The sequence below is a fragment of the Filicampus tigris genome, chromosome 4, assembly GCF_054856515.1.
Source record: "Filicampus tigris isolate MCC_2025a chromosome 4, RoL_Ftig_1.0, whole genome shotgun sequence".
Lineage (NCBI taxonomy): Eukaryota > Metazoa > Chordata > Actinopteri > Syngnathiformes > Syngnathidae > Filicampus > Filicampus tigris.
This window is the reverse complement of record NC_141220.1, coordinates 28334000-28873640: the sequence shown is the minus strand read 5'-3', so window position 1 is coordinate 28873640 and position 539641 is coordinate 28334000. Positions and strand designations below refer to the sequence as shown.

Sequence of the window (539641 nt, the reverse complement as noted above, 5' to 3'; positions counted from 1 at the left end):
CAGGAGCTTCTGCCTTGTACTGTTATCGCTGTCGCACTTACGGTGTCACCGTGAAAAACAATGCTGATAAATGGGTAAAAACAAAAACGAAACAAAAAACGCTTTGCTGTCCTCTTGCTTCCTGCCCTCCAATAACTCGATAACTGCTTCATTTCACGCAGAAGCCTGATAATGATCCTGAATATTTGAATCAAGTGTGTTGGAGGAGGCAAACATGTCAAACATGCATGATAACGGCCCTCGAGGATCCGGGTTGGGAACCCCTGATCTAGAACGTGCAGACTTCTATTTAGCCCTTGTCACAAAAAGACCAGCGTTTGTGTGTGCGCAGGCGGAAAAAGCACCCCCCCCCCTCCCCCGCCACCGCCTTCAAGAAAAGGGCGGGGGTGTCTATGGCTTGTGTGTGCTGAAAAGGCCGAAAAAGCCTTGGGGGCAACTCTGAAGCGACGCCACACTTCAGAGTTGAGCTAGACTTTATTAATTATGCATTCACACCTTTTGTCTTTGGCTTTTGGGAGGCGGGCGTGACATTACAGTGGCCAATGCAAATGGCGGAATGGAAAAGTTGTCCATTAAAAGTGCGGATGGAAAAAGTTCTTTTCAGCAGAAACTTTGCTTCAGTGTGTCAGAATAAAAGCAGAGTGGCAGAAAAAAAAAAAGTCAAAATGTTGCTCAGAGACTTACACGGGAGTTGGGGGACTGGGGGGCATGTTTAATTTAGAATTGGGCACAGGGGTCACGTCATGCACTAATAAGGCAAATATTAATAATAATCATTATCATAATAATAGTAATTCGTGCAAAATAAGATAGTTTATTTTAATGAGGAAATAATCATTTATCCTCAAGTTTTAATTTCATGAATTTGACTATAAATATATAAGTATGTTTACAATACAATGAAAATGTAAACATTTGTATTTTACAAATATTTTCCATTATTTTTGTAGTAAAATCATTGTTCTGCTTATTATGAAATGTTCTTAATCTAATTACAATTTATTAACCAAATTTAGAATGTAAACATTTAATTTTACTAATATCTTTATATCTAATATAAAATAGGTTATTTTTTCATTCAATCATGCTTATATATACATATATATATGTACAGTATATATATATATACATACAGTAAATATATATATATATATATATATATATATATATATATATATATATATATATATACATACATATACAAACAGTGTATATATATATAGATATATAGATATATCATTTATAATTTTGCATATTTTTGCATTCTATGTAAAAAGATATATTATTTGTATTTTAAAATTTACTAACTAGTTATTGTCTCAGCATTTTAATTGCATCTATAAACTAATCAATTACCAAAACTAATGTTAAATGATGAAGTTTTTAAATTTTGCTTAGAAATCTCTTTACAATTTTTACTTGCCAGCGGAGGTGCGACCCCACAGAGGGTAAGCGGTGTAGATAATGGCTGGCTGGATGTGTGTGGGGGCGCGTGCGCATGCATGCGCGTGCGCGTGCTTTAGACGTGTCATATTGTAGCAATGGAAGCGTTTGTGCTTGGCGAGCCCTCGAAGAATGTGAAGCGTCCTCCAAGCCGCCTGGAATGCTGAGAGTCGTCGTTAGCGACGCTCAATCTTCTCCACGGCGCGGCGGGCCACAAAGAAGCGGGCGGGCCAGCGGGCGGGTCACAACCGCCCCACCATAATGAGGGCCCAGCTTCAAACGCGACACGCCGCCGCTTCCGGCGAGTTCCCATCGACTAAAATCAACAACTCGCTAAACATTTGTGGTCGACATCGTTCATGACCTACTTCCTCATCACTAGAGAAAGATATTGATAAGGTGGACTATAGAGTTGACTCTATGTCTGAAACGATCGAGTACTTCCAAATCACTAAAGGTTTTTATGAGGTAGATGATGTAGTTGACTCTGGGCCGAAATAATTAATCTGGTATTTACTCATCACTATATAAAAATATTTATAAACTGGAATATATAGTTGACTCTTGGGCTACAACAATTAATCGAGTACTCTGTAATCACGAAAGAAAGATTTTTATGAGGTGGATTAAAGAGGTGAGTCAAGGGCTGACATAATTAATCAAGCACTCCATTATCACTATATAAAAATATGGATAGGGTAGACCATATATTTGAACCTTGCGCTGAAACGATTAATCGAGTTATTCCTAATGGCGATAGAGTATAGGCTTTTTTGAATAGTGAACTATGTTGTTGACTCTAGGGACAAAACAATGGAGTACTTCCTAATCACTATACAGTATCTGGATTTTTTAAAATAGTGGACTATGTAGTTATAGGGCCAAAACAATTAATTGAGTAGTTGCTCTCAAAATTTTTATAATGTGCATTTAAAAGTTGAGTCTAGGTCTGAAATTCTAATCAGACACCTCCTAATCACTAGTGATACATTTACAGTATATAGTGGACTGTGTAGTTGACTCAAGAGCTGAATTAATTAATCGAGTACTTTCTCATTGCCATATAAAGATTTATATAAGGTGAACTACATAGTTGACTTAAATAGATCTTAAACCATCATTCAAGTGCTTCCTAATCATTGTATAATGATTTGTATTAGGTGGACTATATACAGTAGTTAAGTGTAGGGCTGAAACGATTAATCAAGTACGTTCTAATCACAATAGGGATTTTTATATAGTGAATCGCATAATTGGCTGTAGGGTTTAAACAATTAATCGAGTACTTCTTAATCACAATAGAAGGATTTCAATACAGTAGACTACTCTAGAGCTGAAACGATGCATCGAACACTCCCTAATCATTTTTAAAAATAGTGGACTATATAGTTGACTCCGATTTGCTATGTTTCAAAACAAAAGACAGAAATGTAAGTTGATTTTGAGAATTGCAAGACAATGTAATCACATGGTACCAATGTCAATCCATAAGTGTGCTCCTGATGTTGACATGAAATCTGTGATGGACCAGCTGAGGACCACATTCGCTCGCATCCGACCTCTGACCTCTTTGTGGGTGGGGAGGGACTATCATAGAGTAAAAGTAGCGGGTGTGGCGGATTACTGGGGGGGAAGTGTTTAATGACACCCCGGGCTCCTCTGTGTGACCTCGTTACCTCAATCCATGTTTTGATGTTGCCGGGATTATTATACACTCGACAACTCACACACATGCACACACACACACGCATGCACACACAGAGAGTTTATCGAGTAGCAGTTGTTGTAAGGTTTAAAATGACTGCAACATCCATGCTAATTTCCGTTAGCCTGTCTGAGGCACTTCCCATTATATGTTAGCATGAAGATCATTTCATGGTTTGGTGGAATATTTTGGGTGTTTAAATTGACAATATTTGATTCTCTTTTACTGTATTTGAAGAGTCAGCAGCTGAGCACACACCCAAAACAATAAAAGGCAGATGTTCTTACCTGATTCGCGGTTTTGTCACCTTCAGTGGCTACCGCCACTTCCCACGTAACTTCATCTGTGGGCGGAGATGGCGGGCGACGCCTCCTCCTTTCAAAGATGGAGGCCAGCCGGCTGGCTAGTGTGTCACCACAAGCGTGAAAAAAAAAAAATGACACACACACACACACAAAGTGGGTTAGTGGAGCGTAAGGATTGCACACATCTGCACTTTTGGAAGTAACATAGGGAATACTTGACAAAAAGCGTACTCATGGACTCACAAAATCCACATCACCAGTGGCTGTTAGCAGCAAGGCTAACATTAGCGCTTTAGCAACTATCTTAGCGCAAGCAGTGACGAGTCCATGAAAAGTGTAAACTAATGAAAAAAAAGCCCATCACAGGTTTGAAGTTAAAGGGGAAGTCCATTTTAGACTAGCGGGGGCACATACAACATACCTATAATAATGTAAAAAATGTTTTTTTTTTTTTTTTTTTTTTTTTTTTTTACTTGATTTCACTTTTAAGGCTAACATGAACAATTTGCATACCATGGTGATGAAGATGCGTGTGTGTGTGTGTGCGTGTGTACATGTTTTTTGTTTTTGCATGTATGTGTGTGCGTGTATACGTGCATGTGTGTTCAAATGTAGGCCAACATGATCACATTAGCTAACAATTAACCTAGCAATGGAGGTGAAGATGATGACAAGTCAATGAGAACCTGCAACACAATCCTAAGAAAACAGTGAGAGCCGCAAACACTTTTTGACATGTAAAGTGAAGATATATAATTTATTTTCCCAAGCCACGCAGAGCCGTATGCGGCTCCGGAGCCGTGGGCTGCGACCCCTGAGCTAACATTAGCAATTAGCTCATCTTTTTACAACCAACCGAAATCGTTGTTCCTTGTCGTTGGAAATGTAGAAGCTAAGTCATCAAGTGTCAACAGGGCGTCAAGGCATCGCCGTGGTAACCGCTTCCTGGCGTCGCCTTGGTAACCGCAGCAGCACTCATGCGTGATGGAGTGGGCGGAGCTTGAGGAGAAAAGAACTTCAGTGGGCCAGTCGCATTTTTCAAAAATAAAAGCTGATGACGTCCACATCTCCTCAAATGGGTCGGGAGGGGGCACAAAGTTTATCTGAACCCCCCCCCCACACACACACACCCCACCCCAACAACCCAACCACCTTTGTGAACATTGACGCTAACAAGTGGAAAGCAGTTTTTGCATAAATTACAGATAATCCAGCGTAAATTATGCAAATATATTCGCCGGTTGAAACTTCGAATAATTTTGCACACTCAAAGACGTAAAGTTGAAAATCTATTTGGGCGCTTCAACCGACAATAAATACTTCAATGAATACTCTAACCTATTGAAATACACATATATGCAGTACAATATTATACTGACTTCAATAAACTCCAAAATAAAAACAGCTATGTCAATAAACGCATCAAAATACATAAAAAGCTATGAATGAAATACACCAAAACTACATCCAATACAATTGAAAAAAAATCTATCAATTAATACATAAAATGCATCGAGAAATATACCATGAATAACATATATACATACATATACAGTATACATATACATATATACATATACATATATATACATATATATATATATATATATATATATATATATATATATAGAGAGAGAGAGAGAGAGAGAGAGAGAGAGAGAGAGAGAGAGAGAGAGAGGGAGAGAGAGAGAGAGAGAGAGAGAGTTGGTATATATGTGACAATTTCTGATATTTTAACACAAAATGAATGCGATTTTTAAATTTCACTCTTTAATACGATTTTTGGGAGGTAATATTTAATCAAAAAAAGACAAAGAACAAGATGATTACGTCTCAAAAAATATTTAAAAATATTAAATTAGTCAGTAGTTTACATTTCTATGAGTTGAGTTTAAAATTAGCAGCAGAATTAAATTAATATGGAAATGCGTTATTGATAATGATTACAATTAAATTCTAATCAAATTTTGAAAGCGACAAAAGAAGCTGGTCCGAGTTGCGTGTAGTGTGCGCACATGGGGGGGGGGGGCGGGGCATGCAGGCGGGTCCGCGACTCATTGACAGAAAGGGAGGAAAGAGAAGAGAGGAGGGAGCTTGCTTGTGTCCTCGGAGGAGGAGGAAGAACGAAAGAAAGAAAAAGTAAGAAAAGAGGAGGAGGAGGAGGAAAGCATAGGAGGTGCATCACGAGTGGACGCGCGGCGCGGCGACAGCTCGGGGAGGCTCCTAGCGTCATGGATGTGCTGTGAGGTCGCTCCACACTGCTCCGCTTCGCTGCTGCGCTGCCCTCGGAAGCCCGTTCGAGACCCCGCGCGACCTCCGGCCGGCAGACCGGCAGACCGGCAGACCGGTAGACCGGCAGACCGGCAGACATGGAGGCCAACGCCGCCTGCGCGCTACGAGTCGCGCTGCACATCTTCTTGACGCTCCAACAAGGTGAGACAAGTCAAATTGACTCAACTCAACTCTTCTCGTTCCCTCTCACAACCGAATTCCAGCTAACGCAACTTGATTTCAAAAGCAACCAAGTGCTGGAGTCCAACATGAAACACTTCACTTAAAAAACGAACAACCATAATGATGAGCAATTGGGAAACATTTTTTTCTTTGTGTCTAAAGGTCAATTGTACGGCAAGTGGTTCTGATCCACTTCCAATCCGCTTCTGCATGGTCCGAGTTGTTCCGGGATAGGTGGGTCTGATCGAAGTGGTTCTGGTGCAGTTCCAAGAGTGGTTCGGGTCTGAAATATGGTTTTCGTCCTTTCCGGTCTAAAATGTGGTTGTGGTCCTTGTAAAAGTGGTTCTGTTCCAAGTTGTTCTGGTGCACCTCCCAGTGATTCTGGTCTAGCGTGTTTGTGTTTGAGAGGGTCTGATTGAACTTGTTCTGCTGCACTTCTAAAAGTGGATCAGGTCCAAAATGTGGCTCTGGTCCTTTCTTAACAGTGATGATGCTCCAGTTTGTTTTCATCCAACTGCTTCTGGTCCAAGTTGATCTGGTCTCATTGGTTTGTGTGGTTCTGGTGCACTCCCAAAGGTGGTTTGGTTTGGGGTTCAAAATGTGATTTTGTTGTGCTCTGAAAGTGTTTTTGCTCCAGGTTTTCCTTTCTGTGTCCTAATGGTTCTGGTTTGCTTTTGAGCAGTTTGGGTCCAAGTTCTTTGAGTCAAAGTGGTTCTGTTGTGCTTCTACTGTTCGTGTCAAAAACTCGCAGCCTAGGCTCCACATCATTTTTTTTCATGGCCCACTTAAACGAATCGAGTGGGGGTTACTTCTTGCTGAAGTGATTTGCTGTTTGTCAGAAAATCTGGAACGGAATTGCATATTGTCTTCATTTTTTTCCTGCTCTTGAAAATATTCCTTTCCACCAAATCTCTTCTTCAAAAACTGTTGTGTGTTTTTAAGAATATCAAGGCGTACTGTAATATTTGACTGCATAAAAAATACTACTAATAATAATAGAATGTAAAGAATTCCTCCGCATTTTTTACTTCACGTCGATGGAGGTGCTGCTCCTTCTGATGTGCGCGCCTCGGCCACCTGGGGGCAGTATAATATCGACATACATGAAGGAGACGGTCACAATGACTCAGTAAGATGCAGTAGTATTTTCTTTATTATACATTAGGACATTTTCAAGGTGTAACGAATTTAGTGTATGGATGCTATTTGTTAGCCCATCCGTGGGGTTTCCCATTATGCGTTAGCATTAGCGCTTTTCTGCTTCATGTGCTTTGTGAAGTGATTCTGATCCAATGTTCAAGCTCCACTTTGTTGTTGCAAGCTTCTCAGTCTTATCGCCAACGTGCAGCGCTTCTTCTTCTCGGCGCGATGTCGTTATCAGCGTTCGAATGTTGCGCCGTCCGACTTGCGTAGACGTGTCGCGTGTAGATAATCTTGTGGGTGTGTGGAGATTAAAACGTCTGCGCCTATGGACATGCTGTCACGCACCAGGATGCCGAGCGTGCGCGTGTGCATGCGGAACGCCGTCTCCATATCCTGAGTGGTGGCCAGCCAAAGTCAGGGCATGGAAATAACCGGAAAATGTCTTTTTATGCTGTCAAGAAATTTAAATTGCTCTGACTTATACCATCGCATAAATTGGTAAACGTGTGAGTACAATTTGTACTTGACTGCTTGATTGTAGCATATGATTTCAAACAAATTGATTGCAGATTTTATTAAAATACTAAAAAGTAATCAACCAATGATTTCAAATGAATTTGTATTCAAAATGTTTTTTTATACAAATGTATTTTTGACTCATTTAAAAAGGTGGTTTTTTTCAAGAATATGTTCTGGGCAGGCCCCTAGTTGAAACACGGCATTCTGGTGAATATTGCGTTTGTGGAATAAGAGTTAACTGAGCCATCTCCGCCGGCGGCCATTTTGTCAGTTCCGTTGACTGAAAATGACATCACAGTTGCTCGGGGCTCAACTAACGACCAATCTCTGTTGAAAAAAATATGTTTGGGTTGACTTCCCCTTTTAATAATTTCCCCAATTATTTATCATTTGGCAATTTTAAAAGTGTTCTATGCAACCAATTGTTTAAAAAAAGTTCATTTAAAAAAAAAAAACCAAATACATGCATTTAAACGAAGCAATGTTAGAAGAACACATGTAACCAAATATTCCAGGAGTGGCTCTAGTACTTTTCCCTTCTTGGTAGCGTAACGTGCACATCCTGAATCTTCCCGTTTTAATGAGCACGTACCGTAGTTGTTTACGATGGAGCGTAGTCGAAGCGGGGAGGGGGGCGCTCGGGGTCTCGGCCGCGCTCGGCCGACTCTCTTTTGAGCAAGATTAGGCGAGAACTTGGCAGAGGGCGTGCGGCCGTGTGAAGAAAGCTTTTGTTGGCGCGCCAGCAGCGACTTTGGTTTTGGAGGTTCGGCCGTCGCCGGTGGGTTTGGCAGATTTTGCCGGTTGGTTCCCCTCTTTCCGACACGCTGGCTGTCTTCCCCATCACTGACTCATTCCTTACTCTCACTTACTGTTTTTATTGAGGGGACCTTGATAGTTCCGTAAATTCCCACTAAAAAGCCCATGATAAAGTCATCCGATAATAGCAAAATAATCGCAATGCGTGTCAGTTTTGCAGATGAAACATCTTACTTTCTCGTAGGGCTGCGCAATTAAAATCGTTTGAATCTCGACTGTGATTTGGGCTGCCGCGATGAAATGAACGCGATGGGAGCTGACACTGGAAATGCGGACTGTGCCGCATCGCTAATCAAGCGCGTTCTCAAGCAGTAGTCAGCCCACCACCAGGGGGCGAAGGCGTGCTAAAGGCTTCAGGAAGCGGCTTGAATACCAAGCGAGAGAAGAAAGCACAGCAAAAATTGGAGATGAGGAGCGTCCGTTGTCTGGACTTGTTTCCCATTCAGGCCAAGCGACACGACAATAGCATATTTATCCGGTTAGTTGTTGTTAAGTTGAATGAATGCTGATGAATACTTGCGATTAATAATCGACATTGCAATATTCATCCAAAATAATCACTGGTATTAATTAGGCCATAATCGTTTCTGATGAGGTAGTAAAGTGTTGGAGTCACTCAGGAGGATGTCCTTGCGCCGATTGCCCACTAGATGGAGCGCTGCCTCTTTTCTGCTTTTCTGTGTCTCACGGGTGACTGTGACCTTCCGTCCGTCCCACTGGCCACCTCACCTTTGTCCTCTTGGCCGTCCGTCCCACCGCCAGTTCCATTGGCGGTCCAGCTATCGATCCTGTCATCTGTCCCATTGTCTGTCCTGGTGTCCGTCTCACTGTCCATCCCACCACCCGTCACGTTGGTGTCCCGTTGTTGGTCCTACCATCCGTCTTGTTGCCTGTTCTGTTGACTATCCCTCCCATCATCCGTCCGTCCGACCACACCTCCTGTCGGCCGTCTCACCGTCCATCCTGTCAACCGTCCCACGATCTGTCCTGTCGTCCCGACACCCATTCCGCCATCCGTCTGTCCCGGCATCCATCTCGCCGCCTCCCCAGGCCTGAATGATGTTGTCACAGTGGAGATTTGTTGAGGAAGAGTAGCAGACCAATGGGGTGGGGGGATCTTCCAGAAAAGACGGGGTGAGTTTCACGCGAGGGGGGTGACCTAGCAAGGAGGGTGCGGGGCATTTAAGCATGACGGCACCACCATTTGTCCCGAGGACGCCGTCACTGGGAGAAAAACCTCAAGCACTGGAACGGCGGGAGGAGGCGGAGGCCGTTTGGTTCAAAGGCCTCGACGCGCATCGTATTCATTCGTCTGCGTTAACAAGCACAGCAACATTTTGGGGCGGACTGGCAGCTTCTGTTTTGGAATTACTGCTCACTTCATGTCCAAAAACTAAAACTGAACTTGACCGGGTGATTACGATACCAACTCCATAACTACTGAATGATTTAATTGTCTCCATTCCTTATAACTGCACCCTAATTTGATTCGGTTGCAGGTTCTCCTTTGAATCGTTTTTACTGTTGATTGTACTGTAGTAAGTTTCACGTTATAACACAAGCTGCACGTTATGGCATGTTAAGTTTTACGTTTTCACGTGATGAGTTGCGCTAAATAATTTATTATTCTCATTATCATTATTATTATTATTATTAAGTAATTCATGATTAATTAGTCATTGGTGAAAATAGATTAAAACGCAATACATTTGACTTCCACATACGGCAAAACAAAGCCAAACAATTCCTTCCGGTTCAGGTCACGAGTGGAGTCCCTTTTGTGTATTATAAATCAAAATCAGTAGCTATTTAACTAAACTGCTCTTCTACAATACAAATAAAATATAATAATAATACTACTACTACTAATATTATTATTATTAAGACTAGTTTTTTTTGGGTGGGGGGGGGAATTTATCACATTACCATGTAAAACGTATCACATTATACGTTTTAAGTTATCACGTCATAATGTGACATTTATCATGTTAAAATGTGAAACTTATCACCTCATAAAGTGGCATTTTTGACATTAAATTATGATACGTCTCATGATCATGTTATAACTTTGAATCATCTGATGTGGCGGGCAGCATTACAGTTCCGTATGAGAGGAAAGTCAACGCCAGAGCGCAAGGAAGTCTCGCATTCGCCCGCGTTGTCCCGGCAAAGTCATTTGAAGACGAATGTTGGTGTAAGGCAACTTTTGTGCCCGTCGTCATTTCTTCTCCTCTGCTTCTTTTCTGGCGGCTCCTCTTAAACGCTCGTTTGCTTTCCTCCTTTCACGCCGCCTTGGTCTTCCCCTTCCGTGGTGGCGTTGTCCCACATTTGTCCCGCCTCTCACATTCATCCGTCCGATCGCCGCCCACCACCACACCCCCCCCCCGCTCGCCCTCTTCATGTTTTTAATCCTCGTTTGTCTCCCGTGTGAGCGATGAGAGCTGTTGAGAGCTTTTGGGTTGGCCAAGCGGCATCTTGTCTTTGCTGGTGTCCTCCTGGCACTCGGCCACCTTCGCCCTCCAAATCCTCACAAGATGCTGTAATTGATGATGTGTGTGTGTGTGGGGGGGGGGGGGAACTTCAGAGCTGTGCTTCTCAAACTGCTGGGGATCCGCAAAATTATTTGCATTCATTTTACAGTGGTGCCTTGAATGTGTTTTGAATAAGAAAATGATATTGTACATATTGTCATTAAAAAGCATAATGACATAATTCAGTAGAATGTGAAGAAATGAAACAGTCTTTGCCACATTTTTTGGTTTCTCTTCAATGGATATTGTGTTGCTCCTTATGGTGTGTGTGCCACTTGGGGTGGCGGGGGGGGGGGGGGGGGGGGAGTAAAATACAGACATATGGCTATACAGTACAAGAAGAATTGTTCTGTAAGCCTCGGTATTATTCGTCATTCTTGGCAGAGGATAAGGAAAATGTTCCTACGAGTATCGTATTACCTGGAGCATCATGAGTTGCGCCATCATTTGTGCTCAAATGTCTGTTACTTAAAGGGTTGCTACCCTGCCTCATAGATGCTATGTGTTAGCCCGTCTATGGCGTTTCTCATTATGTGTTAACGTTAAGCTAGAAAATGCTAAGGCAAAGTTACGTTTGGCACTGTTGTGACTGTTTTGGTTTTATGTTTAGTTTGGCAGTAAACTTCAACTGAAATTCACTTCACAGGGACTTGAATTGAGTTAGGACATGAGGATTTCTATGGACAAACTTCTCCTCTGAAATGGGTGCGTGGAAATTCCGAATTTGAGAACCCTTGCTGTAAAGATTACGGGCTCTATTTTAATGACAGGCGTAAATCAGTTGCGGCCGGGATGGGGGTGTTCGAACAAGTGGAACCCCCCCCCCCCCCCCCCCCCCCTCTCCCCGCAGAGAATCTGGTGGAGAGTCACTGGAATTGTTGTCCACTTTTCTTCCTCTTGAGTGAGCGGCCGCTCGTCCGTACAAGGACCACGGGACGCTCCAAAGGCTGAATGCAACGACTCCACAGGGACCAAAAAAAAAAAAAAGGCTGCAGACGAGTGGAGGCGCTGGTGGCGGGCCACACAAAAGCGGCCCGCGACATTTATGTTTTGCCACTCCAGCCGTCGCGCTGATCCTCTTCTCCACAAGAACACAAGCGACTCAACAGAAACTATTTGGCCCCATAAGGGGGCGGCGCGGCGCACTAGTGGTCAGCACCTCTGCATCACAACTCTGAGGTTCTGGGTTTGAATCTGGGAACCTTCTCCTAAAACTGCTTAGCTGGATTGTTGATTGATTGATTGATGACCCGATGGCAAGTTGAGGAGAATTGTTGTGTTCCAAAGTTGCGAGAAATTGAAGGTCTCTCAAAGTAGGCTGGGAAAGTTGTAGCCATCTACGGCATCTGGCTTGAGTCGCTCGGACCAATGACTTCCACATGTGCGAGATATTTGTTGAGTTTTGTGGACCACAATTATTTGTGTTTACTCTTTTAACCTCACAGGGGAAACCATTTGGTGGGAAAAAATTGTTCAGGAAAATTAAAAAAACCCAAAACAAAACAAACAAAAAAACATCTGAGTGACTCTACATGTTCCAGGTAAATTATATGATATTAGCATCTAGTTGAAAAAAAAAAAAAAAAAAAGATTTATTGATTAAAAATTACAACAACACTTTTAAATGGAGGGCACTTTTTACAAACCTGATCGAGATTTATTCATGACTCTATCGAAACCTGGTTGAAACTATATTGAAATGCAGTCTGCAGTAAACCTGATCTCAACACGTTTAAAATGTGCTCTATGGTAAACCTGATTGAAATTCATTTCAAATGCAGTCGAAACCAGATGTAATCAATTCTAATAAAACATCACAAATGTCCTTGCTGGAGGTAATTAGTCATCCTCTAGGACTGGAAAAATGTTATTTGACATCCTTTTAAAGTGTAAGCCCCGAAAAAACGTCAAGCGTGTTTGGTTGGCAGTGGTGACTGAGAAGAGAAGGCGGGCCTTCATCAGTGACCTCCATTAACGAGGGCGCGCAAGTGTGTCAAGGTTAAAGACGGACAAAGCGGCCCATCCGTAATTTGCTCCCCGCTGCTCATTTCAATTAGGGCGCGCCTTAAAATAGTGCAAGCGCCCCAAGGCGCCCTCGCTAAATGTTGCCCGCCGTCAAACTTTCTTGCGTGAGTGTCGTCGGTCTTTGGTTGACACCTGGCAAGGCGGCTCAGCGTTTGATTGACAAGAGACGGGGCGCGTCAAGAGTTTGATTGACAGCAGTTCCTTCCTTCCATCCTGCTCTCTCTCTCTCTTTCCTCCCTCCCTCCCTTCCCTCTGCCCTCCTTATTTCTTCCTTCTTTCATCCATCCTTGCTGACATCCTCTTCCTTCTACTTTCCTTCCATTCTTTCATCATACATCCATCCTTCCTTCCTTCCTTCCCAACCCTCCTTCCTTCTGTCCTACTTTTTGTCATGCACCCTCACGGACATCCTTCCTTCCTTCTTTCTGTCCTCCCAGCCTTCCTTCTTTCTTGTCCCACTTCCATCTTGTTTCCATCCATCCATAGTCGGCTGGCTCCCAGCAGATTGAGGGGCGTGTCAATGTTGGATTGACAGCAGCTGAGGGCCTTTTTCCACAGATTTTTTTTGCCCGAGGTCAACTACCATCCTTTTGCCATCTTCTTTTCATCCTTCATTCAGTCCTACTTTCCATCCTTTATTAAATCCATTGTTCCTCCCTTCCTTCCTTCCTTCCTTCCTTCCTTCATACCGTCCTTCCTTCCTTCCTTCCGTCCGTCCTTCCTTGTGTCCTACCTTTGTTCATCCATCCTCACTGACATCCTCTCCTCCTATTTTCTTTCCTTCCATCTCTGTCGCCTTCCTTCCGCCCTACAATCCCACCTTTCTTTTTTAGGGAGACCTAACATGCGGCTGTTTTTTTTTTTTCTTTTCCAGTGCAGCCGCTAAAAACGTAAACGTCCTGCGTGTAAACACGGCGGGCGTTTTGGCGAGGAAGGGCGCAGAGGCGGCCAGGTGCAAATGTTTGACTCTGAGCGAGCACTCAAGTCGTCGAGCGCTTGGCCACAACGTAAACACGCTCGGGACACATGACCAAGTACCCGCAGGGCTGCAAACTGATGTCATCCTCCGTTAAAATGCGAAACACAGTCAAAAGTGTTTGTTGGGCCAAGGAATCCGTTCACATGAGAAAATCCTCAAGAAAAATGCCACCACAAGTATATTGTGACGTGGATTTGTTGTGAAATAAATGTACAACTCCATGAATGCCTTCACTGAGTAAAGATGTGGATGTCCAGTAAAGCTCCACAAACGTGCACATGAGCGAGTTAATCCGTTGTGCGCTTCTTTTTTGGGAGTTTTGTTTTTTTCCCTGAACGGAGAAGACATTCCTGGTGAAATCCTCCTCAGGCCCCCTTTGAGGGCGGCCGCAGCCAGCGCCGCGCTTCATGTCCATTTATAGAGAAGAGACGAGGGCGTCTGATTGATGGGTGGCAGCTTTACGGCGGCCGCTCCGGTGGACCTTTGGAAGCCTGGCAGCGGCGCCGCGAGCCGAGCTTTGATTTGCCGTCCGAGGTCTCGCGTTGTGTACAAAAGCAACGGCGGTGAATCACAGGCTGGCACATGTTGGGATGGCGGAGGCTGTTTTGGTTTTGCTGTTTTGGCTGCGGGAGAAGTTGCGATGATGCCGACGTGACTGTTTACGGGTTAAGTATTGATCAGGGACGCCTAAGGCGGGAAACGAGCAGCGTTTGTACACTTTTTTTTCATGTCAGAGTTGGGAGTAAATCTCGAGGATTGAACTTCAAGTTGCAAGCAAGTTTCAAGTTACTGTGGCAGAAATGAAGCAAGTCAAGTCTCCGCTAAAACTTTATCATGGACGAACGTACGAACGGGCACAAACACTGCTCGTTTCCTGCCTCAAGTGTCTGTGCTTCACATCCGTAAACAGATCGAGGTTGCTTCTACTTCCGGACCTGAGCGCGCACGCCAGCCTACAAACACTCCTTGCGTCCTGCCTCTGATCAAAATGCAGCCCGTAAACAGATTGCCATGACTCATCTTGTAACTCGCTTCACCCAATTCACGACTTGACTCCATTTTTGCCCGAGAAACGTGGAACTTGCTTGGAATGTCACCGTCAAGACTTGACACTTAATTATGACTCGCACGTGACTTAGTCCCACCCGTGCTACACGCTAACCTCAAGTCTTGAGACGTTACATCGGCAGCGTCCTGGGCCTTCTGCTCCCGTCCCGACCAGAAGTGTTGAGGTTCCCGATGAGGGTCTCGGCGGCAGAGTCAGCGAGCGATGGCGTCTCTTCAACGTGATCGCCGCCGCTGCGGGACAAATTGGATTCATGTCGACTTCAAAGGCTTCGGTTTTGGGTTACACCGTGACACGACGGCTGAGGCGGCATCAGCTTGCCGGGCTTTCTGCGCGGAACGACCGCAAAGAGAAAAGGAAAAAACACCTGCTGATTGGTTGAGCCTCGATCTTACCGTAAGGCGGCTATTGGGATCCACGTCAGGTCCACATGAACAAAACATTATTGGTGGTTCTGCAGTTTCACCATGAAAGGGGAAGCCAACCCAAACATTTTTATTTCCCTAGAATATGTTCTATGCGTTTGTGGAATATGAGAAATGCCGCCATTTTTAGCTCAGGGGGCGGCCATTTTGTCACTTCTGTCAACTGAAGATGGCTCAGCTTCAGAAAACAGACGAGCCGTGATTGGTCGTTATATGAGCCCTGAGCAACTTGGCTGTCATCGTCAGTCGACAGAAGTGACAAAATGGCCGCCACGTGAGACGACTAAAAGTGAGTGCATTTTGCTGCTTCACTTATATTTCACAAACAGTGAAATCCTCGTCCAGTGCATCGAGCTTGTTTTTTGTAAACGAGGGATGTTGCTCTGGATCTTCTGTGTGAATTTGACTACTGCTTTTACTCTGGTTGGTCTCGTCTTGCCGTCTCTGTTCCACGGCTGGGGCCTTGAAAGGACCCCCAGCCGGTGTATGAAGCGGCTAAGGCTTTTGATTTGAAGCCCATCTGTTTGTGATGATTGACAAGGGGTACTGAGAAAATATGAAGACCGCCATGTTAGCATGCTAGCTAGCTAGCTAGCTAGCCTCTGACTGATTGGCTGCCTTTTGCTTATCCCGTGTGATCAAAAGATAGTGTTTGCTGTGTGGGTGTTGCTTTTTTTTACATGATATTAGTGGTGGAGTGTGTGTGTGTGTGTGTGTCGGGTGTGTAAATCCACTTTCTTTAGGCCAGAAACAAGAGTGTGGGGGTGACGGGGTTTTGAGGGGGAAACATGGTGGAAGAAGACTGAAAGAGTCCAATGGATTCCTCCGAGTCTGGCCCTGTGAACTTGACTGTGTGAGCGCAGCCGGCCCGTGGAGGTCCCGCCGCCCACAACATCCCCCCCCCGCAACCCCTTGCCGGCGCTCGATGAATAAGAGGATTAGCCCACTCCCAGGCCACGTCCCCTTGCACCCCCCTCCACCATCCCCCATCCTAATGTTGTCAGCGTGGCAAGGGGTCCGCAAAGCCCAACAACATCTCGGGCCAAGTCCCGTTGCATTACGTGTCCATAAAGGCCTAGATAGACCAAAGCGACATCGGAGGCGGTGAAGCGTCGTGGCGTCTGAATGCGCCGTCTGATTGGTGTAGTGGCCACCGTCGTAGCGTCCTATGTTGAATCGGCGTCGTCGGTCGTGACATTTGGTCACTCTGATTGGCTGTTAGCTAGAAAATCAGCGCTCGGAGCACCAACGGGAAGTGACAAATGCGGATAAAAAGTGAGCACGTCTTCGCTGCCGTCATCTTCTTACAAGTGCAAGAGTGAGGGTTGACAAAGTATTGTACAATACTGTGTCGAGAATTTGATGGTTTACTTCGCGTGGGATTTCATCGTGAGCGAAGAATATAGCTGAAAGCATTGTTTACGTTTTTATAATCCGCCCCCGGGGAACAGCTTTCCGGTTGGATTTTTCTCACAATGAGAAATAGTGACTACCGCCACCTGTGGTATGAAAGGCTATTACATCTCTCGCATGCGCAGAAGGTACTTTCATGGTCAGCGTCGGCGTCTGTCGTTGCGGTGTGTTTTTCCAGCGTGACGTGCCGACAGCCGGCCGGACGCCACACGGGGTTCGTCTGTCGCTGCTGGCCGACGTCGGATTGGTCGATCTAGGCCTTAATACTCGCAGCACAGTGGTCCCCACTGGTCCCAGCTGAAGTTTACTGTCAAACTAAACATAAAACAAAGAGAATTACACTTGGCGTATTTCAAGCAACCACATATGGACTCCGCTACCTGAATGCTAACCTTGAATGGGAAACTCGAAAGACACACGGGCTAACAATTAGCATCTAGTGTACGCGGCAGTGCTGTTACCCTTGAAGCAACGGATCTCTGACACACAAACGTTGCCAGTTGAACGTCAAAGTGTCTTGATGAGCAGTACAAACAGCCTTGTAATCCGTGTAATACTGCCTCCAGAATGAGCGGCACAATTGAAGGGTGACAAAAACGGCTAGATTCTTTATAATACTATTTGTGTGATTACGGTATGTTTCCTCAAGTATTTCCGAGTGCAATTCTTTCCAATTTAACACACATTGCAATAAAGTGTTGTTGTGTTGGGGGAGTGGCTGGAAGGGATTAATGGCCCTTCCAGTTTCTGTCCATTCAATCCTCAATCGTTTGCAGGCGTTGACAATCATTTGCTGCTCAGTGAGTTACAAACTTTACGGCAAACCAACTAAATTGGTTGCTTTTGCCAATCTGACTGTCTCTGACGGTTTTTGGCTGTCAAATGAATTGATAAGAACATTTCAATAAAAGCAAGAATGCTCTTTAATTGTTCAACTTTTTTGTGGTTCTCAAATGTGACTTCTATGATCTTAGTTTTGCCCCAGTCTCATGCTCGCTAGCTAGCTGCTAGCCTTAGTTTTGGGCAACACTGCCTTTCAGTCCCACCTCTGCTAAACAAAGAGCGAAAGAACCGGAAAGTTTATCATCTGGGAGCCGGAGAGGAAGCAGACAACTTGGAGTCGACTGAAAGCTTCGGCGGGACAGCGCCTTGCAATCATCATCAAATAAAAGAGTCACGGCGGCCTGCGTTGTGTCAGCGCGGCTCTCTCGGGCCGACGTTGTGTACAGTGGTCACGTAAATACGAGTGTTCTCGTCTTTGACAAGGCCAGTCTGCCCTTCCAGAGACCACCTAGTGTCGTGGTGATCCTGCCAAGGAAGTCACAAGTCATGCCTGGATCAGACGACGACACGTTCACTCCGTTAGTGGCCGCACTTGCTATGCTGAACAATTTTCTAGTTCTAGAAAACTCCTTGCAGTGTGATATAATCTACAATCAACAATTTGGCCTATAATGCAAAAGGAAAAGTCTGCATTTCATGAGTCTTTGGTGGGATTCCTCAAGTTTTTCACATCCGTAAATTACACCCAAGGATGAAAGCCACTTGCGGCCATTAAGTCCATAATTCTCTTGCCGATATCTTTCTCAATTATGTTACTTGCACAAAGGTCAGCTGGGCCTTCAAATCCATCCACAGGTGTGTCGTTATTCAACTCAAATGTCGTCAGTAAGCCGATATTTTCACAAAGCTTCCCAAGACCGGACATCATCGCCTGAGTTTTCAAACAATGCTTTAAGGCTTATTAATCTGACAGGATACAAACTTTCGAATCTGAAGAAAGTCATGAAAACTTGTCCCCAAAAATATCCTAGAATCCTTCTGGCATTGAACAAATAATTTTGGTAATCCACGTGGACCTAAAATGGAAAAAATTAAGTCTGAAGTGTAATGGTGATTTCTACTTTCAACCATTTGCTTTCCTTTGCTTCCATTCCGGTCCGTCAAAATATATCGTGAAACGTGAAAACCGATCTGTGGCACAAAAACATTTGCATCCTGCTGTACCGTGCTGAAAAAATATCAATGTTTGTCACCGATGAATTGAATTTGACTAGACTTTTATCCCATTACAGTCAAATACAAAAAATCTTTCAATGGCCCAACTAAACGTAAAGAGTCACCTACCATTCTGTATACATATTTACTTATTAAAAAAAAAAAAAAAACAACCGTATCAGTGCGTCACTGAGCAAATAGGAACATCGTATTTGCAATTCTGATGGGATGCAAACCAGCGACATAGGGCTCATCTCGTTTGTCTAATTGCAACTTCCTCGGCAGGAGAAGGTAGAAATGTTTTGGCATAATGAGACGACCGCGCCTCGATATCGTCATTTGATGGAAACGTCTCCTATAGACAATGTCACGTCATTGATGTGTGTCGCAAATGCGACAACTTGCGAGTCGCGGTCATTGTTTTGAGGAGCGAGGACCTCGGTACGTTGGCATGAAGAGACTTGAGATGAACCCGTATTTAATGCCACCACCGAATCCCCAAATCTGTAAGACATGGCCACCTAGTGGTCCGGCATGCACATGACAGCAGTTGGAGTGTCTTGTTACCATGAAAACAAAACAAGCGGCGGCTGTTGAATAAGGCCAGCAAAGCGCGGCGGCTTCCTGCCCCGCTGGCTGTTTTGTTTCTTTTTTGCTTCTTTCTGCGGGATCCTAATCCTCGCTTTCTTTCTCGGCTGGATGCTCGGCCAGGGCGTGATGGGAAAGCGGCGGGCGGCGCGTTACGACCTCATCTTGGTTCCGTTTGCTGCTTGGTCACTTCTGGTGAAAAGAAAACCTCAGAAAGGGATTTGCTTCGGCCGCGGAACATCGACATCTTCGATGTCGGCATTTTTCGTGGAAGGAAAGACAACGTTCTTGTTTCGGGTGGGCTTTTCTAAATCAGAGCGACTGCTGGGGGCGGCCTGCCGGTCGACTTCCTGTATCAAGCGGTGCGCAGGTCACCAAGGGGTTAGGGCCCGTGCGCAGACTGTCAACGATGTCATCCCGGATTACGACGCCATCATCCCAAAAGTGGACGCAGCGGGTCGCCTCATCTCCTTTCCTGCACACTCAGCCTGCCTGCAGATTAACACCACGGACTTGCAAACGGACGCACACATACACCCTGGACGTCTGGCTGTGTGTGCGCGTGCGTGTGCGTGCGTGTGTGTCATGCGATCCAGTTTACACCCCCATTTGGAGCCAACTGAAATGGGAATAGTACTGACATTCTGTACTGGAGTAAAAGTACAATTACTTGTATAATAGACCACTTTGGTAATAGTGCTCATTCAAATATGTACACATTAATAAATAAATAACTATTTCGTAGCTTTAACTAGGGCTGTGAAATTAATTGAAATTCAATTACAATGATTACACTCCACCATTACGAAATTGGAGTCATCGTAAAAAAACGATTATTAATATTCATTTCTATCCTACGCACTGTTTGTTTATACAAGGGAATCATACTTGAATTTATTTGGACTTTTCATCATTTTTGAAAATGTTATAATACTTAATTGTACACATTTTGTTTGGTCCAAACATTTATTTGTCTTTATATTTCTTACATCTAAACATTGTCTTGTACCCAAAAATAAATGATTGTTTGAAACATCATGATTTCAATTATTACCAAAAATAATAATGATTCATATTTTTTTCCCATAATCGAGCAGCCTTAGCTTTAACAGTGTTTTGGTGATGTTCAGGGAGTACTTTGGTAGTTCACAAAGTATTTGGTTAACTTTGAGGGAGTGTCTCAGCAGATTTGTGAGTATTTATGTAACTTGTAGGGGGTATTTTGAAGATTTAAGAATATTTAGGTAACTTTTCAGGAGTGTTTTAGTAGATTTGAGAGTATTCATTTATTTTACTTTTTTGCAGTATTTGATTACATTTAGGAGTACAGGGGTTACTTATAGGGAGTATTTGAGTATTCTGGTAACTTCTAGGGAATATTTCTGTCACTTATGTATTTCAGTCATGTTTAAGGAGTATTTCGCTAGGTTTAAGAGTGCTTCGGTATTTAAGAAGTATTTTGAGTACATCCAGAAGTGTTGACGTCACATAGTACATGAACACTTGGGCCTACTACGCAGTTGTCTATGCATGCAGGTCATTGAGTTGGTCCTTGAAGTACCTTTTACTTTTTGGAATTGGTGCTTGGTGTCAAATGCTGGGATTTCCAATTGGCTTTGCGTGTGTGACTTTGTGTTTGTGTCTTGCAGTCGGAGGCTACACGTACAGGAACCAGCGCAAGTTCACCGAGGACATCGACTGGTCGTACGCCGGTAAGTCGATATGGAAACATAAATTAATTATGAATCATTTGTTGGCTCCATAACATCCCTCACAAAATCGGTATAAATGTGGATTGTTGTTTTCGAAATACCTATTTGCAGCAAGGGGGAAAAAACATCCAAATGAAACAATAAAAGTCGTTATATTACATGAGAAAGATAACAGCAAACTATAGGAAAAAAGATGTAATTTTACAGGAATACAGTCAAAGTGTTAAAAGCCAAATTTTGAGGGTCGGGCAAACGGACCTTAGTCCCGCATTTGAATGTTTCTCAGTCATTTTTTGTCGGGGTGCTACTTCCTGCTGATCTGACATCAAGCCATCTTAAAGTAAAACCCGGTTCTCGGTTTCCCGTGGGATCCGGCCTTTCTTGCCGGGTTTGACGCTGCCGGAGAATTTACGAGCGCGTCGTCAGGTTTGTCGGCTTTACGTGACGTCTCTTCAACCCGTCGGCGTCTTTACGGCTTGCAGATGACGGCCTCCATCACGGCAGTTCGCGCTCAACGGCCAGGGTTGCGACACTTTGGGGGGTTTTATTACAGCAAGTTTGGATTTCATTTGCAATTTAGCTTTTCGAATTCAGCTCCTTTTCATGAGCTTTGTACGAATGGAATCTTATCGTATCAAACATGATCTAGTTGAAGAGCATTTACTTATTGCGTCTGTCACTGTAGGTCGCTGGCATGGATAGAAGAACTTAAGCAACCAGTCACTTGATCTTTACACATTTTAATTAGGATATTTATAGACTTTATTTCAACAGAACTTCATACATGAAAATGCCCCCAAGAAAATATCATTAGCGTAATCATTTGGAACACGTGTTTGTTTCAGAGGTGGGTTCAAATGCAACTTGATGCCAATGGCGCCGCCCTTACGTGGCCGAGTCCCGCCCTTATTAGGCAGAGCAAACACAGCGCGATCATAAAGTATCAACGCGGTGTCAGTCAAATCCTTCGGAGGTGGGTCAAAACTAGGGATGTAGCGATATCCCAACATTACGATACGATATCATGATATCAACCTCGCGATACGATAATCACAACAATACAGTGGGGAGGTTGGCGATATAAAAAGTCTCACGATATTGTGTAAAAATGTATGATATTGTAAAAAAATAAAATTAAATAATTAAACAAAAATAGTATTGTGTTTTTGGATATAATAACAGCAGTTACAAAGACCAGTCTTAGCCATTACAAGTATCATGGTCTAAGTAGTTCACAATGCAACGTTCGGCTGAACCAGGCGAAAAGTCATGTTTTATTCAGAGAGCTATGCTGCTTTTGATATTGTGACATGACGACGACGATGTCGTGGCAATTTTAATATGGCAATATCGCTGTTATTGTTATATCACTCGTAAAAATACCGCTTTGTTAGCTTTTATGCGTCCGTGTCACTGCCTTGAAGTCAAGCTGAATTCAGCAGCAAACGTGAAAACAAAACGAAGCGCCAGGATACAACCATTTAAGATCAAAGATGTTTGGCTATTTGTGATTGTGGTATCATTATTTTCTGTTTTGTACTTTGTTACAGCGGCGCTCTACAAATAACGCTGACTTGAGTTGAGTAGTCGGAAAAGTGGCTTAATACAGCCATTAGATCTCTTAGCTGTCAGCTAGCTCCTCTCCGTTTACAGCCACGTTCGTGTAAGTCGGCAATCTACCCCAAAAAACAAACATTTTTGGGGGGTTGTTTTTTTTGATCAAATGCTTTAATAACCCAGCCGCAATTTCACGGTACACAAATGTATCAAGTCGATTTCAACACTTCCAGACTTCTTGTTCAAGCTACGCGTCCTCCGTTGATGAAAAGCAGATGCTGGAAGAAAGGCGGCCTCCCTGCTGCATGCGTGCGATAATTTGCTCAAGCTGGATCGTGTCCAAGCTACTAATGACTGCGTGGGGCACCCCGCGTGCGCGTGTGTGTGGTGTGTGTGCGCCATTGACCTGCTAAACAACTGGCACCCTGACCCAGAAGCCACCCTGACCTGCTGGCGCTGATTGCGCTGCTGAGCAATGTGAAAACGGGGACGCAGGGTCACGTGAGCGCCGATGCACCTGCTCGCAAAGCTAATTAGCACCACGGCTGCCGACGGGCCGTCACCGGGAACATCTGGCCCATCCGCCGCTCCAATGACTTCACGAGCTCCCAAAAAAATACACTTACTCGTGCCTTGGGATGTGAGCCCCAGTTGAAAGCCGACATCAGGCGTCAGGACATGGCGACTGTTTGTCGTTTGTTTTTTGTTTTTGTTACAAACAAATACAACCACAAGCGGTGCGCCACTCGAACTGTCAACAAAAATGGGACAAATGATTCAAACTGTTGATGAATGTATCCCCCAGGAACGTTGAACCAGAACAACTGGGCCAAGAAGTTTCCTTCGTGCAGCAACGCCAAGCAGTCGCCCATCGACGTGGAGGAGAACCTGGCCCAGGTCAAGCTGCAGTACCAGAAATTGCAACTGGACGGCTGGGAGAACCTGACGGGCCAGCGCACCACCATCAAGAACGACGGCAAGACCGGTAACCATCATTTTATTTTAGCCGCGGCAAATCAACAAGCAGATCAATGGACTACGTGCACCAGAACCCAAAAGCACTTCCAAAGTCGCCAATGATGAGCAAAAAAGTGTCCGGCTCACTTCCTGCTCGTTCTAAATGGGCAGAAAAAAATGGAGCACATTTAACCACCTGAAAACTGGGTAACTTTCATTTAAGGGATACTTTTATGTTCCAGGAAACGGTGGTGGTTAGCTCAATTGAGCACAGTCCATTAGCACACGTTAGCATCTGTGATTCGGTCATGATGACTTCTTATGAGGTCTGAGAGGAGTTAGCTTAGCTGGACATAATTGGAAAGACATGTGTAGGTGTTAGCTTAACATTCCAAGTCATGTATGACACTGAGCACACATGAAGACGTGATATGCCAGCGTGTTCTACCTAACCGGCATGCCTACGTGGCGGCCATGTTGCGAGGGACAACTATCCCACAAGAGGGAAAGCATGGACCTTGGAATCAAATCGCAACGTATTTCTCAACCGATTTACATGCAGTTCAATTTTTTGCCAATGCCATAATGTCTGCTACCAAGGTATACCATTTGAAAATATATATATGAATATTCACACATGTGTTTGTTTTCTTTGTTTTTACCAGTGAAAGGTTACGCAACACAATGTGCCATCATCCTTTGCTTTCAGTTTTCTGGCCATCACACACACACATGGAAGTCGCTGACGAATTTGCCCCTCCTAGCTTAGTGTCGCCATAAACTCGCCGCCCAAAAGGGGCGTGTCATACCTACCTATCTATTAGATCTATGACATTGAGACTAATGGGGAACAAAAGTGATATAGCTACTCTAGGCGTTAGCTTAACATTCACTGTCCGGGAGCTAAATGTGATTTTGATATCTGCTTAGCTTAGCTTTCAACTTCATGTATTTGTATGACAATGGGGCCAAATCAAAAACGACTTTTGGTGTTTAGCATTCACTACCAAGTACGAAACTAATGGGGAAAATGTGATTTAAAGATTGGGTTAGCTTAGCTTAGCATTCACTGTCATGTTCATACAGTTGGCTATGTTTTGCAGCACTCACCTGCCTCAAACGCTTGTGAATTATTGTTCAGTTTTACAGGAAGAACACGACTGATCGTACAAGGGATTTGGCACAAGATCTCTGATGTAGTTAGAGATTAGATGAATATAATCATTTCATGTTGTGGGCATGTAAAAGTCAACTTTACAAGAATCTTCCTTCCTTCGTGCTGGTCTCATGTTTCTCTTGAACTGTTGTTTTTATGTCATCTTTTGTTTGAAGATCCAGTTTCAGGTCCATTGAGCGGACTGAGCAGCTTTTGTGGATTGTTTCTCTTTAAGTAGCGTGAAACACGATAACGCTGATTGTTCAGCAAAAGTGTAGAAATGACCCGTCCCGTCTCGTCTTTAGTGGCAATCACGTGTTGTTAACGATGGCGGACGACGGTACTTTGAAGATGTTTTTGTGGCCCTGCTTGCGCTTTCTAAGCCTCAATATGACATTTCAAAGGAGAAAGACGGCAATGTTTGCCTCTTTTGACGCAGGACAAAGAAATCTGTCAACACGACTCAATCAGAGTCATGTTGAGTCAATATTTGCTTTGAACACGCAAACTACAGAACACGCAGTGGACAAACTAGAAGACAAAATGACTAATTTGATATCATCAATATAGAGGCTTTAGCCCCGCCTAGGGTTGGGCAATAAAAAAAGAATTTTGACAATGACATTATTCAAGCCAGGTTGAGCCAAGCCTCTTTTGTTTATTTTTTTCTTTTCTGGAATTTGCTTTATTTCTCCTAATACCAAATAAACTCTGAAACTGTTACCTCCCCCAAATTAACTTTCACCAAATTAATAGAACTGACTTCTTTTGTATAATGTATAAATGGGCAACATAATTGCTTTCCAGTGGCGTCCTTCCTAATCATCCGAAAAACAATCCGAAAATGATTGCAGTCATTGCGTCTGTCTCTTAGTGGCAATTAAAATCTTGGCTCGTAAATTGAAAAATTGTAGCTCGAAGGGTCGTAGAAGCCATTCATTTCTTATCACTCACTGTGCTTTTGTGAATGATTCCCTCTACGTTCGCTGCCATGCTGTAAGTGACAGCAGTGCACACACCAGCAGAGATGTGCTTTCATCTTAGGAAACTGCAAAAAAAAAAAGAAAGAAAAGAAATCAACCAAAAATTGTCCCGGCAAACAAACTTCAATCATACAGCTTGATGATATACATCACGATATTCAATGCCGTGAAAAAGTATTTGCCCCTTCTCAAATTCAGACTTTTTTGCAGTTTTCCCATTTGAATGTTTAAGATCATCAAACACTTGGAACTATCGGACAAAGATAATACCAGGAAACATCCAATGAAATGGTGAAGTGGTGATTTTATTTATTAAGGACAAAAAAAAAAAAAAACTATTCAAAGCTACCTGGCCATGAATGAAAAAGTACTTGCCCCCTACAGCTAAGGAATGTTTGGACCATACCCAGCAGCAACAACTGAAATCAGGCGTTTTCCACAACGGAGTCTTTCACATCTCTGTGGGGATATTTTGGCCCGTTCTTCCTTATGTCAATGTCGTCTAAAAGGTCTTTGCACGTGTTGTGTTCAGTGGCGTTGGACGTGGACGGAGACTTCTATGTCAGTGGCGGCGGCCTGGCTTCAAAGTTCAAGGTGGGGCGCATCACCTTCCACTGGGGTCGCTGCAACGCTTCCTCCGAGGGCTCCGAGCACAGCCTGGATGGCGTCAAATACCCCCTGGAGGTGAGAAGCGGGAGCTACGAGGGCGACGCTGCTAACACTGATGAGTTGCTCTTGTTTTTTCCCTGCCTTTCAGATGCAGATTTACTGTTTTGAGCCGGAGCGCTTCGACTCCTTCCACCAAACTGTCAAGGCTGGAGGCCGGATCACAGCCCTGGCTGTGCTCTTTGAGGTGTGTGTGTGTGTGTGTGTGTGTGTGTGTGTGTGTGTGTGTGCCAGTGGGAATACTTTGGGATTTTTTCATTATAGTTAGTTTTTATTTCATTTTGGCCTTTGTTTTATAAATTCAGTTTGTTTTAATTCACTTTTAGAGTTTAGATAATCAAGTTTGTTCATTTTTATTTTTTTCAAAAAATGCTTCATTATTTTTCTTAGTTTTAGCATTAGTTTTAGTTTTTTAAATATGTGGAATATTTGGTCAATGCAAGATCTTTTTTAAAAAAAGGTCACCAAGTATTGTGTCATAAAGTAAAGCAAACTACATTTCTCAAACAACTGACCTTCCATCTTCCGCAAGGACGTACGGCAATACCAAAATAAATATATTTAAAATAAAATGAACCTCATGTATGAGATTCATTGACAAAGACAAAGGACATTTTAATCATTAAAGTTCATTTTTGTTGTTCTTTTGAAGCATTTTTATTTTTATTTGATTTCATTAATGAAACAAAAAGAATGTTAGTTTAAGTTGGTTTGTTAGTTTTCGTTTAATGTAATAACCTTGGTACATATGTGAGTGAGTGAGAGTGTCTGTAAATATGCGCGTGTGTGTGTGTGAGATCACTTTCCCTGCCTGTGTGCGGAGCACAATGGCCGCCATTGACATGCAAATGAGCATCTGCGCACGCTCGCCTGAAGAATGTGCGCGCAGGCAAAGTCGTTTGTGTGCGAGAGTGTCAACTTTGAGCTTTGGCTCCCGCTGGACGCGTCGTCAGGTTACTCGGTGGACTTCGCACAACAGCGGCGAAACACGACGCCAGACACGCCGCGTCCATTGTTAGCAGAAAGATCGCTAACGAGCTCCGTTTGCGCTCAGTTTTAACAAAATCGGAAGACATTGTTGTGACGGATTGACCCCGGAGTTGACTCCAATGTTTCAAGCACTTGAGCGCCACCAGTGGACCAAAGACGAAACTACAACAACCTCAGGCCATTGCGTTCACATTCTCGGGTCACTTTGAACTCCAGACGCGGGTTCAGTTTGCTATGAAAGCATTCAGGCAACGAAAAAAATTAACACTGTAAGAATAAAGTTCAGATTTTACAAGTTAAATATTATGAGAAAAAACAGGATCCAAAATGTTTACGGCATGCTTCAGTGCTGATACTTATAATAACTGTCAACTTTAAATGAACTAAAGTACAACCTAACGATATTCTCTACATTGGAAAACACTACTTCAGTCTCCTAATATTACACACTATTTACTCCCCCCCCCCAAAAAACATGGCATCCTTAAAATTTCAATACTTTCCCAAAAATATTAATTTATTCTCTCGTGAATTTATTCTTGAAAAAATATAACTCTTTATTTCATACATTTATTTTAAAATAAGACTGTTTTCATAGCATTGTGTAAGTTTCATACGATGAAAATCGTGTTTTTTTAATTTAGAATGGTGGAGGTGTTCTCATTACTTTTGGAAATTATTTTATTTAATATTCCTTGATAATAATGTCAAAGATTTTTTTGGTCTCCAGTGTGGCCCGAACCTCTTGACGCTTGAATGAATTTTACATCAATTATCCAAACTGCTTGTCAATAATTAAACATATGCTTTTGCTTTCAAGTAGATTTGAGGGTGGTAATTTGAATTGAGCACATAAAATCGATATAAACTGAGGTATGTTGCAATTTAGCATCTCAGGGTATGAAGATACTTTTGTTGATGTACTGCAACAAAAAAAAATCAAGAGTTACAACTTTTATAAGTGCTACACTATTATAAAACACTACTGTGAACTATAAAAACACACATAATAAACCAAAATCTATTCAATGTGTACGCAAAGTTACATCCATAAATGTCAAACAATCTGAAATTTTACAGAAGCATATTTTCACCTGGTTTAGGAGTGTATTCCTCATCACTGTCTCCGCTGTCATCGAGACATCTTCCGTCACTGTCCACAGGAGGAGCCCTGGTCCGAGGCCGGCATTGCTCGCTTTTCATACAAATTTAGTTCTATTGAAAAATAACGAGCAGAAATAACATGTATAACTCATCAAGTTGTTATTGGAATGATTACAGATAATAACTAGAGTGTCACTTAAGACAATGCGTGTCGGTGTCGAACGTTGTCTAGATAGATACATCGTGTTTTCTGCCAGAACAAAGCCATTGTGGCAGAGTGTAGTGAATTAGCATCAAACGAAATTGTCAAGTATCTTTAAAAAAAAAACGTCATAGGCACTCTACCTAAGTACACAATAAGTCAATAAACATCTTTACCTCAGCACAACTTACCTCAAATTGGACAGTTTGTAGCAAAAGTCAAGCTTAGCCATCCAAAAAAGGATGTAGTGTCCCCTACAACTGGAAATCAGATAAACTAATGCTTGCAAAAGCTTCCTATGTATGTGTTGGTAATGCATCAACTGGCAGTGGAGGAAAGCAGACTCAATATTTTGCTGCATTTGGAGCAGAAGCGGTTTGATGCGAATTTGCAACGTTCAGCGTCAAGGGGCTAATACTCCCAATTCTGCAATTCTTTTAGCGTGTCCACTTGTAGACAGAGGAAGGTGGCTTCCAGGATGGGAAGAAGAAGACAAAAGAAACAAAACCTTGTCTTGTACTTCTTCAAAGTGCGCACCGATTCAGACCAAGACCACCCAAGGGTTAAAAGTGGTTGAGCAAAGATGCTAATCCTCCAACCCTTTGAGCAAGTGGCTTCCTCTTCATCTGAGGAGGAGGAGACACCTCAAGACTCGCTCTTGTTGTTGCCTTTTTCTAGCTTGTGCACTTGATGTGAGTTTGGGCAGGTTGCTGTGAGTCACAAGCACCCGGCTGGCGTGAATCAACGTCTGCTTGTGTTCAACTTGCTTTTTGTTCATTGTGACGGGCGGTTGTTGTTCAGTGCGTCGGCGTGGCCCGGGGCCGCCTTGGCGTGCTGCGACCGGCAGAGGCCATGTTGGAACACCAGAATGCACAACGCAAGTAGCAGCCAAGACAACAGCATAAAAAAAAAAATCCCTCACTTAATGGTTTTTTTTTTTGTCCTAGGCAAACGTTGCAGTTGGCAAGCAGGTTGTATTTATTTTGCGTTCAAGACGGCAGGCAAGTTGGAATCCTCAACCTCAAAAATGAAAAACATGAACTTTCATGATTCACACAGAACAACAAAGGAAGGCCAAAGCAGAATATTGATGACGAGATGAACCTTTAAAGAACCTCCATGATTCAAACAAACCTCCACAACCCAAACACAACCTCCATGCCGAAAGTGGAACCTCTATGAATCAAAACAGAGCCTCGAGAAGCCGAAACCTGATGGTCAAAGCAAAGCCTCCATGAACCATTCTAAAACACCTATGAAGCGAAACGGAACACCTACGTACCAAAATAGAACCTCTTTCAACTTGAACCAGAACATCTACAACCAAAACAATCTCCATAATTCCAATAGTGCCTCTGTGAAGAAATGTAGAGCTTCCATTATTCACATGGAACCCCTATGACTAAAATAGTACCTCTCTGGTGAAAGCAGAACCTTTACAAACCAAAGGAAAACCTCGACGAACTGAACCAGAACCTCTTTTGGTCTGCTACTGTATGAGCCAAAAATAGAAACTCCATGATTCAAATAGAACCTTTATGGACAAAGCAGAACAACTATGAACCAAAGATAACCAGGTAAAAACTGAAGCCCTGAAGCAAATTAGAACCTCCATATTTCCAAGCAGAACCTCTAACATATTCCAGGTTTCCTGCAGCTTGCGTAGAAACTGGATGGATGCTATCTTATTAGCATTGATGCTAACCTTTTTGATCGTTTGTTGTCAGGCGAGCTTGGAGGAGGACAACGGCAACTTTGCCGCCATCATCGACGCCATCAACAGCGTCAGCAGATACGGTACCAGTACCACAGCTCGCTCTCAATAGAAGTCTATCTGCCGAAAAAATCTTCTCGTCACCACTACTAATAATCCACATGTTGTTGTGCAGGTAAGAGCGCCCTAGTGGCGCCCTTCACACCACAAGCACTCCTGCCCAGCTCTACGGACAAGTATTTCATCTACAACGGCTCGCTGACCACGCCGCCCTGCAGCGAGACGGTGGAGTGGGTCATCTTCAAGAACACCGTCTACATCTCGGCCGAGCAGGTGAGAGCCGCCATGCTAAGCTGACTAGCTACGGGTGAAGATGCGCATGCTAAAGCCTCCAATAGCTGAGCTACGATGGGAAACGTGTGTGTTCCATGTGGGGGCCGCCCGGAGGCCTCTGAGCGTGTCAACGCGTGCCTTGTGGCGCGCGCGGCCCTTTTTGGACTGACATGTATAGAAATGTCTGTCAACAACTTTTTAATGACACTCAAAGGAGTGTCTTGCAACATTCTTCTGTACCGCCAAGAGGACTGAGTGAAAACCCGGGGACATATAAAGTATAGGTGCAATTAGAGGACAGACAAATATGTTTAAAAAAAATTCTAAAGGATTTGATTATTGTGTTTCGTGGGAAAGACTAACTTTAGGAAGCGGGGCATGCTATTTGTCCAGTATTCAAGGTAGTTCAAATTCAATTTAAAGTTGTTAAAATATGCAATCAGAACAATGCGCAGGAGACTTTCCTTGATAAACATGAATTTTACAGTTCATTTTGTCACACGTTTATACATTAGATTTCCTGGGGACGCGAAATGGCACCAATTCAATGAAATTGGCTATATTCAGTACATACATGTTTGTACATATACAGCATATGTGTGTAGCCAATACTGTATGTGTTTGCACATACAGTATGTGTACTGTATCTAAAGACAGTCTGTGTGACTCCACACATGTGAAATGCGCAGTGGCACTTAAATTCTCACAATGTGATTTAAAGCTTCTTGACTTTTCCTCCGCAAGCTCGGCAGCCGGCATGCCTGGGCTGGTCGGCATTCCGGCTCGGGGCAGACTGCCACGCTATTAAACAATTACCTTTGACATCGTCTCCATTAGTATGTTGCAAGAACAGACAGCAGTCCAACATTTGATTTGTTGATTTTACTTGATTTTACTGATGACAAAATGACCAACATGGAATAAATATGATGCCGATTCTTAGCCGGTGGTTCTGCGAGGTGGTCAGGGACCATGCCCGTCATGTCCATTTGTTGTGCTGTTGTTGTCTAGCTGGAGGTGTTCTGCGAGGTCATGACCATGCAGCAGGCGGGTTACGTGATGCTGATGGACTACCTGCAGAACAACTACCGAGAGCAGCAGAGCAACTTCATGGGTCAGGTCTTTTCCTCCTACACCGGCACCGAGGAGCTCCTCACGCCAGGTACGCCCTGTGCCAACCCGCTCTCCCAAACAGAACGTCTAGGATCCAAATACTACTTCTAGGAACAACAACAGAATCTTTATGAACCAAACAGAAAATACAAAAACCAAGATGGGAACCTTCATGATGCAATTGGGACCTCTAAAAGTCAAACAGATTCTCCATGACCCAATTAGAGCCTCTATCACCGAAATAAATCATCCTGTGATAGAACTTTCTATGACCCACTCACACACATGTATGAACTACAAAGTAAACAGAACCTCTACCAACCAAAATAGAACCCCCACAATCCAAACAGATTCTCTAGATAGACCCCAATAAAACCAATCATGACCCAAACAGAACCTCTCGGGGTCAAAACAGATCCTCCACCATTCCAATAGAACACCTATGGAGCCAAATAGAAACTCCTATGAAGCAAAACAGAAGCTGCCATGACCCAAATGGAAGCCCGCTGACCCAAATGGAGTAGCAGAGGCAGCGGAGGAAAGCAGCAAGTTGCGTGAGACAACATCGACGTTTCCTGATGGTTGCGCTCGATGATTCATAATTAACAACATCGATCCACATGACACACAAACGCATGATCAATGTCATTAGTGGCACCGGTGGCCGAGGGTGCCAAGTGGTGGCAAGTAACCAAGTGCAAATAGTTGGTCACTGCTAAGTATTTGTACTTGGATACATTTCTGAGCCATCTTTGCCCGTATGTACTTGAGTATTTCTTTTTCTGATGACTTTTCACTTTCACTCCCTACCTTCGAAAAAGGAAACGTGTACTTTCTGCTTCTTACTTTAGCAATGCTTACTTGGTGGATTTCAAAACAAACGACAAAATGTGACCTTGCAATCTAACTTTTTTTTTGTCTCAATGCAAGCTAATAAGAGGAAAACCATTTTGTGCGCACAGGTGTTTGTTCGTTTTGTTATCAAAAGGGTATCATTTTCATTTTTTAAATTTGTACTTTTTGTACAAATTTCTACATTTTGATGATTGTTTACTCATGTATCTGTACTTTTACTTAAAGGGAAAAAAGTCAACCCAAACATTTGTTTTTCAAGAATATCTTCTATGCAGGCCCACTAATTGAAACAAGGTATTCTGATTAATATTGTGTTTGTGGAATATACGAATATGAGTTGAATAGCAAATCCACCCGTTTTTAGCCATCTCACGGGGCGACCATTTTGTCACTTGCTGTCGACTGAGAGTGACATCACAACTACCTAAGGGCTCAGTGAACGGCCAATCACAGCTCACCTGTTTTCTGAAGCTGAGCCAGGATTGGTTGTTATCCGAGCACTGAGCAACTGTGATGTCAATTTCAGTCGACAGCAAGTGACAAAATGGCCCCCCCTGAGCTGGCTAGATTTTGCTTCTTAACTCATATTCCACAAACACAATATTAATCAGAATGCCTTGTTTCATCTAGTGAGCCTGCATAGAACATATTCTTGGGAAAAAAAATGTTTTGGTTGACTTCCCGTTCAAGTACATTATGTGACTACTTCTGGTCCTTACTCCTAATAAGGCGGATACAAGAATACACGTTACAATCAGCCCATGTGTCACTCTGCCCTCGAGCCGTTGTAGGTGGACGTGCTTGTATTAACAACTGTTGACATTGCAACTGTTGACACAGAGGCGGTCAGAGTATCCTAAAAGTGCACTCAAGTAAGAGCGACTACCCACCCACCTCTGCAAATGTGGTGATTGACGGATGCCCCCGATGTTTCCGTCAGTGTGCAGCTCTGAGCCGGAGAACATGGAGGTGACGGCCTACAACTTGAGCAGTCTGCTGGTGACGTGGGAGCGGCCGCGGGCCGTCTACGACTCCGCCATCGAGAGGTACTTGGTCAGCTACAAGATGGCCGACGCGGAGGACGCTGCACTCTCGGAGTATCTGACAGATGGAGACCAGGATGTGGTGAGGTCCACGTGGCGGCCTGACATCGGCCTGACATAATAAAGGAATAAATTAAGAAATAAGAATTAAGAAAATAAAGAAATAAATTATCTCCCACAGCCAGTTTCAGTGAGCAACATGAAAGTTCGGTAGTCATATCTTTCAGAAGCAGACTCTCGAAAATGTCGCAAGAAGTCATGCCTGACAACAATTAGGAAGTCAGCCATTTTGCTTTGGAGCGGCCATTTGAGGCTCCTTAACAGGGATCTTTCGAAGCAGAACTTGCAGGCTACGTATTGCCCCTTGGAATGTTTGGGAAATTCAAAATTCAAATTCCAACTTGACTTTAAATGTGGTAGACATGTGTACCATGAGTACACGCACAAAAAAGGCTCAGAAGACATACCTGAAAAGACATCGGAAGTCTTCCATTTTGCTATGAAATGACCATTTTGGCCATTACAAGGGTTCCTTCGATTACAAACTTAAGCGAGAGATTACTGCGTTTTTAGCTCATTCACTCGACAGATGGATGAAGCTCAATTGCATTTCCAATGATTGCGTTTGGGGCAGCGGAAGCTAACTGAACTCGAACCGACCATCGGGTTCTGTGAAATGGACTTATTGACTGGATTTTGCTTGCCACCAGGGTGCCATCCTTGAGGAGCTGCTTGCCAACTCCAGCTACGTGGTCCAGGTGGTGGCGGTGTGCGCCAACGGCCTTTACGGACGCATCAGCGACCCCCTGACCTTCACCGTGCCCGTCGACGGCCCCGGTAAGCGCCAGCTCGCCCTTGTAGCGCTCGCCACACGAGACGCGTCATTTACGGAACGGACGATCGAATGACCGCTGGTGCAAAGTGAACGACTGAAAGTCACATTCTTACATCCATTTCATATGTAACAGAGTGCTTCTTTGACTTACGAGTTGAATTTGTTCTGTGATCGAGCGTGTGGCTCAATTTACTTATAGATCAAATCAGTGTTGCTCTTTGAAATGAATTGAAATTTCATATTGAAAATCCATTGCAGAACCCAAAACACCTTAAATATTTGCATTGCCTGTTTTAATACAGACTAAAAAATGCTGGTTTGTTTTCCTAACCCACTCGCTGGGTAACCTTTCAGTTTGAGCGGGTTGGGTTCATTACTTTGACCCAGCAGATTGTGTTGAAAATTGGATTTGGGTGGGCTGATAGCAACAACAAAACTGTCCCAAAGCCATTTTGGACAGTTATGTTGCGTGCTCAAGTTGAAGTAAGTTGAATGTAACATTCTTACAAAATGTTGGTGGCTGCTGGATGGCTTAGTGTGCAACACCGCTCACTTTGGACATCAGGGTTTAAAAAAAAACAAAAACATGCCAAACATATCGTGCGAGTGACAGCATTCCCCTGATGGGAAAAGTTGCTTCTTTGAAAAAAAATGTTTGTAATAATAAGAGTGAGATTTTGAAGCACAGCTACAGTATACTGCTATGCTTGTAACACAGTTCTTGCTAGCTTGACCTCATCAGTATGGGCAGTTTTGATTAGATCAAAATCTTGATCCAGTGTGCTGGGTAAGATCCTCAATCCAGTGCGTTGGATATAAATACCCCCAAAAAGATGTAATCAGGATGCGGCCTCATTGTTCGCGCAGAATGTACACAAGCTAAAAAAAAAAAGAGTATTGCAAAAATAACTTGAAAAAACTAACAATCATAAAAGCGACTTTTAAGTTGTCGAGGTGTTCTAGGATGCCCAGGGGAAAATGGCTAAGATAAACATCACAAACAATAATGCTAACAAATTCAGAGCTCAAGTTACATGTTACAGCTAATGTGCACCGAAACTCATAGCTGAATGAGTTTGCTACTAGTTACTAGCTAGCACGAGTAGCAAGCATGAAACCCTTGCCATTATTCCACAATACCGGACTACTTCCTCAACATTGCAAGACACACAAGTTAAACCAAATGGCCATGATAACTTAACCAGATAAGAAATGAGCACCACAAAAGTGGGCATTCCTGATTATATCCTCAGTCCAGTCAGTGTGTTTGATAGCTTGCAGCCACAGGCCCCTCCGGTGTTTTTGAAATGGCCTGTAACCCCTTTCCACCCTGATTCGTATGCTTGTAACAGCTAAGCATGTTGATATTGTTCCAAACTATTCAAAAACTATGACTACTCCACGTCACCAAAAAAAAAAAAAAAAGTTTTCAGCCACACACGTATGTTTGAGTCGATGATGACGTGAACCAAAATGGGTCTTTTGGGGTATCTTTTGACCCAGCAGTTTTAAGCGTGCAAAGAAAAATGCAATGTGATGTATCGAAATATAAAAAAAGAATTTGAAGGAATAATCTGCTATTACAACTCGTAAGTCAAAGGCAGCCGTGTAGTTAGCCATGATGTGCTTCAATGCTCCTTGTCATTCATCATACGTGATTGTTTTTCTCTCTTCATCCCTCAGCCCCACTTTCATTCTCATTGTTGACTTTTTGTTTCGACGCTCGTCTTCTTTTGTCTTCACGACTTGCTCATCGTCTTCCTTCAAGACGCTTGTTGTCGTTCCCATGTCGCCATCCTTTTTTCTTGTGCTGCTCACAGTAAGAACAGTGTTAGCATTTAGCATCATGTGTGACACGCACTTTGTATTGCACGCTGAATTAAAAACTCTTGAAGGAGACGAACAGGGGGCGCAATGTTAATGTATACTGACCATTTACATCTGATATTACAAAAAAATAAAAATGATACTGATACATTGTATTCATTATCCTGAAATGTAGCACGAATTACATACATTTTTTTAACAATAAAAAGAAAAGAAAAGAAAACAAAACAAAACAAAACAAAGGTAATGTCCAAAGACCTTGAACAAATGATTTTAAGTCATTTGGACTAGGCTGTTTTTTATTTTTTATGAGAACCTGCACTTTGGGAAAACAAATGTCAGATTTATGTGATTGTACATGACAATCACATCTGCGCTTTTAATTTGGCCAAAATTATGTTTTTTTTTTGGTTTAGTTTACTATTAGTATTAGTATTAGTAGTAGTAGCATTAGTAGTAGTAGTAGCAGCAGCAGCAGTAGCAGTAGTAGCATTGATGCCCAGTTCCACTAATGTAGTTCAGCATTTTTCAAAATGATACAACATAACTATTTATTGAAAATTATTTTGTGGACCTACAAGCTATGGCTCCAACAGAACCACTGATTTACACACATGACATGTATTTCATTACTTAATATATCCCAAATCGTCACTCCCCCTCCTCCAGTGATAAACTTATAAAACCTCACTTCATGCTTCACAAAGCAGTTTCAACCGTGACACGTAACAGGTAAGAACAAAACTCGGCCTCCTTCCGCCCACCGTGCGCCTCCGTCGCATTTGCAGAAAACGCTTTTTTTGCATTTCTTTTACACCTCCGTGGGGGCGGCAGACAGGCGGAGTTCAAACGTAAAAGCGGCCCGTCGAGGAGGACCGAGCAGAAAACGATTTACTGCAAATGCGCTTTGGTTTTCTTTCCCGTGCTTGGGAAATCCTGGCATGATGATGTTCTTTGAGCTTTTTAGCATGGAAATGTCTAAACTGTCCTTCTTCATTCTCCCGCTGTCACTTGAATCATTTACAATCATTTACATTGCGGTTGAAAAGGATTTTCAGACAATTCCGCAGACTTTTTAGTGTCTTTGTGATTGTCAGTCATGCAGATCGTCATGGTTATAATCTGCAAAAATTGAGGGACGGCAACTGGACTTTTCTTGTTTGACGTGAAAGCTTCCTCAATTTATGTCTCAGGTGGATGGTCACACATGTGAACATGGCCTGCAGTCGATCGGGGAACCCCACACCAAAAATGTAGACCTGTCCAATCCTTTTGGATTAAAGGTGAAACCTCCTCAATAGCCAACAGGAGTCCAGTTGTCAACATGCAATTTTTGCGGATTACTTTTTTTAGCGCTCCCCATTTCTTCTCCAAAATGTTCTCATAAGTTTGTCTTTCCCGCCTCATTGTGTTTGGAGAAATGTCAATGCCGTTGAAACTGAATAAATAGTGTGAGTGTTTTTTTGTTGTTGTTTTGTTTCAACTCATTTTGTCCCAATTGGTGTTCTTCTTTCAGGAAATAGCCCAATCCCAGATTCAATTGAGTTTGATTACGAGGTAAGAAATGTTTGCCTCGCGTATTGTATTTCACCTGTACATAATTTAAAACAATAACAACTATATTTATGACAGTGTTTATAATACCTCAAGGGGAATTTGTGGTAGACTAGCTAGACCTGGCGAATTTAATTTGAGTGAATTTAAAACATACTGTACCAATGGAAAAATGTTTATTAGCTTCCCAACTATTCAGTATGGTTTCTTACCACTAGGAGGAGAACTACCCACCGGATCCAGGGTTAAATGAATCCGTGCAAACAGAAGATTACGTTCAGGCTTGGATTCCGACAAAATCGCCTTCGACCTCAACTTCGGGACCACCTCGCCAGCCGCCGCAACATGGAGTCACAGCCACCAAGACAGAGTCAACTACCGTTGCCACAACCTCTTCCCAGCGTACAACCTCCAGTCGGCCACCGGAGCAGTCCACTAGGTCCTCATCCACGTCTCCTCTGTACGCAAACACACGAAACCACCAGGGCGGGGTCAAGCCAAAGTCCTCGAAAAACAGTAAAGCAGGCCTGAATTCCACAGCTCCGACAGTAAGCAGCTCTTGGATGAACGGGGGTAAAGGTCTGCCCTCAAACGGAACCACCACTACTTCAACCACTAACAAGACCATGATCATACCCATCACAACAACCATGAAAAAGGCCCTGGCTACTAACAAGACAACGGCCATAAAGAGGACTACTGCACTGACTGCAAACACGACCAAAAACGAGATGACAATCATGACCCGGTTAATGAACAAGACCACGCTCAAGACCCCCACCATGAATACGACAATGGAAATGACTCCATATTCAACCGCAAACAAGACTGTGACTACGAACAAGACAACTGCAGTGACCACAAACACAACCAAAAACTGGAGCACAAATGTCACTACAACAACGGCAATGACTCCAACCACGACTGCAAAAAAGACCACGTCCGTGATCCTGTCGATGACCAAAACCACTAGCATGACTTGGCCAATGACCAAGACCATGAACAAGATCACAACCATGAATACGACAACAGAAATGACGACAAATCCAACCGCAAACAAGACCACGACCATGACCAGGTCAATGAACAAGACTACAAACAAGACCACAACCATGAATACGACAATGAAAATGACTACAAACAAGACCACGACCATGACCAGACCAATGAGCAAGAGCACAAACATGAACAAAACCACAACCATGACCCCAGCAACGAACAAAACAACTACCATGACCAGACTAATGTCCAAGACCACGAACAAGACCACAACCACGAATACGACAATGGAAATGACTACAAACCCAACTGCAAACAAGACAACGACCGTGGCCCCGCCAACAAACAAAACCGTGACCACGACTGGGCCATTCACCAAGATCATGAACGAGACCACAACCATGAATACTAACACAACCAAAAGCAAGACCACGACTTCAAACCAGCCAATGAACAAAAACACAACTACAACCAAAACCATGAACATGACCACAAACCTGACCCATCTAAGTGACTATATCATCACACCATCGTCTGTCCACATTGACCTGCACGAAGGTCTGACCAAACCCGAAACAGATGATGGACTGCTAGATGATGACAGGTTACAGGTCCAGGGTGAGCCCCCTGGGGAATCTCCTTCGCGAGGGCCTACAACTCCCAGCATGCCTCATTTTTCAACAACAAAGCCTTCAGTGTGGCGAAGCGGCGTTCTTTTGCAGACCATGCCGCCACTCTCAAAGGGTGAGCTCTTCTCTGTCCTCGCCCCTTCTTCCACACCCTCTTCCCTTTCCTTTGATGTCACAGACCCCCACCCCAGCCCCTGGCCTGTCCCCTCAGCCCGCTTGCATGAGCTCACCCCTTCCTCCTCCGTGGACACCGACCTACTGCCTCGCCAAATCCCTGCCTCTCACAACTCTCACCCTGCTCCCTCTTTTGCTGATGACTTGGCATCTTTCTCTTCAAATGACCGCTCGGAGGTGCCGGAATTTGGGGTGTCCCTCTCAGAGGTCTCCCTGTCCCTCAGTTCCATCCTGGGTGCTGGCCAGCATACCGGCGCCACACCGCTGCCTCGCCAAGACCCTTCTTCTCTTCCCACTCTCTCTTTTGCCAATGACTTGGCAGCTTTCTCTTCGGGTGACCCTGCCGACGTGTCGGAATGGGGGGCATCCTTCTCTGAGGTGGCGCTGTCCCTCAGCCCCACATTGCGGCCATCGGTTCTCCTTTCTAGTGACTTCCCACTTTCTGCTGCCACTCCGGGTCTTATGCCATCATTCTCTAATGAAGTGGAGCTCTTGGGGTATGGGACAGGAAGTACCCCTGACTCCTTCCTGCCTGAGGTTGGTGATGGCATGTTCTCGGATACCATATGTGGTTGCTCCCTGGAGCCCTCAGTGTCCTGGCCCCATGCCTCGCCCCACGTCCCTCTCAGGGCCTCAACCTCGGTTGTTGGTGTGGATTTCCTCATGAGTTCTTTGGGTGTCCTTGTGAGTTCTTTTTCTGGTGTGGCTTCTGGTGGCCTGGTGGTTCCCCTCTCGCCCTCCTTGCCAGTGCCCCCCTTCTCGGCCACTCACAGTGCGACGCCCGTTTCTGTTGCAGCCACCACATCTGAGCCTGCGTTGTTGCCATCGCTCCCTTCCGTTCCCACGACACCCACTTCCGCAGACCCAAGTCATGGCGTCTCAGGGTCCGACGTGGATCAGGAGTGGGACGGCATACAGGTGTCAGCCTCGGGTGAGAGCACCCTTCCTCATTCCACGGACCCCTCTTCCACCACCACGTTGCAGTCTGGACAAACGCCCGGGGATTTGGACGAGCGCTCCTCAGCATTTTATTTTGACAGTGAGAGCGGGAGCTCTGTTGGATCCGGGCGAGCGGGCGTCGCCTCGCCGATTATACCCGTGGTCCCCTTGCCTACCTCCCCCGAGGAGAGCGGCTCGGGTCAGGCTGAGAACCTGTATGACAACGACACCTCCTCGGACTTCAGCATTCCCGAGCGAACCCAGCGGGAGTCGGAAAAAGAGGAGCAACCAGTGGCAGGTAACCATGTCCGCGCCGGTGGGAGAAAGCGTCCCGCCGGTCGGTCAGTCGGGCGTACCCGACACGAGTGACGCCGTGACCGCAGCCGCCAGTCAAAGTCTTCATGCATGTGAAAGCAAATCCATTCCGGAGTGACTTTGGTTAACATTCCATCAGTCATCTGCGTTTCCAAGCATGCATTTAGAAAGATCATTGCCAAACCTATTGTAGTACCACAAAACCACCACTAGAATAGAATAGAATAGACCTTTATTGCCATTGTTGCAGAGCAAGCTGACAAGCAGTTCAGCGACATATAGAAAGTGCATAAAACTATGTAAATGTATTATGCAAAATCGAAAACTGTACACTACAAATACTACAACATATTCTACAAAACACTACAACTACTGTACATCAAAAAGTACCCAATTGCCATTTTTCATGAATTCGTCGGAGTTATTTTTTTTCAATCCACGAATCCACAAGATTGAACTCAGGTTCAAACCATTCCGACAAATCCAGTTTGCCAGGCGGGCCGTCATCTTCTTCATCTTCATCATCTCGTCTTTGGAATGCATTTTGACTTCTTGATCTTGTCATTGCAACTTCTTTACTTGGAGTCACTCTCTTTTCTTCGCTTGATCATTTTCTTCGCCGTGGCCGTCGGGCGTTCACGCTTACAAATGAGCGCAACTTTTTCCAGCTTTTGGACCAACTTGCGCTTCCTCCGTGAGAGGTCTGGACGGAGCCTGGAGATCCGATGACACCTCCAGAAATTTCACATCAGCGTCTTCTTCTGAGACCTGTGACGATCGGGCCGTGCGGTTTTTCGCGTAACAACATCGTATGTGTGTGCAGACGTGAGCAACAGCAGCCACGAGTCTCGTGTGGGCTCCGTCCGGGACAGCGAGAGGAAGGCGGTCGTCCCGCTGGCCGTCATCTCCACGCTCACGGCCCTCGGGCTCGTAGTCCTCCTCGGCATCCTGGTCTACTGGAGGTGAGCAACTCGCACACTTCTTTGACACTTCAGCCCCCCATGGACAGTGTATCCCTCAGGGTATATACATATATATATACATATATACATTTATATATACATATATATATACATATATATAGATATACATATATATATATATATATATATATATATATATATATATATATATATACATATATACATTTATACATACAAATTTATCCGAAAAAAAGTCTGTTTTGTTTATTTCCCCAAAAATCATACATTTCCGTTATAAGTCAGATAAATACCCAGTAAACGTGATATAATTTGGAAAAAAGTAGCATGTTTCTGGAAAAGTCAACTCAATCATGACAGAGTCGTACATTTCGGAAAAAAGTCAATTGTTCTTTTTGACATTTTGATCTGCGCTGAAGCGGCATCATGCTCTGTTCTCATGCCGCTAATAGCTGATGTCAATTGTTGGACCACACGCTTTTGCCTCGATTTTTATTTAGTTTCCTCCCTTTCGTCAGAGCCCCTTATTGTAAAAATTACAACTTTTTTTTTTCTTTGGAAAATGCGACGTTTCTCTCATAACACTAACTTTTTCCCCTTCAAAACGTGAACTTGTCATCCTAACATTACATACTACTATTTTGAAAATAGGCAGCTTTTTCATTTGGATTGTACATTGTAGCCATGTTTAACTGGCATTATGATTCTCTTCTCTATTATGCATTATCATCTAGCTGTTATGAAATGCGCTGTATAAATAAAATTGTATTGTATTGAATTGTATATTAGGTCAAAGGTTTGAAAACCCTTGTTGTAAAGTTGACCATTTTTCTTAATATAATGTAATTATCTTTTTATTCCCCCCCCACCAAAAAAAGGAATCTCTGTTCTTAATGAGATTTTCTCTTGGAAAAAAAATGTCATAACATTTCAACTTTTTTTTGTTTGTTTCAGGGCGGTGGGGGGGGGGGTGTTCCTATCAAATTTATATTGCATTTTCCACATGGTAGTTTTGCTAAATAAACATCACGATTCTGTATTAATGTGAATTTATTCTCTTAAGATTGCTACTTTTTACGTCGACAAAGTCCTTGTTATTTTAAATATGCCAACTTTTTGGGTGAGAAAATGCCACTTTATTCCCACAGGGGTTTTTTTCTGTCAAAAATGCGGGCGTACTCATGGTGGTCAAGTTCTATCGGAGTTACCATTATGTATTCTATTGCTTCAAAAGTTTTCACAGGCCTTGTTGTGAAGTGTTCAACTTTTGGCCTCAGGTTGTGTTTTCAGACGGCGCATTTCTACGTGGACGAACGCGCCTGCCCCCGCATCGCTGACACAGCCGCATTCACATCCGGTAACCTCAGTGCAGATTCCGCAGAATAAAAGTGCCCCGAAAGATGTTTCACGTACGGTTTGCCTTCTAGACGAAAAAGCCGCACTTCCTGTCCAAGACTTTGTTCAACACGTCGCCGAGCTTCACCGAACGAACGGATTTCAGCGCAAATTTGAGGTGTCTTCAAACTTTCTCTTGGTTGCTTCTTCTGCATGGAAAGTGCAAAAGTGTGCGTGTGCGTGTCTGTGTGCGTGCGTCTGCATGATGCCCGGATGTATCGTGCTTTTGTTCGTCATGCGTGTCACTTGACAAGGACCTCTAGGGGGCGGCCCCAAACGTCGCAATGGAAATCCAAATCATTAATGCTACATCCGCAAATTGATGAGGCTTGACTGGATATCAAATAGATGTCTTTTCAAGAAAAAAAAAAAAAAGTTCTGAAAACGTTGGTATGTTTTATAAAAAAAAAAATTATATTTGTGGAAAACACGTTAAAAATTTTCAAATATAGTTTTCACTTTTTCTTTAAAAAAAAGTTGTATATTTACATTTTTAAAAAGTCATTTCTGTAGGTCATATATTTCAGGAAAAAAAACATGCATTTCATTGAAAAAAAAAGTTTGATATTTATGATGAAGTACATTTCTAAAAATAAAGTTATAAATCCCCCCCACCCCCAAAAAATTGTGTATTTCCATATATATTTTTTTAAGTAGCATATTGCAGAAAGAAGTCATTTGCAGCATGTCTAAATGACTGCTTTTGCGAAATGTCAAAAGGAGCATCATGTCATGGCGAGCAAACGGCTCATTTGTCCACACTGACTGCGCTTTTTGTACCGTAGCTGCACTTGGACAGCCAAAAATGCTCAGAACAAATCAACTGCCATGAATTGTTCAAGTCTGGTCAAGTTCATCTTTGCTTTTGTCCAATTGTGCCCGGTTGCCGTTGGTCCTCATGTCAACTATGATTGCCATTTTGTGTTGTCATGGTAACGCCCTGGCCGCCCCCATTCACACTCCCCGTCTTCCTCGTCCTGGCTAGCTGCTAAAGGAGAGTTACGAGGTAAGACGCCCCCTCCTGGCGACCGTTTGCATGCACCTTTGTTTGTGCTGTCACTTTTGGATGCTCTTTTATTTCATGGGAACAAGAGGATGTGTGATATGCAGTATTTCAATATTTATACATCATTTTTATGTGTGTGTGCACATGTGGAAGGAGGTGCAGGCGTACACGGCGGACGTGGCGATGACCTCGGAGACGTCCAACCATCCCGACAACAAGAGCAAGAACCGATACAGCAACATACTCGCTTGTCAGTTGGGGCAACACACTTTTTCCTCTTCTTTTTTGTTTACACAATGAAAAATCATCCTGCTTTGTCATTTGTGTTACAAAGCTAACAGCCACCTTTTTATTCATGTTTCTATCTATCTATATATCTATATAATTTTAAATTCAATTTGAATTCATTTCAATTAAATGACAAATTGCCATTCTGCACGAGTTGTGATACACAGCAAACTGTGACATTCTTTTTGCTTTATTCGATTTTAATTTGATTTTGAATTCAATAGTAATTCAATTTCAAAATATTTTTCCAATTTTTTGTTCTGTCAACTACATGAAATTACAACACAAAAAAACATTTAAAATATTTTTTTTTAAAAACACCCTGGCCTGTGAAATGTGCTACAGTGCTAACATAGCAACATGTTTTTTTCTGTTTGCTTCATTTCATGAGTAGTAGTAGCATCGTTTACAAAACCATTCTGGCCTGTGAATTGTGCGAAACAGCTCACACGTTTTTCAAACTTTAGAATCTAATTCTAAATCTAGTTCATTCTAAATCTAAAATGAAACGATGTGGAATTTCAAATGAAATGAAAGAACCTCCTCGGCAACATTTTGGCCTGGGAGTTGTGCTAGTGAGCTAAAGTAGCAACCCTTTTTGAAAATTAATTTAAAAATGAAATTGCATATTAAATGTAGAAATCTCCTATAAAATAAAATGACAATGACTTTTCAGCTCCGCGTGAGAATGTGATAGTTACCGTAGCGACAAGCACTTTCGTCCTTCATCAAATGTGACACGGCCGCAAATGAATCAAACGCTTGAGATTTTCTGTTCTCTTTGTTGACTCTCCGTGACGAGTATTGTGGCGGTTGCAAATGAAAAGTTGAGTTTCGTAAAGGCAAAGTTGGCTCAGGTGTTCGCCGACCGTAGACGAAATCCAATAATGTGAAGTACTCACCCTTAACGTTGACGCGTTGTTGTCTTTGCCTCTGTGTCCTTTCCAGTCGATCACAGTCGAGTGCGACTCTCGGCGTCCGCGGCTGACAAGGACGGATGCTGTCGAGATTACATCAACGCCAACTTCGTCGACGTACGTGAGACACTTGACGACGGCCGAGCCACTTTGCTCCTCTTTGGTCCTTTTTCCCACTCATCGACGCCGTCGGCCTGTGGCGGTTTCGGCCTTTGACAACTTTTTTCAACTTCACAACACCTACCATTCGCCTGCTCCCTTTCATTGCATGGCTTTGTCAGTCAGTCAGTCAGTTCTTGTGTCTGAAACTTAGTCTGGAGTCAGTCATTTGGGTAATCAGTAGTAGGTTGGACAGTGAGTTAATCAGTATGGCAATTGGTTTGTGAGACAGTTCATCACTTATTGAGTCATGGTATTAGCTAGACAGTTGGTTAAAACGTTCATTAGCTTTCTTAATTTGCTAGCTAGCTATCTAGCTAACCAGCTAGTCAGTTGTCCGCTTGGTCTATTTGCTTGAGGAGTTGGACGCAGTGCAGCCAAGTCCCGCGGCAAAATCTTTTCAAAGATTTGTGTTCCAGGGCTTCAAGATGCGTCGCGCTTACATTGCGGCTCAGGGGCCGCTCAAGTCCAGCACGGACGACTTCTGGCGGATGATCTGGGAACAGAACGTCGGCGTCATCGTGATGATCACAAACCTGCTGGAGAAAGGCCGTGTGAGTGGACAGAAATGGCGTCACTTGGACTCCGGTGCAAGTTTGGACCGCTTGTGACTTGACAACAACTCCAAAAACCGGACTTGAACTTTGTACTTAAAACATTAGGACTTGAATTGGCTTCATGATGAATTGACAGACTCGATTGTCGATGATTGTATAGGTTTGCTTTACAGATAAAATAACAAATAAGTAACGACCGGATGTTCATTTGGTACCTGGGCCTCCAGTGGGGATTTTCCGCAGGTTAAAATTTGAGATTGACTTTTGACTTGAAGATTAAGACTTGATTAGTTGAAGGTGAGGAATTGAGCTTGATGCTTGAAACCCAACACACGAAGGCTAAGATTTGAGATTTGCTGTAGGCTTGAAGATTAAGACTTGACACTTGAAGGTTAGGCATTGACATTTACATAATACTTAAAGGTCAGTACTTGAGACTTCCAGACTACAACTTGAGAGTTACTTGAGACTAGAAGATTAAGGCTTGATGTTTACTTGACTGGAGCGTTCCTTGAAACGTGAAGGTTTAACATTTGAAGCCATTTGAAGGTTAAGACTTGAAATTTACTGGAGACTTGCCCGTTAAAACTTGAGATTTGCTTCAGACTTGAAGGCTAAGACTTGATACTTAAATTGGACCATCCTCGCCGTTCAACGGGAAGTGTGTGTGTGTGTGTGTGTGTGTGTGCGCGTGTGTTGTATTTTGTGCCCGTCCTCAGAGGAAGTGCGATCAGTACTGGCCCACCGAGGCGCGCGAGGACTACGGTGGCCTGACGGTTGCGCTCAAGAGCGTCCGGGAGCTGGCCCACTACACTCAGCGGACCTTCAGCGTCACCAACGCTCACGTGAGAAAGGTCCGGCCGGCTGGGACCTGATTTGCACTTCTGGTTTTTCGCCTACTGTTTGAGGGCTCGCCGTCCGTGCGGTTGCAGGGTTCTCAGAGGAAGCGCAGCCAGGAGCGAGTGGTCACGCAGTACCACTACACGCAGTGGCCCGACATGGGCGTGCCCGACCACGCCCTGCCGCTCCTCAGCTTCATACGCCAGTCTTCACGGGCCAGGACGGCGAACATGGGCCCGGTGTTGGTGCACTGCAGGTTGTTCACTTTGGTGCCCGTCATCAACTCATTTTTGACTCCTTAAATACTATGGAGTGATTTTCCTGTGGCGGGCCTCCATACTTGCTCACATGTCTGCTAAAAAATCCTCTATAGTGATTGGAGAGTAGGGAATGAGTGACTATCGGAATAAGACATGACTCCCTACTCCCTAATCTACTTTGAGTTGATTGTCTCCTCCAAAGTGTCGCCCAGTGATGACATCACACAACAACGTAGTGAAAAAGATGCTGACTAGAGGTGGTTCTGATCTATATTTGCAAAAGTTCCTCTAAATCCCAATTGCATGACATCCGTCCGTCAACGTTTACATTTTGTTGGACTCAAAAGTGTGGCATGGTGATGACATCACACACCGCAGGGAGAGGCCGACATTTTGAGCGGTTACGGTTTCGCTCAAAAGCGTTGCGGCGCATTGGTAGAACTGCTCGACATTTGGAGTCGGTCGCACAGTGATGACGAGAGTGTATTTCCTGTTTCCCGCGTGTGCGTTTAGTGCCGGCGTGGGCCGCACGGGCACCTACCTGGTCTTGGACAGCATGCTGAGGCAGATGAGGCAGGAGGACGCTGTGGACGTGGACGGATTCCTCCGACACATCCGCACGCAGAGGAACTACCTGGTCCAGACGCAGGTCGCCGTCACCTCTTTTTTCTTCTCGTCATTATCTTCTGGTCCGTCGTCCTCCCGTACCGCCATCTTCTTCATTTTCCGTCTTCCCACGTTCTCATCTCCTGATCTTCCCACCTTCCCAGCGGCACCACTTTGCCACGCGCAACACGGCGACAATACCGTATCGACGTAAAATGCGCGGCTCCAAACAAAGTTTGGTTTGTTCCGAGAGCGAGCTCCACTCACCCGCCTGCCCCCCGTCTTCCCCTTCAGGAGCAGTACGTGTTCATCCACGACGCCTTGGTGGAGGCCATTTTGTGCGGGGACACGGAGGTGGCGGCCTCGCGGCTTCACGCCTACGTGGAGCGGCTGCTGACCCCGCTGCCGGATGGGAACGCGCAGCTGGACCAACAGCTCAAGGTGACGCAGGGCGCAAGGACGTATGTGGACGCCGTCCGTCACGGAAGGGGGCCCGCGCTGCAGATGGATGACGAATAACCGACGCTCGGTTTTTAGTCAAATGCTCAGCTCTGGTCACAAGATGTAAATTAACTATGTAAGAACAAAAAGGCAGTGTTGTTATAAAAGTAGTTACTTTTGTATTTTTCCAACATTCGAGAAATATTTAGATTAATGCAAGATATTTTTTTTTTCTAAGAAACAATTTGTAATTTTCCTAAAATAAAGTTGTGGATTTTTTTTTCCCAGCAAACTTTGTAATGTTTTGTCATTTTAATGTTACCCAAACAGTTGTTTCTTGCAACTTTTTTTTTTCACTTACAGGTAGTCTTTAAAAAACTGTCTTCATGTTGTGAAAATAGTTGCTTTTAATTTTATTTATAAGGACTAATACTCAGACAATACAGTTGTTTTATTTTTCAAACACTCATTTTTTTTTATTACGATATGAAAAATAAACCACAACATTTTTGTATTTTCATTTAAACCAACCAAAAGGGTCTTCTTCCAAGAATAAAGCCGTATTGTGCGTGTGCGTACACGTTGGCGCGTTAGCTTGACATTTGCGTTGCGTTTGCAGCTGCTGAGCATGGAAGCGTCAAACGGCGACGACTACGCGGCCGCTCTTCACGACGACAATCGCCCAAAGAACCGAAGTGGCTCGCTGCTGCCGGGTGAGCTAGCGGCTATTAGCTTCAAGCTAAGGCTAACCTTTCTCTTTCCTGTCCGACCTGATGTTCTTTTGTGTCCTTTTGCAGTCGAGAGGTCACGAATGCGTTTGTCGCCGTGCGCAGGCGACGCGTCCGATTACATCAACGCGTCCTATGTGACGGTAAGGCCGCACAAACGGAGTCTTTTGTCGCTGGCGCAAGAAGATTTGCGGCGCTTTTATTCGGGCTTGTTCTAAAAAGAGCCCAGCAGCGACGGGAGTCACGGGACATTGTCATTTTTTTTAGGAATGTCACAGAAGAAGCCAATGCTGGCATGGATTTATAAGAAAAAAAGTGTTGCATATTGATACTTATGAATAATCGTTAACCTGATCAGTGTCTTCACATAAATATCATTCATTGTCAATAATAAATTATCGGCCAAGTTATCGATGTAGTTGTCATTCTCTTGTTTATAGTATTGTGGATTGTCGTCTACCTGGGTTTGACATTTAGTCCAGGTTTAGGTTCAACTAGATTTACAAAAGAACTGTGAAATATATGTACACTGAAATTAATTACAGCAAGTTTTGTCTTTGGTTTAAAAAAAAAAACAACTGAAAAATCGATGAGTTGCCAAAGTGGATCATGCCAAGTCCAAATGTGAAACGAGTTGTTGTTGTTTACGTGTTGTTGTCGATGTGGTTGTGGTTGCAGGGCTACAAGCAGAGCAAGGAGTTCATCATTAGCCAGAATCCTTTGCCAGGCACCGTCAAGGACTTCTGGAGGATGATTTGGGAGCAAAACGTGCACGTCATCGTGTCGCTGCCTGGACCTGCCCGCGCTCAGGTTGCGTGACCGTCAAGGCGTTTGCGCCGCAACAAAATGAGCAGAGCTGGGCATTTGATTCAAAATTGAGCGTCCGTTATTCAGCATCCGTCTGCGGCGTAGGTACCCTACCCTCCGTCATTTTTCGGGGCGGAAAAAAAAAATACAAAAATAGTGCCCGCCTATAGGCCGGTTCGCCTCTGATTTTAAACGGGCTTCCGTCATCGATTCCCACTGCAAACTTCAATAGCACCCCCCCCCCACCCCTACCCTGGCAGATATTTGAACAGAAAGAGTGCCTCACTGTGCCATGGAAGCCTGATCGCAGCCTGGTCCCTCACTCAAATCTGTCCTCCAAGCAACAACAAGTCACTATTGTTCCTCACCGCGGCCATGGGCTTCCTACTATGCTTCGTCCGTCTATTTTAAAATTCTTCCCGTCATTCGTCAGCAAAACGGGCGTCCGTCATTGATGGATAGATGGACCGGTCCGTCACATAGACGGAATGCCCAGCTCTGAAAATTACAATGGGTAAGTATAAATGATTGTATTTAGAAAAATACATTTTCTTAAATAACTGGCTTATTCATTCTTATTAATTATACATATTTCAAAATTAGCATTGTCATACACTATTTTACGCGGGATATTTGCAAGGCAAGGAAACCTATTTGTAAAATATAAGTACGCGAACTGGAGCAGCCAATCATCATCACGGACGTGTACTCGAATGCAAATCATACGTGTGTATGTTGCGTTTTTTGTGCTCAGGATGAAGAGGAGGAGGAGGAGCCGTGCGTGTTCTGGCCCGAGAAAGGCGAGCCACTCAGCTGGGAGACGTTGACGGTCACGCAAACGCGCGAGGACGTCATCTGTTTGGCCAATGAGGACGTGCTCCTCGTTCACCACTTGGCCGTGCACGCCGCGCAGGTCGGGTTCAAATGAGACGAGCGTATGATTCCTTCATAGTTGTGCAGGTCAAAATAAGGGCTGTCCAAGTGGAAGCGTTAACTATGGAGGTTCATTTGAATTATTTTGAATTAGAATTTTTTTAGCACGTTTAAAAACATTAACTCCGTTTGATTGACTTCCTGTGGCAGTTGACCTCTGCTCACTTTGCAGGCAAACTTAGAGGAAGGAGAGTTACTGGCGCAAAGACGGACTTTTAACAGTTTGACTTGAAGTTACTCGACAGCTCATTGGAGAAATCCAAAATATATTGCGCACTTTTCAAAGTTAAATTCAAATACCATGTTGGTTGTAAGTCTTTGGTGCATCGTTCAACAGTTGCATTTTACAAAAAAGAATCGTATTCAAGGAACAAAGAAAACTATTAGAACAGTCTATGAACCGAAATATACTTTACATTTTTTTTCCCCCGCATTAATTCCAAGATTTTACTCAAGCAAATGTTCCAAGCTTGGTAAAAAAAAAAAAAATTGTTGTTAAAAAATAGAATTAATCAGTTCTGAAGAATTTTGCGATTAGAAACGACTTGAAATGCCCAAAAGTATTTTTTTTAAATCCATCCATCCATCCATTATCTCCCGCTTATCCGAAGTCGGGTCGCGGAGGCAGCAGCTTCAGCAGGGAAGCCCAGACTTCCCTCTCCCCAGCAACATCCTCCAGCTCTTCCGGAAGGATCCCAAGGCGTTCCCAGGCAAGCCGGGAGACATAGTCTCTCCAGCGTGTTCTGGGTCGTCCTCGGGGTCTCCTGCCGGTGGGACATGCCCGGAACACCTCACCAGGGAGGCGTCCAGGAGGCATCCTAATCAGATGCCCGAGCCACCTCAACTGGCTCCTCTCGACGCGGAGGAGCAGCGGCTCGACTCTGAGTCCCTCCCGGATGGCCGAACTTCTCACCCTATCTCTAAGGGAGAGCCCGGACACCCTGCGAAGGAAACCCATTTCGGCCGCTTGTATCCGAGATCTTGTTCTTTCGGTCATGACCCACAGCTCATGACCATAGGTGAGAGTAGGAACGTAGATCGACCGGTAAATTGAGAGCTTCGCCTTTCGGCTAAGCTCCTTCTTCACCACGACAGACCGATACAGGGTCCGCATCACAGCAGACGCTGCACCGATCCGCCTGTCGATCTCCCGTTCCATCTTACCCTCACTCGTGAACAAGACCCCAAGATACTTGAACTCCTCCACTTGGGGCAGAATCTCATCCCCGACCTGGAGAGGGCACGCCACCCTTTTCCGACTGAGGACCATGGTCTCAGATTTGGAGGTGCTGATCTTCATTCCGACCGTTTCACACTCGGCTGCGAACCGCTCCAGCGAGAGTTGGAGATCGCGGCTTGAAGAAGCCAACAGTACTACATCATCTGCAAAAAGCAGAGATGCAATACTGAGGCCACCAAACCGGACCCCCTCGACACCTCGGCTGCGCCTAGAAATTCTGTCCATAAAGGTTATGAACAGAATCGGTGACAAAGGGCAGCCTTGGCGGAGTCCAACGCCCACAGGAAACGAATCCGACTTACTGCCGGCAATTCGGACCAAACTCTGGCATCGGTGGTACAGGGACCGGACAGCCCTTATCAGGGGGCTCGGTACCCCGTACTCCCGAAGCACCCCCCACAGAACTCCCCGAGGGACACGGTCGAACACATGTAGACCGGTTGGGCAAACTCCCATGCACCCTCGAGGACCCTGCTGAGGGTGTAGAGCTGGTCCACTGTTCCACGGCCAGGACGAAAACCACATTGCTCCTCCTGAATCCGGGATTCGACCTTCCGACGGACCCTCCTCTCCAGCACCCCTGAATAGACCTTGCCGGGGAGGCTGAGGAGTGTGATCCCTCTGTAATTGGAGCACACCCTCCGGTCCCCCTTCTTAAAAAGGGGGACCACCACCCCGGTCTGCCAATCCAGAGGCACTGTCCCCGATGTCCACGCGATGTTGAAGAGACGTGTCAACCATGACAGCCCCTCAACATCCAGAGCCTTTATGAACTCCGGGCGGATCTCATCCACCCCCGGGGCTTTGCCACCGAGGAGCTTTTTGACTACCTCGGTGACTTCAACCCCAGAGATAGGAGAGCCCACCTCAGAGTCTCCAGGCTCTGCTTCCTCAGTGGAAGGCGTGTCGGTGGAATTGAGGAGGTCTTCGAAGTACTCTCCCCACCGACCCACAACGTCCCGAGTTGAGGTCAGCAGCACCCCATCTCCACTATAAACAGTGTTAATGGTGCACTGCTTCCCCCTCCTGAGACGCCGGATGGTGGACCAGAATTTCCTCGAAGCCGTCCGGAAGTCATTTTCCATGGCCTCCCCGAACTCCTCCCACACCCGGGTTTTTGCCTCAGCAACCGCCAGAGCCGCATTCCGCTTGGCCTGCCGGTACCCGTCAGCTGCCTCCGGGGTCCCGCAGGCCAAAAAGGCCCGATAGGACTCCTTCTTCAGCTGGACAGCATCCCTTACCGCTGGTGTCCACCAGCGGGTTCGGGGATTGCCGCCGCGACAGGCACCGACCACCTTGCGGCCGCAGCTCCGATCGGCCGCCTCAACAATGGAGGCACGAAACATGGTCCACTCGGACTCGATGTCCCCCGCCTCCCCCGGGACGTGGGAAAAGTTCTGCCGGAGGTGGGAGTTGAAACTCCTTCTGACAGGGGATTCTGCCAGACGTTCCCAGCAAACCCTCACAATACGTTTGGGTCTGCCAGGTCGGACCGGCATCTTCCCCCACCATCGGAGCCAACTCACCACCAGATGGTGATCAGTTGACAGCTCCGCCCCTCTCTTCACCCGAGTGTCCAAAACATGCGGCCGCAAGTCCGATGATACGACTACAAAGTCGATCATCGAACTGCGGCCTAGGGTATCCTGGTGCCAAGTGCACATATGGACACCCTTATGCTTGAACATGGTGTTCGTTATGGACAATCCGTGATGAGCACAGAAGTCCAGTAACCGAACACCGCTCGGGTTCAGATCGGGGGGGCCGTTCCTCCCAATCACACCTCTCCAGGTCTCACTGTCATTGCCCACGTGAGCATTGAAGTCCCCCAGCAGAACGATGGAGTCCCCAGGTGGAGCGCCCTCCAGCACACCCTCCAAGGACTCCAAAAAGGGTGGGTACTCTGCGCTGCCGTTTGGTGCATAAGCACAAACAACAGTCAGGACCCGTCCCCCCACCCTCAGGCGGAGGGAGGCTACCCTCTCGTCCACCGGGGTAAACCCCAATGTACAGGCGCCAAGCCGGGGGGCAATAAGTATGCCCACACCTGCTCGGCGCCTCTCACCCTGGGCAACTCCAGAGTGGAAGAGTGTCCAACCCCTCTCGAGAGGACTGGGACCAGAACCCAAGCTGTGCGTGGAGGTGAGCCCGACTATATCTAATCGGAACCTCTCAGCCTCACACACCAGCTCAGGCTCCTTCCCTGCCAGAGAGGTGACATTCCATGTCCCAAGAGCTAGTTTTTGCTGCCGGGGATCGGACCGCCAAGGTCCCCGTCTTCCGCCGCCGCCCAGCTCACACGGCACCCGACCCCTTTGGCCCCTCCCACCAGTGGTGAGCCCATGGGAAGGGGGACCCACGTATCCTTTTCGGGCTGAGCCCGGCCGGGCCCCATGGGTGCAGGCCCGGCCACCAGGCGCTCGCCGTCGAGCCCCACCTCCAGTTTTTTAAATCCAATTGTTATAAATCATCCAAAAGTTGTTCAGGTTGAAACAAACCTGCTGCATTTAGCGCAAAAGAAAAAAATATTTCTTTGCATTTGCCCAGGTTGGAGTAAAACAGAACTTGTACGGGTTCAAATGAGCCTAGCCAATGTCCCTGAGATGTTTTACAGGTCCAAAAGTTGCTGTGGTTCAATTGGGGCCTCAGGTTGTGCGGGTTAAAATACTGCCATATATAGAAAACAGCAAGTTGTGCAATGTCAAATCAATCTGCCATCCATGGTCTCCCAAATGTCGCTGGCGCAAGACTACTGTAAAGCCTGCAAAAGTTGCGCATGTAAAAAATAAAAGTACCAAAAAGTCTCCAAAAGTTGGACGTGTTCAAATGAGAGCACGTGTCCCCAAAAAGTTTTGCTCCTCAAAAGATGACCAAGCCGCTTGAAATCGCCTCAAAATTTCCCGGCTTCTTATCAAATTGCCGTAAATCAGCCAAAAGTGGTGCAGCTGAAAAGTGGTTCGGGTGAAAGTGAGAAGCCATCTTGCTTTGCGTTCAGGACGACTTTGTGGCCGAGGTGCGCCTGTTCCACGCCCGCCGCTGGCCCGACCCCGACGGCGGCATCAGCGACAGCTTCCTGCTGGTCCGCCTGCTGCGGGAGGAGACCTCCGCCAAGGAAGGAGCCGTCGTGCTCCTCGACCGGTACAAACTCGCCGCCGCCGTCGCCTTCCCGAGAAAAGTCATCTGACGTTTTTGCCGCCGCAACCTGGCAGCGTGGGCGGAGTCACAGCCGGGACATTCTGCGCGCTCTCGTCTCTGATTGGCCAGCTCAGCGACCGACGGCTTGTCGACGTCTTCGGAGCGGCCAGGATGACCAACCTCGCCAGGCCCGGAATCTTCCGCACGCGCGTGAGCAACAAACGTTTTTCTTTGGCTTACAGCCCATTCACGTTTCAGATGTTTTCGCAAATATTTGGGAAATTTTAAATATGACTTTGTGAAAAGGTTTTTTTTCCTAGTAGTATAAAAGGTAGTAGCAAAAAAAAAAAATCTTTTTACGAAAAAAAAAATGATAAAAAGTAGATTTTTTGTATCAAACTCCAATTGAAAAAAAATACATAATTTGTTTTTAAAATTACTTATCCAGTAATATTTTTTTCCCTTTCATTCCCTTTTTTTAAAAAAAACAACAACAACCATTTCTCACTTGCATTTGCTTATGTATTTTCACAAAGAAAATGTATGATTGACTTTAAATGTTACTTGTTAAAAACAACACGCTATCCTGTGAAATCGCAACAACCCCCCTCCCCAAAAAGCATCTCTCAGCAAGTGTTTTGATGAAAAAAGAAATTTTAGAACTTTTTGTTTTAAATGCTTTTTTCTGGACTGTATTTTTTATATAACTATTTCTTTAAGAATACATGAAAATTGTGATTTTTCAAAGTATTTTTATTTAATCGAGAAATTCTACTTTTTCAGCAAACTTATTTGTACAATTTAGTTGAATCCATCCATGCATTATCTGAATTTTGCAACCAATTTGCAACTTTTCCGGTGACAAGAGCCAATCATTTGCCAAAGCACTTCCTGTTTGTATTACATCTAAACGTGACTGGCCGCCGGGTGTCTTTGCTTGAGCACAATTGGCTGTTTGCGTTTGCCGGTCATGCAGGACCACTTGGCGTTCCTGTACGAGGCCTTGCTGAGCGTGCTGGACGAGCCCGGAGAGGAAGGCCAACAAGACCAAGACCACCAAGACCACGAAAGCCAACAAGAGAGCCGGCCAATGAGGAGGAGCGCCACAAGTCGGGAGCGCAACGGCGCCCCCGCTCCACTGAGAGGCGACGGCGTGCCCGACAGCCTCGACTCTCTCGTGTGATCAGCCAAGAAAAGAAAACAACAACAAAAAAACTTTGGAGAGTTCATGTTTGCCTTTTTGCTCGCCAAGAGCTCTTTTTGCCGTCAATGTTGCCCCGTTGTGTAATGTGCCTTTTTTTTTTAACTCTTTGCGTTCACTTTTTAACACCATCACACCGACCGAGACGGCAACTAACACGGTCTTTTTGCATATTTATTGGCAGCAACCACGAAAAAGCGACATGGCAGCAGTAGCGACTTTTCCTCTCATGTCAACTAATATTTCACCTCAAAGGACCAAATTGTATTTATACTTTAGCGCATTTGTATATTTAGTGCTCCCGTCGAAGGCTTTTCTTTCTAATCTTCATTTTCCATGACACAAACACGGCAGTTTCGAACAAATCTCTTTCTGTTTGTGTGTGCTCTGCTGCTTTTGGTTGCTATTAAACCTAAAACAAAAATCCTGCTGGGATGTTGTTTTGTTTGTGTGTGCGCGCCCGGGAGTCATCCATAATAATTCACTCTCAATTATTCCATGTTCTGTTCCTCAGAAATTCAACTTTTGTCTTTTTTTTTTTTAAATCCTTGTAAAGACAAAAAAAATGGCTGTAAAAAAATACAACTGTATTTGAAAAAATGTGACATTAGGTGGGGAACAAAAGCTTTTTTCAAGAACATAAAAACAGCACCTATTTACTACTCTTAAAGAGGAAGTCAACCAAAACATTTTTTCAACAAAATGTTCCATGCAGGCCCCACAAGTTGAAACAAGGCATTCTAATAAACATGAGTTAAAGGATCCAATGTTGGATGAGCTTAACATTGGCACTTATATAATAGGTTTGCATGTGAAAATGACATCAGCAGTAAAATTCCCCGCCAAAAGTAGTGATTTAAGGGCTTTTTTGTGATTAGATTTACGACAAATTGCCCCGCCCCCTTTTGGAGCTCGGCTTGTTATTTTTTCGGTCTCAGCGGTCGACGTCACGGGAGCATACCTGTCAACCCCGGGCTGTGCTGAATCTTACAAAAGTCGGTTGGGGCGCGGGGGGAAGGACGCTATGCTCGTGAAAGTCGACCGAAGTTTGCAGTCGGAATCGCTCACGGACGCTCCGGATTAGAGCCGAAATGGGCAAGACGAGTTTTTATTTTTTTTATTTTCCCGTACAAAAATTGTTATACGGCGTACACAATTTGAAATGAGCAACAAACATAAAATACGCGGAAAACGTATAAGTTGACAGGTATGCAGGAGGGAGCCAAGCGTGGTAATATTGCTGGCTTTGTCAGTTCTGTTGTCTAAAACGGCGAGCGATCGCCACCAAGATGCAAATGCACATGACTACTCTTGTCCACTTCAACCTGTGAAAGTATAAAAGTGTTCTGCACAATAGTTTGCATTTATTGCCATAAAACGTGATGTCATCATGATCACCTCCACAAAATCAAAAATGCCATGGCGATCGCTTCTCACGTTCCACAAAGGGAATATCAATCCGAATGCCTGGTCTCAACTAGTGGGATTGCATCGAACATAATCTGGAAAAAAATATGTTTGTGTTGACTTCTCCTTTAAATAACTACTCTCAAATATGTTTTCGCAAAAAATGTTTCTTTTTAAAAAGTACTTCAAAAAAATACAATGAAATATATCCCACCCAAGTGATTTCCTTAAAAAAAATTTTTAAAAAGTAGGCCTAAAGCAATTTTGACAAAGAACTGCCTTTTTTTTAACCGCTTAGTTGGAAAAACTAATCATGACTTCAAACAGAAGCTGCCTCTTTCTTTGGGAAAAATTGGACTTGTCAAGTAAAATCTTGACATGCCCCAAAAACAGGATCTTGTAGAGGAAAAAGAAACCCAACCATAAAATCAAGTGTATATAATACACATCCGTGTGTAATACAAAAGAACCTTAAAGCGTTTTGTTTTTTGTTTTTTTTTGTCTTTGTGCCCGTGTTCAAACACTACCCTGGTTCGCTGGTCTCCATTATTTGATGATGATTTACTTTCACGTAGTAAAACTGAGCTGCTCAACTTCAATTGACGAAAGAACTGTACAAGAATCAATTGGAGTCAAAAATCTGGACTGTAATGTGGTTAAACTCGTTCGTGTTAGCCGGATGACGGCTTTATAGAGTAGAATGGCTTTGATTACAAAACTCAATGTTAGATGCCACTTTTATGCGCACTTTTTTTCTTTTTTCCAGATACCTCCCTCTTGGGGGATTTTTCTCATCCTCCTCACGTGCAGTGTTCTCACCTCATGTGGCAACACACATTTTGTGAGTAGAAGTTGAAAGATCAGCACAGTTGAAATGCATGTGAGCCGAGCGTCCTTTGGGCCACATGTAACTCATTCCATTAGTTGGGTTACCTGGATCTGTATATCTGCGTGTTTTTTCGGTTGCTGGTATGTCAACTGCATTTTTGATTCATGGCAGATCAAAGACATTTGATGAATAAAGACGCAATTTCATTTCAAGGCGCCGGCCGTTGGAAAGTCGTTGTGGCGAATACAAGTTGGACCAAGTAGACCAGCGTTTCATGTCACGCTTTATATGCAAATGTGCTTTTTTATTACTCCAAATTGTACAAGCCTTGTACTTTTCAAAGTTTAGTCACTCCCACGTGTTGCCACAAGTATAAAAGGTTAACCTTGGTTATCCCGACCGACTCAGGAGTGAGACGCTTTAGGAAGAGGGATTTATTTGATTTGATTCGATTTTTTCGGGGTCTGTGCATTAAAATGACAGAAAGAGAGTTCAAAGTGGTCCATATACGGACGTGTTGACTTCTGTAACATGTTCAATACTTGGACTCTGATCTTTCAAGGGATACTTTACTCATTTTCAGCAGTCCAAAGTGTTTTGGTCTTTATCTTGAATTTGCTCACGTCCTTGTTTCATTCGCTTTATCACAAAAGCATAAATATATGCCATTTGTCTTGTATAGCTAATCTGATTATTATGCCATTCAAACAATATACTTTGTGTGTTCTAAAGAAATACTCTCATTATTATTGATTTAGAGTAATTATACTTTATTTCAAATAAACAGACGCGATCACATGCACTAATGAATATATATCGCGAATAAGGTCTATTTGGTAGTTTTGTGTTCAAATTATCTCAAAAATGAATAAATAAATGGGAATTTGTCACGTCATCAAATTAGATTAATCTTAAAAGCGAGTCTTGTATATTTCTGTGGGTGTTCTTTGACATGATAAATAAAGGAGGCCCTTATGAAAGCCTTGCCTTCATTTGACCCCACGCCCGTACGGCCTCATGGGGGAGAGAAGGGCAGATCTTGTTGAATCATTTCATCTCATCTTTTCCCGCAAATTCCCATTTTCATGAAAATGGGACTGTCAGCACATTTTTGTCCTCCAATATATTGAATTCATTGTCAAAAATGACTTTTTTCATGAAAATGAATCAGACTTGATCCATTTCTTTCATTCACTCCTCTCTGCAATTCTGAGAAAGTGTTTCTGAAGAAAATCCCACCAACAAAGTGTGTCTATTGACTGATCCAATATTGAAAAAAAAACAAGACTTTTTTTTTGCTATCGATAAAAATGCCCTCTTTTCCTCAACTTTAATTATGACATTTGCTGAAAACTGTCCTTAAACGGTATTCTTTGTTGCCCACGTGGACAAGGCCTTGAACAAGAACGTCACGTTCGTTCCGCCGCCGACGTTGCGTCATCAAAGATCTGGAAGGGGTCAAAAGCAAAGCAGACGTGACGTCATCGAGCCCGACCGACCGACCGAGGGCGAGAAACGGAGGCCCGGCAAGCGTGACTTTGTTGTGTTGTTTTCGCTGCATGACGCAAGAGGGCCTTTGATGCCTTATGACGACGACGGTGGCCCTGTCATGCGCCTCACGAGCGCTCTATGACGACGTCGGGCCACAGAGGCCAAAAAGGAGGCGCGGAGGCGAGCGAGCCGTTCAGTCAGTCTCCAGCAGCCATCCGTCCGTCCGTCCGTCCATCCGTCCATCCATCCATCCAGCCAGCCACCCGGTCGACCGATCGCCATTCTTTCCGCGCGGCAGGCCACGATGAAGAGCCACGTTTGCTTGGTCCTCCCGTTCCTCTTCCTGCACATGATCACGCACTCGTCAGGTAACGCGCGCACACGCTTGTGGGCGGGCAGAAGGCACTGCAGGAAAGCCGAAAATCCACATGATCGGGAAAAGATTTGCGGGTTTGTCACAAAGGCGACTCTGACGCCCAAATTGCTCTTTTGACGCGAATGGCGGAGCTCCTGCAAAGCTCCTGCAAGCGCCGCCGTCTGCCCGGGGGCCCCGCAAAGGCCGCCCGAGCGCGCTCGAGCCATCCCATCGGCGCATGCATTTTGTGTCTTTGCTCGGCAGCTGCGGTGAAGTGCTACAAGTGTGCCGATGAGACAGCCTGCGCCGCTTGTCTTGGCCGGACCTCGACCTGCACCGCCAGCGACTGCGCTGACGAAGAGCAATGTTCCACCGTCATTGGTGAGTTTGTCATGACCCGACCCGACGCGACCCCATGCCATCGACGACGCCGATCACGCGAAGGGACGCGTGCTTGTCTTATTTCCGACGCCTTGCAGAGAACAACAAGGTGAAGACGTTGGCCTGTAAACCGACGGCGGATTGTGCCACCCTAACCGATGGCACAACATGCTGTGACAAGGACTCGTGTAACAAGCCCTTGACATGCTACGCCTGCACCGGCACCGGCGCCGACTCGTGCAACAAGTGTACTGGAAATTACTCAAGCTGTCCGAAAAAAGCGTGTGGCGCCGGCATCGACGGGTGTTTCACTACCCCGGGTAAGTTTGGCGCGACGGTGCGGCGAGTGCCTGACGCGCCGGGTCACGTGATCGTGGGGCCGCTCCTTCAAGTGCTTGCTTGTTTGTTTGTTTGTTTGTTTGTTTGTTTGTTTGTTTGTTTGTTTGTTTTTCCGACGCCTTGCAGACACCGCCGACAAGACCAAGATAACCGAGTTGGCCTGTAAAACGGCGGCTGCTTGTCCGGCCACCGCTGGCACAAAATGCTGTACGGAGGAATTGTGTAACGGCCCCCCATCCGCCGACGCCTCCAACGCGGCGGCCAGGCGGCCTGGCGGCCCCAGCGGCGTCTTGCTCCTGCTGCAGCTGGCCGCCGCCGCCGCCGCCGCCGCCGCATTTCCGCCGCTCTCGGCGTGAGAATTGCGCACCTGCAGGCATCCTTCCGCTCACTTGCAATTGTGTCCCGTGCAATAAAGTGCATGCGTGCGCCGGAACCACCGGAGTCCGTCTGTCTTTGCCACCCACACCCACGTGCCACCAAAAGTAAAATAAACGCTTGAGTCAGGAAGAGCAGCGAATTGATCCAAAAAGGGACAGCAATTAAAGCATAGCCCGAATTGGATCGTACAGGGCAAAACTGTGCCTGCGTGGCCGCCCCTCGGTGGACAAAAGTCGAAGCCTTTGTGGTCAAAAATGAACAACAAAATGACATGTGGCGTCTCCTTCGGCCCGGAAGGATTTCCAGACATGGCGAGGAAACCGAAAGCCGCCAAATATTGAGTCCAAGTCAACATTTTGAGTTGCAACGGTGGATGCACTCCGTGCGCTGTCCATCGATGCACTGTCCTGCAGCACAATTGCACACCTGAGCCAAATGACTGATTGCCTGCATGCAGGTGGAGCGAGGGAGCGAGGGCGCCGCGCACCTGCATGTCGCCTAGCTTGCTCCCGAAACGCTCCACGCTGCACAAGTTGGCCTGCAAAGTGAGGTCAGCGACGAGACGGGAAGCGAATAAAACGGAGTTCACCGAATTATGACTATTTTTTTCCGAAATTGATCTCCAACTTGACAGCCCGAAAACCTCCCGCTGAAAGCGAAATCGCCAAAAACGGTGGTCTTTAATCCTCGGCAACACCGATGGCCTCTTTGGACAGTCACATCGGCCACCTTTTTTTTTTTTTTTTTAAATTGATACTTTCAAACATTTGAAATCGGCCACCTTTCCTTCTCTTTTGTCGGGTGACGTTATCGGGTCACGGAGAAACAAAAAGGGGCTTTCTTTCCAACGCAGGAAAGGACAACGCTGTTTGAAACGCTGTTTTTCCAAACAAATTGGATTGAATGAAATTGAATCAACAAATTGGACATCACACGCCATAACTTCACACTGAAGACAAAGAAACCAAAACAGACAGCAAATTGAACAGACTGTAAAAGTAAAGAAAAAAGAAGTATGCCAGGGGTCACATTGAAAACATGAAAACGGCGACACCATGCATTTCACATCTTTGACAGCTTTCTTATTTGGACAACCATATATAGAACCTAAGTACATACCTCCATCTCAACCCACAAGAGATGATTTGTGAACATAAAACGTTGTAAGAAACAACACAAGACTTGAATAATATGCTTTTTCAAATGACGTGTCATAATTTGAAAGAAACCAAACATACGTTCTGTAAAGTTACACGAGATGTTGTCCAAGATGAATCCACAAATGTCTTGCCGGAGTTTGCGAGGTTCGTCACATTTCCAGAATAGGTGACCCAACAGAACAGCGCCGCCTGAAACCAAATCGACTCCGCTTTTTCCGAGTGACGTCATCGCGCGACGGCGCCTTGGTGGTGGGGGCGACAATGTGTCGTGCAGTACCACGTTAAGACCACGCGGTGGCAATGTTTATCCGCGCGACTGCCGCGGCTTCATTTCGACGTTGACGGATGAAAACTAATTGGACATTCAATTTTTTGGGGTGAATTTACTTTAGTTATTCTTGTTTATCACATTTTTTAAATACCGTTACTTGTATCACAATGGCAATCTTTCCTTTCAGAATGCAAGCAACGGACTATCGTCTTTGGTCCATTCGTTTGGTTTTGAAAGTGGTGTTACCTGAGTCGTTTTCAACGTCAGACATTCTTGACGATATCAAGACTATCTTTCAGCCGAGTTTGAGAACACTTTAGCATAGTTTTAAAAAAGTGAAACAGGCAGAATCGTTGTACATTAACCATCGTGGTGTGGTAACAATTTGATCGTTGCAGTCCAAAAGAAAAATCTGAAATAAACGAGAGAGAGAGAGTTTGGTATAAATAAAGTTTCGTATTTATTTTATATTGGAGTGTCACTCATTTTTGTATAAATATAAAGTTGAACCGTTTGTGTCACGACAAACAAACAAAGGCATTAAATACATTAAACAAACGCTCTTATTTACAACATCAGCTCAATACCGTATATGTACAAAGATGGTCCTCTGCTGCAGCGGAGCCAGCAAGCAGTCAATCAATCAATCAATCAATCAGTCAATCAATCAGTCAATCAATGGCAACGAGGTGACAGACAACTGCTCGTTTGTATGCGCAGATGTGGCGTGGCGCCCCCTAGAGGACTTGGTAGATGAGGTTGGCGTCGCGTTGGCGGTCGGCGCTGTCGGCACGGGGGTGCGGCGAGGGCGCGTGTCCGGCGGGCGCGTGTCCGGCGGGCGCGTCCACGCTGCCGCCGCCAGTGGAGATTCTCTCCACGATGCTGGACAGGCAATCCAGGCTGGAGACCACCGACGCTGCACGCTCGCCCTTCCCACCTGCTGTGCCTGAGAACAAAATCGTGTTGAAATAAACATCAAATGAAATGCGGATGAAATGAGATGCTTCAGCGGGGCTTCGTCGAATTAAGGCCTGGGGAGAAAGAAAACAAAAAAAAAAGATCAAGGTCAATTTGGACGTGTAGAAGGCAGTGTACACTTTTGAATGGCCGACATGAGCTTGCTTGCATGCGTCCGACTTGAACTCCTCCTCCTGTCAGATGGCAAAAAGAAACGGAGTTGAGCATGCACTGGTTTCCAGCGTGCTCGCCCAGCGGCAAAGTTGGCACTCGCGCCGCAGAAAAGGACACAGCAGGTTGTCGTCAACCGAAAAGAATCGCCAAACAATGTTTGGCCGACTCCCAACTTGGACCTCGATCAAGACGTCGGAAGACGTTTGGCCTTTTGCCGATGGAATCGCGATGGCAATCGTCGCAAATGTAGCCTGCGTGGCGATTGCTCTTATCACCAATGAGAAAACACCCGCCGCAAACAGGAAAAACACGTGTTCGTGTCACTCTTGGGAGTGGGTCCGTGCGTGCGCGGTGACGTCACGGGCTCTTACCGTGGCTGCTGTCGTCGTTGAAGAAGTTGCTGGCGTCCAAAGTGGCTCGCTTGGACGAAGGGCAGCTCGGCCCGTTGAAGTCCGCCTGCACAAATAGTCGCCGTCGTCGTCATCATCATCATCATCATCATCATCATCAGTTCGTCATAATTCCATCCATCCGCCATAACTGAACATTTGTGGCATGCAGGCGCAGATGGATTCTTGTGGAAAATCAATTCGCAAATTCTTCATATGAACCCTCACATTGATTCCATCTTTCATCACAACATTACGAAGGACTTAATCGCTGTCCTGGGAAAAACACTTTTGTTCATTTTTTTTTCCAATTTTCTTATTTTTACTCGAATGGATGGTGTTTCCGCGTTACAGACATCGCTTTAGCGTGAAAATTATTCCCCCCCCCCACCCCCCAAAAATGCACATGTGTGTTTTTTTTTTTTTTTTTACAGGACAGCGACGACATACTGAGACTGAGAAGGCCATTCGACTTTACGCTGTGACAATAAAAGCGACTACGGCCAAGCAAGACGACTTTAATTATATATATTTATATATTTCCCCCCCTTGACCACTTTTTCCTGGGCTGTTCGATTATCACTTTAAACACACACACACACACATATATATATATATATATATATATATATATATATATATATATATATATATATATATATATATATATATATATATACATACACAGTACACACACATATACAAATTTATATATATAGTATACGAAAAAAACCAACACTATTTGATCATCTATTTGATCCTCAAGCGTCTGTCTTGTTATTCCTTTTCGAGAATACAGCGAGGCCAACGATTTCAAAATGGACAATTAAGGGTCGTCAACATTTCCTCGTTCCTTTTTCTTCCTTTCGTGGCCACCGTCAATTCGCGTTTTATTTCAAGCCATTTCTTTCTCGTCGCTTGGTTTCAAAGTGGCCCGAAAGAAGTGAATTCGTCACATTTGATTCAGTCCACGGCGATATACTATCCTTTTGTTTTGGGTGGCTTTTTCAGAGAAAGGGACCCATTGGAAATAACGACTTTTAGTCAGCGGCCTTCCTGATTATGGTCCTGTCAGCACTTTTATTTTCTTTCTCTTGAAAAAGACTGAATTTGAAGAATAACTATCGCGTTCACAATGCTGTTCATAATTGACATGGTGCTGATTTATTTAGGTAGGACGCGAACTCGTCCTCGACCTTCAAAATGGAAACATAATTATTTTCCAGAAACAAGCCAGCAGTTCTCCTGCGATCAATTGGAAAATGAGGCCAATCCTCTGAGTCGGCGTCGCATGCAAACATTTCAACTTGACGGCCACCTCTGAACGTTATTTGGGCCTTGAAATCAAATCAAGAATGCGACGTCGCGTCTTCTACATTCCCTCCCTGAAAAAGGAGGCAAAAGCACGAGCGAGAAGTCCATTCATGGGAGGATTTGGGAATGGAGGAAGAAGCTCAAACTTGTTTTCAACCCCTATATATATATATATATATATATAAATAGAAATGATTGATTTATTTGTCCTTTTTTTAAATAGAGCGGCTTCAATGTGTCTCGCTCTCCCCGGCGGCCTCCTCACCATGCCGTCCGAGCAGTTGGAGCGCGGGCTGGAGGCGTCCGAGTCGGCGGCGGCCTCGCGCTCCACCTGCAGCGGGAAGCTGCAGGCGTCGCCCCCGGCGCGCAGCAGCGCCTGCAGCGCCTCGATGTATCCGATGGCGTTGCGCAGGATCTCCACCTTGGGCAGCCGCTGGTTGGGGTTGGCCGACGTGCACCGCTTGAGCGTCTCGAAGGCGTCGTTGACTTTGCCCAGGCGGCGGCGCTCGCGCAGCGTGGCGGCCTTGCGCCGGTCGGCGTTGGTGGTCTTGCGCTTGCACGCCTTGCACGCCCACAACAGGCAGCGACCTGCCGCGTGGTGGCCGCTTGGCGCGCGCACGTGCTCGTGCTCCTGCTCGTCGTCCTCGCCCGCGGGCGAACACCCGGACGACGACGACGACTGCGGCGAGTCGTCCGGCTTGCAGGCCTGCAGCAGGCCCGCCGCGTGCACCAGGCGGGGGTCCAAGTGGGGGTCCAGGTCCTCGAAGAAGCGCATGTCGCTCGTGTCGAAGCACGGGTCGTCGTAGAAATCGTCGCCCGGACAGCCCGCGCCCGCGCCCGCGCCCGCGCCCGCGCCCGCACCCGCGCCCGCCATGTTGAACGGCAGCTCCGACAGCTCCATGCTCCCCACCGGCCAAGTGCAGCCAGCCGCCTTAACGTGTGCTCATGTTGGGCTGGGGGGCCAGGGGGGTGGTGTCGAGTCCGCTTACTGACACTTGATGCGGACCCCCGCACCCGCTACGAGCCTCTTATACCTGCCGGGTCACGCGTGGGCGTGCTGTTGGGACGCGCACCCGACGCTGGCCAATCGGGGGGCAGCAGCGGAGCTTTGAGCGCTTCACGCCAATTAGGATCCAATTGCGACCCCCCAACCGCCCCTCACCCCCACCCGCTGCACGCAGAGAGCCAGAAAAGAACATCCCGGCATTCACACGCTGTTGATGTTTCTTTTGTCGCGTTCGGCCTTCGTCTCATCTGCACGACATTGAAAAGTCAGTTGGACTGGACGACATACATGCCGGCCCAACGTGCAGGTTGAGCATTTCGTGCATAAATGCAAGCGGGCGAAGGGCGAATGATAATTAGGATGGTCATATCATCTTAATTGCATTGGCCGTTTTTGGACGGAACCCAAACGTTATTCGCCCAAAAAAATGGAGGCTGGCTCCCAAAAGCAGATCAATTCATGTCACAAGTTAAAAAAACTAAACAAAAACAAAAAAAACTCCAGCTTTGATCTAATTGTGCATAGCTTGATTCCCAAAAATAAATTGAGAAAGCAACGAATAAATGTTGTTGTTCCACTCGTTGATTTTTCGTTTGACATTTTTGACCAATTGTAAAATGAATGGTACACATCGTTTCGTCATAGCAAAAAAAATACATTTCAATTTTAGTTAATCAATCAATCAATCAATCAATCAATCAATCAATCAATCAATCAATCAATCAATCAATCAATCAATCAATCAATCACGGCCGTTATAATGAATGTTGCAGTTGGATGACAGCACATCCAGGCGCATCATATTTTGGTTGATTGCTTGATATTCATTTTGTAATCTCCCAAAGTTTTCATGCTGGCGTCCATGAAAAGAATCCAAGGTAGACTCTTGACACTCACGATCCGTTAAATGGCAAAAAAAAAAAAAAAAGAACAAAATTTCCACTCAGAAGCAAAATGTGTCCGATGATGTCGTGAAATGGCGTGTGCGTGTATTCAACTTGTTTCGACCTGAAGATTGGATGAAAGGTTTCGAGTGAGTTCGATAAGTTACACACAAAGCCCTTGAATGATGATGATGATGATGATGATGACAAAATGTGCGCATTTTATTTTTCATGAGGTCAAGTTCAATTTTCTGTCATTTGGGATGAACGTTGGACGGGGCCTCGGCATGTGACGTCATCGCTGACCTGCCGAAGTCGCGCGTGTGCTTTGCTGCCGCTCGGGGGCGCTGCAGAGCACTCATGCCCCCGTCTGAACTTTTGGCAAAAGAGAACGTTGAGGATTTTACCTTTTCATTTTGGTTTGTACTCGAATTTCACAAATGCGCGTCGCCACCCTCACAATTAGGCTCATAGTTATAGTTGAATAATAACAATAATGACGAGGATAATAATAACAACAAGATATCGAGGAAATATTGGCCTTGTTTTGGAAACACGGCTCTATCGCATAACAACACAATATGGCAACGCGGTGAGATGATGATTTGATGACAACATCACGAGTGACAAAATGACAACGTGACAGTATATGACGACGAATGACCGCACGATGTCATAACGACGTGAAAACGCGGCAACGGGACCAAACATGACGACATAGGAAGATGAAAATATGGGATGAGAACACAACACGTCAACATGACATTGCAACGACAACAACAACACCTGTAGGCACACTCATTGCCATAAAAGCTAGCATAGCGTGACGCTAACAGGACGACGTCCTCGCAGAGACCAGAACGAGGACTCGAGTGCTGCGCATGAAAGCTTTTTCCACAAGTTCTGAAGTTAGGACTGGCCCGGCTGCATGCCGTGCTAACATGCTACGCTAACTCCCTCCGGAAACGCCATCGGTGTGCCGCGCTAACATTCTCTGCGACCGTTACTGTCTGTCCACACACTGGCAAACGTCGAAACAGGGTGAAAAATGCTTGTATCATTTTAACACCTGTATAGAATACTCCCCCTGACTTGGGATATTTTGGGCGGGTTATTAAGCACGGGATTTGACAGGTGCATAAATCTCTTTTTTTTTCCCCACAAACTCCCATTTTCTTGAAAATATGACATGCACATTTTTAGACCTCTAAACAAAATGTATTCTCCACGTTCAACAACTTTTTGTACTCCAATAAGTGACGTGCTATTTGAACAGGGGCGTGTCGACTTTTTGAATCGGACGCGTATGCGTGAATAATGCAATTTATATGAGTGCATTTGCGCAAGTAATGCATGAGTCATTTTGTCTTTGTAAAACCCAATCTGGTCACTCAATCTCATTGGCAGAATATTTTCCACGTTTTTCATTTGCGCTGACGTTGTAGATTTGTCATCGCTCAAACAAGCGCCTTGCAGAAGTTCGCCAATGACACTTCAGTGTGTGCGCGCGTGCGTGCGCGTACGTCAGCTGTCACTTCCGTGTGGCTCCCTTCACACTCGCTCCATTCGTCCTGGAGCAGCGTGCGGAAGGCCTCGCTTCCGACAAAGCCTCACTGAACCCCCCCATCCCCCCCCCCACCACCCCCAAGCAAACAGCCTCCCTCGAGTTCTCATGTGGTCTCTTTGAAATCCTGGGCTCGAATGTCCGGCGCAGCGAGGCCAGTTTGCGGCTGACACGGGCCGTTCGATTCCCCGACGGGGCCGAAGTACTCCGAAGCGAGAGTCGACTTCACCAGCTCTTCCAGGCTTCACATGATCTTCCATTTGGACCAATCAAAATGCTTGTCTGCAGCTGTTGCTGTGACTTTTTGCAATGCTTGAAATCTGATGGTGCTAATGCTAGTGCTAACAGTGCTAATTTTACATGTTGTCCTAGTTGACTTCGTGTAAACTGTGGAGAGGAGCTTCGTTTGCATTATGAGGAGATGCTAGTTGACTTCGTGCAGGTTTCAAAGGAGTAGTAGTAGTTGACCTCCTGTACTCGCTGGAGAAGTGACTTCTTGTCATCCTGTGCAAGGTGGAGATGTGCTAGTTGACTATTGGCAGGGTGTGGAGAGGTTCTAGTTTACTTCCTGTAGTAGTTGATTTCCTGTATTCTGTAGAGGAGTGCCAGTTCACTTCCTGTTTGTTGTTTGACTTTCTGTATCCTGTGAAGAGGTGATACTTGACTTCCTTTGCACTGTTCAGAGGCGCTAGTTGACTTTCTAGTTGACTAGTTGACTTTGTAACCGCCTCTTATCTTGGGCCAGATCGTCATTGTAGATGAGAAATGGCTCTTAAATGAGCCACCTGTTAAATCAAGGTTTCGGTACAATATGGAGACGTGCTGGTTAGCTTTCTGTACTAGTTGATGTCTTGCACGCTGTAGCGATGTGATAGTTGACTTCTTGTACACTGTGGAGAGGTGACGGTTGAAGGATAGTTTGCTAGTTGATTTTTTTGTAGCCTGTGGAGCAAAACTAGTCGTGTTTTTGTTTGCCATCGGACCTTCGGTATGGAGAGGCGCTAGTTGACATCCTGCTATTTTTTTGTAACCGTGTCTCGGCCAGCTAGCGTACAAAAGCACACTTAGCGTGTGAGCAGCGCTGACGCGAGGTCCACGCTCTCACGTCAGTCGGCTCTTTCGAACTGTTGTCGACGCGCGAGAGGAGTCGGAGGTTCGGGTTTCAGCACATAAACGTCCTCCGACACCTGCCGTTAGCCGTTAGCGCCGGCGTGGCCGCGCTTTGTCTCGCTCGTGCCAGCAAATATTTGCGCCGTTCTGTCATGCCGCTTCCCTGAGAGCTTTCCTTCTCGGTGGATTTAGTCCAAGCGCTCCGTCTAATCGCATTTTCCACCCTCGCATGGAGCTGTGAGGCTGGCAAGTAGCGCATGCAGGCTCCTAAAAAGTACCCCCATACCAGGCACCTCCGCCCCATCCAGGCACTCGGCCAGGACGCGTGGGGGGGTCTCGGGGCAAGCGGGGACCACGAACGCGTGCGTGTTGACGGACAAGAAGAAGCTGCGGTGACTTTTACTTTCCATGTTTGAAAAAGAAATCACAGATGACTGCTTTTTCGTTGACTTGCTGTACTCTGTGGAGAGACACTAGTTGATAAGAGGCACTGGATGACTTCCTATACACTGTGGAGAAGTACTAGTTGACTTCTTGTACACTGGTGAGAGGTGATATTTCACTTCTTGCTCTACCGGGTGTAGTTGACATGCTACGTCCCGTATTTTTCGGACTGTAAGTCACGTTTTTTTTTTCATAGTTTGGCCGGGGGTGCGACTTATACTCTGGAGCGACTCATGTGTGAAATTATTAACACATTATTACGTGTATATCATTTCACATGTTATTTTAACCCACATAAAAAAAAACAAAGATAAATCCTAAAAACTAAAATGCATGCAAGAATTTATACGGTTAAAATCTAATATTGTGTTAAATAAGTAATTAAAATAGTATGATAAAAAGACAATTTGACTGTCTATCAATCCATCTATACAAAATAGTGTACTGTTCCTTTAAATGTGCCGTGCTTGGCTGTGGTATTGCGTCATCAGCCAGCCACACACACACGCATGGAGCGGAGGAGACGAACAAAGAGATAATTACGACCGAATTACAAAAATGCTTTTGGAGACTTGGAAACATTCTACATGGTCGGGGATAAATAAAAGACTTATTTAATCAGTATACAACCATTTTGGTGAGTTTGAAGTTATCTTACCGTAACTTTCTTGTAATGCTACATGTGTGGATGTTAGCTAAATGTTACCATCGTAGCTCGGTGGAAATGATGTGTACTAAGCGCATAATTTTATTTATTTGATTTATATGGACACATTTATTAGCATTACGCGACAGAGACAACTTGGCTTCCGAGAGTGGGTGATGGGGGCGTTGTATAATCTAACGTAAGCATACCGCTCAGCCTGTTGTTGCCTCTATTCTATTTTTATTTTAAATTGTTCGTCATTTAAATTTCAAATGACATGTCTGTTCTTGGTGTTGGATTTGATCAAATACACTCGCTGTGGCGACCCCTGAGGGCACAAGCCGAAAGGACAACAACAACATTTCCTCCCAAAATGCGACTTATACTCCAGTGCGAGTTAAATTTGTTTTTTTTCTTCTTCTTTACTATGCATTTTATGGCTGGTGCGACTTGTACTCCGGAGGGACGTATAGTCCGGAAAATACGGTATATGGTGCAGAGAGATGCTGTCTGAGCTCAAGTATGCCGTGGTGTGGCGCTAATCGATGAGAGGCATTAGTTGACCTCGTGTGAGCTAAGAAGAGGTTCTAGTTGACTACCTATATACATTGTGGAGAAGTGCTAGTTGTCTTGCTGTACACTGTGAAGATACACTAGTTGATAAGAGCTACTTGTTGACTTTCTGTGCATTGTCGGAAGGTGCTAGTTCATTTCATGCACAAGCTGACTTCCTATATGATGCGGAGAGGTGCGTGTGAACACTGTGGAGACACGCATACACGTACAATAACGCTAGCTATCCGCTGCTAACCCAAACTCCACGTGGCTAACACGCTATCAGGCGACTCCCAGGTGGGCGCTATCAGAACCCGTGCAACGCTCACATTTTCCTGCCGCGGGCGTCGGCGCGACTCCGCCCCTTTTCAAGTCTCGCTCCGAATGCGCTGCGATGCTGACGGAGTCGCCATGAACTGCTCAAACTATCAGGGACATTGGGTAAGAAATGAAAATGGGGAGAACTTGAATCTCAAGAAGGTACTGCAAGTGTCCGACATTTTGCCGCGGCAGTGCCACAAACAACGTCGCAAACAACATACTGCACCACTCATTAACAACGTTATCCAATGACTGAAGGTTATTTCTGGCTACTCATGTACTCTATGTACTGAATGCGTGTGCGTGTGTGTGTGTGTGTGTGTGTAGTTTTTTAGCTTGTGTCAGAACATGTAGGCTAACATAACACAAGCCAACAAGCTACATGCAGCTAGCACGCTAGCACTTTGTCCATCAGGCCACATGGGCAAGGTTGACCCCGCGGAGGGTGAAAGGTGACTTCCTGCGCGGATTTGCTCTGGCCAATCACTTCATAGCCTCCCCTGCCACTTCTCAAGCCCCGCCCCCCATTTTCTGTCTATCCCGGCTGACTTTAGGTAAGAGGTGCTCTGAACTGGTCGCCAGCCTATCGCTCGTTTGACTCTCGTGCGCGCGGACGTATTTTTTGGAGTATTTTTCAAACATCACCTATATAGTTTTCATTATGTCTTTCATTTGTTGCTCTTTTGTGTCTTTTCCATTGGTGACTTTCTTCAAGCGTCTGATTGGTCAACAGATTGAACACACACACACACCAAAAAAAAAAAAATAGCACGAATAACAAAAGTTTGCCTGGAACTTTGTGTGCCTCAGTGGGACTAAAGGAATTCTGTTTACTGCAGACAGCCAACTGTGCGCACACACGCCCGCACGCACACGCGCGCGCACACACACAGAGTGGCCCTCATTGGTCGCTGGTGTCGTCACGGAGACAACAGCTGTCTCCAGGATGAAGAAGCTACTTTGGGGGTGCCAGCCAGTCTGCAGGCTTGCAACCGGAGAGTCCCACAGGAGTCCCCGACAAACACACACACACACACGCACGCGCACGCACGCGCACGCACACAGCGTACAGTACAGCAGGGTTAGCTTAGCGCCCTCTAGAGCAGGAGTTAAGCTAACCCTAGAGCTAAGTTTGGCCTCGGCCCAAATTTGTTCCGAACTAAATGACTTTGATTTTCGCCAAGCCTGCTTTTCCTAATAAAAATATCTTTTGCCGTCAGTTGGGATGTGACCATACGTAAAGCTCACACTTCCGTTCGATGATCGCAATATCCCGTGTTTTCCCTCGCACAGTTGTTCCTCAAAAAGACATCTTCAAATTGTTATTCACCGTGGATTCCTGTCCTAATGGTTACATTTGTATACTTTCAAAATGCCATTATCATTATCTATTCTGATTATTATTCCTGCAGCAATAGCCGTGCTGCGCTCATAGTAACCAAATTGATGATTGAAAATTTGATTCTTGACTAATTTGACACTGTTTGTCACAAAGTTTCTATGTTTTAGTTACAACTACGGATGGGGGAGTTTTGACACCAGGTGTTGGTATAGGGCTGATATGAAGTTATTAGGTGCTCGTGGATGCTGGCGATAGCAGCCAGCGATACTATGATTAGCCAATCATAACCTGCATCAGAAAGAAAGGTTCACTTTTTTCATCATCGTGTTGAATACAATTTTAAATAAAAAAAGTATGAAGGGGTGTTGCTACTCGGTATTGGTGAGTACTCAAAAGCTGCATCCTCGTACTGGTATCGGTCTGAAAAAAGTGGCTGAAAGAAATTGAACATCCCTGTTTAATATATTAGAAAATGGCAACTACCCGCTTACAGTTTTGTCTTCAACACATCGTGGACTCATTCTTCTTTGTGTTTGACGAAAAAGACACACACACACACACGCACCCCCACCCGCACGCGTGCGCACACACAGACGCCGACACACACAATTACATATCGACCAAAAAAAATGACTGGTCGCTTGCCAATGTCAAAAGCCCGACTCAAACGGCCAACGTGTGAGTCAGCGGTGTGTGCGCGGTGCGCGTCCGCGTGTGTGCGCCCGCGCCGGCGTCACGCGTGTTCTTTTCACCGACGGCAACTGTCGCAACAACGACCGCTTTAATCTGCACCTGCCACTGACGCGGCAAACGCGCCCGCACGCACGCCCGCGCACACGCGCACATGACCCCCAGGCGCGGCCGAGACGCCGACCGCTCCGCAGCAAAGCATGCTGGGTGATGTCGACCCAAGCCATCTTGGACCTTTGCGCTTCAGACCTCGGAGTTGAGGCGCGACAGGCGGAGGACAGGCAACGCGCGCCGCGCGCTCTTCTCATACATTTACACAACAAACAAACGCACATGCACGTGCGCACACACTCGTGTAAATAAGCACACGCGTACACACCGGAAATACACCCAATATTACCCTCACACGTGCCCTCATTTAAACGCACATACAGTATGCGGACACACACACACACACACACACACACATGCACGTGTGTGTCACAGTTGTAGTGTGAGCGCAAAGGCGAAAGGTTAGCGGCGTGGTTAGCGTGCACGAACGGGCGCTCTCGGGCCGAGTCACGGTTGCCGGGGGAGACGGCAGTACGGGGGGTATGTGGGGTTGGGGCGGGGGTACAGGCGGGGTGTTTACCGTGCCCAAGGGGATGGGAAATTGGCCACGGGGTCACAGGTCAGGGAAGGATAGCGAGCTTCACTTACATGTGTGCAAGTCAACAGGTGGGACACACACGCACACACTCCCCCCCCCCCCCCCCCCCAAACTCACACACACACATACACGCATGCAGACAAATGGCCCACCTGCCCCACCTGTCAATCATCAAGAGGCCGGCAGCGTGCACGTTTGCAGGGCAGCTAGCATAATTTGCGTGTGCGCGAAAATGTACACGTGCGTACATTTGTGCGCGTGTACATGTATGCATTGCGTAACCCATGTGTGTGTGCGTGTGTTGCTGTGTGCAATCTGTGCACGTGCGTACATTTCCTATTTGTGTGTGTACGTCATTTGCATGTCACACGTCTCATGATGCCGCTTTGTCATACGCGTCGGCTGCCGTGTTCCCACGTCATGTTTTCATGCTGCCTTTTTGCCAGGCGTGTTCTTGTGCCACCTTCTCGTCACGCTGTCTCATTGTCATCTTAGCGTGTTCGTAGCATCCTCATCCTCGGCCTCACGAGGGACGTTGATTGACAGCAAGGCTGGCAGCCTTATATATGCATATATATATATATATATATATATATATATATATATATATATATGGTCGCAGTCATGTGAATGGATCTCCATTTTTTTTTCATTTTCTTATTTTTACATGACTGATGTTTCTGCGTTACAGACCTCACATTCATGTGAAAATTAAAAAAGTATCCAAAATTGGAGATAAGTGTTTTTTATATATATATATTTGAACTTGAGAAACATCTGATTGACAACGTCACTTGGACACGACGCTCTTGACACCCTCCCTGAACTTTGACCCCGCCTAACGAAGGGACACCACTTCTTCCTCATCCAAATGGTTTCGACGTACTTTGTTTCGGTGGTGACGAGGAGGGTCTTAAGGGGTCGATGAAGGACGTGGACTCTCGGTGACGGGGTCACTGAGGACAAAGGCTGCGGTAGGGTGGCGGGGGGCGGGCTTTCGAGGGTCCAGTTACCCCCAAGGGAAGCAAACCAACGTCAAGTGTGCACTTTGAAGGCTGCACCTTGAACGCTCACGCCAATGTTCTTTTTTCCCCAAATATGTTGCTTTGAAAGTCTGAGCGCAAACGCCAGCGTGTCACTTGATAGCTTTTGGTTGATTTTGTTTTTGGTTCAAAAGTCGTTTGTAATATTCAAATGTGAAAAGAAGATGTATTTATTGTGCTTTCAGTTTGATCTTATGCTCAGCCGCGGTTGCTTTTGAAAGTGCGGTGGAGACGAGTTGTTCGGCTGAGCAGCTAGCGGGCGGCTAGCTTGTTAGCGTGACCATGGACGGCATCTACCATCCACGTGCATTTTGTCCGAGCGTTTGGCTCAGAAGGTGGCGACCCGCCGACGCGGCCGTGGCAGGCGTGTAGGGACAGCGGGCGCGCGAGGAAGCGAGGGCTCGGCAGCTGGCGCTCGGCACTCTCGCCTTTGAAACACGAGATGGCCGCGGCACGGACGAGGAAGGGGGACCAGGTGGACTCGCTTTGGGTCCACCGTTGTACTTTTGTGCCCCCAGAGGGACGCACTTCCCGTTTTCCATTCCTGATGCCAACACTTGTGGATCCAGATTGACCACCAGCAGCAAATTTGATTCCATTCGCCGTTCAGTTCTCAGTTGAGTGCGCGCGTGTACATGAAAGTGTGATTCACTCTGTTCGGGAATTGCATTGCCAAGTTCTTCTCATTATTTTCATTAGTGGGTTCTCGTGCAGTTTCTCAAAAATGGCTCAGTAGTGCCCCCTATAAATGTCGAACAAAGAATACCCAGTTGTACATCCCAATCGAAAGCTGTGAAAATTGGAAGACATATACGTGACAGCCCAAAACCTCCATTTTGGAGCCATATGCCTAACAGGAAGTCCGCCATTTTGACTTTGGAATTTGGTGGTATTTTCGGGGGGCATATTTTAATGAACTCCTCCCCGAGAATTTCTCACATCATCTTCATCTTCTTTGCGTTTCATCTAAAAGTGTTCAAGATGAACATTTATTCAAAGCTTTCGATTTCGTCCCACGCCGTTGCCGTGGCGACGCGCTGTCCGCAAAGAAACTCGATGCTGTTTTGGAGGGTTTCAGCCTACTCCAAGACTTTGCTCACGCAGCAGGCCTGGCAAAGCATTTTTGTTTTCCGGGGTTCTTGTACCCCAACGTGGGCAGGGTTGCGGGGCCCTTTTTATTTCTGTTTGAATTTTGTATCATTCTGAGACGCTGACCTTTTCTTTAGTTCTTCTTGAGAGGATTCTGAAGTTGAATGACCGCAGCGCGATGAAGTATTACTGCAGTTGTAGCACGTGCGTGTGCTCCATTCTTTTTCATGATGGCTTTGAACTTGTGTCGGCAGGTCCAAAGGAAAGTGGCCCTCATGCACTTCCAAGAGGTCATGCCACTCCTGACACCCCAAAACCCCTCAAGCCTCCCCCCCCCCTCATTATCCCGTGCAGATGTTGGTCGGCGGGCAGCTAGGGAGCGCGTCTCGTGTGTCGCCCATCTAATTGACACGAAAACTCGGGCCGGGAAGCGCTAAGCCCGTCTGAGCTCTCGGGTTCCCGGCCGGCGTGAGGCGTTCACGGACCTCACGTTGGGCGACGCACAAGGAGGAAGACGATCCCGGCCGGGACTTAAATGGAGGATGTGACGCTAATGACTTTTAAGAAGAACTAATCCGGCCATCTGGACCCGCCCATTGTTTGACATTGATGTTGTTGTCTCTTCGGGGACGGATCATGGGAAGGGTCTTCCTCGTTTGTTTTGCTTTCATTTGCTGCTGGATCCTTTGCAGATGGACGATGATGACCGGTCATCTGATCGCTGTTGGGCGGTCAGCGACAGCGCGGCCTTCTCTTCTCAACATTAACGCTGGGCTTAAATTCAAATAAGGTATGCCAGTGAAAATTTCAATCAGAATTAGGGAGAGGCGAGTACCGATATTCATGTAAAGTTTGAGAACCGCTGATTCAACCAATCAGATTTTAAAACCCTCCTTAAACGGCCGGTGAGCTCGCAGATGACATCAGCACTTTTTCCGTCCAGCGGTTGGCTGGTCAGAGCAAAACTTGTGTTGCATACATTTTGCAGGGCAACTGATTTAATTTTAGTTCCCCTATTTTTCGTAGTTGTATTTGATAATGATTTTAAAAAATCTCATTACATAATTGGTTGGGTAATTTAGCGGACATAATCAAATTCAATTAGCAAGGTGACATACTCGGAACTCAAGATTTGTTGTTACATACTTGCTTGATTGAATGAATCAGAAGCAATAAAATCAGAACAAAGAATGGATCAAGAAGGAAAATTCAAATGCAGTCATTGACATTTTGTCATTCAGTGATCTCAATCCATTGCAATTGATAAAAGGAGAATTTGGGGCCTTTGAATTTTGGCTCACTTGCTGCTCAGAGACGCACCTGAACAGCCACAAGTTCACTGGGTACAGGTCAATGAATGTATCATTAATGGAAATATGCTTGAACCCCCTCCCATAAGATAAAGATAAAGGAATTTAAACATTTTATCCTCCTCTCCCCCAAAATGGGACGATTTTTGCAGATTTCTTTCTCTGTTGTAAAATTAAGGATCGCAAAACAGTCAGATGTTCTGGTGGCAATATATTTATTGTTGTAAGTCTGACGTGACCCAAAAATAAGCGATTGGATGTATTATATTTATTTCAAATGAATTGTCCAATTAATCGGTTCAGCCAATTTGACTCTGCCAAAATATCGGAATCACCAACGGCTTCAAAAAAATCCACATTGGTCAGGCATCCACAAATCCTTTTTAATATTGTTTTCCCCCGTTCGCACGCTTTAAAGCCCACTTGAAGTTGTGAAAAAGCACGCTGCGTTTCCATTTGTTGGAGTGACTTGTGAGTGAGGAGCTAATCCGGGATTCCCCAACCCCCCGCCCCCACCTCGCCATCATTGCGAGCCTGGCGTGATGAATGACTCTATGCCACTATTTTGAGGCGGGTGCCACAATGTGACCTTTGGCGGGGTATTTCTCGTCCAAACTTTTATTGCACCCGAGAGCTGGTTGGGAGGCTCTGGAACATTCCGGATTCTTCCTCTCGTTGCGGAGCCGTGATGGATGAACGCTTCCTCGGCCTCCCTTTGGAGCTCGTTCATTCTTGATCGCTGCCGCCAAACAAAAATACTCAAAGAGCTATTTCGGCCGTCTACCGCGGAACACGAAAACAAGCAAACGGGCGCCACGAAATGGAGAATAACACTGCACACTGTATATTGTGTTTTGTTTAGTTTTGTTTTACCTGTATGTACTCAAAATACAGTGAGTTGCATTTATTAAATCAATGAACTGCTACAAGCAACACAAAACTGTATTTCTGCATGTAACCAAAGTATTGTGAACCCTGAAAAAAAAGTCATGTCCATATTCATGAAATGAAAGAAAGTCGAACTTAAAGTGGAAGTCAACGCAAACATTTTTTTTTCCAAGAATATGTTCTATATAAGGCCATCTCCGGGGCGGCCATTTTGTCTTCTGCTGACTGAAAATGACATCACAACTGCTCGGGTAACGACCAATCACAGGGGACCTGTTTTCTGAATCTGAGCCGTGACTGGTCGTTGTGAGCAGTCGTGATGTCATTTTCAGTCAACAGAAGACAAAATGGCCGCCCCCGGAAATGGCTAAAAACGAGTGCATTTTACTGCTTAATTTGTATTCCACAAACGCAAAATCAATCAGAATGCTGTGCTTCAACTAGTGATCCTACTGGAAACATGTTCTTGAAATAAAATATGTTTGGGTTGACTTTCCTTCTTTAAAATGATCATGATGATGATCATTTTTGGATGGTAAAAAGTTTTCAAAGCACCAACCTACATCATATCCAAGTGACGGCTCTGTTCTGTAGTTGGAATGCAGAATTCCGCAGAAAGCGGCGCCAAGCGTCATCTACGATAGCTTTAAATTCAAGTGTGTTTAAAGGGTGTGGGAGGCGCCCAATTTTTCCTGTACTCCAAAAGGCAAATAATGAAAAGCGCGCAGAGCTGCGTTATGATCGGTCTCGTAAACCTTTGGTGCTCAGGCGGCCATTTTGTCTTCTTTTTTTTTCTTCCGCTTGCGACACATTTGCTCACGCAGCTGAACTTGAGCGCACAATTTCTCGTTTCTTCCAGCAGTGGACAGCTGCAGTGTCAGTTTCACACAAGCCAGGCTCCCCTTCGGGGGGATTATGCGCTACACGGTGTGTGCGTGCGTGCCTCCAGGGACATGCTAACTCAGGACTAAAGGCGCAGGAAGACATGGACTACAACAATCCGACAGATATCTTGGTACTTTGTGACCGTAACAGTTTGACTTGTGAAAATGTGAGAAATGTGATTTTACGTGACTTTTTTTGCAATATGACATGCTCGTGGTAAATCTCCAAAGAACAAATAGGCAAGCAAACAAGGCATATGCAAATAAAAGAATGTGAAATCAACAAAGTTCAACAAACAAGACAAAGTGACAAGCTACAACTGGAACAGACTCACAGATGGGAGCGTGACAGGCACAGCAGATCGGCCACTCGGGGCAGTAAAATGCAGACGTCAATTAAGTAAACTGCAGAGAATTTAGTGGAGGTTTTTTTTTTTTCAGAGGATAAAGAATAGAGCTCACGTTTTTACTCTCAAATTGAAGCATAAAGTTGGCCGAATGGCATTTGTACCTTAAAAGACTCGCAAGTCTTTGAAATAAAATGAGAAATCATTCAAAACCATAATGTCAATAAACAAAATGAAAATAGACAACACAGCAGATCAAATATGTATATAGAAACTGATTACGGTACATTCAGCGGCCATTTTGTGAGGTAGAATTTGCCTCCACAAAGGTTGGGTTTTGTTCAATTGGTCACATTTTCAATCATGTCACGTCGTTGTTGTTGTTGTCGCACGTCACGCAAAATGTGGAAATACATGCGAGTCCAACGCTAATTGTCTCTAATTGTTTGTGCAGGTTGAAAGCAGTCAGATCAGGGTTGCACTTGGTGCTCAAATATTTCCCTCGGTGGCGGTTATTGCTAACAAATAGCTAATGTAGCAAAGCGATACTGCGCCGATTCTATTGAAGCGACCTGACTTGAATTGTGATTGTTGTCCTTCGACTGACAAGCGCGTCCAAGTTTGGCTCGGATCGACCGTCGCTCGGGCGGGACGCCGCCTCAGCCACGTGACATCAGAGCGGGCGGCAGCTGGCTAGCATGTAGCCACGGCTGAGGCGGGCGAGGCTAGGCTTTACCCCCTAAACACAAGCCCCCCCCACCCCCACCCTCCAGATGCCCGCTGTTGACAGAGTGGTCCTTAGTGCTCCGTTTGTCAGCGACATGAGCCGCCCACCGCTTCTCCTCGCGGCCGGAGCGTGCCATGCGACAGCTGCCGGGTCTCCGTCGCTAACAACGAACACCCCCCACGCCCCCCCGACACATAGCATGCCCCCACATCCACACCACAGCAGGCCATGCGGGCCAAATTTCTCCAACTATTGTTCATTGTTATTGTTACATTGAGTTATCTTGAAATGATGGCAATCTTTATGAAGCCTACTTGAAAGTATTCATTGAGCTTGCTAAGACAGGCTACTGAGCCTGGCAGCACCATTTTTGTTTGAATTAAAAAAAAACAAAAAAAAAACCCACAGATGTCTATTGTCTAAGACAGGCGCGGGCAACTGGGGTCCTCGGGGGCCATTGGCCTGCACATGTTTTTCATGTCGCTCTCCTCCATCACAACTGATTCAAATGATCAGGATGCTTATCAGGCTTCTAAAGAGCTTGCTGATGAGCCGAGCATTTGAATCAGGTGTGTTGGAGGAGGACGGCATCGAAAACAGGCAGCATAGTGACCCTCAAGGGCTGGAGTTGCCCACCCCTGGTCTAACGCTACGTTCACACCAAACGCGGATGAGACCTTCCACTTCCCGTTTGACCGCCGGAAATTTGAAACCTGAATGCTGCAGCCGCTCATTCGTGCACGGCGGGGAGGGGAGGGGAGGGGCATCGCTTGGTAGTAGAGGCGGGCGGAATGGCAAAAAAGTTCATTTGTTTTGTACGCGACAAATGGGGCAGATGGGCGGATTTTTGGTGCTTGGCCCCGCGTCCCACCGCTCCAAACGCATCATTCGCGCCAGCCGGCACTATATTGACTCCAATTGAAACGCGCCGCCAGAAACGCTCCCACCGCAGTTGGTGTGAACGTAGCATAAGGCAAACAAAATTCAAATGTGAAAAGCTGCTTAATTGACTTAATTAAAGAGGGAAGTCAACCCGAATTTTTGTGGGGACAATATTATGTTTTCTGTCGCCCCACCCGTATAAACGCAGCATTCTGATTAATATTTCGTTTGTGCAATATGAGTGAAGCAGAAAATATTAATCAGAATGCCGTGTTGGAGGCACACAGAACATATTCTTGTCAAGACAATTTTGAGCTTGACTTCCCCTTTAAAGGCATTCAAACAAAGTGTTGAAGTTTGAGCTATTCAACATTCTGACGCCAATAATATCCCTTCGACTCCAAATATGTGTTATTGGCCTCCTCAACTACTAAGAATCGGTATCGCATTGGTCATCTGCAAAGAATACGTCCTACGACTGCTAATCCACTGGAAAGAATGTCAAAGAAAGAGTCACAGTTGCCTGTGATGGTGAGTCACTTTGAGTCATGCCTGGGTTATAAATAAAGTTTTGTAAAAACGGAAAGCACTCCAACACGGAGCAAAGTCATGATGAACACGACACGAGCAAGGAGGAATCTGAGGCCACGACCTGCACACTCTTTGCTCTTTTTACTCTTCAGGGGAATCGCTACGAATGGAAGCTACAGCCCGATTACGATTGAACCTTCCCCTCATATTTTGGCAATAATAAGATTGGTTGCAATAGTCACTTTTTCGGGACTGTTTCGGGCAATGGCCTAAATGACGCCACTTCCAAGCTGGCGCTGGCCACGTTTGAGGTCTGCAGCACGTGAGGGGGAGGGGCCGGAGAGATACAGCGGTGGGGACGCTGTGACGTCACGTCAACAATCCTCAACGCCACCCTAAATATTCAACCTTTGTTACAAATATCCAGAGATAGTTTTCCTGTGTTACTGTGCTTTACTTTTCACATTCATTGGCTTCTTTTTTTGTTGAAACTATTTTTTTCAGAGGGATTGAACAATTGGATTTCCTGATATCCCATAATTTTTATTTCTGTTTAAATTTGGGAATTGAATATGTGCTATTTTGAAATTGTTTCCTGTTTGACTCAATAAAGTTAAAAACAAAACAACAACAAAAAACATCACCCAAAAGAGCGAGTTTTTCCTTTTCCCACCAGGTTGGGTTGGGGTTTCGTTAAAAGGGTGTGCACACTTGTGCAACCATCTATGGGCACTTCTGGGAAGTACAAAAATAGCTAGTCCTATCCTTTGTTCTCTATAAATTATTACCAATCATGTTAATTCCCTTCTAGGTTATAATGTAGTGTTGTTTCCCAAATAAAAACAAAGCAAAAAACAACGTTCAAATAATTTTATGTATGAAGTGTGACTTGTAGACCCATTAGACCTATTAAAAAAAAAAAAAAAAAAAAAAAAAAAGATTGACCACGGAAAATACAAAGACGTGCTCCTGTATCCACGTATACACATTGTCCTGGAATCATTTCGAGGTGGCACGATGGCATCTTGGCCCTTTGGGCCAAAGTCAAGTTCGACGCGGACTTTGTGGTCCTCTAGCGCCTCCCTGAGGGCAGCACTCGAAATAAGACAAACATTTGAACATTTGGGCTCCGTGACGAGCAACATGAAAATCAAGAAGCGGACGAGAAGCCGATGCTGGCCACCCCTGGTAGAATCGGCTGCATCCTTCGTTAAACAGATCATTCAATTTCACGCCTGAAATCAAAGTATTAGTACATATGAGATCATCAGAATGTGGTACATTCGTGAAAAAAACTGAAAGAATAATGTTTTGTGGCTCTTGAAAGATGAGTCAAAATGCTCTAAAATGGCTGCCAGTGAATGACTTATAATTACGTCCATAACTTTGCATTGCCACATGTCATAACTGCATATAGTGCACAACATGTATCTATTGTATCTTTTTGTCTTGTATTAAAAAATGCAATCCAATGCTTTTGGAAGCATATTTAAACATGCTTCGCGTGTTTCATATTGCTGTTGTCGGGCGGAATCCTCGTACCTCCCAAATCCTCCTTTGACAGGAGACCCCAAAAGCAGATGGTTTGTACAACTGTTCACATTGAGTCGTCAAAGACAGGAGGCCATTTTCAGCACCTTAAATTGGTCAATCATTTGTAAAAAAAACCCCAAACAAAACAAAACAAAAAAAACCACACCAATACCTCATACCTGGATGTCACACATACTTTGCGTCATACAAAACATGTTACCTGGCACCAGTCCAAGGACAGAAGGTCCAACACGCCCAACTAATTTCACATCATTTGTGTGTGTGTGTGTGTGTGTGTGTGTGTTTGCTAGGAAGCTCTTTAAGATGTCTTTTTAGTAGTCTTTTTGTTCTCAATGCTCACTGAATTGCAAAGCCTGGCTGGAAAGACGACTTGCTTACGTCGTGAGCAGGGACTTTGAGTTGACAACCAAAAAGGATCATGAAATCTCACAAAGCCCAAGCGTGGGACAATATTAGAAGAGTTTGTTATTTTGGTTTTGCTTTTTAGTTTAAAATACAAAAATACCCCGCACGACAGTAGAATGCAGGGTGTTTTTCTTGCTGTTGTGTGATACCAGCTAGCTAGCGCTAAGCTAAGCACTCACCTCTGGCCGTAGGCTGCCGTGACGGCGTGAGAGGCCGGCGGCGAAGTAACAAAGACAAAGGCGTTGATGCACTGGAAAGCTGGACTTCGCTGACAGTTAAAGTTATAGCTCATCAAGTCTTCCATTACACATGGAAACAATTGCCAGTGTGTGTCACTCCCACATGCGTACGGTATGTCACACATTGTTGCTGTCCTGTGAAAAACAATTCTGTCCATTTTTTTTCCAATTTTCTTATTATTACTCAAATGGTGTTTCCGCATTACAGGCATCGCATTGTTTTTTTTTTTTTTTTACCAAAATTGGACACGTGTTTTTTACAGGACAGCGGCGACATACCGAGACGTGAATGTGGCCATTCGACTTTACGCTGCGACAGTAATAGCCGCTGCGGCAAAGCAAGACGACTTGAATTGGGTCGCGCATTTGAACGTACACGGCGATTCAAAGTGCTTTGCATAAAACGTTCAACACTTTACAGAAAGAGAAAATATGAGGACGTTGCGAAACTCATCGTAGAATCATGGCAAAATAATTCAAACCGAGTAACAACCAAAAACGGGGGACCCAAAAGCAGGAGGCAAAAAGTAAGCTCAATATAAAGTATTTCATTTAAAGAGAACAAAAAGGCAAACGAGGCACTGGGATAATGTCAAAACAACCAGGACCTAAACAAATACTAGGACTAGGACTTTGACAAATGACAACCCACAACGAAGCAGCAAGGACAGAAAGACAGCGGGGACCTAAATACAGACAAGTTGACGATACAACGAGGAACACCTGGACAAGACACAGAGGGTAGGAGGGAGCCGGTTGGCTAACGCCAGGGACCGGGATGACCAGCACAGGTGGACTCAATAACTCAACGAGAGACAGACAAAAGGAACACATGGAAAAACAAGAAACTCAAGTCAAAAAGCAAACTCCAAAGACAGACTATATGACTGACACATGCAACTCGAAGACAGTACAAACGTGATGCCAAATAAATGTGGCTCATCCTTCATGTTGAGTAATACTGATTCAACTTACATTTACATTTGCATGGATGTAAAAGCAAAGTTAGGTCCTTGTTCTTCTTGTTATGACGTCAATCCTTTTCATTTGTGAGTTTGGGAGACCCGCATGAGCTCATCAATCAACGATCAAGCTATCCAAGTGAACAATGTGACATTCGCTTTAATGCACAGGTGTCAAACTCAAGGCCCCTGGGCCACATCCGGCCCACCACATCCTGTTTTATGTGGCCTGTGAGAGCGAATCACGTGTCGACTTCTGTCTTTACTTTTAACAGCACTGAGATATGAGATATTGCATGATTTTTTTGTCACCTATCCCCCCCCCCCCCTTAAAATAAATTGGAAAAAATTGTTGGAGAACAATTTAGCGGCTTCTGATTTCAAACGCGGTTATCCATCCATTTGCGGTGCATCTGTGATAACATACGGCCATCGTACATTTCTATGAGTTCGCAGTCATAGCGGCCGTCCGACGGCAACCGGAACTATGATGTGGCCTGCGACAAAAATGAGTTTGTCACCCCTGCGCGTGATGTGTTCCAAATCTTTTTGAGAGACAGACAAACACGACAAGCAACAATTGTCAGCAGCTCAGGACATATGTGACAGAATGGAAAACAGACAAACGCGGGCCTGAGAAGCAGGTGTGGCATGTTTTGCAAAGCTGACAGAGACAATTGCTAGGTTGCGAAAGTGTAAAAAAAAAAATGTCAAAAGACACTATAGACTCATTGACAACTTCATACAATTAAAGAAGCCGCTCCCCCGTAGTCCCGGAAGATGTACGGTAGAAGTGGTCATGTTTATATGCAGCTAACAAGCCTTTCAAAACTGGAATATTGGCAATATTTTCGTAAGGCAAAACCACGCAAACACTCGCAGGAACACAGGAATGCTCATGGTTTCTGGTTTCTAAAAAAAACAAAAAAAAAAAACAAGATCCCCGGGTTGGTCCTGCTTATTCAGATTTTGGTTCAAATTCAAGTTCAAGACAATACAATGATGCAGGTGTTCCTGAAAGCATAGCACTGAACACCAATTGGCTAACAGTGTCTTGCTTGGACATAAAATATATATGACAACCACAACGCTGAATTTGTAGGGAACGCAAGAAAAGCATCCAATCTAGGCAGTTTATGTAATCATATGGTACCATATGATGTATCTGTACGGTATTTATGTATATGCTGCAGCTGCGTACGCTCTCAGTTAGATATTAGCTAGTTATGCGCATTTGTGTGTTGAACTTGTTGGCTCAATGTTGCTCAATATTTGACATACTAAACCGATTCTGACTTTCGGGTCATAAGCTGCCTCGCGTCACTTCTATGGTTTGGCGTCGGCCGAATGAGCCAGCCGAGGACCACGGCAGCTCAAGTGGGGGCGAGCTTCCGTGATATTGCGATGCGGCTCCGGCGGCAGGAGCCCGGGGCTGGCTGCGCGCCGTTTGCGCACACACACACACACACACACATTTTTTTTTTTTTTTAATCGGTCATACTTCGCTCGTAGCTCTTCAACTTAGCACCGACATTCTAAAATCCGAACGGTTCCGAGAGAACCGGAACGATGGACCCGGCTCCAGCCGATTGCCGGTGTCTCGGTGCCCAACCCTAGTTATAAATGAATATAGACACATATAGACATTTGAAACGGGCTGGATAGCGGCACTTGGGTGCCCCTGCGGTACGGCAGACATATTCAAGAAGTAACATCAGATCTTCCTTCCGTATACGAAGGGAGGCAAAAACGACGAAAGAAGAGCAGCGAGGGGGCAGGCTTTTGGATCGGGAGTGGCAGTAAACCTGCTGCATTGTCAACATACTTGGCGTTTATGTTCTCATATATTTTCATCCGCCCGTAGATTTCATGAAACTGACATGATCGACAACATTCCAAGACTGTCGAATCGTTGTTATAAAAGGAGAGGTCGCCATCGTCAGCATCAAGCATCACGACTGCAAAGGTAACTTGACGGAGGTCGTACTTTTCAAGCTCCATTCCCGCGTTGAGAGGTGAAGGCCTCTCAGATATTGAAACGAGTCAAGTCTTTTTGCTTTCACTGCGCAGATGACGTTTGCCCCTCGCTCGCTGTTCCTCCTTTGCGGGGTCGTGACCGTAGCCGTAAGTCCCCAACTCGGCCGCAGGCTTCCACAAACGTAGATTCATCTTCTGCGCTCTGATTTGAACAATCTTCTTCTTCTTCTTCTTCTTCTTCACAGTGGTCTAAGGTTGTCGTTCATGAAAAAGGTCGGCAGCTCACTTGTACTTGGTCAAAGGAACAATTTCATTTGACGGCAGAAGGAATTGCTTTTGTGTTGCAGACAACGGCTGCCCTAAAGGCTGGACGCGCTTGGACTGCAATTGTTACATCCTCCAAGAAGAGGCGAGGTCCTTCGCGGATGCCGAGGTGGGCGAGACCTCCACTGTCTACTGATCACTTGAGGCCTGTCATCATCTGTTTTTTTTGGCGTTGAAATGACATTTGCTTTAGTTTCCTGCGATGTCTTCCTTGCGGGCCTTTTTCACGCTTTGTGCGCTGCAATCGGCTCCCTCCAAGCACTCGTGTCTTGTCCAGGTGTTCCTTGTTGTCTCGGGAGTTATCTTGTACGAAGTTGCCCGCTTTCTTTCGGTCCCTGTCGGTTGGCTGTGTTGGTTGCTTCTGCTGCGGTGGTTGTGGTGCACACTTGTCATGTTACTTTGCAATGGCAATCTTTGTATTTGTTTTGCACTTGAGGACACTCCAAAAAGTTTTTGTCGAATTGACTCAATTTTATTTGGTCAAGTGGTGACACAAAATACAATCATCTGGATCCAGATCCATTTTTTAAGTCGATATATGGCCTAGTTTTGAAGTAGATATATGGCCTACTTAAAAAATGGAGGCGATCATACATTGGTGATCGTTGGTGATCTACTTTTTGAAGTAGATATATGGCCTACTTAAAAAATGGATCTGGATCCAGGTGATTTGATTTTGTGCCACCACTTGACCGAATAAAATTGAGTCAATTCAACACCATTTTTTCAGTACATTTTTGATTCTTGAATGTGCTTTGCTTGCTTTCTATTTGTTCTTTGGAGAATGGATTCTTTTCGCCGCTCTTTGCTCCCACGCTTCTCCGCATTTGGCTCGTAACTCCGCCGCGCAAATCCCGACACGTAACGGCTCCGACGGCAACGTGTCTTGCAACGTTTTCTTTTTCCCAACAGAGCGTCTGCAACATTCTGGGTGGGAATCTGGTGTCCATCCACAATGCCCTGGAAAATTTTTTCGTTCACGAACTGGTTCTAGCCGGTAGGGACCCAGACGATGCCTGGATCGGACTTCACGATGCAATTAATGTGAGTCGTCAAAGTTCTCATCGAAACATGACGTGTTTTTTTTTTATAATGCCACATGGAAAAGGAATTTGTCCTTGTCACTAACAGAAAAGGTAGGCATGCTGGAGCTTCTTCTTCTTCTTCTCTGCGGTCATCTTCTTCTTCTTCTGCCTTTTAGCGGTTGGCAAACAACATTTGGTTCATTAGTGCCACCTTCTGAAATGGAGCGTGGAGGCGTGCAAAATAACATTTGACAACCTCCTAAGCCCACTCATTCCGTGAATAAAAATGTAAAACTCAACTCACAAGAACTTCTCTGTAAAACTCTCTCTGTATTCAAAGCGACTTTATGACCTCTTCGCTTATTAATTGGTTTTTGCTTTCAGCCTGGACTAACTCATGATTCTCTCTTTGGTGCACGCCGTCACCTACTCTACATATACAGTCAATGCAGTCTACTCAAGTAAACCTGCTGTCATAACAAAGACGCGCGAGACAGGCGGGCCGCGTTTCCGTCACTCGTCAGCAAAATGGCCGTCCGTCGATGACGGATTGACGGAGCGGTCCGTCGCTCTGACGGAATGTCCCACTCTGCGAATGGCCAATGAGAGGATAACTCTGAAACCAGTTGAAATGGAAGACGGGCGTTGGTGATGTCGGAGCGCAAAAAAACCAAATCTACAAATCTAAATCCCCAGCCGTATCCAATTTGCTGTTTTTTTAGCAAGACGATGACTTCGTTTGGACCGATGGCACCCTGGAAGATTTCCAAGCTTTTACTGGATCGGAGCCCGATGGCACTGGTGACTGCATCCAGATTAATGAAAGCGGTGAGTGGATGGATAACTGTCATTCAAGTTGGATGAGGATAGTTGGCCGGCTGTGGTCTTTCAACGCGCATTTCTTGCAGACGGATGTTGGGCGGACGTGGCCTGCACGGACGACCTCCCGTATGTTTGCATCCGTGCGTTGCCGCACTTCTGGTGAGCTCCAGCGCCCGAACCTGACCGGCCGCTTCTGCAATCGACCATGAGACGAGATCTAGTTTAAAGGGTGTCTTTCATTTTCTGCCTCTGGGTTGTTGGCGTTTTGTTTTGTTTTGTTTTGTTTTGTTTTTGTCTGGTCCTTCCTCAATGCTCAATTCTTATGCTGCAGCATCAAAGAGCAACTGATCGATCAATAAAGGAAGGAATCTCTCTCTGCATTCAAACGGGGATGTTTTGTGTCTTATTGCATCCGGCGTCCTGCTGAGTGGCTCGCGTAATACTTGGGACACGTCTGAAATTTGTGTCTTTCAGAGTCAAATCAAGTCAATGGGCCATATGCACGGCAACTCGGGAAGGATAAATAGCGAATGTACCAAAGCCCCCCACCTTCGCATTTGGCATCACTGAAAAGCCATCAACGTCCTCTGTGGAACACAAAACTAGTTCATTCCGTTTTATGCAGTGGGTGGAAGATATTCTGTTTTTCAAATGCCCTTGACCCATGAAGGACTAAAGCGCCTGTCTCAACAGCTCCCCAAAACCGTCGGTCGCCTTTGGAATTACCCCTGAAAACCTGAAGATTTCCCAGAAATTCTACACTTACAAAATGATTCATATCTCAGCCCCTGTAGCAGACGGAAACATAATTCCCCAAAAATTAAAGAGCTTAGATGTGTGGCTTTCACACAGGCAGAATTTATGATTATTTACTGTTTCGATCCATGATGTCAAAATAATGTGTCAGTGCAAGAGATGCACCATTTTAATTAAAAAAAACAAAACAACGAGTGTTAATTACCGTCCTCTATCCTGTTACAAAGGCGTCAATATCGTCATTGTCTCCAAACCATATCATGTCACGGTCGACTGGTTCCACTGGTCGTGCACGTCGTCTATATAACGCTGCCGTTACTTATTTCAGAGCTCCGGGCGATCGACGGCGTCTGCCGTTAGCCTACCTGCGGCTCGAAAAAATTCCACGACATCCTCGTGGTCTCGCGCCACCCTCACGTGTATATTCAGATGCATTCAATTGGCTAAGAGACGGAGAATTGGATTAAAAAAAGACGCTGACGTGTCCGCTCTCCCGGCTTTAAAGGTAGAAAGACGCAACAGCGCTCCCGGCTCTAGAGCTAGAAACGCGGTTATGCGCTCCCATCCTTAATGGGTTAACAGAGGACAATTTTAAACTACTGGTAGTCAGGTGGAACACCGAAACATTTTCGCAGCAAAACTCCAAGTGACAAGCGGATTTTTTCAAAACAAAACTCCATGTTCCGTGGCTTGCCATTTCCGGTTAATCCGACTTCCTGTAAAAGAAATGAAAGCCGAAAGGCTTAAGTTCTTTCAATCAAAATCTTTACTGTGGTCAAAACACATGAAGGCAACATCCAAAAGTGAATGCATGAAAGACAGAAGACCTAAAAGAAGACGGTGGCCTGCAGTTGTAAACACACACCAGCCCCCAAAGTCTGCATCCAACCGAGCGCCGAACTTCTGCGAGAGTACCCTTCCGTCATACATCATCTGTCATTTTTCCGGGGTGGGGGGGGAATAGTACCCATCTATAGGTTGGTCCGCCTCTACTTGCAAACGGACTGAACTTTCACTCCCCAGTGTCTTCCTGTTCCTCTTGAGAAATGCAAGCCCTGGGAACACTGATATTTGCAATTATACACAATAGCCTTGTCATTATTTTAGCCTTGTTTGTCTTTGATGTTACAGCAGACAGGCGAGCGAGTAAACTTTGAAGCGCGTTGGCTGCCGTCTTTGCTATTGCTACGCGTTAGCCTGCAAGCTAGCACGCTGCTGGAAATGCTGCTTGCAGAGTCCATTTGAGTGTACAAGTGAGTGATTTTTCAAACTTTTGATTCTCAAATGTCTTTCCCACTTTGTGCCCCAAAGCGAAGCTTCATAATTTGCAACATCCTAATTCTATGTTTGGATGTCTGAAAACTAACGCAAATGCATCGTAGTGCCCTCGTCAGAGTTCATTTTTATCATTCAAAATGGACAAACTCATGACGTCGTTGCAATGCAGCAGCTGGATCTTTTACATATCTTTGCCATGATTGCAATTGTAATAAAGAAACGAGTGTAATAGCCTCATTGCCTTTACTACGAATGCCTAAAAATGTCAGCATGTCTAAGCATGGGAGACATTTACAAATAGAAAATTAAGATGGCAGAAAGAACATTCTTGTCACTAGTGATGGCACGAGCAACACTGGTGCATCAGCACTGTGCCCAGATCTCAAGATGTGTTGTTTTTGGTAGGCGTTTTAGATTTAGTCTTTGTCAAGTCTTGGTCTTTTGGACGAAAATGCTCATTAGTTTTCATCACATTTAGTCAGTCCTATTAGTGATAGTTTGAGTTTAGTTTTAGTCGACGAAAACTCAAAAAGGTTTAAGTCTAGTTTTGGTCGCCGAAAACTCCCCCAAAAAGTTTTAATCTAGTTTTCGTAAATTTAGTCGACGGAAATTCAAAAAGGTTTTCGATCATTTTAGTTAAAAATAGGCATACAATGTTTCATACATACATTCCTTACATCAAGGCATACATTTTTTAACTGATTCGTCAAAAAATGTAAGTACTTTGGCGGCTAACCGCATTGCTAAGACTAAAAAGTCATTCAATATTGGTGAAATAAAAAAAAAAAACTGTGCATGGACTCGCGTTTATTATTGTACACACACACACCCGCACACACTCCACCTCGGACCAACACGACACGACACGACACGAGAGCGACAACAGCGACGACACACTACAACGACAATGACCCGACAATTACAGAACGAAAAATGAGCAACTCAAATACAAGCACACTGACGAGACAACGAGAAACACCTGGACAGGACAAGACACAAGGTAGGAGGGAGCTGATTGGTTAGCACGAGGGAGTGGAAGGCACACAGGTGGACACAATAATCATGACGAGACACAGAACACTGAGCAAAACATGAAACCAAAAAAAACCAAAAATCAAAATAGACAAAACATGACAGTTCTTAAATCAGATATAATTTTCATTCATAAAGTCCGAAAACCAAGATACAAAGTAAGTGAAAAAAATGGTTATGGAAAGAGCAAGAAGAGAGTAGAAACAGACTGACGAGACAATTTGGTACGAGGCGTGACTTATTTCAAATCGGGTTTCATCTGCCATTCTGCTAAACAGGTCTGCTCACTCTTCTTCTTTAATTACAAAAACTCATCTGTGAATATAATTGGCCTTCGGACTCTTTCCCAGTTTGGCAACCGAACAATTGTCTCTGTCGAGCTTTTGAAACACATTGAACCTGCCATCGATGACGCTACATCTGGAAGGTCTTACACTGGTCACGTCAATCAGCAGACCTTAACCCAAGTGAGCATGCATTTGAAAGCACCTTTAACCCATTAAGGCGGGGAGTGCATAACAGTCTTTCTACCCTTAAAGTCTGGAGAGCATATACGTCATTTTCTTTTTTTTTCTATCCAATTTTGTTCTCTTAACCAATGAAATGCATCAGAATATACACGGGACGGTGTCGTGAGCCCGCAGAGGATGTTTGGAGTCCTAATGGCGGACGCTATTGATCGCGGGAGCTTTGAGCTTTGTGTTGAATTTCTGGGAAAACTTCAGGTTTTCAAGGGTAATTCCAAAGACGACCTTAGGTTTTGGGGAGCTGTTGAGCCAGGCGCTTTAGGCTTTAATGGGTTAAGGAAAAAGTCAACCCAAACATTTTTTGACCAAAGACCAATCACGGCTCAGCTTCAGAAAACAGATGAGCCCTGATTGGTCGTTACCTGAGCAAATGTGACGTCATTTTCAGTCGACAGAAGTGACAAAATGGCCGCCCCCGGAGATGGCTAAAAACGTGTGGATTAACTCTTATTCCACAAACGCAATATTCATCAGACTGCCTTGTTTCAACTCGTGGGCCTGCATAGAACATATTCTCGGTGGCCTGCGCACCACCACAAAGGATCCGTCAAAGGCGACAATCGCCTTTGATCAGACTGAGGAAAGCAATCGTTTGACCTGCATGGCCGTTGCGGCCCGCGCAAAGTCAACATTCGAGTCATGGCTCGTTGTTTCCCGCCATTAATGATTCACACTCGTAATCATTTTTGCATTTGATTTATTGGACTGTCCAATAAGTGACTTCCATTTCTAAATTGTGGATGCATGTAATATTAATTCAAACAAGTGACACCATGTTGGTTGCCTGACAATGAGGGCATGAAAGTATATGCGTGCGCAGGTGTGTGTGTGTGTGTGTGTGTGTGAGTGCGTCTGCCTGATTGTGTGTGTGAAAAAAATTAACAGTCATTGCATACACAGGTGCATGCGTGCGTGCATGCATGCGTGTAATCCTCTTAGATGAAAGGGAGCGCCTGTCCAATCAGGCGCCGCCGTCCCGTCTCGTCCTGCCTGCCCCTCGCCGCTTCCCCGCCATAGAGGGCTTTTTAATCCAAGTGGATTATGTCACAAATTGGGTGAGCTGCCGCAAAATCTCCAGCGGGACGCCGTCCTCTCGCTGAAGTCGCGAGGAAGAACCTGGAGGAGCCCCGAGGAAGAACCTGGAGGAACCCCAAAGGAGAAGAAGCAGGAGCAGGGGCGGCCGTCGACGGCCATCGCGATGAGCGTTGATGAGGACCTTGAAGAAGCAAAAAGCGGATGAGGAGCAGCAAGCTGGAGGCCACGTGAGGAGGCCTCGTCGCTCCCCTTAAGTCCTCCAGACGAAAGCCACGCGGTGGTCTCCGAGTGAGTCGGGAAGCAGGATGAAGAGCGGCTCCAAACTGCACCGACTTGTGGGATTGTGCTTGCTGTGGGTCGGCGTTCAAGCTCAGCTCAAGATACCACCAGAGACGTAAGTGTTGTTTGTCTTCTACCCAATCCTTAACCCGACTGTGAATGAAGGGAAAAAAAGCGGTGGTTCAAAGTGGTTCGCATCTGGAGCGTCTTGTTCGACTGTGTATGAATGAGACACTAACCCTTTTGCCAGAATGAATGAATGTCAAATTGGTTTGCATCTACGGTAGTACTCTTAATTTTACCCATGTGAACGAATGAATCAAATTCAAACCCATTCCGATCTAGATATTATTCTTTGAAATTGTCTTTGAGACAGATCTTATCTTTCTACTGTGACTAAATGAAACAGGTTCAAACTGTTTATGATCTTGATCTTTGCGTTTGTACTGTGGATGAATGAAATTCTAATCCCGATTTTAACCATAATGGGAATGGACCAGGTTCAAACTGGTTCTCATCTAGGTCTTTGAGATTCTACAGTGAATGAATGAAGCAGGTTGAAACTTATTGAGATCTTCATCTTTGTGTTTGTACTGTGGATGAATGAAATCCAAATCCTGACCTTAAGCCGACTGGCAATGGACCAGGATCAAACTGGTTCTGATCTAGATCTTTGTCTCTACTGTGAATGAATGCGCAATTGAATTGCTCATATTGCGCAATTGAGATTTCTAGTTTGCACAGTGAATGAATGAAACAGTTCAAAGTGTTTGTGGTCCAGATAAGGTTTTGAACCGGCTCTGAGCTCGAGCTTTGCGGTTGTACTTGAATAAATGAACAAAATAAGTTCAAACTGGTTCTGATTTTTTCTGTAAGCAATAAAACCTTGACTGTGCAGTTAATGAATGAAATGGATTCAAACTAGTTGCAATCAAGATCTTTATATTTCTAGTGTGGGTGATTGAAATCCTAATCTGATTTTAAACCGACTTTGAATGAAGTAGGTTCAAACTGGTTTTGATGTTGATCTCACCCTTTCTACTGTGATTGAATGAAATAGTTAGAAGTGGTTCTGATGTGGATCTTCGTGGTTTTGCTGTGAATGAATGAAACTTGTTCAGACAATTTCTGATCAAGATAGTCCCGCCTACACTTTGACTTTGACTCAACAAACTAGGTTCCAACTGCTTCCGATCTGGTTCGATAAGGTTCTGCTGTGAATGATTGAAATGGCTTCAAAGTGGTTCTGATCTAGATATACTTTCATGCTTTGACTTTGAATGAAACAGGTTTAAACTGGTGCTGATCTGGATCTTCACGCTTCTATGATCAGTGAATGAAACCTGTTTAAGTTGCTACTGGTCTGGATATTCATGTTTCTACTATGAATGAATGAAAGTTGTTGCAAGTGGTTCTGCTCTGCAGATTAACATTTTGTCCGTGAATGAATGGAATGGGTTCAAACTCGATCTGATCTCGGCCTTAAGTTTCTACTGTGAGTGACCGGAGTCCTAACGTGGCGCTACTGTGAGTGAATGAAACCGATTTAAACCGGGTCTGTTTGCCTTACTACTGCAAATGAATAAAACGGGATAAAACTGGTTGTGATCTGGATCCTTGTTGGTCCTTATGAGGCCTGACCTGAAGGTCCATCATTTAGCTACCATTTCGTGGTGACTCTAATGTATGATGGCATTAATCATAAATCAATCACTTCTGTTCTAATGAAAACGCATGTTCATCATCATATTCACAATGATTCCCAGTAGCCAAAATGTCACAGCGCTAGCAAGGCGCTTCCATGTGGAGTTGACGTCCACTTCCTCCCATGGATGCGTCTCACTGGCTGGTGGGAGCCATGCTCCGCCCCTTGCCGTCCGGTTAGGTCAGTGGCCAGGATTTGGAAGGCTCCAACTGTCCCACATATTTAACCGCCTCTTGTCCGTCTGCCATCTTGTCTACTCAGCCTGCTAATCTGGTTAATCTGCGTTAGCGCACCACCACAATCTCTGGGATCTGGGCCCGCTCGCAACTTTAGCCACTGCTATGTAGCAGTATATTCTAGAATGATCACAGATGTTGCAGACTACGGCTGTTCGATTTTGCCTAACAAGAAAATCCCGATTATTTTCTCTCAAACCCGATTTTACGATTACGATTTCTTTGTAAAATAAAAAATAATGAAAAATGAAGTATTTTGAATGTCTTTTATTTAAACTTAATTTTTCTTTCTTTGAACTCAAAATGCCAGTCAATTCAATTTAATACACACAGAGCAATCCATTGGGATTAACAGCATTTTACTTACACAATAGATTTCAGATCTGTTCTTAATCAAACCAATAATGAAAGAAGAAAGTGCATATACCATCTGAAACGAAATCATCAACATGAGAGAAGGTAGACAGTCAAGTCTGTAAACCAAACAGTCTGTCAGCAAGTCATTTTGTCAACCAGCTAGTGACTAGCATTTCACCTTTCTCCCCGGTCTTACATCAGCATAAATCAATGAACTGTCACTCAATAATACATTGCACTGTCGAGATTAAGTACAGATGCATAGTCATGACCAGAGGTCCGTTGTAGAGGAGAAAAAAAAGGGACGCCTTTCAGACGTTGAGTTACTTGCTCAAGGGTTGTATTGTTCATGCGGGGCACACACTACACTACAGATCTATTTTTGCCCGATTTGTTAACTAAACACTCACTTGCCTGAGCAAATAGCAGAATCGCCGGGAGCCATCGATTGTGTTGTTGTAGTTTTTGGGACTGGACTGCGGAAATGCAGAGGAAATTACACCCAAAATAAAAAAATCAAACGTGCCGATTTGAACGTTTGTAACATCGTTTTATCCAGAAAATTCGGTTTCGGTTCAGAATCGCTTCATCGAGCAGCCCTATTGCAGACTATTACAAAATGCCCCACAATGTTGTATAATGCCCAAAATTTTACATAGTGTCCCATAGTATTCGAAAATGCTTTCAGAATGCTCCACAATGTGCAGGAATATTCTAGCAATATACAATATCAATGCATTTTTAAAAAAAAAATATATCAATATTAGTGTACTAGAGGGGTTTCAAAATGCCCCCCGGGGTTCTTAAATGGTGCAAGAGAGTTGCACAATGTCCCACAAAAGTGCTCCAGAATCTTGCAGAACATTATTTCAGGCAATGTTGCAGAACGGTTCCAGAATGTCGCAGAATGTTCCTTAATGTCCTACAACGTTCTTAGATCTAGAATGCACTACAGTGTACTTGAAGGGCTCCTGAATGGTTCCACTAGAATGGTCTCACAATGTGAGTTTACATCATGTCCCACAACGTCCTAAAACCGATCCAGAATGCACCATAAAGTTCTAGAATGGTACTACATTATTAAGATACCATGTTCTAGGTTTTTGAGGAAATGTCCCAAAGTTATAAGTACAATGTCTAGAAAAAATGTCCTGGAATGGTTCAAAATGCAGCACCAGATTCTAGGTCTTTTCCAATTTTTTTCCCCGCTGTGCCAGAATCTTCTTAAACGGTCCGAAATGTCCTAAAACAGCTCCAAAAAGTCCCACAGTGTTCTAGAATGGTTCCAGAATGATTGAAAATGTTCTCGGGTGTTCCACAACTCTCAACAATGCTTGATTTGCGTGTGTGATAATTGAATCATGGCCACATTTGCAGCGTGCGCTTCTCACGCTCGCTACGCTAACACGCTAACAGCCGCTTTTAGACGTTAGCCGCACGCTCGTCCTTTGCCAGCTGCGGGCCAACGAGGCCGCTGGACCACTGCCAGCCGGTCCTCGCGAGCGCGCCGGTCACCTTCCACCGCCGTGACCCACTTTTCACGGTCCCATCACGCTAAGGCGCTAGCGTGCTAACTCGCGGCAGCCCTGCGAATATTGTGCTTTGTGCTGAGTGGTGTTTTTTTTGTTCTTTTGCTGGCTCGTTTGTGAGATAAGCAGCCAGGATAAAAATGCCAAAGTAAAACAGCACAGAAAGGATTTGACTCATCTCTTTAAACAAATGTGTGTGCGTGTGTGTCCTCACAGGCCTGGAAGTACTTCCGGCATTCATGATGATATCATCATGATATTCATATGACTTAGTAATATTTGAGCCTCTTACGACAGGCCTATTCAAACGAAAGGAGCAGACCCACAACACAGGATTTTTTTTTCCCCCCCGCAACACAGGATGACCTCATTGGATTTTCATCTTCATTCTTGGATTTTTTTTATGTAACAGGATTTATCGATATGATGTCAAAATTCTAAATATACTGTACGTTGTCTTGTGTTTTATAGTGTTGTGTTATACTGTGTTCATTGTTGTCCTTTAAATGATAAATGATATGCTTGTTCTGTAATGTATTGTATAAAAAAAAACACTTATGACCAATTTCTGAAAATGTTTGAATTTTCATGTTAATGCGGAAACACCATTCACGTAAATATAAGAAAATTGAAAAAAATGGACACGGATGTTTTTCACAGGACAGCGACAATGTATTATGTTGTTGTGTTACAGCGTGCAGCAATGGGCGTCCATCTTCTCGTCACAGCTTCGAGACCTTTCCACCAAGTATTCTGGATCGCTTCTTCTGCAAAAGGTACAACTTCTTCTTTCTGGACCCGTGATGGCGTCGATCCACTTTGACGCGGCTAACGGCGAGAAAGTGACCCGACGACTCGAGGTCACGTGACATCTAACTTGGCTGACTCCAGATCAGATTGGTGTGGCCGAGATCACCAAGCTCAAAATAACGTGACACAAATCCCTCGTGACACAAATAGCCTCATTAAAGCGGGTTAGTGTGCTTTGTTTAGCTAACTAGCGCATCTCGGCTAGCTAGCGCCTTTTGTCAGCCACCCTTGCTTGCGCCACTTGTGGCCAAAATACTCACACTCTGTATTTACTGCAGTACAAAAAGTAAAAAAAGGAGAACAACAGAGACTTGGGTATTTCTGCTTTGCGGCAGACACATTGGCCTTAGGTTTGTTTTATTAAATGTGAAATAATCCCAAACTTCAAAGGTCAACCAGTGAGCGAGTCGCCAAAGATACAAAGCTGGAGAATGTGGGATTTCATGTAAGGACCAATGATGAACACGATAGCAAATGTAAAGCCCCTCGCTATGCAGTATCCAATTTTTTTGCAAACTGATCAGTAGCATTTATTTAGATTGAAAAAAAAAAATCAGGTTCCCGTGGGCCAACAATGCTAAAAAAAATGTGATCAGTGAGTAGTCAAGCAAGCTGCTGTGTGTCCATAATTGGTGTTGTGTGCGTGTTCAGAAACTAAAGGACGTGGAGTCCATCATCAAGATGGTGGACGTGGACGGACGTGACCTGGTCAAGGATTACGCGGACCAGATCGAACGCATGCTGGGCAGCAAAATGAAGTCCGTCAAGGTGCGTTTTATAATTCATACAAAGCACTCAGTCATTGACAGCATGCGTTCAAAAAAGTTGGATGATTTTTAATTGCCATACGGCAGTGGTTCTCAACTGGTCCCAAAATGGCTCCCAGATCCTTTTTGGGGGGGATCGTGGACAGCAAGTAAAAAAATAAAAACTAAAAAAATAAATGCTGTATTGTATTTGGATTTGGATTTTTCCAGACAGTGCAGAGACATACCAAGTTCCCACATGGAACATATTAAATACAGTAAGTATTGTAATTGCTGCTTCGCAATTACTCACCACTAGTTTACTCGGTAAACAAATACAGTGCAGCTCAGCCTCTGTCTAATGAATCTTTTGGTGAGTGATAATTTACATCAAACTCACTTGAAACGGTGTTGGCGAATATAATATACTGCGCATGGGTTTTTTCAGAAGCTAGCTTTGTTCTTCATTTCTATACAAGTGGGCGGCAACTTTGCAACAGTTGGAAAATGCGGGTCCCAGGGTACAATTGCACCCCAGCAAAGGTCTGCCTAGCAACAAGTTGCAAACACGTCCAAGGAATTCTGTTGATCTGCGGTTGCTGAATTGTTTACATTCCTTCTAAACGGTTCCAATTCACCCCACACTATTTTGTGCACTCTCCAAAATGAAGGTACACAAAATGTATTCGATGCTACAATGTTGATGTTTTTGGCTTTTTAGCGGCTAGCCGAGTCGGCAGAAGACGCTGACCTCTACCACGATTTCAACGCTTCCTTAGAGGTGCGTGTGTGTTGATATCGTTTATCATGAATACAGAGGATGACAAAATGTTGGGCCCCCCCTGCTTGTCAGTTGAAGTCAAAGACAGCAGCGAGAGTGGAGAAGCGGCAATAAAACCGGCCTACGTATTGTTGAACTAGATGGCAGAATAGAAGAATACGTTTTAAGATTGAAACATTTTCCGATTGTCAGTTTGACTACTACAACTCGATGCTGATCAACACGGTGGACGAGGACGGCAACTCTGTGGAGCTGGGCGGCGAGTTCCCGCTGGAGGAGAACGAGCACTTCAACAAGATGGCCGTCAACATCCAGCAGAGCACCGTCCAGGTGCCCACCAACGTCTACAACAAAGGTCGGGCTTCACGCCAGAAAAGGCCATCCTCGCCGAGTTTCCTCATGTCCGCCCGCCCGTCCGTCCGGCAGACCCCAACATCCTCAACGCCGTCTACAACTCGGAGGCCCTCAACGACGTCTTCATGGGCAACTTCCTCAAGGACCCAACGCTGACATGGCAATACTTCGGCAGCTCCGCCGGCTTCTTCAGGATCTACCCTGGTAAGAGACCGACGGGTTGTTTCTGCTGCATGCGCCACATGTACGCATCCGCTCCAAACTTGGCACTTGAGGGCTGCTTTTTTATTTTTTTTATTTTTTTTTAATTTGTGGACAAATAGGCCTGGTCATTCATCGATGAAGTAAAACAAACTAATAAAGTGTATAAAAGTAGTAAAACGGAAGCAAAATAAATACAATGAAATAAGCATTTGAAAAAAAGGCTTTTATTGCGTTATTCATAATTTACATCATTGAAATTTAAAAATTGTTTAATTAACTAAAAATAATGAATACGTCAGTAAAAGATATTAAATTAATGAATACAATAAATGTAAAAAAAATGAGTAAAATAATTCATTTCAATAATAAATTAAATTCAGATTTTTTTATTTGTATTTTGTGATAATTAATCAATTATGTTTGGTAAAGAAGGTTGCAATTCTATGAAAATTCATCTCCACTATGAGAAAAAAAAATATCATGCTCCCAAAAAATCTGTATTATTGTCAACGTGAATTCATTCTTATGTTGTCATTATATTATTTAGGATTCATTATAATTAATTAAAACCAATGAATTAACCTATTCATTAAAAGAAATTTGGGTCATAAATTAATGACTGGATTATAGGAATTCATTCTTATTTTGCTATCATATCTATCGATCTATCTATCTATATATGTGGTTGATTTGAATGAAAATAATAATAATTGCTGCGTGACAGGAATGATCTCTTGTGTTGCTGTTTTCGGAGTTAATTGTAGCACAATGACAAAATTGTCCCCTAATTCGCCTCCTCGTTAGCAGCCGTTAGCTTAGCATTGTCAACCACGCGTTTGTCGTTCCAGGCATCAAATGGACGCCGGACAGCAACGGCGTGGCCGCCTTCGACTGCAGGAACCGAAACTGGTGACTTTTTCTATTTGCAAATTTACGCCAAAATGCCCTCCACTCAAACGTGCATCCGTACCTCATCAAGTGGCCCAAAGCAGGCAGCAAAATGTAACGTGTCACCTAGAAGTCATCCTGGCACCGAAAGTCTTGCTAAGATTCCGACTCTTTTGTTTCCCCCAAAATATTGTGTCATTTTCACACATTTGAATGTGTTTCAAGCGGCGTTCAAATGACGGTGAATCCCTGCGTACAGGCGGAAGCAGGAAAAGTAGTCCTTTGGTGCCCTCTTCTTGCATCTTGTTGCCTTGGAACAATGTTGCCGTCAGCTAAGGAGTTTCCGTTGGACAAAAGTAGCGCTTTGCCGACATCTTCTGACACCACATTGTTGCCGGGGAACAACTAAGTGAGCTTAGGATCTCTGTTTGGACATAAGTAGTGCTTTGCCGCCACGCCACGCCGGCTCAGCGCCAAGGAAGCGTGTTGAAAGTGTCGAGGAGTTTCATTGAAGTCAAAGTAGCGCTCGACCGGCATCCTGTGGCAGACGCGGACAATTGAAGGAAGGAACCGATTCCGTTTGTCACTTAGCGTCGGGCCGTCTTGCGCGCGTGTGTGCGTGCGTCCGTCAGGTACATCCAGGCGGCCACGTCGCCCAAGGACATCGTCATCATGGTGGACATCAGCGGCAGCATGAAGGGCTTGAAGATGACCATCGCCAAGCACACCATCAACACCATCCTCGACACGCTGGGAGAGAACGACTTTGTCAACGTCATCGCGGTGAGACGCGCGCGCCCGCCCGCCCGCCCGCCGCACGCCCGCGCACATGCACGCGCGCGCCACCCTCAGCTTTTGTGTGTGCGTGTGTGTGTGCGTAGTACACGGATTACGTGCGCTACGTGGAGCCGTGCTTCAAAGGAACTCTGGTCCAAGCCGACCTGGACAACAGGGAGGTAACCGGAGGTCTCCGCCGTCAACGACACCCACGCACACAAACACACGCGCGCAGGTGTACGCAAGCCAGCGCACGCGCAGATTAACACGCGGGGGGGCACACGCAGATATACATAATGCATATAATACACACAAACGCAACCATGCACATACACAAACACATGACACACACACACACACACATTGACAACGCGTAATGAAGACAATGATGAACGTACACGTAAAAAAAAAACCCACCAAACCACAATGACACCCACACGCACACGCACCCGCACAAATGAATAAACACACACACACGTATATACATAAACATGGTGAATGTAGACAAAAAAAACGCAAAACGCAACGACTCACAGATCCCAAAAAAACCCACAAAGATGCACACAAACACACGCTCGCATACACAGGTGAATACACACACACACACACACACACACACACACACACACGTACAAGAAACACAATGATGAACTACACGAAAACACAACAACACACACATATACGTAAACATAATGAATGTAGAAAAAAAAAACACAACAAGCCACACAGACAAAAAAACCACAAAGACACACGCAAAACAATTACACAAATGATGCACGTACACACAGAAGAAAAAAAAGCAAAGAAAGAAAGAAAAGGGCCCCAGTGACACACGCAGAGGCCCAGAAGCAGGCAAACGCGTCTCGCGTGACTTGACGTATGTCGTATGTTGCGTGCGTGTGTCAGCACTTCAAGACGCTGGTGCAGGAGCTTCACGTCAAAGGAGAAGCAAAACTCAAGAAGGCCATGAAAGAATCCTTCAAGATCCTCAATGAGGTGGGCCGCGTCTTTGACATCGCGCGCGAACGCGGCGGAATAAGGCAGTAATGCGGGCGTGCGCGCGCGCGCGTGTGCGTGTGTGTGTGTAGGCGCGCGTTTTGGGTCAGGGCAGCATGTGCAACCAGGCCATCATGCTGATCACCGACGGCGCCATGGAGGACTTTGAGTCCGTCTTTGAGGAGTTCAACTGGCCCGAGCGCAGGGTCAGCGCAAAGTCGCTCGCCCTCGTTGAAAAAAAAAAAAAAACATTGCGTCACCTCAGCCGCTTTCCCCTTCTCAGGTGCGCGTCTTCACGTATCTGATTGGCCGAGAGATGACGTTCGCCCAAAACACCAAGTGGATCGCCTGCAACAACAAAGGTCAAAAGGCTCCGCCTGCGCCTGCGCCTGCGTTTGTCGAAGTGCGTGCGCAGTCCTGAGTGCGTGCGTGTGCGTGTGTCGTTCGGCTCCAAGTATCGGTGGCTGCTATCGGCCTCCTTCCCGTGTAGCGATACCTTGAAGTGAGGCCAGTATCTGGTCGCCCGTCCCGGGTCGCAAGCGTTTTGGAAAGTGGGTTTGGGGATTCCTTTCAGGGTGACGGTTTGAGGCTGACGCCGGCGTGCCTTTGCGTGCCTTTGCGTGCGTGCGCGTGCGCAGGCTACTACACGCACGTGTCGACGCTGGCCGACGTGCAGGAGAACGTGATGGAGTATCTGCACGTGCTGAGTCGGCCCATGGTCATCAACCACGATCACGACATCATCTGGACCGAGGCCTACATGGACACCGTGGTGAGAGCGACCCCCCCCCCCCCCCCCCAGCGGGCCACCCCCCTCCCCCCTCATACAAGCCACGGTGGGCCTGGCGCCCCCCTCGGCACCGCCTCCGTCCCCTTCATCTTCATCTTGCTTTTTTTCCATCTTCATCCTCATCGTCATCGTTCCTCCTCCTCTTCCTGCCGTCAGCTTCCCAAAACCACGGAGGTAAACGTGCTCTTGGCACTCGGCACCTTTTGGGGATGCGCGTGCGCGCGTGCGAGCCTGCGTCTTTGTACGAGCTGTCTGTTCTTGTCTTTTCTCCAAATCCTGTGTGTTTTTTGCATGCGCGTGTGTGAGAGGATTTTGGAAATGCGTCAAAGTCCTCCTCCCCGCTTTGCCGCTCGTCCCCAGCGTCCGCGTTGTCGGTCGGCCCGGCTCGTGTCGCTTTCTAACGTTGTTGTCGTTGCGGCGGCGTCAGCTGTTCAGCACCAAGGCGCAAAGTCTGCTGCTGATGACGTCGGTGGCCATGCCCGTCTTCAGCAAGAAGAAGGAGACGGTCAGTCGCGCCTTTTGTCAGCGTCGTGCGCTCGCTCGTGTTTTTGCCGTGTCGTTCATCGCGGGTCACGTCGCCAAAGACCAACAGTCGGTCTTCGCACACATTCAACTTGTTGAGCAAAAGGTTCGGGTTTCAAGCCTGCGTTGGGTTTTTATTAGCCTTTCAAATGAGCGTTTCCAACTAGGGTTAGGGTTTCAAATCAGGGTTTTTTTTTAACCGGGATTAGGGTTTCAAAGTAGGGCTTTGAGATTCCAAGTAGGGTTTTAAACTTGGATTAAAGATGAATTTGCAATTTCTTTGATTTATTTCCACAAAATTCTGTCAATTTGGTCATTCGGGTCTGGGTTTTATTAGCCTTTCAAATCAAGATGTCAAACCAGGATTAGGGTTTCAATTTTTTCAATTGGGGTTTTAAAATAGGTAGGCTTCGCATTTCAAATTAGGATTTTAAATTTGGCTAGGTTTGCAAACTAGGGTTAGGGTATGAAAGTTGGGTTTTTAAGATACTGTTAGGGTTCAAAGTAGGGTTTTAAACTCGGGTTAGGGTTTCAAATTACAGTTAAAAATGAGATTTATGGTATTTCAAATGATATTTCAAACTAGGGTTAGGGTTAGAATTTCAAATAGTGATTTTTAAAGTAGAGGTTGTGTTTCAATGAGGGTTTCAAACTAGGGTTAGGGTTTCAAATGATGATTTTGAAAGTAGAGTTAGGGTTTCAAATTAGGGTCTCAAACTACAGTTAAAAATGTTGATTAGTGTTTTAAACAGGGTTAGGGATTCAAATTCAGATTTGAAGACTAGATTAGTGTTTTCAACAACTGGAAGTGTTACAAACTTGGCTTTCAAATTAGAGTTAGGATTTCAAGCCAGGGATGGATGTCCACCCAAAGTTTGTCTGTGAAAGTAAGGTCCCAAGTCAGAGTTAAGGTTGGAAGCGCTAAAGTGTTTTGTTGCGTGTGTGCAGCTGTCGCACGGCATCCTGCTGGGCGTGGTGGGCACCGACGTTCCCCTCATGGAGGTCATGAAGCTGGCGCCCCGCTACATGGTGGGTCCGCTTGCACGCCCGCGTGCTCGTCCTCGTCCTCGCCCTCGCCCTCGCCCTCGCCCTCGTCCTCATCCTCTTTTTCGTTTGTTTGCGGCTCCTCAGCTGGGCGCCCACGGCTACGCCTTCCTCATCACCAACAACGGCTACATCCTGGCGCACCCCGACCTCCGACCTCTGGTGACCTCATTGTGCACTGGACACAAACCTTTTCTTGCAATAATACACACGTACATTTTCTTTTTCCAAACTTCCAAATGGCATTTGTTCATTCCACACACCAACACATTTTCCAAAATCCCACGGTAATTATTGATCAAAGTTTCATTTGATTCAAAGAATCTTGAAATTTGGGGGAACATATTTTACACTTTCAAATGTAAAATTGGACTTTTGTAAAAGAGGAACCAATTACCAAATTGACAGAAATTGGGTGAAATTCAAATAAATCAAATAAATTGCACATTCATCCGGAACCCTAGTTTGAAACCCTACTTTGGAACCCTACCAATATAGTTTAAAGCCCTACTTTGAGAGCCTAACTTTGTTTTTAAAACCCAACATTGGAAGCCTAACCCTAGTTTGATACCCTGCTTCTAAACCCTAACTCTCGTTGAAATACCCTATTTTGAAACCATAACTCTAGCTTGAAACCCTACTTTTTACCCCCTCCCTAGTTTCGAACCTTGTTTTGAAACTTTAACTGTAGTTTAAATGCAGCTGAAATGGAGTCATGTGTGGTGCGTGTTGTTTGCAGTACAAGGACGGCAAGAAGCTGAAGCCCAAGCCCAACTACAACAGCGTGGATCTCTCCGAGGTGGAGTGGGAGGATGCCGACGAGACGGTAACCGCGGCGACGGCGAGTGACGCCATTCCCGCTGGGGAGGCACACGTTTCCAGACTGACCGCGTGCGCCTTTTGTGTGGCGCGCAGCTGCGGACGGCCATGGTGCGGGGCGAGACGGGGAGCCACACGCTCAACATCCGCGCGTCGCTGGAGAACGGGGTGAGCGCGCCCACACACGCACGCACATATGCTGCGCTTCTCGATTATTTTCTGTGACACCCCCGGCCCAGGAAGAACAACATATTTTGCTCCGCCCTCCAACTGTCTGCCACAACTATAAATAGTATCATTTGTCTATAAAAATTCACACCTCGGCATAACATTGCAGCCCAACGCACATGAAAGAAAACACCAAAATCTAACTCTGCTGAGTAACTTCCCTCACATTGTTTGTACTCCCTGGGCACATTCTGACAATCACGGTGCCACTGCCACCTACTGCAGTGGATGTGCAATGACACTTTTTTCTAGTAAACGCTCCCCTCCCTGGAATCGCACCGCAACCCGTCTCCAAGGGGGAGCCGCCCCCTTATTTGAGACAAACTGCTGTATCGAGAAGTGATGCCACTGACGGCCATCTTGCGTTGCCACTCGCTAAGCGCACCTATCTTGAATGCGTTGATTTCCCTGCAGCGGTTTCACGTTATTTCCGGACTCCGCGGCGAAAATGCCACCGTGTGTGGCGTACGCTTCGCTTGTTGCAGAAAGTCTGGGAGAAGTGCTACATTCACATTTCATCCGTAAGAGCTAAGGGTGGCAACGTAAAATGGCTGCCCTCCGTGTGGCTTCAGCCACCAGGAACTAAATTGTTAGTCCATCATCCATACATTGGTCCCGCCACAGCAGAAAAAAAAAAGAGACGCAAAAAGGACTCGGACCGCCTGTGAGCTGAAGCGGAAACAAATTGCTTCCTTTCGTTTTGCCGAATGCGCAAGTCCAACCCGGCAGGTTTGGACGTGCTTTTGACCCTTTTTTTTTTTTGTGGTGTGGCACCCAGAAAAAACACTGACTCGTAACAATGCAATCTCTTGTTGTGTCCGACATGAGCAGAGGAGACCTCTCTTCCTGGCCAACCAATATTTCTACACCAACATCGACGACACTCCCTTCAGGTAAGATCGTTTTAGATACGAGTGAGCCAATGTTTGGAAATGGATGGCGCAAAATTGGTGAAAAAGAGGCGGTTTTAAACCAATCCCAGCTGACGTTGACTCCAAAACTGAACAAAACACCAAGACAAGTCCACCTCGTGTATTTAGGCAAACCACCTCATGTTCGTAAAGAATGCAAAATGCCATGGACAGGCTCACGAATAGCAGTGCTGCAGCGCTCTTCCCCTTTAAACAATGGATATAGAACACAAAGGGTGGAGCAACACATACGGGTTGGCAGATTTTAAACACTCATATGCTTTATCATTTGCGAGCAACGGATAATATTAAGGCCCAAGCCCAATGGCAAAAAAAATCTGACTAGTTGATTATAACTGCCGACACAAAAGTAGTCAACGACAGTGTGTGTGTTTGTATTGTACATAGTTGAAAAGTTGCTGAACGTGTTGTGATTGAGGCAGATCCACTAGAAGGAATCACGGTGCAACTTCTCTTTGTGTATGCGCGTAGCTTTGGCATGGTGTTGACCCGAGGTCACGGGCAGCTCATGTTCGTGGGAAACGTGTCGGTGGAAGAAGGTAAGATGAATGACCCACAATGCATTGCGGCAATTCCGCTCACTTCACCTTTCGTCAGGCAACGCTCGAGTGGTGAACTTTGACCTTTGCGCCCACAGGGCTGCATGACCTGACCTCTCCCGACCTCAGCATCGCGTCCGAGTGGTACGATTGCAGGATTTCTTCAATTTCTTCCGCCGTTTCTTTGCTAAAGTTCCATCAATTAAAAGCATTCATTCATTCATTCATTTTTTAAATGAATTCATCCTATTCAATGATTTATTAGTTCATTCATTGTAAATAATTGAATATAAATGTTAGTAAAATAAAGAAATTAGCAGAGCTGGGCGCTTGACCCTTTTTTGCCGGACAGTCCACCGTCCGCGACCTGGCAACCCTCCGTCCTTATTCATAAAAATTCTCATCCTCCGTCCTCCTTCCCAAAAATGGGCATCCGTCCGGGGCGGAGGTGGCGGACCGTTCCGCCACGGGACGGAATGCCCAGCTTTGTAAGTTAGTACTTTGATTTGATTTACAACTGAACACTTTCAAATGCAAACATAATTGTGGCATATTCCAAATGATACGAAAGTTGCGTTAGCTTGACGCTAATGTCTATGGGAAACTGAATGGCAATGCTAGCGGCCAGCTTTGCAAATGCATTACATCTGTTGCTATCTACAGTACTGTACTTGAAATCCTCTAACGTGATAACCGGACATAAATTAACGCTCAGCGGCAATGAAATACGCCTGGTTAGCGTTCTTGCTATCCGTGGCTCGCTGACTTCCTGTTGTCGGAAAACAAGCCACAGGAACAACTAAAGGTGCAAAATGAATAGTCGGCTACTTCGTTTCAGTCGCAGCGCAGCAAAACCCAACATGGCGCACTCTCGCATTGTCTGATGTTTGGCGTCAACTTGTGTGTCAGGACGTACTGCGAGACGGACATCGACCCCGCCCACCGCAAGTACTCGCAGCTGCAGGCGGCCGTCCGCTACCTGCTGGGCAAGGAGCCCGACCTGGAGTGTAAGTGGCCGGCGCGTCGCCGCCGCACGTGTCACCCGTGAAGACCCACGTGTGAATATTTTCCCTGTTCCGTGACGGCGCCAAGGCGACGAGCTGCTGCTGCAGCAAACCTTGTTCGACGCGGTGGTGACGGCGCCCATGGAGGCTTACTGGAACGCCATCATGCTGGACGACAGGTGGGCGTCAGGCACAAAGCGCGGCGCGCCCGAGCCCCAACGCTCACGCGTGCGCTCACAGGGTGGAGCCCGGCTTGGAGACGGCCTTCCTGGGCACGCGCGCTGGCCTGATGAGGATCGCGAGATACGCCGGCGTGGAGACGCGCGTGGCAAAGTGAGGAGAGGTCCTGCCGCGATGGCGGCGCCCGCGTCACACGCCGCGTGACCCACCTGTGTTTTGCACGTCCCAGAAAGTTCCTGACCGCCGCCGACAAGGACAACCTGTTCACGATAGACCACTTCCCGCTATGGTACCGACTGGCCGTGGAGAACCCGCCGGGAAGTTTCTTCTACTACCCCGTCAACGACAAAGGTCACCAGGCTCTTTTCGCATCTTGCCGTGCTGACACCGACATACATGCGCGTTCTTGTCATGTCGTCATTGTCACACATGTGTGTTCTTTGTGTTGTTGCTCTCGTCCCCCACGTGTCTTCCTGTCATGTCGTTATTGTCATACATCCATGTATGTTGTATGTCACGCTCTTATCATGTTATTCGTCACTGTTAAAATGGTTTGACGTTGTGGTGTCATGTTGTCATACCTGTTGCCATGTGCTTGTCATGTTGTTCTGGCCCCACATGTATGATATTTTGCTGTTGTCAACATGACAACATACGTACATTCATGTTGTTGTCACGCTGTTATCGTCAGTGACACTTGTTTGATGATGTCATGTCACATGTTGTGGTCGTGTTCTTGTCATGTGGTCAACTTGTCACCGTCATTGTGTTATGCTCTTGCCATGATCTTGTCATGTCGTCATCGCCGTGCATACATGTACGTTGTTGTCGTCGTTGTCGTGATTATCGCGGGGGGAGGGCCCAAACGCAGGAGGAAAAAAATCACGTGTAATATTACGGATTTCATGAAAGAAAAACAAAAAGGCAAACAAGGCACCGGTTGAAGTCCAAAAACGACAAGGATCGAAGGACGAAACAAATGCTCGGGAAAAAGGACTCGGACTTGGCGCTGACAGCGGCAACAGACAAATGACCGTTGACAACTGACGACGAACCGACAAGGACTGAAAGACGGCGGGCCACTAAATACAGACAAGTTGACGATACAACGAGGAACACCTGGACAAGACACAGAGGGTAGGAGGGAGCCGGTTGGCTAACGCCAGGGACCGGGATGACCAGCACAGGTGGACTCAATGACTCAACGAGAGACGGACAAGGAACGCAATTAAAAACAAGAAACTCAAGTCAAAAAACAGACTCAGAGAGAGACAGACGAGGACAGTCACGTCCTTAACACGTTATAGATCATGTGGTCAAGTTACTGTCATACATGTTGCTGTCCTGTAGTTTTTGTCCCACACGTGTGTTGTCATGTCATTGTTTTTGTCACTGTCGCATTTCTATGTTGTCGTCATGTCTTTGTCATGTTGTCATTGTCACACATGCGCTTATCGTGTTATTTGTTCAAATGTGTCTTTGTTGTTGCCGTTTGCAGGCGTGAAATACGTGGTGGCCGCCACGTCGGTCACCGTGTCGGCGCAAGGAAAGACGGCCGTGGCCGGAGGTCAGTTCTCCCTCCTCGAAAAATTCATCTGGAAGTCATGTGGCTTTTGTTTGTTGTTGTTATTGTTGTTTTCATTCACACGCAGCTCATGTTGGTTCACTGGTCCAGTGTTCGCTTTTGTGTTTGACAAACATTCAGAGTGGACCCAAAGTCAGCTGGCAAAGATAACCTTAAGCCTGTTGGGACAAAAGTACGCTTGTGTACGCGTGTCATATCAACGAGACTTGACTGCTTCCTGGCAATTTGCTTCTTCTTGCACAGCTTGGCAAAAATGCACAAATCTAAGAAGTCATCCTTTTTGAAATGTGCTCTTGTTGGGCTCCAAAGTGAAATGGTGTAAAATGACACAGTGATTTGCGCTTCCCCGCCTTTGCGAATATCGGTCGAGCCAACGGGGGCTGTCAAACCATTTGCCCCATCAATTCAAAACCATTCTGATCCATTCAAATAAATCAGGACAAAAATTGGTTCCAGTGATGAATGTGGTCAATAAACCATTCCAAATGCTAACAAAATGACTTCCCATGTTGAGTGGAAGTAAACATTTGACCACAAGTGTCTCCAAAAATCAAGCAGAGCTTAGATGTGTGTTTGCTTCCAACTTTACGACAAGTTGGATTCTTGGCCACCGGCGCATCCTGCGCCGATGCCCATCATCAAGCTGCTCCGTGTTCTTGATTGGTTCAAAACCTCGACTGGTCCAACTTTTTGGGAGAAGAAAAGTCAGTTGAGACTAATCGCTTTTATTGAGGAAGCCATTTATGAAGATTTGATCAGGTGTGACAACAACAGGGATTTTTTTTTGCGTGCTTGTAGTCAGCGCAGCTGGTGCTGTTTGAAGCTGTAGTAGCTCAATCTGGGCTCTAGGTGGCAGTGTTGCTCATGGGTCAGAGTCGAGATTCAGATGGGAGGTGTTGGAATTGTCCACTCATTGCCTGCTCGCTCATCACTACGCCGTTTTTTGTTTTTTTTTATAGTGGACCTAATCCAATCCAATCCATTTTATTTCTATAGCACATTTGAAAAACAATGCTGTTACAAAGTGCTGCACATATGTTTGTGATATCACAACCAATGAGTAAGAAATAAAATAAATACATAACAAAACAACTAAATACATAAAATGAAATTAAAACACACAGAGGACCACACAATCCACGCCGTGGTGGTAAAAGCCAGAGAATAAAAGTGGGTCTTAAGACGAGACTTAAAACACTGGACTGGGGAGGCCCTTCGAATATGGAGGGGCAGAGCATTCCACAGTCTGGGGCCAACCACTGAAAGGTTCATCTTTGTCTCCACAAGAAGGTGCTGGCCCCCTGACTTCAAACCTGTAAACCTTAATGAGGTCAGCAATATAGTTTGGGGCCAGCCGCCTTGATCGTTCCCGATTCGCGAGGAGGGAATGAGTGAATGAGTTCGCACACATTTGCTGGAGTCAGAGTCAGCCCAGCCCATTACGCCCTACTCACTATGTAGGGATGTTTATGTAGTGGACGTTATCGTTTACACTGAGGCTGAAACGATTCATCAAACGCTCCTGGATTACTATCGTGGGATTTTTATTCAGTGGACTATAGAGTTGAGTCATGTTGATGATGGATGAACAGACATGTTAGAAGCTGCTGATGCGGTACCCGTGCACCACGCGGTCCTCTTTGGGCGGCGTCTCCTCGGGCGGTTGCCCGTCTTCGGGCTCGCCGTCCAGTCCGGACCGGGCCATGAGCGGCTCTCCGCGGCTCTTCAGGTGCCTTTGGTAGCGCGCCATGAGCGAGGCGTAGATGCAGCCGTAGGTGGCCGCCACCGCCATCATGATGCACACCGTCCCGCACACCACGCCCGCCACGATCTGCGTGCCGTGAGCCCGTCGGACGCTGGCCGGACGGTAGCGCTGCCGGACGCACTCGTCCGTGCTGCTCTGGCGGCCTGGCGGACACGAGGGGCGGCTCAGGTCTCCTGACGCGGTTTCCCTGGCGGTGGAGTCCCCGGTGGCGCTCCGCACGCACTGGGCGAACATCTCGGCCGGCACCCCGCGGATGTCCCGGCCTAGCAAGTTCCTCGGTAGGCTGCAAGTCATGGCGTCTACCAGACCATCTAAGAAGACAAAGGGGAAAGCGTGGAGTTCATGGAAGCTTCTACAACAGGGTTTTGAACTTCTGGGGAGGAGAAGAGGATTTTCCCCAAGGATTAACTCATAATCTTAACGTTAATTAAACATAATGTTATATAATGAAAGCAAGTGGGCGGGGTTTTACAGGTTCTGGCAAAAACAAAAACAAAAAAATCAAGAATGAATGAATTACTTTCGAAGTTCACGTTAAAAGATATTCTTCCCTCTTGAACTTTGGCTCTTGTTGCTAACTAAAAAAAATATGACTTTGTTATCATAATATTGGGACTTTTTTTTCTCACAAATGGCGTTGGGATTATGAGGATGTCCTTGTAAAAATGTCTCCATGGACCTAAAACATTTGAGACTCCCTGACTTGGAAAATGGGAGGCCTACCTCGGTAGACCATCCACTCCATCCAGTGTTTGAAGGCCCTCATCTTACAGTCGCATTCCCAGGGGTTCCCAGCCAGGAGGAGCTGCTTAAGTGCCATCAGAGGTTCAAAGGTGACCCTCTCCAGGACGGCCAGACGGTTGCTGGCCAGGGACAACCAGGACAGCCTCTGGAGTCCGTCCAGCAAGCCCTTAGGTAGCCAGGGGAGACCGTTGGAAGACAGGTCCAAACCTCGAAGCCACCACAAACCCCTGAAGACTTCCCCGTTCAGGCCCAGGTCCACCACCTTGCTCGTGTTGTCTGCGGTGCTCATGTGCACTCCGAGAAGGTTAGCGGACAAGTTGAGCCAACGCAGGCTGCCCAGATTTGAGAAGGCTCCCGAGTGCAGGCTGGAGATTTGGTTCTGGGAAATATCCAGGACCTCCAGGCTGGTGAGGTTGGTAAAGTCAACGGATGGCAGGGCGGAAAGCTTGTTCTGGCGGAGTCGCAACGTCGCGCAGTCCTGGTCCAGCAGAGGCAGGAGCGGCGTCAAGGCGATCAGCTCCAGACCCGAGCAATCGCTGGTGTTCCCGTCGCAGGTGCACACAGTGGGGCAGCAGCGGCCGGAGCCCAGCAGGACCACCAGAACCAGGATGGGCTTGAGGGCACCGACTGGGAAGCAAACACAAAAGTTCCAAGCTGTAGCCGTACAAATGGGCCTGGCAATCATACCTAACTCAAAATTACGCCACCGTTGCGGATGAAGTCACTGGTTGCCTTTGCACATAAAACCCTGAAAGAAAACTGAAAAGGTGAAAAACAGATTAATCCTGGACTGTAGCTCCACAATTCACTTGTGCGTAGTACGCAGTCTCTCCACGTTTTCAGTGTTTATCTTCAAATGTGGAAAATATTTAGAAACAAATCTCTGAATTCGCTTTGCAGGGTCTTTAAGGATTCTTCAGGCAGAAGGACTAACCTAAGACATCCAGTACAATAGATGGCAGTAAAAAAAAAAGTGAAATGATGCTATTAGCAGGGTCCTGATTTCTAATTGCTCACAAAAGGCATCCCCTAACAATGTAACAATGTCCTGACGTCAACAATGTCCCTCCGCCCAAAGATGGCTTCACCCAATAGGAAGACGAGTGAACGACTTGTTGGCATGCGGCACGCTTGTTTCACTAACCACAGCGGAAAACTACACCAACTCCCTACTCTTGACCGTACCAAGTAACACGCCCACCAAGGCATGCTTTCAAAATCTTACAACTGAAGAAGCCGTTTGGATTCAAGGCGAAACGTCTTCTACAAACAAATTCCTTCAAACTTTGTGGATCCCTCAAAGGGATTTCTAATGGATATTAGTATCGTAGATCATGAATCAATCATTTCCTCATCATTTTATCATCATTGTCACGGTCCTCCACGTGGGCTCTGATAGAAGACGCACCAAGAAGCTCCTGCACGTTTTGTCGGTGATGGTCCAGCCGCCTCATGTCAGCCACGTGGATCACACCAGGGTCCGGTTCAGCAGAACATCCTGTGGAGCACACACAACCAGACTTGAAGATTCCCACATGAGCTGATCGAGACTCGAAGATTCCCACGTGTGCTGATCGAGACTCGAAGATTCCCACGTGAGTTGATCGAGACTCGAAGATTCCCACGTGAGCTGATCGAGACTCGAAGATTCCCACGTGAGTTGATCGAGACTCGAAGATTCCCACGTGAGGTGATCGAGACTCGAAGATTCCCACATGAGCTGATCGAGACTCGAAGATTCCCACGTGAGCTGATCGAGACTCGAAGATTCCCACGTGAGCTGATCGAGACTCGAAGATTCCCACGTGAGCTGATCGAGACTCGAAGATTCCCACGTGAGTTGATCGAGACTCGAAGATTCCCACGTGAGATGATCGAGACTCGAAGATTCACACGTGAGCTGATCGAGACTCGAAGATTCGCACGTGAGTTGATCGAGACTCGAAGATTCCCACATGAGGTGATCAAGACTCGAAGATTCCCACATGAGGTGATCAAGACTCGAAGATTCCCACATGAGCTGATCGAGACTCGAAGATTCCCACGTGAGCTGATCCAGACTCGAAGATTCCCACGTGAGTTGATCGAGACTCGAAGATTCCCACGTGAGTTGATCGAGACTCGAAGATTCCCACATGAGCTTAGTTAAAACGCGTCATCACATGGCACAGTGTTTAAGGAAAAAAAATTTGGCCCCACGTGTCAATCTCAGTCCTAATACATCTTTGGCAATTTCAAGGATTTCGTGCGACTGGAGCCGTTTTCTCACGCAACAATTTCACATCATCTTCCTTTTGCCACGGACTGTTTTCTGCTCGTCCAGAGTGCACTCGCATCGAAGACGTATTCAGTTTATCCACATGCAAAAGGGGCCTGGGTCGGATTTGAAAACGTCCGAATTGTCCTGGTCCCATTCAAATGAGGAAAATGCGATACATGAGTCAATGGGCCAAAAAATTGGAATTGACCTGCAGTCTGGACATAACGACGTGCTACACGTTCAAAATTCCAACTTTGTCTTTGGATCTGATTGTGACGCTACATGCTAATGCTAGCAGCTTGCCACTTCCAGCCGAGAGCCGACCTTGCAATAAATTGGCGGCGGTAATCCTGAAATAAATGGAATAATCCCTGGAAAGCTTTATTCCATTGGCGTGGAGCCTCTGAGTGAGGATCAAGTGCTGGACCAGGTCAAAAATCGGCGACGGACGATTAAAAGCGCCATCAGATTAGAGGATGGAGAAAGAAAAAAAAAATCCACACTTCTTGCCTCGGTGCTCCATTTGGAAGCCGAGCCACTTGAGTCAAGCCGGACGGCGCCCCGAGCTCTTTGCTTTGTGGCTCCTCCGTCTTGCTTTGTCAGCCCGCCACAAAGGCGCCAACATGGCTGCCCGCGGGCGCCGCCACTGAAGCGTGCGGTCCTCAGAAGACGAGCGAAACGTCTGCCAGGCTCAAAAGCGCCAGCAGACGTCGGACGGCACGACTGAATGACGTGGCCACAAAAACGGAGCGGATGCACGATGTGACCGGCCTAATATGATGCCCCTCGAAAAATGATTTATCAGCAGGGGGTTGCAGACTCCCCCTCCCCCCCCACACACACATTTTGCTTGGCAGGGCTGGCGGCGGTTCTGTAACCCTAACCCAATTTGAAACCCTAACCCTAGTTCAAAACCCTAATTTGCAACCCTAATCTGAGTAAAACCTACTTTGAAACCTAACCATAGTTTCAAACCTACTTTGCAACATGATCATCGTTTAAAACCTTATTTTGAAACCCTAACCCTAGTTTGAAATCCTACTTTGAAACCTTAACCCTAATTTGAAACCCTAGTTCAAAACCCTAATTTGAAACCCCAATCCTAGTTTAAAACCCTACTTTGAAAACTAACCATAGTTTAAAACCTTACTTTGAAACCCTAATCCTAGTTTGGAATCCTAATTTGAAACCCTATGCCTACTTTGAAACCCTCACTCTTGTTTACAACTCTGTTTGAAACCCTAACCCTAATTTGAAACCCTACTTGGAAACCGTAACCCTGTTCAAAACCCAAATTTGAAACCTAACCGAAGTTTAATACCTTACTCTTCAACCCTAACCCGAGTTTAAAAGCCTAATTGGCAACCCTGGTGGGGTACGACGCTATAGGGAACCTTTCCAAGCAGACGTCCTTCAATCCCAGCCGGATGGCCTCAGGTGGATGCCACTGCCCTTTTGCCCCCCCCCTCCGCATGCCCCCGGACAGACGTCACGACACACACGACAGACCGGCGTCATGACACACTCACGCTCACACATGACAACGCACACACATCGCACCCTCACCACGCGCTGAAGCGCTTGAGCCTCCAAACAGAAAGTGTTCATCGCGCGCTCGCGCCGGAAGGGTCCACGGGGGAGCTCCAGCGCGGGAAGTGCCGCTCGCCCGGTCAGGTCTTGAGCCACTTGCTGCTGCTGCTTCTTCTGCTGCTGCTGCTGCGGCTCCGACACAGCCGCTCCCGGATGCTCCTCCTGCTAATCCTCTTCATCCTCATCATCACTGCTCTCTCAGCTGCCTCACACACACGCGCGCACACACGCGCACGCGCTCACGCAACCTGCTGCCCGGGGTGAGCGAGCGTCATGTGACTGAGAGAAAGAAAGGAAGGAAGGAAGGAAGGAAGGAGAGGGAGAGAGCGATGCCATATGCTGTCGCGCAGCTGCGCTTGATGGCGTGCGTGTGCGTGCGTGTGCGTGCGTGCGTGCCACACGTGGAGGAAGCAGGAGTGTGCGCGTGTGTGTTTGTCTCAATGACACTAAGCGGCCACTTTTTTGGTTGTTGGAGTGCTGTCAAGCGATTAAAATGTTATAACTAATTAATCGCAAAATATGCCATAATTGATTGCGATTAATCGTATTTTTCAACAGCAATTTTTTTCAAAGCTTGGAACCGACATTTACTTGAGTAAAATTGTGGAATTAATGTGGGGGGAAAAAAATATTCAAAGACTGTTCTAATAGCTTTCTTAGATCCTCGAATACGATTATTTTCCTGGACAATACAACAGTTGAACGATGCGCCAAAGACGTCTAACTGATATGGTATTTGAATTTGGCTTTGCAAAGCGCGTAAAATATTTTGGATTTCTCCAATGAGCAGTCGAGCAACCTTTTTCCAAGTAAAGCTACGTAAAAGTCCATCTTTGCGACAGTGACTGTCGTCCAGGTTTGGCTGCAAAGTGAGCAGAGGTCAGCTGCCACAGGAAGTCAATAAAACGGAGTTCTTTCTTTTTTTTTTTTTTTTTTTTAAACGCGTTGTAACTTTGAAATTCATCTCCATAGTTTAACTTTGACAGCCTTTTGTTTTGACGCCATCACTGACTCTGTGGGTTTGTGTGTGTTCTATTTTTAGCTGTGGGCCTGCAGATGTCCTTGGACTTACTGGAGAAGACTTTCTGGGCCATCACCAAGCAGGTGACTGAGCGCGCGCGCACGCACACACCCACACGCACGCACACACACACAGCTGTTTGTGTGGCAGATGCGAGGTAGGCGGTGCTTAATGAAAGCTGACAGCTTCTGATTACTGACTTCTCTCTTTACTTCCAAAAGGGGGGGAGTGTATTACTACACTAACTTATTCAAATGTGGGGGTCCCCCCCCACATCATACTCGCGGTTTGGCACTCGTTTTATTTTTTTCATGAAAACGCGTATTGGAGGTTTCTCAGTGTTTATTAAAGAATTGTTATCTATATTTTTCATTTGCATTTTTAACTGTAAAAGTTATATCAAGAAGACTTTAATTTCATGTCACGTCTCAGTGCTGCCCCCAGAGGCAAATAGTGACACTACACAAAGGAGCACAACTGAATTTCTAATCATTCCTTGTCTCTTTTTTTCCTATTAGCCGAGCGACACAGACGTGAGTGTTTCCTCCTTTGTGTCTTCAATCGTCTCTTCGCCGCCGTTGGTACAGCGTGTCCCTAATCAATTGACTTTGTTTGTTGACCCCCTTGCGCACACGCCAGTGTTCAAACGTGGAAGGATTGTGTCCCCTCAGCTGTGAAAGCGACGTAAGTCGCGTCACACGGCATGTCACATGACACACTTTTTGGTTCACCACACCTTGTATGAAAAAAGTCCCGTAACCGCTGACATTTGGATTTTGGCCTGTTTTACTGCCGCTTCTCCTCTCTCTCCATCTCCGCTGTTTTGGTCATTGAAATGCATCTTTGACAAAGGCGTCACGTGACCCGCCGTTGCCATGACGCTGACGTGATGTCCTTTCAGGATCTGAGGTGTCTGTTGGTGGACAACCACGGGTTCATCCTGCTGTCCAAGGAGAGGAAGGAGGTGAGAGGTCAAAGGTCACAGGTCAAAGTGAGGAGGATTATTTCCGGTGGGCGGCGGCAAAAAAAAGCAACATCTGGATGATGAGGCAGGATTTGCTCGCCTACTTGTTAGCGCTGGATCAGCCGAAGGACCTTCGCGCTCACCTTCAACGCTGACCGCACACACACGCACGAGTGTTCGCGCCGATGGAATGCGATGTCATCATGTCATCATTTGATTGGTTAGGGTGACAGCTGGCCATCTCACAGAAGATTAACCTCGGCCATTAACACACACACGCACGCACAAACCCCCCCCCCCCCACACACACACACACACGAGTTAAGATTACCAAAACACGTTATTCACCGCCATCATCGTATTAAGTCCACAAAATAATTCAATTCTATCAAAAATCAAGTGTTTTTCTACTTACGGATGCTGACAAATTGCCGATTTTGACGTTTTGACGCCGCTTGGCCTTTTTCTTTTCTTTTTTTTTCAGGTGGGTCGCTTCATGGGTGAGGTGGATGGTGCTGTCATGGCAACGCTCATCAAGATGGGAATGTACAAAAAGTCAGTTTCCGTGCAAAGGCGCCCGCACATACACACACACACACACACACGCAGGCTTGAATTGTGACTTACTCTTAAAAGATTTCAAATTCTTCATGGAAAAAATAAAAAACTTTTTTCTTTAAAGAAAAACACAATTTTTTCAGGGTGAGTACCTATTTTCAATTTTAAAAGATGTATTTAAAAAGTTTTTATTATTATTTTTGTCAACTTCTACCACTCAAAAAAATCCGACCTTATTCTTATGAGATTCTGAATTTTTCATATAATGATGATATATATATATATATATATATATTTTTTTTTTTTTCTTGTTTTAATTATGTTTGCGTGTGCGTGGGCTGTGCGCGCGCGTGTGCAATTCGTGGCCGCGTTATTGTTGACGCAATGTCCGGCGTTGCGTTTGCAGAGTGTCGCTGTTCGACTACCAGGCCATGTGCAAGAACAGCCATCATCACGCCAGCAGCGCTCCCAGGCCTCTGCTCAGCGTCAGTGCGCCGCGCCACACAAACATTCCAACGCAAAATTCAAGAAATTCCAAAGAGCACGCAACGCGACACGCGCACACGCGGCGCTGTCGGCTCCTCGACGCATCCCGACTCAAAAGTACAAAATGAAAGGGCTGATGAATGATGAGCTGAAAACATCCCGGTGTACCTAATAAATTGTCCGAGGAGCCCAGTTTGGTGTTGAAGCCTTGCGAGCGGCTGGTGGAAATTCGTTTGCGACTGTTGACTCTTTGTGATGGAAGCTGGCAATGTTGACTGTTGTTTTTGTTGTTGTGGTTGTTGTTGTTGTTGTTGTTGTGGCTGCAGCCATTCTACAACCTGGCGGCCATCGTCCGGTGGATCTTTTCCAACGCGCTCATGTGAGGAACCAGAATGTTTTTTCTGCCCACTCTTGTCCTTCCGTCAAACCAGTCACTTGGATGATAGACAGCCGAGACCTGCATTTGCTTCGCTTCACTAATTCACTGACTTTTTATCTAATTGAAAAAAAAAAATTATTCGTAATATATGTTTTGTTTTTTTTTTCGTTTATTTTTGAGGGAGATTTTAGTGGAGATTTTATATTCAAGATTTTTTTATGTTTGTAAACAAAATATTTTTTTCCAATGCAATTATGATGAGCTTCCGTTAAATGCAGATTTTCGCTCTCTGGCTGTTTCACGACAGCCTGAGCGTATTTGTCGCATCTTTTGATCACCAAAAACTTTCTTCATTGAAGAATTCATCTCCTTTGCCCTCCTCGACTGAGGTGCCATCCCTTGACTGGCTTGATGGTCGCTGTCAACAATGTCTCATCTCGTCTAAAACGACGTCATCGAGCGTAACGTCTGCCTTTGGACTTTGTGGAGTAAAATTTGTCCGTATGTGTGTGTCTCCCAAGGTTCATGTTGGACTTCAACCTGTGCGGTTTGTGGCACTCGGATTACTTCGTGGACGGTAATCGATCAATCTTCATCATGCTACGATAATACAGATGTGCCTTGACATACGAGCGGAATGTGTTCCATGACCATGCTCATAACTCGAAGAAAAAAAAAAAAAAGAAAACACACAAATCATCTTTCCACATTGACATGAAATGAAGCCCTGACCCCTCCAAAAAATGTTTGTTTGTTTTTTAATTAAGAAGACGAGCAATTTCCAATATTGTTCCTTCTAAAAAACATTATGAAACATACTGCAAAGAATTCAAGAGTTGTATTTGGTGCGGCAATTCAATTCTGTGTGCTGCTCCTTGTGGTGTGCCTGCCTTGGCCACCAGGAGGCAGTATTTCACACGTCAACACCAACCAACAAGATGAAGGCGACACTCCAACTCGCTAAATTGCTGTAATACAATTCTACGCAGAGGATAAAGAAGATCTAATTGCGTGTCTATTTTTGTGAAGTGAGCTGGCTTGACCGCTCGTGTCTCAAGCCAGTGCTGTATTCCAAAGAAAAAAAAAAACAGTTCTGTAGGGGGTGTTCTTGTGTGCTTCTTGTCATCACTATATTCATGTTTTGCAACAATGACAACATCATCATCATCATCATCATCCATGCGACCATCATCATCATCACCATCATTTCAGCCAAGGCTGGATATCACACCTGTGAGTTCAACATCGACATAACATCAGCACACCACCTGCTGGATTTGATTGTATTTCTATGCACGTGTGTGTGCGTGTGCGCGTGCGTGCGCAGCTCACAAGCAGAAGAAGGTGGAGGCTCTGGTTCCGTGCGAGACGGCTTATCCTGGCTTCTTGTACGACGTGTCCGTCAAGGAGGCAAACAGCATCATCAAATGCGGACGCTGCCAAAAGTACACAGCAAAATCCCCATTGCGTCCTTTTAGAAACACAACCTCAGTCAGTTCTTTGCTCAACACGTAGGCCTACTACGCAGCTGTATTTGAATATGGCTCATAAGCGAGTGTCGTGCCAGTTTTTGGGCGTTTGCCTGTGTCGCCTTGGCAGGATGTTTGTGGTGCAGCGGGTCCCGGACAGCAACTTGCTGGTGGTGGTGACGGAGGCCAACTGCGACTGCTCCCGCCAGTACGGCGCCATCCCGCTGGAGCCCAAAGAGATCAAATATATCCTTTGGCCGCTCAGGCCTGCGGCGCCGCCACCTACTGGCCGCCTCACGCAAAGCGACAGCTCGGCGCCACTTTTTCCTTGACGGCAGCCAACATAACGCCACCGTCAAGTGCAACCGGATGAAGTCGCAGAAAGTGCGCAGGCGACCCGAGTCTTGCCACGCCTACCACCCCAAGGTCAGGCTCCGATTGGCCGGATTCGAGCGCCAACTTTTGCACACATTTCTTTGCGTATTTGACGTTTCGTAGCATTTTGCTCGTCGACGATTTATTCCTCTGAAAGATTCAGATATATATAAACCCTAATCCTAGTTGGAAACCCTAACCCTAGTTGGTAACCCTAATCCTAGTTTGAAAACCAAGTGGGTAACACTAACCCTAGTTTAAAACCCTAGTTGGAAACCCTAACCCTTGTTGGTAACCCTAACCCTAGTTTGAAATCCTAGTTGGAAACCCTAACCCTAGTTTATTACCCTACTTTGAAACCCTAACCCTAGTTTGAAACCCTACTTTGAAACCCTAACCCTAGTTTGAAACCCTAACCCTAGTTGGTAACCCTAACCCTAGTTTGAAAACCCCAAACCAAGTTTGAAACCCGAGTTGCTAACTGTAACCCTACTTTGCAACCCTAGTTGGAAACCCTAACCCTAGTTTGTAACCCTAACCCTAGTTTGAAACCCAAACTAGGGTTAGGGTTTTCAACTAGGGCGTCAAACTAGGGTTAGGGTTTTCAACTAGGGTTTCAAACAAGGGTTAGGGTTTCCAACTAGGGTTTCAAACTAGGGTTAGGGTTACCAAATAGGGTTTCAAACTAGGGTTAGGGTTTCCAACTAGGGTTTCAAACTAGGGTTAGGGTTACCAACTAGGGTTTCAAACTAGGGTTAGGGTTGCCAACTAGGGTTTCAAACTAGGGTTTGGGTTACCAAATAGGGTTTTAAACTAGGGTTAGGGTTTCCAACAAGGGGTTTCAAACTAGGGTTAGGGTTTCCAACTAGGGTTTCAAACTAGGGTTAGGGTTACCAACTAGGGTTAGGGTTACGAAATAGGGTTTTAAATTAGGGTTAGGGTTTCCAACTAGGGTTTCAAATTCGGGTTAGGGTTTCCAACTAGGGTTTCAAAGTAGGGTTACAGTTAGCAACTCGGGTTTCAAACTTGGTTTGGGGTTTTCAAACTAGGGTTAGGGTTTCCAACTAGGGTTAGGCTTTCCAACTAGGGTTTCAAATTAGGGTTAGGGTTTCCAACTAGGGTTTCAAACTAGGGTTAGGGTTAGCCACTTGGGTTTCAAACTAGGGTTAGGGTTACCAACTAGGGTTTCTAACTAGGGCTAGGGATTCCAACTAGGGTTTCAAACTAGGGTTAGGGTTACCAACTAGGGTTTCAAACTAGGGTTAGGGTTTCCAACTAGGGTTAGGCTTTCCAACTAGGGTTTCAAAGTAGGGTTAAGGTTTCCAACTAGGGTTTCGAACTAGGGTTAGGGTTAGCCACTTGTGTTTCAAACTAGGGTTAGGGTTACCAACTAGGGTTTCAAACTAGGGTTAGGGTTTTCAACTAGGGTTTCAAACTAGGGTTAGGGTTTTCAACTAGGGTTTCAAACTAGGGTTAGGGTTAGCCACTTGGGTTTCAAACTAGGGTTACCAACTAGGGTTTCTAACTAGGGTTAGGGTTTCCAACTAGGGTTTAAAACTAGGGTTAGGGTTACGAAATAGGGTTTTAAACTAGGGTTAGGGTTATCAACTAGGGTTAGGGTTTCCAACAAGGGTTTCAAACTAGGGTTAGCGTTATCAACTAGGGTTAGGGTTTCCAACTAGGGTTTCAAACTAGGGATAGGGTTTCCAACTAGGGTTTCAAACTAGGGTTAGGGTTTCCAACTAGGGTTTCAAACTAGGGTTAGGGTTAGCCACTTGGGTTTCAAACTAGGGTTAGGGTTACCAACTAGGGTTTCTAACTAGGGCTAGGGTTTCCAACTAGGGTTTCAAACTAGGGTTAGGGTTACCCATTTGGGTTTCAAACTAGGGTTAGGGTTTCCAACTAGGGTTAGGGTTTCCAACTAGGGTTTCAAACTAGGGTTAGGGTTAGCCACTTGGGTTTCAAACTAGGGTTAGTGTTAACAACTAGGGTTTCTAACTAGGGCTAGGGATTCCAACTAGGGTTTCAAACTAGGGTTTGGGTTACCCATTTGGGTTTCAAACTAGGGTTAGGGTATTCAACTAGGGTTAGGGTTTCCAACTAGGGTTTCAAACTAGGGTTAGGGTTCCCAGCTAGGGTTTCAAACTAGGGTTAGGGTTTCCAACTAGGGTTTCAAACTAGGGTTAGGGTTACCAACTAGGGTTTCTAACTAGGGCTAGGGTTTCCAACTAGGGTTTCAAACTAGGGTTAGGGTTAGCCACTTGGGTTTCAAACTAGGGTTAGGGTTTCCAACTAGGGTTAGGGTTTCCAACTAGGGTTTCAAACTAGGGTTAGGGTTAGCCACTTGGGTTTCAAACTAGGGTTAGGGTTACCAACTAGGGTTTCTAACTAGGGCTAGGGTTTCCAACTAGGGTTTCAAACTAGGGTTAGGGTTCCCAACTAGGGTTTCAAACTAGGGTTAGGGTTCCCAACTAGGATTTCAAACTAGGGTTAGGGTTACCAACTAGGGTTTCAAACTAGGGTTAGGGTTACCAACTAGGGTTAGGCTTTCCAACTAGGGTTTCAAAGTAGGGTTAGGGTTTCCAACTAGGGTTTCGAACTAGGGTTAGGGTTAGCCACTTGTGTTTCAAACAAGGGTTAGGGTTACCAACTAGGGTTTCAAACTAGGGTTAGGGTTACCAACTAGGGTTTCTAACTAGGGCTAGGGTTTCCAACTAGGGTTTCAAACTAGGGTTACCAACTAGGGTTTCTAACTAGGGTTAGGGTTTCCAACTAGGGTTTCAAACTAGGGTTAGGGTTACCCATTTGGGTTTCAAACTAGGGTTAGGGTTATCAACTAGGGTTAGGGTTTCCAACAAGGGTTTCAAACTAGGGTTAGGGTTATCAACTAGGGTTAGGGTTTCCAACTAGGGGTTAAAACTAGGGTTAGGGTTTCCAACTAGGGTTAGGCTTTCCAACTAGGGTTTCAAAGTAGGGTTAGGGTTTCGAACTAGGGTTTCGAACTAGGGTTAGGGTTAGCCACTTGTGTTTCAAACAAGGGTTAGGGTTACCAACTAGGGTTTCAAACTAGGGTTAGGGTTACCAACTAGGGTTTCTAAATAGGGCTAGAGTTTCCAACTAGGGTTTCAAACTAGGGTTAGGGTTACCCATTTGGGTTTCAAACTAGGGTTAGGGTTTCCAACTAGGGTTAGGGTTTCCAACTAGGGTTTCAAACTAGGGTTAGGGTTAGCCACTTGGGTTTCAAACTAGGGTTAGGGTTACCAACTAGGGTTTCTAACTAGGGCTAGGGTTTCCAACTAGGGTTTCAAACTAGGGTTAGGGTTCCCAAATAGGGTTTCAAACTAGGGTTAGGGTTACCAACTAGGGTTTCAAACTAGGGTTAGGGTTTCCAACTAGGGTTAGGCTTTCCAACTAGGGTTTCAAACTAGGGTTAGGGTTTCCAACTAGGGTTTCGAACTAGGGTTAGGGTTTTCAACTAGGGTTTCAAGCTAGGGTTAGGGTTTCCAACTAGGGTTTCAAACTAGGGTTAGGGTTTTGAACTAGGGTTTCAAACTAGGGTTAGGGTTACCAACTAGGGTTTCAAACTAGGGTTAGGGTTTCCAACTAGGGTTAGGCTTTCCAACTAGGGTTTCAAAGTAGGGTTAGGGTTTCCAACTAGGGTTTCGAACTAGGGTTAGGGTTAGCCACTTGTGTTTCAAACAAGGGTTAGGGTTACCAACTAGGGTTTCAAACTAGGGTTAGGGTTTTCAACTAGGGTTTCAAACTAGGGTTAGGGTTAGCCACTTGGGTTTCAAACTAGGGTTACCAACTAGGGTTTCTAACTAGGGTTAGGGTTTCCAACTAGGGTTTCAAACTAGGGTTAGGGTTACCCATTTGGGTTTCAAACTAGGGTTAGGGTTATCAACTAGGGTTAGGGTTTCCAACAAGGGTTTCAAACTAGGGTTAGGGTTATCAACTAGGGTTAGGGTTTCCAACTAGGGTTTCAAACTAGGGTTAGGGTTAGCCACTTGGGTTTCAAACTAGGGTTAGGGTTACCAACTAGGGTTTCTAACTAGGGCTAGGGTTTCCAACTAGGGTTTCAAACTAGGGTTAGGGTTACCCATTTGGGTTTCAAACTAGGGATAGGGTTTCCAACTAGGGTTTCAGACTAGGGTTAGGGTTAGCCACTTGGGTTTCAAACTAGTGTTAGGGTTACCAACTAGGGTTTCTAACTAGGGCTAGGGTTTCCAACTAGGGTTTCAAACTAGGGTTAGGGTTCCCAACTAGGGTTTCAAACTAGGGTTAGGGTTACCAACTAGGGTTTCAAACTAGGGTTAGGGTTTCCAACTAGGGTTAGGCTTTCCAACTAGGGTTTCAAACTAGGGTTAGGGTTTCAAACTAGGGTTAGGGTTTCCAACTAGGGTTTCAAACTAGGGTTAGGGTTAGCCACTTGGGTTTCAAACTAGGGTTAGTGTTACCAACTAGGGTTTCTAACTAGGGCTAGGGATTCCAACTAGGGTTTCAAACTAGGGTTTGGGTTACCCATTTGGGTTTCAAACTAGGGTTAGGGTATTCAACTAGGGTTAGGGTTTCCAACTAGGGTTTCAAACTAGGGTTAGGGTTCCCAGCTAGGGTTTCAAACTAGGGTTAGGGTTTCCAACTAGGGTTTCAAACTAGGGTTAGGGTTACCAACTAGGGTTTCTAACTAGGGCTAGGGTTTCCAACTAGGGTTTCAAACTAGGGTTAGGGTTAGCCACTTGGGTTTCAAACTAGGGTTAGGGTTTCCAACTAGGGTTAGGGTGTCCAACTAGGGTTTCAAACTAGGGTTAGGGTTAGCCACTTGGGTTTCAAACTAGGGTTAGGGTTACCAACTAGGGTTTCTAACTAGGGCTAGGGTTTCCAACTAGGGTTTCAAACTAGGGTTAGGGTTCCCAACTAGGGTTTCAAACTAGGGTTAGGGTTAGCCACTTGGGTTTCAAACTAGGGTTACCAACTAGGGTTTCAAACTAGGGTTAGGGTTTCCAACTAGGGTTTCAAACTAGGGTTAGGGTTACCCATTTGGGTTTCAAACTAGGGTTAGGGTTATCAACTAGGGTTAGGGTTTCCAACAAGGGTTTCAAACTAGGGTTAGGGTTAGCCACTTGGGTTTCAAACTAGGGTTACCAACTAGGGTTTCAAACTAGGGTTAGGGTTTCCAACTAGGGTTTCAAACTAGGGTTAGGGTTACCCATTTGGGTTTCAAACTAGGGTTAGGGTTATCAACTAGGGTTAGGGTTTCCAACAAGGGTTTCAAACTAGGGTTAGGGTTATCAACTAGGGTTAGGGTTTCCAACTAGGGTTTCAAACTAGGGTTAGGGTTTCCAACTAGGGTTTCAAACTAGGGTTAGGGTTACCCATTTGGGTTTCAAACTAGGGTTAGGGTCATCAACTAGGGTTAGGGTTTCCACCAAGGGTTTCAAACTAGGGTTAGGGTTATCAACTAGGGTTAGGGTTTCCAACTAGGGTTTCAAACTAGGGTTAGGGTTTCCAACTAGGGTTTCAAACTAGGGTTAGGGTTAGCCACTTGGGTTTCAAACTAGGGTTAGGGTTACCAACTAGGGTTTCTAACTAGGGCTAGGGTTTCCAACTAGGGTTTCAAACTAGGGTTAGGGTTACCCATTTGGGTTTCAAACTAGGGTTAGGGTTTCCAACTAGGGTTAGGGTTTCCAACTAGGGTTTCAAACTAGGGTTAGGGTGAGCCACTTGGGTTTCAAACTAGGGTTAGGGTTACCAACTAGGGTTTCTAACTAGGGCTAGGGTTTCCAACTAGGGTTTCTAACTAGGGTTAGGGTTTCCAACTAGGGTTAGGCTTTCCAACTAGGGTTTCAAAGTAGGGTTAGGGTTTCCAACTAGGGTTTCGAACTAGGGTTAGGGTTAGCCACTTGTGTTTCAAACAAGGGTTAGGGTTACCAACTAGGGTTTCAAACTAGGGTTAGGGTTTTCAACTAGGGTTTCAAACTAGGGTTAGGGTTAGCCACTTGGGTTTCAAACTAGGGTTACCAACTAGGGTTTCTAACTAGGGTTAGGGTTTCCAACTAGGGTTTCAAACTAGGGTTAGGGTTACCCATTTGGGTTTCAAACTAGGGTTAGGGTTATCAACTAGGGTTAGGGTTTCCAACAAGGGTTTCAAACTAGGGTTAGGGTTATCAACTAGGGTTAGGGTTTCCAACTAGGGTTTCAAACTAGGGTTAGGGTTTCCAACTAGGGTTTCAAACTAGGGTTAGGGTTAGCCACTTGGGTTTCAAACTAGGGTTAGGGTTACCAACTAGGGTTTCTAACTAGGGCTAGGGTTTCCAACTAGGGTTTCAAACTAGGGTTAGGGTTACCCATTTGGGTTTCAAACTAGGGTTAGGGTTTCCAACTAGGGTTAGGGTTTCCAACTAGGGTTTCAAACTAGGGTTAGGGTTAGCCACTTGGGTTTCAAACTAGGGTTAGGGTTACCAACTAGGGTTTCTAACTAGGGCTAGGGTTTCCAACTAGGGTTTCAAACTAGGGTTAGGGTTCCCAACTAGGGTTTCAAACTAGGGTTAGGGTTACCAACTAGGGTTTCAAACTAGGGTTAGGGTTTCCAACTAGGGTTAGGCTTTCCAACTAGGGTTCCAAAGTAGGGTTAGGGTTTCCAACTAGGGTTTCGAACTAGGGTTAGGGTTTTCAACTAGGGTTTCAAGCTAGGGTTAGGGTTTCCAACTAGGGTTTCAAACTAGGGTTAGGGTTTTCAACTAGGGTTTCAAACTAGGGTTAGGGTTACCAACTAGGGTTTCAAACTAGGGTTAGGGTTTCCAACTAGGGTTTCAAAGTAGGGTTAGGGTTTCCAACTAGGGTTTCGAACTAGGGTTAGGGTTAGCCACTTGTGTTTCAAACAAGGGTTAGGGTTACCAACTAGGGTTTCAAACTAGGGTTAGGGTTTTCAACTAGGGTTTCAAACTAGGGTTAGGGTTAGCCACTTGGGTTTCAAACTAGGGTTACCAACTAGGGTTTCTAACTAGGGTTAGGGTTTCCAACTAGGGTTTCAAACTAGGGTTAGGGTTACCCATTTGGGTTTCAAACTAGGGTTAGGGTTATCAACTAGGGTTAGGGTTTCCAACAAGGGTTTCAAACTAGGGTTAGGGTTATCAACTAGGGTTAGGGTTTCCAACTAGGGTTTCAAACTAGGGTTAGGGTTAGCCACTTGGGTTTCAAACTAGGGTTAAGGTTACCAACTAGGGTTTCTAACTAGGGCTAGGGTTTCCAACTAGGGTTTCAAACTAGGGTTAGGGTTACCCATTTGGGTTTCAAACTAGGGATAGGGTTTCCAACTAGGGTTTCAAACTAGGGTTAGGGTTAGCCACTTGGGTTTCAAACTAGTGTTAGGGTTACCAACTAGGGTTTCTAACTAGGGCTAGGGTTTCCAACTAGGGTTTCAAACTAGGGTTAGGGTTCCCAACTAGGGTTTCAAACTAGGGTTAGGGTTACCAACTAGGGTTTCAAACTAGGGTTAGGGTTTCCAACTAGGGTTAGGCTTTCCAACTAGGGTTTCAAAGTAGGGTTAGGGTTTCCAACTAGGCTTTCGAACTAGGGTTAGGGTTAGCCACTTGCGTTTCAAACTAGGGTTAGGGTTACCAACTAGGGTTTCAAACTAGGGTTAGGGTTAGCCACTTGGGTTTCAAACTAGGGTTACCAACTAGGGTTTCTAACTAGGGTTAGGATTTCCAACTAGGGTTAGGGTTTCCAACTAGGGTTTCAAACTAGGGTTAGGGTTACCCATTTGGGTTTCAAACTAGGGTTAGGGTTATCAACTAGGGTTAGGGTTTCCAACAAGGGTTTCAAACTAGGGTTAGGGTTATCAACTAGGGTTAGGGTTTCCAACTATGGTTTCAAACTAGGGTTAGGGTTAGCCACTTGGGTTTCAAACTAGGGTTACCAACTAGGGTTTCTAACTAGGGTTAGGGTTTCCAACTAGGGTTTCAAACTAGGGTTAGGGTTACCCATTTGGGTTTCAAACTAGGGTTAGGGTTATCAACTAGGGTTAGGGTTTCCAACAAGGGTTTCAAACTAGGTTTAGGGTTATCAACTAGGGTTAGGGTTTCCAACTAGTGTTTCAAACTAGGGTTAGGGTTAGCCACTTGGGTTTCAAACTAGGGTTAGGGTTACCAACTAGGGTTTCTAACTAGGGCTAGGGTTTCCAACTAGGGTTTCAAACTAGGGTTAGGGTTACCCATTTGGGTTTCAAACTAGGGATAGGGTTTCCAACTAGGGTTTCAAACTAGGGTTAGGGTTAGCCACTTGGGTTTCAAACTAGGGTTAGGGTTATCAACTAGGGTTAGGGTTTCCAACAAGGGTTTCAAACTAGGGTTAGGGTTATCAACTAGGGTTAGGGTTTCCAACTAGGGTTTCAAACTAGGGTTAGGGTTAGCCACTTGGGTTTCAAACTAGGGTTAGGGTTGTCAACTAGGGTTAGGGTTTCCAACAAGGGTTTCAAACTAGGGTTAGGGTTACCAACTAGGGTTTCTAACTAGGGCTAGGGATTCCAACTAGGGTTTCAAACTAGGGTTAGGGTTACCCATTTGGGTTCCAAACTCGGGTTATGGTATTCAACTAGGGTTAGGGTTTCCAACTAGGGTTTCAAACTAGGGTTAGGGTTCCAAACTAGGGTTTCAAACTATTGTTAGGGTTTCCAACTAGGGTTTCAAACTAGGGTTAGGGTTACCAACTAGGGTTTCTAAAAAGGGTTAGGGTTTCCAACTAGGGTTTCAAACTAGGGTTAGGGTTACCCATTTGGGTTCCAAACTCGGGTTATGGTATTCAACTAGGGTTGGGGTTTCCAACTAGGGTTTCAAACTAGGGTTAGGGTTAGCCACTTGGGTTTCAAACTAGGGTTAGGGTTGTCAACTAGGGTTAGGGTTTCCAACAAGGGTTTCAAACTAGGGTTAGGGTTATCAACTAGGGTTAGGGTTTTCAACTAGGGTTTCAAACTAGGGTTAGGGTTTCCAACTAGGGTTTCAAACTAGGGTTAGGGTTAGCCACTTGGGTTTCAAACTAGGGTTAGGGTTACCAACTAGGGTTTCTAACTAGGGCTAGGGATTCCAACTAGGGTTTCAAACTAGGGTTAGGGTTACCCATTTGGGTTCCAAACTCGGGTTATGGTATTCAACTAGGGTTAGGGTTTCCAACTAGGGTTTCAAACTAGGGTTAGGGTTCCAAACTAGGGTTTCAAACTATTGTTAGGGTTTCCAACTAGGGTTTCAAACTAGGGTTAGGGTTACCAACTAGGGTTTCTAAAAAGGGTTAGGGTTTCCAACTAGGGTTTCAAACTAGGGTTAGGGTTACCCATTTGGGTTTCAAACTAGGGTTAGGGTTACCAACTAGGGTTTCTAACTAGGGCTAGGGTTTCCAACTAGGGTTTCAAACTAGGGTTAGGTTTCCCAACTAGGGTTTCAAACTAGGGTTAGGGTATTCAACTAGGGTTAGGGTTACCAACTAGGGTTTCTAACTAGGGCTAGGGTTTCCAACTAGGGTTTCAAACTAGGGTTAGGGTTCCCAACTAGGGTTTCAAACTAGGGTTAGGGTATTCAACTAGGGTTAGGGTTTCCAACTAGGGTTTCAAACTAGGGTTAGGGTTCCCAGCTAGGGTTTCAAACTAGGGTGAGGGTTTCCAACAAGGGTTTCAAACTAGGGTTAGGGTTATCAACTAGGGTTAGGGTTTCCAACTAGGGTTTCAAACTAGGGTTAGGGTTCCCAAATAGGGTTTCAAACTAGGGTTAGGGTTACCAACTAGGGTTTCTAACAAGGGTTAGGGTTTCCAACTAGAGTTTCAAACTAGGGTTAGGGTTACCCATTTGGGTTTCAAACTAGGGTTAGGGTATTCAACTAGGGTTAGGGGTTCCAACTAGGGTTTCAAACTAGGGTTAGGGTTACCCATTTGGGTTTCAAACTAGGGTTAGGGTATTCAACTAGGCTTAGGGTTTTCAACTAGAGTTTCAAACTAGGGTTAGGGTTCCCAACTAGGGTTTCAAACTAGGGTTAGGGTTACCAACTAGGGTTTCAAACTAGGGTTAGGGTTTCCAACTAGGGTTAGGCTTTCCAACTAGGGTTTCAAAGTAGGGTTAGGGTTTCCAACTAGGGTTTCAAACTCGGGTTAGGGTTAGCCACTTGGGTTTCAAACTAGGGTTAGGGTTACAAACTAGGTTTACCAACTAGGGTTTCAAACTAGGGTTAGGGTTTTCAACTAGGGTTTCAAACTAGGGTTAGGGTTTCCAACTAGGGTTTCAAACTAGGGTTAGGTTTACCCATTTGGGTTTCAATCTAGGGTTAGGGTTACCAACTAGGGTTACCAACTAGGATTTCAAACTAGGGTTAGGGTTTTCAACTAGGGTTTCAAACTAGGGTTAGGGTTTCCAACTAGGGTTTCAAACTAGGGTTAGGGTTACCCATTTGGGTTTCAATCTAGGGTTAGGGTTATCAACTAGGGTTTCTAACTAGGGCTAGGGATTCCAACTAGGGTTTCAAACTAGGGTTAGGGTTACCCATTTGGGTTTCAAACTAGGGTTAGGGTATTCAACTAGGGTTAGGGTTTCCAACTAGGGTTTCAAACTAGGGTTAGGGTTCCCAGCTAGGGTTTCAAACTAGGGTTAGGGTTTCCAACTAGGGTTTCAAGCTAGGGTTAGGGTTTCCAACTAGGGTTTCAAACTAGGGTTAGGGTTACCCATTTGGGTTTCAATCTAGGGTTAGGGTTATCAACTAGGGTTTCTAACTAGGGCTAGGGATTCCAACTAGGGTTTCAAACTAGGGTTAGGGTTTCCAACTAGGGTTTCAAACTAGGGTTAGGGTTAGCCACTTGGGTTTCAAACTAGGGTTAGGGTTACCAACTCGGGTTTCTAACTAGGGTTAGGGTTTCCAACTAGGGTTTCAAACTAGGGTTAGGGTATTCAACCAGGGTTAGGGTTTCCAACTAGGGTTTCAAACTAGGGTTAGGGTTTCCAACTAGGGTTTCAAACTCGGGTTAGGGTTAGCCACTTGGCTTTCAAACTAGGGTTAGGGTTACCAACTAGGGTTACCAACTAGGGTTTCAAACTAGGGTTAGGGTTTTCAACTAGGGTTTCAAACTAGGGTTAGGGTTTCCAACTAGGGTTTCAAACTAGGGTTAGGGTTAGCCACTTGAATTTCAATCTAGGGTTAGGGTTATCAACTAGGGTTAGGGTTTTCAACTAGGGTTTCAAACTAGGGTTAGGGTTTCCAACTAGGGTTTCAAACTAGGGTTAGGGTTAGCCACTTGGGTTTCAAACTAGGGTTAGGGTTACCAACTAGGGTTTCAAACTAGGGTTAGGGTTTTCAACTAGGGTTTCAAACTAGGGTTAGGGTTAGCCACTTGAGTTTCAATCTAGGGTTAGGGTTATCAACTAGGGTTAGGGTTTTCAACTAGGGTTTCAAACTAGGGCTAGGGTTTCCAACTAGGGTTTCAAACTAGGGTTAGGGTTACCCATTTGGGTTTCAAACTAGGGTTAGGGTTTCCAACTAGGGTTAGGGTTTCCAACTAGGGTTTCAAACTAGGGTTAGGGTTAGCCACTTGGGTTTAAAACTAGGGTTAGGGTTTCCAACAGGGGGTTTCAAACTAGGGCTAGGGATTCCAACTAGGGTTTCAAACTAGGGTTAGGGTTACCCATTTGGGTTCCAAACTCGGGTTATGGTATTCAACTAGGGTTAGGGTTTCCAACTAGGGTTTCAAACTAGGGTTAGGGTTCCAAACTAGGGTTTCAAACTAGGGTTAGGGTTTCCAACTAGGGTTTCAAACTAGGGTTAGGGTTACCAACTAGGGTTTCTAACAAGGGTTAGGGTTTCCAACTAGGGTTTCAAACTAGGGTTAGGGTTTTCAACTAGGGTTTCAAACTAGGGTTAGGGTTAGCCACTTGAGTTTCAATCTAGGGTTAGGGTTATCAACTAGGGTTAGGGTTTTCAACTAGGGTTTCAAACTAGGGCTAGGGTTTCCAACTAGGGTTTCAAACTAGGGTTAGGGTTACCCATTTGGGTTTCAAACTAGGGTTAGGGTTTCCAACTAGGGTTAGGGTTTCCAACTAGGGTTAGGGTTTCCAACTAGGGTTTCAAACTAGGGTTAGGGTTAGCCACTTGGGTTTCAAACTAGGGTTAGTGTTACCAACTAGGGTTTCTAACTAGGGCTAGGGATTCCAACTAGGGTTTCAAACTAGGGTTAGGGTTACCCATTTGGGTTTCAAACTAGGGTTAGGGTATTCAACTAGGGTTAGGGTTTCCAACTAGGGTTTCAAACTAGGGTTAGGGTTCCCAGCTAGGGTTTCAAACTAGGGTTAGGGTTTCCAACTAGGGTTTCAAACTAGGGTTAGGGTTTTCAACTAGGGTTTCAAGCTAGGGTTAGGGTTTCCAACTAGGTTTTCAAACTAGGGTTAGGGTTAGCCACTTGGGTTTCAAACTAGGGTTAGGGTTTCCAACTAGGGTTAGGGTTTCCAACTAGGGTTTCAAACTAGGGTTAGGGTTAGCCACTTGGGTTTCAAACTAGGGTTAGGGTTAGCCACTTGGGTTTCAAACTAGGGTTAGGGTTACCAACTAGGGTTTCAAACTAGGGTTAGGGTTTCCAACTAGGGTTTCAAACTAGGGTTAGGGTTACCCATTTGGGTTTCAAACTAGGGTTAGGGTTATCAACTAGGGTTAGGGTTTCCAACAAGGGTTTCAAACTAGGGTTAGGGTTATCAACTAGGGTTAGGGTTTCCAACTAGGGTTTCAAACTAGGGTTAGGGTTTCCAACTAGGGTTTCAAACTAGGGTTAGGGTTAGCCACTTGGGTTTCAAACTAGGGTTAGGGTTACCAACTAGGGTTTCTAACTAGGGCTAAGGTTTCCAACTAGGGTTTCAAACTAGGGTTAGGGTTACCCATTTGGGTTTCAAACTAGGGTTAGGGTTTCCAACTAGGGTTAGGGTTTCCAACTAGGGTTTCAAACTAGGGTTAGGGTGAGCCACTTGGGTTTCAAACTAGGGTTAGGGTTACCAACTAGGGTTTCTAACTAGGGCTAGGGTTTCCAACTAGGGTTTCAAACTAGGGTAAGGGTTTCCAACTAGGGTTAGGCTTTCCAACTAGGGTTTCAAAGTAGGGTTAGGGTTACCAACTAGGGTTTCAAACTAGGGTTAGGGTTACCGATTTGGGTTTCAAACTAGGGATAGGGTTTCCAACTAGGGTTTCAAACTAGGGTTAGGGTTAGCCACTTGCGTTTCAAACTAGGGTTAGGGTTACCAACTAGGGTTTCAAACTAGGGTTAGGGTTTTCAACTAGGGTTTCAAACTAGGGTTAGGGTTAGCCACTTGGGTTTCAAACTAGGGTTACCAACTAGGGTTTCTAACTAGGGTTAGGGTTTCCAACTAGGGTTTCAAACTAGGGTTAGGGTTACCCATTTGAGTTTCAAACTAGGGTTAGGGTTATCAACTAGGGTTAGGGTTTCCAACAAGGGTTTCAAACTAGGGTTAGGGTTATCAAGTAGGGTTAGGGTTTCCAACTAGGGTTTCAAACTAGGGTTAGGGTTTCCAACTAGGGTTTCAAACTAGGGTTAGGGTTAGCCACTTGGGTTTCAAACTAGGGTTAGGGTTACCAACTAGGGTTTCTAACTAGGGCTAGGGATTCCAACTAGGGTTTCAAACTAGGGTTAGGGTTACCCATTTGGGTTCCAAACTCGGGTTATGGTATTCAACTAGGGTTAGGGTTTCCAACTAGGGTTTCAAACTAGGGTTAGGGTTCCAAACTAGGGTTTCAAACTAGGGTTAGGGTTATCAACTAGGGTTAGGGTTTTCAACTAGGGTTTCAAACTAGGGTTAGGGTTTCCAACTAGGGTTTCAAACTAGGGTTAGGTTTACCCATTTGGGTTTCAATCTAGGGTTAGGGTTATCAACTAGGGTTTCTAACTAGGGCTAGGGATTCCAACTAGGGTTTCAAACTAGGGTTAGGGTTACCAACTAGGGTTACCAACTAGGGTTTCAAACTAGGCTTAGGGTTTCCAACTAGGGTTTCAAACTAGGGTTAGGGTTCCCAACTAGGGTTTCAAACTAGGGTTAGGGTTACCAACTAGGGTTTCAAACCAGGGTTAGGGTTTCCAACTAGGGTTAGGCTTTCCAACTAGGGTTTCAAAGTAGGGTTAGGGTTTCCAACTAGGGTTTCAAACTAGGGTTAGGGTATTCAACTAGGCTTAGGGTTTCCAACTAGGGTTTCAAACTAGGGTTAGGGTTTCCAACTAGGGTTTCAAACTCGGGTTAGGGTTAGCCACTTGGGTTTCAATCTAGGGTTAGGGTTATCAACTAGGGTTAGGGTTTCCAACTAGGGTTTCAAAGTAGGGTTAGGATTTCCAACTAGGGTTTCAAACTCGGGTTAGGGTTAGCCACTTGGGTTTCAAACTAGGGTTAGGGTTACAAACTAGGGTTACCAACTAGGGTTTCAAACTAGGGTTAGGGTTTTCAACTAGGGTTTCAAACTAGGGTTAGGGTTTCCAACTAGGGTTTCAAACTAGGGTTAGGTTTACCCATTTGGGTTTCAATCTAGGGTTAGGGTTATCAACTAGGGTTTCTAACTAGGGCTAGGGATTCCAACTAGGGTTTCAAACTAGGGTTAGGGTTACCAACTAGGGTTACCAACTAGGGTTTCAAACTAGGGTTAGGGTTTTCAACTAGGGTTTCAAACTAGGGTTAGGGTTTCCAACTAGGGTTTCAAACTAGGGTTAGGGTTAGCCACTTGGGTTTCAATCTAGGGTTAGGGTTATCAACTAGGGTTAGGGTTTTCAACTAGGGTTTCAAACTAGGGTTAGGGTTTCCAACTAGGGTTTCAAACTATGGTTAGGGTTACCCATTTGGGTTTCAATCTAGGGTTAGGGTTATCAACTAGGGTTTCTAACTAGGGCTAGGGATTCCAACTAGGGTTTCAAACTAGGGTTAGGGTTTCCAACTAGGGTTTCAAACTATGGTTAGGGTTACCCATTTGGGTTTCAATCTATGGTTAGGGTTATCAACTAGGGTTTCTAACTAGGGCTAGGGATTCCAACTAGGGTTTCAAACTAGGGTTAGGGTTACCCATTTGGGTTTCAAACTAGGGTTAGGGTATTCAACTAGGGTTAGGGTTTCCAACTAGGGTTTCAAACTAGGGTTAGGGTTCCCAGCTAGGGTTTCAAACTAGGGTTAGGGTTTCCAACTAGGGTTTCAAACTAGGGTTAGGGTTTTCAACTAGGGTTTCAAGCTAGGGTTAGGGTTTCCAACTAGGGTTTCAAACTAGGGTTAGGGTTACCCATTTGGGTTTCAATCTAGGGTTAGGGTTATCAACTAGGGTTTCTAACTAGGGCTAGGGATTCCAACTAGGGTTTCAAACTAGGGTTAGGGTTACCCATTTGGGTTTCAAACTAGGGTTAGGGTATTCAACTAGGGTTAGGGTTTCCAACTAGGGTTTCAAACTAGGGTTAGGGTTTCCAACTAGGGTTTCAAACTAGGGTTAGGGTTACCCATTTGGGTTTCAATCTAGGGTTAGGGTTATCAAATAGGGTTAGGGTTTCCAACTAGGGTTTCAAACTAGGGTTAGGGTTCCCAACTAGGGTTTCAAACTAGGGTTTCAAACTAGGGTTAGGGTTTTCAACTAGGGTTTCAAACTAGGGTTAGGGTTTCCAACTAGGGTTTCAAACTAGGGTTAGGGTTACCCATTCGGGTTTCAATCTAGGGTTAGGGTTATCAACTAGGGTTTCTAACTAGGGCTACGGATTCCAACTAGGGTTTCAAACTAGGGTTAGGGTTACCCATTTGTGTTTCAAACTAGGGTTAGGGTATTCAACTAGGGTTAGGGTTTCCAACTAGGGTTTCAAACTAGGGTTAGGGTTCCCAACTAGGGTTTCAAACTCGGGTTAGGGTTAGCCACTTGGCTTTCAAACTAGGGTTAGGGTTACCAACTAGGGTTACCAACTAGGGTTTCAAACTAGGGTTAGCGTTTTCAACTAGGGTTTCAAACTAGGGTTAGGGTTTCCAACTAGGGTTTCAAACTAGGGTTAGGGTTAGCCACTTGAGTTTCAATCTAGGGTTAGGGTTATCAACTAGGGTTAGAGTTTTCAACTAGGGTTTCAAACTAGGGTTAGGGTTTCCAACTAGGGTTTCAAACTAGGGTTAGGTTTACCCATTTGGGTTTCAATCTAGGGTTAGGGTTATCAACTAGGGTTTCTAACTAGGGCTAGGGATTCCAACTAGGGTTTCAAACTAGGGTTAGGGTTACCCATTTGGGTTTCAATCTAGGGTTAGGTTTATCAACTAGGGTTAGGGTTTCCAACTAGGGTTTCAAACTAGGGTTAGGGTTACCCATTTGGGTTTCAATCTAGGGTTAGGTTTATCAACTAGGGTTAGGGTTTCCAACTAGGGTTTCAAACTAGGGTTAGGGTTCCCAACTAGGGTTTCTAACTAGGGCTAGGGATTCCAACTAGGGTTTCAAACTAGGGTTAGGGTTACCCATTTGGGTTTCAAACTAGGGTTAGGGTATTCAACTAGGGTTAGGGTTTCCAACTAGGGTTTCAAACTAGGGTTAGGGTTCCCAGCTAGGGTTTCAAACTAGGGTTAGGGTTTCCAACTAGGGTTTCAAACTAGGGTTAGGGTTTTCAACTAGGGTTTCAAACTAGGGTTAGGTTTACCCATTTGGGTTTCAATCTAGGGTTAGGGTTATCAACTAGGGTTTCTAACTAGGGCTAGGGATTCCAACTAGGGTTTCAAACTAGGGTTAGGGTTACCAACTAGGGTTACCAACTAGGGTTTCAAACTAGGGTTAGGGTTTTCAACTAGGGTTTCAAACTAGGGTTAGGGTTTCCAACTAGGGTTTCAAACTAGGGTTAGGGTTAGCCACTTGGGTTTCAATCTAGGGTTAGGGTTATCAACTAGGGTTAGGGTTTTCAACTAGGGTTTCAAACTAGGGTTAGGGTTTCCAACTAGGGTTTCAAACTATGGTTAGGGTTACCCATTTGGGTTTCAATCTAGGGTTAGGGTTATCAACTAGGGTTTCTAACTAGGGCTAGGGATTCCAACTAGGGTTTCAAACTAGGGTTAGGGTTTCCAACTAGGGTTTCAAACTATGGTTAGGGTTACCCATTTGGGTTTCAATCTAGGGTTAGGGTTATCAACTAGGGTTTCTAACTAGGGCTAGGGATTCCAACTAGGGTTTCAAACTAGGGTTAGGGTTACCCATTTGGGTTTCAAACTAGGGTTAGGGTATTCAACTAGGGTTAGGGTTTCCAACTAGGGTTTCAAACTAGGGTTAGGGTTCCCAGCTAGGGTTTCAAACTAGGGTTAGGGTTTCCAACTAGGGTTTCAAACTAGGGTTAGGGTTTTCAACTAGGGTTTCAAGCTAGGGTTAGGGTTTCCAACTAGGGTTTCAAACTAGGGTTAGGGTTACCCATTTGGGTTTCAATCTAGGGTTAGGGTTATCAACTAGGGTTTCTAACTAGGGCTAGGGATTCCAACTAGGGTTTCAAACTAGGGTTAGGGTTACCCATTTGGGTTTCAAACTAGGGTTAGGGTATTCAACTAGGGTTAGGGTTTCCAACTAGGGTTTCAAACTAGGGTTAGGGTTTCCAACTAGGGTTTCAAACTAGGGTTAGGGTTACCCATTTGGGTTTCAATCTAGGGTTAGGGTTATCAAATAGGGTTAGGGTTTCCAACTAGGGTTTCAAACTAGGGTTAGGGTTCCCAACTAGGGTTTCAAACTAGGGTTTCAAACTAGGGTTAGGGTTTTCAACTAGGGTTTCAAACTAGGGTTAGGGTTTCCAACTAGGGTTTCAAACTAGGGTTAGGGTTACCCATTTGGGTTTCAATCTAGGGTTAGGGTTATCAACTAGGGTTTCTAACTAGGGCTACGGATTCCAACTAGGGTTTCAAACTAGGGTTAGGGTTCCCCATTTGTGTTTCAAACTAGGGTTAGGGTATTCAACTAGGGTTAGGGTTTCCAACTAGGGTTTCAAACTAGGGTTAGGGTTCCCAACTAGGGTTTCAAACTCGGGTTAGGGTTAGCCACTTGGCTTTCAAACTAGGGTTAGGGTTACCAACTAGGGTTACCAACTAGGGTTTCAAACTAGGGTTAGCGTTTTCAACTAGGGTTTCAAACTAGGGTTAGGGTTTCCAACTAGGGTTTCAAACTAGGGTTAGGGTTAGCCACTTGAGTTTCAATCTAGGGTTAGGGTTATCAACTAGGGTTAGAGTTTTCAACTAGGGTTTCAAACTAGGGTTAGGGTTTCCAACTAGGGTTTCAAACTAGGGTTAGGTTTACCCATTTGGGTTTCAATCTAGGGTTAGGGTTATCAACTAGGGTTTCTAACTAGGGCTAGGGATTCCAACTAGGGTTTCAAACTAGGGTTAGGGTTACCCATTTGGGTTTCAATCTAGGGTTAGGTTTATCAACTAGGGTTAGGGTTTCCAACTAGGGTTTCAAACTAGGGTTAGGGTTACCCATTTGGGTTTCAATCTAGGGTTAGGTTTATCAACTAGGGTTAGGGTTTCCAACTAGGGTTTCAAACTAGGGTTAGGGTTCCCAACTAGGGTTTCTAACTAGGGCTAGGGATTCCAACTAGGGTTTCAAACTAGGGTTAGGGTTACCCATTTGGGTTTCAAACTAGGGTTAGGGTATTCAACTAGGGTTAGGGTTTCCAACTAGGGTTTCAAACTAGGGTTAGGGTTCCCAGCTAGGGTTTCAAACTAGGGTTAGGGTTTCCAACTAGGGTTTCAAACTAGGGTTAGGGTTTTCAACTAGGGTTTCAAACTAGGGTTAGGGTTTCCAACTAGGGTTTCAAACTAGGGTTAGGGTTTCCAACTAGGGTTTCAAACTAGGGTTAGGGTTAGCCACTTGGGTTTCAAACTAGGGTTAGTGTTACCAACGAGGGTTTCTAACTAGGGTTAGGGTTTCCAACTAGGGTTTCAAACTAGGGTTAGGGTTACCCATTTGGGTTTCAATCTAGGGTTAGGTTTATCAACTAGGGTTAGGGTTTCCAACTAGGGTTTCAAACTAGGGTTAGGGTTCCCAACTAGGGTTTCAAACTAGGGTTAGGGTTACCAACTAGGGTTTCAAACTAGGGTTAGGGTTTCCAACTAGGGTTAGGCTTTCCAACTAGGGTTTCAAAGTAGGGTTATGGTTTCCAACTCGGGTTTCAAACTAGGGTTAGGGTTAGCCACTTGGGTTTCAAACTAGGGTTAGGGTTACCAACTAGGGTTTTAAACTAGGGTTAGGGTTTTCAACTAGGGTTATCAACTAGGGTTAGGGTTTCCAACTAGGGTTGCAAACTAGGGTTAGGTTTCCCAACTAGGGTTTCAAACTAGGGTTAGGGTTACCAACTAGGGTTTCAAACTAGGGTTAGGTTTTCCAACTAGGGTTAGGCTTTCCAACTAGGGTTTCAAAAATAGGGTTAGGGTTTCCAACCAGGGTTTCAAACTAGGGTTAGGGTTAGCCACTTGGGTTTCAAACTAGGGTTAGGGTTACCAACTAGGGTTTCAAACTAGGGTTAGGGTTTTCAACTAGGGTTTCAAACTAGGGTTAGGGTTACCAACTAGGGTTTCAAACTAGGGTTAGGGTTTCCAACTAGGGTTTCAACTAGGGTTTGGGTTACCAAATAGGGTTTTAAACTAGGGTTAGGGTTTCCAACTAGGGTTTCAAACTAGGGTTAGGGTTACCAACTAGGGTTAGGGTTTTCAACTAGGGTTTCAAACTAGGGTTAGGGTTACCAACTAGGGTTTCAAACTCGGGTTAGGGTTAGCCACTTGGGTTTCAAACTAGGGTTAGGGTTACCAACTAGGGTTACCAACTAGGGTTTCAAACTAGGGTTAGGGTTACCAACTAGGGTTTCAAACTCGGGTTAGGGTTAGCCACTTGGGTTTCAAACTAGGGTTAGGGTTACCAACTAGGGTTACCAACTAGGGTTTCAAACTAGGGTTAGGGTTACCCATTTGGGTTTCAAACTAGGGTTAGGGTTATCAACTAGGGTTAGGGTTAGCCACTTGGGTTTCAAACTAGGGTTTGGGTTTTCAACTAGGGTTCAAACTAGGGTTATGGTTTTCAACTAGGTTTTTAAACTAGGGTTTGGGTTTTCAACTAGGGTTCAAACTAGGGTTATGGTTTTCAACTAGGTTTTTAAACTAGGGTTAGGGTTACCGACTAGGGTTTCAAACTAGGGTTAGGATTTTCTACTCGGGTTTCAAACTAGGGTTAGGGTTAGGGTGTTTTGAGTTACGTGCGTGATCTGTTCTGTGCTCATGCTCGTAACAAAAAATTCGGCTCGTATCTCAAGGCTGCACACGTTTTATTATATTCGCAGCATAATTCACCATGTTTTAATTTTCTTAGTCTTACATTTGTTATTTCTACTTTTCAGGAAGTTCTGTCATTTTCCGTTTGTATCCTCTCGCAAAAAATGCGACATTTTTCAAATGTTTCTGCTTGACTTTTTAATTACAATTTCGTCTTTTTGTGTGTGTCAGGAAAACGCCAAGGATTGTGGGGGCGCGTGCACCATCTCTCTGTCAATCAGGCTTTTCGCCGCCTCCCTGCTGCTTATGCTCATGACGTGGCAATAACAAGCGGCCAATCAACAGGCCCTGAAGCAGGAAATCGATTTTTGATCGAGACCAATCTGGTTCCCGGCCATCAGAGGAAGAGGTTCCTATGGATGTTTACAATGAATGTTTGGCAGCTTCTTGCTGTTGAGCAAAGGACATTTTATGGGAGGAATGGCGCCCTCTGCTGGACGGATTTCTTCACAGCATTTATTTCTGACAGAGCCTAAATTACTTTATTGCCGCCCCAAAGATTCTTGAATAAATGGGGAAAACTGCCAATTAGCATATTTATATATAATATATATATATATATATATATATATATATATATTTATATATATATATATATATGCATATATATATATATATATATTTATATTATATATATATATATATATATATATATATATATATATATATATATATATATATGTATATATATCACATATATATATATATATACATATATATGTATATATATCACTGTATATTTTTCCTGCCATTGCTTTATGCAAACTATTTGTGATTATCTAGAAAATTGCCATAAATAAAAACAATATGTTTATATCATATAAAGTTGTAAATATGACTGCCATTCTTCTCAGTTCCACAAGAAGCAATTTAATGGAAAAGTTTCTTGTTAGAAGAATAAGGTCACATTTTGACCGGAAAAAAGAATCTTGCATGAATTGTTTTTGTTTTGAAGAATTTGAGAACACGTTCATAAAAATGTATTTTCAGTCAAGAAAATCATGATGTCACAGAAGTATTTTTTTAATGGAAAAAGGTATCCTATAATCATACAAGAATATTTGTGTTTTTTTAATAAAGAAGTTGGAATCGTGTGAAAGATTTTTTTAAAGTGGGTATTTATGTGGAAAGTCAACCCAAACACATTTTTTTCAAGAATATGTTCCCAGCAGGCCCACTCGTTGAAACACAGCATTCTGATTAATGTTGCGTTTGTGGAATGTAAGTTAAGAAGCAAAATGCACTCATTTTTCGCCATCTCCGGGGGCAGCCATTTTGTCTACTGTCGACTGAAAATGACATCACAACTGCTCACAACCACCAATTACGGCTGACCTGTTTTCTGAATCCGAGCCGTGATTGGTGGTCGTGAGCAGTTGTGATGTCATTTTCAGTCGACAGAAGACAAAATGGCCGCCCTGGAAGAAGGCTGAAAACGAGTGGATGAACACATATTCCACAAACGCAATATTTATCATTTATATATTTATCTGTTTCGACTAGTGGGCTTGCATAGAACATATTCTTGAAAAAAACATGTTTGCGTTTAGCGTTTACTTACTTTAAAAAAAAAAATCAATAAAAATCTAAAAAAACGTTTTGGACAAAACAAATATCCCCACAGTTACAAGAATAAATTATCTTTATAAAAAAAAAAAAAAAGTTGCAATTCAAGAATAAATTTGGAGGGGGGGGGACTATTTTATTTAAAATGTTCTGTTAAGACAAATAATGTTTTGGCTGCAAGATCACTGATATTTTATTCTGAAATATTGAATCACAAAAACAATAACTTGGAATAAATACATTTTCCTCTTTTTATTCTCCCACTTTCAAGTCAACTGAGTTATTCTAAAAAAAAAAATTTTTTTAAATAAAATTTCAAATAGTCAAAAAATTCAAAAGGCCAGTGACACCAAGTCATACTTTACTTGAAAATCCGGGCACTAAAAGCAAAACAAATTTATATTTAAAAAAAAAAACGCCATTTAAATAAAGACAACAAATTACACACAAAAAAAAAAAATCGAAATGTGTGGAGTGCCTGTCCAACCATCAATTGTGAAGTTATGAAACTACTAGCAAAGATGTGATTTTGCTAACTCCACAGTGGTGCAAAACAACATAAGCAGTCCCACACCGAGTGTCTCAGCCGACCGACGTCATGATAAGGATGAGGATGAAGTTCCAGAGCCACTTTGGGTGAATAGTGTCAAAGCCAAAAGGCAAGCAGAGGTGCAGTGTCTAGGTCCGCCCCTAAAATGAGACAATTTCCCCATGGCAAGAAATAAATGTGGACAATTCTTCATCCTTGCGGTATTTGGAGGAAAGAATGCAAAACGTTTTTTAAAAAGCACAATACGTCTCTTTGAAATTGTGTTTCAATTGTTCGTGTTGGTTTGCCGCCTTGGCAAGTTGAAGCTGACGACGACCGGCATCCATCCGAGAGCGCTCGAGCCGCGTTCCGGCCAATAAATACAAAAAACTGTCCACGGGAAGGACGTGGCAGTCAACGACTGCGAGCGGTCAGGCGCCGTCCCGACGAGGCGGCAGGGTTGGCTCGGGGCGCGCACGCAGTCTATCCGGCCTGCTGCTTGTTGTGCGCATCGACGTCATCGGCGTCGTCGGGCTTGCCGGCGGGCCGCTGGCGGTTCCAGTCCCGCAGTCCGTCGGGCAGGCTGGTGTCCTCGTCCAGGCTGCCCGTGCCCTCCACGAACTCCTCGTACGTGGACTTCTCCTCGAAGGGCCGCGGGCCCAGCAGCTCCAACATGTCCGCCTTGTCCAGGACTTCCTTCTCCAGCAGCCGCTTGCCCACCTAAGCACGCGCACGCGAGCGCGCACGCGACGCAAGAACCGGGCTTACAACAACACTTTGCTGTTTGTCCATTTGAGGTTGGGCTTTGGAGCAGGTTTGTTAGCTTTAATTTTATTTTAAAGAATTTGTTTTTGCATAGTGTTTTGGGGGGGGGGTTAGTATTCGATTTTTTTTTTTTTAATAGAGTATTTGTTGGGTGCAGGATTAAGGGAAAAAAAAAGGTCACTAAGTAGTGTGTAATAAAGTAAACCACAATTCTCAAATGACTGATTAATGATTACAATCACCAGGACATTTTCGTTTTAATTGTAGTTTTACTTTTTTTTTTTTTTTTGCTATATGATAGATTTCATTTGTAAATTACGGTAAACTTCACAAAATAATGTGATAACGTTACAACAAGCTGGACTCGTGCATTGGGCAAAACAGAAAGAAGCAATTCCTTCCGCTTGAGCTCACTGCCTTCTTTTTAAATCTTGAATCCTCTTAAACACTCGGCCTCATTATTATTATTTTACAGCGGTAACAGAAAGGCACTCTTGTTACGCAACGAGGAACTTCGACTCATAAGACACAAGAACTCTGCCTGACCTGACCCAGATTGGAATTGTTTCATTTTGTTATGCCAAATGCACAAGTCAAACTTCCCTCTTTAAAACGCAATGTTGAAGTCCACGTATTGCGTAATTTCATGGATTTCCACGGCTGGTAGCAAGCTGACAGAAAGACGACGAGACGTACCAGCTCCACCAGGTCCTTCTTGTCCTGGACCAGCTGGAGCGTGCGCGCGTACGCCCGCTCCACCAGCGCCCGCACCTCGTCGTCGATCAGCTCGGCCGTGGCTTCGCTGTACGGCTTCTCCAGGACCATCTCGCCCTGGCGCGGCAGCTCAAACGACACCTGGCCCACCTTCTCGCTCATCCCGAACTGGACCACCTGATCGCCGCCACGCGGCGAGAAGCCTTAAAGTAAAAAAACCAACAACCACAACAAAAAAAAAAAGCGCCGCAAACGTGTGCGCGTGCATACCTGCGCGTACGCGGACTGCGTAACCTTCTTGAGGTCGTCCTGCGCGCCCGTGGTGATGCGTCCGAAAAAGACGCTCTCGGCCACGCGCCCTCCCAGCATCATGCACATCCTGTCGAAGAGCTGCTCGCGGCTGTACAGGAACTGCTCGCGCGGGAGGTACTGCGCGTAGCCCAGGCCCTTCCCGCGGGGGATGATCGACACCTGGTGTGTGCGTGTGGGGGGTGGGGGCGGGGTCAAAACGAGAGGCGTCGGTCGGAGCCGCCCCGGCCGCCGCGTTCGCGACGCTTCCCACCTTGAGCAGCGGGTCGGCGTGCTGCAGGAACCAGCCCACGATGGCGTGGCCCGCCTCGTGGTAGGCCACCGTCTTCTTCTCCGTGGGCTGCAGCACCTGCGTCTTCTTCTCCAGACCTGGAACGGGAAGGCGGACCGTCGCTCAAGTACACCACGGTGGCAACACTCAAGTGAGGCCCAAGTTGAATATGAGCACGTACGGCGCCGTTCCTGAGAGTTTAAGTTAGCCAAGTGGACCGAGGAAGTGACCCAGGAAGTCAATCGTTAAAAGTGCAACAGCAAGTAAATCAAGTCAAGAAGAAGCAAGCAAAAAAAGTGAGCAGGAAGTGAAAACACAGAGTGACCAAGGAAGAATTTAAGGAAGTGAACCGGGAATACAAGAACCGAGGATGTGACCCAAGGACGGGAAGCAAGTCATCGAACAAAAAGTGGACCGGGGACGTCAGACAAGTGAATCCCGCCTCTGAGCCGATTATCCTCACTAGTAGCCCATTCGATTTTTCCAAAAAATATTTTTTAACCATATTTTTTAACCATTTTATCACCAATAGTTTTTATTTTAACATTTGCATTTTGTAACTTTACAAAAACGAATAAAACGAGTCATTTTTGTTAATGCCAGAACTAAACATGAAAATAAATTCTTTTTTTTTTTTTTTTTTTACATTGATGCATATTTTAAGCTGTTTAAATCGAGTTTAAATGGATTTTCGATGAATCGTTACCTCCATACTCACTAGGATCGAAACAAGGAAATTAACCAGGAGCAGAACCAAGGACATGGAAAAAAGGACGCGAACAATGAAATTGAACCGAGGAAGTGAAACAAGGAAATGAGCCAGAGAAGTAAACGAGGAATAGAACCAAAGACATAAAAGGAACTGAAGCAAGTGGACGGGGAAGTGAAACAATGAAGTGAGCCAGCTAGTAAAGAAAGGTCGCGAGCTAAGCAAGTAAAAATACAAATGAAGTAAGGAAGGAAGAAAGCAAGGGAAGAACCCAAGAATGTGAAACAAGGAAGCAGTCGAGCAAGAAGTTGACCGAGGACGCGAAACAAGGACGCCGAACGAGGACATGAAGCGAGGTCCCAGACTGACCTCCGATGACCCTGTCGATGGCCTGCTCAAAGTCCTTGTGGCCGACGTGCGGGTGGAGGTGCCTGGCCGCGATGAGCGCCGCCTCGTTGCAGACGTTGGCGATGTCGGCGCCTGCGTGCGTGCGCCCGCACACAAAAAGCACATTTCACCAACGTTTCATCATTCGGGCGACGCTCGCGTCGCGCCGCTGCCGTTTACGTGCCGGTGAATCCGGGCGTGGCGGCGGCCATCTTCCTGGCCAGGGCGTCCTTGTCCACGTTGGGGTCCAACTTGATGGGCCGCAGGTGCACTCGAAAGATGGACGCCCGCCCTTTGATGTCCGGAGGACCTGACGGGAGTCACGAGGACAACAGGTTTTACTCCAAGGCCCCCTTGTGGCCGCTCGCGCCAACTGCACACTGCGCGACGCCACACCTGTTACGGAGGTGGGAGAACTGTGGGAGTGGGAGTGAGCGCAAGTCCCGGTGTGAGAGTCGAGCAAGATGGTACAGACGGAGAGACAATGACAATTTGAGTGAGAGAGAGAGAGAGAGAGAGAGAGAGAATTATAGCGAGAGTTTGAGAAAAAGAGTTAGTGAGAGGAGAGAAAGAGAGAGAATTTGAGCGAGTTTGAGAAAGCGTGAGAGAGAGAATTCGAGTGAGATTTTGAGAGAGAGAGAGAGAGGAAAGAGAATTTGTGCGAGAGTTTGAGAAAAAGAGTGAGAGAGAGGAAAGAGAGTGAATTTGAGCGAGTTTGAGAAAGAGTGAGAATTTGAGCGAGAGTTTGACAAAGAGCGAGAGAATTTGAGCGAGAGTTTGAGAAAGAGAGAGTTTAAGTGAGAGAGAGGAGAGAGAGGAAAGAGAATGGAACGGCAGGAGAGTGTGAATGAGAATGGCAGGCGAGAGGAGAAAAGAGACAGAGGCAGGTGAGAAAGAGAGAATGGCATGAGAGAGAGCAAGAGAGAGAAAGGCAGGGGGGGGAGAGTGAGAGAGCGAGAGGGACGCACGCACGCAGAGCAACGGAAGAGTTGGGCGAAGGCCGTCAGTTAGTTACCGATGTAGATCTGCCTGTCGAAGCGTCCGGGCCTCATGAGGGCGGGGTCGAGGACGTCGGGTCTGTTGGTGCCGGCCAGGACCACCACGTTGGTGGCCGTGTTGAAGCCTGACAAAGGGCGACGGCGGCAAAGGTGAGCGGCGAGCGCACGGCCGGGGAGGACACGCGGCCGCCGCCGCCGCCGCCGGCGCCACGACTGACCGTCCATCTCCACCAGGAGCTGGTTGAGCGTGTTCTCCTGCTCGCTCTGGCCGCCAAAGTTGCCGCCGCCTCGCTTGCGGCCCACCGCGTCGATCTCGTCGATGAAGAGGATGCAGGGGGCGTTCTTCCGCGCCATGGCGAACATGTCCCTCACCTGTCAAGCGACCGCAGCGACACCTTCATGTCAGGAAGCCTCGCCCGCCTCAGCTCAAGTTTTGAACATTTTAACACGTCAGGTTTCCCATTAAAACGTGACAAGTTTGACTTTCGCCTTGGGCAAAACAAAACGAAGCGCTTCCGGTTCAGGTGAGTGGCGGCGCCTTGTTGGCAACAAATCGCACGCTTATTTACCAACTCAAAGCAAATCGCTGAACTCTCTTGGAAACAAACTCCGCCTCTTCCTTCACTCACTCACCTCAAGATTATTAAAAGGGCTTTTCTTTTTTTTAATGGTCTCCCCATATCGTCGACTATCTCATGGAGTCAGGCTGTTAACGGTTGCGAAACGGTTTTAAGTGTCTCTCTCTCAAGCCCCCTTTGGGGCAACGGAGTCTCCCGTGGCAAGTTTTGAACGCCCCGTTTCGTGCGCTCACCCTGGCCGGGCCGACGCCCACAAACATCTCCAGGAATTCCGAGCCGTTGACGGTGATGAAAGGAACGTTGGCCTCGCCGGCGGTGGCTTTGGCCAGCAGGGTCTTGCCGGTACCGGGAGGCCCCGACAGCACGGCGCCCTAGGAAAATACACACACACACACACACACACAGGCGCACACGTTTAACTGACTTGTCAGGACATTTTCTTTTTTCAGAGAATGGCTTGAAATTGCAAACCTGTGTTTTACGGAATTTACTTATGACTTTGACTAGGTGCCCTCTACGTTCATTTGGATTGGATTTGACATTGGAAAGCCCAAAAGCGTTTTGATCCCCGGCCGGGGCGGCACCTTGGGGATCTTGGCTCCGAGGTCCTGGTACTGCTGCGGGTTCTTGAGGAAGTTGACGAACTCCAGGATCTCCAGCTTGGCCTCCTCGCAGCCCGCCACGTCCTTGAACTTGACCTCGATGTTGTCCTTCATCATCTTGGCGGTGGACTCGCTCATGCTGAAGGGCCCGCCCCTGCCGCCCCCGGGGCCCGCCCCCATGGGACCGCGGCGCAGCGTGAAGAGCAGGAAGCCGATGAGGAGCAGCGTGGGAATCATGCTCATCAGGAACGAGCTGCGGGCGCACAGAGGCAAACGTCACGGCGAGGCGCCGGCGGGATGGCAGGGCGTTTTGGTGCGGCGCCGACCCGTCGCTCTCGGAGCTGTAGACCACGGCGGGCCGGTGCGACGCCTCCATGCCGAGCTCCGAGTGGGCCGTCTCCAGGTTCCTCTCAAACGTGTCCACGCTGCCGATGTTGAACCACACGTAGCTCTGCGCACGGGACGGGAAAATATTTTCCAGACAACGGCTGCAAGTTCATATTTTTGAGGACCACAAACGTGGCTGTGCAATGAAAATGAAGTCGTATTTTGGTTTCCAAGAAAAAAACGAGGTCATAATCTCTCATGAAGAGGCATTTTGTTGCGATGAATAAAATGGTCTTTTTCCAAGATGGAAGACGAAATGTGATGATAACGTCGCAGCTGAAAAAGGCAAAATCTGATTTGACAAGTGGAAGTAAACTAGTGAGGCATTGAAATTAAAATTCTTGGCGAAAACCAAAAATGGGGAAACAAAGGCTGGAAATTGAAACACAGAAGGAAATCATGTTACAATGGAACCTCAAGTCGTGAATTGTTTCTGCGGTTCCGTTTGTACGCTGGAATTCGAGGTCATGTTTCCCGTTGGAATGAATGGAAATACAATTAATCCGTTCCGGCTCCAAAACGAAGATCGATTTTTTTTCAGTTAAAATGAGTACGATGCAATTCAGAAATAAGTGAAAACACTGAGTTAGGAAGAAATAAAACATTTGAAAAACATGGCTATTTATTAATAATATATATATATATACACATTTTTTAAAGGAAAGAACGTGTTGATTTCATCGTATTTATTTATGAACATGTACCGGCACGTTCGAACCAGAGTCAGTCGGACCAAGTTCGACTGGCCCGACGCAGTCCAGTGGCCAGCGGGCCACCGTGACCTGACCCGGCAGTTGCAAATTCTCCTTTTCCACATGCTTCCCGTGTTGCCACTCACCCCTTCGGCGTTTGCGCCAGGCACCAGGATGACGCGCACGTACTGCTTGTTGACCACCTCCAGACGATCCACCTAAAAACACACAAATGCGAAACCAAGAAAAAGTGGTCATGGAGCCCCACGTGCCGAGCGAGGCCCGGCCGGCCAAGGCGCCTCACCGTGCCGCGGCCCAGGTAGCGGTGCACAAAGTCCTTCCAGCTGATTTCGCGGCCGCTGTCGCGGAAGTACAAGTAGAGCAGCGTGGAGGCGGCGCCGGCCGCCGCGACGGCCAGGTAGCGGAAGTCCTTCTCGTCCCACGGGAAGTCGCCCTGGACGCAAACAAGCAAGTGCCGCAAGTTGACATTCATCACGACAAACTCTCATGTCCTGCGTTCACGCCGACATTTATGACGTCACATATTTGGTTACTTTTGCGCATTTTAACCCATTAAAGGCCTAAAGCGCCCGGCTCAACAGCTCCCCAAAACCGTCGGTCGCCTTTGAAATTACCCTTGAAAACCTGAAGTTTACCCAGAAATTCAACACTTACAAAATAAGGAATATTTCAGCCCCTGTAGCAGACAGAAACAGCATTCCAAAACAATTAGAGAGCTTACAAATGTGGCTTTCACACAGACAGAGTTTATTATGATTATTTACTGTTTCAATCGAAGATGTAAAAATAACGTGTCAGTGCAAGAGAAGCACTATTTTAATTTAGAAAAGAATCGAGTGGTAATTACCATTCTCTATTCTGTTACAAAGACGTCAATATCGTCATTGTCTACGAACCATGTCATGTCACGTTCGACTGGTTCCACAAGCGCGTCGTCTATATATCACTGCCGTTACTTATTTCAGAGCTCCCGGCGATCGACGGCGTCCGCCATTAGCCTACGGCTCCAGAAAAATCCGCAACATCCTCCGCGGTCTCGCGACGCCGTCACGTGTATATTCCGATGCATTAAATTGGCTAAGAGACAGGGAATTGGATTTAAAAAAAGATACAGACGTATAAACTCTCGCGGCTTTAAAGGGAGAAAGACGCAACAGCGCTCCCGGCTCTAGTGGTAGAAACGCGCTAATGCGCTCCCGTCCTTAATGGGTTAATTACATTGACATGGGCTATTAATGCACAGTACGTTTGCTCATTTATGCATGCCACGTATTTACATCGGTATCATTATCATCATGTTTATTCACATATTCGCTAAATGCAAAATCAAATATTTGCGGATTTCTTTTCAACCTCCGTTACTCGCTGAAAAACGTGCAAAATCGCCATTCTCGTGCTCTTTTGGAAAATTTGGGACGGTGGCACCAAAGCCCGGGCTCACGTAAAACAAGTGCTATGGCACCATCTTACTATGGCGCCATGGAACTATGTTAAAGTGATGGAAAGAGCTCCTATTAGACAGACCAAAGAGTGCTTGGGTCAAACCTTCTGCATTCGACCCCACCAGTCTTTTTTATCTCCTCCTCCTCCTCCTCCTCTCTTGCCGCCTCCTGTCCGACCTCCGCGTCCTCCTGTGCCGTCTCCTTTCGCATCTGAAAATCAGAGACAATCCCGGGGATTCATCAATTCATCCAAAAGCAAATAAATTCCTTTTCTGTTGTTGCAGTCAGAAAATATGTCTGGGGCGGATTGTATCCAGGTGGACGTTCACCTTTGGGCTCACTGGAATAAAGACGTCGCTGAGGAATCCGGAAGATGCGCATGGACGCAAAGTCGGCCGTGGTGGGACATATGCTCTGAAAAGAAAACGGAACCACCGTTTGATTAACGTCAGGTGTTGGACTAAGACAGATTGACTATACTGCAAAAAAAAAAATAGCATTTTCTAATATCTGGCAAAACAAGTTTTATTCCAAGTTGCACATGCTTTACGCATCTTGCATGCGCAATTGATTAAGCTCCAATGAGAGATGTGTTAAACACATTCCCACTGAATATAAACAAAGGTGAGTTGTGGAGTCTAGTGCCAACTTTATCCTTCATCACACTGTTGACCGCCTGAGCAAAGGAGACAAATCAATTTTTCTTGTGGTTTCCAGCAGGAAAAGTCAAGATTGGACCCGCCGAACCTTCGTTCCAGTCACCAGTAAAAGCAGCATGAAAACACAAGCAAACCATGTTTTTTTATTTTCGTTTTGAGGTGGTGTCACAGTAATACTAAATGATCATAACAATGACGTTGACTCGCAATGTTTTCATATAAACTACGCAATATTGGATTGTAACGCTATGGGACCACGGAGTCACCTTTAAATAAATTAGCCGTTACGTCAGCACTTTGTTTGCATAGCGTTAGCTTCGCAATGACGCCGGCCAAGGAGCTCAGTAAGGAAACACAACATTTGTAAATTTGTAGTCAAACAAAGACATTTGCTTGGAGTGTACACAATTCATAAAGTTAGAGGAGAAACACTACGACGTCACGAGTTGGAGCTGTTAGCAAATATGGATTTTATATTATAATAATAAAGTCGATTCGAGATTATCAGTCGAGCTTCATAGACACGAAACGTCTACACTAAATAATCATATTAATTAACAATGAAGTTGTTTCACTTCGTTTGTTGTGGAGTAATCAACTCCAAAATGGAGAGAATAGACCGACCATAAGTTTGGCAGAAGTAGCACCGCTCGCATGTAAACTTAGCACGGTTCTCCAAATGAAGTCTTTGGTTCGTTGGATAAGATAAATCACATACTTATTAAACAGAAAAGTATATTTATAAGCAAACAGCTTCGCGAGTCAATTACCGGCACGGCGCAGCGCGTGTATCCGCCAATGAAGCGACGTCCTGCGGCGACGGCATTTAGCTGAGCCGTGACAAGTGCAGCCCGGCAGCACACAGGCCGAGCAGCCGCCGAGAGAAGCCTCAAAATCTGCGACATTCTCCCTGAGCCTTCCGTGCAAGCTCCTACCGAACGGGAGCACAAAAACCGATCTTGTCCAAGTCAATTTCGTCTTCTTCTACCTCATCGTTGTGCTGTTATTGAACAAGGACCAACGTCAAATGTCAAGCGAGATCATGCAAACATTCAAGGGGTGGGCTCCTGTAACGCCTGATTATAAATATAGAGATCAAAAAACAAACCTACTTGTTCTAAGGTATCTTAATGCTTAATCACTGATTAATAGTTGTTATACAACGTAGAATTGTGTTATCAAAGTATATTGAGAGTTTATTTTATTCTATCCTAGTTTACTTTAAACCTGGCGTTTAGAAAGCAACGAAGGGGCCTAATTGTCGAACTCCTCCCTGAGTGGTGGAATTGCAGGAAAGAATTGCCCGCCCCTAAAACGCGGAAAAACGTGACATATTATAAAATGCACCTAAAAAAACAAATAACAGTTCATTTTGAATTAAATATATTTATTGTTAGCGCAAAATTCAAAATGAGGGAGTGGGCAAGGAATGGCCCAAGGCCACAAACAACACGTTTTTTCCTAAAACTAGTTAATTAAGTAAAAAAAAAAAAAAACTTGGTTGATGCTAAGTAAATTAATTATAAATAATCATGTGAAAAAATGAGAACAAAATGTAATTTTACAATTTGACATACTTATATAAACGTCATTTATGAATGATGTGGCCCATACATATACTTTAAAAATCAAAATGTGGCCCCTGCACACAAAAGCTTGCCCAGCACATAAACTTCAATTTAATAATTAACAGTATTTATACTCTACTTCTCTATACTGCTTAAATTGATACTCCAAATAGAGGGCATCCAAGTCCAAATGACCACCTGTCACTGTCGGGGTCAATCCTGGCCATTGACCGGCTGAAGAATGTGCGGCAATGGACCGACGTCCACCAGCAACATCAAAGTTTAAATTCAGTCAATGGCACACATTGTGTTTGTTTGTAGTGTTCACTACTGTGGTGGCTTCAAATCCAAGTTCATGAATATGTATGGGAGAAAAAAAAACAAAAAAAAATTATTCTTCATCAGCATGCGTGTGCGTGTGTGTGTGTGTGTGTGTGTGTGGCGGGGGGGTGTGCGAATGTGTAGTGTGTGTGTTTGCGTAACAATGGGGAACGGCGGTCCTCAGCTTCCCATGTACGTGCTGTAGGAGAAGCGGCTCAGGAGCAGTGGCAGGTGAATGTTTTGCATTGAATCCGTGACGGTGAACACCACCTGTAGTACACACACGTGGATAGAAAGATGATTGATCACTTGATTGGATTACAATCGCCCCTGATGTCAGAAGTTTAGGAACTCTTAGGTATCACAGTATTCCAGTTCAAATGAGCGTTAAAAAACAACTTTTAGAAGCCTAATTTTTAAAAGAAAATTAAAAAAGGAGTGGCAAATTTCACGTTTTAAAGTGCTAAGTTTGACTTGCGCATTGGACAAAACAAAGAAATTCCTTCAGGTTCAGGTTTCTGATGGATTGCTATATATTGTAGGTTCAGTATGTGTGTAAATAAGATTTTTTTTAAACACTTGCCCTTATTTATTTATTTAATTATTTTTAATTTTATGTTCGGTATTAGTAGTCACAGAGTGAGAGTTTGCAGGTACCAAACGAGGGATGGGCATTTCATTTAGTTTTTTTTTTTTTTTTTTTTAATGTTCCAGAAGTGGATATTCCAAGCCAGTTTCAGCAAAGCTCCTCAAGCTCAAGCTAACTGGTCGAGTGCGAGGCTGCAGGGGTGTGCGCATGATTGACGCCTCATTCATCACGCCTTCAGTCTCTGATTGTTTTTTTTTTCCTTTGGCTCTGTGTTTTCTTAAAGCGGACTGAACCTACAAATATTTTTTGCAAGAATGCTTTAAAAAAAAAATCACTTTAGGTTTAGTTCACACTTAAAAATCAAATCCGAAGTACACAATAGAACTACACAGATATTTTACTACTGATTGAACAAATATGACAAAGTATTTTTTGGAAAACTGAAAACTCCCTAATATGACTGCTTGGAAAATATCATTCAAAATGTTCAACAAGTAAAGAAAAGGTGACCTCAGCGTAGGGATAGAAGGAGTCGCATTCCAGGCTAGTCCAGTACGAGCCGGTCTCGAAGCGTAACTTGTAGATTCCCGGGACGAACGCTTCCCGGCTGATGAGACCCGGGCAGCGGCCATCTTCGTCTGTCGTCCTGGCATACATTTAAAAAAAAAAAATGCCTCTTAGAAATAACAGGAGGAGGCAAAGAAAGGCTTGCTAGTCACGTAAAATGTATTTATTCATTTTCTATTTACGGTTTACAATGTTTACATCAACATTTTCAATTGTTTAAATGCAATCTATGAATGTTTACAAAAATAAAATGTGGCATCACACTTGAGTACAAAGGCTTGCCTTTAATTCATTAATATTGTAATTATTATTATTACTTGTAATATATTTTTGTATTAAATCATTTATTGTACATTAAGTATATTTTCAAAAAATTTGATATACTGTAAATGTAACATTCAGATGGAAAACTTAAATATAGGGGGGAAAAAACCACTGTGTTGCACATAAGTTAAAAGAAAAATGAACTGTAACAAATGTTTCAAAACAAATCGTTCAAAGAGACGAACCGCACTTAAAAGTTCAATACAACTGAACTGGAGTGGTTGAAAGAAAAAGTCATTGTAATATGATGCCCAGTTTAACACTTCATTTTGTGATGCTTTTGCAAACCACTAGAGGGCACCGATGTTTTTGAGAGTCATCTGAGTTCCGTGCTGAGTGCGGGTCGTACCCGATGTTAAGCATGTTCCAGAGCTTGAGCTGCGAGTCGAGTCGATGGAGGCTGAGGGGCAGGCGTGCGGCGGGAACGCCGTCGCTGGTGTTGAGCACGTGCGTGGTGAGCGGGCTGCGCTCCGACATCATCGGCGACGATGTCACAACAACAGCTTCCAGCACAAAAAAGGCGCCATCGTGATCATGTAAAGTAACAAACAGCTGATGGCTGCTTCTTGATTGACGGAGGAGTTTTTATTCTAGGAGTAAGAAGATTTTTTTTTTAAACGTATTGAGTCCTATTATTCATCAACTTGTTACTTATAAGGCACAGCTGTGTGGTTAAACGGGACAAAAGTAGAATTTCTGATATGTTGGGTAAAAAAAACGTCAGATTAATCGTCCAAAAATCTGCCAATTTTTTTGCCTATTTTTGTTTTTCTATTTAGTTTTTCTTTTTACACTTGAACACATTTGAACAACGTTAATGAGATTCAAATATTCCCTGCCACCAAACAATCAGCTGATTTTTCTCTCTGTTGTAAAGTTAAACCAATACGAAAGGACAAAGTATTTTATCCTGCCAAATATCAGAATTGGCACCGGCCTAAAAAATCATCTGTATCGGTCGAGCCCAATTGTTGACCTTTGAGTCAGACTTGATAAAAAAAAATCATTTTGATGGGGAGATTCATTTAACAATACGTTTATGACCGTGTCTGCTGTCACGGAAAATCGTAGAGGAATAAAACCGATCAATGAGCACATGCAGACGACAAATGCGAAATTCAGTCACGTTAAGTCTATTCCAAAAAGAATAAAAACATATGTGAATAACAAATATGTGCGTTTACCTGCTGGTGAATCGTCTGCTGCTCAAACTCTCCTGTTGGTGTGTGACGAGCCAACGTGCACTACAAACAAGCCTGCTGTCAAAGGTCGTCGTGTCTGGAATGAATCATTAAAAAAAAAAAAAAAAAGTCAACATACAAGCGACCACTCGTCCGTGATAACACCGTTTAATCATCATTGTTAGCTCATTTTAGAGCCTGACTGCAAACGGATTTGTTTTCAATGAAGCCGAATGAAGGGAAATTGTTGCCAGCGCTGTTCAAGCAAATGATTGAATATAGATTCAATCCAAAAAGTCTACTGTATGCTAGTGGCTCACGTCTGCCTCAAAGCAAAACAAAAGCGCAGCCGTTTGGCCAAATTGGCGAATGTGAATTTATTTGTACATTTCTGCCACACCAGAAAGAGAAAAAAAAAATCGACGTCATGATACAGTTTAACGTGATAAGTTTGACTTATCGCAATTACACAGCCACAAGGAGGAGCCGCAACTCAAGGCTGATAGAAAACTAAAGTGGGCCTGACCGAAAACAACTGTCATCTTCATAGGCGTCTTTTTCCCCTGGATGGAATGTGGACCAGATGCTCGGGCCCCCCCGACATCCCTCCCCAACCCTCCTCCTCCTGTGCTGCGTGCCACTGATCAGGACTCTGCGAGGTTATCTAGGGGGGACTGGCTCAGGTGATCGAGGGCCCGTCTCCCCACGCAGAGGATGGGGGGTCCATCCCCGGCACAAATGTTGAATTGTGCTTGAGTAAGATACGGAACCGCCAGTTGCTCCAGATGCTGCGACATCAGTAAGAGTTCAAGTGCATTGAGCGTCTCCACAGCAACACGTTGGCATCACCGGACAGCAGAAATGAGGTGTTTTGGGCGTTGGTTGGGGATGATGCCACAGACTTACACGTACACACTTATATGATCATACATTGCACCCACCACCACCAACACACAAACGTGCAGGCCTTCGAGTTTTGATCTAAAGTCTTTTGTGATTATGTTGCCGAGGTGCCTTTTCCAGATCCCACGCTGTGCCCCCACCCCCAGGAGCGTAGCTTGGGAGTTACTTTTTCCCCCCTCCTCATTCCCCGTGTTTTCCATTTCATCTAAGAAATCAGGGCACCGTATGGTGAACCGCCAGCCCTCCCGATTTGTCGACCTTTGTTGGTGTCTTTTCATGTTTCGTGGACGGGTCGAATGTGTTACATGAGTCTCGTTACACTGTATGGACATTGACAGCTGCTGTACCAAGTGGCCTTTTGAGTGCACTGGTGGCAATTTTCTGCCCGTTAAATCCAGGTTCCGCTGTAGACATGTTGGCGCTCCCCGAGGTGTCCCTGAACGCCTCACGGTGAGTTGCGCCTAATTAACATTCAAGCCCGAGCAGCGGCAGGTTGTTGCGCAAGCGCGGCCCATTGAGGAGGCCTGAATGCCGAGAGAGGGGAGCACTGGGAGCGCCGCTGCCAGCCAGCGAGCCAGACCGGGACAAGCCACGGTGGGAGCCACAGCACCGGCAGGAGCAGCCCAGCGGAGCCCGGGAAGGCCGACATGGACGGGCCGCCGCGTGACCACAGGGCCCGGGTCCCGGACCGCGTGACCCTCAAGAAGGAGATCGGCCTGCTGAGCGCCTGCACCATCATCATCGGTGAACTGCGCACTCGTCGTCGCGTCCGCATCCTCATAGTTAGTCAACTAGTGTTTCCCGACTAACGTCAAAGGCGTCAGAGCGCCGAGCGGGGGACTGGCGCCGGCTGACTTCCTGTCCGGTGAACGTCATCCAGGCCCAGGCCGCGCACGCGCCTCTCACTTTGAATGAATGACCGGCGCGCAAGCGTCTCGTGTGTGTGGATCGCACCCAAAAGATTTGAGCGCTTTCTGAGCACGTTGTGTACTTGTCGAATCAATGTGGACAGGTCGCACCGGGAAGCTGGCGAGTGCTTGTGAAATTGACACTTCTCACATTGGTTGAGCATTTGCTTGTACGCCGTTCAATTTTATAGCACCCGACTTTGGGCGAGAGGCACTGGACTGGCCGCCGTCGGATGCCAACAACTCAACGAGTCAACTAGTGTGCAGTGCTTGCTAGTCCTACTAATGAGGTCAAAGAGCAGACTAGTCCACGGAGATCACAGCTGTCCAATACTGTAGATCAGCGGAGACCAAAATACGGGCTGGGGGCCATTTACGGCCCACTATCCGTATCCCAAAATAACTTTTGACATGGCCGGCAATGCTATTTAGCAATAAAAAATCAATCCTCAACTATAGTCAAAGCAGACGTTTGTGAATGATTGTCTGTGTGTTTTCCTAAAACTAAACTATATCGAGACAACACAAAGATCATGAGGTCTGCTCTCATGTGGACAAGAAAAATCAGACAAGATTTGCTGTCGAGTGGCTGAAATTTGAAGTTGGTCTGGAAACAGTTCATGGATGATGCGATGAATCGTGGCACGTGAAGTGGAGTGACCGCGGCCGCTGTCGCCCCCTCAGGCAACATCATCGGCTCGGGCATCTTCATCTCGCCCAAAGGCGTTCTGGAGCACTCGGGTTCGGTGGGCGCGGCTCTGCTGGTGTGGATGCTGGGCGGGGGCGTGGCCGCCCTGGGCTCGCTGTGCTACGCCGAGCTGGGCGTGGCCATCCCCAAGTCGGGCGGAGACTACGCCTACGTCAGCGAGATTTTCGGAGGCCTCGTGGGGTCAGTTGCTATTCAGTCGTTGACGGTGGGACCGACATCGGGCCTCATTCGCTAACAGTGCGTACGTCCAAATGCGGGATTTGCAAGGACACTTGTCCTCAATGTCCTCTCATTCCCTTCACGACCTTGTATGTGTATGTGTGTGTGTGTGTGTGTGTGTGTGTGTGTTGTCACTCAACGAGCAGGTCCCTCTTTCGAATCTCGACGATAATTTGAATTGGCAGTTTTTCTGTGATTGCGCCAAACGTGTCGCTTGTCGCTAGCGACAAGCGGCACATGCTTCCAATTTTTCTTGACCCAACCAACGCCAATTTCATGAATTCTCTCGACTGAAAATGTCTCTTTGCTGGGCTGTATTGATTCCTTCGTATGTTGAACAACTTGCCCATTGTTCATTTTCTGTGCATTGACATCATAATTCGAAGTTGATTTGGGTATTTTGGCGCCATCTCTTGAAACATTTGGCCTTGCACACATTAGCTGAGATGCGAGAAACGAACGATGCCTTTTTATGAGGCACCAGAGGCGGGGTTTATGCATATTTCAGCCCTCGGCAACCAGTTTGAATTCAGATTTTTTTTTTTAACTTACGCAAGAAAAATGGCCAGTACGCACGCGTTAAGATTTTGCGACCCCGCTCAACTTTACAAACATTTCTACGCATCTCTGAGTGAATGAGGCCCAATTAGATCATTAATGCAGTGGACCGGTATAGTGGTGCCTTGACTTATGAGTTGAGTTGGTCTTTGACGAAGCACGTAGCTCAATTTACTCGCACAACAGCGCCTTGAGATATGAGGGAATCCACTTGTGAGTTTTTCCATATGCGAGCCGTCCTTGGACCGATTTTTTTTTTTCTGACTTGCGAGCACAGACTTGAGCTAGAAGCACTTTTGGGTGGCAGTGAGTCAACTCAGCTCACTTCTCAACAAGTAGCAGTTAGTCAGCATTCGCTCCAAAAGAGGCTTCAAACTGCTCAATGCCACTCCAAGCTGAAGTTTACTCGAAAACTGAACACAAAACAAAGACAATTACATCTTGCTAGCTTAATGTTAGCGCTAATTAACATTTATGTTGCAGTGCTTTAAGCCTTTCAGCAACCGATCAATTAAAAACGGTGCAGCAACAACATGCACATTGACGATATAAATAAGACGGTTATACATTCCTTATCCTGTATTAAGAATGACTAATATTAGTGCCGCAGTGATGAGCTGTGAGGAGGGTTGAGGCTTTATTACGACTCTCAGTGCCATCCAGGCCAGACGGCACGCAGCAGCCAATCATAATGCTGCTGGGCGCGTCCTGCCTAGAACTCATGATAACGCCTCAATGAACAAACAGTGTCTGTCTCATACTGCCCCCTTGTGGCCAAGGCAGGCACACCAGAAGGCGCAGCATCTGGAATTCTTTTTAATGATGTCATGACTGTACATTTTTATGACGCGCAAGCAAGATTGTGGAGTGCAATGTTTTCCTCATAAAACAGAAAACAACAACATTTGTGCAACCAAAGACTTGCGCATGCGACAGCTCGGAGCTAGAAAACCTTGTAAGTCAAGGCACCACATGACTTGACTGTACATACTGTTCATTTTCTGGCCTTGGTTTCCATGGCAACCTCTCACTTGACTATGTTTACCCTCTTCAAGACAACTTCATCAGGTACAACCTTTAATGACGTCTGCCTTTTTTTCGAAAACAATCAAACGAAACAGTGTGATTCTTATCGCCATGACAGCTGTTGCCACTATTCTGACCGGCTCATTGGATAATCACAGAATTAGGAACGGCCCGAACGAGACCGGGCGGTGTACCTAATGAAGTGGCGGTGTCGCTGTGCTGTGGCGCCGTCAGGTTCCTGTTGCTGTGGAGCGCCGTGCTGATCATGTACCCGACCACGCTGGCCGTCATCGCGCTCACCTTCTCCAGCTACGTGCTGCAGCCCGTCTTCCCCGAGTGTGCACCGCCGTACGCCGCCACGCGAGTGCTGTCGGCCACCTGCCTCCGTGAGTCACCTCAGCCGCCCTGCCGTCGGCAAAAACGGCACAAATGTCACCTTGGAAGGTTCCAATGCCACCGGTTGTTTTGGTGGTCATCTTTGATGTCCTTTTATCGGTTGTTTGCAAAATAATTTGGGTTGGAAATTCTTCGGATGCACTGTTTTAAGTTGATTCCAGTTGGTCAAAAACACATTGAATCGTGAACATTCGATCCGAAGATAAGCTTTGCTCTGATTGGACTGCTGTTATGCTCAATTTGAAGATGTAAAATCGGCTTTCGTCTGAAGGGTCGTTGGCCAGATCTCGTCTATTGCTACACGGACGCCCTGAACGGCGAGCCTGTCCAAGCTGTTGAGGCGGCACATACAGTTTATTGTACTTTATCACATCACAATAAATCAACCTTAAAAAGAACGAGTAACCATCAAGGAAGAAGCGGGTTGCTCCAGTTAGATGACTAGGGCAAAAATAAAAACCGTAACTGCAATTGTGTGACTGGAGCCCCCCGCCTCCGCTAACCGCTACCTGCAGACCAGCAATCCCTCCGTGGATGGCAGCCATCATTCTTGGCCAGTCCGGCCGAAAGGTGAGCGTGATCTCCCTCGGGTGAGGGAAGTGCTGGTGCCGGCGGTGGCGGTTGCCGGCTTTCTGGTGGGACCGTCACGTTTTGTCGGTCCTGCGCAACGGAAACAATCCGTCTGGCCGGGCTGACAAGCGCTTCTTTGTGCCGGAGAGCCGGGCCACCATGAGAGCGCGTGACACTGATGGATGAGCCCCGAGCACAGCGCATTCCTCAAACCATGGAGACCCACCCGCACCACACAACACCAGCGGGCCACACCAACCACACACCCATGATGGAGGGATGAAGCAGAGGACAACAGGGGACAGGAAATGTGTCAGAGACCCATGATAGATGGACAGGGTACATTAGGGACCCAATCGGGAGTCGAGGGAGTGCAGAGGGAGGAAAGATGGAGGGATGGAGCAAAGGAAAGCCGGGCGACAAGATGATGAATTAGAAGAAGGAGGAGAGGAAGGATGGAAGGAGCAGAGAGGGGGGTGTAGGAATGGAAGGATAAATGAGAGGCGGGAGGTGCAGAGTACAGTAATTCGCTGATTTATCACGGGGGTCATGTTCCAGGAGGGGTACGCGGAGGGTTGATTTTCAGGGGGATGAAATCTGAAAAGTAGCCCTGAAGTATTTGCCATCGTTTTCTTGGGACGGACGTATATTTAAATCAGCGCCTGCGTGCCTGCGTGCCTGCGTGCCTGCGTGCGTGCAGTGCTGCTGACGTGGGTGAACTGCTGCAGCGTGCGCATGGCCACCAGGATCCAGGACGTGTTCACGGTTGGTAAGCTGCTTGCGTTGGGCCTCATCATCGCCGTGGGTCTGCTCCAGATCTTCAAGGGTAAGGCTTCCTTCCTCAAGTCATCTCCTCGGCCTCCCTCGGGAAGTCCGCCGCCGGGAGCTGACAACCGCCCGGCGTCTTCTTCTCCACCCTCCAGGCAACTTTGAGGCACTGACTCCTCAGGCGGTCTTCTCCATGGAGCGGAGCCCCTCGGTGGGGCAGATGGCGCTGGCCTTCCTGCATGCCTCCTTTGCCTTCAGTGGATGGAACTTCCTCAACTATGTGACCGAGGAGGTGGTGGATCCCAGAAGGTGACTGATGTTTCCACGTCAAGGCAACTGGACCCGTCTTGGGTTTTGACGATGTTTTTTTGAGCGTGAATCCGAAAGCCTTCTTCACTACTACCTCTTCTGTGTGGCGTTCCCTTATTGATGTCTCTGGGGGTCATTCTTGCTGTTGCCAGGTGTGGCTGATGAATGACCCACTGGTTGTAATGCAGAAGGTTTGTTCACCAGCCAGCCTTGGCAACAACAACATACCCCAATATCAATAGAGGATACCCCCTCCCGGAGATGTAAATAAGGGAATTTCGTTCTTCCTCTGCATGTGGGAGCGATGTTACGGTAGAGGTTTGTAGATCCTTTAGATCAGAGGTGCCCAAGTCCGGTCCTCGAGAGCCTCTTTCCAGCCTGTCTTAGATGTCTCCCTCGTCCAACACACCTGATTGAAATGATCAGCTCATCAGCACACTTTGCAACAGCCTGATAACGATCCTGATCATTTAAGTCGGATGTGTTGGTTGAACGAGGCATCTAAAATAGGCTGGGCAAAGGCTATTGAAGACCAGACTTGGCAACCCTACTTTCGAGTCTTGGGCATGCGTTAGACAGCCAGGCCGCAATGTTGTCATCAGCTAGCGGCAAACCACCTGTCCCATTTGGAAGGCGGACTAGGGAGCAGGTCAGTATGATGTGGTCAGCTGTTTGTTCCTAAGCGCCACACTCACAGACCACTGTCAGAGCCAGAGCCCATTTCTGCATCGTTGAGCTCAACGGCAGCTTGAAGGCAGCAAAGCCTGAGCCGGGCAGTCCGCGGCAGAGACGTTCGTGATGGTGAAGAACTATCGTCTGGAATGATTGCATGGAGTCGGGAAGCGTTTTTCTTCCACACCATGTTCCATTTGCAATCTGCTCAACTCCACCCTGTGTTCCCGGTGTGTTCAGGAACCTCCCTCGCGCCATCTACATCTCCATCCCACTGGTGACGCTGGTCTACACGCTGACCAACATGGCCTACTTCTCGTCCATGTCTTCTGACGAACTGCTTTCTTCCAACGCCGTCGCCGTCGTGAGTTTTTCTAGTTGTCAATGCTAACACAAAGTCCGTCACCGGCGAGCGCCTGTTTTTCTGACGTTTTTGGGGGCCGACTGACCGACCGGCCAGCTTCTGACAGACTAACTGATAGATTTAAATGACAGACTGACGCACTGACTGACTGATTGACGGACTGAAGATTACAATTCAGTTACATTTCCCCGTATTTTATACGTTTTTTGATCATTTCAAATTGTGTACACCACTTAACAATTTTTGTACGGGGAAAAAAAAATATATAAAAACAAACTCGCTTTTTGTTAGACCGATCTCGTCTTGCCCATTTCGGCTCTAATCCGGAGCGTCCGTTAGAGATTCCGACTGCAAACACGAGCAAATCTCCCCCCACCCCTCACCCCCCCCGTTGAGCGATAAACACTGTATAAGATTCTATATAGAAAGGTCCGTTCCGTTTCCCCCACATCTCCCGCTGAGCGATAAATACTGTGTAAGATTATATATAGAAACGTACGGGCAAATTACAACTTTTGTAAGATTCTGCAAAGCACGGGGTTGACAGGTATGAATGACGGACCAATAAAATTTAGTAAAAGGCCCACCTCTGCTGACACAGTGATAAAATCTTCCACTAACTGAGGGCAATGTTACACACCGTTGGCACACTGAGCGAGGAAAATAATATGCTGCGATATACTGTATGTGGAGCAGTCACCCAATGTAACATCGGGTCGGAGTAGCCGACTGTCATTCGGCTCGCGTTCAGCTGCTCGGCTTGGCCTTTGAAAGCCAGACGCAGCCTCACTGACCCATTTTCTTGTTCAGACGTTCGGAGAGAAGCTGCTTGGCATGTTCTCCGTCATCATGCCCGTCTCCGTGGCATTGTCCACGTTCGGAGGCATCAACGGCTACCTGTTCACTTCCTCCAGGTGAGTGCCACTTCCTGTTTGCGTCCCTCACGTGAGCGCTGACCCCGTTTGTGCCGACAGGCTGTGTTTCGCCGGCGCCAGGGAGGGTCACCTGCCCAGCCTGCTGGCCATGATCCACGTCAACAAGTGCACGCCCATCCCTGCCCTGCTGGTCTGCGTACGTTCAAGGCCGCCTTTGCCCCACGAGCGGCTCACGTGCCATCCTCTCTCATAAAAGTGTGCGTGTTCGTGTATGGCTGTTTGCAGTGCACGGCCGCCATGGTGATCCTGTGCATCGGGGAGACTCACAACTTGATCAATTACGTGTCCTTCATCAACTACTTGTCGTACGGTGTTACCATCGCAGGCCTGCTCTTCTACCGCTGGAAGAAGCCCAACCTATACCGCCCCATCAAGGTCCCATCAGCGCTTGTCTTCTTTGTCTCCTTGTTTTCTTTAGCCTGGCCATACAGTATGGTGGAGCTATATGTCTGTACGTGCGTGATGGAAACGTTTGGATGTAGATTGGATAGAAGTTGAATTTGCCATCAGCGTGTGTCAACACGGACATGTTAAACGATCGACGCCTTCAATTGTGTTGATGGCTAATATCATGACTGGCGGTTCCCGCAGGTGCGCTTGCTGGTGCCCGTGTGCTACCTGATGTTCTGGGCGCTGCTGTTGGGCTTCAGTCTTTACTCGGAGCCCCTGGTGTGCGGCGTTGGTCTTCTCATCATGCTCACCGGCGTGCCCGTCTACTTTCTGGGTGTCCACTGCAGGGCAAAACCAAAGTGTGTCAACCGCTTCATTGGTGAGTCGCCACGGCAACAAACATTCATCTGTGATAAATACGATCTAATCGGCCCACCAATTTATCGGTCGGGCTGTATACTAGACAGATACATAATGTTGAGGTGAAGAACTGTTGAGCATTGGTTGGTAACTTTGCTCTTGTTGTCGTGCAGAGACGGTGACCTCCGTTGGCCAGAGGTTGTGTTTCGTGGTCTTTCCTCAGTTGGACCCCATCGAGGTGGCCGAGGCTTCCGAGTGGACGCAGCCGTCGTCCAGTTCATCTGCTAACTCCTAAAAATCAACGCAAGCGCATCTTGTTTCGATTCCTTGCAAGGCACCTCATCCTGCGCTGTGCGGGAACGTCCCTGTGTGACATTTACGGACTTCAGCCGACTGGTCGTCTTCTCTCCCTTACAGACTTTTGCGTGTGGTTTAATTTCCCACCACACAAAGTACCACTTTCAGCTCATGTCCCCAGCTTCTCCTCCACTGGAAGATGAACGAGTCACACAGCATCCTCGTGAAGGCCCTTAAGGGCTTATCACACTCAAGTCTAGACAATATTTACAGAAAACTCTGATTGACATCAAAACAAGCGTCAAAATGCGGCCGAATATCAAATGAATCAGCTTTCTAGTCATCGTTTAGTCCACGTTAGACTGCTTACGTCGATGGGCCACCTGTTTAGCCGGATAGCCAACTAAGCTAGCCACGTCATCTAGCCCGGTATTTTACAACCTTCGTTGAGTCAAGACACCTGTTTTACATGAGAAAAATCCCACCGGACACCAGCAAAACAAAAAGTACATATTCAGAGATAATGATCATGTCTCACTTTATTCACAAATGTCCACCTGCTCACTTGGACACTTTGCTTTTATTCTGTTGTATGAACGGCAATAGGGGGGGACACAGGCTCATTGGAAGATAATTTCAGTGGTCTACCCGTCATTAGAAGTCACTGGAATAAATAGATGAACACGGATGGATTATTTGTACAAAATATACTATAGTTTTGTATGAAAAAGAATTGAAATAGCAGCGTGACGACCTATAGAAACAACACACCAAGAATTTGGAAAATCGGTTGATGAGTGTTGGACAAATTGACTTTTTGCTTTTGGTGCGGGGGGGGAAAAAAGGCCTTTTTCTGTAATGTTTTTGTGTGATATCCCGAAAGAATATCTGGTCAAAAATGTCTTGAAATTGTAGTAAAACAGTACAACTTCATTACTTCTCAATATAAGCCCTGGGCACTTTCGCTTTGTCTGCTCCTGGCAAAATTAGCCACATTATTTTCATTGAACTTTATTTTCCCAGCTAAGGCAATGAGAACTTCTTTTCATTTGCAAAGCCCACCTAAGAGCAGGCAGCAGAGTCAAACTAAACATTACCTAGCCAACCCAGCTAACCAGCCAAATTAGCCAGTGAAATGCCGTAGTTTGCCTAAGCAAGCAGCCAGGACACCCAGCTCATCTTAGCTAAGCCAGTAAGTCATTTCAGCTAACCAAGCAGCTGAGCTAGCCAGCCAAGATGGCTTGAAAACGGAACATTGGAAACACATTTGTCAAGTGAACAGCCTCAGTCAAACATTGCTGCATACAGAAAGTATCCAACGGTGGCACATACCAAACAAGACGAGTTTTATGAAAGAAACATCCTCACTTGCTTGGAGGAGCAAGTCATTTGTTTCGTGTCACCATACAGACGTTTTACAGGACTTTTTTTTTTCTAACTAACTGACTGATTAGATTTAGATGGTACTATATTCTAAAAGTCTTTTCTTTTCTATTGTATGTAAATATTATGTTCAATTCAACTCTTCCTGTGTCACAGTGGGCCAACAAACGTGTTGGTTCTGAATGAACTGGTTCTGTGCTGGTTATAACTGGAGTTTGATGGATTTCAAATTCAGTCTGAGATCATGTTCTGTATGGAAGTGTATTGCTGCCACACCAGATTTAAAAAATTGTATCGCGTCAAGTTATAACATGATAAAGTTTACGTTTTAATGTGATCAATTTTGTGCTAGTTTGTACATGATAACATTTCACTTTTTAACCTGATCATTTTTACCTTTTGATGCGATAGGTTTCACGTTTTATCACGATAACTGTTAGTTATCACATTATAACAGTGAAAGCTATTGGCTACATATCTTATAACACTGCATATAGTGTTTAAAAAGATTTAAGATTTAAGAATACACAAGAATCCGCCAGTAACCTGAAGGACAATTTTTCACTTTGTAAAGTGATTTTTTTCCCTTGTGCGGCAGCAATACTGTCATAAATTAGCATTTCTTCCACTGTAAATTATTTGTAAAGTATTGACAACGCACTATTGCTAACTGTCATGTAATTAGGCGTGCGCCTTTTCTAAAAGTAACTTAAGACGAACAATAAATACAGTGCACTCTAATGATATGATGATTATGCTTTTTAACAGGAATGGGACGTCCCATGTCACATTAAGATTGCAAACACTTGCATTTGCGACATCTTCTTACTCGGAGTTTGGAATATTATTCACTTCAAAGTAGTAGTATGTGTGGAGACTCTCAGGAGTGTGTCATCTCTGTTGCTGTTTAGTTTAGTGTGCGTGTTTTTTAGTGTGTGTTTTTTTACGTATAGTGCGGATCTACGCTAGAGCGTCATGACGTCACTCAACCAGGAAGTAGAGTAGCACGCGTCAAGTAGTTGCACGAGTACGCCACTGTTGCCTAATTTGACGTTTTACATGTCGGTGAGTCTATATCAAGTCCGTCTAACATTCTCTCAATATTCTTTTGTATAATTTCTGTGTGTGTGATTTATCGTCGTCTTGCTATGCCAGTAAGACGAGCTAAAATGCGATCATTTAACCCGAACTGACTGAGCAGCCAAATTGCGCTCAGGAGAGTTCGTGTTTGAATTTTGTTTGAGTGTCGCTTTGCGAGCAGATAAAAAACAGTGTGGATGCAACCTTTTTATAAAGTTATTCCATGACGCAGTTATTTCGGCATTCATTTTGGTTCTTTTTCTCCCATTTCATCTCATTGAAACGCGGTTGCTAAAAGTTGCTCCCGTCGGCAGAAGTCTCATTGACTGATCTGTGGTCGAATCCTTCTACTTTTGGTGAAAAATGATATTTTCAAATCGTTTCTACCGCAAGTCATAATGTAAATTTTATTTCAGTAAATTCCCCTGGTGAAACATTACATTGCTGCAGTTTTAAGGCGAACTGTACCATCGTCTGGTGGTGCGTTCAGGGACTCCGCTGGACATGGCTGGCAGGCTGAGCTTCGCAAACATCACCGCCTTGGCGCCCATGGTGCGGGTAGGCACGCTGCCCATGAGGTTGCTGGCGCTGGACTACGGGGCTGATGTGGTCTACTGTGAGGTGAGGATGGAGACAGAGTTCATAAGTCAAGGTTGAGGCGTGCTCCTGTCCATCTTCCATCTTAGAATTGTTTTTCTTGTCTGGCAGGAGCTGATTGACATCAAGATGGTGCAATGTCACAGGGTGGAGAATGGTGAGCGATGACGCTGGGAACAGGAAGTGTGTGCGCGCACATGTGTGTGTGACGGGGCGTGTGTGTTGGCAGAGGTTCTGCAGACGGTGGATTTTGTGGCTCCGGATGATCGCGTCATGTTCAGGACGTGTGAAAAGGAGAAGCAGAAAGTCGTCTTCCAGATGGTGGGACAAGAAGTCACGCACACTCACAAACGCACTCGCTCCCGTCGACGTCATGGATGTTGCTTGTTTTGCAGGGGACGGCTGACCCGGACCGAGCCCTCAACGTAGCCCGACTGGTGTAAGTTCTGGTTGATCTTTCTTTCTTCATGGTCCTGTGCCATAAAAATGTTTTTTTTCCTGCGCTTTAATGTGACATGGCTGAAGTTTGCCATCGATGCGGGTTGTCGTTTGCATGCGATGGCCGTCGAAAGGCAAAGGCCTGCAAAACGAGCTCATTTGTTTTCAGCGCCATGGTAACTTAGATTTTTCACTCATTGTTCAAGTAGCTTCGCACTTTGTGGTTGCTACACGTCTACTCGTGTATGCTAAAACTTTGCATCAGCTGCCAGAATATCCCCAAGTTGCCCTTTAATGGACGTGAATGTTCTTTAATGCTCCTGAATGTGAACCTCAAATATTTGTGAATGTTCCTTGAGCAGCTAGCAAGACTGAGACCGCTCCCCGAACCCCCAAACCCTACCAAAATAATTCCGATGGTGTTTCAGGGAAAAGGACGTGGCGGCCATCGACGTAAACATGGGCTGCCCCAAAGAATATTCCACAAAGGTCAGTTGAGGAACATTGCGGCATGTTCGGGTCAAGCAATACGTCAAACCATTTTTTTCCATAAAAATCCAATTTCCAATTTTAATATTGACTTATTTTTTCCAGAACCTGCAAATCACCTTATTCAAAACACGCTTTGCTTTTTTTTTGGGGGGGGGGATTTTAAAGCAGCTTTTAAACACTTGGATTTTAATTGACAAACGTCAACGTCCACAACAGCGAATGAGTTGAATTGCACTCAATCGACTCAGTGAAGTTTTTGGTGGAAGTTCAGCGGAAGCTTTTGCAGCCCAACCCGTGAGTGACGTGTGTTGCGTGCTTGCTGTGTTGCAGGGCGGGATGGGCGCGGCTCTTCTGTCCGATCCCGACAAGATTGAGGCTGTGAGTGTTTGGAGCTTTGCAAGCAGGTGCTTTGCTTTGCTTTGCTCTGGTCCGGTGAAGACGTTTTGACGTGCGCTTTGCTCCCTGCAGATCCTCAAGAAGCTGGTCGGCGGAGTGTCTGTGCCCGTCACCTGTAAGATCAGGATACTGCCCTCGGTAACAACAACAACAACTCGCTGTCCGATTCTTCACGTCTCCTTTACATCTTTGTGTGTTTTTCTTCACTCTCTGAGCCATGTTTCATTTAGGATCATTACTCCTCTAGCTACGCAAGTAGTAAGACTAGGCAATGTGGCAAAAAAAAACAAACAAAATATTTTTCCATATTAACTGATTTATTATCAACATTTTTTAAGATTGTTTTTAAACTGCCATTTTTACAGAATCTGTACTGAAAACTGTCACGTGAGTATAGCAGGAAAAGCTTGATTCTGATTGGCTGTTGTCACACACATTATAAAATAGCGTCTCAGGTAAAAATCGATTTATGATTTCCCCCTCCCCCATTTAGAAGACAAATAAAAATGACAGAAATTGTAAACACCTTTTGCTTTTATTTTATCAAACACCTAAGTAAAAATGTCACTTTCCCAATTAGTGCAGAATGTCTGCCTTAAATAAAATACTTCTGGAAACAAATGTTAACATAATTGCATTTAGTAAAAAACGGAATTTACATTTAGTAAAGTGCAAACTTTTTTTGTAAAACCACCAGAACACTCAAAACAACCTTGCTGCGTGCCGTTTGAACTCTTCGTGTATTTTTCACGTCTCCGTGTGTTTTTTCTTACACTTCTCCACATTTTCTCCATCTTCTTCTCTGTTTTCTTCACGCTTTCGTGATTTCTCCTTGCAGCTGGAGGACACGCTGACCCTGGTGCGGCGGATCGAGAAGACGGGCGTGGCCGCCATCGCCGTCCACGGCAGGTGAGCCGTTTCCACCGGAAGCGTGGCGACACGGGACAACTGATGTGGGGTTGTCGTGGGGACCGTGCAGGTTCAAGGAAGAGCGTCCCAGACATCCGGTCCACTGCGACTACATCGGCGCCGTCGCTCGGGCCGTGTCCATCCCCGTCATCGCCAAGTAAGTAAAAGCATGTATTCATACTCATACGCAAGGTTATTATAGATGAATGAAATGAAAAAATCAAAACTACATTGGGAAAAAAAACCACAGGCTAAATTCTTGAACCATTCGAAATTCTGCGATGTGCGTCTGGTTTCAGCGGGGGCTCCCTGGACCTGATCAAAACCTACGACGACATCCGAGTCTTCAAGGAGGCCACGGGCGCCTCGTCCGTCATGTTGGCGCGAGCCGCCATGTGGAGCCCGTCCATCTTTCGCAGCGCGGGACTGCTTCCTCTCCACGACGTCATGATCCAATACCTCAAATATGTGAGTTGCTGGACATTCACTTATTGCAAAGATTGAACACACGTGACTTTTGACTCGCTTAAAGCTGGACTAAAAAAAAAAAAAAAAAGTCCTTTTCAGCCAAGCCACTTCTAGAGATGACTAATCTGATATCAGCTCCTCTATTCATCTTTTGTATTTCGTGTCATCTGATGACATTCCTGCACTGGCCCACTGGATGGCACACTGAAAAATATTGAAGCAGAAAATGAGTAAACGTACAATAATTACTGTGTAAAGGAAAACTCATACGAAAATAATTGCAGCAAACAAACTCAACGTTTGTCCCACAACCACTAAGCTGCCCAACAAGGTGCCTGACGTAAAATACATACAGCACAAAGGCAGCAATAACTTGCTCTGATTGCGATTTATTGCCTTGGATAGTTCTAATATCTTCATCACAAACGCAGACAGGCTTGAATGTAAAAAAGAAAACAACTGCCACAAAAAACACATTTCGCGTCCATTTTTCCGTAGGACGTATGGCGCCTGATATAAAATACACAAAATTCATCCACAAGCAATGCATCCACAAAACGCAACAATAATAAAGTATTTACAACAATGACCTCTTCCCGAAGAATCCAACTTTTCAAAACGTAAAAAAAATGTTCTGCTTTCACACAGTTGAGAAACTTCCTTGAAGGTTACGACTTGAAACTTCTGGATGTCGTTAATGCTCCGGATGCTGTCATGACACGTCACATCACGTCACGTGACTTGTACGCTTGCATGTGCAGGCGCTGCGCTACGACAACCACGCCTTCAACAGCAAGTACTGTTTGTGTCAGATGCTGCGGGACAAAGTGGAGTCGGTTCTGGGGAAACGCGTGCAGGCCGCACAGAACAACCAAGAACTCAGGTCTCTCTCTCAAACACACACACACACACACACATTCAGTACGACACCATAGATGTAGGCTTCATAGATAGATCTTGCACAGATGCATAGATGTAGATCGAACCGCAGATAACATACAGATAAATAGCCACAACAAGTATAAAAAGACGGGGAGGTAGATCCAATCGAAAATGGCTCCCTTTGGGTGGTGCTGAGGTGTGCGTGTGTGTGTTGTCCAGCGAAGCGTACGGTCTTGAGGACTTGTTCAAGGAGACGGAGACGGAGCTGGAGGCTCGTCGCGCCGCCCTTCTGAGTCCCGAGAAGCGGCAAGACGACTTCATCACCATGGATGGCGATGTCACCACCATGGCCCTCAAGTTTCAACGGTACTTTTTGCACCCCACCCTCCCAAAAGGCAACACGTTGACTGACTTCATGTTGTTTGTTTGTTTTTTGTTTTTTTTGCGGGAGGCAGACGTGAATATCCTCCCCAGCTCACGCCAAAGATGTTCCTTCTGGAGTGGAGCCGGCGACAAAAGATGGAGCAGCCCACGTACCAAACTGTAAACAAAGACAGCAAATACTTTCAGAAGACGTCACACCTTCAAAGATTACATTCCGAACTGAAACGACTAAGTTTGTGTGACCACGTCTGTGTGCGCGTGTCCGTCCCGTCCAGGTTCAGCGTGCGCAGGATCGAGCTTTCCAGTCAACTGTGACTGTGGAAGACAGGAAGTACAGGTCCTCACTCTGGTCAGTTCACACGCGCACACACACACACACACAATTCAAATCCACTTCCATAATGATCATTCCTATGCATTTATCGACCTTGACCTCGCATCCTTGCGGTCTCCCAGGGAGAAGTCAAAGAAGTTTGCCGAGCAGGCGTCCGCCGTGGTTTGTCTGCGCGCCCTGGGAATCCCGGAAGGTCGCGTAGGCGAGGAAAATGACGGGCGGCTGCAGAAAAGGAAGATGGAGGACAACCGCGACGCAGAAGAAGAGAAGAGGAAGAAACGAACGGTAGACGGCGAGCCGGAGACCGTCAGATTGTGAAGACAAAAACGTTACACGTGGATCCAGTGCTGCACGTTTGACTTTTTATTTATTTTTATTTCCGATCAACACAAACTTGCGGAATCCAGCCGACGACTTGAACATGGTTTAGATTTTGAAACTTGCAAGCTGCACCTGCGGCCAACAGGGGGCAACATAATTTTGTTTGGGAGAAACCTCGGTTGGAAAATGATCCATTTACTGCATGTCAACTTCGTCATGGAACAACAATCATCGAATGAGGTCAATATAATCATATATTTTTGTTGTTGTTATTTTTATGTCCAAATCATGTACCAACATTTGCTGCATGTTATTATATTTTCTTGAACTCCTCTCTATTTTTCTAGTTCTTTTACTTTTCTTTATTAGCAAAAGAAGCTAATGATATAATCATACAGACGAAGGAGAGAAGTGTTGCATTCAACTCAATCCTTCTCAAATAATGAGGCGGCACATCTGACCCCCAGGGAACATGCTTTTATTTTATTTTATTTAAAATGTTTTTCCACCTTGGGCTGCACAAGAATGAAGTGTAATTGCGCATAGCACACAGCTGTAGCTATGAAGTGCAGTGAAGAAATCCCTAAGAGACGACACGGAAAAATATTTAACACTGATGAAAAGGAGGGTAGAGAGTAAAAAACGTTCATGATTCTTTATTGAAAGTTGATCTATATTTTTTTCTCTTGTTTCGCTTTAATGTTAAGGATACAATGTTATGCAGAGGTGTACGGATAATTTTATAGACAAATGATACTATTTATAGTTACAGTGGAGAGTTTGGAGAGTGCTTCTTCCTGGGGGGCGTGGCAAAATAACACTGGTTCAAGCCAACATGTTAATTAACGTTAATTGTCTTTTGATTTCAATTAAGTTTGAATCAAAAGACTGTCCAAATTCACCGGCTGGGTCCACCAAAGGGCGCATTTTCAGACACATGACTTCCTCACTTCTGGCACGACTCGACCGCACGTGATGTCCAAATTCACATCAAACCCGTCCAAATTCGCCACCGTTTATGCGGTCCATGGAGGCTTTATGCGGAGGAGAATTTGAAGCCGTCGAAGGACTCGAATTGTCTTGAATTTGGAGAACACGTGCGGTCGGTTCGCACCGGAAGTGGCGTCATATGGCCGAATATGTATCCTTCGGAGGATACATCCTGTGAATTTGGATACAGTTAAGCAAAGTCCTGAGCCGAAAACACGCTGATCCCTGACGTCACTGCCGGCTGGTCACGGTGCGTTCGGTGCGTCGGGACTTCTCACTTACTACGTACCTCGTGAGTATAAGCGGTTCAGTTATATATGGATGTGACCCAAGACAGAATTAAAAGTGCAGCAATCGAACTTCATACTTGATCTATTGATTGAATTGAATCGAAGTTGAATTACGGAATACAAGAATAATAACTAATTTTGTTTGGAGCGAAAATGTCAAATGTCGTGCACAATATCCATACACGTGTATTAACGTCCAAACTAAGGTGGCTCGTGTAGCTGGACAAAGTTGTACTTGATTCCACTTTGAATCCTCCAACGTTTGGCAGCAAGGCCGACGACACAGGTATTTGAGCTGACCGAGGCGACGTGAAGGCGGCGTCAGCAGCTCAGCGCGAGGAGTGCAAATGAACTCTTGCTTGTTGTGTTTGAACATAACAGGACAAGTCGACCAGTTCGCAGTCTCCTCCGACCTCAAATAGTCGCCACAACCAACAAAAAGTGGACTTTGAACAACTTGGAAGGCTGTAAACTGATCGACGTGCGGAGTTTTCTGAAGCGATCGAGACAGGTCGACTTAGACGACAGACCGACAAACTCTTCTTTCTTTTTTATTGTATTTTTTTTAAATTTATTTTTGTGGGAACTTTTGACTTCGATGTCCTTCTCAAAGTGCACGGAGGAGCTGGACTTCGGACTCGTCTTCGAAGAGGACAGCGGACAAAATGAAGGTTAGTCTGGTCGGGCTCCTGTTTGCAACTCGTTTGCCTTCCACGTCAAGATAACGTCAATCTCCTCAAATTGGGCCGGATGTTGCAAATGTGACGTGACGGTCAGGAAACAAATGCGAACAACAGTGCTCATTTGACACATTCCACAATCCGTTTAACGCGTTACTTTTAATGAGTTTTCTTTTTTTTTTTTATCGGAATATGTGTTGCTGAATGCACAGTGCTCAACTCTCGGAACACGTTGGCCAAGTATGCTTACGATTTATTTTGAAATGGACAAGCGGAAGCGCGTATGGCTGGTGACGATTTTGTGACACGTCCAGCTGTCAGCTGTTGAATTCTGCTCCATTTTTAAATTGGGACTTAGAAAAAAAAAGTTTGGCTTGCACAAGTAGTCTTACGAGTTGTAGAATGCAGTGCTTGTCTTACTTGACAAATTGATTGCTCAGTGAACTTTTCTTGTACATCTTGTGACATTTGTTTGTACACCGGTTTGTAAAGATTATGTATTAAAGTGAGCACGGAGACAAAAGCAAACTAAAACTTGCTGATTTGGCTCCAAAAAGTCAAAACTTATCATTGATAGTTTCAATTGTGTTCAATAAGTGTGATCAACTTTCGTCAGATGGGACTCTCAAATGTAAGAAAAAACAAAAAAGCACAACGCCAAGTAGTAAGGCCGGACCCTTTGTGTAGGACCGTGTCAAATTATATTTTAATTATACTATTCTACTTTTATACCTACTTTATTCTTTAGTTACTTTCAACCTTAAAGAGCCATTCACAGAGAAAAAAATGGAAGCCACAAAAAATGGAAGCCACAAAAGCCTTTTGACATAATCACTGCATATATCGTTTTCCCCCCTTCCTTTGGTTGTTTTTATACGTAAAAAAAAAAGCTTGGTGTGTTGGATTTATTAAATCAATTAACTGCTACAGAAAACACAGAAAAGACCCTTGGTTGAAGCTTTTAAATATTTCTAACTTGTAACGCAGCTAAGGATGAAATAATGAAGCTTGCAGTCATTGTCGCCAAACTGTCCACCAGCGATGCGTACCGTGCAAGGTGGGTATGCCTCAACATACTGTATCACCTCTAGGAACCTGGTTACTTCTTGATTGCTAACTCTTAACTTTGACATTTTTATTAATTATGATAAAGCACAATGTAGTGTATGTGCACCCTCAAAAGCTTATACAGGCTTGCACCGAGTCCATGTCGCTCAACGTGTGGGTGTGAGTAACTTGGCAAATTCTCGACAAAGATGGCAAGCTATGGCTAACTCCCAGTCAGAGGATTTTTTTTTTCGTATTCAATTTGAGGCGATCCAGTCAGAGCGAAGCTTGTCGATTTAAAAAATAAATAAATAAATAAATAAAATAAAATAAAAAAAAAAAAAAAAAATGGTGTCATGGGACGGCTAAGGCCATTTGACCCAGCCCCAGTTTGTCACCGCACTACTTGTGTTCGATTGTCACCAGGATGACATCACGTATGTAAATGTCGCTACCCGCTAAGCAAGCCACAAGTTTGCCATGCAAATGTTGACGTCAAATGAGACGGGTGCCGCCTCCTGCCAGGTCTCCATCATCACGTGAGGACGCCGCCCTGGGCCATGCGGGGCCCTCCCCCCTGCGGGCAATACGCGGGGGCGGCTCACGGCTCCCAGGCGAGCCCGCAGGCGAGCCCGCAGGCGTTGCACTGTCCCAGCATCCAGATCACGGCGATCGCAGCCACCAACGGCAACGACGGCGGCAGCCGTGTCGAGTTGGGCGCGGAGGGCGGCTACCTGGAGGCGGCGTGGCCCAGAGACCAGCTATACCTCCCTGTGGACCCGTGCTACCGCGACGCCACCTTCTGCCCAAGGTTGTTAGGCATTCAACCGCCGCATACAGGCAGGATTTTTTCTGAATGTGTTCAATATTTGTTTTTTCCCCTATTGCACTTCATTGGTCATCAATTATAAGTGGCGATTCGCTATTTGCACGTCCCTATCCCCTGCAAACAGCGAGGATCTAAAGTATATCCATTTTAGAGAGTGAATTAAATTGGTCTTTTTTTTTTTTTTTTTTTTAATATTAAAGCGGAAGTCAACCCAAACATACTTTTTTCAAGAATATGTTTCATGCAGGCCCACTAGTTGAAACAAGGCATTCTGATAAATATTGCGTTTTGTAGAACAAGAGTTAATCCACCTGTTTTAAGCCATGTCCGGGGGCGGCCATTTTGCCACTTCTGTCAACTGAAAATGACATCACAGTGTCTCAGGGCTCAGGTAACGACCAATCAAAGCTCACATGACTTCTGACGCTGAGCTATGATTGGTTGTTATCTGAGCCCTGAGCATTTATGATGTCATTTTCAGTCGACAAAATGGCCGCCGCCTGAGATGGCTAAAAAGCGGGTAGATTTTGCTGCTTAACTCATATTCCACAAACACAATATTTCTCAGAATGCCTTGTCTCAACTAGTGGAACTGCACAGAACATATTCTGGAAGACAATATGTTTGGGTTGACTTGCAGAAGAAAAAATGCCTGCAGTGCAAAGGGCAGGTGCTTAAGCACCACCTATTGGCTTGGTGTGCTTGTCTTCCCCGTATCACAAAACAAAACATAAAATGAGTTAAGCCACTCTGAAATGAATGAAAACTAATTTGAAAAGTGGAATGGAAGTCAAATGTGAAAGTCTTGTCACGTTTGTTGTGCGGCAGCCCCTGCAGCAGCCTGTCGTCCCGCAGCTGGATGTCGGACCTGTCGTCCTGCGACTCGTTCTCGCACGCCGTCGACGAGGACGCTGACGGCGATCTGCGTGATGCCGCCCTGCTGCTGGCGCTGGGCTCGTCCGGCGGCGGTGGAGGAGGGGGAGGAGGAGGAGGAGGAGGAGGAGGAGGAGGAGGAGGAGGAGCCTTCGGCGTGGAGCTGTGGCAGCAGAAGTACCAGAACGGCCAGAGCGCGGCCTCCTTCAGCCCAGCGCTGTCGCCTTACCAGTCTCCCCAGCACTCGCCTCGCGCCAGCGTCACCGAGGACACGTGGATGAGCCGCCGCCCTTCCTCCAGGTCGCCACGGTTACCGCTGACACCTTTTGAACGCTGTATTGTTTATCAAACTGATTCCCAAACATGATGTCGCCGGAAACCATCCAATTTCACTTCGTTGGTCCAAGATCAAAATCATTTCCCACGCATGTTCTAGTTGCGATATTAGAACCCTTTGAGAAATGGATACTTGACCACAAACAGTGAGCAACACCTAGACAGAGATTAGAAAAATGACTCTTCTTTATCCTCTGCCAAAAACCACTACTTTTATCACAGTTCGTTGAGTCACTGAGAGGAGTGGTGACTCTTATTCATTTGGGTCTGTATTATCGGGTCTGCCCCCCGGTGGCCACACCAGAAGGAGCAGCGCAATGAATTGAATTGCAGCATTAAATCACGATGCACAATTCTTTACGTATGTTTTTAGAAAATGCAATATAATGTCGCAGTGGTGGCAGGTAGTAAAAAATGACCCTGAGTTTATGATGGCACCGGTAGACGACTTCCTGTTTTCCCTTTGTTTTATTTTCATGTATTTTCACGGTAATTTGGACTTAACTCCTGCGTTAGTCTCTGCGACGTACACAACTCGTTCGACTTCTTCTCCAAGAACTGGAACGGTAACAAATGAAAGGCTTTTCCAGGAGTGTGGTCACAGAATTAATAAAATCCATTTCTAATTCATTAAAATTTTTGACCAGTGCCTGTAAAATTGGATCATTTTGATGATTGATCACGGCCAAAGTTGGATCAGTCAAAAAAAACCTTTATTGAAACAGAAAATGAAAACAGGTTGATGAAGTTAACACGGTCCGTCCGTCCGTGTCGCCCGCACAGGCCGTGCTCCCGTCCCACGTCGCCGTGTGGGAAGCGTCGTCACGGCAACGCCGACGCCTTCTCCCGCTCGCCCTCCCCTCAGCGCTCGCCCAGCGTCACCGCGGGCGCGTGCCCGCGAGGCGGCGCGACGGACGACACCTGGGCGGGACTCCCCGGACACTCCCTCCACGAGCTGGACGTCCCGTCCAAGACCAGGAGGACGTCCGCGACGCAGCTGGGCGTCCTGGTGGGAGATTCGCCGCTGGAGGAAGTGAGTGGCGGCGGGGCGCCCTCGCCGGACGAGGAGTCACGTGACGGCGGCGGCGGCGGCCTGGCTGAGCTCTTCCTGCAGGTGCCCACCCACTTCAGCTGGACTGCGCCCAAACCTGGAGCCGCGCCCCTTTTCAGGTACCAATTCTCTTTGATGTCATTCATACTTAACTCCCATTCGTGGACAGACAGGGGGTTGAAACATGGTGACACAGGAAGCAGAAAAAGAAGGAGAAACATAACTAAACAGGAGGTAGAAAGAAAACTCGACAGGAAGTTGAAACACTATCAGACGGGAAGTAGGGACACTGTCAGACAGGAAGTGGAAACTTGACTCGATAGGAAGTAGTCATATGGCAACACGGGAAGTAGAAACCTGATAAGACAGTCAGAGGAAACACGGCCAGACGGGAAGTACAAATTTGACTAAACGGGAAGTAGAACCACCATGCGGCCAGACAGGAAGTAGAGGCATGCCAAGAGAGGAAGTGGAGTGATTCCTGGAGGCCACTTCCCTCAGAGCGTCGTCTCCTCCCCCTCTGGATTTTCCTCTCCCGAGCCACTTCGGGCCCAACCGGCTGAGCGTGGAGGCGGAGCCCCGGCCGTACCACCGCGCTCACTACGAGACCGAGGGCAGCCGAGGAGCCATCAAGGCCAGCGACGGAGGACACCCCAGAGTCAAGGTGAGGACCGGGGCACCGGCAAGGAACAATCGTGAATGCTTGCCAGCCAGCTTTAATGTAAATGCTCACAACCGCTCGATACCTCTCCTGTGATTGGTCGACAAGCTGTGATGTCACATTGTGATTTCGTATTGTCGCAGAGAAAGGCCGGGCTGCTGTTTTTTGGGGGGCATCCTTGGCTGTGTTCCTCAGTGGGTGTGTGCGTGTGCGTGTGCGTGTGCGTGTGTGTTGGGGGGTGATAACTGACACCGTGCGAAAATTCTATTCCGGGTGTGACTTTACTGAGCCCACAAAGAAGGACAAAGCTCCCCAGCAAACAACGCACGCAGTCACGTCCCAGCATGCAAACGCTACGGACATTTTTCCATCATTTCTATATTTCTATTTACACGGGATATTGTGTAATCTAAACGGGCCACCAAGTACAATTCATCAACGGATGGATTCGTAAATTGTATTTGGTGTTACATTTACACAGACCCGCCCGCGCTTGGGATGGCACACAGCGGACCGCGTGGAGCAATTGTCAACATGACCTCTCTTTGGGCTCACGGAACAAAATGACATTCGTGAGCCACATTTGTGTAATCGGAATATTAACGTTTCCGCTGGGATTTTGTGCGCAGCTGAGCGGTCCGTGCTGGCGCCCCCCCGCCAGCCTGCTGCTGTTCATGGGCACGGCGGACGAGCGCCACCCCCTCCGCCCGCACTCCTTCTACCAAGTGCACCACGTGACAGGCAAGACGGTGAGCACGGCCTGCCAGGAGAAGACGCTGGACGGGACCAAAGTCCTGGAGATCCCCCTGACGCCCGACAAGGACATGAGTGCCACGTAAGACGATATTACAATCACAAGAAATGAAAAGCGCCTTTCGTTTCAATTGGTCCCCTTTTGCATCTTTTGTCCAATTAAAAAAAAAAAAAATAGATGTAGTAGTTAATTGTGTTGTGCAAAATTGGCTCGTGCGGTAATGCAAGGTACATAAACATACAGTATATATAAAGATTCCTCAATATATTTGAAAATAAATGTATGTTCTGCATTTTTGTAGGTGAGTAAGACCTACGCACTACAAAAATTCAAAACATACCCTACCCGGTAGTCGACCATTTTGACTTGGTCATTTTATAAGCAGCTCGCATGCTGGAAAAGTGTGAGCACCCCTGTTGTAGAGTCACCTAATGTTGTATTATACATACGTGCAGAGAAACAAATGCTTTTTACGTTTTTTTTTGGGGGGGGGGTGTATCGTTCATTGGAAAGTACGACTCCTGTCAAGAAAATAGAGTGTCAAAGTGCTGCTGAGACAAACGTAGTAAAGTCAGACGTCAACAATGAAATGACAAGATGTTGAAAAGACCCCCCAAAAAATGACGGCTGTTGAAAAAGTCTGTTTTGTGTGGCGCTTGGTGTTGGTCAGCATCGACTGCGCGGGAATCCTGAAGCTGCGCAACGCCGACATCGAGCTGAAGAAAGGCGAGACGGACGTGGGCAGGAAGAACACGCGCGTGCGCGTGGCCTTCCGGGTGGCCGTGCCGCGCTCGGACGGGTGGACGCTGTGGCTCCAGACGTCCTCGCTTGCCATCGAGTGCTGTGAGTGCCGCCTCGGCGCCTTCCCGCCGTCCGCTTTCTGTTGACGCCGCGCCGTCACGTCTTGCAGCGCAGCGTTCGGGTCAGGACCTCCCTCACGTGGACGGCTTTGCGCCCTCAAGTTGCCGGCAGGAAGGAGGACAGCGGCTGCTCATCCTGGGCTCCAACTTGTCCACTCGCTCCAGGGTGGTCTTCTTGGAGAAAAGTCCCGGTGAGCTCTCGTCATCATCGTCGTCTCACTATTCTCTTTTTCCTCAACGTTTATCATTTGATGTCGATTCTGTTATTTGCCGCAATAAAATTCCAATAACTTAAAACTTAAAACAAAGTTATGAATAACAGTCAGAACATCTGTTCAACACTTTTTTTACCTTTTACTATTTGTTTAACTTAAAGAGGAAGTCAACCCAAACATATTTATTTCAAGACTATGTTCCCAGCAATACGGCATTCTGATTCATTTTGAGTTTGTGGAATATAAGTTAAGCAGCAAAATGCACTTGTGTTTAGCCATCTCTGGGGGCGGCCATTTTGTCTTCTGTCGACTGAAAATGACATCACAACTGCTCACGGCTCAGATTCAGAAAACAGGTCAGCCGTGATTGGTCGTCGTGAGCAGTTGTGATGTCATTTTCAGTCGACAGAAGACAAAATGGCCGCCCCCAGAGATGGCTAAACACAAGTGCATTTTGCTGCTTAACTTATATTCCACAAACTCAAAATGAATCAGAATGCCGTGTTTCAACTAGTGGGCCTGCTGGGAACATATTCTTGAAAAAAATGTGTTTGGGTTGACTTCCAAAAAACTCTCCACAAACGACAACATCCAGTCCACTTCTTCTGATGACTGCAGAGCAGCTTTATTCTGAAAGGCCTCTTCTCAAGCCACGCACTAAACTCGTCACGTGAAGACGTTTCTTTTTTTTTTTTCTTGCTTTTTGCTGGATTGAATCATCCAAAGTTTCGTCAAAGGGGTTCGCTCACACTTGTGTTGGCAAAGCGGGACGCGAGTCAATGAGCTCGCCGTGTCCTAACTTACTCACTTCCTGCCAGATGGGCGTGTCCTTTGGGAGTCGGACGCCACAGTTGTGCCTGAAGCGAGCAGCAGCAGTGTAAGTGGCCTTCAAAGCATATGGACGCCCACTAAATCCTCCAGCCCACCTGATCGGGTTTATGCGTGTCCCTGTCTCTGTGTGTGTGTGTGTGTCAGTCCAGCCTCACAGTGGACATTCCGGCGTACGAGCGTGACACGAGCGTTCCGGTGCGCGTGATCTTCTACGTGTCCAACGGCAAAAGACGACAAAGTGCTCAGCAGAGCTTCACGTACCTGCCGGGAGCGCTCCAAAAGTCGGCGCCTCTTGCCACCCTCGTCAAACGGGAGCCCCGGGAGGCAGGGCCGGCGTCCTGCCGCGGCGGGGCCCTCCGTCAGCCCCTCGGTGAGCCGGCATGGCATCGCGGGTGGGCGCAGGGGCCGGACATCAAACGCGAAGCGGAGGACGCGACCGTGGCGGCGTCCCTGCAGGAACTCCAGGAGATCACGCTAGATGACGGTAAGACCCCATCCTGCTCGTCATCTCAGTGTGTGACGTGTCAGTGGAAATGATGTTACGTCCGCTAACTTGCTTACGCCCACCGGAATTTACATTGCAACACAAGTTGATTCAAATTCAGACAGTTAACGTGACTTTTCCGTTGCTCGGATCGATGGCGGGCGGGCGCTCGCCAGGTGACGTTAGCTCCCTAGCTAGCTTTGGATGTTTTGCTAACTTTGTACAGGCTGTACCCCAGTCTTGATTCCTTACCAAAGTGTAAAAAAAAAAGTTTAAAAAGTCATACAGTTCCCATTTTGATGTGATCAATTTCACGTTGTTTATACATCTTATAATGTGAGATGTATCACGTTATAATGTGAAATTTATAGTATCCTTTTTTTCTGGACTGGCAGCAATAATTTCCAGTTTTGATAAACTTATGTCAAAACGTGATAACGTTCAAGCAAGACTGTTTTCAAACATGTTGTTTGCTTTTTCTACGAACAAAGGGGAAGAAAACACAAATGAGATTTTTGGTGGAAACAATTCCAAATTTTATTTGAAGCCCAAGGTTCTGTTTTGTCGCCTGTGACTTTCCATCACCATGACAACCGTGTGTGTGTGTGTGTGTGTGTGTGTGTGTGCGCGCGCCCAGTCAACGAGATCATCGGCAGGGATGCGTGCAGCCAGAGTGGCGCCGACCAGCCGGACCCGTACCGCCAGAGCGACTGGGACTCCAAATGCGGTGACGCCGTTTTTCCCTTCTGCGGCGGGCCGCGCTAGCTCGGCTGGCCAAACGCTTGCAACTTTTCTAAATCTATTTTTCTACTTCACTTCCTGTTTGTGCGCCTCCGATGTGTGTCATGCGACTGCTGTGTTGAGAGATAAAAGCATTGTTTTAGCAAAAATACAGCCATTACGATTTGCACGTCTGCATGCAACACACTGCGGTTCAAAGGCCGTTTCCATTTTGCTGTTGGAATGAAAAACTGAAATAAGGTCAGAAAAGCCAAAGCTGGCTTACACCTTCAGGTGACGGGATTGCCACATGAACTTCGAGGCACAGGCGACTTCACGCTGCACAACCTCAAATTTTGCTCGTAGCTCCAGACAAAAAATATATACTTTTTATAATCTGCCACATGGTGGCTTGTTTCCAAAAACTCCCAAATCAAGGCGCCACTGTAATCCCTGCAAGCGTTTCTATTAGCAGATGATGACTTCTGCACCATTCCTGGGAAATCAAACTGTCACATCAGCGTCGGGCTATTTTTCGAACAGGGCCTTGTCGTGAACCGGCGAGCAGTCCCCCACCTGTGGTTCATTTAAAGAGCTGATGGTCCGGGTCCATCTGGACGAAGCAGACCTCGCGGACGGGCCGCCGCTCCGAGGACGTCCAGCAGCTGCGGGCGCAGGTGTAGACCAGCACGGTCCCGAAGTCAGGCCGCGACCGGTCGCCCGCTGCTCCCGCGTCCTTCCAGCTCAGCTGACTGACCAGCGCCGGCATGAGCTGCAGCTCGAACGTCAGCGGGCCGCCGCAGTTCGCGCACGGCGAGGCCGCAAGCCTCTCGTCAGCCGGAGGTTCTGAGATGAAGAGCGGTCGCCCGCCGCGGCAATAGCGCAGGATCTGCTGCGGGCACATCGAGATCCTCTTGCAGAACCTGGAGAAGGAACGGTCGCCGTGACGCGCTCGACTCTTCTCGTACTTCTCGCCGCCGCCGTCGTCGTCGGGCTGGCCCGCGACCGCTCCCTCCCTCCGCTCGTAGTCCCTCAACAGTTGCTCGGCATGCGACCGCTGCTCCTCGTCGTCTTCGCCCCACGCGTCCTGCTCGTCCACCACGCTAATGAACAATGGTTGCAGGACGGGAACATCCGGCGGAGGCTCTGCCAGATGGAGGGCGTCTAGTCGGCTGCTCATGACGTCCTCTGGAACTACAATGATGACAACTTCAAAAAAATAAATAAAATAGGCACACAGACAAATGGTGGACTGGTCACCGATGTGAGGACACATTCGGGCAGTTTGTCTTCAATGAAGCTAAAACCCGACATTTGCAAATTAACCTAATCGCCGGTTTTATTTGGGAACAAAGCCCCCATATTCGCAGAAACCCCCAGTCATTCGCTTTTTTTTTTTTGCATAGCCCCCCCCAAAAAATATCTGCACGTATTTTCTAGCCCAAGTCTGTACAAATATACAACAGCTAAAAGAATTCAGTGTTTAAAAAAATAAGTTCACGTCTCTAAATATGTGTAAAAAAAAAACCCAAAAAACTTTAACATCTTTGAAAAACGTAGTTACTTAACATCTCAAAACAATTGCGTCAAACTGTAAAGAGAAAAACAGTGTAAAAATTAGTTTGTGGTTGGAATCGCTGACGGAGGCCTGTTTAAAATCAGAGACGGCGGCCGCCTATGGGCGGCTACAATTATGTACAGGTGTACTGTATACTATTTTTCCGCCCCCTGGCGGCCGTCAAAGGTGACTCCGTAGTAAACAAACTCCGGTTGTAGTGTCGTCTCATTACCTTTTTCTTCCTCCGGGACGGGCTTGGGGATGTCTTTCTCCTCCTCTTCGTCCTCGGCCATGCCCCAGTCATCGGCGGAATCACACCAGTCACTAGCCGGCAGAGGAGCCTCCTTCGTCGGCTCGGACTCACCAGACTTCCGCGCCGCTCTACCGTCGACCTCCAAGCTCTGCGAGCGCAGCGCCGTCCAGCTATCCGGCAGCCCGCCGCAGCCGGCGGCCAGGCAGGCGAACAGCTGGAGACTGCGGTGGTAGGGCGATTCCGCCAGGGGGCAGTACACCTGCACCACGTGGACCAGCGGGGCCGAGCAGCGCTCACAGCTGGGAAACGCTCGGGGGAGGCCGGGTACGACGTCCGGAAGGCCGCCCACCTTGTTGGTGAGGAAGGACGAGCGATACTTGGAGTCGTCCAGCTCGCCGTCACAAAGGCCCAGAAGAGTCGACTCCCGGCCGGGAGACGACATCGTCACACGGACAGGTTGAGGCACGCCGCTGCGGAGCACCGGCTCAAGTCTGCCGTCAAACGACTTCTTCGCTTTGCGAGCACTGCTGGTGATCGTAGACTGACGCCATCTACAGTACACGAGCGGCACTTAAGGAAGTACAGTCAAGTACTTGGGTGCCGTCCGAATTACGATGCGAACCTTACATTTTTGCATCAGCAAAATCAAACTGAATTTAAAAAAGACGTAAAAAGTGTAAGTGTAAAGCAACTCTGTATGACCAAAAAAACATCTAAAACAAATGTGAAAAAAAATCAACATCTTAAAAAAAAACATAACTCCAAAATTCATCCCCAACAAAAGTTGTTAAAAAAAAGCTACGAAAAAAACACTGTAAAGAATGTGTAAATTAATTCAATGTAAATATGAATATTTACATGGCAAGTCAATTTGTGGTTCATGCGCACCCAAATTTTCAGGTTAGGGTGCCACTGTGCTTGTGTGTTCTGTGCTCAGCTTCAAAAAATTCAGTGTAAAAAAAGAATTCAGAGCCAATTTTTGTTACATGAGTGATCGTCATTTATTGTCAATAAAAGTGAGGTTAAGCAGCGTATAAAATGGATGGAAGTCAACACGATGCTGATCAAACGTGATCTTTTGTTACCATTCTGATAAAAACAAGTCACTTTGGCGATGCAACAAAAGCTTCTCCCTCGAAGAAACAAACAAGTAGACGCTAATGAAGTCTGGTCGTACCAAATGATGACAACTTGACAGCCAGCGTGAGCACAGAGCCTCCCGCCAGCAGGAGGCGCTCGAAGTACACGCCTAATTCATGATGCATTCACTGCTCGTCGTCATGGTGGTGGTCATTGGTGATGAGCGGCTCTCGGTTTGACGGGAGATAGGCTCGGATGCACTGCCAGCGGCCAGGAGGCCAAATGATGTGTGACGCCCGGGCGTGGAGGAGCGCCAGCGACACCTCGCCAGTCCAACACAAGACATAAATTCAACACCACGAAGTCATGTCATCAAGACCGCGACGTGTCCAAAACAGGCCGTAGCCATCGCTGCACTTTCACGCTGACCTTTAACCCTCCTGCTAGATTCGTTTCTCGGGAGCAACAATAATGTTCCTGGGTCAGTTTGACCCAGGCGGGTTGTGTACAATTACATATATATATATTTTTAAACCAATACATTACCTCGCTGTATCGCAGTTCCTCGTTTTGATTGAATTTGAATTTTATGAATTTTGAGGAGACGCTTTCATTGTAGTACCACGTTCTGCCACAAAAGACCGAGTGGCAGCACTGAGCTCTACCGGTGGAAGGCCCGTGAAAAGTGAAAAGCCATAAATAATACCCATCATAATTGCATTGACAAGTTTGTTTTTTTTCCCCCACTGTAATTGATGTTGTTGTTTGACCCAGGAGTTTGAACAGGAGGGTCCATGTGGCTGTTTTGCTTACCGGGCCAAAGGTGTTGCTATCCAGACTGTGGCCGTGGTGGTCCCCCTCGATCCACAAGTGACCGTCGGGAACGCGCACGAGTCGCTTCTTGTAACTCAGAGTCCTGCGCCAAAACAAAGTTCATCAACATATACGCTCAAAAATGAACTTCACATGCTGGCATGTTCGCCAGGCAAGCATTTGCATTTGTAAGACCCCTGGAATATTTGCCCAAAGTCACAAGACGCTGTTTCTTCCTAAAATTAGTCCGTTGAAATTTATTTTGGTTTTAGTGATGTAATTTTAATGAAGTTTATTCACTGTAAATAAAAACTGAGAAAGAATAGCAAAAAAAAACCAACACAAATTTAAAATGTATTTTATTAAATAAGTGGCAAATTTATTATGAATGAAAAAAGAAATATTTATAATGCTTTTATAAATACATAACAGTTTGTTTGTAAATATTTTTAAATGTCCATCCATTATCCAATCCGCTGGAGTCTATCCCAGCTGTCTTCGGGCAGTAGGCAGGGTACAACCTGAACTGGTTGCCAACCAATCGCACTTTAAAATGTATTTTTTAATTGCGAAGCATATTGAGTTAACGTGTGTATGAAATGCGCTTTATAAATAAAGCTGCCTTGCCATTACAAAAACATTTGATCAAATAATATATATATTGTAAAAAGTAAATTTATTTCACAACTACATTTAATATAAAAACGAATGTTAAGTTGAATTGTAAATTTACACAAATACATTTAAAAATATATCTATTTTTTATTTTTTATTATAATTAACAAAAAATAATATAATTCAAATGAGAATTACTAACTAGTGTTTTTTTTCAAATAAGAATTTGAACATAAGTTCGCCCTGCCCTTTGTGAGCCCGTGAGGGTCACATGACTGCACACATGCGGCTTTTGACAGAAAGTGACCTTCCGTTCCACTATCAACGCTAATTATGCTAAGCTATCTTAGCATCCAAGAACAGAAAGGAAGTGTGCTTTCCAGGGCGACTACCTGATAAAGTCTCCCTCCAGGCCGATGACGCGCTTGATGATCTTCTGCTCGGGATTCCTGGGAGACCTGAGAGGACACACAGCAAGCCAGTCACAACAAAATGACGTACGGACCCGTTTGACAAAGAAGCAGAGAAACCACTGACCATTGTTCCACTCCATTAGTCAGTAATATTTATTCCACACAGTTTTTTATGTAATTCGATATCTACTTGGCATATTTTTTTTTGTCACTATTTTTGCATGTATAGAACAAATCAATTGAGTTTACATTATTTCCTATGTGAAACTTTGCTTCGGATTTTGAACAATTTGGTTTTAGTTCAACTTTCTGGAATGGATTAATTACAGAAATGGAGGTTCTACTGTATAGACAAACAAGTGTTTACAATCTAAAGTCTTCAGTCAGCTAACATGCTAACACGCCATCACCACATGTTTGGAGAGGACTCACATGATGGACACAATGTCTCCTCTCTGGACGTGGTATTTCCTGACACTCCAGCGGTTCAGCAGAACCACGTCACACTCGGATGCTCCTTCCGGGTTCAGGAATGGCTGCAATAACAAACGCATTTCCTGTTTTTTGTCAGGTTGGTGTCATTTTTTGGAAAGGGTGGGGGTCACCTGCATGGATGCGCCCTCCACCCTGGCCACGTAGGCCACGCGGTCCAGGACGGTGACGGTGACGGGCGCGGCCACAAAGAAGCCACTCACGAAGGCGCGCAGGTAGCGCCGCCCCCATGTGGCCCCTTGAGCCATGCTCACCGGGACAGGAGGCAGACAGCAAGCTGGGGGGGGGGGTTAGCACAGGAAGTGACATCACACTCAGTCCAAGCACAGAAACACTTTTCCTCAATGTTTGTTGATGTTTTCAAATAATCATTAGGGTGATTGTCGAAAAGTTCGTGCCTACATTTCAAATCTACAAATGTCCAGAGAACAGTTTTTGCACCCAAGCCAGAGTCACTTGACTTTGAGTCCAAATTTCATATTGCAACAATGCATTAAGAAGCCTATAATCTTTTTCAATAAGACAGACTCAAAATGTTATATTGGGAAGAAAGCACAATGGTAAACCTCTCAAGGTGATGCACATAAAAGTGCTGATCACTACTGGCTGTGTTGGGAGATTACAGTTGATCAGCTGCGAATAGCTATCGGTCGACAAATCCACAACAAGCAAAAGACCAAACAAGAATAGATGGACAGTGAAATGGAAAAAGAACATTGCTGCATGTTCAAAGTTTGCAAAACAAAGCCTGGTGATATTTTTCCTCAAAATATTCACATGCTACTTCTAAACGTTCCCAACACACTTTAAATGTATACAATATGAATAATTAATATGATTAATTATTAAATTAATAATTAGTTAATTAACTTAATGTACACATAATAAAGGTACGGAAAACTGTTTGTTTTATTTTTTTGACCTCAACTTCATGAGTGTCCATTCATTGTGTCCTAGGAGCTAGCAGCTAGCCGCGTGGCTAACGAGAGCAGATAAGGATATTTAAAAAATAACAAATAACGGATAACTGAAAACGACGCAGATATGATTTACTCCCAGTGGTGTCAACTTTGACAGCAAAAGAAACTCAATGACAACTAACTTGTATACTGAGCTAAGCGATGCTAATGCTAACACACTCACCGGCATGAGCTTCAACTTCCTGATTGCTGTGGAGGAAGTACATTCAGGGTCCTAAAGTCCGTCCTAAACATGTGTGCCTTCGCATTCTCGCAATTTTGTGTCTTAAATAAAGAAAATAATAATAATCACAAAATGTATTCATACTACATACAATACATTAGTTGGACGATAGCGATATTTATTTTATTTTATTTTATTTTACAAGACTGACAGTCAGTGACGTCTTTAATCATGTGCATTGTGCATCCTCTGATTGGCCAATTCTGTGCTGTTTTGGTCATGTGGTGTAGCAAGATGGCTGCCAGCGACGGTGGCGATGAAGGTTTGTTCAACTTATAAAAGTCCCTTTAAGCGTTTTTTTTATCCTTCCTGGGGTCTTCTTGGGAAAAAGTCAACTCGTGAGATAGTTGGGTAGCAAAACCATCAGAGACCCTTCTACAACGCTTCTGTTTTCGACGTATTTAGCTGCTAGTGTTAGGACAAGCTAACTGTTTAGCGTTTCCCAGAATGTGTGTAAACATTAGCGAATATGGGCAGGCTTTGTTTGTTACCTCATCATGTAATTATATCACATTGTACAGTTTGTTATTTTTGCTTATGCCTGCCACCAACTCGGCATTGCAAATGAGAATCTCTTCAGTTGCCTTTCGTGGATAAAAAATAGCTGGGGAAAGAAATCCAAACTGGGAAGCCTTCAGTAGACACGAGAAATAACCAGCACTTGAGCGATAAAATGTACATGCCACTGCACAGTTCGAATACAATACAACCAGGTTGGCGGCTGCTAAGAAGTGCCAGTCTGTTTTTCTTCTGATATTGTTTATGCTCACAGCAGCGCAGAGTTTTATGATGTTTTAATTAATAGACCAGAATAATTCGATTTTACAAGTGCAAAGAACTGGTTTTCTAACGTGTGGTCTCAGGTATGGACCACATCCTGGAGCCACTGTGTTTCCCAGAGCACCCCCATGCTCCTCATCCCGGCGATCCCGACGGCGACTGCCGTCCTCCGGGCCCACACTGTGGTGGCACAGAGACGCTGTCGTGTCTCTTCTGCTCAGAGTCGCTCCCTGTGACGCACACGGACGTCCTCCTCAAACATCTCCTGCTGCAGCACAAGTTGGTCATCGCTGATGTCAAACTCATTGCAGGCCTCCCAAAGTAAAGATGCGGTTTTAGTAATGCCGTACTGACTTTATATCCATTTTTATGTATCTGTTGAACATTTCTATCAATTCCTGTGTGCAGGTACCTGCTGTACTGGAAAGGCCGATTCTTGGAGCAGCCAATCACTGATTTCTGCAGTGAGATCAAGACCAACTCCACCGGGCCCGTCGGTGAGTACATAAAGGTGTGCGTGTGTGGGTGCATGTGTGACATGTGACATCACATGAACGGCTAATGACCCTCCAGAGAAACAGGAGCGTTACTTTCTGCTGTGCGACGTCCTTCCGGAGGACCGCGCCCTGCGAGAGAAGCTCCAGCAGAAGCGTCTGGTGAGAACCACCGCAATGTCTTTGGGCTCCTCCACTTTTTCTTCTGTGGCGTCTATGTCTCATTGATGACATGCTTTGGCTTATCATCATCCTCTGGGATGTCTCTCTGAGCGCATGATTATTCCTCCTCGTTTGCGTGCTCAGGAGGAGGTGCTTGAGCAGCAGCAGAAGGAGCGAGAAGATCGCAGCTTCCATCGCGTGTGCATGTTCTGCAACGACGAGTTCACTGGGAACAGGTCAGATGCCACGTGACGCATAAGACTGCCAAACTAAACCTCAAACAATGAGAATTACACCTTGTGCATTTGAAACAACCATCTAGCATACAATGGGGAAACAGCATAGCCACACGGGCTGGGCTAGCAATTAGCATCAATGTGGCGGTGTTGTAGCACAGAAGTATTTTGTAGTACAACTTAAGTACGGCTGCTCTTCAAATCTTGAGCTTATTTATCTGTGGCAGAGTCCACACATGAAGATGAAAACAAACAATTTTGGTCGTTCTGTGACTGCGACATGCTCGGATAATCGCAACACACACACACACACACACGCACACCCACACACACACACACACACACACACACACACACACCAAGACTTTGTTCCAGCGCCGATCTGGAAACAAAGCCAACATCTGGTGTGATCTAACGCCATCTAAGAAAAACCAAGAAGCACAAAGATAGCAGCAGCCCGGTAATACAAGACTCAACATCGAGGAGGACGGCACAAGAGGAAGGAAATGATGCGAAAAAAGGTTGAGCCAGACAGTTAAAAACTTGGCGTTCAATAAGCACTTACAGGCTTCCCACAGCTCCACGAGCTGGTCCTGCTTTTTTGCCGTCCACCGGACTTTGTTTTTTAGGTGTGTGAACCGTGTTACTTTATTGTTATGCTTTTATTTTGAAGGCCTGATTTTCCAGGCATCCTACTTAGTTGCACCTGCGTTTCCTGAGTGCTTACGAAGGGATCGTAAGCAGCAGTGTCGTAGAACATCAAAGTTGTCGAGAAAGACTTGCTTTGGGAAACATTTCTTGCCGTCTGGGGAAACCACTTTCATACAAAAATACGTATTCTCATTATTTTGAGAAACTACTGACATGATTGAATTGACTGAGATGATGACACCGCCGTCATGACTTGTTCGCAGGTCGGCTCTCCTGAACCACATGGCCCACGAGCACGCCTTCAGCATCGGGCTTCCCGACAACATTGTCTACTGCAACGAGCTTCTGGATACGCTGCAGAGCAAAGTGGACAAGTCCGTCCGCACGCTCGGCATGCTTTTCGTTTTTTTTTACGATGACGCCGTGGACTTATTGTCTGCCTGTGTCAGCCTGCAGTGTTTGTACTGCGAGAAGACGTTCAAGGACAAGATGACGCTTAAGGATCACATGAGGAAGAAAGCGCACCGCCGCATCAACGCCAGCAACCGACAATACGACCGATTCTACATCATCAACTACCTGGTAGCCGCAGCGTCCGTCACCTCATGGCCAGTTTCCGGCTCGGCCGTTTGCAATAATCTGCGTTACACTCATTAGGGTATGGAAAATGTAGTCTTCAATTATCCCTATTTCAAGGGGGAAAAAACTCAATCTCAGCTCTGTATTACTGCTGACAAAGCTAAATGGTTAAGGTAGGATGTAAAAAAGTCTATTGCACGACATTCTTACATGTGAGTAAAAAAGTTGATACATTTTGGTTAAAAACATTTAACCAGATGTGCAACAATTGATTGATTGACAACTAACTATTTTGACAATCAGTTAATTGTTTAGAGACCTTGTTTAACATCAAATTGTCCAAATCCTGAAATAGCAGCCTTCCAACAATAACATTCTGATTTCTGCCACGCCCAATAGAAGCAGACTGATTATCTTTGTGTTTGTTCAAAATAAGACATTTGCAAACAGCTGCTTTTATTTTGGAAAACAATGATCAGCGGTTTTGCCGATTTTCTGAAGGATGTCACAGACCAAACCAGTCGCTGAATCATTATCAATTTATGTTTGTGCACATATGCACCGTCAATATTAAGTTTTATTTAACATATAAATACATATATATTTAATTTGAAATGTATTTTTATGTGTGCAAACTCAGTTGAACTTTTTTGTGTAACTTCCTGTTGTGGGCCATGTTTAATTTTATTCTTGGTGTATGAGGGGGGTATTTCAATGACTCCCCCCTGAAGTGTGCTGATCATGTGACTTCCTGCCACAGCTGATGTGTAGTCGTCCCCCCGACAGGAGCTGGGGAAGACATGGGAGGAAGTGCAGAGCGAAGACGACCGCGAGCTGCTGGACGACAAAGACGAGTAGGTGGACAAGTCGCCGCTGGGCGGCCGGTCCGTCTGGGGCGTTTGTCTGACGGCGTTTGTCTCTCGGCAGCGACTGGTCCGACTGGCGTGCTTGTCCCATGTCTGCCGTCTGCCTGTTCTGCGATCTTCGGGGCGACACCATGGACGATATCTACGCTCACATGAAGGTACTTTGCGCTCGCTCACGCTTGGAAAAAGCCAGACGGCAAGTTTGGGAGTTTTCCAGAAAACGTGAAGCCCTATTTGCAAAAGATGCGGCTCGGGTCTCAAGGCACCGCCGTACTTTCATTGTGGATGTCCCGACATTTTTGTCCATGTTTGTTTGTTCCAGGAAGCCCACGGCTTCGATCTCCAACATCTAAGGGCGGAGCTCAGTAAGTCTGTCACCACCATGCACCCGCGTGCAGGGCACTGTCTTAACCTGCGCTGCTCTTCCTCCCGCTCAGACCTGAAGTTCTACCAGCAGGTCAAACTGGTCAACTTCATCCGCCGTCAGATCCATCAGAACCGCTGCCACGCCTGCCAGGACAGGTTTGGCTGCAGGGCCGACGTGCTGCGACATCTGCGGGAGCGACGGCACGCCATGGCGCTGCCGCCCGCCCGCACCTGGAACCAACCGCAGTGAGTCTCCGCCTGGCCTCAAAATACAACACAATCACTTCGACCCCCGACTGTCAAACCCATTTCAGTTCATTGAACTGACAGAAATCAGTTCCAACCCCCCAAACGGCACGTTTGTTTTGCATCCTGCTTTTAGTAAAGATGAATAGCAAGGTATTGCATGAAAGACATTGTAAAGGCATCAATTGGGCTGCACTTATTGAATATGTTTACGATCGATTATTGCATCAATAGACTCCCGCGGTGCCTAGAGACATGAGTTGAATTTGTTCTTTGAGCATGCTCATAACTCAAATGTCAAATAATCTGTGAAGTGAAGTGAATCCTTTAAGCCGCAACCACATAAACTATTTCCTTATTTTTTTTAAATAAGGAAAATAGCCTTCTCTTAATAAAAAACAAACACTAATAACATCGATGATCATTTTGACAATGGGAAGAGTTGAATGAAGTGGCTGGGGAGGGGCAAGTCTGGGCTGTACCTGCAACCGTCCCCGGATAAGCGGTAGAAATCGGATGATTATTTTGATCATTGATTAGTGGCTTCGAGACCTTGTTCAACTTGAAATTGTCTAAATCCTCCAAATTTCAGGTATTACTTCCCCACCTACGAGAACGACGCCCTGTTGTGCGCGCTACCCGACAGCGACGGCGAGGAGAGCGACGGGCGAGCGGGGGAAGACGGCGTCCCCGTCATCGCCGAGGATATGTTGGACGCCAGGCTTGTCAAGGAGAACAGCGTTCTCAGGAATTTGCTCAAAAACGCCACATAGAAACTCAACGCACGAACGTCATTTGCTCGACCCCAAACTCGACACTTTTGGACACTTTTTCATCATGACATCATGCCTCAGCTGTCTTAACATAATAAATGGATTTATATTTGTCTCATAAGTTTGCATGTGCGCTTTGTCACCTGTTGGTGTTTTGGCTCATGAAGATGTATGGAAACGCGTTGCTGCCACACGAGAACAACAACAAAAAAGTTCAATATCACGTTATAACGTGATAAGTTCAGCATCGGGCAAAACAAAGCAATTCCTTCCAATTGATGTCAGCTAGTGGCCAGAATCCTTTTTGTATATTTTGAATCAAAGTTACTAGCTACATACTTACGCTAATCTTCTTTAATAAAATATTCCAAAAATAAGGCCAGGTGTTTAAAAACATTTTTAATACAATACAACTTCATTTATATAGCGCATTTCACAGCAGCTACAGCTTTAACAAAGCTCTTTACATACAACAACAAAATAGCAATAATATAAGAAGTGAAAGCAATAAATGAACACAAGATACATTTATGAAGAAGTGTCTGGGTTTGTAAAAAAAAAAAAGCTAAAAACCGTGCACGACTAGTGGACATCTCTGCAACTGTTGTGAATATCAGTAACCCCGCTAACGTGAAAGGCAAAAGTGACGTTACAGATCTGCAGATTGTAGTTCTGTTCTGACTGGGCAAAAGAAACTCAACTGGAGTTTGGGGATATCAGTGGCTATCGCTTCGACTCTTGACAATTACTTTACGGATATCTTGAATGAAAAATGACACATATTCAAACTGTTTTTTTTAGTTCCATATGTTGACGTGCACAACACGAACTACAGTATATAAGCGTGACCTGTAGTACACACGCTAGCCGATAGAGTGTACTGTTTCTCTATCTACTCTGAGCTCGCCATGGAGCGTCAAGTGCTGCCCACTTGAGATGAATCGATGCGTTTAATAGGTCGGAACCGGAACATGTATTTGTTCTTGTCTTGAGCCTTCTCAGGACAATGGCTGTCAGCCAGCGTGACGGGACTGTACTGCCAATGGTTAGCCGCCGCCACTGAGCTAAGCGGCTAACGGAGCTGCGAGTCGGCGAGTGACGGGCCTGCGAGCAGCCGCATGAGCCGAGGACGAAAAGGTAATGACAACAGTGCCCTCTTTTTTGTCTTGGGTCGTCTTCCGGCCCAAGCATTAGACATTGTTGCCCTTACGACGGCTATTTTGTTGTTCGCTGCTGATCCGATGGAGCGAATTGTGGCCACTTCCGGGCCCGGTTCGGATTGGCTGAGTCACAGCAGCCGACAACACACAACAACACAAACATGTCCCAATGCAACATTACGAAGCAGCTCCACTGCTTCGAACTCGATCTTTGGATTCGAGTTCACCTGTTAAGCTCTCAACAAGCTCCGTTGTCTTGTTAGCACCGTCATTTAACAGAATTACATTGGAGGAATCCTCGGCAGAGCATCCATCACCTTTATTTACATACAGACTCGAGGTCCCCGGATAGACACATAAATAAGAATATGCAAATACACGCGCACACACAACATTCGTTAAGTTAATCGAAGACTAAATTGTTTATATATGTAAATGGTTGTAACGTTTACGGTTGATTTGTATAATTTTATTTAAAGTCATCATCAAATGTTTAGAGGACTTAGGTCCAGTACACACATAAGGATTTTTCAATACATCCATCCATCCATTATCGATACCGCTTCTCCTCACAAGGGTCGCGGGGCGTGCCGGAGCCTATCCCAGCTGTCTTCGGGCAGTAGGCGGGGGGACACCCTGAATTGGTTGCCAGCCAATCGCGGGGCACACAGAGACAAACATCCGCACTCACAATCACACCTAGGGGCAATTTAGAGAATCCAATCAACTTACCATGCTTGTTTTAGGAATGTGGGAGGAAACCGGAGTACCCGGAGAAAACCCACGCGGGCACGGGGAGAACATGCTAACTCCACACAGGGAGGCCGGGGCCGGGATCGAACCCGCTACCTCTGAACTGTGAGGCGGACGTGCTAACCAGTTGACCACCGTGCCACCATTTTCAATACAATACAATTTTATTTATATAAAATTGCTGCATTTCACAACAGCTACAGCTGTAACAGAAAAATAAAATATAAACCCAAAACAGGCATTTCACACTTGGTCCTATTGTGTGTGTGTGCGTGCGTATGTGTGTGCTCTGATTATTTCAACACACAACACCACACACACACACACAACGTTTCTGTTCCAGCACTGTTCTTGAAATTTGAAAGTCCTCCAAGGCCTGAGGCTCAGACTTACAGTATATACTGTATGACTGCACTAACAATTGGCCTTATCTCACGACTCAAGCCAGAGGGCAGCCATCTTGCGCTGCCGCCATTACTGACAACTTGTCTGGTTTTGACGGAAAACGCTGTTATCGGTGCATGTTTTACGCCAGGATCCCAGTGTGGAGTCATGAGAGCCTCTCAAAGAACAACCTTCACTGTTTGCATCAACCAGTCAGAGTACATCATCTCAGTGTCGTGAATCGGGTTTACATTTCGCAGCAATTTTTGTCTTGATGGGCCTTGCTTTCATTTCAACGTTGATGTTTCTGACATGACGCAGACGCATCTTTGACCGGCACTCAGAGATATACAGTACCTTTTATAAGAGAACATGTATAATCGCATTCTTACCAATAAAATGTGCATGTAGTGCTACTCCCAGACCTATTAGCGCAAGAGTACGCCACACACTGTGACATTTTCGACATTTGTTTCAGAGCAATCCAGTGGTGCATTCTGGGTATTGTAGTTCTGAGCATTCAGTGAAACTTTTACGAAGAAGTGAGAGTTGTCCCGGAGCACGCGCGTCCTCGGCTGGCTGCCACTTATCAATTGGAGGGTTTATTTTTCAAAGAAGGAGAGAGCATACTAGATGGAGTAATTGAATGAAGGCGATAATCGATGAAATCAGTAAATTAATCTATAAACGCATTTTACAGAACTAGTTATCACGGTTTAATGGGGGGGGGGGGGGGGATAATAAAAAGCAGTTCAGTGGACCCCCGCAAAGAGGGAACGGGCTGGTGCGTAACTAGCGCACAGAATTGTAATCTGGCTTCATGTGAGGTCATCGGCGGTCACGTGGCGTTGAGTGACGTAATGGCTGGTGCGAGCGCATCCCGTCACGAGGGGTCGGGACATTCCTGGTCGGGGAATCACAAGGTGGCCTCGCGTGATCTCATTCCACACTTTGATCCCAACTGAGGAGTAGGAAGCAGCTCCAGTCAGCCTGTTGACTGCACCGGAGTTTGTGTGCGCGTGCTTGCGTGCGTGGGTGACGCCATGAAGGTGCCGCGTGAGGAGGTGAGTGCGCCCACTTGGTCGTCTGCTTTGCTGTCAGGTCTCACTTTGCTTGACTTCCTCTTTGCCGCTTCCTCTTTGTGTTGCTGAGACAAAAAATTTTGATTCACTTTTTGCGTGTGTGTGTGGCTGCGTTGGAGGCATTTTTTAGGCTTTCCTTGCGCCGTTTTCTTTAAATGAGCTCAAAGTTTAGTTGAAAATCAATGTTAAAACAAAACTACACTCATATGTTCAAAGGTTTCTCCCCAAAGTTCTTTTAAAGTTCTTCTTGAGAAAGAGGATGTTGCTAATCTTTATCAACTTTGGGCTTGTGACAACTCCTATGTTATTAAGGATCTAGACAAATACGCTTAACGTGATATGCTAACCAGCCAGAAATATATACAGTATCTGACAAAAAAAACCCCTCAAAATATAAGCCAAAATGCAAGTGTGCTAAAATGTTGACTTACAAATGTCAGTTGAAACAACTAAAATATTGGATACAAATATTTGAGTTAAATCGTAACAAAAAAAAAATCTACTTGAATCACAACTACGACAAAATGTTATTTAAAACAAACCCAGCATTTTAGTTGAAACGTACAGTAATTTGGTAAAATGACGACTTGCAACATAACTAAGCTCAAAAGTTAGTTGAAACATAGTCATGCTAAGAACAGAGCTTAAAAATGTGAGTTAATATGCCACTGTGCTAAAAATCTGAGCCCCCAAAATTGTCAAGCTACGCTAAAATGTTAGTTAAGCGTTAGCTACACTGAAATATGAGACCCAAAAAAATATCAACCTAACCATGCAGTTACAACATATCTATGCTAAAAGTTGCAAAGGTGGTCAGTGTCGTGGCGACGAGGCGTCGTGTCAAATGTGAGGAACAGCGCTCTTCCCTCAAAGCTGACGCCGGGCTGTTTTCCTTCGGCAGTTGGCGCGCTTGCAGCCCCCCATGGCGGTGTACGACGAGAACATCGCCAAGAACCCGTTCTTCGTGGCCCTGGAGAAGCTCAGGCCGGACCTCTGCGACCGCGTGGCCCAGCTGCACGGCATCGTAAGAACTTAGCACTGGCCCCCGAATCAAGTTCTCATATCTGTCTTGTTTTTCATTCAATCGAAACTTGCGGTGAGCGCATCATGTTTTTTCTGCAGGGCTCTATGAACAATATATCATGTTTTTTGAGAGGTGCTCTGGGAGTATGGGATATCATACCCCTAAGACGTCTTTTGTCAGAGTTTGGTCCGCCTTGTCGGTAGTGAGTCGGATTGGTTTCCAGTCAGGGTTGGACTTGGCCCAAGTCTGCCCTTTGTCACCGATTCTGTTCCTTCATGGACAGAATTTCTGGGCGCAGTGGCGTCAGACCTCGGCGTTATATCTCTGCTTTTTGCAGATCATGTTTTGGTTGGCGTCCTCAAGCCGCCGTCTCCAAATTTCGCTGGAGCGCTTCGCGAAGCCAAATCCGACTCCCTAGTCCTCGGGTGGACTGGCCTCTCCAGGTTGGTGATGAGATCCACCCTACCACAAATGGAGGAGTTCAAGTACCTTGGGGTCTTGTTAAGGGGAAAACGGAACAAAAGATATGAATTGACAGATGGGTCAGTGATCCCGACACTGCATCGGTCTGTCGTGAGGAGGGTGCTGAGCCCAAAGGCGAAACTCTCCATTTCTAGATTCTTACCCCCGCCTATGGTCACCATTTGTTGGTCGGGACCGAAAGAACAGGGTCCCGGATACAAGCTACCCGAATGAGGTTCTTCCACAAGCTGTGCGGGCTCCCCATTTGAGACGGAGTGACTAGCTTGGGCATGACGACTTTGTACCCCAAGCGGAGGAATTCAAGTATCTTCAGATCTTGTTCACGAATGGAGAAAGAGTGGAGCTATGGACTGACAGATTGCTCAGGCGTACTGACTCGGCATCAATCAGTCGCGGTGAAAAGGAAGCTGAGTTCAAAAGCCAAGCTCTTGGCGCTCAATTTACCGGTCGGTCTACGTGAGTATGCCGTAAAGCAAGCAATTCAGGGCATTTGTATTTTTTTGTGTGCCGGGGTTGTTCCCATCCTCCTCAAAGTTGCTTTGTGCCAGTAAAAACGATACAGACCCCCTCAGGCCATGAAGTCCCATTCAACTACTGTACTTGTAAGTCAATGTTTCATCAAAAGAGTTGTGAAAAAAAATGATTAAGATCGATTTCTTGCCCAGTGCTGCTTTAAAGTATCGCAAGACACTATGTTGCTGGGAGCTTGAAAGTGAGTTTTTGATTTATTTTTTATTTATTTTTTTTTCCGGATTGTTGAGCTCATGCTCTCAAGCGCCGACTTGCACGTTAATTGTCCTAATTTCCGCTCACGCTTTGAAGACTGGAGCTCAAGCAGATGGCTGCTTGCGTATCAAATGAAGTTAGCTGCTGTAGAAGTTGTGATAAGATCCAAACGTGGCCTGGTTCTGACTAGTCGAGCTTGGCAGCAGTTGAAAGAACAAGTGGGCGTGTCGCTGGAGGTTCCCATGATTCACAAAGGCGTATTTCATGGCACCAGTGTAGAAGTTGTAAGAACTGCTGCTGCCACTGATAATTTTATTGCAATTCACTCGGGGGGGGGGGCGCGGGGGATGAAGCCATTTCTGTGCATGCTAACCGCAGCGAATGTGATTGAATGATTGTCATGTGTCACATAAGCGCCATGTTTATGTCAGCTTCTTTCTGTCTTTTCTTTGACAAGTTGACATCAGCACCGTTTTCCTCTCTTTTGATATTATCCAAATGCTGGTCGCGTAGCTGCTAGCCGCGTTAACTTGCTAATTTTGCTGAATATGCTTGTTTGTTTGCACAATAGAGTTTTTATTTTGATTTTTGAGATCTGTGCAATAAATGTTCTAAAAATTACATTATATCTTACTTGTTTATTATTATTATTATTATTATTTTTTTTTTTTATCTATTTAGCTTGGCTAAAAAAACATTCAAACGATCAGTAATTTTTTGGGTACAAAACAAGAAAATGTTTAAACGTAAAAAATATAAAAGGAAGTTCCTTTTGGACCAAACAAAATGTATAAAAATAGTTATAACATTTTTAAAAAGGTGCAAATGTTTAAATTCAAGTATGATTTCCTTGTGTAATCAAACATAGTGCGTTGGATAGAAATGAATATTAATAATAATTTTTTTTATGATTATGCCAACTTTGTAGTCGTGGAGCGCAATAATCGTAATTGAATTTCGATTAATTGCACAGCCCTACTAAGCTGGCAATATTTTGTCATTCAAAACTCTTAAAAGACTTGTCATTCGGGTGGCATGTTTGTGTTTTGGCAAATGTTTGTAACAAAAATCAAAACGTTCCAAACAAAATTTCCAAAATGTTCCTGAGAGGTGATGAAAGGTGCCGGCATCTCCGATGTAGACAGAACTAGCATCTCACTACTACTTGGCTAGTTGTTTGAACTTTTTTGGAGCCATAAATGTACCGGTTTGCCACGTTAGCATGTTTGTTTTCCAGTAATGTAGCAGGGACAGCTAGCTTTATTAGCTTGTCGCTACACGTGCAGGTTCTGGTGCCGTGCTGTGGAAGTCTAGAGGGCAGCATGGTGTCGGAACTTCACTTTGACAGCTACGTGCTTCAGCCCGTGGAGGACGGCTACCTGACGGCAGACGGACAGGTAGGCGTTTTCCTATTGAGGGTGAAGTAGTTGACGCAGAGAAACAATCCATTCTTAATCCTCACCATCTTTTGCGCTTTCCTTGCAGGAGGTCCGGATCCAGGACAGGCAGGTCCTGTTAGGGTCCGGCCTGCCGCCGCCGGTGTCGGTCCCCATCCTGTTCGAGGAAACCTTCTACAACGCCAGGGAGGAGGGCTACAGCATCTTGTGCATCTCCAGGCCCGTGGAAGCGGTCCAGCAAGGTCCGGACCCGGCGGCGGCGCCGAGGAGGGCGTACCACCTGAGGAGCCTGGAAGAGGTCAAGGAGTTCCTGGGACGTCACAGCCACAAGCTGGACAAACTCATCGGCAACTTCTGCCAGACCTTCAAGGCGCACGACAGGAAGGGACTCAGGCACCACATAGTAGGACAGACACGCTTACGCTTGCCGCTGTCAGAAATGTCACACATGAAATGTCTGTCCGGCTGATGACGTGTTTGTGGTGTCAGGACTCGGTCCACGGCCTTTACACGAAGTGTCTTCAGTGCGTGCTGCGAGACGCTCGCCTGGTGAGTACGAACCAAAAAAGTTAACACGCTCGCTCGTGTAGACAATCATCATCTGCGTCGCTATGGTAACCTTGTGATGCCACACAAACCAGTTCCGCTGCGCTCTTGATTTCTATGATGAAAATCATGTGAGGCTTCGTCATCGTCATCTTATCGTTTTTTTTTTCGAATTGAGCTTGAAGATCATGTGGATCAATACAGGATCTTGGTCGTAAACAACTTGCAGCTTGCAACGTTGCCAATGTTTTTGTGACGTTCTGATAAACAGGCTTTACATGGTCCGGATTTTCATATTGATGAGCACGCGAGGAGCACAGCGGCAAAAGAAATCGCCGCGCGGCAAAAGAAAGCTAATACATCGGTTCCATATTGACTGGTAGACAAAACATTTTCATGACTTTGCCCAGCACTTTCCGACGATGTGCCATGAATTTGTGGTGCTGTGCGCAGAAGGTGCTGGCCAAGCAGGAGCTGCAAATGAGTCTTCTGAAACAAGCGGTGGAGGTAAGCAAGCAGAAAGTCGGCAAAGTGTTTTTGCTTGCTGGGCTGAGTGACACGCGGGCGCTCCGTTCACGGCAGGTGTACGTCCATCACGGCATCCACTCGCTCGTCTTCAACCTGGTGGGAACGCTGGAAGCCAGCCAGGTGGGCGGAGCCTAGCGCCCGAGACTAGCCGCTCCGAGACTGACGCCTTGTCCTTGCCTGTATCCGACAGGACGCCGCCTTCAACAAGATCACCAGGAGTCTTCACGAGCTGCAGCACAAAGACGTCGGCGTCAAAGCGCACTTCAGGTGGCCGCAACGCCTTCTGAATGGGCTTTTCTTCCTCTTTTTTTTTTTTTTTTCAGTCTGCCTTTAAACAGCAGGACAGTTTCCGTCGACAAAAATTCCTAACTGGCTCCTCAATCAGCTCCTCCAAATCTTTTAACGCGCTTGCATTTTCTTGCAAGAGTCCCGAAGAAAACATTGAAGCAAATGCGACCAGACGGCTGCCGTGTTGTCGTGTTGCGAAGGAGACGGCAAAGTCAATCCATGTCACAGTCAACTAATCCGTGACAGGCCTCAACGTCCGGTTCGAGTGAAGACTCGAATGTCGTTGCAGTCGGGCCGGCCGATGTTCTGATTAATGAATACATTCCCTGCGGATCAGCTGTGAGCCTATTTCCTGGATCCGATGAAGTTGGAAATGTGCGTGACAACAGCCAATCAGCGTTCCCCCTTTTGCCGCTGCACTTTGATTTTTGTCGCGTGCTGCACAGCTCAAAGGATTTGTCCCAGTCCGTCCGACTTTTTGGATTTGGTTTTCTAGGTAAAATGTGAACCACAACATTTATTTGGAACGCTTGCCGGCCATCGCTCGGCTGTTCCAACATCCAGTCCGTGCCTCTTTCTCGTTTCTCCTTTGGAGCGTCCCGTAAGGCAGCCACCCCTCTCTTTCACTCCTTGCAGTTAGATATCACACCCCATTACACCATAATAACACCTCCTCTTTCTTGTATTATTTTATATTTTTCTATCTATTTTTTCATATTTGCTATGAGTAGAAAATATGTATTTTTTCATGGTTCATCTGTTTCCTTTTTTTTTTTTAAGAGTACTTCATATGTTAATGAAATGTTGATGTAGTAGTTTTCAGAAGAGAGCTTCAAAATGAGCAATTAGAAAAATCTTATAAATGAACTAGTGGGATTTTTATTTTATTTTCATTTTTTTTGCCAGCCTGATTTTGGAGGATGGTCACAGGACAAAGCTAGTTCCCTCTCAGGATGCTGCATGCTAACAAACGCTAACAGGCTAGCTTGGTGAAAGCGGTCCAATGTGGTGACTCATTTCTCTTGTTCTCGTCCTTCCTTCTTCTTCTTCTTCGTCTCGCCGCCGTTGCGCTTTCAGTATCAACTTGTCTCGCGCCAAACGGGAGCTGAGTCAACTCAACCAGCAGACGTCGCCGCTCCTCAAGCTGCTTTGCCTGCGCAGGGTGGCCTTGACCGCCACCCGCACGCCGTCCTCCGCAGGTAGCGGCGAACGCGCACCACACATCGCGACTCGCCTTACAAACCTCGAGCTCACTTTCAGCCTCGTTTCCAACTGGAATCGAACCGTTTATGCCACCGCCCCTGAAGCATGTTTTTCAAACGCTCGGCGCAAAAGCTCGTCTCACCTACTAAAGGTTTGTAAACCACCGACGTCGCTGTAGATGGCAGCGTTGCATCATTTGCGATCAGCACAGCTTTTGAGTCGACGATAAAGATTAGGCTTATTTCGATTTTGAGGCAGAGAAATGCCAACACGATGGACGTCGGGCAAGTTAGGCCGCCTCGTTTGTATGGACAAAAAAAATGTTTTTCTCCTTTTTTTTTTTTTTTTTTTTTTTTTTTTTTCTTTTCCACGTTTCTAATTCACGTCAAACTATCGGAACACCTCATGGCCCGAGGGGGCGAATGACGAGGACGCCGCATAGACATATCTATCTACACACAGAGACACATACGGAAGAGGTCCCTCCCATTAGCCAACGGGATGCCAGGAAGATGCTAGGCTAGCCAACGGCAGAGCCGCTATGAGTATGTTGCGTTCAGGAAACTCCGGAGCTGCGAGCAGCAGCCCATACTTTTACCTTTCGTATCCTGAAATTTCTTTCGTCACAAGAGGCAATGTTTCCCCGTTGAGGCGTTTCGTGACTTGAAAATTTGGTTTGAAGAGACGTTCGTAAGTAGAGGTACCACTGTATCAGCTCCAAATATCAGTTATTGGCCTCCTTGTCTACCAATAATCGCTATGGTGTCGGCCCTGAAAAAAAAAAACGTATCGGTCTATCTCTAGTTTGTGAGTGTTGTGTCGTCTTGTTTTGTGTGTTTGTCATGTGCTTGGGCGTTGTTTTCTTTTGTGTTCTTTGTGTTTTTTTGCGTCGTTGATGTTGTTGTGCGCGTGCTTTGCAGTCAGCGTGGAAGCCGTGTGCGCCGACGACCTGTTGTCTATCATCCTCTATCTGCTGGTCAAGATGGAAATCCCCAACTGGTGAGCGCTTGAGACCTGAAGGTGGAGCGCACGCGTACGACACGCAGGCAGGCAGGACATGAACTCTGAACTCTGCGTTGCACGTTTGCAGGATGGCCAACCTGAGCTACATGAGGAACTTCTGCTTCAGTCAGTCCAGCAAAGACGAGCTGAGTTACTGCCTGAGCACCTTCGAGGCGGCCGTGGAGTACATCAACCTGGGGAAGCTGCACCACACGCTCTCGGTGCGTAGCCCGCGCACGCTGATAAACGCGCACGCTGATAAACGCGCACGCTGATAAACGCGTGCGTTGTGTTCAGGGTTGCGTCGATGCCAACAACAAGCTGCAAATGAACGTGGATCTCGCCGGCGCCTCGACGCCCATCAGCCGCTTGTTCGAGGTCAGCCGCAGGACCTTTGACCTTTCCTCACTTGCGCAGCTCGACTTCCTCCGTCGTGCTTGTCGCTCACGTGTGAGTGTGTGTGTGTGTGCGTTTGCGTGTGCAGCACGTCGCCAACGGGAACGAGGCGGAGGTGGAGCGCCTGTTGAGCGAAGGCGAGAGCGAAGAGGACGCGCGGCCGTGTCACCCTTTGTGCTCCTGTGACCTCTGTGACCTTCAACTATCTGGGTCAGACTTTTTGACTCGTTTGCTGCCAGTATATGCATGCGTGGCGTGTACGTGTGGCTCTGTAAACACGTCCTTATTATACAGGCGCAACTCAGTATTTGGCGTTATGCTAGTAAAGTTCATGCATTGGAATGTGGAAGAAATTCACCACGCTGCCCCCTCGTGTTTCCCAGTGGTACTGCAATGTTAATGGCGAGACTGCACCTCGCCACCAAACAGGAAACGGCCACTGAAATTTCCCAAAGCCAAATATTCCAAACTTTGGGGAGTAGTTGACAGCGCGCACCCGTGACGTTGAATGTGATGCGATTGTGACTGCGATTGGTCTTTTGTTAGCGACGACCGTTTGACCGTCTTTGCCGGTGTGTGCAGGAAGCTGAACGACCCGTCCATCGTCACGGCGTCCTCCAGAGACGAGCGAGGGTACACGCCGCTGCACGTCGCCGCCATCTGTGGTCAGCAGTAACGCGCAGCCTCATCACTTTGCTTCTTGCCATTTTGCCGCTTGAAAATGCAACTTTTTACACTAACAACATGGCTGACACTTGAAAGTAGAAGTTTATGTCATGGTATAAAAAAGACACTTTTTTTTTCATACCGTCTGACATGAAATCAGACTAAACTTTTCTTCATTTAGGAATATCAAAATTCTTTCTATTTTCTTGATGCCAGAAAAATGACAGAAGTTTTTTGGGTGACATTTTTTGATGATTGTTCTCAAAGTCAGAAATTGACTTTGAAACATTTTATGAAAACCCTGATGATGAGAATGTCATGCATTTGGAAGCTTCTGATTGGTTTATTGACAACCCGTGTATTAGAGACACACCTGTGGACGTATTTGAAGGCACACACGCTCTGCTTCATTGTGCAACATCATGCAAAGTCCAAAATATCTGCAAGAGAATCGTGGACTTGCACAAGTGTGCTTCATCCTTTCCCGATGCCTGACGATGCCACCTTCATCCGTGCAAATCGAAACAGCAAACATCATACATTTTTAGCCACTTTTCCAACCCCTTAGTATTTATTTATTTATTTTTTTAAAATTTTTAAGCGGTTGCCAACTTTAAGACCTGCTAAAAATTAGACAACACAAGCGGATTCATTTCTACATTTTTCGATGTATGACAAGAAAATGAAATTAAATTACATAAGTCAAAAAGTTCATTTTTTTTTTTACATCTATTAAAAACTGATATATTGGTGCTTTTTTTCGGAGGAAAAATGTCAAAGCTTGTTAGCTCTCAGGCAAAATAAAACAAATCACAGAAAGATTTTGATCGTTGCCATTGACTTTTTCTATTGGCAAAGCGGATTTGAATGTTGTGAATTTTTTTTTTTTAGATTTTATCATTAAGAAATATCTCCCAGCTCTACACGCAACACCACTCCGACACATCTTGTGTGTGTGTGTTTATAGGTCAGGCGCAGCTGATTGACCTCCTGGTGTCCAAAGGCGCGCCGGTGAACGCCACGGATTACCACACGCTGACGCCGCTACACCTGGCCTGCCAAAAGGGATACCAGGGTGTCACGGTACTTTTTCAAGTCATACGTCATCGTCTAGTGCTCATTGTCTGTGAGCTGGAGGATCCAGGACCCCCCCAGTTTGACAACCACTTATTTAAGATGACGCAAACAATGGAGAAGAGAAGGAAATGCACGGACTGGGCTTGACATGAGTGTAATGATGTTGTAATCAATGGTGTGTGCGTGTAGCTGCTGCTGTTGCACTACAAGGCAGATGCGGACGCTCAAGACAACAACGGCAACACACCGCTGCACCTGGCGTGCATGTACGGACACGAGGATGTGAGTCGCACACACACACACACACACTCGGTGAAAAGACAGGATATTGAACATATCATTTCTTTTCTTTTTTTTTTTTTTTTTTCTTTCTGAAATGTCCCATGACTGGAGCATTTATAAATTGACTCTGATTGGCTGTTGTCACGCATGTTTCCACCGCAACTGATGGAATTTCACAGCTGATCACCGTAATTGGCCTGAAATTTATCGTGATCACTAATCGCCATCGTAAAATTGGCCAGCCCCACACTCAATGCAACTTGATTTCAAGAGCACTTTAAAAGGAAACCAAATGCTGTTACACAGATAAAAATAAAACTTCAGAAAGAAAAACAAGTCAACTCTTTGAATGTCAGCCATTTTCCCCCCGCCAAAAAAAAAACTCTTGATGACCTAATTTAATAGCATTTTGACTGATCTTTCAATATTGTGTTGTATGAATATGTAAGCACAGAAACTAGCAAATAAAAGATTACTCTTTTGTTTCAGCACAGAAGTGGTGTTTCCACCTTATGTCATTTTTTAGTAATCAGCGGTAAAACATGGAATTGATTTCACCAAAACCACCTATTTTGGATGAAAAAAAATCAGAAAACAAGCTTTTTGTCAAAAAACGCACAACGGTGACTTTGATGCCAATAATTTTGCTTTTAATGATACCTCAAACATCTGAACAGTCCTTCTCTCCTATAAAATTCCAACTACAATTAACGGTGAAGGTGTGCTTTTGATGTCAAAATAATGTATTTACAAAACAATCAACCCGCGTAACAATGCAACATTTGTCAAACCATCCTCACGTTTTTTCAATAGTCGTCCATAGTGTGTTTGTTTGTTTGCAAATGATGTCATCACTTCTACTTCTAAATTTGAATAATCTCCGTCACCTTTTCACTCTTTTGTGACAGTCTTTGTAGTGGATTTAACGTGACAAACACTTTGGTCAATCATAAGCTGTTTGGAACCGTTAAACTTCCAAAGATCCATCACCTCGTGGCGAGCTCATCCAAAAGAGGCACAATGCTGCCATCTGCTGGCCATAGATTTATTCATTTATTTATTTATTTCACACTTTCCAAGCTGAATGATGAAAGCAGAGCTGGCCAAGGCTTTTCTCCGGCCACTCCCATAAAAAAACGTATTTGACGACAAGCGACATCAACGCTCCTCAAAGAGCTAAATATCTCAATAAAATGAATCAAAGTTTAAAAAACAACAACACACAGACAGCAGGCAGCCCTGTCGCGTTATCGTCGTGCAGCACATGACCATGTTGAACGAGTCACTTGATGATGATGTTTTTGCTGCCGTGTGTCAGTGCGTGAAGGCGCTGGTCTACTACGACTTCCAAACGTGCTGCCTGGACCTGCGCAACGACAAAGGCGACACGCCGCTGCACTTGGCGTCGCGCTGGGGCTACGAGGCCATCATCCGCGTTCTGCTGGAGAACGGCGCCAGCGTACACGCGCTCAACAACAGCGCGCACACGCCCGCCCACTGTGCCCTCAACTCAAAGGTCAATGCGTGTGCGTGTGTTACAGGAACACGCCCTGTTTTTGGGCGAGTGTAACGATACGGCAAATAGCTGCACCTAATTGACGCCGCCTCCAAAAAGGTTTTCAACTGCCTTTAGATGCCGCAAGACGGTGCCAAAGTAGCAGCAAATAACAAAACAAAAACACACACAAAGAGTGAAATTTGGGTGTTTTGTGTCACAAACGGTGAACACTGGGGCCTCTATGGTTCAAAGTAGTCATATAGTGAATTGAATATTTCCCATATCAGCAAAGTTATTTGTTTGTTTGCATGAGTTTTGATGACTTTTGACCCGTCTCGAAATCTCATGTGATCTCTCAGAAATCGAGATCACACACTTGTGGATGTGTTCCCATCTTGCCCGAGTGTTTCTGAAAAGTACCAGAGGCGAGAGCCTTGAAAATGTTTTTGCTTGTGAATATTGAAGGCCCGATACATTTCGGACCTGATTATTGGGACCACTCTTAACACACCTCAGTCAGAAGAATCATCTCAGAAGGCTTAAGATGGTCGGAAGGGACAAAATTGACAACAAAAGCAGCCCAATTATCCTCATGTGTGTACCCGGCCGGCCTTGGAAGGAGGATTTTGACTCCCAATTCCAAATGTTATAGGCTAGTACTGGAAAAATAAGATCTCCTCCTCCTGGTTCTGCTTTGAAGTTGTGCAGGGGCAATTTGGACCAGCTGGAGGCGCTTTACACACTTGCTCAGGCAATCTCTTGGCAAAGATTTATTTATTTATTTATTTATTTTTTTTTTTTCAGATAGCGGCGGGAATTCAATGCAATTCTTGACACTTGTATGTGGGAATTAAGTGCTGGGAGTCACTGACTATGATTTCAGTTTCTGAGTTTTGCGAGTTAGCGCTCATGCAATTTGTTGTTGATGTCGGTGAAGTGTGGCTGCAGTTTCGATTGCTGACTGGATTCCCTCGTTTCCTTGATAAATAAAGTTGCGTGTCAGAGCTAACAGAGAGCTTTCGATGAATACGGCCGAAAGGAAGCAAACGGTAATGGTCCGAGCGTGGATCCTTGTGGGATGCCGTAGCTAACTTCTGCAAATGCAAATTCTTCAATCTGGAAGTGATTTGACAAATGAGCTTGCAAGCAGTTAGTGTGAGTGTCACAAGACCCGCTTGCTGGTGTGCAGGTGCTGACCTTGCTGCGGAAGGACGAGGAGCAGCGCTGCAGGAACGGCGGCGGCGCCCAGGTGAGGACGTCACGTCCGCACACGTTCAGCACACTTGGTTTTACCAGCGCTACTTTTTTTTTTTTTTTAAATAACGGCTGCTGACGTGCACTGCTTCCATTAACACAAAATGGCTGACGGCCTCGCTTACAAAGGCAAAAGACCCACGACCGGTTGCCCTGTGGCCAATGACGTGCCGCCTTGTCTTCCTCTCGCTGTCTTTGCCCCGCCCCTTTCCCCCTCCCTGTCAGTCTCCCGCGCGGGTTTTCACTCAAACGTCAGAGCGCAGCACTCGCTCGTCCACGTCCAGCGGCGGGTCGTCCTCGCCGGACCGCGAGCTCCCGTCGGAGAGAGCGTCGGTGCGACATCGCCAGGTGACGCCGCCGCCGCCGTCGCCGAGGCAACAAAGGGACTTTTGCGTGCTGACCGTGCGTGTGTGCTCGACAGGTGGAGAAGCTGCTGCGGGCCGTGGCGGACGGAGACGTGCAAATGGTGACGGCGCTCGAATCTCGTTTCATGGCTCTCTCTTTCCCTTTTGTCTCGCTCTCCCGATTGTTGTTTTCTTTCTCTCTTTGCTTGGCTCAACTTGTGTCTCTCATTCTGTCCGCCTCTAGGTGCGTTACCTGTTGGAGTGGACGGACGAGGACGAGGCGGACGCGTTGGCCGAGGCGTCTCTGTGTCATCCTCTGTGTCAATGCACGACGTGTGCGCCGGCTCACAAGGTCAATGACACAAATGTGCAATTACAATCAAAACACGTTAGCATATGTACATGCCCAAATCTCACCGCGCTAGCTAAAGTTATGCTATACTTAGCTAAGATGGTCATCTTTTAGCAATGTCTTTTTCTTTTCATTACATTCAAAAGGAAAAATCTGGATTTCTCTTTCTCTGTGTGCTTCCCAGCCACATGTCAAAGCAAGCTCGCGCGTTGTTGTTTTCAGGCGCGCGCGGTCCCGTGCGGCGTGTTGTGCGTGACGAGCGCCAACGCGGACGGCGTGACTCCCCTCCACGTCTCCTGCATGTACGGTCACGTGGAGCTGACGTCGCTCCTCGTCCGCCACGGCGCCGACGTGGACGCCCGCACCGACCACAAGGCCACGCCCCTTCACCTGGCCAGCCAGTACAACCACCTGCAGGTGGGCGCGGCCCCTCCCGCCCATTGACGGCCGGCCCCGGCGGCGTTGCTGACGTGCGTGCGTGTGCGTCCAGGTGGTGAAGTTCCTGCTGGAGTGCAACGCCAAGCTCAACAAAAAGGATCGCTACGGCAACACGGCCTTGATACACGCCTGTCTCCATGGCAACCTGGACACCGCCGCCACACTCATACAGGTGAGCCTAGACGTCCAATCCAGCCTCATCGGGGAGTAGTAAGGTCAGGCGGTCCAGTCGTCTGTTCAAGCCATAATCTGCATGTCGTCATGTTCATTGATATGCAACATCACATAAAAGTTCGCCATTATTAATTAGATTCAAAGAAACCACAAATCATCAGCAACGTCCAACCGATTTATATCTCATATACGTGTCTCATTTAAGACGATTTGGTACGTATCTGATCCATGCAATACGACTCAAGGATGTTATGTTTTTTTGGTTTATTTAGGATGTAACGATTTGAACATATCATAATTCGGTTTAGTTGAATCGGATCAAAACAGATTTTGAGATTAGAATCATTTTTGAACCTTCTGTCAGAGGTGTTGTCAAACTCCGCCTCTTCCCTCACTCCGCGGCAGCTGTACAGCATTATGTCGCCTCAAGATTGGAAGTCCGGATGCTCATTTGTTTGTTTTGTGTTGTCATGTCTTTTCCTGGCCTTGTGTGAATGTCGCGTGCGCTTTAGAGCGAGGCGCTGGTCAACGTGCGCAACCATCAGGGGAACACGGCGCTGCACTGCGCCGTGCGGGCCTGTCACCAGGCGCTGGTGGATATCCTGCTGAAGGCCGGAGCCTCCCCGCACCTGCGCAACAAGAAACAGCGCACGCCTCTGGACGCCGCGCACCAGCAAGGCGGGAAGGTGAGCCCACCCCCTTGCGGCGTCCGACCAACGAGACGCCGCGTGACCATCCGACTTTGCTCTCGTCCAGAACACGGAGATCGTGCGATCGCTCCAGAAAGCGTCGGGACTTTCCCCGGATGACGAGCCCATCAAACTTCTCTCCGTGCCCAAAGGCACTCTGGGTAATGGCTCACACAAACCTGCGTCTCGCAAACGCCGCCCTCTCCTGGTCACAGTTAGACATTGCACCCAACTACGCCGGAGCGCAGTATGAATGTTCACCCGTTTTGTATTGACAGTACTTCAAGTTAATAAGACGTGGAAGTACTCTCTCATTTTCTTAGTTTTCGGTGCCGATGTTTTACAACTGAAAAATGCTGAGATCAGACGATATGAGAAAATATTCCGTGGTAACTTGTTGTTCATTTCTACAGTAAACAAAGTGTCTTTTCTGTGTCAACGCGCGTGCGTGCAGCTCATTCCTTCGTTCAGCGTCTGCGACTCAACGATGCCGCTCGCCACAAGTCGGCCGCTAGCAGGTTGTCACCTCCTCGGCCTCATCTCCGCCTTCCTCCTCCTCGTCCACTCGGCCGCCTTTTGCTGCATTGATGCGCTTTTTGTGTGCTTTTTTTCAGGATTCAGCAGATGAAGAAAAATTCCCGCAGTCCGACTCGGCGCTCAGCTGCACCCGAGCAGGTCCGCTTCCTCCTCTGTCGATTACGCGTCTCGACGAACCGCTTCTCAAGCGTTCTGTTTTTTTCCTCAAATGGGCTTTTGAGGGGGCGGGGTTTAGATCAGGGAATGTCACCTATGAAGCCTTTTGAGACTCTTGTGGGATTTCAGGACCTGCAAATGGCTGAAATATCACTAGTTGTCTTTTTGTCATTTTTGCTCAAGAAAATGAATGATTTTCAATATTATCAATCGGTTTTGGAGCAATCTGTAAATAACTAATTGCCTTGCAATGCCCCTTTTTCCCTCTGAGCGGCGGATTTTTGAGTGTTTGCGATTTTTCGAGGGTTCGTTCAAGCTCGCAAGGACGTTCGCCGGGCGTGCGCCAACAGGTTTTAAGGTGGCAGGCAGTTTTTCTTGGCGCAAAGACATTTTGACATGTTCAAAATTTTATGAAAGAGAATTCAACAACAAATGTCTGCTAGCTTAATGCTAAGACAAAATGTGATTCACCATAGATGGGCTAATGGAAATTAGCATTGACTTGCTAATGACAATGGCCATTTAGCATGTCAAGCTGATGCGTGTGTGCGCAGGTGAGTGCCAATGTGAGGAGGCAGCGGCTGCGACGCGGCGGAACAGTGGACGCCGTCGGCCCGTCTGAGAGTGCCGACGGCCCCCCCCGCTCGAGGGGGCGGGGCCTGGCCCGCTGGCACACGCTGGACTCTGGAGAGGAAGCGCCAGAGCCGCCGATCAACGTGCACATGTGGACCAGACGTTCCCATGACGACGATGACAACGACGCCACACACGAGGACCTCGCGGCGCCTGTCTTTGTCATGACATCATCACTATCAGAGGGACGGACGCCGCACGCCGCCGTGACGGAACATTCATCAGACAACGACGACGACGTCTGTCGCTGTGACGTCCCCTCGTGTTTAACCGCAAGCGCCCCGCAACATGCGTTCGCTCGGGACACGCCCCACATCCAAGACACGCCCATTTCTAGTGACGCATGTGACGTCCAAGACACAATCCTCACCCGTGAGGTGCCCCTTTCCAGTGAAAACTTCAACTCCAGTGAAACCGCCCACATCCAAGACACGCCCCTCTCCAATGACACGTCCGATATCCAAGACACACCCCTCTCCTGCGACATGTCCCTCATCAAAGATGAGCACCACACTCAGGACACGCCCACTTCAGGTGATATGCCCCACATCCAAGACACGCCCCTCTCCAATGACACGTCCGGCATCCAAGACACACCCCTCTCCTGTGACATGCCCCTCATCAAAGATGAACCCCACACTCAGGACACACCCAATTCAGGTGATATATGCCATGTCCAAGACACGTCCATTTCCAGTGACGCCGGCAACCAAGACACGCCCCTCTTCAGTGATACGTCCGACAGAAAAGACACACCCACCCTCTGTGGCATGCCCCTCATCAAAAACGAATCCCACACTCAGGGCACGCCCGATTCAGGTGATATACGCCACATCCAAGACACGTCCAATGCCGGTGACGTCGGCATCCAAGACACGCCCCTCTTCGGTGACGCGTCCGATATCAAAGACGACCCCAGTCAGGTGTGAAGCAATCAATATCTACTCCAGATACTCCAGTGCGTGCACACGGGAAAGACGCCCACGTGTGATGTCCCCAAACAGGAAGTGGTGAAAGGCCGGCCGCCTTCTCATTGGTCCATCGCGTTTGTCCACATTTAAAGGCGGCGCTCTCACAACTCGGCACTTTGCTGACTTTGTAGTTTTCTCCGAGAGGCCAAAAAGGGATCGATGCGTCTACTCCTTCTTCTGCTTCCTTGCTAACGTCCCGGTGCCTTATTTGATTGACACCTCAATAATAATCTCTCGACTTTTTGACAAAGGTGAAAGCAGTGTTGATAAATCAGCTCAGTACTTGCGTCAAAGTACAGACTCGTGTAAAAAAAAATTGTAGTGGTAGAAGTCGTGATAACAGACTGCAATGTATTTAAATACAAAACACACTGAATTTTTGCTCTCAATTACATAAACAGTTTTGCTTATTAACTTTGTACATCGAACTTGGAACGAAAATAAAAATCACCTCGCGTGTCACTTTTTTTTTTTTTCCCTCCTCTGCGGTTAAAGTGTTAAGCAGCATCACGTCCTTGTGACCTCTTGACCGATTTCATCTTTTGCCCTTCCCGATCGTGTCCTCGACGAATAAACGACCAGACGGGCAAATTGCCTCAGCCGTCAACGACATCAACTGGAAGGAAGCCGCAAACAAATCCGTCTTCTGTCCGGCGGGCTCATCGTCTCCTCTTCCTTTTGCCTCATTTTCCTCGTCCGTCAACTCCTCAAATGATTCTTTCCAATTATTTATCTAGAACACTACTGGCACCAGTCAACATGTTTCCATCTCAGTCCTTAATCAGGACTGGACTTTACTGTCCAACCAGGCATAGACTGCGATTTTTTTTGTTTTGTTTTTTTTAAATATAGAAATAGTTGACCTACTCTCCACATTCGGGATATGTCTGACTAGAGGGTACACCTAATTGTTAGGGGAAAAAAAAAGGCCATAAAAACAAATAATGTGAAGAATATGAAAGTGCTTTGCTTTGGGTTTTTTTATGTATGAAAAGTACTCTCCAGCAAAAGTTTGATTGATTGCCTAGCAAAGTACTCAGTTGCTTCACAGTCGTGAGTAAAAGTGGACAGAAGAGTGGCGGCCATCGCAGCTGTCGGCCTTCCCAGCCGGTTAATCATTTGCGGCGGCGAAGCGACGCGCCGGCAGTCGGACATGAAGCGGCACGCGCTCGCCCGGTTGCTGGCTTTCCCGGTATTCTTGTTTTGGGGCTGGGGGGCCCGCGGGGGGCCCCTGAGCGGCCCCCGCCCCAACATGACGGACCAGGAGCTGTTCTGGGGCGCCGACCAGTACGACTTCTCGGTGGTTCTGCCCGCCGCCGGGATGGACTGCTTCTGGCACTTCGCTCACCACGGGGAGAAGTTCTACCTCAGCTTCATGGTGAGAGGCCGTCACTTCTCCAGCTGCCGCGGAGTCGCTAGTACGACGACCGCCAGTAACGCTACTGCCACTTTGGCCCTACTATATGACACGTTTCGGACTACTGTGCTTGACAAAACATGATACCCAGTCTCGTCCGAACTAGTTGGCCAGAAGTGGCACTGGAAGTGGCGAAAAAGAGTGTGGCTGCTCTAGTGTTTTGTGGTGGTGTTCAGGTGCAGTGGGTGACGGGCGTGGGGCACGACCGGCACCTGTCCGTCACGGTCAACGCCCCCGGCGGTCTCCTGCTTTCCACCGTGGACGACGCCAACGGGCAAATCGACCTGGACGCCCGCGAGACCGGTACGCTACATCAAAGACGAGCGCTTGAAAACGACCTGGTCTAAACCTCAAAGTCTGACATCTGTCTGACATCTCAGACACACACACACCTTCGAACTTTAGGAGGCGAAATTCATCCTGACTCACACCACACAGCAAGTGCACAAAATAAGACCTCCGTGATGACTCCACGTGTCCACACCATCAAACACGCACAATTGCCTGAAGGGGGCGCCAGTTTACTCAAAAGTGCTCTAAAAAGTCGTCATCGGCTTTGCCTTTCACGTGGTTTCGTTTTTTTTTTGTGTGTGTGTTTTTTTTCTGCGTCTGCGTTGACGTGTAATCGTGTGTCTCAACGTGTCGAACTCTTTTTACATGTTCGTGTGTGTTTACGTGGTTATGCGTGTGTGTCTGTTTGTGTGCGCGCGTGCGTGTCAGGCTTCTACCAGATGTGTTTCAGCAACTTCCACAACCGCTTCGGCAGCATGCAGGTGTCCCTCAGCTTCGGCGTGTACTACGAGCGCGCCCCCCCAAAACAACAACAGGACGCCGCCGACAAGGCCAAGAAACTCAACGACACGCTGAGCATCATCGAGGTCCGCCGACGCAAACATGTGAAAATGATTGCCTGATTTGAAAAAAAAATTTTTTTAATTCGTCGTTTAGGTTCAAATGAAACTTTTCAAAAGGGGGTGACAGGATTATGTTGGTTGGATTTGAATATTGAATTGTGTAGAGCAGTGGCGGAGCCAGAACGTGGCTATTATGGGTGGGCCTGGAAAAATCAGGGCGTCTACATCGTATCGTATATTCAAATAAAATGACAAACCGAATAATATGAAGATCTTCAGATCTTCCTTGGACAACCACTATTATGCCATTCTTAATATTCAATCAAATAAAAAAGCGAAACACAAATTCGAAAAATAATTTAATTTAATTTAATTTTTTTTTTTTTTTTTCATGAATCTCACTGGGTGGGCAGCAGGGGCAGAGCCATGGGTGGGCCTGGGTGTGCACAGGCCCACCCAGACTGACAGACTGCCCACCCAGTGAGATTCATGAAAAAAAAAAAAAACTTTTACATTTTTAGTCAATTATTTTTGAATGAGTGTTTCGTTGTGTTTTTATTTATTTGATTGAATATTAAGAATGGCATAATTCTGGTTGTCTCAGGAAGATCTGAACTTTGTCATTTCATTTGAAAATACGATGTGTCGGGATAGGAGTATTGCGCTCAGTGAGAGAAATATTCAGGCCCACCCTGATTTTTACCAGGCCCGCCCACTAGCCATGTTCTGGCTCTGCCCCTGGTGGGCAGTCTGTCAATCTGGGTGGACCTGTGCACACCCAGGCCCACCCATGGCTCCACCCCTGGTCTAGAGGTGCTAAAGAATACTTTGAATCCCCCAAAAATGAGCACAATGGAGTTGGCCCACTTGATTTTCCCCGGGGCCCAATTATCGAAAGACGTCCAACCCCTGATGTGCGCGTTGTTGCTTTGCTTTCAGGCATCGACCCGGCGCGTGGAGAACGCCGTCTTCCACATGTTCCGCCACTACAACGCCGGCCGCCTGCGCCGCGGCGCCGACGACTTCCTGCTGGCGTCCAAGCGGCGCCGCGTGGGCTGCTGCTCGACCGCCCTCGCCGTCCTGATCGTGCTGGCCGGATATCTGCAGCTGCGCTTCCTCAAGAGCCTTTTCGCGAAGCGCGACCACGGCCACGGCGAGCCGCGCGCCTGCTGACCGCTTCGCTCGTTTGCCAACAGGACCAACTCAAAGGCAATCGCTTTTTTTTTTCTTTAATCCATGTTTACCTTGTGGAAAAAGCTAATTACATTTACAAAGACCTATTTTGGTCCAAAAAACGAATACTTTAGAGGTGCAACAATCGATTAATCGACAACATAATCAAAATAATCGAATTAATTGATTATTAATCAGGTGAATTGTATATCATTGAAATTTTCAAAACGCTCTGAATTTCATCTTCTCAACAGTAAATATGATCCAATTTCTGTAGTTCTGCATGAAACTGAACCGATTATCTTTGTGTTCAAAATAAAACATTTGCTTTTAATTTGGAAAACAATGTTCAACATTTTTCTGTTTTTTTTTTTTTTTACATGTTACGAACCAAACCACTGATTGAATCATCATTCATTTGTTTGTGCATTTTCTGCACAGTCAATTTGAAAGTCATATTTTTGAATGAAGGGATGGAAATGAAAACGTTTTTGCTGGTATCTGATTTATCGATTCATCGACAAAATAAACGACAATTTATTAAGATAATTTTTCATTGAATCCAGAGAATACTTATTTACTGCAAATAGAGTGTTTATGTTTTTCTGCGACGTGTAGTGACAGACCAAACAATGACAATGAAGTTCCGTTAGATGGCAGAAGGCACAATGAATTTGTGTAGCCACTGCTTGGCATTTATCCAACCCAATGAAAACAACACAACAGATTTTACACCCAAAAAGTGATTCAAACCAAACTAGTTTTGCTTTATTTGACATTATTTCTCCTTTTCTTGAAAAGTTTCCCCAGGCCTAATTTGCATCAATTCCAACTGAAATTGTTCGCTGGCCCCTTTTGTCAAAACTGGCATGTCAACGTGATTTTTTAATAAATTCACATTTGATAAAAAAAAAAGTCACTTCTTCAATTGTGTCAAAGCGCTTGCAGGGCTCAGCTGTTGTCCGAGGGGAGCGCGTGGCGAGGTCTTCCGCGCTCTGTTCTCACACTCGGAGGCACCTACCTCGGGTCAAATTCTGAAGTTGTCCACCTTTTTGTGCAACTTTGGAAATGTGAAAATGATTTCTGCTCGTCTGTGTCCCGGAGACTTTTCCTGTCACTGCTCTCAACATTTTTATAAAGTAGCTGCTCTCTGTTTGGCGCCACGTTGTTAGTGGAAGCAGTCCACATCAGCAAAGATGCACTTTTAACAATGGAAGCTGCCTGAAAATTGAGATTCCCAACCGCCACCCCTAAAGAAGTTGTGTTTTTCTTTGCCAAAGTAGGTGTTGTGACGCATGTTCGACATGCAACTTATTTTCGATTTCACTTTGGCACAAAAGAGACAAAAGTGGTCAGACAGGTCATGCTGGCAGCCGCTATCGTGACAACCTTTGCACGCCACTTCATCTTTGTCTTCGTTGGCCACACAACAACAAATCAGGTGAGTATTGTTCATTTACTGACACAATTTTAATTCTGTCGATTTTGTCTAAATGTTTGTTTTCGCGACACGGTGGGCAAGTGGCTAGTAGGTCTGCCTCACAGTTTTTCACTTTGAGGTTCGAAATCGGAATTTGGACTCCAGCCGTCGTGTGAGGAGTTGTTACTCTCATTTATTGCCGCGTTTACCTGATTTGACGTTTGTTGTGACTGAAGTGAAATGTTGCTAGAGTCCCCCCTCAAAGGTTAAAGTTCACGCGTTTGAATGCTTTTGGAAAAGTGGAAGGAGGAGCAAAATGGGTCGAATGGCGCCTCATTTGGGAAAATTTGCATGGCAAGTGTGGAAATTGGGATGAATTTGGGGGTGTGAGAAAAATAGTTCCTAACATGTCTGTAATGCAAGGAGCATTTTTGAGTTGTATGAATTGAACATTTTCGAGTGGAAATGTTTTTTTTTGTGATGGGATGTAATACAGTCGGACAAAAGAAAATGTGGAAAAGTGGGATTTTTCATAATCATCATTAAGCGTGAGCCCAGCTGAATATTTCTGATGAAAGATTTTAATAATCTCTTGAATTCTGGACAGAATTCACAAACGATATCGTGAGCAGTTTTTCACGTTCGAAACCTTCACTTGATGGATTTTTTTTTTTTTTTTCGAGCCTTTACGGAGCTCACAGGTAGATGTCAGGCGCTCGACACCGCAGTTGTTAAAAAAAAAAACCCCAAAAACGTATTTCAATACTTTGTCGTTTATGATTTTACGCGAGCTTGTTTTATTTGAAATCTGTCACAAGGAAAAGAAATGCTTTGTTTGTGGTGAGTGACGTTTGTCTTGATTGACATTCCAGGAAGCAAAGACACAAAGTAACCAAGCAACATGACTGAGGTGAGCACAAGCACACGACGAGCGATTTGCGCGCGTTGTTTTTTTTCCCCATTTCACACACTCGAGCGTCTTTGTTCAGTCATCGGCAAATGGTATCGTTGAGCATTTTCACCTTCACAGCAAAACTGCTCAGCTCGATAACAGCTCCCACACCTGACCTCAATGTCTTTGAGATGTGCGGCCCCCCCCTCCAAAAGTATCGCAACGGCGAGCTCCTTTGCTTTCGTTCCGCACTGAAGACATTTGGGTTTCAGATCTCAAGGGGAATATGTGACAAAAGTGGACAATTCCCGCTTTTATTTCACGTTGTTTACATCTCCATGTGTTGGACAATCCAGGACAGGACAGAGCACCTTTTCCTGAAGTGAGCAAACGTATTGGAACAGACTTTGTTAAATGAACTGAAGGTGAGCAACATCATTCGCCAGACTCTCGCTGTCTTCATTTCAGCTATTCCTCCGGGCCGTTACTGCAGCCTCATTCAGTTTCGGGCGGTTTCACCCGTCGGGAGGCGAGACGCGTGCTCGATTGGCTGAAGGTCCGCCGATTGACCCGGCCAGTCCGAGACCTGCCACGCGGCCCTCGATGAAGTCCGTTGTCGCGTTGGCAGCGGTGTCTTGGGTCGTCGTCTCGTTGCGTGACGAAGCTTCTCCCGCTTGGTTCGGTCGGAGGCATTCTTCCGTCGATTGCCGTCAAAATGATTTTGTGGACTTCAGGATCTCATTCTGCTGCGATTCAAACCAAAATGTCTTCAGTGTGCGACAAAGGAACGGAGGGGATTGTATACATTGAGCGTGTGTCTTTGAAGTGTATACATTAAGTGTTCACGTCTATTGTGTCCGGTGTGTGCCTTTTGTGTCTTTGATATGTTGGTGTGTCTTTGCGGCGTACACGTCAACAAAAGAGGTCTCGGTGTATCTTTAAGTGTGCGTCTGTGCCGTGTCTTTGGAATGTCCGAGCTCATCTGAGGACCGTGCATTAAATGTCTCTGTTCATTGCGCGTCTTTGAGGTGTATGTCTGTGTTGTCTTTGAGGTGTGAACATTGTGTGTTTTTGAGATGCCGGTGTGTCTTTGAGGTGCCGGTATTCCGTCGGTGTGTCTTTGAGTTTGTCATTGATGTCGCGGTGTGTCTTTGAGGAGTATACACGTTCAGTGTGTCTTTGAGATGTCAAAGACTGTCCTTTAAAGTCAAACAATGTGTCTTTTTGAGGCGTTAAAGCGTGTGCCTTTGTTGTGTTTTTGTTGACCAGCTGTTGCTGTCAAGCGCCGAGTATGTCCTGGGCTTGTGCGTCGAAGTGTACAAAATGGTGCAGATGGCCAAGTCCAACAAGGCCCTGTGCCAGCAGGTGGGCGGGCGCGTGCGCACTTTGGAGAAGATGGTGCAGCAAATCAAGCAGCGTCCCGAGAACGCCTCGCCCGAAGTCAAAGACGCCCTGGTGGACTTGGCCCGCAGTCTGACGGACGCCACGGAGCTCATGGGCAAAATTTCCAAAGCCAACGCCGTGGTCAGCTTCCTCAAGTCCAGCAACAACGAGTCCAAGTTCCACGAAGTCACCCAGAAGCTGAACGAGGACGTGCAGCTGCTGTCCGTGGCTCTGCAGATCAACCACGGCGACACGCTCAGGGAGGGCCTGAGGTCCATCGTCGAAAAGCACCGGGCGGAGAACCGCTTGGAGCCCATCCGACGCAAGCCCGTCCTACGGGTGTCGCGCGCCGCCGACGTGGCCGGCGAGCCACCGGACGCCGCCGACAAGGCGCCCGGCGATGACAAGGCGCCCGGCGATGACCGCGACGGCGACGGCGACGGCGACGACGACGACGGCTTGGCCGGGGCGTCCGTTGTTAAATTAACTGACTCCACATCGCTTGTCGCCAAGCTACTCTTGGCCTCCACAAGCGTGCACAAGACGCCTGTCGCCAAATCGGCCCACGCCAAGGTACCCGGCCCCTCATCACCTACTCGCATGCTACTCGTTAGCGAGTCACCCCCGACCAAGGCGGCCGTCCCGAGGTCGTCTCATGACGCCCCTCCACCCAAGAGCAAGGCGGCCGTCCCAAAGTCGCCTCATGACGCCCCGCCACCCAAGAGCAAGGCGCCCCTTCCCACTTCACCCGTGCCCATGCCGCCTATCCCCATGATGCAACCTATCCCCGTGATGCAACCTGTCCCCGTGATGCAACCTGTCCCCGTGATGCAACCTGTCCCCGTGATGCAACCTGTCCCCGTGATGCAACCTGTCCCCGTGATGTCACCTGTCCCCGTGATGTCACCAGTCTCCATGTTCCCCGTGGGGTCTCCAGCCCCCGCGATGATCCTCAGCCCCACGCCAATGCTATACCAGCCCGCCGCCAACATGGTGAGCACCACCACCACCATCAGCTACAACCGCCGCCCATCTCAGGCCGCCCTCAACATGGCCCAATTTTACACCGCGCAGAGTCGTACGATTGCAAACACCTTTAGCAACACTTATTTCAATTGACCCGCCCCATCAATCACATGCCATGTTGCGCTGTCAAGTGGGGGTTGGCAAACCTTTGGGCGGGGGACAAATTCAAGCCTAACATGCCGGCCGCCGCAAAGTTACTTTTGGCTGCATCACCCGAGACCGAGGCGCACGTCGCCTCGCCGCCCGAGACCAAGTAAGCCATGGCCATGTTCCGGTTCGGGCCGCTTGTGACGTGACGTATCGGTTGCCGTGGTCCTCTGATGCTTTGTCCTTTACCATGTCGTAAAGGCCTGACGTCTGACACCGTATAAGCTTGAGTGACTCCGTCGAGGATGCAAACTCCCTTCCGGTTCAGTCATTGCCGATCAAGACTTTTTTACTCTACAACGTCAGGTCTGCGTATGGGTCCGATTCCCGATCGCCCTCACCGTTTGACGCTCCTCAATTGTCCCCATGTCACTCCCAATCAACATGGCCCAACAAAGACACACACACACACGTACGTGCAATATTTCCTGTGCAATAAAACGCAATACATCAAAAGCATTGTTGGCGGTTTGTGAAACGTGGTCTGTTCATTTTAGCGCGCCTTCTTTCTTTCCCTTATGCTATCGAGCTGCGGGTCGTGACCGAAAGAGCACGATCCCGGATACAAGCGATCGCCACGAGTTTCTTCCGCGGGCTTGGAGAGAGGTCCGAGAAGCTCGCTCCGGCGCTAGGGCCTCAGAGTCGAGCTGCTGCTCCTCCGTGTTGAGAGGAGTCGGATGAGGTGGCTCGGTCGGGCATCTGATCAGGATGCCTCCTGGACGCCCTCCCGGTGAGGTGTCCCGGAAACATCCCAACCGGGGGTGACCCGGGACAAGCTGGTGGGTCTACGTCGGCCCGTTGACCTGAGAACGCTTTGGGGTCCCCTGGGTGAGCTGGACGAAGTGGCTGGGGAGAGGGGGGTCTGGCATTCCCCGAAACCCAGCTCAGGATAAGCGGACGAAATAGATGGGTGATTAGATGTACGTGATCATTTTGTCATGATTTTCTTGTGGGACCGAAGAGTTTCGGGGACGAGATGAGCTTCGCAGCCTTAGCAGAGTCCATCCCTGACTGCGGCCAATGCGGACGAAATCCTGACCCGGGCGGTGCGAGGAGCTAACAGCTCATTTTAGGGGGTCGGCTACCCCGGTGCACCCCCCCCCCCCCCCGTGAATGCCGGAGTGCAACTTCATGCGGTCTGGCTGACAAACCGCAATCGCCCAAGACCCTACCGAGGGCGCGGAGGTGGCCTGCTGTTCCGCGGCCGAGACGGAAACCACAGAGCTCCGCCCCCATCACCTGACGGGTCATGACGGCTTGGTCATGGACGGACGAACTCGTCAGGTAACTTCATCGTCATTTCTTTCACTCTAGTGAAGCCGGAACTGGGACTTGGTCGGACAGGTTCATCCAGGTTGTCTTCTCTCAGACACAAGAAATAAGGTAACTATGATGGACTCTAACAATGATCGTTTTGTTATTTTTTTCCCTTTTCATTGGGCCGAAAGTTTGCCGGGGGTCGGCGCCGTTGCGGCACAGCGCCGAGGTTTTGGGTCTGAATCTGGGGCCCAGCCTACTTTTTGCGCACGGGCGACGTTCTCCTCTCACATCCGCAAAACATGTTCGCCTGCTAGCTTTGGTGTGTTTACGCTGCGTCTTCTACTGCCCGACTCTGCAAGTCATCTGGATATTTTGATGCGGATTTGCAACGCTATGCGGGACAAACAGTATCTCCATATTGTTAAACTTCGATTGAGGTGATTTTTGTCGAAAAAAAAAAAGATGAAAGAATGAATGAGCAAAACAATTGTGTGAATCTTCAGTACACACTTGTGTACTTGTGTTATTTTCTTCTCAATTTGCATACATGACATTTGACTCGCTTGACATTTCAGACATGTCTTGGCAGAACCCAGATTGGGAAGAAGCCAACGTGAGTACACAACATCGCGGACTTTCGTGTGCGTGCGTGCGTGCGTGTGCCGAAGGAGTGTCTTTGATGAATATTGGGTGTGGAGAAGCCGTGTTTCTTTGTAAGGTGTCAAACTTTCAGTGTCAAAAGTGTGTCTCTTTATTGTGTCTTTGAGGTCAAAGTCTGTCTTAGAGCTGTCAAAGCTTTCTGACAGCGTCAAGTTTCAGCAGTGTGGGCCTTTGTTGTGTCTTTGAGGTGCCAAGGGTCAAGTGTGTGTGCGCGCGTGCGTGTGTGTTTGTGCGTCAGGAGGTGCTGCTGGGGGATATCGACTACATCCTGCACCTGTGCACCGAGGTGTACAATCTGGCGCCGAGGGCCACGTCCCACAGGGCTGGCTTGCAGCGGTTGCTTGAGCGGGTGCGTGATTTGGAGGAGACGGCGCTGAGCATCAAGCGGCGGCCCCAGAGCGCCTCGCCCGCCGTCGGGCTCGCCCTGGTCGACGTGGCCCGATGTCTATCGAGAACCGCCGACTTCCTGGGCAAAGTTTCCAGAGCCAACGCCGTGGTCAGCTTCCTCAAGTCCGGCTCCACCGAGTCCAAGATCCAGGAAGTCAGCCGGGAGCTCGGCGAGAATGCGCGGCAGCTGTCCGAGGCGCTGCACGCCGAAAAGGGGGAGCGCCCGGAGGCCGCAGGCGGCGGCGGCGGCGGCGGCGCTTGGAAACCGTTGCCCGCCGACAAGGGTGCCGGGTGGGCCGAGTCCACTTTGGCCGTGCCACCTCTCCCCATGTCGTCGCTTCACCCTGTCCCCGTCTTCTACAGCAAGGCGGCGCCCCGTCCGCCTGTGACGGTCCCACACCTACTACTCTACCAGCCCCCCGTCGACGTCGTCACCTCCACCGTCATCAGCTACAACCGTAGCCCCTCTCGCTCCGCCCTCAACCTGGCACAGCAATACGCTTGTGCGCCGATGCCGCTCTTGGCGCAAAGCCGTGTGATCAGTAGTTCGTTACCGGCACTTGCCCATATTTCATTTGTCCCACGTCATCAGTGATGTGCCGTCTTAAGGCGCAGTTAAGCCTAGACCAGGGTTCTCCAGAATTTGGCCTCCAGGGACATCTTACGGCCGAGAATTTTTTTCCCCAAGGACCTGTTCATAATCCAAACGTAGCGCCAAGATATTTGTCGGCCGACCGAGGCACGTGTCGTTGTGTCAACCTTTCCCCATCTGATGGTCCTCAAAGTAGTTTCACAAGGTCCCCCGCCCAGCCCCCCGCCAATCGACAAGGCCCCACTTGTTGGCACCTCCCTACGCCCGTCTCGGCTTACCACAGATGCGTAACGCTTCTCATATCAGCCGCCACAAGGACATTGGCCCAGCTAACATCCATCATGGCCAACTCCCGCACTCCTAACCCAGACCCTTACCCTAATCGGGGCGAAGGTTGTCCCCAACCTTAATCGAGTCCACTCTCGGGACTTCCCCAGCGGCGTCGACCTGCAGCGCTTCATATCATCTAATAGACGCTCATGCGAAGTGGCTGGGGAGAGGAAAGTGTGGGCTTCCCTGCTTAAGCTGCTGCCCCCCACGACCCGAGAAGAAGATGGTTGGACTTGCATGCTCTGGAAACGGACGTTGGATAGCATTTATTGATTTTTCATTTGGTAAATGTTGCCCGATGTCGCACGTGGATCTGCCATGCCTTCTCCAGGTCTCTTCCTTCCCGAAGCAGAAAGACATTTCGATTGCAATTGCACACGCAGACGCACTTTCACTGGTGTGCAATATTTCCTTTGCAATAAAACACAAGGCGCAATACGTCAAACGCACAAATGTTGCTTGTTTGTTGAACCTGATGATTTTTGTAAATGTTTCCTCCCTCTCCTCTCACCTGTTGATTTGAATCTTCATTTCCATTATTTTGTACATTATATTTTTGAGCTGTGGGTCGTCACCAAAAGAACACGATCCCCAATACAAGGGGCCGAAATAAGTTTCCTCTGCCGGGTGTCCGGGCTCGGAGTCGAACCGCTGCTCCTACGCAAGAGGAGTCGGATGAGGTGGCTTGGGCATCTGCTGGGCGTCTCCCCGGTGAGGCGTTCCGGGCACGCCCCGCCGGGGACGACCCAGGACACAGTGAAGGGACGACATTCGATTGGCCTGAGAATGCTCGGGGCAGAGAACAGGTGCATGAAGTGGCCGGGGAGAGCAAAGTCTTGGCTTCCCAACTCAAGCCGTTGCCTCGTGACCCGACCCTGGATCAGCTCAAGAAGATAGATAGGTGAATGGATGTACATTATCATTTGCTGCCATTACTGCTGCATTTCCTCCCCTCCCTTCCTTTTGTGTGGGCGTGGCTAGGGCATGTAATGAACCTGAAATCATTTTGGATGTGTTCGATCTACTTTGGCTTTTGTGCGGTTGATGAGCCTCCACCGCCTCACAGGTCAACGAGACTCCTCATCCCCGGCACGCCACCCTTTTCCGACCGAGGCCCGCAGTCATCAATTTGGAGGTGCCGATTCTCATCCCAACCGCTTCACACCCGGCTTCAAACTGCTCCAGAAGAAGTTGAAGACTGCAACGTTGGGGCCAATGAACCGGACCACCTCACGGATGCCCAGAGATTCTGTCTATAAAAGTTATGAACACAATTGATGACAAAGGGCAGGCTTGGTGCATTCCAAGCCCATACCGCCGGCGCCCCCGCTACGACTCGCAGAGTTCTGCCAAATCCACAAGGCACACGTAGGCTGGCTGGCGAAGCGCAAAGCACCGTCCAGGCCCCCGGTGAGAGCGCAGAGGTCGTTCGCTGTGCCACACGCCGCAGCCAGGACCGAAACCGCATTGCTCCTCCCGAATCAGAGATTTGTCCCTCCGCCCCCATCGTGTGACACGTCATGAGTCAGGCTTCTTTTATTTTCGTTTCACCTCCAAGTGGCGGCCACAGCTGCATGGGGAGGAGTTGAACCAACGCTGAGTCGCCGAGATTAAGGTAAATTTATGCTTTCGTTATTTGCTGGTTTTTCAAACTAGGAACGCTTCGATTAGTGCGAGGATTCCGAAAGGATTAGGTCCAATTGTAACACGACAGCAAGTTGGAAAATGCAGAATTTGGTGAACGGTGGCAATTTTTGCACGGTGAAAAGTAGTTTCCACGACGTCCTGAATGTTGTAAATTATTTTGCCCTTCATTGTGTGAAGGCTTTTCAACGCTCACGCACTTATTTGTGTTCTTCTAAAGTTTTGTCTTTGATTTGCATGTGTGACACTTGACTTGCTCAGCATTCCAGCCATGAACGACCCTTTCCAAAATGTTGGTGCCCAAAATCTTGGCGTGAGTACACAATGTCATTCTTCACATTCATTTGTGTGCGCGCGTGCGTTTATGCATCAGGCCTCACTGACTAATAAATGCCAAATAATGTTCTAATACGCGCCTGCTGTCCAATTTTGTTGGCAATTAAAAGTCACTTCCTGGTTTGGTCCATAGCATGTCAGAACATCGGCAAAAACGATGTATGGAATTGTCTTTTTTGTAAAAACAAAACAAACAAACAAAAAAAGATCTTCATAAGACAAAGATTTTTTTCAAAGTCTATAAGGCAGCGGCGGAGCCATGGGTGGGCCTGGGTGTGCACACCCAGTGAGATTCATGACAAAATATATACTTTACAATTTGTATTTACTAAAAAATGACTTATTATTAAATTGGTATCATTTATTATGATTAAATTATGTTTGAATTGATGTTTCGTTGTGTTTTTTTATTTGATTGAATTCAATTTTATTGAATATTTAGAATGGTATGATTGTGGTTGTCCAAGGAAGATCTGAACCTCATATTCAGTTTTTCATTTTATTTGAATATACGATGTGTCGGATTGTACCCAGTGAGAGAAATGTTCGGGCGCACCCTGATTTTTCCAGGCCCACCCATTAGCCGCCTTCTGGCTCCGCCCCTGCCATAAGGACTACAGAAATAGAACAACATTTACAGAAGAGGCCAATATTAAGTTAAAAGGGTCTCCAAACAACGAATCGATCATCATAATAAATATCAATTTGATAATGGACGAGTTATCAATTAATCATTGCTCCTCTCCTAACACAGAAACTGACAATGTTATTCTTTTTTTTTTGTATTCATTCCAAATCCAAGTTAGAAAATGTGTCTCAAGAGCCGAGAAGGAACAAATATTGCACGCGTTAAAATGTTTAAAAGAAAGAAGAAAAAAAAAAAAAACCAAGTCGAATGCGCCTCTTTGTGAGATGTCAAAGTTGAAGCGTGCGTTCGCGTGTGTGTTTGTCTTTGCCAGGAGGTGGTGGGGGGCGTCGAATTCATCCTGGGCCTATGCAAGGACGTGTACGGCATGGTGCAGATGGCCAAGTCCAACAAGGCTCGCTGCCAGCAGGTTTACGAGCGCGTGCGCACCTTGGAGAACATGGTGCTGAGCATCAAGCGGCGCCCCGAAGCCATCACGCCCGAAGTCAGGGAGGCCCTGGTCAATCTGACCCACAGTCTGTCGGACGCCACCCACCTCATGGGCAAAGCCTCCAAAGCCAACGGCGCGGCCAGCTTCTTCAAGTCCGGCTCCACCCAGTCCAAGTTCCAGGAGGTCAACCAGAAGCTGAGCGACGACCTGCAGCTGCTGTCGGTGGCTCTGCAGATCAGCCAAGCCGACGCGTTCAGGCAGACCCTGAGGTCCGTCGTCACAGAGCAGCCGCCGGAGCCCGCCGACGCGGCTGCGGGTGACGGGCCGGCCAAAGCGTGTGCCCGCCCGGCGCCCGTCTCCGCGCCGCCCGTGCGAGCCGCCCCGGCCGCACCTGCCCTCAGGTCGCCCGTCCCATTGTCGCCAGTCTCGATGTCGACATCGGCCCCGATGTTCCGGTACCCCGCGGTGTCCCCGCCCCCTCCGTTGTTCTCCCCAGATTCGTACCAGCCCTTCAGTAGCCTGCTGTGCCCCACCGACGTGCAAGACACCATGAACATCCTCAACTATTACAGCGCCATGGCACAGGGTCGCACACCACCTTGGCCAGCCAGTAACAGGTTCTTCTTTTGATCCAAGCCACCGAGACAAACTTGATGCGCCAAGGGGAGAATTGATTTATTTTTGACACTTTAACACATGACAACATCAGACGAACACAATCGCATTCAAACAAAAGTCCCGCAAGAAGAATTGGCCCAAAAAAAATCCGCCGATTTTTCTTTCCGTTGCGAGGTTGTACGATTCGAACATCTAGATCTGCCGGCATTTGTAGCAGATTCGCCGTCGACCAAAATTGAAGGCCAAAAAATTTTTTTATATCGTGGCCACAAAATGCGAATGAGCGAGACCGGTAACATTCCTGGACACTTGGCAAAGCGAATGGAGCGCACCTTTTTGAGAAAGAGCAAGCCAATTAGCGTTCCGAGCAAAGGTGCGCTCCATTTGATGACTCGGTTGTTCACAGGAATGATATTTCAAAAACTACATTTACATTTTTGCTCTGCTTGTTACGCTGATTTAGGGGGGACAGTGTAACATTTTAGCTACAAATCAGTTTGCTTTTTTAATAGATATTCTAACCACCATTTAATAAAAATCCATTATCATGTCTGGGGTATACATTTAGAATTTTTTTAGAGTGACAAACCTGTAATATGTTGGGAATAAAGTATGTTTTTATTCAAGAAAATATTGAGTATTTTTATAAGAGAATAAAAAGTATCATTTTTCAAGGTAAGTCATAACATAGCATAAACGAATTATTAGCTTAGCATTTGCATTTGTGCGCTAACTCACTATTTCAGTTCCAATTGAACTTGTTGGCTCAGTGTTGGCATGGCGCACTTGCCCGATTCTGATTTCGGGTCCGAATCCGGACAATTTCTAAGTCGGGGCCGGCCCGCATGAAGGCCAACCCCGCAAAGCCTGACCGTCGCCATCGCCTGGCGCAGGACGTCCGCCCGCCCGCCCGCCCTTCCGGCCTCCCGTCCAATTCCCATGAAATGTTTCCATGATGTCCGCACAAATTCTTTTGGTAGGAGCTGCTTTTGTCTTTATTTTGCCAAAGATGTAATCATGTCATTAAGAGACAAAAGGCCACGCCGGTGGGTGATTTCACTTCAAACGCTTCCTGCTCAACCAGTACTAAGGCCCGTGAATCATTGTAGAAATCAATTCATCTTCATCTTTCATATAATATAAAAAATATAGTGGGGCCGGCCCACTTCACAGCGACCACCTTTAGTCGCTTCCATTGGGCTGGACAAGCCGGTTGTGTTTACTCCCACAACGGCGTAAATGCCCATTTCTACCTACGCCTGTCTTAGAAAAATACCAAAAGAAAAAAAACTCCGCCCATACACGCAGTTCAACTTGTGCTGGGCACCAAAATAGTGCCCAGCATCTCTGTGAAGTATTAACATTTCAGATTGTGGGACGGAATCACAGGCAATGACGTGACCCCCAAGTTTTTTTGTTTTTTTTTTTCAATTTTGTTACTGACCCCCAAGCTTTTCGCCGACCCAGTCAAAAATGACGTCACGATGACGTGCTCTCAAAATAGTTCCTCCAAAGTTTCTTATGCTTTTTCTTTGACTCTTGCATATTTCGCCCGTTTCAAAACTGAATTATTTTACTTGTTCGCTCACTTACATCATCGAAATATTTGCTTTACATTTGGCGGTTTTGCATCATTTGTATATGAAGTGATGTCATTTGCTGATGCACTTTATTGTTGTTCTTGAGTTGAGTTGAGTAATATCACGTTAACAACTGATTATTTTATAACGTGACATTCAGCTCTTTCATTTTTTGGGGCGTAGGGTGGACAGCAAACGCTTGGATGGACACGCTTTGCTTTAGAACTGAGGAGAGAAATTAAATCTCTTCACTGGTTGTGCTCGATGATGAAAGCGGATCCAGTGATCTGAAAGTGTGGCGCTACTCGGGCTCTCTCAAGTGGTTGGCCAATGAATAGCCGCTCACGTAGAGCTTAGTTGTGCTGAACTATTATGATCAATACTTTTGGTCTTTTGCATTTCATTTTTAAGAAGGGTTTATTTTTTTAGCTTTTATTTTTAAATGGCTTTCATTTAACTCTTATGTACAATACATTTGAAGTAAATCAATACTTTGGTCAAGCTTTTCCTCAATTTAAGTGAAGTGTTACTGTTTTGAAAAATTGAAAATTGTTATTGTGAATCACAATAATATCAAAAATGCTTTTTAGGAATAAAACCTTTGCCTGGTGGTGGTATTTTTAATGTTCGCGAATGTTCTATTTTTCTATTTTTTTTTTTTGGTCATCGCTTCACAGTTGTATTATTGTATACTTTAATTTTACGTTACTTTTCTCTTGTAATAGTTGGACCTCACTGGAAAATCATTATTTTTTCTTATGATTTTACTTTATCTCATAAATATTTTTCATGCAATGTTGTTTTTTGTATTCTTATCGTAATTCTTTGGGGGGGCGGGGGGAGGGGTGGGATTTCTTGAAATATTCCATCTTTAGTCTCGGTTAGACATGAAACAAAAAAATCATGTCATATTTTCGACTTCACAGTTGATTTCTTGTACGTGTGAGACCTTCTGTCAACGAAGAGCGATCTTTGAAGATGACGTAACAGGAAGTGTGTGGCGAAGCCCGGGAGAAACTCACTTCCTGCGGTGATCGACTGGCCAGTCTGACGGCTTTTTATGCTTATGCTTTGGGCTCCGCTGCGCTTCAGAGTCCGCTCCGGATACCAGTGATCCGTGGTGCCATTGCTCGCCCGCTGAGCCATGAGCTGAACGGCGCTGGTAAACGTCCACTTCCGCACTGGTAAGAAGAAAAGCGGTGTAGCGGTTAGCGGCTAGCACTGAGATGTTAGCGTGTAATTTTAGCGGCTTCTAGCGATATGTACCTTGTAGGTACTAGACGGCGCCACGCGGGTGATTTAGTATTTATTTGTAATAAATAAGTGTCAAATAAAACTGACCACTGGCTGAGTTTTAGTCTTTGTTCAAAGTAAAATGAAGTGTAAAATAATACAGGTTCAACTGTTAAGTATGACACTATACAGATGAATAAAAAGATCACATTAGATTTCATATAGAATGATGTTGATGAATATAAGATTTTTTTTGTAACCAGTTCAGAATAATAAGAAATGTATTAAAGGTATTAAAATAAAATACAAATCGGATTACAAAACAGGCGAGTACAGCTTTCTGCATAGTATTACGAGTAAGCAAAAGCGCCATGTTGCTTGTACTAGTGTGAGTTGTTGTGTATTGGACCAAACGTCATCAGTGTGCTCATCAGATGGAAGCCATGGAGGTGGAGCCCCTCCAGCACAGCGCCACTGTCCCCGCCACCGTCGCCATCCCTGCCGATGTCGTCCCCGCTGCCGTTGTCCCCGCCGCCCCCCTCATCATCTCAGACTCTGGCAGCAGCACTGAAGTGGACGAGGATGACGACACGGGCGGCGGTGGCGAGGGCGGAGCGCGGGTGGCTGTCCCGCTCACACTTCCCGCCACTTGGGCCTTCAGTCAGAGGAGGGCGGGGAGAGGCATCGCCAACACACAGGCGCCGTCCGTGCGCAGGCGGGTTAGGTGAGACGATCTGCTGTCACACAATCTGCTGTGGGTCCATCAATCTGCTGTAAAGCGCCCGCCGGCCATTTCGGCAACTGGGCTTTGAAAACGGCTGGCGCTAATTGATGTCGCCACCAAATGTCGTCATCCAGGAATATTTGTTTCGTTGCTCCAAACGGGTCCCTCCTCGCTCCTCTGTCGTTCTCTTCGCCGGGAGACGCGAACAAGTAAATAGAGGAGCGAGGACCAAGGAAGGGTTAATAAAAAGAAATGAGATGTAGGCCAAATGTACGCTCTGACTGTCTTTTTCCCAGGCAGGGCTTCCGGGTGCACTACTCCAGCCAGACGGCGGCGCCCTCCAGAAGCTTCCCCGACTTTGTGCTGCGCGCACCCTCCGCCGCCGGGACCGACCGGCCGTCCAGCAGCACTGAGGCCAGCGAGTCTGACGAGGAAGAGCGGGCTGAGGTGGCGCCGGCCGCCTTCCAACAGGCCCCGCCCACTCACCCGCGTCTCGACAGCCCTGATGAGACTGCGCGGACGCGGCAAGCTGCCGCCGCCGCCGCGCCCTCTGGTGGGTGCTGCTTTGTGATTGGGGAAAATGGCGTCCCCCGCGTGCTTTGCCTTCAAGTCGTCTTCTTGTGTTCAGCTACAGACGGCCAGAGAGGAGGAGGAGGAGACGAGGGACCTCCTGGCGTGCAGGTAACACGACAACAGGGGTTTTCCTGGCTCAGAGGCCACGCGTGTTACCGTTCTGCTGAATCACACAGATGCTTCGTCCTGATGATTATTGAAAGCAAGGCCCCAGGCAACATGAGGCAAAACAAGGCAACTTTTATTTTTGTGGCATATTTCATACACAAGGCAACTTTTATTTTTGTGGCATATTTCATACACGAGGCAACACGGTGTGCCTCACTCAAGCAAAGACACAACAACAAGTGCTTCAAAACACAAAAGCAAACGACATTCAGAAGCAAAGCAGAGAAAACAAATGTAGCTGAGCAAAATACTAAGTGACAACATTGAGACATTAACAGAAGACTTTAAAAGTGCGAGTGGTGCCCCACACGTCTGTTTGTTTTACTCATTTGCTTGCTTGTGCATTTAATGTTAGCGTTACGCGACGGAGATGCTAGCTTGTGCGTTTAATTTGAGCGTTACGCGACGGAGACAACTCCACCCCCCCCCCCCCCCCCCCCCCGGGTGGTGCCGAGTTGCCACGGCCCGGTACACCCTTTAGTTGTCAACAAACAAAATCAGCTGTTTTTTTTTTCTTCTCTCCAGAGTTTTGGGGGTGCTTTGGTTGAATGTCATCTTTCTTATTCTGGAATTTGTTAATGTGTAAGGTTGGAGGGAAAAATTGGTCAATTTCTTCTTTTTTTTTTCTTCTGTTTTTCTTGCAGATTTTTAAAAACATGTTTTTGATGTTATCATTGTCCAATGTTGTCGTGTGTTAATGTGCAAAAAATGTTTGGCAAGGGCTGACATCGGCCCATGAAATTGGGCGGCCGATTAATCGGTCGGTCCCTGATTAGAAGTCATTTTCCCGTATTAACCGTCATCATCTGCACTTTCAGCAGCCCGCTGCCTCACCGCCGTCCCCAAGCGAGGATGGCGAGGGCGACACATGCAGCATCTGCTTCGAGGCGTGGACGGCGGCGGGCGACCATCGCGTGGCCGCCCTGCGCTGTGGACATCTTTTCGGCTTCACCTGCATCCAGAGATGGTTGGCCGCTCAGCGCTCGGCGGCCAAATGTCCGCAGGTCGGTCACGTAATAGCCAGCCTTCTTCCCAAGATCACACTCGTTTCTCCTCCTTCCCCTGGCCCCGCCCCCGACTCAGGCGTCCAATCTCAAATCAGATGCCTTCAGGGTCTCAAAGTCAATCGTATCTCATAGAACTCCCGCAACTGTCCAGCACAACTGCGGGTTTTCTACAAGACAATATTGCAAATTGTCAAATTTGTATCCTAAAAAAATGTTTTTGGGGGGTGCGTGCGTGTTATGATTAAATATTTTGTGTTAGCCTACACTACAGCCTGCACACCCTATCAGTCTCACGTCCACACAAAAAGTAACTAATGCTATATAATAAAATAACAAAGTAGGTCACTTTTAAGCCACGGCAGCTTGAGTATCTTAATTTTATTTTTTTCTCCCCAAGTAACACTATTATAAAATTAACCACACCTGGTACCGGGACTTGGTGCAACACTATTGTGTGTTTAGTTAGTGCAGGCGTGAAAAGTTGTGTGCGTTTGCGATGTTGACACAGACCGCTGCTTGAAAAGTCGATCTTGGGCAGCCCTGCTCTATTTATATCCTACAGCAAGTCCCAATCCTGCACTCGTGTTATCTGAATTGGTGTTAAAGAGTTTTACACGTTCCAAATGTCTACGTTTGTGAGGCCATGATGGTACCTGAACGTGATTGGATGAAGGAATTGGGAAGGGCGGGGCCAAGTTGCCATTACAAAAAATTTCTATGACATCATTGACTAGTTGACGATATAACACACTTACGATATAAAACACAAGTCCAATTTTGGATTTGTTTTTTTTTTTTTTCTTCACGTTAATACGATGTCAGTAAAGAAATGTTTTGTTTTTCACAGGACAGCAATGATATGCTAATTTCTAAATGGATGTATTATTTAAAAAAAAAAAAAAACATTAGCCGCAGCTCACTGTTAAGTTTTGGTATATATTTTTTTGAATAGCAACCCCCCCCCCCAAAAAAAAAAAACAATAGGCATCTGACACTTGCTGTTTTAGAACAGTCCCGTGGGGCAACTCAAGCGTTCCTCGGGGTCACCACCATGTCCAGGCCTGTTGTCCCCACGTCGTCCTCACTGGCTCTCGCGTCTCACTTTCAGTGCAACAAGAAGGCCAAGCGCTCGGACATTGTGCTGCTCTACGCCCCCAAGCTGAGAGCCATGGACAACAGTGCGCACGAGAGCCTCAAGAGGTGAAACACCCGCCGGCGCACGTTTCCCTCTCCACCTCTGCGTGCTCACCTCGCATGTGCGTGCGCCCGCAGGTCTCTGGCGAAGGAGCAGTCTCTTAGGAGGAAGGCCGAGCTGGAATCGGCCCAGTACAAGCTCAAGCTTCAGGTGATCACCAGCAAGTATGGTCAAGTTCAACAGGAACTGCAGGTATCTACTTCCTGTTTCCAGAGTAAAAGCCGTCTCGCGCGCACGCCTGACGCCGCTTCTCTTTTTCCTTTTCTTTTTCCGGCAGGAGATGAGAGCTCAAGCTGGCGGGAGCTCAGCCACCGGCGCCGCTTCGTCCTCCTCGCCGCCGCGATGTTTTCCCAACTCCCTCCTGGCGGCGCCGCCGTACAATTTCCACGACGCCGTGCTGGTGTCCCCCAGCGGGGGCTGCAGAGTTTTGGCCCACTGCGAATCGCTCAACTGTCTGCTGGCCTCGCAGCCGTCGGCGCACGCCGCACTCCTGCCTGGTGAGACCGCGCTAGCTTCTCCTTCTCCTTCTTCTCCTCTTCCTCCTCTCTGGCGAAGCCGCGCAGATTTCACCCTCCCCGTTTAAATCTTCTCCTCGTAGTTCATCTTGCACCACGCTCCTTTCTGCCTTGAGACCGCGCTACCTTTTCCTCGTCCTCCTTAGTCTCCTTTTCGTGCTTCTACTCTTCCAACTTCCAGTTGTTGCAGAGAGATACAAATCACATTTGTCTTTTTTTTTTTCCTTCCCTTCACTAGAAAAGTAAAATGGTTTCAAAGCTGCCTAAATGAGCAGCCAATCAGCTTCCCAGACGGTCTTTTCTGGCCTCGGCCCATCTTGAGTGGAGCGTGTTTATTAAGAGGAGGAGAAGAACTTTCCCTTCATCATTAACTTATTCAAAACGTTCCCAGGTGTACTCGTGCAAGTGCTGAAGAAAAGCTGTTCTTCCAATGCCCTCATGTTGTGTTTTGAAAGAATGTGGGCGGGATTTAGTTTTGAGAGTCTTGGCATTTCTAACTGCAGCAATCACCCAGCGGTCACTTGCTCCTCCATCTTTTCTATCTTCTTTGGCTTCTCCTCCTCACAGTCAATTCCTGCTCCTTTTCTTTCTTCTCCTCATCCTCATGCCACTCTTAATCTCCTCCTTTATCATCCTCTTCTCCTCCCGGTCATTGGCCTCCTCCCGCTCCTTCTCACCTCTTGCAGTGCGTCTTGCCGCGTTTGCCGCGTTTGCCGTGCCCTGAAGTGCTCCTGTGAATGTTGTGCACACGCGGCAGGCTGGGGCGTGAAGAAGGTGAGCCTGGCCCACATCAGGTCCAGCCAGTACATTCCCATCCACAGCGCTCAGATCCGAGCGTTGTGCTTCAACCGGCAGGGCGACGGACTGCTGCTGTCGGCGTCGCTGGACAACACCCTCAAACTCACCAGGTGACGTGCGCGGCGGCGCCCTCTCGTGGCGCTTGCGCTAACTTCTCTTGAGAGCAACTTTCTGGGCAGAACTTTCTGTCTACGACTTCTCGCCTTCGACTTGTAGCTTCCTGCATGCAGCTTCCTGTTTGTAACTTTCTGCGTGTAATCTCCCACGTAACTTGTTAGCCTGCCGGCCAACGCGGTGGTGCAGACGTACAACGCGGGCAAGCCGGTGTGGAGCTGCTGCTGGTGCGTGGACAAGCCCAACTACGTTTACGCGGGTCTCAGCAACGGCTCCATCCTGCTCTACGACGTCAGAGACACCAGCACCCACGTGCAGGAGCTCCAGCCGCTGCGCTCCAGGTGACCGCCGCGTCTTCTCCACATCTGCAGTTTAGGCATTAAGATCATTGGGCTCAGTCACAGATTTAAAAAAAAAAAAAAACAAAGCAAAAAAAAAAAGGTAAACATCTTTTCAATATTCCAGGCCTAATTTCAATAGCTACTTCTTTCAACTACTTCCACTAATTCTAACTTTTTGCCTTCAACTTTTTACAACTTCAACTAATAATACCTTTTCAACTTCCCCTTTTTCATTTTTAATTAACAGACTTGAACTCATTCTACATCCTCTCGCCTTCCTAAAATAATGGCCTAAGTCATTTTTCTCAGTTTTTGTTTTTTTCAGAAAACAAAAAAAACAAATACTGATTATATTATGTTTAATACGGGTAGAATTGAATGGTCTGTTGAACCAAGAATGTAGCCGATTTTATCTGAGGTATCCAGCTTCATGAGATGTTTAAGGCAAAAAAAAAAAAAAAAAAAAGTCTATATGACTTAGGCCATTATTTTAAGAAGGTGACAAAAGTTTTGTAAAAATCAACCGAAGTCTTGAACTTGTTGTTTTAGGGCCCCGGTGGCGTCGCTGTGCTACATTCCGCGCGCGGCGTCCAGCTCTTTCCCATGCGGCGGGCTGATCGCCGGCACGCTGGAGGGCGGCTACTTCTGGGAGCAGCTGGACGAGAGGACGTACAAGCCGCACATCCTGCCGCTCGAGGCGGGAAGCTGCACCGACATCCAGGTGGAGACGGAGAGCCGACATTGCCTAGTCACGTACCGAGCCGGTGAGACATTTGGGACGCATCGCGGGAAAGACATTTTGGCAGTAAAAGTTTGAAAAATGCTACTTTGCTACTTTACTTTTTTCTTAGAAACAATTGCCTCACAAATTACTACATTCAAATTCAGTGGTGGATGACCCGTATCATGCTGCCATATAAAAAATGAACCTTTATCGTTTCTATCTTTTAATGAGGGGGATTATTAGCCCTGTTGCTAAACTGATGTAGCGCCCGAGACGCTGTCGCCTTTTTATGACATCATCTTGTGCCTCACTCTCCAGGTGTGACCAGTCAACCCGCACTTAATCCAACCGCTACGTTAGCGTAACAGTTGGATGGCGCGCGGCTTGACCGGTCACACATGACGGACGTGCAAAGGTCAGCCGCGCTCGTTTACCGCACGCAGGCCGCCTCCACCCGACGGTGCGCTGCGTCCTGATGGCGCTGACCCAGACGCCGCAGCAGGACGCCGGCGAGCCGCCCGGCTGCTCCTGCTCGCCCGTGCAGACCTTCAACGCCGGCTCGTCCTGCAAACTCCTCACCAAGAACGCCGTCTTTGCCAGTCCGCACGGGAGCGGAGCCCTGGTGTGCGCCGGAGACGAGGCCACGCAGTCCACCATGGTAAGTCCTGGAAATGCAAACTGAATCTGCTTATTCGGCCTTCCGCGCAGCCTTCAATAGTATTCAAAGTATGATTACAATACAATACAATTTTATTCACACAGCGCATTTCACAGCTGTAACAAAGCACTTTACACACGACAACAAAAATAGCCATAATGCAACAAGTGAAATCACTAAATTAACACAAAACACTTGGCAGAATAAAATTCCAAGAAACAATGAATTGAAAAGATATACGGTGGATAAAGTAACTTTAATTTGGTCCCTTAAGGCTTGGAGCGATAAAGACATGAATTACAGCAGAACGTGTGACTGTTTTACAAGACTAAATATGACATACTGTGTAAACCAAACTGGTAATCTTTGGCATGAATGAGTCCCAAAAAAGTAGGCGTCAGCTTGCAAAGTGTTGCTGCGGCCTGATCTGATGGCATCTCATCTTTTCATGCTGCTGTTGAGGTGTGGGAGGCGTCCAGCGGCGCTCTCCTCCAGAAGCTTCCGGCCGACCTCCCCGTGCTGGACATCTCGCCGTTCGCCGTCAACGGCGAGCACTTCCTGGCCACGCTGACGGAGAAGATGCTGAAGCTCTACAAGTGGAAGTGAAAAGGCGGCAAACACGCAGCTCAAAAGTCAAGGGGAAGCCACGTCGACTTTGTTCATCATGTTGAGCGTTCAGAGGCCCCTCGCTTTTTATGCACATTTGGATATGAAATCCTGGAATGTTTTAATGCGAGGGAAGAAGGTTTCAGGGCCTTTCTGGGGAAGCCTCGGATGTCGGATCGGCCGTGAACTCAGCACCAGCACTAAGTGCTCATTGGTGGTTTGCCCAAGAAGCCACATTTCCGCAGATATTCCAAATAATACACCAAAAGAAACGTTTTGCCTACTTTTTCACAACATTAAATGCTCACTTTGTGAGCGATGAACAGTCTGTATGATGACCGATGTTTGTTTTATTCCTGTCTTCTCTTTCAAGTGAATAAAAAAGATGTTTTTCAGTCTGAGCTGATTTTTGGCAAAGTCCAACACAGCTTTTCACATACTTTAATTAATAGCAGTGAAGACACACACAAAAAAAATTGAACAGCATTTTTCTTTGTCGCATTGGTTTTCTATGGGAAACAGTCTCCCGTGTTGAAACAGCCAAGCTTGAAGTTTAATTTTACTAAAATTACTGATATTTTTTAAGTTTTGTCCATAATATTAAAAAGTTACAAAGCAGACCAACAGAATGTAAGGACAAAGCGCTTTAAAAGAACAAGGACGGATGGGGTTGGAGGACGATCATTTTTATGGACGAGGACGGAAGGGTACCCAGGTTGCGGACAGAGGACGGACTGGAGAAAAAAAAATGGGTAAAGTGCCCATCTGTGGTCATTACGTTACATGATTAATACATTGGGGCGGGACAGTGCTGTCTAAAGAAAACACCTTGACCCCATGACGTAATCCAACAAAACATTTAGGAAAGGTTAGGAGACGAGACTTGCACAAGATGGCCCTCGGTGTCAAAGGTTGGTGAAGCAATTACGTACTAAAGTTAAAAATAAAAGTCTTCCCTGACCTTCCGACCTGAAGATGAGACGACGCATGCGCAGCGACGATTTGCATCGGGCTTGTGCGATTGGATGACCCGCCGCCGGAACCCACACGCGCTCATGAATTATTCACGAGCAGCCCACCGTCAGCCAGCCAGGCCGAAGAGAGCAGAGCAGATTGTCCGTCTGTGGTTCTTACCAACGGGCCGGCGTACCAGCATTCCCGAGCCGCCCTGAACGCAGCAGCAGGCAGCAGCACCAGCAGCAGGCTGAAGATGGCGGATTGCATACGTGTTCCTCACCTCCTACTTTTCCTGTGCGTCTCGTCGCTTTTCCGGCCGTGTCGAGCGGACGGCAACGGGCCGGTCAAAGTGTGGCCCGTCGCCGCCAACCTCCAGAACCTGCCCGGCGCGGTCAACGCAGGAGCCGCCGCTGAGAAGAGCCCGGGCGGCGGTGGCGGCGGGGCCTCGGTGTCTCGGAAGCGCTCCTCCGTCTGGAAGTTGTCCGAGGAGGCGGTGTGCAGAGACGACCTGACGCGCCTGTGTACCAAGGAGACGTGGAACAACAACCTGGCGGTGCTCGAGTGTCTCCAGGACAAGAAGGAGGTTGGTTGCTGCTCGTTCGGGTGTCTTTTGGGAAGCGGCGAGCGGGGAGTGCCAGCTAAAGCTTAGCTGTCCTCGTTAGCCACCTGCTAGCCCACGTCCACTGTGGACGTCACGCGGAAACCCAATCGCTGTTTGGACAACTCGGACTCCTCGGCGCTCTAGCGCGATTAACATCGAGCTGACAACTTTGTTCAAAGCGTCCCCCGGGCGTCGGTGTTCCGCGGTTCCGTTCGGCGTGCTGCTCTTTTCACCAAATACTTTCCTTGCCGTGTTCTCGACGTCTCTTTCTGGTCGACTTTGTGTGAAACGGCGCTTGAGTTGGGTGAAAAAAGCGCACGGTCGGGAGCTGGTAAAGCTTGTTGGGAGACGAACGAAAAGGCTCATTCAACAAAATGTATCCGCCGAATCGACCGCATGACGAGCCTGTCAAAAGATGAGTGAGCAGTCTGTCATGGGCGATTTCATGACAACGCTGGGACATGAAAAAAGTAGCATACTAGTAAAGGTGTTCGCGCATGTGTCATGTGTCAGAGCAACCGCAAGAGTTCGTTTGGGGGAAAATTTAACGGAGCAGTCTAAAACTCTTTGTAAAAAAAAAAAAAATAGCGGTGTCATTTAATGCCTCCAAACTGTGATTGATTGTCACCAAAATGATTGTGCTCATCTCTACTCAAGCCCGCTTCAACCACTGAAGATCTTCAAACATTCGGCCCAATATTTGGGATTTTACTGTATGGACGCTAAGTGTTTTCCTCACCACAGCAAAAGCATGATGTCAGAAAACTGCAACCATTCTTCACCAGAATTTATCTGGGCATCTCTAGTTATGCCCACTTCAGCCACTGCAAATATTTCAACGATCATCCCAATAATTTGGATTTTTGGTTATTAAGTTCTTCCTCTTCATGGATGATGCTCACTACAGGAACGTAATGTTGCTTAATGAGGAAAAAGCTTAACGCCCATAAAATGTAAAATATTGAGGCGATCGTTGTAATAATTTTAGAGGTTGAAGTGAGCTCAAGTAGAGATTTCCACATTACGGTAATTTTGGTGAGAATTAACCACAGCTTTCTTCCGCCAAGTTATATTTAGCTTTTTGTTTATAGTGAGCATCTATGGCAGGGATCTGCAGCCTGTGACTCTCGAGCTTGATGTCCATAAAATCCCAAATATTGGGCTGGTGCTTGTAATATTTGCAGTGGCTGAAGTAGCGATGGACACATATATTTTGGTGGTAATGACCGTTTTATGACATTAAGCAAAATTAATTACGCTTACATTAAGTGTTTCAAGTGAGTGTGCTGCACAATATGTCTTGCGGTTTTCTGCCTTGTTTTTTTTTTTTTTGCACCGGGCCGCTAATTACGGCGTTTGCTCGTCTTCCTCTCTCGAGTCAAGACGAGTGCGAATGGCCGGGAAATAGGCCCTGTGGTCGGCGAGGGGCTCGCCTGGGGCTGCCCCGAGCTTCCATCAGCAGATGAGAACATCTCAGCAGCGGGTCCCAGTTCAATAAGTGTCAGATGGATCAAAGTGATGCAGATTTATTTTTATTTTTATTTTGTTATCCTGAGTCCCGTAATCCGTTTGACTTTCATTCTCGTTACTCAAAGCAGATTTGGACTGGATCAGTCTGATCCAACTCTTTAGGATGACCAAATCCAGATAATTAGTGCTCTAAATGAGACTTTCTATAACATAGAAGCGTACTTAGGTGTGAGGAAAATAAATGCTTCGTCCAATTATGATAATTTTGAAAAGGGTCAGTCCGCTCTTTTTTGTTGTTGTTGTTGTTGTTTTTTTTGTTGTTGTTGTTTTTTCTCTCCCCTAAACAAGCGCAACCACCATTGGACATCATTCCAAACATGTCTTGTGATCATTTCGCATTCTGTGGAATGATCATTTGCGTGTTGTCACGGCAACGGCGCACTGACCCCGTGCACAGGCATTTTGTGCTTGTCGCAACGCTGCCACAAGATTTCCATAATAACATAAATCCGTCAGTCAGTCAATCATCTTTATTTACAGATCAAGGTCCAGGAATTGACAAACAGGACATACAATAGACAAACAAGAACAACGTACTGGGTAAATATACATAAAAAGCGCCAAGGGACCCGAGCACACGTGGCAATTAGTCCAATTGCTGACACGCAACGTTAGCGGAGGAGAAACCAGCACGTAGCCAACCGACATTACTTGTGTTTCTATATCAGACCTTTGTTTGGGACGTCGGAAAAAAACACACAAAAATCGAAAGAAGAAGCAAATCTGTGGGTGCTGAACTGTGAATATGCTGGGCTTGACTAGTTTTAAGTTGTAATATCACCATTCATTGCAAGATGGCAGACATTGCCCAGTTGGGCTTACAACAGGTCTTGTATGTATTCCCGATAACACAACGTGAGTAGGCCTAATAATCTTTCACGGATTTGGAATGATATGCGGGGCAGAAATAGCACAATAGCAATTGAGTGAGTTGAATTTTGTGGGAAAAAATGCACAAAATGAGATATTGTGCCTTATGTTGGTTTGCTGTACGTCAGTTTTGTGTCGTCCTTGAATGGTACATTTTGTTCAAGGGAGCCCTTAGCACTGGAGAAAAATGACAAATAAGGTTATCTTGTTGTTTGTTTCAAAGCCTTTGTTGTTGGGTTAGGATAGTGTATCGTTTTATACATACGTTGAAAATGTCTGCTCAAAAATAAAATGTGTTAACGTGTGTATTTTGTCCATATTTAAAATGACATTTTTGTCCACATCTCCTTAGGAAGTGCGTGACCCTACGTGGCCTCCCAGTAGCGCTGTTTAAAAAATTGTGGCCCCCTCCAGGATTTAAGTTGCCCATCTTGTTTTAGATGTTTCTACATTTGTTGTACTCTTGTGTCAGCATATTTCCCCAAAAAAAGTGAATTTTTTCATTTGCTTTAAAAATATACTTAATATGTAGCAATGTTGTAGTACCGACTAGTTTTTTTTCTTCCTTCCTGATCTAACGATATGAAAAAAATAAGCGTGATTTTTTTTTTTTGATTTAAAAAAAAAAAAAAAAAAAAAAAAAAAATGTATTCATGACATTTTTTTTACCAGACACTGCACGTACGTCTCTGTCTTGGGTCCCATTTAGCTGTGCACACGAACGTGAAAGCCGGCAGCCGGGCGGGCAGCCGGGCGGGGCGTCTCACTGCTTTTAGACACCCAACACTTTTGGTGTGTGTGTGCGTGCGTGCGTGCGTGCGTGCGTGCGTGCGTGGGTGTGTGTGTGTGTGTGTGTGTTGCGGTTTGGTGTACGTGGAGTCCCAAGGGAGGAAGATGATGAAGACCTTGGTGGGTGGAGAAAAGGCCTCTGCTCACATTGTCGAAAAGATTTCATCATGTGGGGATGAAAATAGACAACACAAAATTACATGCTTGTTTGTTTTCTGAACTTTCGCCACTTTGTACAACAAGAATGGATTTAGTTCACTGACACGCACACACACACACACACACACACACGCACACACACACTCTTTGTGTAATGAATCGAGGGAATTGGTGATGACAATGAATGAATCTCATGGCAATTAGGTGAACGCGATTTTGAATGAGCGTCTTTCTGAAGTGTAACGTGACGCCGCCGTTGTTCAAACTGGTTCCACCGACTCTCAAATTTGTCTGCAGCTTGAAATTCCTTTGTTTCCGACAACTTGATCTCCTGGCGCATCATCTTGTTTTCAAGTTTTTGCCGCTGATATGCTTGTGGTTTTGCTGTTGTCATGTTGGTGTTAACTTGTGATTCTGATCAGTGGCCAGAAGACGTTTCACACTCGCAGCAGGATGTGAGCGCGTCATGTGACCTTGCGAAGGAGGAGTTCGGTGATACTTGTAATTGAGGCTGAATGATTGATTTTTCTTTTTTCAATCTAATAAAATCGGCACATGCCTCGTTGAAAGAATGCATCAAGATAACTTTACGTTTTTGGGCTTTTCCACTCCAGAAATGCTTCCAATCCGCACAGCAACTAAGCTAATGTGTCGTAGGAATTTAGAAGTTGCCTATTTATCCTGGATGAAAGTCGCAAAGTTATGATAGCAGATTCACATTTTGTGGGGCGAAGACAGTAAGTGTCGAAAGTCAGTAAGTGTTTTTTTTGTCTTTCAGGAGACGGACATTGCAGCCGAATGCAGCCATGTAAGTGTGCATGTATGAAATGTGCTCCTAACCGCAAGACTCTTTCGAAACTTCTTTTTTTTGTGTGTGTGTGTGTGTGCGCGCTCTAGCTGCTTTGGAACTACAAGCTCAACCTGACCACCGACCCCAAGTTTGAGTCGGTGGCCGTGGAGGTGTGCAGGTCCACCATCTCCGAGGTCAGTCCACTTGGCGTCAACGCAACGTCCGGCTTGGAAAACGCGCGCGCCCACAAAATGGGACACGTGGGCCGGCTCGTTCAGGAAAGAAAAAAAAACAAATCAAATGCACATGTCAGATCGATAAAACAAGTTATTCTCTAATTGCACGATTAAATACTGGAGAAATATACAAATAAATAATCAATTATTATTAGAATTCGTTATGACATTGTGAAATGAATAAATGTTAAATGCGGATGTAATATTTTTCTTTTACTAATATTGAACCAATCAAGCATTTATTTAATGGGCCAGTTGAATTAAAAAATTAATAATAATTGTAGTTTTAAAAGAATAACTACCTTCTAACGAATCTCTTGAGTTCATGAAGTAAATACGACGGTGGTTCTGTAACTGCTCGGTGGGCCTGATGAAAGAACGGAGCGCCACGTTGCCGGCGCGCGCACCAGATGAAGTCACTTTGCGTGTAGATGGCGTGACGAGGCGCTTGTGCTTGTCGCGCCGCAGATTAAAGAGTGCGCGGCGGAGGAGCTGGGCAAAGGGTACCTGGTATCGTGCCTTGTGGACCACCGCGGCAACATCAGCGACTACCAGTGCAAGCAGTACATCACCAAGATGACCAGCATCGTCTTCAGCGACTACCGCCTCATCTGCGGCTTCATGGACAAGTGCCGCGACGACATCAACACGCTGCACTGCGGCAGCATCACCTCCGGAGACAAGGTGGCGCCGCGGCACGCACACACGCCACACGTTGAGTCGCACTCCAATACACGTCTCGACCTTTGACCTGTAACGCTTAACATACCGCCAACTTCTAATATCCGCCCACGGCCAGTCCGACCGCCGAATCAACGATTCATCGATCAAGAATGATAGTCGATTATTTTGGTCGTGGAGTTAGTCGGTGGTGCGGGTGTTGAGACGGGTGCGTTCGGTTGCGCTTTGCCGCAGGACGTCCACTCTCAGGGCGAGGTGATCGCGTGCCTGGAGAAGGGCCTGGTGCGGGAGGCCGAGGAGCGGCCGGGGGCGCACGCCATCAAGGACGAGTGCAAGAAGTCCATCATGCGGGTGGCCGAGCTCTCCTCGGACGACTTCCACCTGGACCGATATCTCTACTTCGCCTGCCGGGACGACCGCGAGCGCTTCTGCGAGAACGTGAGTCCGTACGGCGCCGACGCTTGCCCAAATGTTGCTTTTTTTTTTTTCGGCTAATGCGCTCAAAGTTGAGTTGCGTGCGCGTTTAACTCGTGTTTGTGCCCGTTTGTGTATTTGTGCAGACGCTGGCGGGCGAAGGTCGCGTGTACAAGTGTCTTTTCAACCACAAGTTTGAGGAGGCCATGTCGGAGAGGGTGCGTAGGATCTTTGGCCTTGGAATTTTTCACCCTCAAAACGTCCCATTCCTTCCCGGTGACAAATTCGACAGAAAAAGTTGCACTTTCCCGTTCCAAATTGATAATTGTCCGCTCATTCAAATCAGCTGAGGAATTATTTTCCCCATTGCGTCATCCGATGCTAATGCCCTGCGCCTGAATGCTGTCAGGGTTGGCGCTTAAAGCTTTTCATCCGTCGTGTGTGCATTTGTGTCATCTTGGTGAGTGGCTAATGCGTGTCCCCGGCCGCGCCGTGCGTTCAGTGTCGCGAGGCGCTGACCACCAGGCAGAAGCTGATCGCCCAGGACTACAAAGTCAGCTACTCGCTGGCCAAAGCCTGCAAGTCGGACCTGCGCAAGTACCGCTGCAGCGCCGACAGCGGCATGCCCCGTGCCCGCGAGGCGCGGCTCTCCTACCTGCTGCTCTGCCTGGAGTCGGCCGTGCATCGAGGTAAACGCCCGACCGACCGACCGACCGACCGACCGACCGACCGACCGACCGACCGACCGACCGACCGACCGACCGACCGACCGACCGACCGACCGACCGACCGACCGACCGACCCACCGCCCGCCCGCCCCACCGCCCCCGTTGAAACGTCCGCTTGCGTTGTGCGGCTAGGTCGCGTGGTGAGCGGCGAGTGCCAGGGCGAGATGATGGACTACCGCCGCATGCTGATGGAGGATTTCTCGCTCAGCCCCGAGATCGTGCTGCACTGCCGCTCCGAGATCGAGAGCCACTGCTCGGGGCTGCACCGCAAAGGCCGCACGCTGCACTGCCTCATGCGGGTCGGCCGCGGCGACGCCGGCGCCGTCGAACCCAACTGTCAGCGCGCGGTCAGTCCGCTTCGCGCCCTCGTCGCCGGGGGCCGCAAGAGTCGAACGGAAGCCGAAAGGCTTCGTTAGCGAGCGAAAAAAACATCGGGAAACGCGCAAAGGCGAGCATGGAGACAAACAAGGCCCACCAACACACAAAAACAAGCGCATACACAGAAACAAACACTCAAAAAGACCCCCAAAAAATCAACAAACAGCAACAACAAAAGAAAACAAACACAGACAAAAAGCACAGACGCACATTGCTACATCTACATCTACATTGATGAACCTGTCCTTCTATTTTATTTTATTTTTTCGATGAACTGAAAAATCTGATAAAAAAATTGATAGTGCCTAAAATGCATAAACATTTTTTCAGGTTTATTTATCTGGTTTGGTGCGTAACGTGGGAGGTCCCCTGCGGGTTGATCGGCCACCAATCGATCGGAGCGGAATTTTTTTTTTTTTTTAAAGAGACACAAACACAAGCACTCAAAACACAGACAAACCAATAAACACACACGCTGAAGAATGACAGAATGTTTGTTTCGTCCGGACGCGTCAATCGAGCAACGCTCTCGATGGAGACTTGGCTGGCTTCGGTTCGACTTTTGCGCCGAGCGTCCGCCACGGGCCTCTTCCCTCACTGAATCGCCTTTCCCGGTCTTGTGGTTTTTTTTGGGTTTTTTTTTTGTCCTCCCTCAGCTGCAGACGCTGATCCAGGAGGCCGACCCGGGCGCCGACTACCGCATCGACCGCGCGCTCAACGAGGCCTGCGAGTCGGTCATCCAGACAGCCTGCAAGCACATCCGCAACGGCGACCCCATGTCAGACTCACTTCCTTCAAATTTACTTATTTTTATTTTTTATTTTTTGGGGGGAGAAAATGTCCAAACGAGCCGCGCCGCCACCATGCCTGTGCTTTGTTCTTCTGTGTGTGTTCTTTGTGCGTGGTGTCTTTCTATGGTTGAGTGTTTTTCATTTGGTTTTGCTTTTCTTTGTGGAGGCATGGTAGCGACAAACGCCGGCGTGCGTTTTCTCCCGCCTCTCTGGCAAATGCGCAAATTCCACAGTGCCCGCGTTGGCGCCGCCACATTTCTCGTGTCGTCTTCTCCGGTGTTCAGGATCCTGTCGTGTCTGATGGAGCACTTGTACACGGACAAGATGGTGGAGGACTGTGAGCATCGACTGCTAGAGCTGCAGTACTTCATCGCACGGGACTGGAAGTAAGTCTCCCACCCCCACCCCCACCCCTCGCTACGTGTTTGTGCCCCACGCCGCTAAGCGCTCACACCGCCCGCGCAGGTTGGACCCCATCCTGTACAGGAAGTGCCAAGGCGATGCGGCGCGCCTCTGCCACACGCACGGCTGGAACGAGACCAGCGAGATGATGCCGCCCGGCGCCATCTTCTCGTGCTTGTATCGCCACGCTTACCGATCGGTGGAGCAGGGACGCAGGGTGAGTGAGTTGATTGGGCGATCAAACGTACACAGCAAGGTCTACAAAGTGGGTGGAGCTCGGGCCCGATCCAATTCATTGGCACATTTGAGCTCTTTTAAAGTGGGCAAAAATCAGCCGATTTATTTTTTTTTTTTTCAGATTTTTTTCTGATTGTTTTTTTTTTTTTTTTTCCTTAAACAATTAAAGCCTTAGACAAAGATAATGTCATTCAAACAAACAAAAAGCTAAATTCCGAAGGACAACGTTTTGTTAAACAGTCAGACGTTCTGCGTGTAATGACCTATCTTCGTTTATCTGGAATTTTATTCTGCCAAATATTGGCATTGGCTTCAACAAATCTATATGGGGCGTAACCTAGCAACCCAGGCTGTGCAAGGACCAACCGCAAGCGTCCGTGTCGTGTACGCTCATTGACCGCCACGTGTTCTCGTAGCGCCCGGTCGGAGTCACTGAAGAAGAAAACACCACTGTGAGTACTTCCTGCTCAACTGGTGATGAGGATGATGATGATGATGATGCCCACATGAACACAGTATGCAGTAAACCCCCGTTTATTGCGGTATAAGCTCCACACCTACCTCCAGGTGAAAATCTGCAACATATAGAGCATCAGGTTAAACCATAACTAAAACCATTTTTTTGTCCTTTGCAAGAATACATTAAGTGCCACCACTAATCAAAACAGCAGAATAAGTCCTCACCAAAGTGGGGCTGCAACTGTGTTACAGTGGAAAAGAACCAACTAAGACCTGCAAAATGAAAAAGTGTCTCCAGTAGAACAGAAAATCTGAATTTTGGTATTCCAGTTGCCAGAGGTTTGAGCATATTGAGGAATGTTTGGGTGGCAACACTCGCGTCTTCAATATGTGTGACGCATTGTCGCCCTGCAAAGTAAATCAAGCCAAGTGGCCAGTAAGCAACAAATTCTTTCAGGAGAACAAAAAGGATTACTCTTGGCCGTAAGCACGTCAAAACAACAACGTCAAGGCCAACGGAGGGTGCAAAACTCTAAAGGCGATTCTATAAAACCCCATTAAAGCGTTCGCATTACAGTCAGGGATATAACGGGGTGCAAATGATGAAGTGCAATCAGGGAGGGTGGACAATTTTTTCTCTTTTTGTCCTCATGCGAACTCAATCAAGTTTTAGGATAAACGACGTGAAGGAAAACTTGATTGTGTGATCAGTTTCCAAAAGTCATTTTTCAGCATTTATGATTTGAGTTTTTTGTTAGATTGAGCTCAAATCTGATTGTGGACTCTGTTCTCCATTGTGGGTTTTTTTTTTTTGTTCACACTTCAGGCTTCTGATTGGCTAAGATGCTTTTCCGTTTGGGGGTGCACTTGACTTCTCATGTGGACAAAGAGGATGTTTGCTGTTTTTTCTCAAACGTGTTCGTGTGGACATGGCGGCTTGAATTCAAATTCATCTTGACGCTTGGGAATCCAATCGTTGACTCACAATCGTGGTGGTGAACTGCTCAAGTGTCGTGTGACTAACGGTGGAACGTTCTTCTTCTGCTTGTCGTGATTGCGAATGTGGATTTTGGCGCGGCAGCTGTCGCGGGACTGCAAGGTGGAGGTGCAGAGGATCCTCCACCAGAGGGCGCTGGACGTGAAGCTGGACCCCGAGCTGCAGAGGCGCTGCATGACCGACCTGGGCAAGTGGTGCAGCGAGAAGACGGAGGCGGGACAGGAGCTGGAGTGTCTTCAGGACCACCTGGAGGACCTGGTCCCGGACTGCCGCAACGTGGTGGGAAACCTGACCGAGCTGGAGTCCGAGGTAGGCTCCAAACCGCCAGCCGCGCGTGCGATCGCGCAGATATCAATCCGCGTTGGAGGTTTGTTTCATGCGTTCTGTAGTTGAAAGCGCATCCCTGCTGATGTGCACTTTTAACGCCAACAAGAGAGGATCTACTTTACAAACCGCTGTCAGTTTTGGCGCCGTTCAGTCGCTGCATTCCAACGGTTTCGCCCACTTCAAGCGTAATTGCCCACAGATGCCACAAGATGGCAACAAAGCGCTACTTTTGGCCCTCCCCTCACTGCATCTTTGTTCGACACAAGTAGGCCACATGATGGCAAAAGAGTGCTACTTTTTTCAAGGCTGTTTTGACTCGGCCCTATTGTGTGTGTGTGTGTGTGTGTGTGTGTGTGTGTGTGTGTGTGTGTGTGTGTGTGTGTGTGTGTGTTTGTGTGGCGTGGCCAGGACATTCAGATCGAGGCGCTGCTGATGCGAGCCTGCGAACCCGTCATCCAGGCTCACTGTCACGTAAGTGTCCTTTTTCCGGCCGCCGCCGACGATGTCATCGAGTGGTTGACACGCCCCCTGCCCCTCCCGCATTTTCCACTTTCCAGGAGGTGGCCGACAACCAGATCGACTCCGGCGACCTGATGGAGTGTTTGGCGCACAACAAACACCAGAAGGAGATGAATGACAAGTGCTCGGTGGGAGTCACGCACTTCCAGCTGGTGAGACAACGATCTCATTTTCCCAACGTGCTGGTCTTCTTTTCAAATGTGACCTTGGGACCAACCGGCCTCTTTTTCTTCTTTTCTGTTTGTGTGTTTGCCCGCCCACAGATTCAGGTGAAAGACTTCCGCTTTTCCTACAAATTCAAGACAGCCTGCAAGGAGGACGTCCTTAAACTTTGTCCCAACATCAAGAAGAAGTAAGACCCGCCCACTTGCTCGCCCCAATTGATTAGGCACTCGCCCGGCAAAAAACATACACGCACACATATCGTACTCAAGGGGGTTAAGGATGGAGACAATCCTGTTCAGTTGTGGGGCCTTGAACACATTCCACAGGCTGCATTTTTACATCAAGGGCAAATCTGCAATCTGGATCGGAACCGGATCTAGCGCGGTGGATGTTTATTGTTTTGCAGGAAGAGCATGGCCAAGTTTGGGATTTACAAGCTATACAGATGGGTCGCATCGTTTGTAGAGGAGGTGAAAAGAAAAGTTCAGACGTTTAACATGTTGTCGTAATTTAGCTGCAAAATGAAATAGTGAGTTCACAATGTTTCATATTCAAATAATCCCAATAATTAGCCGTCATTTTCATTTTTGGTCAATTTTGTTTAGCTCATTCACTGCGATTGACATATTTATTTGTCTTTTCTCAGTCCAGCCATTCAATCCCAAGAATTTGTTTTGTTTTTTCAAATGTTTTCAAACATTAGCGTAAAAGAGGGTCTGGAAATGTCTGGCAGTGAATGAGTTAGAAATAGAGTTAGAGTTTATATGTACAAAGTAATTTATGCTCATTGTTACTGTACATCTTTAGAAGATTGTATTGTTGCGGATTTGCTCATATTCTGGTTTCTACGACAACCAGAACCGTCCAGTTGCAATCGATTCACTGCCCTGAGTAGGAAATGACCTGGCTCAATGACAATATTCACAGGCATTACTAGTGCTTTTTTTTTTTCTTTTTCTTTTTTATTATTAAATAAATGTTAACTAATTTTAGTATTTTATACTCATATGTGTAGTTCCTAAAGTTTTTAAAATGTAATTAATATTCATTAACCATTTAAAATAAATAAATAAATAAATTGCTCTATTCCACTTGTTCGTATTTATGTAAAATAACAAAAAGAATTACGATTTTTAAAAATGAGAAATGGGTATAAACGTAATGAACACATTTTGGGCGGAGACAATTGTTCGATTACTGCGGATTGCGTGATGTGGCGTGTTTGCCAGGGTGGACGTGGTGATGTGTCTGAGCACCACGGTGAGGAACGACACCCTGCAGGACGCCAAGGAGCAGCGCGTGTCCGTCAAGTGTCGCAAGCAGCTGCGCGTGGAGGAGGTGGAGATGGTACGTACGCCGGCCGGCCGGCCGGCCGCCACCGCGCAGCCGTGAGCTCTCGGAGAGGCAAAAGCAAAACGGCAGCGATGCCGCCGCGCGGCCGTTCCAATTCGGACGTCGTCTGTCGTGCGCGGCCAACGCGCGTGACCTGCATTTTGTCCGCAGTCGGAAGACATCCGGCTGGAACCGGAACTGTACGAGTCGTGCAAGCAGGACATCGGCCGCATGTGTCAGAATGTGGCCTTTGGAAACGCACAGGTTGGCGCGCGCGCGCGCACACACACACAAGCTGGCGCCAAGGTGTGACGTGTGGGTGACGTGTCATGTGACGTGCGCGCGCGAAGGTGATCGAGTGTCTGAAGGAGAACAAGCGTCAGCTGACTCAGCGCTGCCGCCAGAAGATCTTCAAGCTCCAGGAAGTGGAGATGGTGGATCCGGAACTGGACTATCAGCTCATGAGGGTCTGCAAGCACATGATCCGGGTAGGTGGCACGCCCGCTCACGTTTGGACTTGTGTCATTGTGTAACCCGCGCTCGGTGTGCGCCTCTCGCAGCGCTTTTGCACCGAGTCGGAAGGCAAGAACGTGCTTCAGTGTCTGAAGCAGAACAAGAACAGCGAGCTGATGGATCCCAAGTGCAAGCAGATGATCACCAAGCGGCAGATCACGCAAAACACGGGTACGGCTCGGCTTTCTGCCCCAGCTGCAGTCATCCTGTTTTTTTATGCCCTTTGTGTCCACCTTGTCCCGCGGCTGCGGATTTTTGTCAGATTTTCACCCGTCCGAACTTCTGCTGCATCTTTTCCTCGAGTGTCCGCTCGACTAACACCCACTCCCAGAAGACTGTCCATTCTCCGTTTTTACTGTTTTAAAAAATGCCAGGAAGATGGTCACACGGCCGTGGAGCCTCATCAGGCACACGGATGCGCAAGGAGGTCACACGTGTCCAAAAGGCTTCCTTGATACTGTCTTAGTCACGCCCACGCAGAGGATGACTTTTGAAAATACCAACACATTGACTGTGGGACTCCACCGTCTCAACCGGGCTAAGCTCGAGAAAGTGGGCGCAGGAAAAGGGTCTGGCTCAGGGCTGTCAAACTTGTGGGCCGCAGGATGATACTTTGCGGCCCGCTACTTGAAATCAAAGATTCATGTTAGTGTGGCCCTCATGTTTTCTGCCGTGTCGTTGCCCGGCACTTTTTGGGGGTTCTTTTTGGAATCACTCTGGGCTACCATAGCTCTGGCTCATAACAGCTTTTGGCGAAAACGTAATTCTGAAGTGATACCGAGTGAAAGCAAAACATATCCTGGTACTGGCTCCCAGTCATGTCTTTGAAATTTTTTTTCACACACACACACCAAGAAAATCCCGGAATCCCCAGCCACATAACCCCCCCACCACCACCATTTTTCTTGGAAAAAATACTGAATATTGGTCAGTGTTTTTTTTTTTTTTTTGTAGAATTCTTTGTGTTTGCACGGAAGAGCGCGTGTCGACTGCTGTACATATTTTACGTTTGAGACCCCCGGTCTATCTCAAAGTCACTAATTCTATGTGCCAAAGAGGCCAAAATCAAACAATCATTTCTAACTTGAGCTCCTTTCCGTATATGGATAAATATACTCTCTGATGTCACGTTTGGTCAATTGAAAGTCCTTCTTCTGGATTTCCATCGTTTGTCGGTCAGACTTCCGTCTGAACCCGATCCTGCGGAAGGCGTGCAAAGCCGACATCCCCAAGTTCTGCCAGGCCATCTTGAACTCGGCCACGGCCGACGGCGAGCTCGAGGGACAAGTCATCGCCTGCCTCAAGCTCAAGTACGCCGACCAGGTCAGACCAAAGACAAGCGCAACTGCGGTTTCCTCCTGTTGGTTTTTCTTTCTTTTTTTTTCTTTTCCTTTGTCTCTTTTTTTTTTTTTTTTCCTTTTCTTGCGGTTGTGACGCGTGCGCTTGTCTTGCGTTTGTCAGCGCCTGTCGTCCGACTGCGAGGACCAGATCCGCGTCATCCTGCAGGAGTCGGCGCTGGACTACCGACTGGACCCTCAGCTGCAGCTCCACTGCACTCAGGAGGTTCCCAAAATGTCCACCTTCAGCCTTGATCACTTGCTGCTTAGCGCCATGCTAAGCTAACGTGCGTGTGTATGTGTGCGCAGATCTCGCGTCTGTGTCCCGAGGAGGCGGCGGCGCAGGAGCAGACGGGTCAAGTGGAGGAATGTCTGAAGGTCAACCTGCTGAAGATTAAACAGGACGCTTGCAAGAAGGTGACGATGCCGCCGCTACATTCGAACACGGGCTGTTTCTCAATGATTTATTTTTGCAGCTTCGTAGTTGGAAGAAACTCTTTCCACAACATGACTGGCAGCAAAAGCGCATCAGTGTTGACAAATGAGCCACTTTCATGGCCACTCAACATTTTTTTTCCTTTAAGAAAAAGCAACTAGAAACTTTCATTCCTGTCGAGAAAGAGTCAACATGAGCACAATCATTCTATTTATTTATTTATTTATTTTTTTTTTGCATCTCAGCGAGAAAGGAGCCTAGTAGAAGGCCAACATGCGTGAACATTTCCAAAGACACAGTGCTCATTTGTACATTGCATAAAAGCACTCATTTATCCACATGGATACTTTTGACCCGAGGTATGTGCTTCCAAGATGCAAATATTTTGGAGCGGATGCCTTTCTTCACTTGTTTATTACATCACAATAAAGCACAAGAGGGACATGGCAAAAAAAAATCACCTGGAAAACCATCCACTCCTGGTGACTTTCAAGATATTAAATTGCAAGGAAGAAAAAAAATGAGCACTGTGAGTGAGTTTAAAAAAAAAAATGGGATTGTGTAAAAATGTGTATTGTGAGGAAATGGGAAAATAAAAGAGCAAAGTCAGACCTGTGTTTTTTTTTTTTGTTTTTGTTTTTTTGTGAAAACGAGTCTTGCTCATTCCTTACTTATTCTTTCACTATGCTTTCAGGAGGTGCTGAACATGCTAAAGGAGAGCAAGGCGGACATCTTTGTGGACCCTGTCCTGCACACGGCCTGCGCGCTCGACATCAAACACCACTGCGCTGCCATCCCGCCTGGCAAGGGGCGCCGTGAGTACACGCAAAACACACACACACACACTTTTTTAAAGCAGTTCAGCGTCCCTGTGGGCAGCCGCGTTGTCGGAAATGAGCACTTGGATTCCTGCACGTCCTTCAAGTGTCTTCAAAGGCATTGCCCTCGTGACTCTAAAACAGGGCCTTGAAATATCGTCAATAATTCTTTCAAAAGTCATTTAATGTTTTTGTAACACATGATATGCAGGATTATACGGTTGTAAATAGTCTCAAGTTTCTTGTTGTAGTTCTCAATGACAAAAGGTCTCTCAGAGGGCCTCACAAATTGACCAATCTTAGTGACGTGCCCTGACCTAAACCCCTTCCAATCTCAAACTAAATAAATGAAGTGACTCTCGTGGTAACATCCTACAGTCATGATAGCTGATGCGGTTTCATTCGCCACTCTTCAAAGCAGAGATACGAGTCACTCGTGGACTCGAGCATCTTTTTACAATTGGTCGCTCAGCTCGAACCATGAGTGCGGAGTCGACGTCACGACAACGGCAAAAGTCGGATTCCCGCCTCTGGCACTGCAACTGAAAAACCGAAACTCGGTTGCCTTACCTGCTTAATCAACATAAATCAATCATTCAAGGCGCAGTTGATGTTTTGTGCGGTTCTGCTAACGCGGCGGCCGTGTTGCGTGTGCGCAGAGATGTCGTGCCTGATGGAGGCGCTGCAGGACAAGCGCGTGCGTCTGCAGCCCGAGTGCAAGAAAAGACTTCAGGACCGCATCGACATGTGGAGTTACGCCGCCAAGGTAGCTATGACCACCGCCGGGGAAAGACCTCGTCGTCGTTTCGGGACGTCTCGCCGCGCTGTGGCGTCCTTTGGGGAGTCGCCGGGCAGTGATGTCATAAAAAAGACGTTACGTCACGCCAATGCGCAGCCATGTCACTTTTGTCGACACGGCAACCATGTTGCACTTTCGCTGACATCACTGCGCAGCGACGTCGACTTTTGGTTTCGTGGTGTCGCTGGGCGATACCAAAAAAAAAAAAATGACTGCGGTATTTTTTCTTAGCGTCTGATTGTGATGATTACTTTTTTTTTTTTTTTTTTTAATTTTCCACTTTTTAAGCATCTGTCCTGAAAACTGAAGAAACCAGAAACATTTTACTCAGATTTGAAGTACTGCAAATAATTCCATCATCCCAAGGGATCAATACATTAAGTCTAAATAAAAATAAAAGGAAAAAGATTAACTTGGCAAAATATGAAAATAATTTCTACTCAGCATTGCAATACATATCGAAAAATATGAACACAATGAAGCGGAGAAAACACAAGGAAAGAATAAAAGTGAGGTCGAATGAGACAAATGTTTTGCGCTCCACAAACCAAATTTGATTGGCACATTTCCGCCGCGTTGGACCTGAAACTTTTGGCCATCGCTGCTCGCCCGGCCCTCCTGCGAAGTTGAAATTGTGACGGGCAGGGGCAGGGGCGCCTTTGCGTGCGACTGAAGTTGCCTGTGGTGCAGGTGGCGCCGGCGGAAGGTTTCTCGGACCTGGCGGCGCAGGTGCTGACGTCCCCGTCCAAGAACTACATCCTGACGGTGATGGGCGGCGGCGTGGCGCTGCTCTTCCTGATGGGCCTGCTGTGCGGGAGGTTCACCAAACGCGTCACCCAGGAGCTGAAGGACAGGTAGACCCCGCCCACGGCGGGCTCTGGACACGCCCACAGCAGGAACCCCGTCCCTCAAAGACCCTCCCGGAACGCTCAAAGTGGATGCCAACCACTCTCTATTAGCCCCGCCCACTGTCGGAGGCCCCGCCCATTTAGTTTTTCTTCCCCCCCCCCCTTGCCGGTCGGGGCGCCAGCCGGGGGGGCGTCGGAGGCAAGGACGTGAGGGAGCCGAACTTGTAAATGTAGAGAAAAAAAGAAAAAGAAAAAAAAAGAAATGTCACATGACCTGCTCATCTGCGGTGCGTCGCAATGACTCCACCCCATTCCAGATGTGTGCGTGTGAGGTGTGTTTGATTTATTGCCATGGGACTGCCAGGCGTGCGGTACCAAGCCAGAAGCCCCCCCCCCGTCCCCGGCCGCATTATCGCATTCTTCTTCTTTAACTTTTGTCTGTTTTGCTTTAAGGCGCCGCAGGCACACCCGACTTGCCATGAGTGTCCTTGTGCGGTGCCTTTGTCCCACGTCACACCTGTGCCATAAACGCAGCAGCGCACCAGGCTGCGCGTTGTTTGTGATGCCATCGTATTGTGATGCTGTCACTGCACCGTCCGTGACGCTTCTTGACATCACTGCCAAAAAAAAACAATGCTGCAGTGATTCCATTCTTCTGCATGTGCTTTAAGAAATCACTGCGCAGTGATATCACACTTTGATGAGGTCACTGTCCCTCAATCAAGACGGCGCTGTCGCCCCAAAAACGTCGCTCTGCGCCGAAGGCGCTAAAAGACGACATAAGAAGACAAAAGAAAACAAACTGTGCAGTGATGTCCTTGCTTTGCGATGTCACTGCACGGTGAAGTTATGTGTGGTGCCGCCATTGGGAAGTGACACAAAAGTGCGCCGTCACGGTTGTGGCATGGTGGTGCAAAAAGACGACATCTGGAAAAACATGACCGTGCGGTGATGTCATCGTTTGTCAAGTTGCGTCTCTGTTTGGTGACGTCATTGTGCGCCGTCCCTTTTCTGATGTCACCGTTGGGCTGCTCAGACATGCTTGGGGGATTTTTTTTTTCGTCTTCTTCTTTTCAAGTTTTTGAAGTTGTAAAATCTTTCGCGGCACGGTGTTGGTGCCTTCTGTGGGTGGGGCGAGCACACTGCAGGAAGACATGGAAAAAAGAAAAAAAAAAAAAAAAAGATTTATTTTTAGCGTGGAGGCCACGCTGGAATCATTGCACACTCGTGGAAAACAGTCGCTAGTTAGCTCTTTAGCCTTATTTATTGGTTTAGGTCTTACGTGCGCTCCGCCTGCCTTCCAACAAACATCCTGTGCTCTGATTGGACAAGAGTTTATGACGCGTGCATAGCCTTTGAAGCGACTTGACGCGGGTTGGGCGCCGGACGTTTGGTTTGGCGCTCTCGTTCGCGGCGAGGGATCGGACCTCACGGGAACCCGAGCGATGACGTCACGGCGCAGTGATGTCACCCTCGGGTCTTGCCGTCGCGGCCTATTGCGTTGTGACGTCGCCACTTTGGGACTGCGCGGATGTCGTCGACTGGACGCTTGCGTGCCGTCGTGGGAGCGGACGACTGGCTTTGCGTGAGTGCGACTTCTTGTTCTCCTTCTGGTTCTTGTCATGGCGAGTAGACCAGCTTTATTTTGTGCTGTACAAAATGTTTTTGTAAAGGGTGTTTTGGGGTTTTTGTTTTTTTTTTTTTTTGCTTCTGTCCAGTTTTGTTTTTTTTGGCTCTTTTTGTTGTGTACAGGTTTGAACATGAGCAGTTTGTTGATAATAAAGTCCGCAAGATTTCTACTAAAGTCGTCTTTGTCGCCTCACCTCACAAACATGCAAAAAAAACTCGCGGCCTGGGGGCCTTTTGTGGTTCGTAGAATGATATTTTGCAGCCCACCTACTTCGCATTAGGGATGGGGCGACTGGAGACTCGAACAAGTGAATGTGATTCACGCGCCGGATCGTTGGACAACTGCCGCCTGAGGCGACAGCCACGCAGCTTGAAATTGGTGTTTTGAAGTAAGTTGACGCTGAACAAACTTCACCTTAGTCACAGCGCACCCCATCACTACTTAACGAGGGCCAAGCCGAACTGCGGTGAGCGCTCGGTGCGTGTTCAAGCCTGGCCAGCTGATTTAGCTTAGCGTAGTTTGCTTCCGTCGCTAACCGCAGAGCAGAGATGAGAGGAAAGTCAGCCAAAAAAAGCAGGCAAGCGTGAAAGTCGCGGCTGTATCTTTCATTGTTGTTGTTGTTTATAATTATAAACGTGATTTGATATTTGAAAGAAAATACAAGGTCCCGTCTGAGTGTGTTCCCCTTTCGGTAGATGTGTGTTTTGGAAGGGGAGGGGGACACAGAGCGTGTTCATCCTTTGACTTGTGACTTTGGGGCGTTTTTGCCAAGCCGCATCTTGCCTTGAAATTTCATTTCATTCACGGACACTCTTTGCTACGCTAACAAAAGGTTGTTGTTGTTTGTTTCCAAGTGCTTGTTTTTTTTTCTACCGTAAGAAACAGTCAATGCGTTGTAGTGTCTTGACACGTTTTATTGAGTTTTGTTTCCCACAAGCAGTTAATGAACCCAATGACCAATGAGTCGAGACACACCGCCTCGTGCAATGTACGAGTGAGTCATGTCATCAGTGGCTAATCACAGAGGCCCAGTTAATGGCAAACTCTCAAAGAGCAAACAAACATTCTGCGTCGGGCAACATCGGATTCGCACAAAGCGGAATGAGGCATGATCATCTTTTTGGACGACGGCAGCATTTTTCAACACTCCCGTCTTCTTTGGTCCACTTCGGAAACACTCGGCGAATAATCCTGAGAGTTTCTTTTCTTTGTATTTGAGAGATGGCGTATGTGAGGTGGCTCCAATCCTGTTCCTCGAGGGTCCAGCCTGTTTTCCCATCTCCTTGCTGCAACACACCTGATTCAAATGATTCGGATTGTGATCCAACTTCTGCACACCTTGCTGACTATCTGATCATTTGAATCAGGTGTGCTGCTGCAGCAAGGAGAGATGGAAAAGATCCAGGAAACTGGCCCTCGGCGAACAGGATTGAAGACCCCGGACCCCAGTGGAATTTGCGTGTGTCTCATTTAGATGTATTTTTTTTTATCTTCATGTGTGGGCTCTGTCACAGATTTAGAAATCAAATCTTTGACGATTTGAGAAATCCTAATGCCTCGACCAGGCGTTTGTTACTTAGGGAGGATGGATTTTATGACAGAAATCATCAGTATCTCTGCTGAGTGCAATGTGCTTGATTGAAAGTTTTGATGTTTTTGTCACGCTATCTACTAAATTTTGTGAAGTGCTCCAAATGAAGGCGCAGCTTAGCGATTTGGCGTTGTCTGGAGGAAGATAAAAGGGCTACCGACTGTATGTTTCTTGCTTTAGCAACGATGCTATCCCTCCCAAATATGGCGAATGCCTCTCTCTGTAATGCTCTGTAAATATGACAGGATCGTTCCCTTCAGCGCGGTGCACCCAATTGTTCGAAGGAGAGCTTTCCATTTAAGAAAATTCGTCCATGATTCGTTTGATGACAGGATATTTCCCTTGACCGCAGTCGCTTCCACTGAAGTCATCCAGTTCCAGAGCCTTGACGTAGGCTCCTCCAAATGCATTATTGACGATGTACTGGGCCTGGATGGGCAGCAGGAAAAGAGAAAAAAATGCTTTAACAGCTGAATGAGGAGCACGAGACTTTGCTTGATGTTTGACTACCTTGGCGCTAATAGTTTCATCGCTGTCAACGCTAATCGTCGTCGGAGGCGGACTGCCAGTGCACGCCTGAAAGTCAGATTCATGATTTGATGTCATGCCTTCACATCCGTTTCAATGATCCACAGTTCTACCTGGTATTTGGCCAGGATACTTGGAAAAGCAAAAGGGTCTGTGTCCACACCGTACGTAGCGATTCCCAAGTTGAGCTTTTCTGTTGGTGCTCCCAGGCCGAACCACGTCTGCATTGCACTTTGCTAAAATACAAGGAAAGCGTTCATGGACACGAGCACAGAAATCAGAAGGGTGAGGCCAAGCTTGTGCTAACTGCGGCCTGCCTTGAATTTGTTCTGTGACGCCAAACACCCGTTAATCCCATCCAAACATCCCTGTCCAAATAAAGCAAGAAAAAAATGTTATAATGTGTTTGTTTTTTTTAATGAGGAAAAGTAGTGCTCCATAATCTTGTACTGTACTATTTATGTCCGTTTTTGTTGATTATGGCGGCGCCATGTGGACAAAAGCGGTAGTGTTTTGAGAAAAAAATCAACCACATTTCCCATGCGTGCCAGCGCGTAGTGTCGTGAAATCCTGAGCCGTCCTTATAGCGAAAGGAGGAAGTGAGGATGCCGTAAAGCAATTCAGGACGTTTGTATTTTTTTGGTGTGCCAGGGTTGTTCCCATCCTCCTCAAAGTTGCTTTGTGCCAGTAAAAACAATAGAGACCCCCTCAGGACATGAAGTCCTATTCAACTACTGTACTTGTAAGTCAATGTTTCATCAAAAGAGTTAAATGTATTAAGGTCGATTTCTTGCCCAGTGCTGTTAAAAGAAAGTGCTGTTTACAAAAAAAACAAAAAAAAAACAAAACGCTGGCATCGGGCCGAGTCCTAGTGCCTCCCAAATCCTCCCTTCTCAGTTTGTTCAACCAGTAACATTGCATCGTCAAGGACAGTAAGTCCTTTTCAAAACTTTTGATTGGTCAGTACATTTTGAGAAAAACACACACCCGCACACAGACGTGTAGACTGGCAAATAATCTAGATTTGTGACTAAATGACACTCCCGTGTCGCTTCGGCCGTTCATTGACAAATGAGTTAATCGTTCCGTCGCGGTGCTTGCTTACCGCTTTGGGGAATGGAGCCGGGTTGGGGGTGTGTAGCCCGATGACAGGAGGATTTCGGTCAAGGTCGAAGGTGATCACATTGAAGAAGTCGACGTGACTGTTGGTAAACACACGCAGGAGTTATTTTCCGTCTTTCAGCAAGGCAACCAAACGATTTTTGTATTTACGTGGCAAGCTGTGGGACTTCATAACTCTCGGTGATCTCGGAATTCACAGCGGAGACGCTTGCGGTGAGCAGCCGGTCTCCCAGCGCATCTTCCAGTTCCTGTTCAACAGAACGCCGCCGTCAAGTTTTTGGCAAACAGTTGACAAATTCGCTCCCCGTTTAGAGGAGGACGACTTCAAGCTCAGACCCGAATGAGAAGTGTGAATTTTTCCTTGTCGCCTGGTTGATTGACGTCATCCTTATACACCCACAAGATGTTGACACCATCGAATTCCTCCTTCTCCAGGACTTTGATTACAGATATGATAAAAATGGCCCTGTTCGCCGGTGTAAATCTGTGGGGGAAAAAAAGAAGCAAACTCTCTTGAAGAACAGTGCCACAAAAAAAATAAAAAAATCAACATTTGTTCTGTGCTTCCAATTGGGAATGCTTCTAAGTACTCTGCTGCCTTGAGATAAGAGTTGAATTTGTTCAGTGACTTGTCATTCAACACGCTTGTATGGAAAATCGTATTTCCCTTTTGAAAATGAAAGTGCCATTTAATCAAGTTCAACCCCCCACCCCCTTTATTCACATTCCTTTGATTAAGGTCTTTGTCATTTTTAAAATTAATTTCACTCTCCGGGCTTTTAGTCATGTCAGAAAACTACTTTTTATTTATTTCCTTTGCTTTTAAATGTATTTAGAGACACGGTGTAGAATTTAGGGCCATCTAGTGGTGAACTAATAGAATGCAATAACCTAAAATGGAAGCGTGTGCATTTTGAAGCACGCGCACTATGGTGCCTGCGAGAGAGCACACTTCGCAAGCCTACCAACAATTTTGTCAGCAGAGGTGAAATATAATATAATAATAGAATACAATATATAATATTAATGCCACAAAGTACTTCTAGTGTTCCCTCAAGCGACAAAATAAGTGCATTGCGTTTGTTGCACATGCTGTAGTCATGATGTGGGAGGAACTACGTTCGCAAAATTTGTCTCCTTCGGGTGCCCGTAGCAGAAAGATGGCGGCAAAACATGGCAGCCTCCTGTAGAGGCGGCCTGCCCCATTGTAATATAATTACTGTATTTCGCCTACAATTACGTGGACTTTCAGAAGATATGTGAAGATGTCTAAAGTTGTTTATGTTTTGAATTGTAATATATTGAGAGTACTGATTGGGAAAGACTTAAAATGTCATTTGAATCTGCCTTGCTGTTCCTTTTTGTTTTGATGTTGAGGTTGTAATGTTGAATGTTTTATGGGGTTTTTTCTATACTAGACTCTTTCTATGGTCATTGCACGAACAATTGTTTGATCTCACATCGAGAGTTTTGTATTATACTGTATTGTCAATTAAAAAAAAAAACTACAATTACGTTAAAAAAAATGGACATTGTACTGTGTTAATGTGATAGATTTTTTTCTTTTTTATTTGCATATTATTGAAATGAATCGTTTTTTTTTTTTTTTTTTGATGAATGAATGTTGAAAAATCAAAACTTTCTACACGCTGCCCTTAAGATCTTTTGGTTGTAAATGAAATGTGCTGAAATGTTGTCAATGTCCATTGTTTTGGGAATTCCAATAAGCTACTTTAGTTCTCTTTGCATTGTGAATGTCTTCAGTTGTTCTATAAAAGCTTTTACAGGTTGTGCTTTTGCTTGTGTGAAGCACATTGAGTTGCCTTGTTTTTGAAATGTGCCAAAAAATAATGTTGCCTTGCCTGAAATATTGTACTTTCTAAAAGACCTTGCGCCACAAAATAAATAAATGTACTTTAAAGCAATGTTTTTCCAATTGTGTGCCGCGGGATATTGTCAGGTGTGCCGTGGGAAATTATCTCATTTGTGTGCCTGTGCAGTCGAGCGCCTGGCATCATAATCATCTAGTTACTACATTGTAGTACTCAGTAGCTAGCAGCAGCAGCAGGTAGCGAATTATCTTTGTTTAGATACAAGCGAATTAGTGATGCACGTTTATTCAAACAGGCCCATGTTCCACACTGAGTAAGTATCAATATGAAACATTACAAAATACTTTTTTCTTTGTGTTTATTTAATTCCTGTTCAAGACGTTATAATATGACATAATTCTTCAATGTTAAAAAAAAAAATGCTTAGATAAACAATATAACACTTATATTGTTGAAATAAGCTTTTTTTTCACAATTTCAGCTAGTGGTGTGCCGCGGGATTTTATCAATGAATAATAAATGTGCCTTGACTCCAAGAAGTTTGAAAAACACTGCTTTAAGGCATTCGACAGTTTGCACATCATGATTTAATGCTATCAATGTTAGCATGTCAATGGCGCTTTGCATTGTTCTATACCATGAAGCTAAGCAGACTTTAATGGTAGCTGTCTTTGTTTCCTGTTCCAGCATAAGTTTTGTTTCTCAAGTTTGCGCTTGGAAGTCAAAGCAAAAAATGTGCCGAACGACGACTCGCATTTGGGGAAAAGTGGTCATGTGGGTTGGCTCGTGTCTCAAGGCGCCGGTTTGCAATTACTGGCCGATGTTGCAAGTTGATGGAAAGGTTCCCGTAAGGCGAATCCCAGCAAGTCTCAAGTACAACGAGGCCTCAATTGGATCAGTGCGTTTTGTGACTTACATCTGGCTGGGAGTCGAGATCAGATCGATTTCCAAAAGCGTTTGAAGGGTTGTATTGCTGTTTGGACGAACACGTTTCTTTGTTATTAATTGACCAATCTAACAACGACGCAAATAGTGCTCAAAGTCTGACCTGTTCTTTAGCTTGTAGAGTTCTTGAAATTGAGCAATTTCACTTGCGCTTGGTGAAATCGTGAAGTCTATAGGGTCAGGCTTGATGGCGCTGAAGATGATGTGGGAGCACAGGTCCACATTGATGTCTTGCGTAATGCTAAAGGTGTTGAGGCTCGCCGCCAATGGGTCGGGAGTGCTCTGATAGACGCACACCAGTCTTTGGGAGATTGCCGCGTCTGAAACGTGAAAATCGCCAGCGGTTCCTTAGCAACGACAGCACATTTGCCGCCATCGGCAAATCCGTGCGTGAACGTGAACTTACCCAAAAGAGCGATGAGCAGACCTTCGAATGAATGGGCAGATTTCGTCAAAACTTTCAAAGTCAAACAACCCGGTCGGAAGCTTTCAAAACATTGCGTTCGTTGCTGCGACTTACCGGCTAGAAGGATGAGCTTCTGCATCTTGTTGCTGGAAAGATGCGCAAAACAAAAGCCGCTCACTCAACGGGCCAAGCGAGGCCGACCTTCTACCAAGTGATGTCACGACACTTAACACTTGGACAACAAACGGGGCATGGGCAGCCAGGAGCGAGGCCACTTTTTTTCTTTTTTTTTCTTTTTTGACTTCACGCAAGATAGGCGTACATGTTGTTGTCAGTGCAGAGAAATTGATTTCAAACAATAGGTCGGATAGCGGTCCCCAAAAAATCGTTCTTACCTTTTGCGGGATCGTGAGTGACGATTTACCAAACAATCTGAATGGTTGAAAGGAAAAAAAAATGCAGTCTTAAGACAATTTAACATGCACAGAAAATGAATCTGAACACAGCATTCTGGATTGGACCCATTCAGTGATTCCGGTGTGGAGTTTGCATCCTCTCCCTGCGCGCAAGTTTTTTGTTTTTGTTTTTCAAGATACTCTGGTTTCCTTCCAATTTTCCTTTATAAATTGTCTCATGTCATGGTTTGTCAGAAAGCCCTCAAATTATGGACAACTTGAAATCTCAGTTTGAGACAACTTTGAAATAGCAGCTTGTGCCAACACTCCAAAAGGGTTTGCATGCAACGTTCAAGTTAAACCGTAAGGATCCTTTGCATTAAAGCCAACTTCTTTCTCTTCATTCAGGACCGACCACATGAAAGAAATGGCTTGCTGTAGAATCGGAGCGAGGAGGAGAAATGCTTACGAAGTTGTGACGAGGCTGTCGTAGGCCGCATATGGCATATGCAGAGGGCGGGAGCACATTACATCAGTTTTACAATCGCTGCTTCGGCTCCCCGTGTGTCTCAGGATCCACGTGAAGGTACTTTGATTCGTATTTAAATGTCTTAACGGTCTTGGGCCATCGAGCGAAAGTTTAGTCGGAATCGCCGACGGATGGCCGTTTAAAATCGGAGGCAATCCCCCCCGAAAAAAAAGGCCAATGACGGACGACGGAAGGGTTCCCACGCTGCAGATGGATGACGGATAACGGACGCGCAATTTGTAGTAAAATGCCCAGCCCTGTGTAGAAGAGACTCAAACATTCTGCATTTGATCCTTCGGAGCTCCGACACAGATGCCAAAAAAACCCGTTGGGCAAAAGACGCACGGTTGGTTGAAATGTCTTAGCTTTTGAATATAGACAATATTAGTCAGCTGAAATGCAAAGTAAAGAGCAAATCAGTCCTGGATGATGATGAACTTACCAAGTGGGTGAAAGCTGCAAGAGGCTCTCTGTGGAGAACTGATGCTTGACTTGGAGATGGTCGCCTATTTATCTGCTGACTGGGTGGGGCGACTGACCATTTTTACAGGGAAGGGACTGTAATTGCTTAATTAGGGCAAATAATGCTGTTATTTTTTAAAATTAAATACTTTAAAGTTTAATTGCGGGAAGAAGGAAGAAAATCTAAAATGGCAGCCAAACCAACTTTGCGTTAAGTGAGGTCAAAGTTGTCACGTGTCCTCCGTGTCAGCCAAAGTAGCTTTCCACCTGTGATGTTTTGCAACCAAGCAATTTTGCCACCCCGACATTCTTGGAGGGGCCCAGATATCTTTTAGACACTTAAGGAGATGGCGTGGCTTAGGTGTCGCGCGGTCGTCTCGCAAGCCAGAGGTTGTGAGTTTGAGCCCCGGCCCTTTTGGACATGTTGAAGTGTCCTTGAGCAAGATACCGAGCCCCCGGTTGCTCCTGATTCTGCGTCTTCAGTCGGTGGATTGGAAGTCGCTGAGAAGTGATTTGGGCGCATTGATAGGTGGAAAAGCACTGTACAAGTCAACACAATGTCATTTGGGCTGTGTTGTTGGAAGTCTGGTCTACTCAAGGGATGTTTGAAACCTGTTTTTCTCTCTCTCTCGCTCCCTCTCTTGGGAAGCAAGTCCCGTAGCCCACCACGGGACTGTCTCAACCGTCTGGACTGTTTTGAGCCTTCAGCTTTGCTGGGATTTGACCTGGCGGTTTGTGCTAGCAGCAACTAGCTTGCACGCACCGCAGCAGCTGGTCGGCTAGCCGCAGCTAGCCACCGGCAGCCCTGGAGCGGCTAGCCAAAGCCGGTGATGGCCAGATGAGGCCTTCTCCAAGACTTGAAGCTTCCCATCCGGTGGACTCTCTGCACGCGACAGTTTCGCATTCGCGGTGAGGCAGCGTGCTAACTTCCGGTCGCTAGGCTAGCGCAATCAAAATGACAGCATCCGACTCTTCAATCTATACGCAAATTTCCGTAGATGATTTTCTGTCGGATGTTAGTGAGCCCCTAAAGAACATGGGATAAGGGGATCCCTTATTCCATTTTTTTTTGTGTTTTTAAAGCGGCATATACATCTGATGCATGGTATCCATCCATCCATCATCGATATCGCTTCTCCTCACAAGGGTCGGGGGGCGTGCTGGAGCCTATCCCAGCTGCCTTCAGGCAGTAGGCGGGGTACACCCTGAATAGGTTGCCAGCCAATCGCAGGGCACACAGAGACAAACAAACAACCGCACTCACAATCACACCTAGGGGCAATTTAGAGAGTCCAATCAACTTACCATGCATGTTTTTGGAGTGTGGGAGGAAAGCGGAGTACCCGGAGAAAACCCACGCGGGCACGGGTAGAACATGCAAACTCCACACAGGGAGGCCGGGGGCGGGATCGAACCCACGACCTCTGAACTGTGAGGCGGACGTGCCAACCAGTCAACCACCGTGGAAAGAATGTGATGATATTCATCATCATAGCGTAGTCATGCAAGCAGACTTATTATTTTTTAATAGTAGGACATAGTCAATTTGAGAAGGGCAAAACCTGAAACCACCCGATACACACCCTCTTAATTAAGCTTCACCTTTTGGCAGGCACCGAACCTTGTCTGGGTCAAGACATTCCTGGCAACAGGCCACAGCTGCTCAGCTTCCAACTTGTATTCATTCAAAGACAACATGAAAAAAATCATCAACACTACTTCTTCGAAAATACATTGTGAGGCTTTTTTCACTTTGTTTTGGGGTTAAAGATGGTATAAATAATGTGTCTAGCTTGTTGTGTACAGTGGGTATTACGCAACTTTGATTGGTATTTTCAATGATTGACTTGAAGCGCCGGGCAGGTGCGCAGTAGTGGATGTGCTCCATTTCAAGACTTGAAAACAAAGAAAAGGATCTTTCTGAAATGTGAAGGGAGACCAGAATTGGAGTGATGTGCTCCCTCTTCCGAGCACTTTGTTCCATCGAATACACGATAAAGACACGATATTTCATGCTGACCCTGATGAGCTTCATTGTTGTTTTGCAAATGTTCACTCATTTGGAATTTGATGCCTGCAAACCCGTTCCAAAGAAGCTGTGACAGAGGTGTGCACCCTGGGTCCTCCGTTTAGTCACGCCTACCCATTCACCCCACCACACCCACAAAATACAGAACTTGAACTGCCATAAATAAGTAGGAAATCATTCCAATGGATTCTTGTTCCTGGAGAGGAATGGGGGGGGGGGGACGTTATGATGTAATAGAGTGCAATGTCTTATTTCAACCAGCAGAGGACAGTGTTCGCTGTTTTAAGAGAGACGCCAAAGCTTTGAAAAGTGAGAGCCACAGGTCATGTTGGCACAGCCAGAAACATTTTTTTTTTTTTTAGAAACAAAAATAAAAAATAAAAGAAAAAAGTGAGGTCGAATGAGTCAAATCTTTTATGCTACATTAACTGAATTTGATTGGCACATTTCCGCCGTGTTGGACCTGAAACTGTTGGCCATCGCTACTCGCCCGGCCCTCCTGCGAAGTTGAAATTGTGACGAAGCCACAACCACAACCAGAGGGGAGGCCGGGGTAGCACTACTGGACCCCCCTGAAATCTGATTGGACCCCCCAGGTGCTACCCCAGATGATTGACAAATCGCGGCACCGACTGCTAAGTCCCCCCTGTACAGTAGTTGGCGCTATGTACCACAAAGCGTTGCAATCCACGTTCATTAGGTGAAGAAGAATCGCCACTGAAGCAGAGGAAGATTTGAATCTGATTTTGTGTCGGTTATCGTGGCGACAGAAGACCAACAAAGTAACGAAAAAGAAGGAGACGAAGGATACCCTTCATGGACAGTGAAATCCTCGTCGTAAAGTAAGTTTTACCGTGGTGTCCCAATGAGTCACAGCTTAAAATTGCTTTTGTAGATAGGAGATTTTTTTTGTTGCTACAAGCAGAACGCATCTCATGGCGTCTAGCTTCCAACAGCCGCTGAATATCAACGTCTACATTTAATTCATTTTAGGTGATATTTATATACGTGTTTCTTCTATGATTATAGAGGTATGAAACTGGAGAAGTGGCCAGCCAGCTGTTTCATGCTCTGTTGCCTTAAATGAAACGTAACGTGAACACGGCAGTTAGCCTGGTGTCAACTAGCTTATTTTAAAGTCTGAATATTAAACGTTCGTGTACGGTGGTTTATTTGCCCTGACTTAAGGCTTGAAGTATGGATTTAATAACATTGTGTGATTATAAGTGATGCGAGGGGTTACGTGAACAAGACTGGCATATTTTTTCATAGGGTCAGTTGAGAATGAAAAGGCAGGGGGAGAAGATTTATGACCTCTTTTTAAAGAGAACCAAGTCAGGAAAAGATCAGGCAGGCAGGCAGGCAGACAGCCAGAATTCAGGTCTGCTAGCAGCTCGAGGGACGAGTCACGAGGAGAGAGAATGTGATCCACACAGCTCATCACCAGGTCAAAGCATAGAAGCAGTCACATGCTCACTTCAGTAGTCATTTGAAGTTACAGGGTTCCTACGCTAGTATGGAAAGTATGGAACTTGATTTTCTATATTTGCAGGTCTATAGCAGTATGGAAAATGGAAACATATTTATCTTAATAGTTATCTGGGATTTCTTAAAATGCCTGGATTAATTTTGCACACACCACCTATCTACAATCTCCTGGAAATAATTTAGTGAGATACTAAATACAATATTTAATACACACAAATTCAGAATAATTCAAACATGTTTTTTCTTAATGGCGATTGTATGTTTAATTTGCTTACACTAATATTTTTATTTTTATACAATATAGTTCCATTGAGGGGGGACACAGAAGATAAAGGTGGCAGCTCCCTTCCTGGGACTCGTCCAGAAAGGGAATGCACAATACAGCACAGCCCATCATCACCAGGTCAGAGTTTCATCACCAGGTCCCAAACTATCCTTGGTCTAAGTCTTAGACCAAGGATAATTTGGGAGTCAAACAGTACCCCTTGTCATAGTTAAAACCTGCCGAGTGTGTGTGTGTGTGTGTGTGTGTTTGAGTGTGAGTGTGAGTGTGAAAGAGGGAGATTGCAGGGAGGGATGGAGAGAATTTGTGAGTATGAATGTGTTGGTGCATTTTCACCACTTTTGTAAATATAAGTTATTATTAATGCATAATTGAAAAATTGTTTTACATTTTCAGCATTGTTAATAAACTGTAAATTATAGATACATAAATCTCATCTCCTATGTGCAGAGTATGTACATTTCAACATTTGACACTCCGATTGCAATAGATAAATCGAGAAATACATTTATGGCCACCCCCTGGCCACCCCAAGGATAAAAGTCCAGCTCCGCCACTGCACGTAATGGTGGGCCCGCCGGGCAGGGGCGCCTTTGCGCGTGACTTAAACTGCGTGTGGTGCAAGTGGCGCCGGCAGAGGGTTTCTCGGACCTGGCGGTGCAGGTGCTGTCTTCCCTGTCCAAGAACTACATCATGCGGTGATGGGCGGTGGCGTGTCGCTGCTCTTCCTGATGGCCCTGCTGTGCGGGGAGCCCGGAAGTTCACCAAACGCGTCACCCAGTAGCTGAGGACAGGTAGAGCCCGCCCATGGTGGGGTCTGGACACGGTCACAGTATGCACCCTGCCCCTCATACACTCTCCCGGAAGTGGATGCCAACCACTCTCTATTAGCCTCGCCCACTGTCAGAGGCCCCCGCCCAGTTTGTTTTTCTTTTTTTTTTTTCCTCCACTTGCTGGGCGGGGAAGTGAGGGAGTCGAACGTGTAAAAGCAGAAACATTTTGAACAAAAGCGATGTAGGCTCCTTTGTGTGGCTTATTTTTGTGACGTTATGCACACTTTGTCAGGTGATTGACAGGTGAAAAGAACTGGATAACTGGACTTCAAACGTGGGAAATCAGTAATAGGTATATGCAATTTTTACAATGGCATCTCGATTTCATCCTTAATGTAACACAATACTTGAATTTTCAATTGCTGCAATGCAATACAATACAATTTATATATGTATGTGTATATGTATATGTATGTATATATGTGTGTATATGTATGTATATGTATGTGTATATATGTATGTATATATATATGTATGTGTATATATGTATGTATATATATGTATGTGTATATATGTATGTATATATATATGTATGTGTATATATGTATGTATATATATATGTATGTGTATATATGTATGTATATATATATGTATGTGTATATATGTATGTATATATATATGTATGTGTATATATGTATGTATATATATATGTATATGTGTATATATGTATGTATATATATATGTATATGTGTATGTATGTATGTATATATATATATGTATATGTGTATGTATGTATGTATATATATATATGTATATGTGTATGTATGTATGTATATATATATATGTATATATATGTGTATGTGTGTATGTATGTATATATATGTATATATATGTATATGTGTGTATGTATGTATGTATGTATATGTGTGTATGTATGTATATATATATATATATGTGTATGTATATTTATATATTTATATTTATATTTATATAATTTATATAGCACCTTGGCCACTGCCCACCCATTTTCATACCTCTACTACAACTCACACACTTTGCTGTCCACTGCCTGGACACAAATCTCAGATCCAGACGCAGGTCATTGAACTGTGGGCGAGCCACGGGAGCATCAGTGGGGTCAGTTGGAAATGCAAGCTGGACTTATGATCGTTTGTCCTTGAGCGGATTGATCAATTAATTATAGTCGACTAACTGGATTATGCGCTGATGAAATTGATATTATCTATATTCTGTTCAATGTGTATATATATTCCACATTTAGTGTGCTGACATTTATTTGTTTCTGTCAATACATATCTAAATCCAAACCTCAGTCTCCTGTTCACTCTCTTCTCGAGCGAAGCCGAGATTGTTCGCCAGCTTTTTGATTGTTGCACTACAAGTGTGCCCTGGTTCTTGTTTTTTGAACCAGGTGCGACACTTGTTTTTGTCTGCCTGTCTGTCAATGCGTTGTAGTGTCTTGACACATTTTATTGAGTTTTGTTTCCCACAAGCATTTAATTAAACCAATGACCAACTGAATCGAGACACACTTTCTCGTGAAAGGTACAAGTGCGTCATGTCATCACTGGCTAATTACAGAGCTCCAGTTAATGGCGAACTCTCAAAGAGCAAACAAACATTCTGCATCGGGCAAAATCGAATTTGCGCAAAGTGGAATGAGGCAAGATCATCTTCTTGGTCTTTTTAAACGACATCAGCATTTATCAACACTCCCGTCTTCTCCGACCCACTTCGGAAACACTCGGCTTATATTTCCCGAAGATGTTCTTCGTATTAGAGAGATTGCAGATGTGATCAGGTTAGATTTCTTCCATGGAAGTGGAATAGAATCTTTCTGTAATCTGTTTTTGTTTTTTTATAAATCTATGTCCTAGTCCTATGTCTGGGTTCTTTCAGACTTTTTTTGTTGAAACACCTTTTAAGATTTGAAATTTTCCAATGGCTCTATCAGGCCTTCGTGACTGAAGGATGATGGATTTATTTTTTGGGGAAACAAGAAATCATTTCTGGTGAGTATGATGTACTTTATTGAAAGTTTTTGATGTTTTAGTCACACCATTTGCTAAATATTGATTGTGAAGTGCTCCAAATTAAACTGTAGCTTGGCAATTTGGCATTGTCTGGAGGAAGTTAAATGGGCTACCGACTGCGTGTTTCTTGCTTTAGCAACAATGCTAACCATTCCAAATAGGGCGAATGCCTTTCTTTGTAATGTCGCGTTTTTGTGTATTTTGCCAAATTGTGATTGGAGAGTGGTGGATTAGGTCACCCAAATCTCAAATAAAGGCCCGCATCCCAAATAGTGACTTGATATGACATGATAGTTCCCTTCACCGCGGTGCAGCCAATTGTAGTACGGAGCACTTTCTATTCAAGTAAATATGTCGTTGATACGCCGGATGACAGGATAGGTCCCTTGACCGCAGTCGCTCCCACTGAAGTCATCCAGTTCCAGAGCCTTGATGTAGGCTCCTCCAAATGCATTATTGACGATGTACTGGGCCTGGATGGGCAGTAGGAAAAGAGACAAAAATGCTGTAACAGCTGAACGAGGGACAAAAGAACGTGCTTGAGGTTTGACTACCTTGGCGTCAATGGTCGCATCTCTGTCGTAGCGAACCGACCCAGGAATCGAACTGACGCTGCACACCTGAAAGTCCGATCTCATATTGTGACGTCATGCCTTCTCATTGGTTCCAATGATCCACAGTCTCACATCTTACCTCGTATTTGGCCCAGACATCCGGGGTTTGGACAACTGGGCCCGACCCATCTCCAACACCATACGTAGCGATTCCCATGTTGAGCTTTGCTTTTGGTGCTCCCAGAGTGAACCACGTCTGCATTGCAGTTTGCTAAAAACGTTCATCGACAATAGGACAGAAATCAGAAGGGTGAGGCCAGGCTTGTGCAAACTGCTGTGGGCTGCTGTTTGCAACGTAAACAACCACGCCCGGAGATACGAGTTGACAACAAAAACAAAAAGGATGTATTTTTAAAATAAAATAAAATAGTGTCTAAAATAGTCATCTTGTACTATTAAAAAAAAAAAAACTAACACAGCAAGCCCTTTTCAACACTTTAGTCAGACCAAAAAAACAACAGACGTGTGGAGTGGGAAATAGTATAGCTATGTGACATTTACGAACATGACTTTTTTTTTGTCGCGTCTCATCTAATTAACTGAATCCCTGACAGATTGATTGTCACCTGTTGAATCAATTCGCATCCTTCCAAGTTTCTGTCCGTGGCCTTCGCATGAAAACATTCTCGTGTCGCTTCGGCCATTCATTGACAAATCATACCGGAGATAATCGTTCCGTCGTGGTGCTTGCTTACCGCGTTGGGAAATGGCGCCGGGCCGACGATAGGTACACCAGCATATCGGTCAATGTCGAAGGTGATCACATTGAAGAAGTCGACGTGACTGTTGGTAAAGACACGCAGGAGTTATTTCCCATCTTTCAGCAAGGCCACCAAACGATATTTGTATTTACGTGGCAAGCTGTTGGACTTGATAGCTTTTGAAGATGTCAATTTGCTCAGGGGAGACGGTTGCAGTCAGCTTCTGGCTTCCCAGCGCAATTTTCAGTTCCTGTTCAGCAGAAGGCCGCAGTGAAGTCTTTGCAAACAATCAACAAATTTGCTCCCCGTTTAGAGGAGGGCGATTTCGAGATCAGACCTGCGTGAAATTTGTGAATTTGGCTTTGTCGCCTTCTTGATTGACGCCAGTCTTAAACACCCACACGATGTTGACGCCATCGAATTGTTCAGCGTTGATGACGGTCATTACAGATGCGATAAAAGTGGTCCTGTTTGCCACGGTAAATCTGTGGGGGAAAAAAGAAGCAAGCTCTCTTGAAGAACAGTGCCACAAATAAAAACATTTGTTGTTGTGTGCTTGCAGTTGGGAATGCTTCAAAGTACTCTGCTGCCTTGAGATACGAGTTGAATTTGCACAGTGACTTGTCATTCAAAATGCTTGTATCGCAAATGATCTTTCCCCATTGAAATAAATGAAAGTGCCATTTAATCAAGTTCACACCCCCCCCCAAAAAAACCCAGTGTTTTTGTAAATGAGGAAAAGTGCACTCTATAGGCTTTCAAATCCAGATGAAAAACGATTCTTTTGTTCACATTCCCTTGATTTAAGGTCTTTCTCATTTTTAAAATTAATTGTACTCTCTCTCAAAGCGCCACTTTGCAATTACTGGCTGATGTTGCAAGTTGATGGAAAGGTTCCCGTAAGGGGAATCCCAGCAAGTCTCAAGTACAACGAGGCCTCAATTGGATCACTGCGTTTTGTGACTTACATCTGGCTGGGAGTCGAGATCAGATTGATTTCCAAAAAGGTTTTAAGGCTTGGATTGCTGTTGGGACAAACACGTTTCTCTGTTATCAATTGACCAATCTAACAACGACGCAAATAGTGTTCAAAGTCTGACCTGCTCTTTAGCCCGTTGAGTTCTTGAAATTGAGCAGTTTCACTTGCGCTTGGTGAAATCGTGAAGTCTATAGGGTCAGGCTTGATGGCGCTGAAGATGATGTGGGAGCACAAACCCGCATCGATGTTTTGCGTAATGTTAAAGGTGTTGAGGCTTCTGCTCTGATAGACGCACACCAGTCTTTGGGAGATTGCCGCGTCTGAAACGTGAAAATCGCCAGCGGTTCCTTAGCAACGACAGCACATTTGCCGCCATCGGCAAATCCGTGCGTGGACGTGAACTTACCCAAAAGAGCGATGAGCAGACCTTCGAATGAATGGGCAGATTTCGTCAAAACTTTCAAAGTCAAACAACCCGGTCGGAAGCTTTCAAAACATTGCGTTCGTTGCTGCGACTTACCGGCTAGAAGGATGAGCTTCTGCATCTTGTTGCTGGAAAGATGCGCAAAACAAAAGCCGCTCACTCAACGGGCCAAGCGAGGCCGACCTTCTACCAAGTGATGTCACGACACTTAACACTTGGACAACAAACGGGGCAAGGGCAGCCAGGAGCGAGGCCACTTTTTTTCTTTTTTTTTCTTTTTTGACTTCACGCAAGATAGGCGTACATGTTGTTGTCAGTGCAGAGAAATTGATTTCAAACAATAGGTTGGATAGCGGTCCCCAAAAAATCGTTCTTACCTTTTGCGGGATCGTGAGTGACGATTTACCAAACAATCTGAATGGTTGAAAGGAAAAAAAAATGCAGTCTTAAGACAATTTAACATGCACAGAAAATGAATCTGAACACAGCATTCTGGATTGGACCCATTCAGTGATTCCGGTGTGGAGTTTGCATCCTCTCCCTGCGCGCAAGTTTTTTGTTTTTGTTTTTCAAGATACTCTGGTTTCCTTCCAATTTTCCTTTATAAATTGTCTCATGTCATGGTTTGTCAGAAAGCCCTCAAATTATGGACAACTTGAAATCTCAGTTTGAGACAAGTTTGAAATAGCAGCTTGTGCCAACACTCCAAAAGGGTTTGCATGCAACGTTCAAGTTAAACCGTAAGGATCCTTTGCATTAAAGCCAACTTCATTCTTTTCATTCAGGACCGACCACATGAAAGAAATGGCTTGCTGTAGAATCGGAGCGAGGAGGAGAAATGCTTACGAAGTTGTGACGAGGCTGTCGTAGGCCGCATATGGCATATGCAGAGGGCGGGAGCACATTACATCAGTTTTACAATCGCTGCTTCGGCTCCCCGTGTGTCTCAGGATCCACGTGAAGGTACTTTGATTCGTATTTAAATGTCTTAACGGTCTTGGGCCATCGAGCGAAAGTTTAGTCGGAATCGCCGACGGATGGCCGTTTAAAATCGGAGGCAATCCCCCCCGAAAAAAAAGGCGAATGACGGACGACGGAAGGGTTCCCACGCTGCAGATGGATGACGGATAACGGACGCGCAATTTGTAGTAAAATGCCCAGCCCTGTGTAGAAGAGACTCAAACATTCTGCATTTGATCCTTCGGAGCTCCGACACAGATGCCAAAAAAACCCGTTGGGCAAAAGACGCACGGTTGGTTGAAATGTCTTAGCTTTTGAATATAGACAATATTAGTCCGCTGAAATGCAAAGTAAAGAGCAAATCAGTCCTGGATGATGATGAACTTACCAAGTGGGTGAAAGCTGCAAGAGGCTCTCTGTGGAGAACTGATGCTTGACTTGGAGATGGTCGCCTATTTATCTGCTGACTGGGTGGGGCGACTGACCATTTTTACAGGGAAGGGAATGTAATTGCTTAATTAGGGCAATTAAGGCTGTCGTTTTTTTTAATCAAATACTTTGAGGTTTAATTGCGGGAAGAAGGAAGTAAATCTCAAATGCAGCCAACGCAGCTTTGTATTTGGTGAGCTGTGAAGGTTAGTGTTGACAGGTGTCACATGTCCTCCAATTGAGGAAAATTGCCTTTCAATTGATGATGTTTTTTTTATTTTTTTATTTTATTTTTTCAAATTGTTCTGAATTTTCTCACGCTGAGATTCCAAGAGGGTACAAAATATCTTTTGGACGCTTAAGTTCTGTATGAATTTGGGCCAGGTGGTTGGAGACCTGATCTTGCTCAAGGGCTGTTTGGAACCTGACCTTTTTTTTTTTTTTCTTTGGAAGCCGTAACCGTTGCCCACCACGGGACTGTCTCAACTGTCTGGACTGTTTTGAGCCTTCAGCTTTGCTGGGATTTGACCTGACGGTTTGTGCTAGCAGCAACTAGCTTGCACGCACCGCAGCAGCTAGGCAGCTATCCACAGCTAGCCACCAGCAGCCCTGGAGCGGCTAGCCAAAGCCGGTGATGGCCAGATGCGGCCTTCTCCAAGACTTGAAGCTTTCCATCCGGTGGAGTCTCTGCACGCGACAGTTTCGCATTTGCGTTGAAGCAGCGTACTAACTTCTGGTCGCTAGGCTAGCGCATAGCAATAACAATGACAGCATCCAACTCTTCAATCTCAAACTCAAATTTCCGTGGATGATTTTCTGTCGGATGTTACAGAGCAAACTAGCAACGGAGTCATCATCATTCTATCGTTGTGCATTTTCTGCACTGTCAGTTTGAAATCATGTCCTGTTTTTTAATCAAGGGATGGATTTTAATTTTTTTTTAAATCCGATTAATCAAAAACATAACTGACAGATTAATTAATAATTAAAATAATTATTAGTTGCAGCCAAGGATGCACCTGTTCAATCCCGCAGCAAATTTTCAAGTCAGCCAATTTGTATAATTGAGAAATGTAATTATTAATATTAGTTATAATGAATTCTAATTTGTGAAACTGAATGGAAAACAATTAGCTATCCACCTTCCATCAGCCGAGCCGCTTGATCCTCACGAGGGTAATTTTGACGTCTCTATTATCTTTATCTCTATTAGAGACACTTTATGGAAGAAGCCATCTTATGATTTCGCATTAACATAAGGTGTAACATTGGATTTAGCGATTGAAGATTGATGACCCTTGCTGTACATGTGCAAAAAAAAAAAAACAAACACCAAAAAAAAACAAAGACCCCAAAAGCCCATGCCAAGTTTTTAAACATTGTTTGAAGCTAAATGTGACAAAACGTTGTTTTGTTTTGTATTGTTTTAACATGAAAGCAGCTCTTCGTTTTGTTTGCCAACTTTGAAAGCACAACCTTTCTGGAAATGCCAGTGCATTGTGACATGTCGACTTCTGTCATTGTGAGTTGACCTCAATTCATCTTAGCCAAACTCAGAGGCGCTATTCAGATTTTTAAATTGAAATCCATCGCCCTGCCACGTTTTTATTTCTTTGAAAGCTTTATGACCCTCCCTGCTACTACCCCTCTGGGTGCCCTCAGGGGGAAAATCAGATGGTGCCCCCCACCCAACCCAATATAAAAAAATTTTGGGTGGCCTGAATGTTTTTGTGCGTGTGTCAGAGGTGCGACTGAAGGGTAAATGGATACATTACAAATGTGCTTAGGAATGTGATCAAAGTGCCCTAATGAAGTCATGTAAATTGAATTACGTTTTGATTACTCCATGCAGATATGTTGGGGAAAAAAAAGAATAAAATGAACAAAAAGTCAACACAATGTTTATTTTGAAATATTTCTCTTGTCTTTCCTGTCTTATAGCTGTTTTGGAATGCTGGAGGAAGCCTGAGCACCTTGTGAAAGGTAGAAAAGTTCATTTCACCCCCACCACCCCACCGTCTTATACAAACACGCACATGCACGCATCCTGTTCCATGACTGATGACGTTAACAGCCAAAAAGTTTTCTTTTTTTTTTATTTCCCGATGACAAATTTTGCCTATGAAATTGGTCATATGTCATTTCAATAGTAAAGTTGTGGGGGATTTGTGACGGGAATTTGTGAAGTATTTACTTCCAAGTTGCGCTCGGAGGTCTAGCATGCGAGCACTTTGAGCTCCTACATGATATCAAGCAATCTGGATGATTTTGACAGTCCACCCATTTCTTTGTAAATGAACGTTATTTAAAATGAACAAGTCCTGCAGTGAATACGATCCGAAACAGTCGCCGTCCATTCCCTTCGAGTCACTTTGCTAAACCCAACACGTATCCAGCCGGCGCTGACCAGCTGTCTCGATCAGCAGTCATTTAATTGTCGGCCATCAAAAACCTACACGTAGGATGACCACTGAGGTCAATTGTGACCAGTTATACACTTAACTCCGCAAAATCTCATTTGGCCAACAAGTTTGAGAGCAGCGATGGCTCAATTGCGTCATTTCTCTCCCTGCATTAAAAATGTAATTGTGCAAAATACGTACCTGGATATCTGATCTGATGACGTTTTGTTTTTTTTCTGCAACGCGATTTATGAGATTTGCCTGGGAAAAAAACTCAACCCAAGGCAAAATGTTGTGGGGTGGGAGACAATATTTTTGTTTTGATCAGCATGACATAAGCAATTGATCAGAGACTTGGACATAATCCTATGCTCGGTTGTTCCAAAGAATTTGCAACTTCCTCAAAGCAATGAGAAAAAAAAAAGCAAAGGTTTTTGACGTTAACAAGTGACACAATGACCTGAAAACTCAAGCAAGTCGTTTGGAGAACTTCAGTTCCGAACTGAGAAACGTACCAACGCAACTGAAAAAGTCTCAAAATAATGGTTTGACCTTCTTTGGTGATTTTTGCATTTGCGCCCACCGTACCTTGTAGAAGCTCCAAACGTAACAACTCGCTCATTTGTAGCGCAACGAGCAGCAAACTGTTTATTCATGCCGTTCATTCTATTCTGCTGAGTGAAAACGAGTCCAGAGAACTTGACGACAACAAGATCATTATGTTGTCATGAAAGCAAAGCTATTATTTTTAATAGCTGGACATTGTGAAGGGTAAAAGCTGAAAACAATTGATACACACCCTCTCGACTTAAGCTTCGCCTTCCCTTTTTGGCAGGCACCAAAACTTGTCTGGGTGAAGGCTTTCCTGGCAACAGGCCACAGCTGCTCAGCTTCCAACTTGCTTGCCAGTTATATCCCAAGACAAAATGAAAAAAATCATACACATTGCTATTTCATAAACACATTGAGAGGCATTTTTCACTTTTTGGGGGGGCTGAAATATTGTATAAATGATGTCTGTAGCTTGTTGTGTGCAGTTGTTCTAACACAATTTTGATTGATAGTCTCACTGATTGTCGTTATGAATCTATCCCAAACTGATCATTAAAATACAAATCCCGATTCCAATCAAGTCGGGACGTGGTGTCAAATGTAAATTAAAAACAGAATGCTGTGCATTGATTTGCAAATCCTTTTCGACCTCCTATATCAGCTCAACTCAACTTCGTTTATAGAGCACTTCGAAACAATCAATTGCTGCATGCAAAGTGCTCTACATTCCGGAAAAGAAAAAAAAAATCAGTCATACGATCACAAAGACTGGAGTGAAAACCGCAACGCAAATGAATCATTCATTTGTATCAATGAATCGGCTAATTCATCATTCAATTAATACCGACACAAATACAGCAGTCACCACGAAACCTCAGACAGACATCTTTGTGAAGGCTTCGTGAAGTTTTTCAAACCTTTCCGCCTGACCAGTTTGTTCTAACTTGCGAAAGTTCGCCTTACCCCTCCACTGCCCCCATATGGCGTTAGATTGACGCCCCAATAACGTCAGCGCAATGTCAAATACCGCATGCAAAAATGTGTTTTGTATGTAATGTGAAATGTGGCGTACGAAAGCACGTTCTGCGCTTTCAAAAATGTGTTTCACGTGTACAAAACGGTCCGCGCGCACAATGATTGATTTTACGCCTGCCTTCTCTCCGCTAGCGTACAATACGCTGATTCACACATGCAATACAGGCGTGATAATCGTGCCACAATAATTAACCAATTTACACGCTAAAAAGTGTGACGTGCAGTTGTTCGTTCAAATTAATAGCTACCACCTAAAATGATTGATTTCATTGCGGTCTTCGTACTAAGAGCAAACAGGGAAATGAGTAGAGTACCAAGAGGGATCACACTCTCCCCTCACTCTCTTGTGTTGATGTTAAATGTGTTGCATATCCACTCCTGTGTTAAGTAGGGTGACCATATGTCCCGATTTGCGCGGGACTGTCCCGCATTTGAATGATTTTTAACGCGTGCCGCAAATTGACTCGCTGTCCAGCATGTCTGATCGGCAGGCACCAATTTTCAAACGTGCGTCTAAAATCGAGTTTTTTTTATTAAACGCCCGATGGCTGATTTACTATTCAAATCCGCTTACCTTATGGGCACACAGTTCTGCGTTAATGCTTTGACAAAGTGAGTGAGCGGAGAGTTGTAATGTAACTGCTTTATTTAACAGCGGTCATTGTTTATATGTCAAAGCAGCGGACGTGCGAGAGGTCAGTCTCTGAACGGACCCAGGGAGCGCTTCCATTGGTCAGCTCTTCGGGTTGCTGATTGCCTCGCTGGTTTCCATGCCGCTTCCGGAGCGCCGACTGGAACACCCTCAGTCCGTGTGTGGAGAAACAAATCGCGCAGGAGCAGGTTGGGTGCTACGGAAGCGTATTGTATTCACGTGAAAGAAAAATCCTGTTTTTCTGAGTCATTTTTTGGGAGGGCCTTTGTTTTATGGATTTTTTTTTTTACTGTTTTATGGAATAATTTCTTTTCTGTTTTTCAGAGTCATTTTTTTTCTGTTTTTCTGAATATTTTTTGTCTGGTTTTCGGAATAATTTTTTTTTCTGTTTTTCAGTATATTTGTTTTTTGTTATAGAAAAAAAAATATTCCCAAAAAACTGGGAAAAAAAAATAAATAAAAAAACAAAGGCCAAAAAAAAATACTCAGAAAAACATAATTATTATTATTATTTTTTTCATGTGAATGCAATATGCTTCCGTACTACGGTGCTGCTGCATGTGAATGTTCAATTGAATCTGGCGGCGTGATTCATTTGAAGTCAATGTAGCGCGGTTGCGTGCGGGCAGGCAGGCGGCGCGAAGCACCGAAAATCCGCCCATTTGGCGCAGCTAAAACAAATGAACCTTTTTCCCGGTGAGCCAGGAGCTTTTTATTGCCGGTATGTTTTGGCTTTTCTTTCTTTAATTTTTTTCAGCTGTTGAATTTTACCAAGACAGCGATATTGTTTGCATTAGATTTAGCACAGTATCGGCCACTTGATTGCCATGTCGAAACCTTTTTTTTTTGTTTTGCCAGTGGTCGTCTACTACCAAGCAACGCCCCTCCCCGAACGGATGTGCACGAATGAAGCGCCTGTTGCATTCAGGTTTCAAATTTCCCACAGTCAAACGCCAGCGCTCCTTCTTCTCCTCCTCCTTTTCCTTCAGCTCATTCTTCCTCTCCTGCTTTCTTTTCTTCTCCCCTCCGTGTAGTCTGAATGTGTGCAGTGCATAGCGTTCCCGCCGGGGTGTTCCCAATGCAAGTAAGTATGCGCAGTTGGATAACTAGTGGTGCGTTTAAATCGTTCGGAGGCAATTTTTGTCCTTTGCCCATTTCGCCGAGTAGGTCAGGATGAACTTTGGCCGCCTCGTGACCACGTCACACACATGAGGGACAATTAGTGGGATAGACTGAAATGCACCTGCGTCCTTGCTTAGCCGTCCCTTTTTTAAAATTTGTCGTCCCTCGTCCTCCGTCCCAAAAATGGGCATCCGTCCGGGACGGAGGGACGGACCGTTCCGCCCCTGGGACCGAATGCCCACCCCTGCTAGATAGTACTTAAACATTTTATTAAAATGAGAAGTACTGCAAATAAAAAAAAAAAATGAACCTGCCAAAAGTATTAAAATAATTTCTATTCAGCATTACAATACATGTAGAAAAATATGAACACAATAAGGGGGAGAAAACGTTATGATGAAATAGCGTGCAATGTCTAACTTTGACCAGCAGATGGCAGTGTTCGCTGTCGTAAAGGGACGGGCCGGGATGGCCACGTTTACACTAACAAGTCCATTTTATATTTTTGATCAGGAAAATGAAAAAAAGTTGTCATTTTCTATCTTATAAATACATTTTGGAGAAATTAGGAAATAAGTGACTCTATGAATAACGCCCCTTGTTAATGAGCAGAATGGCCGCGCCCCCTACCGTTCTATCCTTGTTCGGCCGGGGGTCACGCGAGGGACCGATTCCAAACTCCCCATTGGAAATCATTGTACTTTCATTGCTTATAACACCCAAAAACGGCGATCCATTGGCACCAAAATTTATGTGGACATCTCTACTAATGCCCACTTCAACATATCAAAAGGATCAACCTGTCCGTGGCTGATTTATGAGGATGAGGAAATGTGGAAGTCAGCAGAGCTACATAGGCTGGAACCAGCGCACACTGATTCTTTGCTTAAAAAAAACAAAACAAAACACTGCTTCTTTGCTGATCACGGTTAGGACGGGCCAGACATTAAACACCAGTCAGGATATTTACAGAGACTGAATTGGAAATGAGACGTGCATATTTATTTGGATGAGGAGTGCCCCAGATTTTCGGCTTACGACGCGCCGTCCAAATTGGAAGGTAAGAGTCTAAATGGCACGTTCCAATGCGGCCACTCTCTCGGCTGTGCAGTCAGCCTCGCTGGAACTTTTCGTTCGCTGTTTGATGACGGCTTTTGTCACTCTCGCGCCGCTTCACTCGGGCAGAAGGGGGCTCGTCTTCACCTCCTCATGCTGGGCGGACAGTAAGGAGCTAATGTTGTTGTGCTAAAGCCTTTTGTTTTAACGGCCTGAAGCTAGTTGTTGCTAAATTTCCGCTGTCCCAATTCTACCTTTTAACCGGGGAGGGAAGCGGGGGGCTCCAATCTGCCTGCTGCTGCTGCAAGCCGCGTCTCTCTCCCTCCTGAGACACGAGTTTAGCGTCGCTAAATGTCCAAAATATGACCAGTCGGGGTTCGTGTGCGCATTCGTGCTCTTGTCCGCTTCAGCTTGTGAAAGTGGAGGAGCAATCGCCACGGTATTTTTGATTTTGTGGAGGTGATCATGATGAGATCACGTTTTATGTCAATAAATCCAAACTATTGTGCAGAACACTTTTATACTTTCACAGTTTGAGGTGGACAAGAGTAGTAATGTGCATTTGCATTTTGGGGGCGATCGGTCACCGTTTCAAACAACAGAACTGACAAAGCGAGCAATGTTACCAAGCATGCCTTCCTCGCGTGACGTAGACCGCTGAGACTGAAAACATAACATAAGGGCGTGGAAATTTGTCGTAAACCTAATCACAAAGTCTTTTGAGGTGGGCATTTTAGTACTAATGTCGTTTTTACATGCAAACCTATTATATAAGTGCCAATGTTATGCTCACCCAAGTCTCTCTTTAGGAGAGATGTCAAAGCTTTGCAAAGTGAAAAAGAGCCTCAAGTCATGTTGGAACAAAAATAAATAAACAAAATAAAAGTCAGGTCGAATGAGACAAATGTTTTGTGCTCCATTGCAATACATATCGAAAAATATGAACACAATGAAGCGGAGAAAACACAAGGAAAGAATAAAAGTGAGGTCGAATGAGACAAATGTTTTGCGCTCCACAAACCAAATTTGATTGGCACATTTCCGCCGCGTTGGACCTGAAACCTTTGGCCATCGCTGCTCGCCCGGCCTTCCTGCGAAGTTGAAATTGTGACGAAGCCACGCAATGGTGGGCCAGCCGGGCAGGGGCGCCTTTGCGTGCGACTGAAGTTGCCTGTGGTGCAGGTGGCGCCGGCGGAAGGTTTCTCGGACCTGGCGGCGCAGGTGCTGACGTCCCCGTCCAAGAACTACATCCTGACGGTGATGGGCGGCGGCGTGGCGCTGCTCTTCCTGATGGGCCTGCTGTGCGGGAGGTTCACCAAACGCGTCACCCAGGAGCTGAAGGACAGGTAGACCCCTCTGCATACGCCTACAGGAGGAACCCTGCCCCTCATAGACCCTCCCGGAATGCTCAAAGCGGATTTCAACTACTTTCTATTAGCCCACTGTCAAAGGCCCCACCCATTTTTGTTTTGCTTTTTTTTCCCCCCTTGCTGGTCGGGGTACCAGTCGGGGACGTATGAAAGCGCCTTCCCGCCAGTAAAAAAAAAAAAAAAAAAAAAAACCAACAGCGACTGTTTGTCGCTGTAAACTTTTTTTTTTTAGTGGTGGGAATGTGCTTCCATAGGGACGTGAGGGAACCGAAAGTGTAAAAGTAGAAAAAAAAGAAAAGCAAAAATGTCACATGACCTGCTCATCTGTGGTGTATGAGGTGTGTTTCAGCTACGGGACTGCCAGGCGGGCTTTGCCAAACCGCCCCACCCTCCCTCCTTCCTCATTTCTCTCCTTCAACTTGGCTTTAGTTTCGCTTTAAAGCGCCGCAGGCCAGGGGCGGAGCCAGAATGTGGCTAATGGGTGGGCTTTGAAAAATCCGGGTGGGCCTGAATATTTCTCTCACTGAGCACAATCATACTGTTCCGACGCATCGTATATTCAAATAAAATGACAAACTGAATAGAGATCGATCGAATAGAGAAAGATCTTCCTTAGACAACCACAGTTATGCCATTCTAAATATTCCCAAAAATTGAATTCAATGAAATAAAAACCACAATGAAACTTAAATGCAAACATAATTCAATAATAATGAATAATATAGAAAAAATAACAATAAAATTTTTAGTAAACACAAATTTCAAAGTATATATTTTTTGCATGAATCTCACTGGGTGGGCAGTCTGTCAATTTGCGTGGGCCTGTGCACACTTAGGACCACGCATGGCTCCGCCCCTGCCGCAGGCACATTCTGACTTGCCATGGCTGTCCTGCTTTTGCACCGCGCCACACCTGTTCCATCAACGCAGCAGCGCTCCAGGCAGCCAGGTGGCCATTTTTGCGATGTCGCCGCACCGTCCGTGATGCTTCATGACATCCCTGCGCAAAGACAACCACTGCGCAGTGATCCGATTCTTCCGCAAATGTTCTTTGAAACGTCATCGCGCAGTTTATTTAATCAATTTGGGCAATTGTAGCACCTGAAACCGTATATTTTCTTGTTGAATAATATTGCAATTGATTGGTGACCTTTATTGGCGAGATGAACCGGCGAGCAAGAATCTCCCTCGGAAGAAAAAAAAGGACGAGACGAGAAAAAAAAAAAAAAAAAAAAAAGAGGAAGGCGCGTTGCTGTAGCGATGGTTGGTCCAAGTGCTGTTTTAGTCTAGTGTTAAGAGCAATAAAAGTTCAAGCTCGTTCCACACCCCTCCCGTGTCCGTTGAGTGGTTTAACACAATGCAAAATTGATATGGTTTTGCTCTCTTTAAAGGGATGTTTGGGTCGGGATGGCCATGTTTTCACTAACAAGTTCTTTTTTATATATTTGTGATCAGGAAAATGAACAGAGTTGTCATTTTCTATTTTCTCAATAAATTTGGGAGAAATGAGGAAATAAGTGACCCCCATGAATAACGCCTCTTGTTAATGATGCAAATGGCCGCACCCCTTACCATGCCATCCCTGTTCGGTCGGAGTCACTGGAGGGACCGATTACAAACTCTCCAAATCAATGTACTTTCATTGCTTATAATGTCCAAAAACGGTGATCAATTGGCACCGAAATTTATGTGGACATCTCTACTAATGCCCACGTCAACATATCAAAAGGATTTAGGATTTAGCGTCGCTAAATGTCCGAAATATAACCAGCCGGGGTTCGTGTGCGCGTTCATGCTCTTGTCCTCTTCGGCCTTTGTAAGTGGAGAAGCCATCACCATAGTATTTTTGATTTTGTAGAGATGATCATGATGAGATCATGTTTTATGCCAATAAATGCAAACTATTGTGCAGAACACTTTTATACTCTCGCAGGTTGAAGTGGACAAGAGTAGTAATGTGCATTTGCATTTTGGGGGCGATCGCTCACCGTTTTAGACAACAGAACAGACAAAGCAAGCAATATTACCACGCTTGCCTCCCTCCCGTGATGTGGACCCGCTGAGAACGAAAAAATAACAAGCCGAGCTCCAAATGGGGTCGGGCCAATCTGTCGTAAATCTAATCACAAAAAAGCCCTCAAATCATTACTGAGTGTTGTTTTGTTTTTTTGGGTGTGGGGAGGTTTAGTACAGATGCCATTTTTACGTGCAAACCTATTATACAAGTGCCAATGTTAAGCTCATCCAAGTATATATGATTTGAACTATCCTTCGTTGTTGGGCTCCTGTAGCTATGAGCACTTTGACATAAATACAAGGTGCCCTCTGATTGTGTTCTTGATTTGGTATGTGTGTGTTTTGGAAGAGGAGGGGGCACAGAGCATGTTCATCCTTTGACTTGTGACTTTGGGGCGTTTTTGCCAAGCCTCGTGTTGCTTTCAAATCTAAAATGAGACGATCGAAAGTGGCGAACATAAGTTTGTTGTTCATTTCCAAGTGTTTGTTTTTGTCTACCATCATGAGAAACAATCAATGCGTTGTAGTGTCTTGACATATTTTATTGAGCTTTGTTTCCCACAATTAGTTGATTAACCAATGGCCAATGAATCATGTCATCAGTGGCTAATTACAAAGCCCCAATGAATGGCAAACTATCAAAGAGCAAACAAACATTCTGCGTCAGGCAAAATCGGATTTGCACAAAGTGGAACGAGGCAATGTTCTTCGTATTGAGATATCGCAAATGAAATATGAGATTTCTTCCATGGAAGACTTGAGGCAACATCAGTGGTGGAACACAATCTTTCTGTGTGGTGCTCTGCTTTTTTTTTTTCTTTTTAAATCTTTAAGTCTGGGCTCTTTCATATAATTGTTTTGTTTAAACATCTTTTAAGATTGAACATTTTCCAATGGCTCTATCATGCCTTCGTGACTGAAGGATGATGGATTTTTTTCTATTTTGTTTTTTTTGAAACAAGAAATCATCTTTGGTGAGTATGATGTACTTTATTGAAAGTTTATTTGACGTTTTCGTCACACTATTTGCTAAATATAGATTGTGAAGTGCTCCAAATTAAACTGTAGCTTGGCAATTTGGTGTTGTCCGGATGAAGTTAAAAGGGCTCTGTAATGCTCTGTAAATATGACATGATAGTTCCCTTCACCGCGGTGCAGCCAATTGTAGTACGGAGCACTTTCTATTCAAGTAAATATGTCGTTGATACGCCGGATGACAGGATAGGTCCCTTGACCGCAGTCGCTCCCACTGAAGTCATCCAGTTCCAGAGCCTTGATGTAGGCTCCTCCAAATGCATTATTGACGATGTACTGGGCCTGGATGGGCAGTAGGAAAAGAGACAAAAATGCTGTAACAGCTGAACGAGGGACAAAAGAACGTGCTTGAGGTTTGACTACCTTGGCGTCAATGGTCGCATCTCTGTCGTAGCGAACCGACCCAGGAATCGAACTGACGCTGCACACCTGAAAGTCCGATCTCATATTGTGACGTCATGCCTTCTCATTGGTTCCAATGATCCACAGTCTCACATCTTACCTCGTATTTGGCCCAGACATCCGGGGTTTGGACAACTGGGCCCGACCCATCTCCAACACCATACGTAGCGATTCCCATGTTGAGCTTTGCTTTTGGTGCTCCCAGAGTGAACCACGCCTGCATTGCAGTTTGCTAAAATACAGGGAAAATATTCATAGATAGAGGGACAGAAATCTAAAGGTGTAAAGGGATTATTCAGAAAGTTCCAGAAATTGGAATTTTGAATTTAACTCGAATATTGACTGCATGTAAACGCAGTCACTATGGTGCTGGGGACAAAATGGAGGCGGAGGCACGGGCGTCGTAAAGTCGAAACGTCGTAGGTCGTGTACGTCTTAACTGGAGGAGTGCCTGTATGTATTTTTAAAATAAAATTGTAATCTTGTACTATTAAAAAACATTGCAGGCGTCAGACCCAGTCCTCGTGCCTCCCAAATCCTCCCTTCTCAGTTTGTTCAACCATCGTCAAGGACAGCAAGTCCTTTTCAACACTTTAGATTGGTCAGACCAAAAAAAAAAAAACACCAACAGACGCGTGGGGTGGGAAATAGTATATAGCTATGTGACATTTATGAACATGACATTTTTTTTGGACACGTCTCATCTAATTAACTGAATCCCTGACAGATTGATTGTCACCTGTTGAATCAATTCGCATCCTTCCATGTTTCTGTCCGTGGCCTTCGCATGAATACATTCTCGGGTCTCTTCGGCCATTCATTGACAAATCATACCGGAGATAATCGTTCCGTCGTGGTGCTTGCTTACCGCGTTGGGAAATGGCGCCGGGCCGGCGATAGGTACACCAGCATATCGGTCAATGTCGAAGGTGATCACATTGAAGAAGTCGACGTGACTGTTGGTAAAGACACGCAGGAGTTATTTCCCATCTTTCAGCAAGGCCACCAAACGATATTTGTATTTACGTGGCAAGCTGCGGGACTTCATAACTATCGGCGATGTCGGTACTCTCAGCGGAGACACTTGCAGTCAGCATCTGGCTCCCCAGCGCAATTTTCAGTTCCTGTTCAGCAGAAGGCCGCAGTGAAGTCTTTGCAAACAATCAACAAATTTGCTCCCCGTTTAGAGGAGGGCGATTTCGAGATCAGACCTGCGTGAAATTTGTGAATTTGGCTTTGTCGTCTGCTTGATTGACGCCAGTCTTAAACACCCACACGATGTTGACGCCATCGAATTGTTCAGCGTTGATGACGGTCATTACAGATGCGATAAAAGTGGCCCTGTTTGCCACGGTAAATCTGTGGGGGGAAAAAAGAAGCAAGCTCTCTTGAAGAACAGTGCCACAAATAAAAACATTTGTTGTTGTGTGCTTGCAGTTGGGAATGCTTCAAAGTACTCTGCTGCCTTGAGATACGAGTTGAATTTGCACAGTGACTTGTCATTCAAAATGATCTTTCCCCATTGAAATAAATGAAAGTGCCATTTAATCAAGTTCACCCCCCCCCCAAAAAAACCCAGTGTTTTTGTAAATGAGGAAAAGTGCACTCTATAGGCTTTCAAATCCAGATGAAAAACGATTCTTTTGTTCACATTCCCTTGATTTAAGGTCTTTCTCATTTTTAAAATTAATTGTACTCTCTCTCAAAGCGCCACTTTGCAATTACTGGCTGATGTTGCAAGTTGATGGAAAGGTTCCCGTAAGGGGAATCCCAGCAAGTCTCGAGTACAACGAGGCCTCAATTGGATCACTGCGTTTTGTGACTTACATCTGGCTGGGAGTCGAGATCAGATTGATTTCCAAAAAGGTTTTAAGGCTTGGATTGCTGTTGGGACAAACACGTTTCTCTGTTATCAATTGACCAATCTAACAACGACGCAAATAGTGTTCAAAGTCTGACCTGCTCTTTAGCCCGTTGAGTTCTTGAAATTGAGCAGTTTCACTTGCGCTTGGTGAAATCGTGAAGTCTATAGGGTCAGGCTTGATGGCGCTGAAGATGATGTGGGAGCACAAACCCGCATCGATGTTTTGCGTAATGTTAAAGGTGTTGAGGCTTCTGCTCTGATAGACGCACACCAGTCTTTGGGAGATTGCCGCGTCTGAAACGTGAAAATCGCCAGCGGTTCCTTAGCAACGACAGCACATTTGCCGCCATCGGCAAATCCGTGCGTGAACGTGAACTTACCCAAAAGAGCGATGAGCAGACCTTCGAATGAATGGGCAGATTTCGTCAAAACTTTCAAAGTCAAACAACCCGGTCGGAAGCTTTCAAAACATTGCGTTCGTTGCTGCGACTTACCGGCTAGAAGGATGAGCTTCTGCATCTTGTTGCTGGAAAGATGCGCAAAACAAAAGCCGCTCACTCAACGGGCCAAGCGAGGCCGACCTTCTACCAAGTGATGTCACGACACTTAACACTTGGACAACAAACGGGGCATGGGCAGCCAGGAGCGAGGCCACTTTTTTTCTTTTTTTTTCTTTTTTGACTTCACGCAAGATAGGCGTACATGTTGTTGTCAGTGCAGAGAAATTGATTTCAAACAATAGGTCGGATAGCGGTCCCCAAAAAATCGTTCTTACCTTTTGCGGGATCGTGAGTGACGATTTACCAAACAATCTGAATGGTTGAAAGGAAAAAAAAATGCACTCTTAAGACAATTTAACATGCACAGAAAATGAATCTGAACACAGCATTCTGGATTGGACCCATTCAGTGATTCCGGTGTGGAGTTTGCATCCTCTCCCTGCGCGCAAGTTTTTTGTTTTTGTTTTTCAAGATACTCTGGTTTCCTTCCAATTTTCCTTTATAAATTGTCTCATGTCATGGTTTGTCAGAAAGCCCTCACATTATGGACAACTTGAAATCTCAGTTTGAGACAACTTTGAAATAGCAGCTTGTGCCAACACTCCAAAAGGGTTTGCATGCATCGTTCAAGTTAAACCGTAAGGATCCTTTGCATTAAAGCCAACTTCATTCTTTTCATTCAGGACCGACCACATGAAAGAAATGGCTTGCTGTAGAATCGGAGCGAGGAGGAGAAATGCTTACGAAGTTGTGACGAGGCTGTCGTAGGCCGCATATGGCATATGCAGAGGGATGATGATGATGAACTTACCAAGTGTGTGAAAGCTGCAAGAGGCCCTCTGTGGAGAACTGATGCTTGACTTGGAGATGGTCGCCTATTTATCTGCTGACTGGGTGGGGCGACTGACCATTTTTACAGGGAAGGGACTGTAATTGCTTAATTAGGGCAATTAATGCTGTTATTTTTTTCAATTAAATACTTTAAAGTTTAATTGCGGGAAGAAGGAAGAAAATCTAAAATGGCAGCCAAACCAACTTTGCGTTAAGTGAGGTCAAAGTTGTCACGTGTCCTCCGTGTCAGCCAAAGTAGCTTTCCACCTGTGATGTTTTGCAACCAAGCAATTTTGCCACCCCGAGATTCTTGGAGGGGCCCAGATATCTTTTAGACACTTAAGGAGGTGGCGTGGCTTAGGGGTCGCGCGGTCGTCTCGCAAGCCAGAGGTTGTGAGTTTGAGCCCCGGCCCTTTTGGACATGTTGAAGTGTCCTTGAGCAAGATACCGAGCCCCCGGTTGCTCCTGATTCTGCGTCTTCAGTCGGTGGATTGGAAGTCGCTGAGAAGTGATTTGGGCGCATTGATAGGTGGAAAAGCACTGTACAAGTCAACACAATGTCATTTGGGCTGTGTTGTTGGAAGTCTGGTCTACTCAAGGGATGTTTGAAACCTGTTTTTCTCTCTCTCTCGCTCCCTCTCTTGGGAAGCAAGTCCCGTAGCCCACCACGGGACTGTCTCAACCGTCTGGACTGTTTTGAGCCTTCAGCTTTGCTGGGATTTGACCTGGCGGTTTGTGCTAGCAGCAACTAGCTTGCACGCACCGCAGCAGCTAGTCGGCTAGCCGCAGCTAGCCACCGGCAGCCCTGGAGCGGCTAGCCAAAGCCGGTGATGGCCAGATGAGGCCTTCTCCAAGACTTGAAGCTTCCCATCCGGTGGACTCTCTGCACGCGACAGTTTCGCATTCGCGGTGAGGCAGCGTGCTAACTTCCGGTCGCTAGGCTAGCGCAATCAAAATGACAGCATCCGACTCTTCAATCTATACGCAAATTTCCGTAGATGATTTTCTGTCGGATGTTACAGAGCAAACCAGCAACGGAGTCATCCTCATTTTATCATTTTGCATTTTCTGCACGGTCAGTTTGTAATGATATCCTGTTTTTTAATCAAGGGATTGATTTTTTTTTTTTTTTTAATGTGATTCATCAATTAATCAGACATAATTGACAGATATATATATATATATATATATATATATATATATATATATATATATATATATATATCATCATTTCCGACTTCTAGCGAGCATGCTGATGAGCTGATCATTTGAATCAGGTGTGTTGTAGTAGGGAGAGATCCAAAACAGGCAGGATATGGCTCTCGAGGAACCGGAGTTCCCTACCCCTGTAATCTAAAAAATGTCACTTGGTTTGCAGTGTTCTGCTCCCCAATTTGTTTTCTCACTGATGTCTGTTCAATCCTTGAGCACATGTTCAAGTCAGCCATTTTGTATGCTTGCAAAACTGAATGCAAAACAATAAGCCGTCCATTCACCCATCATCCGAGCCGCTTATTCCTCATGAGCTTGCTGGAGCCTGTCCAAGCCGTTTTCAGGCAGTAGGCGGGGTACATCCTGGACTGGTTGCCAGCATTCGCAGGGCACACAAAGACAAAGAACCATTCACACACACTCAGTCACACCTCAGGACAATTTACAGTGTTCCATTAACCTTGCAAGCATGTGTTTGGAATGTGGGAGGAAACAACAGAACATGCAAATTCCACACAGGAAACTTGGAATCGAACCCTCGACCTCTGTAATGTTAGGCCTATGTGCCGCCCAACAATAAGCTATTTGGAGAAAACTAAATAGGCGTATCAACAGCTAATAGCTGAAGAACACAATTATCCCAAAGTAAGAAATCTCTATTAGAGACACTTTATGGAAGAAGCCACCTTTTGATTATTTTGCATTAACATTTAGGTGTAACATTGGATTTAACGATTGAAGTTGATGACCATTGCTGTACCTGTGCAAAAAAAACAAACGCCAAAAAAAACAAAGACTCAAAAGCCCATGCCAAGTTTTTAAAGGCTGTTTGAAGCCTAATGTGACAAAGTGTTGCTTCTTTTTTTTTTTTTTCTATTTTATAAACATTAAAGCAGCTCCCCGTTTAGTTTTCTGACTTTGAAACCATGACCTTTCGCGAAATTCCAGTGCAATGTGACGCGCCGACTTCTGCAAGCCGAGGCGGCTTCCTGCACTTGTCATTTATGAGTTGACCTCAATTAATCTTAGCCAAACTCGTGTCCGCCATTTTAGTTTTGGCCATTGAAATCCCTCACTGTCGTGTATTTTTCATTCGAGCTGCGAGTCCGTTCTCAGCGCCTTTTCGGGGAGCAAGACTGGATTGGTGACCCAAATGAACCTCTCTGACACAGCCATGTTGGTTAGATCAAGATGTTATTTTCATCACATGCTGACGTCAAAGAAGTCTCCAGAAATGCCGCGCGTGCCCACTCTCGTTCGTGCCTGCCTTCTTATAAGCAGCAATATGAATGTTCAAAATTACTTATTACATATGCATGACTTACTCCTCAAACTCCTTATTTCTTTGTTCTCCTCCAACAGCCATGAGGGGGCCTAAGTCGCCCGTCCGATATTTTTACTAATATCTTGTTATGATCTGTTTTACCTCAAAGCATTAACTGAGATACCATTAAACTGAATGTATAAAAAGTCATCTTTTATATGTCACTTCCTATTGGCTGTCCCAATCTTTAACTCCTAAATTTCAATTCATGAAAAAAAGATGTACGGTAGGAGATTTTTGCCAATTTAAAAAATACTTTAATAGAACATTTTGGTTGCTCTTAAATGCGTGCTGAAAGATTTACATTGATTTTGTCGATTTTTTTTTTCAAATTAGAAGTTTTTATGTAAAAAAAAAAAAATTAAAAAAAAAAACCGTCCCAACTTTTCATGTCACTACCAAAACGCAAAGAGCACTTGTCTGTAGGCAGGGCTTGGTTTCAGCCACATCCCCAGAAATTTCACCAGTAAGAGACATTACCTTCATGTTCATCACCGGGCACATGGCGAGTAATTACTTTCATGACAGCATTATTAAGTTATGTGCCCTCCAAAGTCTGAAAATCAGCATGTGGTTTTTCAGGACCGTCACTACCGAACACCGCATTTTGGCAATAAAATGAGCACTTTTGATTTTTATGCTAAATGTTGTGTTTTCTATCTCTGTACACATGCTCAAAACTGTCTTTGGTAGCCACGTTGTGCCTAGCATTGTTGAGTATTGTCAACAACTATCATAAAACGTCACTACCGAAACGTTTCGGAAGTGACAATATGATGTTTATTTTTGAATAAAGTAAGTTTTAAATAATGTAATACATAGATAGATATGTCATACATAGATCTTTCTGATTTTAACAATATTCTATTTCATATTTTATCTTGATTTGAAGGGAAAAACGCCAAAATGCCAAAAAGCGTACAGGCGAAGGGTTACAATGACCCAGTGAAATCCGAAGAATATTTGATAAAGGAAAGAGAAAGAAATAAGAGATGGAAGGAAGAAGGAAAGCTGAAGTCTACCTCATGAATTATCCAGCAGAGAGCAAAGGAAAGTCAGAAGAGCACGGAGCAAAAGACAAGACCACCGGATGTCTCTCAAAAAACAGAGAGAGAGTACATACAGGGAAATGTGTGCTACAAAAATGTTTGTCATTCCAATTGAATTTTCATTTGGAAGGTGAAACCACAGTTTTTCAATGATGAAGAGCCCTGTGATGGACAGGTGAGCGGTCCAGCGTGTACCCTGCTTTTGCCCTAAGTCAGCTGCGATCAACTCCAACCCAGCACAAAGCACTAGAAAATGGAAAAAAATAATGGTTCATTAGTTAGAATACACATTAAAAGTTCAAATATAGCAAAAGTAGTTAAGTGATTACAATGCTATTTGAAAATTGACTGTACTTTTACTATATATATATGTGCCCCTTAGATATGGTGCAACATGAATACAAAAAATGTTTTTCTGAAATCCAAGACAAATTTGACACATTTTCCAACTCTGAATTTGAACCAATTCACTAGAATGGCCCATATAGTATTTTGTGTTTTTATTTATTTAGTGTCACTTGTTGTATGATGGCTATTTTGTTGTTGTATGTATAAAGTGCTTTGTTACAGCTGTAGCGGTTGTGAAATGCGCTTTATGAATAAAAGTGTATTGTATTGTATTTGTTGGCGCATCCCGACATATGCTAGACGTGAAAATAGACGGAGCTAACCGTTAGCTACGGATATTTTCTCAGGTAGCGCTTAGCCCCAACGTCGCCAAGCAGTTGTTTTTGGGTGCAACCCGATATATGCTCACCAGTAACCATACACGATACTGTTTACTCAACTGTTTCATTTCTTCGTCGAGTTTGGGGTGTCTATCTTTCACGTTTTGGCCAACTTTGTCGTGCTACTTGACTTGGTGGCGACTGCCTTGTAGCAATGCTTGCAGACCGGCCGGTCTCAGTTTGTTGGCTTTCCCGACTCGTCAGCCTCGTACCCGAAGTGCTTCCATACAGTACTCTTACATTTTTGGTAGTAAAACGGGGTGTGATCCTGCTGGTGCCATTTTAGTTTGATCAGTTTTGGTTTTGCCGGTCGGAGGTGGTCAGGCTGATATGTTTTCAGAATTTGAGCCGTGATCGGTCGTTGTGAGCGGTTGTGAGGACATTTCCAGTCGACAGAAGTGACAAAATGGCCGGCCCCCAGAGATGGCTAAAAACAGGTGGATTAACACTTATTCCACAAACGCAATATTTATCAGAATGCCTTGTTTTAACTAGTGGGCCTGAATAGAACATATTCTTGAAAAAAAACTGCTTGGGTTGACTTCTACTTTAAGCGAAGAGAACTACTGTACTACAATATCAAAGTTGGTTTGTATTAAAATACTGCATACTTCATTACCCTGCCACATTAAGATTTATGTGAAAGCTTTATGACCCTCCCTGCTTACCCGGGCTGCTGCTCCCCCTTTGGGGGCCCTAAGATGAAAAGTCAGATGATGCCCTCCCACCCCAAACCAATAGAATGATTTTTCATGGCCTGAGATTTATTGTGCGCGTGTGTCACAGGTGCGGCTGACGGGTGAATGGATGCATCCAGTGACTGGTTACCTGTTAAAAAAAAAATGTACAGAGTAATGTAATCCAAGTGCCATAGTATTAATGTAACTTGAATGCGTTGAATGACTTTTTGATTACTCCATGCAGATGTTGAAAAAATCCAATAACACAAAAAAAAAAAAAAGTCAACACGATGTTTATTTTTATATATTTCTCTGATCTTTCCTGTCCCCGCTCCCGGCATGCGCTTATCACGCACTGCGCGTAGGGCACCAACTGCCTTGGCGGGCAACCCCCCAAAAAAAAAAAAAATCATAAGAATAATTATAATAATAACAGTGTGTCATATTTAAAATAAAAGTTTGTAAAGCATGTTCATAAATACATTTAATATAAAACAAAAACAGACTTATTTATGCAAAAAAAAAAAAGATGCGCGCACCTCTCGTCGTTCTACCTTTGGCCTAGTGTGGGCGTCTCCCGCATAGAGTAGGTCTGAGTGGTGAAGCAGATGTCCCCTAGCCCTCTACAAGCTCCAAAAAGTCGTATGAATGAATGAGTAAATTATTCTTCAATTGTTTTTGAGTTTGTGTTTCGTTGTGTTTTATTGAATATTTAGAATGGCATAGTTGTGGTTGTCTGAGGAAGATATGAACTTCATATTGTTCAGTTTGTCATTTGATTTGAATATACGATGTGTCAGGATAGGAGGATTGTGCTCAGTGAGAAAAATGTTCAGGCCCACATTAGTCAGGTTGTGGCTCCGCCCCTGCCTGAGACCTGAACTTTTCTTATCTGAGGAAGCCTATCAGCTGATATGGGAAACATCTATTCGAGAAGGAAGTCCAGTGGCACTTGATTCAAGACGTCACATAGCTTTGACCCGAAGGGGGGGGGGGGGGGGGGGGAACGATCTGCTCACCACCTGCACAGCTTTGTCTTTGCACAGATTTTGCATTGTACAGTTTGCACAGTTTGGGTTTGGCGATAAGGAAGTGAAAGAACTGTTGAGGTCACTCAGGGAAACTTAATGCCGAGTTCTTATTAATGTGCGCGCTCTTTTGTCGAAGCCTTCTTCCGTGCCGTCCTTTTTATTGACCAGTCGATGTTCTTTGAAGAACTGATTTGGTGTCCAGCCAGCATAAAAAGTCAAAACCTCTGCTTGCTGCATGACAACGGTGTGCTTTTTTTGTGTTGAGTGTGTGGTGTGCGAGCAGCGGTGGTGTGGAGGTGGGCTGCATGGACAGATTTTTTTGGGGGGGAAATTCAGCCATAAGAAGATCTTAATGTTGCTTCTTTTGACATTTTCAATCTATCTTTGCAGCCCGGTACCAAATGGCAGGCTGTGGACCAAAGAAATTTGGCTGAATTACAGTTTTTCTTACTCGCTTTGCTCCATTTCTCAGATCGGAATTGAAATTTGCACAAGAGTAAGTGCATTTCTCAAAACAATTTGTACAAATAGCAAGACATTGTCGTTCACCCGGAGAAAGGTATTTTCTTTCTCAAAGTCCGCAAACATCGCTCAAAAGTCAATATTTGTGTCACTGAACATGTCGACGCCAAGAAATGGGTCAAATCGCTTGGTCGTGTTATCGTCCGTTCTGATGTCAGTTGCAGCTAAAGTTCTGATGACAAATTCAGTACATTCGAAATTGAAAGTTACGCCTTTGTGTATGTGGAAGATTGACTGTAAGAGACTGGGCAAGATTCACATTTTACTTTCACTCATTGCACACTCTTTGTTGACAAAGCAGCACATTGTTATTCCGGGTTTGAAAACAGAAAAAGCCGAGATTCGTCTGGGAAAAAAACTTTCATTGGAATATGCTTGACATATTAGGAGAACTTGCTCAAACGTATTGCATGTCAAGACTTAAGATCAACCCAAGGCAAAATGTTGTGGGGTGGGAGACAATATTTTTGTTTTGATCAGCATGACATAAGCAATTGATCCGAGACTTGGACATAATCCTATGCTCGGTTGTTCCAAAGAATTTGCAACTTCCTCAAAGCAATGAAAAACAAAAAAGCAAAGGTTTTTGACGTTAACAAGTGACACAATGACCTGAAAACTCAAGCAAGTCGTTTGGAGAACTTCAGTTCCGAACTGAGAAACGTACCAACGCAACTGAAAATGTCTCAAAATAATGGTTTGACCTTCTTTGGTGATTTTTGCATTTGCGCCCACCGTACCTTGTAGAAGCTCCAAACGTAGCAACTTTCTCATTTGTAGCGCAACGAGCAGCAACCTGTTTATTCATGCCGTTCATTCTATTCTGCTGAGTGAAAACGAGTCCAGAGGACTTGACGACAACAAGATCATTATGTTGTCATGAAAGCAAAGCTATTATTTTTAATAGCTGGACATTGTGAAGGGTAAAAGCTGAAAACAATTGATACACACCCTCTCGACTTAAGCTTCGCCTTCCCTTTTTGGCAGTCACCAAAACTTGTCTGGGTGAAGGCTTTCCTGGCAACAGGCCACAGCTGCTCAGCTTCCAACTCGCTTGCCAGTTATATCCCAAGACAAAATGAAAAAAATCATACACATTGCTATTTCATAAACACATTGAGAGGCATTTTTCACTTTTTGGGGGGGCTGAAATATTGTATAAATGATGTCTGTAGCTTGTTGTGTGCAGTTGTTCTAACACAATTTTGATTGATAGTCTCACTGATTGTCCCCGATTCCAATCAAGTCGGGACGTGGTGTCAAACGTAAATTAAAACCAGGATGCTGTACATTGACTTGCACATCCTTTTCGACCTCCTATCTCAGCTCAACGCAACTTTCTTTGCGGAGCGCTTCGAAACAATCAATTGCCGCATGCAAAGTGCTCTACGTGCAGGGAAAAAAAAAAAAAAAAAAAATCAGTCATACGATCACAAAGACTGCAGTGAAAACTGTCAAATCCATAACACACGTTAATCCTTCATTTGCGTCAATAAATCAATCAATGAATCCGTTAATTCATCATTTCATTAATGCTGACGCAAATGCAGCAGTCACCACAGAACACCAGACGTATTGATAGATGGATAGATGGATAAACTTCATCTGGTGAGGAAGAAAATGTGGCAGCTACAGTTTCTCGAACCTTTCCACGTGACCAGTTTGTTCTAAGCATAAAAACGTTTGTATTTGTTGCGGGCTTAGGGCTAGCATGCTTTCTCCATTTTAACAAGCAACAATACGTAATGCTGTGACCTGCATTTTGGTCCTCCCTGTGCACACACACACACACACACACACACTTTGCATGGTCTGCATATAGGGATTTCTTTCCCGTTCTTGTTTGAGTTGCTCAACAGTCCAGGGTCTCTGTTGTGGTATTTTGTGCCTCACAGTGCGCCGGCCGCACATTCTCAACGGGAGACGAGTCTGGACCGCTGGCGGGCCTGTCACGTGCTGGACCCTATCGTCCGCCGACTCCCACGTCACTCGCCAGGCCAGGCCCCACCGTCTGGAGCCACACACATTCAAAGTCACAGTGAGGTCAGCGAGCCCAAGTGGGCACAAATAATAGCCGCACCTCCCGTGCATATTTTGCATTGGTGTTATGCAGACGTTTTGCTTTCGCTTTTTTTGGACTTTTGTAAATGTTAATGGTTGTTTGCGTTTCCTTTTAGCATAGTTGCCTTGTTCACGCCTGTGCCAATTTCCGTCTTGCCATTGTTGACAATCACATATGAACCTGAGCTGTAATTAGACAAAAGGAGTCATTAAGCACTTAAGTCACATTTTCAAAAGTAATCACGAGAAAAACTAAATGGTTGTAATTGGACCAGCGATGTGTGCTATTTATCGGAACGCTTCCAAGTTTGACTGCGTGTCTCCCGCGACTGCCAAGCTTGGCCAAGTATGGCCCGGAGGCCACATTCTGTCCACAGTCACAATAAGACATCAAAATGTGCTGCTTTTTTTGGGGGGGGGGGGGGGGGGGGGGGGTTGGACGTATTTTTAAACTTTTTTTTGTTTTACTTATTGCGAATTCCGTTAATAACAACCGTTATTTCTTCCCTCCTGGATGTGGATTGCTGCCAGATCGGCTTCAAACAAGCACACAAAAGGGCGTGAAGCCTTCTGATTAAAAGTTGATGAAAGAAAAGTCTGAACTGTCCCACTTTGGATTTCATCAGGCAGACAGTGCAGGCCCAGGCTTGTTGACCAGCTGTGGCCGTGCTGATGCAGCACCACAGAAGACGTCTGTCACTTTGCTGCTGTTGGCTGCGTCCTAATTCACTTTTTTTTTTTTTTTTTTGCCCCCCCATTTATCTGCACCACACATGTCCTTTTCTGGTGGTTTCTGTCTCGTAAGCATTTTTGCAAGTGCTAATGTCCTCTACCTTGCTTTTTTTTTTTTTACCCAACCAAATAGCCAATCACATTCAATAGACGAATGGATCAGCTCAGATTTGCGCGTGTGGGGGGGAGGGGTGCGTGCGTGCGTGTGTGTGTGTGCGTGTGCGTGTGGGGGTGTGCGTGTGCGTGTGTGTGTGTGTGTGTGTGTGTGTGTGTGTGTGTGTGTGTGTGTGTGTTGGGCAGGGAGACTCAAATCCCCCCAACACAATGCAGTGACACAGTCTGGCGTTACACTCCGTGCTACCGCGCTTTATCAGTTGCGCGCACAGATAAGGAGTTTTTCCAGCGCAGGTGTGATGTGAGCGAGGTTTGGCGTGCTTATCGCTGTTTGCTAATTAAGCAAAGTCAACACAAGCGAAATGAAGAAAGACAAACGGCCTCACATGATTGGCTTTTCCTCGCACACAGGAAATTAATCCAGTGCATTTTCCTTCTTTTTTTTTTTTTTTCCATTTGAGATCAAACTCATGGAAAGCTCGGGCAGGATGTCCCGTCAACCTGTCACTGCTCGTTTTCACTTGCAAGCTGACAAGTTTCGGGAGTGCTTTCCGAAATACGCACACGCAAACACACGCGGCATGCACTCGCACGCACACGCACGCTCTCTCATTGTCTCTGTCTTGCTCACACGAACTCACTAGTGTAGGTGACACGGGGTTGGTGGGTTTTGTAAAGCCCCGGGCCCTCATGTGGTCAAACTTTTTTTTTTTTATTTTATTTTGGGTGTAGTGTTGCCGCGGTTGACCCTCGCCGTTTTGAAGCATGTAAAGAGGGCGTAGATGACGTAGGGTTGGTCATGGTCTATTCTTGGCTTACTTATCCCTGCCTTTTGGACTTTTTTTTTTTCTGTCCTCTGTTCGTGTGTGCAAAGTCGGGCCCCTTTGACCTGAAGTGGAATACAGCCCAGCTACGCCACTGGGCAACACCTGAAGACCTCCATCCTCGTGACTGCTGATTGGACGAGCACTTATAAAGCGGAAGTCAAGTCCAAAATGTTTTGAGAGTGACATGTTGCAACTTGTATGTGCCCCCATTAGTCTAAACACGCGGTTCTGATGAAGATTGTGTTTGTGGAGTACGAATGAAGAAGACTTATTTGCCCGTTGACAGCCGTACAAGGAGGCTGACGACGTTGGAGGGAGCAACGCCACCTGCTGTCGACTGAAAATGACGTTTAAGTGCCAAAGGGCTCACCTTGCCAACGTCACGCGGCCCAAACCAGAAAACAGCTGAACTGTGACCACCACACAAAATAAACATGTGTGCATGTGTGTGTGCGTGTAGGTTCGTTTGTGCTTTGGGAAAAGAACATCTGCGCGTGTGCGTGCGTGTTTGTGTTTGTATGTGTGTGAGATATAGGTGAGGAGTGTGTGCTTTGCAGCTGATGATGGAAAAAGAACACGTATTTGTGTGTGTGTGTGTGTATGGTACTTTGGACCCTCAAGGGGCGCCACTCTCTCCTCCCTCGTGCACGCGCATCGGTATTAATGTTCCTGCATGCCTCGATCGGCGAGCGGAGCAGTCAACAGGAAGTCGGGTGCCGGGTGACGTCCAGTGCAGCGGAAGTGAATGGCAACAGGTGTCTCGGACGTGACGCGGGAAAGGGTCAAAAGCAGCGACATGAGCCGTGGCGAGTTTGCGCTCGCCCACGGTGACGTTCCCGGAGAGTGAGCCGGCGCCGATGGCCGCGGAGTGGCGGAGCGGCAACGCGAGCGTGCCGTGGAACGCGTCGGCGGAAGCGCCGGCGGACGGCTCCGCGGCGCTGCGCGTGCTCGTATCGGCGGTGTACTTGCTGGTGTGCGCGGCCGGGCTGCTGGGAAACCTGCTGGTGCTCGCGCTCGTCAAGGCGCGCGGCCGCGGCGGGGGGCCGCGGCGACGCGCCGCCGTCGACGTGTTCGTCCTCAACCTGGCCGTGACGGACCTCGGCTTCGCGCTGACGTTGCCCTTCTGGGCGGCGGACACGCTCCTGGACTTCAGCTGGCCCTTCGGCCACGCAATGTGCAAGGTGGTCCTGAGCGCCACCGTCATGAACATGTACGCCAGCGTCTTCTTCCTCGCCGCCATGAGCGTCACGCGCTACCGCTCGGTGGCGCGAGCGCTGCCGCCGCGCAGCGGGCGGCCGAGGCGCGCGCGATCGGCGGGCTGGGCCGCGGGCGCGCTGTGGGCCGGGGCCACCCTGGCCACGGCCCCCGCCGCCATCTTCTCGACGGTGCGGCGCGTGGCCGGGGAGCGCCTGTGCCTGTTGCGCTTCCCGGAAGGCGGCGCCTGGCTAGCGCTCTACCACGTGCAGAAGATCCTGGTGGGCTTCGTGGTGCCCCTGGGGGTGGTGTGCGCGTGCTACCTGATGCTGCTGCGACTGCTGCGGGCTCGCGGCGCCGAGCGGCGGCGCGCCCGCGTGGCCCGCTCCGTCACCATCGTCATGCTGTCCTTCTTCCTGTGCTGGATGCCCAACCAGGCCGTGACTTTGTGGGGCGTCCTGGTCAAATTGAACCTGCTGCGATGGGACCGCGCCTACTACGTGGCGCACACGTACGCGCACCCGCTCAGCGTGTGCCTGGCGCACGCCAACAGCTGCCTCAACCCGCTGCTCTACTGCCTGCTGCGCCGGGATTTCCGATCACGCCTCAAGGAGAAGTTCTGGAAGGTGGCGTCGCTCGCCGCGGGTCGCCCGCGCGCTTCCTCATCGCCCCGCCGCGCGCCCGCCTGCGGAATCCCGCTCAGCGACTTGGACAACACAGAGAACCGAAAAGTGTCCGGACTTGCCGAACCCTGCGAGCTGGTTGTGTTTGGCAAACTCCATTGAGCCTGGGCACACCCAGTGGCACCTCCGCTGTTGGACTTTTCACTGCGATTCAGACACTCTGCCACTAGATGCCGGCAGTAAACCACAACCGGCCACCGCCAGTTCGCGTGGTCGCATGTGCTCACATTTTCCGGTTTTTCTGTGCAGGTATTTAGGAAGGAGAAGAAGAAGCGGACGATGTCCACTGAAATCAAGCTTGAAGTCATGAAAACTTGAGCCTGGTGCACAAGAAAGTCGTATACTCAATTTTACCATGTGTGCTTTTCTTAAGCAGGAGTCGCTCAGCGCACGGCTGCAACGCTTGCCGAGGGCCTTCAAATCATTTCTGAGCGCGCTCCATAAAAAGATTGAGAAAGTGGTGAAAAAAAGTCACACTTGAAAGAGAAAATGCATCAATGAATAAAAACTGTTCTTGACGTCGATTTCTCTGCCGTGGTTTCCTGTGTGTGTTGTTGACAATATGTACAGTGAAATTAAAAACATGTCGCAAAAACGCGTTGGTGTTTTTTGGGCTGCTGATTTCACGCGAGTGTAGGACTCTAGTTTGAAACCCTACTTCTAAACCCTAACCCTAGTTTGAAACCCTACTTCCAAACCCTAACCCTAGTTTGAAATCCTAGTTCCAAACCCTAACCTTTGTTTGAAACCCTACTTCCAAACCCTAACCCCTAGTTTGAAACCCTAGTTCCAAACCCTGACCCTAGTTTGAAACCCTAGTTCCAAACCCTAACCCTAGTTTGAACCCTAGTTCCAAACCCTAACCTTTGTTTGAAACCCTAGTTCCAAACCCTAACCTTTGTTTGAAACCCTACTTCCAAACCCTAACCCCTAGTTTGAAACCCTACTTCCAAACCCTGACTCTAGTTTGAAACCCTAGTTCCAAACTCTAACCCTAGTTTGAACCCTAGTTCCAAACCCTAACCCTAGTTTGAAACCCTACTTCTAAACCCTAACCCTACTTCCAAACCCTAACCTTTGTTTGAAACCCTACTTCCAAACCCTGACCCTAGTTTGAAACCCTAGTTCCAAACCCTAACCCTAGTTTGAAACCCTACTTCCAAACCCTAATCCTAGTTTGAAACCCTAGTTCCAAACCCTGACTCTAGTTTGAAACCCTAGTTCCAAACTCTAACCCTAGTTTGAACCCTAGTTCCAAACCCTAACCTTTGTTTGAAACCCTACTTCCAAACCCTAACCCCTAGTTTGAAACCCTACTTCCAAACCCTGACTCTAGTTTGAAACCCTAGTTCCAAACTCTAACCCTAGTTTGAACCCTAGTTCCAAACCCTAACCTTTGTTTGAAACCCTACTTCTAAACCCTAACCCCCAGTCTGAAACCCTACTTCCAAACCCTGACCCTAGTTTGAAACCCTAGTTCCAAACCCTAACCCTAGTTTGAAACCCTAGTTCCAAACCCTAACCCTAGTTTGAAACCCTACTTCCAAACCCTAATCCTAGTTTGAAACCCTAGTTCCAAACCCTAACCTTTGTTTGAAACCCAACTTCCAAACCCTAACCCCTAGTTTGAAACCCTAGTTCCAAACCCTGACCCTAGTTTGAAACCCTAGTTCCAAACCCTAACCCTAGTTTGAACCCTAGTTCCAAACCCTAACCTTTGTTTGAAACCCTAGTTCCAAACCCTAACCTTTGTTTGAAACCCTACTTCCAAACCCTAACCCCTAGTTTGAAACCCTACTTCCAAACCCTGACTCTAGTTTGAAACCCTAGTTCCAAACTCTAACCCTAGTTTGAACCCTAGTTCCAAACCCTAATCCTAGTTTGAAACCCTAGTTCCAAACCCTGACTCTAGTTTGAAACCCTAGTTCCAAACTCTAACCCTAGTTTGAACCCTAGTTCCAAACCCTAACCTTTGTTTGAAACCCTACTTCCAAACCCTAACCCCTAGTTTGAAACCCTACTTCCAAACCCTGACTCTAGTTTGAAACCCTAGTTCCAAACTCTAACCCTAGTTTGAACCCTAGTTCCAAACCCTAACCTTTGTTTGAAACCCTACTTCTAAACCCTAACCCCCAGTCTGAAACCCTACTTCCAAACCCTGACCCTAGTTTGAAACCCTAGTTCCAAACCCTAACCCTAGTTTGAAACCCTAGTTCCAAACCCTAACCCTAGTTTGAAACCCTACTTCCAAACCCTAATCCTAGTTTGAAACCCTAGTTCCAAACCCTAACCTTTGTTTGAAACCCTACTTCCCAACCCTAACCCCTAGTTTGAAACCCTACTTCCAAACCCTGACTCTAGTTTGAAACCCTAGTTCCAAACCCTAACCCTAGTTTGAACCCTAGTTCCGAACCCTAACCTTTGTTTGAAACCCTACTTCTAAACCCTAACCCCCAGTCTGAAACCCTACTTCCAAACCCTAACCCCCAGTCTGAAACCCTACTTCCAAACCCTGACCCTAGTTTGAAACCCTAGTTCCAAACCCTAACCCTAGTTTGAAACCCTACTTCCAAACCCTGACTCTAGTTTGAAACCCTAGTTCCAAACCCTAACCCTAGTTTGAAATCCTAGTTCCAAACCCTAACCTTTGTTTGAAACCCTACTTCCAAACCCTAACCCCTAGTTTGAAACCCTACTTCCAAACCCTGACCCCAGTTTGAAACCCTACTTCCAAACCCTAACCCTAGTTTGAACCCTAGTTCCAAACCCTAACCTTTGTTTGATACCCTACTTCTAAACCCTAACCCCCAGTCTGAAACCCTACTTCCAAACCCTGACCCTAGTTTGAAACCCTAGTTCCAAACCCTAACCCTAGTTTGAAACCCTAGTTCCAAACCCTAACCCTAGTTTGAAACCCTACTTCCAAACCCTAATCCTAGTTTGAAACCCTTGTTCCAAACCCCAACTTTTGTTTGAAACCCTACTTCTAAACCCTAACCCTAGTTTGAAACCCTAGTTCCAAACCCTAACCCTAGTTTGAAACCCTTGTTCCAAACCCTAACCCTAGTTTGAAACCCTACTTCTAAACCCTAACCCTACTTCCAAACCCTAACCTTTGTTTGAAACTCTACTTCTAAACCCTAACCCTAGTTTAAACCCTAACCCTAGTTTGAAACTCTACTTTCAAACCCTAACCCTAGTTTGAACCCTAGTTCCAAACCCTAACCTTTGTTTGAAACCCTAGTTCCAAACCCTAACCTTTGTTTGAAACCCTACTTCCAAACCCTAACCCCTAGTTTGAAACCCTACTTCCAAACCCTGACTCTAGTTTGAAACCCTAGTTCCAAACTCTAACCCTAGTTTGAACCCTAGTTCCAAACCCTAATCCTAGTTTGAAACCCTAGTTCCAAACCCTGACTCTAGTTTGAAACCCTAGTTCCAAACTCTAACCCTAGTTTGAACCCTAGTTCCAAACCCTAACCTTTGTTTGAAACCCTACTTCCAAACCCTAACCCCTAGTTTGAAACCCTACTTCCAAACCCTGACTCTAGTTTGAAACCCTAGTTCCAAACTCTAACCCTAGTTTGAACCCTAGTTCCAAACCCTAACCTTTGTTTGAAACCCTACTTCTAAACCCTAACCCCCAGTCTGAAACCCTACTTCCAAACCCTGACCCTAGTTTGAAACCCTAGTTCCAAACCCTAACCCTAGTTTGAAACCCTAGTTCCAAACCCTAACCCTAGTTTGAAACCCTACTTCCAAACCCTAATCCTAGTTTGAAACCCTAGTTCCAAACCCTAACCTTTGTTTGAAACCCTACTTCCCAACCCTAACCCCTAGTTTGAAACCCTACTTCCAAACCCTGACTCTAGTTTGAAACCCTAGTTCCAAACCCTAACCCTAGTTTGAACCCTAGTTCCGAACCCTAACCTTTGTTTGAAACCCTACTTCTAAACCCTAACCCCCAGTCTGAAACCCTACTTCCAAACCCTAACCCCCAGTCTGAAACCCTACTTCCAAACCCTGACCCTAGTTTGAAACCCTAGTTCCAAACCCTAACCCTAGTTTGAAACCCTACTTCCAAACCCTGACTCTAGTTTGAAACCCTAGTTCCAAACCCTAAACCTAGTTTGAAATCCTAGTTCCAAACCCTAACCTTTGTTTGAAACCCTACTTCCAAACCCTAACCCCTAGTTTGAAACCCTACTTCCAAACCCTGACCCCAGTTTGAAACCCTACTTCCAAACCCTAACCCTAGTTTGAACCCTAGTTCCAAACCCTAACCTTTGTTTGATACCCTACTTCTAAACCCTAACCCCCAGTCTGAAACCCTACTTCCAAACCCTGACCCTAGTTTGAAACCCTAGTTCCAAACCCTAACCCTAGTTTGAAACCCTTGTTCCAAACCCTAACCCTAGTTTGAAACCCTACTTCCAAACCCTAATCCTAGTTTGAAACCCTTGTTCCAAACCCCAACTTTTGTTTGAAACCCTACTTCTAAACCCTAACCCTAGTTTGAAACCCTAGTTCCAAACCCTAACCCTAGTTTGAAACCCTTGTTCCAAACCCTAACCCTAGTTTGAAACCCTACTTCTAAACCCTAACCCTACTTCCAAACCCTAACCTTTGTTTGAAACTCTACTTCTAAACCCTAACCCTAGTTTAAACCCTAACCCTAGTTTGAAACTCTACTTTCAAACCCTAACCCTAGTTTCAAACCCCACTTCCAAACCCTAACCCTAGTTTGAAACCCTAGTTCCAAACCCTAACCCTAGTTTGAAACCCTACTTCTAAACCCTAACCCCCAGTCTGAAACCCTACTTCCAAACCCTGACCCTAGTTTGAAACCCTAGTTCCAAACCCTAACCCTAGTTTGAAACCCTAGTTCCAAACCCTAACCCTAGTTTGAAACCCTACTTCCAAACCCTAATCCTAGTTTGAAACCCTAGTTCCAAACTCTAACCTTTGTTTGAAACCCTACTTCCAAACCCTAACCCCTAGTTTGAAACCCTACTTCCAAACCCTGACTCTAGTTTGAAACCCTAGTTCCAAACCCTAACCTTTGTTTGAAACCCTACTTCTAAACCCTAACCCCCAGTCTGAAACCCTACTTCCAAACCCTGACCCTAGTTTGAAACCCTAGTTCCAAACCCTAACCCTAGTTTGAAACCCTAGTTCCAAACCCTAACCTTTGTTTGAAACCCTACTTCTAAACCCTAACCCTAGGTTGAAACCCTACTTCCAATCCCTGACCCTAGTTTGAAAACCTACTTCCAAACCCTGACTCTAGTTTGAAACCCTAGTTCCAAACCCTAATCCTAGTTTGAACCCTAGTTCCAAACCCTAACCTTTGTTTGAAACCCTAGTTCCAAACCCTAACCCTAGTTTGAAACCCTAGTTCCAAACCCTAACCCTAGTTTGAAACCCTACTTCCAAACCCTAACCCTAGTTTGAAACCCTTGTTCCAAATCCTAACCCCAGTTTGAAACCCTACTTCTAAACCCTAACCCCAATTCGAAACCCTAGTTCCAAATCCTAACCCCAGTTTGAAACCCTACTTCTAAACCCTAACCCCAATTCGAAACCCTAGTTCCAAATCCTTACCCCAGTTTGAAACCCTACTTCTAAACCCTAAAATCACACTTAATCCGAAGCGGAAGTCACTCATCGGAAGTGTGTGTTAAACGAGGAACTCTGTACTGCGAAGAATGTTCCAGTCGGACATATTTTCACATCGGACTTGACTTCCGGCATACTGGTCACCAGCCAGAAGTTAAAGTGCTTCTTGTGCTTGCTTTTAACGACATTTCACACGTTTTACACTTTTTAATATAGCACACCAATAACAGTGTGCGCCTCACCGGACGACGAGAAACGCGTGGCTGCTTTTATTTTCCTTGTAAAAGTTGTATTTGTGGGGCTTAGCGGCTTCCTCCGTCGCAAGCTAGCATCCGGGCTCGCGCGAAACCGTCGGACAAGCGCATCGGGGCTACGAGCTCTCCTGGCCGGCCGCTTTTTCCTCCGTTCTGACGCTCACCGCCACGGAGACGCCCGGCAGCTTTTCATGCGCGCGCGGGGGTTCGCTCGGACATTTTGATGGGAGGCGGCTGGCCGCCGCAGGGTGGACGTCGCGGGCAGCACTTGCGAGCGAGGTGGAGGCGGCCGCAGCGGCGGCGGCGGCGACGGCTGCGACGTTCCGGGCCCGTATGGAGTCTCTGGCCGGCTACGTGCACAAGGCGGCCGGCGAGGGTCGCGTCCTGACGCTGGCCGCGCTGCTGCTCAACCACAGCGAGGCCGAGACGCGCTTCCTGCTGGCCTTCGTCAGCCAGCAGGCGGGCCAGAGGTCCACGCCGCTCATCGTCGCCGCCCGCAACGGACACGACAAGGTGGTCCGTCTGCTGCTCGACCACTACCGCGTGGACACCGAGCAGACCGGGACCACGCGCTTCGACGGGTACGTTACGGACGTCACGACCGGCAGCCGTTCAAGTTGTCCAGCTGCTTTGAGCCTTTCCCAGCTGCCAGCCAATCGCAGGACATATATTGACCAACAGTAGACTCCCGCCGATGTCTGGGCAGATAAATGCAAACAATCGACACGGGGCAGAACGAGGCAACATGCTGGTCACGTATAGACAGTGAAAAGGTCACCGGACAGTGTCAGGGCAAAGATGGTTATGGTAATGCATCAGATTGATATGAACAAACAAAGGACTGCTCACAAGTCAATGTCGGGGCAGATAATGACAAACGATAGACCGGTTGTGAGTGAGTGAGTGAGTGAGTATGGGCCGTTATTAGATTCTGACAATGATGACCATGAGCAAAAATGGCACAGCATTAAAGGGACGTCCGTGAAATGAACTTTTTAGATTATATGTATTTCTATATTTAGAAACCGTTAACATTCATCTGATTTCATTCTTCTCAATAAATCACAGCGTCAGACTGCTGACAGACAGCGTTAGCCCCTACTGAAAGCTTGACTTTGTAAAACCTCGGTAAACGGCCCTTGCCTAGTTGTGAGTTTAGTTCAGGGCCAATACGGGCCAACAATGGACCGGTCACCAATGAGCAATGAATTACCGTGGGCTTCAAAAGCGTCGTAGGAATGCCATAGGAATTCTGACTGGGATCGGGATCGGTTCCTTTCTTGCATTTTGTCTGGTGAATGCCGCTTGAACCGTGTGCCCTTTGCGCTCCCGCAGCTACGTGATCGACGGGGCGACGGCGCTGTGGTGCGCGGCGGGCGCGGGCCACTTTGAGGTGGTGCGCCTGCTGGTGGCTCACGGCGCCAACGTCAACCACACCACCGTCACCAACTCCACGCCGCTGCGGGCGGCCTGCTTCGACGGGCGGCTGGACATCGTGCGCTTCCTGGTGGAGCACGCCGCCGACATGGCCATCACCAACAAGTACGACAACACCTGCCTGATGATCGCCGCCTACAAGGGCCACGGCGACGTGGTGCGCTTCCTGCTGGAGAGCGGCGCCGACCCCGACGCCAGGGCGCACTGCGGCGCCACCGCCCTGCACTTCGCCGCCGACGCCGGCCACCTGGGCGTGGTGTCCGAGCTGGTGCGGCGCCGCGCCGCCATGGCGGCCAACGGCCACGGCATGACGCCGCTGAAGGTGGCGGCGGAGAGCTGCAAGGAGGACGTGGTGGAGCTGCTGCTGGCGCACGCCAACTGCGAGCCGGCGCGCCGCGTGGAGGCGCTGGAGCTGCTGGGCGCCTCCTTCGCCAACGACCGCGAGAACTACGACATCGGCAAGACGTACCGCTACCTCCGCGCCGCCATGGACGAGCGCCGCCGCCACGCCGCCGTCGTGCCGGCCAAGGAGCCGCCGCCGCCCGCCGAGGCGTACGGCGGCCGGCCCGAGTGCCGCACGCCGGCCGAGCTGGAGGCCATCCGGGCCGACCGCGACGCGCTGCACATGGAGGGCCTGATGATCCGCGAACGCATCCTGGGCCCCGACAGCGCCGACGTGTCGCACCCCATCATCTACCGCGGCGCCGTCTACGCCGACAACATGGAGTTCGAGCGCTGCATCAAGCTGTGGCTGCACGCCCTGCGCCTGCGCCAGCGCGGCCACCGCAACACGCACAAGGACCTGCTGCGCTTCGCCCAAGTCTTCTCGCAGATGCTGCACCTGAAGGAGCGACTGGCCGCCGACGCGGTAGGGCTGTGCGATGAATCGAAATTCAATTGCAATTACCATTATTACACTCCGCGATTACAAAATGGCTGTGATCGTAAAAAACGATCATTTATATGCGTTTGTATCCAGCGCACTGTTTGTTTACACAAGGAAATCAGACTTGAATTTATACATTTGCACCTTTTCTTAAATGTTATGAATTTTGTTTGGTCCAAAATGAACTTGCATAATTATAGTGTTTCAAAGAAACGTATTTGTCATTTTCTTGTTTTTTTGTCAAAAACAAAATGTTCGTTTGAATCATCGTGATTTCAATATTAATCAAATAATTGTGATTCATATTTTTTTTTTCATAATCGATCAGCCCTACTTCTCCTCTCACAAGCGTTTGCGCGTTTGACATTTTTCACCAATCGTTGTTCACATTCCAAATGCACTTCAGGTCACCGTGGCAACCACTTTCGACAAAAACAATCGCAATGAAATTACATAACAACTTTGATTTTTTTTTTTTTTTTTTTCGCAGCGTCCATCCACCAAATTCCACAAATATTTCAACTAAAATCCAGAAATTCCTTTTTTTTTTTCTTTTTTTTTCACACATTAACCTTCAGTTTCTCCATTTCTTGACCCATCCACATGGTTTGCATTCCCATCGCATCGGCTGGTTCTGTCAGATTTTCCACATTTCCCCGCCGCAATTGAATTCCGCCTACGTGTCAGCTCATGTTGTCCGGTGTCTCCCTTTGTAGGTGGAGCAGGTACTGGGCTGCAGCGCGCTGGAGATCGGCCGCAGCATGGCGCGCGCCCAGTCGGCGGCCGAGGGCGAGCTGGCTCAGGCGGCCGACAACTACGAATCCAACGTCTTCACCTTCCTCTACCTGGCCTGCATCGCCACAAAGACGCCGTGCGGCGACGACGACCGGCAGCGCGCCCGCATCAACAAGCACGTGTACGACGTGGTCCGGCTGGACCCGCGGGCCCGCGACGGCGCCACCCTGCTCCACCTGGCCATCAGCTCCAGCACGCCCGTCGACGACTTCCACACCAACGACGTGTGCGGCTTCCCCAACGCGCAGGTTAAGATCTTAACGCTCAGATGACACGAACCCGTTGAGTGCCGTGGACATTTGCCTCGCTCGACCGCCCGATCCAAGCATTTATCACCACCGTCAAATATTTTCCTCAAGTACGCTTTCCTGCGGAAAGGCGCGAAGCCGGCTGGCGGATCAAATTCAAGTTTCGAAGCAAATGTAAAGCTCCCTGCATTGCTTTAGCTTTGAGACGGGCGCAGCTTTTGAGTCAAAGATGAGATTTTTTGGTTTCTGAGTTCAAGCAAAACAAAAATGACAGGGTCTACTCTTAAGACCTTAATTGAACATCTAGTTAAAGGGTAAGTTGATATTGCATTTGTGGAATATGAATTCAAGCAGCAAAATCCAACCGTTTTTGTCCATCTCAGGCAGCGGCCATTTTGTCACCTTCTGTCGACTGAAAATGACATCACAGTTGCCCAGGTAACCGCCAATCACGGCTCACGTGTTTTCCGAAGCTGAGCCGTGTTTGGTCGTTATCTGAGCCCTGAGCAACTGCGATGTCATTTTCAGCATTTTCAAGTCGACAGCAAGTTGCGAAATGGCCGCCCCCTGAGATGGACAAAAACAGGTGGGTTTGACCGCTTAACTCATATTGGGCAAACGCATTATTAATCCGAATGCCGTCTTTCGACTCGTGGGGCTCCATAGAACATATTCTTGGAAAGAACATTTTTGGGTTGACTTCCGCTTGAAATAGATGGTTCCCTTAAGTTTTATAAAGTAAATAAGACCTGAGTTTAATAAAAGGCAATATCTTAACCATTGGATATTTAAAAGAGCAAAGACCCATGCCGACATGCGTCACAATGACGGATATCGCGCCCATAATCGTCCCGGCCGATAATTGTTCCAATTAAACGGAATAAAATCAATTTCAATTTCAACGTGACCTGGTTCTATTCAAATGTTCTCTCGATTGTTCTGATTCTTCCCCACTTTTGGGTTTGGCGTCCCCATGTCCAAGTCCGTTGTTGCATTTTTCTCCCCCCCCCGGTCTCAGGTGACCAAGCTGCTGCTGGACTGCGGCGCCCGCGTGGACGCGGTGGACCACGAGGGCAACACGCCGCTGCACGTGATCGTGCAGTACAACCGTCCCATCAGCGACTTCCTGACGCTGCACGCCATCATCATCAGCCTGGTGGAGGCGGGCGCGCACACGGACCGCACCAACAAGCAGAAGAAGACGCCGCTGGACAAGAGCACCACCGGCGTGTCGGAGATCCTCCTCAAGACGCAGATGAAGATGAGCCTCAAGTGCCTGGCGGCGCGCGCCGTGCGCCGCCACCACATCACCTACCGCAACCAGATACCCGCCAGCCTCGAGGAGTTTGTCGAGTTCCACTGACCTCATTCCTCAAGTCTATTTAAATGTTTTTAACAACTCCTTCTCGCACCACGTGCTATGCTAGCATGCTAACGTCCACTCCACCACAATCCCTTCAACTCATTCACTGCCGTTGACGAATTTGTCTTGTCTTTTCACAGTCCAGCCATTCAATCCCAGGAACTTATTTATATATTCTTTTTCAAACGTTAGGGTAAAAAAGGGTCTGAAAATGTCTGGCAGTGAATGAGTTAAACGGTGGCGCTACTTTTACATATTAGCGATGTTAACTGGGAAATGTCCACTGAAAATCTCGTTGTAGTGACTAGGGAGTAGGAAATGAGCGAATGATGCATTCAGAATCATTCCTGATTCCCGGCCTCCCAATCACTTCATCGGCATTTTTATATAGTGGACGATATACTTGACGCTTCAATGAGATGAAAAATACAACGCTACTCGGGCGCCATGAAGTACGACATCGCCGTCGCATATTTAACCCACGGGATCGATTTCAGCCGGTGGACCTTCCCTAATAAATATTCAAGGAATCAATTACCATTATATTGCTTTCTCAGGCCACATACAAAGATATTCTGTAATTCTTTTTTTTAAACGTTTAAAGTTCTCACTAACATTAGTTTTTGTCATTAGTGCAAAACGTCCATCAAGTTGAACATTTTTTTTTTTTTTTACACCTTTCAAATTTCAGGTTGTTTGCGCAATGCCAAAGTTGGAAAATACCTTTAAAAAATGGCGTTTTAACATGTTCTCCGTTAGGCCCAATATTTTCAATTAGTCATGCCTAACATTGCCGTCTACGCGAACGATCATGATTATCTGGGAAAATTAATTAAAATGAATTCATTTTTATCATTATAATCAATGAGTAACATGGTGCTACTTTATTATGTTAGCATTGTCAACAAAGTGCTAAATCAGTGGTCACCAACCTTTATGAAACTGAGCTACTTCTAGCTGTGCTGATTCATGTGAAGGGCTACCACCATTTTGATATACACCTATTAATGATATTCATTTATGTAAAGACATTGATCATGTTCATGATTCCTCACAATATTTTAGATGAAATTAAATATCAATATGCAAACTTTTTAATTGCTAGAAATCTGTGCCACTGTTATTTTCAAATGGACACAAATACAACATTCTTAGAAAATCACAATGCACCATTACTGGTGAGCTACTTTTTAGAACAGGTGACTCATGTGGTTCTTTGGGGTGAGGGGGGCACCTGAGGCTTGTGGGCACCATGTTGGCGACCCCTGGGCTAAGTACCGTCACTACAAGCAGTTATTTGCATCTTAGCGTTGCTCGCATTGTACTACATGTCTAGCTGCGGTGATGTTAGCATTGTTAGCTCAATGCCAAATGTCACCACATGCCATTGTTGACATGTTAGCATTGTCTTGCCTCATTGGGACGGATGGAAATGTAAAACATTTGTTTGATTTGGGGTCATTGACCACAAAAAGGGCAATATACGGTTGAAACACGGTGCGACCGTGAAATGTGCACTGCTCCTCTAAGTTGCCACGTGACCTTTAGTTAAGTGATTGTTGCTGACTTGGCAAGTGAATGTTAGCTGGCAGGCTAATGTAGCACGTGGCAAACGCGATCTCAGTGACTCCGCCCACAAGGACCTCATCTCATTAACTCGTAACCTTTGGTCAACAGGAAGTATGTGAGCGAGCTTTTTTATTATTTTAATTGACAACCTGATTGTGTGACGTAATTTAAGGATTTGAAAAAAAATGTTCCGAACTCCCCCAATCAAGTGCCTCAAAACTGCTCGTCTCGCGAAAATCACATGACGACAGACAACATAACGATGGCGACATCAACGACGCCAACAAAAAGGACACTCGTGCGACTAACAATGACAGTAACAACAGTGACGATGCAACGACATACAACATTGACACAACGCATTTTATTTACAAATGTTAAAACAACAAAGCAGTGACATAGACATTGATGAAAATGACAGCGAGGTTGACTACCACAATAACGACAAAGCACTGACAACAACAGCCACAACGGCGACAACAAAAACGACACAGACGATGGCAAGATGATCAGTGACGATTAAAAACAACAGGGACGAAGACAGCAGCAACCACATCGACAACAATCGAGGAAAAAAAAAAAAACAGCAGCAACAACACCAAAAAGGAAAACGTCACCTGACAATAGACGGCAACGACAATGTTTTATTACCAAAATGTGAAACATTTTTAAAACATTTAAAACTCATTAAACAAATGACGGATCATCATTCTGAAAATGTTCTTGATTGCATTTGTTTTTTCAGTTGAAATGTTGGAGGTTCCGAGTTATACATTCACAAAAGAGCATGAAGCAGGCACGGCTTTAGGGCTGCGCTACCACAAGCTGACAATGCTAACTGCTAGAGCTAACTGCTAAATTGACATAATTGCTGTCGTAAAAGCTAACATTTCTAAGTTGACCTCACTGCTAATTAACTTTGCAAATTTGACACAATATTAATTTGGAAAAAACACATTTTTCATCAAAGCCAATTGCTAAAGCTAACTTTGCTTTAACAGAAATGCTAATCTTGAAAGCTAATTTGGCCACATTTACCTTTATGCTAATTAGTTTTCTTTTCTCCGTTAGCAAGAGTGCTAAATGTGGAAGCTACATTTTCTTAGTTGACTTCAATGCCAGTTTGTTAGCTGCTTAAGTTATATCAATGCTAATTGCTACAGCTAACGTTGCCAATTGCAAAAGCTCGCAACACACTTGACGTCAATGCTAATTGCCAACGTTAACTGCGAAATTGGTGGCCAATATGGCTGCCAGTATACTCAGACACCAGGGGTCCATGGTGAGCGCTCCTGGCGGCTATCGACAAGGGCCGTGGCCAAGATGGGGTGTGGTCAGGTGTCCTTCCCAAGCTCCGCCCCATGTCCCCAAAGAATGTAAACATCAATGACCTGCATCGCGCGTGGCCGCCATCGTCACAGTCCCTCCGCTGGCTTCCCATTGGTTGCTGGCTCCTTTTGTTCCTGACTCCGCCTCTTCCTGGAGAAGAAGCCCAGCTGCGCGCGCACATACACACAAACACATTAGATGTGTGTGCACTGTGCGCGGGTGAGAGTGAATGCGTGTGCACACGCGTACGCACCCTCCAGAGCGCGAGCACGATGACGGCGAGCACGAGGAATCCTCCGGCCGAACTTCCCAAGATGACGGCCACCAAGATGGCGCTCGGGGCCCGCTCCTTTCTCAGCTCCAACACCGTCTGCGCATGATGTCACACACGCTCACATCAGTGGTGTGAGGCAGGGCAGGGGGGACCCATCTCATCATGGGACTAGAACTGCTATTGTTGTGCCCATTGTTCTTGTCACACGTAATTTCACCAAATCCCTTCTCAGCTTACACTATCTATAATCGTTTATCATTTTCGTTATGCTATGTTGTATATAGTTATCTACAGTGTTTATGTATGCAGTGTGTATAATGTTTTATCATTTGTATTATTTCTATCGAGTAGTTATTTTAGCCGAGTTAACTTTTAGTTGAAAGGGATGCGAGGTAAGAGGTTAAAATAATGTGAAATACACCCTACTACTCAGAAGTTTTGAAACATTTTATCATACTATTGAATTGACAAGTGTCTCCAAACTTATGACTGGTAGTGTACTTTTTCAAACTAAAACTTCCGGACAGGACAGAACGCGTACGGTCATATGCAAAGAGAAAAAAAAAAAAAGGGGGCGGGAGGCTTCTGAGGATATACCTTCCCCCCCACCCCCCATCAGCAATCTAGTTATCACTTAGCACCCTACAAAACGTGTCTTGACATGCTCAAGTGCAAAGTCACCATAAGGTCTTGACATGCCTTGAAGCACGCCATGGGTGACGTCATCCGCCAATCAACCGCATCCAATCGATCGCGCTTCAACCTCAAGTCTAGTCAGTGTGTTTAAAGCGTTTTGGACAACAGATGGCGCTAAAGCTGCACTTGTTAGTGTGTTCGTCACACAGCCCGTGTGCGTGGCAGCGTTATTGTAGTTTGGGAATTTTCATTCAAGTTAGTTTTTATTTCGTTTTGTTTTTTTTAGTTAATTTCAGTTCAGTTTGAATGAGCTTTCGGGGCAGATTTGCCACTTTTTATTGGTTTTAGTTCCTTCAAAAATGCTTAGTTTTTGTTTGTATTTTTTATTTTGTGTATTACTGTGTGCAAGATTACCATGGTAAGTATTGTATAGTAAAAATTCAACACAAAAATATTATTTTAAAAACAACCCTCCATCCACAAATCAAATACAGGCACTGACTAACAGCCCACAGGCTTCGAATTACAATATGTGCTGTGCATGATACCGCTTCTGAAGCTATGCATCATAAGCCAAATGAAATCAAGCGAGGATACCTTGTTTGCAAAGTTGCTGACTACTAAAGTGGATTGTGGGATTGTGGAATTACGGTTGTACAGTTTTTTTCACATACCAACCAAAAAGGAAAGAACCTTTTTACCTAGCGTTGCGTTTCGGGCTGAATTAATTATTGTTATTTCTTTTTTAGGTCTGAATTAATGAGGTATTCCAGCCAAAAATCAAACATGCAAACTCGTCACCATGTGGTGGCACTTTTTGATTCGATGCTGCTAGATGACGTCGCTTCTGTGCGACACACATGAAAAGGACTTCAACTTCCAGACGACTGTCGGAATGTTCTCCTTTTGGCTAGTAACCAAATAAACACATTTGAAATCACATTTAAAATCAACCCCAAAGGCTCACCTATTAAATTAATTGCCACAGACGAAAACAAAGCACATTTTCGCTACAATTGTAGCTCGTTTTAGTTCGTTTTGTAAACGCAAAACATCATTTCGTTTTTTTTGTTTTGTTTTTTAAGCCTTTTTTTTTTAATTTAGTGCAAATGTCTTTTCAATTTTCGTTTTAGTTGCTTGGTTAGTTTTCGTTAAGTACAACCTTGTTGCATGCGTGCGAGATGTATAACGAGATGTTCAGAGTCGCACCTGTCTGACTGGACGCTCCTCCTGCAGGAAGAAGGAACTGGAGGAGTCCAAGTGGACGTGTGCACTGACTAAAACCTCAAGAGTCTTGAAGACCACCTGAAGGTCACACACGCACACACCCAATGAATGAATAAATAAATAAATAAATAAATACATCATTTTTGCTAACTATGCTCTGTTATTTGCTGAAAAGCGCTGGAGGCGACTGACCTTCTGCAGGATCGGTCGCTGGAGTCTTCCTCTGAGAGTCAACTTCACCTGCTTGGAGGCAGGAAGACGCACACTGCACCGCACCGACACGCTCGCACTGTTACTCTGATTCTGTACACACACACACAGACACACGCACACAGTGTTATTTTGGTTATACACACAGACACACACACACATACTTTACCATAGTTCTGTACACACATGCACAGTTATTGTGGTTTTGCTCAAACACACACCCACCGGCGCGCACACACACACACACACACACACACACGCGCACGTAGACCAACCATCTGCGTCAGGTGTGTCAGGTCCTCTGCTGTGGCGCTATTGGCCGTGGCGGGCTGCATCAGGGTGCAGGAGGCGGCGGCCTGCGGAGACGGGGGGGAAAGGCGTGAAGCAGTTGATCGACACCTGGGTGGGCGACGGCGAGGGACACACCTGGTCCTGGTCACGGTCCACGTCCTGGTCCTGGTCCAGGCCGCAGTGGGTCAGGCTCAGCAGACGGTTACCATGGAGACTCACAGCCCAGAGGTCGGCCATGAACTCCACGCCCTCAACGGGGAACCACGACAGGTTCTCCAGCTGAAACCAAAACACACGTTGATATACAGTGGCTACGCCCTTGAAATGTTTCACTTTTTGTGTCATCGCAGCCATTTGCCAAAATCAAAAAAGTTCATTTTATTTCTCATTAATATACACCCGGCACCCCATCTCGACAGAAATATCATCCGGTCAGAAGGATTCAGCCCCTGGCACATTTTATTGAGTAGAAGCACCCTTTTTAACTAGTAAAGCCATGAGTCTGGACAGCCATTTTCAGGTCCCTCCAGAGATGCTCAATCGGGTTTAGGTCAGGGCTGTGGCTGGGCCAATCAAGAACGGTCACAGAGTTGTTCTGAAGCCACAGAAAGTGAACATTTTTAAGAGGTCTGAATACTTTCCGTAGCCACTCTACATCTGACCTACAGGATATGCACACACTGATTATATATATATATATATATATATATATATATATATATATTTTTTATTTTTTTTATTTTATTTTTTTTTTTATTCATTTATTTATTTGTATTTTTTTTCTTAATATACGAGTAGAACGACAACTGCCTTACTAGGCAAAACTGTGGACTACTAGTAATACAAGTGAAGGACCAGATGTTAACTAGTACAATTTCATTACTGGTACTAGTAGCATGGAGTTGTCAAACAGTGCACAGATTTGCCTCACTAGTAAGACAGTTGTCGTTCTACTAGTGCGCCCAAATTGTAAAGAGCGTACTAGTACATGGCCAATTGAGCGCACTAGTAGGATGCGGTGTAGGATGGGAAGTGTCTTTCCATCCGACCGACGTACGTAGAAGGAGACGTTGAAGGCGGGGAAGGCGTCGTCTTTGTCGTCGTCTTCTGATCGGATGACAAAGCGGGCGGGGCTTCGATGTCTGATGAGAGAGACGAGCTGTCATTTGATTGGCCGACGGACGGAAGATGGACGGACGAATGACTGACGTGGTGAAGACGAGGTCCGTTTGATATTTGAGAGGGAGGATGATGTCGTTGTCGTTGTCTTCGGGAAAGGCGTCTTGGCCTTCACTGGAACACGCACACACACACACACACACACACACACACACATGCGCACGGCATGTTTTGGAACGTGTGAGGAGAGTGACTGTGTGAGAGTGTGTGTCAGTGCGCTTATTATGCCGACGTCAGACTACACGAATGTAGCCCGATGATTTTGGGCCGACAGATGTGTCGCAGACAAACGTAGTGTCTCGTTTTGAGTTGTCTTGACGCATCGTAAATTTTCTTGCCGCATAGTGTGACGTGTCCAACGATTGGTTCCTTGGCATTGACCGATAGGAAGACAATGCCGTCCTACTTATGGCGCGCACAAACAAACAAGCATGATGTCATTAAACCAATTGGTTAGCTCAAGTTATTTTTTGGAGAATAGACGGTTGTTTTTTTGTTTTTTTTGTCTTTTCTGAACTTATGAACAACGCACATGCACATTAGCGCACATTAGCTTGTCCCGCCTCAGCGGTGGACCTGCGCCGATGGACATAATGATGACGGACGCACGCGCCGATCGGCAAAATGACAAAAAAAGTCTGAGAAGGCCGTCAGTGTGAGCGCTCTCACCTGCTGGCTGCCACGGCAACACGAAGGTAGTCCAGAAAGACCGAAGAACTGAACTCAAACTCCACTCGGAAAAACACCTGGACGGGAAAAGCAAAGGTTTGTCCGTTTTCCGTGGGGGTGGGTGGGGGGCGGGGGCATCATCAACTGGGCATAGACATCCCAAGAAGGGAATGGTCGCTATCTCGCTGTCATACCCGAGCCGAGGCCTTCATCAGAGGTGCGCTGATGTTACATCTGGTCTGATTGGTCTCCTGAGGGAAGCACTCCATCCGCACGTCTGATTGGTCCTGTTGGGGGGGGGGGGGGGGACAGAGAAATCCCTTTGAGCGATCAGGCGGTTGGGAAGGACCAACGACGGAGAGCCCTCGGCCAATCGGCCGGAAATGTGGTTACCTTGACGACGAGGCCGGCGAAGATCAGGTTTGGCGAGGACGAGAGCAGGACGGACGTCCCGTAGGCGTTCTCTCCGCGGTTCTCCAGGCGGGCGGAGAGCGCCGCCCTCTTCCGCCTCGTCTCCACCAACCAGGCGCCGCCGGCGGCTGCCAGCGGCGCCCCCTGCTGGCGGCACGCCCGCCGCCGCGACCACTCTGAGGAAGCGCACAAGTGTCTACGCGCAAACACCGACGCACTTTACTCTTTTACTCTGTGTGTGTGTGTGTGTGTGTGTGCGCGTGCGTGCCTGTGCGACTCACTGGACGTTTGTGAGGTCAGTGTGACTCTCCATGACGAGGTCCGGAACGCAAGCGTCTTCGTGCGTGCAACCGTTCCAAAATGCAAGCTGCGAGAAAAACAACAAAGCTGGCTAGCTTGAGGTTGATGCTAAGCTAAGTTGCAGCTAAATGCGAAGCTAAACGCCACGTCGGGCTGTTCACTCTGCTCGTGTTTGCTGTGTCAGCGATTAGCATCCTAGCAAGTGTTGTGGCATCGACATGCTAAGCAGGGCTCAAAGGCCCACCCGAGGCGTCGCCACCTCACCTCGGCCTTCAGCTTGGTCGGCCAATCAGGGTCCAGCACGGGCCCGTCATCTGAGGTCCGTAGCCCCGCCTCCAGCCCCACCGCGATTGGACGGCTGTAATCCATCGTGTCCTATTCGCGGGACCACTCAGACCGTCAGCGTGTGCGCGCGCGCGTACGTGCACATGCGCGTGTGTGACCTGCACTGTGAAGGCGTGTCGTCGGCATTGTTGACTTCCTGTCGTCAGCGTCACGCTTTTCGTCTCAAGGCGTTCGCGCTCGTCCAGAACGGCTCGATGGGGGACTCGCTTCTCGTCCAAACTCAGCTGGTAGCGCACTGCTGCGGGGGGGGGGCGGAGTCAAGGGGCAGAGTCAGGTGTCGATAGGAAGCGATGCGCCAATGACAATCGACAGTTTATTTCTCTGTGCGCGTGTGTGCTGTGTGAGCGTGTGCTTGTGTGTGAGGAATGGTGACTGTGCAAACATTTCAGTGTGCGAGTGTGCGCGTCTGATGTGGTCCAGATGTTTTGAGTGTGCACGTGTCAACTTGTCGTCCAAACAGTGTGACGTCACCTTTCGGTCGGCCCGAAAAGTGGCGCTAGCGGTGGAAAAAGACAGTCGCTCTGCTAGCGTGCAAATTGGCCTACTAGTGAGGTCGACGAGGGTACTAGTGCACGGCCAATCCAGCGCGCTAAAATGCTGCAAGCCGTCACGCCGCACGTACCGACGTGTTGAGCGGCGGCGGGCGCGGCGGCCACGTCGTGAAGCCGCAGGCACACGGTGGCGACCATGCAAGTGACCGCTTTGCCTCCTCTCCAGCAGTCCTTGTGGAAAACGTTCACTTTCTCAGGCTCGAACGTCAGCGAGGACTCCAGACGCACGACCCGCCGACGCCTGCGGGGGGAGGGGGGGTTGGCGGGCGGGGGTGCACACGCGTGGGTGAGAGCGGGTGGTGCGCGGTCGCGCCAGGCGCTGCGCACAAACTGACCGGACGATGACGGCGGCTCCGAGCGCTCCGACGGCCACGCTCACGTCGCCGTCGCCGTCCTTGGCGGCGTCGAGGCTTTGGCCAAAGTATTTGAGTCCCGAGTCCAAGCTGGCGGCCGAAAGGCGCTGACGAGGAACGACGAAGATTTGTCACACATTTGCCATCAATTGCCCACAACTACAACATGGGCGTGGCCCGTCCCACCTGCGTGTGGCGCATGTGAACGCCCCCGCGGCGGCCGTGATACAGGTAGAGCGCCCCCCGGTGGTCGTCCTCCAGCGGCGCGCCCACCGCCAAATCGTTCAAGCCGTCCGCATTCACGTCGGGAATCTGGGCCAGCGCCGCGCCGAAGCGGGAATTGAGAGCCGGCGATGGAAGGAGCGCCCCCTGCAGCACCAACAGAGCCTGCGATAACACACACGCACACAAACACGCGCGCAGACGTTAGGTCTCGTTTGTGTATGCATGTCGGTGGTGTAGATGTGCGTGTACTTGCGTGCGTTGTGCCGACCTGTGCATGTGTGTTGACTTGGTATACGTAAACCTTCCCCGTCTCTTGCGCGTCATGGCTGCAGTACATGGGTGCCGCCACTAGGAGGAGGTCACTCTGCGCGTCGTCGTCCACGTCCATCGACAACAACACGCTGCCAAAGTAAGAACCCATCTGGCGCACGCACACAAAATATTACTCAACACATTCATCAGTGCAACTCACACACAATCACACACAACAGAAAATGATACAACACACACGCGATATACAACGCACCTAAACAACACACGCAGATATACACGCACGCACAATGCATACACCAACTGCCAAGGAACGTCCAAAGCGTGTTATGACGATGACACATTTGTCAGACCTGCTCTCCAGCGAGGGCCTGCAGGACGTTGACGTTTCCACGGCGATCCAAGGTGAAGCCGACCACCTTCCCGCTGTGGTTGAACCTGGGCGCTCCCGCCAGCACCAACTCCCGCCCGCCCGAGCACACCAGCGACCCCAGCGAGTAGCCTGCGAGAGGGCGCGGCGTTAGCGTTAGCCTTAGCGTCGGCGCGCCGGCCGGCGCCGCGTTGTACCGAAATAGGCGGCGTGGTTCCGCAGCCCCTCCGGGAACTGGTCGCCGTACGCCGACGGGTCGGGAAGGAAATTTCCATGCGGGCTGCGCTTGAGCACGGCGCCGTTCCAGTCGTACGCGCCCACCGCGCCCAGCAGGAGGCCGTCCTGGGCCGCAAACAAGATGGACACGCGGTTAGCGCAGCGCGCCGCTTGTGCTTCCGATCGATAGGAGACCTGCCATTGCCTAGCGACCGATCTGGCGTTTGTCCATATGGGGCCTGAGATGAGCTGGCGACTGCTCCTTTCTTTGTCTATGTGAGCGCTGACATTAACTGGTGACCAGTCCATCATTTATTTTTTGTGCGCCCTGCAATTGACCAGCCAACAGCAAGATGAGAAAAGCGGATTGGTTGCGACGACGCTTGAGGACAAAGCGGGAAGCGGAAGCTAACGACGTGAAGTTGTCTTGTTGGGGTTGCTAGGAAAATGGAATGTTGCAAAGGAATGTTCTGGCGCGGTGGAGCGAGATGACGGACGTTCCGCTCGGCTCACACACACGCCGGGCTCGCGTCCACCATCTGCTTTCCACGTCGACGCTCGCCTAAACCGATTCCACGTGTGCGACACCCGACTCCCGCCGCCGAACGGGAAAAACTCCGGGATATTCCGGCTGTTGCCCTGGCGACGCTTCATTCCAGCGCAAACGCTCCGGCCAGGAAACGTCTGGATTGTCGATGACGACCTGCGCCTTCACCTCCTAGATGGACGCAACGCACTCGCGTGCTAGCGTTAGCGTTAGGAGTGGATACCACACATGCTAGTTTGCTAGTGTTAGCATTAGTGTCTACTTTTAGTTGTGTTGCGCTGTGTAGCTTTTGTGCCGTGTTTTTTGTTTTGTTGTGTTTTTGTCTGGTTTGTATTTTGTTGTGCGGTGTTTGTTTTTTTTTTTGGTGTTATGTTGTTTTTGTTTTGTCGTGTGTTGGGTTCGTGTTATGTTGTGTACCGTTTGTCTCGTGTAGTGTTATTTGTTGCGTGGCGTTCGTGCCTAGTTTGTTGTTAGGTTCGTGTATAGTCTTTGTGCGGTGTTTTATTGTGTTATGCTGTTGTTCTTGTGGAATGTTTGAGTTTTACATTTATTTTTACGTATTACCTTTTCGTGTTCTATTCTTATTTACATACACAATTTGATTTCCGTCACTCGTTATTCACGCTGAAATGAGTTGTGGTCGTGTTTGCGTTGTGTTGAGCTGTGTTCCGTTTGTCTTTTCGGGTGGGTCACACCACCTGGCGGATGTGGCAACATAGCATTAGCATTAGGCGTGCTCACCTGCAGGAGGTGCGAGGAGAACCCCGCCTGCGCCATCCGCAGGCCGAAACCTCGTCCCAGCCCGCCGCTTCCTGACAAACGCGGTAGCAACCGATGAGCGTCCGCTGACGGCGAAAATGTAAAAAGGCCGTCTTGCCAACTTTGCCACCGCTGACCTTCCAGGGAGAAGATCCGCTCTCCCAGCGCGTCCACGATGTCCTTGAGCGCCGCCTCGTCGGTCACATTGAAGAAGTGATCCTCATCCGGGTCGCTGGCGATGAAGCGGATCTCCTTCAGGAACGATGACGGGTCGATGCCGCGGCGGTTGTAGTACCCCAAAACCTCCAAACACATCCACAGAGAGTGTCACACAGGAGCGCTTCCTTCTTGGCAAACACACAGGAAGTGCTAGCATGTTGGAAGACGCGCAAGATGCTGCGTTTTTCTATGGTTTGCTCCTGCATCACAACGGCGCTCTTTTGCGCTCCGTTGCCGTACACGGTGAAGTCGTGTCGCGTTTGTCTTGTGGTGTGGTGAGACGTGTTGTCTTGTGTAGTTGTTTTTGCGGCGTGTTGTTGTGGCCTCACCGCGATGGCGTACATGGTGATGTTGTCGCGTTTGCAGCGCGCGACGGCGCCGTCGAGCTGGGGATTGTCGTGAGATTCTCCGTCCGTGATCACCACCAAAACTTTGTGAGCGCCGGGGCGGCCGCCGCGCTCGAACGCCTGCGCCCTGTCCAAATGAGGACACGCACACGCGATCGTACACGCAAGGTGACGTGCGAGCAGGGGTGAGCGGCGCACCTGGCCATGTCGATGGCTAACGCCGTGCGGGTCTCCTCGCCTCCTCGCTGTCTGATGTCGACGACCGCCTGCAAGACCTCGTCCACCGTCTGGTGCTCGCCCAGACGGAACTCGTGGACCACCCTGGAGCCGTACTGCACCACGCCCACCTGCGCACCCGCACGCCGTCGTCGGGGTAACAGAAAAGGCCGTAGGGTGAGGATTGAGGAGGACGTCGAGCACGGGTGTGGAGAGGAGGGCGAGGAGCACCGGGAGGAAGGCGGAGCCAAGAAGGAGAGGCGGAATGATGAAGATGAGAAAAGCATGGACAACCGGGACGTGAGGGATGAGGAAGATGAGGACCAGGGTGAAAAGGAATACCCTGACGGGGATGAGGAGGACGGTGGGCTCTAGTATGACGAGGAGGATGGCGATGGTGCGAAGGATAGCGAGGATGAGATAAAGGTGGAGGACGAGGAAGAAAAGGAAGACGGTGAGCGACCTGCGTCTGCCCGGGGCCGATGTTGACCTTGCGCAGGATGTTGACCAGGAAGTCCGTCACGTCCGCCCATGGGTAGATGGAGTTGGAGCCGTCCACAAGCATCAGCAGGTCCACGAACGTCTCGCACCCTGCACCCGCAAAAGACGGACGCGCATGTGGACGCGCAGAGCAACGGACACCACGTGGAGAGCAACGCACGCGGACTTACTCTGAAAGGCGGGCATGACGGTTTCCAGCGTTTGGAAACGGGCTCCCACGCGAGCGCAGACTCCCGACGTGTACACGGAGCTCCCGCACACGTGAGACCAGCGCGGGCCACACGTCTGACCACACAAACGTGTCGGCACGTGGTTAGCACGTTAGCCTGCGCCATTGTTAGCATGTTGCATGTTAGCGTGATAGCATGTTAACAATTAACATGATAGCAGGTGTCATTGTTAGCATGCATCATTGCTCGTTACTTTTAGTACATGAACATGTTAGCGGGTGCGTGTTTTGTTTTGCGTGTATTAGCATGCTAGGATGTGTCATTGTTAGAATGTTAGCATGTGCCATTGTTAATATGTTCATATGCAGAGCTGGGTATTTTACAAAAAAATTGGGCGTCCGTTATTCGTCATCCGTCTGCAGCGTGTTAGCATGCTGGCATTGTTAGTGTGTCAGCTTGTGTTATTGTTAGCATGTAGTTTTGTTAGTGTCCAAGCATGTGCCAAAGCTAGCATGTCAGCATAGTCACATGCGTCACTGTTAGCATGTTAACTTGTTAGCATTTTAGCATGTATCATTGTTAGCATTTCTGTTTGCATGTTAGCATGCATCATTGTTAGCATGTATTTGTATATGTGTGTGTGTGTGTATGTGTGTGTGTGCGCGTCATTAGTTAGCGTGCTATGTTAACATAATCATTAATCATTATTGTCACTGTTAGCATGTTAGTGTGCATCATTGTTAGCGTTTATTGTATGGGTGTGTGTGTCAGTGTGTGTTCGCGCATGTGTTGACACTTATGGTATGTTAGCATATGTTAGCATATGTTAGCACGTGTGTTAGCACGAGACTAACCACAAAGCTTCCGTCCTTGTGATCTGCAGTGAGCGTCATTCCCAGCCTCATCCCGTCTTTGCGCTGCGCCAGCACGTTGTCCACGGACACGTTTCCTGGTTCACGTGACGTCGCGTCAACAAATGGCGTGATCGGAACGGACCTACGGGTGAGCGTTGCTCACCCAGATGCAGGCGGCTGCAGGCGCCGCTCGAGTTCAAAGCAGCTCCGTCGTCCATGGGGCACCTGAACACGTCGCCCGTCTGCTGGTCGTCCGTCCAGGCCAGGGGAGCGCCCACCAGGAGCCTGCGCACACATACACACTGAGCTGGGCATTCCGCCCAAGTGACGGACCGGTCCGTCTATCCGCCTATGACGGACGCCTATTTTGTAGGCGATAAACAATAGACGGGAGCCTTAAAAAAGTAAACGGATTAAGCATAGTTGGAAGCCCATTTTCTGTCTATGTCATCGTCTATTTTCAATGGCCGCGGTTTCCGTTTCCCCTTGGATCCAGCCAAGGCTTCTGGGTCCTAAAATTAGTAGAATATTGCTCAGCGGGGGCGGACAGCTGGTCGAAGTTTGTAGATGGACGCACAAACGGAAGCCCGTTTCAAATGATAGGCGGACCGGCCTATCATTGGCGATTACTATTTGTTCGGGAAGGCCAAAAAAGCCGATAAACATACGGCGCAAGGGTACCCAGGCGGAAGGCGGAAGGCCATAAACAGGACGTTTTCGTAAAATGCCCAGATCTGCATACACATACAACCATTCTCACATGCACACACACACGCACACTCTCACACTCACACGCGCACACACACACGGTCACTTGCACGCACACACGCGCACACACTAATAGTGAGTGAGGTCAATGGGGAAGTAAAGCTTGGTGTGAGTGCATACCGGCGTGTGAATGACAATGTACAGTATGTGCGTGCACGTATCTGTGTGTTTTTTTTAATCTTTTTTATTTTTTTGCTTGTGTGCGCGTGAGTTTGCGCGCGCGCAGTGGGTGGCGCGATGCTGAGAATGCGTGAGTCAGATGCCACGTCCAATCATTAAGGACAATTAGACCTCATTTCATTGTGTTTCCTGTTTACTAATAAAACGGGCGCTCGTTGTCCGACAAGGCACTGCGGGGTGTGCCGCTCTTCCCCTCGCAATAAAGAAGAAGATGATGAAGATGCCGATGATGAAGAAGGTGACCACGTGGCGCACACGCACGTCGTCTTTTGTCTTATTGAGTTCAGATGCCTGTCAAGGAATTTTCCTTGGCGAGAGATTCACATTCCCCGGATGACGGCAGAAAGAAGAACACATTGGAAACGGAAAGAAATGAAAAGTATAAGATGAGAGCGAGAACGGCTAGGATGGAAAATGCGAGAAAAGAAGAAGATTAGGAGGAGGAAAAGGCCCGGTGCTCCTCACCATTGTCGTCCTTGCGCGTTGTGTTGTCGTAGCGTGTAGCCGAAGTGGCTCTCCTCGCGGCCTCGGAAGATTTGCGCTCGCTTGCTGTGCAGGTTGAAGCACACGAACGCGCCTGCCGCCAACACAAACACACCACAACGCAACAACACAAGTTGAACGCCGCGGCGTTTGTTATTAACAGAAAATAGATCCGATTTCAACTTCTGCTTCTCGTTGCCATGACAACAAGCGAGGCACCACCTGCATGTCTTTGCACGCACGTGCACGTGCACGTGCACGAAAAAAAAATGTGAAATTGAGCTTTTGGGTCAAGTGCCAAGGTGAAGCCAAAAGACCTAGAAGGGTGCCTTGAGATACGACTTAAGCCAACTGGGGAGTTTTTTGAGATGCGAGCAATCCATTTTTTTTTTTCGTTTCGACTTGCGAGCGCAAACTTGAGCCGGGAGCGCTCATAAGACGACTCGCTTGATGGCAAGTTCGGTGAGCGCGAAGATGAGCGCAGTTTGTCAAATGTTGAGCGGTTGTTCCGAAAAGAGGCTTCCAGCTTTCGGGTGCCACTCTTGAAAAAAGGCATTCTGATAAATATTGCGTTTGTGGAATAAGAGTGAATCCACCTGTTTTTAGCCATCTCTGGAGGCGGCCATTTTGTCACGTTCTGTCGACTGAAAATGACATCGCAACTGCTCAGGGCTCAGGTAACGACCAATCAGGGCTGAGGTGTTTTCTGAAGCTGAGCCGTGATTGGTCATTACCCGAGAGCAGTTGCGATGTCATTTTCAGTCGACAGAAATGACAAAATGGCCGCCCCCTGAGATGCTAAAAAGCAGTGCATTTTGCTGCTGAACTCATATACCACAAACGCAATCTTAATCAGAACGGCGTGTTTCAACTAGTGGGCCTGCTGAGAACATATTCTTGAAAAAAATGTCTTTGGGTTGATTTCGCTTTTAAGTGTAGTGGAAAATGCACAAGAAAAGGAAGACACTTGCACCTGGTTATTTTCACATAACCTTGCCTTTCAAAAGCTTCATGCTAACAAAGAATGCACAACTCCACTGACAGAATGTTCTCGTTTCTATTATCCAACCACAAAGACAAAAAGTGCCAGTGAAGGTGCAGTGCTTGCACAAGACTTTCTTTTTGGTGGTTTTTGTCTTTGAACAAGTGAGTTGAAAGGCCAAGTTTGATTAGGCAATGGTAGTTCCAACTACCGTCAGTGGGTGTGTGCCATTTCTTTTTGGGCATTCGACACTCAACTATTAAATTCAATTAACCAGCTTTCATACGCTATGAGGATGTTGGCTTCACTTGTCTTGTTTTCACCCAACAGGAGACAATGGAAGACAAGAATAAACACCTTTGTTGTTTGTGGCCGTACCAATGCGAGACTGGATCATTTTTCCCTCCGTATTTTTCAGGGTCGCCACTTTGGAGCTTCTCTTAAAGGTGCGCTGGACCCAAATGCACAAAGTGCCAGTAGCCCTTCTGGCACAAATCAAATAACGAGACGTTAAGAAGCAAAGAAGCATGACAGCAACCGCATGTTCACGCAAACGCGGCGCAAAGCAAAATACGGGCAGCGGGCCGGGCCTCCATCGCCATGACTTCATTTTTATGAAGCATAAGTAAAAGAGTCAAACTGCAAATGTGCACACCAACTTTGCTTGAACTACACACTAGCCAATGAAATGAGAGACGTGTCAATAATGAACTAAATAATGGACTTTCTAAATGGTCAAGTGAACCGTTTTTGTTCACTATTCATCAAAGGTCCTGACAGAAAAGCAAATGCAGTATAACTAAATGAAATGATTATAAGTGAAAGTGTACTATTTTTTTTATTTAAAGAGGAAGCCACCCCCAAATAATATGATCTCTGCGCCTTCCCTAGTCTAAACATGCCATTCTGATGAATATTGCGTTTGTGGAAGAGGAGTTAATGCACCCGTTTTTGTCCATCTCAGGTGGCGGCCATTTTCGACTGAAACTGACATCACAGATGCCCAGGGCTCGGGTAACGACCAATCATGGCTGAGCTTCAGAAAACAGGTGAGACGTGATTGGTTGTTATCCCAGGCCTGAGCAGTTGTGATGTCATTTTCAGTGGACAGAAGTGACAAAATGGCCGCCCCCTGAGATGGCTAAAAACGGCTGAATTTTGCTGCTTAACTCAGATTCCACAAGCACAATATTAATGAGAATGCCTTGTTGCAACTAGTGGGCCTGCATGGAACATATTCTTGTCAAGAAAAATTTGGGGTTGACTTTGTCCTATATTTTTTTAGTACTTATACAATGCAAAGACGGTGTTCAGGAACGGCAGCGCATTCACATTAGCCACACAGTCTGAATGGCATTTCCTCTCCTAACGATTGCCAAAGTGACACCTGCTGCACTTGTCTCATTTATAAATGACTATTGACGCTTTATGAGCGTAGTTGATACCCAATCGACAATCGTGACCGTATAGCTTTGCACAACCGGCCCAAGTTACACAACTGCGCGTCTACCTAACGTTAGCATCACCCGCTAGCAGATCTGGTTAGAACCAATCGCAATCCCTCCACAGGTGGTCGGTGCGCTTACCGAACGCACGGTAACAACAATCAAGAAAGGGGAGCTCAACACGGGCTAGCCAGGCCAGTTCACAGCTCACAGCGGCACTCATTCGCTGACGCCCACGTCACTCACCAGGCAGAAGTCCAAATTTCAAAACCACAAACCTTCAAAGTTGCAGATTCTACAGTGCAGACTGCGAGGACGGCAGCCCCAAGTAGCACCTCCTATGCATATTTGGTGTTGCTGTTACGTAAACTCAATTGCCATGCCATTACTCAAATAATCACGGGTGGTTGGTAAAATAATCGATTCAAAATTTTCCGATAGCCTCAGCCCTAATAGGAAGTGTTTGTCAGACAATGGGAAAGGTTCATAAGATACAGGGAGGGTTTTAAAGCTTTGGAATACAGAGAACAAATAAAATCAATATGTGGTCGCTTTTTGGGCAGATTTTCATTTAAAATCAGGGACTCGGACACAGAGGACGGGTGAGGTTTCAGAGCAAGTGGTGAGGAATATCATTCATCTTGCTTTAGCCCAAAAATATCATCCATTTTTGCTAACGTGGAACTGAGGTCGACTGAGGACATCAAGATGGGAACAGCAATAAGTAATGCTAATAATCAGCATGAAGTGTGTGAAAGTCAAAGCTAATGCGAATTGCGGGGACATGATTTTGTGATCAAAGGCCAAGTGGGTGTGCGTTGGGTGTTTTCGAGTTGGCCTTTTTCCAAACAAATGAGTCAGCCACTTGTGACGCCCGTTTGTGTTGGGCAAATGTCAAAAGCCAAACGGAGATGGCAATGTGTTTGCCGAGTATTTTGGCTCGCGCTCTGCTGCTTAGGCAAGAAGTGCAAGTCAGCACACGTTGTACTTACTGTAACTAGCGCCGATACTGTACTTGTCGTCAACAAAGACAGCTAGAAAATAGCACTGCTGTTTTACAGCAACTACTTTATTTGAGTTTTTTTTTTTTCTTTTTTATTTAGGGGGGCTCAAGGCTGTTTTATGCTTTGCTCGATTGGTTTTGGTTTGCTCGACCTTGCAAATCTCAATTTTGTGTCATCACTCGCTTTGTTTGTTTTCTTCAAGTTCAACAAGTTGGACACAAATACTTCTTTGCCTCTAACGACCCTTAAGAGTCAGATTACACAAAACCCCTTCTTTGAATGTCTTGATTTAAAATTGCATCCTGACAAGGAAAGGCCCAGATGACCACCGGCTAAAATCTTCAAAGAAATCTTTTCATGGATAAGCAAGCCGATGAGAAACAAATTGGACGGTAGACCTTTCTTTTCAGTTTCACTTCAGGACTCGCGTCGGACCCGTTAACGCGGTGGCTGTCCAACTTCTGCCATCAAGTAGCACCTCCATTAGAACGTTGCCCTCCGACTTACATCATCATGAGCAACCGTCTAGTCTAGTAGGCCCGAGTGGTCAATGAAAACGAAGCGGTGGCATTAGAAACAGTTTGAACATCAACACGGTGCCTCAATATAGAACAAATAAAGTCAGTGACGAATAGTTTCATTACAATTTTTTGCACATACAGTAAAAGTTCGATTAAAATTGTACTCAAATATTGAAAATAAACAGTTACTAAGGTTAAATGTACCGTACTTAAACGTTCAATACAACTGAACCATACAAAAAATAGGTACTACTTCAGTGAAGGGTGAAAGATTAGAGTTTTTATTTTTTTATTTTGGCGGGGAGTGAAAGGAGCAAGGCAGCAAAGTTGCCATTTGGGTTTGAAGTGGGGACATGTTTGCATCACTTAACCCATTTCCAGTTGTCCTTCAAGGACAAACTTGCTGTGGACTTTTTTTTGCGATTGTAAACAAATTTGAGGCACTGGACAGATGGACGGAAAGTAAATAAAAGTCCCAAAATGTACAAAAAGCATGTTTAAACAAGCCGTATGGATAGCCACAAGATTTATTCGTCCTTTTGTATTTCATTTTGTGATTTGCACCAAACTTGGCTGTGCAGCACCAGGAAGTGCCGTTGATTATTAGGTTTTCCTGTTGTTGCGCCAGCAAAGGTTCAAGTTGTTTTTTGTCATTGTCTTCTTTCTTTTTGTCTTCCGTCAGATGATCGTAACAACTCCAGTTGAAATAGAAAATAATTCTGCTGGCCTAATTGCTGCAATTAAGCACTTAAAATTCCTCCTGCGACTTTGCTGCGAAACAATCTGTCACGAACAATTCAAATTCTTTCGACTTTTGAACTGTCCGTGACTCCGCTTCTGCTGTCAGCAGATAAGTAGGCCACCATCTGCGACTCAAGCATCTGTTGTCCACAGCGGGACACTTGCAGCTTTCTTCCAGTTGGTAAGTACTGTACGGTGTCTGGACACTTGATTGATCGATCGCTTGATTTTTTCCGGCTTTTCAACCGGTCGAGGGGTTCACCGCTCCACCTTGAGCCCACAAGCCAACGTGATTTCAGTCTGCGTATAATATCGTCTAAAGCAGGAATGGGAGGAGGCCGCGATTTTTCATCAGCGCTACTGCGGGGTCAACAAAGAGGGGGTTAGGGTTAGGGGGAAAAAAACAGGATAGATAGGGTCTGGGTTCGGGTTAGGACCGGACCCCCCCCCCCATGCGCCCCCCTTCAAAAAATGCACAGAATATGACGCTGACTTTTCCAATTGTACTCCCATTTAATTTCTGTGAGTGTTGAACGAATGCTGTCATCAAATTGCTTGTTATGCTTTTCAGTCTTTCAGACGCTTTGGTAAATCGTCAACTCCCATCCCGTGAAAAGTAAGGACCGTTTTGACTTCTCTTGGGACCGATTCTCAAAGCGTCCTCTTAGCTCGGCCCGTTGAGTGACCGGCTTTTTGTCTTTCCAGCAACAAGATGCAGAAGCTCATCCTTCTAGCGGGTAAGTCGCAGCAACGAACGCAATGTTTTGAAAGCTTCCGACCGGGTTGTTTGACTTTGAAAGTTTTGACGAAATCTGCCCATTCATTCGAAGGTCTGCTCATCGCTCTTTTGGGTAAGTTCACGTTCACGCACGGATTTGCCGATGGCGGAAAATGTGCTGTCGTTGCTAAGGAACCGCTGGCGATTTTCACGTTTCAGATGCGGCAATCTCCAAAAGACTGGTGTGCGTCTATCAGAGCACCTCGAGTCAAGTGGCCGCAAACCCCTTTGACATTACAGCAGACATCCCCGTGAAGCTGTGCTCTGACCTCATCTTCGGCTCTGTCAAGCCGGATAACAACTTCCACATTTCCCCAAGCCCAAGTGAAACTGCGAAATTTCGAGACTTCAACGGGCTAAAGAGCAGGTCAGACCGTGAGCACTATTTGCGTCGTTGTTAGATTGGTCAATTAATCGTTGACGTTGACCATCGGTCTAATAATAACAAAGAAACGTGTTTGCTCCAACAGCAATCCACACCTGAAAACCTTTTTGGAAATCGATCTGATCTCGACTCCCAACCAGATGTAAGTCACAAAACGCACTGATCCAATTGAGGCCTCGTTGTACTCGAGACTTGCTCGGATTAGTCAAGGCAGCTTTAAGGCTGTAACCTTCACCATTAACATTTCTCTCTTGTTTAAACATGCTCAAATTTCAAACCTTAGTCAGAAAAAGGAGTAGACACTCCAAAAACAGTTGGGTTAAAAAGAACACAATTTGGGATCAAAAATGGACCAATCCACAAATGGGCTCAATTTGGCCCACTTTCTTGCATTGTTTTGTACAAAGCAGCCCATTTTTTTTGGGGGGGGGGGGGGGTTGTTTGCTGTATATTGTCACTGCACAAATTCAACTCGTATCTCAAGGCAGCAGAGTACTTAGAAGCATCCCCAACTGCAAGCACACAACAACAAATGTTTTTTTGTTTTTTTTGTGGCACTGTTCTTCAAGAGAGCTTGCTTCTTTTTTTCCCCCACAGATTTACCGTGGCAAACAGGGCCACTTTTGTCGCATCTGTAATGACCGTCGTGCAAACTGCGCAATTCGATGGCGTCAACATCGTGTGGATATTTAAGGATGGTGTCAATCAAGCAGGCGACAAGGCCAAATTCACATATCTCATGCAGGTCTGATCTCGAAATCGTCTTCCTCTAAACGGGGAGCAAATTTGTTGACTGTTTGCCAAAGACTTGATGGCGGCGTTCTGCTGAACAGGAACTGAAAAATGTGCTGGGGAGCCAGATGCTGACTGCAAGTGTCTCCGCTGAGAGTACCGACATCGCCGATAGTTATGAAGTCCCGCAGCTTGCCACGTAAATACAAATATCGTTTGGTTGCCTTGCTGAAAGACGGGAAATAACTCCTGCGTGTCTTTACCAACAGTCTCGTCGACTTCTTCAATGTGATCACCTTCGACCTCGACCGAAATGCTAATATACCTCCCCCCAACCCGGCGCCATTTCCCAATACGGTCAGCAAGCACCACGCCGGAACTTTATCCATAATTTGCCGCCTCCTGCACTTTTTTTTGTTGTTTTTAAATAACATTGCGTGTTCCTTTTGAAAGGATGAATGAATACACTTAGATCCAAAGATGTTTCTCCTCCATTCGCTTTGGTGAATGTGTCTTTTTTAGCATGTGTCGCAGGCCACTAAAAAATGCACAGCGGGCTTTAGATTGGACAAACCTGGCCTCACCTTTCCGATTTCTGCCCTACTGTCTACTGATGAACGTTTTTAGAAAGTTGCAATGCAGTTGTGGACGAGCCTGGGAGCACCAAGAGAAAAGCTCAACATGGGAATCGCTACGTATGGTGTTGGAGATTTAGTGGGCCCAATTGTCCAATTCCCGGATGTCTGGGCCAAATACGAGGTAAGATGCGAGACTGTGGATCATTGGAACCAATGAGAAGGCATGACGTCACAATATGAGATCGGACTTTCAGGTGTGCCGTGTCAGTCCGCCTCCTCCGCCGGTTCACATTGACGGCGATTTGACCGTTGACGCCAAGGTAGTCAAACCTCGAGCACGTTCTTTTGTCCTTCATTCAGCTGTTAAAGCATTTGTTTCTCTTTTTCTGCTGCCCATCCAGGCCCAGTACATCATCGCCAATAAATTTGGAGGAGCCTACATCAAGTCTTTGGACCTTGATGACTTCAATGGAAACTACTGCGGTCAAGGGAGATATCCTGTCATCAACTTTATCAGGAATATACTTTAATAAGCCTCCCCCGACTACGACGGAGTGAGTGGCGGTGAAGGGAACTCTCCTGCCATATGATGTCACTTCAGTCACAATCAGTCGCGTGGGCATGTGTTGCTGGAACGATTGTCTTAAGGGTTCAAGGGAAATATTTGGGGATGACGGAACACATGATCAGGCCTTGCTCCAGTTTGCGCTCGTCAGATTTTTGGGGATATTTGGGCTTTATTTGCGGTGTGGTCTCTGTAATGGGGGGTTCGTAATCGGCCGGTGATTATACGATGGACACGTATGGCGACATCATACATGCATGGTCGCGGCTTCATCGGGTGATTGTGTGGAACAAAATTCAATAAAATGTGCCAGTTGACAACAACACTTTGACTCATGTTATGGCAACGACAAAAACAAGCACATGGAACGTTCAATGACGCATGTCAAGTGTTCATGTACATTATGTACTCTACAGAGGTGGGCATTTGACAAAATGTTGCTGCTCCGTTATTCGTCAGTCATTTTTTTGCAACAAACTGAATTGCAATCGTCAGCTAGTCCGTCAGAAGTCCATTGGTCCGTCAGTCGCCCCCCCCCCCCAAAAAAAAATGTCAACAAACGGGCAATGGACTGACAGACCATCGCTGACGAACGCCGTTCGTGACAATTACACGAACGGATGAAAATCCACTGCTGTCATTGGTCAGTTCGGCATTTTTAAAAGGTGTCGTCAAGTCGTCAATCGTTAGCAAAACGGCCGTCCGTCAGTGACAGACTGACGCAGCGGTCCATCAGTCTGACGGAATGCCCGCCTCTGTGCAAATACGTATTAGTGGTGCACCGACCCATCTGCTACCAATCACGATCAGCCGATTTCCGCGGAAAAGCACGTGATCGGCAGTTGTCGATCAATACCTTTCACTGCAAATCACCCGTAGCTCGTACTTTGCAGCCTGCAGCCAACTAATGAGCAGCCTGCGTCCACTTTGCCAGTCAAATAATAATATATGTTTGTGCATTTTATACACTGTCAATCTGAACCAATGTTCCTTTTTGCATAATAAAAGCATGGGAATTTGGAGGGGTTTTTTTTGTTTGTTTTTGTTTTTAAATAGGATGTATCAATTAATTGAAAAATTAATTGACAGGTTCATCAATTATTCCAATTTTAAAATGTGCACGTAATCTACATGATCATTATCACAATCGGTATTGGCCAATCTCACTCATGGATCATCGTATCGGAATGGGCGGTATAAAACCCCGCTTGAAACACACCGAATATTTCCAAACCCCATTCCAATGAAGTCGGGAGCGTGTGTAAAACAAAAGAAAAAAAAAGATATGGTGTGATGTGATCACCATGACAACAGTGGCGTTTTGTCACCTGGCAGAAGGCCGCAGGTCCAGACGATCAAGACGAAGCGGCAAGAATCCATCGGAGTCCTCCGAGAGATCGGATGTCCAAATCCGAGATGTGGAGAGTAGATGTGACTCCCCACACTTGCCCGACACCCCTTTTATCTGCAGTGGGCGGAACCTAACCACACAGCACCCCTTTTGCACCCCCGCCCTTCCTGGCCCCGTACCTTCTCTGTCCCCCTTCTCCCCTTTTCTTTTTTGCCACCTTTCCTTCCCCGCCGCTGCCAGAACAGGAAATGTGCACGCCACATGTCAACATGTGTTCTAACAATTCCTGGCAGAACCCCCAACCAGAACCCCCACCCCCCACCCCTACTGCCAGTCAGGTGACCCAACCACACAGCCCAGCACAACCAGGGCACCTATATCTATTTTGGTACATTATTATTCAATTTTTGTACTGTAAAGCATAGTTCAGTGTACACAATGCACTATTCAAACTTATTTTGATTGTATTTTTAGAATTGTATATTATTATATATTATTATATTTGAACGATGATTTTTTTTTATTAGACTTTTATTGTGCATAGATTACATATACTATTAAATGATATTATTACTATGCATGCAGTATATATATATACACCATTATATTATTAGATTATTTAAATTATTTTATTAAACGTGTATAATGCATATAGTATTATTTTCTTAAATTTATATTTAGAATAACTATAGTACATGTGTATATTATTAACTATTATTAAATGATATTTTTTTCTGTTTGTGTATTTTCTTTGTATTGTGAGTATTATATTTTCATGAAGGGTATTAATATTTTTTTAATATACTGCATTTGTATGATTACTAGATATTTTAAGAGACAGAGCGCCCTCTAGTGCACACACCAACCTCAACACGTGCGCTGACTGAGCACGTTGACAAAAGAATGTAACGTTGAGCACACGCGCACGCACGAGCACACACATTTTGGTCCAAGGGAAGCAATATTTTTCACTTCCCCGCTTGTTATCTTGGGAATGATCGGCGTAGGAAAACACAGTCTCTCTCTCTCGCGCGCGCGCGCTCTTACACGCACACACATACGCACACACGCACACGTACACGCGCACGCACGCACACAGACACAGCCATCCAGCCGCGTGTGTCTGTGCGAGCGCATTGGAAACAACAAGTGGAAAGTTGCGGTCATGATTAAGGGGAAGCAGATGTGGCTGGAATGTATGTGAATGCGACACCACGTCGTGGTCGTCGTCATCATCATCATCATCATCATCATCATCACAAGCGCACTCGCAGGTGTCCTCGCACCTGCTTCACACCTCAATGAACATTTTTAAAGCTCTTTAGCGTGCCTTTCTTTTCGAAACTCTTTATGGATCCCATTAAGAAGCTCTCCAGGAACTTTACAGATGATCCAATTAGTCGACTTATCACTGAAATGTGCACTTGATGCTAACGGATACTCCTCGGCAGAGACACAAAGGTGTGGCTGAACTTCTTCGCATGCGCCAATTCACTTCATTCACTTTCTTGAAATGTCCCTTGTAAAGCGATTTGGTTTGCAGCAGAAATAATCAAGTGATACCGTTTGACACGGAGTTGAAGGTGTTTGTTGACCAGATTTTCTTGAGGCGAAGTCACACAAAAACCCTCCCAAAAAAGGACATTTTTGCCACACAAAAAGACTCCAGAATCTATCGTCCGATTTTCACAATTCTTGCAAATCTTGATTTGCCCCAATTGACCAGTTCCGGGTGTACGCTGCTTTTCGCTCCAAGACAGCTGGGCTAGGCTCCGGCACACCTGCGAGCCGCCAGGACCGTAAGCGGTTCGGAAAACGAACCAAAGAATGAGTTGCTGCTCTTGTCCGAAAGGTTCAATAAGATCATGGCAGAAAAAGGAAGCGAGAGAAGCACAAACCCACCCAACTGGCTTAGCTGGAAAATTGCATTGCCGCAATACAGGTGACAAAGCAAAGTGAGTCCCAAAGCCGTTAATTAAACGGACTTATTTGCGCAGTAGCCGAGCAAAACAGTCATCCCGGTCGTCACGGTAACAGCAAGTCTGCTTGATGATGTCTGGGAGGCCTCCAAACATTTACCAGCCAGACTGGATATATGCTCCAGATGTCTGGAATATGAGTTAAGCAGCAAAATCCAGCCGTTTTTAGCCATCTCAGGCGGCCGCCATTTTGTCACTTCTGTCAACTGAAAATGACATCACAACTGCTCAGGCTCAGGTAACGACCAATCATGGCTCAGTTTCGGAAAACAGGTCAGCCGTGACTGGTTGTCAGTCAGTTTGATCAGTTTTGGTTTTGCCGGTCGGAGGTGGTCAGGCTGATATGTTTTCAGAATTTGAGCGGTGATCGGTCGTTGTGAGCATTTGGGATGTCATTTTCAGTGGACAGAAGTGACAAAATGACCGCCCCCAGAGATGGCTAAAAACAGGTGGACTAACTCTTGTTCCACAAACGCAATATTTATCGGAATGCCTTGTTTCAACTGGGACTTGCATTGAACATATTCTTGGAAAAAAAATCATTTGGGTTGACTTTAACTTTTAATGCTCAATTCGGATTTTTTTTTTTTTTTAAATCAAAGGTTAAAAAAAAAAAAATAATCCGAATTTCACATCTTCACATTACATTATAAATGCGACCTCGGTCTTGTCTGCTGTATGAACACATGCGTCGCCAAAGTGACGACGGGAAGAGACGACGTCACTCACGACGTATTGTTTACGGAAGTAAATGTGGTCCAGCGTGTCGGGTCGTTTCTGTAGTGAAGCGATTCGGTAGGAGGTAGAAATATATACAGTATTTATGGAAAATTACAATGCAAGGCTTTCTCATTTAAGGGAAGTATCACTGCCGATGACGTCACGTCCTAACCGTGCGTAAAAAATGAATCGATCTGAACCGTGTCTGAATTACTACGATCGCCATAAATGTCCACCTTATGCTTCATGTTTCAAGTGGGATTAAATTCAAATCAAATATAAAGTCAATACTGTTACCCCAAAATAACTTTGCAGATTCGATCCCGCTGCTGTCACAACATTTTGGGCTCCGGATAATGTCAATGTCAATGTCGGATATATACGACCTGGCGGTTTAGACTGCGGTCGCATTGGAAAAGATTGGATCCGTGTCCGATCTAGGACCACATGCAAGCGACCCAGGTCAGATTTGAAAAAATCTGAATTTGCCGTTCAGACTGTCAAAAAAAAAAAAAAAAAAAAAAACTCCGCTCTGGGTCGCATTTGCCCAAGTGGTGCAAGGCAAGGCAGCTTTGTTTGAAGAGCGCATTTCACACACTTGCAAACTCATTGTGCTTCACTTGTTTCGAGTACAACGTGTCAAAAGCATTTACAGACAAAAGAGTTCAAGGCATTTTAAAGCAAAGCAAAGAAATGAAAGTAGTTTACTCAAATCACAAACAGAACGCACGGCGCACGAACATGCTTTTTGTTCTCGGCATGTTTCTCTTCTCAAAACCGCGGTTGAAAAGCATTTATCCTTGGCGCTGACTTGACTTGTGTTACAATGATTAAGTGGTTGCGGTGAATCGTGGCAAAGGGAACTTCACACAAACGTTCCAAGCTCTCCGCCTCCTTTCATGCATTCATATGTCGTTGTGTTTACTTGCGCTCATATTTGACTTTGGCTTTGTTGCCGCTGCTCATTTGGAGCAGGAGTGGCACCAGTGTGGAGCCCAACACCTGAGTGAGGAGTGCCCGACCGACTCACTGCTTGCTGCTGCCTCTTTTGAGACTTGCAGCACTCGTCGGCGCTCGCGGCCTTTTTTTGTTGTTGCTTTTTTCGTTCTTTGACACACAAGGTGGTCTCCGCACGGAGTGGCCAAAGTGAGCGTCCAATTGCGACCGACGTTTGGTTTCAAATCCGTGGCAGCCCTTTTGTTAGTTTGCCCATTTGAAATACCCGAATAAAGAAACTCGTGTCGAGCGGGGAGTGGATGCAGCGTTATTGATTTATTGATTAGCGTGCAGGATTTTTCAAGAATGAATATCAACAATTGCAAATGCAATGTAATCACCATCCTTATCATCCAATTCATAATTGCGTCTCAGAAGGCTCGAAATGATGCCGCTTGTCCACAAGCAAATCTTTGTCCCGTCACGCTTGGCAAAATGATCGCTGCTTTACAACAACATCAATTTGAAACAGGTTAACAAAACACCTTCAGCAATACAGTCATTAAAATGATTATAATTACAACCGTCAAAGGATAATTAAAAGACACAGAGTGCTTAATTGATGTCATTCAAGCCGTAAGCAGTACAAGCCCATTTCTTACTTCCGTGTCCCGTTTGATGGCTTTTGATGTCGTGCAGTTGAAAGCGGCTTGCCGCCACACGTCCCGAGCGTCGCTCGGAGGACACTTCGAGGGGGCAAGAATCGATTCATTGATGACCATCAATCGACGGCCCCTCACACAATAACAACGTTTCACTTGCAAGTCCGTTTAGCAGCTGCTCTTTCTTTGCATCTCTTGACTGGCGTGCTCACTGCCGGCGCAGGATTCTTTTCAGTCACCTAAAACCCAATTCCAATGTCACATGTTCAAAAGAGGCAAAACTCTATCAATCTAGAGTCCTTTTTTATTTTATTTAAAAAAAAAACAAAAAAAACTCCTGTATTAGCATTTTTATGATGCCATAAATATTTTTTTTTTACAATTTGAAATCTACTGTCATGTTAAAATAGTGGGGATTTGTTCGGAAAAAGTTGTAATATTGAACTCTGTGCTCGCCATGGATTGTCCATAACAAAACATGTTAAATAACATGGATGGATGGATGGATGAAATATTAAAAGAATAAAGTAGTATTTTTTTCAGAAAATATCATATTTCAAAATTAATTCTGTATTTTAAAATAAATATTTCTAATGTTCAGATAATCGATGAATGGACTATATGAGATTACAGTCATTTTTGTTTTTTAAGGAAAGCTTCATACTGCATGACAAAATTTTCCATCCGTTTTCTTTTTAAAGAAAGAAGTCGCACTGTGAGATTAAAGTCTTTCTGGAAAAAAAACGTTGATACGAATAAAAATGTTGACTAACTGTCCGGGGGGCGCTACTGAGCTAATTTTGGAGCTCCAGGCTGTATTTTCACCAGAGGATTTTGCGTTTCATATCCGGGCACAAGAAGAAGAAAGAACCCGGCACCTGTTTGCGTACATCGGGAAGCCGCGGGTAGTGGGAGACGTCACGGCGCAGTTGCTCCGCCTTCTGCCAGTCAGTCGACCACAACCGGCGGCGGTACTCGGAACGCCGGCTCGTGAGTCGCTGGTGGATCTTCTGGTTCTGGCGGCTCACCTCGGCCAGCTCCGCCCGCCGCTTGGCCGCGTTCGCACTGCGATAACATGCTAACATGCTAGCATCTTGTCCTCATTCACGTGAAAAAAGTGGTTTGGGAGTTAAAACAAAACAGTATTTTGAACTGAAAGAAAAAAGACATGAAAGGATGATTTGAAGAAATTAAGTTTGTGTAAAAAAGGAGGTTTTGAAGTCAAAGTGAAGGTTTTGACGTAAAGGAGGATTTCTTAGAGTGAAATGACTTGTTGTACAGGAGGATGTTTTGAAAGTGTGGCTTTTCAATGAGGTTTTGAAGTAAAAATTCAAGTTTTGAATTTTAAAATGGAAGTTTTTGGAGAAAGATTTTACAAAGTCAAAAGAAGGCATGCTCGTAAAAAGAATGTTTTGAAGTGGCAGTGGGGGCCAAATGTTCCCTGTGTGCCGCCTGACCTGGCGAGCTGCTGTCGGTGTCGGTCGCGGTTCTGATGGTCGACTCGGGCCGGAGAAGCTCGGATGCGCGCCAGGCCCGACGCCAGCAGCAGGTTGTCACGCTCCACGGCCGACCGCCGCTCGTCCTGCAGCTGAGCGCCCCCGTTAGCATCATTAGCTTAGCTTAAGTTTGTTAGCATGACGTCGTTGTTGCGCCAACTCACCAAATGAAGGAACAGAATCACAAGGAAAGGAAACAAGGAAAAAGGTTTTCTTGTACAGAAGGAGTTTGGGGAATTAAGAGGCGGTTCTGTTGCGTAATGAAAAACAATGGCTGTTTTGATGTAAAGAAAAATAAAGGAAAAGGTGGAGGGCTTGAAGTTTAAACAAAAGGTGATTTGGATTTACAGGAGGTTTGGGTGAAACGGGGGAGGTTTTAAATTCAAACGGGTGGTTTTATTGTTTTGTTTTATAAACAAGGAGGCTTTGTGGTGAAGGATTTGGTTTTTTGGGGGGGGGGAAGGAGGTGAGGTTGTAAGAAAAATACACAGCACCAAAGTCAAGAAGAACAATTGAAGTGCAATTTTGGTTTTGAAGGAGGAAAAAAAATGTTTTGGGGTAAATATAAGTTTTGATGCAAAGTAAGAGGTTTTAAAGAAATAATTTGAATTGAAATAAGGGGATTTTAAAGTCAACATAAATTTATGTTTTCAAGAAAAACAAAGGTTACGAACTTTAAGAACCCAAAAAAGGGAATTTTGAAGGCAGAATTAAGCTTTTGAAGAAAAGAGGGAAGTTTTGGAGTAAAAATGAAGGGTTTTGTATTTTAAAAGGGCTAGTTTAAGTCAAACAGGAGGTTTTTATGCTTGTTGGTGTCACCTGAAGTTTTTTCAGTTGGAGTTGAATGTGAGTGGGCGTCTCGCTGCCTTTGGTGTCCACCACGGGGAGGGCCGCGCTTACCTGGACACCACACACAAGACGCCCACACATGAACAACACGCGTCGCGTACACGTCAGCACGAATAATTACAAAAGTTGACCGACGCGAACATTGACGAGAACACACGCACACGTAAGGGACGCGCGTCGGTTACACGCAAAATAACACGCGTCACACAGACATGCGCCCACGAACACGCGTCCACAGTGTGGACTTCACACGGACACGCGCGTCCACTGCAAACGGACCCTGTGGCGGTGGCGTTGAAAGTCTCGCGTGTCCCACACGTGCTGCAGCAAGCGGTTGGCGGTGGGCCGCAGTGGCTGGTAGGCCTTGTGCTGCTGCATCTCGGCAGGTAGAGTACAAGTGTCGTTTTTTGTTGCTTGGTTGCCATGGAAACACTCCGGGCTTCTTCTTCTTCCTCGTCATCGTCAGACACTGTTGCAGCCATCCATCAGGGATTCGTCACCATCCATCACCTCTGCTTCAATGCTGCCTCCTGTTGGTTGCAACACGACACTACACGTGAAGACAATAATTTCCCTTTTGGCTCAATCAAGTTCAGCAGAGAGCAGGAAAGTACAGGACGTGACAACGTAAAGTATTTCCCCATGCACGACAACTCACTCATCAATAACACAATACACCTGTTCATCAATCTGTACGTGTAAATATAGCATGACATTTCGCCTTCGTGTGTTTGCGCGCAGATTTTTCAAAGCGAAGATGTTCTGAAAATCCCCGCACACTCAATTTTCACCAGGAGAGGTCACTGAAGTTTCATGTAATAAATCCACTTTCCAAACAATTGCAGTCGGGTTCTCCTACTACATGAAGCCTTTTTGAGTGGCCCTGCCAGAACCGGCACTGACCTAAATTCATGATGATCATGATAAAAAAACAAAAAAGATTCAATGATTAATTCATACAAAGCGTTTTAATAATGTGTGTTATGTAAGCCTTTGAGAAAATATGACTTCTGTATAGTTACTTTTTCTGCACGTTAAATGTGTTGATTTCATCGCATTTTTTTTTTAAATGTGTTCTGGGGCCAGTGAATGGGTGGGTCGACAAAGTCATGTTATGGCCCCGGGCCAATATGAGTTGACAGTTGGTGCTGAAAATGTATGCACTTGGAATTGGAGACGTTTTTTCTTTGTGAATGTTGATTAAATAGTGATATAATGTGTGTGTAATGTTAATGACTGCTTGTAGTCTTGTTTGAAAAAAATATTTCCAAATTCTGATCAGTTGTGATAGCACAGGTGTCAAACTCCGGTCCTCGAAGGCCAGTGCCCTGCTGCATGTTTTAAATGTTTCCCTCCTTGATTCAATTGCTCCGGATTTTGACACCAGCGATACATAGGCTCCATAACACCTTATTGAACAGAGTTGAGGTTGTCATGTGTTGAAATCTTGCAGATTTTCATGTGGCGCCGTCGGAAAATGAATCGCACACTTGAATCCGATCCAGCGAGAGGCTGATCCGGTGCCATGTGGATCCGAGTTGCTCACTGAATCCATTCAAGCGTTCCGGGTTTTGCTCGCTTTGTATCAGTCCTGAGTGGAGTCGCTGTGCTGCTTTCTCCCGTGCGTTCTTGTCGTGTTTTCAAGGGGAATATTGGCACTTTGGGACCCATTGGAACTATCCAAGCCGCTCATGGGACAGCCGGGCTCCGTCCCTCTTTGCGTTAGTCCGGCTCAGTGAGTGCGGGATGTGCGGCTTGGCGGCGGCGTGCAGGCCAGGGGGGCCCCGGGGCCGTGTGACGGCTGCGCTCCACTGAGGCCAGCCAGCGAACCGGGAGCACGTTCGCCACTCTTCCGCCCGTTCGCCGCCTGGCCTGGCCTGGCCTGTCCCGGGCTTATGGAGTGCACGTGAAGCGGGCCGCATCGGAATTGTGAACTGGGTAAGGGGCCGGACACTCGCCGTCTTTGGGGAGGACGGCTGGTGGCCGGGCCGATGCTCGCTCGCTCGCTCGGCGGGCTAGCTCGGCGGGCTAGCTGCCACCGTCTTTGTCTGCAGACGCCGGGGAGCTAAGCACTCTGCTTCCATCGTCGGACACGTCCCCGTCTGACCCGATTCGTGCACCTGATACTTTTTCTTTGAGGGTCGACCTCTTTCTGTTCGACTTCCTATTGTTTCCTTCGTGGAGGGACTTTCTGTACAAACACGCCACCGTGGTTTCATGACGCTACGGCAGCTTGATGTGTTTGGGCCGAAATTAGCACCCGAGCTTGTTTTCGATGTGCTTGGTTGTATCCCGGGTGGAGAGGGTGCATTTATTTTCTTTAAACAACGCCACTGAGCAAGTTTCTGCCCAGCATGTGTGCAGATGTAACGGTTCAATTCAGAGTTTGGTCAATGGCTATATTTGGAGGTTGCGACAGCTTGTCACGTCGCAAATAACGACTTCAGATGATGTTACATAAAGCGTGCAGACACGCTCACACCCGAGTGTAAGTTTGACACCGCTTTCAAACCATCAAGTGATGTTTATCAACGCGACAGAGGGGAATTCGCGGAAAGGCGGCACCCGCAATCTCAATTTGGGATGTTTTGGTCAAACAGACAGACGCGTCCGATAATGGACACCGCTAGCCTTGTAGCAGCGGGCCACCGCGGGCCTCGATTAAAGCGTTCGGAAATCGAGATGCGTCCCAGCGCAATATTCGATGTTTGCCGTAGCGGTCGCCGTCTTTGAGTGTCATTTAAGGCATAAGTGATCACCCAGTGGGGCTATTAACTTTTCTCGGCGTAACCCCTTGCGCTTCAGTGACAGCGAGGCCGAGAGCTTCTCTCGGCTAACATGCTAACTGGTAGCTACTTAGCTTGTGAGCTAGTCGGGTGGTGGCATCCGCGTTAACGCCTTGTCTTAAAGCACTTGTTTGAATGTACTTTATTTTTTATTTATTCAACGCAAACTGAAAATTTGATATTTTAATTACTGCGCCACTTCACCAGCGACCAAAAGCCCCCAAATGTTTGTAACCTTGCTAATGTGACGCTAGCGCCGTGAGATAAATGTGCGTTTTTACCTCATACTTTGCTCGCGAGTCACATTTAGACATGTAATTGGTTCAGGTTAGTTCTGTTTATTGTTTCAGTTGATGTGAAACTGCCACTGCATTTTTTTACGACGATAGTGACAAAAAAAGGTGAGGAAAAACAAAAAAAATGTCATCTCAATTTATTAAATTGCACAAACTGCAGGACGACAAAGTGAAAAAGGCACACAAAAATTAAGTTTGGATCCGAACATGTAGCATTTGACTTTGCAAATATTTGACCACAGTTTATTGCACTACCTCTGTATGTTTGCTATTCAAATATAAGTATGAGAAGGTAATAGCCCAAAGAAATGTTGATAATAGACTAATATCTAATTGGTTTTATTATGTCACGACAGTGTGTGTCATGTCCTCGGTTAACTTGTTGAAATACACTTTCAGGTATTCCTTCACAAGAAATGCATGACTACCTGCAGAACATTACTTGGAGGGGGTAAAAGGAAGGCACAAAACACTGACACAGAAAACAAAAGACAATTTAAGAGTGTATATTTCAACTAGTGTCGTGACAAGATCTCCTACAATTGACAGTCTGTCATAATGCTAAGTCTAGGGTGGGGGCAAAAGTTTTTCCTGAGAACATTTTTTTCTGTAATATTACGTATAGAAAATGTAGTGGAAATAGCTTCGAATTAGAGTAAAACTGAATAATTTGATTATTTCTCATCATGCTGTATCCCTCCGAACCGTGATTATTATTATTATCTTGGCCGTGCCCTAATTTTCAGTGAAAAAGATGACGTTTTAATTTTTTTCTCATTTTTACAGGTTCCAAATAGAGCTGTGCTACGTTACGATCATCCATAGTGGAGTGTGACATAAAAACATGTACTTAACCCTCAATCGTTTATATCATTATTTTGATGCAGGGATTTTGCTGCCTTTCTATGACGTCAACCTTGTTCAACCTTCGCTTAATCCAATGTGTTCTTAAATGTATTTTTGCAAGCAGATTATACATATTTTTTATTTTATTTTATTTTTTTAAGTGCTTCAATGTAATGTTTGGAAAAGTTGAAGCTAAGCAGGGTTTCTAAATGGTTATGGTCGATTATCAGAATTGTTGTTGATTAACTAGATCATCAATTACCGGTAGTTGTCGATCAATCAATTCGTTGCTGCACCGCAAGGAAATAACTAATAAAAGATCACCGAAATTTACCGTTAATGTCATGTAATTTAAAGAAAAACTTATAATGGGGGTCGACATCGTTATCAGGATAGAAAATGTAGTTGTAGTTGAAGTGTGTCTTGAAACCTGTTGTGTCGCGCAGGAGGCCATGCGGGCAGCAGGGCGGCGGCGCCGGGTCCAGCCCTGAGCAGGCGTCCTGCGGCTTGCTGGGAGGAGCGCGGCCCTCCTGCAGCCCCCCCCGCGGCGCTCCGGGACGCCCCTACTAAGATGTCCCTCAGCAGCGGCCCTGCAGGCGGGAAAGGTGTGGACTCCAATGCGGTGGACGCGTACGACAGCGGCGATGAGTGGGACATCGGTGTGGGAAATCTGATCATTGACCTGGACGCCGACCTGGAGAAGGACAAACTGGAGATGTCCGGCAGCAAGGAGGGCGGCCCCGTGGCCGGCCCCCCCGGCGCCGTGGCCGCTCTGCCCGACAACATCAAGTTCGTCAGTCCTGTGGGTGGCGGGCAGGGAAAAGACAGCAAATCCAAATCCAAGCGCACTAAGAACTCCAAAGACGGCGCCAAGATGGCCGCGCCGCCGCCAGATGCCGTCAAGAAGGAGCTTCTGGGTCGGGCCCCCGGGGACTCCGCGGCAGCCCACAACCTCAATTCTGCCCTGACTAAAGGGGGCGACAAGTCCGGCAAAGCCTCGCGGGTCCTGCCGGCTGTTAAGAAGGACAAGGATGGCATATCGGCAAAGACTAAGAAGGACAAAATGGAGGTGGACAAGGAGCCGCCGCCATCCGGGCCCCCCCTTCCCCGCGGCGGCCCCTTTGAGGGCCAGCAGAACTCTGAGGCCACCGCCGAGCTCCTGGGTCACATGGGTCATGTGGCTTTGGACTCTGCTGGGATGGGCCAGCCTGTCGCCATGACGACCGAGGAGGAGGAAGACGAGGACGAGGAGATGGACAGCGGCGAATGTCGCAACCTCAAGAAGATGCTGTGTGGGGACAAGGTACGATTGGGGACACCTCGGCTAGATTTGTTTGAGGAACTGTTTATTTAAAATCAAATGGACAGTATTTATTTTTTTTTTATGCAGATTTCATAGTTGTAAGCGCATCACCACTGATGTGAACCACTTCCACAACGACATGGCTGCCAACAGAGAGGAGCCAATTTACAAAGGCGCAGTCTGTCTTGAAAATATCAACAATTTTCAAAACAGCAGCTAGCTACTGAATTTTGGTCTTTTTTGTCAAAAGTAAGCCTGAAACAACATATCATGGAAACAGAAAACGGCAGCCTTCTAAGTCGCCAATCGTGTTGTCTTATCAGCAGTCGAACCACCAAAAAAAAGATTGCTTACCATAAAGTGGAGTAAAGGAGATTTTTTTTTAAAGAAACATGTCAAGTAGAACAGTTGATGAATATTGACTGCTTTTGTGACACCTCAATCTATAAAACGACATAAACAAAGAGCGAGGATGGGCTTTTGATGGCCTAATAATCCTGTCTTTACACATGTAGTGGGGCTAATGCTAGTTCAACCATGTGAGAAGAGCGGAAACGTGCCGAGTACGACAATTAATCTTGCAATTGGGTCTGTGAGGCTCTGCCTCCTCGCTTTTCTCAAAAGCTGACGCATGCGTTTTTCTTTTGACTTCCAATATGTGGACCTGCTCACCCTTGCTTGTGTCTCTGTGTGTCCCCCCGCTTTCAGATGGAGTCCCCCGGTTCCACGCCGGCTCCGCCCCCCCTGCACCTGCTGGCCAACAGCGACATCTCGTCGCCGTGCGAGCAGATCATGGTGCGCACGCGCTCGCTGGCGGTCAACACGGCCGACGTGGCCCAGGCCACCGAGCCCGAGTGCCTGGGACCCTGCGAGCCCGGGACCAGCGTCAACCTGGAGGGCATCGTGTGGCAGGAGACCGAAGACGGTCGGTGAAAAATTTGCCAGCTGCTCCCGTCCGTCCCAAGTGTTCGGGAGTCGCAAATGATTCACAACGCGGTCGCAATCATTCATTTGCTCATACCCGACTCCCCAATCACTCAATTTGGTTGTGTGTTTCGACACTAATATGTTCATGCCTCGTGTGTTTATCATGTCTTCCTGTTTTCAAGTGTTCGTCTCAGTTGTGCCGATGCCGGAAGCATTCACACGTCATTCCGTTTCTTTATCGGTATTCTCCCCGCTTTTTTTGACACTTAACTACGTCCCCATTTCTCAACCGATTCAAATAGTTCCAACTTCCACATATTCCAAAAGTTCATGGAAAGCCAGGTATTACTTATTTACTTACTTATTTCAAAATTTCATAATTTCCCACCGTTCCACATTTTTCACACCCCCGCCCCCCCAAAAATCCCCATTCATTCCCAAATTGACATTCAACAAATAAATGTCATATTGTACTTATTTAAAATTCAAAATGTTCAGCTCGTTCGGTTCACCTTTGGAAGAATTTTCAACATTCAAAGTCCCACATTCCCATTGCAAAAACTCCACCGTCAAGTTCCACATTCCTCACAATAGAACTCCCATATCGAGACTAATTCTACGTTTCCGTCCTGCGACATTTCCCAACCGACTCAATCCATTCCAGCTTCAACATGTTCAGCCACAACTTTCAAAGTAAAAGCCCCAATCAATGTTTTTTGTATACATTGACCTCCGATTTACACATCCTTTGACGGATTTAACCATTCCAGCTCCAAACAGGTCACAGCTCATTCCCAATGACAACATTTTCAAAATTAAAGCCCGAAATGATTTATTCAACTCCAGTTTCCACATTTGTTGACCAATGCAAACCGTTTCCTCTTCTGGAAAAAAAAAAAAACAGTTACGCTCATTGTACGTCATTTCATAATATTCTATATAATTCCATACCGTTATAATTCACGATGACAAATATTTCCACATGCTTCCATATTTTTCAAAATATTGTGCACTCGCACACAATGTCTCGAAGTTGCAATATCTCATACGGTGACGTGTTTGTGCGGCGCAGGCATGCTGGTGGTGAACGTGACGTGGAGGAACAAGACATACGTGGGAACCCTGTTGGACTGCACCCGGCACGACTGGGCCCCCCCCAGGTTGGTTTAGGCCGACGGACGCTAAGTGAAGTGCCCGGCCCACGCTGAGCGCGCTGCCGATGTCTTTCAGGTTCTGCGATTCTCCCACCAGCGACGTGGAGATGCGAGGCGGGCGCGGCCGTGGCAAGCGGATGCGCCCGGCCGGCGTGGTGCCCGCCAATGACAACAGCACGTCATCGGACAACAAAGGAAGCGGCAAGACCCGCGGCGGGGGCGCCGGCGCCAACGGCAAAGGGCGGCGCGGTAGCCAAACCGGAGGCGCAGGGGCCGTGGGCGGGGCCGGCATGGAGGACGCCAAGGCCAGCCCCTCCTCCGCCAAGAGGAAGAGCAAGCCCGCCTCGGACATGGAGCCCACCTCTAGCTCCGAGGACACCAAAGCGTCCAAGCGAATGCGGAGCAACTCCACCGGCGCCGCCCACTCGCTCTCCGCGGGGAAGTCGGAACCCCCCGCCCCGCCCCCCTTGGACCGCACGTGCCCCTCGCCCGTACTCATCGACTGCCCCCACCCCAACTGCAACAAGAAGTACAAGCACGTCAACGGTCTCAAGTACCACCAGGCGCGAGCCCACCATGAGCACGACGCCGACAAGTACCACCCGCCGCCCGCCCACCTTCAACACGACGCCGACAAGTACCACCCGCCGCGTCCCCACGAGCATGACGCCGACAGCGAATACGGCGACGATTCTGGCCTCCACCCCGACACCGCTCCCTGCAACGGCGCCGCCATTTCCCCGGCCCGCTCTGCCACACCAAAAGGGCGGGGCTTCGACGCCCCCTCGCCGTCGCCGGGGAAGCAGCCGCCCAAGCTGGGCAAGAAGAAGACGGGCGAGAGCGAGCCGGACGGCACGGACGCTGAGTGTTTGACGGACGAGGCTAGTAACGACGGCGTCGACGACAGGAAGGCCAAGAAGATGGCGGCCGGCGGGAAAACGGACAAAATGACCCCGAAGGGCGGAAAGCCCGGTCGCCCCGCGCCGCCCGCCGGCCCCTCCGTGCCCCCGTCTTACAACTCGCGGGCTGCCTCCCCCACTCCGGGATCAGTGGTACAAGCGCCCACAAAGAACGGCCAATCAAAGCCCCCCATGTTGGTGGACCCCGCCTCCAGCCCCCTCGCCAAAGACAAGAAGAAGAAAGACAAGAAGAGGCGGGAGGGTGACAGCCCGAAGGGGGCGCGGCCGGAGGACGGGTACGCGGAGGCGGGCGACGCCCTGCTCAACGGCTCCTCGGAAGCGCAGCAGAGCCGACTGGCGAGCATCAAGGCGGCGGCCGACAAAGTCTACAGCTTCTCGGACAACGCGCCCAGCCCCTCCCTGGGCGGCAGCGGCGGGGGCAGGGCGGAAGGCGCCCTGGGGCAAAACGGCGCCGATGGCGTGTCGGTCCAAGCCGGCAGCCCCGCCTACTCGGACATCTCCGACGAGGGCGAGGACGGCGAAGGAAAGGCGGAGGGCGTCAAGGTGAAAACGGAGCCCGACACCAAGAAGGCGCTGTTCCCCCCTCAAGCGCCACCCGCCAAGGAAGCCCCCTACTACCCCACCTACGACGCCTATTACCCCGCCGCTTACGCTAACGCCAGCCCCGCGTCCACCGCCTCTCCGGGGCCCAAGAAGGAGGACGAGCCAGAGGCGGCCGAGGAGGTCAAGGTGAAAGCGGAGCCTCAGGAGGACAGGAAGGCCGAGGCCGGACCCCCCCAGCCGTCGGTCATCCAGCAGCGCGCCAACGTGTACGCCCCCCCTCCCCTCTACTACAACCAGTACTACGGCCAGCCCTACTCGTACTCGGCCGACCAGGCCTACCACGCCCACCTGCTGGCCTCCAGCCCCGCCTACCGGCAGCAGTGCGAGGAGCGCCAGCGGCTGGCCGACAAGAAGGCGGAGGCCAAAGCCTCAGCGGGGCCGCCCACCCTGACGCCGGCCCCCGTCCTCGCCGAGCTGCCCAAAGGCAAGCCCAAGGAGGCGGCGGGGCCCGAGCAGGCCAAGTCTGTCATCATGGTGAAGGGCGAGGACCCCAAGGTCGTCGTCGTGGCCGCCCCGCCGCCCGAGGGGCTGAAGATGAAGCTGAGTGAGGCGGGCCACCACGGCAAGGACGAGGCCGCCATGTGGTACAGACAGGTATGACCGCGCTTGCTGCATTGCCAGTCAACTTTAGGGAAAAAACAGATGGTGACTCCACTCGCGAGCGTTTCAGATACGACTCCGGCAAACTCAGCTCGCGTGACAACAAGCGGCTGTTTACTGTCCCAAAAGGTCTGCTCGCTCGCAAACTAAACATTGGACGACGAGAACGGCACTTTGTGTATTTCAAACCGCCAAACTGGCCCCGCTAGCTTAACGCTAATTAGCATCGTCATTGCTGTGTAACCCTTCAAGCGATGGATTGACCACAAATGGTTCAGCAACAACACAGAGACAGTACACTACAGTAACAGTACTCAGCCATATATTCTTTGTCCTCTGTGTAGAATGACTTATAATGCTGGCCAACAAAAACCTTAAGTGGCACTCGTAGCAGCAATACACTACACTAGTACACTAATTTTTCACAATTTTCTTATCATAATAAAATGTATTCTAGTTTCCGGGCAAGCAGGGAGCGCGGGTGGCCGTCGGACGGGCTCCGAGCCCAATGAGGTAGATGCCAAGATCATCGTTGTCGCCGTTAGTTGCGAGTTTCCACATCTTCACCATAGGCCGCCTAATTCCCGTGGAATGTTTGAATCTTTCTGCAATCTTGCAACTAGATGGGGAACAGGTCGACCAAGCGACAATTAATTGATAATCACATGAATGGACCATTTTGACGATCGATTCATTGTTTAGAGAGCTTGTCGCATTTAAAATGGTGCGAATGCTTGGAATTTCAGCCTCGCAACAGTCAATCTTCTCCCCTTTGTTTGCATTGAATCCAAATGAGACGTTGGCAAATATCTGCTTCCACTTTGAAAAACAATCAACATTTGTGCAAATTTTCTAAAGGATGTTACGGAGCGAACCCCAAACTGAATCAGAATTGATTTATGGTTGTAAATCTTCTGCACTGTCAATTTGAAATAATTACAAGTTTTAAAAGATGACATGATTTCATTCTTAAAATAATGGGTAATGGCAGCCCCGCCCTACCTGCTGTTTGTCCCTCCTAACCGCCGCCCCCTTTTGGCAGGAGCCTGACGCCCGCCTGTGGCCGTACGTGTACCCCAACAAGTACTCTGACGCCCCCAAGGCGCAGGACGACGATCGCGAGCGCGACAGGAAGCTGAAGGAGGAGCGTCCGCGGCCGAAGGAGGCGGCGGCGCACAAAGACGAGGCCAAGGAGGGGGTGGACGGCCGGGCGCCGGGGCCCCCAGAGGAGCAGCAGCAGCGGCCGGCGGCCAAGGAGGCGCGGCCCCCCCACGTGCAGTTTGCGTCCCCTCTGCCGCAACACCAGGGCTACATGCCCTACATGCACGGACCCTACGCCTACGGGCAGGCCTATGAGCCCGGACACCCCGGACACCCCGGGTACAGGGGAGTGCCCTCCGTCATGATGCCCAATTACCCTGGTAAGACAACTGCCGCGTGACCGCGTATGACTGCTTGAAGGAATTAAAAAAAAAAAAAAGAAACACCACAAAGCTCTGTAAATATATCAAAGATGTCATTTAACAAAAACAAACATCCGCAGGCAATAAAAACAAAATCAGACACAAGACAAAGACACCATTAAAAACAATAATGACCTCAAAATGACACTGCAAAGAAACCCCTCCAAAAAAAATTCGAATATAACAGGTGGATAAAATACCAAAACGACGCAATGAAAGACACCGAAGAAACGACACCGGGAGTTGAAAAAGTACGCCGTTGAAAGAAATGTAGACTATGTTCTCTGGCCAATTCTACTGCGGACCCCCCAGTACAATTCTATTCTAATACACTGACGTTCACTTTTAATGATGATTTTTTTTTTTTTTTAAATGGATCACAATACGTAAAAACAGGTTGAAAATGAGTCCAACTACTTGGTAGATAATCGCAGTGTGTTTGAAACCGCGCAACGCCGCATTTCATCCCGCAAGTGGCTCCGGTGACGTCGTGTTATACGCAATGCTAATAGAGAGTCCAATGTTAGCAAAAAAGCTAACGTCCTCAGGCTAACCCTGATCGTCGCGATTCACATCAGCGGCCGGACGCCGAAAGAAACGACAAAAGTGTGATGAAATCACAACAAATAGACGGTGAAAAACTGACATGACAAGACAAAGAAGTCAAACTGAGCTAAAAGCAAGCCAAAAGCAAGAAATGAGATGAGCCCCAAGAAAGGCCACGTAACCACCTGCGTGTGTGCTTCTTCAGGATCTTACCTCCCTGCCGGTTACTCCTTCTCGCCATACGCCGGCAAGGCGGCGGCGGCCGATGAGGGCGGCGAGAAGGCGTCGCGTTCCAGCCCCACGGTGAAGGTGGCCGGCGGCGAGGCCAAAGCGCTGGAGCTCCTGCAGCAGCACGCCAGCCACTACAAGAGCAAGTCGCCCTCCGCCCTCCCCGACAAGACGGCCTCGCACGAGCGCGAGCGAGACGGCGAGCGGCCGCGCTCGTCGCCCGCCCAGCGCGCGCCGCCGCCGCACCACCACCACCATCACCACCTGGCCTACCCGCTCCTCGCCGGACAGTACGACCTCGCCTACGCCTCAGGTGACGCGCCTCCTCGTCTTGCGCTCATCCTTCCTTCTTTTCCCTTTCCTCCCCCTCCTCATTTCTTTGGCTCCTTTCCTTCCCTTTTTCCTTGCTTTCTCCCACCTGGCCCCCTTCTTTCCTTACTTTCTTTCCTCTTCCTACCTTTCTTTTTTCCTGCCTTTCCGCCCATTGTTCCTTCTTTCTTTTATTCCCTTTTTCCTTTCTTCCTCCTTGATTTCCTTCTTTGCTCGCTTTCTCCCTGCTCATTTCCTCTACTCATGTATTCCCCCCTTCTTCATTATTTTTCTACATTCCTTATTTCCTTCCTTTCTTGGAGCCTTTTTTATTCCTTTCTTCCCTTCATATTTTATTTCGTTCTTTTCATGTTACCTCTTTTGTCTTCCTTTTTCCTGACCTCCCTGTTTGCTTCTTTTGTTGCGTCTTTGTTTCCTTGCATCTTTCCTTCCTTTTCTTCCATTTTCCTTTTTTTTTGTCCTTTGGTTCATCCTACCTTCTTTATTCCTGTCCTCTTTCTTCCATTCCCTTCCATCCTTTCTTCCTCCTTTCCTTTATTTCTTCCGTCTTTGCCTGCTTCCCTGCGTGTTTCCTCGTTTGGCATGCAAAGCGTCTCCTCCTGTCACATTGTTCGCCCAACTTGGCTAAGCAAGGTCGTGACGTGGTGCGTTTGTGTGCGCGCGGCGCGGCAGGTCTGTCGTCGTCGGCCATGGTGGCAAGCCAGCAGGCATCGGCGCCGTCCATGTACCCGCCCCCGCGGAGGTGAGGAAGGGCTCGTGGCCGCCGGGCCCCGCCTGGAATCACGTGACCGGATCGCGCAAGGATGCAGTCGCCGCGATGAGGGAGTGCGACGGGCGGGCATAGGTGCTAGCCCCGCCCCGCCCCGCCCCCCGGACGGCATGACGCTCAGAGGACGGAACCTCATCCTCCTCCTCTTCATCTCCCTCGCCGCTTGTCCCGAACACAACAAGTCGAAACCCTGTGGAGCGACCATTAAGACAGCATTCACACGGAATGGCGGCGGCGGCGGCGGCGGCAGGCTTCCTCCCCCTCAGTGTGTAGCTGTAGTGCGTGTGCGTGTAAATAGTGTACATAGGAATAATTTTTAAGAGGTTGGATGCCGTTTCGTTTCCTACTCTTCTTCTTTTTTTTCTTTTTTTTTGGTCTGTTGTTTTTCTACTCTTGTTGATCATATTAAAAACATGTAGCTGGACCAACAACACCTGGGCCCCGCCTCCTCAATGACACCACTGTGATGTCACCAGCAAGCACTCAATAAAAGCTATTGCCTGCCTCTTAGTCTTTGGTTTCAACTGTTTGGTGCCTCACGTTCAACCGATTCACCGACTCAAATGAGTCGAAAGTGGAGGTGCCGCAATCAATTTTGGAATCCGTTCTCGACTAATTTGGTAACCCATTAATAATCGGAGACCTGCTTTACCTTACAATTTTCTGAAATTTCGGCCTGTTATCACTATTCTGATTTCTGTAGTCCTCCATGAAAACAAGTGATTGTCTTTGTGATTCTTCAAAATAACATTTGCAAACATCTGCTTTTGCTTTGAAAAACTGATCAACATTTTTGCCAATTTTCTGATAAATGGACCAAACCAATAAGTAAATCATCAGTAATTTATGTGTGCACTGTGAAGTTGAAATAATGTCCTAGTTTTGAATAAATATATTTTTGAATCCCATTTGTTAGCAAAGTAGTCAACAAGCATTCATTATCCAATCCGGTTATCCTCCCAAGGCTCGCAGGCACGGGGGAGACACATGCAAACTCCACACAGGAAGGCCAACCTTTGCACCGTGAGGCGGACGTGCTAGCCAGTAGTCCACTGCGCCGCAGTAATTGTTTAACATTAATTATTAAAATAATTGTTGGTTGCAGCCCTAATTGAAATGGCATATCAGTCTTGCAATTGTCAGTTGTCATTTTTCATCTAAAGTGTTTTTTTTTCCTATCCCTCAAGTCAAATTGTTTCACGTGAAAGCCCGCAATGCCCCCAAAAAGTTGGGTAACAATGAACTACTATGAAAAAAACCCCCATCAATGACTGTTTGACTTCCATCACATGATGGTTATGTACACGTCACCTGACCTCGAAATCTTATACAGCAAAACACGCATACAGCGTTGTACGTCTCGTTTTGCAATAAGCCTCAGTGAGCACACTGAGGCGCTGCTCGTGCACTTTTAATGATTGAAACGATTCATGTACACGGTGGTTTTATTTTGGTATCCGCTCGCTGCCTGCGTAGTCGTCAGTGTGGTGTCTTATTTTGATGGCTGCTTCCGGTGGCTTCCTTCGTGCTTTTGATAAGAATTCGGGAGGACGGCGGACATCATCCAGCAGTCGGGAGCTCGTTGGCGGACGTGAGAGAAGACCGCGCAGGAGGCCAGGTAAGATGAAGATGGAAATAAAAAAGAAACTTGTACTACGTGAGTAAAAACCGTCAATTTTCACTCGTAAATAAGTGTTTTTGAAAAAATGTAAATTGTTGTGCTTTGGAAAACAAATTTCCTTTCCGACGTTTCAACGTAAGAGCAAAAAAACATTTAGCATAGTCAACGTCCCTTTTTTTATTTCTAAAAGTGTACATTTTAAATGTTGAAAACAATCAATGTGTGTGCACGCTCAGCATAAAGTGGAAAAGAAGCACGGTTACCACATTGACGCCAGCACTAGCACATCCCATGCGACTCCGACACACACTAAAGCAATCTTCCACGTGAGCTCCGAAGCGTTGCCATGGCAACAGAAGGACCATTCGGCTTCATTTTCTGGACCAATCACGTTGCGCCTTCGTTCGCGAACCACCCCCGCCCCCCTAAATAATCTATGGTGTTCTGATTTGTAGAATCCGTGTCGGGCATGTTGGAGCAGAGCGATGACGTGGGCGTGCCGCCCCCCCACGAGATGATGGCGCCCCCCAGGGAGGACGACACCCACTGCTCCCTACCTTTAAGGCACGTGTCTGCAGCATAGAGGTTTTGTTCTTTTAGTTTGAAAGTTCACCAAGAAGTAGATGGATGCTGTGATAAACTGTGTGCGCGCGTGTATAACATTCTTGTCACGTCCAAAACAAGTGCTACATCACAAAGCCTTTGTGCTTGTGCGCGTGCCTGCGTGTGTGCGTGCGTGTGTGCGTTTGCTGGGGCGTGCGCAGGGTGGGGCCAATGTCCACCTGATGGGGGCCATCCACAGCAACCCATGAAGACTAAAAGATATTTCATGGTCATGTTTGGTTTCAAATTAGGGTTTAAAAGTAGGGTTAGGGTTTCAAAGTAGGGTTTCAAATTTAGGTTAGGGTTTCAAAGTAGAGTTTTAAAATCGAGTTAGGGTTTCAAATTAGGGCTTAAAAGTAGGATTAGGGTTTCAAATTAGGGTTTGGGTTTGTAAGTAGGTTTTCAAACTAGGGTTAGGGTTTCAAACTAGGGTTAGGGTTTCAAAGTAGGGTTTCAAGATAGGATTAGGGTTTAGAAGTAGGGTTTCAATTAGGGTTAGGGTTTCAAACTAGGGTTAGAGCTTCAAAGTAGGGTTTCAAATTAGGGTTAGGGTTTCAAAGTAGGGTTTAGAACTAGGGTTTGGATTTCAAAGAAGGGATTTAAACTAGGGTTAGGGTTTCAAATTAGGTTTTAAAAGTAAGATTAGGGTTTCAAATTAGGGTTAGGGTTTGTAAGTAGGGTTTCAAACTAGGGTTAGGGTTTTAAATTAGGGTTAGGGTTTCAAAGTAGGGTTTTCAAACTAAGATTAGGGTTTCAAATTAGGGTTTAAAAGTAGGTTTGGGGTTTCAAAGTAGGGTTTTGAACTAGGGTTAGGGTTTCAAAGTAGGGTTTCAAACTAGGGTTTGGATTTCAAAGAAGGGATTTAAACTAGGGTTAGGGTTTCAAAGTAGGGTTTCAAACTAGGATTAGGGTTTAGAAGTAGGATTTCAATTAGGGTTAGGGTTTCAAACTAGGGTTAGAGCTTCAAAGTAGGGTTTCGAACTAGGGTTAGGGTTTCAAATTAGATTTAAAAGTAGGGTTGGGGTTTCAAAGTAGGGTTTCGAACTAGGGTTAGGGTTTCAAAGTAGAGTTTTAAAATAGGGTTAGGGTTTCAAATTGGGGTTTAAAAGTAGGATTAGGGTTTCAAATTAGGGTTAGGGTTTGTAAGTAGGGTTTCAAACATGGTTAGGGTTTCAAACTAGGGTTAGGGTTTCAAACTAGCATTTGGATTTCAAAAAAGGGATTTAAACTAGGGTTAGGGTTTCAAAGGAGAGTTTTAAAATAGGGTTAGGGTTTCAAACTAGGGTTAGAGCTTCAAAGTAGGGTTTCAAACTACGGTTAGGGTTTCAAACTAGGATTAGGGTTTCAAAGTAGGGTTTCAAACTAGGATTATGGTTTAGAAGTAGGGTTTCAATTAGGGTTAGGGTTTCAAACTAGGGTTAGAGATTCAAAGTGGGGTTTCAAACTCGGGTTAGGGTTTCAAATTAGGGTTTAAAAGTAGGATTAGGGTTCCAAATTAGGGTTAGGGTTTGTAAGTAGGGTTTCAAACTAGGGTTAGGGTTTCAAACTAGGGTTAGGGTTTCAAAGTAGGGTTTCAAACTAGGATTAGGGTTTCAAATTAGGGTTTAAAAGTAGGGTTGGCGTTTCAAAGTAGGGTTTCAAACTAGGGTTAGGGTTTCAAAGTAGGGTTTCAAACTAGGGTTTGGATTTCAAAGAAGGTATTCAAACTAGGGTTAGGGTTTCAAATTAGGGTCTTAAAAGTAGGATTAGGGTTAGGGTTTGTAAGTAGGGTTTCAAATTATGGTTAGGGTTTCAAACTAGGGTTTCAATTAGGGTTAGGGTTTCAAACTAGGGTTAGAGATTCAAAGTGGGGTTTCAAACTCGGGTTAGGGTTTCAAATTAGGGTTTAAAAGTAGGGTTAGGGTTCCAAATTAGGGTTAGGGTTTGTAAGTAGGGTTTCAAACTAGGGTTAGGGTTTCAAACTAGGGTTAGGGTTTCAAAGTAGGGTTTCAAACTAGGATTAGGGTTTCAAATTAGGGTTTAAAAGTAGGGTTGGCGTTTCAAAGTAGGGTTTCAAACTAGGGTTAGGGTTTCAAAGTAGGGTTTCAAACTAGGGTTTGGATTTCAAAGAAGGTATTCAAACTAGGGTTAGGGTTTCAAATTAGGGTCTTAAAAGTAGGATTAGGGTTAGGGTTTGTAAGTAGGGTTTCAAACTATGGTTAGGGTTTCAAACTAGGGTTAGGGTTTCAAACTAGGATTAGGGTTTAGAAGTAGGGTTTCAATTAGGGTTAGGGTTTCAAACTAGGGTTAGAGCTTCAAAGTAGGGTTTCGAACTAGGGTTAGGGTTTCAAAGTAGAGTTTTAAAATAGGGTTGGGGTTTCAAAGTAGGGTTTCAAACTAGGATTAGGGTTTAGAAGTAGGGTTTCAATTAGGGCTAGGGTTTCACAATAAGGTTTCAAACTGGGCGTAGGGTTTCAAATTAGGGTTAGGTTTTCAAAGTACAGTTTCACATCTGGGTTAAAATAGGGTTGGAGTTTCAAAGTAGGGTTTTAATCTTAGTTTTGGGTTGCAGATGAGTCCTCATTGGTCAGCTGCGGCCGATCCCGGGTACGCCCCGGCCCCGACCGGTCGCCAGCCAATGGCCCATTGCTGTGAATGATGTTGATTGGCTCGCCGCCGCCGCTTGGTCTCTGCCTGCCAAGCCTTGGCGGCCGCACACTGCGCTCTTTCTTCTCGCGCACAAAACAACTTGAGCGCAAACACAAATTGTTTCATGCGAATACTGATTGGCTTTTGTCTCAACGACCTCATTGGCGGCCACTCACAGTGTGCGTGTGTGTGTGTGGGTGTGTGTGTGCGTGTGTGTGTGCGCGTGCGCGTTTGTGTTCTTTCAGGCTGCATATGGTCGACGATTTGTCCACCGAGGATGTGAAAAAGTGTTACAGAGGATCAGTAAGTGAAGAAAATGATGTCTTAGATTCAGATTTCGTTTCAGACTCTTCCGATTGGGTCGAGGGCAACATTTTGTGCTTAACGATGGTGATTTTTAACACTGAAACATGAGCTTGCACACTTTTTGGAGAAAAAAAAAAGACATTCAAATGAATTTTTAAACCATGTCAAGCAGTTTATTTTAATCATGAAATAGTCATTCCTGTGTTTGTAGTTTTTACGATGACTGATTATTGTAGTTATAAAGGAAAGCTTGATTTCATCGAAGTGAAGCAAAAAAAAAGAAAAGTCAAAAAATGGCGTGCTGGCTCCCTCTAGTGGTGTGCCTGAGAAATGTAGAAAAAGTCCACTTGCGTTGTCTTGAACTTCTTCGGACATTCAAGCACAAAGAACTGTTTCTTTTCAGATTCAGATTCAACTTTTTGGTTGCAACACATTTTTAAGATCAGTTTCTTTCCTTTTTTTTTTCTAATTAGAATTTTGAATGGATTTTCTTACTTGCTGCAAGACGTCCAAGAAATAGTTGTTACAACAGCACTTTTTGGGGCAATTTTGGGGCGATGAATGAACGCAAGAAATATCCCGTTGTTGTTGCTGCTGCTGCCGTTGTTGCTTTTGTTGTGTCCAGACAGTGAACAAGTACAACAGTCAGTACCACAAACTGTTCCAGCTGGTCCCTAAAGAGGAGCTCCTAATGAAAGGTACGTTTTGTTTGAATCTTTGACGCCACTCTCGTGTCTTTCATTTTTGACAGTTGCGTGTGCGCGCGCGCGCGCGCTTGTTTGCGCAGTCTACTCGTGCGCGCTGCTGCGCGACATCCTCCTGCAAGGACGACTGTTCATCTCCAGAAACTGGTTGTGTTTCTACGCCCACCTTTTCGGGAAGGACATCAAGGTGGGCGGAGTCACGGGCCGCCCCGCCCCCGCCCCGAGGTTCTGCCCCCTGAGCTGACGCGTGCGTGTGTGTGCTGGCGCGCAGGTGTGTCTTCCGGTGGTTTCGGTGCGACTGGTGAAGAAGCACAAGACGGCCGGCCTGGTGCCCAACGGCCTGGCCATCACCATGGATACGGGCCAGAAGGTGGGCGGGCGGGGCTTCGAATGGTCTGCTCATTGGCACGTTCCCGCACCTCCTTTTCCACTCCTATGACGAAGGTCACGCGGCTTTGTTGTGTTGTGGTCGTGTGTGCGTGCAGTACGTGTTCGTGTCGTTGCTTTCCAGAGAAAACGTCTACGACGTTCTCAGGAGGATCTGCACCCACCTGCAGGCCAGTTGGGGAATTGCACGCACGTCCTCACGTTGTCATCGTCAACGTCGTCAAGCTCTCATCTGTTGGAAGCTCATCGGTCATCCTCGTTTGTTTCTCACCTTCTCATCCTCGAGTCTTCCGATCGCATAGTCTTCATCCTCACGTTCTGGTTCTTCATCTTCACGTTTTCATCCTCGTATTCTCATTGTTTGTCCGCACGCCGTCGTTTTTTGTCCTCTCGCGTTGTCATCTTTCGGTTTTGCTCTCACGTCGCATCTCGGTCGCCTTCTCAGGTGAACGGCAAGAGTTTGAGTGTGAAGGAGTTCCTGGAGGAACGCACGGCTTTGTCGCTGGTAAACACGGACAACGCATCGCGGCGGCCATTTTCCCCACACGTGACATCATCATGTGTGCGTGCGTGTTGCGCCCGTCAGGACGAGTTCCCCGAAGTTCTCCAGTGGACGAGGACGCCGTCGCTTCCCGCGGTCTCGTCATCACTTCCTGACCTGCTGGGAGACTCCGCCCCTAGCCACGCCCCCGACGCGCCCTTCACTGTGCACGCCCTCGCCGGTAGGCACGACCGCCTGTCAATCTGCCCCCGCCGCAGGAAGTGCAACACGTGTGTGTGTGTGTGTGTGTGTGTTCAGACAAAAGTGTGGAAGCGGACAAGCTCCAACAAGATCCACGAGTGGACAACAACATCGTCTTCATTAAACTCTTCATCCTGCTGTGAGCGTTGACACCGCAACCCACATACCCCGAAAAACACACACGAGCACACTAACAAAGACATTCAAACACACAAACGAACACGTTCGCACACACAGCAACATGCAAACACTTTAACACAAACACACATGTACTGAGACAAACCAACACACTAACGCCCGTACGCACACACACACTCACCCCGACACACAGTAACGCGCAAAACACACTTTCACCCATAAACACACACTGACAAACATTTCTCGTTTCTATGTATACTGCCACCTGTTGGTTGACATGCAACATGACACACAATAAACAAGTGTGTGTGTGTGTGTGTGTGTGTGCGCGCGTGTGTGCGCAGCGTGTTGGCGTTGGTGTTGTCGTCGTGTTATCTGGCCTTCCGAGTGCGGCGCCTGGAGCAGCAACTCGGCTTCCTCACACAAAGGTACGCGCACGCGCACGAGCGCGCGACAGTTGTCATGGTAACGGAGCGCGTGCCGAACGAACGTTCCAGAAAGGCCTGCGTCGGTGGCGCCGAGCTGCCCTGCTGGCTGACCAATCACATGGCTTGTGACACACGCTGACCTTCAGGGGCGCTCCCGAGGCCCGGTTGCCATGGCCACAGCCCGGCTGGTCCACACGCACGCCCACTAGTCGGACAAACGGGCGGGCACGGAGATGTGAGCTTGCACAAGTTGACAAATCACCACGGCAACCACTCGTCACGGCGACATCGGCGCGAAGCTGACGGGGCGTCGCACAAATCAATTCCCGGACCGACCACACGGGGGCGACCGCCATCTGTCGTCAGAGATTATCGCAATGGGACTAATCCCGTCACGCCGCCGCTCACCCGGCGGCCAGAGGTCAAAGGTCAACATTAGGCGCAAGCCGTCAATCAAGATTCCTTCACAATAAAGGAAAAACTTGTTAGCATGCGTGGAGGTTCTTTTATTACGGATAAGTCAAAGCGGAAGAGAATTTTGGTTTGAGTCCTGCTCAAATTCTGCTTCCTCTTTGCTTTCGTCGTCATGTTGTTCTCATCTTTCACGCTCACGTCAGTGTCATTTTCTCATGTTTCATTGCGTGTTCTCATCATCATGTGTTTTTATCCACATCTCATCCTGTGTTAGCTACGCAGCTAGCCCGTTAGCCGTCAGCAGGAAGTGAGGCGCTCTACTTTGAACAGTTGGACTTCCTGCCCGGTCTGAGTGTTCTAGCCGCTATCGCTAAGAGTCCTCGATGTGGCTTTGGCTGCCAAAGTGTCCGGCGCCGGCGCCGGTTGGGCCGTCGGCGTCGTCGGCGTCGTCGCCACCGTTGTCCCGCGGTGCATCCTGCTGGTTAGAAGGCGCGCGTCGGAATGCGCGTTAGCCACCGTGTGGCGCCGCATGGCGCCCGCCTTCTCCAGGTAGGCCTCGCCCTCGTGCTCCACCAGGGGCGCCAGCGACGAGCACATGTCAGGGAAGGAGCCGTCGCCTAGCAACCAGGGCAGACCGCTGCCGCAGGACTCTGAATACAAAACAGAAAAAACAGCAGAAGCAACATCAGCAAACTCAAACCTTACTAAGAACCAGAACCCCAATAGGCCTCTAAAAGGAACCAAGATCTAAATAAGAACTGGACCCTCAATATAAACTGGACCTTTGTCAACAACCAGACTCTTAATAAGAATCAGACCCTTATTAAGAATGGTACTCTCAATAAGCAGAGCTTTACTAAGAACCGGACCCCTCCAAAATAAACTGGAAACTTATTAAGAACCTGACTTAAATTGTCCTTTACTAAAGCCTAGGCCCTCAAACAGAACCATACCCACAATAATAATATTGATCATGATTAGGGCAAGTACTGATATCCGCTATCGGTGCCGATACCAGCCATATTTTAATCGATATCGATCGCTACCGATACCGTCCACTGATGCTTCAGGCAAACAAAAGTCGACATTGAGTAAGTCCTCCTCGGCAGTAGGTGGCGCTAAATTACGGCCGTTTGACACAACGGCAAATCGTCATGTTTTCGGAAAGAAAGGTCACAATTTCTTGTCACTCTGTTACGTGAAATTTTCTTACTGGTATCAGTCTGAAAAGAAGTGGTATCGGACATCCCTAATGATAATGCTGATGACGATCAGACCCTTTTTAAGAACCGGATCTAAAATAAGCACCAGACGTACAAAGGACCGAACCCTCAATAAGGACCGTCCCTTTCCTAAAGCCCAGGCTCTCATAAAGAACCAGAACCTCGATAAGAACCAGACCCTTAATAAGGACCGGATCCAACCTAAGGACAGGACCCTCAATACGGCCTGGACTAGTTACGTGCTGGACAGTAAGTGTTGAAAATAAAAGCCTGAGCAGCATTAAGACTCTAATCTCGTGCTTGTGATCCTCTTTAGTTTATTTGTGTCCTTTGCTTCCAGGAATGAGCGCAAACGAGCACATTCCTGACGGCCTAGCCTTTAAAGTGCCGGTGCCCGTAGTGCGGCTTAGCCTAGCGTGAGCCTAGCATTGCTAACACTCACATTCCATGAAAAGAAAACCAAGACCGTGTTCCTAATAATTCGCTCTTTCATTACTTCCTTAGCTTGACAAAAATGAGGTTGCAGTCCTCACTGAGGGTCTGCTTCTTATTAAGGGTCCTGTACCCTAGCGAAGGATCCAGTTTTCACTTAGATCGCGGCTCTTAATAAAATTCTGGTTCCGCGTGAGGGTATAGTTCTTAGCAAAGGTCTGATCATTATTGAGGAGCTGATTGTTTTAGAGGGCCTTCTCCCAAAGTAAATTACCATTCATGCGGTGATTGTCTAGATCATCGAAAAAGTATGGCCTGCCGCAATAGTTAGCATCCCTGTTAGCAAGCATGATAATGCGCTAACTAGCCACAAATCTGTTGCCCTGGCAATCACAGGACGCACCTGAGGGGCTCAGCTCCACGGTGACGACGTCGCTGAGGTACGGCGACACCACCATGGCCGTCAGGCGCTCGAGATGACGGTAGCGCTGGGTGGACGCCGCGCCGCACTCGCGCACCCCCTGCAGGATGCGTGCGGAAATATGGCATTACGGTGACACCCGGCGATGCCGCGCTTCATCTTTCACGCCACTTTTAAACGGAAGATTTTTAAATGATAATCCCGTTATCTCGTCTATGGAGTTTTGCATTAAGTGTTAGCCTTAAGCTAGCAGACTACGTCATTCAGTCATGAATGATGATGACGATGATGATGAAGACCTGCAGCACCAGCAGCATGTGCGTGACGGCCGGCGGCACGCTGCCCGCGCTTCGCAGATTGTCCTCCAGGGGGAGCTTCAGCAGCACCAAGTCTCGGAAGGCCAACAGCGCCATCTGTCGGACCGAAAGCTCCTGACCCTGCGTTCGCACGCGCATACACACGCAGGTGCACACACAAACACGAACATTCACTCACATGCCTAGATACACATGAGTCAGCGAGCATTGAGCCAAACGGGAAGTGCAGCGCGCGTGCGATGATGTCATCACCTGTAGCGGATAGAAGATAGCCTGCAGGGTGGGCAGCGTCTCGGTGAAGAAGCGCCGCCACGTCTCGCCCACCGCCGCCAGCTGCTCTCCACCTGGGGCCGTGGGGTTGGGCATGCATGCTGTTACCGTGGCAACAGCCGACATCAACCACTCCTCCTCACCAGAGATGAAGATGCGCTCCAGAAGCTCCGTCAGGCCGCCCGTCAGCAAACGGTTCTGAAGACGCAAACGCACAACGGGTCAACTTCCTGTCCGCGCCGCCACACTTCCTGTCGTGGGGACAGCAACGATACCGCACCTGCAAGTAATCTGTGACGAAGGAGCCCATCTCGCTCTTCAGCAGCCACCTGTAGGACAACAAAGATGGCCGCCGCGCGTCAGGCAAACAATACCAACATCGCCGCCGGGAAGACGAGAAAGCGGAAAGTGACGAGGAGGACGATGACGTCACCTGATGTTCTCGTTAAGCGCGTAGAGCTCGTTCGGCTGCAGGGCTCCGCCTCTGAAGACTTTCATCACCGCTGATTGGACGCTGAGGACACAGGAGGAGGAGCTGCCCCATGATGATGATGGAGCTGATGTTTACCGCTGTTAGCCGAGTGAGCTAGCCTGCTAGCATTAGCGTGCGCGCACGACTGGTGTGCATGTGCGAGTGTGTGACAGGAAGTGACCCGGCGGTCCGGCACGGCCACTTCCTGTCAAACATCTTGCTTGCTGCTGACGAGAGCAGGAAACACACACTCTCACTCACACACCACCATCGGACACCAAGCACGCACACACATAATATGCAGATAATGAACCTCGTGAGCAGGAAATACACACTTCCTGATTTGACACACACTCAGGGAGAGTTTTGAAAAGAGGTGTGTACCTATTCCAGATGGTGCTGTTGCACGTGTGCAGCGTGTTGGCTCCGGCGTTGAAGCGAGTCAAGTCGGTCAGAACTGGAGAACTCATGAAACGAGGTCTGGAGCGCCGGAAAGATCCCATCATGCACCACACCTCACCTCACCTCACTCACACAAGCACACACGCACACACGAAGATTTCAAATGCTGTCTGGATGATGTGTGAGATTTTAAATCTCGCACATCCAACTAGGGTAAATCAAACAACTCTTATTTTGACACACAAATGCAACTTCCTATCCTGTCTCGTTTATCAAGGGAACAACACTCGGAACTCGGCATCAGAAGTGTGGTAACCATGACAACCCGCATCCCGACGACGTCTGCTTACGCCCACAAATTAGCATAATTTTTTTTTTTTTTAAGTCAAGCCGCGTCCCGCCTCACGATGCCACTTCCTGCCGCGCAGCCGCCACTTCATTAGCTGGCTCTCCGACAATCAACCGGTGGACTGATGAAGAATCTCCAAACTTTTTTCCCTCTTCTCTTCAAATGAAGGACAACAAAAAAACAGCAAAAAAACTAAACTCCCAACTTTGTCTGACACGTGACATGTCATCAACCGTTCATTTCACAAACTTTGACGCAGGACGCGCACGGCCAAAATCATCGACGTGGACGTCCGTGCACGCGCTTTGAATGTTTGAACTCACCTCGCGTCTTGGCGCTCACTTTATATTTTCGGGGGGGTCATATCAGATGACGTCAAATGCCGTCATCGCGCCCCGCTGTCACGTGACCTCCGTCATGCGCTTGTTAATTTTTTTGGGCATGTAAAAAGTTGCAAAGGTTTGAAAAGTGTGGCGCTTGCTTTCTTCGCGTGGCTTCCTCGCACCAAAGTGTTGGCGGGAGAACAAGCCCGACGTGTTGCACGCTTACATTTCCGCTTCAGACCTTCACAGTAAAAGCTCAACTGGATTTCCACAAGCGATTTCTCTCTATTCAAACTCCTGAAATGTTTCAATGATTATATGATTGAAAGTTGAAAACATGTAACTACTTTATAGTTATTATAGATTATTTATGTTGATTATTTATGTTGAATAAAACACATTGAATACAATGATTATTTCGCCAGCATTTCATAATACATAATTATAGCTGTAAAAGAAGTCATCTGACTATAGACATGTATGTTTTGTCTCTTCTTGCTTCTCACTTTCTCTCACACACGCACTTATGTATGCTTTCCACACACAAATGTATGCACTCACTAACGCAAACCAGGCAAGTCACACACACACACATACACACACACTAGCAAAGTGAACGTGTTTGTGATGTCAACACGTTGCCTTTTTGCCCTTTTCCTGTTGTCACTGTCAACACGTCTTAAAGGTTGCCTGCTCACGCGTCATTTTAACCAATTCACTCAATCACTCACTTCCTGTATGGCTTCTCGATCGTGTCTTTGCCAACTTGACTCACATACACTTCAAAAGTCAAAACTGATTTCATTTATCGTGAGTGTGCGCACGTCAATGTGAGCAAAGGAAGTCAACAAGACAAAATGAAAGTCACAAGTCATTTAATCCAATCGACACACGTGACTTCCTGTTGAAACGTGCAAATTCGATTGGAGACCGCAGACAAAGCAACGTTGTTGTCTTGTCAGACTTCAGCAATGGCCAACCATCAGTCAGTTCAAAAATAAATTCAATATTGCAATTAGCTGCCGCGACCCTTGTTAGGATAAGCGAATTGGATAATGGATGGATGGAGGGAATTAGCTGTAGCATGTTACTATGATTTTGAAGTTATCGGGAAGATGATGCTAAGTACAAACACTATATGAATATGAATAGTTCACTGGGGGAAATAAGGGTGTAAGGTGTATTATTTAGTCAAATGGAGGTGGGAATATTTTGCTATATTGATGGCTTTGTGATGATACATTCATATTTTGTTTTTCAATTATCGCTAACTTTAGATTGGTGGTTAAATTATGGTATAGTTGCACGAGATGTACAGTATTGTAAATTGGAATATTGTGGATAATATATTTTATTTTATGTACAGATATGAATATTCCTAAAGACTGGGCTATGTGAAATATAAGGGGGTAGGCATAGATACGTTTATACTTCCTCCTACTCCTTTTAGAACACGTGTAAGCTGTTTTGCTTTGGAGAGTTTTCCTTTATTTTTTAATGGCCTTAATTTAGCTGTTTTACACAAATTATTGTATTATACTGTACTCTATTTATTAGACAAAATTCATTTCGGTCCATCTTGCAGTCAGCTAAAAATTATATTTAAAAAAATGAGAGTGTTGTAATGTTTTAATGCCATTTCTAGAGTTCATATTTCAACTGCTGTTAAGAGCTGACGGCGTGCCTTGGCGCAGGTCAGTCACGTGGTTCCCTGCAGCAGCTGTATGAGCTGGAGCGCCCCCTGGCGTTTGTGCCTCCTGGCCTCCTGCAAGGGAGAGCTTCCCCACCTGGACACCGCACGAGCACAGGACAACTCAACTTTTATTCATGTTCCAAGCAAGGAATCATGATTGGACAAAAACGTTTCTGATACACTTTGCTGCTTAACAAATATTCCACAAAGGCAATAGGAATCAGAATGTCATGTTTTGACTAGTGGAGGCACAGAGATGATATTATTGAAAAGAAACATCTGGGAGTGTTTTAATTTTAAAAACAGATTCCGTTTAAATTCCCACTTGAGTTGTGTGCCTGTGTTTTCACTCAGTCCTGTCCCCTCCTCTGAAAAGTGTGAACAATTCCCCAAGATTTTTCAAATGCAATGTTTGGGCTTGAATGCTTTGTGTCAACATGATTTGAGCATACATGCGTGTCATGTGGCGATATTTCATGGACTTGCTCATTTAAATTGGAATTTCTGACTTGGAAAAAAAAAAAAATACGACGTTGCCTGAAACGGGCCGCTACACATTCGGAATAGGTCAATATGATTTTGACCCAATTTCGACTTAGAAAAAAAAGACATAAATCCAAGTTCATTTTGAGAGGGTTGCAACAAACAAATGGCGCCCATTTGGTGGGATGTTTGCCCTAGACTGAGGAGATTGGTTGATAACATACATGATAATGATAACACGCAGATGATCACATGATTGTTACTAATGACATACAGTACATGTTATATGAAGAAGGTGTGTGCATACCTGTCCTTGAGGGCGGGGTTTGCGCCGGCGTTGCTCATGAGGAAGCGTATGACTTCGGTGTGACCTTCGGCGGCGGCCACATGGAGCGCCGTCCTCCCGTCGTAGTCGGCGCCGTTGACGTCCGCGCCCGACAGGAAGTAGCTGGACAGCACGCAGTAAATGGATGACGCGCTCGGAGAACATGTTGGGCCCCATAAGGTCAAAGGGCCGTACTCACCGACGCAGCGCCCGAACGTCTCCTCGGAAGGCCGCCAGGAGGACGTTCATGATGTGGTAACCCTGCCGCACGTGCGCACAGGAATATGCGCGACATGTGAGACAGGACAGGACGTAGTCACGTGACACTTCCTGTGCCTCCACATGAGAGCGGTGCCCACCTCAGACTCCGCCTTCCACTGCTTGTACGTGTGAAGGTGCCGCGATGGTGCCCGCACGTCGAAGGCGTGAAACTGAAATGTCGACACCAGCTCCTGCCACCGCACCAAAGGTCAGCAGCGGAAGTACACAGAGAGGAAACAGGAAGTACACAAGAAGTTGACAAGAATTATATAACGCGGTAGAAGTAGACAAGTCGGCAGAAAGTGGAGAGGACGAACACAAGAACTAGACACCAATTTGACAGGAAGTACACGAAAACCAGACAACAAGTAGATAAAAAGTAGAGGTCGATAAGTAGTACGCACAAAGAAGAGAGGGTGTAAACAGGAAGTACACGTGTAGTAGAAAGGAAGTAAAGAAAGTTGACAGGAAGCCGCGAGGCCGTAAACAAGGTGTACACAAAAAGTTGACTGTAAAGTGTACACAGGAAGCACACAGGAAGTACATGGGAAGAAGACAAGAAGCACACAGGAAGTAGAGAAGAAGTAGACAGGAAGTGAGCGCCACCTGGCAGAAGTGAACGGCCCTCCAGGGGTTTCCGTAGGCGTCCAACTCGGCGGAGAAGGCCATCAGGCCCAGGACGCCGGGGACCACGGCGAGGACGCCGCCCAGGACGCTGGCCACGGCCGGGACGGACGCCTGCGAGGCGGAAATGCTCATGACAACGTCACCACATCATGGGCTCCGCGATCGAGCGCACCGATCGCGGGCGCGGGACCTTGTGCAGGAAGTCGGCGGAGTAGTCCTTCATCCCGCCTAACTGCATGACGGACAGGACGCCGCGAGTGGTCGCCGGCGAAAACACCTGATCACCCGACAGCGGGCACACGCCGCCGTTGGCCAGCGAGGCGGCCATGACGGCGCCCGACTCGCACGTCACCTCTGTGGACGAGCACTGCAAACAGGAAGTACAACTCACGTTGCATCTACAAAGTCAAACAGGAAGTCGGCGCGGCGGCCTATGCCAGTCATAAACGTAGAGCATAAGAGCCTGGACTGGCAGTGGCCTCTCGCAGCTGAAGTCGGAGGGCAGCCATCTTGCGTTTCCACTGTTACTGACCCCCTCTGTTGGGTTTTGCCTCTAAACACTGTTCAGAGTTTTACGCCAGGATCCCAGTATGGCGTCCTGAGTCTCTCTCCAACTTCAATGTTTGAGTATATTATCTCAGTATGGTGAATGCTGATTTACAGATGTTAGGTTTACGTTTCGCCGGGAATTTTGTCCTCGAGGGCTTTGCTTTTGTGACGACACGATGCAGACCGATTTTTAAGTAGCACTCCGAGATATACGGTACCTTATAAAAGAATATTCATAATCACATTCTTGCGGGTGAAATGTGCATGCATGTAGAGCTTCTCCAAGTATTCTTGGTACAAGCGTACGACACACGCAGTGGCGTTTTCACCTTAGAGAAGGAAAATAACGTGAAAACACAGCACAGAAATCAGTGTAAGTTGGACGTGCTGAGTGAGTGGCAATCCAAGATGGCCGCCGGTGGCTTCACTAGCAGCCCAGGTTATTTTTACGTCCGGGATCACCGCTGACTTTGGGCGAGAGGCGAGGCGCGTCGCATATCGATAGACAAGCGATCACACGTACGTGAAGCTAACATGCTAGCATGTTTTTGGAACGTGGGCGCAAACACGAGTCCCCCGGCAAACACGCTCCCCGACAAACAAACAACTCCCCATCAAACCCACGAGGAACATCCGCATCGACACATCCAATATGGAGGCCACGCCGACGTGCGCTTCAGCCCTCAGGGCGGCGTCTGTGCATACATAACGTGAACGTGATCCAGAACGGGAAGGAGTACGACGTGAGTGACGTTTGTGTGTAAGGAAGACGTCCCACCTGCAACATGAGATCCAAAGCGGCGTTGACGTCCGTCTCCTCCGGCGTGCACTGCGCCGCACACGGGAAGCGCGTCACGCGAAGCGTGTCACACGAAGCGCAAAAACGCCAGCCGTGACGCTTACCCTTTTCTCTCGCAGGAAGAACGCGAGCGCCTGGAGACGAACGTTGTTCGCACGGGTACTCTCGTAGCTGCGCCGCAACACGCGTACGCAAGGCCATCAGTGGAAAAGCTGCTCTGTCGGCCATTTTGAAATCAATCTGGCGTACCTGCTGCAGTTGAGGTTGACGCGCTCCTTGTTGCACAACCGCTGCAGGATGTTCAACACCTGCGCCAATCAAATTGTCACTCGGTCATAAATCGCATCTTGTCAATCATTGAGTTTGTCAGGATATCAATCAATCATTTAGAATAAGCGAACCAGCGGTCCTGCTGACTCACCGCGTCGTACTTCTCATCTTGATCAGCACACACACGTCCGGCCAGCTGCGCAGGAAGTGACATCACATTGACGGCAGGGCAACAACAACGCGACAATGACATCAGAGTGGGCGGAGCTGAAGCACCTGCAGCAGGGAGGCGCAGACAATGGCGCCCGACTCGCACACCGGGCCATGGGGGACGCCTGCGGACCAAAGGTCAGAGGTCAAATGTGAAGGTGTGACGTCAGGTGGAGGTAAAAGGTGAACGTTGACCTGCTTTGTTGAGCGGGAAGGCGGAGGAGGGCGGGGCCGCCCCCACGCCGACGTATCGGAGGACGCGCTCGGCGCTCAGCAGCTCCGTGGCCACGCCCATCAGCAGCGGCCACGACACCTCGCCCAGGGTCACGGGATACGCCCACTCGCCCAGCGATAATCTTACACATACAAACACGCATCACACCCAAATCGAGGGGGCGGAGAACGTGCATGTACAGTATCATTGCGATGCGTGCGTATGCAGCGCCCTCCCAGTGGCTCAAACTGAGAGAATTTCTGTGGTTTCGTCCATTCCAGAAAATGCGACAAAAACTAAATCTAAACTAAATCCAAAGCGATTCTTCCCGTAGGAAATCACGTAAGCATGATAAATCTGTCCCAGAAACCACAAAATAAAGATAGCTTGACATCAAAAATGTGTTATAGTGCCCCCAGCTGGCCAAGACGCACACAGCAGAAGGAGCAACACGCTGTCCATTGAATTGAGGCAAAAAAAATCGACTTTTCCATTCTATTCAATTACATATGTCCTTACTGTATATTTTTTGAAAATTACAAGATTACAGAGTTTAAAAAAATAAATAAATAATTAAATACACATGGCAAAAATATTTATATTTTTTGGGGGGGGGTTGGTGGTTGTAAAGGATAAATTTCAATTCACACATATTGGAAAAGATGATTTCAGAAACCAGTCCTGTGAGTTAGCATCGTGTTCTTAGAACCAATTCAATTGAGGTAAAAAAAAAACAAAAAACAAAAACATTGCATCATCAACACACACACACACACGTGTGTGCATGTGTGTGCGCACGCGTTACCTTTGCCCGTCCACCGTGCACAGGGACACGCCCCATTTGACAGCGGCCATCTTGTCTTTGTCCTGACCACACAAAGATGACCTCATGAAACCCCTTTAGGTTCTCATTCACGCACACACATCACACGCACACTGCGCGACCTCTGACCTGAACATAGGACATCTGGCGACACGTGGAAAATAATTTGTGAGTTTCCTCCGTGAATACGGCAAAGTCCGGAATGATCAACCTGCCCTGGAGAGCCTTCAGCAGCAGTGACACCACACCGCATACGCACCTACACGCGCACACGCCAAGGAAGTTGCCAGGAAGTAGACTGGAAGTGCTTCACAGGAATTAAACAAGCAAAACACTGGAAGTAGACAAGAGGGGGTCCGCAAGTACACAGGAAGTACATAGTGGCGTGCAAAGGGGGGTGGGGGGCATCCAACTGAGGGGGCCATCTACAGCCCCGCCCCTCCACAGTCAACGAGTGTCATTGTCAACTGTGCTTCGCGCGCCGCCGCACGTGAGCGGGACGTGCGACCTGACCTGCGGAAGGCACTTCTGTCCAAACATCCCTCGGCGTCCTCCAGTTGGCCGGCAAGCGTCAAAAGGTCTCGCAGACGAGCGTCGGAACGCCCGAGGCCGCAATGCCACACTGCCTGAAACGTGAGATGAAGCATAAAATCGTGAGGAAGACCACGTTGAGGATGACGAAGAAGAGGAAGCGCACGTACGTCCAAGAAGTTTTTGCTGTTGAGTTTCCCGTCGCAGGCGAATGAATCGAAGAGGACGTCAGCTGCACTGAAACCGCGGAAGAGTCACAAAGGGGAGCTCGGTTGCACTTCTGTTCGGCTTCTTTTTTAGCGACGCTTTGGTTCTTTTGTGATTCTGTTTTTAGCTCTTTTGTGCTTCTGGAGGGGGGCGGGGCTTCCAAGAGGACTTACGCCTTGCGTTTGCTGCTATTCTCCTGAGGCGGGCACCAAGACCGGACCGGGACTCCGCATTTGTCCTCTGGTTGGACCATGGCGTGAGGGGGGCGGGGCCACGGGTAGACGCCACCGGCCGGTACGGGGCCGACTGAATGGAAAGAACCAAGTCAAAATGTTTTTTGCGGTGAGACAACAGAAGCTCAAAGCTCTGATCTGAGGTTTGGGGCTTGCCTGCAGGACCGGGACTGACGAGGCTGACGGGCTCGTGGACCGAACCGGGAATGAGGTTCTGCTTCTGGATCTGGATCGGAATCCTCTGTGCAATCACCTTGGAAAAAAAACAACACAGCAGCTAAACCTTGTGTTCACAGATGTTTACTGCTATGGACAAGCTTGACTTTGCATTCTCCTCGCTTGCTACTTAGCAGCTAACAGGCACGCACACGCACACACACACACACACACACACAGCCACTAAATCACTACACGTAGCATGGCATGCTAACTATCAATCTTTCATTTCACTTTTGTTTGCAATTTGCCGTCCACGTGTCAGAAAGTTATGCTTTGATCATGCTAACCGTGTGTGTGCGTTTCAGTGTGTGCGTGAATGTGTGTGTGCGCAAGACGTGTGGAGACAGGTCCACCTGCTCGTCAGCAGCGCTCATCTCGTTGCCGTCGTCCATTTTGTGTCCGTCTTCTGCGCGGGACGACAAAACGTTACAAAGAACACACAGCACAGAAAAACAATCCAAAGAAATAACGACGTCAAATACGACCGACCCGACTTTTACATTTTTGGAGACCTGAGCCGTTACTCGGCTGATTTTTTTTTTTTCTTTGTTGGGAGTGCCCGACAACAGTCCGCTAGCTTAATGCTCAGACACAGTGCAAAACACCATAGACAGGCTGACAAAATTAGCCTCATTGGAAGCAACAGGTAAATGAACACAAACGGTGCAGCGTCACATGTAGCAAGACAATAGAACAATAGTCACGGAGACATTCTTGATCCACTGCGGAAAATGATTCCTATCATACTGCCCCCTGGTGGCCAAGACTCGCGCAGAAGGAGCGTCACGTTGTTAACGGGCATTCCAGTATGAAATCCACGTTTCTTTCTTTACATTCTGTTTCGTGATGTTTTGATAAAAGTACTGTACCCTCCAGATTTTCCAACTTAATTTAGATTTACAGCCACTGGTTTGGGGGGGAGCTGTGGATGCCCCCCCCCTCAAGTGGTTGCCCGGGTTCCCCACCCCGTCGGCCCCACCCTTGGCATGCCGCCTACAGGATGTGAGGGGGCATTTCCGCAGCCAATCAGACGCTTTGTGGTCGTTTTCTGACTTTAGAAACAGACTCCGCCCACTCCAACATGCTTTGCTAGCCACTAATTGCAGAGTGCATGCACACGCACACACATTCTTACAAGCTCTCATACAAATTGTACACACTTACATGTACATGCACTCATGCAAACTATCACACACACACACACACATTTACTAACAAATATACACAAACAAAAAATACCCGACGCATACTTACATGTACACACACTAAGAAGTACACGCACAAATAAACATACAAGACACACATTCTAACCATTACACACAAAAAAATCCAAGACGCACATACATATACACCCCTATACGTGTACACCCAAACATACTACAAGCACACACACACACACACACGCGTACACGCATATTTACCTGTACATGTAAACACATACATCGTTGTGGTGAGTGACGTACCTGTGGCGTGTGTGTCTTGTTGAGGTTCGAGTAGTTTGTTCCCATCCAGACCTCCGTAACGCTTCCTCCATTTTCGCCTCAGAGAAGAACTTCTCTGTAAACTGCACACACGCACACCCCCCCACACACACACACACACACCCGCACGCACACCTTTGAACTAGGGTATATGTTTGCGTTGGTGCCCAGTGCAAACATGATGCCCCCTCACATGTGCCAGATTGTCCATACCTTACAGTGGACACAATACACCTTACATGTTACACACATTAACCAAGCTACACACAAATGTTACACGCATGCGCATCATCAGTTGTGTTGCGGACCAAAAACTTAAAAAAAAAAAAAAAACTCACCACATGTAAGATGTGTCGTCTGAGTCTGTCTCAGGCCTGTCCATCGATGCCTCCGTTATTGTGCGTGACCTTAGTGTAGTAGCTGTGTTGTGTGGTTACTGTCGAGTGCAGAGTTATGCGTCTGCAGTGCACTTTTCTGAAATGAATGACGAGCTGGCAGCAAGAAAGTACCACACAAGACACGCCTCGTTCAACACGCACACACACATTCACGCACATGCACATAGATACATTCAGTCACACACACACACACACACACTCACACACGCACTCACGCATAACTATATGCTAACGCATACATAAACATACAAAGATATGTACTAAAACTCAGTCACAGATCACATTCAAACATACACGCACACGTCTTAACAGATTCACACACTTCTGTATGCTCACTCACTCATAAGACACGCGCACGCACTCTCTCATACGTACACCCTCTCTCACTCATGCACTGAGATACTGGCCCAAACACACTCATTCACAAATTAATGTTGCAATTGTAGATCACATTTTCACAATCGTGTGACTTATTAACTTCAGGTCAAGACAGATGATTTTTAAATAAAAAAATGTTTGGACCTAATCGACATCACTCCAATAATCACATTTTATTGTGAAGCGAAGCGAAAATGTACAGGCGGAAGTGACTTTGTTTACGATTTGTGCCCGCGTGGCTTTTAGCGACAAACGCTAAGCGCGTCAGTGTCGTTAATGTACGGTATAGGGTGCAAAGCTTCTAAAGTCACTCTCGTGATGATAGTCTTTGGAGCGTACAGTACAAAATGAAATACTTAAGAGCGAACAAACACGCTTCTACAAAAGTTATTTTTAGTCGTCACGTTAAATTTCCGCAAAACAAGGACGCAGTCGCCTCTTGATGACGTCAGCGTCGTGCTTCTCTCCAGGCTTGACTGGCCGCATTAGTAATAACACAGCCGTTTGGATGTCACATATAAACATGGCGTTTCATTTGCGTAACGTGACATGTCACGCGTGACTTTTCGATGTTTACTCGCTCATTTGTGTGCTAGCTCGCGTGCTAACTATGCTAACCGTGCTCAGCACGCCACAAAGACAAATATGCCCAAAAAAGCGGTGAGTTGTTGACTTCCAACAGTCATTTTGAGCTCAATGCATGTATGTGTTTGTCCAACGTGTCTTAAAAAATACATCATGTTCGAAATTCATCTACTTTTCTCCATACTGTGTCGAGTACACGTACATTTACGCGTACGTCACTTTGTGTTTTGCGTGTGCATGTGTGAGTGAGTTTGTAAAATGAGTGTGCGTGTATATTTCTGGCGTGTGACTATGAGCGTGTACATGTGCATATGTGTGAGGGTAAAAAAGAGATAGTGTGTGTATATTTATTGCATATGCGAGTGAGTGCAAATGAGTGAGGGTCCGCGTGTTGATAGTTGATTGACAGCATGTTTGTGTGCCACAGGTGAAAGGTGTTCCGACCGTGGGGGTGGACGACACTCACCAGGAAGGCCCAGTGGGCGCAAACTCGAGCGGCGCGGTTACCATCAAAGTGCACGTCAAGCCTGCAGCTAAGCACAACAGCGTCACAGGTCACCATGACAACGACAAACACGGCTCACACATAGTCAAATGTGACATTGCGTTGAAAGTTACGTCACGGCTATATGCGTGATGTCATACAGTGTCATGTGGCATTACAAGTACATGTGAGGTCACAACAATACTACATGTCGGTATCATACACGTCACAAGTGGCCCGTTATGTGATGTCATAAATTTGAGACTCCCTGTCATGTTACATGTGAATCAAGGCGACGCGTACGATACGTCATGTGTGATGTCACAACTACACACTGTGCCATACACGTCACATGAAGTCACAACTCACATGTTATGCCCAACATGTCACACTGTTTTGTGATGTCATGAATATGTCTGACTTTCTTTCATGCAACAATCACATGTAACAGGTGTGACATCAATTTACATGTGACGTCCGGTATGTCACAACTACATGTAATGTCATACATGTCACGTGGCATCTCAGTGCTATTTGATGTTACAAGTTTGCATTATAATGACATGACTATAGTGACTCTCTTCTTGTCATGTTACACGCGATGATGTATGACCTCAGGTGCCAGCATACATTTGATACACCGCTTTGTGTATGCATGCGCCACAGACGTTGGCTCGGAGGCGGTGGGCGTGGCCGTGGCGGCGCGGCCCACGGACGGGGAGGCAAACAGCGAGCTGCTGAGCTTCCTGGCCAACGTTCTGGACGTCAAGAAGAGCCGCGTGTCTCTTGAGAAGGTCCGCAACACTTTCCCGGGAGTTTACGCGCGCCATGTCACTCACGTTTGTCTCCGCCGCCGTCCGCCAGGGTCACAAGTCACGAGATAAAGTGGTCAGCGTGGATTCGCCGCTCGACGCCCAAGAAGTTCTCATGAGGCTCAGGAAGGCGGCTGGATGATTGACAGAACGTATCACCATGGAAACCAACCGTGACTGTACTTTGTCATTTGACCCAGACCTTACTTGTGACTGGGCTCGTCCACCAGGGGGCACTTGCAGGTCGTGTTCAATTTGTTTTTTTTTTTTTTAAAAGCTGGCCACTTATTCTCAACTTTCCCCATTCCTTTGCGTTTTTATTTCTATAGTGACAATTTAAGGCGGGTTGAGCATTTTGTTAAAATAAAACAAATACTAAATCATGTGACATCTGCTTGTGTTCACGATTACTTCAACTTTGTTAATAACAGTATTTTTTTTTTCTTTTTTGCTGTGGGTAGCCTCAGTTCCAGTCAGTGACTTTTTATATTAATACATTTTTAAAACTTTTTTTAAATAGAAAAAGTATTGAGTTTTTATGATAAGTGGTATAGTTAAAGAACAGCCAGTTTCAAGATGACTCAGTTTTCTAAAATGTTCAGTTAGAGCGGGATAGGTTTTAAAGTGACAAGTTTGGGCAAAAACAGCCAAATCAGTTTCATCCAGTTCAGCCCAAGACACAAAAAGGTCTCTGCCAGTGACTTGAAGTGCAAGTCAAACGCAATCACATTTAGCTGTGAAACGTCTCAAATTTAGGGCGCTATTGAACTTTTCTCTCTTTTTCTGGTATAGCAGCAACACACTTCTGCCTAAAACGCATATACGGAGGCTGACAAATTAATGAACATAAGTTTGTCAATGGGAGTCTACATAGCAATCAATACAGCAGATTAAAAAAATATCAATTTAGAAAAACTTTTGGTTGAACTTCTAATCGGTAGCAAAGCCAAAGAACAAGTCAAAGTCACTTGTGTTGACTGTTTTTGTTTTATTAGCAGACGAAGAAGGGGAAAAAAATAGAAGCAGATTTAAACTCCTCGAGGCTGTTTGAAGTTCATGCCGATTGTTTGCTGCGTCACCTGAAGGTTGGACAGGCCGCCAAAGTCCTGAAGTCACACACACAAACATCAAAGTTAGACGACAACGCGGGAGATGACAGGAAGTGATGTGCGCCGGCGCCAGGGTCTGACAGGAAGCGACAGTCCAGCAGACACGGGAAAGGCCGGCAGCAGTTTCCTGTTCCTGTACTATCAATGACAAAGGCGACAGCACGCCGACGCCACTTTCGATACAGGAAGTGATGTGGCGCAACGAGATTTGGACTCACCAGCAGCTTGAGCATCTCCTTGGTGTCGGGGTCCACCTCGATCAGCTCCTGATCCAGAGCGGACACCTGCGGGTACACGCCACGACACGTTATCAATACGTCCCCAGGTGCTGCCGAATGGCGGCAAAGCACTACTTTTTTAAATTAGACAAGCAACGGCGTCGAAACGAAGCTCCCGCCCTCGTGCAAGTCACATGACTTGATTCATGTCCGCGAGCGCCAGGGTCTGACAGGAAGCGGTGGTCCAGCAGACACGGGAAAGGCTCGCAACTTCCTCTTCCTGTACTATCAATGACGCCGGCGACAATCACGCCGACGACACTTTCGATACAGGACAACACGCGCGCACATGCGGAACGTCAACATTCGCTTTTGCAATCCAACGAGGCCAAAGCGGCTCAAGCGACTCAGTCAATGTAAAATAACACTTAGCTTAATATGCTAACTGTACTCAAAGAGGGCGTGTCACATCGACCTATTCATATCTGTGGTTATGATGTCATGAGTAGAGGAGCACAGTGGAAAAGTGATTTTTCGAGGTCATCATTTGGGTGTGTTAGTGATTCTGCGGCATGGAGAACATCGGGTAGCTATCGCCCTTGCGCGGCGAATGCCGAGAAAGCCAAGGGCGGCGTCAAAAGGCCCGAAGATGTTAAATATACACGAGTGGTGGTCTACTGACTGAGCAGGGTAGCGGCTAGTGCGGCTATACAACAAAAAAATGTCAGCTTCTTATCAGCCGACTGGACGGTGAACCAGCAGGATGACAGCTTACGACGTGGAGCAATGTCGCGTGACTCTGAAGCGGAGAGGATTGTCCAAAGCACAGATTGAAACTCCAGCAGGGCCAGGCGTTGCCGCCTTTTGCCAACTTGCGGTGGCAGATGCCAAATATTTTGCGGGAACATTGCACCAAATGATGAGTACAATTGCATTGATGAGACTGACTGTGTGCTAACCTCCCCAAATACAAGGCGTTGCAATTGCTCACACTGTTAACCCATGAAGGCCTAAAGCGGCTAACTCAACATCTGCACTATCGAATCGGCCTGAGATTCGCCCAGAAATTCAACACCTACAAAATAATGAATCTCTCAGCTTAGACCTGTGGCTTTCACACATACCCGAGTATTATTATTTACTGTTACAATCAAAGATGTAAAAATTAAGTGTCAGAGCAAGAGCAACACTATTTTAAATTTTGAAAAACCGAGTGGTGATTACCATCCTCTATTCTGTTACAAAGGCGTTGTTATCGTCATTATCTACAAACATATCCTAACCATTTATCACATTCGACTGGTTCCACTGGCACGTTCCATTTTCGCGGCCGTCACTTATTTCAGAGCTCCCGCGATCCAATCAAATATTTACTTGGCAATCCAAGGATGCACAATATCAAACTTTATAGCGCTGGACTGCCGTTATAGAAACCAATGCATATAGACGACGATAAATCGGACTCACCATCAGCTCCGCTTCGTGAGCCTCCCTTATCGTGCGTTCCGTAGCGCGGCGTCTTGTGAGAAGCCACATCGTCGCCCGCCTCCAAGTCAAGCATTTCTCTTTGACGCGCTTTCACGGTCTATCACTCTCGACTGATGAAATATTTACATGCTCTATTCCGACAGCAACTTCAACTTGTATGACGACTCAAGTTGTTGTCCGCACATTTTTGGACATCATCTGATGAGGGAAAGCTTGACCTCGTACAGCCGCCATTCCGCGGCGGACGGCTACACTCCAAGGTCGGTCGCAGGCGCTATTTTGCCCCGTATCACAACATCCTGTTCCGGCACTTCAATCTACGGTAGCTCTTTGACTTGACCTCTGCACCGTGGTTCTGTTCCAAGAGAAACCCCGCCTTTCCCTCCTCTGCTTATGTCAAACATGTAACTGGGAACTGAGAGAACACACGAGACTACCGATCAATTAAGTAAGGCGACGGGCAGACGCCTCGACTGACCTCAGGCACGTAGTTGTCACGTCGCTCGCGTTCCTCCTCCTGCAATTTGATGGAGATTCCTCGCACGGGACCTCTCTGGATGCGCTTCATCAGATGCGTCACGTAGCTAGCACGCAAGCACACGTGTCAGCAACTTGGCTACATTCGGGGTACAGGCACACAAAGTTTTTCTGAACCCCATCCCCCATAAATTCCCCAATATTTTTAAATAACTTTGGATATTTTTGATGTAGAGTGTCCCAATTGACGTTTTCTTGGATTTATATGTCGTTCATGTCATTCCTTCGAGTGGCCCGACACAACGTGACTCCAGGCCAGCAGTAATGTAGACGCATGATCCACAAAACATACTCACGTCACCATTTTATCTTTTCTATATTATGACACTATTTGCAAACTCCAATTTGAGAACCGAAAGCCCACGAAGAGAACCAAGGAGATCACAAGAGGTCAAGATGTGGGAGAGCGCCAGGGTCCAGCAGGAACAATCATCCAATGGACACGGGAAAGGCCATCCGCGTGCTCTTCCTGTACTATCGATGACGCTGGCGACAAGCACGCCGAGGTCACTTTCGATACAGGGCGCCGAGGTCAAAGGATAAACCCACCCTGCAATCTTGTTGCGTAGCTTCTTGCTGGGAATGATGGCGATCTCCTCGCACACCCGCTTGTTAGTGTGGAAGTCATTGCCCAGCCGGGTGTAATACTTCTCGATGATCACGCGGGACGCCTTCTTCACCGTCTTGGTCCTGACGCGCCCCTGAACGCCACATGTCACACACAGAGCTCAGTCCACAAAAATTCCCTTTGTAGGGAAGGAGCGACGGTATTCACAATAATTCATCAACCAATTATAATGCAGTAGTGGCTTGACCACAATTGAATTTGTCATAAGCTGTCTAACATGTCACAGGCGCTAAAGGTGTTTGTCAGCCTGAAAAAGAGGCTACACAAGTTGGAACTTTGATCTCCATCCACAGGTGAGGAAAGTCTTCACTTTATCATAAAGCGGACTTAACGCGTATCCGTTTTAGAGCTAAAACGAGTAAGCTCGACTCGTATCCCAGCATGCAAAGCGTTAGCATTAGCAGCTAACTTAGCCTTGGCTAAGATAATCAGGTTGGGTAACTGTAGCTTAAGGTTGAAAAGGCGAACATGCAAACCGAAGGAGAAGCGCATGTTGTTCATTCAAGTTTACTTGAAAATGGGATTAAAAAATGACACAAATCGGCGCTTCATTCGCGTCACTCCGCCTCCCGTAATAGCAGCGAGCGTCCTTCCGCAAGTATGTCGCAAATTTAACACCATCCACTGCAAATAAGACAAAAACTGAATCGGAAAAAGTCCATGAGCGACACTGATGGTTAAACCACGGTGCTTTGACTAGGTTTGATGGCTGGATTACTTAGGATAGTTTCGCAAGGTACTTGGAAAACACCCACCATGTTGGCTCGGCCTGGTAGAAGAGGACGCGTCACTTCCGGTAGGAGTTATAGCTGCAAACGGAAGTTGGGTCAAGGGGTGAGCTGCTGATGCCGCGCCACCTTCGGGTAGGAGGCCACAATGACAATTTCTAGTAGTACTGTAATTAGATAAAACAAACAAACAAAAAAAACACTGTAAGGTAAATGTGACGTCATGGTAAAAATAAAGTACCCACAAACAACGAACACTAAAGAATAGAAGAATAGTACAAATATACAGTCAGTGCATGTATAGTACATGTAGTGAGTAGTGGGGAGTCTTGCGCAGCAGCAGGCAGGCGGCTTACCGGAAATGAGGAAAAAAAAAAAAACTGGCGCTGTCACGTGACTGCCAACATGGCTGCCACACTGTCAGGGGAACATTTCGACAATTTGCAGCTTCTTCTCAAGGTTTTTTTTTTTTTTTTTAATCAGTGACTAATTAGTAAACTGTTTTGTTCGCGTGATTAGCCTGCTAGCAACGATTAACTTCGATCCTAAAACAGGACCAGTAAAACTGTGATGAAGCTGCTGTTACTTTTCCAGTGTTTGTTTGGATAAAACCAAAATGGAGTTCAATCGATTACCGAGCTACGGCGAATTTATTTATCGGTTTATCGGTTTCTAGTAATATTTTAAAGAAATAACAATAATGTTACTTATTGTAATTATATGTTGCGAGAAGCCTGTCATGTTGTGATTGCTAAACATGATTATTAAAGCTGTCATATGCATTGTCACTTCATAATAAAATATTAGTGACAAAATGAAATACTTAAGAGCGGGTGACAAATACATTCGCCTCGCAGTTCTGCGGTGGGTGCGAATCTGTGCTCTGGCCTTCTTGTGTGGAGCTTGCATTTTCTTAGATTCGTTTCAAAACGATAGTAACTTTTTTTGTTACTTTTTTAAAAACGATAGCAACTTTTGACATGTGTGTGTGTTAAATCATTTTTTAAAAAAGGATGTATACTTTTATTTGGCGTTGTCTGGGTCTGCTGTATGCAGCCAGGTTGGCATTGCAAATAGGACTCTATTCTCAATAGCCTTACCTGGAAGAAGAAAGGCTGAGATTAAAATTGCGTGTGTTTGTGTGCTTTCAGGCTCCATCCAAAGAGTTTGTGAAGGACATGTGCGTGCAGAGTCATGCAGGGCCAAGTCTTCGTTTGACTCAGAATGCTGCCACTGCGCTCGCCATCCCTGAAGCTCAGGCTGCACAGGTACCTTGAAAAGAAAATGCTCATTCACTGCCAGCAGACTCACAGAATATTGTTTTTTTTGACCATACACATGTCAAACCTACCAAAACAAAAAGTACACTCACTTCTTTAACCAGGGACATTTTTTTTTCAATTCAGGGTTTTTTGTTTGTTTGTAGTAATCAGCCATAGCACAATGGTTGGTTTTGGCAAAAACACTGGCTTTTGCGCAAAGAATAGCTTTTTGTGAACAGACACAAGCTTTTAATGCTCTTGTTTTTCTGCTTGTTTGACACTTTAAAACAAAAACCAGACCGAGCGCCATCTCCAGGGATCTCTTAGTTGTCACTTACGTTGAACGTGCCGTTCCGTTTTGTCCATTTGGAGTTTGCGGCGCACCACTAACAAGACGTTTTGCGCTCGCGCGTTTCAGCTGGCCCGCGCGCTGCACACTTTGTCGGCACACGTCGTCTTCCACAACCTGAGCTCGGCCGAGCAGATCGTCCGACTTTTCCCCGAGAGCTTCCATTCCAGCTTGAAGAACCTGCTCGCCAAGATCCTGCTGGACAACAGGTCGGCTCCTCTGGCCGCGCCCACGCACCACCTAACCCACTGGCCGCGCCCACCCTTGGCCATCTCTTCTAGTTCACCTTTGGTCAGCACGGTGATGAAGTCATACTTGTGCTTGTGGTGTGTTTCAGGGAGCCGTGGAAAGCGGATGCTGTCGGGAGTCAGAGTGAGTGAATAAAACCACCACTTGTTTGCAGTATTTTGGGGGTCCAATATCCTGCTTATTTGTGTTTTTTTGGGGGGGGGAGTGGGGGGCCGGACGGTTTAAAAAAAAAAAAATTATTATGAGTGTCAATTATTTGTGGATTTTCGCTATTCACGGTCAGGTTCAGGTTCAGTCGCTACTGGCTCACATCCAAAGTTTAGGAGACAAAGTTAAAAATGTAAGAAAAATGTTACACAATTCTTTTAAATTGAAAATAAGAATGTAAGAAAGTAGAATGGTACAAGATCGTTTGATTTATTTTTTATTCTAAATTTGTATTTCCTTTTTTTTAAAACATTTTATTCAAATTATAAAATGAATGTAAATTTGCCTCAAATTAAAAAAAAACAAAACAAAACAGAATGTTGCAAGATCCTACTTCACTTTTTCATTTGAGATTTTTCGAAAGTTGAACGCTGCAAAATGTTGGCAATTTCTTTAAAAATAAAAGGCAAAAGTTGTATACCGCTTCACCACTGATACTAATTTCATGAGGCCATCTATGGAGTTTTGCTTTGTTAGCATTTTGTGTGTGTGTGTGTGTGTGTGCACGCGTAGCTTCGCTGCCCCAGCTAAAGGCCGTGGACTGGCGGGTGGACCTGGTGAGCAGCTCGGACACGCTTAATCGGATGTGCGTGCCCACGTGTCTGGTCCACCTCAAGGTTTGTTCGCACGCGCGTGCGCTGCGCACACACACGCGCACACCTAAGTACTGTGTGTGTGATTGACAGACGGAGGATGTTGGAGGTGAGGATTCCGTTTCTGTGGCGACCGTGGAGCTGAGCAGGGAGAGTCTGGACACCATGTTGGACGGACTGGGCCGCATCCGGGACCAACTGTCGGTGGTCGCTGGGAAATGACGACGTCATCCACACGCATTTATAAGGCTCATTTTAGAATGTCGCCACTGAAACATGACCGCTATTTTTTTCTTTTGGCATTTTTTATAAAATATCTGGCCGCTTGTTGCTTGTCAAGCTCCACCCTAACTGCCCCACCCGACACGCACACACACACACTGTAGAAATGAATCAGGGTTCTGTATTAAATGTAAAAAGAATTCATCCAATTCGTGTTGAAATAATACTTTTGTTTTGTTGTGTGTCATATGAATAAAAGACATTCGTAAGGCAGCTAATCCGCTCCGTGTTTGATTGAAAATGTATACAATCAATTACAAATTGGTTTCTTGTTGCGCGTCTCCCATTTTGGAGCATTGGGGATGACCTCTCAATCGCTCGGTGACTGTCAACCAACACGGGGTCCAAAAGAATTCTACAACTGTTGAGATTTATCACGGTGGAAAATCAAATCAAGTCCATTTTCATCGAGGGGCAGGTGCTCTTTCACACTTTTAGCAGGGACAACATTTTCCTTGATTTTACACACTCTGGTAAATCTCAAATCCAAAACTCGAAAAAAACATTCGCATACACAAACTGTAGTGGACAATTAATGAAGTATGATATTTTGAAACGTTTTCATTTTTGTATATGTTAGGAACAGTCATCCAATTTCAGGGTGACGGAAGGACATTTAGGCTACTTTGATTTCCAAAATTAATCGGAAACGGTTTGTAAGGATAAAGTCAATTGAAGTCTAACCTTCATGTCCTGAGGCCAAAGGACATTCTGGAAGTGTCCAGAAGTTCCTTCATTATTGTCCATCTTTATCCTGGCAACATCCAGAATTGTCAGGAGATTCCACCTCAAAGAAATTCACTTCAAAAACATAACGTTGTGCCTAGAAATTGAACTTCGTAAAACAGAGAGAATGATGCCATTAAGAGAATACAAATGAAATGAGGAAAGTGGTGGAAAATAAAACAGACAAGAAGAAAGAATAATAAAGAATGTGGTTTGGGAACGCAGGGCTGGACAGCACATTAAGATAGGCGAGCACAAAAACAGCTCAACGTGGCTTATTAGGATGTTTGGAAAGGCTGAAATAAAACGTTGGATCGAGAAGCTTCCGAGAATCAAAAGCCAACCGAGAAAAGCAAGAATATAAAAAAAAAGCAGAGATATGGTTGTTGCTCGTCAATCCGGATTGTGGAAATGTAGCTGACTTTTTTTCTGTTCACTGCTTTTCATTTGGATCCAATTCTAATTGCGTGTCCTGAGGTTTTCGCTCCACGTCCGTTTCCTCACAGCGCGCTTACGACGGCGGCGCGTGTGCTTTTGTTTGTTGACGGACCGCCACACCCGACTGGTGATTTTGTCTGGCACGCTTCAACACATGCGTGGGCACGTTCAAAGAAGAACGACGAAATGAAAAGCGTCCAGCGTCACGTCACGCCCCTCCTTAGATAATCAAACTTGATTATTTGCTTACCTGCCAAAAATAAACACCTGTCATTAAATACAAGCTGTGACAATCCAGCACAACACTCATGATAATAATCAGAGTAATTGTGTAAAATGAGTGGCAAAGTGTCATAGTGTCTACAATAAACACTAATAACAACGCTACAAATGCAAACTCAGCATTTAACTAAAAGCTCACTGCTTCTTAAAACGTATTCTAATTTTGGAGTCGTTAAGTTGAAGAAATAAACTACCCCCCCATAAAAAAACGATTTAAATACTGGAAAATCTCATATTGGGAATGGTGTCGAGCCCCGGAAAAACAAAATAAAAATCAATCAATTCTGGCAATTTTTTCCCCCAATTTTTATTGATTAGTGGGTGGGATGGACCGGCTGGAGCACTGTGAGGCCGTCCAAGTCCAGTCGCACAGTGTGGACGCCAAAGTCTCCCAGACCCTAAAAGAATACGCCAGACGGTGACCACGGCAACAATCCCACTCCCCGACGGCGACCTTCCGATACTTACCGGCGTGCTGGCGAGGAGGCGGACGACGTCGTCCTTCTGGTCGGGCTGGCGGGTGAGCAGGCAAAGGAAGCCGCCGCCCCCGGCGCCCGCCAGGCTCTGACCCAGGACCAGCGGGCTCAGCGCCTCCATCATCACGCGCACCGACGCCGGCTCGCAGCCCGGCGCCATGCGCTTCTTGTGCTGCCACGAACGATCCAGACAGCGGCCCAACGACGACAAACAACCTGGTGGCGGGCCACAAACAGGCACAAAGACACAGTTGTAGAATAGGAGCGTAAACAAGCGCAGCGTTGATGCGTCTCACCGTCAAGACAGGCTCGGGCGCAGTCCTCGCCGTTGGTCACCAGCTCGTGAGCGTTGTGAACCATCGCAGGGAGACGAGCGTACCAGCTGCGCACCACGTCCTGCGCACACCCGAGCGTGGCTGGCTCACAAAATGTTCCGGCGTGCGTGCGTGCGTGCGCCCGCGCGCGTTTGCGTCACCTGGAGCAGGTTGCGAGCCAGCCTGGTCTTGCCGGTGTAGACCAGCAGGAGGCGCCGCTCCAGAGCCTCCACAAAGCCGTCGGGCGCTCGCAGGCGTTCCACGTGCACCTGCAGCGGCAGACGCGCTTGGGAGCGGCCCACCTTCAGACCGCCCTCCAGACCTCCCACCTGGTCCTGCCAGCCCCCACCTGACGAGAGGAGGGGAGACGCTGTAGGATGAGATGGAACGCCATGCGGCTTGACAAGGCTTGCGCCAACCCGTGGTGAGGACTTGTTCCAGGTGCAGGACGGCGTGGACGAGCGCGTCCCTGCTGTAGGATCGCCCCGTGGCGCCGTAGACCGCCGCCAGCAGCGCCCCCGCCAGGATGCTGCTGGTACCTGCGTGTCGAGACAAGGCGGCGCCGTCAACGGACGGCTCGCCGGCGGCTCTCTCGCAAAGCGGCTCTCTCGCAAAGCGGCTCTCACCGAGTCCCGAGCCGGTGGGCAGCGCCGACCAGCCGTGAAGCTCCAGACCGCCGCCCCAGCGAGCCGTCAGCTGGCGCCCCAAAGGATGCTGGGAGGACGGCGACGCCACACCGGCGCACACGCACGCCGCCTTCAGCAGAGCGCCTGAGACACACACGCCGTCACCATGACTACATACAAAGTAATTTAGATGCCTGGTTGCTATTTTAACAAGCCAACTTCACACACACACACACACACACACACACACACACACACACACACACCTGGTCACCATGGCAACAAGCGAACATCGCGCGCATGCAAGCTCATCTGGTCACCGTGGCAACAAGGAGACGGCAGACGCTCAGAACAGGAAGTGAGTCGGTACCGGGTGCGTTGGGCTGGCAGAAGTCCTTGAGGTGGTCCAGGGTCTCACACACCGTCTCCGTGGCGATGTCGGAGTCCCGCCCCCCGCTGTGGCTGACCAATAGGAGGACGGGCCGTTGGAGTCGCCGCGCTCTGGCGCCGATAGGCCGCCGCCCGTCGATCTTCACCGCCACGTTGGTCACGCAGCCACCGCGTTCGAAGGCCAAGGGCGGCGTGTCGCTCCAGCCGCCTGCATTGATAGCATTCTTCATTTTTTAAATGACTTTTACTGATTATTTATTTGTATTGATTGTTTGTGAAATTCTGGTGTGAACAGGTAATCACCAGCAAGGTCAATTCTGGCGGGACATTCCACTTCATGCCACTGCCCGAGAGGTGGGAGTTCCCCCTGCCCAATGGCCACGAACTTCTGCGATGACATCACAGCCCGGCGTAGCAGCACCTGGGCGGCACCTTCATAGTGCCGCGCCGCCCGCACCAGCAGGTCCGGCCTGTGGGGGCCGAGGAACTTGAACACAACACTTACGAATACACTGGACCTCCATTTAAAAACACATTTCAAGCATATTGAAACGCATTTTTAGAGAAACGATATTTTCCATAATCACAAATATTAGTCAAACATCCAAATGTTCGACCGAACCAAGTTTGATAGCTCGATGCTAACACATAATGCAAAACGTCATAGATGGGCAGACAGAAATGAGCATGGACGTAGTTCTAAACTTTCAAAAAACTGCTACTTTTACACAAGCGGAGCAGCAACACATGCATACCGAACAACAACAACAACAACAACAACAACACACAGGTATAAAGTACATTCCCACCTGCTCAGCCAATCAGATCGCTGCGCCGCCAGGGCCTCGACTCCGCCCTTCATATCTCCCTTTTCCAACAGGAAGTAAGCGGCGCTCCAGTTCTCGTTGGCAGCCGGCCCGCTCCTCAGCCCTCCGCCGCCCTCCGCCTCGGCCCAGCACGTCAACACATCCGCGATGCACGACAGGCAGCGGGCCGACACGCCCAGCTGGGCTCCTGGCTCCGCCCCCCCTTTGTCATGCAAAACATTTGCACAAAAACTGCTGGAGCAAGAGATGGCTCATATAGAGTCAGAAACAAATAAAAGATCGGTGATGGCACAATTTTCGGTTTGAATTTTATTTTACAATCACAGATGTTCTTTTATCGGGATTGCAAAATCATTTGGGTTGGAAGTACAGTAATCCCTGCTGCTTAAAGCGGAAGTCAACGCAAACATGTTTTTTTCAAGAATATATTTTATGCAAGCCCACTAGTTGAAACAGGGCATTCTGATAAATTTGTGGAATAAGTGTTAATCCACTCGTTTTTAGCCATCTCTGGGTGCGGCCATTTTGTCTTCTGTCGACTGAAAATGACATCACAACTGCTCACGACGACCAATCGCGGCTCAGGTTCAGAGATCAGGTCAGCCGTGATTGGTCGTTGTGAGCAGTTGTGATGTCATCTTCAGTCGACAGAAGACAAAATGGCCACCCCCAGAGATGGCTGAAAACGAGTGCATTTTGCTACTTAACTTATATTCCACAAACGCAAAATTAATCTCAATGCCGTGTTTCAACTAGTGGGCCTGCTGGGAACATATTCTTGAAAAAAAAATGTGTTTGGGTTGATTTCCCTTTAAAAGGAACTCACGGGCAAAAACGTGTTTTGGAACACAACTACAATCGTGTCAGGTCAGAACGAGTCCTTCTCTACTGTGGTTTGACATTAGTTCCATCTATTTTCCTTCCACAATATACAGTGGGCAAGGAAAGTATTCAGACCCCTTGAAATGAGAACTTTCTTGAAATGAGATTCTCTGGTCCGATGAGACCAAGGTTGAACTTTTTGCTGTTCATTCTAAGCGCCCGGGGATGTGTGGCGAAAAGCAGGCACTGCTCAACACCTGCCCAATAAAATCCCTACAGTGAAACGTGCTGGTGGGAGGGCGCATCATGTCGCGGGGGTGTTTTTCACCTGCAGGGACAGGACGGTCGGCTGCAATTGAAGGAAAGATGAAAGCGGGCGACTACAGAGAGATGCTGGAAGGAAAACCTCTTCCGGAGTGCTCAGGGGAAATAAAATGAACTTTTTGGATTTGGGCAGAGGAAAACATTTCAAGGGGTCTGAATACTTTGGGTAAGCCACTGTATAGGGTGAGGACCAAAATGCATGGCGAGGCTGCATTCAGCCATTTTGGTCCTCACCTTTGGAATAGCCTGCCAGAGGATGTCAGGTCTGCAGAGACTGTTGATATTTTTAAGAGGAAGCTCAAGACACACCTTTTAAGTTTGGCTTTCAACAACTTTTAAATAATTTATCTTTTCTTTTGATTGAAGATAATTCTATGTTTTGCTTTGAATGTTTTAAAGCACTTTGAGTTGCATTTTTATGTATGAAAAGTGCTATATAAATAAAATGTGATTGATTGATTGATAGTCCCCCCATTTGGGGTCAGTGACCCTCCAACCCAACTGATGTTTCCCCAAATAATTTGATGACAATATGGGACATTGTGGGTTCCAATGAGGGACGCAAGGGGACAGGATGACTATCTGCAAGATGAATCTAGTACCAACCGTGGACATCGCCATCACCAAGTGGGTCTTTGCTGTGTGGCTCCTCCCCCTGCTCAGCTCCACTTCCTGCTGCGACTGACAGTCGACACTTTTCCATCAATAACTTTCCATCAAAAACAAAAGCACAGACTGTCGACTCACTGGTGTCCAGCATGTGGAGCAGCGCCCCCTGCTGCCCGCCCGCCACGGCGGCCCTGAAGCCGGGCAGCAGGCAGACGTCACTTTGGCGTATTAGGGCGTCTCTGGCCCGCTTCCTGCCCGCCAGGTGCAGCAAAGTCTCCCTCCAGCGGAGCTCCGCCTCCTGGTGTGTGAGCGCCAAGACCTCCTTCAGGGAAAGTCGCCAGGCCTCCCGCCAACGCCGCACACAGCCGGCTCCGCCCAGCAGCCAGGCCACGCCCCCCGCCAGCCCCACGCCGCCCAATCTGGGGTGCAGGGCCGGGAAGAGACGCGCCTGCAGCAGGGAGCGCCGTTCTCCCGCCGCCCACAGGTCCTCTGGCCTGACACACAATGACATCACTTCCCGGACCGCACCCGGGAGCGAGAAGGTCTGAGAGGGAGGTCCTACTGTATGCTGGTCCTGCTGAAGAGGACGTGCCAGGGGATGTTGATGAAGGACGCGCCTTCGGCATCGCAGCGCAGCTGAGGACAGAGACGGTAAGATATCATCGCTGTCCTGTGAAAAACACTCATGTCCATTTTTTTTATTTTTACGTGAATGGTGTTTCCGCGTTACAGAAAATGCACTAACGTGAAATGTAGTGCAGTGGGACGATGGGGGACATGTGACAAATTGAGACGTGACAAGACACTGTGGGCATGTGAAGCCCTTTGAGATTGTCTCTGTGATTAAGGGCTTTGTAAATACATTTGACTTGACTTAAAGCGGAAGTCAACCCAAACATATTTTGTTCAAGAATAGGTTCCCAGCAGGCCCACTAGTTGAAACAGGGCATTCTGATTCATTTTGCGTTTGTGGAATACAAGTTAAGAAGCAAAATGCACTCGTTTTTAGCCATCTCTGGGGGCGGCCATTTTGTCTTCTGTCGACTGAAAATGACATCACAACTGCTTACAACAACCAATCACGGCTGACCTGTTTTCTGAATCTGAGCCGTGATTGGTCGTTGCGAGCAGTTGTGATGTCATTGTCCCTCCACAGAAGACAAAATGGCCGCCCCCAGAGATGGCTAAAAACGAGTGGATTAAATCTTATTCCACAAACGCAATATTCATCAGAATGCCGTGTTTCAACAAGTGGGCTGGCGTAGAACATATCCTTGAAAAAAAAAAAATGTTTGCGTTGGCTTCCTACTTAAGGGAGAAACAGAATTGGGCATGGTGGGACATGATGAAACCCGATGGGTTGCACCAGACATAAAAGGGACGTAAAGGGACACGACGGGCCACAAGGTGACAGCTCAGAGTCCGGTCGCGTACCTCCAAGTCGTCCAGTCCTCCCATCACAGTGTAGACGTTCAGCTTCAGGTCGCCCAGCTTGATACGATGTCCCTGAATGATGATGTCATCATCCAACGCCAGTCGCCCGATGTCGGGGGACGTGGACGTCTCCAGGCCTGACAGTAAACAACCGGAAGGCACACACAGGGGACCCTGTTGGGACGGTGCAATACATGCGTCAGCATACAGGTGGCGATGTCCGTTGCTCGCTAGCCGCTGACGGTACACTGACAGTACACTAGTCAACTACAGCGTCAGGTGAGTGAGTTGGCCGGTTTTCGGGGAGCGCTGTTGGAATGTGCGCAGGTCCTCCCCGAAAATCAGTGCTCACCAGATGATCATCCCATGATGCTTTGCGTGTCGCCGTTTGTCAGCTAAAGTTCGATTTTGGCCACCAGACAAATTCATGAGTTGAGGCACCAAAAGAAATACAGATGGATGGATTGAAAGTCAATGAATGTATCCCATTCAAATGCTAACGGGATAATATTCTCAGAGTCTCCTCCATCCGTGCACGCCACCATTTTCAGTGAAGGCACCATGTAGGTCCACTACTTCAAAATCCCTGTTGTGATTCAGGAGGAGGGATGGCGTGAACGTTTGCAAAACGCAGTCAGTGAGCGCCTGACCTGTAGGTGGCAGTGTTGCACCACGGCCCCGGTCGCCACGGTGACCTGTCCCTCCAGAACGCTGTTGATGACTCGCCCCCCTTCGCTGACACCGCTGGACACCTGTAGGGGGCGAAACCACCAGCTGGCTTTAGACCCTCCGAGGACGTGGCGGAAGACACACTTGAAGACGTCACCTGGATGTGGGAAAGGGCGTGTCCCCGGGTGGGGTCCCGGGTCAGACGGAGGACATGCTGCTTCCCGGACAGAGTCATGTAGTCATAGCGACCGCCCGGCACGTATGCTGCGGACGGGAAGGAAGGGGACGCGTGAAGGACGGAACGAGTCCACGATGCGGCAGCGGGGACGCACCCAGGCTGAGTGGGGTTCCTCTCAGGATCCGCCACAGCTCTTTCCTGCCGCGCTGCAGCATCGCCCCCTCAGGGCCGGGCGCGGGAGCGCGGCCCACAAACTCATCCTCCGTCTGATCCGAGCACAAGCACTTGAGCACGTCCAGGAACAGAGACAGCTACATAAACGGACGGACGGACACGCACACACACGCACACACCGTTTCATTTAGACAAAATAGAGCTTTGCTGCCATTTTGTTTGATTATAGTGTCAAGAAACTGTGTTGAAGGGAGTTGAGAAATGTAATGGAAACTCTAAGCAAATAGAAGCCTTCTTATTGGGGGTGGGGCATTGCTGATTTTTGCTATTGCCGGAAGGGCTCGGTCCCCCGCCCCCACCAAGAGTGTTGGGTTCCCTGTAGAAGCCATGAGGACCAACCTGGAGGGGTGGCGCTCCAGAGTCCAGGCCCAGATAAGTGCAGCCGTCCAGAGGAGGCGTCACGTGCATCTGCAGAAGTTTCTCAGCCACCGGGCGGCTGAAGAACACTGGACCTGACACCTACGGTGCGTGCGCGACAAGATGAATGAGCCGATGTACACACCTCACATCACACCAATGTTTGCGTGTGTGCGTCACCAGAGGCACTTTCCCATCATGCATCAGCGCTTGCTGGATGTGCGCTTGGCTTCCCTTGTAGATGATGTCCCTCACGTGACCCTGGAAAAACAAACACACAGACATTCTCAGACCTAATGTCAATCAGGCACAATTGCCAATCATTCCCCCCAAAAAGTAAATCAAGTTCCATTTCACCTTTTGGTCACTCAAGTAGACGCCATGACTGACAGCGTACGGCACGTCACCAGGGAGCGCCAGAGCACGAACGCCTGAAAAGCTGTCCCACGACAAGACTAACACACATGCACACGCATGACGTTGAGAAGTATTGCTGATGCGTAAGCCGACATTGAGACGTGTCGTCCGTGTTTTGCGGACCAAAGTTTGTGGGGATGCTGAACGTCATGTCCGTGCTGCACACCCAAACGCCAGGAGGAGATCCCGGACAAACCTGAGAGGATAACAACAGGAATACACAATGTGACGCACGCACGCACGCACGCACACACGCGGGACACGGACACACGCACACGCACACGGACACGGACACGGACGGACCTGTTGAGTGAGGCGGCGGAGGAGCACGTCCAGGCAGCAGACGGGGGCCTGAACCCCGAGGGCGGGATCCTCCACCGGCAGCCACGAGAACGCTCGGCTACACGAACTCCACGGGAAGTCGCGACCCTGCGCCCGAACCATCACCACGGTCAACAAACGCGCATCGGCCCCGCGGCTACGAGCGTCTGTGCTCAAACGCCATGCCTACACCCGCCTAAGCTCATTTGCATCCTATATTCATTTCATGTACATTTCGAAAGCATGAAGCTTTGTTGTTTCAATAAGCATCACATTGTTTGACGTTGAAGTCAGGAACTTAAAACGCGGAACAATGGTCAAACTGACCGTGTGGAGAACGAGGATGTGAGCATCATCCAAAACGTCGGCCGTCACCACCTGAAGGAGCACAACAGCAAGAGGATGTAGTAGTAGTTCTCGCGTGATCACTGACGCAGCAGTGTGTGTGAGAGGTTTTTTTTTATGTGCGTCTTCTCTTCCCGTGAGTGTGCATGCACGCATGTAATTCTGTGTATGGGTGTCTGAGTGTTTGTCCATGTATTTTGTGTGTGCGTCCCTGTGTTTTTCTACACGGGTGTTTGTCTGTGTGAGTGTGTGCGCGTGCTCACAGTGTGTCCCGCTCGGCTGCTCAGGTGTTCCGCCGCCACAAGAAGTGCGTTGAGCGTGGCCCCCCCGCTGCCCAGCGGTTCCTGGCGGTCCTGCACCGTCAGTAGCAGCGTACTCGCGCACACGCAACCGCTGCGCTGACGCAACTCCAACTCTGAAAACAAATACGCACACTTGTCACACATTGAAACAACTACATCAACGGGACGAACATTGGACTGGTCTAAAGTCGATATCAGGTCACGTACGGACAAACATTTACTTTGTTCTCACACGTGAAACTCTTTTCCAATTGTTTTCTGAAAGACTGCGAGTAGCGGCGCCGACAGGCGGCCGGGTGTACTGCACCTCTGTGGAAGGCGTAGACGCTGTCTTTGTGCTGGCAGGTGAGGACCACCACCGTCCAGCTGAAGGTGGACATCTTTACCCTTTTCGGGTCCCGCTATAGAAACGACAAGTTACGGATCCATGATTTGTCTCTTGGTCACAGCTCAACTGTTTGAAAGAGAGCTAGATAGCTAGCCTAGCAAGGACAAAGTTGCCAACAGACCAATTAAACTAACAAACTGTAAAAAAACGTGACTTGTGATTTATTTCCTTTAGGACCTATTCATCATATTTAGCCGCCGGTTACCTCAGGGGGGGTACGAAGTGACGATAAAGGAAGTGGTTTCGTTATGTTGTCATTTTGGAAAGCTTTGCTGGTGGTTATTTGGACTACTTGATCTTCCGTAGCGATATAAGTGTCATTTATTCTGTTTTCAGCACGTCTCCACCGGGCGGTGACTAACAGAAAAAACGCGTCTCAGGGTGTAAAAATGAAATTATTTGTTAAAGAGATTTAACTCATTCACTGTCATTGACAAATTTGTCTTTTCACAGTCCAGCTATTCAATCCCAGGAATTAATTTTTTTTCTCCAAACGTTAGGGTAAAAGAGGGTTTGAAAATGTCTGGCAGTGTATGAGTTAAATTGTAATACTGTAGACATTTTGTTCAACATGATTAGGTTGATATATCTTGAGTCTTGACGGGTGGTTCAAAATTGTTTTTCATATCATATTCTATATTATTTTGTCATAAATGTATTTGACAAAATCTACTGCAAATTTTAAAACATTTTATCTTAAAGTTTTGGATAAAGCATGTCAGTGACAAATCTTTGTCAAAAGAAGTAAACACAGTGCTCGAATAGTCTTTTGTAAATGTTATTTTTTTTTAAATTCTGAAATATATTGCCTAGCACCGTCTCCTTCCTTCAGTATTAATAATCTTCAAGTGGAGGGAGACTAGCAACAATTTCACTACTCACTGCTACATTGATTTTACTGCCAAATTTCTTGGATCGGTTTTGAATAAAGACATTTTTTGTTTACCAGATGAGCAGTTGAAATAAGACATTTTTTATTGACAAAAATTAGTCAGCAGTGGAAAATGGTAAATAATTGAAATGTAAAAAAAACACGAGTCATGAACTATAAAGACAATTCAACAATGTATGTACACATTTACATTTAAAATTCAGTCATCTTTACTAGTCTTCATCCTCTTCCTCAGCTGGCAGCGGCCGCGACCTGCATGCACATACAAAAAAAAAACATTATCACCAGCAAAACTTCACCTGATAAACTCAGAACTCTGAAGATGACTATATCTCTTTACATCATTAAAGTTTCATCATTATTCATGAAAGAGATCTGACAGCCCAAAAGTGTGAGTGACCACAGAGCCACCGACAACAAATTCACTGCAGAAGATGTAGTAGTGGGGCAGAACCTCAACCAGAAAACTGAACCTCATGCCAACGTACTTCTTGCTGGTCTTGGACACGCCGCTGCCTCCAGCTTCTTCTTCGTCGTCGTCGTCCTCCACCACATGGGGCTCCTGGTTCTCCTTCTCCGGCTTTGTTCCGGGACCGCCGAAGAAGTCCCCGATGCCCTTCTGCCAGGTGGGGGTGGGCCTAACGCACACGGGGTTCCCTCCGGCATACTTGTTTTTTGCTGTTGAATTGTAAAAACAACAAGCTCAGTATCTGCCTTGCACACGTGAAATAAGAGTGTGTGTCTGACCAGGAGTGGAAGCCTGACTGGAGGAGGAAGAGGAGGCGGAGTTGGCCGCACTGGAGCCCAGAGACTTCCTAGGTGCGGTAGCTGCGACAGCTGCAAGCAAAATGATCACAGTCAATGTCAACACACAAAATGGACATCACTTCATCACACACTGTGGTCTCCTTCGTTATCATTTGAAGTGGCGTTCCAAATGCCAAGTTGTCCTCGAGATGTCAAATCACTTCGACAGAGTCGAGCTGTAGTCCGTACTTGTTTGATAGTTTGATAAAGAGCAAGAGGAACATGAATCATGCCGAAAACCAAACAACTTTAGTCCGTCTCGATGTGAGGCGCCGGAAATTGGCGCCAGGTCCAAAATTAGGCCAAACTCTTGATTGAGACAATAACATGGTCATGAGAGTATATCAAATGTGCTTAAATGTACCAGAAAAAAAACATTCTCCCCTCCGCCCCAAACATATTTATTGTCCCCAAATGAGTTGAAAGCGACGGTTTGGCGGGAGGCTGACTTGTTGGATCTTGAAGTGACTTGAAGACAAGTTGAAACATCGTCCGAATGCATTTTTAGCATCAACACTTGATGCAATGGGAAGACTAGCTCAAGTAACATTGAGTTCGTTACGAGTCAAATGTGAAGCAGCAGCCAACTAACTGAGACTTCATATATGACGACGACGACGACGTACCTTTCCTGTAAGATCCGGGGACATTGTCCGCTTTGGTCCGCACCATCTTGTCTACAGTCAGAGTTGATGAGCAGAAAAAAACGTTGCAACAGAAAGACTGAAAAAGTGCACAAGATGTCGACTGACAACTCGCTTGTCTTCCCGCCTATCTTGAGTAACAAAATCGAGTGGGGCGGGAGAGTTCTTCTTCGTTGATGTCATGGCAACTTGCCTCGACAATGCCCCCGAACGATCAAATGGTGTTACTGCTGAGGAAGGTTCTATATTCAGCGGTGATGTTTTCGAATTAGTTTCCTGAATTACTCAGAGCCCCAAAATAAATATATGACCTATTTTTCCGACAAAAATGGAATCGGTGAGATTTGTAAGGTCTTTGAAAGGTCATGACTCGGTGTTGTGTTTAGGTGACGTTATGTTTGTCCCTCGGCGCCCTCCGTAGTGGCGGCAGCTTCTTGGTCTTCAAGCGTTTCATATCAAGTTTGGCCAAATAGGGCAAAAAAGAAGCAAAGGTTCGTTTAACGTTTTTGGGCTCTTTGCGGGACCATTCGAGGCTTTCCCCCGACTTGGTGTCACTTGGGTGTCGTTGAAGACGCTGGCGTGAGCCGTGGACAACTTGAAAGGTCGCTTGTTGACTGTCTCCAAAGTTAGCCGCTCGCCTGTTAGCTTAGCCGCCACTTTTGAACATTTGAGGTCGTCCTAAACTAGGCATCGTTTCATGGTTTCTCCCTCTACCAGTTTAGGTCTTATCATATTTCCAAAGCCAGATAAGTCCTACAAGTTCCTACAACAAAGAGAGAACTTTTCATAAAACAAGCAGTCAAACTTTTCTCGCAGGCTCGTCCGAACTGAAATGACAATATTTGAGTTGGGATGACAAAAATACCAACCTCAGATTAGGCCCCGCCCAACATTTCACTAGGCCCACTGAAGCTAATTGAGCACTAAACGGGTAAAGTGGGACAATGTCACGGCCCCTGATGTTCAACATGACTGACTGGGGTCTTACTAATAAAAGCACTGTAATGAAAGGCTATTTGTGGTTGTTGTGTGCGCAGGCGTGGCAGCCATGGACGACGTCACCTGTCTGATGTCCACAGGAGACACGGTGAAGATCTGGGACGCGGATTCCATGACGCTGCTGGAGCAGTTCAACCCGCACATCAGCAGTCACCCGGTGGCGCAGGCCTGCTGGACGGCAAACAGTATCCTCGGCTGCAATCGGTGGCCGCCTCCGGTCCCCAATCGGCGTCCGCAATCGCCATCCGCCTCCTGTCCGCCGGTGGCCAAAGTACTTGCGCTCCGCACTACAAGTACACGTACTCGTGTAAAAGTAGAAAGACTAATTCAACTTCTTAAGTCAAAAAAGGAAAGACTGTAAAGTACTTAAAGCGGAAGTCAACCCAAACATTTTTTTTTTTTTCAAGAATTTGTTCCCAGCAGGCCCACTAGTTGAAACACAGCATTCTGATTAATTTTGCGTTTGTGGAATATAAGTTAAGCAGCAAAATGCACTCGAGCCGTGATTGGTCATTGTGAGCAGTTGTGATGTCATTTTCAGTCGACAGAAGACAAAATGACCGCCCCCGGAGATGGCTAAAAACAAGTGAATTAATTCATATTCCACAAACGCAAAATTCATCAGAATGCTGCGTTTCAACTAGTGGGCCTGCTGGGAGCATATTCTCGAAAAAAATATGTTTGGGTTGACTTCCACTTTAAGTGTAACAATGAGTATTCGTCCAATACTCATTTTGCTAACTTGGCAAAGGGAAAGAGAGCTTGCATGTTGCTTGTACCCGTCGGTCTCCTTTTTTTGTTTTTTTTCTGGCGTTACAGTTCCCAAGAATTTCCACAAATTGATGACGAGCTCAACTGCAGTTGACTTTGTGTGCAATAACAGGACAGTTATTGGAAGTAATAAACACATTTGTATACAAAAAGTACGATATCTTTGTATCCCACAAACCTTTTGTGCGCGTTCATTTATGAGCACGGTATTCTGATGAAATAGTGGATTTCTTAAAAAGTGAATGCAAAAAGGCACTTTTCATCACAGTAACCTGTAGCTGATTGAACAACGCATACGTCTCCGGCGAAGATCAGTATAACTTCCGGATTGCACGTTAAATTCACATTTGCGTCACGAATTGCGCTCGTAAGAGAAAGCGTCGCCGCATTTGCTCCTTGACGCCGTCGGCAGATCAGCATGTGGTGAGCGCCAGCAGCAGCGGCGACAAAGTTGTCGTGTCCAGTCTGAAGTCTCCCGGCGTTCCTCTGCTGGAGCTCGGCCAAGGGGTGAGCGGACCCCGGCGACCCGTCGCCATCCTTTTGCCCGCCGCGCTCGCTGACCGCCACACCTTTGTCCCTTCCAGAAGGGACAAACGCGCCTCAGCCTCAACTCGTCATCGCAGTTCCTTGCCAGCGGAGGTCTGGACTGCTGCGTCCACATTTGGGACACATTTGGGAAGACAACCAAGCTGCTGCGCTCGCTCAAGGTGAGACACCGCCGCCGCCGCCGCCGTCCACTTGGTCTTGGTCATCTTCACGCCGTCGTCCGCCCAGGATCACACCGATGAGGTGACGTGCGTGTCCTTCAACGCCAACGACAGCCTGCTGGCGTCCGGATCCGCCGACGGCAACCTCGCCCTCTACAGTCTCACCACCAGAACGTCCAGCAAACCCTTCGGACACGGCAGCCAGCAGGTGGCGCACGCTTCTTCCTCTCCATCATCAGCATCATCGAAATGTTCTTCTCTTTTGCTCCGAATATTCTTTCCTTCTACCTGTTGTCTCCCCGTCTTCTTCTTTCTTCACCGTCGTCTTGTTTCGCATCAGCCGGTGCGCGACCTGGGCCTGTCGTGCCTGAGGCGCTCGCTGCTGGGCAGCGTGTCGGACGGCGGCTGGCTGACGCTGTGGGACGCCAACACGCAAAAGGAGCTCCACGCCTTCCGGACCGCCCACAAAGCGCCCGGCTCAGCTGTGGCCTTCTCGCCCGCCAGCGAATTGCTGGTGGTCAGCGTCGGCCTGGACAAGAAGATCGTCTGCTACGACACCGCCAGCAAGATGTGAGACTCGCCGCTAGCCTTGCGGTAGTGCTAGCATTACATCAGCATCAGCTTGAGCGTTAGTGCTAGCATTGCACTAGCATCAGCTCAGCAGCTCACTTCAGCACTCCCTGATCAGTCACATACAACACACAAGAACACCGACACACGGCAACCGACACGCACACAGTAATACGCTGATGCTACAAAAATACATTTCACACACACGTAAAGACAAAAACGAGACAACGCAAAAGTTAGCATTTAGCCGCATTGGACACGAGTGTGTGTGTGCGTGTGTGTTTTGTCAGCGTTGTGCGTTGTATCCGTGCGGAGAGCCCCCTGACGTCGGTGGCCTTCACTCCGGATGGCTCGGGCGTGGTGGTGGGCTCCACCCAGGGCGACATCCTGCGCTACGACCTGAGGGACAGCAGCGCCCCCACCAGGGTGACGCCGGCGCACGCCACCTCCGTCACCTGTCTGCGCTTCCAATGCGCCGCCGGCAGACACAAGGTGGCGACGGTCGCTCACTCACTCATTCACTCCCTCCCAACTCCCTAATCACTAAATCAATCATTTTTGTATCGTGGGCTACTTAGTTATCTTTAGGACTGAAACGATTAATCGAATATTTATAAATAATAGCACGGGATTTTTATATTGTCGACTCTTGAGCTAAATCAATCGATAGCTCCAGCAGCAGTGATGGTGATCACGGCTTTTGTCTTCCTGGACAGTTGGAGAAAATGTCTTCGTCCAGGGTGTCTGGCACTAAGAGCTCCGCCCCCAAACAGTGCAGTGGACATCTTAACCCCGCCCCCAGCTCCTCCCCTCACAAAAATGCAGGTACATTCTCATCACGTGACTCCTGGAGGCGGAGCTTTCCTTCCAGCTCGCGTTGTCTTCTGCAGGTGGCGTTGGAGCTCAGGCTGCCAATCAAGATGCGGGCGGACAGCAAGGGGCGGAGCATCTTCCCATCACGGAGAAGTTCAGCAATGTGGGACGAAACAGCCTGGATATGTTTTCGCCACTGCGACAAGGTAACAACGCGCAATCCGCCGTCCGTGAGGCCTAACGTGTGACATACGCAGACGTGTGCACAGACACGGGAGGACCGCTGGCGAGCGCCGACGAGACGTTCGGGGCGGCTCAAGGTGCGCGGCGGCTTCTTTGCGATCATCACGCGATGGCGCGGAAGCCAACAATGTTGTCATTTCCATAGCAACCCTGCCGAGCAAAGAGGCGGGGCTTCCTCAGCTGTGTGGCCGGGGCAGTCTGGACATGTTCTCGCCGCTCAGAGAAGGTCAGACGGCCGACGCCGCCGCCCCCAGGAAGCCGTCGACGGGACGACTCTTACGCCCGACCTCGGCCTACCAGACGCCCACCATCAAGGAGGAGTCGGCCCAAGCCGGTGACCCCGACAAGGTCGTGTCCTCGACTACACGGCTTTCCAAATCGTGTAACAGGAAGTTGTGAACGTGGAGTTGTTTGACAGGTAGAGATGATCGACTCCTCTCCCGGCCTCGAGGGGGAGGGTCAGACTCCGCCCAACTCATCCCATCCGACCAATCGCAGCCACGCAGCCCCGCCCTTCACTCCCGAGCTGAGCGCGAGGAAAGCCAATGGCGTTCAAGCTCAGCTCGACTACGACTCACCCATGCTCGCATCCGTCCCAGCGACCGCCGCAGGTACGGCGGGGCGGGGGATGGATGGAGTGGGCGGGGCTTGTTGTCGGTCACCCACTCTTATTCTTCTACGGTGCGCAGGCACGAAAGCGGCGGCTGCGACCGAGGCGGCCGGTGGCGTGGCGGCGCCCTTCAACAGCGTCGTGATGAACGCCATCACCAACATCATCCACCAATCGCTGGGCGAGCTCAGGTCAGCGAGACAACTTGGCTTCCTGTCTCCCTCTGCGTGCGGTCGCATGACTCACCGTGTCTGCGCGTGTGGCCGCCACGTGACTTTCTGTGCGTGTCCGCAGAGACGCGTGCCACCGGGACATCATCAACCTTCAGGTGGAGATGATTCGGCAGTTTTGCATCCAGCAGGTGAGCAAGCGCCGCCATCCCGCGACATCGGTCCCCACGGCGCTCGGGCCGAGTCACATGCGTGCGCGTGTCTTGCAGAACGAGTTCCAGGCGCTGATGTCGGCGCAGCACTCGGCCAACGAGGCCCTGCTGCAGGAGAACCAGCGGCTCAGGGAGGAAAACCTTCGCCTCAAGTCCAACTACTGAAAAAGCAATTAACCTTTACGCCCATTAAAAGTTGTCATGCGATCAGTGCGTTGAGTGACACTCGCACAAACGAGCAAAAGTTGCCGCTTGATTCCGAGATTAGCAACAACAACGACAAAAATGCAGAGGATGCAAACAGGCTTTCCGATAGAAATGAATCTGAAATCTTTGACGAGTAAACGGACCGAACTTGTGGGATACAAACAAATGGTACTTTTCGGATACAAATGTGTTTACTACTTTCAGTAACTTCAAAAGAGTCCTTTTATGACACGACTGGATTCCACACTTTTCCAAATCGAACACAATCCAAGCGAACACGTAAAACGGCCACGTGGGAGTTTCCCCGTTCGATCCGTTCTTGGGGCTTAGGATCCACCTCGCGTTACAACCAAGGAATTGCATGTCCAAAATAGAACCAAATTTCACAACAGTTGACCCCCGCGGCTGATAGGGGCCCGGCCAGCCCACGAATGTATACGTTTAAATTGATGCTCATTATAAATGGATCTCAAAAAGTATTTTCCAAGAAAAATGGGGGTTAGCTCCCTACATTTTTTTTGATATTGAAAAAAGTCAATCCGCGGGTGCCGAAGCGCAAGCAAGCGCGGATCCGCCGCAACACCGGCAGGAGTGCGTACACGGAATATTTCAACAAGACACCAATTTGCCCCGATGCGGTGGATTTTTTTTCCCCTTCAAATTAGGCCTCCAAGCGTGCGCTCGACGTTGAACGGGCCATGAAGATGAAGAAAGTACCTGTGGTCCAAATGTTACTCGCACGTTCCAGCGGTTTTCCTCCTTTCCGCCGACACCTTGCATGTCCTGCACTCCGCACATCCGAAACATGTCCGATCCAACCGAGACGATTTCCAAAGCGGAGCTGTCCACTCGATCTTCGACTTCTTCTGACAGAAATATAAAGTCGAGTTCCGATAAAAACGGATCTATTTCAGCCGTTGCGGCTTGAGGCGAACGTGTGTGCTCGTGCTGAGCGTATAGAAACTAACTTATGTCTTTCAAAAGGTCGCTAAAACGATTGTACCCTTCTCTAAATTAAACACAAAGACGGTCCAAAATTCGACGCACCTGAGTGAGTGCCACTCATCACTTGGAGATTCCTATTGATCAGGATCAACAACCTACAGCATACAAGTTGCAACTATTGCGACACATCAAACCCAAGGTATTACATATCCAAAATACAACAAAACGGAAATCTTTTAACGTATAAAAATATGGCTCCAACTGGATGTGAAATTACGGGACGAACGTCACGAGCGATAGGCTACATTTCCCTTCAAACTATGAATGGTCAATTTCAAGAATTCAAAATCATTTCAAGGCATTTCATGTATAAGTCTAATTCTTTTATTGCAAAAGAAATATGTGACGGCACCTGCCACAAACATGCTGCAGCCTCATTTTAAAAAGTTTGGGCTCACACTGGCAGGAATGCAAGGTGATAAAATGTCTTTTACTTTTTTACATGGCTAATGAAAAAAAGGATCACAGTAAAATGGTCGTGGCATTTGAAAAATATTGGAAAAGATTTTACGCTTGATAACAAATAAGTCAAATGTCCAAGTTGTGGACTTTGGTGGTTTGAAAGAAGGTGGGCTCTATTAAAGGTGAGTAAAAGTTGAGTTTTTATTCAAAAAGTTGAAAACATGCATTTAAGATACCAGAGGTCAAAGGTTGGCCAGGTCGACTCTGCATATGGGGCAGGTGGTGTTGTCCTGACAACGACAAGCAACAACAACATCACCAGTCACAATAATAATGACAAGAATCCATTTGAACAACCACTGGCCTTCAAATGAAATCTCATGATTTTTTTTCTCCTTTGCTTGTAGAAAACCTTGACAATGACATGATTCAAAGCACGTTTTTCTCCCCCTTTCTGGGATTGACATGATTTCTCCTGATATTAAACAAATGTTGAGCTGTTTTATTGTTCCCGTATCGTAGGAATAATGTTTTTTTCCTTTAAAGGAATAAAATGGGCGAACATCTCCCAAATACAGGAAGATTTGCAATACACGTCCGCCACTCTCTTTTGCCACGCGCGCTCGATTGCAAAAAGTATCGAGTGGACTCTCAAAAAAAATTGAAATCAGAGGTTCAATTCAATCAAACATTTGAGGAAAGAAAAGAGAGGCTGTCTGGCTCTCAGGATGCAATTCATTTTTGTGCTCTGAATATGGGCTTTTTTTAAAATAGTTAATTCATCTGTACGTTATTTTTATGTGCTAAAGACAAAAACTCTTTTGATTCAAAAAAGGACACTGAAGGAAATGCACAAACTAAATTTTAAGATTATTCCGGTTTGGTCTGTAAATCTGTCAGAACATCAAAATGTTGTTTTCCAAAGTCAAAGCAGATGTTGGCAAAGGTCTTCGTTTGAAAAGACAACAGGAAATGACAGAACTTGAAATCAATGATCCAAATAGTTGGCGATTGATTTGTTGTGGCTGTATTGCGCAATCAAGCTCCGTCCGTATCGGGACAAGGTGGAAGCGCCCGACAAGGTGATCACCAAAAAAGAAAAAAGAAATAGCTCACCTGCAACCAGCGGTCGATGCAGGCCACGTGGTAGTCATGGAAACACGGCAGCATCCTCAGCTGCTCGCCGTCGCCGTAGTCGCCGAAGCAGATCTGACACCTGGCGGGGCAAAAGCGCACGTTAGCACGGCGCAGAAGGCCAGACGGAGGCGAAGGTCGCGGCACTCACTGCGCGTTGCCGCCTCCCGGTTGGAAGCGCTTGACGGGGAAGCGCAGGACTTGGGCGCGCGTCAGCTTCTTGGACACGACGGCGCCTTGCCGCTCCTCCAGCGCCAGGAGCGCCTGCGGGCGTCACGCCGACTCAGCACAAACGGGTAATCTCCCACTCAAAACGCCGGCCGGCGTGCTCACCTCGTAGTTGTCCCCGGAGAAGTCGTCCGTGGTCCTCCTCCGTCGGCGTCCGCGCCGGCGACCCGTCCCTCGTGGCGACGAGGGGTCGGCGTGGGCGTGGTGGAGCGCGTGGTGCTGTGGAGACCGTGACAGGAGAGCTGATTTCACTTAACTGGCCAAAAATGTTTTCATTTGGAACAAATCATGTGTCTTTGTTCATCTCGCTATGCCAGCGCACATTTCAGAGACCAATGAAAGGAATCCTTGTACGAGTAAACCGAGTTGCAATTCAACTGTGATGTCACCACGGCGACATTAGTCATCTGACGTGTCAATCTTGTCGACCAATCAGCTGCGCCTCTGCGGCGATTATGTCATGGCAACGGTGCTCACCCTGTGATGATGATGGTGATGGTGATGGTGGTGTGACTCCGCCTCCTCTTGGTCAAAGTGAGCCTGTGCGCGCAAACAGGAAGTGGTTAGCAGGCCAGTGATGACATCACAGGGTCCCGTGAGAGAAGGTCAGGCCCACCTGCAGGCTTCGCGCAAACACTTCGTCTTCCTCCATCTGCGCCGCGCGAAGCCACAGCTCGCCGTCGTCATCGTCGTCGCTGATGACCACCGCTTCTGCATGCGCGCGCACACACACACACACACTTCCTGTAGCCACCTTCGTCATCGGTCAACTTTGACCTCCGTCTACTGGCTTGCATAAACACTGACATTTCATGCATTGCCAATATTGTCTTGTTTTGGGCGTCTATCCTCCATTATTCACTGAAAACTTCAACTTTGCTACTTTTGTTCTCAGAGTAGCTTGTGGCATGTTGGTGTCAAGGAAGAATGAGTTTTGGATTTACTGCAATGGGACAAATATTTGGGGAGAAATTCTATTAGCTGGTAAACATTTTTTTGTTGTCCCTTGAGGCAACTTCTCTCTCTTTTTTTTTTTTAACCTAATTTTTACTTTCTTATGAGGAACATATATTTTTAGCAAAACACCTTTCCTATTGCATACAAGTACATTTCAAGGTAACGTCTCTTGATCCCAAGAGTATGACCCAAATAATTATAAAAAATGCCAAAGCAAAACGTTCGCCTGGATGCTTGGCAGGCATCCTCTTTTGATTGCAGACTTGCATCCTCTCCTTTGAAAGGTACACACACCCAACGTTACAGAAACTTCGAGTAGAATAATCGACTCTAAAATAGGAGCTTCGTTGAGACCAAAGAAGTGTTTTCCTGCCATCTTGTGGCCTCTATCGAAATTACATCAGTCGACACTCGGCAGATAGTCACTCTTCACGTACAGTGGATAGATGGACGGACAGATGGACACTTGATTGATTCCATGAGAGTTCGGAACTGTTGTAGGTAAACAGGCACAAAAAATTACGATAAAATAATCAACAAATTAATTATTTTTCAACTTAAGGTCTAGCTCCAGTCCTAATGGATACTTTTGGGGAGGTCAGAAGAACACATGCAAAGAAAGGTTCAAGCAATGAACGGTCGCCATGGTGACGGCACGCTTTTACCTGTTGAGGCATCGTCCTGCTCGCCGCTCAGCCACCTCCTCTCCTCCGCCGTCAGGAAGGACAACGAGTCAGATGGCGTATCGACTGCCGGCCCCCCCGCTGCCTCTGAGGCCGGCGTCAAACGGGAGGATGAGGATGAGGATGACGATGACGACGATGAAGACGAGGAGGAGGAGGAAGACGAGGAGGCCCCCAGCCAGCCGTCGTCGGGAAACAGCCTAGCGGCGGAGACGGCCGCCAGGCTGCGTCCCTCCAATGCCGTCGCCAGCTTCCTGCGTTTAGGTGGCCCGGACGCAGCGGCGGCGGCGTGGGACCGCTTCGCCCGAGCTGTGGAACGCCGCGTCATCATCTGTGGACCAGCACAGCAGACGTTAGGCAGCGAGGAGACCCCGTTGAGACCACCATGTTCATATCAATTTTGACTTGATGACTAGAATGAGCAAAAAGAACATTTGGGACTCACCGGGCTGGACGCATCCTCTGCGAGACGTGTCCATCGTCTTACCTTGGCATGCTGCAGGCTGACACAAAAAAACATTTGTGAAAAAAACAACAGAAACCACTCATGTAAGGCTCCTCCATTTTCCACAAATGAATAGTGTCACTGGTGTATTTTGCTTTTCGTGATTGTGAGTGTGAATGGTTGTCTGCGTGTGCAGTTTAGATAATGGGTGTTCATATACATGTTTACTGTCGTTATACTTGTGTTAGACTAGGGCACGTTCCCTCTCGTGTACAGAACTTCGCTCCACCGGGGCTGGGGGGTCTATAGCCCCGTCAGAAATCTGTGTAGCCCCAGTTAAAGCCCCTCCAGCATTTATTTCATGTTTCAAAATATATTTATAAATGATTTTCTCAGCCCCACGAAGTATTAGTCAAACCCCCTTTTACCCTCGAGAGAGAAAAAATCCTGTAGCCGGCCCTCGTCGAAAAGCGACTACCTGCGTCATGTGCGGTTCGGTTGGGTCACTCGCGGTCGCGCTGGGTGGTTCGCGGCGGTTCCTACCTGGGCGTCTCTGGGACGACGAGCGACATCTCGTTCACGAGGAAAGCTCGGTCCAGTTGGTCGTCTTCAGAATCACTCCAGTCGGCCGTCAAGGAAGACTCCATTCTCAACAGTCCCCATCAACTAAAACGCAGACAGCACCAACGCTCCGTGACATTGTTACGCGACACAAAAACATTTCTTTAAGTGTGACGACATTGTTATCCCACAAAAAGATCCATCCATTCAATAAACCCGGAAATACTAGCGACTAGCATCGTTAGCATCACGGGGAGGCAAAAGCAGTGAAGGGAAATATCCAAATCAACAACACTCAAATCCGAATAAATGTGATATTCCCAATTGTCTAAGATGACCAAAGTGGTGAATTTAGCAATTGAATTGTTCCTTGTTTGTGTTTACAGTGATAAGGGGAAAAAATCCAGTTTACCGAACAGGTCATGGGACGTCGTGGAATTATAGCTTCCGGTGCCCGCCAGACAACTACCAAAACGTTTAAAATGTTTTAAACATATTCTCCTCTGACACGTCCATTGTCCTTTCATAAAATAAACACAAACAAATCATTTACGATTAAAAATAAAACACTATATGGTGCGCAAATCAACACCTTGGTTTGAACATGTGCAACAGCTAAATGTGCTCGTCGTCACAAACGACACGAAGTGTTCCGTCTGTGTAAGCACCAACATCGACTCCTCGAAAGACGACTAGATGTTACATACGTATTTAGTTTTGTAAGTATGTATAATTTTATTTAAAAAATATACATTCATAGCCTGATGCTGTTCATTTAGCTCAAACTGAATACCTCGAGAACTGCGTGGTGGACCAGCGGTTAGCACTTGTATGACTTAAAAAAAAAAAAGACTATACAGTGAAGTGAAGGATTACAGTAAAAATTACAACAAATTCGGTTGAGGTTATATTTGTTTTTATTCCCCAAAACAGAATGTAACATCTGCAGTTTATCCATATGGAACAACACAGTTCCACCTAGAGGTGACTCGAGTGGACAGAAAACCACCCTGAAGATGATGAGATCAGAACAGAAGATGAACATGCATGACCAGGAAGAAGAAAACACAACGCCGGTAACATCAGCAAGATGAGCTGAGAGGAGTCTAGAAGAGCATGCTCTGCAGTGACTTGCGCACGGACGCCATTTCCTGTTGTTGCTGCCAGAGGATAAAGCGCAAGATGATTTCACGCAAGCGCGAGAACTCAACTCAACTTAACTCACGGTGTCCATGAGGATTTTCTTCTGCATGGCGGCCATCTCTTTTCTCAGTTCCTGCTGTGCCCGATGCAGGACGTCCTCTTGGCTCTTCTCCATCTCCTCCATGTTCTGTGCACGCCAAATGCCACCAATAAGCAAAAAAAAAAAAAAAAAAAACAGGAACAAAAACACTCTCTCGAACCATTTGAGTCCAACTCACTTCCTAGTTTTGAACTATTTCAGCGGTGTTGATACAAATGATTAAAGTTGCCGAGGGCGGGGAGGCGATCGAATGGCCTGAGAATGAAACGAGCTGGACGAATGCGAATGTTCCCGTTCACAGGCGTGTTTTGTCGCATTTTCTGGAAATATCCAATGGTGCCTTGGGATTTGAGCGCGCTTCTGACCCCCACCGACAGATGGCAGCAACGCAACATAAGACCACCATCACTTCACATTGACTTCTGTGCAGTGCAAGGGTTATAGGGTGTCCAACTTTCCAAAGATTTCACATTGCCGAAATAAGAAGGTGAAATCATAACAGGAAAAATGATTGTTGTTGTTTTGACCTTGACAAAGTTCTTGAAGAGCTCTTGCAAGGTCTCCACTTTCTGCTTCTGAAGAACTTTGCTCTGTTGGATCACCTTCTGCTGCTGGCGCATCAGATTCTGCACGCACGCACGCACACACGCGCCCAAACACACGCACACTCTGTGTCACATGGAATGCAGCGATGCAGGATATGGCCTTCAAATCCCATCTCCTGTTTTTATCCAGTTTTTCGCATTTACTGATAGAAAAATCAAAAGACAATGACAGTCAAAACAAGTTTTCTTCCCCCCGCATTAACTTGCATCAACTTACTAACTGAAAAAATATGCATCCATTTTCTTCTCAAATAATGTGATTTGTTTTCTCTCTTAGGGATAAAGGTCACTCATGTCAAAGCATGTTGGTAAACACAATCTTTAACAAATTCTTATCTTGATCATTGCATTTTAATCATGACATTATTTAAAAAATACATAGAATGTATTTTAGTGGACGACTGACCAATAGACACAGAGAATAAAAGAAAATAATTGAGAAGTATCGACCTAGATACAGATCGAATTGTTATTAGAGAGATGCACACCACTAATATACATGTATATGTGTGTGCATATGTATGTACATAACGTATTTTTTTTCCTTCCACGTCAGCCTCGGGGGCTCCATACTTTCAAGTACAGACGTCACAAAAGAAAAGGATATTTAAAAAAATCGCCTTGGCAAATGGCTAACTCATCAAATGTACAAAGTATAATTGCCCAGCGTGAGTTGTGTTCTGTGTGTGTGCGCACGTTGAGCTTCTCCTCCTGCTCCTCCACTTGCTGAACCTCCAGCTGCCACTGCTGCAGCACTGACGACAACTGCTGAGAGCACTCCTGAGTCATTTTCTGCCTGCGCACATGCACGCCACACCAGCACAACATAAGGCGCGAGGTAGAGCGCAAGACGCGTGTTGGATGATGCATGAGGTCATACACACGACCACGCACGCAGATCATCATACCTCTGCTTGTGGTAGTTGTTCCACAGTTGCTCCATTTTCTGCTGACCGCCGTTCATGTAAGTCTTGGTCAAACTCTCTAGACGCTTGCGCTTGTTGAACATCACCTTGTTGATGTCGGCTGCACTCTCGCACACACACACAAAGAAAATTTAATACGCGTACACAACACAGGCTGGAAGCACATGTAACATAATTATTATTGACAATAAATGCTAAAAGGTGTCCTCATTCAAAACAGTTCCCATAACTTAAGCCGTCAAAGTTGAGAATACGTACATATTTGTGTTTATGTTGCTACATGGATGGATATTAACATACAAATACACATTCGAGCTGTACAATATAATAATGCATATGGAAGATGACATATGAAACGTCTATTGTAGCATTTTATACTTTTTTCCGGAGAAAAGCACAATTTACGAAGGCCATTCAATACAGTAAGATGACTTACTGCCCCAAAAACAGACGGCCAATATATGTCTCAAACCTTTACAAAATGGCTAGTGAGAGCATATACTGTAACCCCTGAAAAATGTCATAGGTTCGATGCAAATACACCAGATATCTGCGGAAGGTGTGGAGAAGACAGGCGCATTCTTCCACTGTATATGGAGTTGTCTTACATGACTGGAATTCTGGAAGGACGTTAGGACAATGACACAATTTTACATGTAAATGTGGGACTGGAGCCCAATATTTTTGGCGGCAAATTTATTTCTTGCATATTTCTTTGGCACACTATTATTATTTGTACATCTGTTGTATTAACGTATACCATTCAAAAATCCATTGAATATATTGAGAAAAAAATGTTGGTTATTTAGGATAGTGTTTTCTTACCCCCAAAGCGCTCCAACATGTTGTGAACTTCACTCCTACACACAAACAATTTTCAATAGGCTACCTAGTAGCTTTAAGTCATGGGGAAAAAAATAATAATTAAAAAAAACTGAATGGGGAATAAATGAATTGAATTTTCTGACTACCCAACAGCAACTGCAGTGTCTTCATGTTTAAAGTTGGAAGCAGCTCTTTTCCTCAACGGAGCTTTGTCCTCACTTGGAGTTTTCTCTTCTGATGCTTTTTGGAAGAAGGGGGAAAAAAAAAAGAAAATGATTGACGTTAGCGGCGGTTAGCAAGAGCTAAAGCTAAATGCACATTTACCTTCTCCGAGGTCATCTTCTGAGCCGCAATGAAGCGCTTTCTTCTTGGCGATGGGAGAAAAGTCATAGACTTTATTAAGAGCTTCTTCCGAGAGCTTCTTCTTCATTCGTTTGCCAGCCGACATTTTCGTGGACTTTGCTCAGCTAGGCGGCTAACGTTAGCGGCGGCTAATGCCAAAATAGCGCGCGTAGCTAATGGCGGGGATAAAAGTGAATTGAACCTGCGATTAAAAAAAAAACAACAACAACAAAACTTTTTCTTGGTCGCTTTTGTCCGAACGCGCCGCTTAATCTCAAAGTTTGATGAAAAAAAAATAAGACTGGAGAACAGATTACAAAAACCAAGCCAAGCAACCTGTTCCCGCCAGAAGCTTCGAACAATACTGTTTTTTTTTAAAATTGGCTCACCCGGAAACGGCTAACAAGTGGAAAACAAAACTATCATAATCCTTTATTTTCTCTGAGCTTATTGGTCTAAATGTTATTTTATTTTTGTAATTATATTTCAAAACTCATTAAATTTGCTCATTTTCACAAACTGATGATATTACATACATACTTAAATCCCAATTTTATCTCAGTTGACTTTCTCATAACATTCTTTTGGTTGGTCAGTTTATTTTGATTGGATGATTTTTGACACACCAAGGATTTGTTTTGAAATACGGTGCTGTTATTTTGGCTTTTAAACTACATATGTTGTAAATGCTATTAATGCTGATGTAATTCTTATGTGATTCCAAAGTTCGGCTAGTTACAACCTTAACCTTCAATAATAACTGTAATATACAAAGTAATGTTTGTCACCACCTGGCTGTTCCTTTTATATATTCGGAGCTCCTAAATAAAATATTTTTAAATAAAGCATTTTTTTGTGTCACCTGCATAATAATACCATGGAAGCACACCACACAAAAATTCATTGACCAGATAAAACATTGAGGTGGCCGACTTGATGAATCAATTTTAATATGCGTAATTGGTTTAAGTAAGAGTGTAAAAAAATAATCGTCATAAATAAATCAGAAGAAATTAAGACATTATGGCACGAAACACTGTGTCATAAAAATGATGAAAAAAAAGAGTAGCAAAATGTAAAAAGTGTTTTCAATTGACACTAGTTGACTTGTCTGCTTGTCGTGTCGTCGTGGAAGCACAAAATGGCGGCTCAGATGTCAAACTTTTCTTCACAAATAAAATGTCCGTTCTCCTCATAGTCGTCACGCGTGACCACCATCTCCTCGTAGTCTGGATCGTTCGCCAGCAGCTTCCCTCCCTCCCACGCGTACGTGATGGGACTGTCGCAAAAGAAGAACAACATATGTCACTACACACACCACCCATCCATTATCTATACCGCTTGTCCTCACAAGGGTCGCAGGCGTGCTGCAGCCTATCCCAGCTGTTTTCGGGCAGTAGGCGGGGGGACACCCTGAATTGGTTGCCAGCCAATCGCAGGGCACACAGAGACAAACAAACATCCACACAAACACTCACATCACACCTGGGGCAATTTAGAGTGCCCAATCAACTTACCATGCATGTTTTTGGAATGTGGGAGGAAAGCGGAGTACCCGGAGAAAACCCACGCAGGCAGGGGGATAACATGCAAACTCCACACAGGGAGGCCGGAGCCGAGATCGAACGCACGACCTCTGAACTGTGAGGCGGACGTGCTAACCAGTCGACCAGCGAGCCGCCCACTACATTCGATTGCGCTTATTACTGTGTTCTCAAGTCCCTTTTTTGAAGGCGTCAGAAAAGATGTCAACACTGACTGCGCTTTCGTAAGCGAGCTCAACTCTTGTTTGCAGCCGTGTTGTCAGTGGAAGCGCAGCACTTCAGTGGGGACACACAAAAACAATTGAAAAACACAACATCTTCTGTCACGTGAACTTGAACGAAGCGTGTACGAGAGGTGCGACTCACTTGTCGGGCAGCGTGACCTTGACGGGAATGTGAGCGGGAACCAGAGAGCGAAGTTCAGCTTCCAGGCGCTCTCGGAAGCCCGGGAACAAAACGTTGCCTCCGGTCAGGATGATGTTGCCGTACATGTGAGGCTGCATGTCTGCTCACGCACACACGCACACACACACACACACACACACACACACACACACAAAGGTCGCTAACCACGCCATATGCTAAGCGGCTACCAGCATGTTGTGCTTGGAATTCGATTGGTCATGGAAACAATGAACATCGGCTTCATATGTGCTTATCGGCCCCCTTGACTAAATCCACATCGACGAGACCTTCGGACAGAGACTGGACCGAGTCCACAATGGCCTCGGGAACGCCCATCTCCTGGATGCCGATGTCGGAAGGGTGGAAGAGCATCTCGGGAACGGCGAAGCGCTCGTTGGCCAGCCTGAGGATCTGCTCGCCCGTCTTGTACTTGCCGCTCAGCACCACCTGGTCTGCCGGCTAGCGGACGGACAACGCAAACGGGAGATGACGGCCAAGGCCGACAGCGAGGCCGCGGCAGACAAGCCAGCTCGCTCACCTTACAGAAGCCTTTTTTGATGGCGCTGAAATCGGGAAGAACGTAGTCTCTCATCACCGTGTTGTCGTGACCCTTCAGCCTGGAAGCAGCCACGCGTTCACGTTGCCCTCCGCTTGCGACACTCTCGTAAGGTCAAACAAGGTCAAGGTCTTACTGTGCGATGGCCGTGTCCTTGTAGAAGTCCTGAGACACAAAGCACACGTCCTCCTTCACCTGGTTGATCACGTGGGTCTCGTCCATCACGTGCAGCTGCCTGCAAACACGCACGCACGCACACGCTCGGCTCGGCTCGGCTCGGATTCCCGGACGCGGGCGACGACGACGCGACTCGGTCGAGTTCCTCTGGCTGAGGCGGCCTTACCGATAGGAGATGATTTCTTTCAGGTGATTGGTCAGCAGCTTCCCTCCTACGCTGATCCTAAAAGGAGGACATCATCATCATCATCGCAATACAAACGATAAGTCACTCTAAAACAATTAGGAATCAACCAAAATGTCATCAAATGTGTACGAGTCCAAGTGGAAAAAAAAAAAAAAAAAAAAGAGCATTGTGTGTGTGTATGCAAGTTCCTGTGTTGTGAATGCATCGTGTGTGACATGAATGTTCTTCAGCTCACCGGTTGGAGTTAAAACTAAACAAACAACAAAAGGAATTGCACACCTTCAATTTCTAAATGCGACACGTACTTGGTTCTAGGAATATCGCAGGCTTGTTGCTACCAGTTAAAGGAAAACGCCATTAATGGGCTAGCAAAACTAGCATTAGAAGTTACAGGAGGTGTTTAGCTTCAAATAACTATACAAACCGTAGTAGCGCAATGAGACAGGTTATGTAATAGTCTCAGGCATATATACTTTCCAACCGGCCAAAAATGTTATATTAACTCATTCACTGACAGACATTTTCAGACCCTCTTTTTTTACCCTAATGTTCGCAAAAATTTTGAAAAAAATATCAAGAAATTCCTGGGATTCAATGGCTGGACTGTAAAAAGACAAATAAATATGTCCTTGGCAGTGAATGAGTTACTAACGTTCAAGCATGCCTTTCTTCTTGTGCTCTTTTTTTCCCATCTTAGAGTAAGCAACCATGGATGGCATGACACTGCACCTAAAAGCCAAGATGCGCACGGAAGGAACAGCTGATATTAATTTTCATTTAATGCAATGAGAGATCATTATTTTACTCTGGTTGCGCTGTCAATTTAAATTTTGGTAGTTACATAAATACAAAGTTTTGAAATCAATGAATCATCGTGTTTATTCATTGTGATTTCATTATCAATCGGAATAATCGTGATGATTAAACCCCCCCCCCCCCCCACCAACCCCCCCGCCCCCATAATCGCAGAGAAACTGTTTGCACGAGCTTGATTGGCGGAGACAATTTTGTCGCTGTCCAAGAAGTTGCTGCGTGCGCTCACCTGCGGATGGCGTCCTTCATTCTGCTGCCGCGGCAGTAGGGGGCGATGTGTGTGAAGGAGAAGCCGCTGTCCACCAGGAGGCAGCACAGCTGGTAAGGTTCCGCGCGGAAGTAGCGTCGTGCGCTCAGAGAACCCGCTGAGCGACAAAGAGCGCGAGTGCGGATGAGTCAACGTCGGGCTGGCGTCCGGGCGGCCCCGTTCCGCGCTCACCGTTGATCCTGAGAGCCGACTGGAAGCGGTACTCCTCGAACAGGATCTCGTTCATGGACTCCTGGATGGACGTGAAGTTGAAGTAAGGCTCGCTGATGACGATGCTGCTGTCCGCAAAGTCCACCTGCAGACAACGGCCGACATGACGCGAGCCGCCGAAGAAGACGTGCGGGACAAAGACGAGCGCGAGCGAGATCGGCCACCTTGAACATTTCTTTGCCAAATAAATGATCCCAAACTTTCCTCTGGACGTCCCAGTTGACCAGGTAACCCTGAGGAGGAAATAAGGCAAATATCAGAGTAGTAACGTGACAGGTGGCCTCCATCTTGGTGGAATTTTCCAGCAAACATGCAATGAGCGCTTCAAACACCTCAAAAATCCATCGCCACAAATACATTCGGGAAAAAAAAAAAACTATTCAGGACTAAAAACACATGAGCTCTTCCACCACCCTTCTAGCCCATAATTTTCAATTTGCGAGGAACTGACAATTGAGTCGGTGGAAAACTAACCAAGCAGATGAACAGGGGGCTGCTTTTTGGCATTCTTATTGCCCCCTTCCATCAACTGAAATCGCAGTCAAAGTACCCTCGGGCTCGCATTGCCAACATCACGTGACCAAACCTAGAAAACAGGTGAGCTGAGCTGTGACATTGGCAATGCGAGCACAAGGGCAGTTTGATTGCAATTCTAAGTTGATGGCAGAGGGGCGCTGCTGAAAAAGGTGGGGGATTTTTTTACTTAATTATTATTCCACCAACACAATATGCATTTTTTTTTCAATCGAAAAAACTGTTGTTGCTATGTTTGTCCACTTGGGGTCGCTACCTTTTGTTCCTGCAAAAATGAACATGGCCTGTTGAAATATTTGCAAAGTGTCAGTCAACATCTCCAGTTGAAAAGAAGTTACTTTTGTGGAAGCCTTTTCCCCCCCCCCACATACTGCCACAGCTTGGATGTATTTTACTGTAAACATTTCAAGCGCAGCTCCTTTTGGACAAGTTGCCACTTGGTTTTTTAGGCTGTGATGAGGCGGTCAAGATTTGCAATGGAGGCGCAAATCTGCGTCAACTGAAAATGAGTTCTCAAGCTGTACGTTACACATGTTGATGCGAAAAAAAATAAAAAGTAAAAGTAAAAATAAGGTTCATAACGTAGTTTTCCCAGGAATGTCAGATTTCTGAAATGTCTTGCAACAAGATAATCAATAAATGTGAATATCTTCCGAATGTTGACCTTCTGGAAGGGCAGGATGTAGAAGAGCGCCGAGGGGTCTTTGATCTCATCCAGCTGGTTGGCGGTGAACGTTTTCATCCGGGACGTCTTGGAGCGAAACTGGCAGTTGGGAATGACTCTGGAAAGGAAACACGGACAAACAGCTCACCATCCGTTTCATAGGCCGCTCCTGCAAAATCCCTATCCAATAGCTTTATAGATGTGCAACATATAAACGTTTAACGTTTTTGTTTAACCTTAGAGTCTAAGGTTAATGATTTTACATATATTGATTCATCCTTCCATCATCCGAACCGCTTATCCTCACATTTGATCAAAAAATGACATTCATATTCACATTTAAGGTTTTTTTTTCTTCTTTTTTCAAGCGGGAAGTCAATCCCCAAAAATGTCTTCATAAAAATATGTTCTATGCAGGCCCACTATATTCGAAAGATAGCATTCTGATTAACATTGCGTTTGTGGAATATGAGTTAAGCAGTAAAATCCATCGTTGTTATAGATTGTCTGGTTGTGTGTAGCAAGCTTTCCAATCACACCAGTCTTTCTTAAGTAGAATACAGATGAAAAAAGTGATGAAAGTCGGATTCAACACAAAAGGTCACGACCCCCGTAAACTTGGCATCAAGACGTCAGCCAGAAATTGCCGCATTATTTACCATTTTAAAGTCATAACTTTCACAATGTTCGCCTCGGCTAAAACGATATTTACATCACTCAATTTTTCTATAAAGGGTTGGTTGCATTTAGAGCCCTTATACTCTATAAAACCCCAATTTAAATGATGAATCGAGGGTTCCGCTCGCAGCCGTTTCGTTAGTAATATTCGAGGCAGAAATCATTCATCCGCACGTGTAACGGATGTTTGAAAGCGTTTCTGACAGCAAGGAGGGAAAAAAATGCTGGACAAAAGTGACGCGCTAACAGAAGCTAACCTGAAAAGACTCACCTGACTTGCTCCAAGCTGTATCCAATTTTTGCCGTATAGGCTCCGTTGTCCAACACTAAAGTGGCCATTTGAAGTCCGAAGTAAGGACTTAAAGCGTCATTTCACAAATTCAACTTTGCTCCTCAATCAGCGCATCGCAAAACAAAAGTTCCTGCGTTCATTTATGTCGCGTTTAGGCCACTTCCGCTTTTCTGTGGTTCTCTACGCTCATTGGCCCGTGCGTCAGCCAGTCAGAAGCGCCACATCAAGTCCCGCAACAAACTCGTCCGGACGGAAACACATCCAAAAACGCCCAAACGCTCGAAACACGGTCGTGGATTGCGTTGTTATAATTGTAGGGTTAGGGTTCATCCCAGGTATGTCTGCGCCCTTGCAGATGAAGCCAGAAGCCAGCCATCTTGTGTTGCCACTGTAACTGACAACTTCAGTTGGAATTTGGCAGAAAACATGCTGTCAGTGCGTGTTTTACGCCAGGAACCCTGTCCACGAGAGCCTCGCAGAATCAATGCCACTGTTTGCATCGACCATTCATCTGGAGTATATTATCTCAGTATGGCGAACAGTGAATTTTGTCCTGATGGGCTTTGCTTTCATTTCTTTGTTGATGGTTCTGACAACACAATACAGACAAATCTTTGAGTAGCACTCAGAGATACTGTATACCTTACAAGAGAAATTTGGCTCCCGCGGTCAATCGGACAGCGGCACGCCAGTCACGTGGCGTCTGTGTTGACTCGAGGTTGGTGTAGCTTGGCAAATTCACGCAAATGTCGTCACTTTGTTTTTATCAACACAAGAAGAAAAGCAGTGGAGATTTTAATAACATTTTAATGTCTGAAAAAAGTCAATAGTCATGAGGCACAACTTGAAGCCCGCGTGCCTCAAAAATATATACAAAGTGTCCATCCGCACGTCTTCCTGCTGTCAATCGTCCACAACGGCTACATGTGGGACACCGCTTCAGCTAGCCAAATTAAGTCCCCGCTTAGCATCTACATGACGGTGCCGACGTGCCGGGAGTGTGGGTCCGCGGCGAGCATGACGGCCCTCTGGTCCAGAAGGTCCCTCTCCCGGCCCAGCGCCGCCCTCTCCTGCTCCAGCAGAGCGCGCTCCCTCTCCAACGCTGCTCGTTCCCGCTCCAGCCACTCCCGCTCCGCCCGCACCGCCGCCCACTCCCGCTCCAGCGCCGCCTGCTCTCCCTCCAGCGCCGCCTGGTCCCCGCCGCTCCCCGCCGGGGACCCGGGGGCGTTCTCACCATCCCGGCCGACCGGGGCTGGGAGGGATGCGCCGCCGCACACCAGGCGACCCTCCATGGCATCATTCATCAGGTGGAACCACGGCCAGGAGGCGGCGCTCTCTGTCACGTTCTCCATGCCCGCGGGGGGGTACTTCAGGTCCTGTGTGTGTGTTGGGGGGGAAAATCACACGATGTCATCAGCACGACATCATTAGGAGGTGCCGTTGACATCATGAGGCGTACCTTGAACCTGCGCTTGAGATTGTCCCACTTTTTGGCCACCTGGTAGGTGGACACCTTCCCCTGGAGGTCCAGCTGCTGGATGATGGCCCTGACGCACAAACACAAATGAGATCGTGAACAGATCGCAAAGCCGGTGCACTTACTGGTGCAGTTCTAGTGAGTATAGGTTAGCCCCCATCGCAACCTTTTTGGGGTCCCGCACTCCCTGCATATTTCTGATAGCCTCACGAGATTTTTGGAGTTGATACTTGGTGTAAACGGTTTTAGAGACAACCTATCCCACAATGCATTTGGAAAAGATGTCAACAACCGCCTGTGCGTTGCGCCTGTCCAAAATTCATTTTTTTCTGTTTTCTGGCTGTTGTTTGATTTTTGGCATGAGACCAATTCCAGAAATATCTTGAATACAGGTCGAGCAACACACGACACGAACGAGTTAAAGAGTTATCGCCGTACAGTTAAAAGGAGCGCAAAACATGGAGCCCATAGATTTGTGTTAAGGTGATTTTTTTCCGCCACATGGTGGCATTAGTAGTTCATGTTGGTGACAGTAAGAGTAGTTTTCTTTTCAAATTAAGATAAAGTTAATTAGAACATGAAGCAACTTGTGGACTACCACATTGAAAACTACAAGGAGTCTTGTGTCTCCACAAACATATCTATCAGCATATTTATTATTGCAAAATTGTTTTTAAGTTTTATATTGATGTGCATTGTTATTAATGACGCCGTTTCCACCAAACAAGCCAGAAATAAAATTGACGAAGTTACATGAGTCTGCTGAATAAAATACGTCTCACGTGACTTGGATTCAAATCCAAGTAACAAGACGGGACTTTTGACTCGCAAAGGGGTTTGGGAGTGTCTGAGTTGCAATAAGCTAGCTCGCTGCCAACTACTAAGTGGCAGCCGAGCAAGTGCGTTCCCCTCGAAAAGCTGGGAAGAGGTGGTGGTGCTTCACCATCAGAATGGTTCCTCCACCATAGTGGCTCCTCTTGAAACACTACGTATATTGGCTGCAGGGCCGTCCAGTGCATTTCTAGAGGGGAATTCCTACGTGGACGTGTCTTCTTTGTCGCAAACTGAATGTGTGCGTAAAAAAAAAAAAAAGGACTTTAAAATCAACTGATTCATGTGCTAAATTTGACACCCCGACTTCAAACATTTTGATAATTGACTTATTGGCATTCCACCACAGCAATCGCGTCATTCACGGCTGAACAATAGTTTTCCCAAAGTCTTTTTCACTGAATTCATTCTTCAATGATTGCCAAATCCGACATCCAAGAAGAAGAAAGGGCAGAAGAAGGAGAAACCCGAGCTGCGGCGGCCTTCTTACTTCCAAGCAGCCTTGGCGGCGTTTCTCCTGCCGGTGAACAGAACCTCGTTGGCGGCTCTCAGGGTGATCAAGCGCCGAGTGTCCTGCTCGCTCACTGTCAAAAACAAATTGGGAAATTTGGCCACAAGCTTTTGGGAATATGGAAGGGAGGCAGAGTTCCTGCACAAAAACCACACAAGCACAGGTGGCTTTTCTGCAGGTGCTGTGGCAAATAAAAGCATACCTAATGACATCATTAGTGTCATGCCACAGCTTCAACCCAAACATATTTTTTTCAAGAATATGCAGGCCCACTAGTTGAAACGCGGCATTCCGATTAATATTGCATTGCGCTATGTTTTGCACGTTCTATAACGTACTTTTGGAACATTTGAGGAGTTGAGCTTTGCGATTTAAGTATCGGGATCCGTATCTGATCGGGGCAAAAGTGTATCGTTCCAGGCCTAATAATAATAATAATAATAATAATAATAATGATAACATACTTTTGTAGGAGAGCTCCGTAGGGGCGGCGCATTCCTCGCCGCTAACGTCGATGTAAGTGATGTTGGCCTCCGACCGGCAGAGTTCAGCGACCGCTCGACCGTCGATCATCTCGCAGACGGCCGTCTCTGCCGCCGGGACGTCGGCCAAGGGAGGGGAGCCCGAAACGGCGTCGTCCTCGCCAGTCCACACGGGCGCCACTTGGGCCCCTTTGCCCGCCAGCCGACCTTCCAGGGCGTCGCTCATCAGCTGGAACCACGGCCAGGATGCCACCCCGCCCTGGGGCTCCACCCCCCGAGGGGGGAACTTCAGGTCCTGGACCACACGCAACAGCGGACACTTCATTAGGAACGGGGGGCCGGGCGGTTAACGGAGTCGAGCGGGACGACAAAGAGGAAGTCAAATAGGAAGCCAAATCGACATTGGGGAAAAAAAGCGGCGGCAAACCAAGCCGGAAGTGAACTCAAGTGAAACGGGAAGCGGCGAAGGGAATGAAATCAAGCGGAAGTGAAGCGGGCAGCTGACGGAGGTGAGGTCACCTTGAACTTGGTCTTGAGGTTGTCCCACTTCTTGGCCACCTGGTCGGGCGTGATCTTTCCCGTCAGGCCCATCTCCTTCACGATGCCCCTGCACAAGAGCAGCGCAGGTCAGGTCAGAACGTAGGACGCTGGGGCCCGTGGCTCGCACGCTCGGCTCGGACCTCCAGGCGGGCTTGGCGCTGTTCCTGCGTCCCGTGAAGAGCGCCTCGTTGGCGGCTCGCAGCTCCACCAGTCTCCGGATGTCGTCTTCCGTCACTGGCCGCCAAACACGTCAATCAAACGTGACGGGAGCGACAAACGTAGCCACGAGGACCAAACGTCAAGGCGGCGGCGGCGGCGGCGGGCCTACGTTTGTAGCTGGAGTCGGACACGCCGCGCTGGAGGTCGCCCAGAGCCAAACAAGCGTTTTTGTCCTGGCCGCCGACCAGCATGTCAATCTCCGACTCGGTGAGGAACTCGGCCATCCCGGCGCGACTCCTGCGGGCTCGCTTCCTCGGCGCCGGCGTCAGCATCTCGCAGTCGTCGTCGTCCTCCTCCTCCTCCTCCTCGGTGACGGCGATGGGCTCTCGGGCGGGCGCGGCGCCGACCAGGCGGCCCTCCATGGCGTCATTCATGAGGTAGAACCACGGCCACGAGCCCGGGTTGGACTCCACGCCGGGCGGGGGAAACTTGAGCTCCTGACAGACGGGGAAAAAAACGTCGCCGTCTGCGCTCTTACGGCCTTTTCGCGTGGCGGAACGCTCACCTTGTACCGTCTCTTCAGGTTGTCCCACTTCTTGGCCAGCTGCTCGGTGCTCAGCTTGCCCTGAAGACCCAGCTCGTGAAGCACGGCCCTGCCGACGCACACCACTCGTGACATGGAGCACCGTCGGTGCGCGTGCGTCCGCGCGCGGTCACGTGAGCGCCTCACCTCCACGCCGGCTTGGCCGAGTTTCTCCGACCGGTAAAGATGGCCTCGTTGGCGGCGCGAACCTTGATGAGACGCTCCGTCTCCGCTTCAGACACTGATGAAAAAAAAAAAAAAAAAAAATCAAAACATTTAAATTTTCACAATTTTTTCCCCCCCAAATGATTTTATGAGAAGTCCTAAAGTTGTTCCGGCATGTCAGTTTACAGGAAAAAGAGATGCTGATATTTGAATGTCTCCGGGGGTTGAATGAATAAATAAATAAAAGTTGATTGTCAACACTTACGTTGCATCGAACTGCTTTCAGTGCAAATATGTACCAAAAAAAAAAAAAGACAATTACTTGATTGCCCCTGATTTCCAATCCCGTGATGGTATCGGGACAATGCCAGTTCTAAACTTGAGAAGACTGCACCAAACACGATGATGTCATCACATCTCACACACGATGACATTGGATATCGATAGGCCGGTTACCAGCAAGGCCGATTATTGGCGCCGATGTCCGGCACTTTGACACTGCTGCTGAACTGCCTGCACTTTTTTGTTGAGACTAAGTGAAAGATTACCAATTCAGTTCTAATCAAAATTTCATTCACGGAAGAAAACTTTTGGGAAGCTGTTGAGCTTTTCAATGAACTTTCTAAGACAAGTTGCTGAACCAGGGAGCTCCCACTTTACACTTTTGGTTAGAAGCAGAGTTGTATTACCGTAATCGAAATTTGAACAATTTGATCTACAACAACGTAGGCTCTATTTTTTTGTAATGTTTATTTTTTTTTTGCCTTTTATGTAAACTCCTGTGTGTTGTTTTATGGACCTGAGTCTGATGATAAAGTTTGAATTGAATTGAACATTAATATTTCCCTTTGAACAGCAAAGCAATATCGTGTACAAGTATCGATTAGCGGCCTCCTTGACTACTAATAATTGGTATCGCATGCGATGCTATCACAACAACATTGATCACCACGTACGCATGATGACATCATGGGTCGGCCTACTTTTGTAGGAGCTCTCGCTCATCCTCCTCCAGCCCATGGGAAGACCCTCGGCAGGCTCCACGGGCTCGGCGCCAGAGCCGTCCTCGTCGGCGCTCTCGGTGGCGACCGAGTCGTCCAACTCGGTCTTGATGAGGAACTCCAGGATGTCGTTGTCGTTGTCGCGCCGCTGCCTGTCGTCGGGCGCGCTCAGCACCATGTGGCTGTTGTGCAGGCGGCCGTGCATGGCGTCGTCCATCAGGCGGAACCACGGCCACGACTCGGCCGCGCCCCCCGGCGACTCCTGACCCGCCGATTGGTAGGGCTGCTTCAGGTCCTGCTCCGCGACACACAGAGTGAGGTCACGCCGCGTTAGCCGCTGACATCATCGCGGTCGTCCTCCCACCTTGTATTTGGTGCGAAGGTTATCCCACTTTTTGGCGATCTGCTCGGCTGTCAGCTTCCCCTGCAGGTTCAAAGCTCTCAAGATGGTGCTGGACAAGCAAAAACAGTCGAGAGTTCATATCGCATGCCATGCAACAAGTACACTGCCACAATATACTGTAGTGAGTTGGCCGTCGCGAGATGTAATGAGGAGAGGTGACCCCTTCAACGATGCCGCCAGCACGTCTTGAAAACAAGCAACGAGGACGCGCAAGGAAAGACATTGCGCCAATATTTCTGGTGGAAGTTTTAGTCAACTACGGCGGTGCCTTGAGATATGAGTTAGATTTGTCCCGTGACCATGCTCGCAATGCAACGGGCTCTCTCCGATACACTTGAATGCGAATGCCATTCATCCATTCTAGCCTCCCAAAGAAAACAACACAACAGTGGAAGTCAACCCAAAGTTTATCTTTACAATAATATAAACGGGATGATTTTCATTTCAAGATCAGTTGTGCGAGTTGCCAAATGGCTCCTTACGCCAAAGATGGGAAAGCAAATCCTAAATCAGGTCCCTCGTATCTCAAGGCAACCCGTGTGTGTGTGTGTGTGTGTGTGTGTGTGTGTGTGTGTGCGTACCTCCAGGCTCTCTTGGCGGAGTTTCTCTTTCCATTGAAGAGAAGTTCATTGGAGGCTCTGAACTCGATCAGCCGCCTGACGTCATCTTCGCTCACTGCAGAGGTCAAAGTTGAAAGGTGAGCATCTTAAGAAAGAAAGGACGGAGGTTAGGAAGGAAGTTAGGAAGGAAGGCTTGGCTCTTACTTTTGTACGCGTTCTCCGTCAAGTTGGGGCTGCAGGAATCCGTCGTCATCATCATCATCATCATCATCATCGTCGTCGTCAAGCCGCGCCAGACGGCCGCGTGGTGCCGGGGACTTACGCTAAGTGCTAAATGCTAAATGCCAAGTAGCCGCTTGGTTGTGGATCCAGTCCGTCCATCACCGAGTTGGTGCGCTCGCCCGGATCACACAGCCTAACCTCCGCTTGGACCTCCTTGTTCCTTCCTTCCTTCCGTCCGTCCTGCTAGCCTGCTAAGTGGCTAAAGCTTGGCAACGACCGTTCGTCGGAGCTGGCCGGTGGTGATTGTCAGCGGATCTGTATCCAGATCAGTCGGACGTCCTTCCAGAACTCGAGGCAACAGCGTGGACCCGCAAGGACGGAACAGGTCGAACCGAACGGACCTGTGAGCGCCGGTAGCTCCGAGGAGCGCTCGATTAGCGTCCGTGGAAGGAGGCCCTTCGTCACGTGACCGTTGGTGCCGTTGCGGGGCGGGCGGGGAATGTTCGTAGATTCCATGAACATTTCCCAGCATGCTTTGCAGCGCCTTTTTTTTTTTTTAATCACTGCAGTGAGCAAAGCTCGAGACTGCGATTCGTTTGCTTCTGCTGATTTGACTGATGACAAAGCAAAGGAACATTGCATTAATTACAATTATTTACAAAGAGCGCTGCAAGGAATGTTGTGAAGTGCGTGACGTCACCTTCGCTATAGGTGACAGATCAATAGAACTTGTTGGAAAAGATCAAAACCAAAGCTAACGGAGACACAAGGGGAAACAAAATGGGCAAAAGTCATTAGGTACAGGTGACTCCTTTTCATTCAAGGTCTATTAATGACAAGCCACGAGGTGTTGTAGTGCACAAAAACGTCTTATTTGGTCATTTCAAATTACTGGTGTAAAGTTCAAGTTCAACGAGAAAAATTAGAACATTTTGAAGGAATTTGGAGATTCTCATTTTGTGTAAGTAAAGTTTGCCGATTACAAACGCAACTCTTGTAATGATTTCCTTTAGACCAACTGGGATGCATCTGTCATTTTCAAGGGCCAATCCAAAATAAACTCTTAACAGTCTGACTCTATCCCATGGAAGATGCTAAACATAGCTCACCAGTCAAAACTGTTGGGTTGTTGTTTTTAAAAAAACAAACAAAAAAAACAAATCAGCTTGCTTTTGAGCACCCCAAATGATTTGGGCAAATTTATTATTTCAAAAGTGCCTATCAAACTGGTAACTCCTCACATGACTATAGCCAAGAAGTGGCGCTCACGTTCAAAAGGTCGATGACCCTGGCTTTAGAGACTTTGGTGAAAAACATTTGGGTCAACTGATACAAATACATAATAGTACAGTATTGATCAAATACAGTCAATTAAAGCGGCATATTCAGTTTGCCATTAAAAATTCACCCTTTGGCGCATACGTTTTGCAACCCATCACCCGTTATCCGCTTAAAAAAAACCTCCACCGTCCCGCATTGTTTTATCACCATCTTAGTGCCAAGGGACTACATCGAAGTGAATGGAGGATTTTCATGTGGTTTGCGCCACCATGTTGAGGCAACATTCTAACATCAAGTTCAGTCATGCCTTAAGATACGAGTGACTCAAATTTTTCCAATAGGGATGTCCCGATCCGATGACATTAACGGAAATCGGGGCCGATCGCATGATTTGATTTTCAGCTGATTGGGGCAAAAAGATTTTTAAACGTCACAAAGTGACCAAATAATCCAAAGACATAAAGAGTTTATGGTGCCATTTTCAAAAAACCAAAACAAAAACAAATCAAATTCTGAATTTCCAGTAACCCTACGTGGCCCGGGATGTGAGAGCCCTTTATAGCTGTTTGTTTTAACAAACATCAACTGTAGTTTCAGTTAGTTGTCCTTTGTATTATTTGTTAATGAAAATATTTTCTTCAATTTTAGTTTTTGTTAACTATAATAACCTTGGTCTGAAGAAAAGAAACCTAAAACCATCGTCCCATCAGGTGTGGCTTTGAGTGTCAAACGTTTGCTACACCTCCAAGCAAAGTGATGAGGCATCACGACAGATTGCTTCACTTTGCCTCACCGCCACCAAAAATCAAAAACGATCTTCAGTCACCGCTGTAACAGTGCACACCAGGGAGGGATTCCAGAAATTGTCCGAGCGTCTAGAGTTTGTCAACAAGCTTGCTGAACAGAGACACCAGTCTCTGCGTGCTCTCCAGCTGCTCGGGTCCGACGTCGATGGCCATCAAGTTCTGGCAAAACCTGGTCCGTACCATCCCTTCCTTCCCGGGCGGGGCCGCCTGCTCGCTCTCTGTCATCTCCTTGCCATCTGTGAGCAGTGGCCTGGCCCGGCGGGCTGCCTCCTCCTGCGCTCGATCCAGAATTGCCCGGTCCCGCTCGAGGAACGCTCGGTCCCTGTCCAGAAAGGCCCTGTCTCGATCCAGACAAACTCTGTCCCGCTCCAGCGCCGCCCGGTCCCGCTCCAGCGCCGCCCGGTCCCGCTCAAGCACCACCTGGTCCCGCTCCAGTGCCGTTTGGTCCCGTTCCAAAACTGCCCGGTCTCGCTCTAGCGCCGCCCGGTCTCGCTCTAGCGCCGCCCGGTCTCGCTCTAGCGCCGCCCGGTCCCGCTCCAGACCTCTGGAGCGTGGGCCCGGGTCCCGCCTGTCGCTCAGCAGCTTGTGGTGGGCGGGGCTGCCGCAGGACTGCGCCGCCACGTTGTCGCCGGGGGCGGCGTCGGCGTCCAGGCCCTCGGGCAGCAGCGTGGCGTACAGCGCAACGTCGTGGGGTTGAAGCTGACAGCTGGTGTCCGCTGGCACTTCCATCTTCCCCTCGCCACTCATCTCAGAGACGTCCGTGCTCAACACGTTCTGCGCAGCTGGAGACGGCGCAAAGACGTAAAGAACCAACAGCGTCAAGATGTTGCACGATCAAGCTCGCTCAATACATAAACTGTCATTCATTCATTGCCAACAATAGCGATCCGTTTTGGAGCAATGGGGAAATAACTAAATGCCCCTGAAACTGCCTTTTTTAAATCGCCAAAATTGAGTTTGTTGTTATGAACCCGCCCATTTTCATGCATGTCAAGGGGCTGACATTTCATTTTGATCCTTTCCCACCCCCTGCCGTGTCTAGACTAGGCATACAATATATTCTTGCTAAGGAAAGTGTTGACTTGAGTTCAACTTTAAGTCTTTACATACGCTATATAGCTTTTAGTGAACTTTGAACACTATCAAAATCCCTACTAAGCGAGGGATTTGCCAGCACAGCTTTCACGCCAAATCCGAGGCAGCCATTCGTGCATCAATCTTACCTGTAATGAGGACGTCGCCAGACGCCTCCGCGTCTTCATCCGAGCCGAGCGAGGCCGCGTGCACCGCCAGGTCGCCGAAGGTGAAGTGAGGCTCGCAATTGTCGTCGGCGTCGTCCAGCACCGACGGCTCCAGCAACTTGCCGCTCCCGGCCAGGCGCCCGCTTGTCGCCTCGTCCATCAAGTGGAACCAGCGCCACGAGGGTGGCCCGGGCCGCTCCATCCCGGCCGGGGGGTTCTTCAGAACCTGCGTGAAAGGGAAAGCAATGCGGCGGCGTCACAGACACAAAGCAAAGCATCCCTTCCCTTTTTTGTCATGCCGACCGATGGGAAAAGCGAGTGACGTTTGCGCTCCACTGACCCGGTACTTCTCCTTCAGGTTGTCCCACTTCTTCTTGAGCTGGCGCGCGGACACCATCCCCTCGAGGCCCAGCTCCTGCCGGATGGCCCTGAAGCAAACGCGGCGCCAACATTAGCGAGCAAGCAACTAAGTGGTCAACGGGACAAACGGACAGACTCACTGACCTCCAACCCCGCATGGCCGAGTGCCTCTGTCCCGTGAAGATGGCGCTGTTGGCGGCGCGGAGCTCGATCAGCTTCCTGATGTCTCGCTCCGTCACTAGTGTGGACACACGCGCGCAACGCGATCACATTAAAGGCTGCCTGCAACCAACTATTATTTCCATCATCCATTCATCTGTCAATGAATCGGACTGAAAAGGAAAAAAAAAAAGACATTTCTATCCCTTTATTGAAAACTAGCTATTTCAAATCGACAGTGCAGAAAACACACATATACTGATGAAGGCTCCGCTGCAACATCCATAAGATAACCATTTTTTTTCTGTTAAAAAAAAAAAAGACTTAGGCACACATGGACACATACGATGAATACAAGCAAACATACACATATGTGGATATAAATGACCACACACAAGCAGACACATGAAAAATACACATACTGTATATGCATACACAAATGACCACACTCTTATATACACACACAAACGATAATCACATAAATACACACAGAAACGATCTAGACATTCATTACAAGCACACATACACATATCATAATGAATACGTATCATAAATAAACGTGCGCACATCAAACACACAAGCTTGATGAACACATCAAGTCTAAATACAAACTCGTCACTGTGAGTACAAAATGTCCCAGTCGCAGCCAAAAATTCAAAAGAATTCGACTTTCTCGCGTGCCGTCACTTGTCTGGATTAAAATGTCCTAAGGATACCAAGACAAAAAACAAAATCTTACTTCTGTAGGAGAACGACATGCTGGCGTTGGAAGGCGTTTACAAGGCGGAAGCAGTGACACTTCTTCTTCGCCTGTTAACCAATCGTGCGTCCGGCTGCGCTGCCATCTATTGGCTGAACGAGTGAACTGCGTCAACCACCACCACCACCACCAACTCATTGAAACGTGTCAACGTCGACCAAAGTAATTGAACTCCAGCATTGGCTTGCTAGCAGGCCCAGCATTCCTAGTTGATTTCTGCACTGAAATATCAATCAACCAATCGGCGAATAGCTCAACCCAAGACACAGTTTGAACCGCCCCCTCATTTGAATAACGTTTCCTTCTGCACTGCAGGACTGAAACAGCCAAAGTCAACAATGAATAAATAAAAGTCAAAATGAAAAATATAATTGAAAAAAAACCACTATAAAATATTTGGTTTTGTTTTCACTTTTATATATTTTTGATTTTGGCAATTTTGGTCCTCCGTAGACAACAAGCAGCATCACATGTCGGCTATAAAAATATGAATCCAAAATAGAATCTTAGCCTATTTATTCCATTTTGACCTCCACTGAAACATTTGTTTTCAAAGCTTTGAATTAGGCTTCAATCGATTCCACACAACAATGCGATAGCAATTTTTTGTAGAATTTTTTTTTTAATTAAAAAGCATTTGGTCTTGGCCTTTTAATTTAATATGTTATGAAAGTCTCGAGGGATCACCCACGTATGTGGGATCATAACTGCACGAGTTACGATTAATTTATTAGAGCCAACGCAGTTCGTTCCCCCTAGTGGTTATGCATGTCTGGGGCCCCTGAAGATCGAGTCTGGGTGTGTCTGGGCCGCACCAATTATTCCACAAAAAGGGGTTTGAGTACCGGTATGTAAAAAAAATAATAATAATAAAAAAAATTGAGCAAATATTGTCAATCTTTCTTAAGAAGGTTTCAGAAAATGAACGGTACTTCAGAACATGAAGAACACTGGTGACTCATCTCCCTGCTACTTTTCATAACTAACATAAATAATTCAGTATTTCACATGTTTTCACAGAGTTGGAAAAAAAATCTCACGGCACACTACAAAACAAAACGGTCACAAAATGGAAATCAAACCATCATCTTGTCACATTTGACATGCTCAGTGGCACATGTGGGCCAGGTAGTTGAACTTGTTGATATTTTTTATTTTTGTTTTTGGATGAAAGGCAACAGGTTCGAATTGGACGGAAGGAGGTGCGGACGCGCGCTGGAAATCACTTCCTGTTTCCCCGTTTCAGTCGGCAAAGTCAGCCAGCACGACCTCCTTGAGGGAGCGCGCGGAGGCGGGGCATCCGTCCTCGGCCGCCGTCAGCTCCTCCTGCAGGCGGGCGACCGGTCGCCCCAGGCGGTGGCCGACCTCCACCAGGAGGCGCAAGAGAGGCGCTCGGTAGCGCCGCATCCCGTAGCGCCGGACGGGGGGCATTGCCCGCTGGGCGGTCGCCAGCGCCTCCCCGGGTCGCTCCAGGTCGCGGTGGCACACGGCCATGGCGGCCAGCGTGGGCACCGCCCATGTCCTGCTCTGCCTGGGATGAGCAAACACAAAAAGGACAACAGATGCAGGTCACTGCTGCAGGCCACGACTCACACCCACACGCTCACACAGAGACCAAGCGGCCGTGTTCCTGATGTCACTCACTAGGACACGCCCCTTAAAGACACATCACAGTTGTTGGTGTGACTTTACGCTTGTCCCGAAAGACAGTCTGCAGTGCTATTTTTCAACATTTAAAGCAAGTGACAAAAAAGTGGATTAAATCAGTAAGTGCCAAAGTGCGCTACTAGTACCACTGGGGGGTGGCCCAAGGGCACCCTCTAGTGCTACACGAAAGAATCACAGAATCAAATTAAGGTTACAGTGCCTTCAACTTCCATTTTTATCCAGTACAGTAAATTGAATCTTTTAGAACTGCTTCCATGTTTCAAAGATTTTATTTGGTAAAATTTTTGCTGAACTTAGGGGAAACGGGGCTCAGGTAACGACCAATCACGACTCAGCTCGAGAAAACAGGTCAGCCGTGATTGGTCGTTACCTGAGCCCTGAGCAGATGTGATGTCATCTTCAGTCGACAGAAGTGTCAAAATGGCCGCCCCCTGACCTGGCTAAAAACGAGTGGATTAAGTCGTATTCCACAAACGCAATATTTATCTGAATGCCCTGTTGCAACTAGTGGGTTTGCATAGAACATACTCTTGAAATATGTTTGGGTTGACTTCCACTTTAAGTACACTTTTTATTCACCTAGATTTGACCACAGGGCTCGTGGTCGAGCTGCGCAGAATCTTCCCGTGACGTGAAACAAAATGAACATTTTGGATGACCACTTGGACCTAATAAGATGCTGTATTTGAATGTGGGTTATATAGGTGGTACTGTACTTCTTTTTTCTGGTGGTACTTGATGTCAAAAGTTTGAGAAGCCCTGGATTACATCATCACATTGCAATTCTTCAATCAAAATGAAACTGTAGATTTGAGTCCGCAAAGCATACAAACTCAAATGGGTTTCCCCAAAGTGGTTTTAGAAGCGCTACATGCAGTTTAGCGAACGACTTTAAGGTGCGCACATGTGGCAATGGGGGGCAAAAAATGTTGGAACCGCACTCGCTTTTTGTCTAGAAATTTCAGATTGCTCATATGATTTGCAATAAGATGAGAATCAATATATGTGACTTTATTATTTTCCAAGCCAACTTCCAATTGTTGGCATCCAAACAACGGAGGAGGAATGGGACATTTATCCGTGGATTCAAATTGAAAATTTGCAGTCGGAATCGCTGACGGAAGCCTGTTTAAAATCTGAGGCGGGGCGGCCTATAGGCGGGTACTGTCCCCCCCCGCCGAAAAAAGGGCGAATGACGGATGACGGAAGGGTACCCACGCTGCAGCCGGATGATGAATATTTGCTCGATTTTTTGTAAAATGCCCGGCTCGGCGATTTTATTTCGATCGGTCTTTTAACCGGAATAAATGTGTCCATGTAAACGTTGCCACTGGCAGTGAATGATGATGGCGTTATTTTTGCACGGATGCCGGCTTACGACAAAAGCAAATGTTTCCATTTATGCTTGACGAGGATACCTTTCTTCCGTTGCCGGTGTGTGTTGCCACAGATTGACCAAATTTGCATTGACAGAAAACTCTCCGTTTTTCATCTGCGAGCGTACCTCTGCCAGGGCATAAGCTTGTCGTGGACGGCGAGGACAGTGCCGAGCTGCTCCAGGGCGTCGTCGTAGCGTCCGACGCGCATCAAGACTCCGGCACGAGCGCGTTCCCGCTCCGTGAGGAATTGGACGAAAAGCGTCGAGTGGCCGCAAACGGCGAAGGCGCGGCTCAAGTAGTCCTGCAGCGCCAGGCCCCGCCCACAGAGGCGCGGGCCCGGGAGCTCCACCTCCTCCAGCTCCTCCCTAAACTCCGCCTTCAGCCGACGGTGGAAGTGGGAAAAGTGGGTGTAACTGCGCCGCACTGTCACGTGATGAGGGCTGAACGTTCCCGTGCTCAACAGCGCCACCTGAGGACGGGCAGGAGGATGTTACCATAAAAAACAACAACGTACGACACATACTGTAGCAATTGTCGCACACTCTGATGCAGTGTTGCGTCACTTTGAACGGGTGAGACGTTCTATGATCCCCCTCGTGATAGTGGAATTTCCGCAAAGTAGAGGTTCACTTTTTTTTTTTTGCAGGGGATTTACGCCTCGGCCATTACCAACTCCCCCCATATAGTTTCTATCCCTCTAACTTGCTACACTTGATCAATTTGAAAATACAAAATGAAGAATAAATACCGTGGCTGTAAAAAGGCTGCTGAGCGAGTATTTGGTGTGTGGCTGACCTCCATGTACACGCAGCAGTCATTTTCTTGATCTTGTCGCGCGTCTGACACGTGAAAGAGAAGTTTGGGATGAGTCTCCGAGTTTTTCATCTCTCGAAACCGCTGCTGAAGTTCCCTGGTGGTCAAACATGAACATCCACCTGGCACACGCACACACACGCGCGCACACGCCCACACACGGTGAGTGTGTGTAAAGATGCCCGTCGAGTTGAGATTGAAGAATTTTGCCGTCACCTGTAGACTGCTTCGTGGTGTCCATGTCTTGATGACTTTCTGAGAAACTGAAACATCTTCACTTCCGCTTTTCGAGTGCATGTGCACGTGTGCGTGTGCGCGTGTAAGAGGCAGGAAAGCATGAAGAAGCAGTCCGACACAAGTGAAAAGAGAAGTTAGCCTGTTAGCCTGTTCACTAGCACTGCGCTATTGGTTAGCTTGCGTATTAGCATGTTGCCATTCATCAAAGAGAAACATATTCATCAACGCAACTGACTAAACAACAAAACAATTAAACAACTCACCATCCAAGCAACCAATGAACTAACAAATCATAAGCCGACTAACCAATTAACCAAGTAACGTAAGCCGTCAACTAAGCGACAACTAATTAAACGAACAATTGTCCCTCGCTAAAAAGAGGGGTAGCTACTACCAATTTGCACTCATTTGGATTTTGGCGCCGAGTCGGGTCTCAGATTGTCCGTCCCTGATTTATGAGCTAAAATAATCGTGATGAAAACCACAAGTGAGGCACGGACAGTGGCGAAGACTTCTTATGTTCCTCTTTTGTGGTGTTACGTTCTGTCTGAACTTCTGCCGGCTCGCTGTCTCTAATGGTCACGAAAATATGAAGGCTCTGAACAGAGGACAATGTCCAATATGTTGAAATGGGAAGTCAAGTCAAAACAACAGTATGTTCTATGCATGCCCACTAGTCCAAACACGCTATTCGGATTAATATTGCGTTTGCGGGATGTGAACAAGGCAGCAAAATGCTAATATGGATGAAGACGGGCGGCCATTTTGTCACTTCTTGTCCACTGAAAATGACATTGCAGTTGCTCAGGGCTCAGGTAACGGCCAATCACAGCTCTGCTTGCAAATGCCACATGGCCAAACTCAGGAAACCGGGCAAAAGAAAATGTCGGACTTCACTTGGTCTTTAATGCCAGAGGACCCCGGAAAGGTCGACAGTCGACACATGGCCGTGGAGGCTTAGAAACTACACAGGTGCGGAGGAGAGTCAAACGTGTCCAAAACGGTTCCTTGTTGTGTTCATGTACTGTCGTCAGTCAACGGCGCCCGCACAGCGCGGCGGCATTCCACTTCTTGGTCTGAACCGCTCTTCAAAATGCATGTGCAGAGCGTTCGGCCAGGACAAGCTCACAGCAATGAGCAGGGTCTTCTTTTGATGACATCATCACACGACGACCATGCGGATTTCCCCCCCCCCCCCGTTTTCCAGTGGTTGTTTTACTGAGTACACGGAAATACTGTAGTGCAACTGGCTCTCTTGCTAGCTAATGTAACCAAGTCAAGTGTTAGCATGGAGTTAGCATTGACCTTTGAAGGCTAACCCTGCGAAGTCCGACTATGACCCGCCACTCAAACGGAACCTCCTGACCTACGAATGAACTAAACAACCGACATGAAAGCGAAGCAATGAATGGAGTAAGTAGGTAACGAGCAAACCGCCCAACTGACTGACTGGCGAAGCAACGGCCGAGCCAGCCAATGAATAATGTGCGTCTTTCTTGGCTAAACGTTTGTTTGCAAGTGTTTTTGTGTGCATTTCAGTGCGCTGCTGAATGGATTGATGAAAAGACTTCAGTGTTCATTTCACAAACGGGCGCCACATTTTCCAGTCACATCAACCACTAGACAGAATCGCCCTTTGTGCGTCCTGATGTGACTGTCTCTGTGTGTCCAGATGTGTGTGCGTGTTGGAAGACGGGGACAAAGGCGCATTGTGGACGCGCGCGCCCATGCGTGCGTGCGTGCGTGCGTGCGGACGCCTCCGCGCGGCTTGCGCGTTGAGCGGATTGCAACAGAAGACGACGCCATGTCGCCGCGCGCGGATCAAGTCCTGGTCCTGGCCCTGATCGTCACGCTGACCTTCGTGCACCGAGGTGACTCAGTCGACGCTTTTCATTTGCATAACGACTCGCCCGTACCGGTGGCGGCAAACGCACGAGGGCGTCGTGTCGTGCCGTGCCGGCGTAGTGACGCGATCGGTGCGACGTGCCCGCAGGTGGCGCTCTCCGCTGCTACAAGTGCTCCGACTACACCGGCCGCTGCGAGAACGTCCACGAGTGCACGTACGAGGACGCCTGCCTCACGCTCAGCGTCCAAGGTCGGCCCGCGCCGTGACCTCAACCCGCAGTGCTCACACTCAAGTGTGTCTGCATGTTTGGGAAATAAGTGGATGTGTGTGTTTGGTACAAATGCGTTTGATGTTTATGACCGGTAAGTGTTCATGTTGCCCGTACGTGTTTGATGAGCGCCTGCTTAATGCGCGTACATTTATTCTTTATATTCACGTGCATGTGTGTTACACGTACGTGTTTGTGGTGCGTACGCGTGCGTGTGCTTATATTGCATTTACCAGTGCGTTCCCATGTCTGACGTGTGCATGTTTCTGATGCATATACGTGTCCGCTGCGTGCTATGTGCTCATGTTGCGTATGAACGTGTGCTTGACGTGCGCGCGCATGTTTCTAACGCGCGCTTTGTGTTTTGCGACGTGCGTGCGTGCGTGCGTGTAGGCGGCAAGACGGTGCGGCAGTGCATCCGCTACACGGACTGCGAGAACTCGCGTCTGTCTCAGATGTTCCCGGCCATGTCGCCCTTTTCGTACCGCTGCTGCAACAACAACCTGTGCAACTCCAGCGGCGCGCGGGGCGCGGCCACGCCCGGCCCGCTGCTGCTGCTGCTGCTGCTGATCGGCTGGCTGCTGAGCGCGCTCGTCTTCTGGCTGTGAGCTCACGTGACCTCTGGCTGCTTGTTGTCAATAAAAACATAAACAAATGCTTGTCCTCGCTTGTCTCAAGTTGTCTGAAGTCCAATCACCTCCACGTCACGTATGTGTGTGTGTGTGTGTGTTTACTCGTGTAGGAGGTGTGCATGTGCCTGTGTTTGTGTGTTGGCTATTCATGTGTGCATGCATATATACGCGTGCGTGTGCGTCAGTGCGCATTTGCCCTCAAAAATCCAAGAAGTCACCCGGTGTGTCAGCGGCTCACTCGCACGTCCGGCAGCCGATGACCTCGAGCGGCACGGCCTCCTGGCCAGCGCTCGGCTCCGCCTCCGCCTCCTCATGGGCGGGGTCGTACCAGGGCCGGGAGGCGGCGCCCTGGCAGGCCCGCCCCCCCCTCCGGAAGCCCCCCCTCCCGGCCCGGACCAGCCCCCAGCCCTGCGGCCGCGCGTCGGCGTCCGCGCCGTCCTCCCGGATGCCGCGCGTCTGCTCGAGTTCTTTGGCGCTGAGCGCCGACATGCGCACGGGAAACGTGTTGCCAAACTTGGAGTAGTCGACGCAGTAGCGGCCGTCCTCCTCGCTCACGATGGACACGAAGCGGCGGCCCCACAGAATCTCGTCGGGCGTGTACGAGGTCCTGGCCTGCATGCTGATGCCCGTGGTCTCCACCACACCTGGACGCAACACAAATGTCAGACGGCCGCAAAAAAAAACATATCATTATTATTATCGCAGAATTACTATTGTGGTTATTACGACTAGTGGTAGTCTGCGCAGGAGCGGTAGTACAGTCCCCTCCAAAAGTATTGGAACAGCAAGGTCAATTCCTTTGTTTTTGTTGTATATGAAGACATTTGGGTTTCAGATCATAACATTGACATCTACAAGTGTTCAACAATTCAGGACAACAGCACTGTGGTTTCTTTCTGTTTCAGGACATTCCAAATTGTTGTACTGGCTATGCCCAATGTTTGTGCAATGGATCCTATACTTTCTCCCTCTTTTCTCAGCTTCAAAATGGTTTGCTTTACTCCCATCGAAAGCTCTCTGGTCTTCATGTTTGCTTAACAGCAAATGCAGTTTTCACAGATGAAACCCAAAGCCCCCCCCCAAAAAAGGCGCTATCTATTGTTTAAAGTGGAAGTCAACCCAAACAATTTTTTTTTCAAGAATATGTTCCCAGCAGGCCGACTAGTTGAAACACGCCATTCGGATTCATTTGCGTTTGTGGAATATAAATTAAGCAGAAAAATGCATCTCTGGGGGCGACCATTTTGTCTTCTGTCGTGTGAAAATGACATCACAACGGCCCACAACGACCAATCACGGCTGACCTGTTTTCTGAATCTGAGCCGTGTGATCGGTCATTGTTGGTCGTGGCAGCTGTGATGACAAAATGGCCGCCCCCGGAGATGGCTCAAAACGAGTGGATTCATTAACACTTATTCCACAAACACAATATTTATCAGAATGCCGTGTTTCAACAAGTGGGCTTGCATAGAACATATTCTTGAAAAAGACAAATGTTTGCGTTGACCTTCCTCTTAAAGCAGCACCGGGCAAGAAATCGACCTTAATAACATTTTTTCACAACTCTTTTGATGAAACACTGACTAATAAGTACAGTAGTTGAATGGGACTTCATGGCCTGAGGGGCTAGCGGACCTTCCAGGATGACGATGACCTCCAGGTCAGCCGTGGCCAGCGAGTGAGCGGACAGGTCGTAGAGCGGACTTCCTCTCTCCAGCGTGTGGCTGATGATGAGCGGCGACACCAAAAAGACGCCATTGCTCCTAAGCGGGTTCTCCACTTGGATGTCCAGCTGGCTCACCGGGATCACTTCGCCCTCTGATGTCACCGTGCGACGGATCACCTGCCGCAAAACAATGTGACAAGATTTTTTTTTTTTTTTTTTAAACTGAAAGTATTATTTGCGTTAAGTAATCAAGACAACTGAATTATTTTTCATTTCAGACCACTAAAACGAATTGGTTTGCTCCACCTTAGTAAATTAGTAAACCCCCCCCCTCTCCAAACACACCACTCTCAAAGTCGTGTTAGGTTGCCAGCGTGAATCCCTCACTACATGACCTTTGTGTCCAGCCCATTCCCGAGAGACTGTAGCGAAGACAAAGAAAGTTAACACGATGGGGCCGTTGCTTCCAGGACAAGTGGAAATTGGCAGATTTTCTTTTCACTCAAATAAAAAACAATTGTGTCTACCTAGTTCGCTAAGAGATTGTGGCTATTATCAAGGAATTCAATATCAAGAGTCACTACTAGGGCTGTCCCAAACGATTAATCTAGCCACTATTTTGTTCTGATTAGCCTAACAACTTTTTTGATTAATCCACACATATATATATATATATATATAACACACACCACATAGAGAGAGAGAGAGAGAGATTTTATTCGAACCATTTTTTGGTTTGCGGTTACTGGAGATTAAAAGTCTGCTGGCGGCTATTTCTTTGCTCCACAAAAGCAGTTATTTATTGATTTATTGGCCTCAAATATTTGGCAGGGTTAACCTCGCCCCACCAGTATGACAGACCCTCAGCGTGTGAGGGATCCATTTTTTTTTTTAAAAAGTTGATCGATTTTTCATTTTCTCAATTACCGCAGCTCACGGATACCAACAACGGTCGTCGGGACGGACGCTACATTAGCTTTTGTATGCTAATAACGTTTTGTGACTCATGCAGCGAATCCGCTAAGCACCGAACAAAAGGCCCTCACCTGCAGCTGCACGGTGGCCGAGATGATCATGCTCTTGCGTAGGTCGCCCACCCTGAACATGAAGGTGGGCCGCCCGTTGCGGGGGGCCACCACGGCGTTACGGGAGAAGATGAGCGTCTCGGCCCGCCGGTTGGCCTGCGCCGTCTTCATGAAGACGCAGCCCAGCATTACCGCGTTGATGATCAGGCCCAGGATGTTCTGAACGATGAGGACCACGATGGCCGCCGGGCACTCTTCAGTCACCATACGCCCACCAAAGCCGATGGTCACCTGGACGCAAGACACTAGCGTTAACGTACTAGTTCACCATCACTAAGCTAGTCATTAGCATACGATAGCAAGTGTCGTGGTTCAATCAATGGCCCGGATACAGCACAGACAAATGACTGAAGGTGAAATTATTTTAGGCCCAATTCCAGGAAGTCCACTGTCATTCTAGGAAGGATGAGGACATTCCAAAAAACAAGAGAATACTCCTTTAAAAAGGAACCTCACGGGTGGAAACATGTTCCTAGTTATCACTTTCTGTTAGCAGTTGTTGTTAGCACTTGTCGTCTTTTGTGCCCTTACACTAGTCATTATAATCGGTGATCTAATATTTCATGTCCAAGCTTGTCGTTAGAATCTGCGAGTGAGTCACCGGTGTCGGAGAGTCAGTAATAAGCATTCGTGAGCTAGTTTTTTCATCACCATGATAGTCATTAGCATTCCTGAGCTCGTCATTAGCATCTTGACACTCCTTTTGAGCATATGTGAGCCAATATAGCAATCCCAGGGTAGCCACTACTATATTATTCATGGATGCTAACATTGTATTAGCATAAATAACGATTATTAGCATCTCTGTGATTGAATGCCAACACCAATCAGTAGCATGTGAGGAAAACAAGACAAGATATGTTGTATTCCTAAAGTTGTAATATTAAAGTGAAGTCAACCCAAACATACTTTTTTCCAGAATATGTTCTATGCAGGTCCACTAGTCTAAACACGGCATTCTGATTAATACTGCGTTTGTGGAAAATAGATTAAGCAGCAAAATGCACCCACTTTTAAACATCTCAGGGGGCAGCCATTTTGTCACTTCTGTCGACCGAAAATGCCATCGAAGTTGCTCAGGGCTCAGATAACGACTAATTATTACTCAGCTTCAGAAAACAGGTGAGCTGTGATTGGTCGTTACCTGAGTCCTGAGCAACTTTGATGTCATCTTCAGTCAACAGAAGTGACAAAATGGGCGCGGCCAATCACAGCGGCGGTGCCTGAGCTAGCTAAAAACAGGTGGATTTCTCATATTGCACAAACGCAATATTAATCACAATGCCGTGCTTGGACTAGTGAGCCTGCAAAGACCAAATTCTCAAAAAATATATGTTTGGGTTGAAAAAAAGATGCTATAATTCATGAAAAAAAGTCCACATTTTATGTGAAAAACCTCAAATAAAATAACAAAATTGTAATACAACGCAAAAAAATATGACAAAGTAAAAAAAAAAAAAACAACACAACAAGGTTTGTAGGAATAGCATTGGAACGTCCAAAGCAAAAACGTGCATTTTTTTTGTCCTAAGTAATACTTTAGTTCAAATGCATTGCACATAAATAGTTAAAAAGGGACCTAAATAAAAGTTTCAAAATAATATTGAAGATGAAATGCAAATATGTGCTCATTATAGTGCTATTCGGAGAGACAATTGCGTTTTTGGGTGCTACTTGGTATAAAAAGCTTGAGAAGGACTGTGCTTGCGGAGGCTATATTACTTCATGGATGCTAATGAGTCGCGTAGGGATGCTCGGCACTATGGTGAGGATGCTAAAACGACTAAACGGGCGAGTAAGCGAAGCCGTCAAGAAGACGCCGAAGGTCCGACCTGGACTTCGATGGAGAAGAGGAAGGCGGATGTGAAAGAGTTGATGGCGGTGACGCAGGGAACGGTTGCCGTCTCGGCGCCGTGGTGCCCAGGCTGGAGATCCCCGTGGGCGAAGGCCAGCAGCCACCAGACCATGGCGAACAACATCCACGAGCACAGGAAGGCCGACGTGAAGATCAGGAGCGAGTGTTGCCACTTCAGGTCCACCATGGTGGTGAACACGTCCTGCAGGAAGCGACCCTGCCAAGCACCGCGTGCGTCAACGCCTTGGCAACCGCACCCACGTGACGGAACGCCGTCACCACGGGAACTGCACTCGATACCCCACTAACAGTCATTCCAAATTAGCGTTGTTAGAGGTACTCTGATTTCACGTCATTTGTTCATAACGTTTCTCTTTATTTGCTACAACAGACAGATTTATTTATGTCACCGATGGCTGGCGACAGGCAGAACATTGACATGCCCTTTCACAAGATGGCAGATGCTACGATCAAGCTGACAACCTGTGTATCCAGTATCCACGTTTTCGTTTGGTGGAGTGAACAACGAGATTTTTCCTTGTGAATGCCACAAAAAGTATACCTGAGATACCAACGATCCGGCTTGAGTTTTTTTTAACACATTGAAGTGACGCACACTGATAGACAACATAACGCACATAAGCTATGTGCTTTATCCTCGACAGAGAACGACTAATCTTACTGCTGAGGAAATGTGACCTCTGGATTCTTGTATATCCGTCTGTCGGAATTATAGACGGAAAAGCACTTTCTCTATTGAAACTATGTGACATAAAACGGTTTCATTCTTTCGTGTCTTTAATGAGGTCACTAGTGTATCTTGCTAGAAAAGGGTGACATTAGAGAGTGCTTTCTTCTCAATAACACATTAGAAGAGCAACTTGCATTTCAAAGGATCACTGTATACAGCAAAAAAAAACGAACTCCTCTCACACAACGGATTTCCTCCTATGACATGCGGGCCAGTCGAGTTGAACAATTTGCTACCGTTGCGTTGGATGACAGGCAACACCTTCTGCCATTAAGTGGAAGGCGACTGAATCGTTTCGCCAGTCGCTGCACGTCGCCGGCATGGGCAGACCAACGATCTGGCAAGAAATAGCGCAGAGATGGCAAATCCAGGTCCAGAAAGTAAAAGCCCTGCCACAGTGTCGCTTTAGCCACAGGTGCTTCTACTCAACCGGCAGGTAGACAAGCTCAGTTGATTAGAAGCACCTGTGGCTCAAGCTAAAGTGTGGCAGGATTATTATTTTGTGCACCTGAATTCCCCATCCGTGGAGTAGCGTTTCATTCTTTTCCCGATGATGCATGAAAGAGTACGTCGGGCGGTCTGCTGACCTGCTCCCTGATGTTCTTGTGTGCCACATTGCAAGAGCCCGTCTTGGTAATGAAGCGCGCCCGTTGGCACCTGGAGCGCTTCCGGTTGGGATGCTTGCGCTCCTCTGCCAGCCGGGTCAGCAGGAAGCCGTCCGGCACCAAGCCCTTCCTGGCCAGCATGCTGACACACGCGCGCGCGCACACACACACACAAATGCTGTATTGATCATATTTCTGTCACATACGTTGATTCAATGTCTCAAATTTGTCATTGTCCCTGGGTCTCTTGAAAGCTGATATTATTATTATTATTATTGTGAATTAAACACAATGATTTGATCCTGTTTGAAAACCCCAAAACAAGAGTGATGAAAATAAAACCCACAAAAACATGCATGCTGCTTGCTGTGTTTTTCCATCGATTTGATGTGATCGACCAGATAAATAATAATAACAGTAAGCTGGTCACGTCCCAATTTCACATTTCTAATGCTTTGACAAAAGAAGAAAGGATGAACGTCACGCCTCATTCATTACCTGACAACCGGTTGATCAAAAAAAGACAACGGAACTGTTCAAAGTGATGTATTTGCGTTCTCCATCGTTTTGCCGTCCTGATGTTTAGAGGACGCCCGATGATTGGTCAAGTGAAACTTACTACAACACTTCCGTCGCTCTTTCAAAGTAAAATGTTGCGCACCTGTTGTCCTGTCGACAACAAAATCAGCCAGAGAATTAAACCTAACTTAAACGGACACAAATATGTCATTTGTTAAAGGTTTAAAAGACAATTGTCGTTAATTTGATTACTATTGACTTACTTTGAAAGATGAGGCAGACAGCATAGCGCCGGCTTATCTTTTCCACGAAAATGCCAACGGACCCTGAACGCACCAACAGATGGCGTATCTCCAAGATGGATGCGCTGCTGTTTTTTTTAAATGCTTTATTCAACAAATAGCACATACAACAGCAGTAAAAAAAAGTCCTTTAAAAATAGTGCAAATTCTGGAAAAAAAAATATATATATATACCAGGAGGGTAGAACACATTACAATGAAATAATGAAAAAACGAAATAAAAACAATATATTAAGGGAAATAAAATGGACGCGGGAGTTTTTAATTACTAGAAAGGGAAAAATGCCTCGGCTGGTTCAGATGTTCAGACTTCGCCGTCTTGAACAGGGAGTCCCCGGCCACGTCTTCCAATAAATTCATCATAACACGTCCAAAACGATTTTGACACGGACCGGTTTGGTGGAAACATTGGGCATGCAGTTATGACAGAAGACAAATAGGTTATTTATAATCACGACTTTCATAACATATTAAAACATAAATGTAAGACCAAATACTTAAAAAAAATATATACATTGTTTAATGTACATATTATACAAGATATAATAAATATATCAACAAGAAAAAGCTCAACATCATACAGTATATTATTTTGCTTTCTTGCTATCACATTGTTGAACAGTGTGGTCTTAATGAAAAACGGAAAGAAATTAATTCAATTAAGGTCAAAATTGAAATATAGGCTAATATTCTATTTTTAGTTTATACTTTTACATCTGACTCCAGAGTAATGCACTACACAAACACACACTTATCATGAGATCATTGAGGATAAGTGGTTCGGCTAAGGCAGCATATCCAATGTTCGGACCGGGGGCCAAATGCGGCCCGTGTTCAAATTTCCGCCAGACCGCAACCTCTGGCATAAAATTAATAATGTGTTGCCCATCAGTACTATTGACCACAGTAGAAAATACACATGTACAAAATATATTTATATTTCTCTCGGGTGCTTTTGGAAATACACTCCGAGCTCCTCCTGCCTCTCCAAACACACCACTCTCAAAGTCGTGTTAGGTTGCCAGCGTGAATCCCTCACTACATGACCTATGACCTTTGTGTCTAGCCCATTCCCGAGAGACTGTAGTGAAGAAAAGAAAGTTAACACGATGGGGCCGTTGCTTCCAGGACAAGTGGAAATTGGCAGATTTTCTTTTCACTGAAATAAAAAACAATTGTGTCTGCCTAGTTCGCTAAGAGATTGTGGCTATTTAAAAGTCTGCTGGCGGCTATTTCTTTGCTACACAAAAGCAGTTATTTATTGATTTGTTGGCAGTTATTTAAGCTTGGCTAAGCCCAAGCCTCAAATATTTGGCAGGGTTAACCTTGCCCCACCAGTATGACAGACGCTCAGCGTGTGAGACATGGACTGCGTTGGGCGTTGCCCTTGGAGATGTGTGGTTTGACACCTTTAATTATGTTTGACAGGTACAATATATCAATCACATTTCAATCACATTTGATTCATATAGCACTTTTCATACACAAAAATGCAACTCAAAGTGCTGTAAAACATTCAAAGCAAAACATTAAAAAAATATATATAATAAAAAAAAATTTAAAAAAAAAAAAAATCTGTTCATGCCCTCTCTCCCAACAAACCCAAGACAGATATCCATTAGTACATCAGCAATCATTCACACACACCCACACAAAGTGCGCAACCTGATAAAATGTGTTAAAAAGACATGACTTGGCACAGAGAAACCATATGAGGAAAGGGGTACCCAAGGGGAGCTCTCGGCGCCGAGGGGAATGCCAGCCCACGGCCACAGGGGCGCCACCACCATAGAGGCCCGGATTAGACAGGCGGACCCCACACAAAGCGTAGAGGCCGCCGGCCACCCAGACCCAAGGAGTCCCCGCGATGACAGCCCCCGCGGGAAGGGCAGCCACCCCTCCCTCAAAGCGGAGGCTCCCCCATGAGGAAACACTGGAGCTACAAGCTGACAACGGCAGAGAGCAACAAAACTAAAAGACAGAACGGTAGTATAGTCTAAGAACTGAAATCAGTAAGATAAGATAAAAAATCATCTTCAATCAAAAGAAAAGATACATTATTTAAAGGTTGTTAAAAGCCAAACTAAAAAGGTGTGTCTTGAGCTTCCTCTTAAAAATATCAACAGTCTCTGCAGACCTGACGTCCTCTGGCAGGCTATTCCAAAGGTGAGGACCAAAATGCATGGCGAGGCTGCATTCAGCCAAACTGGTTATTCATGATATACGAATAGTACAGAAGACTCAAGTCACCAGGTCAGAGTGGGCTTTTACCAGTATTATTATCATTGTTGTTATTAATTAACAAATAGTAAAAAGTAATAATCCCCAGTTCAGAGGTTTGCAACATCTTTCTTCAACGTTCTATTTTTTTAACATGCGTCAACTTGCCCATGCAAAACAATATATAACTATTCTCATGTTATACTTCGGTAGTCAGCCTTAGTGTATGCTTGTATTAACCAGCATTCAGCAGATAATTTAACGTTATAATTAATGCCTCGTCAAACCTATACTTATATACCTATACCTAGCATATATAAATAATGTTACGGCGTACGGCTCCATCTACATACAGGAGAGTGTAGTATTACTTAACATACAAACAACGATATGACGAATGGCTCGCTCTACTTGTGTCAAGCGAAGGATGACCAATGCCCGGCGTGAGAAAAAAAACACATTACTAAAATCGTGCCGATTGACATGCTCCATAAAACATTTCATGTGAATGAAATACGCTTCCGTAGGGAAGAGGATTAGGGCAATAGGGGGAAATAGGTTGGCAAGATTCTCACTTTAATCTCAGAATTCTGACTTTAAAGTCAAAATTGTTCTTTAGAAAGTGAGAATTCTGACTTTAAAGTCGGAATTCTGACTTTAAGGTCAGAATTTTGAGAATAAAGTCAGAATTCTGAAATAAAAGTGAGACTCTTACCAACTTTATATTTTTTTCCCCCACTGGCCCTAATCCTCTTCCGTACTTCCATAAGGACAAAAAATATCTGTTTTAAAAAACTGAAAAAATTATGCCAAAAAAACAGAAAAAAAATTCCTGTAAAACAGAAAAACATATATTAAAAAAAAAGCTGAAAAAAAAACTACTCTGAAAAACTGAAAACAAATTCCATAAAACAGAAAAAAAAATCCTCAGAAAACAGGATTTTTTTTCATGTGAATGAAAACAGCATGTTGGAAAGGAATGATTGGAACAGTGCGCCGATGCAGTAATGTTGGCAGATCACTGGGTGGCGATAATGCGATGCTTGAGTAAGCAAAGCGCCGTTAAATGCTACAGGAAGAAGAGTCACTGCACTACCGCCTAGCGTTGACTTTCTTTAGCTTCTTTTTTTGTTTGTTTGTTTCTTGTCTTCCCTTGGTGTTGCGTCGTCGCTTGGAGCAACCTTGACGATGTCGACCGACACGGCGAAACTCTCCAAAAATCTTCTGCGCATGAAGGTACGTCACGTTGGGGTCTGGCTAGCTACCTAGATGCTAAATTGCCATGACGCAATGGAGCGCGTCAACACACGTGTGAACGTTTCAGTGTGTGTCATGTAAGTAATCCGTGCGTGTTGTTGGCAGTTCATGCAGAGAGGTTTAGACGCCGAGACTAAGAAGCAGCTCCAGGAAGACGAGAAAAAGATTATCAGTGACGAGCACTGGTACCTGGACCTGCCCGAGCAGCGCACGCAAGAGTAACGCACCCCGACACGCTTCATCGTCGTCATCGTTAGGGACAGTCGAAACACCTCACGGAAAAAAATCAAATCAAATAAAATGTCCGAAAACTGGGATCAGTCCTCACCCCAATTTATGTGCAGGTTTTCAATCTCTCCCTGCTGTAACACACCTGTGAAAATGATCAGGATCGTTATCAGGCTTCTCAAGAGCTTGCTGATGAGCTGATCATTTGAATCAGCGTGGGACCGGTGTGTGCCCTGCGACTGGCTGGCAACTAGTTCAGGGTGTAGTCCCCCTTTCGCCCAAAGTTAGCTGAGACCCTGTACAGAATAAGCGCTGTTGAAGATGACACAGAAACCCAAACGTCATCTCGCTTCAACTGGTGTTATTGCATGCATTAAAATTGTTTTCAGGATAATTTACATTGTAAAAATATGCATTTTTCATTAAAAAAAAATGCCATAGGGAAAAATTAACTTATTTAAACTTACAAAAATTGTATTTTCTGTTTGAATTGATTTGAAAATAATTGCAAACAAGTTTGGCTTAACAGTTTTATTTATTAAGAACCAGATGATGTGAAAACAACACATCCTAAACAAAGACTAATGAAATATGTTCAAACTGAAAAACGTTTTTTTTTTTTCGAAATAAGAGTGCTTTTTAAAAAAGAAAAACATAACTTAAACGACATTTTAACTTTGTAAAACGAACATTCTAGTGAAAGTGTCCGTTGTTTTTGTCTTTGAAATAAATGTCATACATGGGGGTTAATTTGAAATGCCTTTTCGTCCCCGTATTACTGTTGGGCCGTACAGAAGCATGATGGTCCAACAGTCGTTTGGGAATTGTGGTTGACGTTATTACACAATACTTTTATTGAAAACTTGCACTCAACAAAATACTCCATATAAAAAATAAAAAAAAAATAAACTAAAACAAAGCATTTTCGAAAAATCGAAACTAACAAACCCGCACTAAAAACGAATGAAAACTAACCGAACTTCAAAAACAAGTCAAAAGGAATCAATAAGTAACTCTTAATGACAAATCATAAATGATTCTAAAAGTGGTGGGGATGTGCTCTCAACTACGAAAGCCACCAAAAGAAACGCAAGTATACCAAAGAAAACAAAACAAAAAACATCCTGACGAAGTGACTTGTTGTGACTGTGAGTTTGATGGGATGACAAATTTGCCGTTTTGCCCACAAGGAACTTGATCGTGGAGGAGAAAAGTTTTGTTCCATTCGAGGGTCTTTTGTACGGCCGAATGTCCTTCCAAGGTTTCAACCCCGAAGTGGAGGTTTGTCAGCCGGTGTCCACGTTGGATGCGGCCGGGCCTAACGTTTTGCGCTTTTTTGCGTATGCAGAAGCTGATGGCGCTGATGAATCCTCACGCCGGGCAACAGGAAACAGACACCGACAGTGGACGCATGCAGACGGACGTGACGGACGAAGAGATGGCACTCAGGTTTGTTAGTGGTGCGCACTCAGTTCCTGCGCACTAGGGATGGACGAGTACGATACATTTATCGGTATTGGGCCGATACCGAATTGCCCACCCCTGTAGGTGGTCGTTACTCGTGGCGGCTGCCGGACTAGCCACCGCTACTTTGGGCAAACAAAATCTGACCTCAAGTACGTCCTTCTTGGCAGTAGTTTGCGCTAGGGCGGGACGATTAATCGAAAATGAATCATGATTTTCATTTAGGCTTCTCTTGAGCTTTAACGTTATAATCACGGGAAAAAAAACGATGAATGCTTTAAGTCAGGGGTGCCCGCACTTTTTCAGCCTGAGAGCTACTTGTGACATGACCGAGTCAAAATGATCTACCACCTACTAAAAATGCAAAACACATTATTTATAAATATATTGAGAATAATTTTAAATGTACCGTATACGCTGGTGTACCTTTCATGACTGCATCAACCTATATGGCACAATACAACAACAAAAAATGTTTTGTAATTACCTTACTCTGATGACTTGCACCGAATGGAATGAGCCAGGGACGCATAGGGAGCCTCAAGCAGATTTGCAGCAACAACAATCCGCCCATTCGCTCCGTTCGGCGCGTATAAAACAAGTCAACTTTTTTTGCACACTATGCTAATGCTAACAATATTGCCGGCCGCCGAGTGAACGGGACGCCGTGTGGCCGCGCGTGACTTAGGATGCCCGACGCCGATCGGCTGCCGCGAGGCGAAATGGCAAAAAAGTCGAATAGTTTAATACGAGCCGAACGGGCGGATTTCCGGTGTTTCGCTCCGCGTCCCGCTGCTCCAAACGCATCATTCGCGTCATTCACAATTGATTTCAATGTGTTACGTGAAATTTGATATATCAGAAGTACTTGCGGCATCGGTGAGTATTCAAACAGTGAATACTCGTACTGGTATCGGTCTACAAATAAATGTGGTGTCAAACATCCCTACTGCGCAGACTTTCTAGCGAAAGCTGCGTTATTTGACAAGGACATTCGGAGATTGGGAGTGACGCGAGGGTCATTCATGCTCGACCCCCTGCTCGCGTGGCGCGCATGTTTGCAGAGTTGAGCGACTTAGAATAGTTCCTCTCCCAAAAGCCTCTTTTGCGTGATCATGGATGATCGATTGTGTTGTTCCGCAGGTACGAGAGTTTAGTGGGAAGCCTGAAGAAGAAGTTTGCCCGCAAGAGAGACCGAGGCGCCGTCCAAGACGACGACCTCGACGACGACCTCGACGTCAACGAAAACGTGCTGGAGAAAAACACAAAGAAGAAAATGTTCCTGAAGCCTTGCGATTGATGCGCGCACACGTGTTTGTTTCTTTGACTTTTTTTTTTCTTTTTTAAACAAGATTTTGAAGAAGGTTGAACTGGGTGTTGTCAAAGTAAACGTGCTTTGACAGATGACATTTGGACACTTTTATTGTTTGCTGACAAGGTTTTAATGACTGTTGGCTGCAATGTGGGAGCGTGGCCTATTAAACAGCAGGAAGTGTTTTTGTGGTCTTTTGACTTGTCGAGGAATTTGTACAATGTGAAACACTACATGGGACGATGCGAAACCAGGTCCGGAATGTTAGGTGGAGAAGTCAAGCAAAGTTTTTCTTGAGGAAGTTGATGAGTCAGTGGGTGGAGGCGTCGTGAGACGAAACCTCGGCGGCGGCGCGCAGCTCCGGGTTTGATCTTCTTGGCCGGCTGTTTGCGCAGCGCCACACGAGAGAGTGCACAAGCAACGAAAAGCTAACTTACCACCAAAGCGACTTTAGCTCCCATTTTGCCCCAATTTCGCCCCTAAAGCTAATTTAGCTCCTGATGCTAACTTGGTCGCGCTTTAGCTCCCGGGGCTAATTTGGCTCCAATTTAACCCCCAGAGGCTAACTTGTCTGAACGTACCCCGCTGGTCGTAGCTGTTGAAGCCTGATAATAGCCCGTTCGTTTTAATCTTTAGAGTTGGAAGAGGGAAACATCTAGAATCTGCAGAGACCGAGACCGATATCTTGCAAAAATAGACATAAATGCGTGCGTTTATATTTGTTGGTTCAACTCGGCGACTGTTTTCTGAGTGTGTGTACGTGTTTAAGCTTTTGTTTAGCGTGCTTGCGTGGTCGCCAAGATTTCCTCGTAATCCATATGGCTCGTGGTGCAACAGAATTGCTCTTCACGGTGACCGTTTTGACACACCCAAAAATGTCATTCCCACCAGCGTCAGTCTCGTCAACCCCAAACCATTTACAGACTACCGACGACGTGGACTCGCGCCTCGCTATGAATCCCCAGCTCGGCTGCAGTGCGGACAGAGTCGCATGACCGGGTCTTGCCCGCTGATTCGGTGAATGATTATCACTTCCTCCTCCTCTGCCGTCAATGCACCCTGATTTTCAGAATTTCCTCATACTTTGCGGCCGTGGACTGACTTGAGTCGTTTTGCCTTTAGAGGCAGTATTAATACTCAATAATGTAAAATTACACATCATGAAAGCAAGATTAACGATGATATCGCCCACCTCTACTGCCAACACAAGAAGACCGTGGTGATGTGATGATCAGAGATGGGTAATTTACTACAAATTGACCGTCAGTCATTCGTCATCCGTCAGCAGCGAGGACCCTTCCGTCAATCGCCTTATAGTACCCGTCTATAGGCCAGTCCGCCTTTAATTTCAAACAGGGGTCCGTTGAAGAGTCCGACTAAACTTTCACTAGTTCCCCCAGCCGATATTACAACAGAAATAGTGACTCACTGCATTATGGAAGTGTGACAGTTTTTCAATGAATTGTAATCAACTCGGCTTCACTGTCTTTATTGGCATAGCTGTGTGTATAGAGTGACACGTGAGCACGGCGTGCAACTCCCACCAGCCTCCTGGAGATCATAAACAACGTAAAAAAGGTGTGCGCGCTAATCGCCGCTAGCAACATTAGCTTAGCGCTAATCGCCGTTAGCAACATTAGCTTAGTCCGGCGACGGACAACTGCCCCAAGGGTCACCCAGTGACTACAACACACGCCCAAAATCACCGGGGTTATTTTAAATAAAAGTATTCGTCACCATTGCACGACAAATCTGTCGGAATATCGAGTTTTATTACGTTAATTAGCGCGGGAGAGAGCGGCGTACGTGTCTTACCTCGATCGCCGAGAGCCGGAGAGAGTCGCGGCGCCATGCTGTTAAACTTGAGAACAACTTGCAGAGAAACTTGCAATGTCTCTTTTGAAGCTTGATAGCGGCGGGTCCGAAGTCCGCGTCTGTCAGGGCGAAGTAATTGCGGGAGTCACTGTATCCCGGAATTGGCTACGGCTAGGGAGCAGTAACGTCTGCCTTGCCAACCTCAATCCACATCCTCGGCCATTCGCACTTACTCAGTTTCCTTGTATGCGGCTCATAAATTATCAATCGTTTTTTTTTGGAGCCTCTTGCTCGGGTTTGTCGATTTAGCCGTCGTCGCAGCAGCGTGTCGCTCCTTCGCGCCCCCAAAATCCCACCCAATCCCGCATGAGCAGCCAATCACATTAGCAATGCTGTAATTGAAGTCACGATTATTCAAACGATCATTTATTTTGGGGTAAAAAATGAGGAAATGTTTCAATGAAAAAATATATAAAGACAAATACACGTAAGTAAGTTCATTTTCGACCAAACAAAATGCATGATGTTTAAGTTAATTATTACAAAACAAAAAAAGGTGTTTTGGTCTATGCTTATCAGTCTATTTTACATATTTTTTATGTCCTTCATCAAACTGTCAGCAAAACGGGCGTCCGTCTGTGACGGACAGACTGACTGGTCCGGCACATAGACGGAATGCCCAGCTCTGGTGATGATGATGAAGATTATGCGGACCGGAGCAAACCAGGGAACATCACGAGAATATTTAATATTGTGTAATAACGCAATACTATTACATTTTCTAGCAAACCTTTTGCACTTTAATGCAAGACGTTTTCAGTTTTTATCGTATTTTGCAAAATAACACAATGTTATTTTAGGAGGAGGTCTTCCACTTCCAGGGTCATAGCTTTCAGTGCATGGCGGCGCTGGCATGACTCGAGTTTGGATAGATTTTTAAATGACCCGTTAGTTTTTAATCGATTTTTACAGTCTACAGATGTCCCAGACAAGGACATACTTCTCATGTATGTTAACAGTTAGTTAACAAAACAAAATTGCTATCCACCTTTTTTCCACTAGAGGGCAGACTATGCCTGTGAGAGCAATAGTGCAGGGAGGGAACGCACATGAAAAAGATCACAGAGCTGAGGCTGAGGCATGGTCGCTGTCATATCCATTTCAACACCTTGATTGTTTATTATGTGCTATTATGCACAGGAAATTGGGTGGATGGTTCTTGTCCGTTGCTGCTCCTGTACGTTTGCAAGAAAGATTTGCTGCCCCACTGGTGACCACCGCTGGATTGAACCTCACCTGCCAGTTCCACATCATCTATATGACACGAGGTCAAACTTAAGTGGTGTCTTTGGCTTTCAGGCTTTGTTTTTTTTTCCCCTCCCCTTCCGCAATGCTCACTTCTTATCAGCAAGATCAAAGAGCATCTATACCGAGCGGTAATAAACGAAGGAATCTGCCTGCATGCAAATCCGGATGTTTTGTGTCTTATTGCACAATATGTCCAAAATATCCTCATCGCGTTTCGCAAAGATGTGCGACAAGTTACAAATTGGAATTAGAGGGTGACACGGGAGTGGATTTTCACTCCCGTTCCATCCCACTCCCACAGAAAAAAAATCCCATCCTGTCATGTCCCAGACAGAGCTGGGCATTTGTCAATGTTTTAGTCCGTCTATGAATTCTTGTCTATGAGTTTAGGCCCATAGGCTCCAGCACGCCCCGCGACCCTTGTGAGGAGAAGCGGTACAGATAATGGATGGATGGATGAGTTTAGGCCCGCCGGTCAGTCCGAGTCAGCTTCAGAAAACAGGTGAGCTGTGATTGGTCGTTACCTGAGCAGCTGTGATGTCATTTTCAGTTGACATGAGTGACAAAATGGCCGCCCCCGGAGATGGTCTTTTGTTTGGCCAGATGTCCTTCCAATGTTTCAACCCCAAAGGACACATCCAGACGGACGAAGAGATGGTGCTCAGGTGTTGGTGGCGCACACTTTCTAACTAGTCTACTTAACAAGGACATTCGGGGGTCGGGAGTGAGGCGAGTCACGCGTTCCCAACCGCCTGCTCACTCGGCAGGCTTTTTTTGCACAGTGGAGCGACCTAGATAGTTCCTCTTCGCAAAGCCTCTTTATCTTTGATTAGGGATGACCGATTGTGTTGTTCTGCAGGTACGAAAGTTTAGTGGGATGCCTGAAAAAGTTTGCCCGCAAGCCAGACCGAGGCGTCGTCCAAGACGACGACCGCGACGTCAAGGAAAACGTGCTGCAGAAAAACACTAACAAGAAAATGTTCTTGAAGCGACAGATTTTGAACTGTTGCGATTAACGAGCATGCACACAAACTTTTTTTTTTTTTTTTAACAAAAAAATAAGACTTTGAAAGAGGTTGAACTTTGTGTTGTCAAAGTAAAAGTGCTTTGTTGATAAGGAGGGGAGGGCAAGTTTCTCAAGACTGCTTGCTGCAGTGCGCGGTCGTGGTCTATTAAACAGCAGGGAAGAGTTTTTGTGGTCTTTTATTTTGACTAGAGGAAGCTGTGCACGTGAAACACTTACACGGGACGACACGAAACCATGTGCGGAATGTTAGGTGGAAAATTCAAGCAAAGTTTTTCTTGAGGAAGTTGATGAGTCCGTTGGTGGAGGCGTCGTGAGAAGAAACTTCGCCGGCATCGCGCAGCTCCGGTTCGATCTTCTTGGCCAGCTGTTTGCCCAGCTCCACACTAGGGGGTGCAAAAAGACCACAAAAAACAAAGGGCTAACTTACCCCCACAAGGCTCATTTAGCTCCAATTTTGCCCCAATTTAGCCCCTAAAGCTATTTTAGCTCCTGATGCTAGCTTGGTCGCGCTTTAGCTCCGGGGCTAATTTGGCTCCAATTTAACCCCCAGAGGCTAACTTGTCTGAATGTAGTCCTTGAGGCTAACTCACCCCCACTGGTCGTAGCTGTTGATGCCCCAGATGACGCCTTGGACGAAGATCTTGTGCTCGTACATGGCTGAACACACAAATGATCATAATCGACCCATCATCATCATCATCATCATCATCGTCGTCGTCGTCATGGCGGTCAAGTAAGTGCAATGTGGATCACTTCTCGCTTTACAAAGCATTGAAATAGTGAAAGTCAAAGGCTGCTAAACCACACAATCACTGTGGAAATCAACCCAAGCATATTTCTTTCAACAATATGTTCTATGCAAGCCCACTGGTTGAAACAAGGCATTGTGGTAAATATTGCGTTTGTGGAATATGAGTTAATCCACCCGTCTTTCGCCACCTCTGGGGGCGGCCATTTTGTCACTTCTGTCGACTGAAAATGACATCACAATTGCTCAGGGCTCAGGTAACCACCAATCACGGCTCAGCTTCAGAAAACAGGCCAGTCGTGATTGGCCAAGTAATGGCCCCCCCCAGATATGGCTAAAAACAAGTGGATTAACTCTTAGTATCACATGACCAAACTCAAAACAGTTGAAAGGGGGGGTCGAAAGATGAGTTGCTAAACCAAGGCGGACGCAAGACAGCTCGCGTGTGTGCCGACTGACCGATGAGCGCTCCCAGCATGAAGGGCGTCAGCTTCTTGAAGACGATCGAGTTGCTGGGCTTGTTCCCCTCGAAGACCTTCAAAATAAAAATAGCCACTGACGCTCAGAAAAAGTCTCCCAAGGCAGCCTGCATGTGCGTGCGTGCATGTGTTACTTTGTGAGGAAGAAGTTTGTCCAGCGCTTGTCCCGACAAGCCGGCGGCCTCCAGCTCCTGCCGAGCCTCCGCCTCGGTTTTCCCTTTCATCAGCGCTTCCGTCTGAGCCAGGAAGTTGGCGCACAGGATCTAAAACGGCACAAATCAAATTGACCCGCTCACAAGCGCGACCACGCAAAGCGGTCGCTAACAGTCCACAAGCGTCACTTTTGAACTCTTCATCCTTTCAAGAGTGCGTGCCTCGTCTTCATCACAAGCACTGTCCGCTCTTATTTATTTATTTTTTTTTCATTTGACCACACAAACTTTCGTGTAGGCCATTTACGCTCAAATATTAGTGACAAAAAAAATACGGCTGTATTCATTTATCCATTAAATAGCTGGTTAATTGACTGATTGGAAATAAATATTACAAACATTTCCCACATTTAATATTCATTTTGTTAACAGGGAAGTCAACCCAAAATTTTTTTTTCAATAATATGTTCAATGCAGGCCCACTGGTTGAAACAAGGCCTTCTGATAAATATTGCCTTTTTAGAATAAGAGTAATCCAGCCATTTTTAGCCATCTCCGGGGGCGGCCATTTTGTCACTTCTGTCGACTGAAAATGACATCACAGTTGCTCAGGGCTCAGGTAACGACCAATCACAGCTCACCTGTTTTCTGAAGCTGAGCCATGATTGGTCGTTACCTGAGCAGTTGTGATGTCATTTTCAGTCGACAGACGTGACAAAATGGCCACCTGCTGAGCTAGCTAAAAACGGGTGGATTTTGCTGCGTAACTCACATTCCACAAACGCAACATGAATCAGAATGTCGTGTTCAACTAGTGGGCCTGCATAGAACATATTCTTGAAAAAAATATGTTTAGGTTGATTTTCTACTTTAAATAACTGGTTCATTATGAATATGAGTTAAGTTAAAAATGACAATGTCTTATGCTAAAAATACATTATTTACATATGGTACACATTTGAAGTACAAGGGCAAGAATTAAATCTATTAATGGACAACTAATCAATTAACTATTTTGACGAATAAATGAATCATTTCGAGACCTTGTTGAACCTGTCCGAATTTCAGACTCGAACAAGAAATTTTCTCCTGTTTCTGTAGCTGTGCATGATTATAAAAAAAAAAGTTAAAAAAAAAAAGGCATTAGCCATCATGTGCTTTCACTTTGGAAAACAACCAATCAATTTGTTCACACGGACCAAAGCAGGAAGTGAAATCAATCAATTGATATTTGGGCATCTTCTGCACTGTCAATTTGCAATAAGGTTCTGTGTTTTTGAAGAGAAGGATGGACATTTTAAAGATTTTTTTTTTTTTCCCTGATTCATCGATGGAAAAACTGAATTGCCAGATTACTCAACAGTTAAAACAATTCTTAGTTGCGGTCCTAATTTGAAGCTTTTTCTTAAGATGAGCTCCAAATAAGACTGCCTGATGCAAAGTGTGTGTTGCGCATGCACCAGCCTTTGCAAATACTCACATGACCTGATGGGGGTGGGGGGAGCTGCTGATAACGTTCACTGTTTGTTTTGCGTGCTCACCCCAGCTTGAACTGCACGCACGCACGCACGGACGGACGCACGCACGCACGCACGCCCCCCCCCCCACACACACACACAATGTCGTGATTGTTGCGCTGACCTTGTGGTGCAAGTTGTCCCTGATGGGATTTTGCGACTGAGCCGGAATGAGGAAGTCAGCAGGAATCATGCGGGTGCCTGCAAACAAAAACCACAAGCGGATGGCAATTGCGTCCTCACCGACTTTTTGTAGCCGACGCAGGAGCTGAAAACGTGCAGTGTGTGCGTGTGACCTTGGTGTATGAGCTGGTAGAAGGCGTGCTGTCCATTGGTTCCCGGCTCGCCCCACACGATGGGCCCAGTGTGGTAGTTGACCCGACTTCCTTCTTTGGTGATGTACTTGCCGTTGGACTCCATGTCCCCCTGCGCACCAGACCAGCCCCGCCCCCCACCACCACCCCGCCGATTTTAGTCACACACACGCAGGTACGCTCGTGTGTGCATACAGGCACGTGCGCGTACCTGCTGGAAGTAGGCGGCAAAGCGGTGCATGTACTGGTCGTAGGGCAGCATGGCGTGCGTCTCGGCCTCAAAAAAGTTGCCGTACCAAACGCCCAACAGCGCCAGCACCACCGGAAGGTTGCCGTCCAGGGGGGCGCTCCTGAAGTGAGTGTCCTGCAACACGCCGCCATCCTTCCGTCAATAGAGCGCAAAGAGCATTAGGACGAGCGCAATGATCATAATCACCATCCAGTGAGCGCCGCTCAGAAGCTGCTCGAAGCCGTCGAAGCCTGAAAAACATCCCGTGAGAAATTTGAGAATGCGACCAAGGCAAAAGCAGGAACGGCGCCGTCGCGGCTGGCCGGCCGGCGTACCGATGTGCAGCGCGATGGAAAGGCCGATGGCGGACCACAGCGAGTAACGACCGCCGACCCACTGCGGATGACAACGCCACACCAGTCAGACATCAACCCGCGTGCGCACACGCGCACCCGCACGCATACGTACGTCCCAGAACTCGAACATGTTTGCCGTGTCGATTCCAAATTCTTGCACTTTGACCTGAACGCCACACACAAAAAAAAAAGTTGATAAAGAAAAAACTGTCTGCTTGTGATTCGATTGGTTGCCAGAGGAGCATCAATGATGACATCATCAAACTTACCGCGTTGGTGGAGAGAGCCACAAAGTGCTTGGCCACGGCGCTTTTCTGGAAAACAGCATTCAAAATGTCAATAGCAGGCAATGAACGACGCGAGCGACGGGATCGCGCCGTCCGTCGGCAAAATCGGCGTTACGAGCGGCCTTCAAATACGCCGCTGCTCGAGAAAAGGAGAAAAAAAACCCAAACAAAAATAAAAAATGACTGAAAATTCTTCTGGCCACCTGGGGGCAGTATAATACAGACATAAGGATACACTGTACATACATGCAGACGGTCATAATCCCTCAGTAAACCGCAGTGAAATTAGCCCCTTTCACCGCACACTGCTCATATCGCAATTCAAAGCAGAAAAATCAACCGCATGACTTGGAAGGGGAAGTCGACCCAAACATATTTCTATTCTGATAAATATTGCATTTGTGGAATTTGAGTTCATCCAGCCGTTTTGAGCCATCTCTGGGGGCCGCCATTTTGCCACTTTGTGATGTCGTCTGAAAATGACATCACAACTGCTCAGGGCTCAGGTAACGACCAATCACGGCTCAGCTTCAGAAAACAGGTCAGCCGCAGAGATGGCTAAAAACGGGTGGTTAACTCTTATTGCGCAAACGCGATATTCATCAGAATGCCTTGATTCAACTAGTGAGCCTGCATAGAACATATTTTTGAAAAAAAAATGTCAACACATTTGAGTTGATTTTCCCCTTTAGATTCAAAAAATGGTGTGTGTGTGTGTGCTTACATCATTGGAGGCACGAAGGAACCAGTCCCTGGCAGATTCGGCGTTGGTGATGGTCTCCTGCGTGGTGAATGTCTGCACGCAAAAAAAAAAAAAAAAATCATCATCATCATCATCACAAAGAAGCCAGTCAAAGTGAGGTCAAAGCTGGCGGCCCGACCTTGGAGGCGATGATGAAGAGGGTGGTCTCCGGGTCAAGCTGAGCCAACGTTTTGGCCAGATGAGTGCCGTCAATGTTGGAAACGAACCAAACGTTGGGACCGCCCGCCGAGTAGCTCTTCAACGCCTCCGTCACCATCAGCGGACCCTGAAGGCAGCGCCACGCCACACATCACAACTACTGCAAACCTTCACAATAAAACAGATGCAACCCTCACCGCAGCGGCAAACCAGCCGCATAGAACACAAATCCAAATGTCCACTTTCAAAATAAAACAACAGCAAAACAGCCAAAACCAGAACAGGAAACTTTCAAAATAAAACATCCAATCCGAAAACAAAGCGCCTGATTCTGCAACAGGAATCCTTCAAAATAAAACATACTATGTGACATAACCTTCGAAATAAAACAATAAAAATGAGAGTTGTTTGAAAAGCCCAGTGGACTACCACAATGACTTTGTCCTCTTCCATTTTTTCTTCATTTCTCGTTTGAGCCGAACACAAAGCGACGCGGGCAGGAAGCGGGCAACTCACCAGGTCTGAGCCCCCAATGCCGATGTTGACCACGTCTGTGATGCTTTTGCCCGTGAAGCCTTTCCACTCGCCGCTGCGCACTTTCTGTCCGTTAACACAACACGCGCAAGTCAACACCTTCCGCCCGCCACGCCCGCACAACGAATGCGCACGCATGCACGCACCTGCGAGAAGACCTTCATCTTGTCCAGCACGCGGTTGACTTCAGGCATGACGTCTTTGCCATCCAACAGGATGGGCTTGTTGGCGCGATTGCGCAGGGCCACGTGCAGCACGGCGCGTCCCTAAACGCATGCAGGGGGTGTGCGCGCGCACACACACACACACACACACACACACACAGGGAATGAGCGCCATCTGGAGGAGAGTGTATGCGAAGGCAGAGTAAGCGAGCGCACCTCAGTGAAGTTGATCTTGTCCCCTTTGAACATGCTCTCCCGGGCCTGCTTCACTCCTCGAGACTCGGCCTGTCGCGGGTCACAAAACAAAGGACAGGGCAGGGTCGGACAAAGATGTGAAGACAGGTAGCTAGGACGCGCCCCTTCGCAACTGCGTGCCCACATGAGCGCTGAGCTAGGAGGGGCAAAGGCGTCGGGAGCAAAGTGAAGGGATGCCAGCAGGCGGGGATGCGTACAACAATTACGCCGATTACGTTTCACAGCGCTAACGAAAACTCCGGGGCCTTTGTTGTTCTGTATTGATGGCACACATGTTGGCATTGAGAGAGAGAAAAAAAAAAAAAAAGTCAACCTTGTGAAAATAAGAATGCCTATGCCACCCAAGGGAAGAAGAAAATCGTTCACAACCCCGCAAGTCTCCGCTGCAACAATAAATAGTACCACTTGTTTATAAAATTGTAAGAAATACACCTCTGCATAACTTGTTGACATTAAAGGAAAAACAGAAACAACTTAATCAACATATTTATTTGTCTAAATGAGCAGCACAATATTGAAGAAATATGATCAATAATGCTTTATGCAATAAGCATATCACAAAGACATGCAATAACATTCTTGGGGAATTGTATGCTTTTATCTGCATCTGACCAGTCAGATGCAAATTTTGCCACCCAATAGCTGGACTTCGTTTGAGAGTTCATTTGAGAAGGACACATTGAGCTTGCTTATTTTACCGCGTGAAAAAATGTTGCCTTCTTCCATGAGATCATTCAAATGTCATTTCGTGTTAAATATGGCAATATCGATATCGCATATTTTTCTAATATTTTGCTTAGAGCTGCTTTGATTGGAACGTGGCCGATGCCGCCTAGCTAGCCGCGCTGCCCGCAAGCGTTCCGCTTCAACTTGACTTCACCAACAGCAGAGCGAAAACCCCCAATATGTGTTGAGTCCGTGCCTCAACGAGACTCCATTTCCATTCCCTTCCTGTCAACTTTGACTAACCTTTGACTTGTTTGAGAGCGCGAGAGGCCAAGGCAGGATTGCGAAGCGCATCTAACCCAGCAGCCTTGTGCAAACGTTTCGCCATTTTCCTCCTCGCGCCAAACAATGCGGCCGGTCGGCCCGTACGTTGCGACACTCGCTCTTCTGCGCTCATCTAATCTAAGACACGCGAGCAAGCGGGAAGTTGGGCCGGGCGGCCGGCCGGCCGCCGCGTTTTTGTTGCGCCGTCACCTACACCTGCCCGCTTGCAACATTCCCACGCTGCCTGGGGCCCTTTCGCAATAAGCCCTGCCAACTTCCTGTTTCGACAAGAACAGACGAGCTGAAAAGGCAAACACCCAGCGACTGAAAATGATGTCTCAATACTACAAAGCGTGTAATCTGTATGTGGCCTCCACAAAGGCCTGCTTGAAGTCAAGTACGTGAGACATGATCATGCTGAACGCGCACAAGTCGACGCTCAGGCGCACTGATGAACGGGCCGTGGCCAAGCCTTTCATCCTTCTCGCTGTGACTTTGCGGAACAAATAATGACCATTCCATTCCAAGGTCTTATTTTAGTTTGCAGACTTTTCTTTCGTCTTGAGCTATTTGATTTCCGAAACGTCCGAGAAAAGTTTGTGAGGAAAAGACACTTGATGTAACATAAACTAAAATGAAAGCAAACACGGCTCCCGACCACAGCAACTTTTTTGCAGTCAGGTTGACGGGTGACTGCACATGAGAGAAAATTTGGGGAAATATGAGGAGGACTCAAACAGACTTTAAAAGAGGAAGGCGACCCAAAGATTTTTTTTTCTCCAGAATGTGTTCTGGGTGAAACAAGACATTCTGATTGATATTGTGTTTTGTGGAATATGAGAAATCCAACCATCTCTGGGGGCGGCCATTTTGTCACTTCTGTCGACTGAAAATGACATCACAGTGTCCCGGGGCTCAGATAACGACCAATCGCGGCTCAGCTTCAGAAAACAGGCGAGCTGTGATTGGTCGTTCCCTGAGCCCCCGGGTAGTTGTGATGTCATTTTCAGACAACAGAAGTGGCAAAATGGCCGCCCCCTCAGGTGGCTAAAAATGGGTGGATTTTGCTGCTTAACTCATATCCCACAAACGCAATATTCATCAGAATGCCGTGTTTCAACAAGTGGGCCTGCTGGGAACATATTCTTGAGAAAAATACGTTTGCGTTGACTTCCACTTTAAAAAAAAAAAAAAATTAAACTAAGCGGCTTTTTTAGACTTTTTGTTGCATAGAAACATTTATTGTTTACCCGGTTAGTGATGTGATAAATGCAAAACAAAACTAACAAAAAAATAAACTATGTTGCAGTGTTTGCCTTACTACAGATATTGAAAGGGTTTTGTAGCCCCTGATTTTTTTTTATGGTAGGCTCTTGGAATATTTTGGGTTGCCGACTCATTCTAGATGATGTCACATATTGAATGAGACGGACGCCATCTTGATTCGGCCCCTGGCTTCTGGTCATTGTGGTGAGCTGGAGCCCATCCCAGCTGAGAGGCGGGTGACACCTTTGGACCGGTGCCGGCCAATCGCAGAGCACACATAAAAAACAAACAAATGATCCTTTCTTGCTCCTAAATGAGGCCAACTGTTGCAATGGGAAAAAAGCCACGCTAGCTCATCTAAGCAAACCTTGGAGCTGATTAGAGGAGAGGAGCGGTTACCATGGCGATGAGCATGGACATGACTTCCTGGGTGATGAGATTCTTGGAGTAGTCCAACAGGAGGTCACCCTCGGGTGTCTCCACCTTCACACTGAGACAGACACACACACACGCACGCACACACACACACACACACACACCCACCCACCCCCACGCGCACACGCACGCGCACACACACACACACACACACACACACAAGATCATCGATTACATTCAGGATTTATTAAGGTTCCACTGGAGCAATTGATAAAGTGGGCCGGCACGTTAATCGATGACGTCACGCCGCGTCCATCCAATTCGAGCGATTACGTAAATATTCCGGTTGGGTGGGAGCGGGGTGGTCGCAGGGTGCACGTGCGGCGGGTCACGTCTCACCACTTGTGACGTCATCGCCGCTAACGTGTTGACGCTCAGTCAGGAATGTTGACGTAGAAAAATGCTCAGTCTGGAATGTTGACGTAGAAAAACGCTTGATTCAGGATGATGATGATAATTATTATAATGCATGTGTGGAATTCAAGCACCGGTGTCCGATAATGGAGCCCGTAATTTTAGCCCCCGCAGCTTGCATGAGCTCTTTTAGTCTTCGTTAAGCCGCCAAAAGGTTTCAAGCTCACGTCGCGGCGTCACAATTTAAGATGTGACAAACACGTCTACAGGTGAGGAAATCAAATTGAAAAAAAAAAAAAACGAATTCATGCTGACTGAACGACGGGAGGTGACGATGACCTTGTGGCGCACGATGAGACGAGACAAGCAAGCGTGTGTCCATCGACCGTGTGTCCCTGTGGACACGTTCGCAATTCGGCTCAGCGTCGCCTACCTGAAGCGACGGAAGCGGTCGGGCTCGGCGGCGAACATGTCCCTCATCTTCATACTTCCGCCATGGGCCAGGTGCCACTTCTCCAGCAGCTGATAGTTGGAGTCGTCGCTGAGGAGGGACATAATGGACACAACAACAAGGACAGCAAGACAAACGCGAAGGCCACTTTCCGCTTGCTTGTCGTTCGAGCTCCTCGGCTTGGTGCAGACGCAAACGGACGAAAAGACGCTAAGTGACCAGTGAGGATTCAGTCGAGTAACATCCGCCTCCTCCCGTCCGAGCCAATGTGCAGCTGAAGACCACGCCCACTTCAGGCCTCGGCCGCTTCGGGTCCTGACCAATGAGCAACAGAGAACCGCCCACCGCTCGCGTTCTGACCAATGAGCAGCGGAGAACCCGCCCGCCGCTCGTGTCCTGACCAATGAACGGCGGAGAAGATGGGCAGCCGCAAAAAGTTGACTAACCACTACGCCTACAGGTGGGTGCCCAAAAATTCGAATATCGAGGTAAAGTCTATTCATTTCATTAATTTTTTTTTTAATTAAACGTGTATGTTATATTAGCTCACTACACACAAATTGAACTATTTCAAGACTTTATTTGGATCAGTTTTGATGAGTATGGCAGAAAGACACCGATATACCAACATAAAGTAGTATTTCACAAAATGTGAAACTCTGCGATTAAATTATGAGCCAAGTCAAGATGTCACACTTTTCTTTAAAATGAACATTATCCCTTTTTATAATGAGTTTTTGTGATGCAATTTATTTCAAAATCTATCCATTGATGTTATTGAAATCAAACGAACCGGTCAAATGTGTTGCAAAGCAAAAATATGTCAGATTAGATTTCTATCACAGTGTAAGCGGTTCGGATAATGGATGGATGACTAATTAGGCGTGTTAGTCATCATTTAAGTGTGTTATCAAAACACCTGCCATATACGTCACGTATATGGGCCCCAATACCGATTTCTAACACTCGGCGGCGCTGTTTCAAGTGTGCGCCATGTCCAGTTTGGTAAAAACAGGAGGCCGTTGTGGCCTGCAGATGACACCCGATTAAAGCCCTCTTTGGCATAACATAAGACTAGATTTCGTGACTTGTTTACTTCGGCAACTTTACGCTTGCTAAGGCTTTGCCTCTTCCTATCGTCTGCACACTTACTTTAGACCAGTTGAAACCGGTTAAACCAAGCTTGCTCCACATCCAATGTTATGCGGCATGCCTCTAAATGTAACGAACTCGCGCGACTGCTGTAATTTCAATTTGGAGATGAGATGAAACAAATGGACGTCGTGCAACTGTAGTGATTTGGAGAAGCAAAAAGCAGCTTCTCCAGCGCGGAAATCACAGCTGCCACCTCATGAAGTTTCGAGAAGCAAGTTGAAAAAAAGACAAACGGATCATTTACGTTTTTTATTTTTTTTAATCACCATTAAGTTGTTGCTGGTTGACAAGGTTGCACTTATCACATCAACATGACATGTCATGTGATTTGATGACGGGTCGACAGGGAGGAGGATGAACTCATCTGCACGTATGCCACGGGTCGGCGAGGCTTGGTTACCATAGCAACGCTTCAATAGCAAACAGTAGGATTTCGCCGAATCTTCATCCTCATCATATTGTATTTGGGGGGGGGTTCACGAGCAAAATGCGAAAAATTTGACCTTGACGTGAGCTTGCTAAACATTAAATATTTGTCAACACAGGTTCGTTCATCCATCTATGCCAGTGACATATCATGGCATGCAGAACAATGAAATACTTTTGCAATAAATGGCAGAAGATGCAATGAAATTGCGCGACTGCATTTCACTCCGCACCCGTTTTTCCTCATGTGACCGCCCCCGCCCCCCCCAGAAAAAAAAAAATTGACTGCAAGCTCAGGATGAACCTAAAAGACACTATAACCCTAACAGGTGAACTTCTGACCTTTTCAATGTGCGATTGTTCAATGTTTGCGTACTTTTGGCACAACGTGTCCCTTGACAAGAAGCTGACGCGCAAAACTGCACCAACGGATCAAAACATTTCCTGGATCAATCCTAATTTGTCCTCGTCGTCATGCTGTGGACATTTGGACATGACCCTAACCTCCAAAGTATGCGGCCACTGAGCTTAGAGTGTATCAGCAAGTCGCCACATCGAAAGAGACTGAAAGTGGATGACTTGGAAATAGAAAATTGTTTTTAAAAAAAAAAAAAAAACAGGAAACATGTTGTGCTTGTCAGCTCCTTGTTGATGAACAGCAAGTTGTACAAACAAATGGTGAAACATTCAACAGTTAGAAAGGTGCATTCAAAAGTTGACCTCATAAAGGTGAAAGTGCATTGCAGGCTCATGTTTTGAAGCAAATATGACCGGTGCCTTTTGTTTCCGACTTTTGGAAGTGCAAATTGTGTTTGTTTTCAGGTCACGTGTTCACTGCGCGGTCGGAGGAGGAACGAGCGTGACGTCATGAGGGTGAAGATGACGATGTGGCTGAGGAAGAGCAACACGGCGGATGGGGGGGGGGTTCTCTGTCAACCACATGACATTTAGTAGAAAAGACAGCTGCATCAGACCAAGCCACGCCCCCAAACACAGCCGAGAAAACGTAAAGCAAACTTTTGTTTTTTTCCTAGGAAACTGCAGCGGTCAAGCAGTGCTGGTGACAAAAACATCTTCAACTTGGTGGTCAACGCTACGCAGGAATCTTCTTGTCCTTCTGAAAGCAAAAACAGCAAAGAGCGTATCAGGTCAAAGTATTGGCATCATTTCACAACATGATTTGAATACGGCGGTTCCTTGAGATACGAGTGACTGGGCCTTTGAGTTTTTTTCCATTGGGCACAATTTTTTTTTTCCTTCCTGACTTGCGAGTGCTGTGTGGTGGCAGCAAACTCACCTCAACCGCACACCTTGACCGGCCTTCGTCGCTCGACGGGCTGCGCTCCGGCGGAGGCAAGGGGCCTATTCCTATTGGTCCTTCTTTGTTTGTATTCGGCGGACTAGGTGTCGAAATTTAGCACGGACATTTTAAAATCCGAACGATTCCAGGAGAACCGGAATATCAGTGTTCACTGTTCCACTGGATAGCACATGCCCAAGCCTAATCTCAAGGCACCGCTGTATGACATCACAATGTCGTCAGAACGTCATCAAATGGCAAATGTGCACAAGCGCTGCATCACCCTGTAGGCGGCGGCTACGTTTCCAAACTCCCGGCCGGCCTGGTTTCCCCGGTATCCTCCCCTGAGTGCGCCCCCTTGTGGCGGGGCCGAGGACCCCTGGCCGGCGGGCCGCCCTCGCCCCCGACTCCCCCGGTAACCTCGGTTGTGACGTAGGGGTAGGCCGAACGTCTCGGCGTTGATGCGTCTCTCCTCCGCCCACGTCTGACGGCGCTCCCTGCGGGCCGGGGTGGAGAGTCGCATTCAAACGTCAATGACATTTTTCCACTGGGAGGGGTGAAGCAAGGGCCTGACGCTGCGCCACTGTCAATTCCAAGCTCGGGAAGAGCGGTCATGAGGCACACTCGCCAACAGATGGCACCATTTTAGATTTGACATGGCGTAATTGACGGCACTCCACGTCGGACGCAACTTGGCAACGTATGTGTCGGGGTAGTTAGCGCATGTGCGTGTTTGTCATAAATGTGACAAAGCGCAGCCGGCGAGAACTCCGGTTGCCGTATTAGCAGCGTCGAGCGACCCGCTCATCGCGCTTGCGCTGCGGCGGTTGAAAGACTGAAAAAGGAACTGAAAAAAGTCAGGCATGCTTGAGGGCCTCTACACACCAATCCGGCGTCGGCCGTCATGGCCACGCGTCGCAGCTGCAAAAGCCGACGGAGACGTCCACTACTCCGGACCTTTTGCGTAAGCGTGAGACGTAGTATACACCCCTCTTCACGCCATCGGAGATTGTATATTTACCAGACAATTACGAACAATTTCTGCATGAAAATAAACTCAAGTATAAACATAAATCCCAGCTGGTATAACCAGCTGTGTCTCAATAGCTTTCCTTGCATCACTCGATCGGCGTAGCCTTTCACGGCGATGTCGAATGATAGCGGTCTCTTTTTTTTTTTTTGTGCGCTCTTCTGTCCAGCCAGCCATTATGTGAAAAGTGATCAAAGTTGATTTAGTTTTTGAGGAATAGTTTTAATTCTCACCATTTGTCCAGATTCATCACTACACGTTCTGGTCCAGTGCCCTGATTCGCAAGCTAACAGCCAATCACAGTGATCATTTGTCCCAATTCGACATGTCGAATGGGCCGAACACGGCCCCCAGACGCCCCGACAACGGCTCCGACCTTACGACGTTGCGGGACACACCAAACAGACGGCTTGTACGGACTTTCCGACGGCCGATTGGTGTGTCGAGGCCTTAAAGGACATCTCAGCCCATCCAACGATGAGAGGGCGGCGGAGTCGTTTCAGAGTGACGACAGCAAAAGATTTCTACAGTAAAACAGCAGGAAAAAAAAAAAAAAGAAAGGAGAACGTGTAAGGATTTCATAACGCGCCGTTTCTGATGAGTCGTGGTAAAGAAGGCACAGCGATGGAGGGAGCTCTCCACAGTTCTCAGCGTACCAGGTTGGTTAGAAGTGATAGAAAGCTGTCAATTATGGATTTTGAACAATAAAAATGTCCACTTATATTCAAAAATGTAGCGTAGTCACACACCTCATTACGAGCGAAGCCAGGGCTTCCCGTTGAAATGCTGACAAATACACACTGCCGAGCTGCGGCCTACTTGACGTCCAAACTAGCGGGGAAAGGCACCGGGCTACTTGCTGTTAGGTCGCTTAGCAACCAGCGCTTAATGTAGGCAAGCTAAGGCCATGCCGCTGCCATGGTCGCCGCGCCATCCTGCACCCGACCCCGTGAAAACCCAGTGCAGTGTGCAAGCGTGGGAGTCATGTGACTACCTTGGGAAGCCGGCGCCACCGGCGCCGCCGCCGCCGCCACACCTGTTGTTGGCTTTCCTGTTGGAGGAACACCAAGAACACCAAGCGTTAGGAGGGGGCAAAATATACAACAAGCCGGTCCATGCTTCAAATGACCAATGTGCCGCTCGTGGCCATGCGCGCAAGCTCACCTGCTGTCGTCGCAGGAAATGTTGTCAAAGAAGGACTTGGACTTATCATAGTAGCACTTTGGTCCTAGCGCATCTGCTCCCCGTTGGTGCGCGTCGCTGGTGCTGTCGTGATGGTCGCCTTTCTCCTCGCCGTTGAGCGCCCGCTCGCTGGTCTCGTCTGCATGCAGCACCACCAGCACACATTTAAACCTACAGTACACCCTTTTATTGTTCGTGCCGGTTCAAATGTGTTGAGATTATTAGCAAATTGGCATTTCAGTCGGTTAATGTCTTGATTTCTTTCAAGCTTCAATGCGCAATAGAATTGATTCATTCATTGTAATTCCGACTCCCCTCCATCACCTTAGCACGGTAAAGGCTTGGTGTGAAGGCACATCTACAGTTTCATTGAGTGTACGTATTTGTATAAGTTATCGCTGCATTATACGTTCATATTATACTTTACGCTTATCCGTCTATTTGGGAGTCCTGACTAGGAACGGCTAATACGAGTTGGCGGCAGGGATGGCGATAAGCCCGTCGGAAATCTGTGTAACCCCCGTAAAGCCTCTCCAGCGTTTTATTTGATCATTTAAAATATATTATAGATTATTTTCCCTGTGAAGTGTACCTAAAACAAAACTGAAGGCTCACATGAAAATCCCAAAATGTACAATCGTGGGTTTAAAAAGATTGTTCGGATTGTTTTTGTTGTTTGAATGTCATTCAGCGTTTCTTTGGCGTCACACACTGAGAAAGACTTCTGTAGAGCGTACGAGGAAGCGCGCACCTTTCAGCTTCAACTTGCTCTGAAACTCTCGCTCGATGTCGTCTTTGTTGAATTGTGCGTTGGCGCTCTCAAAGTCAAAGTCCTTGTCGAACTTGACGCTGGCGCCATCTCGCCGCACGTTAAAGCGTCCTCTGCCGCGGTGCCCGCCCCCCCGGCTTCGCCGGCTGTTGTGTGCTGCGCCAAGAGGGAAAAACGGTTGGCCGCGCACTTTTGCGAGGGCGGGGCGAAGGCGCGCGCGCGCTCTCACCCCTCCTGGCGTCGGCGGCGTCCTGATGATGGCGACGCTGGCCGCTCGAAGCCGAAGCGGGAGGAACCGGGCGAGGCTGGCCGGAGCTCAGACGGCCCGGGTTGGCGCCGGGATTGGCTGTGGCGGCGCTCGGAGCCAAGGAGGTCGCCCGGACGGCCGTCTGCTCGCCGCCCGATGGGCTCTTTCTCGACACGTCGGCAGACGAGCTGCTGCTACCTGCAGGACAGCCGCGCGCTTACAGGCTGGTTTGCAAATGCCTTCGAAGTCATTCTACTGATATCGTGGGGGTTGCCTTTCATTTTATTCTCCGGGAATTGAATCGGTCGCCACTGGTGGAGCGCCGAAGCTAACCGTGGAAGCGCTTACCTCCGGTGGCGGGTCCCAAGCGCGGGGAGAGCTGAGGAGGGCTGGCGAATTGGCCGTAGGAGGTGGCGGGGGCCCCTTTGAACAGGCCGTAGGAAGGGGCCGGCTGGAAGGAGTTGGGGAGCGACGCCGCAACCGACGTCGCCGACGACAAAGAGGCGGAGCTCATGGACGACTGAGGAGAAGACCAGCAAAAATCATGGGGATACTTTTGATTTTCATCCCGGCTGGCAAGGAAATTCAACTCGCTGCGGCAATATTCAAAACATAAACGCTCATAGTAATAACGTAGAAACAAATAACCAACAAACACAAAGAGAAGCATTGGGGACGGATGCAGACATTTAAGCAAGAAAAATTAAACCAGCCGATTAAATTGTTGCATATTGCTATGTTCTAATATTATTAGTCATAGCATGGGTATTATAATTATTTGTTGCGGTGAGTTTTAATCCGACTGAGCTGTTGAATCCAACAGATAATCATATTGGAGTGGGTTACATGCTGCCTTGAACTCAAATACCCTCAAGTCCTCTCTCATCTCATCAATGCAGCACTAATATTACTCCTTCTTATGCAAAGGATAAAGACTGTGAGTACAGTTATATTGTCGGCGTAAATGTTGTTGCTGCACCGTGTTCAATTTTGTGCTTAAAGGATTAAAAGGACCCAAAGATAGATGCTAATTAGCGTTAGCATTAAGATACCTGACTGAATCAATTCTGCTGCTGTGCTGATGACCAAGACGCACCTGCACGATGGCGGGGTCCTGGGGGAGGGAGCCGGTGGGCCTGGGGGGCTCGCACACCGTCAGGTCTTTGATGTCGCTGCCACGGAAAATGATGTACTCAAAGGTGTCATCTCGAGGGGGGATGGGTCGCTCGGTGGGCCGGTCCTCCGTTCCGAACGAACGCACTGGAGACACAGGGCTGCGCTTTAGCGTCCCATCACATGACCGCCTCCTAACTTGCTTCACAATTCCACACGTTTTTCACCGAGGCAAATGGATCCATCCATTAGTGGTGGCAATGGCGCCAACTGTCTCTGCTGAACACCATCGACGTATCGTGAATTGCAACATGACTTCAAACTTTGACAACCACCGAGTACGGAGAACAAATCGCATTAAAACGTCAATTGCTTTTGTGAAACATTTTTTGTTTGATTTGTAAAGAGGCCTTGTGAACACTCCTTGCAGTATCCCGTTTGCGAAAAATCGTTCATTCTGGAAAAGTTAAAAGTCGTGATAAGAGCGATTATCTGCAGATTGATATTCGGCGTTTTGAGACATATAGAGTCCCCTCCAAATGTATTGCAACGGCCTGATCACTTCCTTTGTTTTAGTTGCATACTGAGGACATTTCGGTTACAGATCAAAAGATGAATAGGAGACAAAAGTGCAGAATTCCAGCTCCAGTGAATGCTGATGGCAAACTTGTAATACGTATAATTGATCACATTAAAATGTGAACATTTTCACGTTTAAAGGTATACATTGTCACGTTATGACGTGGTACTGAGCTTTTATTTTCTGGTGTGGCAGCAATACGCTTCCGTAGGAATGCAAGCGTAACTGCGACGAAATCAAGTTTGACAGCCCGCAGACTAGTTCCAGCATTAGCCGTCTAGCGTGCTAAGTAGCGTGCTAATGCTAAGGGCTACCTTTGGCTAAAGCCACGGTGGAGTTCTCCGTGTCGATGGTGTACAAGACGCCCTCGTAGCGGATCTCGGCTTTGGAGATGAGGCTGATTTTACTTCCGAGGTAGGGCGTCCCGCCGCTCATTTTGCCCTCAGAAGGTCCAAAGGATTTCGTGACGACGAGCGAGCTTTCCGAACGTGCACACTACCGTCGACGCTGTCAGTTGCTCGGCGTTACGTGCTAACGTGCTAACGTGCTACTTAACATAGCTACTACCTATCGTCATCCTCATCCGCCATTGACAGCCCGCGGCCGCGAGGGCTGATGGGAAATACTGGCCGAGCGTGGGCACCTAGATGTAGATTAGCAAGAACGGCGAACGCAGCGCGATTTGCCAACGTCGAAAGAAACACAAATATTTCGCTCGTTATGTCACGACGCTGCCATGGGAGCTCGTGATAATAGCAGGACAACAATAAAACGTCTTCAGGCATCGATCCACGTCAGCTGACGGCACAAAAATAGTTGCAGAACCGATCTGGAGAAAGTAAAAGCCGCGGTTGGTGACGTCACCGCTCTTCATTCGCAACGGATGCGTTTTTGATTAATTTCATGTTTTTTTAAGTAGCAGTCTTTGTTTAAAATATTCGATTTGAAAGAAAAAAAAAGATAAGACAACATAATCAATACACAAAAATAGATCCAGAAGTAATCTGGGAAAAAGTAACTACTAGTCGTGACTCACCGTTCCTCGTTTCAAAATGATATTACTACAAGCTCATATGTTGTTGCTGACCGGTCTGGTTTTGTCGACAATTTGCATCTGGACTCTCCTATACAAATATTACAAATAAAGTTGCAGTCATTTTTTAAATTATATTAATGTGAAAATTATTCGGTTAATTTACAAGTAATCGATAATCAAATTAATCAACAACTATTTAAACAATTGAGTAATCGTTTACAGCCATTGTTTAACTTAAAATAGTTCAAATACTCTGATTTCAGCCCCTCGACAGTAATCATTCTTTGATTTCTGTAGTCCTTCATGAAAGTTGACTGATGACCATTTGTGTTTAATCAAAATAAGACATTTGCAAACATCTGTTTTTACTTCTTAAAATGATGACCTAATTAGCAACTGAATCAGTTTCAAAAAAGTTTGTGAGTACAATACAATACAGTACAATAACTTTATTTATATATCCCTGTTGTGATATTGCTTCATTGTTGTTGTTGTTTTTTTATCACTAAACAATTCAATAAAAAAATCTAAACTATAATTAGTCCACACAGCAATCAGGGAGTGGTGTTGTAACATTGTAATTCACCGTAATCCCATATATATATATATCACAAAATGAGGTACAACTATTGCTGTTTTTAAAAAGGTTTTATTCAAAATCATGTTAGATCCTCCTTTCTATTTTCGAGTGTTTACTACATTGTCATGTCTGTCTGTTTTGCTTTCTTGTAATGAAGATTGTCGTAAAAAAAAAAAAAGGCCAGTATTCACGCTTATTACAAAAGAGGCGAAATAGAGGAAATGAAAAACATTTCATGGAGAGCACAAAAACAGCAGCAACAACTGTTACAAGCGCCTTTTGGTTTGTCGAGTTACGTAACGATAGTGATGCATGTGGTGTCCCTGGAGTGGATCTAGTTGTTGTGTTTCTATGCTCGAACGCAACGCGGCTGCTCGGCGCATGCGCAAATTCTAAAAGGCGATTTGCACAAGGGGCCAGCATCAAAGATGGCGGGAGCCTCCGACCCGCTGGAGGACATGCTCTTCAATGAAGTGGACGAGAAGGCGGTCAGCGACTTAGTTGGCTCTCTCGAATCGCAACTGGGGGAATCCGAGGGCCCCGCCGCGTCCTATTCCGCCGGTAAACGCGACGAAGCGCCGGCCGCCGCCACTCACTTCTCAGGGAAAGTGCGCGAGCAAGAGCCGCAACAAGGACACCCGGGGGCGGCTTTAAAGCTCCAGCCTGCCGCTGCTCAGCTTCTCCCCTCTTCCTCTTCTACCTCCGGCGGCGGGAGTGCGTCTCCAGTGGGTGGCGGGGTCGGCCCGCAGACGATCGGGCCGGCTGCTTCGAGCTCGCCCGTCCGCGCGCCGGCAGTGCAAACTTTGAGCGCCCAGCCCGCCACCGCTAGCTTCCAGCGGGCAGCCGAAGCCAGCGGCAGGACGGCGTCGCCCGGCTTGCAAAGTTTGAACGGTACCGTGGGAGCCGTCAAGTTGCTCAGCTCGGCCGCCCCCCCGGTTACGACGGCGGCAGCGTCAACGACGACAACAACGACGGCGGCAGCGACGACGACGTCGACGACGACCAGCCCCCTCTCGGTCATGGCCGCCCCGACCAACTTCCTCCCCGGAGTCCAGTCCGCGGCTCCGTCCGCCCCCCAGCACAGACTCCCCAGTGCCGCTCAGAACGGCCTGGAGTCCAAGGGGGGTGCTGCAGTACCCCCTGGGGCCCCCTCGCCGTCTCAGGTGGTGAACCACAGCAAGATGCTTGTGCCGGGTCAGCCCGCTTCCGGGAGCTCGGTCATCCTGACTGGCACCCCGACGGCCCCTGTTACAGTCCGCTCGCCCGTCGCACAGCCCCTCGTCCCCACCGGTGTCAAGCCAGCTGTCAACGGGCTGGGCCAGGCCGCGGTGAGAGCGGCCGGCGCCGTCCAGCTCCAGAGACCCGTTACGGCGACCGGGACTATCCGTCCGGCCGCCCCTCATCCCCCGTTGGCCGTCCGGCCTCAGCAGCAGGCCACCATCCAGCTGCCGCCCGGGTTCACCATGCCCGCAGGTGAGCCCCTTGACCGACCGCACGGCTCCACGTCTTCTGACAGAAACGAGTCACCTGCCCATGTTTCATCGTGTGCCAGGTATGGTTCTGGTCCGCATCGAGACGGGTCAATTGGTGATGGTGCCGCAGCAGGTCCTGGCCCAAGCGCAGGCCAAAACGCAGCAGAGTCCCGGCGTAACCGCCGTCCCTCAGAGGCCCGCTGGGCCCACCGCGCCCGCCGCCATCCGGGTCAACACCGCCTCTCCGGTGAGTCGTGATGACACCGCCTGACTCAAGAGTCAGAGTCACACGAGAGCAATGTCATGTATGATTTTGTGTATGTGTGTGGGTGGGTGCATGGGCACAGGCTCCTGCTACGCCTCAGAACATCCGTCTGGCAACGCCCCCTCACACCAGACTTCTTCATTCTCCTTCCTCCTCTTCCTCGCCCTCACCATCCTCATCCTCCTCGGTACAGGTGAGACTCTTTCTCTTCTTCTAGTCTAATCCTACCGCGAGCTGTAAGTCCATGCCCCGCGACGATGGCGCAAAATATTTACCAATAAGTTGGTACGGACTTAGATCCTGAGAGATGGTGCATCACAATGTGCCGTTTTCAAACGCTGTCACTTGCCCGACAATCTGGACTGAAGTAGCGCAAATGGAACACCATTGGTGAGAGGAGCAAAAGAATCGTTCGTGTATTGTTCGTCAACGGTTGTTTTTTTTCCTGCGTTGATTTCATATGGAGGCCTTTCAAGTGCTTATTCCCTATTTTGCTAAAAAAAAAAATCACAAAGTAGACTTGTCACATTGCTCATGTACGCAGAGTGTAGTTATGTTAAAAAATATATAACATGCATTTTCTCAAAGGCTGTTTTCACACAATTCACTTTCTCATGCAAAAGTCATCTCCTCTCCATCATGGGCGGGGGTTCCGCTTCAGACCCCCACGCAATAAGTGAAATCTTCGAAATTGAAGTATTACTACACTTCAAATATAAAGAGAGAAAGAGAAATAGATAACACACAAATATTGGATTAAGCAAGACCAAAAAAAAAAAAAAAAGAAATAGAGTAGCAACAGTAATAACACTTAGGGTGAAAAATCTGCAACATAGTGGCACTGTGAAATTTGTTGATAGCAGTTGCCGTGGGGTTGTTGTTTTGTGTCCAAAGGCCATCACGGTGACTTCCGGTGCTGCCGGTGTCTCGGTGAAGATGGCCCCGCCCCAGAAGGCGCAGACAGCAATGGCGGTGGCGACGGAGGTCACGACCGCCGCACCCACCGCGACGGCCGCCGCCGTCAAGTCGGCCGCGCCGGTGCCCATGAGCGGCGTTGCCGCGCCCGGAGGCGGCAGAGTGACGGTGGTGTCGCAGGTGCGTCCATTTGCGTGTGAGGGTTGCGGTGGCGACGGTCGGCCAACGCGTGTCGTGCTTTGATGTCGACAGGAAATGCAGGAAAACGTGAAGAAGTGCAAAAACTTCCTGGCCACGCTCATCAAGCTGGCGTCCAACAACTCGCCCTCGCCGGACACATCCAAGAATGTCAAAGCGCTCGTCCAGGACCTCCTCGTACGTCACCGTGCGTGCGTGCGTGCATGTGTGTGTTTATACACTACTGGGGTAACGTGTGTGTGTCTGTGTGCACGCACAGGATGCAAAGATTGAGCCCGAGGAGTTCACCAGTCGTCTGCAGGCGGAGCTGAAGTCGTCCCCACAGCCCTACCTCATCCCCTTCCTCAAGGTCATCATCATCATCATCATCATCATCACTAATCATGAATGACTAACAAGAAGTTGTTGGTGTTGATCATCTTCAATGATTCTCAAATGTTTTGCATCTTCAGAAAAGTCTTCCTGCCTTGCGCCAGTCGCTTCTCAGCAGCCAGCAGTCTCTGACCACACCCCCCGCCTCCAGCTACGCCCCGCCCCCCAACGCCGCCATCCGGCCGCGCTTGCCTGTTGGAACGCCCGGCGTCCGGATGAACGCGCCGCTCGCCACCACAACCGTGGTATGGAAATATTTGGACTTTCTTGCTCCTTTGTGTGCTCACAGTTTACGGACTTTTCGCTTTAAGTTGGCCTGATCAATTCCAAGACTTTGGCAGGAAAAAAATCGGATTCATATATCAATTAATTGTCAAAAATATATAATGAATAAAACCACTTTTTGGGATATGGGGATCGTACCTGAAACTGGTTGTGTGTGCACAACTTTTCAGTCACCCCATCACGACATTAGGGCACCTGCTTGCCTAAATTAGGTGCAGTCTAGAGCCCTGATAGTATTACAATTTGGTGTGAGTTGACTTATGTGGAAAAAATGTACAAAATTAGTTCTTGCACTTCATCTTAGTTTGCCGTATCGCAGTTTTGTGCCGACCTTGAATGGTTATTTTTATGCAAGAGAGCCCTGGGGAAGAAGGAAAAAAAAATCACAATATGTTCCATGAAACAGTGATATGTAGGAAGTGGCAAAGATACTGATTTGTTTATGTTATTGTTGTAATCTGCACTTGAGTTTGTGCCTTTACAGTATGTACTTATGTTTACACCACACCTGTGGCAGAATTATGTTACCAAACTGCACATCAAAATTTTTAGTAAGTTTATACCTGTAATTGTAAACTGTCCTTCGTATGAATTAATGCTTCAGTTGACAGTTTACCTCAGTATTCCTTAATGCATAACAGATCTGATATTGTTGTAAACAATTGTTGAAAAATACATTAGAAAAGGACCCCGGGGGGAGGGGAGCAACTCGTATTCCATTTTTTAGGTAAATTAGATTATTTTCCATAATTGTTCAGCCCTATGAGAAAGTGCATGGTCCTATTTGTTGACTTGTTTTTTTTTTTTTTTGTTAGGCAATGGGTCGCGGAGGCGTGCAGACTGTTCGTGCCCCCATGGTCGTGGGTGTGAGAACTCCAGGTGAGTGTTGTCGAGTCCTCCTTCCAGCAGGTGTCAGTGTGGCGACGACAATGGCACACCAAACTGACGTTTTTTTCTTTGTTTTTTTTAAAAATTGCATTTGTGTTTTTTCCTTCTTTTCAACAACAGTAAACAAAACAAACAACATTTCTAAATTACTGTGTTGGGGCAAACATACATGAATTACTAGATCATATTCGTACATCAAACGGACTGACCTTGTGCCTGTTTTCCGCAGGCGCGCTGATACGAGGACCTGCCCCCATGGTCGGTAAGAGCGTGGTCACGTTGGCGGCGCCGGCCACTCAGAAGAAGTTGGGAGACCCGGGGGGCGGGACTTTCAGGTCAGTCTTGACCCTCATAATTCTCATAATTCCCACTTGTACCCCTAAATTCCACAGGAATGAAAAAGTCGCCTGTTTTTGAGAAAAATCGTGTTGTGATAAATTCGTATTTTTAGGGAAAAAGTGTAACAATGACAATGAAGCCCAAAAAAGTTGCAATCTAAAAATAACTTTTTTTTCAGAACTTTCTAGGGACAAAAAAGTCTTTTTTTTTTTTTTTTTTTCCCAAGATAAAACAAGTGAATTAAAAAAATATTACTTAATTATTTTTATGTTATGCATTTACACTCCCAAAGAACCTTTGTTCTTTACTCTTGTGATAGATATATGTATGCCTTTTGAGCTTTTAAAAAAATGAGTTCTTGATTAGGGGATGTGGATAATATTGTAGGTAAGTCTGTGTTAATGAAAGAAAACCCCACAGTGGTCACAGAAATGACAGGAAACTGACAAAAGTAATAGTAAAAAACAAAACAAAAAAGCACAGATGCAAATGAACCAATGAAAATCAGACTTTGATGTTTAATTGTGGTGCAACTGTATTATTTAAAAAATAACAACAACTCATGAAACAGACTGGCTCTAGAAAAGATGGAAAATTTGACCGTAGGGACAACCAAGGTGTGTCACACAGGTGCCTTCAAACTTGTAATCAGTCAGTCATAATCAGTCAGTCAGTTTATTTGAACGGTGACACAAAGTCAGTGTGTCATCGGTCACACGGTGTGTAAGGAGGGCACATCAGCTCCATTTTCGCAGACATGGAAATGAAGCTTACCAAGAAAAGAACGCCGTCCCGTCCCTCCTGTGAAACACGGAGGAGGATCTGTTGTGAACTGGGCTCCTTTGTTAGGTCTGGAGCAGTTTGTCTTCAGTCTGTGCAGGGTATATGAAATCTTAAGACACCAAGCTCGGCTTTTCTTGACTTGCTTGCAGAGACGACGACGACATCAACGACGTGGCCTCCATGGCCGGCGTCAACCTGAGCGAGGAGAACGCCCGCATCCTGGCCACCAGCTCCGAACTGGTGGGCACCAAGATCCGCTCGTGCAAGGACGAGGCCTTCCTGCCTGCCGGCCTGCTGCACCGACGCATCTTGGACACAGGTGACTGGGCGGTTAGATGATGTCGAGAAAGGTCAAACCTTTTGAAGGTTCGCCTAGTGGCGAATTGGAAGTTACCTGCGGTAAACAAAGTGTGACGAGTCACGCCGATGTGCTGCGTTGCCTTGTCAGCTCGCAGGCTGGGCGTGAGCGAGGTTCCTCTGGAGGTGGTCAACTTGGTGTCGCACGCCACGCAGTCGCGACTGCGCTCGCTGCTGGAGAAAGTTTCTGCGCTCGCGCAGCACCGATCGGACGCGGTCAAGGTGACGCAGCGGCCAAACGCAAAACATGACACAATAGCGCTGCGCGCGAAGTACCCCGATAAGCGCAAATGCTCAAACGGGATTGTCGACGGCGTGCTTGCGATTGCGGTCAGGACGAAGAGCATCACGAGCAGACCAGCGACGTTCGCTCCCAGCTTCGCTTTTTCGAGCAACTGGAGCGTCTGGAGAAGCAAAGGAAGGACGAGCAAGAGAGGGAGATCCTGCTCAAGGCCGCCAAGGTGCGAAGGACGCGGCCTCGCGCCGGCGACGCTCGGGCTAGCCGCCCTCGGCTCATTTGTTTCTGTTTGTGTGGCAGAGTCGAGCCAGGCAAGAGGATCCCGAGCAGGCCCGTCTCAAGCAGAAGGCCAAAGAGGTTCGTTTGGGCTCACGAGTCATACGCACGCACGCACGCACGCAGGCATTTTTCCAGCAATCCCTCCCTCTCATTCGCTATATAGCCAGTTGGCCATTTTGTAGCGCCACCGCAGTGTGTCGTGAGTAGAGCTTAACGCTGATCGATTTTATACAGTGCTGTCCTCACATTCATAGGTGTACGCAAAACATAATCATTAATTATTCATATCCAGTGCACTTTTTTTTTCTTCTTTTAAACACAAGAAAATCATACTTAAATGTATATATTTGCGCTTTTTAAAAAAATTTACAACTAGTTTTATACATTTTTTTTGGTCCAAAAGAAACGTACATAATTATAGTGTTCCAAAGATTGTATTGCTATTCATATTTTTTACATTTAAACATTTTCTTGTTTTGTGCCAAAAAAGAAGTGATCGTTTGAATAATCATGATTTCAATTGTCATCAAAAAGAATCGTGATGAACTTTTTTTTCATAATCGAGCAGCCCTAGTTGGAATCATCCAATCCGAAATAAACAAACAAAAGCTTGCTGTCATTCGGAACACACCGTAGCTTCCTTGACGTTGGCACTGGGCCCTCCCCGACCGACGACGTCAAACGTCCGACTGTCTTCTCAGATTGCCCTAGAACACGGCTCACCAACATGGTGACCGCGAGCACCAGCTCGAAAATGGCTCCTTCAGGCCAATCCATACCCAAGAAGTAGCTCTCGGTTTGAAGAATGTTGGTGATCCGTCTGCGACCTTGCCGTGCCGGACGGTTGCTGTTAAAGCCAACTCAATGCATTTACAATTAAACTTATGGAATTCATGGACAAAGACTAAAACAAAGGGCATTTTTGCTACAGTTGTTGTTTTTTTAGTTTCCCCCACCAAAAAAAAAAACAACAAAAAAACACTATTTTATTTTGTTTATTACATTTTTTTTTTTTCCTTCTCTTCAATTACAATATCATTGCCACACGTAAGAATTCGACATTGGAAATATTTAAGATGTTTTATCATTTTTGTTTTCAGAGCAGATGGATAGGGGAGAAAAAAAATGACTTAACACCCCGCCCACATAAGCGCTCAGGATCATCTTATGGGAGACAAATACGTATCGGAGGGGTTGAAATCGGGCTTGAAGGGCTTGTCAGGATGCGTGGACCCGGCAGACGGGATTTGGTCTTTGAACAAGCTTGGTGTTTTTTGTTGACAGATGCAGCAGCAGGAGTTGGCTCAAATGCGCCAACGCGACGCCAACCTGACGGCGCTCGCCGCCATCGGGCCCAGAAAGAAACGCAAGATGGACTCGCCGGGGGGCGGCGCCGCTTCCGCTGAGGTCTGAGTTCATCAATTCATCAACAAACCATCGATTAGCAAATTAATCGACAACTATGTTCATAATTGATTTGTCTTTTGGGTTCACTCTGATTTTAGCCTCTCACCAGTAAAACGGATGGATTTATCTGCTTCAATTTTTTATTTTTTTTTTTGCGCCAACGCAGTATTCATCAGAATACAGTCTTTAAACTAGTGTAGCACATATATCTCATATCAAATACATCACATCACACACACATGCCAGATAAAGGAAGTGGATGAGTGGACACACACACAGAGGCGCATGTTTCCTGTGGCATGAATGTGACGCGCTCCTCTGTCCGCAGGTGCCGTCGGGCTCGTCCGCGTCCTCGTCCGCGTCCTCTTTGTCATCGCCGCGGCAGCCTTGGCGTCAGCGCATCACCAGAGTCAACCTCAGGGACTTGATCGTGTGTTTGGAGCAGGACGGCAGCACCGCGCGCTCGCTAACGCTCTACAAGGCGCTGCTCAAGTGAGGATGCACCCCGGACCGCCCCCCTCACGCTCCACGAGTGAGGGCGGACCCGCACGCCGGCCGCCCCGAGTCTCGTCCGCTGACGTGTGCCTTCCCCGTCGCCGCGGCAACACTTCCCCTAGTATCACGTGACCACATGTGGGGCCAGGTCAGCCGGCGGCTGTTAGCGTTCGGCTTAGCGTCTGAGCTAACAAGCGACAGCTCAGATTTGGTGGCAGCCCATCTGGAAAGGGGTCTTGCACTAAATGCGTGCGCTAGGTTTCGGAACACTAAAATGTTGGGGCTCCGCCCACATATATCTAACCAATCAGAGGCGAGCTGGCCGATCATCATCATGACTTGACCATTAATGACATGCTAGCAGTTTGCAGGCCCTTTTTCCATCCAACACTCAAGCAAGCCGACTGCTATGCTAACATGCTGAAGTACGGTGAACACGTGGCGAGATCGTTCAAGTCAAGTTGGTCGGCTAAGAAGCAGAAAGACGCGGCGCCCTGGTGCCGCTTTGGTTCTGGCCTCCTGCGCAGCGCCACAGCAGCACACTTTCCACTTTGATCTCGTAGTGCGAAATGCAGTTTTTCTTCACTTTTTAAGACTTTTTGCAGGTTTTTAATGCTTTAAACGTTTTTTTTTTTTTTTGGGTTCTTGTGACGAGCGCCTCGGTCGGTCGGTCGGTGCCAACTTTTACGATTATTTATATTTCCTACATTCTCTACTCAATCATGGACTTTTACACCTGTTTGTACCTTTACTCAAATGAAATAAAGACCTTTGGAAAGTGCGCACGAGTCACATGAGCGGGCAGTGACGTCACCGTGAGGTCATCGCACACGGCCGTCACCGTGGCGATGGCAGGACCCTGCAAACTTAGTGCTCAAAGGCCAAGTTGAAGAAATAAAATATACATTCTCATTTTGAAGTTGTTGTTCATACTGAGTCAAAGGGAAAGTTTGCGGTTTGAAAAGCACCAGCAAGATACGAATGTAGCCTCACTTCGTTTGTCCCCTGCAGAGGAATTTTTACATTTTCCAAAGTTGGATATCATAATTATGAATCACTTTTACGCCTTGCGCCTTGTGTAAAAGTCAAATAAGCTTTATAAACACAAAAAACAGGTGAAATGGTTAACGGCTTGTTGAAAGAGGTCTGTTTTCAATGGTTTTTGGAATGATCTGGAGGGGGTGGTTCCTGAGGGTGTCCCCCAAGGTCCAGTGCTTGGATTTTGCGGTGGGAGGGGCAATAGTGCTGCAGAGGCCGAGGGCAGGTTTTGAGGGATTTTTAGGTGAGAAGCAGGATTTGAGGCGAGTTCACTGTTGTATGGATGGCCGTTGGAGCAGAAGCAGGCAGCTGAACATGACGGGGTATTCCAAAATGGTCCGCAAAGCTCCTAAAGCCCAAACTAACAGGTCAGCGTGGGCGTAACTGGCTATGAACGGACCTGCGAGTGCACGCAAAATTATTGACGCCTCATCTCAAATGTCTTGAAATGCGCTATATAAATAAAATTGTACTGTATAAGATAACACAAGGAAAATGCCAGCACGATCTCAAAAGGTGAAAACCCAATGTGGAACCAAAAGGAAAAGAAAGAGCAAACTCGAAGACGTGTTTGTCGAAGAAAAAGAACAGCGCAAGTGAATGCAGGGCGATCTCGTGAAAATGTTGTGAACCTGTCTCTTTAAACGCTCGAGCGGCGGGCTGCGCGCGCACTCCACTGGTGACGTCACATTCACGAGTCCAACATGGCGGCAACGCTGGGCAAGAGCTTCTTTGAGGTCTGCGCGTTTGAGCGGGAAGCCGTCCAAAGGTTCCGAGAAGTCCAAATCAAACTCGGTAAAGTCATTGCACACTTGCACTGTGTCAAGTTGGACGTGCCCAACATTTGGCAACATGTTAGACGCAAAATCATTACACGACGGCACACGCTAAGCTAGCGGCGTTAAGCGTTCTGAGCGCACATGGAAATCGTGCCTCTCCACTATGAGGATGCACGACATTGAGAAAAAAAAAGTAAATCTTTTTTTTAACGAGGTCGAAGAAGCACGTTACTGCAATTAATTTTGATTTTGTTTTATTAATTTATTTATTTTTAATAAGTAATCCTCGAGGCCGTGACCGCGAGTAAAAAAAAAAAAGTGTCCAAAATCGGCTTCTGTAGCAACGGTCAAGTACGTTCTGAAAAAATATTTGTCACGTGACCTTCGAAAGCCCTGAAATGCAAATACGCGACAACAAAATTAAACGTTTTTTCCCCCCGAGCAAGGCAAATGTCACCGGATAGATCTGGAATAAATTAGGATAACGCCGTTTAAAATGTGTCCATATGTTAAGAATTAAGGAAGTTATGACATTTTAAAGTCTTCAAAAAGGGGCAAAACTGTTTCTTTTTGTTTCTAATTCAAAACAATGGAATGCCCTGTGAACAGTCTTTAAGAAAAAGAATGAAGGTGAGATCTTGAGGCATCACAGTTTCCTGGAGTGTGGACCGAATTATGAAGGTGATCCACCTCAAGAAAGTGTTCAATTTCACAAGTCGAGCATTCATAAATAAGGCTAATTAATCACAAGCCACAGCTCATTTTTCTGAGAGGAGTGCAAAACAGATCTGCGCGACGTGATCACGTGAAAATGGCTACACAAAATATTGAGGTGCTTTTAACTTATCAGCCAATCCGAGAAGGGCGATTTGTTAGCAAATAATTCAAGTTGTACTGTTCGAGTGTCATTTGAAGACATTTTGGACCAGGTTTTCTTTGTGATATTGCCCATGAAGACCCTTTTTTCACCACTCCCAAAAGCCATGTTCTGATTTTCAAAGCTGGTGTGATGTGCGCAGCTTCAGCGCCCGTTGCGGGAGCCGTGAAATTTCCAGACTCTGCCGGCGCGTTCCACTATGACGACGGCGGCGGCGGCGACAAAGTGCACTCCATCACCAGCAACAGATTCATCACATGGTCAGCCACATTCGCCTTATTATTGTCCGCCGTAGCGTTGTTCTTTTTTCTTCTTTTGCTTCTTTTTCTTACGATCGCTGTCCTTGTTCTAATTTAATTAAAAATTACATTTTTTTCTCCGCATATTGTTACTTTTCTGTTCCTTCTTCTTTGTGTGGTGTGAGCGGGCAGCTCTTATTTTATTTTGGGAAGAACGTAGCGCCGCGCGTTTTCTCCTTTGACCTTTCCCGTTTGCCGGCCAGGACCACGTCGGGCGACGCGGCGCTGCTGGTGGAGCACTCGTTGGACGGCAACCTGCTCAACAACGCCGTGCGACTTCGCTTCACCCACTGCCAGGTGGTGCCGGGGGGCGTGGCCGTGGCCGAGACCCCCAACAACGTGGTGGTCCTCGTCGCCACCAACCAGAGCGTCCATAGGCTGCTGCTGCCGCACCCCAAGCGCATGTATCGCAGCGTAAGTACTCCGGTTGTACGTTTCTCACCGCGCGTTGCGCCCTAACGCCCGACGCGCGCTTGCTCAGGACGTGGTGACGGAGCTTCACATGCAGTCGGTGTTGACGGACGTGGCCAAGCTGAACCTGGAGGACGCGTGTCACGGCGCCGCCATCCCCGCCGCGTTCACCCCCGCCGGCGGCGCCGCCGGAGTGAGCGCCGCGTGGCTCACGCAGCACGGAGACGCCAACTACGCCTTGGCCTCGCCCGCCGGGGGCGTCGTGGTCGTCACGCTGCCCGCGCACGCGCCGCAAGGTGGGGGCCGCGCGATCGGTCGCGGTGCGCGTCCGTTTGCTCGCCCGCGTGTCTCAACGTGCGGGCGTGCGCAGGCGAGGCTTTCGTGTCGGAGCTGAAGACGAGCTGGGTGATGCGTCGTCTGTCGACGTGGATCCCGAGCGCCATGCGCGGCGAGCAGAGCGCGTGGGACGGCGTGGCCAGCGTGGCGGCGCGAGAGCTGGACGACGACTCGCTGGTCCTGGCCGCGTGTCTGGACCACAAACTGCGCGTGTGGTCACTTCGGGTGAGGCGGCGGCGACGCGCGCGCGAGCGAGCGGCCGCGCTTCAACGACATTCATTTGTGACGCCTGCGCCCGTGTTCAGGATCAGACGTGCGTGCTGGAGGCCGACATGTTGGACTACATGCCGCTGGTGTGCAAAGGCGGCGGGCGGTGGTCGGGCGCGGGCCACCGCGTGCGCCTGACCTCTTGCTCGGCCTCCGGCCTGTGCCTGGCCGTGTACCTGGCGGCGCCCCACAGAGGCCAGTTTGTGGTAGCGCAGCTACTGGCCGTCGACAACAACCGCTACGGCCTGGAGCACATCTCGTCGCTCTTCTGCGCTCAGGTGAGCAGGACGGACGGACGGGCGGGCGGGCTGCGGACGGGCGTGAGCCGCGAGTCGGCCGAATGTGAACGCTTGCGACGTTTGGCCGCAGGAGACGCTGGTGGACTTCACGCTGACCGCCAGCGACGTTTGGGCCCTGTGGCTGGACCACGACAACAACGCCGTGGTCAAATACATCAACTTTGAGCAGTCAGTCAAAAACGGCGCGACGGCGCTCGCTCCGTCTTGCCGTCTGCCTACGTCGTCTTCTTTCCGTTGGCGTCTTCCTCCTTTCTCTCGGCCGTCGTCCTTCTTGCTCGCGACTCGCTGCTTCCTGTCTGCCGTTGCCTCCTTCCTTTCTGTGACTTCCTCCTTTCCTGTCTGCTTTTGACGTCTTCTCTTGTGCTGTCCGTGAAAAGACCCGTTTTTGTTGTCGCTCAGGAACGTGCCGGGTCAGTGGAATCAGGTGTTTGTTCAGCCTCGCCCGGAGGAGGAGGTCCACATCGGCGTGGATCAGGACCCCCGAGTAAGTTGTCCGTCAGTCAGTCGCCGTCGGGCGGCGGCGGCGGCGGCGATATGTGAGCTCCGATGTGATGATTGACAGGAGACCTACTTGGACGTCATCTTCTCGCCGCTTCGCTTCACGGCGGCGGCCATCGTCAAAGCGCTCCAGGTGAAGAGGCGGTTACCGTGACAACGGGGGGGAAAGGTTTGCGCGAAGGGGGGGAGAGACGCCCCCGTCTTGACTCGTGTCGTTGCCTTGTTCAGATTTTCCGGCGAGGCCCGGACGTCCTTCCCGACGTCTCGTGGGAGGGGCTGAAGAAGGAAGTCACGCTGGCCGTGGAGAACGAGGTGAGCCTTTCCAGACTTTGCTTCCTCCACTAGTCTAAAGGCGGCATTCGGATTCATTTTGCGTTTGTGGAATATGAGTTAGGCAGCAAAATCCACCTGTTGTTAGCCATCTCTTTTGTCACTTCTGTCCACTGAAAATGACATCACAGTTGCTCAGGACCAATCGCAGCTCACCTCTTTTCTGAAGCTGACCCGCGATTGGTCGTTACCTGAGCCCCGAGCAACTGTGATGTCATTTTCAGTCGACAGCGAGTGACAAAATGGCCGCCCCCAGAGATAGCAAAAAAATGAGCGGGTTTTAATTCTTAACTCATATTCCACAAATGTAATATCATGTTTAGACTAGTGGGACTACATTGAAAATAATTCTTTGAAAGAAAAAGTGTTGGGTTGACTTTCATCTTTTCCTTCAAGTCAGCCAGCAACTAATCTCCAATTTCTGTGGTCCTGCAATGAGGGATGTCTGTTTTTTGTTGTTGTTTTGTTCTCCCCCCAATTTTTTTTTTTTTTTACGGAATCCTCATCAATTGGTGTTTGAGCAAACGTCCTGCTCCTGAATCGAGGGATGGAAATTCACAAACGTTTTTTTTTTTGTTTGTTTGTTTTTTGTTTGTCCCAACCGCGGACAAAAAGTGAAGAATTGCCGATTTCAAACGTTTGCGATTTCTGATGGTTTGCGTTTGCGTGTTCAGCTCCAGAACAGCGTGACGGAGTTTGAGTTTTCCCAGGAGGAATATCAGCACCTTCAGGTGCAATTCTGGTCCAAGCTGTACGCGTGCTGTCTTCAGTACCAGGAGGTTCTGTCGGCGCCGCTGGCCATCAGCGTCAGTCCTCACAGTCACATGGCGTGCCTGCTCAAGAAGGTGCGTGACGCCGCGCCCTCCTTGCTCTGCTCGCTGCCCGCCCTCGCCAAGACGGGCGCGCTTGCTCTTTCAGGGCTTCCTTTCCTTCCTGCTGCCTTGTTTCGCCGTCGACCATCTCTACCTGTCCTCCGACGAACACTTCCCGTCGGATGACGACGACGACGCGCCGCTCGCCGAGGGTAAGCGCCCGGCTCGTTCCTGCGTAGATGCGCGTGCCTTTCCCCACGGGTGTGCGCGTGTTCAGACTCGTCGGTGGGCGCCGATGTGGCCGCGCTGATGTCGTGTTTGCGCGTGCTGAGGGACGGCGTGTCCCCGGAGATGGCGGCCGACATGGAGAGCGCGCTCCGCCGCGCCGAGTCGCCCGAGAGGAGCGCCAGGCTCGTCCTGGACCAAATGCTGGCGCAGGACAAGTCTGTCTCGCACACACGCACGCACGCACGCGCGCGCACTTGCGCATGGACGTGTTGTCACATGGTCATTGTGTGCGCACAGTCAAAACGTGCTGGAGGACATCCAGAACAAACTGCAGGGGGTGCGCAACCCGACGGCGGCCATGTTAGTTCTGCTGACAGAGTTGGACCTGGAGACGGACTTGGACTTTGGGGATGGTCCACTCTTACTGGGTATGGCCTTACTTCCTTCCTTCCTTCCTTCCTTCCTTCCTTCTTTCCTTCCTTCCTTCCTTCCTTCCTTCCTTCCTTCCTTCTTTCTTTCTTTCTTTCTTTCTTTCTTTCTTTCTTTCTTTCTTTCTTTCTTTCTTTCTTTCTTTCTTTCTTTCTTTCCTTCCTTCCTTCCTTCCTTCCTTCCTTCCTTCCTTCCTTCCTTCCTTCCTTCCTTCCTTCCTTCCTTCCTTCCTTTCTTCCTTTCCTTCCTTCTCTACAGAGTGACGTTATCACTTGGAGTTGTGCGAGGGCGTCTCGAGATGCGAGCGACGCAACGCTCGGGCTAGGCGGCGAACCGAAATTGAATTGCGATTTCTATGTTGGCTTCTCTCGATGTTGAAAACGTTATCACCAAAAGAAAACTGTGCAGAACATCGTATTGCATTTGTAACCCGACGACGTTCCTCAAAATGTAATGATACAAAGATCCATGGACTTTTTTTTTTTTTTTTTTTTTTTTCCCCCCCACCAAAACAAATTTCCACCCTGCTATGGCACAAAATAGAATAGCCCAGGTTTCAGGTTTCAAGACTTGTGAATATAATTTCAGTCAGTAGCTTTTTTTTACATGCCATTTGCTTCATCAACTGTTTTTTTTTTTTTTTCCTCCCACTTTGGAGCACACATTCTCCCTTTTTGCCGTAAACATGAATCTCTCCTCCCTCGCACTTCAGACACTCCAGCCGCCCCCACAATGAGTGAAATAGAATTTTAAAAAATAGCGTTGACAGTCAGTGAGTTGATTCGCAATCGTCTCCTTTCCAGCATCTGCTCCGCATGAAGTCGCTGTCGTGTGTTTGTGTTTGTCAGGTGAGAGCCTGAGCCTGCGCGTGAGCGCGTCTCACTTGTACTCGAGCGCCACCGCCGTGTCGCTGGTGTGCCAAGCGCTGAGTCACGTGAGCGCCACGCGGACACTCCTCTGCAGGGACGCGCTGCTCCTCCTCAAGCTCTGCCTGCGCCTCGGCGAACACGTACGCACGCACGCGCGCGCGCACGCAGGGCTTTTCCCGGCTCAAAAATGGGACTGAGGTGCTGCCGCTCCGGTCGCCCTGCTAACGGAAGCGTTTTGTGTGCGCGCGGCAGGTTTTGCCGGGCGGAGGCTCTCAGCTGCTTCAGATCCAACAGGAAGTGATCTCGCGCACGTCTCAGCTCTTGTCGTCGTACTTCCTGCTCAAGCACCTCAGCCGGAGCGTCAGCGTGCAGGTCGCCGACGACGCCGTGTGAGTGCGCGCGGCGAGCGTGTCCGCTCGGGCCGGCGCAGCTTCTATGCTTGTGACCCCAACCGCCTCCCCCCCCCCCCCCCTTCCCCTTGTGTTTCTGCAGAGAAGCCAACCTGCAGCACCTCAGCGCCTTACACCTCAACGACACCCCGGCGCTCACCAACAACGCCGCAGGTTGCCAAACGCCACAATTTATTTGTCTGTGTGCGCGCGTGTGGAACATTTTAGCGTATGTGCGATTATTTAAAAAAATATATACATCGTGATTATTTTGGTAATAATTGAAATCACGATTATTCAAACGATCATTTTGGGGCACGAAACAAGAAAATGTTTCAAAACAAATAAATGTCAGAGCTTCCTTTTGGATCAAACATTTATTAGATTTTCTTTCTTTTTCAAAGCACATCTGAAAAAGAAAGGTGCAAATGTATACATTCAAGTATGATTTCCTTGTGTAAACAAACATAGTGCGTTGGGTATAAAAGAATATGAATCGTTTTTTTACGATTATTTTTGTAATTTTGTAATGGTGGAGTTTAATAACGGTAATTGTCATTGAATTTGGATGAATGGCACATCCCGAGTGCGCACCTCACACGTGTTGGATGGACGCGTACGTGGCCACGCCTTTCAGCCTGTGTGTTTTTCTCTGCCTGAAACGCGTGTGTGTGTGTGTGGTCAAGTTAGGTTGTTAACGCGTTTGCGCGCACGTGTTCCAGCGGTCAGTCGGCAGTCGGCGGTGGAGATGTTCTACCAGAGTTGCGGCCGCAAGCTGGCCGTCCGCCATCTCTTCTCCCAGAGCGCGGCGGGCGGCGGCGGCGGCGGCGCCACCTGGAACGACTCGATGGCCAACGTCCTCCAGCTGCTCGCTCAGCTGCTGTATCCTCCCCGCTGTTGCTATGACGATGGGCAGCATGTTGGGCGTGGCACATGCTTTGTGCGTAGTTGTCCTCACTTAACCGCCGCGTCCTAGCTGGCCCAGCAATTCCACCTTCCACTTCCCAGAATGCCTCATGGCCAACTGTCAGTACACTCAGCTGCAGGTCAGTACGGCACATGCGCGCGAGAGTGACCTCTGACTAAAAAAAGAACCAAAAAAAGTCTTTTTGGTATCAAGGACTACCCCGAACTCAACTCTCAGCAAAATATGTCAACGCATATTCTCGCTTTGGTGTGTGCAGGACTACGTGCGTCTGATTGGTCCGTGGTGTCAGGTGAACATCGGCTCTTGCCGTTTCATGCTAGCTCAATGCTACCTGGCCGACGGCGAGGGCCACAAGGTGAGCGTGCGCAAGCGCGCGAGCTCCTCGGAGGGTTAGGCGCGTCACGTGACCTTTCACCTCTCCCATCAGGCCTTGCGGTGCTTCCAAGAAGCCGCCACCGAGGTGGAGAAGGAAGACTTTCTCATGCGATTGACGGGCGCCGAGGACGAGCGAGCCGCCGCGTGCTCGCCCACGTTGCGCTACTACAACAAGGTTTGCGCTAACGCTAACAGATGACGCGGCTACAAATACGGTGATGCTAATGCTAGCGGACTGCGTGTGTTTTAGGTGCTGCATCTGCTGGAGGACGTTGGCCTACCGGAGCTTGTCATCCAGTTAGCCACGTTGGCGTTAGCTGAGGCTGTCAATGATGTCAGCAGTCAGGTGATGTCACACTCGCACACACAGGGTGGACCAAATCAAGTAAGACTTCCAAAAAAAAAAAAAAAACGATTTTTGTGTGCAGGCGGCCTTGTGGACCAGAATCTTCAAGCATCATTTGGACCTCGGTCACAACAGCGAAGCTTACGAGGCTTTGATCCAGAACCCGGACTCCAGCATGTGAGTGCGCACCGGCGCGTCACTCGCGCGCACGTGTGTCACACACGCACGCACGCACGCGCGTGTGTGTTTGTAATTGCAGGCAGCTAGACTGTCTCCGTCAGCTGGTGGTGGTCCTGTGCGAGCGCGCTCAGCTTCACGACCTGGTCCACTTCTCCTACGTCAACCTGCACGACGAGGTCAGAACAAACCAAACGGCCAGTTGGATGAAAATCCAGTGTGGCCCCACCCACTTCTCACCCCCTCCCTCCGGCCCGCCAGGTGGTCGGAATCATCGAATCGCGGGCGAGGGGCGTCGACCTTCTCGCGCACAACTACTACGAACTCCTCTACGCCTTTCACATCAACAGACACAACTACAGGAAAGGTGCGCACGCACCAAATGTTCCCACGCGCACACGTGCGTGCTCAATGACATTGTGTGTGTGTGTGTGTGTCTGTGTTGCGGCATCTGTGCACGTAGCGGGCACGGTGATGCTGGAGTTGGGTGTGCGTTTGGGTCGCGAGGTGTGTTCGGTGCGCGGCCTGAAGAAGCAGGTCAACTGCTTCCTGGCCGCCATCAACTGTCTGCGCCTGATCCGGCCCGAGTACGCGTGGATGGTTCTGCCCGTCTTTGAGGTACGCGCAACGTGTCGCGGGGGCACGTGTCGCACGCACACACGCGGCTCACCTTGGGCACGTTTTGTTTCTCTTGCAGTCCGAGCGGCCCGGGGCCTCTCCCAAACGAAATTCTGACGGCGACTTTGTGGGCCCACCAGGTCAGACTTGACTTTTGTCACTCAGCTGCACGTTAGCCCGGGGTTTTGCTGCCATCTTGTGGCGTAGTTTAACATTACACAGAGGGAAAAGAAATCCCAAACTTTTCAAACAATAAGAAGAGAGCTTAAAAAAAAAATACAATTCGTTTTCAAGTGTTGAAGCGGGAAAATGTGGAATTCCAATAACGAAATGGATTGAAAAAGAATTTGGGCTAAATAACCATCGAGCGCCGGTGATGACATCATCAATTAGCGAGCTGCGGTTTGATTAGTCGCATGATGTCTGATGTCACTTCCTGTGTGTCAGTCAAGCGTCAGGTGGACATTTTGGAGCTGCGCGACCTGGAGAAAGAATTCATGATGGCGACGTGTCGACTGGCGCTGGCGCAACATCAGCCGCGGGCGGCCGCCGTCGCCGGTGCGCAACGCCGCGTCGTCCTCCCTCCCGCCTGCCGTTAAAGCGCCGCGCTTACCTGTCTTCACCCCCCCCCCCCCCTTGGGTTCAGGCGGCGCCGGCCCTGGCGAGCTGGTGCGCCTCCTGCTGGACGCCGGCCTGTTCACGTCCGCCCGGCAGCTGTGCGGCGTCTTCAAGCTGCCGCTGGCGCCCCTCTTCGACGCGCTGACCTTCCGGTGAGACCCCGGGAAGTCTCTCAAATCTCTTTTTTTTTTTTTTTTTTTTTACGATTATGCCAATTTTGTCATCGTGGCGCGTAATAATCGTAATTGTAATTGAATTTCGGTGAATGGCACAGCCCTACTGTCATGTAAATGACGGCCGACTGCTTTTGTGTTGTTGCCAGGTGTATCAAGCTTCAGTTTGGTGGCGAGGAGGCTCAAAACGAGGCCTGGTTGTGGTTGGCGGCGAATCAGCTCTCGTCTGTGGTCAACACCAAAGAGTCCAGGTTTGCTCGCAACGCGGCAACTTTCTACTGGACGATTCTCGCTCATGGCGTCGCACCATGTTCATGGTTATTATTCTTATTATTTGTGGTTGTTGTTAGCGCTACGGACGAGGCGTGGCGCCTCCTCTCGTGGTTCCTTTCGGAGTTCCCGTCGTCGGAGGGCCTTCACCACCGCCAAGTTCTCGTCAAGCTGCTGTCGCACGGCGTGCCGCCGCCCGATTGGCTCGTCAAGTCCTACAAAGTGCGCCCCCGAAAGTCACAAACATCCCGCCGTCTTGTCCGCGTGCCCTCCGCACAATTAACAGCAATTCCGCTGCTGCCCTTGTAGTCGTCTGACACGGGGCCTTCCGGCTGCACCGTACTGTAAAAGATTGAACACCGACTTGGGCAAAGGTCCCGGTGCTCGTCTGATTGGATCTCAATGCGGCGTTTGATGTCATTGATCATAATTATACTTTTGGGAACTTGGGTAGGATGAAATGCAACGGCCCTAAAATGGTTCAGGTTCTACTTGTAGGAAAGGGCTTACTTTGTGACCGTTGGAAGTTTTGAATCTGATCGAATGTCCTTGAGATGCGAGGTCCCCCAAGGGTCAGTCCTTGGACCCCTTTCATTCAGTCTGTACATCGTGAAAAACACATATTTGGGAACTTTTTTTCTTTTTTTTTTTTTTTGGTTTTGTTTTATTTTCACGTGAATGAAAAGCCTGTAACGCGTGAACACCATTCACGTAAAAAGAAACATGAAAAAAATGTGTTTTTAACAGGACAGCGACGATATGTCACACCAGGGTCAAATGCTTCAAAATCCAAATGCTGGATATCATGGCTGTGGAGATATTGAGGTGTTGTGTCACCGTCTAAAACAAAATGAATGGCTGGATGAACCCAAATGTCCTTCAGCAAAACCAAAGCAAAACAAAACTGAGGTGATCGTGTTTTTGGGCAGCAGAGAAAAGAGAACTGCCGTTAGTCAATACTTGAATACTGAAACAGCAGTCAGTCACTAAAACAGCCTTTTACCAGCCTCCCAGGTAGACCAGGAGGAAAATGCATGCTTTTCATCTCCAGTAAACTTATTGTAGCGCTCGTCTGGCCGGACTTCCTCAAAAGAGCATCAAACAGCCGCCGGTCCCATCTGGTGCAGCCCAAACAGATTGACCTGCTCCTATTGTCAGTAAATACAACTTAAGATCCGTTGCTGCCTTGCACAGGAAGTGGATGCGGCGGCTTTGCTGCGTCTCTATTTGAACTTTGACCTGCTGGACGCAGCGGCCGAGCTGGTGATGGAGTACGTGGACGCGCTGCTGGGACGCGGACACCAATACTTCGGGATCAAGGTAAATGCTTGCGCCGCAACGCTTGCGAGCGTCGGCGGCTGACGCGGCCCCGCCCAAATGTGTTTTGCCGCTCAGACGCCGCTGTCGGCGCGCAGTCCGAGCGTGTGGCTGCCGTACACGCCCATCGATCAGCTGATGGCGGCGCTCAAGGACACGCAGACCAACCAAGGCGTGAGAATTCCGCCGCCTCGCTTGCTGTTCCCGCGTCAGCGCTTTGTGTTTGACGCCGCGGCGTTTTGATGTCCTTTTCAGCTTTACGGGCGACTTGCAGACAAGCTGGCCGACTATCACAAGATGGTGGAGAAGGCCACCAGGATGACGCTCGCCAATCGTTAAACGTTGCCCTTGAAAACTTTTGCATGTAAATATGACTTTTTGTTACCTGCGGAGAGAATACATTGAATTGTGAAAAATGGACTGGTGTTTTTCTTTTTCTTATCACATTTGCCCAGTGGCCACTTTATTTCATTTGAACATGGTAGCGTGGCGCTTTGTGGCCGCACTTTGGCACAAAGACAACAATTGTTCCAAAAAGAGGCTCCAAGCGGTTTGCCGCCACTCCCGGCCGGCTGAATTGAGCCAAAGAGTAAAAATGGACAACTTTCAAACAAGCGCTAGCTGAACCTTTTGGTCCACTAGCTTAACGCGAAACTTAAATCTATACGTGTGAACAGAAATGTTGCAAGCAACACAACAGTAGACTGGGTGGCATATTCTTTATCCCCTGCGGCGACCGATTTGGGGAATACTGATGGACTCAAGGACTGGAGGCGTCTGAATGACCAGGATAGCGTTGTGTCCTTCTACTGCCCCCTGGTGGCCAAGGTGCAGTGTTCAAAAACGATTTTGAAATCTATTGAAAGATGTTGCTAGTACAGTACTGTATATATTTGACAGCTGCTTTTATAAAGTAGAACATTATTACTCTTTTGCTCCAATTAACGCATGACGAGTGAACAACGGATTGATGGAATTTGCCTTCACTTGAATGTGAACAGATGATTTGAGATGTGAGCCAGTTGTATCTGAAGGCGCCACCGTCATACGATTGGCCGGGACGAGCGCGGGCGGGCCGTTCCTTTCTTTCCGGTGCGCCGGGAACGGGAAGCCTTTGAAACCTTGAGGCCAACTTTCCTGGCCGTTTGTTGGACGGAAGACGTCATGGACGAGGCCAGATGAAAAGGAGATCGCTTCCTTTGCAGAACTGAGCTCACCGTTTCCAAACGGACGCTATTGGCCCCATGCCGACTGTTGCCTAACCAGTTTGAAACCCTAATTTCAAACCCTGACCCGAATTTAAAACCCTGACCAGAAACCCTAATCCTGATTCAAAAGCCTTACTTGGAATTTAAATTTCTACTTTGAGACCCTATCCTGAGTTTAAAACCCTACTTTGAAACCAAAAGCACTTTCAAACCATATTCGGATATCTTTGAAAGCCTAAATTACTTTAAAACCCTACTTTGAAACCCTAGTTTAAAAAACCTTTGAAATCCCTAACCCTACTGTGAAACCCTACTTTGAAATCCCAAGCCTAATATTAAACCCACTTTCAAACCCTAACCTAGTTTGAAACCCTAAATGGAAACCTTAGCCCTAGTTTGAAACCCCAGTTGGAAACCCTAAACCTAGTTTGCAACCCTATTTTGAAACCCTAACCCTAGTTTGAAACACCAGTTGGAAAGCCTAAACCTAGTTTGCAACCCTACTTTGAAACCCTAACCCTAGTTTGAAACCCTAAATGGAAACCTTAAACCTTGTTTAAAAGCCCAGTTGGAAACCCTAACCCTAGTTTGAAACCCTAAATGTAAACCCTAACCCTAGTTTGAAACCCTACTTTGAAACCCTAACCCTAGTTTGAAACCCTAAATGGAAACCCTAACCCTACTTTGGAACCCTACTTTGAAACCCTAACCCTAATTTGAAACCCTAGTTGGAAAACCTAACCCTAGTCTGAAACCCTACTTTCAAACCCTAACCCTAGTTTGAAACCCTAGTTGGAAAACCTAACCCTAGTTTGAAACCCTACTTTGAAACCCTAACCCTAGTTTGAAACCCTACTTTCAAACCCTAACCCTAGTTTGAAACCCTAGTTGGAAAACCTAACCCTAGTTTGAAACCCTACTTTCAAACCCTAACCCTAGTTTGAAACCCTAGTTGGAAAACCTAACCCTAGTTTGAAACCCTCACCCTAGTTTGAAACCCTAAATGGAAACCCTAACCCTACTTTGAAACCCTACTTTGAAACCCTAACCCTAGTTTGAAACCCTACTTTGAAACCCTAACCCTACTTTGAAACCCTAACCCTAGTTTGAAACCCTACCCCTAATCTGAAACCCTAGTTGGAAATCCTAACCCTAGTTTGAAACCCTACTTTGAAACCCTAACCCTAGTTTGAAACCCTACTTTCAAACCCTAACCCTAGTTTAAAACCCTAGTTGGAAAACCTAACCCTAGTTTGAAACTCTACTTTGAAACCCTAACCCTAGTTTGAAACCCTACTTTGAAACCCTAACCCTAGTTTGAAACCCTACTTTGAAACCCTAACCCTACTTTGAAACCCTAACCCTAGTTTGAAACCCTACCCCTAATTTGAAACCCTAGTTGGAAATCCTAACCCTAGTTTGAAACCCTACTTTGAAACCCTAACCCTAGTTTGAAACCCTACTTTCAAACCCTAACCCTAGTTTAAAACCCTAGTTGGAAAACCTAACCCTAGTTTGAAACTCTACTTTGAAACCCTAACCCTAGTTTGAAACCCTACTTTCAAACCCTAACCCTAGTTTGAAACCCTACTTTGAAACCCTAACCCTACTTTGAAACCCTAACCCTAGTTTGAAACCCTACCCCTAATTTGAAACCCTAGTTGGAAATCCTAACCCTAGTTTGAAACCCTACTTTGAAACCCTAACCCTAGTTTGAAACCCTACTTTCAAACCCTAACCCTAGTTTAAAACCCTAGTTGGAAAACCTAACCCTAGTTTGAAACCCTAGTTGGAAAACCTAACCCTAGTTTGAAACCCTACTTTGAAACCCTAACCCTAGTTTGAAACCCTACTTTCAAACCCTAACCCTAGTTTGAAACCCTAGTTGGAAAACCTAACCCTAGTTTGAAACCCTACTTTCAAACCCTAACCCTAGTTTGAAACCCTAGTTGGAAAACCTAACCCTAGTTTGAAACCCTCACCCTAGTTTGAAACCCTAAATGGAAACCCTAACCCTACTTTGAAACCCTACTTTGAAACCCTAACCCTAGTTTGAAACCCTACTTTGAAACCCTAACCCTACTTTGAAACCCTAACCCTAGTTTGAAACCCTACCCCTAATTTGAAACCCTAGTTGGAAATCCTAACCCTAGTTTGAAACCCTACTTTGAAACCCTAACCCTAGTTTGAAACCCTACTTTCAAACCCTAACCCTAGTTTAAAACCCTAGTTGGAAAACCTAACCCTAGTCTGAAACTCTACTTTGAAACCCTAACCCGAGTTTGAAACCCTACTTTCAAACCCTAACCCTAGTTTGAAACCCTACTTTGAAACCCTAACCCTACTTTGAAACCCTAACCCTAGTTTGAAACCCTACCCCTAATTTGAAACCCTAGTTGGAAATCCTAACCCTAGTTTGAAACCCTACTTTGAAACCCTAACCCTAGTTTGAAACCCTACTTTCAAACCCTAACCCTAGTTTAAAACCCTAGTTGGAAAACCTAACCCTAGTTTGAAACTCTACTTTGAAACCCTAACCCTAGTTTGAAACCCTACTTTCAAACCCTAACCCTAGTTTGAAACCCTAAATGTAAACCCTAACCCTAGTTTGAAACCCTACTTTGAAACCCTAACCCTAGTTTGAAACCCTAAATGGAAACCCTAACCCTACTTTGGAACCCTACTTTGAAACCCTAACCCTAATTTGAAACCCTAGTTGGAAAACCTAACCCTAGTCTGAAACCCTACTTTCAAACCCTAACCCTAGTTTGAAACCCTAGTTGGAAAACCTAACCCTAGTTTGAAACCCTACTTTGAAACCCTAACCCTAGTTTGAAACCCTACTTTCAAACCCTAACCCTAGTTTGAAACCCTAGTTGGAAAACCTAACCCTAGTTTGAAACCCTACTTTCAAACCCTAACCCTAGTTTGAAACCCTAGTTGGAAAACCTAACCCTAGTTTGAAACCCTCACCCTAGTTTGAAACCCTAAATGGAAACCCTAACCCTACTTTGAAACCCTACTTTGAAACCCTAACCCTAGTTTGAAACCCTACTTTGAAACCCTAACCCTACTTTGAAACCCTAACCCTAGTTTGAAACCCTACCCCTAATTTGAAACCCTAGTTGGAAATCCTAACCCTAGTTTGAAACCCTACTTTGAAACCCTAACCCTAGTTTGAAACCCTACTTTCAAACCCTAACCCTAGTTTAAAACCCTAGTTGGAAAACCTAACCCTAGTTTGAAACTCTACTTTGAAACCCTAACCCGAGTTTGAAACCCTACTTTCAAACCCTAACCCTAGTTTGAAACCCTACTTTGAAACCCTAACCCTACTTTGAAACCCTAACCCTAGTTTGAAACCCTACCCCTAATTTGAAACCCTAGTTGGAAATCCTAACCCTAGTTTGAAACCCTACTTTGAAACCCTAACCCTAGTTTGAAACCCTACTTTCAAACCCTAACCCTAGTTTAAAACCCTAGTTGGAAAACCTAACCCTAGTTTGAAACTCTACTTTGAAACCCTAACCCGAGTTTGAAACCCTACTTTCAAACCCTAACCCTAGTTTGAAACCCTACTTTGAAACCCTAACCCTACTTTGAAACCCTAACCCTAGTTTGAAACCCTACCCCTAATTTGAAACCCTAGTTGGAAATCCTAACCCTAGTTTGAAACCCTACTTTGAAACCCTAACCCTAGTTTGAAACCCTACTTTCAAACCCTAACCCTAGTTTAAAACCCTAGTTGGAAAACCTAACCCTAGTTTGAAACCCTAGTTGGAAAACCTAACCCTAGTTTGAAACCCTACTTTGAAACCCTAACCCTAGTTTGAAACCCTACTTTCAAACCCTAACCCTAGTTTGAAACCCTAGTTGGAAAACCTAACCCTAGTTTGAAACCCTACTTTCAAACCCTAACCCTAGTTTGAAACCCTAGTTGGAAAACCTAACCCTAGTTTGAAACCCTCACCCTAGTTTGAAACCCTAAATGGAAACCCTAACCCTACTTTGAAACCCTACTTTGAAACCCTAACCCTAGTTTGAAACCCTACTTTGAAACCCTAACCCTACTTTGAAACCCTAACCCTAGTTTGAAACCCTACCCCTAATTTGAAACCCTAGTTGGAAATCCTAACCCTAGTTTGAAACCCTACTTTGAAACCCTAACCCTAGTTTGAAACCCTACTTTCAAACCCTAACCCTAGTTTAAAACCCTAGTTGGAAAACCTAACCCTAGTCTGAAACTCTACTTTGAAACCCTAACCCGAGTTTGAAACCCTACTTTCAAACCCTAACCCTAGTTTGAAACCCTACTTTGAAACCCTAACCCTACTTTGAAACCCTAACCCTAGTTTGAAACCCTACCCCTAATTTGAAACCCTAGTTGGAAATCCTAACCCTAGTTTGAAACCCTACTTTGAAACCCTAACCCTAGTTTGAAACCCTACTTTCAAACCCTAACCCTAGTTTAAAACCCTAGTTGGAAAACCTAACCCTAGTTTGAAACTCTACTTTGAAACCCTAACCCTAGTTTGAAACCCTACTTTCAAACCCTAACCCTAGTTTGAAACCCTAGTTGGAAAACCTAACCCTAGTTTGAAACCCTACTTTGAAACCCTAACCCTAGTTTGAAACCCTACTTTCAAACCCTAACCCTAGTTTGAAACCCTAGTTGGAAAACCTAACCCTAGTTTGAAACCCTACTTTCAAACCCTAACCCTAGTTTGAAACCCTAGTTGGAAAACCTAACCCTAGTTTGAAACCCTCACCCTAGTTTGAAACCCTAAATGGAAACCCTAACCCTACTTTGAAACCCTACTTTGAAACCCTAACCCTAGTTTGAAACCCTACTTTGAAACCCTAACCCTACTTTGAAACCCTAACCCTAGTTTGAAACCCTACCCCTAATTTGAAACCCTAGTTGGAAATCCTAACCCTAGTTTGAAACCCTACTTTGAAACCCTAACCCTAGTTTGAAACCCTACTTTCAAACCCTAACCCTAGTTTAAAACCCTAGTTGGAAAACCTAACCCTAGTCTGAAACTCTACTTTGAAACCCTAACCCGAGTTTGAAACCCTACTTTCAAACCCTAACCCTAGTTTGAAACCCTACTTTGAAACCCTAACCCTACTTTGAAACCCTAACCCTAGTTTGAAACCCTACCCCTAATTTGAAACCCTAGTTGGAAATCCTAACCCTAGTTTGAAACCCTACTTTGAAACCCTAACCCTAGTTTGAAACCCTACTTTCAAACCCTAACCCTAGTTTAAAACCCTAGTTGGAAAACCTAACCCTAGTTTGAAACTCTACTTTGAAACCCTAACCCTAGTTTGAAACCCTACTTTCAAACCCTAACCCTAGTTTGAAACCCTAGTTGGAAAACCTAACCCTAGTTTGAAACCCTACTTTGAAACCCTAACCCTAGTTTGAAACCCTAAATGGAAACCCTAACCCTACTTTGGAACCCTACTTTGAAACCCTAACCCTAATTTGAAACCCTAGTTGGAAAACCTAACCCTAGTTTGAAACCCTACTTTCAAACCCTAACCCTAGTTTGAAACCCTAGTTGGAAAACCTAACCCTAGTTTGAAACCCTACTTTGAAACCCTAACCCTAGTTTGAAACCCTACTTTCAAACCCTAACCCTAGTTTGAAACCCTAGTTGGAAAACCTAACCCTAGTTTGAAACCCTACTTTCAAACCCTAACCCTAGTTTGAAACCCTAGTTGGAAAACCTAACCCTAGTTTGAAACCCTCACCCTAGTTTGAAACCCTAAATGGAAACCCTAACCCTACTTTGAAACCCTACTTTGAAACCCTAACCCTAGTTTGAAACCCTACTTTGAAACCCTAACCCTACTTTGAAACCCTAACCCTAGTTTGAAACCCTACCCCTAATTTGAAACCCTAGTTGGAAATCCTAACCCTAGTTTGAAACCCTACTTTGAAACCCTAACCCTAGTTTGAAACCCTACTTTCAAACCCTAACCCTAGTTTGAAACCCTAGTTGGAAAACCTAACCCTAGTTTGAAACCCTACTTTCAAACCCTAACCCTAGTTTGAAACCCTAGTTGGAAAACCTAACCCTAGTTTGAAACCCTCACCCTAGTTTGAAACCCTAAATGGAAACCCTAACCCTACTTTGAAACCCTACTTTGAAACCCTAACCCTAGTTTGAAACCCTACTTTGAAACCCTAACCCTACTTTGAAACCCTAACCCTAGTTTGAAACCCTACCCCTAATTTGAAACCCTAGTTGGAAATCCTAACCCTAGTTTGAAACCCTACTTTGAAACCCTAACCCTAGTTTGAAACCCTACTTTCAAACCCTAACCCTAGTTTGAAACCCTAGTTGGAAAACCTAACCCTAGTTTGAAACCCTACTTTCAAACCCTAACCCTAGTTTGAAACCCTAGTTGGAAAACCTAACCCTAGTTTGAAACCCTCACCCTAGTTTGAAACCCTAAATGGAAACCCTAACCCTACTTTGAAACCCTACTTTGAAACCCTACTTTGAAAACCTAACCCTAGTTTAAAACCCTACTTTGAAACCCTAACCCTAGTTTGAAACCCTAACCCTAGTTTGAAACCCTACCCCTAATTTGAAACCCTAGTTGGAAAACCTAACCCTAGTTTGAAACCCTAGTTTGAAACCCTAACCCTAGTTTGAAACCCTACTTTCAAACCCTAACCCTAGTTTGAAACCCTACTTTGAAACCCTAACCCTTGTTTGAAACCCTACTTTCAAACCCTAACCCTAGTTTGAAACCCTAGTTGGAAAACCTAACCCTAGTTTGAAACCCTCACCCTAGTTTGAAACCCTAAATGGAAACCCTAACCCTAGTTTGAAACCCCAGTTGGAAACCCTAACCCTAGTTTGAAACGCTAGTTTGAAACCCTAACCCTAGTTTGAAACCCTAAATGGAAACCCTGACCCTAGTTTGAAACCCTAGTTTGAAACCCTAACCCTAGTTTGAAACCCTAGTTGGAAAACCTAACCCTAGTTTGGAACCCTAACCCTAGTTTGAAACCCTAGTTGGAAAATATAACCCTAGTTTGAAACCCTACTTTGAAACCCTAACCCTAGTTGGAAACCCTAACCCTAGTTTGAAACACTACTTTGAAACCCTAACCCTAGTTTGAAACCCTAGTTGGAAAACCTAACCCTAGTTTGGAACCCTAACCCTAGTTTGAAACCCTAGTTGGAAAATATAACCCTAGTTTGAAACCCTACTTTGAAACCCTAACCCTAGTTGGAAACCCTAACCCTAGTTTGAAACACTACTTTGAAACCCTAACCCTAGTTTGAAACCCTAACCCTAGTTTGAAACCCTACCCCTAGTTTGAAACCCTAGTTAAAAAACCTAACACTAGTTTGAAACCCTACTTTGAAACCCTAACCCTAGTTTGAAACCCTACTTTGAAACCCTAACCCTAGTTTGAAACCCTACTTTGAAACCCTACTCTGAAACCCTAACCCTAGTTTGAAACCCTAGTTGGAAAACCTAACCCTACTTTGAAACCCTAACCCTAGTTTGAAACCCTAGTTGGAAAACCTAACCCTAGTTTGAAACCCTACTTTGAAACCCTAACCCTAGTTGGAAACCCTAACCCTAGTTCGAAACCCTACTTTGAAACCCTAACCCTATTTGGAAACCCTAACCCTAGTTTGAAACCCTAACCCTAGTTTGAAACCCTAGTTGGAAAACCTGACCCTAGTTTGAAACCCTCACCCTAGTTTGAAACCCTAAATGGAAACCCTAACCCTACTTTGAAACCCTACTTTGAAACCCTAACCCTAGTTTGAAACCCTACTTTGAAACCCTAACCCTAGTTTGAAACCCTAACCCTAGTTGGAAAACCTAACCCTAGTTTGAAACTCTACTTTGAAACCCTAACCCTAGTTTGAAACCCTACTTTGAAACCCTAACCCTAGTTTGAAACCCTACTTTGAAACCCTAACCCTAGTTTGACACCCTACTTTGAAACCCTAACCCTAGTTTGAAACCCTAGTTTGAAACCCTAACCCTAGTTGGAAAACCTAACCCTAGTTTGAAACCCTAACCCTAGTTTGAAACCCTACTTTGAAACCCTAACCCTAGTTGGAAACCCTAACCCTACTTTGAAACCCTAACCCTAGTTTGAAACCCTACCCCTAATTTGAAACCCTAGTTGGAAAACCTAACCCTAGTTTGAAACCCTAGTTGGAAAACCTATCCCTAGTTTGAAACCCTAACCCTAGTTTGAAACCCTAACCCTAGTTTGAAACCCTAGTTGGAAAACCTATCCCTAGTTTGAAACCCTAACCCTACTTTGAAACCCTAACCCTAGTTTGAAACCCTACCCCTAGTTTGAAACCCTAGTTAAAAAACCTAACACTAGTTTGAAACCCTAACCCTAGTTTGAAACCCTACTTTGAAACCCTAACCCTAGTTTGACACCCTACTTTGAAACCCTAACCCTAGTTTGAAACCCTACTTTGAAACCCTAACCCTAGTTTGAAACCCTAGTTTGAAACCCTAACCCTAGTTGGAAAACCTGACCCTAGTTTGAAACCCTAACCCCCTAGTTGGAAAACCTAGTTTGAAACCCTAAGCCTAGTTTGAAACCCTAACCCTAGTTTGAAACCCTAACGCTGGTTTGCTATATGAATAAAGTTGCATTGTATTTCCTTTGGTAAACTTTGGTCAGAAGTTAAGTAACTTTTGCCAAATGTGGCGTGAAGGTTGCATCCAGGCCTCTTTCCCCAAGTCAAGTTTCATCTTAAATGCTTGCTATGCTAACTTAGCTGCCAGAAGACTGCAGAATTTTCATCCGTTTTACGGATGCCCCAAAAAATCGAGTACGCGAAATGCCCACGACACTTCCCGCAGGCAAAAACATCATCGGCAGTCGCCGAGGACGGCGTTGTCTTTCATTATCGGGAGTCAAACAGCATCAAGTACAAAGAAAAGATACTTTTATTGTGACGCAATCAAAAAAGGAAGTTGTGTACCAGGAGGTTGGAGCAGCATGAACAGAAATGAATGGAATGCTTGCTTCAGTAATACTGATTTGTACCATAGAAGAAGAACAAAGTCACAAGGCGGCGGCGCTCTTGCTTGGCAGCTCGGTGCTATTGTGGCGAGTTTTGCGCGAGGTGCCGTCGTCCCGCGGCCGCGCCTTCTGCAGGTTGGACATGGCAGCCGTGCGCTCGATGTCGATGAGGGCATAGAGCTCGGTGCGGCGCGTGGGCGTGCCGGGGGGCGGCGGTGAGGTGGGGGTGTGCGGCGTGTGCGGGTTGCTGCCGTCCGAGGCGCCCCGGTTGCCGCCCCCATTGTCCGTCTCCACCTCGATGTAGTTGAGCGTCTTGGGCAGCTCGCCCGCGCCCGGCGCCCGGCGGAAGTCAAAGTTGAAGACGGTGGGCCCCTCGGGACGGCGCCGAGCCGTGTCGGGCCGGTGGGCGCTCAGTGGCGCCGTCACGTTCTCCGTGTTGACGTAGTTGTGCGAGGGCTCCGGGGCGGCCGACAGCGGCAGGGGGCAGCAGTGGGACGGCCCGTGCGGGTTGAAGCCGTTGAGCGACGGCGTCTTTAGGCAGCCGCCGCCCTCCTCGTCCTCCCAGCTGGACTTGCGCGCCTCCCAAACGGGCGGCAGCGCCGGCAGGTTCTCGTAGTCCAGCAGTGCCGTGCGTCGCTGCGCCGAGTTGTTGACATTCTGCAGGTCGGGGGTTAGCGGAGGCGGGCGGCGGCAGTGGGGCGCCGCGCCCGGATCGGCCGCCTCGCCGTTGCTCTCTCGAGTCTCTCCCGCCTCGCGTAGCCGCCGCTGGACCGGCGTGGGGCCCAGCACGAAGCGCGCGCCCTGCGGCTCCAGCAGCACCCGGGGCTCTGGCGGCGGCGGCGGCGGCGGCGGCGGCGGCGTGGTGCCGCCCAGCCGCGGAGGAGGCGGAGGGGTGGCTGGGGCTCGGGCCTCCGGGGAGGCGGGGCTCTCCAGCAGCGGGGCGGTGCTCGGCGGGCTGGGCGGCTCCTCCAGCAGACGTGCCGTGTTCACGTACGTGTGCGCCTGAAAGCAGTCGCAGCGCTCGTCGGGCGGTGCCTGGGGAGCGGGGGCGCGCGGCGCACTTACGCTTTCGTCGGCCACCAGCAGGGGGTGCGTGGACTCCTCGCCCACCGACGGCAGCCGGGTGCTGGCTACCGACGGGTGGCGGCTGGACGGGTGGGACGGGACGTCGCCGGCCGACGGGAGCCGCGACACGCCGTTGGGCACCGTCGGCACCGAGTAGCCCAGGGCTGAAAGGCACGCGCGCAAACGTTGTTAGCAAACGTTCGGCAAGAAACGGTTTTCGCCGTCTTTGCCGCCGTGCCCGCGTGCGCACCTGCGGGTGAGAGCGCCGCCCCCTGGTGGCTGGCGTCCAGCACGGCTTCCTCCACAACGCTGATGCTGTGACTGTGCATGATTTCCTGCAGCATGTTGAAGATTTCCTCGGCACGCGCGCACTTGAACGCAAAGATGCCTGCGTCACACGCACGACAAAACAAAGACAACAAGTGTGAGGTGGAGAAAGAGGAGGAGGAGGAGGAAGACGGCGGCGAAGAGCGACCAGCATTGTCGTGGGCTCACCTTGTCCGGTCTGACAGCGGCGGCCGCTCTCGAAGGAGAAGAGGTTGGAGTCGTAACCATAGCGACGCAGGCACAGGTACGGCCACCTGACGTCGTCGCGGCGATGCGTGTGCAGGACCAGCTCGCCGTCCGTCAGCTCCATCACGCCGGCGCCCAGCTCGTTCCCATCGTCGTCCACGTTGATCACCTGCCGACCGAAGGCCACAAGCGCTCTGTATTACGTACAAAACGATGCTACTCGGCGCGCACGCGTCGACAATTTGTGGACGAGACGAGATTTGTGTGCGATTCGGCCGATGAAAAATTGGAGTCAAAGACAAGAACTTGATCCTCACTCACCGTTTTATAGGCTATCTACCAGGGCTGTGAAAAAAAAAAATCACATCGCGATGCATTGTGATACTTTTTATGTCAATACCAGTATCGATACGTTGATGAAGTAATGCAATACTTTTGATACCTTATTGTGATGTTTTGCACGTTCTCTAACATACTTTTGGAACCTTTGAGGTGCTTAAAGTTGAGCTTTGAGAATGGAGTCGTAGTAATTGCACTCCTGTGTATCAGGAACAGTTACTGGAACAGTTGATGCACTTTTCAATCGTGGCACTTAATGAATAAATGTCAATTGGCAGCCAAGTTAAAACGTTGGAAACACACGCCTCAGTTTATAAAAATATATGATATTATAATATCGCGATACGTACGGGATCCGCACGGGATCGGATCGGGACAAAAGCGTATCTTCCCAGTTCCTTGTATTGTATTATATTGTATTGAAACTTTGCTTTGTACGGTGTAATATTAATTTATTGTTTGTATCATTTATACTCTGTTGTAATGTCAAATTATTATGATCATTATTTTGTGTAGATTTGATTGTTAAATAAATTCAACATTTATTACCACAAATAACAGAACAAAAGTAGAGAAAATGGTATCAGGAATCGGAAGCGAACCGGTTCCAACGTGAAAGGTGCCGGTCCCTACTTTGAAAGTTATTGACACTACCGAAACGGAAGAAAATCAACAATTGTGATTTTTTGAGTACTCGAACGAAGTGAGCAAGATGACGCGACTTGACTTGCTTGCAATTTGGCGGGGACCCCGATTGACATTTCTTTTCTTTTGAAATGCTGCGCTTGACGACTTGAGACTGACTTGCGCCACTTTCTGCCACCTTGCATGCAAGTAAACCCACCTTGAATTTGCTTTGATGATTATCTGCGATCAACTCTTTGTCTGGACAGCTTGAACAGCTACTACCCATGATGCCTTACTGCACCTGCGCGGCTCGTCTGTGTGCACACACACACGCGCACACACGCACAGAATCGTCACGACAGTGACAAACGTGTGACGACATGAGTGTCACCATCAGGCGCTCGAGGACGTACCTAAGGTCTTCCTCCATGGTTAGCGGCACAATCATCGGCACGCGCGAGCCTTCGTCACAGCAATGATGATGATGATCAAATCAGCTGCGGATGAAAATAAAAGAAAAAACAAACGATCATATTGTATTAGAGGTGCAACAATCAATGAATCAGCAAACAATGTCGGCATACATATTCGATAGCGAAAAGGGAAGGCGTTCGAGCAAAAAGAAAGAGAAATTATCTTTCAATTCTCAAGATCATTGAACATTTGCACTGAAATGCAGATCCCAAAAATGTTTCGATTATTTTTTGATATTCATTGAGTAATAGTTGCACATGTAGTACAATATGTTGACAGTGATTTATTGTGATACAAAAACAATTATGCATCCAATACATGCATTGATTAGTTCTGCTAAAAAAATACAATATGTATTAAAAATAAATAGAACATCTTTAAGGAGATTGTATTAAGACGTATTCAATACGAAAAAGTTGATAAACATAAGTTGGAACATGTCGCTGAGTATAATGTATTTGAAAATTAACGTGTGCCTTTAGAAGTACACGTCCATCGAAAGCTAAACAAAAGTATCAATTGAATAATTTGCGCTTTAAATTGAACAACACAGACGTGGAATGAAAACCTGTTCTTCCTGACAACTCATTTACTTTAGTGTTTCAGCAAACGTACAAAAGTAGTTTATGGAAGGCGTTTATGGAAGCTGCAAAAGAATTTATTGGGTGATGACGTGAGAAGGAGACAACTTTGTTGAAGTAGGCTTGAAGTTCTTCGATGAGTTTTGTTGTGATGCCAGCTACTTATTAGCTTGCTTGGTTAGCACGGCTAGGCTACCTGTCTGGCTAGCGCACAGCTAGGTTAACAGGCTAATAAGACGAGCACACAACATCGAGAAAAAGAAGAAACGTCGACCAAGAAGGCCGAGAAAACTCACCGCACGGCAACAATTGGAAGCCGACTGGAGCCCTCCAAAGGCGGCGGAAGTTCTCGCGCTGCGTCCGGCAGAGCAGCTCCGAAGGATGGTCGGCGTTAGCATTAGCACTAGTTAGCTTAGCGTTAGCATTAGCATACGAATCAGCCCCCGCTGCTACACGAGCCCCGCCGCCGCGTCCATCTTTCTCTTTCCTCCTCCGCAAAAAAAAAAAAAAACACTCCGCACAACTTCTCACTAACACTCGCGTTCAAGCACCACAGGCGACGGAAAGCGGCTGGAATCCATCGAGAGGCGTCGGCGCTTCACCGCCAACGGAGCGCGACGTTGACGCCGTACCGTAGAAAAAAAATGGAAGGAAAAAATAAAAAGAAAGAGAAAGTTTTCTGGCTTCTCCGCTGTCGTTGCTACTCCGCTAGCTAGTTAGCTAGACCGTCGGGCTCAAAGTTGCCCCAAAACTTCCACTAAGCAGGAGTCGACCAGTCAGGAGCCAGCCACGAGCCAGGCAGCCAATCACCAGCCAACCTATCGCCGGCCAGCCAATCACGAGCCAGCCTACCGCCAGCTAGCCAATCATTAACCAGCCAACCACTGGCCAACCAACCACGAGCGAGACAGTCTCTAGCCAAGCAGCTAGTGGCCAACCAGCTACTAGCTACCATATGCGCATGCGCAGTCTCGACCGCGCATCATCAAACTACTCGATGACGTCTTGATTAGGCACATTTAATATGCATTTCGATAAGAATTGAATGAATGACAATGCGCACTCAACCACACAACCATTAACAGCATGTTTGTGTCAAAATTGCTAAAAAGAACGAAACAAATAACATTTTGTTCCCACACCAAACGTTAAAAAAATACATTAACAATTATAATATACTATAATATTATGCTCATGCAGTGTAAATGACTATACTGTACACCTTTTAACAGCAATGTGCAAAATTATCAGCCAGAAATTCAATAACACGCCAAGCAATCTAAGCCTATACGTCATCGTTTGGATGACATCATATTTATATGCCGGCTCTCCAGACTTCTCTTTTCACTGACGTCATTGGTACGGTATTGTCTTATGATGTTAAGGTCGGCCGCACAGCGTCTGAGGACACACAGCAGAACACAACGTTGATCAACACACACAGATTCAGCACAAAAAAAAACCAACAGCAATTCAAAACACATAAAACAATCTAAGAGCAACCCATAAACAATACAAAACAATACCTTTGAGCAAACACACGCAAAACACATAAAACAAGGCCACACAACACAAAAAACTCAACCAAAGTAAAAACAACATTAACAACACACAAAAATAAACAAAACAACACAAAAACTATACAACTCAACACAAAAAAGAAGCGCAATCCCCAAAGAATGCAAACATTTTTTACTCAAGACACATACGAGAACACCAAAACAACACAACACATTAACGACACAAAACCACGGAAAACACCATGAAAACAACAAAAACACACATCGACCAATGAAAAAAACAAGACAAAATGGAGACAAAAACAACACAAGCTTTGAAAAGGGACACACACACATACACAAACAACACAAAAACACACACAGCATGCAACACGTGAAGCCAAGGATGGGCAACTGGTAGCTTGGCACGCCACCACTATTTGGGCATTTTTGTCCTACATCTGCTTCGGAAGTGTGAGCTCTTATGTGCCCCCCCCCCCCCCCCCCCAGTAACACTGATGAAAAACATTGTGGCCCCCTCCAGCATTGAAGTTGCCCAACCCCGCACAAAGCCGTCAAACAACACCGAAAGGCCAGAAAAAAAAAAAAGCCGACTGACCTGGCTCAAGCCGACGTTTTCGTACACAATCAAGCTCCTGGCTCGCAGCACGTCGCTGATGCACTGATGCACGAAGGCGTACTGACGCTGCACACACACACACACACGCATGCGCACACGCGGAACACATTTGAAACGTTGCTCACGTCCGGATGGCGACGTCGCGGCGAGAAACCAAAAAAGCCCAACGACAGGCGCACCTCGGTCTGCAGCATGTGCGAGCGGTGCAGGCGCAGTTGCCAAACGCAGCCGAAAATGTCCAGCGCGTCCGACGTGTCCAACTGCTGCAGGAGGCGGTCCAGCGCCACGAAGGTGCCCGTTCGGCCCACGCCCGCACTGACCCCGCCCCCCCACGCAAACACAACAAAACAACAACATTGTCCTCCTTAGCGCTTTTTTTTTGGGGTGTCAAGGGCGGCACTCGGCAGCCGCGTGGTTTGGGTGCGGCGCTCACGGATGACTGCGTGCTCGTACCTGCAGTGCACAATGGTGGGCCCGCCAGCTGGACTTCTGTTGACAAAGTCTCTGACGGTTCTGACAAAGTGGACCAGCGACTGCGTGCTGTCAGGAACGCCGTGATCGGGCCACACGGTGAAGTGGAAATGGCGAACCGTGCGCACATGCCGCATGTCGTCCTCCTGAAATGCGCGCACACACACACACACACATTTGACACACCATAAGGCGCACCTGTCACGGCCAAATCAACCCAAACACATTTTTTTCAAGAATATGTTCCCAACAGGTCCACAAATTGAAACACGGCATTCTGATTAATTTTGCGTTTGTGGAATAAGTGTTAAACCACCTGTTGATAGCCATCTCTGGGGGCGGCCATTTTGTCACTTCTTCGCCTGAAAATGACATCACAACTGCTCGCAATGACCAATCACGGCTCAGATTCAGACAACAGGTCAGCCGTGATTGGTCGTTGTGAGCAGTTGTGATGTCATTTTCAGTCAACAGAAGACAAAATGGCTGCCCCCAGAGATGGCTAAAAACAAGTGCATTTTGCTGCTTAACATATATTCCACAAATGCAAAATGAATCAGAATGTCGTGTTTCAACTAGTGGTCCTGTTGGGAACATATTCTTGAAAAAAATATGTTTGTGTTGACTTCCACTTTCGGCAACAAAATGCACCCCTTTTGAGCCATCTCAAGGGGGCGGCCATTTTGTCACTTCTGTCGACTGAAAATGACATCACAACTGTTTAGGGCTCAGGTAACGACCAATCACGGCTCAGCTTGTGAGAAAACAGGTCAGCCGTGATTGTGAGCAGTTTCGGCATTTTCAGTCGACAGAAGACAAAATGGCCGCCCCCAGAGATGGCTAAAAACGAGTGAGTGGATTAACTCATGTTCCACGGATGCAATATTTATCAGCATGTCTTGTTTCAACTGGTGGGTCTGCACAAAACATATTTTTGAAAAAAAAGAAAGGGTTGACTTTGACTTTAAGGCAGGCGGCTTACGCTGCACACGTCGAATTCTCGGATGGTCCACTCGGGCAGCACCGACTCGGAGGTCATGTGGACGATGAGGTCGCCGTAGTAGAGGGGCTCCCGCTCCGCCGGCCAGTAGCGGTCGCACTTCACCTGATGGAACACACACACACACACACACACACACACACACACAAACACATTTTCAATTCTTCAAAAAGGTCAAACGGTTCCGTCAAGACGTTCTAGTCCGAGTCCGACTACTCGGTATACGCACGCGTCCTTTCTCCACACACTGCGTGAGCATGACCACGTTGCGGGCGTTTTGCTCCCAGGCCATCTTCCAGAAATCGTCTTTGGTTCCCGGCAGCGGCCCCTGGGTGGCGATGTACTCGCGGCGGGAATTGTTGCCCTCCAACGACAATCGGACACATGCGGCTTCAAAGTTCATCTGTGAGCGCGTGCGTGTCGCGCGTGTCGGGGTCTCACGGGTATGTAGCTGGCGTTGATGTAGTCGGAGCTCAGGTCGTCGTCCACGTACGATAACTTGACTCTCGTTGAGTCGTCTGCAAACACAAGTTGGCCCAAGTTGGCACGCGTGCGCGCTCGTTGATTGGCGTGCGTGCGTGCGTGTGTGCGTGCTCACAAGGCAGGATGTTGTTGTATCGGTTCTTGCCGCGGTTGTCGGGCAGCAGGGCGGCGTCGGTGGTCTGGTTGCGGCCGACGTCCTTCAAACTCTGAGCGTGGAAAAAAAAACGACAACTTTGAAACGCGACAAAAAAAAACGTGTCAACTTCAATTTAAGGAGTTTCGTTCCTTTTCGTCGCCAAGCTCCTCACTCAAATGTCAAATCAAATTTTCCCCATAGAAATGAAATGAAAGAAAAATCCTCACAATGGTATCAAAAGCTAATGAAAGCCAACGTAAAGGTTTGTCCTAATTGTGCTCTTGAGGGGCGTGGCCTAATGAGCGCGGTCAAGAACTGGGCCGCTTAGCCCGCATGTGAGCGTCCGGAAGTGAGTCGTGGCTTACAGCAGCTTCCTGCATTTTGCATTTGTGCGTTTGTCTGCTTGGCCCGTTCGCCTTGCCCACATGTTGGAGCATCACAACACCCTAATCGGGCCATTTGTTCCCCAACACACAACATGAAATTGGCCAATCGACGGCTTGGAATTGGGAAAAGTCGGACGTCCGCGTAGCGTTGGATTACAATCGCATCGCTGGCAAATCAGCTCATCCGTATCAGGCAGGAGATTGCATTGCATCGACGTGCGAAAAAAAAAAGGAAAATCGTGAGGAGAAGATGACGAAGAAGGCAAGCGTCACCTCGTACTGCTCGGAAAGTAGGAAGTGGGCGTCGGCCTGGAGTTTGCTGTAGTGGCGTTCAAAGTCGGCCACGTTGATGGGGCTGAAAGAACGGCAACAAGTCAACGGCAATTTGAAAAAAAACAACAAAAACTATTAAAACATTTTTTTAAGTGACTAAAAAGTATATAAGAAACACAAATAAGGTTTTTGAAAACCCAAAAAGGAATACAAATAATACAAAAAAGGATTGAAAAATACAAAATTGTTTTTTAAAATACTATAAAAAAAGATCAAAAAGTATCCAGAAAATATATCTAAAAAAACTACAAAAAGTCAAAAGAAGAATAAAGTACAATAAAGTATTTTCTTAAGAAACTCGAGAAAGTATTTAGAAAATACAAAAAATATTTATAAAAATTACAAAAGGGTAAAAAAAAAATACACAACAGGACCCAAACAACAACTAACCTAAACACATATAAAAACATACAAGACATTACTGTCTTTAGAAAATTTTAAGAGTAACAATATAACTGCAGAAAGGTATTTAAAATCTACGAAAAACAAAACGTAAGAAAATACAAAACAGCATTTAAAAAATAAAGTTGGGAAAAACACACTAAAAACTATGCAAAAATGACAGAAAACAATTTTTACAAATGACAAAAAACTGCATTTGAAAATGACCCCAAAAAGGAATAAATGCTACAATAAAGTCTTTTTAAAAAAGACAAAAAGGATTTGAAAACTATGGTAAGAAACTTAAAAACCACCCAAACAATGACAGTATTTCGTGTTGTGGGTTTTTTTTTTTTTGGTACCTTGTCATTTGACGGCGCTTGCTGGGACGGACGGGAAGAAGAAAAACAAGAGTTGGTGACGTCCTCGAATGATGACAACTTGCCTCGCATCATTTGTGGCCGCGTGCGCGCGTGGCACTATGACAAGTCATGTGAGCTCACCCTCTGACCCCCAGGTGACCTCTCGGCAAAGATCGCTCTCTCCTCACACTCATGTGGACTGACACGCTCTCCTGTACACTTTCAGCGCGCACGCACACACGCATGTCAAAGTGTGAGAGGACACATGCACACTCAGTCACTCACACGCGCACACACACGGCGTCAGGCAGGATTACGTTTTTGGTCGAGCATTTCGTCTGTAGACGCCGAGCGCCGCCAGCGTCGCCACGGCGACCATCGCCAAGACGCCGGCACCGATTCCTCCCGCGACGGCGCCGGCGTGGTCTGCGGACGGGACGAGAGCGGCGAGGTCAGCGGTCCGGCCGGCCTGCCGGTCGTTGACCTTTCCTCACCTGTTGCCGTGCGCACGGGCAGCGACAGGAAGGTGTCGGCGTAGAGAGGCGGCGAAACTCCGTCGGACACGTGCGTGAACGCTCGCACGCTCAGCCTGAAGCACAGCAAACGCAGCGGCCGCTCACGTCGCCATGACGTTCTCTTGTCACAGTATTGCCGTGTATGTGTGTGTGTGTGAGTGTGTGTGTGTGTGTGGGTGTGCGCGTGTACATGATGAAATAGGCACCTGTAAGCAGTAGCGGGTTTGAGGGGTCCGTCGCAGAAGTGTTGCAGGTCGTTAAGGCGCCCGTGTGTGCGGGGGCGGTCACATGACCCACCCAGGGCGTCCGCCCCCGTCCCCACGGTGATGTTATAAGCGCAGGCTTCGGCGACGGCGCCGCCGCTGGCGAACAAAGACGTCTGGTACGACTTGATGGACGCGTTGGACATGTAGTCGGCGTACGAGGGCAGAGGGTGGCGCTGCTCGGGCAAAACGCTGTCGTCACCTACGCGCGAGACACAACAACGTGACCATTGTTAGGAGACTTTTTCGTTTTGGTTGCACAGCTGCGATTTCGTTCAACGCGCCCGCATATAAGGATTGAACGAAAATCACTGACCGTACTAATAAGCAGAGGTGGGCATTTGACGAAATTTCGGACATTCGTCAGTCCGTCTTTTTTTTGTGACTCAATTGTAATTGTCTGTCCGTCAGTTAGTTCGTCAGAAGTTCGTTGGCCCGTCAGCCGGTCCCCCCCAAAAAACGTCAGAAAACACAGTTGGGTTAAAAATAACACAATTTTGGGTCAAACATGGACCAATACACAAATTGGCTCAATTTGACCACATACAATAACTTGACTCTCGTTGAGTCGTCTTGCATTGTTTTGTACAAAACAGCCCATTTTGGGGGGGTTGTTTTCTGCAAAAACTACCAAGAAGGTTGGGTCAAATTGAGACCGGGGAATTTTAGCCAAATGCTCAGCTCTGAAAATAGCGCGCTAATAACAATCATTGATGTTGTTAATACAGATGTGCGAGCATGCGTGTCAGTCTTGTGTCCTGGCGACACGCCGCGAGCGTTTCCTGCCTTTGGACTCGGTGACGACGACGCTGAAGAATTTGACGGCGCCGTTGACGTCGCTGAACCAGCTGCAGTTGAAGCGGAACAAGATGGACGACTCGGTGGCCAGCGCCGACGCGGCGTCCACTCGCGTGCTGAAGGGCGGCACCGGGGGACCTGGACACAAGGGGGACAGAGTCAACCTTTGACCCTTACGTACTGCGTTAGGGTTAGCTTTTCCAATAGCTTCCCAATGCTAGATCAACCATTGCGCTACGCTACTCAGGACAATCGGCGGCGCTATGCTAGGAGGGTCAAAGTCGTAAAAAATTGCCTCAGTCTCCACAAACTTTGTAGCACTTGGACAAAAGAATGTCATTTTTCATTCATGTAACTTTTTTGGACGACTTTTGGAAAAGTCTTCCACGGTACTCACGGTCGATCATGGTGACCACGCTGTCCCGCGCCGCCTCGCTGGCGCTGGTGTCCGAGATGACTTTGACGCACACGCTGTAGCGCTTGTGAGGCTCCAGCAGGTCGATGACGTACGCGGCCGGGCGCCGGTGCGAGCGGCGATCCCAACGGCGCGAGTAGACCAGACTCTGCGAGTCCTCGTGCACGCACTCCACAGTGTAGGAGTCAAAGTCGGCCTCCGGGGGCGCCCAGGAGCAGGAAATGGACGCGGAGCTCTGAGGGCGGCAGCGCAGGCCGACAACGGGGGACGGCTCTGCAACCAAGGAAGGAAAAGTAAGGATCTCTTTTGTTTGGTGATCTTTCATGTGAAGAATTTCAAAAGTGAGGTTTCGTTTTGACAGAATGGCCGACAAATGGTTGGCACGGTTCAGTCCGAATTCCATCGTGGCCCTTTGCGAATGTTGCACACCCCCGTGTAACATTGCTATCGTATTGTATTGTATTGTTGATCGCTTTCGCAGATTTGCGGGTGACGCCACCTACTGGTGCGGATGCTGCGCTGTACGGGCTGGCTGTAGGAGGGCGGGGCCCCGCCCCCGCCCTGCGAGACTCCGCTGACGGCGCGCAGGCTGAAGTTGTAGAGGCGTCCGGGGAACATCCCTCTCACGATGCGACTGCCGGACCGGCGATTCTCGTACGGGTTGACGACGGTGCCGCGGTCGGGCGGCGTCCAGCGCACGTCGAAGTCGTCGTAGTCGGAGTCCGGGGGGGCGGTCCAGGTGATCTCCAGGGACGTGTTGGTCACCCCTCCGAACAGAAACGAGCTCGGCGGTCTGGGAGCTGAGAGGCACGACACGCAGGTGACCCCAGGGGCGGAGACATGGGCGGGCCCAGATTGACAGACTGCCCACCCAGTGAGATTCATGAAAAAAGATATACTTTCACGTCTTGGGTAAATTATTGTCAAATTAATCTATCATTTGTGTTTCGTTGTGTTTTTTATTGTATTGAATATTGAGATTGGCATCGTTGTGGTTGTCTGAGGAAGATCTGAACTTCATATCATTCAGTTTGTCATTGGATTTGAATGTCCGATGTGTCGGGACAGGAGGATTGTGTTCGGTGAGGGAAATGTTCAGGCCCGTCCTGAACCTTCTCCGCCCCTGGGTGACCGCCGTGCAAGTCAAAATGTGAAAAGCAGCAGTTTTCAAAACGAAACCGTCGCCGAAGCCCGCACACTGTGCGAGGCTTCAGTCAGGTCAGGTGCCATCACTCGGTGCGCGGCAGCTAAAGACACAAACCTGTGCCGCCTTTGAAAAAGCAGAACCGTGACACGCCTACCTAGCCCTAACCCATATTTACTCGATTCTTTTCTTGATAGAAAAAAATCGAATCACGTCTGAAAACGTGAAAAATGCAACGAGTAAGACGCCACCAGTTGGCATTTGATGATTGTGAAATCTGGCGAGCGCGGGTTCTGACCTGTCCTTGCGCGCACACTGGCGCTGTTGGCGAGATCGCCGCTGAGGCTCAGCACATCGACGCGGTAAAGTCGACCCGGGGTCAGGCCGCCGAAAATGAACTCTGTGACCTCGGGCCCCACTTGCTCGTGTGCCGACGGCGAGCCGTCGGGGCCGGAGAGCGACAGCCGGTATCCGCCCACGCCGCCCTGGCCCCGCCTCCACAGCACCTGCAGCCGGTCGCACGCATCGCCGCCCTCGGCGCGCAGGGACGTGACGGCGGACGGGACTGACGGGAGACAAGGCATCGGGGGCATCGGCATGAGGAGGAGGATGGCGAGAATGACGACGATGACGATGACGATGCCTTTGTGACGTCGCCGTATACCCGGAGCGCGCGCTGACCTGTGCCGGCCCAAATGCTGGAGCGGTTGCTCATGTCCCCGCTGCGCGTGACCACCACCAACTTGTAAGCCGACCCCGGCGTCAGTCCTCGGAACGAGCAGTCCAGGACGGACGGCCCCGCCTGCCGCCGCTCCCGCAGAATCTCATCGGAGCCGTACAGGAGAACGTCGTACGAGTCCAAATCGCCGGCCGGCCGGGACCAGCGCAAGGCCAGGCTGGTGCTGGCGTTGCTTTGGATCGACAGCCGGGTGGCGGCCGCCGGCCCTGATGGCGACAGGAAGCGGGCCGTGCCCTCAACGCGCCGTTTGACGTGTGGGCGTTCCGCACGAGGGAGACGTCTTACGTGTGCGGGCCTGGGCGCCGACCCCGAGGCTTTGGACCCCGCCGCTGGTGGTCCGGACCAGGACGTTGTACAGCCTTCCCGGGCTGAGGCCGTCAAAGGTGTGGCGCGTGAGGGCGGCGGTCAGCGTGGCGTTGGCGAGGACGGCGGCGCCGCGCTTATCGAGAAGCTGCAGGAAGTAGCCGTCCGACACGCCGGCGGCTTCCCGCCAGCTGGCCTCCAGGGCGCCGGTACCCGCCGGGTTCTCCACCCGCAGCGCCGTCACCGCCGACGGGACTGAGCGCAGCACACGGGGCGCCCCGCTTCAGAGGGCAAGCGGTACCGAAGCGGCACGGCCGCGGCGAGCCGCGAGCTCACCTGTGCGTCCGCTGGCCGTTTGATTGCTGGAGAGGTCGCCGCTGAGCGCCCGAACCGTCACGTCGTACAGCTGACCCGGCTGAAGCGAGCCGAAGGCGACCTGATTCTGGTGTCTGAGGACGGGCCGCGCGTCCAGCTGGTGGTTCTGTCTGTACAGAACCACCACGTATCGGTCCACGTCGCCTTGGCCCGGCGTCCAGCTCACCGTCAAACTGCTGCTGTCACCACCGTTACTCACCTGGATGTTCTTCACCTGGCTGGGGACTAAACAGGAAACCATCATCATCATCATCATCATCGTCATCGTCAGTCGTCATGATGGTGAGCGGCGCCGCGTGTCAATCCTCTGATTGGCCGTTCACATCCTGAGGAGCATCTTATAATAATCGGAGATCCTGCTAATGTGTTTGCGTGTGTATGGGAAGAGTGAGCCAGATAATTTTAGACAGATAAACTTTTTTTTTTTTCAAGAATATGCTCTATGCAAGTCCACTAGTTCAAACGCGTTATTCTGATTAATTTTGCGTTTGTGGAATAACGGTTAATCCACCCGTTTTTAGCCATCTCCGGGGGCGGCCATTTTGTCACTTCTGTCGACTGAAAATGACATCACCACTTCTCACAACGACCAATCACGGCTCGGATTCAGAAAACAGGCGATTGGTCGATGTGAGCAGTTGTGATGTCATTTCCAGCCGACAGAAGTGACAAAATGGCCGTCCCCGGAGACGGCTGGAAACGAGTGGATTAACCCTTATTCCACAAGCGCAAAATTCATCAGAATGTCGTGTTTCAACAAGTGGGCCTGCTGGGAACATATTCTTGAAAAAAAAAAATGTTTGCGTTGACTTCGGCTTGAAATAAACCGCGAAGCGGTACAGTTAACGAAGGCCGGTGTATCGACGCCTCTGTCATTTCTTCGCTGATCGCAGCGACAAACGAAACTCCCTCATGCTAACTTGGTGCTAGCTAGCTTGTACAACACGAAACAGATGGATTCACCGGACCGAAAGCAAAGAGTCGCACGGACAAGGATGATTGCGGCCGAGCGCCAACTTCATCCGCGATCTCCTCCCGAGCCAACTTCCGAGCCAATCGTGGAGGTCTGCTCGCGCTCATAAAAACCTACTTCAACCTCCCGGACTCGAGCAAGTCAGTTTCTTCCTCCGGAGAATGAGAGGGGGCGGGGCTTCGATTGGGTTAAGTTGGTGTGTTTTTGCGTGCGCCCGACCTGTACGGCCCTCGATGAACTGCGTCCTCTGGTTGGGCCCGCTGAAGGCGGACACCAAGACCTTGTAGAGTCGTCCGGGCGTGAGCGAGATCACCAGGCACTCGCTCACGCCGCCGCCCAGCGTGAGCGGAGGGAACACCTTCATGTCGTTGAAGAGCAGCTGCACCTCGTAGTGGTCCACGTCGCCCGGGGCCGCCGTCCACGCCACCCAGAGCTCGTGCGAGCTCCGACGGGCGACGCGCAAGGAACGCACCGCCGCCGGGACTGGGCAAATCGAAGCGAAGCGTCCGCTGAGTGCTCGCTCGATGGAGCCGCGCGCGGAAAACGATGTCACGAAGACGCTCACAGGTGCGACCGTATGTGGAGGCGCTGGCCCGGTAGTCGCCGCTCCAGGTGGCGACCACCACCGCGTAGAGTCTTCCCGGGACCAGGCCGTGGAAGACGCACTCGTTGCGCGTCCCGGACACGGTCTGGTTCTGCAGCACGGCGTTGTTGTGCTTGATGGCAACGCGGTAGAAGTCAAAGTCTCCGGAGGCGGGACGCCAGTACACCTTCAGGAAGTCGTCGCGGGCGCCGTGGATCGCCGTGGGGTTCTGCACTTTTGACGGCTCTGGGCAACGGTTTTCAAAGCAAGAGCGAAAAATGGGGTCATGAATGCGACTTCTGTGGATGACTACGGCATGGCCATTGCTAAAAGGTGTGTTTTAAAATGATGGAAGTCAGATGTTCCACCTCAGTCTCAAACCTGGCTGAGGTTTGAATTTATAGGAGTGCTGCGTCAAGAAAAGTTAAGATATGAAATAGCAGGCAAAAGTTTTAGAACATCTGAAAATGTAGTAGACCCCTAAATAGTTTGCTGTTTTCATCGTCCGACGGATTAGTGGACTTTAGTGAATAAGTATTTTACTTTTTTTTTTTCTCTTCTCTTTAGGGATTTGTTCATTTGGTGTATATACGGTATTGCAATGTTTGTAATGTATATATAATGGGGAAATCTGCACAAGTACAATACATATAGATACATATGTATAACTTGATATACTGTACACTTTTTTTCGACTTTATTTTTATTCTCTTATTGATTTTGTTTGTGTGTTTCGGCTTTTGTGAGTTGGGTGACATGGTAAACTTAAGAGCAGTTGATTGCAATTGATTGTTGATTGTAATTGAGTGTCACTGTTTATGTTATTGAAAAAAAAAAAAAATATATATATATATATATATATATATATATATATATATTTTTTTTTTTTTTAAAGTGAGAACTTCATCAACTTTTTGTTGGCCGCACTCACGTGTCCTCTCCAGGACGAAGGTGTGGTTCCGGAAGGTTCCGCTGCAAGTGGTGATGGAGATGTTGTAGAGGCGCCCCGACACCAGGGAGCTAAAAACGCACTGGTGACTGGATTTGGAGACAACCAGCGTGTGAAGTGTCTTGTCTCTGTCCCTCAGGGCCACCAGGTAACTGTCCACCTCCCCCGAAGCAGGACGCCACGACACGCTAAGGAAGTCCATGCGACCGTTGTTACTGACGGTTACCTCGCCGACGCCGGCGGGCACTGGAAGGGGGGGGGAGGGGGGCAGGCGGGGAGGAGGATTGACATGTCAAGACCAGGAGGAAAAGCAAGTTGAAAACAGTCTGTTTTTGTGTTCGTGTGCCGTCAAGAGGGACAGTCTTACCTGTGCGTCCCTCGGCCACCGTCTGCCGGGATGGGCGTCCCGCTCGGACCGCCGTCACCACCACCCTGTAGAGGGCGCCGGGCCTCAGGTCACGGAAACTCACGCTGGCGGCGTCCGCCGGCACGCTCTGGTTCTTGATGACGCTGCCCTCGTGGACCAGCAGGACCAGGTACAAGTCCACGTCGCCGCTGGCCTGCTCCCACTGGGCCAGGAGGCTCTCGGTGCTTCCCGAATTATGAACCTGCATCCCGGTCACCTGAGACGGAGCTGCAGGGGGACGGCGCAACCGTCGGACACGGGTGACAACGCCGCGGCAATGAGGTGGTAAAAAGAACGGCGCGAGCAGCTATCCACCGAGCGTAAGAAGCACAACGTCTGGCACAAAAAGATGCTGAAAATCAAGAGAAGAAATCTTACTGGTCCACGCGTCGACGGAGGCGGAGCTACTCAGATTGCCGCTGGTGGTCGTCACGGTGACGGTATACAGGCGCCCCGAGGTGAGCTCGCCAAAGGCGCACCCGGTGGCTTCCCGGGGGAGGAGCTTGCGGGCCGCGTCCGAGTGGGGCCGGACCGCTCGGATGACCGCCGTGAAGCCGTCCCACTCGCCCCGCGGCGGCCGCCACTGGACGTGCGCGGCGGTCTCGTCGGCGCGGTGGACCCGAAGCTGCCGGACGGGCCCGGGGGCTGAGGAGCGACAAACATTTCACAAACAGGAAGTGCGGCCACGCCGCAATGGAACACAACGGGTCACGTGCGCATGCCGAGCGTGCGGCGCGAACCAACCCAGTCTCGCTCGGCAGCGCGCCGTGTTGGCCAGGGTGCCGCTGTGCACCGTGACCTCGGCGCCGTACACCCGGCCCGGCACCAGGCCAAGCTCCTCGGCGGGGAACGCAAAGCTGCGGCTCAGCTTGTCGATGCTGTCGTTGACCAGAACCGTCGAGCCGTTGCGCAGCAGCACGCTGTACTTCTCCCAGTCGCCACTTGGGGGCGTCCAGGCGAGACGTAACGCGGTGCCGTCAGTAAGCGACGCGGCGGACAACGCTGACACCCCGTCGGGAGCTGAAACACCCCAACAACAACCGCAATGAATGTTTGCGAATACAGCGCTAGCCTTGACTGATGAGTTTCACGCATCCCGTGACCGAGTTTCTTACTTCTTCTGTCTTGTCCTCTAAGACGCTCCTGTGGTCTGAGGCGTGTTAAAGGCGGGAAGTCAAGGCAAACATTTTTTTTTTTTCACGAATATGTTCTATGCAAGCCCACGAGTTGCAACACGCCATTCTGATAAATATTGCGTTTGTGGGAAAAGAGTTAATCCACCGATTTTTAGCCATCTACGGGGCCGGCCATTTTGTCACTTCTGTCGACTGAAAATGACGTCACAACTGCTCACGACCAATCACGGCTCAGATGTAGAAAACAGGTCAGCCGTGATTGGTCGTTATCTGAGCTTCTGAGTAGTTGTGGTGTCATTTTCAGTCGGGAGAAGTGACAAAATGGCCGCCCCCGGAGATGGCTAAAAACGGCTGGACTAACTCTTATGCCACAAACGCAATATATTTCAGAATGCCTTGTTTCAACATATTCTTGAAAAAAATTGGATTGGGTTGACTTCCGCTTTAAGAGTGAATCCATCCCCTTCCAAACCAGAAATATTAAACGGGTTCAATATTTACAACCAACAGTTGTCATGTGTGCGGGGATAGCTGACATCTTCCTGAGTTATTTGACTACGTCAATTATGACAAACAGTCAAAATGACAACACAGCCCAAGTTTGTTGTTTTGTTTTTTCTGTGTTTTTTTGGGGGGGTCATGAGGCCCAAGTTTTGTTTGTTTTTGTTTTTTTACACCGACATGGTCAAGTTGGGAAGTTGGGCCAACCCCTGCCCGGCTCCTGACATCACCCACAAGGCCACGCCTCTTAAAGGCACACATTGGATGCACGCTACACAACACTTCTTCTTGTTCTGACTTTCGGCTTGTCCCCACCATACAGAATATACACAGTTTACCGACCCACTCTATTTCTTGGTCTCATTTTTGTAATGATGTTTTGATACCTCTTCTATTCTAAAAATGTAAGCAACTTCAATTTCGGGGTGAATTGATTTGATATAAGAGTCAATAGAGGACGAGGTAGCTGAAGGTAGGCCAGCATCAAGTCTGCCGATCCACTGGCGAATGTCCAGCGTAGACGGTCGTCAGTGCTGAGGGGGCATTTTGCCAGCTTGCGCCGGTGTGGCCGACAAAGCCAGACAGGAAGTCGGCGCCCGCTTCAGGACGGTGGCATGCACACGCGTCAAGTACGCTCACGTCCGTCCGCGCACCCCTTTTTTTTCCCCGATATTGCCTGGCAAGTCATCAACGGGCAAAGGCAGCGTCAAATGTGTGGCTGGTGACCGACGCCAACTTAGTGGCGCGCTTCCTGTTTGCGTCTGATTTTGAAAGATGGCTGTAACCATGACAACAAAGGTGACTTGAGGGTGATGCGAGCGCTTACCTGTGCGCACCTCCACTTGCGCCGGTAGTCCGTGTAAAGCGGAGGCGACGCTAACACGGTACGCGGCTCCCGGCCGCAGTCCGGTGACGGCGCAGGTGAAGTTTGGAGCGGCCGCTGCCAGCGGCTGACATTCGCTAACGCTAACGCGGCCGCCGCCCGTGGCCGCCGTCGCCGTGAAGTTGGAGCACAAGGGTTGGGAGCTGAAGGTCAACAGGGCCCAATTCACGCCAACCTTCACCTGCGTGAAGGTCACCAAGCAGCTGGGCCGATTCTGAAACGTCACACACACGCGAGCGCGCACGCGCGCACACAAAAGTTGAGTACGCAGGCATGTTGCTGTTGCTTGTGACTGTCGGTTTGTCCGATCAGAGGTGACTGAAATCATTTGCTTGGCGCAAGCTTGACAGCGGCTGTCCTTCCTGCTGCGAGCCATTTTTCTCCAGGCAGCGGCCAAAATTATCGGGGGCGCTGCCAGTATGAAAAGCAGCAGCAAAACACGGCCACTTTCCTCTATAGCATTTATTTACATATTAGTTATATATATATATATATTTATTACATGTTAATTTATTGCATCATCACAATCACGACACCGTGGACTTCGGCATATTTGGGGAGCGTTTGCGAATTCACCCATTCACATTTTTTGTTTGGAAGCTAGTCGCTTAATTTTCATAGACTCCCCCCACCACAACGCCACTTTTTTAAAAAACTCACGTTTTTAAGACTGGATACCCCGCCAAGTTGCATTTATTTTTTCTGGAAGAAAAACTCGATTTTTTTTTTCATGGCAATTAGAATTCACGTGAATTCTTCACGTTTTTTTTTTCCATCCACAGCTGAGCCCTGTCACTAACCCTCGCAAATCGTGGGGCTCCGCTGTACAGCCAATAGACAGTGAAGCCTTGTTTTTTGTGGGGGCTCTTCTGCAATAGTTGGGGAAAGAAACGTTTTTCAACATATTCTAAACACATTTGAACACCCCCCCCCCCCCCCCAAAAAAAAAGGGTTATTATGTACTGGGTGCCTGTGTATCTTCATGTGCCTTTAAGAGTCGGGGCCAATAGGTCAGTTATTCAGCGAACGATAGAGGGCGGGTTCCAAAACAAAAAATCAGCAACGAGGTGATGCGGCGATAGGAAATGAAAAGGCGAGCTGACCTTTGGCCCGGTTGCTGCAGGACTGCTTGTTGTCATAGCAACCGTTGCCAGCGTATGGCCCGCCGGTCTCGTGGGCGGGGTTGCGGATGTCGTTGGAGTCCTGCTTGAAGGAGTGCGGAAAACGGAGACGGTCGCGGGGGCGGGGCTAGAGGCCAGAGGGAGGCTCGGCGTCACGATGGCAAGCGAGGCAGAAGTGCTGGTCCAAGTCCGGGCAGGATTGGACGCGGTGGCGGCGGGGTTGCTCCGAGGGGAGCCAATCGTGCTGCTGGCAAGGGAGGTGGCAACGCCGGCGCGAGTGGCCACATTTTTGACGGCGGAGGTGGTGGCAGGAGTTGAGGCAGGGGCAGCGGGAGGGGTCGAGGCGGTCCTGCCGGTTGTATGGCCGGCACCGGCTGACGTCAGCGCCGTAGCAGTGGAGACGCCCAGCGCCATCTTTGATGTGAGGTCACTCGACACCAATGGCGCATCTGTAAAGCCGAATGGTGGCGGTGGCGCCTTTGACGTTTGCGGCCGATCAGACGCGGCCGAAGGCCGAGTCTCCGATGTTATCGTCCTTGACGTTTGCGGCCAATAAGATGCGGTCGGAGGAGGAGTCTCCGATGTTATCGTCTTTGACGTTTGCGTCCGTTCTGACATGACTGGAGGCGGGGTCTTGGATGTTATCATCTTTGACGTTTGCAGCCAATCAGATGCGTCTGGGCTCGCCGAAGGCAGAGTCTCTGACATTTTCGGCTTAGACGTTTGCGGCCACTCAGACGAGGCGCGAGGCGGAGTCTCCGATAATACCGCCTTTGATGTTTGCGGCCGATCTGACGTGACTAGAGGCGGAGTCTTGGATGTTATCACCTTTGACGTTTGCAGCCAATCAGATGCGTCTGGGCTCGCCGAAGGCGGAGTCTCGGACATTTTCGGCTTAGACGTTTGCGGCCACTCAGACGAGGCGCGAGGCGGAGTCTCCGATAATACCGCCTTTGATGTTTGCGGCCGATCTGACGTGACTAGAGGCGGAGTCTTGGATGTTATCATCTTTGACGTTTGCAGCCAATCAGATGCGTCTGGGCTCGCTGAAGGCGGAGTCTCGGACATTTTCGGCTTAGACGTTTGCGGCCACTCAGACGAGGGGCGAGGCGGAGTCTCCGATAATATCGCCTTTGATGTTTGCGGCCAATCTGATGTGACTAGAGGCGGAGTCTTGGATGTTATCATCTTTGACGTTTGCAGCCAATCAGATGCGTCTGGACTTGCTGAAGGCGGAGTCTCGGACATTTTCGTCTTAGACGTTTGCGGCCACTCAGACGAGGTGGGAGGCGGAGTCTCCGATAATATCGCCTTTGATGGTTGCGGCCAATCAGACGAGTCGGGAGGCGGAGTCTCTGACATTATCGTCTTTGATGTTTGCTGCCAGTCAGACGCGGCTAAAGGCGGAGTCTTGGATGTTAATATCCTTGACGTTTGCGGCCAATCAGACGCGGCCAGAGGCGGAGTCCCTGACATTATCCTCTTAGACGTTTGCGGCCAATCAGACGTGGCCAGAGGCGGAGTCTCCCATGTTATCGTCTTAAACGTTTGTTGCCGGTCAGACGTGGCTGAAGACGGAATCACAGATGTTTTCGTCTTGGACGTTTGCGGCCACTCAGACGAGGTGGGAGGCGGAGTCTCCGATAATATCGCCTTTGATGTTTGCAGCCAATCAGACGAGTAGGGAGACGGTGTCTCTGACATTATCGTCTTTGATGTTTGCTGCCAGTCAGACGCGGCTAAAGGCGGAGTCTTGGATGTTAATATCCTTGACGTTTGCGGCCAATCAGACGTGGCCAGAGGCGGAGTCCCCGACATTATCGTCTGAGACGTTTGCGGCCAATCAGACGCGGCTAAAGGCGGAGTCTTGGATGTTAATATCCTTGACGTTTGCGGCCAATCAGACGCGGCCAGAGGCGGGGTCCCCGACATTATCGTCTGAGACGTTTGCGGCCAATCAGACGTGGCCAGAGGCGGAGTCTCCCATGTTATCGTCTTAGACGTTTGTTGCCAGTCAGACGTGGCTGAGGGCGGAGTCTTGGATGCTATCGCCTTTGATGTTTGCATCCAATCAGATGCGGCTGAAGGCGGAGTCACTGACGTTTTTGTCTTCGACGTTTGTGGCCAGTCGGATACGGCGTGAGGCGGAGTCTTCGACGTTATCGTCTCTGACGTTTGCTGCCAATCCGATGCTGCTGAAAGTGGATTCTTGGGCGTTATCGTCTTTGAGGTTTCCGGCCAATTAGACGCAGCCGGACGCAGCGTCTTCGATGTTATTGTCTTAGACGTTTGCGGCCAGTCAGACATTGCTGGAGGCAAAGTCTCGGACGTCGGCATCTTTGATGTTTGCGCCCAATCAGACGCGGCCAGAGGCGGAGTCTCAGACGTTAACATCTTGGACCTTTGCGGCCAATCAGACACGGCCGGACGTGGAGTTGTGTATGGACGCTCAGGTGTCACAGCTGAGCTGTGTCCAGTCCTTAATGTTGACCTTGTCACCGCTGAACTTTCTTGTGTACTTGAGGAAAGACTGAAGGTTGAACTTTGGTCTGAACAGAAGAAAAAAAACAAAAATATTTTTCACAAAACATCAAAATCACTCAGCGTGTTGTCTCGCAGGCCTGTCATCAAATCCTTTTCGTCGTAGTGGAAAAGCTCCCAATCATTTTCTTACGTGATCACAGTTTGCCCTGCACTTGACGGTTTGGATCTTAATTTTTGATACCAAACTGAGTTTGAAATCAGAGAAAATTCTGACAATTAAATCTAAATATCGTTCAACTGAAGTTTAGAAGGGATTTAGAGGAAAAATGCAAGTAGTACCTGTCAAAACTAAAAACGGGAAGAGAATGACAATTTTCATCCAGATTCTGATTTCTTTCGAAAGGTAGTCTTCCGATATTCTCAGCCGGCCACAAAAATGATGCGGCGGGTCAAATGTGGCCCCCGGGCCGTGACGTTTGGCAAACCCGTGGAATTTCGAACATTCTCGATTGGCAGTACAGTAGAAGGAAATCAACAAATGGAAGTGAACAACAAGTCCTTGACGAAGACGAGGAAATCCATCGAATACTCACGAGCAGCACATGTCCCATAAATCGGCATCAAGAACAAAAGTAGAAGCGCGCCCATGTTGGCCGCCGCCGCCGCTCATGCTGCAGGCACGCAAACACGCACGCGAGCAAGCAAACACGCACGCACGCACGCACGCACGCACGCACGTACGCTCTCCACTCCACGCAAGTTGGAAGGCAAGTGAACAGGTCGAGCGTCTCCTCTCGTCACAGGCGGCGGGCGGCGAACTTGGGACAGGAAAAAGGCAAGCAGCGACGTTTCCTTCAATTCAATTCTTCTCCGCGCACTTTTCACACGCCAGGAAATTCCACAGAACACCTCACGCTCACGCGGCAAAGAAAGCAGGGAAGCACGTCAACAATTCGAAAGACTCAACACTTGATCTTGCTGATGCGAAATGTTCAAGTGCAATTCTCATCACTGTTGAGTGTATACATGAACATGAATTAGCTTTTAATCACTTTAGGCAAGGCAAAACATTAAAAGAAGACTTAAAGGAGGGAAGTCAACGCAAACATTTTTTTTTCAAGAATATGTTTTATGCAAGCCCACTTGTTGATACGGGACATTTTGATAAATATTGCGTTTGTGGAATAAGTGTTAATGCACTCGTTTTTAGCCATCTGTAGGGGCGGCCATTTTGTCACTTCTGTCGACTGAAAATGACGTCAGAACTGCTCACGACGACCAATCACGGCTCAAATTCAGAAAACAGGTCAGCCGTGATTGGTCGTTGTGAGCAGGCGTGATGCCATTTTCAGCCGACAGAAGACAAAATGGCCGCCCCCACAGATGGCTAAAAACTAGTGGATTTTGCTGCTTAACTTATATTCCACTGACACAAAATGAATCCGAATGCCGCGTTTCAACTAGTGGGCCTGCTGGGAACATATTCTTGAAAAAAATATGTTTGGGTTGACTTCCGCTTGAAAGACTTAACCTACTAAAAGTAGGTTTCTAAAATTCTTAAAAGGCCGTACTGTGAAATAGATTTTAACTCATTCACTGCCAAGGACATATTTATTTGTCTTTTCACAGTCCAGCCATTCAATCCCAGGAATTTATTTATATATTTGTCAAGCGTTAGGGTAAAAGAGGGTCTGAGACTGTCTGGCAGCTAGTTAAAGTTAAAAATGATCAAAAGAGCCTAATCAAAGGCACTGGGGATAAAAATACAACAATTTTCAATACAAGTTCAACTATCCTTTTCAGAACCAAATGTCATTAAGGGTTCCCACAGAACTCGATGGCAAGACAA

At 47.0% G+C, this 539641-nt stretch overlaps 53 protein-coding genes and 3 non-coding genes across 118 annotated transcripts; 27 read left to right on the top strand and 29 right to left on the bottom strand.

Moving 5' to 3' along the window:
* Nucleotides 1-5556: 5556 nt before the first annotated feature.
* LOC147149330 (receptor-type tyrosine-protein phosphatase zeta-like) lies at nucleotides 5557-56950 on the top strand. 4 transcript variants are annotated; one of them, XM_086027595.1, is made up of 31 exons: nucleotides 5557-5886; nucleotides 21060-21122; nucleotides 23485-23664; nucleotides 26308-26459; nucleotides 26533-26628; nucleotides 30465-30534; nucleotides 30627-30784; nucleotides 31796-31946; nucleotides 33693-33877; nucleotides 34506-34632; nucleotides 37974-38014; nucleotides 38230-39754; nucleotides 40610-41050; nucleotides 41891-42029; nucleotides 43286-43365; nucleotides 43436-43521; nucleotides 44389-44409; nucleotides 44563-44659; nucleotides 45646-45731; nucleotides 46193-46327; nucleotides 47050-47184; nucleotides 47263-47426; nucleotides 47944-48079; nucleotides 48331-48477; nucleotides 49097-49190; nucleotides 49275-49348; nucleotides 49884-50015; nucleotides 50767-50925; nucleotides 55181-55323; nucleotides 55395-55530; nucleotides 56297-56950. In XM_086027595.1, exons 1-31 carry the CDS (start codon nucleotides 5823-5825, stop codon nucleotides 56501-56503), a joined length of 5424 nt encoding a protein of 1807 aa, XP_085883721.1. In that variant the 5' UTR covers nucleotides 5557-5822; the 3' UTR covers nucleotides 56504-56950. The 4 variants fall into 4 exon arrangements, with proteins under 4 accessions (XP_085883721.1, XP_085883722.1, XP_085883719.1 ...); XM_086027596.1 differs by lacking the exon at nucleotides 40610-41050; XM_086027593.1 differs by having other exon boundaries at nucleotides 38230-41050.
* A 3338-nt stretch (nucleotides 56951-60288) lies between these two features.
* Nucleotides 60289-61756, top strand: LOC147149329 (uncharacterized). Its single transcript, XM_086028605.1, has 4 exons — nucleotides 60289-60616; nucleotides 60868-60984; nucleotides 61083-61304; nucleotides 61450-61756. The coding sequence occupies exons 1-4, from the start codon at nucleotides 60553-60555 to the stop codon at nucleotides 61677-61679; spliced, it is 633 nt and encodes a 210-aa protein (XP_085884731.1). The 5' UTR covers nucleotides 60289-60552; the 3' UTR covers nucleotides 61680-61756.
* Nucleotides 61757-63574: 1818 nt separating this feature from the next.
* Nucleotides 63575-66945, bottom strand: LOC147149328 (myoblast determination protein 1 homolog). Its single transcript, XM_086028604.1, has 3 exons — nucleotides 66232-66945; nucleotides 64635-64719; nucleotides 63575-64078 (listed from the first exon to the last, which is right to left on the bottom strand). The coding sequence occupies exons 1-3, from the start codon at nucleotides 66865-66867 to the stop codon at nucleotides 63870-63872; spliced, it is 930 nt and encodes a 309-aa protein (XP_085884730.1). The 5' UTR covers nucleotides 66868-66945; the 3' UTR covers nucleotides 63575-63869.
* An 11015-nt stretch (nucleotides 66946-77960) lies between these two features.
* Nucleotides 77961-90531, top strand: LOC147149327 (ladderlectin-like). Of its 2 annotated transcripts, XM_086028578.1 has the most exons (8): nucleotides 77961-78099; nucleotides 87903-88004; nucleotides 88109-88162; nucleotides 88261-88288; nucleotides 88363-88448; nucleotides 89252-89383; nucleotides 90087-90192; nucleotides 90273-90531. In XM_086028578.1, exons 3-8 carry the CDS (start codon nucleotides 88109-88111, stop codon nucleotides 90347-90349), a joined length of 483 nt encoding a protein of 160 aa, XP_085884704.1. In that variant the 5' UTR covers nucleotides 77961-78099; nucleotides 87903-88004; the 3' UTR covers nucleotides 90350-90531. The 2 variants fall into 2 exon arrangements, with proteins under 2 accessions (XP_085884704.1, XP_085884705.1); XM_086028579.1 differs by lacking the exon at nucleotides 77961-78099 and having other exon boundaries at nucleotides 87801-88004.
* Nucleotides 90532-94805: 4274 nt separating this feature from the next.
* Nucleotides 94806-144595, top strand: LOC147149325 (voltage-dependent calcium channel subunit alpha-2/delta-4-like). Of its 6 annotated transcripts, none has more exons than XM_086027957.1 (40): nucleotides 94806-95208; nucleotides 99615-99696; nucleotides 100382-100498; nucleotides 101198-101257; nucleotides 101450-101612; nucleotides 101684-101815; nucleotides 102664-102724; nucleotides 103336-103486; nucleotides 103585-103659; nucleotides 104387-104476; nucleotides 104569-104682; nucleotides 104760-104838; nucleotides 105115-105248; nucleotides 105423-105440; nucleotides 105694-105771; nucleotides 106737-106817; nucleotides 106920-106994; nucleotides 107572-107658; nucleotides 107748-107819; nucleotides 108711-108772; nucleotides 109283-109350; nucleotides 109449-109494; nucleotides 110260-110357; nucleotides 110443-110533; nucleotides 110595-110687; nucleotides 110764-110885; nucleotides 112033-112101; nucleotides 119521-119582; nucleotides 120018-120032; nucleotides 120139-120183; nucleotides 120401-120463; nucleotides 120948-121018; nucleotides 121428-121506; nucleotides 121834-121886; nucleotides 122408-122463; nucleotides 123099-123119; nucleotides 123214-123331; nucleotides 123486-123606; nucleotides 123704-123781; nucleotides 144208-144595. In XM_086027957.1, exons 1-40 carry the CDS (start codon nucleotides 95120-95122, stop codon nucleotides 144301-144303), a joined length of 3285 nt encoding a protein of 1094 aa, XP_085884083.1. In that variant the 5' UTR covers nucleotides 94806-95119; the 3' UTR covers nucleotides 144304-144595. The 6 variants fall into 6 exon arrangements, with proteins under 6 accessions (XP_085884083.1, XP_085884080.1, XP_085884081.1 ...); XM_086027954.1 differs by having other exon boundaries at nucleotides 123214-123377; nucleotides 123454-123606; XM_086027955.1 differs by lacking the exon at nucleotides 105423-105440 and having other exon boundaries at nucleotides 123214-123377; nucleotides 123454-123606.
* Nucleotides 112847-118762, bottom strand: LOC147149326 (leucine-rich repeat and transmembrane domain-containing protein 2-like). Its single transcript, XM_086027960.1, has 4 exons — nucleotides 118455-118762; nucleotides 116037-116126; nucleotides 114608-115255; nucleotides 112847-114195 (listed from the first exon to the last, which is right to left on the bottom strand). Exons 2-4 carry the CDS (start codon nucleotides 116080-116082, stop codon nucleotides 113717-113719), a joined length of 1173 nt encoding a protein of 390 aa, XP_085884086.1. The 5' UTR covers nucleotides 116083-116126; nucleotides 118455-118762; the 3' UTR covers nucleotides 112847-113716.
* Nucleotides 144596-145829: 1234 nt separating the features above from the next.
* On the bottom strand, nucleotides 145830-159306 carry afg3l1 (AFG3-like AAA ATPase 1). 4 transcript variants are annotated; one of them, XM_086027830.1, is made up of 18 exons: nucleotides 159219-159306; nucleotides 158384-158537; nucleotides 157654-157789; nucleotides 154336-154420; nucleotides 154110-154216; nucleotides 152848-152997; nucleotides 152690-152761; nucleotides 151791-151915; nucleotides 151447-151717; nucleotides 151096-151233; nucleotides 150503-150656; nucleotides 150302-150409; nucleotides 149471-149596; nucleotides 149269-149379; nucleotides 148173-148288; nucleotides 147881-148081; nucleotides 147593-147787; nucleotides 145830-146851 (listed from the first exon to the last, which is right to left on the bottom strand). In XM_086027830.1, the coding sequence occupies exons 2-18, from the start codon at nucleotides 158512-158514 to the stop codon at nucleotides 146615-146617; spliced, it is 2463 nt and encodes an 820-aa protein (XP_085883956.1). In that variant the 5' UTR covers nucleotides 158515-158537; nucleotides 159219-159306; the 3' UTR covers nucleotides 145830-146614. The 4 variants fall into 4 exon arrangements, with proteins under 4 accessions (XP_085883956.1, XP_085883953.1, XP_085883954.1 ...); XM_086027827.1 differs by lacking the exons at nucleotides 157654-157789; nucleotides 158384-158537; nucleotides 159219-159306 and adding an exon at nucleotides 155436-155740; XM_086027828.1 differs by lacking the exons at nucleotides 145830-146851; nucleotides 147593-147787; nucleotides 147881-148081; ... (10 more) ...; nucleotides 154110-154216; nucleotides 154336-154420 and adding an exon at nucleotides 156036-156824.
* Nucleotides 159307-160547: 1241 nt separating this feature from the next.
* slc7a10b (solute carrier family 7 member 10b) lies at nucleotides 160548-170723 on the top strand. Its single transcript, XM_086027831.1, has 11 exons — nucleotides 160548-160862; nucleotides 161711-161915; nucleotides 163773-163924; nucleotides 165205-165330; nucleotides 165428-165581; nucleotides 166494-166617; nucleotides 167428-167531; nucleotides 167592-167688; nucleotides 167778-167927; nucleotides 168144-168321; nucleotides 168476-170723. The coding sequence occupies exons 1-11, from the start codon at nucleotides 160766-160768 to the stop codon at nucleotides 168595-168597; spliced, it is 1509 nt and encodes a 502-aa protein (XP_085883957.1). The 5' UTR covers nucleotides 160548-160765; the 3' UTR covers nucleotides 168598-170723.
* Nucleotides 170724-170961: 238 nt separating this feature from the next.
* On the top strand, nucleotides 170962-176621 carry dus2 (dihydrouridine synthase 2). 2 transcript variants are annotated; one of them, XM_086028082.1, is made up of 16 exons: nucleotides 170962-171047; nucleotides 171479-171683; nucleotides 171771-171816; nucleotides 171889-171980; nucleotides 172055-172098; nucleotides 172526-172586; nucleotides 172920-172967; nucleotides 173058-173123; nucleotides 173824-173894; nucleotides 173965-174051; nucleotides 174194-174362; nucleotides 175124-175245; nucleotides 175464-175610; nucleotides 175700-175787; nucleotides 175904-175977; nucleotides 176085-176621. In XM_086028082.1, the coding sequence occupies exons 2-16, from the start codon at nucleotides 171567-171569 to the stop codon at nucleotides 176278-176280; spliced, it is 1428 nt and encodes a 475-aa protein (XP_085884208.1). In that variant the 5' UTR covers nucleotides 170962-171047; nucleotides 171479-171566; the 3' UTR covers nucleotides 176281-176621. The 2 variants fall into 2 exon arrangements, with proteins under 2 accessions (XP_085884208.1, XP_085884209.1); XM_086028083.1 differs by having other exon boundaries at nucleotides 171030-171047; nucleotides 171553-171683.
* Nucleotides 176622-176745: 124 nt separating this feature from the next.
* On the top strand, nucleotides 176746-187107 carry LOC147149321 (nuclear factor of activated T-cells, cytoplasmic 3-like). Of its 3 annotated transcripts, XM_086028080.1 has the most exons (14): nucleotides 176746-177565; nucleotides 177770-177849; nucleotides 177945-178074; nucleotides 178177-178234; nucleotides 179816-180101; nucleotides 180948-181292; nucleotides 182112-182498; nucleotides 182881-183043; nucleotides 183670-183875; nucleotides 184465-184637; nucleotides 184705-184845; nucleotides 185688-185746; nucleotides 185845-186184; nucleotides 186822-187107. In XM_086028080.1, exons 5-14 carry the CDS (start codon nucleotides 179851-179853, stop codon nucleotides 186947-186949), a joined length of 2193 nt encoding a protein of 730 aa, XP_085884206.1. In that variant the 5' UTR covers nucleotides 176746-177565; nucleotides 177770-177849; nucleotides 177945-178074; nucleotides 178177-178234; nucleotides 179816-179850; the 3' UTR covers nucleotides 186950-187107. The 3 variants fall into 3 exon arrangements, with proteins under 3 accessions (XP_085884206.1, XP_085884205.1, XP_085884207.1); XM_086028079.1 differs by having other exon boundaries at nucleotides 177945-178234; XM_086028081.1 differs by lacking the exon at nucleotides 186822-187107 and having other exon boundaries at nucleotides 177945-178234; nucleotides 185850-186033.
* On the bottom strand, nucleotides 186692-189284 carry pdcd2l (programmed cell death 2-like). The gene is made up of 2 exons (XM_086028084.1): nucleotides 188695-189284; nucleotides 186692-188098 (listed from the first exon to the last, which is right to left on the bottom strand). The coding sequence occupies exons 1-2, from the start codon at nucleotides 189155-189157 to the stop codon at nucleotides 187488-187490; spliced, it is 1074 nt and encodes a 357-aa protein (XP_085884210.1). The 5' UTR covers nucleotides 189158-189284; the 3' UTR covers nucleotides 186692-187487.
* Nucleotides 189285-189691: 407 nt separating this feature from the next.
* Nucleotides 189692-193354, bottom strand: immp2l (inner mitochondrial membrane peptidase subunit 2). Of its 2 annotated transcripts, none has more exons than XM_086028085.1 (6): nucleotides 193272-193354; nucleotides 192242-192405; nucleotides 192069-192172; nucleotides 191616-191681; nucleotides 190609-190711; nucleotides 189692-190118 (listed from the first exon to the last, which is right to left on the bottom strand). In XM_086028085.1, exons 1-6 carry the CDS (start codon nucleotides 193312-193314, stop codon nucleotides 189981-189983), a joined length of 618 nt encoding a protein of 205 aa, XP_085884211.1. In that variant the 5' UTR covers nucleotides 193315-193354; the 3' UTR covers nucleotides 189692-189980. The 2 variants fall into 2 exon arrangements, with proteins under 2 accessions (XP_085884211.1, XP_085884212.1); XM_086028086.1 differs by lacking the exon at nucleotides 193272-193354 and adding an exon at nucleotides 193051-193252.
* A 150-nt stretch (nucleotides 193355-193504) lies between these two features.
* On the top strand, nucleotides 193505-198605 carry znf277 (zinc finger protein 277). Its single transcript, XM_086028373.1, has 12 exons — nucleotides 193505-193593; nucleotides 194195-194432; nucleotides 194520-194608; nucleotides 194685-194767; nucleotides 194912-195003; nucleotides 195918-196028; nucleotides 196104-196236; nucleotides 197020-197087; nucleotides 197161-197257; nucleotides 197422-197464; nucleotides 197537-197711; nucleotides 198304-198605. Exons 1-12 carry the CDS (start codon nucleotides 193551-193553, stop codon nucleotides 198482-198484), a joined length of 1353 nt encoding a protein of 450 aa, XP_085884499.1. The 5' UTR covers nucleotides 193505-193550; the 3' UTR covers nucleotides 198485-198605.
* A 764-nt stretch (nucleotides 198606-199369) lies between these two features.
* On the top strand, nucleotides 199370-218989 carry ankrd27 (ankyrin repeat domain 27 (VPS9 domain)). Of its 2 annotated transcripts, none has more exons than XM_086028537.1 (28): nucleotides 199370-199621; nucleotides 202765-202887; nucleotides 205383-205493; nucleotides 205582-205896; nucleotides 205983-206042; nucleotides 206493-206546; nucleotides 206622-206687; nucleotides 206758-206834; nucleotides 207933-208054; nucleotides 208979-209057; nucleotides 209149-209281; nucleotides 209358-209438; nucleotides 209545-209666; nucleotides 210039-210121; nucleotides 211090-211205; nucleotides 211389-211481; nucleotides 212800-212997; nucleotides 214169-214228; nucleotides 214459-214581; nucleotides 214655-214699; nucleotides 214822-214929; nucleotides 215152-215346; nucleotides 215420-215539; nucleotides 216054-216227; nucleotides 216298-216391; nucleotides 216685-216748; nucleotides 216845-216905; nucleotides 217478-218989. In XM_086028537.1, exons 2-28 carry the CDS (start codon nucleotides 202786-202788, stop codon nucleotides 218483-218485), a joined length of 3864 nt encoding a protein of 1287 aa, XP_085884663.1. In that variant the 5' UTR covers nucleotides 199370-199621; nucleotides 202765-202785; the 3' UTR covers nucleotides 218486-218989. The 2 variants fall into 2 exon arrangements, with proteins under 2 accessions (XP_085884663.1, XP_085884664.1); XM_086028538.1 differs by having other exon boundaries at nucleotides 216644-216748; nucleotides 217478-217623.
* A 534-nt stretch (nucleotides 218990-219523) lies between these two features.
* Nucleotides 219524-222875, top strand: tmed6 (transmembrane p24 trafficking protein 6). The gene is made up of 4 exons (XM_086028539.1): nucleotides 219524-219905; nucleotides 220121-220247; nucleotides 220665-220822; nucleotides 221738-222875. The coding sequence occupies exons 1-4, from the start codon at nucleotides 219681-219683 to the stop codon at nucleotides 221969-221971; spliced, it is 744 nt and encodes a 247-aa protein (XP_085884665.1). The 5' UTR covers nucleotides 219524-219680; the 3' UTR covers nucleotides 221972-222875.
* Nucleotides 222876-223314: 439 nt separating this feature from the next.
* On the top strand, nucleotides 223315-227298 carry LOC147149315 (uncharacterized). 2 transcript variants are annotated; one of them, XM_086029673.1, is made up of 3 exons: nucleotides 223315-223412; nucleotides 224264-224301; nucleotides 225553-227298. In XM_086029673.1, the coding sequence occupies exons 2-3, from the start codon at nucleotides 224293-224295 to the stop codon at nucleotides 226783-226785; spliced, it is 1242 nt and encodes a 413-aa protein (XP_085885799.1). In that variant the 5' UTR covers nucleotides 223315-223412; nucleotides 224264-224292; the 3' UTR covers nucleotides 226786-227298. The 2 variants fall into 2 exon arrangements, with proteins under 2 accessions (XP_085885799.1, XP_085885798.1); XM_086029672.1 differs by lacking the exon at nucleotides 224264-224301 and having other exon boundaries at nucleotides 223333-223412.
* Nucleotides 227299-227505: 207 nt separating this feature from the next.
* Nucleotides 227506-230506, top strand: LOC147149314 (uncharacterized). Of its 3 annotated transcripts, XM_086028638.1 has the most exons (4): nucleotides 227506-228222; nucleotides 228414-228536; nucleotides 228675-228712; nucleotides 228998-230506. In XM_086028638.1, exons 3-4 carry the CDS (start codon nucleotides 228677-228679, stop codon nucleotides 229739-229741), a joined length of 780 nt encoding a protein of 259 aa, XP_085884764.1. In that variant the 5' UTR covers nucleotides 227506-228222; nucleotides 228414-228536; nucleotides 228675-228676; the 3' UTR covers nucleotides 229742-230506. The 3 variants fall into 3 exon arrangements, with proteins under 3 accessions (XP_085884764.1, XP_085884762.1, XP_085884763.1); XM_086028636.1 differs by lacking the exon at nucleotides 228414-228536 and having other exon boundaries at nucleotides 227507-228222; XM_086028637.1 differs by lacking the exon at nucleotides 227506-228222 and having other exon boundaries at nucleotides 228229-228536.
* Nucleotides 230507-231572: 1066 nt separating this feature from the next.
* Nucleotides 231573-234373, top strand: LOC147149313 (uncharacterized). Its single transcript, XM_086027161.1, has 3 exons — nucleotides 231573-231683; nucleotides 231974-232025; nucleotides 233008-234373. Exons 2-3 carry the CDS (start codon nucleotides 231984-231986, stop codon nucleotides 233752-233754), a joined length of 789 nt encoding a protein of 262 aa, XP_085883287.1. The 5' UTR covers nucleotides 231573-231683; nucleotides 231974-231983; the 3' UTR covers nucleotides 233755-234373.
* A 1892-nt stretch (nucleotides 234374-236265) lies between these two features.
* On the top strand, nucleotides 236266-244373 carry rfwd3 (ring finger and WD repeat domain 3). 3 transcript variants are annotated; one of them, XM_086027158.1, is made up of 13 exons: nucleotides 236266-236506; nucleotides 236978-237279; nucleotides 237576-237832; nucleotides 237908-237960; nucleotides 238839-239024; nucleotides 240136-240227; nucleotides 240300-240414; nucleotides 240500-240719; nucleotides 241495-241645; nucleotides 241814-241990; nucleotides 242540-242754; nucleotides 243158-243372; nucleotides 243835-244373. In XM_086027158.1, exons 2-13 carry the CDS (start codon nucleotides 236990-236992, stop codon nucleotides 243976-243978), a joined length of 2115 nt encoding a protein of 704 aa, XP_085883284.1. In that variant the 5' UTR covers nucleotides 236266-236506; nucleotides 236978-236989; the 3' UTR covers nucleotides 243979-244373. The 3 variants fall into 3 exon arrangements, with proteins under 3 accessions (XP_085883284.1, XP_085883285.1, XP_085883283.1); XM_086027159.1 differs by having other exon boundaries at nucleotides 236267-236506; nucleotides 236990-237279; nucleotides 238842-239024; XM_086027157.1 differs by having other exon boundaries at nucleotides 236267-236506; nucleotides 236990-237279.
* Nucleotides 244374-245051: 678 nt separating this feature from the next.
* glg1a (golgi glycoprotein 1a) lies at nucleotides 245052-263895 on the top strand. Its single transcript, XM_086027156.1, has 25 exons — nucleotides 245052-245518; nucleotides 249663-249692; nucleotides 249782-249868; nucleotides 250379-250594; nucleotides 250826-251029; nucleotides 251152-251223; nucleotides 251508-251694; nucleotides 251866-252080; nucleotides 252768-252889; nucleotides 253187-253288; nucleotides 253368-253521; nucleotides 255082-255306; nucleotides 255733-255795; nucleotides 255882-255995; nucleotides 256107-256195; nucleotides 257238-257355; nucleotides 257512-257604; nucleotides 257691-257828; nucleotides 257901-258024; nucleotides 259034-259176; nucleotides 259315-259416; nucleotides 259500-259607; nucleotides 260321-260441; nucleotides 261104-261210; nucleotides 261934-263895. Exons 1-25 carry the CDS (start codon nucleotides 245189-245191, stop codon nucleotides 262099-262101), a joined length of 3432 nt encoding a protein of 1143 aa, XP_085883282.1. The 5' UTR covers nucleotides 245052-245188; the 3' UTR covers nucleotides 262102-263895.
* A 719-nt stretch (nucleotides 263896-264614) lies between these two features.
* LOC147149310 (acidic mammalian chitinase-like) lies at nucleotides 264615-271539 on the bottom strand. The gene is made up of 12 exons (XM_086027160.1): nucleotides 271512-271539; nucleotides 270541-270577; nucleotides 270260-270291; nucleotides 270146-270166; nucleotides 269843-270059; nucleotides 269711-269767; nucleotides 267299-267446; nucleotides 267113-267210; nucleotides 266946-267042; nucleotides 265954-266076; nucleotides 265823-265888; nucleotides 264615-265741 (listed from the first exon to the last, which is right to left on the bottom strand). The coding sequence occupies exons 3-12, from the start codon at nucleotides 270282-270284 to the stop codon at nucleotides 265610-265612; spliced, it is 984 nt and encodes a 327-aa protein (XP_085883286.1). The 5' UTR covers nucleotides 270285-270291; nucleotides 270541-270577; nucleotides 271512-271539; the 3' UTR covers nucleotides 264615-265609.
* A 2641-nt stretch (nucleotides 271540-274180) lies between these two features.
* Nucleotides 274181-309783, top strand: LOC147149307 (relaxin-3 receptor 1-like). Of its 13 annotated transcripts, XM_086027231.1 has the most exons (10): nucleotides 274181-274402; nucleotides 275353-275451; nucleotides 281662-281839; nucleotides 284207-284248; nucleotides 286936-286949; nucleotides 287765-287834; nucleotides 287941-287990; nucleotides 290267-290430; nucleotides 305544-305691; nucleotides 307430-309783. In XM_086027231.1, exon 10 carries the CDS (start codon nucleotides 308240-308242, stop codon nucleotides 309359-309361), a length of 1122 nt encoding a protein of 373 aa, XP_085883357.1. In that variant the 5' UTR covers nucleotides 274181-274402; nucleotides 275353-275451; nucleotides 281662-281839; nucleotides 284207-284248; nucleotides 286936-286949; nucleotides 287765-287834; nucleotides 287941-287990; nucleotides 290267-290430; nucleotides 305544-305691; nucleotides 307430-308239; the 3' UTR covers nucleotides 309362-309783. The 13 variants fall into 13 exon arrangements, with proteins under 13 accessions (XP_085883357.1, XP_085883354.1, XP_085883353.1 ...); XM_086027228.1 differs by lacking the exon at nucleotides 281662-281839; XM_086027227.1 differs by lacking the exon at nucleotides 281662-281839 and having other exon boundaries at nucleotides 286933-286949.
* On the bottom strand, nucleotides 278143-282282 carry LOC147149309 (acidic mammalian chitinase-like). The gene is made up of 12 exons (XM_086027241.1): nucleotides 282225-282282; nucleotides 281254-281290; nucleotides 280973-281004; nucleotides 280859-280879; nucleotides 280574-280772; nucleotides 280442-280498; nucleotides 279811-279958; nucleotides 279626-279723; nucleotides 279468-279555; nucleotides 278852-278983; nucleotides 278713-278778; nucleotides 278143-278631 (listed from the first exon to the last, which is right to left on the bottom strand). Exons 3-12 carry the CDS (start codon nucleotides 280995-280997, stop codon nucleotides 278500-278502), a joined length of 966 nt encoding a protein of 321 aa, XP_085883367.1. The 5' UTR covers nucleotides 280998-281004; nucleotides 281254-281290; nucleotides 282225-282282; the 3' UTR covers nucleotides 278143-278499.
* On the bottom strand, nucleotides 292998-297101 carry LOC147149308 (acidic mammalian chitinase-like). The gene is made up of 12 exons (XM_086027237.1): nucleotides 297016-297101; nucleotides 296547-296583; nucleotides 296266-296297; nucleotides 296152-296172; nucleotides 295867-296065; nucleotides 295735-295791; nucleotides 295119-295266; nucleotides 294934-295031; nucleotides 294776-294863; nucleotides 294008-294139; nucleotides 293869-293934; nucleotides 292998-293787 (listed from the first exon to the last, which is right to left on the bottom strand). Exons 1-12 carry the CDS (start codon nucleotides 297044-297046, stop codon nucleotides 293656-293658), a joined length of 1041 nt encoding a protein of 346 aa, XP_085883363.1. The 5' UTR covers nucleotides 297047-297101; the 3' UTR covers nucleotides 292998-293655.
* Nucleotides 309784-314949: 5166 nt separating the features above from the next.
* fem1b (fem-1 homolog b) lies at nucleotides 314950-321026 on the top strand. Its single transcript, XM_086027222.1, has 4 exons — nucleotides 314950-315713; nucleotides 316468-317437; nucleotides 318172-318498; nucleotides 319517-321026. The coding sequence occupies exons 1-4, from the start codon at nucleotides 315466-315468 to the stop codon at nucleotides 319859-319861; spliced, it is 1890 nt and encodes a 629-aa protein (XP_085883348.1). The 5' UTR covers nucleotides 314950-315465; the 3' UTR covers nucleotides 319862-321026.
* Nucleotides 320940-344506, bottom strand: LOC147149304 (integrin alpha-11-like). Its single transcript, XM_086027221.1, has 30 exons — nucleotides 344390-344506; nucleotides 335313-335424; nucleotides 334063-334184; nucleotides 333900-333994; nucleotides 333046-333160; nucleotides 332838-332965; nucleotides 332357-332505; nucleotides 332141-332285; nucleotides 331730-331895; nucleotides 331575-331645; nucleotides 330268-330412; nucleotides 330054-330202; nucleotides 329699-329851; nucleotides 329392-329592; nucleotides 329188-329312; nucleotides 328924-329093; nucleotides 328400-328539; nucleotides 328221-328331; nucleotides 327938-328023; nucleotides 327639-327852; nucleotides 327440-327532; nucleotides 327246-327322; nucleotides 326607-326690; nucleotides 326455-326539; nucleotides 325533-325676; nucleotides 325382-325462; nucleotides 325089-325199; nucleotides 324879-324974; nucleotides 323013-323129; nucleotides 320940-322926 (listed from the first exon to the last, which is right to left on the bottom strand). Exons 1-30 carry the CDS (start codon nucleotides 344439-344441, stop codon nucleotides 322846-322848), a joined length of 3618 nt encoding a protein of 1205 aa, XP_085883347.1. The 5' UTR covers nucleotides 344442-344506; the 3' UTR covers nucleotides 320940-322845.
* On the top strand, nucleotides 340127-343326 carry LOC147149305 (acidic mammalian chitinase-like). 2 transcript variants are annotated; one of them, XM_086027240.1, is made up of 12 exons: nucleotides 340127-340204; nucleotides 340595-340639; nucleotides 340729-340760; nucleotides 340854-340874; nucleotides 340961-341168; nucleotides 341272-341328; nucleotides 341784-341931; nucleotides 342020-342117; nucleotides 342188-342275; nucleotides 342546-342677; nucleotides 342751-342816; nucleotides 342898-343326. In XM_086027240.1, the coding sequence occupies exons 3-12, from the start codon at nucleotides 340736-340738 to the stop codon at nucleotides 343024-343026; spliced, it is 972 nt and encodes a 323-aa protein (XP_085883366.1). In that variant the 5' UTR covers nucleotides 340127-340204; nucleotides 340595-340639; nucleotides 340729-340735; the 3' UTR covers nucleotides 343027-343326. The 2 variants fall into 2 exon arrangements, with proteins under 2 accessions (XP_085883366.1, XP_085883364.1); XM_086027238.1 differs by lacking the exon at nucleotides 340127-340204 and having other exon boundaries at nucleotides 340488-340639.
* Nucleotides 344507-348363: 3857 nt separating the features above from the next.
* Nucleotides 348364-354140, bottom strand: LOC147149303 (sperm axonemal maintenance protein CFAP97D1). Its single transcript, XM_086027487.1, has 6 exons — nucleotides 354122-354140; nucleotides 351334-351584; nucleotides 351025-351105; nucleotides 350167-350297; nucleotides 349588-349774; nucleotides 348364-348948 (listed from the first exon to the last, which is right to left on the bottom strand). The coding sequence occupies exons 2-6, from the start codon at nucleotides 351430-351432 to the stop codon at nucleotides 348862-348864; spliced, it is 585 nt and encodes a 194-aa protein (XP_085883613.1). The 5' UTR covers nucleotides 351433-351584; nucleotides 354122-354140; the 3' UTR covers nucleotides 348364-348861.
* Nucleotides 352605-364335, top strand: LOC147149302 (zinc finger protein 609-like). 3 transcript variants are annotated; one of them, XM_086027474.1, is made up of 8 exons: nucleotides 352605-352992; nucleotides 355429-356285; nucleotides 356994-357210; nucleotides 358285-358372; nucleotides 358443-360483; nucleotides 361532-361910; nucleotides 362704-363039; nucleotides 363729-364335. In XM_086027474.1, exons 2-8 carry the CDS (start codon nucleotides 355554-355556, stop codon nucleotides 363800-363802), a joined length of 3867 nt encoding a protein of 1288 aa, XP_085883600.1. In that variant the 5' UTR covers nucleotides 352605-352992; nucleotides 355429-355553; the 3' UTR covers nucleotides 363803-364335. The 3 variants fall into 3 exon arrangements, with proteins under 3 accessions (XP_085883600.1, XP_085883602.1, XP_085883601.1); XM_086027476.1 differs by lacking the exon at nucleotides 352605-352992 and adding an exon at nucleotides 353005-353542; XM_086027475.1 differs by lacking the exon at nucleotides 352605-352992 and adding an exon at nucleotides 353577-354982.
* Nucleotides 364336-365207: 872 nt separating this feature from the next.
* On the top strand, nucleotides 365208-371870 carry LOC147149301 (GRAM domain-containing protein 2A-like). 6 transcript variants are annotated; one of them, XM_086027480.1, is made up of 12 exons: nucleotides 365220-365443; nucleotides 365902-366010; nucleotides 368923-368980; nucleotides 369609-369681; nucleotides 369771-369874; nucleotides 369959-370057; nucleotides 370173-370244; nucleotides 370520-370579; nucleotides 370661-370796; nucleotides 370874-370955; nucleotides 371299-371382; nucleotides 371529-371870. In XM_086027480.1, exons 1-12 carry the CDS (start codon nucleotides 365326-365328, stop codon nucleotides 371683-371685), a joined length of 1152 nt encoding a protein of 383 aa, XP_085883606.1. In that variant the 5' UTR covers nucleotides 365220-365325; the 3' UTR covers nucleotides 371686-371870. The 6 variants fall into 6 exon arrangements, with proteins under 6 accessions (XP_085883608.1, XP_085883603.1, XP_085883605.1 ...); XM_086027477.1 differs by having other exon boundaries at nucleotides 365209-365443; nucleotides 370199-370579; XM_086027479.1 differs by having other exon boundaries at nucleotides 365210-365443; nucleotides 370199-370579; nucleotides 371456-371655.
* Nucleotides 371865-376221, bottom strand: LOC147149300 (proline-rich protein 5-like). Of its 3 annotated transcripts, none has more exons than XM_086027483.1 (9): nucleotides 376006-376221; nucleotides 375316-375460; nucleotides 374893-374994; nucleotides 374740-374788; nucleotides 374603-374657; nucleotides 374442-374533; nucleotides 374172-374309; nucleotides 373855-373972; nucleotides 371865-372446 (listed from the first exon to the last, which is right to left on the bottom strand). In XM_086027483.1, exons 2-9 carry the CDS (start codon nucleotides 375435-375437, stop codon nucleotides 372154-372156), a joined length of 969 nt encoding a protein of 322 aa, XP_085883609.1. In that variant the 5' UTR covers nucleotides 375438-375460; nucleotides 376006-376221; the 3' UTR covers nucleotides 371865-372153. The 3 variants fall into 3 exon arrangements, with proteins under 3 accessions (XP_085883609.1, XP_085883610.1, XP_085883611.1); XM_086027484.1 differs by having other exon boundaries at nucleotides 374893-374973; XM_086027485.1 differs by lacking the exon at nucleotides 376006-376221 and having other exon boundaries at nucleotides 374893-375016; nucleotides 375316-375987.
* Nucleotides 376222-376863: 642 nt separating this feature from the next.
* On the bottom strand, nucleotides 376864-386909 carry glsl (glutaminase like). Of its 3 annotated transcripts, none has more exons than XM_086029201.1 (21): nucleotides 385269-386909; nucleotides 384913-385013; nucleotides 383803-383855; nucleotides 383387-383483; nucleotides 383171-383303; nucleotides 382961-383027; nucleotides 382773-382885; nucleotides 382389-382518; nucleotides 382242-382303; nucleotides 381418-381578; nucleotides 381289-381347; nucleotides 381164-381208; nucleotides 380992-381050; nucleotides 380847-380913; nucleotides 380722-380772; nucleotides 379567-379761; nucleotides 379374-379505; nucleotides 378866-378958; nucleotides 378706-378767; nucleotides 378489-378629; nucleotides 376864-377792 (listed from the first exon to the last, which is right to left on the bottom strand). In XM_086029201.1, the coding sequence occupies exons 1-21, from the start codon at nucleotides 385310-385312 to the stop codon at nucleotides 377705-377707; spliced, it is 1953 nt and encodes a 650-aa protein (XP_085885327.1). In that variant the 5' UTR covers nucleotides 385313-386909; the 3' UTR covers nucleotides 376864-377704. The 3 variants fall into 3 exon arrangements, with proteins under 3 accessions (XP_085885327.1, XP_085885328.1, XP_085885329.1); XM_086029202.1 differs by having other exon boundaries at nucleotides 379585-379761; XM_086029203.1 differs by lacking the exon at nucleotides 383803-383855.
* c4h15orf40 (chromosome 4 C15orf40 homolog) lies at nucleotides 385915-387975 on the top strand. 2 transcript variants are annotated; one of them, XM_086029205.1, is made up of 4 exons: nucleotides 385915-386366; nucleotides 386719-386845; nucleotides 387442-387569; nucleotides 387640-387975. In XM_086029205.1, the coding sequence occupies exons 1-4, from the start codon at nucleotides 386256-386258 to the stop codon at nucleotides 387727-387729; spliced, it is 456 nt and encodes a 151-aa protein (XP_085885331.1). In that variant the 5' UTR covers nucleotides 385915-386255; the 3' UTR covers nucleotides 387730-387975. The 2 variants fall into 2 exon arrangements, with proteins under 2 accessions (XP_085885331.1, XP_085885330.1); XM_086029204.1 differs by having other exon boundaries at nucleotides 387394-387569.
* A 580-nt stretch (nucleotides 387976-388555) lies between these two features.
* LOC147149294 (small ribosomal subunit protein eS17) lies at nucleotides 388556-392462 on the bottom strand. The gene is made up of 5 exons (XM_086028020.1): nucleotides 392323-392462; nucleotides 391489-391640; nucleotides 390881-390986; nucleotides 388915-388980; nucleotides 388556-388693 (listed from the first exon to the last, which is right to left on the bottom strand). Exons 1-5 carry the CDS (start codon nucleotides 392323-392325, stop codon nucleotides 388616-388618), a joined length of 405 nt encoding a protein of 134 aa, XP_085884146.1. The 5' UTR covers nucleotides 392326-392462; the 3' UTR covers nucleotides 388556-388615.
* LOC147149297 (small nucleolar RNA SNORA71) lies at nucleotides 388754-388883 on the bottom strand. The gene has a single exon (XR_015086696.1). It is a non-coding gene; the product is annotated as a small nucleolar RNA SNORA71 (small nucleolar RNA).
* Nucleotides 389122-389249, bottom strand: LOC147149296 (small nucleolar RNA SNORA71). Its single transcript, XR_015086678.1, has one exon. It is a non-coding gene; the product is annotated as a small nucleolar RNA SNORA71 (small nucleolar RNA).
* Nucleotides 391337-391463, bottom strand: LOC147149295 (small nucleolar RNA SNORA71). The gene has a single exon (XR_015086688.1). It is a non-coding gene; the product is annotated as a small nucleolar RNA SNORA71 (small nucleolar RNA).
* fcsk (fucose kinase) lies at nucleotides 392322-406007 on the bottom strand. Of its 2 annotated transcripts, XM_086028017.1 has the most exons (26): nucleotides 405922-405978; nucleotides 405636-405729; nucleotides 405290-405441; nucleotides 405009-405059; nucleotides 404664-404789; nucleotides 404484-404556; nucleotides 404301-404398; nucleotides 404124-404204; nucleotides 403926-404045; nucleotides 403507-403663; nucleotides 403332-403438; nucleotides 403156-403257; nucleotides 402506-402679; nucleotides 401634-401707; nucleotides 401210-401565; nucleotides 401069-401143; nucleotides 399299-399518; nucleotides 398793-398959; nucleotides 398470-398697; nucleotides 398100-398243; nucleotides 397893-398012; nucleotides 397635-397822; nucleotides 397456-397555; nucleotides 397152-397375; nucleotides 392652-397081; nucleotides 392322-392462 (listed from the first exon to the last, which is right to left on the bottom strand). In XM_086028017.1, the coding sequence occupies exons 2-25, from the start codon at nucleotides 405706-405708 to the stop codon at nucleotides 396998-397000; spliced, it is 3294 nt and encodes a 1097-aa protein (XP_085884143.1). In that variant the 5' UTR covers nucleotides 405709-405729; nucleotides 405922-405978; the 3' UTR covers nucleotides 392322-392462; nucleotides 392652-396997. The 2 variants fall into 2 exon arrangements, with proteins under 2 accessions (XP_085884143.1, XP_085884142.1); XM_086028016.1 differs by having other exon boundaries at nucleotides 405636-406007.
* Nucleotides 392613-395381, top strand: commd9 (COMM domain containing 9). The gene is made up of 6 exons (XM_086028019.1): nucleotides 392613-392754; nucleotides 393447-393563; nucleotides 393976-394115; nucleotides 394244-394278; nucleotides 394876-394979; nucleotides 395049-395381. The coding sequence occupies exons 1-6, from the start codon at nucleotides 392701-392703 to the stop codon at nucleotides 395175-395177; spliced, it is 579 nt and encodes a 192-aa protein (XP_085884145.1). The 5' UTR covers nucleotides 392613-392700; the 3' UTR covers nucleotides 395178-395381.
* A 661-nt stretch (nucleotides 406008-406668) lies between the features above and the next one.
* pclaf (PCNA clamp associated factor) lies at nucleotides 406669-408247 on the bottom strand. Its single transcript, XM_086027699.1, has 4 exons — nucleotides 408042-408247; nucleotides 407356-407445; nucleotides 407097-407286; nucleotides 406669-406860 (listed from the first exon to the last, which is right to left on the bottom strand). The coding sequence occupies exons 1-4, from the start codon at nucleotides 408085-408087 to the stop codon at nucleotides 406821-406823; spliced, it is 366 nt and encodes a 121-aa protein (XP_085883825.1). The 5' UTR covers nucleotides 408088-408247; the 3' UTR covers nucleotides 406669-406820.
* A 38-nt stretch (nucleotides 408248-408285) lies between these two features.
* On the top strand, nucleotides 408286-413361 carry nedd1 (NEDD1 gamma-tubulin ring complex targeting factor). 5 transcript variants are annotated; one of them, XM_086027689.1, is made up of 15 exons: nucleotides 408286-408396; nucleotides 409097-409243; nucleotides 410242-410336; nucleotides 410414-410536; nucleotides 410604-410744; nucleotides 410877-411106; nucleotides 411397-411598; nucleotides 411823-411931; nucleotides 411997-412125; nucleotides 412189-412239; nucleotides 412308-412510; nucleotides 412581-412773; nucleotides 412852-412963; nucleotides 413067-413133; nucleotides 413212-413361. In XM_086027689.1, the coding sequence occupies exons 1-15, from the start codon at nucleotides 408366-408368 to the stop codon at nucleotides 413317-413319; spliced, it is 1941 nt and encodes a 646-aa protein (XP_085883815.1). In that variant the 5' UTR covers nucleotides 408286-408365; the 3' UTR covers nucleotides 413320-413361. The 5 variants fall into 5 exon arrangements, with proteins under 5 accessions (XP_085883815.1, XP_085883814.1, XP_085883818.1 ...); XM_086027688.1 differs by having other exon boundaries at nucleotides 412177-412239; XM_086027690.1 differs by lacking the exon at nucleotides 408286-408396 and adding an exon at nucleotides 408459-408661 and having other exon boundaries at nucleotides 412177-412239.
* On the bottom strand, nucleotides 409046-419460 carry LOC147149289 (uncharacterized). Of its 3 annotated transcripts, XM_086027695.1 has the most exons (11): nucleotides 419189-419460; nucleotides 418759-418881; nucleotides 418216-418273; nucleotides 417753-418101; nucleotides 416747-416841; nucleotides 416608-416670; nucleotides 416236-416349; nucleotides 416054-416166; nucleotides 415885-415984; nucleotides 414079-414227; nucleotides 409046-409345 (listed from the first exon to the last, which is right to left on the bottom strand). In XM_086027695.1, the coding sequence occupies exons 2-10, from the start codon at nucleotides 418860-418862 to the stop codon at nucleotides 414093-414095; spliced, it is 1131 nt and encodes a 376-aa protein (XP_085883821.1). In that variant the 5' UTR covers nucleotides 418863-418881; nucleotides 419189-419460; the 3' UTR covers nucleotides 409046-409345; nucleotides 414079-414092. The 3 variants fall into 3 exon arrangements, with proteins under 3 accessions (XP_085883821.1, XP_085883822.1, XP_085883823.1); XM_086027696.1 differs by lacking the exon at nucleotides 419189-419460 and having other exon boundaries at nucleotides 418759-419181; XM_086027697.1 differs by lacking the exons at nucleotides 409046-409345; nucleotides 414079-414227 and adding an exon at nucleotides 414677-415058 and having other exon boundaries at nucleotides 419189-419458.
* Nucleotides 419461-419675: 215 nt separating this feature from the next.
* sycp3 (synaptonemal complex protein 3) lies at nucleotides 419676-423102 on the bottom strand. Its single transcript, XM_086027698.1, has 8 exons — nucleotides 422700-423102; nucleotides 422522-422615; nucleotides 422376-422410; nucleotides 421533-421650; nucleotides 421321-421420; nucleotides 420547-420645; nucleotides 420002-420106; nucleotides 419676-419936 (listed from the first exon to the last, which is right to left on the bottom strand). Exons 1-8 carry the CDS (start codon nucleotides 422821-422823, stop codon nucleotides 419883-419885), a joined length of 729 nt encoding a protein of 242 aa, XP_085883824.1. The 5' UTR covers nucleotides 422824-423102; the 3' UTR covers nucleotides 419676-419882.
* A 534-nt stretch (nucleotides 423103-423636) lies between these two features.
* Nucleotides 423637-429237, bottom strand: actr6 (actin related protein 6). Its single transcript, XM_086027694.1, has 11 exons — nucleotides 429025-429237; nucleotides 428076-428193; nucleotides 427042-427110; nucleotides 426839-426962; nucleotides 426629-426764; nucleotides 425566-425622; nucleotides 425359-425457; nucleotides 425205-425283; nucleotides 424954-425125; nucleotides 424628-424766; nucleotides 423637-423996 (listed from the first exon to the last, which is right to left on the bottom strand). The coding sequence occupies exons 1-11, from the start codon at nucleotides 429090-429092 to the stop codon at nucleotides 423867-423869; spliced, it is 1191 nt and encodes a 396-aa protein (XP_085883820.1). The 5' UTR covers nucleotides 429093-429237; the 3' UTR covers nucleotides 423637-423866.
* A 597-nt stretch (nucleotides 429238-429834) lies between these two features.
* LOC147149286 (uncharacterized) lies at nucleotides 429835-436484 on the bottom strand. 4 transcript variants are annotated; one of them, XM_086027720.1, is made up of 13 exons: nucleotides 435962-436484; nucleotides 435779-435902; nucleotides 435159-435246; nucleotides 434750-435089; nucleotides 433776-433869; nucleotides 433611-433698; nucleotides 433215-433542; nucleotides 433027-433120; nucleotides 432866-432953; nucleotides 432329-432641; nucleotides 431844-431937; nucleotides 430505-430592; nucleotides 429835-430421 (listed from the first exon to the last, which is right to left on the bottom strand). In XM_086027720.1, exons 1-13 carry the CDS (start codon nucleotides 436029-436031, stop codon nucleotides 430017-430019), a joined length of 2214 nt encoding a protein of 737 aa, XP_085883846.1. In that variant the 5' UTR covers nucleotides 436032-436484; the 3' UTR covers nucleotides 429835-430016. The 4 variants fall into 4 exon arrangements, with proteins under 4 accessions (XP_085883846.1, XP_085883847.1, XP_085883848.1 ...); XM_086027721.1 differs by having other exon boundaries at nucleotides 434777-435089; XM_086027722.1 differs by having other exon boundaries at nucleotides 435779-435872.
* A 661-nt stretch (nucleotides 436485-437145) lies between these two features.
* On the bottom strand, nucleotides 437146-440932 carry LOC147149285 (uncharacterized). The gene is made up of 5 exons (XM_086027727.1): nucleotides 440566-440932; nucleotides 439812-439905; nucleotides 439648-439735; nucleotides 439290-439533; nucleotides 437146-438848 (listed from the first exon to the last, which is right to left on the bottom strand). The coding sequence occupies exons 1-5, from the start codon at nucleotides 440582-440584 to the stop codon at nucleotides 438136-438138; spliced, it is 1158 nt and encodes a 385-aa protein (XP_085883853.1). The 5' UTR covers nucleotides 440585-440932; the 3' UTR covers nucleotides 437146-438135.
* A 786-nt stretch (nucleotides 440933-441718) lies between these two features.
* On the bottom strand, nucleotides 441719-445428 carry snx20 (sorting nexin 20). 2 transcript variants are annotated; one of them, XM_086027729.1, is made up of 4 exons: nucleotides 444663-445428; nucleotides 444429-444568; nucleotides 443759-444102; nucleotides 441719-442117 (listed from the first exon to the last, which is right to left on the bottom strand). In XM_086027729.1, the coding sequence occupies exons 1-4, from the start codon at nucleotides 444685-444687 to the stop codon at nucleotides 441829-441831; spliced, it is 798 nt and encodes a 265-aa protein (XP_085883855.1). In that variant the 5' UTR covers nucleotides 444688-445428; the 3' UTR covers nucleotides 441719-441828. The 2 variants fall into 2 exon arrangements, with proteins under 2 accessions (XP_085883855.1, XP_085883854.1); XM_086027728.1 differs by having other exon boundaries at nucleotides 444429-445428.
* Nucleotides 445429-445569: 141 nt separating this feature from the next.
* kcnj11l (potassium inwardly rectifying channel subfamily J member 11, like) lies at nucleotides 445570-454036 on the bottom strand. Of its 3 annotated transcripts, none has more exons than XM_086027724.1 (6): nucleotides 453890-454036; nucleotides 453374-453533; nucleotides 452013-452252; nucleotides 450142-450411; nucleotides 449065-449272; nucleotides 445570-448073 (listed from the first exon to the last, which is right to left on the bottom strand). In XM_086027724.1, exons 2-6 carry the CDS (start codon nucleotides 453530-453532, stop codon nucleotides 447664-447666), a joined length of 1287 nt encoding a protein of 428 aa, XP_085883850.1. In that variant the 5' UTR covers nucleotide 453533; nucleotides 453890-454036; the 3' UTR covers nucleotides 445570-447663. The 3 variants fall into 3 exon arrangements, with proteins under 3 accessions (XP_085883850.1, XP_085883851.1, XP_085883852.1); XM_086027725.1 differs by lacking the exon at nucleotides 453890-454036 and adding an exon at nucleotides 452969-453123 and having other exon boundaries at nucleotides 453295-453524; XM_086027726.1 differs by lacking the exon at nucleotides 453890-454036 and adding an exon at nucleotides 452969-453123 and having other exon boundaries at nucleotides 453374-453442.
* cd59b (CD59 molecule (CD59 blood group) b) lies at nucleotides 445898-447452 on the top strand. The gene is made up of 4 exons (XM_086027730.1): nucleotides 445898-446096; nucleotides 446356-446554; nucleotides 446677-446778; nucleotides 447191-447452. Exons 1-4 carry the CDS (start codon nucleotides 446088-446090, stop codon nucleotides 447403-447405), a joined length of 525 nt encoding a protein of 174 aa, XP_085883856.1. The 5' UTR covers nucleotides 445898-446087; the 3' UTR covers nucleotides 447406-447452.
* Nucleotides 454037-457470: 3434 nt separating the features above from the next.
* Nucleotides 457471-460878, top strand: mphosph6 (M-phase phosphoprotein 6). 2 transcript variants are annotated; one of them, XM_086029358.1, is made up of 5 exons: nucleotides 457471-457668; nucleotides 457795-457874; nucleotides 459108-459198; nucleotides 459266-459366; nucleotides 460525-460878. In XM_086029358.1, the coding sequence occupies exons 1-5, from the start codon at nucleotides 457621-457623 to the stop codon at nucleotides 460679-460681; spliced, it is 477 nt and encodes a 158-aa protein (XP_085885484.1). In that variant the 5' UTR covers nucleotides 457471-457620; the 3' UTR covers nucleotides 460682-460878. The 2 variants fall into 2 exon arrangements, with proteins under 2 accessions (XP_085885484.1, XP_085885483.1); XM_086029357.1 differs by having other exon boundaries at nucleotides 457474-457668; nucleotides 457795-457907.
* Nucleotides 460879-465003: 4125 nt separating this feature from the next.
* Nucleotides 465004-474554, bottom strand: LOC147149280 (glucose-6-phosphate isomerase-like). The gene is made up of 18 exons (XM_086028140.1): nucleotides 474258-474554; nucleotides 473435-473525; nucleotides 470741-470809; nucleotides 470507-470626; nucleotides 470343-470426; nucleotides 469807-469953; nucleotides 469650-469721; nucleotides 468908-468952; nucleotides 468751-468804; nucleotides 468618-468678; nucleotides 468490-468533; nucleotides 468265-468417; nucleotides 468036-468165; nucleotides 467864-467940; nucleotides 466205-466333; nucleotides 466051-466126; nucleotides 465434-465500; nucleotides 465004-465226 (listed from the first exon to the last, which is right to left on the bottom strand). The coding sequence occupies exons 1-18, from the start codon at nucleotides 474377-474379 to the stop codon at nucleotides 465103-465105; spliced, it is 1665 nt and encodes a 554-aa protein (XP_085884266.1). The 5' UTR covers nucleotides 474380-474554; the 3' UTR covers nucleotides 465004-465102.
* A 1110-nt stretch (nucleotides 474555-475664) lies between these two features.
* lsm14aa (LSM14A mRNA processing body assembly factor a) lies at nucleotides 475665-482799 on the bottom strand. The gene is made up of 9 exons (XM_086028139.1): nucleotides 482392-482799; nucleotides 481481-481644; nucleotides 480733-480904; nucleotides 480367-480582; nucleotides 480120-480293; nucleotides 479351-479507; nucleotides 479181-479237; nucleotides 477440-477653; nucleotides 475665-476973 (listed from the first exon to the last, which is right to left on the bottom strand). The coding sequence occupies exons 1-9, from the start codon at nucleotides 482510-482512 to the stop codon at nucleotides 476950-476952; spliced, it is 1299 nt and encodes a 432-aa protein (XP_085884265.1). The 5' UTR covers nucleotides 482513-482799; the 3' UTR covers nucleotides 475665-476949.
* A 678-nt stretch (nucleotides 482800-483477) lies between these two features.
* LOC147149278 (transcription initiation factor TFIID subunit 4-like) lies at nucleotides 483478-492767 on the top strand. The gene is made up of 15 exons (XM_086028138.1): nucleotides 483478-485166; nucleotides 485246-485412; nucleotides 485513-485623; nucleotides 486325-486525; nucleotides 486598-486720; nucleotides 486803-486892; nucleotides 486996-487160; nucleotides 488016-488079; nucleotides 488318-488423; nucleotides 489360-489529; nucleotides 489659-489789; nucleotides 489903-490028; nucleotides 490106-490162; nucleotides 491369-491491; nucleotides 491820-492767. The coding sequence occupies exons 1-15, from the start codon at nucleotides 484122-484124 to the stop codon at nucleotides 491985-491987; spliced, it is 2847 nt and encodes a 948-aa protein (XP_085884264.1). The 5' UTR covers nucleotides 483478-484121; the 3' UTR covers nucleotides 491988-492767.
* A 914-nt stretch (nucleotides 492768-493681) lies between these two features.
* Nucleotides 493682-505089, top strand: nup160 (nucleoporin 160). The gene is made up of 34 exons (XM_086029301.1): nucleotides 493682-493819; nucleotides 494823-494940; nucleotides 495183-495393; nucleotides 495461-495686; nucleotides 495761-495951; nucleotides 496032-496271; nucleotides 496363-496460; nucleotides 496692-496776; nucleotides 496855-496923; nucleotides 497019-497102; nucleotides 497795-497965; nucleotides 498039-498144; nucleotides 498210-498375; nucleotides 498458-498588; nucleotides 499438-499598; nucleotides 499711-499847; nucleotides 499951-500021; nucleotides 500570-500729; nucleotides 500824-500893; nucleotides 501032-501130; nucleotides 501203-501325; nucleotides 501401-501496; nucleotides 501579-501673; nucleotides 501756-501852; nucleotides 501935-502040; nucleotides 502137-502291; nucleotides 502371-502431; nucleotides 502739-502849; nucleotides 502938-503061; nucleotides 503232-503333; nucleotides 503433-503574; nucleotides 504547-504672; nucleotides 504748-504843; nucleotides 504925-505089. The coding sequence occupies exons 1-34, from the start codon at nucleotides 493729-493731 to the stop codon at nucleotides 505006-505008; spliced, it is 4203 nt and encodes a 1400-aa protein (XP_085885427.1). The 5' UTR covers nucleotides 493682-493728; the 3' UTR covers nucleotides 505009-505089.
* A 9731-nt stretch (nucleotides 505090-514820) lies between these two features.
* frs2a (fibroblast growth factor receptor substrate 2a) lies at nucleotides 514821-519373 on the bottom strand. 2 transcript variants are annotated; one of them, XM_086028280.1, is made up of 7 exons: nucleotides 518810-519368; nucleotides 517872-517955; nucleotides 517676-517772; nucleotides 516475-516661; nucleotides 516230-516367; nucleotides 515980-516143; nucleotides 514821-515916 (listed from the first exon to the last, which is right to left on the bottom strand). In XM_086028280.1, the coding sequence occupies exons 3-7, from the start codon at nucleotides 517742-517744 to the stop codon at nucleotides 514957-514959; spliced, it is 1518 nt and encodes a 505-aa protein (XP_085884406.1). In that variant the 5' UTR covers nucleotides 517745-517772; nucleotides 517872-517955; nucleotides 518810-519368; the 3' UTR covers nucleotides 514821-514956. The 2 variants fall into 2 exon arrangements, with proteins under 2 accessions (XP_085884406.1, XP_085884405.1); XM_086028279.1 differs by having other exon boundaries at nucleotides 514821-516143; nucleotides 518810-519373.
* Nucleotides 519374-519516: 143 nt separating this feature from the next.
* On the bottom strand, nucleotides 519517-538587 carry ptprbl (protein tyrosine phosphatase receptor type B, like). The gene is made up of 30 exons (XM_086028277.1): nucleotides 538386-538587; nucleotides 535291-537857; nucleotides 534131-534401; nucleotides 532412-532687; nucleotides 532046-532312; nucleotides 531629-531895; nucleotides 531244-531507; nucleotides 530295-530558; nucleotides 529949-530212; nucleotides 528718-528981; nucleotides 528364-528636; nucleotides 528021-528284; nucleotides 527638-527904; nucleotides 526699-526995; nucleotides 526178-526468; nucleotides 525769-525918; nucleotides 524926-525184; nucleotides 524699-524793; nucleotides 524522-524630; nucleotides 524346-524423; nucleotides 524205-524225; nucleotides 523402-523483; nucleotides 522722-522812; nucleotides 522565-522641; nucleotides 522353-522487; nucleotides 522106-522228; nucleotides 521106-521269; nucleotides 520832-520967; nucleotides 520632-520718; nucleotides 519517-519914 (listed from the first exon to the last, which is right to left on the bottom strand). The coding sequence occupies exons 1-30, from the start codon at nucleotides 538438-538440 to the stop codon at nucleotides 519894-519896; spliced, it is 7779 nt and encodes a 2592-aa protein (XP_085884403.1). The 5' UTR covers nucleotides 538441-538587; the 3' UTR covers nucleotides 519517-519893.
* Between the last annotated feature and the right edge of the window lie 1054 nt (nucleotides 538588-539641).

Coding starts and splice junctions, on each gene's coding strand:
- frs2a (XM_086028279.1), bottom strand. CDS start 517,744: ATGGGTAGTAGCTGTTCAAGCTGTCCAGACAAAGAGTTGATCGCAGAT. Junction 516,368..516,474: donor CCGCTGTCAGACCGGACAAG/GTGAGCCCACGA, acceptor CGTGTGACGCAG/GCATCTTTGCGTTCAAGTGC. Junction 516,144..516,229: donor GGCGGCGCTCTCACCCGCAG/GTGCGCACGCGG, acceptor CGTGCCTTTCAG/CCCTGGGCTACTCGGTGCCG.
- rfwd3 (XM_086027158.1), top strand. CDS start 236,990: ATGGAAGCCATGGAGGTGGAGCCCCTCCAGCACAGCGCCACTGTCCCC. Junction 237,833..237,907: donor CGCCGCCGCCGCGCCCTCTG/GTGGGTGCTGCT, acceptor TCTTGTGTTCAG/CTACAGACGGCCAGAGAGGA. Junction 239,025..240,135: donor CGGCGGCCAAATGTCCGCAG/GTCGGTCACGTA, acceptor TCTCACTTTCAG/TGCAACAAGAAGGCCAAGCG.
- LOC147149307 (XM_086027234.1), top strand. CDS start 308,240: ATGGCCGCGGAGTGGCGGAGCGGCAACGCGAGCGTGCCGTGGAACGCG.
- afg3l1 (XM_086027830.1), bottom strand. CDS start 158,514: ATGATGTCGGAGCGCAGCCCGCTCACCACGCACGTGCTCAACACCAGC. Junction 154,217..154,335: donor TTATTCCAGTGAGCCCAAAG/GTGAACGTCCAC, acceptor TCTGATTTTCAG/ATGCGAAAGGAGACGGCACA. Junction 146,852..147,592: donor AGAAGGACCTGGTGGAGCTG/GTACGTCTCGTC, acceptor GCGCGTGCTTAG/GTGGGCAAGCGGCTGCTGGA.
- LOC147149327 (XM_086028578.1), top strand. CDS start 88,109: ATGACGTTTGCCCCTCGCTCGCTGTTCCTCCTTTGCGGGGTCGTGACC. Junction 88,449..89,251: donor GGTCCTTCGCGGATGCCGAG/GTGGGCGAGACC, acceptor TTTTCCCAACAG/AGCGTCTGCAACATTCTGGG. Junction 89,384..90,086: donor GACTTCACGATGCAATTAAT/GTGAGTCGTCAA, acceptor CTGTTTTTTTAG/CAAGACGATGACTTCGTTTG.
- glsl (XM_086029201.1), bottom strand. CDS start 385,312: ATGGACAGGCCTGAGACAGACTCAGACGACACATCTTACATGTG. Junction 380,773..380,846: donor TCTTCCTGCGAGAGAAAAGG/GTAAGCGTCACG, acceptor TGTGCGGCGCAG/TGCACGCCGGAGGAGACGGA. Junction 378,630..378,705: donor GACGTTCGGGCGCTGCGTCG/GTGAGTACGGCC, acceptor CGTGCTGTCCAG/CTACTTCCTGTCGGGCGCGG.
- kcnj11l (XM_086027724.1), bottom strand. CDS start 453,532: ATGCTGGCCAGGAAGGGCTTGGTGCCGGACGGCTTCCTGCTGACCCGG. Junction 452,253..453,373: donor ACAAGAACATCAGGGAGCAG/GTCAGCAGACCG, acceptor GGTGCTTGGCAG/GGTCGCTTCCTGCAGGACGT. Junction 450,412..452,012: donor TCTTCTCCATCGAAGTCCAG/GTCGGACCTTCG, acceptor TCTTGCGTCCAG/GTGACCATCGGCTTTGGTGG.
- LOC147149314 (XM_086028638.1), top strand. CDS start 228,677: ATGTCTTGGCAGAACCCAGATTGGGAAGAAGCCAAC. Junction 228,713..228,997: donor CAGATTGGGAAGAAGCCAAC/GTGAGTACACAA, acceptor TTTGTGCGTCAG/GAGGTGCTGCTGGGGGATAT.
- LOC147149315 (XM_086029672.1), top strand. CDS start 223,335: ATGCTGGCAGCCGCTATCGTGACAACCTTTGCACGCCACTTCATCTTT. Junction 223,413..225,552: donor GCCACACAACAACAAATCAG/GTGAGTATTGTT, acceptor TTTGTTGACCAG/CTGTTGCTGTCAAGCGCCGA.
- cd59b (XM_086027730.1), top strand. Junction 446,555..446,676: donor GCTGACCTTCGTGCACCGAG/GTGACTCAGTCG, acceptor ACGTGCCCGCAG/GTGGCGCTCTCCGCTGCTAC. Junction 446,779..447,190: donor CCTCACGCTCAGCGTCCAAG/GTCGGCCCGCGC, acceptor GCGTGCGTGTAG/GCGGCAAGACGGTGCGGCAG.
- immp2l (XM_086028085.1), bottom strand. CDS start 193,314: ATGTACTTCCTCCACAGCAATCAGGAAGTTGAAGCTCATGCCG. Junction 192,173..192,241: donor TGGAGGGCGCATCCATGCAG/GTGACCCCCACC, acceptor TTGTTATTGCAG/CCATTCCTGAACCCGGAAGG. Junction 191,682..192,068: donor GGAGACATTGTGTCCATCAT/GTGAGTCCTCTC, acceptor GTGTCCTCTCAG/GTCTCCCAGGAATCCCGAGC.
- LOC147149294 (XM_086028020.1), bottom strand. Junction 390,987..391,488: donor CTACGCAACAAGATTGCAGG/GTGGGTTTATCC, acceptor CTTGCGTGCTAG/CTACGTGACGCATCTGATGA. Junction 388,694..388,914: donor AGGAGATGCTCAAGCTGCTG/GTGAGTCCAAAT, acceptor GTGTGACTTCAG/GACTTTGGCGGCCTGTCCAA.
- LOC147149308 (XM_086027237.1), bottom strand. CDS start 297,046: ATGCGGCCTACGACAGCCTCGTCACAACTTC. Junction 295,267..295,734: donor ATCTCGACTCCCAGCCAGAT/GTAAGTCACAAA, acceptor TTCCCCCCACAG/ATTTACCGTGGCAAACAGGG. Junction 293,935..294,007: donor ATGTCTGGGCCAAATACGAG/GTAAGATGTGAG, acceptor TCGGACTTTCAG/GTGTGCAGCGTCAGTTCGAT.
- sycp3 (XM_086027698.1), bottom strand. CDS start 422,823: ATGTCGGCTGGCAAACGAATGAAGAAGAAGCTCTCGGAAGAAGCTCTT. Junction 422,411..422,521: donor GACACTGCAGTTGCTGTTGG/GTAGTCAGAAAA, acceptor GTTTGTGTGTAG/GAGTGAAGTTCACAACATGT. Junction 421,651..422,375: donor CATGTTGGAGCGCTTTGGGG/GTAAGAAAACAC, acceptor GCGAGAGTGCAG/CCGACATCAACAAGGTGATG.
- mphosph6 (XM_086029357.1), top strand. CDS start 457,621: ATGTCGACCGACACGGCGAAACTCTCCAAAAATCTTCTGCGCATGAAG. Junction 457,908..459,107: donor CCCGAGCAGCGCACGCAAGA/GTAACGCACCCC, acceptor TTTGCCCACAAG/GAACTTGATCGTGGAGGAGA. Junction 459,367..460,524: donor GACGAAGAGATGGCACTCAG/GTTTGTTAGTGG, acceptor GTTGTTCCGCAG/GTACGAGAGTTTAGTGGGAA.
- LOC147149300 (XM_086027483.1), bottom strand. CDS start 375,437: ATGATGGGATCTTTCCGGCGCTCCAGACCTCGTTTCATGAGTTCTCCA. Junction 374,995..375,315: donor AACAGCACCATCTGGAATAG/GTACACACCTCT, acceptor ATCATGGGGCAG/CTCCTCCTCCTGTGTCCTCA. Junction 374,658..374,739: donor TCGTCACAGATTACTTGCAG/GTGCGGTATCGT, acceptor TTGCGTCTTCAG/AACCGTTTGCTGACGGGCGG.
- c4h15orf40 (XM_086029204.1), top strand. CDS start 386,256: ATGTCACGCGTGACTTTTCGATGTTTACTCGCTCATTTGTGTGCTAGC. Junction 386,367..386,718: donor CAAATATGCCCAAAAAAGCG/GTGAGTTGTTGA, acceptor TGTGTGCCACAG/GTGAAAGGTGTTCCGACCGT. Junction 387,570..387,639: donor GCCGCGTGTCTCTTGAGAAG/GTCCGCAACACT, acceptor GCCGTCCGCCAG/GGTCACAAGTCACGAGATAA.
- LOC147149328 (XM_086028604.1), bottom strand. CDS start 66,867: ATGGAGCTGTCGGAGCTGCCGTTCAACATGGCGGGCGCGGGTGCGGGC. Junction 64,720..66,231: donor CCAACTGCTCGGACGGCATG/GTGAGGAGGCCG, acceptor CTATTTGTGCAG/GCGGACTTCAACGGGCCGAG. Junction 64,079..64,634: donor CAACGACGACAGCAGCCACG/GTAAGAGCCCGT, acceptor TTTTGTTCTCAG/GCACAGCAGGTGGGAAGGGC.
- actr6 (XM_086027694.1), bottom strand. CDS start 429,092: ATGGCCACTTTAGTGTTGGACAACGGAGCCTATACGGCAAAAATTGGA. Junction 426,963..427,041: donor TTGGCAAAGAAATGTTCAAG/GTGGCCGATCTC, acceptor CGTTGTCTGCAG/GTGGACTTTGCGGACAGCAG. Junction 424,767..424,953: donor GGTCCAGTCTCTGTCCGAAG/GTCTCGTCGATG, acceptor GTGCGTGAGCAG/ACATGCAGCCTCACATGTAC.
- LOC147149313 (XM_086027161.1), top strand. CDS start 231,984: ATGAACGACCCTTTCCAAAATGTTGGTGCCCAAAATCTTGGC. Junction 232,026..233,007: donor TTGGTGCCCAAAATCTTGGC/GTGAGTACACAA, acceptor TGTCTTTGCCAG/GAGGTGGTGGGGGGCGTCGA.
- ptprbl (XM_086028277.1), bottom strand. CDS start 538,440: ATGGGCGCGCTTCTACTTTTGTTCTTGATGCCGATTTATGGGACATGT. Junction 537,858..538,385: donor TTATGGGACATGTGCTGCTC/GTGAGTATTCGA, acceptor TCTTCTGTTCAG/ACCAAAGTTCAACCTTCAGT. Junction 525,185..525,768: donor CGTCGTCACCGAGTCCAAAG/GCAGGAAACGCT, acceptor TCTCGCGCGTAG/GTGACGACAGCGTTTTGCCC.
- nup160 (XM_086029301.1), top strand. CDS start 493,729: ATGGCGGCAACGCTGGGCAAGAGCTTCTTTGAGGTCTGCGCGTTTGAG. Junction 496,272..496,362: donor CGTCGCTCTTCTGCGCTCAG/GTGAGCAGGACG, acceptor GTTTGGCCGCAG/GAGACGCTGGTGGACTTCAC. Junction 503,334..503,432: donor GTCAACACCAAAGAGTCCAG/GTTTGCTCGCAA, acceptor GGTTGTTGTTAG/CGCTACGGACGAGGCGTGGC.
- LOC147149325 (XM_086027954.1), top strand. CDS start 95,120: ATGAAGAGCGGCTCCAAACTGCACCGACTTGTGGGATTGTGCTTGCTG. Junction 95,209..99,614: donor CTCAAGATACCACCAGAGAC/GTAAGTGTTGTT, acceptor GTTGTGTTACAG/CGTGCAGCAATGGGCGTCCA. Junction 101,816..102,663: donor CTTCTTCAGGATCTACCCTG/GTAAGAGACCGA, acceptor TTGTCGTTCCAG/GCATCAAATGGACGCCGGAC.
- LOC147149326 (XM_086027960.1), bottom strand. CDS start 116,082: ATGAGGCGGCTGGACCATCACCGACAAAACGTGCAGGAGCTTCTTG. Junction 115,256..116,036: donor AAACGTGCAGGAGCTTCTTG/GTGCGTCTTCTA, acceptor TTTGCTTCCCAG/TCGGTGCCCTCAAGCCCATC. Junction 114,196..114,607: donor GGAGTGGATGGTCTACCGAG/GTAGGCCTCCCA, acceptor TTGTCTTCTTAG/ATGGTCTGGTAGACGCCATG.
- ankrd27 (XM_086028537.1), top strand. CDS start 202,786: ATGGCGGTGTACGACGAGAACATCGCCAAGAACCCGTTCTTCGTGGCC. Junction 210,122..211,089: donor GCACGTCGCCGCCATCTGTG/GTCAGCAGTAAC, acceptor GTGTGTTTATAG/GTCAGGCGCAGCTGATTGAC. Junction 214,582..214,654: donor CGTCGGTGCGACATCGCCAG/GTGACGCCGCCG, acceptor TGTGCTCGACAG/GTGGAGAAGCTGCTGCGGGC.
- LOC147149285 (XM_086027727.1), bottom strand. Junction 439,534..439,647: donor ACCTGAAGGAGAAGTACCGG/GTCAGTGGAGCG, acceptor CCTTTCACGCAG/GTTCTGAAGAACCCCCCGGC. Junction 438,849..439,289: donor TGGCGACGTCCTCATTACAG/GTAAGATTGATG, acceptor CGCCGTCTCCAG/CTGCGCAGAACGTGTTGAGC.
- tmed6 (XM_086028539.1), top strand. CDS start 219,681: ATGAAGCGGCACGCGCTCGCCCGGTTGCTGGCTTTCCCGGTATTCTTG. Junction 219,906..220,120: donor AGTTCTACCTCAGCTTCATG/GTGAGAGGCCGT, acceptor GGTGGTGTTCAG/GTGCAGTGGGTGACGGGCGT. Junction 220,823..221,737: donor ACACGCTGAGCATCATCGAG/GTCCGCCGACGC, acceptor CTTTGCTTTCAG/GCATCGACCCGGCGCGTGGA.
- pclaf (XM_086027699.1), bottom strand. CDS start 408,087: ATGGTGCGGACCAAAGCGGACAATGTCCCCGGATCTTACAGGAAAG. Junction 407,446..408,041: donor CCCCGGATCTTACAGGAAAG/GTACGTCGTCGT, acceptor TTTTGCTTGCAG/CTGTCGCAGCTACCGCACCT. Junction 406,861..407,096: donor GTGTCCAAGACCAGCAAGAA/GTACGTTGGCAT, acceptor ATGTGCATGCAG/GTCGCGGCCGCTGCCAGCTG.
- LOC147149321 (XM_086028079.1), top strand. CDS start 178,162: ATGTCCTTCTCAAAGTGCACGGAGGAGCTGGACTTCGGACTCGTCTTC. Junction 178,235..179,815: donor GGACAGCGGACAAAATGAAG/GTTAGTCTGGTC, acceptor GCCTCCTGCCAG/GTCTCCATCATCACGTGAGG. Junction 184,846..185,687: donor CTTCTTGGAGAAAAGTCCCG/GTGAGCTCTCGT, acceptor ACTTCCTGCCAG/ATGGGCGTGTCCTTTGGGAG.
- dus2 (XM_086028082.1), top strand. CDS start 171,567: ATGGCTGGCAGGCTGAGCTTCGCAAACATCACCGCCTTGGCGCCCATG. Junction 172,587..172,919: donor CCAAAGAATATTCCACAAAG/GTCAGTTGAGGA, acceptor GCTGTGTTGCAG/GGCGGGATGGGCGCGGCTCT. Junction 173,895..173,964: donor GCCATCGCCGTCCACGGCAG/GTGAGCCGTTTC, acceptor GGGACCGTGCAG/GTTCAAGGAAGAGCGTCCCA.
- pdcd2l (XM_086028084.1), bottom strand. CDS start 189,157: ATGTCGTCTCCCGGCCGGGAGTCGACTCTTCTGGGCCTTTGTGACGGC. Junction 188,099..188,694: donor CGTCCCGGAGGAAGAAAAAG/GTAATGAGACGA, acceptor TCATCATTGTAG/TTCCAGAGGACGTCATGAGC.
- commd9 (XM_086028019.1), top strand. CDS start 392,701: ATGGCTGCCACACTGTCAGGGGAACATTTCGACAATTTGCAGCTTCTT. Junction 393,564..393,975: donor CTGAAGCTCAGGCTGCACAG/GTACCTTGAAAA, acceptor CGCGCGTTTCAG/CTGGCCCGCGCGCTGCACAC. Junction 394,116..394,243: donor AAGATCCTGCTGGACAACAG/GTCGGCTCCTCT, acceptor GGTGTGTTTCAG/GGAGCCGTGGAAAGCGGATG.
- LOC147149280 (XM_086028140.1), bottom strand. CDS start 474,379: ATGTCCCTCCTCAGCGACGACTCCAACTATCAGCTGCTGGAGAAGTGG. Junction 470,427..470,506: donor AGATGAAGGTCTTCTCGCAG/GTGCGTGCATGC, acceptor GTTAACGGACAG/AAAGTGCGCAGCGGCGAGTG. Junction 465,227..465,433: donor AACAGCTACGACCAGTGGGG/GTGAGTTAGCCT, acceptor TGCACCCCCTAG/TGTGGAGCTGGGCAAACAGC.
- LOC147149329 (XM_086028605.1), top strand. CDS start 60,553: ATGAAGAGCCACGTTTGCTTGGTCCTCCCGTTCCTCTTCCTGCACATG. Junction 60,617..60,867: donor CATGATCACGCACTCGTCAG/GTAACGCGCGCA, acceptor TTTGCTCGGCAG/CTGCGGTGAAGTGCTACAAG. Junction 61,305..61,449: donor CGGGTGTTTCACTACCCCGG/GTAAGTTTGGCG, acceptor GACGCCTTGCAG/ACACCGCCGACAAGACCAAG.
- znf277 (XM_086028373.1), top strand. CDS start 193,551: ATGTGGTGTAGCAAGATGGCTGCCAGCGACGGTGGCGATGAAG. Junction 196,029..196,103: donor CTGCAGAGCAAAGTGGACAA/GTCCGTCCGCAC, acceptor TGCCTGTGTCAG/CCTGCAGTGTTTGTACTGCG. Junction 196,237..197,019: donor TCTACATCATCAACTACCTG/GTAGCCGCAGCG, acceptor TCCCCCCGACAG/GAGCTGGGGAAGACATGGGA.
- LOC147149301 (XM_086027477.1), top strand. CDS start 365,326: ATGGCTGCTTCCGGTGGCTTCCTTCGTGCTTTTGATAAGAATTCGGGA. Junction 366,011..368,922: donor CACTGCTCCCTACCTTTAAG/GCACGTGTCTGC, acceptor GTGTTCTTTCAG/GCTGCATATGGTCGACGATT. Junction 370,580..370,660: donor AACGCACGGCTTTGTCGCTG/GTAAACACGGAC, acceptor TGCGCCCGTCAG/GACGAGTTCCCCGAAGTTCT.
- slc7a10b (XM_086027831.1), top strand. CDS start 160,766: ATGGACGGGCCGCCGCGTGACCACAGGGCCCGGGTCCCGGACCGCGTG. Junction 160,863..161,710: donor CGCCTGCACCATCATCATCG/GTGAACTGCGCA, acceptor TCGCCCCCTCAG/GCAACATCATCGGCTCGGGC. Junction 165,582..166,493: donor GAGGTGGTGGATCCCAGAAG/GTGACTGATGTT, acceptor CGGTGTGTTCAG/GAACCTCCCTCGCGCCATCT.
- LOC147149309 (XM_086027241.1), bottom strand. CDS start 280,997: ATGCAGAAGCTCATCCTTCTAGCCG. Junction 279,959..280,441: donor ATCTCGACTCCCAGCCAGAT/GTAAGTCACAAA, acceptor TTTCCCCCACAG/ATTTACCGTGGCAAACAGGA. Junction 279,556..279,625: donor CAAGTCCAACAGCTTGCCAC/GTAAATACAAAT, acceptor CTTTACCAACAG/TCACGTCGACTTCTTCAATG.
- LOC147149302 (XM_086027474.1), top strand. CDS start 355,554: ATGTCCCTCAGCAGCGGCCCTGCAGGCGGGAAAGGTGTGGACTCCAAT. Junction 357,211..358,284: donor GTGGCAGGAGACCGAAGACG/GTCGGTGAAAAA, acceptor TGTGCGGCGCAG/GCATGCTGGTGGTGAACGTG. Junction 363,040..363,728: donor CGACCTCGCCTACGCCTCAG/GTGACGCGCCTC, acceptor GCGGCGCGGCAG/GTCTGTCGTCGTCGGCCATG.
- LOC147149310 (XM_086027160.1), bottom strand. CDS start 270,284: ATGCAGAAGCTCATCCTTCTAGCCG. Junction 270,060..270,145: donor TCTGCTCATCGCTCTTTTGG/GTAAGTTCACGT, acceptor TTCACGTTTCAG/ACGCGGCAATCTCCCAAAGA. Junction 267,043..267,112: donor GAAGTCCCACAGCTTGCCAC/GTAAATACAAAA, acceptor GTTTACCAACAG/TCACGTCGACTTCTTCAATG.
- fem1b (XM_086027222.1), top strand. CDS start 315,466: ATGGAGTCTCTGGCCGGCTACGTGCACAAGGCGGCCGGCGAGGGTCGC. Junction 317,438..318,171: donor AGCGACTGGCCGCCGACGCG/GTAGGGCTGTGC, acceptor CTCCCTTTGTAG/GTGGAGCAGGTACTGGGCTG. Junction 318,499..319,516: donor GCGGCTTCCCCAACGCGCAG/GTTAAGATCTTA, acceptor CCCCGGTCTCAG/GTGACCAAGCTGCTGCTGGA.
- fcsk (XM_086028016.1), bottom strand. CDS start 405,708: ATGTCCACCTTCAGCTGGACGGTGGTGGTCCTCACCTGCCAGCACAAA. Junction 403,664..403,925: donor CTGGAGCGCCACCCCTCCAG/GTTGGTCCTCAT, acceptor CCGTTTATGTAG/CTGTCTCTGTTCCTGGACGT. Junction 398,960..399,298: donor CGATCTGATTGGCTGAGCAG/GTGGGAATGTAC, acceptor CGGCCCCCACAG/GCCGGACCTGCTGGTGCGGG.
- LOC147149278 (XM_086028138.1), top strand. CDS start 484,122: ATGGCGGGAGCCTCCGACCCGCTGGAGGACATGCTCTTCAATGAAGTG. Junction 490,029..490,105: donor TCCTGCTCAAGGCCGCCAAG/GTGCGAAGGACG, acceptor TTTGTGTGGCAG/AGTCGAGCCAGGCAAGAGGA. Junction 491,492..491,819: donor GCGGCGCCGCTTCCGCTGAG/GTCTGAGTTCAT, acceptor CTCTGTCCGCAG/GTGCCGTCGGGCTCGTCCGC.
- LOC147149305 (XM_086027238.1), top strand. CDS start 340,584: ATGCTTTTCAGTCTTTCAGACGCTTTGGTAAATCGTCAACTCCCATCC. Junction 340,875..340,960: donor TCTGCTCATCGCTCTTTTGG/GTAAGTTCACGT, acceptor TTCACGTTTCAG/ATGCGGCAATCTCCAAAAGA. Junction 341,169..341,271: donor TTCAACGGGCTAAAGAGCAG/GTCAGACCGTGA, acceptor TTGCTCCAACAG/CAATCCACACCTGAAAACCT.
- glg1a (XM_086027156.1), top strand. CDS start 245,189: ATGGCGGATTGCATACGTGTTCCTCACCTCCTACTTTTCCTGTGCGTC. Junction 255,307..255,732: donor TGACCGAGCTGGAGTCCGAG/GTAGGCTCCAAA, acceptor TGGCGTGGCCAG/GACATTCAGATCGAGGCGCT. Junction 255,996..256,106: donor GAGTCACGCACTTCCAGCTG/GTGAGACAACGA, acceptor GCCCGCCCACAG/ATTCAGGTGAAAGACTTCCG.
- lsm14aa (XM_086028139.1), bottom strand. CDS start 482,512: ATGAGCGGCGGGACGCCCTACCTCGGAAGTAAAATCAGCCTCATCTCC. Junction 479,508..480,119: donor GAGCAAGTTGAAGCTGAAAG/GTGCGCGCTTCC, acceptor TGCTGCATGCAG/ACGAGACCAGCGAGCGGGCG. Junction 479,238..479,350: donor ATTTCCTGCGACGACAGCAG/GTGAGCTTGCGC, acceptor TTCCTCCAACAG/GAAAGCCAACAACAGGTGTG.
- nedd1 (XM_086027688.1), top strand. CDS start 408,366: ATGACCTATTTTTCCGACAAAAATGGAATCG. Junction 410,745..410,876: donor TCGGACACGGCAGCCAGCAG/GTGGCGCACGCT, acceptor GTTTCGCATCAG/CCGGTGCGCGACCTGGGCCT. Junction 412,511..412,580: donor AAGCCGGTGACCCCGACAAG/GTCGTGTCCTCG, acceptor GTTGTTTGACAG/GTAGAGATGATCGACTCCTC.
- snx20 (XM_086027728.1), bottom strand. CDS start 444,743: ATGCACTCGAAAAGCGGAAGTGAAGATGTTTCAGTTTCTCAGAAAGTC. Junction 444,103..444,428: donor ACTGCTGCGTGTACATGGAG/GTCAGCCACACA, acceptor GCCCGTCCTCAG/GTGGCGCTGTTGAGCACGGG. Junction 442,118..443,758: donor AAGCTTATGCCCTGGCAGAG/GTACGCTCGCAG, acceptor TGCTCATCCCAG/GCAGAGCAGGACATGGGCGG.
- LOC147149303 (XM_086027487.1), bottom strand. CDS start 351,432: ATGCAGCAGCACAAGGCCTACCAGCCACTGCGGCCCACCGCCAACCGC. Junction 351,106..351,333: donor TTCAACGCCACCGCCACAGG/GTCCGTTTGCAG, acceptor TGTGGTGTCCAG/GTAAGCGCGGCCCTCCCCGT. Junction 348,949..349,587: donor TTCCCGATGTACGCAAACAG/GTGCCGGGTTCT, acceptor ATTGGGTTTTAG/GTGACTGAAAAGAATCCTGC.
- LOC147149304 (XM_086027221.1), bottom strand. CDS start 344,441: ATGGATTCTTGCCGCTTCGTCTTGATCGTCTGGACCTGCGGCCTTCTG. Junction 326,691..327,245: donor GTTGCCGTGGCAGCCAGCAG/GTGAGAGCGCTC, acceptor TGCGTGTTCCAG/TGAAGGCCAAGACGCCTTTC. Junction 325,677..326,454: donor CCTTCAACGTCTCCTTCTAC/GTACGTCGGTCG, acceptor TTTTGGTTTCAG/CTGGAGAACCTGTCGTGGTT.
- LOC147149289 (XM_086027695.1), bottom strand. CDS start 418,862: ATGGAGTCTTCCTTGACGGCCGACTGGAGTGATTCTGAAGACGACCAA. Junction 416,842..417,752: donor GCAGGACGATGCCTCAACAG/GTAAAAGCGTGC, acceptor GCGCGCATGCAG/AAGCGGTGGTCATCAGCGAC. Junction 416,350..416,607: donor ATCACCATCATCATCACAGG/GTGAGCACCGTT, acceptor CGGTCTCCACAG/CACCACGCGCTCCACCACGC.
- LOC147149286 (XM_086027720.1), bottom strand. CDS start 436,031: ATGATGATGATGATGATGATGATGACGACGGATTCCTGCAGCCCCAAC. Junction 435,090..435,158: donor ACCTTCGCACCAAATACAAG/GTGGGAGGACGA, acceptor GTCGCGGAGCAG/GACCTGAAGCAGCCCTACCA. Junction 431,938..432,328: donor TACGGAGCTCTCCTACAAAA/GTATGTTATCAT, acceptor TGTTTTTGACAG/TGAGCGAGCAGGACACTCGG.
- LOC147149330 (XM_086027593.1), top strand. CDS start 5,823: ATGGAGGCCAACGCCGCCTGCGCGCTACGAGTCGCGCTGCACATCTTC. Junction 44,660..45,645: donor ATACAGCAACATACTCGCTT/GTCAGTTGGGGC, acceptor TGTCCTTTCCAG/TCGATCACAGTCGAGTGCGA. Junction 50,016..50,766: donor CTGGACCTGCCCGCGCTCAG/GTTGCGTGACCG, acceptor TTTTGTGCTCAG/GATGAAGAGGAGGAGGAGGA.